Genomic DNA, 576,716 nt, shown 5'->3' on the forward strand with positions numbered 1-576,716 from the left:
GGTATTCTTAGGCTGAGACTGAAAAGTTTGTGACTGCTTGCCACTCGAATATGAGCCTCTTTTAACATCACTGTAACCTGCATGTCCTGGAGTTTTACGTGGGGAAAAGCCCTTTTGACGAGAAAACCTTGTATTACCCGGAGGCTTAAAAGAACTCTTGTCAGTCAAACAATAATCACCTACCAACATTGCTGTTTATGTAAGTCATCAACCTTTTGTTCATCCAAAAAAGTCTTAAGGTCAGAATGAACACTCTGTTTGAAATCTTCCATCTAACTGTCTCAAACCATCAAAATCTGTGACTTCCTTCGACCCACACCACCTATCTAACAACGTTTCCTTTTCTCTAGCAAACTCTACAAAAGTCTCATGGTCCTTTTTGTGAGCATTTCTGAATTTCTGACAATAAGCCTCAGGTACTAACTCATAAGCTTTCAAAAGTGTATTCTTGACAAGATCATAGCCTGAGCTTCGCTACCAACAAGGCTGAATAAGCATCTTGAGATTTACCCTTCAAAGCAGTTTGCAATAGAATAGTCCATGACTCCCTAGGCCACTTCAGATTTCAGCAACCTTTTCAAAATGTAGAAAATATTTGTCTACTTCTTTCTCATTAAAGGTTGGTACAAATCTAGCATGCCTTGCAATGTCAAAAGTGGAAGAATCTGAAGGCTGAGAAGGGTTTTCAAGCTTTTTCAGTGCAATTTCTCTGTCAACTTCCAATTTCTTCAGTTCTAATCCTTTCTATTTCTGTCTCTTTTTTGCCTGAACATTCCTCCCCAACCATTTCTAATACATTTCATGTCCAAAAACCTCCATCTTCACTAATAAAGTGAAATCCCAAATATGACATATGTTGCTTTTGACCACTTTCTAAATGGTATCGTGTAATCATAGCTTTCGACCATGGGAGCCATGCCAATTTACACTTATCAGAGGGGTACACAAAGTACGCAGTCTAGACTACCAGTTGTCCGAGTTTCATTTTTGTGGAGGTTGCGGTGACTGAGCAGGCTAGGCAGCTGACTTTGTGTGCTGGCAATTGGGTGCCTGACTCTGAGGGTGCGGGTTCGAATCCCAGTTGGGACTCAAAAAAAACCCTAGAATTTGTACTTTACTAAGAAAGTGAAATCCCAAATATGACATAATGTTGCACAATTTACTTGTTGGAAAAGTGCAAAAATTTGGAATAAATTTTACAAATGGTCTCAGATGTCAAATGAGTTCTATCACGGATGAACCCCCATTTTGTTACAGTTAAAAATTGCCGTGACAAAAGGTGTAAGAAATCCCCTCAGAATCAGCAAAATATAACACTGACAACTCTACAATTTGCAATAATTTGTATTCAAGAAAAACAAAGGCAAGATACGAAAGATTCACGAGAGAGGTTTCATGTACAATATGACTGAGTCAAATCTAAAGTAGTGGATCACAATATAATGTCAAGTAACCGAAGTCTTTGTGTGAGAGTGAGAAACAGTTATACAGAATGTAACACAGCAAGCGGTCAGGCAGCTGGTATGTACATCAAGCGTTGCAGAGATTGGCAGAAATGTACTCAAGCAAACAATGTGTATTTCAGTGTCAACTAACCTTTATATATCAACATTTCCTGAAAGTTCGAACAATTTCGACCATCGTAAACACAAAGTCAAGGGGAGGTAACTCTAAAGCACTTCCTGAAATCCTGCTGCCAAAATACTAAAAGTATTGAACACTTATTATACGAAATGTGACCCATAATAATTATCACTAAAAACACTATACGTTGTGACCCAATAATCATAATTACTTAATTAATAATACAGTTTACAGAAAATAATCTCTCGTAACTCTGTGTAAAACATGGATACATCTTTTTCCTAAGACATTTTCATTTTTTCTTAAGTAGAGAGGATGACCATTTGCATAATTGTTGGTATCAAACAGATCTGCAATGTCTTTACATGTCGGCGTACACGTCGGGAGTTTGAATTTCATTACACAGAGAGTCTGTGATTGTAAAACACAGATGCGTTTTGGAACCGTAGTTGGCTTTGATCAAGTTGTAGTGAAAGTCGTACATATGTACTTTGGATAAATCTAATATGAGACATTGTATTCTGCTACTGACAACTTTTTGCAAAATATCAGGTTTGAAAATTTAGAAAATTTAGACAAATCGAAAGCAACCATGATCTGAAAATTGAATGAGTAGTTGGTGTATTTGATGTACTAGGTATTAAATTTACACCAGATCACACGAAGAGTAGTGGGTAAACACCAGAAAAAAGACTGGAGGAGATTTATAGACTCTTAGCAGTCTTGAAGAAAAAGAAATGTAACACTTATTGGTAAAATAACAATAATAAAATTGGTTCACATTTACGATTCCCTGCCCAACCTACCAGCAGGCTGAATCACTTCCCTTGAAAAAAATATTTGTTTTAGATTTGTTTGGGAAAGAATGATAAAATAAAAACATAATCAAAACAATGTGAAGAAGAAGGTTTGAGCATGGTTGATACTAAAACATTTATGGACACTTTGAAATTATATACTTTAAGACGATATTACAAAAGATGTGACAAGGATAATCCATGCAATAAACGTTTCAAAGACATTAGAATTACATTAAGATTTATATAACCTTTTGGCAAGATGTGCTGAAAGCATGGCGGGTATTTTAAATATATTATCATGTCGAGCAATAATAAAACTTGGAGAAGGTCATTTTACCTTACATAAGTCCGAACTTTTCCATGATTCTTCTCATAACATCCTGAAACATAAAGAGACACACATTTGGATTATGAACATATGTCGACTGGTAATATTTCCCAACTAATTATCATGAACTAATTATTTTATCAATATTTCACTTGTTGATTTCCTGCATATTAGTATTATTACCATTTCAGACTCAGCGTACAGGTACATTTTAATGAGAACACGTTTTCTTATGGTTGTACGTGTATCATAATGGAACATTCAGCTGTCAACAATATTGGGTTTTTTTCACATCAGATTTCACATCAAAATGCAACACCTACATCAATAACCGTGACGGAAGTCAAAATGCGAGCGAGTGGTTACTGTAAAATAACGTTTCATTCGATACAAACTGAAAATTTCATCTGAAACTTACCTGACAAGAATGGGGTAGTGTTAATTTTTCTGCCCTGGGTGTCCGTTGCGATCGTTCAAAAGTTCCCAAATCCTTAGTTCCAAAGCTTCAATTGTGAAATACGTTGCCATATCGTAAGACAATTGAAGCAAGTATACAGACTGCCATGTCTACTACCTCACTCTCACAGGCCTCACTTCGGTTAGGGTTAGGGTTACCGTAACCCTAACCCTATCCCTATCCCTAACCCTAACCCTAACCCTAACCCTAACCCTAACCCTAACCCTAACCCTAACCCTAACCCTGACAACTGAAGCAAGTATACAGACTGCCATGTCTTCTACCTCACTCTCACAGGTCTCACTTCGAAACAATCTTGCGCTTCTACGTTTGAACTAAGATGGCGGCATTTCAAACATAGACTTATGGGTGCTCAATTATTTTCTATATTCTATGTCACTAATCTGCTTACCCTTCATAGTTTTAGAAAAACAGTGATAACTGCAATGTGTGTTTAAGTAAATTGTTTGTTTTCATCATGACATGACATCTCGCGAGGCCTTATTCATTCCTAATCAAGCGCTTCCGGTTACGTAGTCTGGCTGCCATGTGGGCAGCGCCTGCTCCATCGGCCGTGACGGACAGAGGGACAGGGCAGCTCTCTTGCTTGGCAGGCATTAAATAAATGAAACAATAGTATCGACGGAGGTAGTCTGGTTGTGATGAAGTATTCCAGCAATGTAAGCTTTTTCAATACCGAAATGCCGAAATAGCCCGACAATAATTCCCATTTAGCATTTCTTATGTCTGCACTAAATACTCAAAGTTATAAATCAAGGTCTTATGTATTGCATGTTATGTAATGGATGGTTGGAGGAGCATCAAAAGGAATTATCAACTGAGTTAAAATAACACACGGATGACCGTTAACAATTTAATGAACCGTTAACAATCTAATTGATTTATTACTCTTATCTTGCACAGCGGATTTGTCAAAAAGAGGGTACCCCACTGTGCCCTGCCTTTGTTTGAGAGTGTGAATCAGTCACCTGTAGTTAACTGACTAAGGGGTTTAACAAGTGATTACGTACAACATGTTATGAACTTTATTGTGCCACAGCATATAACATTCCCTTTAAAACATAATATAAAAACATCATACGAAAATGAAACATGGCATAGATGATACTCGCATTTTCGTCACCATTTCTCTAATACACACCAAAAATATGACCAATGCATGTACCATTCACACATGATACATGACACCTTTAAATTATAATGCAAAACAAAAACATCATTAAAGGTCACTGTCAGCTGCAGACAGTAATAACTGTTGGGGCTAAAAGCCGGTTAATACCTTGTCACAACACGCCCCACTAATTTGTCGGGTATTCGTTGAGAAAATACACCAATGCGAAACAAAAACCACTAAAAAACGGCACATGACACGGAACAGGTCTTTTGTCAGCTGCGGGTGAATAGCATATCGTATATCGTATATCAAATAGACTCTTTCCTGTGAATATTGATGGGTACATTCCTCGAACAAGGTAATAGCCTTATGGTTAACGTTAGCTTGTTTTAAGTTTGATATCTATGTTTTGTTTTCATTTTTCTTGTAATAACATTTTCAAAAGTCATTGCATGTGAATTTTCTTTTCACCGTGAAGTTCTTCTAGTCGAGACAGACAACAAGTTATATTTGGGGCACATGTGTGTGAAACATGATTCCCTAGAACAAATTATATATATTCACCAAAACAGATTTGTTGTGTCTTGTATTGTGTTTCTGTACAAAATATAAGTCTGCCCAAGAACGTTCAACTGGTACAGTTCTGTGTAATGTGCCTGACCACTCCCAGTTACTGTATATCAGTATGTACGACGTTGAGAAATATGACAAATGGAAACTGAAACCCAATGGCGCCTTACTCAGTAATTCCCTAGCTTAAGATTTGTTTCTTAGTTTCCAAAACAAAACCTAAAAGAGACTGAGTAGAATCTTAAGTTTCCATATTATTTCATTTAGGTTTCCGTTGTCCTGAAGTTAATATTATTTTATGTGCCAATATCCTCTATTTGAATTCTGGTGTACAGAAACACTGAGATCACTAAGATGAACATAGCACATAGGCAGTTTAATGTAGGTTTCCGGGTATATGCATATGGAGTCACATTTATTTTTCTACAATCGTTTCATTCAAGATCTCACTAATGGAAACCATCGATGATGTTTTCCAGTTGTTTTATGCAGTTGAAACTAACAATGATACTTTCCTGTCAGTGTCCATTTCTGGAAACTAACCTTGTTGTTGGTTTCCGACAGTTTCCAGACGCTGAAAGTAATCTTGATGCTTTCAGCCACAGGAAACTGCCGCAAACCAACAACAATAGTTTCTATGAACTTATATGATTTGGCATACTTATCTGACATTTTTCATGTAGGTTTCCGGAAATGTCGAAATCTTATTATGTTTGCTTTGTTATTGTCTTTCGAAACAATTTTGCAGATATAACAGTACGTAAATATAGTAACCTATGGAACAGCACCAAGCTAAGCTTGTCAGTTCAGATATGCGGAAACGGGTTTTTTTCTCTGTTTCCGATTACAGAGAAATAGCGGAAACCTACTTTACCCAGTATCCACTACGTTTCCGCAACAGCGGAAACCAAGTTCTTCTTACTATGAATGTTTCAATGAACTGAAACCGAGTGGAAACTCCTAAAGACAGTTTCAGTCGCAGACACATGATGGAAACTAAGAGTTGTTAGTTTCAGTTCCCAGCGGAAACCTACCCAGTATTCATTGGGTTTCCGCAAAAAACGGAAACTAAGTTATTTTTGCTGTGTAGGGTTACCCATTACTCCCTTTCTTTCCCTTTGTGTCTTTCTTACACTTTTTGAACTTAACTTGCAGATTGCAATTTTGATGTGCATCACTCCGATAATTATTTCTTTCCACAATGTGATCATGATCACGCACTTTGACAGAATCTGAATCAAAGGGTTCTAATCAACTTTGACAAATGTCAGCTGTTTGAAATTTTACTTTTGTCTCATCTGTCATGTTGATGGGATATGACCAGTGAGTGCTGACCTCTGACCTCCTCCACTCTGGCTAGCGTGTTTTGTCTCATACCTCTCGTTCCGCGTTTATGCACACAATTATTGCACTGCTGTATTTGCTGACTGTAGTAACGCTCAGGTAGATGACGATGACAACTCTCACACTCTCCGCCTAAATGACTGCAGCTCCACAAAACAGACCCGTGAAGGTCCCGGGGTAGAATAGGCCTTCAGCAACCCATGCTTGGCATAAAATGTTAATGGTTGGTAGTGCAGATTAGGAACATTCATCATTAGTGACTGTACCTCAAAGTATTGTAAAATTATTGTCCTCCTGAGAGGGTACGTAAGTCCCAAAATTTTCAAAGTAAATTTATACTGCAACATATGTCATATTTGGGATTTCACTTTCTTAGTACTTTCCAGGATTTGTAAGTGTAGCATTTGTGTTATTTTGATTTTGTCTAAAAGTTCTTACAATCGCCAGCGGCTGAGAGGATGGTGTAAATCCAACTAGGGTCCATGCAAGTAGCAAAGGTACTGTAAGTCCCCATGGTCCCTAATGTAGTGATCTACCTTCTGTTGTTGGCGATCTATAGACTGTTTTTAGACTGTATTGTCCTTATAACGATATCAGTTTTAACTTTCCACACTATTTTTAATTCTAATTGTGATATTCTAGTTGTTTTACTGTCCTTCGTTGGCAGTATAAATTTACTTTGAAAATTTTGGGACTTACGTACCTTCTCAGTAGGATAATAATTTTACGGTACTTCAACCCCCCTCGAGGATACAGCCACTAACAATCTCAGTTACTAATTCAACTTCCAATCACAAAATGCTTATTTATTTACAAGTCAGACAACAAATCTAATTCTTTTAAAAACGCAATAATTAAATGAGAACTTACGTTACTAAAAAGGTCCTTCATCGTTCTTGATTTGAAATAATTGTCCCTTGTGATGGAATATTCAACACAGGCAAGCAAGACATGCAGAACGGAGGATCCTCGTCTTTCAAAAGATATTCATGCGTATACCTGGTGTGGCCAATACGACACCGTCGTATAATGACCTCTTCATATCTGGACCGACAACCCAAGTAGGTGTAACCGACATATGGTTTTCTTGCATGTAATTTATTGATACCTACTTGGGTGTCCCACTTCTTCTGCATCAGATCACGGATGTAAGATCTAATGCTAGCTTTATAATCAGTGTAGGGAATAAGAAGTGGTTTCACAGATTTGTTGAGTGCTGCTCTAGCAGCAAGGTCAGCCAAAGTGTTACCAGAGATACCAACATGGCTGGGTAACCAACAAAAGACGATGTCGTATTGGCCAGTAGCAAGATCATTATATAGTTCAATAAGTTCCATTAAAAGTGGATGTTTACACGACCCATTTGTAATGGCCTGAAGGCAAGAAAGAGCGTCGGAATAAATTATATATTGTTTAAATTTAGGGTGTCTTTCAATATGTTTGGCATTTGCTTCAGCTGTGAAAATAGAGCTGTCGTCCTGTATTCTACTAGATATTGTTTAAGAACCAATGACAGTGGCTTTGTAATTGCTATATTTGCTTTTTAACTAATTATATGCTTGTTGGTATTGTAATTCATTTGCTTCTGCTTTCTTAAACATTGTCAGGGTGAGGTCAACCTCTGGCCTAACAATTTGCCAAGGAGGAGTAGAAGAATGCGGGAAGGAGCTATATTTTGCAGCTTGATGCCAGCAGCAGAAATGAAAGGTTTCATTTGTATTCCAAGAGGCTGGGTAAGAGAAGGTTTTTCCCATACAAATCCTCGTACAGAGGTTTAAAAAGGCAGTTGTATGCAGGGTTGGATTCATTGGAAAACAGTTTTACAACATACCGTAAAGAGAGCTTAATACGCCGATGGTTCAAAGAAGGCTCATCGGCTTCAACATAAAGACTGAAGTTCGAAAGGATCCAAGACGACGTCTTAGACCTTGGTGATGAATAGAATCTAAACGTTTAAGGTTGGTTTTCAGGCTCCACCATATACAGTGGGAGCCTTAATCAAGTTTGGATCGTAGAAGAGCTCTGTGTAGTTGGAAGAGGGTTTTCTGATCCCCTCACCACTTTGTATTAGAGACAACCTTCAGCAAATAGAAGGCCTTCAGGCACTTATTTTTTTAAATATTTATTGTGTGGTCGAAATGTTAAATGCTCATCAAAAATTATAGCCGTGAATGTTGCTTCTTTATCAGCTGTAATAGGTGTGTTATCTAGATATAGTTCTGGATCTTTATGAGGTTTATACTTTCGGCAAAAGTGGATGCAATTAGATTTGGATTTTGAAAATTGAAATCCATTTTCCACACACCATTTATCAATCTTATTTAATGAAAGCTGTAGTTGTCTTTCAATTGTGTGCATGTTTTTCCCACGACAAGAAATATTAAAATCATCCACGAAAAGTGATCCATCAATTGAATTATTTAAAACCTTTGCTAGACTGTTGATTTTAATGCTAAATAAAGTGACAGACAAAATACTGCCTTGTGGGACACCCTTGTCTTGAGTATAATGATCTGACAAAGTAGAACCCACGCGGACTTGAAATTGCCTGTCGGCTAAAATTCAGATATAAATTGAGGCAGACGGCCTCGCAGTCCAAAGTCATGAATATCTTTTAAAATACCGTGCTTCCATGTAGTGTCATAAGCCTTTTCTACATCGAAAAAGATTGACACTGCATGTTGTTTGGTTACACGGGCATTCTTAACGAATGATTCCAATCGAACCAAATGGTCAATGGTACTGCGATTTTAAGAAAACCACATTGAATATCTGTGATTAAGTTATTGGATTCTAAGTACCATATTAATCTGTTATTGACCATGCAAACGCAGCTAGTCAGTGAAATAGGTTTATAATTAGATGGATCAGTATGATCACGTCCAGGCTTGGGTATGGGAACAACTATGGCTTCACGCCAGGATGAAGGAAATTTACCTGATGTCCAAATTTCCTCAAAGATATTCAAGAGAGTCTCTGAACATGGTCCAGGTAAGTGCTTCAGGGGTTAACAATGTATACCATCAGCTCATGTAGCAGTATTACGAGCTTGTTCAAGAGCATTATAAAGCTCATGGATGGAAAAGAGCTCCTTATAATCTTCCCCGTTGTCCGAATGAAAATTGATGGGTTTCCTCTCCTGTTGTTCTTGGTATTTTGAAATTTTGGAACATAAGTGGACGCGGAAAAATGTTTTGCAAGTGTTTCACCGAGTTTATTTGCGATATCAGATCGATCACTTAACAACTGATCTACAGATTTTAGATGGTGGATGCTTGATTTGATTCCCTTACCTTTAATTTTCTGGATCATGTTCCAATCTTTTGACACTGGCGTTTGTGAAGTTATCCTTGACACATACTTTTGCCAGGACTTGCGTATATTGTTTAAAAATTCGCCGGGTTTCAGCATTTAGTATTTTATATTTATTTAAGTTATAGACCATGGGATGGCGACGGAAATAATGTTCAGCCTTCTTTCGTGCCTTCCTAGCTTGTTTTCAACCAGCTGTAAACCATGGCTTACGTATGTGAGGATTTGGAGAGGACTTTGGAATACAAGCTTCAGCTATTTTGAGAAGTTCAGCAGAGAAACATTCTTCAGGATCTGCTGCATCTGTCAAAGCATCGGGTGTTAGTTTACAAGTACAAACAGTTGAATACAAATCCCAGTCAGCCTCAGTGAAATTCCATCTGGATGATGGAGGAACATCAGATGGACACACAGGAAGGTTTCCTGTAAGCCGAAGGCTGATGGTTTTAGATATTGTATTAATAGCTGAAGATCATTAAAACTATTACGAAGTCCTCTACAATTCCATTGAATTAAAGTAGTGGAAGAAGTCATGGTGGTTCAATTGGAGATCGTCAAGACGTACTTTTTAATCAAAATGTGAACATGAAATGGCTTTGCACTGAATTCACAGAGACTGTCCAACACCTTGTCAGTGGATGCCCTTCCTTGACACAAACAGCATATCTTAGAGACATGATGGCATGGCTCGCTGCTTTTACTATCGTCTCCGTCATACCTGTGGCTTTGACCCCGAGGTCCATCCATGCTGGAATAGGCCAATTTACAACCTGAGACGAATTCCAGACAACAAACCTGACCTTGTCCTTTTTGAAAAAACCAATGAAATTATTTATATCATTGAAATATATTTTCTGTCCCTTTTGACAGCAATGTGATTGGTAAGATTCAAGAAAAGCATGATAAATGTGCGGACCTCGCCTTTGAAATGTCTCGTTTACATCCCAAATACACTGTCGTCAGGCTCCCCATTGTTCTTGGTGCCCTTGTTTTGGTACCTCCTGATCTCTTGGTGCAGATCAGGAGAGTGCCGTGGTTCTCCACCTTCTGAACATGTCCAGGACGTACTGGAAAATGACACCTCTAAACGTCTCTGGAATAGGCCATGTTGCGAACACTATGATTCTTGTTATCATGTGTATGTATGACTTTATTCAATGTCCACCTGCTTGACATGTCCAACCATACCACCCTTTCCAATTCTAATTCTGATATTCATATTTCCGTTGTCTTTTACAGTAGATTAACTGAAAATTGTAGAAAAACAAAGTTTTAAGAAATTGCAATTTATATACAGAATTTAACTTGCAGTACAGACATTTGCTTTTTTAGCCACTTCCCAAACTGATTCAAAAGTTTAAAGCACAAAATATTGTTTTATGCTCCCAAGCACATTTGAAATACAATAAAACATAAAAAACATGGAAATTTCGACAAAAGCACTGATAAAATGTTAACCTTATGCCATAACAACATGTGCTGACATAATTTTGATCAAGTTCAAACTTGCCACAATAATTACCAATTATTTACCCTAACGTACATGAGGATAGATTAAATTTCCTTGACAAATAAGAATTCATGAACCATAAAAAAACAATAGTTATGCTCACCACCACTTTGGACATTCTTGAGGTTGCTCACTGTTCGAGCACATGGCCTAAAGTGACATGCCCTGACGCAGTAACCTCTCTTCATAAGGGTTGTTAAGAAAGTGGCAGTGGTATGAAAGTGAGTGAGTGAGTGAGTTTAGTTTTACGCCGCACTCAGCAATATTCCAGCTATATGGCGGCGGTCTGTAAATAATCGAGTTTGGACCAGACAATCCAGTGATCAACAACATGAGCATCGATCTGCGCAATTCGGAGCCGATGACATGTGTCAACCAAGTCAGCAGGCCTGACCACCCGATCCCGTTAGTCGCCTCTTACGACAAGCACAGTCGCCTTTTGTGGCAAGCATTGGTTGCTGAAGGCCTATTCTACCCCGGGACCTTCACGGGTCACCCCACCGAACGATGGTGGCCATTGCTTCCATAGTTAAGATCTGCAGTATGAAACCAGTGTTTCGGAGATGGCAGTGACATGTTTTGCCTAAGTGGCTGATATGACTTTTCTAAATGGATAAACACCAAGGTTTCTTACAGAGTCAGAGAATCGGATTGAGGCTTGTCCAATGGAAATAGTGACTTAATATTTAATGTCATGTCGGCAATATTGCAGCCATATCGTGACGAGAACATACGTGACATAAAAAGGAATATATATGCATATTAGGAAGAACCTGTCGACGAAGGACAGTAAAACCACTAGACTATCACGGTTGGTATAAAACTAGCGTGGAAACTTAAAAAGTAATAGTATCACTATTTGGACAGTACAATATAAAAACAGGCCATAGATCGCCAACAACAGAAGGTAGATCACCATACTGGGGGACCATGGGGACTTACAGTACCTCTGCCACCTGCATGGTCCCTAGCTGGATTTACACCATCCCCTCAGCTGCTGGCGACTGTATGCAAGATTAGCCACAATTTAAAATGACACATATTTCACGGCTAAAAAAGTGGAAGATTAAAACTGACTTCAACTGTTTTGGGACTTACGTACCCTCTCAGGAGGACAATAATTTTACGGTACTTCAACCCCCTTCGAGGATACAGCCACTAACAATCATAGTTGCTAATTCAACTTCCAATCATAAAATATTTTTCTATTTCATATGTAACAGGTCTAATTCTTTTAAAAACTCAATGATTAAATGAGAACTAACATTACTAAAAAGATACTTCAAAGTTCTTGGTAGTTATCTCTTGTGATGGAATATTGAACACGGTTAGGCAAAACATGCTTGACTGTGATTCTCTCATCACAAGGGATACAAAACGGAGGATCTTCATCTTTAAGCAAATATTCATGTATATATCATGTGTGGCCAATACGACATCGTCGCATGATGACCTCTTCAAATCTGGACTGACAACCCAAGTGGGTGCAACCAGTGAAGGGTTTTATTTCATGTAATTTGTTGATACCTACTTGAGTGCCCCACCTCTTCTGCATGAGATCACTGAAATACGTTCTAATGCAAGCTCTGTAATCTGAACATAGAATAAGAGGTGGTGTCAAGATTTGTTGAGTGCTGCCTTGGCAGCAAGATCGGCCATCATATTCCCAGAAATACTAACGTGGTTGGGAACCAACAAAAGACGATGTTGCATTTGCCAGTAGCAAGATCGTTATACAATTCAATAATTTCTATTAAAATTGGATGTTAAAATTAATCGCCTGTAGACAAGAAAGAGAGTCTGAATAGATTATATATTATTTACGTTTAGGGTGTCTTTGAATATATTTAAGAGCTGAAATGGCGTTTGCCTCAGCTGTAGAAATAGAGCTGTTATCTCGCAGTCTAGACGATATTGTTCTGGATCACAGTGACAGTGGCACAAGCCACTGCTCCACCATCCTTGGACCTATCTGTAAATAAAAATTTGTAATTGCTACATTTACTTCTTAATTGATTATATTCCTGTGTATTTTGTAAGTTTTTAATTTCGGATGTTTTAAATGTAGTTAATGTTAGGTCAACTTGTGGCCTAACTACTAGTAATTGACAGGGAGGAAAAGAGAGGAGCTATATTTTGCAGCTCAATGCCAGAAGAAGCAATAAATGGCTTTTTTCTGAGCCCAAGAGGCGGAACAGGTAACGTTTTTTGTTACAGAAATCCTCATAGAGAGGATTGAAAACACAGTTGTGAGCAGGGTTAGATTCGTTATATTATAGTTTTGTGATATATTGTAAAGCTAATTTTATTTGGCGTCGTGTAAGAGATAGTTCATCTGCCTCGATGCAGAGGCTGTCAACATGAAAGGTTCTAAAGGACCCAAGACAAAGTCTTCGACCTTGGTGGTGAACAGAATCTAATAGTTTTAAGTTGCTGTTACAGGATCCATGATGATGATAGAGCCATAACCAAGTTTGAAACGGACCAGTGATCGATAGATGGAGGAGGGTAGCTTGATCACCTCCCCATTTAGAATTTGAGAGAACCCATAACAAATCGAGTGCCTTAGATTTCATTTAGTGCATTTAGATTTCAGGGATTTAATATGAGCAGGGTTAGATGCCAAGTTCAGACATGTCCGCGAAAAGATGATCCCTATCTCTGAATATGCCTTTACTAGAATTGAGGGTCCGATGAACTGACATTTGTTACAAGTGTGTATTTTCTGTATATTTTGTTATTAATTCAGTAATAATTATTATTGGGTCACAATGTTCAGTGTTTTGAATATTAAATATGGGTCACATTTCGATTAATAGATACACTTGTATAATTCTAGTTTTTCGGAATGTATCTGCTCCAAAGTTTTCTATGTGTTTACTTCTGGGAGACTTATTCGAGGGCATTCCACAGTGTTGACGATGTTCGCATGTGCCCAAACTTTCGGGAAATTACTTAGAATATATAAAAAGCCTGGTTGCCGTGCTGAGGGTGACACTCATTCACATTAACTGGAAGATACATCACCGCCAACGCTTACATCATCTGCATCCATCAACGCCTGAATCTACATTATATGCTGTCAGACTCCTCGCTGTGTTTACATTCTGCCATATTTGATTCTCTCTCTCACTAAGATTTTGGTGGGTTTGCTATATTGTATTTTGTGTCCCATTGACTTAGAATTCTCTTGAATTGTATTTGTAATCAACATTGTGACTATTGACATGTGACTTTGTATACTTTGTGCTCGTTGCATAATAATACATGATTTGAACATTTATGACTTGTGTTTGTTCTGTTTTGCTGGTTCACAGGGGATTTCTTACATCGTTTGTCACGGAAAATTCTTAACCACAACACACTGATAACAGGTATTCCAGCCTATGTATCAGTTGACAGCAGGTTAGATGCTTGTTCTCGTTTGCTACATTCTATAAGTAAAGACCCAGATCTCATTCTCTTCATATTTTTACGTCCCCTGCTATTCTGCACACTGCTTTAGAAACAGGAAACAGGTTGAGTTTAAGTGTTTTTTTATCTGGGGATTCTATCACTAAAAATCTTGGCCAGCAGTGTACTTGCTTAGATGGTCTACAACTATCAGGTGTACTTTGATCAGTTTCAAGTTGACGTTTCGTTTTCAAGGGGGTTCAGGATCCATCATTCCAGCTTCCCACCCACCACCGAGTATCACAAGGACAATGCTATAAACGAGTGCACCTCCTACTTGCAGCACCTAGAGTACTGGAAAGATATACTCAAGCAGAGTAATAGAAAGTAATTATTCTACCAGATTGGCCCATGAGCAACCGGCTTCTGGGCATATCACTCTGGGCAAAATACAAAATTGAATATGTTTTTTTTTATTTCAAACATATACGCACAAACCAATGCATCTGACTAAACATGTAAATAGTTTTCTTGCAGACGTGCACCAAAAATATACATGCCATAGGGCTTGGTATGACCAGTCAATTGATTGAATCGGGCCCATTCGACCACCCGTCTAGGTGAAGGTAGGGCCAAAGTGGTGTGTTGGGCAATGGGATCAACCACCAGGATGCCCTCCTCCACCGACACAGGGGCGCAACCCACGGCCAACAGGTTTGGTCGTCTCTTACGACCAGCAATGGGGTGCTGTGGACACTTTCTTCCCCTGATCCACACAGGAGAAGAGCGCATAACGTTAAACAGTACCCACCATGAGGAAGTGGATCTTTATGGGTGCCTCCAATGGAAATAGAAGAGAGCTGACACTTCTGTTGTCTTCGACGAGGAGCAATAATGATGACTTCTGTTTTGCTATCATTTAATACCAGTTTGTTGTTAGTCATCCAGAACTTGACATCATTGAGACAAGCATCCATGTTATCCTTGGCCTTCTGCTGGCTGCCTGGACTTGACTTAAAGCTGTCCATCAGTTGAGAGCCGTCCACATAAAAGTGCCGCCCATTACAATGATCACAGATTTGTTGTCCCAGAGGTTTGGTGTACATAGTGTACAGTATCAGTCCCAAAACTGAGCCCTGTGGCACACCAAATTCCAATGAAAAAGATGAATTGGGTAAGTTATTGGTCTTTGAGAGTGGAGGTCTGTACATGCAAACTCCTTTCATAGTTTTTTCCCACCGGTAATTACAACTTGCATGTGATCAAATGTAGAAAAGTCACGTGGCAGTTTAACTCATGAAGCCCGAGGGCCACTTCACTGCTCAACACCTTGAACCTCATGCTGATTGCTGTGGCGAGACTAGTTAGTACTATTCACGCCTATTCATACAGATGAAACTGTCCCGTCATACAAGCAAGTCCGGATTGTTTAACTGCTTAATTGTGTCGTAAAGATAAGTGTTGAAAGAAAGCAGGTGTGTATAGAGTTCTTGTTTTATTTCACAAAAATCCAATTGAAACAAATGTCAATTCCTCAAATTTATCCTTTATAATGCTGTTAAAGTCTGAAGATTGACTGAAATAACAAAGAAATCAGTCCACAGTGAAATACAGAAAATAAAGTTACCCCCAAAAGCAAAATATAACACTCAAAATTACAAAATCAGCATGATGCTACCAAAATATATATAACAATAAATTGGAGTACATACGATTTTATTTGACCTCCACATCCATCCAGTCTAGTGTGAGACACTCTCACTGCCCAAGTCTCTCAACCATGTGCCTCTCAGTTACCCATGTGCTTCCCAGTCATCCACCTGGAGTTACCCGACTTACCTTCCTAGGTAACTGAATCACCTCATGAATTTCTCTCTCATGTCATAAATCAATCTCTCTCTCTCTCTCTCTCTCTCTCTCTCTCTCTCTCTCTCTCTCTCTCTCTCTCTCTCTCTCTCTCTCTCTCGTCGTTTTCAAGATGGCGACACTTCCGGACACTGACCAGCGACTTCCGGTCAGGGGGAGATAACTCGTGCTTCCGTTTCTGGTGTATGTGGGTCTGGATGACGTCACTATCGGTTCCGTGGGGTGCGTGCGCACGACGATGACGTGAGTTCCGCTGTGCGCGCGCATGACGTCATTTAATGGTGTCGCATCCGGTGGGATCTCGCGTGATCTGCGAGAGGAAACGTGTTTCAAGATGGTGGCGGCAGACGGACGGGACGGGTCGGGAGGAGGGAAGAAGGGAAGTGAAGGGGAGAGGGGAGAAGAGGGGAGTGGGGGAGAGGGAACAGGACGGCAAGGGAGCTTTGTTCGATCATTCAAGTGTTAAAGCCTGTATGTCAAGTTTTCCTTTGGGTTTAGTTTAAGGTGGCACTGAAAAGGGCCGTTGTGATGGTAACCCATGGTTAACACCGGCAAAGGAGATCGAGTCCTCGGAAAATATATTTTCTGGGACAGGTATTGTCATGAAGAGGTTTTGCTTGCTTCTTTATACCCTTGCCATAATAGGTGCACACATACCATGTGGCTCCCGGGACGATGTCAAACTTATTGGATGGATAAGCTTTCAAACAGGTAGGACACATGATCATTCACCATTTTTCTGCTAACATTCGGATGGAATTTGATGTCATTTCTGTCGCTCCTGATGCTGTTGTTGTTGGTGTTGTAGTCGGCGGTGGTGACGTGGTCGACATATCTGTTTCTGTTAGCAATGATGCAAGCGTGTCTGCTCCCGGTGGAGGTGGGGGTGAGTGTGGCTGCCGGCGCTTCTGCTGCCGTGGTGGGTTCAGTTGTTGCTAACCTCTTGATGCGAGCCTTCACTTGAAGGGTGGGACTGCATCTGAGACATTGTTTCTGACCACAACTTTTTCGGTAGGGTGCCGGTCTGATGACTTCGACTTTTCTCGTGTTCATGTTGATGATTATGATGTGTCACTGACGTGACGTCATGGTCGTGAGGTCCTGAGATTGGCTGAGTTCTCCTATATAGGATGAGGAGGAGGACAGGAGCGGACAACCATGGGAAACTGGGATTTAGAGTTGATTTCGTTGGAAACATATTCGCAGCCAGCACCACCACCACCACAACCAGCATGGCAATGCATCCAGTACCATGGATGCTTACCTGTGTACGCCAATGGAACCAATGCCAAGAATGGCATGTTCTATTGCGTGTACTGTGGTAGGGGACTCAAGGACACTTACGTGAGGCGCCTCACCCATGGAAGCAAGTGCCCCATCAAGAAAACCAAACTAAGCATTCCCCGTGCCAGTGCACGATGCCACCCCTGTGGTCATTGTGATCACCACAACAAAAAACCGGTCTTTTCAGGACCAACCTAATCTCAGTAACGAATGCTTTCATGCCATCACAATCATAACAAGACATTTGTTTCAACGTTTTATTTCCCCGCTAACAAGAACTATTGTGACAAAAGAGTCAGGATTAGAGGCATTCCTGATCTTTTGTTTACAAACGGCATGAACTCGAACATGAAGAGAACATCATAACATCAGAACGATAAAGTTGTGTCTTTTACAGGGCTGTGGATCCAGGTCGTTGGTGTTGTCTGGCAGACGTGTGGGTTGAAACCAGCGTCTTACATGTTCTTCATTGACGAGGGTAGCATAGGGATGAACTGTTCCATCACTTCGTCGAAAGTCCATCCACGGGCACGATGAGCCAGGACAAACAAACAGCACATTCCACGAGAGGCAGTGAACCAGGGATGAACTGACTGAACATTCCACTCCTGTGCGAGAAATCCACTGTAGGTCATGACATTCCGAAAGTCAGGATGCAGTTGGAAGGGGTCGACGCCATAACTGTCAAAGTAGTCACAGACACCCGGTGCTGGACGATACACGCACACCCAGTGTTGTCCCGGGAGATGGCTGGGGTTCGTGTTGACAATGTAGGCTTTAGGATAAGGTCTGTACCGCTCACTTAGCATGGTGATGGCAAAATGATCTCGGGCAAAGGTCCCTGTTGGACATGTTTGGTTGTCAAGCCCGTCGTGTCATCCATCCTTAGACCATCAGAGCGATGCAGATCCGATCAATTTCCAATACACTTTCATATTGCTAGTAGCAGACGAGGGTGATTGGATGAGGTAAGGGTTCTGCAAACTGGAGTTCGAGTCCCGACTTGCCCGTGTCGTGGGTAGTTATGACCTTCGTCTGCTCCCAGATCCGCCATCAAATCCACCACCCACAGTGTGAATATATTCCTGAACTCGTCTAGAGTGAGGTTCATGTACAACTGTTTGAGCGAGCCACTGTTGTTCTGAAAGTCACTTTTGATTTCAGTGCCATGCACTTCCTGTCCATTGAGTTTCAGTTTGAGACTAGTCATGTTCTTGTGCTTGAAATGGAAGGGGTTCTTTTCCTTGCTGCATGCAAAAGCATCGTTGTCCACCAGTCCCTACACCACGGGTTTGGCAATTCCCCTCCCACCAGTTGATCTTTGTGGAATCGCGTCCTCCTCCGGGAATATCATGAGCTGTGACTTGGACTCGGGTCAAAGGATATTTGGCTGTGACTCCTGGTGACATGTGTTTCACGTGCTGTTCCCGTATGGCAGGATCAATGTTGACTTGGCACACGTAAAACTCGGCTTTGGTCAGTTCAAATCGACATTCCACATCTCCAGCACTCATCAAAGTTTCATGGGGACACCATCCACCAGGTGCCGGTCTTGGAGAAACAGGTCACATTGGAGACGACCTGTCAGTTCCACTTCTTGGGTGGGTAGAATGACCTGTCGTCGTGCAGCGAGTCCTGCATTGGCACTCTGAGCGATGGCATTGAAGTCATCAATTTTTCCCTCTTCATCGATGTACCATCCTGGGCACTGGAGATGCGTCCCTTTAGCTGTCTTCCCATAACTCAGTAACGTTTCCAAATAGGCTCGATAGGGATAGGTTCCCAAGGAGGGGGGTGATTTCCAGCTGGTTGTGTCCCACTTGCACACGCACTTCTCGAAAGAGGGAATGCATCATGTTGTTCACCGTGGACATGACGAGTCGCTCATCTCCATCTCGATGTGGCATCAGTATTCTTGATTTTGAGGCAGATGTGGAGGTAACACTGATTCAAATCAATGTACGCATTCACAGGGTTAGCAATGTTAAACTGGAGGGCACCTGCCACCGAAGGGCGGTATCGAATCCACTGACCCTCTTGAACTGACGTCACCACAGGGGGAACAGAAAAGAGATCTAACTGTGACTTGGCACATTCACAAGCATTCCGGTGCATCATCTTGACAGTTCTGCCCAACAGGTCTCAAAACAAAGCTTGGCGTTTTTGTTTCTTCTTCTTCTTTATGGGACCAGATGACTGATTTCGTATTCTTTCATGTGTCGGCGATGACTGTGACTGCAAGGTGTCCTGTACACTGTGATGTCCAGAATGAATATTTTGCACTAATCCTGGCAGCATCTTCACACCGGTTTTGAGAGCAGATTTTCCCATCGTCTTCTGAACTGCCCAAGCTTCCCAAGATGTTTCCAAGACCTCTCCCTCATTGATGAATACGACCTCAGTACACGGCTAAACCTCGTCCTTGTTGTTGTTGGCCACCCAAGCCAGGGCTGCACCGGTATCGGATACACTGATGTCCTACCATGTCAGTATGTTTCCAGATGAGGGGGATGGAAAACGAGTGTCACGATGGACTTCCCACTCTGGAATGGCACTGAACGTCCTATGTCACACATTAAATAGATTTGAATGGCATCCATGTTTCCCTGGTGTAATTCCATATAGCGTGCATGCTTGGGGGTTTTCATCACAACGCTTCCATCATCCAACGGGATAGGGGAACATACAACACTAAGGGAGCCATGGTATCCCTGACGATTTGATCTTCCACCAAAGCCAGCCAGATGATCAGCTTCCTGTTCACCCACCACAAGAGGACGGTCAAACACACTCACTTGGACAGGGTAAGTGGAGACTTGGCTTATTTCCTGTGCTTCGTCGACCATGGGTAGTTGCATGAATCCGAGCATGCGTACCAAGGAAGTAGGCAACACCAGTTGAGTGGTGTAGGCAGACCTGATGGCATAGTGGTGCGGTTGGGTGCCTGTTTTGCAGGAAGAACCCGTGATGACCCTGCACATGCCTTTCATAGTGGGAGTATAAAAGAGCGTTTGGCCAGACATTTCAAATTGGAGTTCTTCTTTGGGGTAGTTCATGGTGATGGTGTAACGACCTCTGGCATCCGCTTGGTAAACATTAGCTGTATGCTTTTCCAACAATCGTGTACAGGTACGCTGAAGCAGTATGTTCAGTCTCTGGACAAGTTCTCAAGCGGAATACACAACTTCTGGAATAATCACTTTTTTGCTGACTGCTCTGATGATGCCTGGGTTCTCTTCTATTACAGTTGCATCCAATGCTGCTGAACTGTAAATCCTGGTCATGGCTTCCAAGTTCATGCGAAGCACAAACCAGTTGAAGGGGTACGACACATTGTACGTCATGGGAAAATGAACCTCACTGACGCCCACTTTCTACTCTTGACTATTCACTTGGATGGGGAAAAGCAGTTTGACTTCATAATGATTCACCTTGTTGGGATGAACATCAAGTATCGCTGGGTAAGGTGACATAAAAGTCCCGCTTGGAAAACAATGAGATTGACGTCTTTGCTCTTAGGGATCAAGACTGGACACGTAGGGAGTCAGAGATGCGGTAACAGCAGCAGCAGAAGACGAAGAAAGTGGTGACGATGACGACAATAACACAAAAGTGGGTTGTGGGAGCAGGTACCCAAGGCAGTCCACAACTGTTTCTCACTGTGGTCCAACGCCAACTGAACCATACTCATGACGACCACGCCATATATCAGAAACACTTGGGAGAAAAACACCACTTCACTTCGTGGCGAGTCCATGCCAAAACAACGCCATCCATGCCATCAACTGTTTGGCCTTGCCTTGTAGCATTTTAGGAATCGTTTGCACCACTTCATTCAGAATGAAGTCGGAAGAGGAGGAGGGAGATTGTTCTGAAACATAAAAAAATAAAGTCAACCACTCAGTCAGTGACTCTGGAACCGGCTCTCCATGCTTAGGGTGAAGACAGCTCTCTTAGTCTTAAGACTTGTAGACCTAAGACTTCAAGGCGACCTCTACACAGGCCAAAGTGTGACTCAGTAAGTAAAACCCGTACTTTCGGGGAGTCCATTTCCCGATGGGTGCTGTTCCTTCCTCCCTGGTGGTGTCGTCAGGGGTTCCGTTCAATAGCTGTGTGTTGCTGATGTGTCGTGTTGCTGATGTGTCTTGTTGCTGCTGCTGCTGCTGCTTTTACTTGAAACGCCAAAATCTGTTGCAACAAGGTGTTATACACCGATGCCAAGGCAGACAGGAGGCAATATCCCCTTCCTTTCTGTTGTAACAGTTTGCGTTTCTTGGTCACAGACACTTTCTTTTTCATCAACGTATGCATGAGTTGTCCATGCTTTTGTAAACGATGTCGTTGCTGTGCTGTCATAGGAATGTTACCTCCATACAAATTCACCACACATTCACAGTTGGCTTGAATCAGTTCAGACGGAGCATGTTAAAAAAATAGTCTGTCGCATGGCTGGTGTTGCTGTAGGACTACACACAAGACAGAGAGCTTCCTTATGGCGTTTCAAACGGGCAGACATGATGTCCCTGCTGCTGCTACCATGGAACTGACGAGGATAAAGATGGAATACCTCTATTTAAGGTAAAGTTGGTGGAGGAAGTGGGGGTAATGATGTTTTTGCTTTCTTCTTGTTCTTCTGACTTCTTAACACCATTCAAGTCAAAGCATGCACCTGTGGCTGTTTTCTCGTTGCTTTTCTTCTGTTTCCTGGAGTTACAAACCCCTGAGGTTTCCTTTGAGGTTTCCTTTGAGGCTTCCTTTGAGGTTTCCTTTGGTGATGTGTTGTTGCTTCTGTTGTTCCTCCTGTAGGTAGGACTGCCAGTTCAACAAGATGCGAGTCAACACACCTGCCAACGTTCCACTGCGTAATTCAGACGTTTCACAACGTGGATGGGTTTGACTCTTCTGCGTGCCAGTTTGATGCGTGTAGGTTTGGAGCTAGTAGCACAAGATTGAATCATGGCAGGAGACAATGAGAAAGAAGGGGGAGATGCGACATCAAAAGAATAAGAAGGAGACAAGGCAGTGACAGGTGCGTATAGACAGGGACAAATGTGTTTGCCATGGTGGGAGCTGTGGCAGGGGTGTCCTTAGCAGGAGGTGTCTTCTTGGTGGGTGTTTTCTTCTTCTTGCTGGGTGTTTTCTTCTTCTTGCTGGGCATCTCCTCCTTCTTTGTCTTCCTCATAATCATGGCAGGGGTCGTCGTCTTGGAAGGTGGTGGTGGTATCACCACCCATTTAGGAGGGACAGCCTTAGATGTCGTGACCTCTGTCTCTTTGGAGGATTCTGACTTACGAACGGTATAACTGACACAGATGAGGTCCTCATTGATGATGAGTACGTCCTTCACATGATAACATTCATCCTGGAGAAGAGCAAACTACCTTGAAGGGGATTTGATGTATTCAGCCATCATGATGTGGTCCATGTTGGAAGAAGAAGGGAGCAGTTGACAATCTCTAGTGCCTGTAACATGGAATGAAAAAATATTAATATCAACGTTTGGACAGTTGCATTGTGCAAGCATGATGCCCTCCTACAAATGCTCTGTGCGGTCACATACTTTGTTGAGTAAGTTAAACCATACTTACTGTGCTGATGTGGAGATGCTGGCATTGCGTCACGAGCCGCATCTTGCACCACTTCTTTGAGTGTTCTAAGAAGTGTCTTTCTTCCAGATGCGTGGCGATCACACACAGCAACGTGAACAACATGATGATGAATGGCAATTTTCCCAGAAACTGTTCTTTATATATACACATGCAATGACGTCATGACCTTGGATGACGTCACTCGGTTGTCGCTGTCAGACTTCTATGATGATCCCAAGCATCCTGCAGAGTCAGTTGTCTGTAACTGGGTGGAGTCTCTACTCCCAGCAGTGTCATGGCTTCTGTCTCATCACATTCCTTCAAAGCTTTGCGAAAGAGGGTGTAAGTTTGGGTCCTAGCTGGGGAAGGACATCTAATAAGACCTGATCGAAGGAGGTTTGTGGTGCCTCCATAATGTCAGCCTTCATAAAGATGGTAAGCAGTTAAACTCCACCAATTTGTCGACCACAGCGCCTACATGTTTGATGGCTACTACGAGATTGGAGCAATTCGTCCTGAGTCTATCACGGTGAACAGGCTGTATCCTTTTGTTTCTTTTTGGCTTGGAGGGGCAACAGACCTGTGTGCTCTCTGACGACTGAAGTCTGAATGTGGAGTTGAGTTGAGGGGGTCTTTATGACACATGACTTCATGACACGTGACTTCATGACACGTGACTTCATGACACGTTACTTCATGACACGTGACTTCATGACACGTGACAGGGTTTGACCAATGAGGTGCTAGGGGTGTGTGACCATGGACTCCACCAGGTCTGTGCCTAACAAGATAATAAAAAAAGGGTGACCATGGGCTCCACCAGGTCTAACCCTGAAGACAAACGACACTACACACGAATATCAATGCATAACATGTTTTATTATTCTTAATAAACAAACAATATATACAGTATCATCAGTTTCTTGTCCATGAATGATCAGCAACAGTCACTCTTTGTACCCATAAGGCAGTGTTTCCACGGGCATTTCTTCTGAGTTGTACTGTACTCGTCGCGTGGTGTACACCATGCGGTGCACTTTGGTGGTGTCCTTGGACAGCAACGTGTTGTTCTGTCGAAGTCCTGTCCGAATGATCCGACGTGGATATGGGACTGCAATGGTGACTTGATCCCGTTGACACACAAGATTCTTCATGCTGTCAAAGTGAACGTACTGGCTCACTCTGTGAGTAAATCCTCGAACCTTGCTAACAGCCATGGTACCGTCTGGTTGTGGATGGCGTAGCTTGTACCCGTAGTTCTTGGGTCCACCTTAGACAAAGATCTGGATACTGTTGCCTCCTCCCAGCTCTCCCAAGTTTTCTCCCAGTGGAGGTTTGTTGTAAATGGGACGATGAATGTAGATGGTGCTGTCCGTATCAAAATAGAGGATGCGTCGATCCAAGGGTTTCAGATAGGAGTAAAGCTTGAGACGGGCTTGTGCTGTCACCCAAGCAGCAATGGCCACACTATGAGCAGGATGCTGGTTGAGGTTCGTAGGTGACGCGTATGAGGTCCTCATTGACAACGTGGATGTCCTTCATTAGTACTGATGTACTCTGCCTTGTCAAAACCGACACGTTCACCAAACTTACCCCAGCGGTTGTTCAGGCAAGCTTTAGCTAGGGCCCGCAGCCCTGGGTTTTTGCAGATGTGAGCCAGAAACAGCCTAAATATTCGTACATGGTGCGTGTGTTAGCGTCGTACCCATCAACCGTGTAGCGACTACCATCAGCACAGTCGAAGCTGACTTTGCCACCGTTACAGGCATGTTGAATATAGAGGTCAGGACGTTGATGCATGATCCAGTTGAGCTATTGGAGACACTGAACAGAGTACTGACGCTGTTGACGATAACCTAGTGGAGTTATGATGGCGATGGTTTGGGGCTCCAAAAACATTTTTTGGAAGGTGAGCATGCAAGCCATGGGTAAAGTTATTGTTTCGTAGAAAGGGTCCACATCATTTTGTTGGATGAACAGTGGAAGGCAGCGCAGCCTCGACGCAAAATATCAACGTCACTCTGGCAGTAAGTCAACAATTCTTCATCCAAATCGAAGACAGCTCCTTCAGCCATGCGTGCGTCGTACCAGGCTAAGAGAGCTTTGCGCTCAGCATGAAACATGCTGTCAGGATCGTGGGTGGACACGGGAGGATAACGACCCACATAGCCTTGATGAGCTTCGGTGTTGAAAAAGTGAGGGAAGTACCCTTTCTTGAGTTCCGTCAATCCAAACGTTTTTCAAAACTGTTTTAGAGCCATCGTGAGATAATTGTGGGAATCCTTGAAGACGAGGCACCCCATGTCCATAACTATCCACGGTAGTTGTGTGCAAGGTGTTCTTCTTCATTTTCTCCTTCTTCGTCATTGTCGTGTTGTTCAACATCATCTGGGTAAGGTGGTTTGGATCGTTTCGAGGGTTTCTTTGTGGTTTTCTTTTCCGCTAGACTGAGCAGCCAGTCGCCCATGTCCTTCAAGGTTGCTGCCCCTCGAAACACTTTCATGCAGCTAGGTCCTTCTCCTTTCCTTCTTTGAGCCATGGACATTTTTCGCAAAGTTCATTCAAGGCCTCAGAAATACATTTGCTGCATCCAAGATGTACAACACACAAGCTGGGAACATGTGTACCTTAATCTTGAGTACATTCGAAGTCATAAACTGGCGCTGTTGCTGTTCTTTGTCTTCATTGCTGTTTTCACCATCTTCTTCTTCATCGTGTTTGGTTGAATCGATGACGGACATGTACCACTGGTGGTTCGGTTCCAAGGGCTCTTTACAGATCTTGCAAACCCAATTCGTGTCGCATTTGTGGTAGGCCATCCCCTGGATTTTTCTCACGTTCACTTTAGCATAGCAGTGATGACAAGTGTGAAGCAAGTCCTGGAATGCTTGGGAGAGGCTGTTTGATGGCATTGAAAGCAGTATTGGTTGCGAAACCATCATCCGCATTGAAGGCAGGAGAGCCCTTAATTGTCCATGTCGCCACAGAATCCAGGACACTGACACCAGGAACAGTGAAATTCACGGGTGCAGCGATGATTTTGCGGGTCCTTGTATCCTTGGTCACAGGTTTTGCAGTAATAGGGATAACCTGTGAAAGCCGTCAAGGACGTGATGACGTCATAATGTTGGTGGTGGTAATACAAGTGCAGGAGCTTGGTCAGTTATGCACCTTGCTCTTGTATAGGAGACGATTCATGACATCTTGGGAGTACATTTTAACTTGATAATAAGGTGCCAAACATTGACTAAACGTCTCCCACATGGCCTTCCCTGTACACGGACCTTTGGGGATCTTCAGTTGTCAAAATAAGGCCTCGGCTGCTTTCAGTTGAGCTGGTATACGATGGTGGCATAGGTGCTTCCATTCCTTGGTCCATTCCTTCGTCACGGGATCCGGTTTGTGGACATGGTGGCTGGCCACCACGAGGGCACGAGCAAAGCAGAGTGGATTGTTTTCATTCTTCATTTGAAGGATACATTGTTTCTTTTCTAGGAATGTGTTTAAGCCAACAATGTGTCTGAGGCACCCGTATCCCTCACCCATGCGTTCAAGATCGTCAACATGGAGCAAGTAAATGTCGATGCTGTCATCGATGTTCAACTCACTGATGCTTTGTTGAACTTTTTCTACCTGAGCCAAAATGTCCTCTCCCTAGAGCTCGTCCATGTGATGTAATGGGATTTGGATGTCAGAATCCAGGGCGGGGTGTTCTAAACTCAACCCGACCCGATCACAAACATGGCCGTTCACGTGGTCTCTCAGCTCTAACAAAATGGCATCAAACTGTTCAGGTTGGGGACTTCAGGTTGGAGACGCTGCAGCCAAGCTGCATTGAACTGGAGCTTGAACCGATGGGTGGCTGTCCGCAACTTCTTGAGCAATTCTTTTGGGTGCCGACTCCTCTTCCAGTTCTTCTGCTTTAAGTTCATCGCTGTTCATGGTCACTGACGGCATGATGAGAGCTGACAAGACCCATGCGTATCCTTCTTTATATATGCGTCCCCCTATGACGTCAGTGTCAGTCAGTGTCGGGCAGTGTCAGCCAACCACGAGTTCGTGGAGTGCACCAGGAGTTCATGGAGTGATGTTGTTTCCAAGGGGCAGGCATATGACGTGACACATCCCTATGACGTCGCGTCACACGAGGCCAGTGACGCCGATTCACGGTTCGCGCCAATGTGACGTTATCGATTCTATATAAACACGAGGTTTTCCAGTTTTCCTCATCAGTTGCTGATTGAAGCTTGAAGCATGCAAACGTCTCCCGTCGTCGCCGTCACCGCCTCCTCTGTGTCATTTCACTGCCCCAAGGTGAACTGTACCGAGTGTGGTGTTCTAGGGCATTGCCATTACACATGCCCAAAGAAGACCAACAACGGCAGTACTAACAAGCACAATAACGACATGTGTTACAACTGTGGTAAAAACGAAGGTCATCGCAGTTACGACTGCCCACATCCCTGCCGTCATTGTGGCAATGAAGAGCACAAGAGCATGAACTGCCATAACAAGACCTCGAAACAGTCAGCTCCCACCAACCAGTCGAGTGAACTGCCAAAGAAAGCGAGTAAACAGGAAGACAATCGCCTACTGACTCGTCTCCATGACAAGATCATCCTCGTTCAAGAACGCAACAGCAGCAGTGGACCACAGTTATAAACCCCCAAACAATACCAACGGCCCTTTTCAGGGCAACCCAAAACACTCCCTAAAGGAAAACTTGACATACTGGCTTTAACACTTTAATGATCGAATAACGCTCCCTTGCCGTCCTCTTCCCTCTCCCCCCCTCCCCTCTCCTTCCCTCTCCTCCTCCCTTCCCTCCCTCGTCCCGTTTCGTCCCGTCCCGTCCGTCTGCCACCGCCATCTTGAAACACACCTCCTCTCCCGAGATTGCGCGAGATCCCACCGGATGCGACGCCATCAATGACGTCATGCGCGCGTACAGCGGAACTCACGTCATCGTCGTGCGCACGCACCCCACGGAACCGATAGTGACGTCATCCAGACCCACACGCATACACCGGAAACGGAAACACGAGTTATCTCCCTCTGACCGGAGGTCACTGGTCACGTGACCGGACGTGCCGCCATCTTGAAAACAACGCCAGGGTGACCCTGTACACTACTGACATACTCAAACAAATTGCCCCTCTCATATCATTGTGTGAGGTTAAATTGTGCAAAATATCTATGTCAGTGGCAGTAAAGAAGAATTTACATACATGCTTAATAATCTTCTATGAAAGTAGATTTTTCGCTGATACATTGCTAGTGTATACTGAATGTTTTAAGGAAAGTACAAATACCCTAGTCTGTGACTTACTAGGAGCAGATTCACAGTTTGTCACTTTGGTTCATCTAGATTTAAAGCAGAAAACATACGTCACTGTTGAGACAGAAGATCTGTCTGATGAAGAGTCAGTTATTGGCTACATCTGTTCCTAATGAGATCTCAGTGGAAAGGCCAACTGAAGAAGCAGTAGAAGATGAGACCTCTACTGAAGAAGCAGGGGGAGAAGATGAGACCTCTACTGAAGAAGCATGGGGAGAAAAGTCAACTGACAGAACTGTTCATCAGCCCGAAAAGGAAGAAGACCAGTCTGACCTTGCGGAAACTGGTATTGAGGATAGCGGAGAGGAACGATCAGATTTACAACCAGATTTGCAACCAGAAGAAACCTCTCGACCAGAAACCTATCAATCACTAGAACCAGGTCACAACCAAGTTGGATGAGAAGTGGGGAATATGTTCTTTCTGCCATGACTGATCCTGAGAATCCAGAATGGCTTGCCAGAGCCATCTATCTCAACACTCTACTAGCAGATGATAGATTACGGGAACAGCGCCACCGTGTGGCTGATACTCTCCTCGATCTTGTAAGCGGCAAGATCAAATGATGAGACATCATTTTTCTGTGGGGGGAAGTAGGTGGCAGACTCCATTCCTGAATAGTTTGTTGTAAATAGTTTTATCTAATTCATGTGTTGTTATGTTGTGGCATTTTAGAGTTGTCTGGATAGCAGTTTTCTTTAACTTCTCCTTACTATGCTTTTGGAGCAGCCTATTAATGTAAAGGAGTTTCAGGTTATTCCATGTTTGTCATTGTCTCTTTGTTTTAACCCAAGCCTTGCTTTCATTGGTCAGTTTAAACCTTTCACTTTTCATCCACCTTGACAAGACTTTGACCTGCAGACTAGTCATTACACAGCAAAAATAACTCGGTTTCCGTTCTTGCGGAAACCTGATGGATACTGGGTAATGTAGGTTTCCGCTGGGTTTCAGTTTCAGGAAACGCGCAATGAGAGTTTCCGCATAGTTTCCACAACTGAAACTAACAAGTCTTAGTTTCCGTCATGTTTCCGTCAACTGAAACTGTAGTTGGAAGTTTCCATTTAGTTTCAGTTTACTGAAACCTTTATAGCTGGAGTGAGTTAGTTTCTGGTCTTGCGGAAACCTTGTGGATCTTGGGTAATGTAGGTTCCCGCTAGGTTTTTGTACAAGGAAGATGACAATGAGAGTTCGGTTAGTTTAGAAAGCTGAAATATGTTGTATTATCTTGTTATATTTATTACATATTTATTTGAACAAAAAACAAACTCTGGAAATGTTATGATTCAACTGTTTCATTTCTTAGAAAAGGTCACATTTTAATGCAACAGGGCAGTTGCAGTAGTACACAATTCGCTGTATTAAGAAACTGGCGCGCTCAGAGAAGAGTAACAGAATTCTCTCCACACAAGCATTGCTCAGGAAGTTGGCACACTGAATGAAGACGAGCTAGTCACTACACAAAGTGCTTTGTTCTTCTGTAGATGTTTGTTGGTGTATGCGAGTCCTGGTTAATATCTGGCGAAACATCTGAATCCGAATCAATCAGGCTCTCACATTGTGGTGGTAATAGCTCGCAAACCTTGAATGTGCTGTTAATATCTTGGTCACTGTCAGTGTCTGGAAAGGAAAAGGACATTCAGTTTGAATCATCAATTCAACTGAAAGACAATTCACTGAAGAAAAGCTTGTAAAATCTTAACATTTCCAATGAATGAAACACAGCAATATATATGATAATGCAGATAACATGTATTACAAATATTAAATACGTATTACCATTTGCTCACTTTCAGTTATTACAGTTACATGTATGATACATACATTAAATATATTAAACATGGATAGCAAAGTGACAGTGCAAACTCGATTTTTAGTGAAATCTAAAAATTCTTGGATGACTTACCTGATGAAACATTTGTCATTCACCCGAAAAATCTTTACAAACAAACAAACATCTTGTCGTTACGGAGATGGAGATAACGTGTTTTTCTTGAAACAGACGTCTGGCAGTGAGGACAGAAAAGCCGTATTTCTTCTGGAATTTAAAATATATGTATATATTACGCTTTACACTTTGAGTGAGGTCAAAAAGGTTTGTTGTATGCACTTACATAGTGTCTGCTTCATTATAAAGCTATATGAATAATATTGTTATAATAGAAATTCCCTTACCGGGCATATAACAGATAATATAGCGTGAATTATAAATACCAATGAAGGCGTCTTGTCATTCTCCGAGTTTGTTGGTCCACAATCCATATCTGTAAATCAAATAACTGACACAATGATTCCTTCAGAAATATGAAACTTGAGGTGTGATGATAATGTCAATGCATTGTAGGGCTAACACATGCAACATGTACTGATGGACAAGGTTTTAATGGTTATAAAACAAATATCAAATCAAACTGATTAACTGGGACAACTGAATACACAGAACTGTCACAGAACATAAGATACTAGATAATTTGATGAACTAATAAATGTATGATGTGACTTGGTTGAAATATTTCTGGAGTACAGATTATATGAATAGATATAACGAAGACATATATACGGAATATCTCTGGGTACCCATGTTAAAACAAATATTGTAGAAACCAACCATATTTCAGAAACTTATTTCTCGTGATTTTAGGCTGTCTTTCTTGACAATTACTTGTCGCAATGTCCACAAAGAACTGTGTCCCTGCAGCAGAAAGTGCCACGAATAGTCTACAGAAATTATGCATGTACAAATCATAACCAAAGGGTCAGTGGGATTGTACTTTATTCTTCATTCACATTGACAAATGAATTAAGGTTTGAAAGAAATTGTGACACATCACCAAATTATATTAGTAATAGTAGTAAAGGTATTCATCAAGTTAACGTAAAGGGTAGATAGGGATAGTAGATCTGGGTGTATAACTGAGAAGAGCAAACAATGTTAATATTTCTAACCCCCGTGAGCACTGTGCGTAAATTACTTACATGGTACGTGGGGAGGGGGGGGGGGGGGTCCATCCAGTAGAAATATATCCGGATACTACCTTCTCCTGACAGGATCTTAGAAAATAACTTATTTGCCACAATAAAGTTTCCCATGAGTGCTAAATCAGTAGGACTCGGGCCTGTTAAAGGAAGGTGAACACGTTTTCACAATTAATCACTGTTAATAATCACAAGGCCTACATATTGATGCTTGACACTGAGAAAAAACAATCAGTGACGCTAAAAAACTGAAAAGACTGCTAAAACCATAACTGCCCACTGTTGTCACTTTGAGTACTTACATTCAATCCGCTGAATTCCACTTTTCACACTCCCCTTTGATGTCGGCAATGTAAACAAATAAACGAATGGCGACAGGATCACGTCCACGCGAGACTATCTAATTGTTACAAAAACAACTCACAACAGGGCGTACCCTCCTCTTTTGTTGTAGAACGCGGAAATCTACTGTCAAATGGTCACATTAGATTTATTTTTAAAAAAACAATGACAAAGCTGTGTATTTCCCGTGAGTGTTAGCGAGACGCCATCTTGTTTGGCGGGTAGGAACAAATTTGTTTTCCTAGCAATTATTTTCAAAACTTTAAGCATAAGATGGCTGCGTCGTGTAAACTTTGCCACGGCCACCTCACTTTCCCCAAAAGCACTCGACGAAAGAATTCGCGACTTGGAGAAGAAAGCAGAGAACGGATGCGAGGAACTCGGAGTACCTCGGATGTGTCAGGTAAGACCGAGGGTTTTTTTTATTGTCAAATAACGTTTAAAGAATTATTGCGTCAATGACAGAAATCCGGATAGATTCTAAAGATTATCCCGCGAATGCATAATGCATTATTTTTAAATGTTATCGTAAAATCTAAGTAAAATAGGCCTGAAAAATAAGTTTTTTTATATTTCATTTCAATAGATCGACATGGTATAGAATACACCAAGCTTGTATTTGTAAGTAACTATCTTAGTACTAACCACAAGTATTTATTTAAGTTTAAAGGAGCAGACTTTTGATTTTGGTGCTCCTGTTAATCCTGGATCATTAGTGAATGAAACACTTGTACAAAAGGTGTTGGGGAGTGGGGATGAATTACGATCTGCATCACAAAGATCCGCCATATGTAGTGGTTCACTCATGAGTGTACTGGGTATTGCAAGATATATTTCACCAATTCAGATATATTTTAAAGAATGATAAAAATGATGGGCTTTTACAATGCAATATTTCGGTGTAGTTTCTTAAATGCAATCCTGGATCATTAGTGAAATTAAATTGTTTACCCCCAAATTCGCTCAGAGGGGTCAGTTGTGTTTCTGAACTATTTGAGGCAAACACTAAATTCATATAAGAAACTGTTAGCTTTGCGTAGGATACATTTGAAATTTCATGTAATTTGTCAGTAATTCAATACATATGTGTTGAGCTTAATCATATATATACCTGTTATATATATACCTGTTATATTTAACGTATTTGATTTAATCCTTCAGGCTGTTGTGAGAAAAATCTTGACACGACTGCTCCTGGACGATCACCCTTGTCTATCGAAGGTATGTGCTCATGTTACTAGGTAATTTCACTTTGAATATTTCATTTATTCACTTCCCTACGTACGTTTTCTCAAAATGAAAAAAAACATGAAAGTATCATTTGCAAATGGAATTGAATAGCCGGTAAACTAAATCAGTTTAACATTACACCTGTGTGAAATTGCCATCAAACTGACCCCTTGATTTTACAATGCTTAATTGCTGCAAGGTTATGTCATGTGATATAACTAAACTTCTTTTATCATGATCTTTATGTCAGTTGTTCACTTACCGGTTGCATAACTTTGACAAACAGGATGTACATAGAATTTGCATGAAATAACACAAAGGATGGTTAGCCTTTTTGGAGGTTATTTCAAATCATTTAACTAAAAAATGGTAAACTTTCATAACAATATATGTATTCAAAGTGATAAATCTGTAGTTTACTTGGTTGTATAATTTTCACTGACGATCTTTAATTTTAATTAGACATTGTGTTGGATGCATGATTGAATGAAGTGCAAGGAAAATGACATTTGTTTTTATTTCAGTAAAGCCGATGACGAGGACTCTATGAATATAGTAGTCAAAGAAACAAGTGACTATATCACGATCAAGGATGGTCAATAGGATCTTGTGAAGGTAATTTTTACTCACCTGCCTGTCATTATAAATAGCTAATGATTTAATTAATAGTGTAAAGACAGATTTATGGGTGTTAACTTCAGTAACCCAGCCAGCATGGCATATATAAATACCTTTGCCTAACAGATGAACTAAAATGTGTGAAACATGCTGTATAGTACTTTAAACATTTATTTTCAGAAGCGCTTTGTAGAGTGTGGCGGAACAGGCGTGATGATCTCAGTAGACAAGAAACCGGAAAGAAAGTGTCACACAGAACAGCAGCAGCAAAAAAACAAAACAAAAAAAACCCCAAAAAAATCCGTAAGTATATTCGAATATTAACATGTAGCAACTCTTCTCATTACAATGTCAGATGACAGATTCTAAGTTCCGGAAATATACATTTAAAACGTTTATGGATTATTGCTTTTTACATTCTTAAGATATGTAACACATGATTCAGATCATAATTTCATAAATCATAACATAAGAATCAAGTCAGTTAATGATGATATATAAACATGTTACTACACTTCAGTGACTACATGTCACTTCCGAGCAACAGATTGTGTGTCCATAAGAAAAAAGGATATGTCATTAAATGTGATGAACTGCTTAACTTGTGTTGGGGTGATTAATAAAGTAAATGATTTTTCACGACACTTCCTTTTTAATAACTTGCAATCCATCTTGGCATTATGGTTTATCTGTTGATTGATTTTTGTTTAATTTTCAGAAAATTGCACTGCGCATGAAAAGCCTGAAAACTATTGACTGGCCAGATCGACGAAAGGAAAGGGTTTCAACTATACTTACCTTGGAAATGACTTCACTAGTTGTGAGTGATGAAGAAGATGCCAATTTATTGCTCTCTTACCCCTTTACTTGGGAATCTAAACTCAAGACGTCTGCACTGGACTCAACCACAATTTTCAACGCCACCACCAAAGCTAAGGCCAACAAGCTAAGACCAGGATGCGGCATCCAACCAGAATGACAGAGATATCCGCTGAAGGATGCCCAAGTGGGCTAGTAAATAGCTAATCGATCACATGAACGCAATTTTATCTGTGATCAATTAAAATTGAATTATTCTCAATGTAAAACTTTAATAGTTTTGATATTCTGATTGTATTTCAATTAATACAATTTTATTCAATCTTAATTTTTATCTATTTTCAAAGAGACCTTTATTTACTTTAAATACATTTTTTGTACTAACCTAAGTTCTTTATAGCATTTCATTTCATTGTTGTATTGTATTGCATGGTGTGTGTTATTATATGTTTAGCATTGACTGACTGGGGTGTGTTTTTCTGTGTCAGCGTAAGGAGGTGCAGGAGGAGTCAAGGGATGCAACTGTTATAGCATGTTTTTAGAAATATTTTTGTCATAAGTTACAAATGTTGATCTGTTATCTAGTGCTATATCTTTTTATTATTTATTAGATATATGTTTGATCCATATTTGTCTGAAAATAAAACAGTGAATCTTATTGTATCTTTTGTTTTTCTTTCTGTATACTCGATGATTGTACATAAACTCCTTATATTGTCTTTGCCAACCAGGAGTAACAAGAATGTTTTATGCAATGACACACATTGAATGACTCCTGTGACCCGAGTAAATGAAATGCTGTGGAAAGTTTTCTGGCAACAGAAACTCTGCGGAAACTATGTAGGTCAGTTTGTAACTGAAACTCTGTGGAAACCTGATGGAGTCCTGATAACTGAAACTCTGCGGAAACCTGATGGAGTCTTGGTGACTGAAACCCTGCGGAAACCTGATGGATCTCTAACTTAACTGAAACTCAACGGAAACTTGTTGGAGCATGGGTAACGGATACCGTGCGGAAACCCTTAGAAAGTGGGTAATTGAAAGTTTCCGTCATTGCGGAAACTCAGTGTAAAAAGAACGGAAACTCACTGGATTCTTGGTGGAAACTTAAGTTTCAGTCCACTTTCCATCAGGTTTCCGCACTGCGGAAACCAGGTTATTTTTGCTGTGTTACTTGGGATAAAGGATTAGTATTGTTCAAGGTTAGTAATATGTATTATTGCTAGCTAGTCTATATGTATATATGTAAGTAGACTTAGCTATGTTTAAAACACACTTTGATGTATTTAACATATTTATTGTTGGTATGGTATCGTCATGACAACATGGGTAGTACCTGAGTAGGGATAAAATATTCTGATCTGTTCTAACCTTCCTCTGTGAATCTTCCTGTGTGGATGTTCAGCGAGTGAATGTGTTATCTATTTGAATGGATTGTATTTATTTACAATGTGGCATAGTTACCTCACTGATCTTCACTGTAGTATTGTTTATGCAGGGGAATCAATTATGTGTCTGGTTGTCATTTATTTGTATTTATGTGTTCCTGTGCAGGTGAATACTGTCACTCAAGGTATAAGGCGGCTGCAAAGGGCAATTTACACCCCAGTATAACCCACAGGGTATGGATAATTTCACCACTGATTATTGTTCTTGGTATACATTGTAAATAGTATATCATGACAACTATGTACCTCTGATTTCATTTTATATCATTGGTACCACAATGTGGTAATTAGGTTTACTATTAAGAATGTGTAATATAATCCATAACCATATTTCTTCATGTTATGGTATGCCTCACGTACATGGGTTATCACCCTTGATAAACCATTTGTGTAGTCTAAATAATGATTTTATGTCTCTTATGACCGAAATAATCACCTGTATATGAAGGATGAACCATGTTTTTGAGATAGAACATTGATTTTTATAATATTGTCTTATTGTTATTGTACTGTGTTACAGGGTGTCAATACTGCTGTTGGAAATATTACCCTTTTATTTCAATTACAGGAGAGACCTGAGTTAATAATTTATCATTCTGTCTTTTTCTCAGTACCTTTTTCTAAGTATCTCTTTCATTGTCTTTTCCTCCCTCTGTTATGATTGAAGGATTACTGAAAGCCAGTATATTGTGTGATTTTTCTCTCCCTAACAAATATTTTAGGGGCTCTTTTTTGGGTTTTGCTCTTGAGCATTAAATGGGGAGTCATGATATATAATGATTGCATGAGAGCTTCTTCCTGTTTCATTAGTTCACTGTAAGGAGTTTTAGGTTTTCTCCCAACAGCTGTATGAGTGCGCGGAGTTATTAGTAACCACATGGTCTGCCATGTGCTCAGTGTTTTGCCTGGGCAGAGATACTTTTTTTTGTCAGAGAGACAAAGGCTAGAGAGGACTACTCTTCAGAACAAGTGTATGATATCATTCAGTCAATGAATCATCGTTATGAAACCTCCATCTTGCCTTTGTGTGTTTTCTCAACAAATATCTAACAAATTTTCTGAAGAGTAAAAGAGTTCCTGGTTTGATTGTTTGTTGATAACACGAAGTGAAGAAGAGAAGATGCTGGCAGTGAGAAAGCAGAGGAAAATCCTGAGGGGTAAAATGACTAGAACTATTAACAGATTGAGTGACTATATTGAGCTTAAAGTGCAGAATCCCAAACGGTTTGAGAGAGAGTTAGAGACTTTACGAGTTGACTTTAGTAATATCTGCATTGTGCATGGTGAACTTTATGAGTATGTGGAGGAACATGAGCATCCGAAACTTGATGAATGGGAATCTGAGCTGATTTCTGCCATGAATGAAACTGAAGATAAAGTTGAACATTATTTAGAATTGCAGAAGGGCCACACGCATGAGGATGTAGGGGGCAATATTCATTCTAAGGATGGACAGTTTAAAGACCAGATATCAGCAGCAGCTGTTGATACATCTCAAAACTTAGATGATTCTATTGAGTCAAGTGAAGAAAATCATGGTCCAACAAATATGGAAGACAACCATTCTGTGCCTGCAAGGGTTTCAGGCCCCAGTAATCTTATGCTTGGCAGTACACCCACCTCAGCAGATCAGACAGTTTTTGACAAATGGATTGTAGACCTAGTGGAGTTTGAAGAAACCAAATTTCCGAACATTCCTGACACAATGTCTATATCAGAAGCTTTGTATAAACTGGAGGCAGCAAAGGATATTCCTACAATCACTTTAAAGAAATTTGATGGAAACCCATTAGAGTATGTTGATTTTGTGGAGAGATTCAGAATTCATATCCATGAGAAAGCTCATTTGACAGATGATGTTAGGATGGCTCAGTTGTTAATGCACCTTCACGGAGATGCCAGCAGGGCAGTTAGTCCATTGGGATCCAGCGGGATCATGTATGCTACTGCATTGAAATTGTTAAAAGATCAGTTTGGTCATCCAAGTCTCATTGCGCGGAGTTTCATCAATAAACTTGTCAATGGATCAAAAATTGTGCCTAATAACAGAAACAGTTTGAAGGACTTGTCTCTTGACCTCATTGCATCTATTGCTACACTCAAACGGCTAAACTATTTTGCTGATGTGAATTCCAATGACATTCTGCGCAAAATTATTGCTCGATTACCCAGTCATCTCATCGACAAATGGAAGGTTGTTGCTGCCGACTTGAGAGAGAAGGGTGAAGTGCCTTCTGTTATTCACATCAGTGACTTTGTTAGGAAAAGGTTTAAGGCAGAATTTGATCCAGACTTTGGTGATATTGATAAGTCAAGAGGTGATTTAGCTAGGCCACAGAACAATTTTCCAAGGAAACCAGCTGTCAATTCACAACAACCTGCAGGGAGGTTCGAAAAGATTTGTCCTGTTTGTGGAAAAGATCATCGAGTCAGTGATTGCCCTGTTTTCAAAGACAGTCAAGTTACAGATAGAATTGAGCTTATTAAGAAACATCAACATGTTTGAACAAGGGGCACATTGCCCGTAGATGCCGATTTAAGAGGATATGTGGTGAAGGACACTGCATAAGAACACATCATAGACTTCTTCATACTGAACCTCCAAGTTCAAACAGTGTGACATCTGTTCTTGATTATCATTGTATGTTGCCAGTGGTGAGAGCCTTATTCAGAGCACCCAATGGTAGGATCTGCCAGGGAAATGTATTAATTGATGGGGGTGCTGGAACTACAATTATCCGGAAAGGCTTTTCTATAGCTTTAGGCCTGCAGGGTAAAGTTGAGTGTCTGGACATATCTGTGGTAGGAGGCGGAACTGTGAAACAAAGCAACAGCAGACGAGTGCATTGCAAGTTATCTTCCCTTGAAGGAGGAGAGGAGTTTGACATTGAAGCATTCGAACTGGATAATACTGTTGAGGATGTACCAAATCTGGACAAAGCCTGGCTGAAATCGTTTAGTTACTTACGGGACATTGAGTTTTCATGCAAAGGTGGTCCAATTGATCTTATTCTTGGAGTTCAGTACAGTCATATCCATGCAGATGAAGAAATACGTCAGGGATTGCCTTTTGAGCCTGTTGCTAAGAGATCAAAACTGGGATGGTATGTCATGGGAGCAGATACTGTGCAACGTGTGTCACCAGTGTGTGCAGTTCAGGTGATGCAGAAAGTTGATTTCCAGAAAATGTATGACTTTGAAACATTGGGTATTCAGGCTCCAAACTGCCAGTGTCCAAGAGAAATCTATTCATCTGAGGATAGGAAAGCTCTAGATATGCTTGCGTCTTCATGCCAGAGAATCGGGAACAGATATGAGATAGGTCTTCCCTGGAAGAGAGATCCACAGGAGTTGCCGAATAATTATTCAATGGCAGAGAAGAGACTGTATTCACTTGAGAGAGGTCTTCTTAAAAATGAAGCAAAGGCGTCACTATATAGTAAAGCCATCAGTGAATATGTGGAAAAGGGGTTTGCTGTTTGTCTTGAAGACAAGGATATCCACAGAGAATCTTTCCCAGTATATTATCTTCCTCATCATGGAGTTTATCGTCCGGACAAACCCAGTACACCATTGAGAGTAGTGTTTGACCCTGCCTCTGAATTTCAAGGAGTTTCGCTAAACTCTTTCCTGTACAGAGGACCTTGTATGATTGGGGACTTGTATGGTGTACTGATTCGCTTTCGTGAGGACTATACAGCTGTTGTTGGGGACATTTCGAAGATGTATCTTCAAATCTTGCTTCCAGAGAGTGATACTGACGTACACAGATACCTATGGCGTGATCTTGACACATCTCGTAAACCAGATGTTTACAAACTTTTGAGAGTGGCTTTTGGAGACAAGCCTTCTCCAAACATGGCTAGTTATGTCATGCTGCGTATTGCCAGTGAAAACAAAAACTCTCATCCTGATGGTGCTGTTATTCTAGAGAGAGATCGTTACATGGATGACTTGATTCATTCTTGCCCCAGTGATGATATCGCAGTTGAGAGAGTGCGCCAAGTTGATGATATCCTGGCAAGTGGAAGTTTCCAAATCAAGAAATGGTATTCATCTTCTGTTAATGTGCTGAACATACTGGAGCCAAACAGGGAGCATGACGGTAAAGAGAGCATCGATTTGGACAAGGAAGAAATCAAAACCCTTGGTGTTGTTTGGAAGCCAAAACACGATATCCTGACATTTTCGGTTAAAGATGTCCAGTTAGTCCAATTTACAAAGCGAAGTGTTTTGTCAAAGCTCTCGATGCTATATGGCCCGCTTGGTCTGGCTTCAGCAGTGACTATTCGGTCTCGAATTGCTTTGCAAGATGTTTGGAAGTCAAGGACTTTAGGCTGGGATCATCCAATGCCAGAGGACATGTCTCACTTGTGGCAAGAGTTGTTCACAAACTTGAACAAACTAAGTTGCGTGGAATTTCCAAGATGTTTGAAGCCAAATGATGTTATTTCTGGCAGTGAATTGCATGTGTTTGCAGATGCAAGTGTCCGAGCGTATGGTGCAGTGGCATACCAAAGATGGGAAACCTCAAGAGGGTATGAGGTGAGATTAGTTTCAGCTAAAGCCAAGGTTGCCCCACTTCATCATACGACAATACCAAGACTTGAGTTAATGGCTGCTCTTGTTGCTTCCAGATTGGCAAAGAGTTTAGTGTCAAATTTCAAAGAGCAACCAAGAGATGTGAAATTGTTTATTACTGGGTTCAGGCTGAATCGGTGAACTTCAAACAGTTTGTTGGTGTTAGAATAGCAGAAATCCAGTTCGTTTGGAAACCAGAGCAGTGGAGATTTGTTCCAAGTGACCAGAACCCAGCAGATGACCTTAGTAGAGGCATTTCAGTTGAAGAAATCAATGGCAGGTGGATGCATGGTCCTGACCTTTTGAGATTAGACTCTGAACAGTGGCCTAAAGACAGTGACAAAACCAAACTTGAAGAGAGTGCCCTTGAAAAGAGGAATTCCAAAGTAGTAACTTTCTGTGACACATCCTCACCAGTGATTGATCCTGAAAGATTTTCAAATTGGTCTCGTCTTGTTAGAGTGACAGGCTATTGTTTGAGGTTTATAGACAAATTACATGCAAAAGTCAGAGGTCAGGCATACAAACATCCGGGACCATGTTTACAGCCAGAGGAAATCAATGGAGCAGAAACTTACTGGGTTAAGTTTGCACAGCAATCTCTTGGAAACTGGAAAACAACGTTGACAGATCTAGCACCTTTTGAAAGGGATGGAGTTATTCGTGCTGGGGGAAGGCTTAGACAAACCTCATTGCAGTACGATCAGGTTCATCCAATCATATTACCAGCTAAGCATCAAATTGCTAAACTCATCATGAGAGATGTGCATGAGAAGTTGTGTCATGTAGGGCCAGAAAGGACTCTGAGTGAAAGTCGACGGAAATATTGGATCATTCGAGGGCGAAGCATGGCAAAGGGAATTGTGAAAAACTGTGTTACTTGTAAACTTCGTCAGCCAGTTCATCAGACTTTAATGTCAGATCTTCCAGCAGAAAGACTGTACCCATTTTTACCGCCTTTTACGGTAACAGGTGTGGACTTGTTTGGTCCATTCAAGTTGAAGTACGGCAGGAATAAGAGTATTAAAGCTTGGGGTGCTATTTTCTCCTGTGCATCAGTGAGAGCTATTCATCTGGAAATTGTTGCGGATTTGTCTACCCAAGCCTTTTTACAAGCCTTGAGACGGTTTGCAGCTCATCATGGTTGGCCACAGACTATAATATCTGATAATGGCACATCGTTCGTTGGCGCCAAACGAGAGTTGAAAGTTCTTCTCCAGGAAGGAAGGAAACAAATAGAAAAATTTGCAGTGTTGCACAAACTGAAATGGAAGTTTATTACACCACTTAGCCCACATCAAGGTGGACTATATGAAAGTTTGATAAAACAAGTAAAATGTGCTTTGCAGGTAGTGGTGGGTCAACAACTACTTTCTTGGGATGAAATGTCTACAGTGTTTGCAGAAGTGGAGTGTTTGGTAAATAGTAGACCACTTACTAAAATGAGCAGTGACCCAAATGATCTGCAGCCGATCACACCAAATAACTTCGTACTTGGTAGAGCGTCGACCGAGATTCCTCAGGGCCCCTTTCAGGAAATGACAAATCTGCAAAAGCGGTTCAAGTTTGTGCAGTGTTTGGTTCAACAGGTGTGGAAAAGGTTTCTCAGGGAGTATGTGCCGACCTTGATGAAGCGTGTTAAGTGGCAGGCCAAGGGGAGACAACTGCAAGTGGGAGATATGGTGCTGTTAGTGGATATTAACTCTCCAAGAGGGAAATGGGATCTTGCAAGAATTCTGGAGGTGTTTCCGGGGAAAGATGGCATTGTGAGAAATGTGAAAGTCAAAACTAGTTCTGGTGTTTATCAACGTTCAGTTCAGAAATGCTGTCTGATCCTAGAGGAGAATTCTTCTTCTCAGTAGTAATAGTGTTAATGGTGGACGTTATCGACGTTATCGTACTGTGACATTTCATTGACAATTTGAAGCTGAAGACATTGTGCTGACATTTTTGTTGTGTGGTGGAGGGTTGTTGGAAATATTACCCTTTTATTTCAATTACAGGAGAGACCTGAGTTAATAATTTATCATTCTGTCTTTTTCTCAGTACCTTTTTCTAAGTATCTCTTTCATTGTCTTTTCCTCCCTCTGTTATGATTGAAGGATTACTGAAAGCCAGTATATTGTGTGATTTTTCTCTCCCTAACAAATATTTTAGGGGCTCTTTTTTGGGTTTTGCTCTTGAGCATTAAATGGGGAGTCATGATATATAATGATTGCATGAGAGCTTCTTCCTGTTTCATTAGTTCACTGTAAGGAGTTTTAGGTTTTCTCCCAACAGCTGTATGAGTGCGCGGAGTTATTAGTAACCACATGGTCTGCCATGTGCTCAGTGTTTTGCCTGGGCAGAGATACTTTTTTTTGTCAGAGAGACAAAGGCTAGAGAGGACTACTCTTCAGAGCAAGTGTATGATATCATTCAGTCAATGAATCATCGTTATGAAACCTCCATCTTGCCTTTGTGTGTTTTCTCAACAAATATCTAACAACTGCTCTCCTGCAAATAAAACCTCACACCCGTACCCTGTGTCTGGATGTATACCATACCCAGCATAGCCCGGTTACATATACATATCGTACAATTCATATTCCTTGCACATACATAAGACAAAGAGTCATGAAATGGGGCGCCATCAAAGTTCCCAAACAGAACGTTTTGTATCTCAGGTCTGCAATATAGTGGCTGAGTTGTTACCTATAACCAATCGTATCAGGAGATATCAGTCACACAGGAAATGACAGGTGAAGGGGCGTGAGCTAAATTTTTTAAATGCACGTTTGGTCACAAAACTGCTTGGATGCAGATTGATTATTCGCTACAGAATTGACCAATCGGTATGCTGGATTTCAGCCTTGTCAAGTTCAGCTCTAACTATCATGAAAAAGTTTGTGTCTTGTGAACATACATAATCATAACGGTGCATGAAATGTACACACAAGACTATAAAGTATGAATATCCTAATTCAGGTACACGTACTATAGAATTCGAAAAGTGAAACGATACTGAATTATTATAATGTATAAACTTGCAGTTGAATCCCCCTAAATGTTTATGAAGATGGTCATGCCTATATTTACACTGAATGCAAACGAGGTTCAGAAGACTATAGATGTGCATATATGCATGAAAGTTACACAGAGGGCGTGACTCAAAACAGGTTGTCCGGTGATATAGCAGAACATTTTTTTCTTTTGCACTTGTCACGGGACAAACCTTTCAATAAGGGCGTAACTGGATATGCATTCTATCAGAAGCTCTATCAGAGACGTGTTCATTTACCTGTTTAAGCCCGTGGCATTGATTAGCAATTGTTATCAAAACTCCTTACATACTTCTTCTGATTAACACAAAAAGTATCCTCTCTCGTAAGAAATGCCAATCTTCGATCAGCACTACTAAACTGATTGAAATAATAGGTACGGTACGAATTTAAAAGGTGCAATGCACACGTGAGTCTCCAGCTGAATGAGAGGTGCTTTTCATTCCCGACCATACGCGGATCTCGCTGTGAGAAGCCAATTAATTTGCCGGACATGCGCGTCTCTCGCCCTCAATGAGTTAAAGAATCCAATATGCAAGTCCTGCTTATATATACACGCCAGCCCTCCACTTCTTCTGTCCATCCTTGGTACCAGTTGCATCTTGTACCCAGTTGGTGTCATTTCAGAACATTTAGCTTCATCACCACTCAGTGACAGCCAAGTTTCCGTGAGAAAAAGAATGTCAATATCAGAATCAAGAATGTAATCACAAATTTCCGTTGACTTGTTTTTACCGACTGGGCATTCCACAAACACACTTAAACATTGTTAGTTTTTGTCTCAGTTGTCTCAGTTGAGACAAAGATCAGATTCTAAACATTGCATTGAGATTTGCACTGTTTCACTACACTGCTGCTACAAACATCAGCTTGAATCTTGATTGGTCTTTGTTTTCTACAGTCACCTCGTCTCCCTCTCCTCGCAGGTTTTGTATTACTTGTGCCCAGTTCTCTGATGTGATGAAATAATCAGGGTCAAGCCATTGTCTCTTTGATTGGAGCTTGTGAATACAGAGGAGCTGGTCTTTGCTGGCTTACGTTCATGTTCAACCAGCTTGAGAGCCAGATTGGCTCACTGATTGGTGAACAACAGAGTGTCACTGTCTTGATATCAGAAACTTTGCAAACTTTCAATATTATTACAGTCAAAATCTGCATCTTAAAACAACTATTCCCTTCTTCAAATGCAGAAGTGTTTTCTTGGTAGCATTATTCATCAACTATCAGATTTCTCATGAACTTGTGAGAGATCAGATAACATGCCACCTACGAGGCGCTCAGTAGTGCTCTTGAAGCAAAGGTGTTGCCGTCCTAGTTGTGTAACAATTGGCAAGGCTATAGAAGGATGCAAATTTCTACAGAACCACGCAGAGCAAATAAAGTTCAATGAATGGCTAATACGACATCTTAAATATGTCAAAATCACATGTAGTTCTAAACTTCATGTTTCTTCACAAAGTCCTCATATAATTTAGACCAGGTATGGAACTGGTCCGCTTGTCATATGCGAAGCAGCAAATATTCTCATCGAGATATAAAAGTGCATTTCACATTCATTTTTATCTTCACTATGTCGTAAATTCCCGTTGACGAAATCTCTTTTTTCGTGATAAGATTATGTCTTAGTGCTTAAAAGTTTACAAAGCTCCTTTGCTGCTCAGTGGCCAAGATCTCTTCCGCGTCGGAAAAGTGGCTCTAAAAGTGTCAGATTATCAATGACGCGTTTGCTTGTTTGCGCTTGAGGCTATGAAAATGTTTCAAATGTAAAATTAAATACGAACTGTAAAAGGCGAGTTTCATGTTTATGGATGTTTTTAGCTGAAATTCGATAGTTCGTCTTTTAAACCAAATAAATTGTAAATGTCTCCCGCAGGAAGTTGAATTTTTGATACGATACCCATTAAATGGCTTTCATGTATATGTCCCAATGTGATACCAAATTATATTTGATCGAAACATAAATGTAATACATTTCATTCAACATTCCCATTAACGATTCGATGATTAAACTCGTAAAGCGAAAATGTTATGTCAAGCTGTCCATAACTCCGCCATGTTATTGCAAATCCATCCTCCAAAGTGCATCGTGCACGCTCCTCCCGCTAAGAGGGTGCCTCCCAAAATATTATGCACTGAATCTCGCTCACTTGTATAACCAGTACATTTACCAACACGCCTGACGACATATTAACACATAAATGAATATTTGTATTTAATAGTCAGAACCGTCCTCATACTGTACAACATAATACTTCGGTTGTGCAACATGAAATGCATTCGTGTAGGTTTGTTTGGCATACGCACCTGAGAGCTATGGTCCCGCATTAGAGCCACAGAAAAAATTACGTTTAATAGTCGAAGAAAATACTTCATCTGCATGTATATTGTATTGTTATTCAAACGGGGGTACTGTGGTCTGAAGGTAGAGGTTATTAGTTCAATATAGTCGGAACAAATACAGTATCGATGAATGAATATTTTTCTGTTGGGCAATTTTGTAGTCCATGGCTGAACATGAAAAGACGAAAAGGCCAAAATGCAACATTTCGACATCAACCAGTACTTCATTAGGGATACGCCAAGCACGAGAGTCAAATTATCGAGCCACTCATCAAGAACATCTCTATTACTCCTCAAATTATGGGTACGAACTCACACGCACGCACGCACGCACGCACGCACGCACGCACGCACACACACACATGCATCCACGGATGCATGCATGCATCCATACATACTATAGAGACCTAAAGCTTCCACATGTCATGGTCATAACACTTCATGCACAGACATCACGGATGCTGCTGCTTCAACACAGAGACCATGCGAATCGGTGCTAATATTTTTTATTTAAATAGAATAGACAATACATACAGAATGGCCATTTGCGTATAATGTTGAAAAGATGTGGTGACACCTGAGGGTTGATGACAAGAATGACACCTGTACACAAGTATATACAACCTGAAAGAATCATATTCCAAGAACATGAACATATCTCAGTAGTGATTACCAGCATGTAACATAAATCCAAGTAACATAAATCCAAATAAATTGTAAAAGTCTTCCGCAGGAAATACAATTTTTGATACGATAACCATTAACCATCGTTCGTGATGCAAGTTTTATGGTTTTACAGTATATAAGTACAAAAAATCGTTTTGTCTCTTTCCTAGGACATCAAACCCAGCCCTCATGCAGAAGGGCATGGAATCCTGGATGACTGAGGACGCATACATTCTGTACTGAGAACTACTGACAACGTCCTGTCAAGATTGAGTGTACTTTATACACAGAGTCATTGATAATGTCCTGCCAGACTGAGGGCACCCTGTGCACAGAATCATTCACAATGTCCTGAGGGTACCTTCTGCCACATTGAGAATATTATGTACTGTATGCTTCTCTCGAACCCAATATAGTCTATTATGCGCCTCTCTTTAGTAGCGGTACCCGAGCTGGTAGGCGGTAGGTAGTAGGCGAAGGATGACACTGCTACAAAGAAGCGTACATAAGACCGTATTACCCGAGGGAGAAGAGTACATCAGACCGTATTACTCGAGGGAGAAGAGTACATCAGACCGTATTACCCGAGGGAGAAGCGTACATCAGACCGTATTACCCGAGGGAGAAGAGTACATCAGACTGTATTACCCGAGGGAGAAGCGTACATCAGACTGTATTACCCGAGGGAGAAGCGTACATCAGACTGTATTACCCGAGGGAGAAGCATACAACGTATTTATCTTACCACCATGTTATCATGTTATTTCATTTTGGAAATAGCTACGCACTATATTTCATGTACACAAAAAAGCGTCTGGATGTCGACTTGATCTATAAAATCAGTGAAACCCTAACACTCAAAACTCCCATAAAAAATGGTTGTGTTTAGGTTGAGTGTGCAAACGATTCAAAGTATAAGTAGTTTAAATATAGCAGTGAAAGTCGGTAAAATCAATGTCGATATAACGGTTTTGGTGCACTGCATGTTATAGTTAACGATACAGGTTCTTGGTAGATATTATGGGATTCTACCCTGAGAGGGATGACACGGAAACTTGTCAACGCACCATTGATCAATGAAATGAAAGTATTATACATGAAGATAAGATAAAGAATCACTGACATGCTGTTCCGGGCGATTGTGGGTACATTGTTACCATCTGTACTCAGTGGCACTGGCAATGAGAGAATTACCACTGGTTGTTTCGTCTAACTCCAAATGACACTGCCATAAACCAAATACTGTACAAAATCTATAGCCGTAAGAGTCGCAGATTAAATAAATGTATGTCCCAGTCTTTGAAAAAAATATACTACAACGTTGTACCACAATCAATATAGGATTGTGAATGCTCGTAGGCCTCTAATGTTCAGGTGCTCTTCCTTTTGTCATTGCTACATTGTTTGAAAAGACTAATTCTACCAATAAAACAAGTATTCATTTCCTATTATGTGTACACGTTTTCTTTGCCTGTATTTTCTGCATATGTCCTCAAATGTACTCAGTCATGAGAGTGTATTCAGTAACCCCCCAAAACATGCACGTACTACAAGGAGGTGGCAGCAAAACTATTGCCGTGAAAGAAACACTTCCTGTCAAGGTGAGCAAAAACTGTACCTGAACCAGGCCATGTGTTATCACAGCATGGTCATCCTCTAGGGTTATATTTGTTAACATGAGGCAACAGAAAACAGGTGTACAAAGAATAGTGAGTCTGTTGAATGAGTTACTTTGGCTACACATATGCTCCTTTCAATATTGTGACTGAGATAGGCTTATGAATTGTTGTTAAAACACTTCACTGCTCAACCACTGTGGTTACACCAAGGGCAGGACCTGTGAAGACCTGCTTTACTTTCACCCAACTAAATTGATGAGACTTTGAAAAGAATGAAATGCGCTTGGATCAAAGCAGTTTTGAAATAGATTTCTTCAAGGCTATTTAACCTATGTCGGATAGCTACGGACCTCAACCTAATGGTACAAAGTTGACCCAATTACATTCAACCAAGCAATATGAAATTCTCTCTAATTAAAATGACTCAATGTCTCCATCTTCAAGTCCAGTAATTACAATGTCTAGACCTGGACTGTCAGTGGCGACTAACAAAAAGGCCTCATCCACTTCTTCAGATTATATAGGTGCGACTAAAAACATCTGGTAATTGCAGTTACGGCCCTGGTCTACACAGTGATAGGAGGAAGACTTCTAACATTTGCAAGTAGCTATTATAGTTACTATGGTGAAGCTCAACACCCCAATGCTCTGACCCTGACCCTAACCTTGATGAAGCCTCTGTGCACTTCTCTCTCCCTTCAGAATGAAGCCTTTGTTCTTGCAAACAAATATATCACACTTTGACTGACATCTGCAACTCAACTGTTAGCTAACTGCAAAAATGTGAACCACTCACAAGGCAAATCATGTTGTCATTGCTTGATTGTAAATTAAACATCAGTGACTGTGACTGAGTATGAACAAGTCACAAATCCAAAGGCAGGCATACAAAGTTATCCAGTCGACTAGGATTGTTCTTCTTTGTCAGTCACTATAACTGATTTAAGAACGAGCCTTAAATCTATCATATTTATGGTCATTGGTTTCACAAAGATTCTGCAACAGAGGTAGCACACTTTAACATGTCTTTTTACTTGAAAGGGAGGCATCCACCAATAAAATGGGGAAATGTTTGTGTCCTTGCTCCTCAAAGTGAAACATTTCACACACAGCAGAAATTCTAACATTATCACTGCATGCTGCATGATGTGAGCCTGGCGTTACCAAGTTTTCACACTTCACCCTGTTTGTTACATTTTGCTTGTGCTTTTTGCACTATAAACCAGCAGTCTTCAACTGAATATCCCCATGCCATCGGCACACCCATGCTTAAACAAAACAGCTCCATGCTTCCAAATAAACATTCCCATGCTTCCAAAATAAAACCCTCATAAGGCCAAATAAACACCCCATGGCTCCAAATTAAAACCTCCATCCTTCCCAGTAAAATCCACATGCTTTCAAATAAACACCCCCATGCTTCCAGTTGAATACCCCAGTGCTCCCAAAGAGCACCTCTCTGCCCTCCAGATGAACACTGCCATGCTGAACAGCCCTGGCTTCATGCTTCAACCTTCAATGAACCCATCCCTGATTTCCATCTGGGCTCATCCAAAGTTTCGAAACAAAACAACCTCATCTTTCAACATGAACAATGCCAGACTTCCAAATGGGCATCACAAGGCTTTCTAATGGACATCACCAGGATACCAGGCTTCCAAATGGATATCACCAGGCTTCCAAATGGACATTACCAGGCTTCCAAATGGACATAACCAGACTTCCAAATGGACATCACCAGGTTACCAGACTTCCAAATGAACCTCACCTGGCTTCCTAACGGACACCACCAGGCTTCCAATCAGATATCACCAGGCTTTCTTGCTTGCCAGCTCCAAGATTAGAACATGACTTATAATCAGACTCAAACATGTCAAACATATTAAACTATCAAGAACAATGGTAAAATGATTTAAAACATTAAATCATGAATATCAAATATTTTACATCCGGTGTGCACAAAGGAGTGATTGACATTGCTCTGTGATATGTACAATCATGGTGATGAGCACTCAATTGTGTACACACAAAGTATAATGGCCTTCGAATGTGTAACACAGGTCTCTACAAGTGATTGTAAGCAATGAGTTACTCTATTGTGTACTGGAGCTCATTCCCACATTCCACAGCTCTGCAATCCATGTTAGAATCTGTCTCTGATATATATTATTATTTCTGTTGGATCACGACTCACACTATACAAGTGGTCCTGGATCATGACTCACACTGAAAAAGTGGTCCTGGATCATGATCCACTCTAAACAAGTGATCCTGGATCATCAATCACAATATACAAGTGGTCCTGGATCATGACCCACACTATACAAGTGGTCCTGGATCATGACCCAAACTATACAAGTGGCCCTGGATCATGTCCCACACAATACAAGTGGTCCTGGATTATGACCCACACTCTAAAAGTGGTCCTGGATCATGATCCACACTAAACAAGTGATCCTGGATCATGAATTACAATATACAAGTGGTCCTGGATCATGGCCCACACCATACATGTGGTCAGGATCATGATCACAGTCCAAGTGGTCCTGGATCATGACCCACACCATGCAACTGGTCCTGGATCATGACTCACACTAGAAAAGTGGTCCTGGATCATGTCCAACACTATACAAGTGGTCCTGTCCCACAATATACAAGTGGTCCTGGATCATGACACCATACAGGTAGTCTGGATCATGACCCACACTAGACAAGTGGACTAGATCATGACCCACACTATACAAGTGGTCCTGTCCCACACTATACAAGTGATCCTGGATCATGTCCCTTACTATACAAGTGGTCCTGTCCCACACTATACAGGTAGTCTGGATCATGACCCACACTAGACAAGTGGTCTAGATCATGACCCACACTATACAAGTGGTCCTGTCCCACACAATACAAGTGGTCCTGGATCATGACACCATACAGGTAGTCTGGATCATGACCCACACTGGACAAGTGGACTAGATCATGACCCACACTATACAAGTGGTCCTGTCCCACACTATACAAGTGATCCTGGATCATGTCCCTCACTATACAAGTGGTCCTGTCCCACACTATACAAGTGGTCCTGGATCATGACTCACACTAGACAAGTGGTCTAGATCATGTCCCACACTATACAAGTGGTCCTGTCCCACACTATACAAGTGGTCCTGGATCATGACTCACACCATACAGGTAGTCTGGATCATGACCCACACTAGACAAGTGGTCTAGATCATGACCCACACTATACAAGTGGTCCTGGATAATGACTCACACTAGACAAGTGGTCCATATCATGACCCACACCATACAAGTGGTCCTGGATCATGACTCACACTAGACAAGTGGCCTAGATCATGTCCCACACTATACAAGTGGTCCTGTCCCACACTATACAAGTGATCCTGGATCATGTCCCACACTATACAAGTGGTCCTGTCCCACACTATACAAGTGATCCTGTATTAAGCATTACACGATATAAGTGGACATCAATTGAGCCCCACACTACACAAGTGGTGCTGGATTAGGCCACACACAAAATAAGTGACTTTAGATGTATTTGCTGACAACTGGAGTTCATATTGCTGACAACTGAGATTTGTTCATGAGCTTCATTATATGACCTAAGTGCTGATGTTGATCTGTGCAAACTGACAATTGATGGAAGACCCACAACCCAAACACCTGTCTGCAGAATATGAAACTGAATCATTCCTTCTGTCAGGAGGCAAATTTCAGCTTTTCATTTCCACAAGGAAAGTTAAATCTTTTGGAGCCCAAACCTTGCAAGTAAATGCTTATGTGGAAACCAGTCAAATGTTGTTACTGTTCAACACCCTCTGTTATCAAAACCATAAATTCCAAGCCATAATTTGCTTCTGAATATGAACAGACCTCTTCTCCACTGTAAACTTGTAGTATCTAATAGTATTGTGGTAAATTTCGTCCTACTCAATGAGACTGCATTTCTTTACAATAACCTTCATCAGAGAGATGCAAGATGCATTGGGGAAGATGGAAGGACCAATTCCTGAATGGATTTGTGGTCTGATAGGCAATGACAAATATTGTCTTACTTCTGTCACCCAAGCAAGAATTTACCAGAGAGACTGGTGTTATCCTCAGATTCTGAAGTTATAGTGTGTGAACGTTTCTTCTCACCTCCAGGAGGGTTAGCGTTAGCTCAGGTTGTGAAGTCTGTAATTGTGGCATCGATGCTGGCAAACCTTCCCTCTCACCTCCAGGATAAGAAAGACAGAGAGAGTTGTCTCCCCAAACTGAATATTAACTACATCATACAGAGAGAATTGTCTCCGAAATCTGAATGTTCATTACATCAGACAGAAAGAATTGTTTCCCCAGTCGGAATGTTCTCTACATCAGACAGAAAGAATTGTTTCAAAGTCGGTATGTTCATTACATCAGACAGAGAGAATTGTTCCCCAATCTAAATGTTCACTACATCAGACAGAGAGGGTTGGCTCCCCAATCTGAATGTTCTCTACATCAAAGAGAGTTGTCTCACAAATTACAATGTTCACTACATCAGGAGGAGAGTTGTCTCACAAATTAGAATGTTCACTACATCAGGCAGAGAGAATTGTCTCTCAAATTAGAATGTTCACTACATCAGTCAGAGAGGGTTGGCTTCCCAGTCTGAATGTTCTCTACATCAGATACATCAGAGAGAGTTGTCTCTCAAAGTAGAATGTTCACTACATCTGGCAGAGAGAGTTCTCTCCCTATTCTGAATGTTCATTACATCAAATAAATAATTATTATAATAACTAGGTTTTTCTATAGTGCTCGTATCCAGTTTAGGAACTGCTCAGAAGCGCTTTTCGAGCCTGCACAAAGATTAACAATGTGTTTTGGTGAAAAGGTAACCCACCTTTTCACTTCAACTTCGACTGAAAAGTAGTTAGTTCTGTGATGACTGTGATCTCCTGTGGAAGGCTATTCCAGTGAACAGGGGCTGCTCTGGAGAAACTGTGGGAGCCAAAGCATGTTTTGCTGGGTTTGGGGATGCTGAGAAGGTTTTGTCCTCTGGAGAGTCCTGGGTGGCTCATACTCATTTATCAGGTCTTGTATATAGGGTGGTGCTAGCCCATGTGTCGCCTTGAACACTAGTGTGAGGATCTTGTACTTGATTCTCTCTGCAATCTTGAGCCAGTGTAAGTTTTTTAAAACTGGACTAATATGCTGATGCTTTCTTGTCTTGGTCACCAGTTGGGCAGCTGAATTTGGTATCGCTGAAGCTGGTTGATAAGGCGCTTCGGGATACCGTACAGCAATGCATTGAAGTAGTCCAGGTGGGACAACACACAGGACTGGACTAGAGTGGCAGCAAACTCTACATTCAGGAATCTTCTTACTTGGCTGATGTTTCTGATGTTATAGAATGCTGTTTTACAGACTTTTGAAACTTGAGATTCTGCTCTCAGAGATGAGTCAAAGATAAAACCAAGGTTGCGTGCTTTGTCACTTGGAGGAATGAGACAGTCTCCAGTCATGAGATCTGGCAGAGTTAACGTGCTTCTGATAGACTTTGAACACATGACAATAAGTTCAGTCTTCTCACTGTTCAATTTGAGAAAGTTCGTGGTCATCCACATCTTGATATCTTCCACGCATAGCTTCATGCAAGTGAAAGCATTGTTGACTGATAGACTCTGTGATGGTTTAAATGCCAGATAAAGCTGAGTGTTATCGCGTACAAGTGGAATGACAGATGATGCATTCGTGCAAGAGGGGTTGTTTAAATTGTAAAAAGAATGGGTCCCAGCACAGAGCCTTGAGGGACACCATATGTAAGAGGATCTATACTGGAGATACTATCCCTGATTTTCACTGACTGGAATCGTCCAGGTAGATAGAATACCAGCCAGTCAAAGGCACTGCCCTTGATGCCGAATCTATGCTGGAGAGTGTTCACAAGAGTGCACTGGTCAATGCTATCAAACGCTGCAGAGACATCGAGTAGTACCAAGATGGCTGCCCCATCTGAGTCCAGTGATTGCAGTATGTAGTTCTGTAAATGGACAAGAGCTGTCTCTGTACTATGTCGACATCGATATGCTGACTGTAGAACCTCTGCATACTTGTTTCTCATGACATGTTCAGATAGCCTGGCTGCATCAATCCTCGCAAGGACCTTAGAAACAAAGGATAAATTTGAGACGGGTCTATAGCTTTTGAACACATCAGAGTCAAGGTGAGGCTTCTTGATTAGTGGTGTGATTAGAGCAAATTTCATTGCTCTTGCAACAGTGGACTGTTGGAGTGATTCATTGACCATGTGTGTAATCACGGCAACAACTCCTTCACTCCTTCAGGAGCTATGTTGGCATAGGACCCAGTGAGTATGATTTTGTAGGACTCTTCATGATTACATGTCCGATTTCATTGTCGGTTGTAATGTGAAAGTTTGACATCTCTTCTAGTGCCTGGACATTATCAGTGATGGGGCTGTTGTGGGAAACTGATGCTGCTGATAGTTCAAGATTTTCACGTACACTGCTGATCTTGTCTGAGAAGATTTCAGAGAAATAAGTTGCCAGGTTCTCATCTGTGTATTGACTAGGATGTGTCTGAGACTCTGACTTGAATAGGAGTCTATTTGAAATCCGATTGACATCCTTTTGACCTTGAGCATTCTCGATAATGTTGTCAAAAGTAGCTCATTTCGCTTGTTCAACCAGAGCTGTGATGTCATTGCGTGCAGAGGAATGCATCTGTTTGTGAATGGTCAGGCCACTGGATCGCATCTGCCTCTCAAGCTGAAAAATTAGCTTGTTTTTCCATTTCCGAAATGATATTTGGCGTCTTGGTCTCTTGGGCACTCTGAAACTGGCAGTAGCTATGATTGCACAGTGATCAGACATAACAGAATGATCCATGCATGCATTTCTAATATCTAGTTCACTGTTTCTCGAGATGACAAGATCCAAGGTGTGTTTTTTTTATGTGGGTTGGTCCACCAACATGTTGAACTAAATCAAAGGTTTCCGGGAGTTCCATGTGTCCTCCATACGAATGTTAAAATCCCTACACACAAGGAGTTTTCCCGCTGTCACATTGAATGAATCTAGAGTGAGCTGAAGTCAGTAATGGAACATCCACTTCCTTCTTTGTCTTCAGAGAGTGAGATTCTTCCTGGGTCTCTGTACACCCCAGAGACAGTCATGGTTTGGTCGTCAGATTGTAGCTTGATAGAGAGCATTTCAAAAGTATTGTAGGTATGTTGTGGTTTCATTAGAGAACTCTTGAATGAGTCATGATAGATAATGGCTGCACCTCAGCCCCTTCCATTGGCTGTAGGAGCATGGGTACATGTGTAACCTGTGGGTGTCGTCTTGGAGATAACAAGGCCATCAGTATCCCCTTCCCGCAACCATGTCTCTGTGATTAGGCTGCACCTCAGCCCCTTCCATTGGCTCTAGGAGCATGGGTACATCTGTAACCTGTGGGTGTCGTCTTGGAGATAACAAGGCCATCAGTATCCCCTTCCCGCAACCATGTCTCTGTATAAGAACATCCAATTTTTTGTCCAGAATAGGGTCTCTGATGGATTCTGTTTGGTCCATTTTAGCCATTTGAGTTTTCGCTGACCTGGCATTTAAGACTCTAAATCTAGTTTGCTTTGTTTTAAAAGTTGTTCAGGATTTGCTTTTATGGCATACATTTGAGGCATTTAATTTTGACTTTGTTTTGAGTCGACCACGGCACCCTCTCTTAGTTTTCCTCACATTACATATGTTGAATGACTTCAGTAATTCCAGGGTTGACAAAGGTATTCTGTGATGATTTGTATTCACTTTCTTCAAATGACTGAGTGAACAGACCAACATGATTGCACTCCAGGCTAGTGTTACATAAACACGCATTGTTCTGTAACTAGGGCACTTGGTTGGCAATCAAGCAACTGCTAGAGTCACTGGTTTGATCTAACAATGGTGGACACAAGCTTGGCATAGATTTCAATGCTTGTCAGAGTCAAAATAAACACTGAGATATATCCATATGTAAACAGTTAATATTCACAAAAAATGCTTTGCCTTGAGCACCACAACTTCACACACCTTCTTGCATATTTTCAATGTTGTAGATTCTGTTAGTCAATAGATATATCCAATGAAGTGCAGACTCCATCAAGGTGCAGCCTGCTACTGGCGCCCCTCATCAAATAGTTTTAGATACAGAGAATTGTCTCCCCAATATGAATGTTCACTACATCAGAAAGAGAGAATTGTCTCCCCAATCTGAATATTCATTACATCAGGAAGAGAGAGCAGTCTCACTATTCTGAATGTTCACTGCATCAGAAAGAGAGAGTTGTCTCCCCAATCTGAGTTTTCACTACATCAGGAAGAAAGAATTGTCTCCCAAATCTGAATGTTCATTACATCAGACAGAAAGAATGGTCTCTCCAATCTGAATGTTCTCTACATCAGACAGAAAGAATTGTCTTAGACAGAGAGGGTTGTCTCCCCAATCTGACTGTTCACTTCATCAGATAAAGAGAGTTGTCTCCCCAATCTGATTGTTCACTACAATAGACAGAAAAGGTTGTCTCCCCAATGTGAATGTTCACAACATCAGACAGAGAGAGTTGACGCCCCAATCTGTATGTTCACTACACCACACAATGAGAATTGTCTACCCAATCTGAATGTTGACATCAGGCAGAGAGAGATGTCTTCCCAATCTGAATGTTAACATCAGACAGTATAGGTTTGTCCATGGTAGGACTTATCCATCTAAGTGCTAGCTCTTCAGATAAGATATACCGTCCCCACAATGGAAACTAAATCAGACAGGTTGAATGGTATGGACCCTGTGACTCCCCAGTGTCCAGTAAGAAAGGATAAGAACCAAATCTGGTTAGTATTAAAGCTGGATATATGAAGGATGATTTTGGTAAATAATTTTATCAGACCTGCAATTAGATATTCAGTAAAAACCATTTATATGGAAGAATAATGCTTTGCTAATTTCACATATGTGCTTGTGAAGACTATGGAAAGTGTTAACCTCTGCAATATTGCCACTATCACCTACCAAAAGTACAGCAGATTACTAATCTGTGGTTTAGTCAAACCACTATACACTGGACTTTATATTGCAAATGTACCTGTGAGAGAACTTGTTACGGGCATCGGTTGGATTCCTTTCCACAGATGCAATATAATGAACTCTATACAAAACATAATCCTCATTTCCAAAAGGAAACAGGAAACCTTGCTGTAAATGTAAACTACAGAGAGATTCTGCTCCCTATGTTTAGAGTTATCTCCCATGATGACACTGTAATGAACTCCTCTTAAACACCATTGCAAATGTCATTCTGAAAATGCTATCAACCAAAAAGGATTCATCTGAAATAGATAAAAACATTCCCATCTGATGGTGCAGTTTGATTTCAGCCCATGGTTCAATTTTAATGCAGCCTTTAATTCAGTTAAGCAATACTTTGCAACCTCTCTTTTACCTATTTTATTGGTTCCGCTCAGTATTTCAACATTCTTGTGCATGTTTCAGTATTGATTTAAAAAACACAGATACTAACAGCTGCTGTTGTATCACAGCATGGACACCATTGGCAGTGAGCTTCTTCACATAGAAACACCATTCACATAAATACAGCATCTCTTACAATCCTCTATATTTACAGTTTAGAAGACAATTGTTCAAAACCAATTTTGCGCAGATAATAAAAACATTTTTTCTCAGTTTTGAAAATACATGGAACTTATTCAATGTCCAAACCTATCCAGAATACAAAGGCCATTGTTGTTCTGTGCTGTAGATATGATGGCCATCTGGATTTCCACTACTCGCAGTGTCACAATCAGTCTCATCAAGTAGATCACGATCACCTTCTGTGCTTCATACTCACTGTCCCCAAGAACAAAAAATTGGTTTCAACTCACATACAGATCATTAAAGGTAATTACAAATTCATTTGTAAAAAATGTTCAGTTAAAATTTCTAATATCATCCACACATGTTTCCAAAAAATATCCACAAATTGCAAGAATTTGTTTTGTTCTGGTTGCTGTATTAGGAGGACCACCCTGATGAAGGCACACTATAGCACCAAAGCTGAGGACGAGGAGGACGACAGTCCCAGTAGACCCCATGCTGCTACGTACATGAAGACTGGTATATGTGGAATAGTAACAGCATCAGTAAGAACTGGGGATGTCGTTGTCGGGAGCAGCCACTCTCTCCATCCTTGAAGGGTGTGCCTGTAAAACAAAAGCACACTAGTTAGTGCTAGGTAGGAATATCTCATTTTCTTAGAGGTAGGGAGCTAAAATGATTGTTTCACAAGCATAGAGTTACAGAACAAACTGGCATCAATACTGGGATTGGTCAGTCTAAGAACACCATGGCTCTGGCTCTATACATTTGTTACACTGTGATATTCAGTCTAACAAACACTGGTAGAAAGTTGCATCAGCTAACCTTCTTAACAAATCATGAAACATTTTTCACACATACCATTGGAACATTTACCTCAAAAACATTCACACATGGATGATTCCAATGCTATTTTCCACATGATCACTTCTGAGTGATACACATGAAGGACACCAATATTCACAACAGTCAGTAATCAGCTGCTGAAAATAGCATTTTTGTTAATGTTCCAGGATATCCTCTTGCAGAAATGTAACCATAAAGTAACTCTGTCATCAGAAACCCCTAAGCTTATATACAGCAGGCAAAATATGCAGATTTGCATTCACTGAGAGATTAGTAGCAGGGAACGTGGAAAAAAAAACATTCCAAAACAGTTTGGAAGTTCTACCAAATAAACCCTCAAAACTAGCTGTTGTCTGATTGCTTAAATCCATTTGTCCATCTCATGTTTCAGTAGATGGTCATAGGTCGCTGAAAGGTTAGCTGACACGACCCTCCACTGGGGTTTGCTAGACACATTAGAGCAGTATAACAAATAATACTGAGACAAAGTGTACTGAGTCTGGGGAAAGGTACACACAGCACCACAACACAGCAAGTAAACAGTAACCATCTAGAAGAATGTGCACAAGAAAGTAATATCATCTGAGATGACGAGTACAACAAATCAGTACCAGCTGAGAGAAAGAGTACAACAAATCAGTACCATCTGGGAGAAAGAGTACAACAAATCAGTATTATCTGGGAGAAAGAGTACAACAAATCAGTATCATCTGAGATGACGAGTACAACAAATCAGCATCATGTGGGAGAAAGAGTACAACAAATCAGTATTATCTGGGAGAAAGAGTACAACAAATCAGCATCATCTGGGAGAAAGAGTACAACAAATCAGCATCATCTGGGAGAAAGAGTACAACAAATCAGTACCATCTGGGAGAAAGAGTACAACAAATCAGTATTATCTGGAAGAAGGAGTACAACAAATCAGTATCATCTGGGAGAAAGAGTACAACAAATCAGTATCATATGGGAGAAAGAGTACAACAAATCAGTACCATCTGGGAGAAAGAGTACAACAAATCAGTACCATCTGGGAGAAAGAGTACAACAAATCAGTACCATCTGGGAGAAAGAGTACAACAAATCAGCATCATCTGGGAGAAAGAGTACAACAAATCAGCATCATCTGAGAGAAAGAGTACAACAAATCAGTATTATCTGGAAGAAGGAGTACAACAAATCAGCATCATCTGGGAGAAAGAGTACAACAAATCAGTATTATCTGGGAGAAAGAGTACAACAAATCAGTACCAGCTGGGAGAAAGAGTACAACAAATCAGTATCATCTGGGAGAAAGAGTACAACAAATCAGTACCATCTGGGAGAAAGAGTACAACAAATCAGCATCATCTGGGAGAAAGAGTACAACAAATCAGCATCATGTGGGAGAAAGAGTACAACAAATCAGCATCATCTGGGAGAAAGAGTACAACAAATCAGCATCATCTGGGAGAAAGAGTACAACAAATCAGCATCATCTGGGAGAAAGAGTACAACAAATCAGTATCATCTGGGAGAAAGAGTACAACAAATCAGCATCATCTGGGAGAAAGAGTACAACAAATCAGTATTATCTGGGAGAAAGAGTACAACAAATCAGCATCATCTGGGAGAAAGAGTACAACAAATCAGCATCATCTGGGAGAAAGAGTACAACAAATCAGTATCATCTGGGAAAAAGAGTACAACAAATCAGTATCATCTTTGAGAAAGAGTACAACAAATCAGTATCATCAGGGATAACTAGTACAATAAATCAGTACCAGCTGGGAGAAACAGTACAACAAATTAGTATCATCTGGAACAAAGTGTACAACAAATCAAAATCATCTGGGAGAAAGAGTACAACAAATCAGTATTATCTGGGAGAAAGAGTACAACAAATCAGTACCATCTGGAAGAAAGAGTACAACAAATCAGTACCATCTGGGAGAAAGAGTACAACAAATCAGCATCATCTGGGAGAAAGAGTACAACAAATCAGCATCATCTGAGAGAAAGAGTACAACAAATCAGTATTATCTGGAAGAAGGAGTACAACAAATCAGCATCATCTGGGAGAAAGAGTACAACAAATCAGTATTATCTGGGAGAAAGAGTACAACAAATCAGTACCATCTGGGAGAAAGAGTACAACAAATCAGTATCATCTGGGAGAAAGAGTACAACAAATCAGTACCATCTGGGAGAAAGAGTACAACAAATCAGCATCATCTGGGAGAAAGAGTACAACAAATCAGCATCATGTGGGAGAAAGAGTACAACAAATCAGCATCATCTGGGAGAAAGAGTACAACAAATCAGCATCATCTGGGAGAAAGAGTACAACAATTCAGCATCATCTGGGAGAAAGAGTACAACAAATCAGTATCATCTGGGAGAAAGAGTACAACAAATCAGCATCATCTGGGAGAAAGAGTACAACAAATCAGTATTATCTGGGAGAAAGAGTACAACAAATCAGCATCATCTGGGAGAAAGAGTACAACAAATCAGCATCATGTGGGAGAAAGAGTACAACAAATCAGTATTATCTGGGAGAAAGAGTACAACAAATCAGTATTATCTGGAAGAAGGAGTACAACAAATCAGTACCATCTGGGAGAAAGAGTACAACAAATCAGTACCATCTGGGAGAAAGAGTACAACAAATCAGTATCATCTGGGAGAAAGAGTACAACAAATCAGTACCATCTGGGAGAAAGAGTACAACAAATCAGTATCATCTGGGAGAAAGAGTACAACAAATCAGTATTATCTGGGAGAAAGAGTACAACAAATCAGTATTATCTGGGAGAAAGAGTACAACAAATCAGTATTATCTGGGAGAAAGAGTACAACAAATCAGTACCATCTGGGAGAAAGAGTACAACAAATCAGTACCATCTGGGAGAAAGAGTACAACAAATCAGTATCATCTGGGAGAAAGAGTACAACAAATCAGCATCATCTGGGAGAAAGAGTACAACAAATCAGTACCATCTTTGAGAAAGAGTACAACAAATCAGTACCATCTGGGAGAAAGAGTACAACAAATCAGCATCATCTGGGAGAAAGAGTACAACAAATCAGCAGCATCTGAGAGAAAGAGTACAACAAATCAGCATTATCTGGAAGAAGGAGTACAACAAATCAGCATCATCTGGGAGAAAGAGTACAACAAATCAGTACCAGCTGGGAGAAAGAGTACAACAAATCAGTACCATCTGGGAGAAAGAGTACAACAAATCAGTATTATCTGGGAGAAAGAGTACAACAAATCAGTATCATCTGGGAGAAAGAGTACAACAAATCAGTATTATCTGGGAGAAAGAGTACAACAAATCAGTACCATCTGGGAGAAAGGGTAGAACAAATCAGTATCATCTGGGAGAAAGAGTACAACAAATCAGTATTATCTGGGAGAAAGAGTACAACAAATCAGTACCATCTGGAAGAAAGAGTACAACAAATCAGTATCATATGGGAGAAAGAGTACAACAAATCAGTATTATCTGGGAGAAAGAGTACAACAAATCAGTATCATCTGGGAGAAAGAGTACAACAAATCAGTATCATCTGGGAGAAAGAGTACAACAAATCAGTATTATCTGGAAGAAGGAGTACGACAAATAAGTATCATCTGGGAAAAAGAGTACAACAAATCAGTATTATCTGGAAGAAGGAGTACAACAAATCAGTATCATCTGGGAAAAAGAGTACAACAAATCAGTATCATCTTTGAGAAAGAGTACAACAAATCAGTATCATCAGGGATAACTAGTACAATAAATCAGTACCAGCTGGGAGAAACAGTACAACAAATTAGTATCATCTGGAACAAAGTGTACAACAAATCAAAATCATCTGGGAGAAAGAGTACAACAAATCAGTATTATCTGGGAGAAAGAGTACAACAAATCAGTACCATCTGGAAGAAAGAGTACAACAAATCAGTATCATATGGGAGAAAGAGTACAACAAATCAGTATTATCTGGGAGAAAGAGTACAACAAATCAGTATCATCTGGGAGAAAGAGTACAACAAATCAGTATCATCTGGGAGAAAGAGTACAACAAATCAGTATTATCTGGAAGAAGGAGTACGACAAATAAGTATCATCTGGGAAAAAGAGTACAACAAATCAGTATTATCTGGAAGAAGGAGTACAACAAATCAGTATCATCTGGGAAAAAGAGTACAACAAATCAGTATCATCTTTGAGAAAGAGTACAACAAATCAGTATCATCAGGGATAACTAGTACAATAAATCAGTACCAGCTGGGAGAAACAGTACAACAAATTAGTATCATCTGGAACAAAGTGTACAACAAATCAAAATCATCTGGGAGAAAGAGTACAACAAATCAGTACCACCTGGGAGAAAGAGTACAACAAATAAGTACTGGATAAAGAATACAACACATCAGTACCAGCTGATAAGAAAAGTACTTGCATCACAACACAGACTCCTGTGGACATCCTAACGAGGTGAGTTACAGAACACTTGCATCATAATACAAATATACAATATTGTTATGACTGTAGAGATCACACAACAATTTAAAGTAATTATGTACAATTGTGCAAAACAAGAATCATGGAGTATGGTGAAAAGTCTTACTTTGGTCCTTTCTGTCCAGAATATTAAAATACAAGCATTGTCACTAACGATTACTATTATGTTTTACAGATTAAGATTGGTATGCAGCAGAAAGGGTTCAAGGTAATCCTAGCAAAGTCAGGCCAGGCTGGCAAGGCTCACGATCAGCTCAGGGCCCTCGCCCCCTCTACACGCAGCCCAGACAGTGAATGGGACTTCTCTCAGGAAACACTGCATAGTCGAACCCACCAAGAACTTTCCGCAGAATATGAAGGCTTCCCAACACTGCAGCCTTCTACATTACCCAGACTGTTAGAAGGGCTGTTGCTCCCAGTGGAGAACCCGGTCTGAGCCAAGAGATCAGGAGGTACCAAACCAAGGGCACTGTAAACAATGGGGAGTCTGACAACAGTGTACTTGGGATGCAAGCGAGACATTTCAAAGGCAAGATCATATTTATCATGCTTTTCCTGAATCTTGCCAATCACATTGCTGTCAAAAGGGACAGAAAATTCAATGATATAAATAAATTCATTGGTTTTATCAAAAAGGACAAGATCAGGTTTGTTGGCAGGAATTCATCTCAGACTGTATATTGGCCTATTCGAGAGAAGTTTAAAAGCATCATTTTCCAGGATGACCTTGGACATGTTCAGGGTCGTACCATGGATGTACCTTGGGGTCAAAGCCACAGGTATGGTGGAGACGATAGTAAAAGCAGCGAGCCATGCCATCATGTCTTTTAAGATATGCTGTTTGTGCCAAGGAAGGGTATCCACTGACAAGAATCACATTCTGGTGATTGTAAGTAAGAAGTGACTGTTCCTGAGCAGCAAAAAGGAAGCCCTCAGTTTCACATTTGAGACCAGCCGACTTCAGGTGAAGGAGTCGGTTGGATTGCTGTTCTGTTCCACACCACTGTATGTACACACAATGCAATGGCTTCTCAGACAGCCTCTCCACAAAGGACCAACTCTGAGCAGACTTGCTAAAGGACTTCACCTGGTTCAAATTGCTGTACCTTCCAGCAGTACTATCAGAGGCATGGAATTATGATTATTATGATAATAGCGAATCATGGGCGAGGAATTATTATTGTGGTTATAATATTTAGATCTAGGAATGATGTTATTAATAATAAGTGATCAAGGGGAACTAATAGTATATTTAGAATGGGAAATAATAGATAAAGGCCTGTGAGGTAGAAAACATATACAATGTGGGAGAGGTAGGTAATCGGCTGCGGAGGAAATAAGCATGAAAGTAGGTCGTTAGAACTTAGTGGGGGCAAGGCGAGATAACTCATAGGTTAGGAAAATGGATAGGGACGGTGCTATCAAGATGGAGCAACTTGTCCGGGGACCTCGGCAGCAGTTCGTAGTATTCCACGGGACATATATGGTTAGGAGGTAGATACTTTGGGTTTCTTGGAATCCACTTCACAGCTTTACAAATATGGTATTGGGGGTACGGAATAAGGATGGGGGAGTGAAAAAGTATGCAGGGTTAGGGGTTTTTGACCAATGGGCAAAAAGAAGAGGGTGTTGGCTGTGACGTAGGGACCCAGCTTTAAGCGGTAGCAAAGCCCAGGGTCGGGAGTCTGGTGCGCTCCCACTCTTGGTGTTTGGTCACAAGGAATCGTCGGAAAACTATCTTAAAAGGCACCAGCATTTGGCTTAAGACGGAAGCTTTGCGGCTGAAGTCTTATAGAGTGACCATAGAGTGGGTTGTCCAGCAACACTGTTCCAAATAAACTATTGAACGAAGATCATCGTCTTGTGGTTGCTGGAGGAACTACGGTAAAGCTCCAAGGGCCCCCGGGTACTGACATTGTACCTCTCGCACATCCCCTATCGTCAGGACCGAAGTACGGGGGTAAACTGTAGTTCGGGTAAGGGCCCGTCCATCGCAGGTACGGGATTCGACCAGGTAAACGTCATCTATCTGGCAGCTAACCGACCTGATTCCACACACCTTGGAGAGTACATCATCATCAACAAAATCAACCTCAAATTTCAGATTGTGTCCAAGAACCTTGGCATGCTTAAAATAGCTGTGGAATTCCTTGCTTTCATCACGAGTCTTCATGTGCAGCACCAGAATATCATGCGATAAATAAATATGTGCAAAAGTACACAATACAATTCTGTCATGAAGAGCCTCCACATTAATCAAACTCCAACCTCCAGAACTGATTGTTATCAGACATGATCCTTCTGGTCGGGCGATCAAGACTCTGGATGTCTTGTTTTGTCCGATCAACTACTCCAAAGGAACAGGAGAGGACTGGCACAGCAAAAGTATTGGTGGCTTTGACCTTGTTTCGAGCATTTAGCTTGGAGCTCCAGATTTTCTTAAAACGAGATTTATACTCGGCCCGCAGTTTATCTTGAATCTGGGCATTCTGGAGCTTGTCTCAAACTTGCATTCCAAGATAGGTGTACGCCTGATCTTCCTCAAGATGCTCAATAACTCCTCCCCCTTGTAACCTGACGGATCCATCATTGGTTACCTTTTCAAATGAAGAGTAATACATTTGTCGAGTCCAAAAGTCATGCCAATATCATTAGAGAAGGACTTGACAAGAACCTGTTCTTTCAGATTGGTATCTCCTTCGGCAAGGAGCTTCATGTCATCCATGTAGAGGAGATGAGTAAGAGGTGTTGGGGACCTGTGCTGAGGAGGTCCAGGATGGTAACCCTCCTCCCTCTTGAGCAGAAAACTCAAAGGATTTAAAAGCAGACAAAAAAGCAAAGGACTGAAGGTGTCCCCCTGAAATATTCCCCTTCTGATCAGAACAGATTCTGAAGTCTGCACCTGCCATTGTGAGTACATCTCAAGTTGAGTCGACCAGCAACTCATTAAAGACTTGAGTAAATCAAGTAGTCGCTCAGGGAGGTCAATACACCGAAGAGATGTCAGAATCCATTCATGAGGGACAGAGTCATATATTATTATTATTATTTATCATTCCACTTATTTTTGTACCTAACATAACTCCCAAACCAATGCTCCAAATCTCTTACAAAAACATCACACAGACACACAATGAGGAGTAGATTTTCCCCTTTAAGCCAAATTCGAAAGGGTAGATAATTCAAAATTAATTCCAAATGTTCAATGTTCAAAAGCAGATATCTCGAGAACATACAGTTCCAACACTTTCAAATTTCTTGTACAAATGCGCATTTGCATTCCCAACAATTTTGCCTGGATGGGTAAAGTGTAACAAAGTTAATCCTGGCCCAAGTAATTTTCACGATGTGGTCGGTCACACAGATCGGCCAGTGGTCAAATACAGAAACATGAAGTCTGACAGTCTTGTTGGACAAATTAGCCCAAGGGCCACCGCACGGGACCCACAGTGACCATAAATGTCTGTAGGAAAGATTTCAAAGCCATCAACTTGTTTGTGTACAGTTTACCGACAAGATTTCAAAGCCATAAACTTGTTTGTGTGCAGAGTTTACTAAGAGTCAACAGCTCGTTAAAGGGTATTAATTACCAACATCAATCACGGTGATGGACAAGTTGACACTAGTAGTTTTAATGACCACTGACCGATACGTGACCCGCCAACAGAGGGCTATGGATAAAAGCCCCCCTGACTGAGGGCCAGACAGAACTGAGCTTCTCTGCCGTCCTAACAAGACGTTCAGGTCGGTTCGCAGGCCTCACCAGTACCTGGGCTATATGGACTGGTAACTTGTTGTATATACTGTTTATATATCGCATGCAACCAGTAAAGTTGCTGCTATTGAGGAAACCACCCCTGGCGTCCGTCATTTGGTCGTGAAACCTGGAAAACCTGACTGGAGACTCGTGTAGTGTTACATGAGGGGAAGTCGCTAAAATTAAGTGTTTGGCAGTTATTGTGGTTTTCAGTTTTTTGTGTATTTCCGCAAAGTTTGCTCCCAGAATGTGCTGAGCTCGAACTATCATCACAAGACATTCCAAACTTTGCTTAACCGATGTCCAGTAACCATTGTGCAAATTCAGTGAGGATGTGCCTTTAATGGCTGCCATATTGAGTGCTACTTCCGCACCAAAGTTCTCTTCAAAAACTTTCACAGACTTCTTCACTAGTTTTTCAAAAACAAACTTACCAGGGGAAAATGAAATTTTTTTTAACAAATCATTGAGTTTATGTGTCTGACAGATCAGGCACTTGGCATGTCTAGAACACATAGTTTTGACTTTTTTTATACAAGGCCCATTTATACAAGGCACTATATTCTCCTATTTGTCTTCCAGGTCAATGCAAAACTTCATGGGGATAATGGAGCTATAATACTACCTGAAGGAAGCACCTATAAAATCCATCCCCACTATGTGCTGCCTTTCTCATGTTGCACAGAGCAATACACTTTTAGTAACAACTGTGGAGTCATTGGTATGTTCATGCATTTTGCTTTATTTAAGCATTTGCTTGGTTTCCGTCCACATGTTCAGTTGTGACAGCTTAGATTAACAGTGTAAAGAATGCATAAATGGACTACACACATTCAGTTGCCACAGTGTCAGGGAAACCCTAACCCCAACCCTTTGTACCAATGTTGAAGAACAAATAGAATTATCTCCCTTATGTTACGGTTAAAAATTTGCCGTGACAAAAGGTGTTATTAAGCAAAGAGAGCAAGGTATACAAAGTCACAAGTCAATTTCACAAGGGCAGATAACTCCAAAGTACTGCCTTAGAGGCATGCCACTTAAATAATTCTCTGTAGGAAATGTGACCCATAATAACTAACCCTTAAACCTTAAATACTGAGACCCAATTACAACTACCACAATAATAATTTTAATAACAACTCAAATCACGGACAATACTCTCTATCGCAACACTTAACAATATCCAGCTGCAATATTTTGTTTAGGACCTACTGTCAATCTGTGTGTTTACATAAGGCATTTGTTTATAAATGTGACAGATAATCTGACCCATAATTTCACAAGAAATTGTCACATAGAATTATTACCCCTACCAAATCTCAGATACAAGTTCAATAACAATAAAAAGTTTAGAAAGTTTATAAAGTTTTAGAAAGCATATATATTATATGCATATAATATTATCATATTTACTTTGTTGATGGAAACATTGATCCACAATTTCTCACCAGGTTTAAGATTTGTAGCACCTGTTATATCTTCCTCTGATTAGGACCCATGAAGGTTCCAGGGTAGAATAGGCCTTCAGCAACCCATGCTTGCTATTAAAGGCGACTCAGCTTGTCGTAAGAGGCGACTAACGGGATCGGGTGGTCAGGCTAGCTGACTTGGTTGACACATGTCATCGGTTCCCAAGTACGCAGATCGATGCTCATGTTGTTGATCACTGGATTGTCTGGTCCAGACTCGATTATTTACAGACCACCGCCATATAGCTGGAATATTGCTGAGTGCGGCGTAAAACTAAAACTCACTCACTCACTCACTCCTCTGATTAGATCGTTAAACCAATTGAATAGCCATTGAAACGAAAATAGTTGCTATTACCTGTAGTGGTCGTTATTCCAATCAGTCAATTAACCAGCATCATTTTGAGTGTAGATTCTCATTAATGAATATCCAGCTAGAAATGATATGGATATTTAGGTCGAGTCAGGTCGATGGCAGGTGGCACGGTTGGACAGGACACATTCACCACTCATTTTCAGTTTATTATAATCAATTTTCCCTTTACACCAAATGGATCGATGATAGTCAAGCTTCAGTATTCTTAACATTGATTTGACATATGGTAGCATCCTTAAAGAAGCTAAAATGCTCCAAGTAGCTGCTTCCATTTGAAAAGGTCAACCGTTTTTGATATCTTGCTCTTTAGTTGTTTGAATGCACAAAATTTTCAAGACTCACTTTGACCTTTACATGAATGTCTTAGTGCATGAAATATGTGCTTTTGAGATATGACATGCTTAACATGCAGTTTACCATGCTGAAATCTTCAAAGAGATGTGACTTTTGAAAATTATGTGAAGGTCACCAGAATCGACCAGCACATTCCCTAGATAAATTTTGGTATTGAATATGAAAAAATGCAGTGAATGGTTCTTCTGATATCTCGATGACATGGGTAAAATGTTAAAGTCCCCTTGTGACCTTGAAATGAAGGTCAAGGTCACAAAACCAGACTGGACCCTTTCTCATGCTGTAATGAACCTGAGAACCAAATATGAAAAGAATCTATTCCTCAGTCCAGTTTGTACAGATGAACGGACAGAGCCTAATATTATATTAATCTAAGTTTAGGGCAAAGAGGGGCACAATAAATCTATCAAATGGAATTCACTGGAATTCACTTTGATCTGGTTCTCTGTTGATCCATTGCAGAAAACAGATCCAATCTCAGGTTCTCCTTTCGACAAAATTGTTGGCCAATGTTCCTGTTGAGGTGTCCCCTCACAGGACATTGAATTGCAGTAAAGGCATCTTACGTGATATCGGAAGTTGCCTTTCAGATATGGCCGAAGCTGACATTCTTAGGGATTTTCGCACCCTAGGAGTTACCGTTTTACCGTTTGAAAGAATAATGCTGTTACCAAGACTAACACCTATCTCATCACATTTTGTCATCCGACACATCCACAGTCACTGAAAGCAGGGTATTGCAACTTAAGGGTGGATGCATTTATCCCTAATCCCTTAAGGTGTTACACCTCCCAGAAGTACGGTCATGGATCTAGATCATACCAAAATAAAGCTGCTTGTTATCATTGTACTGGAACATGTGAAAACAGTAATCTTTGTGACAAACCTCCTAGCTGTGTAAATTGTTCTGGTTGTCCCCCTTCTTAAATATCTAAATTGAAGCATGAACAGAATATTTCCTTCCCAGAAGCGAAGAAGAACATTTTGCACAAGAACAGTTGGGTCCATTAGTCTCGATCTACCACTGTTTTTACATCTATCCAAGCTCCAGAACCAAAACTTGTCTTGGCAAGGACTGCTCCCACGTTGCTATCAACTGAAGTAAAGACGACAACCCAACAAATGAGCTCCAGTTCGCAAACTTTAACGATATCAAAAAGCGTTAGTCAATCTTGGACATCTGAGATTGATCCGTCGGCATCACAGAAACATACTTCAAACTCAGAAGCAGTTTTAAAACCAACTTTTAAAAACAAACCAAAAAGTGAAACACACAAAAAGAATCATAGTGTCAGAGCCCCAAAAGGGGCTAACAACCCGATCCAAATTTTCAATAAGTTTGGATCCCTTGAAGACATGGATGTGTCCGAGCAAAGCCATAGTAGGACACATAGCTTGTCGCCTTTAAGGAAGGTGTGGGGTAGATCACCAGTCCATCCTCCAAAGACATAATGTCCTCAAACATAATACAATGGAACTGTTGAGGACTGAGGTCTAATTTAGCTGATTTACAGGTACTCGTCCAAGATTTTAAGCCGTCAGCTTTCTGCATCCAAGAAACTCATCTGAAAGAGACAGATCATTTTGATCTCAGTCAATTCAATGCATATCACTGTTTTTCTCCTCCAGGTGATAGAGCGTGTGGTGGATCATCAGTCCTGGTGAGGAGCAATGTTATTCATAGCTCAGTTCCACTTAAAACAAATCTCCAAGTCACTGCAGTTCGACTTACGTTAGAAGTTGCTTTTACTTTTGGCTCTTTGTACATTCCACCATCATCAGCTGTTCACATAACCAACCTGCAATCTCTTTATGATCAACTACCTAAACCCTGAATAATCATGGGGGATTTAAATGGCCGAAACCCACTCTGGGGTGGTACTACTACAAACACCAAAGGTAAATTACAGGAGGATTTTATTTCAAAAAATGATTTATGCATTTATAATGACGGATCACAGACATACCTACATCGTGGAACAGGAACATATTCAGCCCTTGACTTGTCTATTACTGACTCTAACCTATTCAATGAATGCGAGTGGTCTGTACATGAAGATCTCTGTGACCATTTCCCCACAATACTACAATCCATGAATCCATATGATGTTCCTCCATCATCAAGATGGAATTTTAAAAAGGCTAACTGACCTTTATATGAAACTCTCTGCGCTATTCATGATATTCCTGAGCCCATAAAATGTTTTTCAGATGAGCTAAATAACATAGCTGACGAGTGTATCCCTAAGTCCTCAGCAGTTCCTCAAGTTCGAAAACCATGGTTTAACGATGATTGCAATCATACTAAAGGAAGGCACGGAAGAAAGCTGTGCATAATTTCCGTCGCCATCCTATGGTCCACAATTTAGACAAATTAAAAATTCTGAATGCCAAGGCAAGGCGTACTTTCAAGCAAAGCAAATGCCACTCTTGGCAAAAATATGTATAAAAAATAAATTCATGCACGCCAATATCCAAGGTGTGGAATATGATACAGAAGATCAAGGGTAAGGGATCTAAATCTAGCATCCACCATCTAAAAGATGGGAACACATTATTTACTGATAAATCAGATATTGTAAATAAACTTGGTCAGACGCTGGCCAAACATTCTTCCTCATCCAATTACGTTCCTGAATTCCAAAAATATCAAAAACACTAAGAAAAGAAATCTATTAATTTCCACTCAGATAATGGGGAAGACTATAATGAAACATTTTCGATACATGAACTTCACACTGCTTGTGACCAGGCTCATGATACTGCTTCTGGTGCTGATGGTATACATTATCAAATCCTGAAACACTTGCCAGGCTCGTGTTTAGAGACACTCTTATATACTTTTGACAACATCTGGACAAGAGGAACTTTCCCTTCATCATGGCGTGATGCAATAATTGTTCCCATCCCTAAACCTGGACATGATAATACTCATCCTTCCTATTATAGGCCCACTTCATTGACTAGCTGTCTTTGCAAAACCATGGAATGACTGATAAATAATCAACTTGCCTGGTGCTTGGAAACAAATAACTTAATAACAGATATACAAAGTGGTTTCTGAAAAAACAGAAGTACTATCGATTATTTAGGGCGTTTAGAATCCTTTGTTAAGAATGCCATAATTAATAAACAACATGCCGTGTCAATCTTTTTTGATTTAGAGAAAGTATACAACACAACATGGAAACATGGAATTTTAAAAGATTTTAAATGATAAGATTAACCCTGTAAAAGAGACCACATTCTTGGAACTTATCTTTGACTCGCATCTGACTTTCTTACCACATATTAAATACCTAAAGCATAAATGCCTGAAGGCACTTGACTTGTTGAAAGTCGTGTCTAATTCAAAGTGTGGAGGGGATCAAACTACCCTCTTACACCTATATCGATCACTGATCCGTTCAAAACTCGATTATGGCTCCATCGTATATGGTGGAGCCTGCAACAGCGACCTAAAACTAATGGATTCTGTTCACCACCAAGGTCTGAGACTTTGTCTTGGTTCCCTTAGAACCTTTCCTGTTGAGAGTCTCTACGTCGAGGCAGATGAACCATCTCTTACACAACGCCGCATAAAATTAGCTTTACAATATATCAGAAAACTATTCTGTAACGAATCTAACCCTGCATATAATTGTATCTTCAATCCTCTCTATGAGGATTTGTATAACAAAAAGTCTTCTCTTGTTCCGCCGCTTGGGCTCAGAATTAAGCCATTTCTTGCTGCTGCCAGCATTGAGCTCCAAAATATAGCTCCTTCCCGACTTCTTTCTTCTCCTCCTTGGCAATGGGTTAGGCCTCTAGTTGACCTAACATTAACTACATTTAAAAAATCAGAAACTGATGAAGTACAGTATAAACAAGAATATAATGAATTAAAAAGTAAACATAACAATCCTTATTTACAGATGGGTCCAAGGACAGTGGTGCAAACAATATCTTCTCGATTACCAAATAGTAGTTCTATTTTCACAGCTGAAGCTATCGCCATATTAACAGCTCTTGAATATATTCAAAAACAGCCTAAACATAAACAGTATATAACCTATTCAGACTCTCTTTCTTGCCTTCAGGCTAATAAAAAATATTTCTTGCAAACATCCACTTTTAATTGAAATTATTGAATTGTGTAATGATCTTGCTACTGGCCAATATGACATCGTCTTTTGTTGGTTACCCATCCATGTAGGAATCTTTGGTAACACATTGGCTGACCTTGCTGCTAAGGCAGCACTCCACAACTCTGTGACACCACTTCTTATTTCTTACACTGATTATAAAGCCACTATTAGATCTTATGTCAATGATCTGATGCAAAAGAAGTGGGACTCCCAAGTAGGTATAAATAAATTACATGAGATAAAACCCCAGTCAGTCCAGATTTGAAGAGGTCATCATGTGACAATGTTGCATTGACCACACAAGATACATGCACGGATATATATTAAAAGGTGAGGATCCTCCTTTTTGTATCCCTTGTGATGAAAGAATCACAGTCAAGCATATCTTGCTTGACTGTGCCGAGTATTCCATCACAAGGGACAACTATTTCAAATCAAGAACACTGAAGGATCTTTTTAAAAATACTAGTTAATTACAATCATTTAATTATAGGATTTTTTAAAGAATGAGATCTGTTAACGAATTTGTAAATAGATAAATATTTTATAACTGGAAGCTTAAATTGGTAACTCAGGAGGTGAGGTGGACGTGCCACTTCACTTCTCGGTCGGTTAGCCCTGGAACGTTGAACAGCATCCTGATCCAGCTTGTGAAAAAGTTCCTTGAGTTCTTTAACAGCACCAACAAAGTTGGTTCCGTTGTCTGTTACTACCTCTTATGGTAGACCTCGCCGATTTACCATTCTGTAGAAAGCACTTATAAATGCACTTGTGTCCAAGCTGTGTGCTGTGTGCTGTGTGCTGTGTGCTCATTCTCATGACTGCATTTTCATCTAGTTGTGGCTGGAGTGTAAGGAGTTTAGAACTGGAAGGGAGCACCTTCCCTGACTGCAAAGCAGCATATTCTACTGAAAATGAACATTCCTGTGCATGGGCAATGATGCTGTGTTCAGACTCTTCTATTTCTTCTGTATTCATCCGAAGTGGAACAATTACAAAAGAATCTGTATACCCACACAATGGATACATGTGAGTTTTCTCCAGCTGGAGAATTGTGAAGGTTCAATTCTGAACATCTCAATATCAGGTTTCTGTTCTGCAACTAGAGCAACATGCTTCTTGTTAGTTTTTGCTCCCTTGTCATCCTTTGACATGTCAAACGATAATGTTTTATTTGATGGCCATTCAGATTCTGGTCCAAGTAGAAAAATAGGTCCAGACCACCATAACTGGTTGATTATCAGACAAAAAACTATCACACCTCTTCAGAGAAGATCTACAGGATTTTCTGCTGAAGGTATGTGTCGCCACTGATTTGGATTTGTCATACTGTGTATTTCGCTAACTCCGTTGGCAACAAAAGCTTTGAAAGTACGACTGTTGTTTTTAATCCAGCACAAGACATTCATGCTGTCTGACCAACAGACTGTTGCAATCTCTATCTGAAGGATCTTGACCACTTCACAGGTAAGTCTGAGACCAAGCATAGCTGCCATCAGTTCAAGGCGTGGTATACTACAAGCTTTCAACAGAGAGACACGACATTTTGCAGCAACTATCCTGCTAGATTTCTTCCATTCCAGGTAAGTATAAACGGAATATACAACAGTTCTGTATGCATCCTGTGATGCATCAACGAAGATGTGAATTGACACTGAACAAACCTCAGCATCCAGACGCAAACATTTTGGCACCTGAACACATTGTATTTCTTGCAATTGTCTCTAAGCATGTTCTTGAGTTACACACTGAGCCAAGAATGGAGAAGAGGTGTTTCCAAGTACAACACGACTGAACTCTAACGCTTCAGGAGGAGAATCTGTATTCATAGATCTCCAGAGAAATCTGTGGTATGGTCTATCCTGTGGCGAGAATTTGATCTGCAAAAACATTTCTGACAGAGCCTGGGCAAATAGGCTTCAAATTTGTTACTTCTTCTATCTGTAATGGTCCTTGATGCGTTTGCCACCATACTTCCTATCTAGACATTCTAACGCAGTATCATAGGACACAGCACTATGTCCCAAACCTTGAATTGCTTTCAAGGCATCACCCGCCAGATACTGCCTCAGTTGCAATAGCTTGTATTCAGCAGTCACTGGTGCTAGGTCTATGCATGTCAGAAACGCACCTTTCCAGCTTTCTTAAGATTTTACATCACCAGAAAATTTTGGGACAGAAACACGTTTGAGTTGTTTCCACAAATCAGTTCCTATTGCATGACAGTGCGACTCAGCTTCATAACAAAGTGTGTTTTCCTGTGGCTTGTTTTGAACAAAATCTTTTTTGGTGGCTTTCGTTGTGAATGCTTGGTTCACTTTCTGCAGATAGAAGAAACACTTCTAGCCAACTATCCAGACAAACTGGATTTACACGTCAGATTCATTGACAACATTTTCCTCATCTGGACACTCGGCACAAACAGACTTGAGAAGTTCCTCGACTATCTAAATTCTGCGTACCCTACCATTAAATCATTGCAGAATTTTCACGCCTAAAGGTCACGTTTCTAGACAACTGGGTTTCCAATGAAAACAAACTACAAACCTTCTCTCTCTACTGTAAACCCACAGACACACACTCGTATTTGCTGTACACCTCATGTCACCCCAGACATGTCAAAATTAAAGGCACCCATGAACGGCCACCTCCTCGTGGTGGGTGCTGGGTAATGCAAAGAGCTCGCCAACACCCCAGTTGTGGACCTGGGGGATATTGTGGTTGAGGGCGGAGGAAGGGATCCTTGTGGTTGAGGGCAAAAGAGATCACATGACCCTGTACAAATTTATAACAAATTATAACTCTTGGAAGACATGGACGTCTCTCCTCATCCCCATGTGCGAAATAGAAGCAGTTTGCCACGGAATCAGAACAGTTGGTCCCAAGTACTACCACCTGCTATAAAATGAACAATAAGTCCTTAATCCAATGGAACTGCAGAGGACATAGGACTAATTATAATGAAGTACAATTACTAGCACAGGACTTTAAACCATCAGCATTTTGTTTTCAAGAAACCTGTTTGAAACAAAGTGATAAGTTTGAATTGCATAAATACCATTCTTACCATTCTTTTTCACCTCCAGTGACAAAGCCATTGGTGGATCTTCCATATTGGTGAGACATGGCATTATCCATAGCCCTGTTCCACCTTAAAACCAATCTTCAAGCTGTTGCTGGTCGTCTTACTTTACATATAACCCTTACTCTTTGTTCCTTGTACATCTCTCCATCTTCCATTCTTTACCAGACTGACCTTCAAGATTTATTTGACCAATTACCAAAACCCTGTATCATCATGGGTGATCTAAATGGCCACAACCCATGATGGAGAAGTCCTGACACAAACAGTAAAGGGAAAGTTCTTTAAGAGTTTATATCTAATAATAGTTTTAATGTGTAGCTAATAATATGTATATTCAGTGATGGCTCTGACACATATTTACATCCTGCAACAGGAAAATATTCTTCTTCAGACTTGTCACTCACTGATTCAAACGACTATCATGAATTTGAAAGGTCAGTCCATAATGACCTTTGTGGGAGTGACCATTTTCCAACAGTACTTATAACAATTAACCCTACCAATGATCCGCCTTTAACGAGATATAATTTTTCTAACGCCAACTGGCCCTTATTTCAGGTCACCTGCTTTGAAGAACTTAAATGAGACCTTTTCATTGATGTCCCTGATACAATTAAAATGTTCTCGGACAAGCTGAAACATATAGCTGATGAAACTATTCCTAAGTCCCCTGTAAATCCGCACATCCGTAAGCCATGGTTTAATGAATGCAATGCAAACAGGCTAGGAAAATGAGGAAGAAAGCAGAGAAATATTTTTGCTTTTTTTCATCCCACCTTACATAACTTAAATAATGTAAAAATTAGTTATGCGAAGGCTCGGCGAACGTTTAAGCACATTAAGCATCATACTTGGTAAAATTACGTTTCCAAAATATATTCCCGTACTCCTATGTCAAGGGTATGGAATATGATCCAAAACATTAACGGCAAGGGTTCCAAATCCATTAGTATTCAGCATCTCAAAGATGGTAAAAACATATTAATTGAAAAATCTGATATTGCAAACAAGTTGGGCGAAACTTTGGCAAAACATTCGTCCTCCTCAAATTATCATCCAAAATTTCAGACTTATCAAACACACCAAGAAAAGAAAGCAGTGAATTTTAAATCTGATTATGGTGAAGATTATAATGAGGAATTTTCATTACATGAACTTCATACTGCACTACTAGGTGTAAATAAATTACATGCAATAAAACCTTATATTGGGTATACCCACTTTGTTGTCAGTCCAGATTTGAAGAGGTCATTTTGCGGCGATGTCGTATTGGCCATGCGAGATATACTCGTGAGTAACATATGTCATATTTGGGATTTCACTTTCTTAGTAAAGTACAAATTCTAGTACTTTTTTTCGGTTGAGTCATATCCGGGATTCGAACCCGCACCCTCAGAGTCAGACACCTAATCGCCAGCACACAAAGTCAGCCGCCTAGCCCGCTCAGCCACCGCGACTTCCACTAGTGGAAGCGGTGGCTGAGCGGGCTAGGCGGCTGACTTTGTACTAAGAAAGTGAAATCCCAGATATGACATATGTTGCATTTGACTACTCGTGAGTACCTTTTGAAAGGTGAGGATCCTCCATTCTGCATCTCTTGTGATGAAAGAATCACAGTATCCTGCTTCACTGTGTTGAGTATTCCATCATAAGTGATCAGTATTTTAATTCACGAACTATGAAGGATCTTTTTAGCAATATTAGTCCTCGTTTGAGTATTTCATTTTTAAAGGAATTAGATTTGTTAATTGAATGGTAAATAGATAAATGTTTTATAATTGGAAGATTAAATTAGTAACTCAAATTGTTAGTGGCTGTACCCTAAAAGGGGGTTGAAGTAGAGAGACAGAGACTTTATTTCAGCATTGGAGTCTGCATGGCCCAGAGTGCAAATACAGAGTATTCACTGAACATATATTCATACAATACTGTTAACTATAAATGTACATTTTTATGTGGGAGATTAAGTACAATTATACATATTCCTTTTCAGGTAAATGGCTAGACCTTTCATGATGTTTTTATTTGTACATGACATCAATTGAATAAACTTATCTCTTGTTGGATATTGACAAAAAATATTTGGTAGGAGATTATTTCTACTTTCCTTAAAATATGGACAGACAAGTACAAAATGAAACTCATCTTCAATAACTTTAAGATTGCAGTGTTCACAAAACAAATCACTCTGATCTGTACATTTGTTAGAATGCAGTTTTTGAATTTTTAAACAATGTGATAAGCATCTAAACTTTGCAAGTGTTTTAATCAAATCTCCATCAATATCAGCATTTAGATACTTTTCTTGTTCAAAGACAGTTTTATAAGAAGAGTAGGTTTTCAAGAATGAAGATGCTTCTATTTTCCCATACCAAGACTGAATGTTTAACTCTATAAGTGTCTGTTGAAACAAAGTCATAAAATGACATACATTTCCACATTCTTGAAAAACCTAAGCATATGAATAGCCAGTTTGAAATAACAACATTCTGACATGAGAATTGAAGTACTGTAAAATAGGTGTCCTCCTGAGAGGGTACTTAAGCTCATTTTTATATTGTACTGTCCTCTATTGATACTTTGTTTTAGTTTTACATTCTACTCTGTGATATTCTGGTTAGTTTTACTGTCCTTCATTGACAGGTTTTTACAATGTATGTGCTAATGATTCATTTATATTTGTATAATTAACCGTTCTCATCATGATATGGCAGCAACATTGCTGATGTGACGTGAAAATTGAAGGCCCCTATAGCCAGTTCCTCCGCCTCAGGAGAATCTGCTCCATCCAGGCAGAGTATGAGAAACACAGCCTCAATCTCATCAAGTATTACCTCAAACGAGGGACTCCCAACACGTCATACAGCAAAACAAACAGATGTAGGATTCCAAATCTAGGAGAGAACTTCTCCGCACCAGGATGAAAGCACCAGTCTCACACCCGAAAACAGTGCTAGTTTGCAACTAGAACCCAATGAACCTAGAGCTCAAACACATTATCCAGAAACGCTGGCATCTACTCAGCGGATCAGAGACATACAATGAAATTTTCCCCTCACCACCAATCACAGCCTTTCACCGTAACCAAACTCTGAAAGACATTCTAGTCAGAGTCGCCATCACTTACCCACTTCCACCTCCACAGGCCTTGGGCAGAACAGTCAAATTTATTGACAATCCATGTAATTACCATTGCTGCAAAGTCTGCAAAAATATCAACTCCCCCCGGTACTTTTACAGTACCCACACAGGTCGGAAGTACACAAGTGAACACCACTGCCAAAGTCGCAATGTAGTGTATCACTTGTAACTCATGCAAGAAACAACATGTTGGTGAAACCAAAAGGGCGTTCAGAATCAGACGGTCTGAACACTTTGCAGATATCACACACAAAAGAGACAAATCTGTCGCTCATCACTTTAATCTCCCAAAACATTATAAGAGTGACTTATGATACATCATCATCACTCAGCTCAAGGCAGACCCTGAGCGGGAGACCACCACTAAACAACGACGCTCCATGGAACTTAAGTGTACTTTTGAGCTCCACACATTCAGCCTGCAAAGTCTCATCGGTAAAATTGGTTGAAATTCACTCTGTTTTTATACAATTTTTTATTCTGAGACCAATATACCTTTGTAGATACTGTAACTATGGATACTGATGTTCACGATGATATAAGTCAAACACCAGCACTTAGACCTCATTTGGGGAGGCTTGTAAAACCCAGAATAAGGTATTCACCTTATCCTACTGTGATGTCTTCTTGGTTCAGATATAACAAGTGTTATTCTAGGGGAAGAGGATCTTAGCAGTGTGATCTTAAACTTGTAGCACATTGATCCACCTGGTGTCCATATGTTTGTCTCAGCGGAAGGAATCAGTGGTTTGGGGGAGTAGTTCGGTGCTGCATGGTTTGATTACTTGGGTGTGGGGCAAAAATTAAGTATACAGGGGCCTGGTTGTTCATTTCATTTATTGACGCTTTCTTCTCATGAATAGGACAAAAGGTGAAATTCTTTACCTACAGACTTTCTCTGAAAAACTGCTTTACTAAAAAAATAAATAAATAAATAGATAAATAAATGTGTTACATCTTAAGATCGCCATTTTGCCTGTCAGTTTTGAAAGCTGATAACTTCAGATGGATATATATGGAGCAGGAAGAGTTAGAGCGCCAATATTAGTAGTGGTTGGCAGTTATGATGTCCGCGGTTGCTCCCCTTTCCCTGTTTCGTAACATGTCCGCCTGATTAAACACGTGTGTTCCGGTGTGAAGGTATCGGTATGATATTGGTCTAACTGGCGTGGTGGCAGCGTGGATACGTATTCACCCTTCTGTAAAGTCAGAATTTTCTGGTTAAGACCCATTCAAGACGAAACCGTAGCGTCACGCTCTCACTGGTGTCAATGTCGCAATTGATCTGGATAGGCACACATTAGTATCGTTCAGCGTGTTGTCATAATGGCACAAACACACAGGGCTCCAAAACAATGGATCCTTACCAAAAATGAAACCATTAATTCTTTCGAAGGTTGGAAACAAAACTTACTGTACACATTGTCCACAGATGCAGCGTTTTCCCCATTGTTAGAAGCGGGTGTAACTTGGCTGAAGAAATCTCGTGCCAACCCGAACAGGGGTTTTACAAATGATGGAGAAAATGTCGCTGTCGCTCAACGCAAAACAGCAGTACAAAAAGTCACTACTTTAGAACTTATGCTCGGCCAAATCGCAAACTACTGCCCTGTCATATCGAGAAACACCATAGTGAAAAATTCTACCTCTTTACCGTACATATTCAATTCAATTCAGTCAATTCGCCTCCATTTTGGTTTTCAATCAACCGGGGGTCATTTTCTTGACTTTGATGACATTCATTTGGGAGTAGATGAGAGACCGGAGGATTTGTATCAACGCCTGACAGCTTTCATAGAGGACAATTTACTTCTACGTGACTCAGGCATTACTCACCATGGCGAGGCGATTGCAGAGGACGAAGAAGCCTCTCCTACCGTAGAAAACCTAATAGTGCTTACTTGGTTGCGATTGTTACACAAAGACCTCCCCCGTTTAGTGAAACAGAGATATGGGACGGAGTTACGTTCACGCACATTAGCGTCAATCAAACCCGAAATTTCTCAGGCCTTAGACTCCTTACTAGATGAGATACGTACATCAGAGGATGTGAAAGTAATGCGCTCTCAGACATCCACTCGTAACCAGTACACAAAACATTCGTCCACGACTCAGCGGTTCAAATCTTGTCCACTTTGTACAACAGCAAAGCGCGCTAGTGTGAATCACTTCCTAAGTGAGTGCAAATTCTTGCCCGACCGAGATCGCAAGTATATCATGAAAGCACGGCAAATTGCACACATTTTGGACGACGTGCCCTCCAGTGACGAGGAAAATACATGTCATGATACAGATGCACCTATTGCTAATGACCCTAGTAGTACTACAACATCGGCAAGACGGGTCCATGTCGAGGAATCGCCATACATGGACACTTTCTATCACCACATTTGCGTTCGCCTCACTCTTGACTCCGGTGCTACCGGCAACATGATCTCTGCCGATACTGCCAGGTATCTAGGTACCCCCATCAATAGGAGTACTCAGTCTGCAAGACAAGCTGATGGTACTTCAAAGCTGAAAATAGTCGGTGAAACAAAGTTCACTGTCCACAGAGATAACAGAGAGTTTTGTTTTGAGGGTCTGGTTGTAGAGTCTCTTGATGTCGGAATACTCGCCGGTATACCCTTTTTGTCACAAAACGACATTACAATACGCCCTGCACTCAAGCTTATCATTTTTTCGGATAACACTAGCATTTGTTACAAGTCTGATGAGAACCCAGACATACACACGGTGAGAAGAGCCGTCGTAGTGAGAGCTCCTGAAAATGCAACAACCATATGGCCAGGTGAATACCTGGAGGTTTCCGTGCCCGTGGAATACAAACATGAACACTTTGTTGCAGTTGAACCCCGTGAAGACACTAGACGTTCCTGTTCATCACTATCCAACTTGTGGCCCCCCCCTAGCATTTTGCCATGTTTGTCCGGTCGTGTAAGGATACTGAATATGTCCGATCACCCTCAGACTCTGAGGAAAAACGAACATTTTTGCTCTGTATGTGGAGTCACGACGACAGATTCATATGACACCGTCCAGCCCAACACACCAGCTACTAACTCATCACACCATGCCACTGGATTTTGCTCTGACAGTGTACAAGTCGATCCACATGACATACTCCCAGAGGACGTTTCATACAAGTTTCGTCAACTTATCTGCCAATATGATGAAGTATTTCAGCCAATTGCGAAAGGATACAATGGAGCATCAGGCCCATTCCAGGCTACAGTCAATATGGGACCTGTACTACCTCCCCAACGGAAGGGACGGTTGCCGCAATATTCAAGAGGTCGTCTCGTAGAGTTACAGCAAATGTTTGATGATCTAGAGTCAAAGGGAGTATTCAAACGCCCTGAAGATGTGGGAGTGAACGTGGAATACTTAAACCCGTCTTTCTTGGTCAAGAAACCATCTGGTGGATTCCGTCTGGTAACATCCTTTGGAGATGTGGGACGCTACAGCAAACCTCAGCCGTCATTGCTTCCGGATGTGGACTCTACTTTGCGACAAATTAGTCAATGGAAGTATCTAGTCACCACAGACCTATCCAGTGCATTCTATCAAATACCCCTATCGAGAAACTCTATGAAATATTGTGGAGTGGCAACACCATTTGGAGGTGTCAGGGTATACGTACGATCAGCCATGGGAATGCCGGGCAGTGAGACTGCTTTGGAGGAACTCATGTGTCGGGTACTTGGCGACCTCATTGCAAAAGGAATAGTGGCAAAGCTCGCTGACGATCTGTATTGTGGCGGATCTACACCTGAAGAGCTTTTGGACAACTGGAAGTCGGTTCTACAAGCCCTCCAGAAGAACAACTTAAAGCTTTCCCCCAAGAAAACATTCATTGCTCCACGATCTGTCACCATCCTTGGATGGAAGTGGCAAGATGGATGTATTCAAGCAAGTCCCCATCGAATCGCAACCCTATCTTCTTGCAGTCTCCCCAAAACTGTCTCTGGCCTCAGGTCATTCATTGGAGCTTACAAGGTCTTGTCTCGCGTTCTCCCCCAATGTGCACCCACAATAGGTCCTCTTGATGCTCTTACCGCAGGACGACAGTCGGGTGATAAGATAGATTGGACGACTGATCAAGTCGAAACCTTTCAGTCAGCTCAGAAGTCATTAGCCATGAACAAGACAATCACCCTCCCATGCTCAGATGATGTATTGTGGATTGTGACAGATGGAGCCCTGAGAAAGCCTGGTATTGGTGCCACAATGTACGTGGTCAGGAATGGCAAGACAAAACTGGCAGGCTTCTTCAGTGCCAAGCTGAAACCGCGACAAGTTTCATGGATACCTTGTGAAATAGAGGCATTATCGATTGCTGCTGCGATTCGGCATTTCAGTCCTTATTTGATCCAGTCTCGTCACAAGTCTCATGCGCTGACTGACAGCAAGCCATGTGTCCTTGCCTTTCGAAAGTTATGTCGAGGGGAGTTCTCAACCAGCCCGAGAGTGTCAACTTTCTTATCTGTCGTGAGCCAGTATCAAGCTACTATCGATCACCTTGCAGGTGCATCCAATGTCCCGTCTGATTTTGCCAGCAGAAACGCTCCAGATTGCTCAGATCAGTCTTGTCAGATATGCTCTTTTATTGACACCATGGAAGAATCCGTTGTAAGGAGTACCTCTGTCGAAGACATTGTGTCCGGAAAAGTACGACTACCCTTCATGACTCGCACCACATGGCGTTCCTTACAAAGTGAGTGTGGTGATCTAAGACGTACCCATGCGCATCTGCTACAGGGTACACGTCCTTCCAAGAAACTGACCAATATCAAAGACATCAAACGCTACCTCGCTGTTGCTACAATTGCAAAAGACGGACTGTTGGTTGTCAGGTATGCTGATCCCCTGCAACCTCCAAGAGAATGCATCATTATTCCCCGCCAGATTGTCGACGGAGTCATAACTGCCTTGCATCTCAAGCTCAACCATCCCTCTGCTTACCAACTGAAAAAGGTCCTTCATAGGTACTTCTATGCTCTTGATTTTGACAAGACAATTGAACGCATCTCTTCAACATGTCACCAGTGCGCTGCCCTCAAACAAGCACCTGTAGTGACCTTAGAACAGTCCACTTCTGAGCCACCAGAAGTAGTTGGAGTTTCATACGCAGCTGATGTGATGCGTCGTGAGCGTCAGATGATCTTTGTCCTGAGGGAATGTGTGTCATCATTTACCCTTGCATGTCTCATTGAGGATGAGAAGGCTTGCACATTGCGTGATGCTCTCGTTCGCTTATGTGTCGGAATGTGTCCCCTAGATGGACCAAGATGCGTAGTCCGTGTTGATCCAGCTCCAGGATTTCTTGCCTTACACAATGACCCCTTGCTGTCGAAACACAGAATGACACTTGAAATTGGTCGCGTCAAAAATGTCAACAAAAACCCAGTAGCTGAAAGAGCTATTCAAGAACTAGAGTTAGAAATTCTGAGAACCGATCCATCAAGGGGTGCCATCTCTTCCACGGCCCTAGCAGTAGCAGTCGCCTCATTGAACTCGCGCATTCGTCACGGCGGGCTTTCGGCTCGTGAGATTTGGACTCAACGAGATCAATTTTCTCACCAGCAATTCCCCATGTCAGACAGAGCATTGATATCCTCTCAACACGATTCTCGCTTGAAGAACCATCCCCACAGTGTCAAAGCCAAAAGTGACAACGGCGTGTTTCCATTACCTCCTGTGTTAAAAGTTGGGGACATTGTCTACTTGAAGTCTGATAGAAACAAGGCGTGTTCTCGTTCAAGATATCTCGTCTCCAATATTGATGGCCCATGGTGCGATGTGCGTAAATTTGTTGGAGTACAGCTACGCGACACAGCATACCGTATTCACTCCTCAGATTGCTATCTTGTTCCACCTACACTTCAAGAGCCGCAGGTCACTCAGGAAGAAGACCGAGAGGAGCCTAGTGTACCTGTTGTTACTGATACAGATCTGGAGGTTAATATGAACCCCACAGTGATCCATCACCCAGTGATTCCCAGTGAAATTGATCCCCTGTTTAGCCATGACCTTCCACCAAGCTCGGAACCTCCTTCAGAAATAGTACAGCCCCCAGAGCCTCTTCTAGACACTGACCCTGCACAGACGTGTAGTCGTCCTAAGCGCAACAGGAAGAGTCCATCTTACCTTCAGGATTTTGTGTTGGATCTTTGAGTTTTGTGTTTTCAATTGGGGCAGAATAATCCCCAAGAACCAGAGGGTAGTCTGTCCTATGATGGTTCTTTACTAGTTTTTGTATTTGTGTTCACATTGTGTTAGTTGCTCAAGTGTGTATTACTTGGACCCATTGAGTATGCAAAGGGACTAAATAATCCCCACATTACTGACGTTTGTTTATCCAGTGTTGGTTCCTTTAAACTGTTCTAGCTCTTGTTGTTTCATACCAGTGACACTTGTTATAACAGTGAAGTCAATGACTTTTAATCATTCCTTACAACTTCGCGTTAAACAGCAGTCATATGTTGTATCTGTTAAGGGTGACCCAACTCCTATCTTTAAGAGAAAAAAGGTGGTCACGCCAATATTAGTAGTGGTTGGCAGTTATGATGTCCGCGGTTGCTCCCCTTTCCCTGTTTTGTAACATGTCCGCCTGATTAAACACGTGTGTTCCGGTGTGAAGGTATCGGTATGATATTGGTCTAACTGGCGGAGCTGTTTTTGGAGGGTGAAAGGCCACTATGGCCAGATGAGGGAATGGCGTGCCCTGTGAAAATGTGTTCAACCCAACACGTCTGAGAGATTGATGGATCACTGGATTGACCAACATAAGTCCAATCAAGTCCATGCCAAATGTCCGTCATGTGGACATGTCTTCACAGACTGGAAGAGAGCAAAGAAGCATGCTCGAAGGTACAACCCCTCTGTTGTACTTGAGAAAATGGAGGTAGAGAACTTCCGTTACATTGATCCCGGTGATGTCCTCCTCTGACAACAATGTGGGATGACGGGAGTGCCTCAATAAAGAAGAGCCTGCCAGACGTCACACTGTGTACAAAAACTGGTAGCAGACCATGGTTGTGTTGAGTTTTATCTAGGTATACGGTACAGTTCAAATATTAGTGGTTGTTGTGTGGACACTTATTAAGGTACGTTGAATTTAAGTCAGGGTTTACAACAGAAGCTTTGTTAGTAAACAATGATACAGTTTGATTAGTTCCCTGTCAGTTGGTTAATCATATACACTGAAATATGTCACAAACAGATTAACCAGCATAGCTAATGATTACCAGCTTTGGGCTATTGAAATACGTGTTTGTCATTGTCTGTAACATTTCAAAGAATAGGAGATAGAGATTACATGACAAAAGTTGCACACGAGATTACTCAAACTGAAGTAATTGGGAATGGAGTACAAGAACAAGATCAAGAGTGTTTGAGAGTTAGGTCAGATGCGAGCTCATTCAGCAGTGGTAGAACAGGAATATCTGTCTGTTTGGGGTTGAAAAAGGAAAGTATATTCCTGTTATCAATTCTCGTACACAAAAAGTGGAACCATAGTCTAGGTAAATGGATGCTAACTCAGGTCAGAGGTCAAAAGTCAATGCACTAGGTCACTTTAACACGAAAACCCCTTCACAAAAGCATGTTTTGCTTACACCTTCCCAAGAAATTGCAGCAGATTTGAGCAGTTTTAATTTGGGAAATGACATGTGGAGGCAATTGAGATGCATTTCTAGCTACACCCACATATAAGATTTTACAGTTACTTCAGTACATCACTGGGGACACAATGAATATCACAAAAGACTTGGGTCATAGTGCAGCTACATATAACATAGCACTAGATAGATTAGAGAGGAACTATGGTGGCAAAAGATGCCAGATTATGTTACAGTTGGAAGAAATGTCCAACTGTTGGCCCATTCATCCTGGCAATGTTTAAGGATATTGAGAGGTATGCAGAGATGTTGGACATAGTCGTGATCAATCTTGGAGATACTGACAAACTAGAAGAGTTAGGCAGTGGGGCATTATACAATCACTTTAAAGAAGTAAATGACAGAATCTATGTTAACTGATTATCACAGATGGGTATTTGATAGAGAACACTCAGTCAGTTGAAACATTGTGTGTTGCAAAAGGCTGAATTTAATGTCCTGGCATCAGAAACATTGCATGGAGTATCCCAGAAGGTCAGACCAAACCAGGTTCATTCTTTGGTGATTGCCAGACTGACATGAGTGTTCAGTGTGCTCTCAGTAAAAACTGTCATCGCATTTCGAAGTGTAAACAGTTCAAGTTGATGACTGTTCCTGATAGATGGGAAACTGCTAACAAATTAAACCTTTGCTTCAGATGTCTTGGCACTAACCACCTGGCTAACAGCTGTAATCATAGAAACACACATGGAAAAGATAACTACTGCATCACACAATAGATTTCTTCACTCAACAAAATGATGTAAAGCCACAGAAATGGAGACCAAATAAAGAACATGACAGTCAGTGTTCATCTGCAGTCCCTATTTCAGGATGCAAAAGTCTTGTTATGTTTATACAGGTGTATCTGGAATGCAGAGCAGTTGAGGGGAACATATCATTAGCAATGTTTCCAGAAAGGTGCTCCTACCTCCAAATTGCCCATCAAGAAGATATTGGCAGCAAACGTTTTGTCCAAAACATGTAGGTTTTAATGATACTTTTTCTAGACTTGAACTTCACACTATTGATGGGTCCTTGTCAAGTTCTTCAAATCATTAACATCACATTTTCACCAACAACACCTTCCAAATATGCCAAGGCCTATGGTGGCTACAGATATTTTTCACCCCCATATGTTCTTTTGGGCCTCACTGTTCCAATATAATGCTCTTTCTGTGGAGACTTTCAAATAGATATTGTTCTAATTGCTCTACACTATGTTCAGCATAGTGATCTGTCTATAGTGACTCTCTCATGGAGATTGTTTTCCTTATATGTTTTGTTCACTATACTATTATCCACCAGATGAAGGAGCAAGAACTAGTCCAGAAACGTTGAAAAGAATATATCAAGAAGTTGTTATCCATAAAATTTGTCTTGTATTATCACACCAACTTCTAAATGACTTTGAAGAATCTTGCTCTTCACTATGATCAGCACAGTGATCTCTCTGATGGAGATTGTTTTCCTTGCTCGTTACTATGATTAACACAGCGATCTCTCTATAGTGAATCTACAATGGAGACTGTAGTTCATCTAATGGTATTTGAAGGCAGGTATTGTCAGAACAAGCAACAGACAGGGAGGACAAGCAAACTGAGATGGGGACACTGATACAGAAACATGTAGACAGTACACTGGCATGGGATGAGAGAACATTGAGCGGACAATGAGATGACACTGACATGGAGTGAGAGGACAAAGCGAGAACACTGACATGGAATGAGAGGACATTGAGATGACACTGACATGGAGTGAGAGGACAAAGAGAGGACACTGACATGGAGTGAGAGGACAATGAGATGACACTGACATGGAGTGAGAGGACAATGAGATGACACTGACATGGAGTGAGAGGACAAAGAGAGGACACTGATATGGGATGGGAGGACATTGACAGGACACTGACATGGAGTGAGAGGACAAAGAGAGGACACTGATATGGGATGGGAGGACATTGACAGGACACTGACATGGGGTAAAAGGACAATGAGATGACACTGACATGGGGTGAAAGGACAATGAGAGGACACTGACATGGGGTGAAAGGACAGTGAGAGGACACTGACATGGGGTGAAAGGACAATGAGATGACACTGACATGGAGTGAGAGGACAAAGAGAGGACACTGACATGGAGTGAGAGGACAATGAGATGACACTGACATGGAGTGAGAGGACAAAGAGAGGACACTGACATAGAGTGAGAGGACAATGAGATGACACTGACATGGAGTGAGAGGACAATGAGATGACACTGACATGGAGTGAGAGGACAAAGAGAGGACACTGATATGGGATGGGAGGACATTGACAGGACACTGACATGGGGTAAAAGGACAATGAGATGACACTGACATGGGGTGAAAGGACAATGAGAGGACACTGACATGGAATGAGAGGACATTGAGAGGACACTGATATGGGATGGGAGGACATTGAAAGGACACTGACATGGGGTGAGAGGACAATGAGAGGACACTGACATGGGGTGAAAGGACAATGAGATGACACTGACATGGAATGAGAGGACAGAGAGAGGACACTGATATGGGATGGGAGGACATTGAAAGGACACTGACATGGGGTGAGAGGACATTGAAAGCACACTGACATGGGGTGAGAGGACAATGAGAGGACACTGACATGGAATGAGAGGACAAAGAGAGGACATTGATATGGGATGGGAGGACATTGAAAGGACACTGACATGGGGTGAGAGGACAATGAGAGGACACTGACATGGGGTGAGAGGACAATGAGAGGACACTGACATGGGGTGAGAGGACAATGAGAGGACACTGATATGGGATGGGAGGACATTGAAAGGACACTGACATGGGGTGAGAGGACAATGAAAGGACACTGACATGGGGTGAGAGGACAATGAGAGGACACTGACATGGGGTTAGAGGACAATGAGAGGACACTGATATGGGTTGGGAGGACATTGAGCGGACAATGAGATTACACTGACATGCAGTGAGAGGACAAAGAGAGGACACTGACATGGAGTGAGAGGACAATGAGAGGACACTGACATGGAATGAGAGGACAAAGAGAGGACACTGATATGGGATGGGAGGACATTGAAAGGACACTGACATGGGGTGAGAGGACAATGAGAGGACACTGACATGGAATGAGAGGACAAAGAGAGGACACTGATATGGGATGGGAGGACATTGAAAGGAAACTGACATGGGGTGAGAGGACAATGAGAGGACACTGACATGGGGTGAGAGGACAATGAGAGGACTCTGACATGGGGTGAGAGGACAATGAGAGGACACTGACATGGGGTGAGAGGACAAAGAGAGGACACTGATATGGGATGGGAGGACATTGAAAGGACACTGACATGGGGTGAGAGGACAATGAGAGGACACTGACATGGGGTGAAAGGACAATGAGAGGACACTGACATGGGGTGAGAGGACAATGAGAGGACACTGACATGGGGTGAGAGAACAATGTCAGCGTCTGTGTCAGTGCCAGTGTCTTCCAATATACAGGGAGGGAGGAAACACATGCGATGGAGGAACACACACAGGGAAAGAGGACAAATACAGGGAGGGAGGACATATACAGAAAAAGTAGAACATGTACAGGCAAGGAGGACAAATACAGAGAGGGAGAACATATACATTGAGGGAGGGCACATACAGGGATGGAAGACATATACAGGGAGGGAAGACATATATAGGGTAAAGGACAGATAAAGGAGGACACATACAGTAAAACTAGGGCATATACAGGGAGGACATATACAGGTAAGACATATACGAAGAGGGAGGACACACACATGGAGGAGAACACATACAGGGAAGGAAAACACATTCAGGGTGGGAGGACATATGCAGGGAATGAGGAACATACAAGGAGGGAGGACAAATAGAGGAATGGATGACACATAGAGGGAAGAAGGACACATACAGAATATAAGGACATACACAGGAAGGATGTACACAGGGAGGGAGGACACACACAGGGTAAGAGTACATATACAGGGTGGGAAGACATATACTATAAAGAAGGACATATACGGGAAGGACATGTACAGGGAGGGAGGACATATACAGTAAAGAAGGACATATACAGGAAAGACATGTACAGGGAGGGAGGACATATACAGTTAAGGAGGACATATACAGCAAGGGAGGACATATACTGGGAGGAGGTCACATTGATGTGGAGAATATTACCTCTAAGAGTCACTGAGAAGTAATGTTATGAGCATTCCATTAAAATATACAATGACTTTAACTTGCTATTCTAAAACAAGGATGTGCCACAACCTAATGGATAATGATTTGTTTTACTGACAGCTACAGTCAGGTTCCAAATACATTGTCAGTCAAGTGCAAATGATGAGTTACCAGTAAGTGATGTGACCGAAGGTGGACACTTGTCAATATTTCAGATTCTCAGTGAAGCAGGGTCACCACAAAAAGCTAATGCTAACCACATAGTAACATTGGTAGTTGTCATGGTAACACACTGGTAGGTGTCATGATAACACCAGTTAGATGTGAAGAGTGTGCAGAGTGCAGAGGACAGAAATTAGTTATTAAGCTGGAAGGGAGACAGATCTTTATGGACAGAATGCAGTAACATATCATCTTTACCCTCCTCGTTTTGTGGTTCTGTAAAATAAATGATTAATTTTTCATCAAAAGAACATTTCCTTTGGAGACATTTTAAGAAAAAAAAAAGTAGATACACCTGTAAACAAGAGCAGCTCATGATGATGAATTATGTGCTGAGGATACGTCTCATTGTGCTAAGGATACGTGTCATTGTGCTGAGGATACGTCTCATTGTGCTGAGGATATGTCTCATTGTGCTGAGGATATGTCTCATTGTGCTGAGGATACGTGTCATTGTGCTGAGGATATGTCTCATTGTGCTGAGGATACGTCTCATTGTGCTAAGGATACGTCTCATTGTGCTGAGGATATGTCTCATTGTGCTGAGGATATGTCTCATTGTGCTGAGGATACGTGTCATTGTGCTGAGGATATGTCTCATTGTGCTGAGGATACGTCTCATTGTGCTGAGGATATGTCTCATTGTGCTGAGGATACGTCTCATTGTGCTGAGGATATGTCTCATTGTGCTGAGGATACGTGTCATTGTGCTGAGGATATGTCTCATTGTGCTGAGGATACGTCTCATTGTGCTGAGGATATGTCCATATGGCCTGAGAGTATGTCCCATGTTATGGAAACCATGGACTGCAAGGATGAAGCTCAGTAACACAAGTCGATGATGCAAACACTAATTAGTGTAGTACAGTATTAATACCTCACAAAACAGTAGGTTGAATGTTGCTTGCCATGAACATTATGATACTGAAATCCCCTCCCTCCTAGTGATCTCATTTCATTATTGTCTAAAGTCGGGAACCTGTGAAGATCCAGGTTAGAATTAATCTTCAGTACCCATGATTGTTCCAAGAGGCAACTAGCACGATCAGGTGGTCCGGTTGGCTGACTTGGTTGATACATATTACCGCACTGCAGTTGCTTAAATCAATGCTCATGCTGCTGATTACTGGAATGTCTGGTCTAGATTCAATTAATTACAGACTGTTGCTTTATAGATAGAATATTCCCAAGTGTGTTATATAACTAAACACACGCTGAATTCATGATCTTGGCTCTCAGATTACTTTGTGGAAAAGATCTGAATTCCGACTCTATACTGTGTAAATGCTATAAGTGCAGTTGAAGTACATTGTGTGCACACTCATGCACCAAGCAAGGTGCCACTCTTCATACATATAACACTTCGTAGACACAAGTACATTCCAGTCAATATTATGGTGAAAAAGTCCTACCTCTCTCCCACCTTGGAGAATCTCCTGAAACAAACAGTGACACGTCATTAGTCAATGTGAGAAGTTCATAAGCTGATCACTGCCCAGGTCATAACAAATCAATCAATTATTGAATTATTCTTATAGTGAATCGTATATTATATTTGAAATTTGCTTTGTCCAATAAACATGGGAATGTTTTACCCACTCAGTGATGGTTAATGACCCAAATCTCTACCCTTGGAGTCAACTTGTAATAAAGTCATGACTGAAAAAATATTCCCCTACCAAGAAAAAAAGCACTAGTAATTTCAAAGAGAAGACACTTTTTCTGCTTCATTCGTGTTCTGGATCATTATGTCCCAATACAACAATATTTATCACGTCACTATTGCTGGTTTCAATGAATGTTTCAACCACTAAGGTGCTACACATATTGTCAATGCAATACTCACCAAATAGCACAGTAACTCTTTTACTATCAATCTCATCAGAAGAACTCCTGCATATGTAAGTTCCAGAATCTCGCAGAGTGCTTCTGTCAATTATGAGCTCACTGACCATAGAGCGGTCATGCAAAGACCGATACTTGGTAATTAATATATTCCTGTACTTTTTAGTGTCAATTTTGTCTCCATCTTTGAACCAGTCTATTTCCTCTGGAATGTGTGGTCCACCTGTTGCATTACAGACAAGCCGTATGTCTTCACCTGTCTCAACATACTCTTTCCCCATGATGGAAATATCTGTAACAGGATTATTGCAAAATAACTCTTCTGTAACAATTATTGCAAAATAATTCCTGCAACAAAAATGCTACAAAGTATCTCCTGTAACAGAAACATTACAAAATATCTCCTGTAACAGAAACATTACAAAATATCTCCTGTAACAGCAACAATGCAAAATGACTCCTGCAACAGCAACAATGCAAAATGACTCCTGCAACAGCAACAATGCAAAATGACTCCTGCAACAGAAACAATGCAAAATGACTCCTGCAACAGAAACAGAATAAATAACTCATATAACTTGCCATACAAAACAGCGAACATCCTTAACAATACTTACAAGTCACAAACTGCATGTACAGGACATCTTAGACCACAAGAGAATTCTCATGGAGGAATCCTGTCCACCTTTCAACTCCAAATTCAGTAGTCATCACAGAGACAAGGTCTCAAATACATACCTACCTGTACATCCACCAAGAGGAAACCAGATAAGTTTAGCACTGTCTTACGGTTAATAATTTACCGTGACAAAAGGTATGAGAAATCCCCTCAGAACCAGCAAAATATAACACAGACAAGTCTAAAATATTCAGTAATATGTATTGACCAAGGACCAAGATACATTGATTCAAAACTGAGGTTTCTAGTACAATGCAGCTGAGTAAAAACTAAAGTAATGGGTCACAAATATAATATCAAGTCACCAAAGTCTTGGTCTACAGTGAGAAACAGTTCTGCTAAATGATACACAGCAAGTGGTCTTGAATGTCTTTTGAACGCTGATGGAGAGCAGGTAGTTAGGTTGGCCAAATGATGACACAACTCCAGTACTACTCAGAGTGTCAATCTCTGTGTGTGTGTGTGAATGTATCAGCTGGCCTATACATATACACAGTCATTGATACCTCAACATTCCAGAGAAGAATAGAAGCTTCATGATCAGCCCGTGTTTACCAACAGTCAAAACACTCACCAGAGCACTACTCCACCTCATAAACTCCACCTAATAAGTCTTTGCCTCTTGTTCTACATTTTATGAAGAAAAGTCAAAGGTTAGTGATCAGTAAACACTTCAACTAGCACAGTAGTCGTATCTAGGTACACTTCAAAATGCTGTAAAGCTAACAAAAAACCTAATGTCTCTTTCTCAATGGTTGAACAATTTCTTTTATGTTTGTCTTGGAAAAATAAGAAACTGGATGATCAGTTCCTGAATCATCCTCTTGAATCACGACAGCACCTACACCTACATCACTTACATCAATTTGCAATGTAAATGCTTTCTGAAAATGTGGTGCCTGCAATACTGGAGAATTCATGAGTATGGCTTTGACATTTTCAAATGCAGTCTGACAACTGCTATCCAGCTGGAATTTTACCTTTTCCCCTTTTTCAGTTGTTTCAACTTTAACATGAACTGGCTGTATCTGGCCCTACAACATGCCCCCAAAATTCAACTAGTGCCCTCTCAATTTCACTAGATTCACCGTCAAGTTTGCTACAAACAGTCTTTCGAAGAAAGAACAAATTTCAGATGGTCTCCCCACTCCACATCGTAACTGATAAAGTAATCTATGTAAGCTTTGACACTATCAAAACCAGATGTCACATTGTTGACGAGTCTCTGGAACATCGCTGGTGCATTCAATGCGATCGTCCACTCACAGAATAGGATACGAGTCAGTTCGTTAGAGTGCATTGACAACTTTCATGTCAGCACAGCAGCACCAACCACCTCCGCCACTCTCCGACAAAAGAACACATGGCAAACTCCACAGACTGTCACTGGGTACAATAATGTCATTGTCCAGCATGTATTTCACTTCCCTCCACAGAATTTCATGTTTCACAGAATTCATTTGATAAGGGTGTTGTTTTACAGGCAAAGCATCACCTACATCTATATCATGGCTAACAACACCAGTTCGACCAGGCACATCAGGAAATGAGATGAAATCTTGAATCAAATCTGATATTTGAACTTTCTGTTTAGGGGATAAATGTGATAGTTTCTCATCAAGGTAAGCTAACTCATCAGAATTTCTCAACTTAGTGAAACATTATCACTATGGTCATCAAATTTCACATTGCTAACACAATCAGTAACTGGGGAGGGTGGCAATACAATTGTCCTGTTTGGTTTCTAACCTGTCATGATATTTCTTAATCAAGTTTACATGACATAGTCTGTGTCACTAACCTTTTTGTCAATAACATATGGACCTTGACATCTTGCTCTCAGTCATTGACCAGGAATGGGAAGTAGAACTAACACTTTCTCACCACGAGTGAAATTTCCTTTGACATAAAATATGAACCCTGATCAGACTCAACAACCTCTAAGAAACCAATTAAGGTAAAAAGCATGATCAAAGCCTTGACAATCACAGAAACAACAATCCTATGAAGTGGAATTGCCTCAGGAAATCTTTCTCACCACAAGTGAAATTTCCTTAGACATAAAATTTGAACCCTGATCAGACTCAACATGTACAACCTCTAAGAAACCAATTAAGGTAAAAAGCATGATCAAAGCCTTGACAATCACAGAAGCAACAATCCTATGAAGTGGAATTGCCTCAGGAAATCTTTCTCACCACAAGTGAAATTTCCTTAGACATAAAATTTGAACCCTGATCAGACTCAACAACCTCTAAGAAACCAATTAAGGTAAAAAGCATGATCAAAGCCTTGACAATCACAGAAGCAACAATCCTATGAAGTGGAATTGCCTCAGGAAATCTTTCTCACCACAAGTGAAATTTCCTTAGACATAAAATTTGAACCCTGATCAGACTCAACAACCTCTAAGAAACCAATTAAGGTAAAAAGCATGATCAAAGCCTTGACAATCACAGAAGCAACAATCCTATGAAGTGGAATTGCCTCAGGAAATCTTTCTCACCACGAGTGAAATTTCCTTAGACATAAAATTTGAACCCTGATCAGACTCAACAACCTCTAAGAAACCAATTAAGGTAAAAAGCATGATCAAAGCCTTGACAATCACAGAAACAACAACCCTATGAAGTGGAAATGCTTCAAGAAAACTAGTAGAAGCACACATGATAGTGAGTACATACTGGTTACCAGATTTAATCTCAGATTTAGGTAGTGGACCAACACAATCAATAATAACTATACTGAAAGGTTACTCAAAAGGAGGGTTTTGAGGGAGCAGAAGGAATTTTCTGATTTGGTTTTCAAACAAATTGCATAAATTCAGACACATTCTGTCTCAAACTCTGCCAAAAGAAATGTACAAAAATTTTCTCACAAATTTTGTTTGCACCCATGGGACTTTCATGTGCCAGTGAAAGTACATGCTTTTGAAATAATTTTGGTATCACAATTTGATGATACAATATCCATTCATCCTCTGCAGGAACATCCGGTGACCTATGTTTCCTCATCAGAACACCGTCCTTGGAGTAATAACAATCTGGAACCTTGCTAACCTCCTCAAAAGAAACAGCCTTACTAGCCAACTTCTGCACTTCAACATCCTCACCCTGTGCACTAATAAGCTGTTCTCTGGAAAGAATGTGTTCCCTACCTGACAACTATCAGACTTATCAAAAAGACCTAAAGAGCTACTACTCTTTGAAGATAGGTCATCAGTCTCTATGTCACGCAAAGCATGATCATCGAAAGTACCTGACAAATCATAAATGGAATCTTTCGACAAAAAGTCTTGGAAGAAATGCCTTTCAACATTGAACAAAATACCTGGAAATTCATCCTCCAGTTTTTCTGTACTAACTGAACTCTCCGGAAAAACAGTGACAATTAGTTCAGCACCAACTTTGGCCCCCATAAAAGCATTACTGATCAACAAATTTGCACCCGGAACTGGGAGAGAGTCAAGAACACAAACTTTCACCTCACCTGAAATCAGATCGGAAGTCAAATTCACAAAATGGAGAATAGCAGAAGAATTGCCACCTATACCCTGCAGCAAAACATCTGAGTTTGCTGAAGACTCATCAGAAAAAGGCAAAATATCCATCAAAATCAGAGATTGAAGAGCTCCAGTATCCCTCAACATAATAAGGGGCCGTGGAGTAGAATTGTCTCCTATAAGACACATGGAACCCTAAGAAACAAAGGGCAAAAAAGCGGACACAAAAGCGTTTGGAGAACCTGCAGCCTCCTTTTTAAACCAGAGTTAGTAAAATGCACATATCAAATGACCTGGCCTCTTACAATATAGGATATAGGATATTTATCAGCTCACATATCCATGCACTATTGCATGTTCAAGGCGCTGGTATTTTTTCTCTTGATCACTGGATGTCAATCTCAACAGCACATTGTATTATCAGTCTCAACTCCCTAGGGAGTATACAACTCTTGCAGCCACTAGGCGTACCAAGTTATTGTGGCTTTCTCAAACTAGGGGTTAGCACATATTCATGTGGCCACCACCTGGTCATATACCAATGGATTCGTGGGTTCCTTTAATTGCACAGGGTTAAGTACTGTACACTAGGGGTTGAGAGAACTCTGAAAGAGTCTGTACACAAAGTTGACTCCAAGGTTTCACAGGCGACACAGGTGGGATTGATCCCAACACCTCATCCTTGCTGGATCACTAGCGTGGCACCTCACTCAATGCCCACCATGCACAAACAGGATCAGAACCACTGGTAGTCTTAGGCTTAGACTGAAAAGAATTTGACTCTTAACACTAGAATTTGAACCTGTTCTAACACCACTGTAACCTGTGTGTCCTGAAGTCTTCCCCTTAACTTTGGATTACTCTGAGACCTAAAAGCATTCTCGTGAGTCAAACAATCATCATCTGCTAAGTCGTCAACTTTTTGTTCATCTAAACAAGTCTTCAGGTCAGAATGAACACTCTGCTTGAAATCCTCCATCAAAACTAACTGTCTCAAACCATCAAAATCTGTGACTTCCTTATACCCACACCACCTATCAAACAATGTTTCCTTTTCTCTAGCAAACTCTACAAAAGTCTCATTGTCACTTTTGTGAGCCTCAGGCACTAACTCATATGCCTTCAAAAGTGCTTGACAAGATCATAGTCTGCGCTTGCTGTATCAAGAAGGCTGAATAAGCATCCCCAGCTTTATCCTCCAAAACAGTTAGCAGTAGGACAGTCCATGACTACCTAGACCACTTGTGACTTTCAGCAACTTTTTCAAAATGTAGAAAATATTTGTCTACTTATTTCTCATTAAGAGGGGGTACCAGCATGCCTTGCAATAACTAAAGAGGAAGCATTTGAGGGTGGAGAAGGGTTTTCAAGCTTTTATTTCAATTCCTCTGTCAGTTTCCAGTTTTCTCAATTCTATTTCTTTTCTATCTCTTTCCATTTCTTTCCCCTTCTCAAACTTTTTCCTTTCTACTTCTTTTTCTCTTTCTATTTCCATCCGTTTCAGTTATAATTTTTTTCGTTTCCAACTGGTCTGAACATTCCTCTTGAATCATTTACAAAACATCATGTTCGAAACTTATCTCATCAATATAGTGATTCAACACAATTTTTAAAATATAAATTTTCTCATTTAAGATTTGGCATCAAGTTTGAGATGTGAAGAAATTTGCAACAAATCTGATTTGCGCAATTGACTGACCGGCTCATGGTCAAGACACAATACAAACTTCTCAAGTTCAAAGACCATTTTGCTGGTTCCACAATTACCTTGTTGCAAAATATTGCAAAAATTTGCAATAAATTCAATCCCAGACAAGCCCCCCATTTTGTTATGTTTTTTTGGTTTAGATCATGCACTCTCTATTTCGCGACATTATTCCAAAAAGGAACATTTACTACTCAGCACTAAATCACTTGTGAACTCGGGAAGGACGACCATTGGTACACATCGATAACACATGCAAAGGCAGGGGAGTTCTCATATGAAAACATTGAGGAATGTAAGACAGAAGTCAAAATTGCAATTGCATTTGACATGATTTTCCTCACTGATATATAAAGAATTTAAATGTCCTTCATAGTTAAGGCATAAAACGGTTTGAAGGGTTTACTGAGGCCTTGAATATTGTAACCCTAAACAAACAACTCCTGAGCAAGAATCGTAGGACATTCTTTGAAATCTTGGTAAAATGAGCATGCTAAATTGTACCTTAAAGTGAAATGTAACGCCAATGGCCGGTAGCTGACAGAATATTGCCCAACATGAAGGGAAAGTTGACTGTTGTAAAGTTGAAATCATCTCTTTTGTCATACACTTTTGTGGACGGTTTTCATCTTCCATGTGCTTTGGCCTAAATATGAAGCACATGACGTGACCTCAGTATTTTCATTAATCTCAAGTTCAGGTGTGTAAATCAGTTCAAGGGAATAGGCTACTTGATAGATAATAATATTAATAATAATAACTAGGATTGCCTCAAGGGCAATACTGACGGTCTTCAGACTTCCTCCATACACCCATGGTGGTTATCTCCACTTGAACAGTTTCTTTGGACGCCAGCTGGACCGTCCATTGCAGTCTTTTGTACAATAATTTGGTACTGAGTTAACACTGCTGATACGAACCAAAATTCACAAACTCCAGAAAAAGAGACAATATGGCACAATCAAAAATACAAACTACTCGAAAGATTAGAGCCTGACATTTCCAGAAAACTAATTGTTTTGACTGTAGACCTAAGAACAGAGGAGGTACGACCTGTCAGCTTCCCAAATGGGCAGACCGATGCTCATGCTGTTGATCACTGGACTGCAGCCTAAAACTGCACTCACTCACTGTAACAGAATTGACTATTTCCTTAACCTCATGTATTTCTGTGAACATTCACTGCTAAGCCAGTGTAACGCAGGAATTCTGCTGAATGCGGCGTAAAACAATATACAAACTACTGGAAAGATTAGATCCTGACATTTCCAAAATGCTAAATATTTTGACTGCAGACCTAAGGACAACGGAGTTAGGGCCTGTTAAAGAATCGACTGTTTCCTTGACCATCAGAAACCCAGGAAGTGGCCAGTGTTGCTAGATTTTACTGGCGCTTCCTGCAGTTATCCATGAAAAATGCCAAAATCCGAAGCACACACACACCCACACAGTCTTTGTGGCGCAATTGTGGCACAATTATTGACTTTTACATGACCATAATGTGAAGCAAAAATGTTCTCCATATACTCCACTACCGTTTCATACCTTCAAACATCAAATTCATTATGTTTTCGCAGAGTTGTGACATGTTTAAAAACCTTAAAAACTGCGTTTTTACAAAATTGACCAACTTTCCAGGGCAATAACTCCGAAGCTATTCAAAATATCAATATGTCTTTAATAAATATAAGTAGCCCAGGGTGTGGGCTTTCGATCGACATATCAGACACTAGGGTACTGCTCACTGTTCACGAGGAGGCAATCTTAAAACACAGGCACAGTCAAAATTGCAAAATTGCAAAATTGCACTAAAGTTTGTCTTTCGGTCCTTATTGTGATGTGACTATTGATTTTTACATAACCATAATGTGAAGTAAAAATGGTGTCCATTCAATTCTGTACGGTTTGGTGCCATGTACGATGACATATCACGATTTTCCGCAGGATTTTCAAACTTTTATGAACACTATGAAATCGTGTCTTGAAAATTTTGGCCAACTTTCAAGGGCAATAACTCCATAACTTTTCAAGATATCAAGATGCCTTGAACAAATTAAGCTTTCCAGGGTATGGGCTTTCCAACGGTGTATCAAACTCAGTTGTACTATATGCCGTTTTGGAGAAGAAGATCTTTAAAAACAAGCACTGTCAAAAAGCGAAAATCGACGAAAATTTCAGATTTTTCAAAATTGCGGAAAATCTATCATGACGGCCAACTTCCACTATGTATTGAATCGATGAAGAATGATGTTATCTACATTGTGTGAAAATTTGGTTAATTTATCTCTTATAGTTTTCAAGTTATTTGGGGTGGAAGAAAATCAAATTTTGGGTTATCTGCCCTTACTGGAAGTCAGAAGTCGGGATTTTTTGTTCATTGTATACCTTTCAGCATATTTCAGCATACAGGCTATCATCCCTAAAAGTTTGATCGAAATGTGGTTAGGTCAGGAGAGCTGGTACAAAATTCGTACAAATAATAATAGTACGCCTCTTCGCGGGGGGCCTAGATAGGGGAATTTTATTCCCTGAACCAAACGTACATCACCCAGTTAAGGCTGACCCCCCGAAGCTGGTTTTTACTGGGTTACCGACAGACAAGGAGTAAACCATCTTTCAACTCCGCAGCCCAGTCAGCCTTCCTCCGGTAGTGACACCAACCACACTGGAGATGGGACTTGCCCCAAGTGAAGGCACAGAACCCGACCAGGAATATCTTGGTCACAACATCTAAAATCCACGCTACTTGAGTGTGCGATGGCGACTGGATGGCCTGATAATCCACGCATCAATGGCAAGTCGCTTAAGCTGCATTGGGACAATGCCATGCTCATGTATGCTTACCTGACGGAGCAAAATCTCCGAGATCAACTCCGGTGGCTAAAACATCTCATGCCCCATGAGCCAGTTCAACCCACAACTGGTGCCCGTCAGGATCCTTTGCAAGAAGAAAATGCTCAAGTGGCAGCAGACCCAAAACTTCTTATGGACGTCCGCGTGAACCTCTTTCCTCTTCCTGGTGGAAACTCTTCCGAGAAAGAGCCAACTGGCCCCGAAATTTTGGACCCTCACTCTTCCTCTACTTCAGTTGCAGACCTTACCGAAAATCCTGTGTACATTTTGTTTACTTCTGTTTATGAGGAAATTTGTGATTTACCTTTAGAGAAACGGAGGCCAATTAAACAAATAAATTGTCTTTTCAAAAAAATGAAATTGATTTACTTAATGAAATTATCTCTTTAAAACTTCCTGCGCACTGTTAATTACATGAAGTAAATTGTTGTGTCTATGCTGCCGCTCGAACCTTGGAGGAACTTCACACAGTTTTCAAAGAACAGTCTTCTAATACTACTAACAATAAACCAAGAAAAAACCGGTTTCAAGTAAAATTAAGAGAAACTAGAAAATATATTTCCTGGATAGAGCTGTGCCTGAAATTAAGATCATCAGGGAATCCCATGTCTAAACGACAAAAGGCAATTTGGAGAAAATTAAAATTATAGTACAAGACAACTAAAGAAAAGGTACTTCTCCAAATTGTCCATTCCCTTAAGGCAAAAATAAAAATTTGGACTGAAAGAAAGAAAAAATGGGAAAAGAGAAACAAATTTATCAAACAAAATAAACTATTTAGAAATAAGGAAAAGCAATTTTACAGGCAACTCAAGAAAGTGGTGTTGATGAGCATGATAAACGGCCAATGAAAGGTTCTGGAAACAGTTGTGGTCTGTACCTGGTGACTGTAACCTGGAGGTACCATGGGTCAGTGATTATGACCATGCCATGCATGAGAAATTAACCAGGTCTTATGACCATGCAATGCATGAGAAATTAACCAGGTCTTTTGTCTGTTACATCACACCAGATTGCCTGAAGACTGTTATAAAGAAGTCCAAATCTAATACAGCTCCAGGACCTGATGGCATTCGAAACCAGTATTGGAAACTGTTTCCCTGTGTCCAAGCACCACTCCTTCACTGTTTCAATTCTCTTGTGGATACAGGTGATGTTCCTCTGTGGTTCTACAAAGGTCGCACAATACTCCTTCCCGAAAAAGGAGACTTGACTGATTCCAAAAACTTCCGCCCTATCACATGTCTAAATACTCAATACAAATTATTCACAGGGTGTTTGTCAAACCTCGTGTCATCTTACTGCTCTTCCAATCAGAAAATTTACAGAGAGCAGAAGGGGGTGAGAAAGGGATGTTGGGGGTGCAAGGATCAACTTCTTGTACAGAAAATGATTTTGGAAGAGGCTAAAACGTATCACCGCAACCTCTCCATGTGCTGGATAGACTACAAAAAAGCATATGACTCTGTCCCTCACGAATGGATTCTGAAGTCTCTTCAGTGTATTGACCTCCCTGAGCGATTACTTGATTTACTCAAGTCTTTAATGAGTGGCTGGTCGACTCAACTTGAGATGTACTCGCAAGGGCAGGTGCAGACTTCGGAATCTATTCCAATCAGAAGGGGAATATTTCAGGGGGACTCCTTCAGTCCTTTGCTTTTTAGTCTGTCTCTAAATCCGCAGAGCTTTCTGCTCAATAGGGAAGAGGGTTACCATCCCGGGCCTCCTCAGCACAGATCCCCAACACCTCTTACTCATCTCCTCTACATGGATGACATCGAGCTCCTTGCCAAAGGAGAGCAATTAGAAAGAACAGGTTCTCCTTGTCGAGTCCTTCTCTAATGATATTGGCATGAGTTTTGGACTCGACAAATGTAATACTCTTCATTTGAAACGTGGCAAGGTAACCAATAATGGATCTGTCAGGTTACAAGGGGGAGGAGTTATTGAGCATCTTGTGGAAGATCAGGCCTACACCTATCTTGGAATGCAAGTCCGAGACAAGCTCCAGAATGCCCAGATTCAAGATAAACTGCGGGCCGAGTATAAATCTCGTTTTAAGAAAATCTGGAGCTCCAAGCTAAATGCTCGAAACAAGGTCAAAGCCACCAATACTTTTGCTGTGCCAGTCCTCTCCTATTCCTTTGGAGTTGTTGATTGGACAAAACAAGACATCCAGCGTCTTGACCGCCTGACCAGAAGGATCATGTCAGATAACAGATAATCGTTTATACATGCCAATCAATTCGGGAGGACGGGGTTTGATTAATGTGGAAGCTCTTCATGACAGAATTTTATTGTGTACTTTTGCACATATTTATTTATCGGATGATCCTCTGGTGATGCACGTCAAGACTCATGATGAAAGCAAGGAATTCCACAGCTGTTTTAAGCGTGCCAAGGTTGTTGGACACAATCTGAAATTTGAAGTTGATTTTGCTCATGGTGATGTACTGCTGGACGGTACAATGATGGGAGTAAACCAGGTGAAGTCCTTCAGCAAGTCTGCCCAGAGTCGGTCCTTTGTGGAGAAGATGTCTGAGAAGCCATTGCATCGTGTGTATATGCAGTGTGTGGAACAGAACAGCAATCCAACCGACTCCCTCACCTGGATGAAGTTGGCTGGTCTCAAATGTGAAACTGAGGGCTTCCTCTTTGCTGCTCAGGACCAGTCACTTCCCACTCGCAATCGCCAGAACGTGATTCTTAAAGAAAATATCAATATGAAATGTCGTTTTTACAATGAATTTACAGAGACTGTCCAACACCTTGTCAGTGGATGCCCTTCCTTGGCACAAACAGCTTATCTTAAAAGACATGATGGCATGGCTCGCTGCTTTTACTATCTCCACCATGCTTGTGGCTCTGACCCCGAGGTCCATCCATGGCACAACCCTGAACATGTCTAGGGTGTCCTGGAAAATGATGCTTTCAAACTTCTCTGGAATAGGCCAATAGACAGCCTGAGATGAATTCCATCCAATAAATCTGATCTTGTCCTCTTTGATAAAACCAATGAATTTATTCATAACATTGAATTTTATGTCCCTTTTGACAGCAATATGATTGGCAAGATTCAGGAAAAGCATGATAAATATGATCTTGCCTTTGAAATGTCTCGTTTGCATCCCAAGTACACTGTTGTCAGGGTCCCCATTGTTCACAGTGCCCTTGGTTTGGTACCTCCTGATCTCTTGGGGCAGATCAGGACAGTGCCTGCGTTCTCCACTGGGAGTACAGTCCTTCTGACAATCTGGGTAATGCAGAAGCCTGCAGTGTTGGGTAGCCTTCATATTCGAGTAGGCAGTGTTTCCTGGGAGAAGTTCCATTCACTGTATGAGCTGTGTGTAAAGTGTCTTGAGCCTGATGTTGGGACCTTTAGTAGCACATACTCACTGGAATGGAGAGTTCTTGTAGGGGTATATTCTTCTACTAAATCACACGCATAACCAGGAGCTGTATCGTTGATACACTGATATGTGAGGGTGAGGATCTTAAAATGTATCCATTCTTTGCCTGCCAGCCAGTTGAGATACCTGAGTACTGTTGTGATGTGACAGGACTTTCTTGACAGTGTGACAATTGTAGCTGCTGAGTTCTGAATGTTTGCAGCCTTCTGATTTGTTGCATTGGACACTATTACAAGACGACCATTGATGTGCAAGTGCAGCAGCTGTTATTTTGTGAGAAGATGGCATATGCTATCTATGTTTTGGAGGTAAAAATATAAATTTCTGATAAGGTCATTGATGTGCTTGTTCATGTTGAGTGATGAGTCTAGCTTCACACCCAAGTTTATAGTCGAAAATTTCTGTTGAAAAGTCGATTTCATTACTGTTGACTACTATATGAGTTCCTCTTTGCGGCCTTTTGTCATGTCCTACGAGCAAAGTCCCTGTCAAATTGCTTTTTAACTTCAGCAGGATGTCGTTCATCCAGGCACTAACCTTGGATGTACAGTCTTCCATTGCACTTAGTCCTGACCAATGTGACTGGTCATCAAGAACAAACATATTGTACAACTGACTTTTGTCAGCACAAAAATGAACATTGATGGCATAGTTACTAATGGCTTGAGAAACAGCCTTGCTGTAAAGCATAAATAGTACTGGGCCCAGTATCAACCTTGGGGTCAAAAACAGAGTTGTCAGATAATGTAGCATTAATGCTAACTCTCTGGTATCTGTGTCTCAGTTAGGAGGGGAACCAGTCCAAGACAATGCCATCTAAACCATATTCACTGTGAAGTTGATATTAGCCAGATATGGTCAGAACTGTCATATGTCGCTGTTAAATCTAACAGAGAAAAAGCGCAGTATTTCCATCATCCACACTGGTCCACCAACCAATCTATATTTAAATCCTCACTAGTCATCTATACACAAAACAATACTTCTATGGTATTCTAATACTATAATAATAACAAATGATAATTCTAAATTCATTCATTCCAAAGTGGTACTTGAGTGTTTTGTGACATCCGTACTAAATGCATCAAATCTTCAATCACCAATGTCCCTTCAACCAACTTAATCCTTCTACACAAACTGGCAGACGCGGATATTGTGACATCTGTACTAAATGCATCAAATCTTCAATCACCAATGTCCCTTCAACCAACTTAATCCTTCTACACAAACTGGCAGGCGCACATATTGTGACATCTGTACTAAATGCATCAAATCTTCAATCACCAATGTCCCTTCAACCAACTTAATCCTTCTACACAAACTGGAAGGCACACATATTGTGACATCTGTACTAAATGCATCAAATCTTCAATCACCAATGTCCCTTCAACCAACTTAATCCTTCTACACAAACTGGCAGGTGAGCATGTTGTGACATCTCTCCTAAATGCATCAAATCTTCAATCACCAATGTCCCTTCAACCAACTTAATCCTTCTACACAAACTGGCAGGCACGCATATTGTGACATCTGTACTAAATGCATCAAATCTTCAATCACCAATGTCCCTTCAACCAACTTAATCCTTCTACACAAACTGGCAGACGCGCATATTGTGACATCTCTACTAAACGCATCAAATCTTCAATCACCAATGTCCCTTCAACCAACTTAATCCTTCTACACAAACTGGCAGGCACGCATATTGTGACATCTCTACTAAACGCATCAAATCTTCAATCACCAATGTCCCTTCAACCAACTTAATCCTTCTACACAAACTGGCAGGCGCGCATATTGTGACATCTCTACTAAATGCATCAAATCTTCAATCACCAATGTCCCTTCAACCAACTTAATCCTTCTACACAAACTGGCAGGCGCACACATTGTGACATCTCTACTAAATGCATCAAATCTTCAATCACCAATGTCCCTTCAACCAACTTAATCCTTCTACACAAACTGGCAGGCGCGCATATTGTGACATCCGTACTAAATGCATCAAATCTTCAATCACCAATGTCCCTTCAACCAACTTAATCCTTCTACACAAACTGGAAGGCACGCATATTGTGACATCTCTACTAAACGCATCAAATCTTCAATCACCAATGTCCCTTCAACCAACTTAATCCTTCTACACAAACTGGCAGGCGCGCATATTGTGACATCTCTACTAAATGCATCAAATCTTCAATCACCAATGTCCCTTCAACCAACTTAATCCTTCTACACAAACTGGTAGGCACGCATATTGTGACATCTCTACTAAACGCATCAAATCTTCAATCACCAATGTCCCTTCAACCAACTTAATCCTTCTACACAAACTGGCAGACGCGCATATTGTGACATCCGTACTAAACGCATCAAATCTTCAATCACCAATGTCCCTTCAACCAACTTAATCCTTCTACACAAACTGGCAGGCGCGCATATTGTGACATCCGTACTAAATGCATCAAATCTTCAATCACCAATGTCCCTTCAACCAACTTAATCCTTCTACACAAACTGGCAGGTGCACATATTGTGACATCTGTACTAAATGCATCAAATCTTCAATCACCAATGTCCCTTCAACCAACTTAATCCTCCTACACTAACTGGCAGGCGCATATATTGTGACATCTGTACTAAATGCATCAAATCTTCAATCACCAATGTCCCTTCAACCAACTTAATCCTTCTACACAAACTCAGGTAGTCGCGCATATTGTGACATCCGTACTAAACCCATCAAATCTTCAATCACCAATGTCCCTTCAACCAACTTAATCCTTCTACACAAACTGGCAGGCGCACAAATTGTGACATCTCTATTAAATGCATCAAATCTTCAATCACCAATGTCCCTTCAACCAACTTAATCCTTCTACACAAACTGGAAGGCGCACATATTGTGACATCTGTACTAAATGCATCAAATCTTCAATCACCAATGTCCCTTCAACCAACTTAATCCTTCTACACAAACTGGCAGGTGCGCATATTGTGACATCTCTACTAAACGCATCAAATCTTCAATCACCAATGTCCCTTCAACCAACTTAATCCTTCTACACAAACTGGCAGGCGCACATATTGTGACATCTGTACTAAATGCATCAAATCTTCAATCACCAATGTCCCTTCAACCAACTTAATCCTTCTACACAAACTGGAAGGCACACATATTGTGACATCTGTACTAAATGCATCAAATCTTCAATCACCAATGTCCCTTCAACCAACTTAATCCTTCTACACAAACTGGCAGGCGTGCATATTGTGACATCTGTACTAAACGCATCAAATCTTCAATCACCAATGTCCCTTCAACCAACTTAATCCTTCTACACAAACTGGCAGGCGCGCATATTGTGACATCCGTACTAAACGCATCAAATCTTCAATCACCAATGTCCCTTCAACCAACTTAATCCTTCTACACAAATTGCCAGGCACGCATATTGTGACATCTGTACTAAATGCATCAAATCTTCAATCACCAATGTCCCTTCAACCAACTTAATCCTTCTACACAAACTGGCAGACGCGCATATTGTGACATCTGTACTAAATGCATCAAATCTTCAATCACCAATGTCCCTTCAACCAACTTAATCCTTCTACACAAACTGGCAGGCGCACATATTGTGACATCTGTACTAAATGCATCAAATCTTCAATCACCAATGTCCCTTCAACCAACTTAATCCTTCTACACAAACTGGAAGGTGCGAATATTGTGACATCTCTCCTAAATGCATCAAATCTTCAATCACCAATGTCCCTTCAACCAACTTAATCCTTCTACACAAACTGGCAGGCGCACATATTGTGACATCTCTATTAAATGCATCAAATCTTCAATCACCAATGTCCCTTCAACCAACTTAATCCTTCTACACAAACTGGAAGGCGCACATATTGTGACATCTCTATTAAATGCATCAAATCTTCAATCACCAATGTCCCTTCAACCAACTTAATCCTTCTACACAAACTGGAAGGCGCACATATTGTGACATCTGTACTAAATGCATCAAATCTTCAATCACCAATGTCCCTTCAACCAACTTAATCCTTCTACACAAACTGGCAGGTGCGGATATTGTGACATCTCTACTAAACGCATCAAATCTTCAATCACCAATGTCCCTTCAACCAACTTAATCCTTCTACACAAACTGGAAGGCACACATATTGTGACATCTGTACTAAATGCATCAAATCTTCAATCACCAATGTCCCTTCAACCAACTTAATCCTTCTACACAAACTGGCAGGCGCTCACATTGTGACATCTGTACTAAATGCATCAAATCTTCAATCACCAATGTCCCTTCAACCAACTTAATCCTTCTACACAAACTGGCAGGTGCGCATATTGTGACATCTGTACTAAATGCATCAAATCTTCAATCACCAATGTCCCTTCAACCAACTTAATCCTTCTACACAAACTGGCAGGCGCTCATATTGTGACATCTGTACTAAATGCATCAAATCTTCAATCACCAATGTCCCTTCAACCAACTTAATCCTTCTACACAAACTGGCAGGCGCACATATTGTGACATCTCTATTAAATGCATCAAATCTTCAATCACCAATGTCCCTTCAACCAACTTCATCCTTCTACACAAACTGGCAGGCACGCATATTGTGACATCTCTACTAAACGCATCAAATCTTCAATCACCAATGTCCCTTCAACCAACTTAATCCTTCTACACAAACTGGCAGACGCGCACATTGTGACATCCGCACTACATGCATCAAATCTTCAATCACCAATGTCCCTTCAACCAACTTAATCCTTCTACACAAACTGGCAGGCGCACATATTGTGACATCTCTATTAAACGCATCAAATCTCCAATCACCAATGTCCCTTCAACCAACTTAATCCTTCTACACAAACTGGCAGGCGCACATATTGTGACATCTCTATTAAACGCATCAAATCTCCAATCACCAATGTCCCTTCAACCAACTTAATCCTTCTACACAAACTGGCAGGCGCACATATTGTGACATCTGTACTAAATGCATCAAATCTTCAATCACCAATGTCCCTTCAACCAACTTAATCCTCCTACACTAACTGGCAGGCGCATATATTGTGACATCTGTACTAAATGCATCAAATCTTCAATCACCAATGTCCCTTCAACCAACTTAATCCTTCTACACAAACTCAGGTAGTCGCGCATATTGTGACATCCGTACTAAACCCATCAAATCTTCAATCACCAATGTCCCTTCAACCAACTTAATCCTTCTACACAAACTGGCAGGCGCACAAATTGTGACATCTCTATTAAATGCATCAAATCTTCAATCACCAATGTCCCTTCAACCAACTTAATCCTTCTACACAAACTGGAAGGCGCACATATTGTGACATCTCTATTAAACGCATCAAATCTCCAATCACCAATGTCCCTTCAACCAACTTAATCCTTCTACACAAACTGGCAGGCGCACATATTGTGACATCTGTACTAAATGCATCAAATCTTCAATCACCAATGTCCCTTCAACCAACTTAATCCTCCTACACTAACTGGCAGGCGCATATATTGTGACATCTGTACTAAATGCATCAAATCTTCAATCACCAATGTCCCTTCAACCAACTTAATCCTTCTACACAAACTGGCAGGCGCACATATTGTGACATCTCTATTAAACGCATCAAATCTCCAATCACCAATGTCCCTTCAACCAACTTAATCCTTCTACACAAACTGGCAGGCGCACATATTGTGACATCTGTACTAAATGCATCAAATCTTCAATCACCAATGTCCCTTCAACCAACTTAATCCTCCTACACTAACTGGCAGGCGCATATATTGTGACATCTGTACTAAATGCATCAAATCTTCAATCACCAATGTCCCTTCAACCAACTTAATCCTTCTACACAAACTCAGGTAGTCGCGCATATTGTGACATCCGTACTAAACCCATCAAATCTTCAATCACCAATGTCCCTTCAACCAACTTAATCCTTCTACACAAACTGGCAGGCGCACAAATTGTGACATCTCTATTAAATGCATCAAATCTTCAATCACCAATGTCCCTTCAACCAACTTAATCCTTCTACACAAACTGGAAGGCGCACATATTGTGACATCTGTACTAAATGCATCAAATCTTCAATCACCAATGTCCCTTCAACCAACTTAATCCTTCTACACAAACTGGCAGGTGCGCATATTGTGACATCTCTACTAAACGCATCAAATCTTCAATCACCAATGTCCCTTCAACCAACTTAATCCTTCTACACAAACTGGCAGGCGCACATATTGTGACATCTCTACTAAATGCATCAAATCTTCAATCACCAATGTCCCTTCAACCAACTTAATCCTTCTACACAAACTGGAAGGCACACATATTGTGACATCTGTACTAAATGCATCAAATCTTCAATCACCAATGTCCCTTCAACCAACTTAATCCTTCTACACAAACTGGCAGGCGTGCATATTGTGACATCCGTACTAAATGCATCAAATCTTCAATCACCAATGTCCCTTCAACCAACTTAATCCTTCTACACAAACTGGCAGGCGCGCATATTGTGACATCCGTACTAAACGCATCAAATCTTCAATCACCAATGTCCCTTCAACCAACTTAATCCTTCTACACAAATTGCCAGGCACGCATATTGTGACATCTGTACTAAATGCATCAAATCTTCAATCACCAATGTCCCTTCAACCAACTTAATCCTTCTACACAAACTGGCAGACGCGCATATTGTGACATCTGTACTAAATGCATCAAATCTTCAATCACCAATGTCCCTTCAACCAACTTAATCCTTCTACACAAACTGGCAGGCGCACATATTGTGACATCTGTACTAAATGCATCAAATCTTCAATCACCAATGTCCCTTCAACCAACTTAATCCTTCTACACAAACTGGAAGGTGCGAATATTGTGACATCTCTCCTAAATGCATCAAATCTTCAATCACCAATGTCCCTTCAACCAACTTAATCCTTCTACACAAACTGGCAGGCGCACATATTGTGACATCTCTACTAAATGCATCAAATCTTCAATCACCAATGTCCCTTCAACCAACTTAATCCTTCTACACAAACTGGCAGGCGCACATATTGTGACATCTGTACTAAATGCATCAAATCTTCAATCACCAGTGTCCCTTCAACCAACTTAATCCTTCTACACAAACTGGCAGGCGCACATATTGTGACATCTCTATTAAACACATCAAATCTTCAATCACCAATGTCCCTTCAACCAACTTAATCCTTCTACACAAACTGGCAGGTGCGGATATTGTGACATCTCTACTAAACGCATCAAATCTTCAATCACCAATGTCCCTTCAACCAACTTAATCCTTCTACACAAACTGGAAGGCACACATATTGTGACATCTGTACTAAATGCATCAAATCTTCAATCACCAATGTCCCTTCAACCAACTTAATCCTTCTACACAAACTGGCAGGCGCTCACATTGTGACATCTGTACTAAATGCATCAAATCTTCAATCACCAATGTCCCTTCAACCAACTTAATCCTTCTACACAAACTGGCAGGTGCGCATATTGTGACATCTGTACTAAATGCATCAAATCTTCAATCACCAATGTCCCTTCAACCAACTTAATCCTTCTACACAAACTGGCAGGCGCTCATATTGTGACATCTGTACTAAATGCATCAAATCTTCAATCACCAATGTCCCTTCAACCAACTTAATCCTTCTACACAAACTGGCAGGCGCACATATTGTGACATCTCTATTAAATGCATCAAATCTTCAATCACCAATGTCCCTTCAACCAACTTAATCCTTCTACACAAACTGGAAGGCGCACATATTGTGACATCTGTACTAAATGCATCAAATCTTCAATCACCAATGTCCCTTCAACCAACTTAATCCTTCTACACAAACTGGCAGGTGCGGATATTGTGACATCTCTACTAAACGCATCAAATCTTCAATCACCAATGTCCCTTCAACCAACTTAATCCTTCTACACAAACTGGCAGGCGCACATATTGTGACATCTCTACTAAACGCATCAAATCTTCAATCACCAATGTCCCTTCAACCAACTTAATCCTTCTACACAAACTGGAAGGCACACATATTGTGACATCTGCACTAAATGCATCAAATCTTCAATCACCAATGTCCCTTCAACCAACTTAATCCTTCTACACAAACTGGAAGGCGCTCATATTGTGACATCTGTACTAAATGCATCAAATCTTCAATCACCAATGTCCCTTCAACCAACTTAATCCTTCTACACAAACTGGCAGGTGCGCATATTGTGACATCTGTACTAAATGCATCAAATCTTCAATCACCAATGTCCCTTCAACCAACTTAATCCTTCTACACAAACTGGCAGGCGCTCATATTGTGACATCTGTACTAAATGCATCAAATCTTCAATCACCAATGTCCCTTCAACCAACTTAATCCTTCTACACAAACTGGCAGGCGCGCATATTGTGACATCCGTACTAAACGCATCAAATCTTCAATCACCAATGTCCCTTCAACCAACTTAATCCTTCTACACAAACTGGCAGGCACGCATATTGTGACATCTCTACTAAACGCATCAAATCTTCAATCACCAATGTCCCTTCAACCAACTTAATCCTTCTACACAAACTGGCAGACGCGCATATTGTGACATCCGTACTACATGCATCAAATCTTCAATCACCAATGTCCCTTCAACCAACTTAATCCTTCTACACAAACTGGCAGGCGCGCATATTGTGACATCCGTACTAAACGCATCAAATCTTCAATCACCAATGTCCCTTCAACCAACTTAATCCTTCTACACAAACTTAGGCAGGCGCGCATATTGTGACATCTCTACTAAACGCATCAAATCTTCAATCACCAATGTCCCTTCAACCAACTTAATCCTTCTACACAAACTCGCAGGCGCACATATTGTGACATCTCTATTAAACGCATCAAATCTCCAATCACCAATGTCCCTTCAACCAACTTAATCCTTCTACACAAACTGGCAGACGCGAATATTGTGACATCCGTACAAAATGCATTAAATCTTCAATCACCAATGTCCCTTCAACCAACTTAATCCTTCTACACAAACTGGCAGGCGCACATATTGTGACATCTGTACTAAATGCATCAAATCTTCAATCACCAATGTCCCTTCAACCAACTTAATCCTTCTACACTAACTGGCAGGCGCACATATTGTGACATCTGTACTAAATGCATCAAATCTTCAATCACCAATGTCCCTTCAACCAACTTAATCCTTCTACACAAACTCAGGTAGGCGCGCATATTGTGACATCCGTACTAAACCCATCAAATCTTCAATCACCAATGTCCCTTCAACCAACTTAATCCTTCTACACAAACTGGCAGGCGCACATATTGTGACATCTCTATTAAATGCATCAAATCTTCAATCACCAATGTCCCTTCAACCAACTTAATCCTTCTACACAAACTGGCAGGCACGGATATTGTGACATCTCTACTAAACGCATCAAATCTTCAATCACCAAAGTCCCTTCAACCAACTTAATCCTTCTACACAAACTGGCAGGCGCTCATATTGTGACATCTCTACTAAATGCATCAAATCTTCAATCACCAATGTCCCTTCAACCAACTTAATCCTTCTACACAAACTGGCAGGCGCGCATATTGTGACATCCGTACTAAACGCATCAAATCTTCAATCACCAATGTCCCTTCAACCAACTTAATCCTTCTACACAAACTGGCAGGCACGCATATTGTGACATCTCTACTAAACGCATCAAATCTTCAATCACCAATGTCCCTTCAACCAACTTAATCCTTCTACACAAACTGGCAGACGCGCATATTGTGACATCCGTACTAAATGCATCAAATCTTCAATCACCAATGTCCCTTCAACCAACTTAATCCTTCTACACAAACTGGCAGGCGCGCATATTGTGACATCCGTACTAAACGCATCAAATCTTCAATCACCAATGTCCCTTCAACCAACTTAATCCTTCTACACAAACTCAGGCAGGCGCGCATATTGTGACATCCGTACTAAACGCATCAAATCTTCAATCACCAATGTCCCTTCAACCAACTTAATCCTTCTACACAAACTCAGGCAGGCGCGCACATTGTGACATCTCTATTAAACGCATCAAATCTTCAATCACCAATGTCCCTTCAACCAACTTAATCCTTCTACACAAACTGGCAGACGCGTATATTGTGACATCCGTACTAAATGCATCAAATCTTCAATCACCAATGTCCCTTCAACCAACTTAATCCTTCTACACAAACTGGCAGGCGCACATATTGTGACATCTGTACTAAATGCATCAAATCTTCAATCACCAATGTCCCTTCAACCAACTTAATCCTTCTACACAAACTGGCAGGCGCACATATTGTGACATCCGTACTAAATGCATCAAATCTTCAATCACCAATGTCCCTTCAACCAACTTAATCCTTCTACACAAACTGGCAGGCGCACATATTGTGACATCTGTACTAAATGCATCAAATCTTCAATCACCAATGTCCCTTCAACCAACTTAATCCTTCTACACAAACTGGCAGGCGCACATATTGTGACATCCGTACTAAACGCATCAAATCTTCAATCACCAATGTCCCTTCAACCAACTTAATCCTTCTACACAAACTCAGGCAGGCGCGCACATTGTGACATCTCTATTAAACGCATCAAATCTTCAATCACCAATGTCCCTTCAACCAACTTAATCCTTCTACACAAACTGGTAGGCGCGCATATTGTGACATCGGTACTAAATGCATCAAATCTTCAATCACCAATGTCCCTTTAACCAACTTAATCCTTCTACACAAACTGGCAGACGCGCATATTGTGACATCCGTACTAAATGCATCAAATCTTCAATCACCAATGTCCCTTCAACCAACTTAATCCTTCTACACAAACTGGCAGACGCGCATATTGTGACATCTGTACTAAATGCATCAAATCTTCAATCACCAATGTTCCTTCAACCAACTTAATCCTTCTACACAAACTGGCAGGCGCGCATATTGTGACATCCGTACTAAACGCATCAAATCTTCAATCACCAATGTCCCTTCAACCAACTTAATCCTTCTACACAAACTGGCAGGCACGGATATTGTGACATCTCTACTAAACGCATCAAATCTTCAATCACCAAAGTCCCTTCAACCAACTTAATCCTTCTACACAAACTGGCAGGCGCTCATATTGTGACATCTCTACTAAATGCATCAAATCTTCAATCACCAATGTCCCTTCAACCAACTTAATCCTTCTACACAAACTGGCAGGCGCGCATATTGTGACATCCGTACTAAACGCATCAAATCTTCAATCACCAATGTCCCTTCAACCAACTTAATCCTTCTACACAAACTGGCAGGCACGCATATTGTGACATCTCTACTAAACGCATCAAATCTTCAATCACCAATGTCCCTTCAACCAACTTAATCCTTCTACACAAACTGGCAGACGCGCATATTGTGACATCCGTACTACATGCATCAAATCTTCAATCACCAATGTCCCTTCAACCAACTTAATCCTTCTACACAAACTGGCAGGCGCGCATATTGTGACATCCGTACTAAACGCATCAAATCTTCAATCACCAATGTCCCTTCAACCAACTTAATCCTTCTACACAAACTCAGGCAGGCGCGCATATTGTGACATCCGTACTAAACGCATCAAATCTTCAATCACCAATGTCCCTTCAACCAACTTAATCCTTCTACACAAACTCAGGCAGGCGCGCACATTGTGACATCTCTATTAAACGCATCAAATCTTCAATCACCAATGTCCCTTCAACCAACTTAATCCTTCTACACAAACTGGCAGACGCGTATATTGTGACATCCGTACTAAATGCATCAAATCTTCAATCACCAATGTCCCTTCAACCAACTTAATCCTTCTACACAAACTGGCAGGCGCACATATTGTGACATCTGTACTAAATGCATCAAATCTTCAATCACCAATGTCCCTTCAACCAACTTAATCCTTCTACACAAACTGGCAGGCGCACATATTGTGACATCCTTACTAAATGCATCAAATCTTCAATCACCAATGTCCCTTCAACCAACTTAATCCTTCTACACAAACTGGCAGGCGCACATATTGTGACATCTGTACTAAATGCATCAAATCTTCAATCACCAATGTCCCTTCAACCAACTTAATCCTTCTACACAAACTGGCAGGCGCACATATTGTGACATCTGTACTAAACGCATCAAATCTTCAATCACCAATGTCCCTTCAACCAACTTAATCCTTCTACACAAACTCAGGCAGGCGTGCATATTGTGACATCCGTACTAAACGCATCAAATCTTCAATCACCAATGTCCCTTCAACCAACTTAATCCTTCTACACAAACTGGCAGACGCGCATATTGTGACATCTCTACTAAACGCATCAAATCTTCAATCACCAATGTCCCTTCAACCAACTTAATCCTTCTACACAAACTGGCAGGCGCACATATTGTGACATCTCTATTAAACACATCAAATCTTCAATCACCAATGTCCCTTCAACCAACTTAATCCTTCTACACAAAATGGCAGACGCGTATATTGTGACATCTGTACTAAATGCATCAAATCTTCAATCACCAATGTCCCTTCAACCAACTTAATCCTTCTACACAAACTGGCAGGCGCACATATTGTGACATCTGTACTAAATGCATCAAATCTTCAATCACCAGTGTCCCTTCAACCAACTTAATCCTTCTACACAAACTGGCAGGCGCTCATATTGTGACATCTGTACTAAATGCATCAAATCTTCAATCACCAATGTCCCTTCAACCAACTTAATCCTTCTACACAAACTGGCAGGCTAACATATTGTGACATCTGTACTAAATGCATCAAATCTTCAATCACCAATGTCCCTTCAACCAACTTAATCCTTCTACACAAACTGGCAGGCGCGCATATTGTGACATCCGTACTAAACGCATCAAATCTTCAATCACCAATGTCCCTTCAACCAACTTAATCCTTCTACACAAACTCAAGCAGGCCTGCATATTGTGACATCTCTACTAAACGCATCAAATCTTCAATCACCAATGTCCCTTCAACCAACTTAATCCTTCTACACAAACTCAGGCAGGCGCGCATATTGTGACATCTCTATTAAACGCATCAAATCTTCAATCACCAATGTCCCTTCAACCAACTTAATCCTTCTACACAAATTGGCAGACGCCTATATTGTGACATCCGTACTAAATGCATCAAATCTTCAATCACCAATGTCCCTTCAACCAACTTAATCCTTCTACACAAACTGGCAGGCGCACATATTGTGACATCTGTACTAAATGCATCAAATCTTCAATCACCAATGTCCCTTCAACCAACTTAATCCTTCTACACAAACTGGCAGGTGCGCATATTGTGACATCTGTACTAAATGCATCAAATCTTCAATCACCAATGTCCCTTCAACCAACTTAATCCTTCTACACAAACTCAGGCAGGCCTTCATATTGTGACATCTCTACTAAACGCATCAAATCTTCAATCACCAATGTCCCTTCAACCAACTTAATCCTTCTACACAAACTCAGGCAGGCGCGCATATTGTGACATCTCTATTAAACGCATCAAATCTTCAATCACCAATGTCCCTTCAACCAACTTAATCCTTCTACACAAATTGGCAGACGCCTATATTGTGACATCCGTACTAAATGCATCAAATCTTCAATCACCAATGTCCCTTCAACCAACTTAATCCTTCTACACAAACTGGCAGGCGCACATATTGTGACATCTGTACTAAATGCATCAAATCTTCAATCACCAATGTCCCTTCAACCAACTTAATCCTTCTACACAAACTGGCAGGCGCACATATTGTGACATCTGTACTAAATGCATCAAATCTTCAATCACCAGTGTCCCTTCAACCAACTTAATCCTTCTACACAAACTGGCAGGCGCACATATTGTGACATCTCTATTAAACACATCAAATCTTCAATCACCAATGTCCCTTCAACCAACTTAATCCTTCTACACAAAATGGCAGACGTGTATATTGTGACATCTGTACTAAATGCATCAAATCTTCAATCACCAATGTCCCTTCAACCAACTTAATCCTTCTACACAAACTGGCAGGCGCACATATTGTGACATCTGTACTAAATGCATCAAATCTTCAATCACCAGTGTCCCTTCAACCAACTTAATCCTTCTACACAAACTGGCAGGCGCTCATATTGTGACATCTGTACTAAATGCATCAAATCTTCAATCACCAATGTCCCTTCAACCAACTTAATCCTTCTACACAAACTGGCAGGCGCACATATTGTGACATCTGTACTAAATGCATCAAATCTTCAATCACCAATGTCCCTTCAACCAACTTAATCCTTCTACACAAACTGGCAGGCGCGCATATTGTGACATCCGTACTAAACGCATCAAATCTTCAATCACCAATGTCCCTTCAACCAACTTAATCCTTCTACACAAACTCAGGCAGGCCTGCATATTGTGACATCTCTACTAAACGCATCAAATCTTCAATCACCAATGTCCCTTCAACCAACTTAATCCTTCTACACAAACTCAGGCAGGCCTGCATATTGTGACATCTCTAATAAACGCATCAAATCTTCAATCACCAATGTCCCTTCAACCAACTTAATCCTTCTACACAAATTGGCAGACGCCTATATTGTGACATCCGTACTAAATGCATCAAATCTTCAATCACCAATGTCCCTTCAACCAACTTAATCCTTCTACACAAACTGGCAGGCGCACATATTGTGACATCTGTACTAAATGCATCAAATCTTCAATCACCAATGTCCCTTCAACCAACTTAATCCTTCTACACAAACTGGCAGGCGCGCATATTGTGACATCTGTACTAAATGCATCAAATCTTCAATCACCAATGTCCCTTCAACCAACTTAATCCTTCTACACAAACTCAGGCAGGCCTGCATATTGTGACATCTCTACTAAACGCATCAAATCTTCAATCACCAATGTCCCTTCAACCAACTTAATCCTTCTACACAAACTCAGGCAGGCGCGCATATTGTGACATCTCTATTAAACGCATCAAATCTTCAATCACCAATGTCCCTTCAACCAACTTAATCCTTCTACACAAATTGGCAGACGCCTATATTGTGACATCCGTACTAAATGCATCAAATCTTCAATCACCAATGTCCCTTCAACCAACTTAATCCTTCTACACAAACTGGCAGGCGCACATATTGTGACATCTGTACTAAATGCATCAAATCTTCAATCACCAATGTCCCTTCAACCAACTTAATCCTTCTACACAAACTGGCAGGCGCACATATTGTGACATCTGTACTAAATGCATCAAATCTTCAATCACCAATGTCCCTTCAACCAACTTAATCCTTCTACACAAACTGGCAGGCGCGCATATTGTGACATCTGTACTAAATGCATCAAATCTTCAATCACCAATGTCCCTTCAACCAACTTAATCCTTCTACACAAACTCAGGCAGGCCTGCATATTGTGACATCTCTACTAAACGCATCAAATCTTCAATCACCAATGTCCCTTCAACCAACTTAATCCTTCTACACAAACTCAGGCAGGCGCGCATATTGTGACATCTCTATTAAACGCATCAAATCTTCAATCACCAATGTCCCTTCAACCAACTTAATCCTTCTACACAAATTGGCAGACGCCTATATTGTGACATCCGTACTAAATGCATCAAATCTTCAATCACCAATGTCCCTTCAACCAACTTAATCCTTCTACACAAACTGGCAGGCGCACATATTGTGACATCTGTACTAAATGCATCAAATCTTCAATCACCAATGTCCCTTCAACCAACTTAATCCTTCTACACAAAATGTCCGACGCGTATATTGTGACATCTGTACTAAATGCATCAAATCTTCAATCACCAATGTCCCTTCAACCAACTTAATCCTTCTACACAAACTCAGGCAGGCGCGCATATTGTGACATCTCTATTAAACGCATCAAATCTTCAATCACCAATGTCCCTTCAACCAACTTAATCCTTCTACACAAATTGGCAGACGCCTATATTGTGACATCCGTACTAAATGCATCAAATCTTCAATCACCAATGTCCCTTCAACCAACTTAATCCTTCTACACAAACTCAGGCAGGCCTGCATATTGTGACATCTCTACTAAACGCATCAAATCTTCAATCACCAATGTCCCTTCAACCAACTTAATCCTTCTACACAAACTCAGGCAGGCGCGCATATTGTGACATCCGTACTAAACGCATCAAATCTTCAATCACCAATGTCCCTTCAACCAACTTAATCCTTCTACACAAACTGGCAGGCGCACATATAGTGACATCTGTAATAAATGCATCAAATCTTCAATCACCAATGTCCCTTCAACCAACTTAATCCTTCTACACAAACTGGCAGGCGCGCATATTGTGACATCCGTACTAAACGCATCAAATCTTCAATCACCAATGTCCCTTCAACCAACTTAATCCTTCTACACAAACTGGCAGGCACGCATATTGTGACATCTCTACTAAACGCATCAAATCTTCAATCACCAATGTCCCTTCAACCAACTTAATCCTTCTACACAAACTGGCAGACGCGCATATTGTGACATCCGTACTACATGCATCAAATCTTCAATCACCAATGTCCCTTCAACCAACTTAATCCTTCTACACAAACTGGCAGGCGCGCATATTGTGACATCCGTACTAAACGCATCCAATCTTCAATCACCAATGTCCCTTCAACCAACTTAATCCTTCTACACAAACTGGCAGGCGCGCATATTGTGACATCCGTACTAAACGCATCAAATCTTCAATCACCAATGTCCCTTCAACCAACTTAATCCTTCTACACAAACTCAGGCAGGCGTGCATATTGTGACATCTCTACTAAACGCATCAAATCTTCAATCACCAATGTCCCTTCAACCAACTTAATCCTTCTACACAAACTCAGGCAGGCGCGCATATTGTGACATCTCTATTAAACGCATCAAATCTTCAATCACCAATGTCCCTTCAACCAACTTAATCCTTCTACACAAACTGGCAGACGCGTATATTGTGAAATCCGTACTACATGCATCAAATCTTCAATCACCAATGTCCCTTCAACCAACTTAATCCTTCTACACAAACTGGCAGGCGCTCATATTGTGACATCTGTACTAAATGCATCAAATCTTCAATCACCAATGTCCCTTCAACCAACTTAATCCTTCTACACAAACTGGCAGGCGCGCATATTGTGACATCTGTACTAAATGCATCAAATCTTCAATCACCAATGTCCCTTCAACCAACTTAATCCTTCTACACAAACTGGCAGGCACGCATATTGTGACATCTCTCCTAAATGCATCAAATCTTCAATCACCAATGTCCCTTCAACCAACTTAATCCTTCTACACAAACTGGCAGGCGCGCATATTGTGACATCCGTACTAAACGCATCAAATCTTCAATCACCAATGTCCCTTCAACAAACTTAATCCTTCTACACAAACTGGCAGGCGCGCATATTGTGACATCTCTCCTAAATGCATCAAATCTTCAATCACCAATGTCCCTTCAACCAACTTAATCCTTCTACACAAACTGGCAGGTGCGCATATTGTGACATCCGTACTAAACGCATCAAATCTTCAATCACCAATGTCCCTTCAACAAACTTAATCCTTCTACACAAACTGGCAGGCACGCATATTGTGACATCTGTACTAAATGCATCAAATCTTCAATCACCAATGTCCCTTCAACCAACTTAATCCTTCTACACAAACTGGCAGGCGCGCATATTGTGACATCCGTACTAAACGCATCAAATCTTCAATCACCAATGTCCCTTCAACCAACTTAATCCTTCTACACAAACTGGCAGACGCGCATATTGTGACATCTCTACTAAACGCATCAAATCTTCAATCACCAATGTCCCTTCAACCAACTTAATCCTTCTACACAAACTGGCAGACGCGCATATTGTGACATCCGTACTACATGCATCAAATCTTCAATCACCAATGTCCCTTCAACCAACTTAATCCTTCTACACAAACTGGCAGGCGCGCATATTGTGACATCCGTACTAAACGCATCAAATCTTCAATCACCAATGTCCCTTCAACCAACTTAATCCTTCTAAACAAACTCAGGCAGGCGCGCATATTGTGACATCCGTACTAAACGCATCAAATCTTCAATCACCAATGTCCCTTCAACCAACTTAATCCTTCTACACAAACTGGCAGGCGCGCATATTGTGACATCCGTACTAAACGCATCAAATCTTCAATCACCAATGTCCCTTCAACCAACTTAATCCTTCTACACAAAATGGCAGACGCGTATATTGTGACATCCGTACTAAATGCATGAAATCTTCAATCACCAATGTCCCTTCAACCAACTTAATCCTTCTACACAAACTGGCAGGCGCACATATTGTGACGTCTGTACTAAATGCATCAAATCTTCAATCACCAATGTCCCTTCAACCAACTTAATCCTTCTACACAAACTGGCAGACGCGCATATTGTGACATCCGTACTAAACGCATCAAATCTTCAATCACCAATGTCCCTTCAACCAACTTAATCCTTCTACACAAACTGGCAGGCACGCATATTGTGACATCTCTACTAAACGCATCAAATCTTCAATCACCAATGTCCCTTCAACCAACTTAATCCTTCTACACAAACTGGCAGACGCGCATATTGTGACATCCGTACTACATGCATCAAATCTTCAATCACCAATGTCCCTTCAACCAACTTAATCCTTCTACACAAACTGGCAGGCGCGCATATTGTGACATCCGTACTAAACGCATCAAATCTTCAATCACCAATGTCCCTTCAACCAACTTAATCCTTCTACACAAACTGGCAGGCGCGCATATTGTGACATCCGTACTAAACGCATCAAATCTTCAATCACCAATGTCCCTTCAACCAACTTAATCCTTCTACACAAACTCAGGCAGGCGTGCATATTGTGACATCTCTACTAAACGCATCAAATCTTCAATCACCAATGTCCCTTCAACCAACTTAATCCTTCTACACAAACTCAGGCAGGCGCGCATATTGTGACATCTGTACTAAATGCATCAAATCTTCAATCACCAATGTCCCTTCAACCAACTTAATCCTTCTACACAAACTGGCAGGCACGCATATTGTGACATCTCTCCTAAATGCATCAAATCTTCAATCACCAATGTCCCTTCAACCAACTTAATCCTTCTACACAAACTGGCAGGCGCGCATATTGTGACATCCGTACTAAACGCATCAAATCTTCAATCACCAATGTCCCTTCAACAAACTTAATCCTTCTACACAAACTGGCAGGCGCGCACATTGTGACATCTCTCCTAAATGCATCAAATCTTCAATCACCAATGTCCCTTCAACCAACTTAATCCTTCTACACAAACTGGCAGGCACGCATATTGTGACATCTGTACTAAATGCATCAAATCTTCAATCACCAATGTCCCTTCAACCAACTTAATCCTTCTACACAAACTGGCAGGCGCGCATATTGTGACATCCGTACTAAACGCATCAAATCTTCAATCACCAATGTCCCTTCAACAAACTTAATCCTTCTACACAAACTGGCAGGCACGCATATTGTGACATCTCTACTAAACGCATCAAATCTTCAATCACCAATGTCCCTTCAACCAACTTAATCCTTCTACACAAACTGGCAGACGCGCATATTGTGACATCCGTACTACATGCATCAAATCTTCAATCACCAATGTCCCTTCAACCAACTTAATCCTTCTACACAAACTGGCAGGCGCGCATATTGTGACATCCGTACTAAACGCATCAAATCTTCAATCACCAATGTCCCTTCAACCAACTTAATCCTTCTACACAAACTCAGGCAGGCGCGCATATTGTGACATCCGTACTAAACGCATCAAATCTTCAATCACCAATGTCCCTTCAACCAACTTAATCCTTCTACACAAACTGGCAGACGCGCATATTGTGACATCTCTACTAAACACATCAAATCTTCAATCACCAATGTCCCTTCAACCAACTTAATCCTTCTACACAAAATGGCAGACGCGTATATTGTGACATCCGTACTAAATGCATGAAATCTTCAATCACCAATGTCCCTTCAACCAACTTAATCCTTCTACACAAACTGGCAGGCGCACATATTGTGACATCTGTACTAAATGCATCAAATCTTCAATCACCAGTGTCCCTTCAACCAACTTAATCCTTCTACACAAACTGGCAGGCGCTCATATTGTGACATCTGTACTAAATGCATCAAATCTTCAATCACCAATGTCCCTTCAACCAACTTAATCCTTCTACACAAACTCAGGTAGGCGCGCATATTGTGACATCTGTACTAAATGCATCAAATCTTCAATCACCAATGTCCCTTCAACCAACTTAATCCTTCTACACAAACTGGCAGGCGCACATATTGTGACATCTGTACTAAATGCATCAAATCTTCAATCACCAATGTCCCTTCAACCAACTTAATCCTTCTACACAAACTGGCAGACGCGCATATTGTGACATCCGTACTACATGCATCAAATCTTCAATCACCAATGTCCCTTCAACCAACTTAATCCTTCTACACAAACTGGCAGGCGCGCATATTGTGACATCCGTACTAAACGCATCAAATCTTCAATCACCAATGTCCCTTCAACCAACTTAATCCTTCTACACAAACTCAGGCAGGCGCGCATATTGTGACATCCGTACTAAACGCATCAAATCTTCAATCACCAATGTCCCTTCAACCAACTTAATCCTTCTACACAAACTGGCAGACGCGCATATTGTGACATCTCTACTAAACACATCAAATCTTCAATCACCAATGTCCCTTCAACCAACTTAATCCTTCTACACAAAATGGCAGACGCGTATATTGTGACATCCGTACTAAATGCATGAAATCTTCAATCACCAATGTCCCTTCAACCAACTTAATCCTTCTACACAAACTGGCAGGCGCACATATTGTGACATCTGTACTAAATGCATCAAATCTTCAATCACCAGTGTCCCTTCAACCAACTTAATCCTTCTACACAAACTGGCAGGCGCTCATATTGTGACATCTGTACTAAATGCATCAAATCTTCAATCACCAATGTCCCTTCAACCAACTTAATCCTTCTACACAAACTCAGGTAGGCGCGCATATTGTGACATCTGTACTAAATGCATCAAATCTTCAATCACCAATGTCCCTTCAACCAACTTAATCCTTCTACACAAACTGGCAGGCGCACATATTGTGACATCTGTACTAAATGCATCAAATCTTCAATCACCAATGTCCCTTCAACCAACTTAATCCTTCTACACAAACTGGCAGGCGCGCATATTGTGACATCCGTACTAAATGCATCAAATCTTCAATCACCAATGTCCCTTCAACCAACTTAATCCTTCTACACAAACTCAGGCAGGCGCGCATATTGTGACATCCGTACTAAACGCATCAAATCTTCAATCACCAATGTCCCTTCAACCAACTTAATCCTTCTACACAAACTGGCAGACGCGCATATTGTGACATCTGTACTAAATGCATCAAATCTTCAATCACCAATGTCCCTTCAACCAACTTAATCCTTCTACACAAACTGGCAGGCGCGGATATTGTGACATCTCTACTAAACGGATCAAATCTTCAATCACCAATGTCCCTTCAACCAACTTAATCCTTCTACACAAACTCAGGTAGGCGCGCATATTGTGACATCTCTACTAAATGCATCAAATCTTCAATCACCAATGTCCCTTCAACCAACTTAATCCTTCTACACAAACTGGCAGGCGCGCATATTGTGACATCTCTACTAAACGGATCAAATCTTCAATCACCAATGTCCCTTCAACCAACTTAATCCTTCTACACAAACTGGCAGGCACGCATATTGTGACATCTCTACTAAATGCATCAAATCTTCAATCACCAATGTCCCTTCAACCAACTTAATCCTTCTACACAAACTGGCAGACGCGCATATTGTGACATCTCTACTAAACGCATCAAATCTTTAATCACCAATGTCCCTTCAACCAACTTAATCCTTCTACACAAACTGGCAGACGCGCATATTGTGACATCCGTACTAAATGCATCAAATCTTCAATCACCAATGTCCCTTCAACCAACTTAATCCTTCTACACAAACTGGCAGGCGCGCATATTGTGACATCTGTACTAAATGCATCAAATCTTCAATCACCAATGTCCCTTCAACCAACTTAATCCTTCTACACAAAATGGCAGGTGCGCATATTGTGACATCTGTACTAAATGCATCAAATCTTCAATCACCAATGTCCCTTCAACCAACTTAATCCTTCTACACAAACTGGCAGGTGCGCATATTGTTACATCTGTACTAAATGCATCAAATCTTCAATCACCAATGTCCCTTCAACCAACTTAATCCTTCTACACAAACTGGCAGGCGCGCATATTGTGACATCTGTACTAAATGCATCAAATCTTCAATCACCAATGTCCCTTCAACCAACTTAATCCTTCTACACAAACTGGCAGACGCGCATATTGTGACATCTGTACTAAATGCATCAAATCTTCAATCACCAATGTCCCTTCAACCAACTTAATCCTTCTACACAAACTGGCAGGCACGCATATTGTGACATCTCTACTAAGTGCATCAAATCTTCAATCACCAATGTCCCTTCAACCAACTTAATCCTTCTACACAAACTGGCAGGCGCGCATATTGTGACATCCGTACTACATGCATCAAATCTTCAATCACCAATGTCCCTTCAACCAACTTAATCCTTCTACACAAACTGGCAGGTGCGCATATTGTGACATCTCTACTAAACGCATCAAATCTTCAATCACCAATGTCCCTTCAACCAACTTAATCCTTCTACACAAACTGGCAGGCGCGCATAATGTGACATCCGTACTAAACGCATCAAATCTTCAATCACCAATGTCCCTTCAACCAACTTAATCCTTCTACACAAACTGGCAGGCGCGCATATTGTGACATCTCTACTAAATGCATCAAATCTTCAATCACCAATGTCCCTTCAACCAACTTAATCCTTCTACACAAACTGGCAGACGCGCATATTGTGACATCCGTACTAAACGCATCAAATCTTCAATCACCAATGTCCCTTCAACCAACTTAATCCTTCTACACAAACTGGCAGGCACGCATATTGTGACATCTCTACTAAATGCATCAAATCTTCAATCACCAATGTCCCTTCAACCAACTTAATCCTTCTACACAAACTGGCAGGCGCGCATATTGTGACATCCGTACTACATGCATCAAATCTTCAATCACCAATGTCCCTTCAACCAACTTAATCCTTCTACACAAACTGGCAGGTGCGCATATTGTGACATCTCTACTAAACGCATCAAATCTTCAATCACCAATGTCCCTTCAACCAACTTAATCCTTCTACACAAACTGGCAGGCACGCATATTGTGACATCTCTCCTAAATGCATCAAATCTTCAATCACCAATGTCCCTTCAACCAACTTAATCCTTCTACACAAACTGGCAGGTGCGCATATTGTGACATCCGTACTAAACGCATCAAATCTTCAATCACCAATGTCCCTTCAACCAACTTAATCCTTCTACACAAACTGGCAGGCGCACATATTGTGACATCCTTACTAAACGCATCAAATCTTCAATCACCAATGTCCCTTCAACCAACTTAATCCTTCTACACAAACTGGCAGGCGCGCATATTGTGACATCCGTACTAAACGCATCCAATCTTCAATCACCAATGTCCTTTCAGACAATGCAACAACACTATTTTAAGAGAATGTGACAATGCAACGGCATGACATATTGAGTATGTGCAGTAATCACTACAGATGGCATTGTCGTATTGCCACATTGTAAATATGCACATAATGTAGGCAGTATTTTAGCAAAGTGTGACAGTGTGACTATGTGACATTTCACCAAAATGTTGTAGTGTCACATTGCTGTACTTATGCTGTTATACAATATGATGTTATGATATAATAATTCTAGTTTATGCCATGGTCAAATCTCTTTATGGAAGCATACAATTTGTAGTATATGACCCATGATGTACTTACGGTATTTGAGGTTAAATCATATTGTTATCTTATTTTACCTGGTATCCATCCTCAGCTGACTGAACAGAGGCAAATACATTCCTCCAAAAACACAGACCTCCCATGATGTGTTAAAACAACACTGTGTCATGGTTGGTTGCATCCGTGATTAGTAAGCTGTACCTTTGATTAAGAAAAATGGTATCACCCATGTTACAAGTTTTGACAACGTAGCAGGTGATCCAATACTTCATTAATATTTTTTTAATCAATAATGTTTAGAAGTTGTAAAAATTACTGTCAACCAAAATTTTTGCCAGCGATAAATTAATGCGAAAAATGCAGTGTTTATTGTGTCGCTTTGATAAATCGTCGCATTTATTTAAAGCTGCTTTCTCATATTGACGATCAATAGTTTTGCTGATTCAAACAACATGCAGGATGTATGTTTCTCCTACACGTGCCTCATCAATGGGTCCATATCATCAAGTTGTCAAAGAGCAGAGTAACGATGTTTCGGGTAGATAATTAATCAAAGTGAATAAGCAGAAGAATACAATCAACAACAATACTTGTAAAAGTTATCAAATGAACATAATAACTTACTACTTCCATCTTTTTTGAGCGATTGTGTGCTGTAATTCAAGTGACATCTCAGCTTTCGTCGCCTCGACCTTGATGCTGGGACACAATGTTCAATGCTAAAAAATGTGCATAAAGCCTAGCACGATACATGCACTAAGGTATGTATAGGTGGTGGTGTGTTTTGATATTGGGGAAAAGACGACCATAGATGTTATTTGCAAAATCTTTTAATAATAATACTTTACCCATTGCACAAAAATGAAAATATATGAGGGTGAATGGAAATTTAGTGGGATCGCATCTTGGCTCTCAGCTGGGGGATATAATGACATGTTATAAATGAATGCCCTACTCCAATAATCGCCCATTTCTTGAAAGAGCTTATGCAAACAACAAAACAATACCAGTCGGGCCCACTATTACCAGTACCTGTGTATCGCTAGCGTGGCACTACAAAACAACAGGAAGCAGTCACTGTATGCAATGTGATGCTTCGGTGTTGTTGCTTCCGTAGCATAAAATGGCAAAGTGAGTATACTGATGAAAGTCTTACAACTCGCAAAATTTTATTGTCACATTTATAGTATTGAGTGTTCAATCGCAAAATTTTATTGATTCAAAACATTTTCTGGTTTACAGTATTCATCTAGGTGATCTGATGAGAATGACATTTTACTACAAACCAGGCCTACATATTGTAAAGATTTATAACATCTTGTATAGGTAATGATTGTGACCTCGAGCGTTATGCTTACATTGGAAACTTTATTACTGAACATAATTATGAACATTATACTGATTGTGTAAATGATGAACTGTCTTCTCTACATTCTCCTTCCCTGCAACATTGCACCCCATCATCCTATACCGTTCAATCCAGAGGGCTATATTAGAGTACATTACTGCATCAGACAGATATGAGACACTCTAAGCATATGTCGTCCAGTAGAAATGTTAAAGCAACTATATGTGTTGCTTTTGAATTTGTTAACATTTCTATTGCAGTTTCATTTTCTTTTTGTTTGCTTTTTATGGAAAGACCATCATATTTTTGTGTGCTGTTTGCTTTTTATTGAAACACCATCATATTCTTGTGTGCTGTTTGCTTTTCAATAGACCATCATATTTTTGTGTGCTGTTTGCGTGATATTGAAAGACCATCATATTTTTGTGTGCTGTTTGCGTGATATTGAAAGACCATAATATTTTTGTGTGCTGTTTGCGTGATATTGAAAGACCATAATATTTCTGTGTGCTGTTTGCGTGATATTGAAACACCATCATATTTTTGTGTGCTGTTTGCGTGATATTGAAAGACCATCATATTTTTGTGTGCTGTTTGTGTGATATTGAAAGATAAAACATTGTCCTGTCCACCATAACCATACAGAATCCATTTATGGTATTTTGTGCTTCCGAGTGGAAAGCCTTCATAACAGCAAGAAAACCACATGCTTGCTGCATGTCCAATTTTTGGATGATTCTTGAAGCAATGGATCAATTAGGGTTCACCTTTTAAAAATGGTCACTATGGCAGTCATTGTTAGATTGGCTTGGAATTTAGCAGCACCGTAAAAGGTCCTTAGGTTTGATCACTCATGTTTGAAAGGATGCTCATAAACCTCATCAACAAGGTGAGGACTCTTGGTGTCATGCTTACTGAGACAATGTCACCTGATCAGCATGCTCTGGGCTGCGTTTCACAAAAGCCTGCTAAATATAGGAGGTCGTAGCCCATACGACCTTGTTTACAACCCTCTTCCAACCTCTTTTACGACCGTTTGACAAAGACATCGTATCTATGTTGTACCACAGGGTCCTGCTAAATCCAGTTTGTACATTGTTTAAGAGGTACTTTGTTGCACAGCAATGCATACAGCGAAACCAAACAGGCACCAGCATATCCCGATATTCACGAAGTATTTCAAAATAAAATACCAATGCAAATGCCATGTTTTTGATTGATAGTACAGGTTTTCTTATCGTAATAATTTTATTCTCTCACCAAATTCCACTGAAAATTACACGATAAAATGTATAAATCAGTTCCATTAATATTATCAATTTACATATAAGGCTTGAATTAATCGCTGTCTATTACCGGTAACCATGTTACCGTTATGTCTACGTTTGATCTACTAACACTAGTCTTGTGTAAAGGTTTAACCACTAAATGTGTCAACTTCTTTCGTAACTTTTATTCAATCAATCAAAAACGTTCAAAGAATAAAACTGTACATCCTATATCCACGTGTAATGTGATATTGAACATGGCTAAAGGTAGATACTGGTTTCATGAAAACATATTTGGACCAAATGCAAAATATACATTAGTACTGAAAGTGTTATAGGAAATTTTTTTGTTTGCTCTTGTCTTCACCTCCTAGAAATTGCCTGATATGTAAAACAATGTTGACGTATGACATCACAACCAATGTCCGATTTCTTATGAAATGGCGGCTTCGGTGACAAGGGTACACATGATTTTGCAAGGACTCTTCCCTCGATTCAGGGATTGTTTATGCATAAATATGATATGTGAGTAATCAGAATGTCTCTGACTATCTGTGTGTTGTTTTATGTTTTCATCATTTTCATTTCAATTAAGAGAAGAAGCCAAAAATACTGATAATTACCACTGTTCTGGGTGATTTTGCTTCTGTTATGGCGTCACGCTGCACTGAAATTTGGACAATTACTTATGAAGTATCAAATCTTTGAATTGTTTCTGTTTTTAATTTTCTCTTTCCTGCTATGATACTCTTTCCATGCAAACAGGTATTCAAAGCATTGAAGAGCCAGTTGGATGTCAGAATTTTTTTAAAAGTGCTATATACTACTGTAAAATCAGAATTTTGGTTTGTTTACATTTCAAATTAGCGCAGTCTTTGTCTTGACCCCCAGTATGTTTCATTTTATTTTATTTAGACTGTTGGTATTGGTGGCAAAGACCAGATGTAATATCATGTTAATGTGTATCGATAATTCAGTGATGCATTTGTTGCAGCTGACTTAATACCGGCCGTTGCAAAACGAGATTTTGTAAACACTATCCAATATGGTGGAAAGCACACTTAGGTGTTTGTGTGAGTATAGTTTCAAAAGCATTCCACCTGATTCTAGGTTCATTAGCTGCGTTTCAGATTTATCATTGGTAATGACATGAAAATCTGATATCAGTGATCATTAGAATGTTATTTTTTCAATTAAATAATCATAGTAATTTTCTGATCTTCGCATTTGAAATCATACTGTACACCAAATAATGCTGTGAATCATGATTTTGTATTGTGTCAAAAACTGTGGGTCTTTTGGAACATTCTGCACAGTTAGAAAACAACATGCCAAGATCATCCAGAGTGTCGAGCATGTTCGACCTGTCGCAAAATTTCTCAGGCCTTATCAGTTGCGTATTTTAATCACTTGCAGTACCATAATTGTTGATGCCATCTTTGTACTAGTAGTGTTTATGACCTCCTAAAGCATTTACGACAGGTCAGTCGGGGTCCAAAATTTCGAGCTGTTTACAACACAGTGAAACAGGGTTAAAAAGTAAGAGGTGGTCTACGACCTGCTTTACGAGGTTGGACTGGTAAGAGGGCTTTCTGAAAAAGGGGCCCTGGACACATGCAGGACAGTGAACATCCATTTGAGGAACACTTGGTAGATCTGACGCTACTCTGACACTGATGCAACAAAGCTACTAGTCCACTGCTGTGTAACACAGAGACTGGACTATTGCAACTCACAACTGCACTGAGTTGGAAACATCCAATGTCTGCAGAAAGTCCATAATGAAGCAGCCATAGAAATTACAAGGACCTCGTCAAAGGACCACATCACACTAGTCCTTAAACAATTGAAAGCTGATCTCCTCTCAGAGGCCTATCACTCCTAAACTTTCAGTTGGATACCAACCACCACAGAAATCCGTTATTACTACAATTTACAAACTAAGATGAAAATAGAGCAGAGAGCGTGTTTGGGGTGATTCTGGCACAGTCAGGCTGGTAAGGCTCATCATCAGCTCAGGGTCCTTGCCCCTTCTAAATGCAGCCCAGACAGCGAATGGGACTTCTCCCAGAAAGTGGTGCCTCAAGTCAGGCCACCAAGCCAACTTTCCACAGAATATGTAGACTCCCCAACACTGCAGCCTTCTGCATTACCCAGAATGCCAGAAGGTCCATGCTCACAGTGGAGAATCCGGGCACTCTCATGATCTGCACCAAACCAAGGGCACCAAGAACAATGACGATCCTGACAACAATGTACTTGGGATGCAAGCGATACATTTCAAAGCTGAGGTCCTTATATCTATCATGCTTTTCCTGAATCTTGCCAAATAGATTCATTGGCTTTACCAAAAAGCACAAGATCAGGTTTGTTGGAAGGAATTGATCTGTCCAAATACAATAACAGCAGAAAAAGAAGTGTGGCAACATCAAATCTCATGAATGGATAAAAGATAACTGCCAAACACAAAATATATGTTACGTCGAAAAACACATGCTTCTAGCATATAGAAATATATTTTCATAAAAGCAGTAATGGTTTAGTTAGTTGAAATAATACATTCCACCTTGGATTACCATGAATTCCATGTGATTGTTATTCTGTGAGTGAGGCATGATCTTGGATCAGCAAAGTGACAGTTCCACAAATACAATAACAGATAACAACAGTTAGCCAAGTGACCTCAAAGACATATACACTTGACATGTTTCAGATTCAGGTTCCTCTGTATGCTGTATAATCTTATGTCAAGTTTGTTAGTCCTGATAACTGTGCCATTCACTATAGATATTTTTTAAAGACAAACCCAAAGAGCAAGTAAGGACAGTGAAAACACACTGGTGAAGACATTTATTTGCACGACATGTCAACAACCAGGGCAATGGTTGATAGGTGAAATTCACTCATTTGGAGTTCAAGTGATCAAACAGTCACAGTTGTAATTAATACAGACAGTGTTACCTACCAGGATCTGTGATTGGAGGACCTGAAACAGAAGAAAAATACTCTCTACTGGTTGAGAACAGGATATATCTCATGCATTCAAAACCAATATATGCTCCAAGGAAAACAAGTATTGTGACACATATACAACAAAATATTGTCATCAGTGTTTAACTTTTACTTTCATGAATGGAATGTTAATGCATAAAAAGACATATGTTTCAAAGGTATGTGAAAATTCAACAGTGCACCTGATAAGTGTATCCACCATTAGCATTGATGCACCTATCCTTCATTTAGGTTTCTAAGCATTATTGCAGGCTTTGCACCTTTGCCTCTTGGTGGTCATTAGATATTGATGCTTTCCTAGCACTTTTGCCTCATGGTGGCCACTAAATTTAGGCATTGATGCAAGCAAAGGACCTTTGCCTCATGGTAGCCACTAAACACTGATGGAGGCCTAACACTTTCGACTCATGGTGGCTGCTAAGTATCTATTGGCCAAACATCTTTGACTCATGGTTGCCACTAAACATTGATGCAGGCCTAACACCTTTGACTCATGGTTGCCACTAAGTATCTATTGGCCTAACAGCTTTGACTCATGGCGACAACTAAGTATCTATTGGCTAGCACCTTTGACTCATAGTGGCAACTAAGTGTCTGTAAGCTTGGCACCTTTGACTCATGGTGGCGACTAAGTATCTACTGGCCTAACACCTTTGACTCCTGATAATGTTCCAGTAGGTGTTATATGTGAGAACTAGATGGTATCAGGCTAACTGCCCCCGGACAACTGCGCCCTGGCTATCTGCCCCCCATCCACTGGGGTGAGGTTGTCCACCACAATATGTCCCATGATGGGGAAATAAGATGTTCCTTGACAGAACAATGAGACCCGACTCATTTATTTTTCAGTAAACTAAGAGAAATTGAGTAGAAAGGCTGTATATTTGGGGGCAAAGTTGTTAGTAAGGATGGCCAAGTGGATTTCTGTGCTAGAGAACATGTCAGGCAGTAGGTATTTTTTTGACTAATGTTTAAGAACAGTAAACTGTAGGTAGGATGTTCATTTAACAGGGTTGGGTTAGGAGAAAATAGGTTAGACATTAGTAAATTAGTTTTAGGTGATTGGGTTTGTATGTTCTAATGCTTGGTGTATTGTTTTGGTTGTTTTTGATGAGTTATATTTTGTTAATAAATTATGTCTTCATTCTTCACTCCTTTAACTGCATTTGCCTCAGTAGTGAAAGGGAGCATCTCCCTCACATACGGGATCAAAGAAAAATTGAGGCCCTGGATCTAGTTACTCATCAAAGTCTCTAATTCATCTCAAATAGTGAGGTGCTCTGCATTTCTCATCACATATGACTGAAATGCCTTTTCAAGGGAAGGCATTTTTTTCTGGCATATTAGAGTCTCTACCCTTCAAAATTGATGATCCAGATACTTGCACGAGGCTTGGCATTCATTCAAATTCTTCAATATCTTGGGGTGAAAAAGATGACTGTCTAGCTTGTATTTCTGTTGGTGTTGAAAGGGGGAAGACCCTGCCTTTGTATCAAATTCATTTCAGTCCAGTCTTCCACAAACACATGACTGAGATCAGGTGGTCAGACTTGATTTCAGTGATGCTAATGCTGCTGGTCACTGGATTGTCTGGTCCCTATTCCATTATTTACAGACTGTCAAAATATAGCTGGAATATTGCTGAGTGCAGCATTAAACAACAACCTAACCACCATGCATACCATGGTCCTGGAGCTGCAATTGCCTTGAAAACCATGTAAACCATGGTCCTCGAACTGCTATCTCCTTGAAGCCCATGCATACCATGCTCCTTGACCTGCAATCACCTTGAAGCTCATGTATACCATGTTCCTGGAGCTGCAATCACCTTGCAGTGTGTGTATACCATGGCCCTAGAGCTGCAGTCACCTTGAAGCCCATGCATACCATGGTCCTCGAGCTGCAATCACCTTGAAGCTCATGTATACCATGTTCCTGGAGCTGCAATCACCTTGAAGCCTGTGTATACCATGGCCCTAGAGCTGCAATCACATCAAGGGCCATGTATACCATGTTCCTGGAGCTGCAGTCACCTTGAAGCCTGTGTATACCATGGCCCTAGAGCTGCAATCACCTTGAAGCTCATGTATACCATGGTCCTGGAGCTGCAATCAACTTGAAGCCTGTGTATACCATGGCCCTAGAGCTGCAATCACATCAAGGGCCATGTATACCATGTTCCTGGAGCTGCAGTCACCTTGAAGCCTGTGTATACCATGGTCCTAGAGCTGCCATCACCTTGAAGCCTGTGTATACCATGGTCCTAGAGCTGCCATCACCTTGAAGCCTGTGTATACCATGCTCTTTGAGCTGCAGTCACCTTGTAGCTCATATATACCATGGTCCTAGAGCTGCAGTTACCCTGTAGCTCATGTAAACCATGGTCCTGGAGCTGCAATTACCTTGAAGCCCATGTATATCATGGTCCTTGAGCTGGAATTACCCTGTAGCTCATGTATACCATGGTCCTTGAGCTGCAATCAACTTGAAGCCCATGTATACCATGGTCCTAGAGCTGCAGTTACCCTGTAGCTCATGTAAACCATGGTCCTGGAGCTGCAATCACCTTGAAGCCCATGTATATCATGGTCCTTGAGCTGGAATTACACTGTAGCTCATGTATACTGTGTTCCTTCAGCTGCAATTACACTATAGGTCATGTACACCATGGTCCTTGAGCTGCAATCACCTTGAAGCCCATGTATACCATGCTCCTTGAGCTGCAACTACACTGTAGCTTATGTACACCATGGCCCTTGAGCTGCAATCACTTTCAAGCCCATGTACACCATGCTCCTTGAGCTGAATGTACCTTGAAGATGAATGTACCTTGTACCTTGAATGTACCTTACTGTGTTCCTTCAGCTGCAATCACCCTGTAGCTCATGTACACCATGCTCAAGAAGCAATCATGATGAAGCCCATGTATATTATGGCCCTCAAGCTGCAGTCATCTTGAAGCTTGTGAATACTATTGTAATCAAGCTGCAGTTACCTTGAAGCCCATGTGTATCATGACCCTCAAGCTGCAGTCATCTTCAAGCTTGTGAATACTATTGTAATCAAGCTGCAGTTACCTTGAAGCCCATGTGTATTATGGCCCTCAAGCTGCAGTCATCTTGAAGCTTGTGAATACTATTGTAATCAAGCTGCAGTTACCTTGAAGCCCATGTGTATCATGGCCCTCAAGCTGCAGTCATCTTGAAGCTTGTGAATACTATTGTAATCAAGCTGCATTTACCTTGAAGCCCATGTGTATCATGGCCCTCAAGCTGCAGTCATCTTGAAGCTTGTGAATACTATTGTAATCAAGCTGCAGTTACCTTGAAGCCCATGTGTATCATGGCCCTCAAGCTGCAGTCATCTTCAAGCTTGTGAATACTATTGTAATCAAGCTGCAGTTACCTTGAAGCCCATGTGTATTATGGCCCTCAAGCTGCAGTCATCTTGAAGCTTGTGAATACTATTGTAATCAAGCTGCAGTTACCTTGAAGCCCATGTGTATCATGGCCCTCAAGCTGCAGTCATCTTGAAGCTTGTGAATACTATTGTAATCAAGCTGCAGTTACCTTGAAGCCCATGTGTGTCATGGCCCTCAAGCTGCAGTCATCTTGAAGCTTGTGAATACTATTGTAATCAAGCTGCAGCTACCTTGAAGCCCATGTGTATTATGGCCCTCAAGCTGCAGTCATCTTGAAACTTGTGAATACTATTGTAATCAAGCTGCAGTTACCTTGAAGCCCATGTGTATCATGGCCCTCAAGCTGCAGTCATCTTGACGCTTGTGAATACTATTGTAATCAAGCTGCAGTTACCTTGAAGCCCATGTGTGTCATGGCCCTCAAGCTGCAGTCATCTTGAAGCTTGTGAATACTATTGTAATCAAGCTGCAGTTACCTTGAAGCCCATGTAAATCATGGCCCTCAAGCTGCAGTCATCTTGAAGCTTGTGAATACTATTGTAATCAAGCTGCAGTTGCCTTGAAGCCCATGTATATTACGGCCCTCAAGCTGCAGTCATCTTGAAGCTTGGGAATATTATTGTAATCAAGCAGCAGTTACCTTGAAGCCCATGTGTATCATGGCCCTCAAGCTGCAGTCATCTTGAAGCTTGTGAATACTATTGTAATCAAGCTGCAGTTACCTTGAAGCCCATGTGTATCATGGTCCTCAAGCTGCAGTCATCTTGAAACTTGTGAATACTATTGTAATCAAGCTGTAGTTACCTTGAAGCTTGTGAATACTATTGTAATCAAGCTGCAGTTACCTTGAAGCCCATGTGTATCATGGTCCTCAAGCTGCAGTCATCTTGAAGCTTGTGAATACTATTGTAATCAAGCTGCAGTTACCTTGAAGCCCATGTGTATTATGGCCCTCAAGCTGCAGTCATCTTGAAGCTTGTGAATACTATTGTAATCAAGCTGCAGTTACCTTGAAGCCCATGTGTATCATGGCCCTCAAGCTGCAGTCATCTTGAAGCTTGTGAATACTATTGTAATCAAGCTGCAGTTACCTTGAAGCCCATGTGTATCATGGCCCTCAAGCTGCAGTCATCTTGAAGCTTGTGAATACTATTGTAATCAAGCTGCAGTTACCTTGAAGCCCATGTGTATCATGGCCCTCAATCTGCAGTCATCTTGAAGCTTGTGAATACTATTGTAATCAAGCTGCAGTTACCTTGAAGCCCATGTGTATTATGGCCCTCAAGCTGCAGTCATCTTGAAACTTGTGAATACTATTGTAATCAAGCTGCAGTTACCTTGAAGCCCATGTGTATCATGGTCCTCAAGCTGCAGTCATCTTGAAGCTTGTGAATACTATTGTAATCAAGCTGCAGTTACCTTGAAGCCCATGTGTATCATGGCCCTCAAGCTGCAGTCATCTTCAAGCTTGTGAATACTATTCTAATCAAGCTGCAGTTACCTTGAAGCCCATGTGTATCATGGCCCTCAAGCTGCAGTCATCTTGAAGCTTGTGAATACTATTGTAATCAAGCTGCAGTTACCTTGAAGCCCATGTGTATCATGGCCCTCAAGCTGCAGTCATCTTGAAGCTTGTGAATATTATTGTAATCAAGCTGCAGTTACCTTGAAGCCCATGTGTATCATGGCCCTCAAGCTGCAGTCATCTTGAAGCTTGTGAATACTATTGTAATCAAGCTGCAGTTACCTTGAAGCCCATGTATATCATGGCCCCCAAGCTGCAGTCATCTTGAAGCTTGTGAATATTATTGTAATCAAGCTGCATTTACCTTGAAGCCCATGTGTATCATGGCCCTCAAGCTGCAGTCATCTTCAAGCTTGTGAATACTATTGTAATCAAGCTGCAGTTGCCTTGAAGCCCATGTATATTACGGCCCTCAAGCTGCAGTCATCTTGAAGCTTGTGAATACTATTGTAATCAAGCTGCAGTTACCTTGAAGCCCATGTGTATCATGGCCCTCAAGCTGCAGTCATCTTGAAGCTTGTGAATACTATTGTAATCAAGCTGCAGTTACCTTGAAGCCCATGTGTATTATGGCCCTCAAGCTGCAGTCATCTTGAAGCTTGTGAATACAATTGTAATCAAGCTGCAGTTACCTTGAAGCCCATGTGTGTCATGGCCCTCAAGCTGCAGTCATCTTGAAGCTTGTGAATACTATTGTAATCAAGCTGCAGTTACCTTGAAGCCCATGTGTATCATGGCCCTCAAGCTGCAGTCATCTTGAAGCTTGTGAATACTATTGTAATCAAGCTGCAGGTACCTTGAAGCCCATGTGTATCATGGCCCTCAAGCTGCAGTCATCTTGAAGCTTGTGAATACTATTGTAATCAAGCTGCAGTTACCTTGAAGCCCATGTGTGTCATGGCCCTCAAGCTGCAGTCATCTTGAAGCTTGTGAATACTATTGTAATCAAGCTGCAGTTACCTTGAAGCCCATGTGTATCATGGCCCCCAAGCTGCAGTCATCTTGAAGCTTGTGAATACTATTGTAATCAAGCTGCAGTTGCCTTGAAGCCCATGTATATTACGGCCCTCAAGCTGCAGTCATCTTGAAGCTTGTGAATATTATTGTAATCAAGCAGCAGTTACCTTGAAGCCCATGTGTATCATGGCCCTCAAGCTGCAGTCATCTTGAAGCTTGTGAATACTATTGTAATCAAGCTGCAGTTACCTTGAAGCCCATGTGTATCATGGCCCTCAAGCTGCAGTCATCTTGAAGCTTGTGAATACTATTGTAATCAAGCTGCAGTTACCTTGAAGCCCATGTGTGTCATGGCCCTCAACCTGCAGTCATCTTGAAACTTGTGAATACTATTGTAATCAAGCTGCAGTTACCTTGAAGCCCATGTGTATCATGGCCCTCAAGCTGCAGTCATCTTGATGCTTGTGAATACTATTGTAATCAAGCTGCAGTTACCTTGAAGCCCATGTGTATCATGGCCCTCAAGCTGCAGTCATCTTGAAGCTTGTGAATACAATTGTAATCAAGCTGCAGTTACCTTGAAGCCCATGTGTATTATGGCCCTCAAGCTGCAGTCATCTTGAAGCTTGTGAATACTATTGTAATCAAGCTGCAGTTACCTTGAAGCCCATGTGTATCATGGCCCTCAAGCTGCAGTCATCTTGAAGCTTGTGAATACTACTGTAATCAAGCTGCAGTTACCTTGAAGCCCATGTGTATCATGGCCCTCAAGCTGCAGTCATCTTGAAGCTTGTGAATACTATTGTAATCAAGCTGCAGTTACCTTGAAGCCCATGTGTGTCATGGCCCTCAAGCTGCAGTCATCTTGAAGCTTGTGAATACTATTGTAATCAAGCTGCAGTTACCTTGAAGCCCATGTGTATTATGGCCCTCAAGCTGCAGTCATCTTGAAACTTGTGAATACTATTGTAATCAAGCTGCAGTTACCTTGAAGCCCATGTGTATCATGGCCCTCAAGCTGCAGTCATCTTCAAGCTTGTGAATACTACTGTAATCAAGCTGCAGTTACCTTGAAGCCCATGTGTATCATGGCCCTCAAGCTGCAGTCATCTTGAAGCTTGTGAATACTATTGTAATCAAGCTGCAGTTACCTTGAAGCCCATGTGTATTATGGCCCTCAAGCTGCAGTCATCTTGAAGCTTGTGAATATTATTGTAATCAAGCAGCAGATACCTTGAAGCCCATGTACATCATGGCCCCCAAGCTGCAGTCATCTTGAAGCTTGTGAATACTATTGTAATCAAGCTGCAGTTACCTTGAAGCCCATGTATATCATGGCCCTCAAGCTGCAGTCATCTTGAAGCTTGTGAATACTATTGTAATCAAGCTGCAGTTACCTTGAAGCCCATGTGTATCATGGCCCTCAAGCTGCAGTCATCTTGAAGCTTGTGAATACTATTGTAATCAAGCTGCAGTTCCCTTGAAGCCCATTTATATTACGGCCCTCAAGCTGCAGTCATCTTGAAGCTTGTGAATATTATTGTAATCAAGCAGCAGTTACCTTGAAGCCCATGTGTATCATGGCCCTCAAGCTGCAGTCATCTTGAAGCTTGTGAATACTATTGTAATCAAGCTGCAGTTACCTTGAAGCCCATGTGTATCATGGCCCTCAAGCTGCAGTCATCTTGAAGCTTGTGAATACTATTGTAATCAAGCTGCAGTTACCTTGAAGCCCATGTATACCATGGCCCCCAAGCTGAAGTCATCTTGAAGCTTGTGAATATTATTGTAATCAAGCTGCATTTACCTTGAAGCCCATGTAAATCATGGCCCTCAAGCTGCAGTCATCTTGAAGCTTGTGAATACTATTGTAATCAAGCTGCAGTTGCCTTGAAGCCCATGTATATTACGGCCCTCAAGCTGCAGTCATCTTGAAGCTTGTGAATATTATTGCAATCAAACTGCAGTTACCTTGAAGCCCATGTGTATCATGGCAATCAAGCTGCAGTCATCTTGAAGCTTGTGAATACTATTGTAATCAAGCTGCAGTTACCTTGAAGCCCATGTGTATTATGGCCCTCAAGCTGCAGTCATCTTGAAGCTTGTGAATACTATTGTAATCAAGCTGCAGTTACCTTGAAGCCCATGTGTATCATGGTCCTCAAGCTGCAGTCATCTTGAAGCTTGTGAATACTATTGTAATCAAGCTGCAGTTACCTTGAAGCCCATGTGTATTATGGCCCTTAAGCTGCAGTCATCTTGAAGCTTGTGAATACTATTGTAATCAAGCTGCAGTTACCTTGAAGCCCATGTGTATCATGGCCCTCAAGCTGCAGTCATCTTGAAGCTTGTGAATACTATTGTAATCAAGCTGCAGTTACCTTGAAGCCCATGTGTATCATGGCCCTCAAGCTGCAGTCATCTTGAAGCTTGTGAATACTATTGTAATCAAGCTGCAGTTACCTTGAAGCCCATGTGTATCATGGCCCTCAATCTGCAGTCATCTTGAAGCTTGTGAATACTATTGTAATCAAGCTGCAGTTACCTTGAAGCCCATGTGTATTATGGCCCTCAAGCTGCAGTCATCTTGAAACTTGTGAATACTATTGTAATCAAGCTGCAGTTACCTTGAAGCCCATGTGTATCATGGTCCTCAAGCTGCAGTCATCTTGAAGCTTGTGAATACTATTGTAATCAAGCTGCAGTTACCTTGAAGCCCATGTGTATCATGGCCCTCAAGCTGCAGTCATCTTCAAGCTTGTGAATACTATTCTAATCAAGCTGCAGTTACCTTGAAGCCCATGTGTATCATGGCCCTCAAGCTGCAGTCATCTTGAAGCTTGTGAATACTATTGTAATCAAGCTGCAGTTACCTTGAAGCCCATGTGTATCATGGCCCTCAAGCTGCAGTCATCTTGAAGCTTGTGAATATTATTGTAATCAAGCTGCAGTTACCTTGAAGCCCATGTGTATCATGGCCCTCAAGCTGCAGTCATCTTGAAGCTTGTGAATACTATTGTAATCAAGCTGCAGTTACCTTGAAGCCCATGTATATCATGGCCCCCAAGCTGCAGTCATCTTGAAGCTTGTGAATATTATTGTAATCAAGCTGCATTTACCTTGAAGCCCATGTGTATCATGGCCCTCAAGCTGCAGTCATCTTGAAGCTTGTGAATACTATTGTAATCAAGCTGCAGTTGCCTTGAAGCCCATGTATATTACGGCCCTCAAGCTGCAGTCATCTTGAAGCTTGTGAATACTATTGTAATCAAGCTGCAGTTACCTTGAAGCCCATGTGTATCATGGCCCTCAAGCTGCAGTCATCTTGAAGCTTGTGAATACTATTGTAATCAAGCTGCAGTTACCTTGAAGCCCATGTGTATTATGGCCCTCAAGCTGCAGTCATCTTGAAGCTTGTGAATACAATTGTAATCAAGCTGCAGTTACCTTGAAGCCCATGTGTGTCATGGCCCTCAAGCTGCAGTCATCTTGAAGCTTGTGAATACTATTGTAATCAAGCTGCAGTTACCTTGAAGCCCATGTGTATCATGGCCCTCAAGCTGCAGTCATCTTGAAACTTGTGAATACTATTGTAATCAAGCTGCAGGTACCTTGAAGCCCATGTGTATCATGGCCCTCAAGCTGCAGTCATCTTGAAGCTTGTGAATACTATTGTAATCAAGCTGCAGTTACCTTGAAGCCCATGTGTGTCATGGCCCTCAAGCTGCAGTCATCTTGAAGCTTGTGAATACTATTGTAATCAAGCTGCAGTTACCTTGAAGCCCATGTGTATCATGGCCCCCAAGCTGCAGTCATCTTGAAGCTTGTGAATACTATTGTAATCAAGCTGCAGTTGCCTTGAAGCCCATGTATATTACGGCCCTCAAGCTGCAGTCATCTTGAAGCTTGTGAATATTATTGTAATCAAGCAGCAGTTACCTTGAAGCCCATGTGTATCATGGCCCTCAAGCTGCAGTCATCTTGAAGCTTGTGAATACTATTGTAATCAAGCTGCAGTTACCTTGAAGCCCATGTGTATCATGGCCCTCAAGCTGCAGTCATCTTGAAGCTTGTGAATACTATTGTAATCAAGCTGCAGTTACCTTGAAGCCCATGTGTATCATGGCCCTCAAGCTGCAGTCATCTTGAAGCTTGTGAATACTATTGTAATCAAGCTGCAGTTACCTTGAAGCCCATGTGTATCATGGCCCTCAATCTGCAGTCATCTTGAAGCTTGTGAATACTATTGTAATCAAGCTGCAGTTACCTTGAAGCCCATGTGTATTATGGCCCTCAAGCTGCAGTCATCTTGAAACTTGTGAATACTATTGTAATCAAGCTGCAGTTACCTTGAAGCCCATGTGTATCATGGTCCTCAAGCTGCAGTCATCTTGAAGCTTGTGAATACTATTGTAATCAAGCTGCAGTTACCTTGAAGCCCATGTGTATCATGGCCCTCAAGCTGCAGTCATCTTCAAGCTTGTGAATACTATTCTAATCAAGCTGCAGTTACCTTGAAGCCCATGTGTATCATGGCCCTCAAGCTGCAGTCATCTTGAAGCTTGTGAATACTATTGTAATCAAGCTGCAGTTACCTTGAAGCCCATGTGTATCATGGCCCTCAAGCTGCAGTCATCTTGAAGCTTGTGAATATTATTGTAATCAAGCTGCAGTTACCTTGAAGCCCATGTGTATCATGGCCCTCAAGCTGCAGTCATCTTGAAGCTTGTGAATACTATTGTAATCAAGCTGCAGTTACCTTGAAGCCCATGTATATCATGGCCCCCAAGCTGCAGTCATCTTGAAGCTTGTGAATATTATTGTAATCAAGCTGCATTTACCTTGAAGCCCATGTGTATCATGGCCCTCAAGCTGCAGTCATCTTGAAGCTTGTGAATACTATTGTAATCAAGCTGCAGTTGCCTTGAAGCCCATGTATATTACGGCCCTCAAGCTGCAGTCATCTTGAAGCTTGTGAATACTATTGTAATCAAGCTGCAGTTACCTTGAAGCCCATGTGTATCATGGCCCTCAAGCTGCAGTCATCTTGAAGCTTGTGAATACTATTGTAATCAAGCTGCAGTTACCTTGAAGCCCATGTGTATTATGGCCCTCAAGCTGCAGTCATCTTGAAGCTTGTGAATACAATTGTAATCAAGCTGCAGTTACCTTGAAGCCCATGTGTGTCATGGCCCTCAAGCTGCAGTCATCTTGAAGCTTGTGAATACTATTGTAATCAAGCTGCAGTTACCTTGAAGCCCATGTGTATCATGGCCCTCAAGCTGCAGTCATCTTGAAACTTGTGAATACTATTGTAATCAAGCTGCAGGTACCTTGAAGCCCATGTGTATCATGGCCCTCAAGCTGCAGTCATCTTGAAGCTTGTGAATACTATTGTAATCAAGCTGCAGTTACCTTGAAGCCCATGTGTGTCATGGCCCTCAAGCTGCAGTCATCTTGAAGCTTGTGAATACTATTGTAATCAAGCTGCAGTTACCTTGAAGCCCATGTGTATCATGGCCCCCAAGCTGCAGTCATCTTGAAGCTTGTGAATACTATTGTAATCAAGCTGCAGTTGCCTTGAAGCCCATGTATATTACGGCCCTCAAGCTGCAGTCATCTTGAAGCTTGTGAATATTATTGTAATCAAGCAGCAGTTACCTTGAAGCCCATGTGTATCATGGCCCTCAAGCTGCAGTCATCTTGAAGCTTGTGAATACTATTGTAATCAAGCTGCAGTTACCTTGAAGCCCATGTGTATCATGGCCCTCAAGCTGCAGTCATCTTGAAGCTTGTGAATACTATTGTAATCAAGCTGCAGTTACCTTGAAGCCCATGTGTATCATGGCCCTCAACCTGCAGTCATCTTGAAGCTTGTGAATACTATTGTAATCAAGCTGCAGTTACCTTGAAGCCCATGTGTATCATGGCCCTCAAGCTGCAGTCATCTTGATGCTTGTGAATACTATTGTAATCAAGCTGCAGTTACCTTGAAGCCCATGTGTATCATGGCCCTCAAGCTGCAGTCATCTTGAAGCTTGTGAATACAATTGTAATCAAGCTGCAGTTACCTTGAAGTCCATGTGTATTATGGCCCTCAAGCTGCAGTCATCTTGAAGCTTGTGAATACTATTGTAATCAAGCTGCAGTTACCTTGAAGCCCATGTGTATCATGGCCCCCAAGCTGCAGTCATCTTGAAGCTTGTGAATACTACTGTAATCAAGCTGCAGTTACCTTGAAGCCCATGTGTATCATGGCCCTCAAGCTGCAGTCATCTTGAAGCTTGTGAATACTATTGTAATCAAGCTGCAGTTACCTTGAAGCCCATGTGTGTCATGGCCCTCAAGCTGCAGTCATCTTGAAGCTTGTGAATACTATTGTAATCAAGCTGCAGTTACCTTGAAGCCCATGTGTATTATGGCCCTCAAGCTGCAGTCATCTTGAAACTTGTGAATACTATTGTAATCAAGCTGCAGTTACCTTGAAGCCCATGTGTATCATGGCCCTCAAGCTGCAGTCATCTTGAAGCTTGTGAATACTACTGTAATCAAGCTGCAGTTACCTTGAAGCCCATGTGTATCATGGCCCTCAAGCTGCAGTCATCTTGAAGCTTGTGAATACTATTGTAATCAAGCTGCAGTTACCTTGAAGCCCATGTGTATTATGGCCCTCAAGCTGCAGTCATCTTGAAGCTTGTGAATATTATTGTAATCAAGCTGCAGATACCTTGAAGCCCATGTACATCATGGCCCCCAAGCTGCAGTCATCTTGAAGCTTGTGAATACTATTGTAATCAAGCTGCAGTTACCTTGAAGCCCATGTATATCATGGCCCTCAAGCTGCAGTCATCTTGAAGCTTGTGAATACTATTGTAATCAAGCTGCAGTTACCTTGAAGCCCATGTGTATCATGGCCCTCAAGCTGCAGTCATCTTGAAGCTTGTGAATACTATTGTAATCAAGCTGCAGTTCCCTTGAAGCCCATTTATATTACGGCCCTCAAGCTGCAGTCATCTTGAAGCTTGTGAATATTATTGTAATCAAGCAGCAGTTACCTTGAAGCCCATGTGTATCATGGCCCTCAAGCTGCAGTCATCTTGAAGCTTGTGAATACTATTGTAATCAAGCTGCAGTTACCTTGAAGCCCATGTGTATCATGGCCCTCAAGCTGCAGTCATCTTGAAGCTTGTGAATACTATTGTAATCAAGCTGCAGTTACCTTGAAGCCCATGTATATCATGGCCCCCAAGCTGCAGTCATCTTGAAGCTTGTGAATATTATTGTAATCAAGCTGCAGTTACCTTGAAGCCCATGTAAATCATGGCCCTCAAGCTGCAGTCATCTTGAAGCTTGTGAATACTATTGTAATCAAGCTGCAGTTGCCTTGAAGCCCATGTATATTACGGCCCTCAAGCTGCAGTCATCTTGAAGCTTGTGAATATTATTGCAATCAAACTGCAGTTACCTTGAAGCCCATGTGTAACATGGCAATCAAGCTGCAGTCATCTTGAAGCTTGTGAATACTATTGTAATCAAGCTGCAGTTACCTTGAAGCCCATGTGTATTATGGCCCTCAAGCTGCAGTCATCTTGAAGCTTGTGAATACTATTGTAATCAAGCTGCAGTTACCTTGAAGCCCATGTGTATCATGGCCCTCAAGCTGCAGTCATCTTGAAGCTTGTGAATACTACTGTAATCAAGCTGCAGTTACCTTGAAGCCCATGTGTATCATGGCCCTCAAGCTGCAGTCATCTTGAAGCTTGTGAATACTATTGTAATCAAGCTGCAGTTACCTTGAAGCCCATGTGTGTCATGGCCCTCAAGCTGCAGTCATCTTGAAGCTTGTGAATACTATTGTAATCAAGCTGCAGTTACCTTGAAGCCCATGTGTATTATGGCCCTCAAGCTGCAGTCATCTTGAAACTTGTGAATACTATTGTAATCAAGCTGCAGTTACCTTGAACCCCATGTGTATCATGGCCCTCAAGCTGCAGTCATCTTGAAGCTTGTGAATACTACTGTAATCAAGCTGCAGTTACCTTGAAGCCCATGTGTATCATGGCCCTCAAGCTGCAGTCATCTTGAAGCTTGTGAATATTATTGTAATCAAGCTGCAGTTACCTTGAAGCCCATGTGTATCATGGCCCTCAAGCTGCAGTCATCTTGAAGCTTGTGAATACTATTGTAATCAAGCTGCAGTTACCTTGAAGCCCATGTATATCATGGCCCTCAAGCTGCAGTCATCTTGAAACTTGTGAATACTATTGTAATCAAGCTGCAGTCATCTTGAAGCTTGTGAATACTATTCTAATCAAGCTGCAGTTACCTTGAAGCCCATGTGTATTATGGCCCTTAAGCTGCAGTCATCTTGAAGCTTGTGAATACTATTGTAATCAAGCTGCAGTTACCTTGAAGCCCATGTGTATTATGGCCCTCAAGCTGCAGTCATCTTGAAGCTTGTGAATACTATTGTAATCAAGCTGCAGTTACCTTGAAGCCCATGTGTATCATGGCCCTCAAGCTGCAGTCATCTTGAAGCTTGTGAATACTACTGTAATCAAGCTGCAGTTACCTTGAAGCCCATGTGTATCATGGCCCTCAAGCTGCAGTCATCTTGAAGCTTGTGAATACTATTGTAATCAAGCTGCAGTTACCTTGAAGCCCATGTGTGTCATGGCCCTCAAGCTGCAGTCATCTTGAAGCTTGTGAATACTATTGTAATCAAGCTGCAGTTACCTTGAAGCCCATGTGTATTATGGCCCTCAAGCTGCAGTCATCTTGAAACTTGTGAATACTATTGTAATCAAGCTGCAGTTACCTTGAACCCCATGTGTATCATGGCCCTCAAGCTGCAGTCATCTTGAAGCTTGTGAATACTACTGTAATCAAGCTGCAGTTACCTTGAAGCCCATGTGTATCATGGCCCTCAAGCTGCAGTCATCTTGAAGCTTGTGAATATTATTGTAATCAAGCTGCAGTTACCTTGAAGCCCATGTGTATCATGGCCCTCAAGCTGCAGTCATCTTGAAGCTTGTGAATACTATTGTAATCAAGCTGCAGTTACCTTGAAGCCCATGTGTATCATGGCCCTCAAGCTGCAGTCATCTTGAAACTTGTGAATACTATTGTAATCAAGCTGCAGTCATCTTGAAGCTTGTGAATACTATTCTAATCAAGCTGCAGTTACCTTGAAGCCCATGTGTATTATGGCCCTTAAGCTGCAGTCATCTTGAAGCTTGTGAATACTATTGTAATCAAGCTGCAGTTACCTTGAAGCCCATGTGTATCATGGCCCTCAAGCTGCAGTCATCTTCAAGCTTGTGAATACTATTGTAATCAAGCTGCAGTTACCTTGAAGCCCATGTGTATCATGGCCCTCAAGCTGCAGTCATCTTGAAGCTTGTGAATACTATTGTAATCAAGCTGCAGTTACCTTGAAGCCCATGTGTATCATGGCCCTCAAGCTGCAGTCATCTTGAAGCTTGTGAATACTATTGTAATCAAGCTGCAGTTACCTTGAAGCCCATGTGTATCATGGCCCTCAAGCTGCAGTCATCTTGAAGCTTGTGAATACTACTGTAATCAAGCTGCAGTTACCTTGAAGCCCATGTGTATCATGGCCCTCAAGCTGCAGTCATCTTGAAGCTTGTGAATACTATTGTAATCAAGCTGCAGTTACCTTGAAGCCCATGTGTGTCATGGCCCTCAAGCTGCAGTCATCTTGAAGCTTGTGAATACTATTGTAATCAAGCTGCAGTTACCTTGAAGCCCATGTGTATTATGGCCCTCAAGCTGCAGTCATCTTGAAACTTGTGAATACTATTGTAATCAAGCTGCAGTTACCTTGAACCCCATGTGTATCATGGCCCTCAAGCTGCAGTCATCTTGAAGCTTGTGAATACTACTGTAATCAAGCTGCAGTTACCTTGAAGCCCATGTGTATCATGGCCCTCAAGCTGCAGTCATCTTGAAGCTTGTGAATACTATTGTAATCAAGCTGCAGTTGCCTTGAAGCCCATGTATATTACGGCCCTCAAGCTGCAGTCATCTTGAAGCTTGTGAATATTATTGCAATCAAACTGCAGTTACCTTGAAGCCCATGTGTAACATGGCAATCAAGCTGCAGTCATCTTGAAGCTTGTGAATACTATTGTAATCAAGCTGCAGTTACCTTGAAGCCCATGTGTATTATGGCCCTCAAGCTGCAGTCATCTTGAAGCTTGTGAATACTATTGTAATCAAGCTGCAGTTACCTTGAAGCCCATGTGTATCATGGCCCTCAAGCTGCAGTCATCTTGAAGCTTGTGAATACTACTGTAATCAAGCTGCAGTTACCTTGAAGCCCATGTGTATCATGGCCCTCAAGCTGCAGTCATCTTGAAGCTTGTGAATACTATTGTAATCAAGCTGCAGTTACCTTGAAGCCCATGTGTGTCATGGCCCTCAAGCTGCAGTCATCTTGAAGCTTGTGAATACTATTGTAATCAAGCTGCAGTTACCTTGAAGCCCATGTGTATTATGGCCCTCAAGCTGCAGTCATCTTGAAACTTGTGAATACTATTGTAATCAAGCTGCAGTTACCTTGAACCCCATGTGTATCATGGCCCTCAAGCTGCAGTCATCTTGAAGCTTGTGAATACTACTGTAATCAAGCTGCAGTTACCTTGAAGCCCATGTGTATCATGGCCCTCAAGCTGCAGTCATCTTGAAGCTTGTGAATATTATTGTAATCAAGCTGCAGTTACCTTGAAGCCCATGTGTATCATGGCCCTCAAGCTGCAGTCATCTTGAAGCTTGTGAATACTATTGTAATCAAGCTGCAGTTACCTTGAAGCCCATGTATATCATGGCCCTCAAGCTGCAGTCATCTTGAAACTTGTGAATACTATTGTAATCAAGCTGCAGTCATCTTGAAGCTTGTGAATACTATTCTAATCAAGCTGCAGTTACCTTGAAGCCCATGTGTATTATGGCCCTTAAGCTGCAGTCATCTTGAAGCTTGTGAATACTATTGTAATCAAGCTGCAGTTACCTTGAAGCCCATGTGTATTATGGCCCTCAAGCTGCAGTCATCTTGAAGCTTGTGAATACTATTGTAATCAAGCTGCAGTTACCTTGAAGCCCATGTGTATCATGGCCCTCAAGCTGCAGTCATCTTGAAGCTTGTGAATACTACTGTAATCAAGCTGCAGTTACCTTGAAGCCCATGTGTATCATGGCCCTCAAGCTGCAGTCATCTTGAAGCTTGTGAATACTATTGTAATCAAGCTGCAGTTACCTTGAAGCCCATGTGTGTCATGGCCCTCAAGCTGCAGTCATCTTGAAGCTTGTGAATACTATTGTAATCAAGCTGCAGTTACCTTGAAGCCCATGTGTATTATGGCCCTCAAGCTGCAGTCATCTTGAAACTTGTGAATACTATTGTAATCAAGCTGCAGTTACCTTGAACCCCATGTGTATCATGGCCCTCAAGCTGCAGTCATCTTGAAGCTTGTGAATACTACTGTAATCAAGCTGCAGTTACCTTGAAGCCCATGTGTATCATGGCCCTCAAGCTGCAGTCATCTTGAAGCTTGTGAATATTATTGTAATCAAGCTGCAGTTACCTTGAAGCCCATGTGTATCATGGCCCTCAAGCTGCAGTCATCTTGAAGCTTGTGAATACTATTGTAATCAAGCTGCAGTTACCTTGAAGCCCATGTGTATCATGGCCCTCAAGCTGCAGTCATCTTGAAACTTGTGAATACTATTGTAATCAAGCTGCAGTCATCTTGAAGCTTGTGAATACTATTCTAATCAAGCTGCAGTTACCTTGAAGCCCATGTGTATTATGGCCCTTAAGCTGCAGTCATCTTGAAGCTTGTGAATACTATTGTAATCAAGCTGCAGTTACCTTGAAGCCCATGTGTATCATGGCCCTCAAGCTGCAGTCATCTTCAAGCTTGTGAATACTATTGTAATCAAGCTGCAGTTACCTTGAAGCCCATGTGTATCATGGCCCTCAAGCTGCAGTCATCTTGAAGCTTGTGAATACTATTGTAATCAAGCTGCAGTTACCTTGAAGCCCATGTGTATCATGGCCCTCAAGCTGCAGTCATCTTGAAGCTTGTGAATACTATTGTAATCAAGCTGCAGTTACCTTGAAGCCCATGTGTATTATGGCCCTCAAGCTGCAGTCATCTTGAAACTTGTGAATACTATTGTAATCAAGCTGCAGTTACCTTGAAGCCCATGTGCATCATGGCCCTCAAGCTGCAGTCATCTTGAAGCTTGTGAATACTATTGTAATCAAGCTGCAGTTACCTTGAAGCCCATGTGTATCATGGCCCTCAAGCTGCAGTCATCTTGAAGCTTGTGAATACTATTCTAATCAAGCTGCAGTTACCTTGAAGCCCATGTGTATCATGACCCTCAAGCTGCAGTCATCTTGAAGCTTGTGAATACTACTGTAATCAAGCTGCAGTTACCTTGAAGCCCATGTGTATCATGGCCCTCAAGCTGCAGTCATCTTGAAGCTTGTGAATATTATTGTAATCAAGCAGCAGTTACCTTGAAGCCCATGTGTATCATGGCCCTCAAGCTGCAGTCATCTTGAAGCTTGTGAATACTATTGTAATCAAGCTGCAGTTACCTTGAAGCCCATGTATATCATGGCCCCCAAGCTGCAGTCATCTTGAAGCTTGTGAATATTATTGTAATCAAGCTGCATTTACCTTGAAGCCCATGTAAATCATGGCCCTCAAGCTGCAGTCATCTTGAAGCTTGTGAATACTATTGTAATCAAGCTGCAGTTCCCTTGAAGCCCATGTAAATTACGGCCCTCAAGCTGCAGTCATCTTGAAGCTTGTGAATATTATTGTAATCAAGCTGCAGTTACCTTGAAGCCCATGTGTATCATGGCCCTCAAGCTGCAGTCATCTTGAAGCTTGTGAATACTATTGTAATCAAGCTGCAGTTACCTTGAAGCCCATGTGTATCATGGCCCCCAAGCTGCAGTCATCTTGAAGCTTGTGAATACTATTGTAATCAAGCTGCAGTTACCTTGAAGCCCATGTGTATCATGGCCCTCAAGCTGCAGTCATCTTGAAGCTTGTGAATACTATTGTAATCAAGCTGCAGTTACCTTGAAGCCCATGTGTATCATGGCCCTCAAGCTGCAGTCATCTTGAAGCTTGTGAATACTATTGTAATCAAGCTGCAGTTACCTTGAAGCCCATGTGTATCATGGCCCTCAAGCTGCAGTCATCTTGAAGCTTGTGAATATTATTGTAGTCAAGCAGCAGTTACCTTGAAGCCCATGTGTATCATGGCCCTCAAGCTGCAGTCATCTTGAAGCTTGTGAATACTATTGTAATCAAGCTGCAGTTACCTTGAAGCCCATGTGTATCATGGCCCTCAAGCTGCAGTCATCTTGAAGCTTGTGAATACTATTGTAATCAAGCTGCAGTTACCTTGAAGCCCATGTGTATCATGGCCCCCAAGCTGCAGTCATCTTGAAGCTTGTGAATATTATTGTAATCAAGCTGCATTTACCTTGAAGCCCATGTAAATCATGGCCCTCAAGCTGCAGTCATCTTGAAGCTTGTGAATACTATTGTAATCAAGCTGCAGTTGCCTTGAAGCCCATGTATATTACGGCCCTCAAGCTGCAGTCATCTTGAAGCTTGTGAATATTATTGTAATCAAGCTGCAGTTACCTTGAAGCCCATGTGTATCATGGCCCTCAAGCTGCAGTCATCTTGAAGCTTGTGAATACTATTGTAATCAAGCTGCAGTTACCTTGAAGCCCATGTGTATTATGGCCCTCAAGCTGCAGTCATCTTGAAGCTTGTGAATACTATTGTAATCAAGCTGCAGTTACCTTGAAGCCCATGTGTATCATGGCCCTCAAGCTGCAGTCATCTTGAAGCTTGTGAATACTATTGTAATCAAGCTGCAGTTACCTTGAAGCCCATGTGTATTATGGCCCTCAAGCTGCAGTCATCTTGAAGCTTGTGAATACTATTGTAATCAAGCTGCAGTTACCTTGAAGCCCATGTGTATCATGGCCCTCAAGCTGCAGTCATCTTGAAGCTTGTGAATACTATTGTAATCAAGCTGCAGTTACCTTGAAGCCCATGTGTGTCATGGCCCTCAAGCTGCAGTCATCTTGAAGCTTGTGAATACTATTGTAATCAAGCTGCAGTTACCTTGAAGCCCATGTGTATTATGGCCCTCAAGCTGCAGTCATCTTGAAACTTGTGAATACTATTGTAATCAAGCTGCAGTTACCTTGAACCCCATGTGTATCATGGCCCTCAAGCTGCAGTCATCTTGAAGCTTGTGAATACTACTGTAATCAAGCTGCAGTTACCTTGAAGCCCATGTGTATCATGGCCCTCAAGCTGCAGTCATCTTGAAGCTTGTGAATATTATTGTAATCAAGCTGCAGTTACCTTGAAGCCCATGTGTATCATGGCCCTCAAGCTGCAGTCATCTTGAAGCTTGTGAATACTATTGTAATCAAGCTGCAGTTACCTTGAAGCCCATGTGTATCATGGCCCTCAAGCTGCAGTCATCTTGAAACTTGTGAATACTATTGTAATCAAGCTGCAGTCATCTTGAAGCTTGTGAATACTATTCTAATCAAGCTGCAGTTACCTTGAAGCCCATGTGTATTATGGCCCTTAAGCTGCAGTCATCTTGAAGCTTGTGAATACTATTGTAATCAAGCTGCAGTTACCTTGAAGCCCATGTGTATCATGGCCCTCAAGCTGCAGTCATCTTCAAGCTTGTGAATACTATTGTAATCAAGCTGCAGTTACCTTGAAGCCCATGTGTATCATGGCCCTCAAGCTGCAGTCATCTTGAAGCTTGTGAATACTATTGTAATCAAGCTGCAGTTACCTTGAAGCCCATGTGTATCATGGCCCTCAAGCTGCAGTCATCTTGAAGCTTGTGAATACTATTGTAATCAAGCTGCAGTTACCTTGAAGCCCATGTGTATTATGGCCCTCAAGCTGCAGTCATCTTGAAACTTGTGAATACTATTGTAATCAAGCTGCAGTTACCTTGAAGCCCATGTGCATCATGGCCCTCAAGCTGCAGTCATCTTGAAGCTTGTGAATACTATTGTAATCAAGCTGCAGTTACCTTGAAGCCCATGTGTATCATGGCCCTCAAGCTGCAGTCATCTTGAAGCTTGTGAATACTATTCTAATCAAGCTGCAGTTACCTTGAAGCCCATGTGTATCATGGCCCTCAAGCTGCAGTCATCTTGAAGCTTGTGAATACTACTGTAATCAAGCTGCAGTTACCTTGAAGCCCATGTGTATCATGGCCCTCAAGCTGCAGTCATCTTGAAGCTTGTGAATATTATTGTAATCAAGCAGCAGTTACCTTGAAGCCCATGTGTATCATGGCCCTCAAGCTGCAGTCATCTTGAAGCTTGTGAATACTATTGTAATCAAGCTGCAGTTACCTTGAAGCCCATGTGTATCATGGCCCTCAAGCTGCAGTCATCTTGAAGCTTGTGAATACTATTGTAATCAAGCTGCAGTTACCTTGAAGCCCATGTATATCATGGCCCCCAAGCTGCAGTCATCTTGAAGCTTGTGAATATTATTGTAATCAAGCTGCATTTACCTTGAAGCCCATGTAAATCATGGCCCTCAAGCTGCAGTCATCTTGAAGCTTGTGAATACTATTGTAATCAAGCTGCAGTTCCCTTGAAGCCCATGTAAATTACGGCCCTCAAGCTGCAGTCATCTTGAAGCTTGTGAATATTATTGTAATCAAGCTGCAGTTACCTTGAAGCCCATGTGTATCATGGCCCTCAAGCTGCAGTCATCTTGAAGCTTGTGAATACTATTGTAATCAAGCTGCAGTTACCTTGAAGCCCATGTGTATCATGGCCCCCAAGCTGCAGTCATCTTGAAGCTTGTGAATACTATTGTAATCAAGCTGCAGTTACCTTGAAGCCCATGTGTATCATGGCCCTCAAGCTGCAGTCATCTTGAAGCTTGTGAATACTATTGTAATCAAGCTGCAGTTACCTTGAAGCCCATGTGTATCATGGCCCTCAAGCTGCAGTCATCTTGAAGCTTGTGAATACTATTGTAATCAAGCTGCAGTTACCTTGAAGCCCATGTGTATCATGGCCCTCAAGCTGCAGTCATCTTGATGCTTGTGAATATTATTGTAGTCAAGCAGCAGTTACCTTGAAGCCCATGTGTATCATGGCCCTCAAGCTGCAGTCATCTTGAAGCTTGTGAATACTATTGTAATCAAGCTGCAGTTACCTTGAAGCCCATGTGTATCATGGCCCTCAAGCTGCAGTCATCTTGAAGCTTGTGAATACTATTGTAATCAAGCTGCAGTTACCTTGAAGCCCATGTATATCATGGCCCCCAAGCTGCAGTCATCTTGAAGCTTGTGAATATTATTGTAATCAAGCTGCATTTACCTTGAAGCCCATGTAAATCATGGCCCTCAAGCTGCAGTCATCTTGAAGCTTGTGAATACTATTGTAATCAAGCTGCAGTTGCCTTGAAGCCCATGTATATTACGGCCCTCAAGCTGCAGTCATCTTGAAGCTTGTGAATATTATTGTAATCAAGCTGCAGTTACCTTGAAGCCCATGTGTATCATGGCCCTCAAGCTGCAGTCATCTTGAAGCTTGTGAATACTATTGTAATCAAGCTGCAGTTACCTTGAAGCCCATGTGTATCATGGCCCTCAAGCTGCAGTCATCTTGAAGCTTGTGAATACTATTGTAATCAAGCTGCAGTTACCTTGAAGCCCATGTGTATCATGGCCCTCAAGCTGCAGTCATCTTGAAGCTTGTGAATACTATTGTAATCAAGCTGCAGTTACCTTGAAGCCCATGTGTATTATGGCCCTCAAGCTGCAGTCATCTTGAAGCTTGTGAATACTATTGTAATCAAGCTGCAGTTACCTTGAAGCCCATGTGTATCATGGCCCTCAAGCTGCAGTCATCTTCAAGCTTGTGAATACTATTGTAATCAAGCTGCAGTTACCTTGAAGCCCATGTGTGTCATGGCCCTCAAGCTGCAGTCATCTTGAAGCTTGTGAATACTATTGTAATCAAGCTGCAGTTACCTTGAAGCCCATGTGTATTACGGCCCTCAAGCTGCAGTCATCTTGAAACTTGTGAATACTATTGTAATCAAGCTGCAGTTACCTTGAAGCCCATGTGTATCATGGCCCTCAAGCTGCAGTCATCTTGAAGCTTGTGAATACTATTGTAATCAAGCTGCAGTTACCTTGAAGCCCATGTGTGTCATGGCCCTCAAGCTGCAGTCATCTTGAAGCTTGTGAATACTATTGTAATCAAGCTGCAGTTACCTTGAAGCCCATGTAAATCATGGCCCTCAAGCTGCAGTCATCTTGAAGCTTGTGAATACTATTGTAATCAAGCTGCAGTTGCCTTGAAGCCCATGTATATTACGGCCCTCAAGCTGCAGTCATCTTGAAGCTTGGGAATATTATTGTAATCAAGCAGCAGTTACCTTGAAGCCCATGTGTATCATGGCCCTCAAGCTGCAGTCATCTTGAAGCTTGTGAATACTATTGTAATCAAGCTGCAGTTACCTTGAAGCCCATGTGTATCATGGTCCTCAAGCTGCAGTCATCTTGAAACTTGTGAATACTATTGTAATCAAGCTGTAGTTACCTTGAAGCTTGTGAATACTATTGTAATCAAGCTGCAGTTACCTTGAAGCCCATGTGTATCATGGTCCTCAAGCTGCAGTCATCTTGAAGCTTGTGAATACTATTGTAATCAAGCTGCAGTTACCTTGAAGCCCATGTGTATTATGGCCCTTAAGCTGCAGTCATCTTGAAGCTTGTGAATACTATTGTAATCAAGCTGCAGTTACCTTGAAGCCCATGTGTATCATGGCCCTCAAGCTGCAGTCATCTTGAAGCTTGTGAATACTATTGTAATCAAGCTGCAGTTACCTTGAAGCCCATGTGTATCATGGCCCTCAAGCTGCAGTCATCTTGAAGCTTGTGAATACTATTGTAATCAAGCTGCAGTTACCTTGAAGCCCATGTGTATCATGGCCCTCAAGCTGCAGTCATCTTGAAGCTTGTGAATACTATTGTAATCATGCTGCAGTTACCTTGAAGCCCATGTGTATTATGGCCCTCAAGCTGCAGTCATCTTGAAACTTGTGAATACTATTGTAATCAAGCTGCAGTTACCTTGAAGCCCATGTGTATCATGGTCCTCAAGCTGCAGTCATCTTGAAGCTTGTGAATACTATTGTAATCAAGCTGCAGTTGCCTTGAAGCCCATGTGTATCATGGCCCTCAAGCTGCAGTCATCTTCAAGCTTGTGAATACTATTCTAGTCAAGCTACAGTTACCTTGAAGCCCATGTGTATCATGGCCCTCAAGCTGCAGTCATCTTGAAGCTTGTGAATACTATTGTAATCAAGCTGCAGTTACCTTGAAGCCCATGTGTGTCATGGCCCTCAAGCTGCAGTCATCTTGAAGCTTGTGAATACTATTGTAATCAAGCTGCAGTTACCTTGAAGCCCATGTGTATTATGGCCCTCAAGCTGCAGTCATCTTGAAACTTGTGAATACTATTGTAATCAAGCTGCAGTTACCTTGAAGCCCATGTGTATCATGGCCCTCAAGCTGCAGTCATCTTGAAGCTTGTGAATACTATTGTAATCAAGCTGCAGTTACCTTGAAGCCCATGTGTGTCATGGCCCTCAAGCTGCAGTCATCTTGAAGCTTGTGAATACTATTGTAATCAAGCTGCAGTTACCTTGAAGCCCATGTGTATCATGGCCCTCAAGCTGCAGTCATCTTGAAGCTTGTGAATACTATTGTAATCAAGCTGCAGTTGCCTGAAACCCATGTGTATCATGGCCCTCAAGCTGCAGTCATCTTGAAGCTTGTGAATATTATTGTAATCAAGCAGCAGTTACCTTGAAGCCCATGTGTATCATGGCCCTCAAGCTGCAGTCATCTTGAAGCTTGTGAATACTATTGTAATCAAGCTGCAGTTACCTTGAAGCCCATGTGTATCATGGCCCTCAAGCTGCAGTCATCTTGAAGCTTGTGAATACTATTGTAATCAAGCTGCAGTTACCTTGAAGCCCATGTGTATCATGGCCCTCAAGCTGCAGTCATCTTGAAGCTTGTGAATACTATTGTAATCAAGCTGCAGTTACCTTGAAGCCCATGTGTATCATGGCCCTCAAGCTGCAGTCATCTTGATGCTTGTGAATACTATTGTAATCAAGCTGCAGTTACCTTGAAGCCCATGTGTATCATGGCCCTCAAGCTGCAGTCATCTTGAAGCTTGTGAATACAATTGTAATCAAGCTGCAGTTACCTTGAAGCCCATGTGTATTATGGCCCTTAAGCTGCAGTCATCTTGAAGCTTGTGAATACTATTGTAATCAAGCTGCAGTTACCTTGAAGCCCATGTGTATCATGGCCCTCAAGCTGCAGTCATCTTGAAGCTTGTGAATACTATTGTAATCAAGCTGCAGTTACCTTGAAGCCCATGTGTATCATGGCCCTCAAGCTGCAGTCATCTTGAAGCTTGTGAATACTATTGTAATCAAGCTGCAGTTACCTTGAAGCCCATGTGTATCATGGCCCTCAAGCTGCAGTCATCTTGAAGCTTGTGAATACTATTGTAATCATGCTGCAGTTACCTTGAAGCCCATGTGTATTATGGCCCTCAAGCTGCAGTCATCTTGAAACTTGTGAATACTATTGTAATCAAGCTGCAGTTACCTTGAAGCCCATGTGTATCATGGTCCTCAAGCTGCAGTCATCTTGAAGCTTGTGAATACTATTGTAATCAAGCTGCAGTTGCCTTGAAGCCCATGTGTATCATGGCCCTCAAGCTGCAGTCATCTTCAAGCTTGTGAATACTATTCTAGTCAAGCTACAGTTACCTTGAAGCCCATGTGTATCATGGCCCTCAAGCTGCAGTCATCTTGAAGCTTGTGAATACTATTGTAATCAAGCTGCAGTTACCTTGAAGCCCATGTGTGTCATGGCCCTCAAGCTGCAGTCATCTTGAAGCTTGTGAATACTATTGTAATCAAGCTGCAGTTACCTTGAAGCCCATGTGTATTATGGCCCTCAAGCTGCAGTCATCTTGAAACTTGTGAATACTATTGTAATCAAGCTGCAGTTACCTTGAAGCCCATGTGTATCATGGCCCTCAAGCTGCAGTCATCTTGAAGCTTGTGAATACTATTGTAATCAAGCTGCAGTTACCTTGAAGCCCATGTGTGTCATGGCCCTCAAGCTGCAGTCATCTTGAAGCTTGTGAATACTATTGTAATCAAGCTGCAGTTACCTTGAAGCCCATGTGTATCATGGCCCTCAAGCTGCAGTCATCTTGAAGCTTGTGAATACTATTGTAATCAAGCTGCAGTTGCCTGAAACCCATGTGTATCATGGCCCTCAAGCTGCAGTCATCTTGAAGCTTGTGAATATTATTGTAATCAAGCAGCAGTTACCTTGAAGCCCATGTGTATCATGGCCCTCAAGCTGCAGTCATCTTGAAGCTTGTGAATACTATTGTAATCAAGCTGCAGTTACCTTGAAGCCCATGTGTATCATGGCCCTCAAGCTGCAGTCATCTTGAAGCTTGTGAATACTATTGTAATCAAGCTGCAGTTACCTTGAAGCCCATGTGTATCATGGCCCTCAAGCTGCAGTCATCTTGAAGCTTGTGAATACTATTGTAATCAAGCTGCAGTTACCTTGAAGCCCATGTGTATCATGGCCCTCAAGCTGCAGTCATCTTGATGCTTGTGAATACTATTGTAATCAAGCTGCAGTTACCTTGAAGCCCATGTGTATCATGGCCCTCAAGCTGCAGTCATCTTGAAGCTTGTGAATACAATTGTAATCAAGCTGCAGTTACCTTGAAGCCCATGTGTATTATGGCCCTCAAGCTGCAGTCATCTTGAAGCTTGTGAATACTATTGTAATCAAGCTGCAGTTACCTTGAAGCCCATGTGTATCATGGCCCTCAAGCTGCAGTCATCTTGAAGCTTGTGAATACTACTGTAATCAAGCTGCAGTTACCTTGAAGCCCATGTGTATCATGGCCCTCAAGCTGCAGTCATCTTGAAGCTTGTGAATACTATTGTAATCAAGCTGCAGTTACCTTGAAGCCCATGTGTGTCATGGTCCTCAAGCTGCAGTCATCTTGAAGCTTGTGAATACTATTGTAATCAAGCTGCAGTTACCTTGAAGCCCATGTGTATTATGGCCCTCAAGCTGCAGTCATCTTGAAACTTGTGAATACTATTGTAATCAAGCTGCAGTTACCTTGAAGCCCATGTGTATCATGGCCCTCAAGCTGCAGTCATCTTGAAGCTTGTGAATACTACTGTAATCAAGCTGCAGTTACCTTGAAGCCCATGTGTATCATGGCCCTCAAGCTGCAGTCATCTTGAAGCTTGTGAATACTATTGTAATCAAGCTGCAGTTACCTTGAAGCCCATGTGTATTATGGCCCTCAAGCTGCAGTCATCTTGAAGCTTGTGAATATTATTGTAATCAAGCAGCAGATACCTTGAAGCCCATGTACATCATGGCCCCCAAGCTGCAGTCATCTTGAAGCTTGTGAATACTATTGTAATCAAGCTGCAGTTACCTTGAAGCCCATGTATATCATGGCCCTCAAGCTGCAGTCATCTTGAAGCTTGTGAATACTATTGTAATCAAGCTGCAGTTACCTTGAAGCCCATGTGTATCATGGCCCTCAAGCTGCAGTCATCTTGAAGCTTGTGAATACTATTGTAATCAAGCTGTAGTTCCCTTGAAGCCCATGTATATTACGGCCCTCAAGCTGCAGTCATCTTGAAGCTTGTGAATATTATTGTAATCAAGCAGCAGTTACCTTGAAGCCCATGTGTATCATGGCCCTCAAGCTGCAGTCATCTTGAAGCTTGTGAATACTGTTGTAATCAAGCTGCAGTTACCTTGAAGCCCATGTGTATCATGGCCCTCAAGCTGCAGTCATCTTGAAGCTTGTGAATACTATTGTAATCAAGCTGCAGTTACCTTGAAGCCCATGTATATCATGGCCCCCAAGCTGAAGTCATCTTGAAGCTTGTGAATATTATTGTAATCAAGCTGCATTTACCTTGAAGCCCATGTAAATCATGGCCCTCAAGCTGCAGTCATCTTGAAGCTTGTGAATACTATTGTAATCAAGCTGCAGTTACCTTGAAGCCCATGTATATTACGGCCCTCAAGCTGCAGTCATCTTGAAGCTTGTGAATACTATTGTTATCAAGCTGCAGTTACCTTGAAGCCCATGTGTATCATGGCCCTCAAGCTGCAGTCATCTTGAAGCTTGTGAATACTATTGTTATCAAGCTGCAGTTACCTTGAAGCCCATGTGTATCATGGCCCTCAAGCTGCAGTCATCTTGAAGCTTGTGAATACTATTGTAATCAAGCTGCAGTTACCTTGAAGCCCATGTGTATCATGGCCCTCAAGCTGCAGTCATCTTGAAGCTTGTGAATATTATTGTAATCAAGCTGCAGTTACCTTGAAGCCCATGTGTATCATGGCCCTCAAGCTGCAGTCATCTTGAAGCTTGTGAATACTATTGTAATCAAGCTGCAGTTACCTTGAAGCCCATGTATATCATGGCCCTCAAGCTGCAGTCATCTTGAAACTTGTGAATACTATTGTAATCAAGCTGCAGTTACCTTGAAGCTTGTGAATCCTATTGTAATCAAGCTGCAGTTACCTTGAAGCCCATGTGTATCATGGCCCTCAAGCTGCAGTCATCTTGAAGCTTGTGAATACTATTGTAATCAAGCTGCAGTTACCTTGAAGCCCATGTGTATTATGGCCCTCAAGCTGCAGTCATCTTCAAGCTTGTGAATATTATTGTAATCAAGCTGCAGTTACCTTGAAGCCCATGTGTATCATGGCCCTCAAGCTGCAGTCATCTTGAAGCTTGTGAATACTATTGTAATCAAGCTGCAGTTACCTTGAAGCCCATGTGTATCATGCTCCTGCAGCTGCATTTACCATGATGCCCATTAATACCATGCTTCCCCAGCTGCAATCAAAAGCTGGCTGACCTTTATGATGACTCTATGCATGTGCTGTCTGTGTAGCAAGCTGTAATGTGCTGCTCCATAAGTGGTTGAGTAGACCCTCTACAATCATATGGCCTTGTGGACCAAGATGTGCTCTTGAGTCTTTTGTCTTCTAAGCAAAAGTGAACAGCCTAGTGCAACCAACAAATGCTCTGCTGTGGTTGTAGAGCAGACTCTGACACATGACACATGAGCCAAGCTCACTAAGGAGCGACACAGGTGCTTATGGACACAGCTTCTTAGCTTCTTTCCTGGCCTTTCTTTTGTTACAAGTTAAGAGTGTGTTCATTGTAATTTGTATAATCATTGATTAGGTGATAGTTACTGTGGATCACATTTTCTATCATATATGTTGAATGGCAATAGTATTTTATTGGCACGCCCTTGTTGATAGCCTTCCAGAGTTGTCTCTCTTGACAGGTTGTTTATCTTGTTGATCTCCGTCTATCGAGAAAGTCCTAAGTGAATGGCAATATAGCCACGGTTTGCTTCTTATATATAAAGGCTGGTTGTTGTCTCGATGGGATTACACATGGACATACACTCAAAATTATACTTGAGCTGTGTGCCTCTGCCTTGCCTATCATCGTTTGTCTGTCAACACCATCTTATCTTCATTCCAGATTGACACTTCATTCCTGACCCCTCTCATTGTAAACAAGCTTCATGTAGTATATCAGGTCTCACTGTAAATGCCAAGGCTCTGGTGATTTAATATTTGATATTTGTGACCCATTACCTTAGATTTGTGACTCAATTGCATTGTAAAAGAAATCTATATTGTGATCCATTGTAACTTGCTCATTGTTTGTTCAATATGTTATTGAATGTATTAGATTTGTCTGTGTGATATTTTGCTAGTTTAAAGGAGACTCTTATACTTTTTGTCATGGTAACCATAACACTTTAAACCAACATATACCTCTAATAAAACTGTCAGTTTGGGTTTTGAAAGATGTCACATGGTAAGGCAAGTGAACATGTTGTAGTTCCAGCACTGACAGTGGGTATCTTGTGGAGACATTAATGTAAAACAAATTGAACAATTTTTGGTACGCTTGCTGCTCTTAGATTTACCCATGTTTATAATGATATCAAAATAGAAAGCCACATAAAATATGTCTTGTTCAAGTTAAACCTGTGAATCAGAATTAAGTTTCAGGACATAAGTTATTCAACTATTGAAGGGATGCATCCATAAGAATTTATTAACATTAACATATTGCAGAACACAAGTATTGCAGTGCACATTTCTCACCAAATACATTCAGTTGCACTTTCCTTCGCAACCTCTCTGGTGTTGTGATCTGGCACTCATACATCCCTGCATGGATAGGCTGGACGTTCTTTATCATCAGGTTCCAGTCAGAGACCTCTTCACTTTTCTCAATGTGGTCCACTGTGATGCTTCGATCCTTCACCCATGTCATTGTACCAATTGTTGTCATGTGATCCTTGTCAACGCGCTTCCAGCCAACCTGTGTTGAAAGACATAATAATATCACAAAAACGGAAAGTTTGACAGATAATTGGTCGATAAAATGCCTACCAAATTGAGATAAAAGGTCTCAAGTTGATCTCAAGCAATGATCACCAAGAGATTCAGGGGATTTCATTGTAATTATATTTTGTTTGATGGTAAGGGGACTAATATATCCTGGTAATGACAAAATGACAAAGAGTACTTATAGTAATGCTATACACAGATGCACAGTAATGTCACGGATTGCTTCATAGTGTCATCAACTTGGTTGTAATGGTAATGACATTAAAATATTCATTGCAATGGCATCAACAGAAACATAAGTATATACAATATATATTTATTGATAATAATAATAATAATAATAGTGCACATTTGTACTGCGCTCATTTCCACGATGCAGCATGCTCAAGGCGCAACAATCGTGGAAGTACAATGGAATGGGAGATGACAAAGTTAGCAAAATTCGTAGGACTGGGGGAAAAGATAGGTTTTGAGACCAACTTTGAATGAATCAAATGTTGGAAAAAGTTTCAAATCTTGGGGGAGAAAGTTCCACATGTAGGGAGCATAAAGTTCAAAAGATCTCTAACCAAAGGACTTGAGTTTGTATTGTGGCACTGTCAGTAGATTCTAGTGTTGAGATCTCAGTTGACGTGCTGGGACATAGGCTGATAATAGCTCCGATATGTATGAAGGAGTTAGGTTGTGAAGAGATTTATATGTCAGATAGAGAATTTTGAACTGGATCCTTGCTCCTCTTGGAAGACAGTGGAGATTCCTAAGAACTGGAGTGATGTGTGATTTCTTTGGGGTGAAGGTCACGATTCGTGCTGCAGTATTCTGCACCTTTTGAAGTTTATCAAGAAGGACTTCGGGGAGTCCATCATAGAGGCTGTTACAGCTGTCAAGTCTACTCAGTGTCAGGCATCTAGCTTGACAATTGACAAGCAGTTTCCATGGTGATCAAGGGACGAATATCCCCAATGACGCGGAGATTCCAGTAGCAAGCCTTACAGACTTTATTAATCTGAGATTCCATGGAAAGCATTGGGTCAAGCAGGACACCAAGATCTTTGACTGTCTGTGATAACTGCACATAAATCAGAAACATAAATGGTGTGTATGTCCACCTTTTGGAGCTGCTGCTTGGTACTGAAGAGTATCGCCTCAGTTTTATCACTGTTCAGTTTGAGTTTGTTTGTGGTCATCCAGGATTTCAACGACTTTGTGCAATCAGCTATATCGTGGAGAGCTTCAGGTGAGTTTTGAGGATGAAATTGGTGGTACAATTGACAGTCATCAGCATAGGAGTGATGAAGGAGATGGTGTTGTGAGATAATACAAGAAGTACTGCCACAGTAGAGGACGAATAGCACTGGACCTAGAACAGATGAGGGACACCATAGCGCAAATTAACTGTGGATGACTTGTCATTTCCACTCAGTACAAATTGTGATCTTCCACAAATGTATGAAGATATCCACTGCAGCACTGTACCATCAATACCATACTGATGCTTGAGTCTGTCAAGGAGAAGGTTGTGATCAATCGTATTAAACGCCAACAAGTCCAGAAGAACAAGGGCTGCAATGCTGCCGTGATCAACTGCTCTACAAAATTATGTGAGTGTCAGTGTAAACATGTGAGAGAGTGTGAGAGAGTGTGTAAGAGAGTGTGTGGGCCGGTATGCCAGTAAACTGCAATACCAAACTGAAACAATAAGATGTACCAGTATACCGAGAAAGAACTATCTTAACACATCAAACACTGCAGATAAGAGTTCCACATGTATGCCCCCTAAATTTTGATGGTGAGAGGAAACATGCATGCATATTCACATAATATAGGTGGTGGTAGGTGGGGATTGGGTGAAAGTCTTTCCAGATGATTGGCAACAAGTCCACTTTACAGTTGTCCAAGAACAAAGTATATATGTTTGAAGGAAATCATTAAAATTCAATAAACTAATGAATAAAATCAACAGTTTTCCATAAAAGTTGTCAAACTACATCTAAGTTACTATTTTCATCTTTTGGTGAAATCATGTTATGCATTTCAAGTTACATTTCGTCTTTAGTCACCTTGATCTTCATGCTTGGACATAATGTTCAATGCCAAAAAATGTTCAGAAAGAACACTTGTCACATGCCGCCATCCAGCACAATATGTCAAATAAGTTCAAAAATTTATGAATATATTGTGATTTGCTGCTTAACACATTCAGAATAGCACTATTGTACCCAAAACATTTGTCTAAAAGTTTTCATTTGTGAAGACGGTATCCATTGCTGTAACACAGTTGGTTGTGTTGCGCAGTGGAAATAAATATGTGCAGAGCTGTCTAACAAATGAAACTGAAAAATTTATCAAGTAAATTTTGAAACTTACCTTTCGAATAAATAAGGGACTAAACATGATAACTATTACATGTGGAAAACTGGATGACTTACAAGGAACTAAACGTGATCCTCTTAAAGTGATGAAAACTGAACGATGAAATGAAACCCGCTAGATTCCACTAACAGTCTAACATCTGACCACTAATACAATAATCTAATGCCAGAATAGCCAACTGAACCTATAAAACTAATGCAATCATTTGTAATCTAAATCCTTACATGCGAATGGAAGCGTATAGCCTCTACAAACGAAGAGCAACGACTGATGTGGGGCACGAAATGACCATGTAGCCTTGACCACCCCAAACTACCTTGCATTTCATGTGTGCTCATACCAATCTCCATGAATATTTATGTGATCATGACTGGATTGCACCAGGTGCATTTGGGCGAGCAGTTTTAAGTGAAAACCCTCAAATGTCTTCAGAACAGGTAGTCTTAGGTTTAATGCATGATTTTAACTAATTGTGAAGCTTCCTACAACTGCAAAAATTGTGGAAGTCCATTCTGTATTGATTCCACTATCCACTAGCACAATGAAACCAAACATATGTCAGACATTCCAGCCAAACACGATATTTCTCCCACATTTTTGTATCATGGATAGAAATCTGTTGGACAATGATCTGTGAGACATCTATCGATATGCAGTAAGTGAGAATCGACCATTGTCTACAAGGTGGTTGTACAATGAATGTTTGATTTTCTGGAGAAACAACCTTCAGTGCACTTTCCAGAACCTTTAATGCTCTTTTCTTCCTTTAAATGTGCCTCTAGTTGCTATTCTAGTGCATCTTCTAGCTAGAGCAAGAATGCAGACACATTTTCCGAACATGTTTGTTTGGGCAGTCAACATGGAAAGCTTGATGTTCACCATACCCCTCCTTCAAAGTTGGATACAAATTTTGTTGTAGAGTTTTTCTTCATGTGGCATAGTACACCCATTGGAACTATGTATTCAATTACAAATCTGTTTGACCACTGAATCTGTTTGACCACTGAATCTGTGTTGTACATAATCTTTCTTATTGTGTAGGCACTCCACCAGAATTTCCTTATCCAGCACACCAGAAAAGTCTAGGGTATAGCTGATACAACATACCTCAAATCTCAAATTCCATTTTCAACTCAAATGCACTGACCTTTGTCACAAATAGTGGAGGTTCTTTGTGTATTTTCTTCCAAGCTTTGTAGGCTACTTCTAAGGCTTTTGCTTGATCTTTGCAGCCATAATTGATTGCAGCCACCATTCTGGCCAAATGATATGGATTGGGCACTAGATAGTGTCACCAAATGATGTTGCACAAATACATCCGACAACTTCCATTCATTGTTCTCCAGAAATCCATAAATGCAGAGAACTGCCTAGCAGCAGAAAACTTGAATAAATATGATTTTATTACATCACTATTGTCAAATTTTTCCTTCATCGCCAAGAAGTCCTATCTGTCTTTGGATCGATGCTGAACTCACTGCAAATCCATTCACACGCATGCCAATCGTACGGACTGTTCAATGCATCCCACGCTGTGTCCTGCAGAAGTGGGGTGCTGATTTCTTTGAGGATGCATCTGATCTGGTAGTATGTGGTAAAACACGGACTGCCTCAGTACTTCGAGAGTTCAACATCACACCACACCCTGGCATCGCACACCACATGGCAAAATTGAATTGATCTGCCAGAACTGCATCAGGTTCTGAAACTAACTGCCTTGATGTTCGTGACCGTCAGCCTATATTTGTCAAAGACATTGATGAATCACGATCGAAACTGGGAGCCAGTTTTGGCTTCCAGCATGATCTTCATGTGCATGAGATTGGCAGCGGTGATGCTTGTATCATCTTTGGGATAAACACTCCCAGGGTGTAAATGGGTGTAGCCATATTGAATTATTATGATGATATATTGTTACGAGTGAAAGTGTGAAAAAGGGGTATATGACAAATTCACTCCCACAAGGAAATGGATCACACAACAATCTGACTAATTAAGGAAACAATTTATTAATACTATCCCAACACAGAAGGGAGGCTGATTCTGCTTTACATGTCTAATAAGTATAAAGGGCAAACTCTCAGCAATCATACTGTGGGCAAAGCAATACGGCACAGTCACCTCATTATTAAATCCTTCCAACACTGTGTACATCATTACTTCCTAGTTTCACATTGTCCATCCTTGTAAAAGTCCTGTCATGGGAACAAGTTCCAGTATCAATGCTGAACATTCACATCATAGTTTAATGGCAATAATGTCCAGTCCTCAGTCCCAGATAGTCTAGTGCATAAATGAGCTTCTCTCTATAAGCTGGCTGGCCACATTCAATCAGCTGACAAAAGCTTACTTCATCTCACACAAAGCTGTACTAAAGCTAAATCTAATTACACCAGGTATACTCATCACAATCTAAACGACGTCAGAGGAGTGACCAGTAACAAACAGTATGACCTTGTGCGCAAGGACTAGGATGTAGGGTCTCCCTACATGTAAACAAAGACCACTACCTGCCAAAGTTGTCAAAAACAGAACACTGCTCTTGGCTTACATCCTGACGCAGAATGCAAGGTCCTCGTCGAAATACTATCACGTTAAATAGCCAACATGCTGTCGAGTAAACCCGGTATGCAACATGTGGGATTGCAGGTGGTGTCAGAATTTAACAGTGTGGTCAATGTTCTGGAAATTCCTTGATGGTAATCAAAGTCTTCTTCATGGAACCGTCGGATGAAATTTTGAAAGAGATTAAACTCTGGTGGACCAAACAACAACATTACAACATTTGCTCCATTTACATGTGGGTGAACATTGATTCCCACACCAGTCTGCAGGGTGTCGCTAGCTGATTTCAATGAGCCCAACTGGTTGCTCAACCTCACTTTCCCATTTTCACAAAATGGTTACACCTCCAAAGTCATAAACAATGGCATCCTTTACACATCTTATTCTCCACCGAGAGAGAATAACATACAAATTATGCAAATACAAGGTCACATGGGTAACCTGTCAGCTCTTGTAAACTCCAATACATCTTTAAAAGTTGACATATCTGATTACCGACAATGCTTTTTCATTCCAGTTACGATATCAAATTACACAACATGCTTGGCATCAATGTCTATCTCATTAATGCTTCCACATCACAATCGCTTCTAAATGGACTGTCCATAGGCTGGGACAACAGGTACCAGCATCGATGTTGCCAGATTGCTCTACCACTGGGATCAGCACCCTTAGCATGCCTTAGCAGGATGAGTTACATGTAAATGTGAGGTTTATTGTTTTGACCACAGGACCCAATCAGATCTGGACTATTCACTAGCATCAACTTGATCAATCTCAAATAAATCAATCAACAATTGTTGGAAAATCATTTACATATCATCTTTTCATGAGCATAACCATGGGCGTTGTGTCACAAACCCATATCAAAGTGCCACCATCGCTTTGGAGATACGGTCGGAAAACACCTTGTACTTACAAAACAACGTGTACCAACGTGATCAAATGTCAGTTGAACTGGGTTATTAATCTGATCCTGACCTACCCATGTCTTGTTCTAGATGAGGATAATAATGTCACTGAACTAAAAGGTAATGGGGTTCTCCTGAAGACTTTTTTTCCAGCTTTAGGAAAGACGGTATACGTATCAACATTACCTGATCAAACAGGTAATATATTACGTCCAGAATACGAAAATCAATCGATGCGATTAAGTGGGGGATGTCCTGATGTCCAAAACTTGTGGATCAATACTATACAAGGTTCTACACTTATTATTGAAGTCTTTCTTGGAGATGCCCCCGCAGATGAGGTGAGAATTCTGTATAGGTTAAAAGTACACCGGTATGATCGTCATCAACATGAATGTTGTCGTCTTGCTGTACAAACAGGAACAGTCCCCTCTACCAATCTTGAGAGGGGTGATGCTTTTTCTGGAACCTAACATTCAGCTCCGCCACATTTATTTGTTACCCAAACACGTGTATTTCATCAGCTTAAAGTACATTCATCGACGATTGACAGGATAGCAATTAAATATTATTTCCTATACTATATATATGGTGGGATTGTATCTGACCATGGACGACGTGGCTCGAAATGCTCGAAATGCTCGAAACCGTGGATCTATTTCGTTTGTAACAGATCAGTGACGTCTGACACCAGTAAGAATGAGAATGGGACACGCGACTTGGCTTGCAAAAAGTAGCATTGGGCTATCAATACCATCAACATGATGGACATTGCCCTCATAGTCACCAACATGGGACTCGGTGCCAGCATCATCTTGCTGTCCACTGCACTCGTTGTCCTCGTTTTACAAATAGCTGCCAGGGTATTGGGACTGGTAGGAGTCACTCTTAAATTCAGATGGCTGCAAACAGAAAGCCTTTGTAATATATTCACCAAACAGACAGAGCTTGGTCCATACTTTATCATTCCAGCATCGTGACCTGACAAGATGGCGGTACCACATACGAGAGAGAGACATTCCCAAAATTAATACCTAAGATAAAACGAAACATGACCACTGACAATTCTAAGAAGAAAAAGGATCTTCTTTACATCCCCCATCTTTTGAAGAAAGAGAAATTGTGAATGTAATCCTTGCTAAATAATACGTCTTATACATTCTTGTGTTAAACTATCATAATATAATGTTACTGACTGGTTGTCTTGGATCGGGTAATACTCACTCTAACAATGTCACTTTCCATTTCCTCCACTGCATCACAACACTAATTATTCTGACAAACAATCACAATAAAGCTCCTGGAACTGCAAATTCTTGCATTACCAACACTGTAACACTCTCACACTAGCAATACTCCACATAGGAGTTTAACCTTAACACAATGATTTACACTTCTGCTGAACATCCGGAATTGTTCAAGTATTGAAACTCGTCATATTTCAATATTGTTCAATGAATCTGTCTGGTTTCTTGACCATTCTACCACAACTGGTACAATACTGTCGAGTATCAATGTTCCTAGTGGTCAGTACATTGTATCGATTGCTTCCGTCTTCAACTTGCCTGTCCTCATTAGATAAGACTGACTGGGAAATTTCATTTGAGTGTTCATCCATTGCAAACCTCACTTTTCTGGGTGTTCCCAGCATCTCTTGCAAATGGTGCCTCTTTCTTCTTAGAACATTGCCATTTGGAGTTTCTACCATATATGATCTGGGCTCACTACACTTAGAAGATATCCTTCCAGGTACCCATCTCCCACTGTCTTGATCTTGAGTCAAAACTTCCTGACCACCACTCAGCGCAGGCAAGTCTTTCACCCCTTCTCTGTCATAATAGTATTTCTGTAACTGCTGTCTATCCTGCAATCTACTCATGATTGCATCCTTCTGTGGGTGACTATTCGCAATCAAAGGTAAGTTACCTTGCAGCTTCCGACCATTTAGAATCTCACCAGGTGATGGAATAACATTTTCAATAGGGGTTGTTCCGAGGCTGAGCACATCTAGATCGGGATCAGTTTTAGACTGCTTTGCCTTGGTAAGACACTGCTTAATAGTTTGCACCATTCTCTCCACAAATCCATTACTTCGTTGACATCATGGACTGGATGTTTCATGATTGAAACACCACTGGTGAGCAAAACGCCTGAATTCTTCACAGTCAAGCTGTCTACCGTTACTGGTGATAACCATGCTGGGTATGACCTTCCTGCATTATCACGGCACCAAGACCTTTCACAGATGCATCAACTTGCACAACTGTTGGCTTCTTTGGATCTACCAAAGTACCACCAAGACATATCATAGTCTTCAGCTTGTCAAATGTAGCTTGATGTGATTCAGTCCATTGCCATACGTTGTCTTTGTGAGTCAAGATCCTAAACGGTTCTATGAAATCAGCCAGGTTGGGTATGAATGATGACATATACTGTATCATACCAAGAAAACGCTGAAGCTCAACAGTGTTTGCAGGTGGAGGTAAGTTGCGAATCTCCTGTACCTTCATCGGATCAGGATGTACACCCTGGGCACCTTTTTAGTAGTTTAAAAAAAACCTTGATTTTCTCTTTTCTGATCTCACATTTCTCAACGTTGAAAATAGGCCCATATCTTGCTTCAGTTTTCATAAGCTATGGAGATTTTGGTCATGTTCTTCAACAGTCTTTCTGTATCATCACTGATACCAGTTGTCCCTGGACACTGTTCAAGAATCATATCCATCTTCTCTTGGAAGATGTCCTGTGAGATCCGTAACCCGAAAGAAAGTCGAAGAAACCGGTACCTCCCAAATGGTGTATTGAAAGTTCTAAGTAGACTAGAGTCATCATCAAGAGTGACACTCCAGTAGCCATGTCTAGCATCTAGCTTACTAAACACAGTTGCTCCAGTAAACTTGTGTGTTATTTCTTCAAGGGTGGGTGTCTTGTGATATGTTCTCTTAACAGAGCGATTTAAGTCACTAAAGTCAAGACACACCTTTAGTTTTCCATTGTCCTTCCTACTGAATGCAAGTGATGAAACCCAATCTGTTGGCTCTGTTACATTGGTAACCACATCCAAAGACTCCATCCTGTCCAACTCCGCCTTCAACTCGTCTTTCAGTTGAATTGGATACTTTCTTGCCTGATCTACCACTGGTTCAGCATCCTCTTTGAGGGCAATATGACACTTACCTGGTAATTGACCAATGCCTTGAAATCTGTCAGGGTATAATTTCTGCAGGGTTTCCTTGTTTGGGATAGGTACTGACTTATCCACACTGTGCACTGAAGTTGTAGGGCAATTTGGTGTAACTAGATTCAGAGCAAGGGTTGAAGGGGGACCAAGTAGAATAGGACCTGGTGTGTCTGCAACAAAGAATACAGTGTCCATCCAGTTACCGTTAAATCCACATGTTTAAGTGATGCTACCATACTGCGGTATGTTTGTACCATTATAGGCACTCAATTTGACATGTTGAGTCTTTGTGGTACCAGATTTGGGAAAACCTGATACATCAAGGTATTCTAGAAACATCCTCCTGTATACATGAAGTGGAAATAGTCTGATTTCCTTGTGCACCTGTGTCTACTTTGACCTTCATGGTATGATTACCTTGACGGTTATTGAGTTTCACATCCAAGATTACTTTCAGCTCATCTACATCATGCATGTCAACCCCATCAATGAAAGTGACAGTTTCAAAGTGGAAGTGTTCAAAAACTTCTCTCACACTGTCTATATCATGGTGTTTTTGTGAATGTTGATGTGGCTGTTTCCTGTAGTTACGCTGTCGTGATATTTGTTCATCACCCCTTTGTTGCTGTCGTCCGCTGCTCCTCGACCTGGACTGTTGCCAGCGTCCTGACTTACTGTGTCTATGCTGCTGTCTGCCTCTACTCAGCTGACACATTTCCTGCCAATGTCAAGTTTTACCACACAACTTGCATCTACTGTTACTTGCTGGGCACTTGTTCCTAGATGTGGAGAGTGTTTTGTTCCGCGATACCAGCAAACACTTTGTACGTCATCTGTTTGTAAAATCTTGCCATCTAGATTCTTAAACTGTGACATGTGATGTCTGCTTGCCTCATGTCGCCTTCCAGTATCAATGGCCTCTTGTAGGGTTACCTTTTCATCCCGTCCTAGTAGTGTTTTCTGCTCCTCTGGGTTGGTACACCAGCAATGAGAATCGCAATCATTCTCTCCTCCACTGCATCATTGTCTTTAAACAGACACTTCATAGCTTTAGCCTTACACCTTGTGATAAAGTCATCAACTGTCTCATTGTCTTCTTGTTTGTAGCGGAGAAATTCAAACCTATGAATTCTGAAATTTTCAGATGGTTCAACTTGAGAAGAGAATTTATCCCACAAGTTTTTAGGATTTTTTAAGTTCTCTTCAGTGAGATTCCAAGTGTTAAACATCCTAAGACCTTCCTTGCCAGACCACAAGATAATGTAGCTATGCTGATCTTCGGGCTTGATACCTTTAATTCTGAACCAAAGTTCACTTGTTTGCTTAAATTCTTTGAAAGTTTGACCTTTGTCTGGGTGTGACCAGTCCATGCATGGTGATGGCACAGATTCCGACATAGTGATTTTATGTGCTCTTTACTTTCACACTGCACAAAATAATGAATGTACCTGAACAGAACGTACATTGTCAGTCCACTTGGCACATGGTCGAAACAGCACACAGACTGGCAAACAGATCCAGTCCAAGACACGTCACAAATCTTGAGCGGAATTAAGTAGGTGCTAAGTAGGCTTGATTCCACCTCTGCCACCATGTAATATATTCACCAAACAGATAAAACTTGGTCCATACATTATTATTCCAGCATCGTGACCTGACAAGATGGCGGCATCACATGCGAGAGAGAGACATTCCCAAAATTAATACCTAATAAGATAAAACGAAGCATAACCACTGACAATTCTAAAAAGAAACAGGATCATATTACAGCCTAAAAACACAACCAGATCGAAGTGTTGGCCGGAGTCAAGCTGAACACAATCGACTATCATGTTTCCAAAACACTTACAAACAGTGAACTCTCTGAGGAAGAGTTTCTTCTGATTTCAGCAGAACTTGCCAAGTACCACCACATGAAGGCGGAGATTCAAATCAAGACATTGGCGAAGATGAGAATTAGGCTCATTGAACAAGGCTGACAACAAATCACTCAAGTCTTCCTGGACAAGAACAAAGATGGCTCAAGCTGATAGACCCTTGCTAGTTTACTTGATAGTGCATAATACACCTAAATAAACCCCTAAGGTACCTGCAACAGATCTAGAGCCCTTACTGTCATACTACTGACAATATTTTTCTCATCAGTAAATCGGTTTGGTTTATTGCTTTACAGATTGGCAGGTGTTTAACAGAAGAAATGGACCCAGTTTTCTTTCCTGTGCAAGACATGATAAAACTGCATAAAAAATATACAACTTCATGAAAATATCATCATTGACATCAAAGAACGTGGTTCTTGCCTTGTATTTCCAAGAAGAGAATTCACATTTCAACAATGCCCCTGTGCATACCTAGGTGTCCTGCAAACTCCCTTGCCATGAATCCTATATAAACTCCCTTGCCATGAATCCTATATAAACTCCCTTGCCATGAATCCTATATAAACTCCCTTGCCATGAATCCTATATAAACTCCCTTGCCATGAATCCTATATAAACTCTCTGACATGAATCCTATATAAACTCTCTGACATGGTTCACATATAAACTCTCTGACATGGTTCACATATAAACTCTCTGACATGGTTCACATATAAACTCTCTGACATGGTTCACATATAAACTCCCTTGCCATGAATCCTATATAAACTCCCTTGCCTTGAATCCTATATAAACTCTCTGACATGAATCCTACATAAACTCTCTGACATGGTTCACATATAAACTCTCTGACATGGTTCACATATAAACTCCCTTGCCATGAATCCTATATAAACTCTCTGACATGAATCCTACATAAACTCTCTGACATGGTTCACATATAAACTCTCTGACATGGTTCACATATAAACTCTCTGACGTGCTGACATCCAGTAAATAACTATAGCAATCAGTATACTGAAAAGAAACCCAGCTGTGATATGTAATTAGGGTGGAGCTACCACTATTAATATCTCGGCATGCACATCAACCAGTTTCACACTGTTCATCATTTCACATTCCCAAATTCCTACTTGTTAAAATAAGTGTTTAACTCATTAAGCATGAGGGCCACTTCACAGCTCAACACCTGGAACCCCGTGCTGATTGCCTGACTCGCTGTGGCACTACTAATTAGGGCTATTCATGCCGGTTTTGGAGATAACAGTAAACTGTTTCGTCAGACAAGCAATTCTTTATTGTTTGATTGTGTGGTAAAGATATATGTTGAAAGAAAGTAGGTGTGATACGTATGTTTTACATAAGTTTATTGCACTTTCTCTTGTAGACCTTTGGTGGTGAGTACATTTATATTTCTGAACTGATACATGTAAAAACATATAACATATGTTATCATACTAACAGACATGTATACGTGGTCCTCTGCATAGTGCTCAAGTCACAAATCAGTTGAAGTTAAGCACCGTCAAGATCGAACAGTCCTTGGATGAGTGGCCATGTTTGGCAGTTTGACTCCTGAGAGTTTCTAGGACATAGGTCCTGCCCACAATGAAGCACATGTGACACCTGTGGTCTCACCCTAGGCAAGTGAGTTTCTTCAAAATTGCCTCTGTTCACCGAGCAGAAAATGGGTACCCGGTGAGATAAAGTCATGTGACTATAACCTCCTAGGCAGCTTAGGTTATCCGGGGTAATAGTAGTGATGTTCAGTATGTTATACACTTAGAGCATGTCACTTACTGATGTGGATGAGGCGCCATATAAGTACTCTTATTGTTATTATTATGTTTTACAGATTAAGATTGATATGCAGCAGAGAAGGTTCGGATGATCATGGCACAGTCAGGCTGGTAAGGCTCATCATCAGCTCAGGGCCCTCACCCCCTCTACACGCAGCCCAGACAGCGAATGGGACTTCTCCCAGGAAACACTGCATAGTCAAACCCACCAAGAACTTTCCGGAGAATATGAAGGCTTCTCAACACTGCAGGCTTCTGCATTACCCAGATTGTCAGAAGGGCTGTGCTCCTGGTGGAGGACGCAGGCACTCTCTTGATCTCCGCCAAGAGATCAGGAGGTACCAAACCAAGTGCACTGAGAACAATGGGGAGCCTGATGACTGTGTACTTGGGATGCAAGCGAGACACTTCAAAGGCGAGGTCCGCATATTTATCATGCTTTTCCTGAATCTTGCCAATCACATTGCTGTCAAAAGGGACAGAAAATTCAATGATATAAATAATTTCATTGGTTTTATCAAAAAGGACAAGATCATGTTTTTTGGCTGGAATTCGTCTCAGGCTGTATATTGGCCTATTCCAGAGAAGTTTGAAAGCATCATTTTCCAGGACGCCCTCGACATGTTCAGGGTCGTACCATGGATGGACCTCAGGGTCAAAGCCACAGTAAAAGCAGCCAGCCATGCCATCATGTCTTTTAAGATATGCTGTTTGTGCCAAGGAAGGGCATCCACTGACAAGGTGTTGGACGGTCTGTGTAAATTCATTGCAAAGATTATTATTATTATTATGTTTTACAGAGTAAGATTGAAATGCAGCAGAGAGGGTTCAGGTGATCCTCGCACAGTCAGGCTGGTAAGGCTCATCATCAGCTCAGGGCCCTCACCCCCTCTACACGCAGCCCAGACAGCGAATGGGACTTCTCCCAGGAAACACTGCATAGTCGAACCCACCAAGAACTTTCCGGAGAATATGGATGCTCCCCAACACTGCAGCCTTCTGCAGATTGTCAGAAGGGCTGTGCTCCCGGTGGAGAACCCGGGCACTCTCTTGATCTGAGCTAACAGATTAGGAGGTACCAAACCAAGGGCACAGAGAACAATGGGGAGCCTGATGACTGTGTACTTGGGATGCAAGCGAGACACTTCAAAGGCGAGGTCCGCATATTTATCATGCTTTTCCTGAATCTTGCCAATCACATTGCTGTCAAAAGGGACAGAAAATTCAATGATATAAATAATTTCATTGGTTTTATCAAAAAGGACAAGATCAGGTTTGTTAGCTGGAATTCGTCTCAGGCTGTATATTGGCCTATTCCAGAGAAGTTTGAAAGCATCATTTTCCAGGATGCCCTGGACATGTTCAGGGTTGTACCATGGATGGACCTCGGTGTCAAAGCCACAGGCATGGCAGAGACGATAGTAAACGCAGCGAGCCATGCCATCATGTCTTTTAAGATAAGCTGTTTGTGCCAAGGAAGGGCATCCACTGACAAGGTGTTGGACAGTCTCTGTAAATTCATTGCAAAGACGACATTTCATATTGATATTTTCTTTAAGAATCACATTCTGGCGAGTGGGAAGTGACTGGTCCTGAGCAGCAAAAACGAAGCCCTCAGTTTCACATTTGAGACCAGCCGACTTCATCCAGGCGAAGGAGTCAGTTGGATTGCTGTTCTGTTCCACACACTGCATGTAAACACGATGCAATGGCTTCTCAGAAAGCTTCTCCTCAAAGGACCGACTCTGGGCAGGACTTCACCTGGTTTACTCCCATCGCTTACCGTCCAGCAGTACATCGCCATCAACAAAATCAACTTCAGATTTCAGATTGTGTCCAACAACCTTGGCACGCCTAAAATAGCTGTGGAATTCCTTGCTTTCATCGTGAGTCTTGACGTGCATCACCAGAGGATCATCCGATAAATAAATATGTGCAAAAGTACACAATAAAATTCTGTCATGAAGAGCTTCCACATTAATCAAACCCCGTCCTCCCGAATTGATTGGCATGTATAAACGATTAAGAGAGGAACGAGGGTGGTGTGCTCTGTTATCAGACATGATCCTTCTGGTCAGGCGGTCAAGACTCTGGATGTCTTGTTTTGTCCAATCAACTACTCCAAAGGAATTGCACAGCAAAGGTATTGGTGGCTTTGACCTTGTTTCGAGCATTTAGCTCTGAACTCCAGATTTTCTTTAAACGACATTTATCCTGAATCAGGGCATTCTGGAGCTTGTTTCAAACTTGCATTCCAAGATAGGTGTAGGCCTGATCTTCCACAAGATGCTCAATAACTCCTCCCCCTTGTAACTTGATCGATCCATCACTAGTTACCTTGCCACGTTTCAGATGAAGAGTAATACATTTGTCGAGCCCAAACGTCATGCCAATATCATTAGAGAAGGACTCGACAAGGAGAACCTGTTCTTTGAGATTGGTATCTCCTTTGGCAAGGAGCTCGATGTCATCCATATATAGGAGATGAGTAAGAGGTGTTGGGGATCTGTGCTGAGGAGGCCCGGGATGGTAACCTTCCTCCCTATTGAGCAGGAAACTCAAAGGATTTAGAGACAGACAAAAAGGCAAAGGACTGAAGGAGTCCCCCTGGAAAATTCCCCTTCTGATTGGAATAGATTCTGAAGTCTGCACCTCTCCTTGCGAGTACATCTCAAGTTGAGTCAACCAGCCACTCATTTAAGACTTGAGTAAACCAAGTAGTCGCTCAGGGAGGTCAATACACTGAAGAGACCTCAGAATCCATTCGTGAGTACAGAGTCATATGTCTTTTTGTAGTCTATCCAGCACATGGAGAGGTTGCGGTGGTATGTCTTAACCTCTTCCAAAATCATTTTCTGTACAAGAAGTTGATCCTTGCACCCCCAACATCCCTTTCTCGCCCCCTTCTGCTCTCTGTAAATTATCTCATTGGACGAGCAGTAAGATGACACGAGGTTTGTCAAACACCCTGTGAATAATTCATATTGAGTATTCAAACACGTGATAGGGCAGAAGTTTTTGGGATCAGTCTCCCTTTTTGGGGAGAAGTATTGTGCGACCTTTGCAGAACCATGGAGGAACATCACATTGTATAGGATTCCATACACATATATAAGATAAGACAAGATAAGATATAAGACAAAGGGTCTTGGGATGGGACATCATCATAGTTCCCGAACGTTTTGTATCTCAAATGTTCAATACAGTGGCTGATTTGTTATCTATGACCAATTGTATCATGAGATAAATGTCCCAGAGGAAATGACAGGTGATGATGCGTGGGCTAAATTTCTGAAGAGCATGTTTGGTCACTATACAACTTGGATACAGATTGATTATTTGCTAGATCATTGACCAATCGATATGCTGCATTTTGGCTTCATCAACTCTAGCTATCATGAAAAAGTTTGTGTAGCATTAACAGATATAATTGTAAGGATGCATGAAATGTACATACAGGACTAACAAGGACTTTGGCGTGTTTATTTTTGTAACACTGCTATGTGGTGAAAAACTATAACAAGGGTCAAGCTGCCTGAAGAGAGTCACGTATGCTTGGACGGGTTACTGAAGCTAACAAGTGTGTGTGTTTTTCCTGACCATGGACAGTCTTGATAGATGACCATCGATCAGTCTAAAGAAGTAGTTCATGTACTAAACTGTGGGACACTGTGACAGGTAAAAAGCCTGGAACAGTAGGTGAAGGATCATGACCAGATACTTCAGCCTGGGGCTATGGGCCAAGTGTTGACAACCAGCTGTGACAAACAACTTAAAGATGTCGGTAAGACATCCCACTCTGGTGCCTGACAGAAATCTTTATGACAGGGTCACAAACTGGGTCAGTGGGCTCAAAGTAGGATGCAAACTTCTGCCTATAAAAACGAAGGTTTTTCTGCGTAGAAGAAAAGAGGTGGCAGATGGTGGCAGGGCAGCAGAAAAGGTCCTGAGGGAGACTGAGGGTCAGAGACAGAGCCAGAACCATTGCCTGTTAACCTGTACTTTCTCATTAAAATAAAAGTAACCTGGATTGACGAAGTGTCAATCAGTTGCCTATATTTATATTCAATGCAAATAAGGTTCAGAAGATTGATAATGGGTGTGACTCCATAAAACAGGCTGTCCAATGGTATAACAGCACATTAGTTTTAGTGTTTTACACTTGTCACGGGACAAACCTTTCATCAAGGGTATAACTGGACATGCATTCTGCCAGAGACTGTTATTTCGAGGTTGAAAGAGGTGATCAAATATCTCATTACTGTTGTTTGATTGAATGCTGGATTCCAGCATTTTGAAGGATATTATTTGTCAACATCGCGATGTGTGGCTGAGCATAATATTATCATGCTGGAACTGCAGGTCTGGGCCATGAGCCGCCATGAAAGGAACGAGGTCAGGGGTGAGCACCTGGTCGCGGTAAGCAGCAGCTGTGAGGTTTCCATGGAGGACCAGAAGTCAGAAAAGGTTGTTGCCACAGAAAGCACCCCACACCAAGCAACCGATTTTGAATGGTCTGTGAGGACAGTCGACCTCTAAACATCTCAGCCCTGGTTCATGTAGCAGGCAGAAATCTGTCACATAGGTGGCGTAGGACGATTTGACAGTCTTCTGCTCATGACGTCACACATGGACGACCCAACCTTGGGCAATTAGAAGTGGTGCCAGTTTGTTGTAGACGACCATGCAAGTCATACACAGTGCAACGCCTGCATCCCATTGCTCTTGTGACATCAATAACTCATCTTCCTGCTTGCAACATGCCAACGGCATGTTCACATTGCACATTTGACAATCGTGGCGTTTAAAGTACCATTAGAACTCTGGTTTAAAACTGTTTTTTCAATTCTTGAGGCCAATGCAAACACATGCAAATGAAGAAAACTTCGATGCCAAAATCACGTGATCGACTGCGTGTGCAAAACCTGATTTGGCACTAATGTCATTTGCATGACAAATGGATGGGTTTGAGTGGGTTTTGCTAATGTTTTTCTAGAGTCGAAAGATAGGGATCCCATTTCAGGTGGATAGATGTATGATCAGAGAAAAATTATTCATTATATTTCAAAGTTACATTTTGTAAAGTTTCTTTTTTGACTCAGTATATGTTGTTTCAGATTTGTATTACACAGCTAACTACAGTAATAAATTAGAACTACAGCCTCAATGGGCCTTGTGTTGAGCCATCCCCTTTACAATTATGTGTGTCATTGTTTGAAAATAAACCTTCAAAACACATGAAACTAATATACAAATCTGTGTCATCCCGCACTCTTTCACAGCTCTCAGTGACTACAAAAGGTTAAAGTCTCTAAAGTAATCATGACTACTTCAAATGGTAATTTCTATCACAAATATTCACCTGATGGACTGGGGTAGACTGCCTGCGCTTATCTAAAGTAACTAGACACAATTGATATACAGTTATGGCTTACACAGAATTACTGTGCACTGATGATTTTAAACTTTACAGCTGCCTTGAAGTAAGGCGACATTTCTTGTGTACAGAGTAGCAAACACCAAATTAATTCTGTGTGGGCTGGCTCATATTTTCATGTGTGTTAGTTCAATCGATCTTGTATGTGAAAACATTGTGGAAGTACAAACGATTTTGTGTTGCCTAATGTTATGTTTTATCAAGAACAATTGTGGAAAAGATCAGCTGATGATGTTGCTATTCACTTGGAAGGAGTGTAATACTGGGATAGGGTAGGTGTGTCACTGAGGTGTTCAAGCTTTTACAGGTTAACATGTAATATTGTAGCATAACATCATCTACATCACTGAATGTTCAAATGGCATGGTTTTTGCGTTGGATTTTTGTGGTTGGAGAATTTTAAGATGCCATCGCTTTCGTTGGGTCTGTCGATTCGCACAGCCATCTGCACAACACCTAGGCAATCCTCCTGGTGTGATTCTAATAAATCAGCTCTACAGAAACCATGCCGACACCGTTCACAAAAGTGTTTTTTGCTTCAGTGTCTGCTGAAGTGTTTTATCCATGTGTAGTGATACATGTCATGTTTCTGGATCATTAATATATTGATTGTCTTACAGCCCTTGGTCTCATCCTGTGCATGATCATTTTGTTGCCTTCGTGTGTGAAGATATTGATGACTTTGTGTTCATTCTGTCTTCCAATTTTAGTGATCTGAGATATGGGGGTGGGTTCGTCTATGCCGCCCCAGTTGAGTCCGTCGTCTTTGGGATAGCTGGAAGGTCTATCCGAATGTACGTTGGCTGGAGACAATGCGGATCTGATTGTTATCCTCAAGCAATCATTACCTTTGTTTTTGACGCAGACCATAGATGATTTTTGTTATAGTATAGGAACAAGTCTATGTATGACCCACCCCTAAATGGTACATAGTTACCTATATCTAGATAGACCTCATCAGTTTCTATACCAGCAGACATTATGGATGGGGGAGTAGACCAGGGCTTTTTCTTCGAAATGGGTAAGGGGTAGGGTTAGGGTTAGGGTAGAAAGTAGATGTCAGTGAGAATTGGAGAAAGAGGGAATCCCATGGATCGTTTCGAAAATGTTGTCTCCCCAGGTGAAGTAGGCAGAAGTAATACAGGCTTTGGTGAAGCTGATGATGGAGTCTATGGAGATGTTGGTATCAAGTGGTTGGTCCAGAGATACGCTGATGGAGGATTTGTAGGGCTTCACAGCGATTTCAAATTTGAGGCTTCCCAGGTCGTTCAGTTCCTCATTGACATTGTCAGCGATCAGAGGTTTGAGGTCATTGATGCCAATATTCATGTCTATATTCATCCACCAGCCTGTCAGATAATTTGTTATGGTATGTTCAGTTCAAACTGTAGATTGACTACTCTGTTCTGACGCAACAGTTCTGCTAGCTCAGCTTTCTCTTTGCGCGAATAACAAGTCAGACCCATCTCTTTCCCTTTGAAAGAAGATTTGAGATGTTTCACAGTCAGAGGAGTGGGAGTGGGTTGTATGTCGAATAATCACAATAGCTTTTGTTTCCTCAGTTGGGAATACACCACAATTTTTTCAATCCGTTTAAGCTCTTGCACCGTAATCATTGTTATAAGTAGATGTGAATCAAGTCTCTAATTGAGTGTCTGCAAGGTTTAAAAAATTAATATATATAACGATTTAGCTAGTTTTACGTAGTACATAATGAGATGTGAGTAGATAGACCTTATCGATTCTCCACTCAGAATCCAGGGGCTTCAGATATTTCTGCATTGTATTAAAGAAAGTGTTAATAGGCTTTTCGATTATATCATAATAAAACATGACTTCAGGATTGATTGTGAATGTAAAATGCTCAACACATGATATTTCCACCATGGCTTCATATTTAAAGCTTTCCATATGGTACATTTCCTCTTTGATTTTATCAACGATCAGACGTTGACGTTGTCGATGTTTATTTTTTTCATCTACATCCAACTGCCAGATTCTGGTAAACCCAGCTTTATCCATTTAAAATGCAACTAGTTTAAACTTTCAAACATAAGTCCTTATTATACCTAGATGCAAAGCAAAACTCTAATTGAAGTCCATCAATCTTCTTGAATTTTTATTCTGACGAGGCGCTACATTCATTCAATTAATCCTTTTTCTTCTCATAAATAAGTTGGTTTTAAACCACATCTGCCCCATGGGCTCTACATAAACATTAATGGCCTTTCAGTCCAATACCACATACTGAGCATGTGTAGTTCTCAAAACTCTTTCTGTGTATACAGCAGTACCCCTCGGTCCTGCATTTCCTACCACAAATCTCGTTTTTTCCCATAAGTACCAATGACACCGATACACAGGGGTTTCATCTTTGCTATTTTTATATGAATATTTAGTCTAATTGCTCGACAATCAATATGGTGACGGCTACACCGATGAAGATTAGCTGATGATGTTGCTGTCACTTGGAAGGAGTGTGATACTGGGATAGGGTTGTTGTGTTACTGAGGTGTTCAAGCTTTTACCGGTTAACATGTAATATTGTAGCATAATATCATCTACATCATTGAATGTTCAGATGGTATGGTTTTTGCATTGGACTTGATCATTATTGAAATCGATACCTTTGTTCACATATGCGGCTTGCACAGCTTGTAATTTCTCTATGGCTATATCATGCTGTTTTCATTCTGCTTATATCTTAGCTACGTTTGACTCTTGTAATTTCAAGAACAAGTAATTGCTCCCGGAAAATGCCAGGACACTGACTAAAGTCCCACTGTATTTCATTAGCTAATGTAGGTTACAACCATTTTTGTATCAGTCAGCAAATCACAATCTTCGCCAGTTTAGGTAAAGGGATACTGTACCACTTGTGAATCAACAGGACACATAAGTACTCTTCGTTATGATTTAATTCCAACTCAAGCAGAACAAGGGGAATAACTCTCTTGCCTCATTACACTGCCAAGCAAACCTGCATTGGCGTGACAGTCTTTTTCTTCTCCTCTTTGAGGCTTAAGTCGCGTAAACCATAAAAGTAATACAGCGTGAAGTGATGTGGGTGTTTGGCACATGATGACCTTGTAACTGTCATGATACAAACACAGAAAACATACATGAAAATTAGTACACCACCGATGGTTCTCAGACCATAGCAAACAATGGGCATGACTGCGCCCCTTGAATGTCATGTGGAACAAAACATAGAAATATAACATTCAAAAGTCCAGAGCATAGTCATTAAAACGATATGGCCGTCTGTGTTCACGTGAGGGCCTTGTTCATTGGCTGGGAACTACCTCTGATGGAGTGTCAGAGTCAACAGAAAGCACATTTCCTCTGATATACGAGTGAAGCCAGGTTGCTGAACACTGTTGGGCTCCTGATATTCTGGCTGTTGTACAGGTGAAGTAAGGATTTCAAGAGGAATCTGTTTGGTACAAGTTAGGTGAAGAGGTTGATCAGGTTGGTCTTCACTGTCTGATGCGTCATCGTATGTGAGTTTGTCCTGAGAAGTCTTCACACAAGAAGGCACCTAGTAGCACTCTGACAGCTTAACTCTGTATGAATTGTTGCGTAGTGAGATCCTGTAAACTTGCGAATGTTGCACCATATGCCATCCTTGGCAACTACTAGAAAACGAGATCTTGCACATGTTTTGTTACGATCATTGTGCAGGTATACCAAGTCACCAATCTCAATCTGGTCAATGACAGGACGATGACCCTTAGGAGCCTTTGATTTCTCACTGTGAGTGTGATTTGACGTACGGCTAACATGCTGGTCCATAATCAGCTGTTTGTCAGACATAGGTAACTGACAGAGAGTAAACTGATCTCTTTGTGTCCACATCTCGCGAGATTATAAACCACGAGAGCGAATGCATGAGTTTAAACGAGCTACCGCAATGGCAAGAGTAGTCGCAGTGGTTGGGCCATGTAGGGAACCTTGACGTAAAAGCTTGTCCTCCAACTCTTGTATGGCCTTCTCAGCAACAGGGTTCTTGTTTCTGCTTTTAGCTCTGCCTATTTCAAGTGACAATCTGTGATGCTGAAGTACCTCATTATTCTCAAGACTCTTGAAACCTGGGGCAAGATTGGTGCGAATAACAGCATGGGGACCATCATGAGGACGGAATTCGATGCAAAGGCGTATCAAAGCATCTCAAAGGGTTGAGCTGCTTTCATCTTCAATAATACAAGCTGCAGTGTAGGATGTCACACACTCCCAGAGGACAAGAATGAACTGGCGTTCACGTCGCATGACATCTGATGCAAATGTCAAACCAACACTTTCAGGAGGATCACTGTTGCTTTGATCTACCACAAAGTGTGGTGTCTTCCTCAAACAGGCACACTGATGGCATGATTTTGTGACATTCTCAATTGACTTGTCCAAATCTAGAGCGAAGAAGTATCTGGGACATACTTGCTTGAGCTGATGAGCTGATGGATGATCCAACTGAATATGCAAAGCAGTGATAAGTCCATCTAGAACCTGTCTCGGAACGACAATACACTCCCGTGTTTGACGGAGTGGATCTGTCCGTCGGACCACAAGTAAGCCATCATTGCAGATAGTGGCTGCAAGCCTATGGGCTTGCTGGACATCGTCACCATCGTTTGTCATGCCTCTGAGTGGAGTTGTCCGCGTCTTTTTCAGCCATGTAGCCCCGTCGATGAGAAATGGAGCGAAGTGTGCATCAAGTGATAAAGTATACAAGAGATTTTGCCTCCAACTTTCAAACGAAGTCACTGTCTCTGCCTTGGTAAGACACCACTGTTTCAGTGCCCGCTGAGCATTCGCAATAATGAAAGAGTAGTTTCACACGTTATCCGGGCACGCTACCGCCTGACCTGTCAACCACGTTCAATGACACACAAGTAACACAGACCAATGAGATGCCTGCTTCGTTAGACGTGAGTCATATCTCACTGCCACCACGCCAGTTTAGGTAAAGGGATACTGTACCACTTGTGAATCAACAGGACACGTAAGTACTCTTCGTTATGATTTAATTCCAACTCAAGCAGAACATGCGCTCGTCTGTGTAACCTGGCCAGGGTTGTCCAAGGGGAATAACTCTCTTGCCCCATTACACTGCCAAGCAAACCTGCATTGGTGCTTTGTATTGTTTCAATTGTAGTTAAATAGTCTCCACCTCCATCTGTCCATCAGTAGGGTTTACACTCCCAACACAGGTCAGCTCTAGCTCTCAGCCCAGAGGGTTGTATCCACTCTCTGTGGCCACCCTTCTTATTCTATCTCTTGTAAATAAAATTGTGATTAGCTTCTTGTGACTTCAGATATTAAGAAAATATACACATAGAATATTAAATTCATCATAATCAGTAGTAGCTTAGAGAAAGACGCCAGCTTAAAGCAAAAAATAATTTCACAGATCTACAATTCCACAAGGGTTTACAATTACAAGTTCATTGTTTAAAGATGTTTGTACATTACATAAATCTTAGCCTGAGTTATTCAAATGCCACTGTTAGACAAACCGTTCATTAAGACAAAAGCAGACTCCAGACAGTTTAATGAGCGTCTTTGAAGAAAACATATCATTAGTACAACAGTGTGAAAACATTTTTAATTAGGGTTATTAAGCCATTGTGAAGCACATCTATTGTAATCCAAGCTATTATAATTGACACATCCAAACAGGCCTGGATAGAACTAGCCTAAGCATACAGTAAATGTGCCAGCAGGATTAATGCCACTTAAGATAGGATTAATAGGATTAAGAGCACTCCCCTCTGCCTGGTTATTCCAGTAGGTCACACCCCACTCTGTATATTCAGTATTTCATTGGCTGTTATTGGGCACACCCATTTTGTATCTTTTAACGAGTCACAAACTCTTTATTGTTTCAAGTTTAGTTAAATAAAAACTCCATTTGTCCAGCAGGAGGGTCTAGACTTCCAACTCAGACCAACTCTAGCCCTCAGCCCAGAGGGTTGTACCGACTCTCTGTGGCCACTCTTGTTATTCTATTTCTTGTTAATAAAACTGTAATTAGCTTCTTGTGACTTCGGACTCTTTGCTGAGTTAATTCCCCCAAGCAGACCAGCACGCCAGTTAGATGAAGGATTTCACTGGTAAACTCATTTGGACCCGGGACCCTTACTATAGTAGAATAAACGATTCTCGGAACCTCGGAGCCCAGGAACTAACTACGACCAGCTACAAGAAAATATGGAATAACAAGAGACTGCATCCACCTCTGATCTCGACACTGGATTAAGGACCTCCAACTCCTGTAAAGGCAAGGAAGAAAAAGTCTTCAAAAATCGTAAGTACAAGTTTACAATGTTGATTTCTTGTCTTTCTTTATTATAGTACGGTACATACTGTAAGGTGTCATGGCCAGTATGGAGTCTGGTATGGAAAGTAACTTTGGAAGTGAAATTCCTACTGTGTCCTTAGTTACACCTCTTGCCAAGAATGTGGTTCAGGTAACACTTGGCACTGAAACAATAGATATTTAATAGATACAGTGGTATCCATTTGTTGCATTTCATCTGCTTTTCTAAACAAAGCTTTCAACAACCCTGTGCTTGGAAACTCATCCTTTCCACACATTCAGGGTGTTGGTGGTGAATTGCACAAAGTGTTGGGTTCAGTTGTGTTAGATTTTGTCATTGAAGATCAGGAATTTTCACAAGAATTCCATGTCCTGCCCTCATTACCACAGTCAGTCCTGCTGGGTGAAAACTTCCTCAATGACAATGATACAGTCATAGATTATAGCTGCCATTCCCTTATAATAGGCAACAGCACTTCAGATAGGCAGCATATTAACTTCATTACCAATCCAGATCAAGAAATTAGTGGATTAGCAAAAACAATAGACCAAATTTATATCCCCCCTCAGAATGAAATTCATTTCAAGGTAAGACTGCCTGAGGCAAAAGATGATTCCCTCGTTCTAATTCAACCAATTGCCTCCCTCAGTGCTCATTCTGAAGTAGCAGGTGGTAGGACCCTCTCGAAAGCACACAAGAAAACTGCTACACTTGGGCTAATGAATCCTTCCCAAGAAGAAAAAGTGTTAGACAAGGGTATAGTTGTAGGCAAATTTAGTTACATTGACAGACACTCTGTCTTTGAAATTGACTGTTACCAGTCGTTTGTAAGTATAGTTAGCACTGACAGTAAGAAGACTGACAACGACTCAAGGGATTATGTCAAAGTTGCTCAAGATTTAGGGTTTGGTCTGACAAAGACACAACTGATACCTGACCAGCAACAAAGACAGACAAAGTTTTTAGGGCAATATAGAGACATGTTTTCCACAAGCCTTGCAGACTAAGGCAAGACTGACATGCACGAGCATGTCATTGACACAGGCAACCATCCCCCTGTTAAGTGTAGGCTTTATCAGCAATCGCCTCATCTCCGAAGAGTCATTGGGAGAAGATTTCCTCAAATATGATTTAAAATTGAGGAATCCACTTCAATGTATTCAGCTCCCATCATCTTGGTTAAAAAGCGTGACGGCTCATACAGATTTGTTTGTGACTACAGAAAGTTGAATTCTGTCACCTTACCAATGTCATGGCCACTCCATGTTTTTAACGATGTTGTTGATTTTTCGGCAATGGCCAAGCTACAATTTTCTCCACTTTAGATCTTGCCAGTGGCTTTTTCCAAGTGCCATTACACGAAGATTCTAAGCATGAAATTGCTTTTGTCACCCATCAAGGCCTATATCAATTCAAACATTTGCCACAGGCTTTGTCTAATTCTCCACTTTTCAGCAAACTCATGAGCAAAGTGCTGAGGAAATTGCTTTTCAAAGTTGCACTGATCTACATTGTTGATTTGATAATTTACAGCAAAAACTTTGAGGAGCATCTCCAACATTTGGAGCAAGTCTTCTACTATCTCAAACAGGCAAATTTAACACTGAAGCCATCAAAATGCCATTTTGCAACACTCGGGTTTCATTTCTCGGTCATGTTTTGTCATCTGGAGGTGTCCAATGACAAAAAGGTCGAAGCAGTCAAAACCTTCCCAGTGCCCAAATCACAGAAACAGGTTTGTTCATTTTTAGTCCTTACAAACTTTTACAGAGGTAAAAGAGCAGAGCTCAGTATTAGGAAAAAGAAATCTATTTGTCCCTGGTGCCACAGACTAACAAAGGTTGCACCTTCTGATCAACAATTAATTATATGTCACTGGTAGTTTTGATATTCCATATTCACAACATCACAACAACCAAATTATTCTGGGTCTGGTATGATAATGACCTATTACTTCATAAAATTTCATCACATGAAGAAAAGTCTCTCTTTCAATGACTGTCAGTGTAATCATTGCTGCATGAGTCTGGATCATTAGTCTGTTTCCCACATGAGGTCTGTTTTATGGTAAAATATGAACATAGATAGTGTGCAAGTATGTAAAAGTATGGCCATAAATATGAGTTTACATTTTGCAGTTCAGGTTGCACTAGTGCAATATGGAGCTGTATGGAGCCACAGAGTCACATGACATTATTTTTTTATACAAATATGCAAACATGTCGAACAATTTGATCTGAAACATTACCTGCAGTACAGTAAGTAGAATTTAACTCCGAAAGCTTTGCTTTTTGAAGTAACAGAATAATTTAAATTTTGCTCGTAAACAAAACATGTGTTGTTTGGCTTTTTTAATGTCTAAAATAAATACTGATTCACACAGACGATGACAGTTGTTTTCTAACCAGTCATTAATTTTTTCATGAAGTGCATTTACATTACATTCTCACACTAGCTCTGGTTTCGTTCGTTTCTGCGAAAAGGAAATAAGATTTCATTCATGACCTCTTCAATCATCCTAATTGTACTTCTTGTGACTATATACACAAAACAATATAATATCATTGCTATGACACACTGACAATTTTCAAGTCTCCCCGTGTCAGAATATTCTTAGAAAAAAATTGATCGTGAATATCATCGACTTCGGATTTGCTAAAGATCAATGCATCAGCCGCTAACTTGAGGAGGAAAAACAATACAACACAAGCACCAATGGGTACAATTACAGATATTGTGATATTGTTTCATGATCTGCATCATATAGGTATTGAGTCATTTTCTTTCAATGTATAAGTGTTCAGATTCTGCTTACGAACGCGTATTTTCAAATATCCTTCGTATCTTGTCATTTAGAAAAAACGCGAGTTTGGCCATGCCCTTTCGGGTCACCTACGGCTGTCAACATTGTGAATGTCAGAAGGTTTATCAAACAAAATCAAAATAAATCGCTAAATCTGGTAATTTCTGTGCAGAGACAATAACATTTACCTATTCACACCGTGTAATTAATTCCACGATACATGTGGAGTTGTTTGAGTTTACCGCCGTTGGCATGATCGTTCCTGTTCGTCCAGTCGAAGATGTAACATTGAGATTGGTTTTGTTTATAATTATTTGAGCCGAAAGTTACTAATTTTTAGAAAATGGAAAACTTATGGGCTTTCTCTTCAGCAAGGAACAAAAAATATTGATTAAACTATCAAAACATATTTCATTATGAAGAAAATATTACACTGGGTACCACACGATGTGTCAACAATGGCCATTATTTTCGACTGCGTGCCGAGAAATTCGGCAATCTCATTTTTAATTCGCTGACGTTTCGTTTTAAGGTATATAAATGTATTGAACATTATATATTTAAAAAGTTGAGAATTAGTACATTCCATACATAATTCATATGACACTTTAATAATTATTGCAAGTTTTATTTGGAGATGTCATTATCCTGCACTCCTGTCGAATGGGTGCGACGGCAGCATTGAGAGGATTAATTCCAAAGGAAAATTTAGGCCACAACAACAAAAGTTATCTTTCAAATTTGCTTGAGGAGCTAGAAATTACAAGCACAATTGCAGCAGAAAACACAGCTCGAGCAATGGAGGTGTATTCTGAACAATACAATCATAAGGCTAAAGAGCCAGATTTCTCCACGGCTCAAAGAGTTTGGCTATATTGTCAAAAAGTAGAAAAACACCTTTGCAACAAATTAACCAAAAAGTGGTATAGCAGTTGTTACATTGTTCATGCAGGTCCAGATTTCACATACAAACTGCGCCGAAGTTCTAATGACAAATCACACAAACCACTGGTCCATGCCAACCGCCTGAAGCCATATTTCGATCCAGCTGATCGTCCACAGTACCAACCAGAACCATACCTGAACAACAACAACAATATGGATTCAGACATCATAGATGACAACGAGGGACGAGTCAACAACCCACAGGTTGACAGCAATAACTCCCTGTCAACAAGTTCAACAAATGATCACTTACAGGTACAGAACTCAATACTAAAACTAAAACCAAACAGAAGAGAGGCATACAAGAAAGCAGGACCTAGTACTACAGTTTCAAACCAGGAGCAGAGTAAACCAGGCCCAAGTAAATCCACCAAGGAGAAAGAAAATATAAAATGAGGAGTAAACAGGAAACATCATCAGCTGAAATCAAGGCCACAATCAGACATTCATTCAATTCTTACTTCCAGGAGAGCAAACAACAAAATCGACTACAGGGTGAAATGGAAGGATCCAGAAGGAGGAAATACATGGGAATGTTGCAGCAGCATTCCAGATGCAATTCAAAGTGAATTTCACTCAAGAAAAACATGTCAGGAAAGCAACAAAAACACCACTCAAAAATCACAAATTCTTCAACCACAAAGAATCAGCAGAAGAAAATCAATCAGTAAATGTTCTGTCGAAGAACTTCAAATGACTACTATGATTGTTCTTGTAATGAGCCTACTAATGTCCGTGATGATAATACTTATGATACAGTTCACTTTGAATGTGTTCCTCTCCATCTCATGCAGGACTACCTCAATGAGAGCTATGAAGATGTCAAATTTATGCTCAAAACTGCCACCCCTGAAGAACATTATCAAGATGATGACTCTCCAATGTTCCACTCCAGTCAAATGTGGAGTGAGTGGCTGATGACTTCACCTCTGCTTATATATATAATGATATCCTGATTGGACACTGGCAACCTTATGAACTGCACGCTCATTGCCACACAGTGAGCTGGAAAACACTGACTAGTAAACTGGGTTTGCCTAACAAAGTGCTTGCTGTCAGCTCACCATCAAGTAGCTGTTCTGTGTTATTTCTACAACTGGAACCTCGTCCGCTACTACACAAGCACATGTATATATGTTTGCTTCTACATACCATTTCTCTCCTAACATGAGATACTTACTAATCCATGTACATGCCTGATTCCAGGCCTTGACTTCAATATATAATAGACATTTTACTCACAGACAATTTATTTTCAGGGCAAAATGTCCTTATGTACATATTCTGCACAAATCGAAATAAGTTACATGTATATCGTTGCCACAAGCTAACTCTCATTTGTTTGGTATTTTCATACAAATAATCTGTCTTCATGGGATAATGGACAAGTCGACTCCAAAAAAATTAGGACGTGGAACCATCACAAGGCCTCCTGGAAACATCAAGAACCAGCACACCTAGCCAAGACAAGCCAGATTCCACATCCAGACACCCTGACGACAACAAAATGAGCCTCTGTCCCTATATCAGAAAGACAATAATATATATATTTAACTGCCATTTATTATTCTAACATTATAATGCAACTGTCCATCAACTAAGTTTATACAAGTGTCCATATTTTCTTTTGTACAAGTTTGGGGACCAAACTTTTTCAGACAAAGGGGAAGTTATCATGAAATGATAATCCATACCAAAATTCTTTAGTAATTGTAACCAGTACATTAGCATTCAAATATTAGGAAAATATCAATATAGAATATTAGTTTCATCATGTATCAGTAATAGCTTAGACAAAGACTCCTGTCAAAAGTAGTAAAACTCATCTCACAGACATTCTATTGAAAAAGGTATAAGTTAAGACCACACAATTTCCTTTAAAATCCTAGCCTGAGGTAATCAGAACTCCACTGTATGACAAACCACTCAGTAAGACAAGGGTTATATCTGGGCAGGTTAATAAACTGCTTTGATGAGGTAAACATGCCATGACCTACATTAAAATAACATTATGCAAACACCAGTTGAGGGTTGTTAAAGATCCAGCCCAGAGTAAGCAATCAAGCATCCAGTAAATGTGCCGACAAGATTAATGCCACTTAGAATAGGATTAAAAGATTAAGTACTCCCCCTGTCTGGTCATTGAAGTTGTTCTAGTAGGACACACCCCATTTTGTTTTTCCTGTATTTGACTGGCTACTGTAGGTTACACCCATTTTTGTATCAGTCAGCAAATCATAATCTTTGTATTGTTTCATCTTTCTATCTTTCTGACCAGTACATTTAGGGTGTGAACGAAAAGTGGTCGGTGAAAGGGAAAGGGAGCTACAAAGGTTTCGTTTGATAGATGGCGGCTTATATCAGACGTGGTCCAAAACCCCAGTTCCCTATACTACTGGTTGCAAATCTGAGACAAGAGGTACAAGAAGGTGGATTCAGCATCTACCAGTGGGCATCTGATGTACCTGAAGTGTTAGCTGACTTTCCTGTTGAGGTTTAACAAACCCCTTTTGAACTATGGTTGACCTTGAATCAGGACAATGCAGACAAAGCTGCTCTTGGCCTTTGTTGGAAGTGTGACTCTGATTTACTGTCCTACAAATACCAATTTGTATCTTATGACGCACTCAGCATGAAAGTTGTATATCAAGTTCTAGCCACCCAATACGATCCCCTTGGATACCTGAAACCATTCACCGCTCGTGCCAATGTATTCATCCAAGACATGAGGAAATCCAAGAGAACCTGGGAAGATGAGATCAGCAACAGAGAACTTAGAGAACAATTCACACAATGGGAATCGGAGCTTCGCAGAATCTCTACAGTTTGTATGCCATGTGCTGATTTAAGATGAAGCTAAATGTCAACAAAAACGTCTCTTGATATCTTGTTCTGTAGTTGATAAAACGCCCAAATATTTTCAAGACTCACTTTGACTTTGACATAAGTGTCTTAGTGTATGAAATATGCAAAAATAGCAATAAAGAAAAACATTCAAGGTAAGTCTTGAAAGTCTATGAAAAAAAATCAGTGACCTGTTCTTGAGATGTCTTGCTGACAATCTTCAGCTTAATATGCTGTAATCTTCATGTAGATTTTCAGTGTGTCAGTTTCAATCAATTTGGCATGTTTTCAAAGGATTTCATCAGAGAGTGCACAGCAGCACAAGACATGATACATTGTTTGTAGTTAATAACATTTTGATAACATTTAACATACAATTCAACTTTGTGGGGGTTTTCTTACAACAGTGTTATGGTGAATAATTAGTCGTGGGAAAAGATGTAAGAAATCCATCATAACCAGCAAAATATAACACTGAGAAGTCTGTAATTTTGATAATTTGTATTCAGTAAACAAGACCAAAATATGAAAATTCACAAGAGAGGTTTCATGTACAGTTTATGCAGAATGTAACACAGCGAGCAGTCAGAGGTTATGTAGGTAATGCAGGTCAATGAAGGCAGGCAGAGTTATGTACTCTAGTTTATCTATGTGTGTCTTGGTGTGTGTCAACACAACCAGTTTCTTCAACCAGAGTCTTGAATATTCAGGCACATATGAGCATCGCCATCAACGTAGAATTCTCAGTTGATCCCTCTCTTGCTTATTGAACCTGAGATTGATCTAATATCTGAATCTAAAGCCTCTACTAAACTTAATCGCTGCCAAATGACTCTGAGAGACACCGGTGGTAGTGTGAATGTTACTTCCTTGTCAGATTACTCTGTCAGACACTGGTGGTGGTGTGAATGTTACTTCCTTGTCAGATTACTCTGTCAGACACTGTTGGTAGAGTGAATGTTACTTCCTTGTCAAATTACTCTGTCAGACACTGGTGGTAGAGTGAATGTTACTTCCTTGTCAAATTACTCTGTCAGACACTGGTGGTAGAGTGAATGTTACTTCCTTGTCAGATTACTCTGTCAGACACTGGTGGTAGTGTGAATGTTACTTCCTTGTCAAATTACTGTCAGACACTGGTGGTGGTGTGAATGTTACTTCCTTGTCAGATTACTCTGTCAGACACTGGTGGTAGTGTGAATGTTACTTCCTTGTCTGATTACTCTGTCAGACACTGGTGGTGGTGTGAATGTTACTTCCTTGTCAAATTACTCTGTCAGACACTGGTGGTAGAGTGAATGTTACTTCCTTGTCAAATTACTCTGTCAGACACTGGTGGTGGTGTGAATGTTACTTCCTTGTCAAATTACTCTGTCAGACACTGGTGGTGGTGTGAATGTTACTTCCTTGTCAGATTACTCTGTCAGACACTGGTGGTGGTGTGAATGTTACTTCCTTGTCAGATTACTCTGTCAGACACTGGTGGTGGTGTGAATGTTACTGTCTTCCTGCTGGGAAAAGTGGTATTTTGATAACATTATTCTGTACAACCTGGCTCCTTTCATTGACCTGACACTGAAATCAGGAAATGACTAGACCAAATCCTAAACAGGATCCAAAAGAAGCCAAGGGTATTCTATCAGAAATCACTTTATCAGTCTTACTTTGGACAGATGCAATTCCACTCCAATTTACCAGAGACAGTTGTCATCTCTCTTTTGAACTAAAACCAACCTTTGTGCTCTTAGAAACACTCTGTTATCAACTAATTCCTCTCTGTTCCCCTGACTCCTGTGTAAATTAATACCCCAGAGTACCTCAAAATAATTATATTATGATGTTCTACTTTAACAGATAACATGAAAATGATTTGCAGAAAAACCCATAAAGGTATATTTGAGAGTTTGGTTGAGTGGCGTTTGTGCGTTGTGTCAACCCACAATGTCAGAAGTTCCTCGTGACTTCATTGTGTGATACTGTCACAATTTATTTCATTATGAATTGAGCCACAAACTATCAATGTATGGCCAGCTGGGGTTAGTTTTCAATCCCACTTACACTGAAGCAGCAAGGAGCAGCAAGCTAAACGGATAACTGATTCAGTCTGTACGAAAATGGTTAATGTATTATTGAAGATAAAGTTGTTGCACAGGTGGGGGTGCTTTCATCTTTACATGTACACACAGGTTGAGGAGCATTCATCTCTACAGTTTGAGCTGTATTGGTGACATGAGCATACACCTTAACCATCAACCAGACAACACTGATAGTGCTTTGGTATATCATGTTTGTTTGATGTCTGGTTAAACCAGACATTCCGAATAATGATTGGCGGATATTGCCTACCAAAGTTGGCACAATGGAACCACAAACTTCTCTTTCCTCACCAATAATTCTCAGTTTAAATATGCATTTTGCCTGGAGCCATACACAACAGAACAGTATAAACACATGATCCAGGCACGTATCATGCTTTGTAAAGTTTTTAAAGTTAACTGTGCAGATGGACTTAATGAGGATGCCCCGAGTACTCACTCTGTGAAGCTGCAGAAACAGAAACTGAAAATCATCTTTCAGTGTGCCAAACATCAGAAGTATGGAGCCAATTACTTCAAACAGCTTCATCTTTCTGCAAATACACTAACTATAATGTCAGATTCTGCGACTGTACTATAGGCCATGACGTCAGTAATACAAACTTCTGTCTGTCTCTAAAAAAATATTTCCAAAATGAAAATTCTTTACATGTGACATCCTGGATATTTGTAAACATTTCTAACAGCATTTCTATGCATACACATACAGACATACACACAAACATATAAATATTTATAGAATTGTTTTTTCAATGTAATTGCTAACAAATTACTGAGTCAACTTTAACCATGTGCAGAGGTTAATATGCACACCTTTATATCACTTACAAAACTTGACAGTTTGATTTTTCCAGTTTGACAGCATTTCCTCTTGTAGCCCTTAACATGACACACAACCTTCCATGTGTGCTCCATAACATGACACACAATCTTCCATGTATGGTCCATAACATGACAAACAGCCTCCTATACTGTGGTCCTTAAAATGACACACGGCATTCACTGGGTGATCCTTAAGATGACACTGCTTTCACTGTGTGGTCCTTAACATGACACATGGCCTTACCTGTGTGGTCCTTAACATGACACACGGCCTTGTGTGGTCCCTAACATGACACACAGCCTTCCATGTGTGGTCCTTAACATGACACACAGCCTTCCATGTGTGGTCCTTAACATGACAAACAGCCTTCCACGTGTGATCCCAAACATGACACACAACCTTCCATGTGTGGTCCTTAACATGACACACAGCCTTCCATGTGTGGTCCTTAACATGACACAGCCTTCCATGTGTGGTCCCTAACTTGACACACAGCTTTCCATGTGTGGTCCCTAACATGACACACAACCTTCCATGTGTGGTTCTTAACATGACACACAGCCTTCCATGTGTGGTCCTTAACATGACACACAGCCTTCCATGTGTGGTCCTTAACATGACACACAACCTTCCATGTGTGGTCCCTAACATGACAAACAGCCTTCCATGTGTGGTCCCTAACATGACACACAACCTTCCATGTGTGGTCCTTACCATGACACATAGCCTTACATGTGTGGTCCTTAACATGACACACAACCTTCCCTGTGTGCAACATATGTCATATTTGGGATTTCACTTTCACAGTAAAGTACAAATTCTAGTACATTTTTTTGGTCGAGTCCCATCCGGGATTCGAACCCACACTCTCAGAGTCAGGCACCTAATCACCAGCACACAAAGTCAGCCTCCTAGCCCGCTCAATCACCACGACTTCCACAAAAATGAAAGTCGGACAACTGGTAGTCTAGACTGCATACTAAGTGTGAATTGGCACGGCTCCCACGACTGAAAGCTATCATTACACGATGCCATTTAGACATATGTTGCATTTGACCACTTCCCTGTGTGGTCCTTAACATGAAACACAGTCTTCCCTGGTGTGGTTCTTAACTTGATGCACACACATCCCTGGTGTAGTCCTTAAAGACACATTGTTAACACACTGTTACTTGTGGTTTGTCTTAAGCAGAACAACAATGTGTTTCTTAAAAAATGCATGGTTAATTAGTACTGAGAGATCAAAAGTTGCCAAAAAGTTGCGTTCTTCCATCTCCCGTCCCACTGAAACCACAGACAGGTTACGTAACTTGCCAGAGCCTGCAGTGACGTCATGTGAGGAGGGATTTTCAGTTAGTTGTATTAGTTGTATGTTTGGTTGCCTTCAAATGCTCCCAGGTGTCGGAAGATGATGTCACCATGCCGAAATTTTCACGGAACCCCTCAGTTTGTGCTAAATATGTTGTTTGTGAGAGTGAAGCAAGCGTTTTGGAAGCCTATATGTAGTATATCAGGTTGTTGGACACCTACCTTGCCTCCAAGATACAAGGTGCTATTTAGATTTGTTTGCATCAAGTTAAAAATATCAAAACTACTTACTATGAAATGATTAATAACCATAAGGATTTTGCATGACACAACTTGTAACATAAGGACTTTTTTCTCGGAAGTGATCGAGGTGTTGGTCAAAGTGACAGTAAATTCGTAAGTATTGTAAGTACTGTTCAGGCCTAATACCTAGTAAGATCTGTATCCGCTCCCTTGATTATCCCTCTTTTCTTCAGTTCTTGCAGCATCGAATTAACCCTCCAGTAATCATTAACAAATTTAGTTCCTCTTACTTTTTACCCAAAAAATTCCATTCAACTTTTCTTTTCCAGAAAACCTCTATAGTATCTTAACAATTATACACTCAATCAGGGCATCATATTGTATGTATTGTTACTGTGCCAACAACACTTAGTTTGTACACAGATTAATGATATACCTCTAAACACAGTGAGGTTACCTGTCAGCTATCTGTGCTATAGGAGATTCAATATTTATACAATGTCAGATATCTGTGCTATAGGAGATTCAATATTTATACAATGTCAGATATCTGTGTTATAGGAGATTCAATATTTATACAATGTCAGATATCTGTGTTATAGGAGATTCAATATTTATACAATGTCAGATATCTGTGTTATAGGAGACTAAGTATTTATAAAATGTCAGCTATCTGTGTTATAGGAGATTCAATATTTATACGATGTCAGATATCGGTTTTATAGGAGACTAAGTATTTATAAAATGTCAGCTATCTGTGTTATAGGAGATTCAATATTTATACAATGTCAGATATCTGTTTTATAGAAGACTAAGTATTTATAAAATTTCAGCTATCTGTGTCATAGTAGATTCAATATTTATACAATGTCAGATATCTGTTTTATAGGAGACTAAGTATTTATAAAATGTCAGCTACCTGTGTTATAGGAGATTCAATATCTATACAATGTCAGATATCTGTGTTGTAGGAGACTCAATATTTATACAATGTCAGCTACCTGTGTTTTAGGAGACTCACTATTTATACAATGTGAGGTATCTGTGTTGTAGGAGACTCAATATTTATACAATGCCAGATATCTGTGTTGTAGGAGACTCATTATTTATACAATGTCAGCTACCTGTGTTGTAGAGGACGCACTATTTATAAAATGTCAGCTACCTGTGTTGTATCAGAGACCATATAATAGAGGGACGGCCCTCTCCAACAGTTCATCATTAAACATCAGCGCTACGGTCTGGCATGTAACTGATACACATCGACACCCTGCTGCTAACTTCCGGTTACCGGAACACATGCGCAGACATTCGCAAATGAACACTCTGGTAACCACGTAAACAATATTGCGTAATATCCGGACCGAGAGTTAATTCCTTAGCTGGATTTCACCGGTTGCGACTGACAGTCAAAGATTACATGAACAGCTCCAATAAACTGATTACAATAATCGTAATCTCTATCTTGTCTCTCACAAGATGTCAACTTTTCAACTGTCCCACATGTCAGCTGACAAAATCGCTGAAAATGTGTATTGTTCGCGAAATCCGTCCCGTTTTAGGCCAGTCATGCAACAGTACTGTTGTCAATATCCCCGATGTTCGCTGAACTTCATCACATAACCTCTAGATTTTGTTTTAAGTATCCGTTGCCACTGGTTGGTGGTTCACTAAATGACGCTATTAGTCTCTGATTTTGATTTCATATTAATTTGCGTAACTTTATGAAGCTGATAGTCCCAACGAAACACGATTTCACGTTATCCACGAACGTTACAGTAATGTTTGTTTGAATGCCAGTTTGGGGCTGACAGTGATAACGCTTTCGGAGCCGTACGGAGACATACGCACATTATAATATGGGGTTTTTTTTGCAAAGGAAAGCTACTCAGAACTACTAAAGCCACGAGGACCATTTTCACAAACGTCAATGTACAACATTACATACAGTAACTGCGTATAGTTGATTTTGTGACCATTTGACCGTTTCTTTCACAGTAGATTGAGAGGGAATGAAGCAATGAAGCAATGACTTGAGAACTTGAACTTGTCATGATATAAAGGTCGTGAGGCATCCCCCCAAACGCACCACCCAATGAAATTAATTATTTTCATAGGGTTCATAACTTTAATTTTATCATGGCACTTACCATGAAAAATTTGTCACATACCTTGCCGAAAATACCGGAATTGCAACTGACTGGGACTGTGCAGGTGTGATTGTGATGTTATGTTTTATGTTTTATAAAAGAACAATAAATGTATATGTATTGCTAAATACATCTATTTAGATAATATTCTTTCAAGCTTTCATTAAAAACAAATATGAATGCCAACTGTTTGAAATTGAGACTAACACTAAAGAATATACTAATTTTTTAAAATATTAAAACATGATATTGTAAATGAAAAATATCAAATCTGTACACAACTTCGTCCACGGATATCTTTAAGAGAATAACCATCAAACCACAGTTTGAAACCTGATGAAAAACACAGTTCAAAGGTCTTGTGTCTTGCAAGTGATGTTCAAATGATGGATGCCTGAAAGATAGTGTATTTGCAACCCTATGATGGATGCATCACAGCCAGGTTCAATACTTGGTCATGATCTGATTCAAACTGTAAAAGCCCTTATTAGAGATTCCCATGTCACAAACGATTTTATAGTTGAAGACAAAACCAAGTTATCTGGACAGTCAATTTCTTTTTTTATTTCATAGTTATTGTGACAATAAAGTTACACTATGTGTTCAATGGGTTTTGCCATTGAAGCTCATTATCAAGCTCTCGAGAGGTACTTTGGATCATATATCATCAGATGTGCATACACGAAGATTTTATTTAGAGTATGCACACCTGTATAGAAAAAGTCAGCAGCCATCACAGACTTATTCACATCTTCACCCAGTTTTTGCTAAACCGCAGAATTAATGGCAGAACAGCCATCATAATCTGTCTGTTCCTGCTGGCATGGGGTGTCTGTACGTTCATCAGTGAGGTCAATGAAGAATGACTTCCACTGTTTGTCACACAGTACATCTATTGAACTGAAAAAAGGAGAGGAACAATTTTGATCTTAAAGAAAAAATAACACGAATTCAGTGCTCAAAATACTTGTTGAAATTACATGATAGCTGGTTGTCAATGCTCTTTCAAACAAGATCTGTTTACTTACTCTCAAGATGGGAATATTGCACTTAATTAACACTGTATCTTTCCTTACATAAGAAAAGAAGCAAAATTAATTCTTGACTATGCCAACGTTTTGATATTTCAAACTTGTTTTCTGCAGATAACGGATAATACAAACACCTATAGAATAAATAAGTACCAATAACTACAAATTATCAACTTTTTATCAACAATTTTTCATCCAATGAAATGATTTCTTTGGTGTGCACCCTTAGTTAACAGAGACACCATTTTGAATATTACTTCCATTATTACTTACCTGCAATCAAGAACTGTTCATTGAACTTTCTTTTTCCTGGGCATCTACAAGACAAAATAATAAGTTTATGCTATGATTGGTGTAATGATATAAGTATAAAGCTGAATAAGGTACTTTAAATCATAATTAAACTTCATTAAGAAGAAAAATGATCAAAACAGAAAAATATATTATTTCATGAAAAATAATGATATTTGCTACAAGCATAATCATCACAATGAACAAAAATGGAAATATGTACAATTATTTACAACCCATAAGTGCATGAGACTTTTGAAGAATGGATTAAACATATATTCGGGTCATAATAACAAACAAAATTAATGTTGTGTCGTCTGCTACATGGTATCTGAAACGTGCAGTTTATGATGCAAATGCGGGTTTACGTAAAAAAATCATAAAAAATAAACTACCGATCATAGCCATATAAATTTAGCACCAAGCAAAAGAAGAATTCGCCGTAAATGTTCACATACCTATTTTAAAAATGCTAGTAGTAAGCTGTTATTGTGAAAGCGTGTGGAAATCAAGTGTTGTGGAGTAAATATTTCAGAAAACATTCACATTTCGTCGTATTGCAGGAGTCAAAATAAGGAATTATACGGCCTCCACAGATTTATAAATACCACTAAACCAAACATTATCTAATCCGCTTTTATTACATCCCGGTAACTAAGGATTAGTATTGAAAATTAGTAGCTGTTATTGAAAATCAAAATCGGGACTTTCGCCGATTTTGCACCGCCGCCATTGTCCTCACAGACCAACGATCACACATGACAGCATTCATCAAATACAAAGACATGTATACGCTTTAGCACCACTAAAACCCTCAGATGCACTCTTACAAATATATGTATGTACATGAGAATAAATGAGAAAAACTAAATCTTACCTTTGTTATGAAAATACGCAAAATCTATGACTGAGGTGAACACACGTTCCTCGAAGCTTCCGGATAGGCTGCGCAGTACAAGCCGTAGCGCGGATGGTTTCGCGCATTGGCTTGAGGGCCGTCCCTCTATTATATGGTCTCTGGTTGTATGGACTCATTATTTATACAATGTCAGCTACCTGTGTTGTAGGAGACTCACTATTTATACAATGTCAGATATCTGTGTTGTAGGAGACTCATTATTTATACAATGTCAGATATCTGTGTTGTAGGCAACTCAGTATTTACACAATGTCAGATATCTGTGGTGTAGGAGACTCACTATTTATAAAATGCCAGCTATCTGTGCAGTGTCATGTTACCTGCTTTGTTCCCAGATGAAGCACAGAGCAGGGCAGCTTGGCCAGTTCACCTTCACGAACAGTGATGTTGTTGGGCACCGTGAGAAACTCAGGCTCTGGAGGTGGTAGGTCTACGGGTTCTGCAGAACAACAGGAAATGACAGTACACATACCTGCATCAATATTAGTTGATAAAAAGCCTATCTAAACATATATAGCTGACATAAATAGGTCGACAAAGAGGGGGCGCAGTGGGCTAGCTGGTTAAAGTGCCAGGCTAGTAATCCAGTGAGGTTGAGGTGTCAGAATCGAGCCCACCTGTGACTGGGTGTGAAAAACCTTGGAGTCAGCTTCATGTGCAGACTCTTTCCATGTTGTCATAACCCCTTGTGTACAGTACACAAGCTTGTGCACTTAAACGTCACGTGCAATGCAAAACACAACTTTGCAGATTCTGATTCCTTTTTGTGTGCAAATGCAAATTCCACTTATAGAGTTAAAAAATAACTCGATGGAAAAAAGTCTGGAGTTGAAACGATTCACTAACTTTAAGTGGTTACATCAGTCGTTTCATCCGCTGCGCAACACCCATGGGAGGAAATAAACTTCATGAACTGAAGCCAACAATTGCTTATACCTTCTTGGGTACTCAGTCAAAACACGATAAAGCAGTTTTACAACAATGTCATATTGGCCACCGCTGTCTTACTCATGACTATCTGTTGAAAATGGATGGGGGTGGACCTCCCATGAGTGTCTCTTGTGATGGAGTGTTGATCATCAAGCATATTTTGCTGAAACCATGTGTGTCCAGAGTTATGTGAAAGCATGAAGCATTATTATGTCAAACAAGTACTTAATTTATTTCTTGTTATAACAACAAATATACTTTATTTAACTATACTGTTTTCAACTGTTAGCAAGTATACAGACATTACAATATGTCAGCTATTGTGTTTTAAGGAGACTCACTGAGTATACCATGTCAGCTATCACTGTGGAAAGAGAATCACTGAACATATTAGGTACGCTATCTGTGTTGAAGGAGACACTGAGTATACTATGTTAGTTATCTGTGTTAAAGGAGACACTCAGTATACTAGATCACCAATCCGTGTTGAAGGAGACACTAGTATACTAGGTCAGATATCTGTGTTGAAGGAGACACTGAGTATACTAGATCACCTATCCGTGTTGAAGGAGACACTAGTATACTAGGTCAGATATCTGTGTTGAAGGAGACACTGAGTATACTAGATCACCTATCCGTGTTGAAGGAGACACTGGTATACTAGGTCAGATATCTGTGTTAAAGGAGACACTCAGTATACTAGATCACCAATCCGTGTTGAAGGAGACACTAGTATACTAGGTCAGATATCTGTGTTGAAGGAGACACTCAGTATACTAGATCACCTATCCGTGTTGAAGGAGACACTAGTATACTAGGTCAGATATCTGTGTTGAAGGAGACACTGAGCATACTATGTTAGCTATCTGTGTTGAAGTAGATACTGAGTATGCTAGGTCAGCTATCTGTTGTGAAGGAGACACTGAATATACTATGTCATCTATATGTGTGGAAGGAGACACTGAATATACTAGGTCAGTTATTTCTGTTGAAGGAGACACTGAGTATACTAGAACAGCTATCTGTTTTGAAAGAGACCCACTGAGTATACTATGTCAGCTATCGTTGTGGAAAGAGAATCACTGAATACATTAGGGAGACTAACAAAGTATACTATGTAGCTATCTGTGTTGAAGGAGACACTGAGTATAGTATATCAGATATCCCTGTTGAAGGAGACTCTGAGTATACTAGGTCAGCTATTTGTATTGAAGGAGACACTGAGTATACTACATCAGCTATCTGTGTTGAAGGAGACACTGAGTATACTATATCAGATATCTGTGTTGAAGGAGACACTGAACATACTAGGTCAGCTATCTGTGTTGATGGAGACACTGAGTATACTATGTCAGTTATCTGTGTTGATGGAGACACTGAGTATACTAGGTCAGCTATTTGTGTTGAAGGAGACACTGAGTATACTATGTCAGCTATCTGTGTTGAAGGAGACACTGAGTATACCATGTCAGCTATCTGTGTTGATGGAGACACTAGTATACTAGGTCAGCTATCTGTTTTGAAGGAGACACCGAGTATACTACATCAGCTATCTGTGTTGAAGGAGACACTGAGTATACTATATCAGATATCTGTGTTGAAGGAGACACTGAGTATACCATGTCAGCTATCTGTGTTGATGGAGACACTGAGTATACTATGTCAGTTATCTGTGTTGATGGAGACACTGAGTATACTAGGTCAGCTATTTGTGTTGAAGGAGACACTGAGTATACTATGTTAGCTATCTGTGTTGAAGGAGACACTGAGTGTACCATGTCAGCTATCTGTGTTGATGGAGACACTGAGTATACTATGTCAGTTATCTGTGTTGATGGAGACACTGAGTATACTAGGTCAGCTATTTGTGTTGAAGGAGACACTGAGTATACTATGTTAGCTATCTGTGTTGAAGGAGACACTGAGTGTACCATGTCAGCTATCTGTGTTGATGGAGACACTGAGTATGCTAGGTCAGCTATCTGTTTTGAAGGAGACACCGAGTATGCTAGGTCAGCTATCTGTGTTGAAGGAGACACTGAGTATACTAGGTCAGCTATCTGTGTTGAAGGAGACACTGAGTATACCATGTCAGATATCTGTGTTGAAGGAGACACTGAGTATACTAGATCACCTATCCGTGTTGAAGGAGACACTGGTATACTAGGTCAGATATCTGTGTTAAAGGAGACACTCAGTATCCTAGATCACCAATCCGTGTTGAAGGAGACACTAGTATGTTAGGTCAGATATCTGTGTTGAAGGAGACACTCAGTATACTAGATCACCTATCCGTGTTGAAGGAGACACTAGTATACTAGGTCAGATATCTGTGTTGAAGGAGACACTGAGCATACTATGTTAGCTATCTGTGTTGAAGTAGATACTGAGTATGCTAGGTCAGCTATCTGTTGTGAAGGAGACACTGAATATACTATGTCATCTATATGTGTGGAAGGAGACACTGAATATACTAGGTCAGTTATTTCTGTTGAAGGAGACACTGAGTATACTAGAACAGCTATCTGTTTTGAAAGAGACCCACTGAGTATACTATGTCAGCTATCGTTGTGGAAAGAGAATCACTGAATACATTAGGGAGACTAACAAAGTATACTATGTAGCTATCTGTGTTGAAGGAGACACTGAGTATAGTATATCAGATATCCCTGTTGAAGGAGACTCTGAGTATACTAGGTCAACTATTTGTATTGAAGGAGACACTGAGTATACTACATCAGCTATCTGTGTTGAAGGAGACACTGAGTATACTATATCAGATATCTGTGTTGAAGGAGACACTGAACATACTAGGTCAGCTATCTGTGTTGATGGAGACACTGAGTATACTATGTCAGTTATCTGTGTTGATGGAGACACTGAGTATACTAGGTCAGCTATTTGTGTTGAAGGAGACACTGAGTATACTATGTCAGCTATCTGTGTTGAAGGAGACACTGAGTATACCATGTCAGCTATCTGTGTTGATGGAGACACTAGTATACTAGGTCAGCTATCTGTTTTGAAGGAGACACCGAGTATACTACATCAGCTATCTGTGTTGAAGGAGACACTGAGTATACTATATCAGATATCTGTGTTGAAGGAGACACTGAGTATACCATGTCAGCTATCTGTGTTGATGGAGACACTGAGTATACTATGTCAGTTATCTGTGTTGATGGAGACACTGAGTATACTAGGTCAGCTATTTGTGTTGAAGGAGACACTGAGTATACTATGTTAGCTATCTGTGTTGAAGGAGACACTGAGTGTACCATGTCAGCTATCTGTGTTGATGGAGACACTGAGTATACTATGTCAGTTATCTGTGTTGATGGAGACACTGAGTATACTAGGTCAGCTATTTGTGTTGAAGGAGACACTGAGTATACTATGTTAGCTATCTGTGTTGAAGGAGACACTGAGTGTACCATGTCAGCTATCTGTGTTGATGGAGACACTGAGTATGCTAGGTCAGCTATCTGTTTTGAAGGAGACACCGAGTATGCTAGGTCAGCTATCTGTGTTGAAGGAGACACTGAGTATACTAGGTCAGCTATCTGTGTTGAAGGAGACACTGAGTATACCATGTCAGCTGTCTGTGTTAAAGGAGACACTGAGTATACTAAGTCAGCTATCTGTGTTGAAGGAGACACTAGTATACTAGGTCAGCTATCTGTGTTGAAGGAGACACCGAGTATGTTAGGTCAGCTATCTGTGTTGAAGGAGACACTGAGTATACTAGGTCAGCTATCTGTGTTGAAGGAGACACTGAGTATATCATGTCAGCTATCTGTGTTGATGGAGACACTGAATATATTATGTCAGTTATCTGTGTTGATGGAGACACTGAGTATACTAGGTCAGCTATTTGTGTTGGAGGAGACACTGAGTATACTAGGTCAGCTATCTGTTTTGAAGGAGACACTAGTATACTAGGTCATCTATCTGTGTTGAAGGAGACACTGAGTATACCATGTTAGCTATCTGTGCTGAAGGAGACACTGAATATACTAGATCAGCTATCTGTTTTGAAAGATAATGAGTATGCAAGGTCACCTATCTGTGTTAGAGGAGACACTGAGTATACCATGTCTGCTATCTGTGTTAAAGGAGACACTGAGTATGCTAGGTCAGCTATCTGTGTTAAAGGAGACACTGAGTATACCATGTCAGCTATCTGTGTTAAAGGAGACACTGAGTATGCTAGGTCAGCTATCTGTGTTGATGGAGACACTAGTATACTAGGTCAGCTATCTGTGTTAAAGGAGACACTGAGTATACCATGTCAGCTATCTGTGTTGAAGGAGACACTAGTATACTAGGTCAGCTATCTGTGTTGAAGGAGACACTGAACATACTAGGTCAGCTATCTGTTTTGAAAGATAATGAGTATGCAAGGTCACCTATCTGTGTTAAAGGAGACACTGAGTATACCATGTCAGCTGTCTGTGTTAAAGGAGACATTGAGTATGCTAGGTCAGCTATCTGTGTTGAAGGGGACACTAGTATACTAGGTCAGATATCTGTATTGAAGGAGACATTGAATATACTAGGTCAGCTATCTGTTTTGAAAGATAATGAGTATGCAAGGTCACCTATCTGTGTTAAAGGAGACACTGAGTATACCATGTCAGCTATCTGTGTTAAAGGAGACACTGAATATACTATGTCAGCTATCTGTGTTGAAGGAGACATTGGTTTACTAGGTCAGCTATCTGTGTTGAAGGAGACACTGAATATACTAGGTCAGCTATCTGTTTTGAAAGATAATGAGTATGCAAGGTCACCTATCTGTGTTAAAGGAGACACTGAGTATACCATGTCAGCTGTCTGTGTTAAAGGAGACACTGAGTATACTAAGTCATCTATCTGTGTTGAAGGAGACATTGAATACACTAGGTCAGCTATCTGTGTTGAAGGAGACACTGAGTATACTAGGTCAGCTATCTGTGTTGAAGGAGACACTGAATATACTAGGTCAGCTATCTGTGTTGAAGGGGACACTAGTATACTAGGTCAGCTATCTGTGTTAAAGGAGACACTGAGTATGCTAGGTCAGCTATCTGTTTTGAAAGATAATGAGTATGCAAGGTCACCTATCTGTGTTAAAGGAGACACTGAGTATACCATGTCAGCTGTCTGTGTTACAGGAGACACTGAGTATGCTAGGTCAGCTATCTGTGTTGAAGGGGACACTAGTATACTAGGTCAGCTATCTGTGTTGAAGGGGACACTAGTATACTAGGTCAGCTATCTGTGTTGAAGGAGACATTGAATATACTAGGTCAGCTATCTGTTTTGAAAGATAATGAGTATGCAAGGTCACCTATCTGTGTTAAAGGAGACACTGAGTATACCATGTCAGCTATCTGTGTTAAAGGAGACACTGAATATACTATGTCAGCTATCTGTGTTGAAGGAGACATTGGTTTACTAGGTCAGCTATCTGTGTTGAAGGAGACACTGAATATACTAGGTCAGCTATCTGTTTTGAAAGATAATGAGTATGCAAGGTCACCTATCTGTGTTAAAGGAGACACTGAGTATACCATGTCAGCTGTCTGTGTTAAAGGAGACACTGAGTATACTAAGTCATCTATCTGTGTTGAAGGAGACATTGAATACACTAGGTCAGCTATCTGTGTTGAAGGAGACACTGAGTATACTAGGTCAGCTATCTGTGTTGAAGGAGACACTGAATATACTAGGTCAGCTATCTGTGTTGAAGGGGACACTAGTATACTAGGTCAGCTATCTGTGTTAAAGGAGACACTGAGTATGCTAGGTCAGCTATCTGTTTTGAAAGATAATGAGTATGCAAGGTCACCTATCTGTGTTAAAGGAGACACTGAGTATACCATGTCAGCTGTCTGTGTTAAAGGAGACACTGAGTATGCTAGGTCAGCTATCTGTGTTGAAGGGGACACTAGTATACTAGGTCAGCTATCTGTGTTGAAGGGGACACTAGTATACTAGGTCAGCTATCTGTGTTGAAGGAGACATTGAATATACTAGGTCAGCTATCTGTTTTGAAAGATAATGAGTATGCAAGGTCACCTATCTGTGTTAAAGGAGACACTGAGTATACTCGGTCATCTATCTGTGTTAAAGGAGACACTGAGTATACTCGGTCATCTATCTGTGTTAAAGGAGACACTGAGTATGCTAGGTCAGCTATCTGTGTTGAAGGAGACACTCAGTATACTATGTATCTGTGCTAAAGGAGACACTGAATATTCTTGGTCAGCTATCTGTGTTAAAGGAGACACTGAGTATGCTAGGTCAGCTATCTGTGTTGAAGGAGACACTAGTATACTAGGTCAGCTATCTGTGTTGAAGGAGACACTGAGTATTCTAGGTCAGCTATCTGTGTTGAAGGAGACACTCAGTATACTATGTATCTGTGCTAAAGGAGACACTGAATATTCTTGGTCAGCTATCTGTGTTAAAGGAGACACTGAGTATACTAGGTCAGCTATCTGTTTTGAAGGAGACACTGAGTATGCTATGTCATCTATCTGTGTTAAAGGAGACACTGAGTATACTAGGTCATCTATATGTGTTGAAGGAGACACTGAATATACTAGGTCTGCTATCTCTGTTAAAGGAGACTAACAGAATATATTACGTCAGCTACCTGACAGCAAATAAATTCTTCAAATTGATATCATCTTCACTTTGCCCAAATAGCATTCTTCAAATGGAATCATCATGACATTGCGACCGCCGCAATAGAGCTGGGAGAGTGCAGTGTAAAACTAAACTCACTTATGGCATTGCATAACTAGAACCTGTCATAATGCTGACATTCACAAATATATCATTGCACAATAAATTACATACCAACTGCATATCAAGTACATTTAGTAAACTGCTATATCTGGTGCATGATCAGTTAACTCATTAAGGCCGAGAGCCGCGTATATGCGGCAAATTAATTAGCTTCTCACAGCGAGAGACGCGTATTGGGGGTAATAAAAAGCACCTCTTATTCAGCGAGAGCTGCATATTGGGGGTTATGAAAAGCACCTCTCATTCAGCGAGAGCCACGTATTGGGGTTTTACATTTTAAATTCGTACTGTCCCTATAATTTCAATCAATTTAGCAGTAATGATCAAAGATTAGCCTTTCTTACGAGGGAGGTTACTTTCTGTGTTAATCAGAAGAACTATTAATGTGTTTTGATAACAATTGCTTGCAATGTCGGGGGCTTATACAGGCAAATGAACACATGTCTGCGAGAAAAGGGATTATGAGATGTTGGTACAGGAGGTACGTGTTTGTTACTCGTCATTGGGAGTGAATACTAAGACACTCTGTTTGCACATTGATTGAATTAATGGTGACAAGGTTACAAAACCTTCTTCTAAATGAAATCATTCATTCATTCGTTGTAATAGTTCATATAATGAATCGTAGACGTAAAGAGCAATACTGTATTACACTTGTGTAGATTTGAAATAAACCAAGTTACTAATTTAGACCTAATTCATTTGCGACTATTGATTTTCAAAGTTGACAATAATACATAATCGAATATGAAGTGATAACTCTTGCACCTACTCATAATATACATATATAGTACACATAAACCATACTGGTCTAGAGACCAAACATATGGACGGATCGCACAAACGCACCATGTTTCGCTGGTCACAGAGAAGCATGCTTTTTCACGTGCGAGCAGACCACGTGATCTTGACCATGTGGGACACTGACGAATCGATCAGTGTGTTGAACAGGATTGTTTGAGTAAGGTGACTTATCGTCACGATTTGTATTAGCTTGCCCAGGTAGGATGCAGTTATATAGTTAAATAGAATTTTGAACAGACAGTTCATTAAATTAGAAGCAGCCCATATGTAGCTGTAACAGTGCAGCAATCTTGGAATACTAATAGATAGTATAGATAATAGAATTTAAAGTTTCATATTAAGTTTCTTTCCCCATTATAAGAGATTCACGTTTAGTTCCCCATGTTTGTTGGTTAGATTATTTCATACAGTTATAGCCAAGAGAATCACGTTTTGTTCCCCAAATAGTACACACAACTTTTCAATTCCACTGCGCACCACATACAAAGGTAACTGGTATATTTTGTTCAAGCTGTTTCATGCTTATTTGAAATGTGATTTTTCAATGCAATTTACATAAGCATTGTGTAAGAAATGTTTGTATTTGATGCCTGTAATTATCTTATCCTGTGTAATGATCACGTGTATCAGATCCATCGTCAATAAAAGGAGGATAATATATCATTTATGGAATTGATGCATGTAATCATTCAATCAGACAACACTAAATATATGAACACCTCTTTCATCCTCAAAATAACAGCCTCTGGTCGAATGCATGTCCAGGTAAAGTTTTGTCCCCTGACAAGTGTAAAACAAACTTATACGCTGTTACATCATTGGACAACCTGTTTTGTGGAGTCACGCCCAATGTCAATCTTCTGAACCTCGTTTGCTTTCAAAACAAATATAAGTATGCCCATCTTCATAAATATTTGGGGAGATTCAACTACAAGTGTATACATCACAATAAATCAGTATCGTGTTACTTTTTTTAATTCTATAATACATGTACTTGAATTATGATATTTATTCGTAACAATGTACAGATTATATTGAAATGTTCAGCAAGCCATTATGTTTGATGTACAAGTAGTGTGCGCAAAAAGTATATGCAAATAAATACTATCTCTACTCAATGATTGGATTGGTTTATCCGGGGTAAAAATAATCTGATTGTAGCGCTTTGAGCGCTTCAAAAATAAATAAATAAATAAATAAACTCGTCAAAGTGCTTGTTAGTCCTACGTGTACATTTCAGACATCCTTACGATTATGTATGTTCACGATACACAAAGTTTTTCATGATAGCTAGAGTTGATAAAGCCGAAATCTAGCATATCGATTGGTCAACGATCTAACCAATAGTCAATCTGTATCCAAGCTGTCTAGTGACCGAACGTACTCTTCAGAAATTTAGCCCACGCCCCATCACCTGTCATTTCCAGGTATCTCATGATACGATTGGTCATAGATAACAAATCAGGGACTATATTGAACAGTTAAGATACAAAACGTCCTATTCGGGAACTTTGATGACGCCCATCCCATGACCCTTTGTCTTATGTATGTGCAAGGAATGGCATTATACAATATGTATGCATGTATGTTTGTATATTTTCTGCGTTAAATCTAGATGAACCAAAGCGACAAACTGAATCTGTTATATGTAAGTCACAGACTAGCTTATTAGTACTTTCCTGAAAATATTCAGTATACACTAGCAATGTATCAGCGAAAACGCTTCTTTCATAGATTATTATGTGCGTAAACTCGTCTTTACTGCCATTGACATAGATGTTTTGAACAATTTAATCTCTCACAATGATATGAGAGGGACACCATTTGGTTTAAGTATGTCTTACATACAATGAAACGGACTGGCAAACGTCGAGACATCAAATGCAGATGTTCAAGCTGTGATGTGTTTTTGTGTGTTGACTGTTTAGAGGCGTACCATAAAGACTTGTTCCAAGGACGATAACGCTTTATGCACTAGTTGTGTTGTACAAATGGTACCGTATACCATTCATGTCAGTTGTTGGGCACAATGTGTGAAGCCCACGCGATACTGCTGGAATATAGCTAAAATCGCCATAAAACTAAATTCACTCATTCTCTTCAATTGTTGCATTTCAGTCGTTATTCTTTTACATTTCCAAAATACTAAGACATTGTGTGTTCACCATCTGAGAACGAATACACTCATCATAGTGTCAGTCTACTCCCATATGTCTTATGTGTTTCTTTCATACATCATTACTGTAACTGATGTTATGTTTGCAATACACAAATTGTTGCATAGTTGATACAGCCGAAACACAACATAGCCATTGGTCAAAGATAAAGCCAATAATCAATCTCTACCCTATCACTTTGAGTGTCCAAACGTGCTCTTCAGAAATTTAGGCCACGCCCCATCACCTTGCCCTTCCTATGAGAAAGGTTCTCACGATGCGATTGGTCAAAGTATCAGCCAATATAATGAGTAAGATATAAAACATTACATTCGGAAAACTTTATCCCATCGCATGATGGGAAGCTTTGTTTAACGTTGAGTGATGATAAATGTATCATGCAATATGTATGTGTATGAATGGTGATGTATTGTTTGCAGCGTTAAGTTAAGATGAACAAAGTGACAAACTACAAATCTCTATATGTTCCATGTTACTTACACACCTATTGATACTTTCCTTGAAATAGTCAGTAAGCATGAGCAATGTATAAAAAAATATAGACGATTATAATGCAAGACCCCCTCTTTTTAAACTCTATTGTAAATAATACATTATAATTCAGTCCATACGATGAGAGAGACTGGAGGAATTTGTATATTTGTTCATCTCGTACGTAAAAAGACCGCTTAGGTGTTGATAAAAATACAGCACACACGGGCAAAGGGGTATGAGAGACACAGGTAATAAATTACGTGAAATGCTGTAATATATGTATTCATATCGGCCTCTTTCCCATCTTTACGACACAATTAAATAATCAGTACTTGTTTGTGAGACTAGACAGTTTCCTATCCGAGACCTGCCAGGGAAATCAGGCATGATTAGCACTAATTAGCCTCGTCGCAGCAATCAGGCACTCAGTGAGGGGTGCCAGGTGTTGGGCAGTGGAGCGGCTCCAGGGCTTAAAGGGGCACTGATGTGGAGCGAATAATGCTTCTCGCTGACGGTCTAATTACGAAAGCAGACCGCAAATTGGTCAGCGCCCACTCCTTCGACCGTGACGGACAAAGGAACTGGGCTCCTGTCCATATTAGCAAAATTTCTTCACTTAAACAGTCAGGAGGCCGGATGCCCATCACATGCCATTTGTTTAAAAATATCCATGGAATTCCTTGTCTGATCGTAACCATATATCCCAGCAGTGTAGTTCTTTTCAGATGCTTGGATGGTATACTTACTGATCCAATTTGATCCTATTTCTGTGTTTTTAACCTCGATATTTAATCATGTTACATGAAAATATGATGTCTACAGGCACGTAGCAAGCCATTTGTTTCAGTACGGAAGATTGCAAAGCTGTATATTTAGGTAGTTTTGAGTGTTGGTTGAGCTGTGATAGCAAATAGCATGCGTAAATTTTGGTAGCTATGGTAGCTACAATGGTTTATTATTTATGATAATAAAACACACAGTTGATTTATTTGAATTCATAAACAAAAAAACGATGACCTTGGCTTTGGTAGAGAAATCTGAAATTGTCTTACGTAAAAAAAACTTATTTCACTTATTTACCCAAGTACACAGCAAATGCCTGTGTGTATTCCTTATGTAACGAAATTCCGTTGGTATCCTCAAAACAGTTTCGGCCCATAAGTGTTTTCAGGCTGCATGCGACACAGAGATTACATCTTCCTTGCTGTAACTCGCGTTTGATGGTGTAAACCTACACGTGTTATTTGTCATCATTCCCTTGATGGTCAATTCATGAATTTATAACAGGTATAATTAGTAGCAACACCACTTCGGTTACTCAACAAAGGTTCCCATTTGGCATTTCTCCTGTCTGGAGTAAATACTCAACATTATAAATTAAGGTCTGTAATGGCAAATGTATTGTGTGTTATGTAATATGTGCATGTAAGTGATGCAAGAGGGTTTATCACCTGATTTACAAAAACAAACATCGATCAAAGGATTAACCGATAACACACTGATTGATTAATTACTTTTGTTCTTCTAGCGGATTTGTCAAAAGGCAGTGTGTGTAGATGACTACACCCTGTCGTAAAGTGTGAGTGCAAAAACAACATCCTCCCTTCAAAGAATTAACCACCCTTGCGTTGATTGATTGATTGCTCAATATTGGTCAACTAAATTACTTAGAATAGTGGACATCATACAATTAGTTGCCAGGTGTGCTATCTTGGGAGACCAATGAGAGGTTTATCTAGTTTTCACCAACGAAAGACGTGAAACGATGTGTTACTTTTTCACAAATGAGACAGTTGTAAGACACGTGACACAGAGCAGGATTATTTACCAGCTGCAAATGAATGGAATACGATTTCTTTTACGTGGATATTGATGGATACATTCCTGAACAAGGTAGTAGCCTGACACTGTTGCTATAAAATTAGTCTGTTTTACGTTCATTATTTGCATTTTGTTTTAATTTATTTGTTGTAGCATTCAGCAGAATCTGTATGACAGAAAACACACACTAGATCGCGTATGTGTGTGAAATAGGATCCACATTGGCAATCTATACAATGTATAAATGTTGCTGTTATGTTAGAAATTTACTATGAGTATAAGCAAATCGTGTGTTCTTTTATTAATTTTCAGAATCATACAAATATGACAATAAACTAATTAGGGTTATGAGACAAAATATAGAGACGTACATTGGCTTCGTTATTTTTCCGTCCTAATAGTTTTTTACCATTTCTACCACTGGCAGATGATTAACCTTCAAAGTGTTTCATTTGTTTTCATAATACATTTGTAATGAAGTACAATTGACTTCACCTCAGTTTATATGTCTATAATCAAACTATCAATTGCGCTTACGGACTGCGCAGCAGAGGTCACGAACCAGTCACGAATTCTGGGATATCATCCGGGTACTCACGGGAGAAAAACAATAACAAAAGTTTACACCAGTCCACGGAAAATGCTCCGCATCAGTGCCCCTTTAATGAGTTAATATATAAATTTTTACAATTCGAGATTGATGTATCTATTTAGTCAACCATGTTTTAAATCAAAATACACTGCAGGAATTACTCAATTTACTCTTTCTACAAAAATATTTTTTAAAATTCTAACACGATTAAGATATCATCCTGAAAATACACAGAACCTGAAAGATGTTAAAAGTGTATGCTGTTGATTGTCCTATCATGAGCCAGGAAATCAACAGGGAGTAGACAAGAATAGAGCAAGTCAAATATATTGCGTTAGGTCAGGGTACACTTACTGTCTGTATTACTTATTCCACTGAAGGTGAGAGTATACCTACTGTAGGGCCATATTGCTTATTCCAATGAAGGTCGGGGTACATCTACTGCAGGCTTGTATTGCCTATCCCACTGAAGGTCAGAATACCCCTCCTGTCTTCATTCCTGATCTCACTGAAGGTCAGAGTACACCTACTGTTTGCATTGCTTATCCCGATGATGGTCAGAGTACACCTACTGTCTGTATTCCTGATTCCATTGAAGGTCAGAATACACCTACTGTGTGTACTGTTGATCCCACTGAAGGTCAGGATACACTAACTGTCTGTATTGCTGATCCCACTGAAGGTCAGAGAACACCAACTGTTTGTATTGCTGATCCCACTGAAGGTCAGAGTACGCCAACTTCATGTACTGCTTATCCAACTGAAGGGCAGGATATAACGTCTGTCTGTATTGCTTATTCAACTGAAGGTCAGTGTACACTTACTGTCTGTATTGGTTATCCAACTGAAATTAAGGGTACACCTTCTGTTTGCATTGCTTATCCTGATGACAGTCAGGGTACACCTACTGTGTGTACTACTTATCCCACTGAAGGTCAGAGTACACCTCCTGTCTTCCTTCCTGATCCCACTGAAGGTTAGAATACACCTACTTTGCACTGCTTATCCCACTGAATTTCACGGTACACCTTCTATCTGCATTGCTCATCTTACTGAAGGACAGGATACAAAAAGTGTGGTGGGTCTGTATTTCTTATTCTTCTGAACATCAGGTTACACCTACTGTGGGTCTGTATTGTTTATCCCACTGAAAGTCAAGGCACACCTACTTTAGGTCTGTATTACTTATCCCACTAAAGGTGAGGGTACACCTACTGTGGGTATGTATTGTGTATACTCAGTGTGGTTATCAACTGCTGTTTGAAATCACTCAATGTGGTTATCAACAGTTGCATGACATCACTCAATGTGGTTATCAACAGCTGTATGACATCACTGTGGTCATCAGCAGCTGTATGAAATCACTCTGTGGTCATCAACAGCTATATGGACATCACTCTGTATTATCAACTGTTGTATGACATCACTCAGTGTGGTTATCAACAGCTGTATGACATCTCTCAGTGTGGTTATCAACTGTTGTATGACATCACTCAGTGTGGTTATCAGCAGCTGTATGACATCACTCAGTGTGGTTATCAGCAACTGTATGACATCACTTAATGTGGTTATCAACAGCTGTATGACATCACTTTATGTGGTTATCAACAGCTGTATGACATCTCTCAATGTGGGTATCAACAGGTGCATGACATCACTCAGTGTGGTTATCAGTAGCTGTATGGCATCACTCAGTGTGACTGAGGAGTTGTCACCAGTGCTCATACATTGGAACAGACTAGTAGACTCTGTAACCTCTTCTCTTTCTTCAAAGGGTTTTTGGTCATGAATATAAATTACAAAGGGTTAGGGCTAACCTGAATCCTAACCCTAACCCTAACCCTAACCCTAACCCTAACCCTAACCCTAACCCTAACCCTGGTTTTGAGTCAAGAATATAAAGCATATATATTACACAAAACTGAACTGTATATTGAAAAAGTCACAAGTTAATACACTAGCTTTCACTTGGTCAGATATGACTGAAAAATTACTCCATTCCTAACCATGGTATGTAATTATAAGTTATGTATTTTATATATTAGATTATAAGGGTAACACTTTTTGTTTTTCAACAAACTGAACTTCAACAGGTGAGCTACTTGTGACATCACCTAACAGCCTTGATAGGGCCAACATATTCCCTTAGTTGGAGATACTCTCAGTTCATGATTGGATGATATCAAACAAATTAGTTTCCTAGAGTAGTTGTGGATGTGCAGTGTTTTACTGGAGTGGCTCACTGCATGTCTCTGATGTGTGGGCAAATACTTCCTCCATGTATAAGAGGAGCACATCAGACTGTCTTTGATCTGACACAAACTACCAGGCTACAATCTTTGTCAGAATTGCATGGCTTCAACTTTATTAAATGTATTACTTGTATTATTTCCATTTATGAATATACTTTTGTAATAGAATTATTCACTGATCCTCCTGACTCTACATTGTATGTCCCTTGTAGTGGTAAGAACACCCCGCTGACTCTCTACATTGTCTGTCTCCTGTAGTGGTAAGAACACCCTGCTCAATCTCTACATTGTCTGCTGTAGTGGTAAGAACACCCTGCTCAATCTCTACATTGTCTATCTGCAGTAGTGGTAAGAACACCCTGCTCAATCTCTACTTTGTCTGTCTCCTGTAGTGGTAAGAACACCCCGCTCAATCTCTACATTGTCTGTCTCCTGTACTGGTAAGAACACCCTGCTGACTCTCTGCATTGTCGGTCTTCTGTAGTGGTAAGAACACCCTGCTCAATCTCTACATTGTCTGTCTCCTGTAGTGGTAAGAACACCCTGCTGACTCTCTGCATTGTCTCCTGTAGTGGTAAGAACACCCTGCTGAATTTCTGCATTGTCTGTCTTCTGTAGTGGTAAGAACACCCTGCTCAATCTCTACATTGTCTGTCTTCTGTAGTGGTAAGAACACCCTGCTGACTCTCTGCATTGTCTTCTGTAGTGGTAAGAACACCCTGCTCAATCTCTACATTGTCTGTCTTCTGTAGTGGTAAGAACACCCCGCTGACTCTCTGCATTGTCTCCTGTAGTGGTAAGAACACCCTGCTCAATTTCTGCATTGTCTGTCTTCTGTAGTGGTAAGAACACCCTGCTCAATCTCTACATTGTCTGTCTTCTGTAGTGGTAAGAACACCCCGTTGACTCTCTGCATTGTCTTCTGTAGTGGTAAGAACACCCTGCTGAATTTCTGCATTGTCTGTCTTCTGTAGTGGTAAGAACACCCTGCTCAATCTCTACATTGTCTGTCTTCTGTAGTGGTAAGAACACCCTTCTGACTCTCTGCATTGTCTTCTGTAGTGGTAAGAAGACCCTGCTCAATCTCTACATTGTCTGTCTCCTGTAGTGGTAAGAACACCCTGCTCAATCTCTACATTGTCAGCTGTAGTGGTAAGAACACCCTGCTCAATCTCTACATTGTCAGTCTCCTGTAGTGGTAAGAACATCCAGCTAAATCTCTACATTGTCTGTCTTCTGCAGTGGTAAGAACACCCTGCTGACTCTCTACATTGTCTGTCTGCTGTAGTGGTAAGAACACCCTGCTGACTCTCTGCATTGTCTTCTGTAGTGGTAAGAACACCCTGCTCAATCTCTACATTGTCTGTCTCCTGTACTGGTAAGAACACCCTGCTCAATCTCTACATTGTCTTCTGAAAGGGTGAGAACACCCTGCTCAATCTCTACATTGTCTGTCTCCTGTAGTGGTAAGAACACCCCGCTGACTCTACATTGTCTCCTGTAGTGGTAAGAACACCCTACTGACTCTCTACATTGTCTGCTGTAGTGGTAAGAACACCCCGCTGACTCTCTACATTGTCTGTCTCCTGTAGTGGTAAGAACACCCTGCTCAATCTCTACATTGTCTCCTGTAGTGGTAAGAACACCCTGCTGACTCTCTACATTGTCTGCCTTCTGTAGTGGTAAGAACACCCTGCTGACTCTCTGCATTGTCTTCTGTAGTGGTAAGAACACCCTGCTCAATCTCTACATTGTCTGTCTCCTGTAGTGGTAAGAACACCCTGCTCAATCTCTACATTGTCTGCTGTAGTTGTAAGAACACCCCGCTGACTCTCTGCATTGTCTCCTGTAGTTGTAAGAACACCCTACTGACTCTACATTGTCTGCTGTAGTGGTAAGAACACCCTACTGACTCTCTACATTGTCTGCTGTAGTGGTAAGAACACCCCGCTGACTCTCTACATTGTCTGTCTCCTGTAGTGGTAAGAACACCCTGCTCAATCTCTACATTGTCTCCTGTAGTGGTAAGAACACCCTGCTGACTCTCTACATTGTCTGCCTTCTGTAGTGGTAAGAACACCCTGCTGACTCTCTGCATTGTCTTCTGTAGTGGTAAGAACACCCTGCTCAATCTCTACACAGTCTGTCTCCTGTAGTGGTAAGAACACCCTGCTCAACCTCTACATTGTCTGTCTCCTGTAGCGGTAAAAACACCCTGCCCAATCTCTACATTGTCTGCTTTGGTGGTAAAGGCTGTTCATTATTTTGAATCCTTGTGTAAATATGTAAAATCAGTGATCATCTTAGACAAACTGATTTTTATAATATGAAAATCTGTTTCTCGTCCATGTTTCCTTATTTAACTTAATATTTCTCTTGATAGAATATGTTATATGTATGTATTTTTTAACAGAATGACTGGATTTACTTACACAAGTTTTTTGTAATTTCTCACAACATATTTGTTGTCTTATTGTAGTTCCATTATTGGTGTTATCATATTGTGTGCAAAAACAAAATGAGCATATGGATATATTACTGATATTATACTCTACATTATGCAATTATTTAATTTAGGTGCACATTTTGCTTTGTACCAATGTGAATGTGAAACTGTCTATGTACCACACATCCAATGTTCAAACTCAAGTTTGAATGAGACTTGTGTACCTGCAGCAGTTCCATTGGTTCCACACCAGTTTAATAGTCCTGGGAGATCCCAACACTTTCCATCCCCTGAGATGAAAACACAAACAGTGTAATAGTGGGTTTTAGAAACTGTCAGCTATCAGTACCGAATGACAATGCAATGTATGATGGAGGAACAGTGTCACAGAATGGAATCAATACAAAATGATCAAATCCTCAGAGTAACCTCTCAAATGTCAGTATGGTTTCGTGCACTGATTGCCAAATCAATGATACAGTCCCTATTATAGCAGCACTGGATAACATCCTCAAGGAAACAGAAGAAAGAGAAGAGATGTGGAATAAATGTGGAGAGGGAGGTTTAAACATAGGGAAGGAGGGGTGAAAGTTGACATGGAGAGATGAAGGTAGAAAGAAAAGATAAAGTTAAGAGTGTAGTTGAAGGGAACAATGGAAGGATGAATGTAAAATGGAAGGATGAAGGTGAAGATGGAGGAATACAGGGAGATATGGAAGTCTAGCTGAAGAGGGAGAAATGGAGGTTGTAACTGAGATATGAAGGTGAAGATGGAGGAATACAGGGAGATATGGAAGTCTAGCTGAAGAGGGAGAAATGGAGGTAGTAACAGAGATATGAAGGTAATGATGGAGGAATGAATGTAGGGATGCAGGTATGAAGGTAAAGATGGAGGAATGAAATTAGAGAAGGATGAAGGTAGAGAAGGAAGGATGATGGTAGAGGTTCAAGATCAAGGTGACAAGAAGGGATAAAGGTTGGGATGGAGGTATAAAGTGGTCATAAGGGATGAAGGTAGGGATTGAGAAACGAAGGTGAAGATGGAGGGATGAAGGAAGAGATGGGGGAAGGCAGTGATGGAGGGATGAAGGAAGAGATGGGGAAGGCAGTGATGGAGGGATGAAGGTAGAAAAGAAAGGCTCAAGTAGAAAGGGAAGGCTGGTGACATTTAGGTATAAAGGCTGGGATGGAATTATGAAGGTGGTTATAAGGAAGGAAGGTAGGGATGGAGAAATGAAGGTAAAATGGAGGGATGAAGTTTGAGCTGGAGGAAGGAAGGTTGTGATGAAGGGGTGAAGGTGGAAAGGAAGGAAGAAGGTAGAAGAGAGGTTGAAGGTGAGGAGGAATAGACGAAAAGATGAATGAATGAAGGTAGAGAAGGAAGGTTCAAGATGAAAGGAACAGATAAAGGCAGGAACTGAGTGATAAATGAAGAGATGGAAGAATGAAGCTGAGATGGAAAGATGAAAGAGTGAATGGGGATGAAGACAGAAAAGGAAGGATGAAGGTGAGATGGAAGGATAAATGTAGAGATGGAGGGAAGATGGGAAAGAAGGCTGAAGGTAGGGAGGGAGGTTCAAGATGAGATGAAGTGAAAAAGGCAGGGATGGATGGATGAAGCTGAGATGGAGGGATAAAATCAGGAATGGAGTGATGTAGGTGGAGAAGAAAGGATGAAGGTGAGATGGAGGGATACAGTTAAGCTTAGATGATGAAGGTAGAGAAGGGAGGTGGAAGGTGAGATGAGGGATAACGGTAGGGATGGAGGGTTAAAGGAAGGGAGGGAGAGATGAAGGTACAGAAGAAAGGGTGAAGTGAGATTGAGAGACAGAAGTAAGGATAGAGGCAGGGAGGGAGAGATGAAGGCCGGGATAGAGGAAGGAAGGTGGGGCAGAATGAAGACAGGGATAGAGGAAGGTGAGGACGGATGAAGGCAGAGATCGAGGAAGGTGGGGATGGAGGGATGAAGGCAGAGTTAGAGGACGAAAGGTGGGGATGGAGGGATGAAGGCAGAACCAGAGGAAGGAGGTGAGGAGGGAAAGATGAAGGCAGAGGTAGAGGAAGGAGGGTGGGAGGGAGAGATGAAGGCAGAGGCAGAGGAAGGAGGCGGGGAGGGAGAGATGAAAGCAGAGATAGAGGAAGGAAGGTGGGGAAGGATGAAGGCAGAGATCGAGGAAGGAAGGTGGGGATGGAGGGATGAAGGCAGAGGTAGAGGAAGGAAGGTGGGGATGGAGGGATGAAGGCAGAGGTAGAGGAAGGAGGTGGGGAGGGAGAGATGAAGGCAAAGGTAGAGGAAGGAAGGTGGGGAGGGAGAGATGAAGGCAGAGATCGAGGAAGGAAGGTGGGGAAGGATGAAGGCAGAGGTAGAGGAAGGAGGTGGGGAGGGAGAGATGAAGGCAGAGGTAGAGGAAGGAGGTGGGGAGGGAGAGATGAAGGCAGAGGTAGAGGAAGGAGGTGGGGAGGGAGAGATGAAGGCAGAGGTAGAGGAAGGAAGGTGGGGAGGGAGAGATGAAGGCAGAGGTAGATAAAGGAAGTGAAGAGGGAGAGATGAAGGCAGAGATCGAGGAAGGAAGGTTGCTGAGGGAGAAATAAAGGGGAGGTGGAGGGATAAAGGTAAGATAGAGCAATGAAGGTAGGAAGGGTGGATGAAGGTGAGATGTATAGGAGAAAACACACCAGCAAGGTTTTGAAAGATATTGTAAAACCGGAGGGATTTCCTGACCACTACTAAAACCAAGGAGAAGTGTTTTCTCTAACATATATACCATCAGTGATGGATAATTAGAAAGTAGATGATCGTTTAATGAAGCTACATAACAATAACTGAAGCACACATAAAATCAATTAAATGAAAGTAACTATAAATAGATAATTCAACCTCACTTCCTTTGTTGGCCTGGTGGTTGTGTGGTAGAACATCTGCCTTGAAATCTGAGAGCTGCAGTCTAGCTAGTGGAAACATTTGCACTTTGCGCTTTGAATGCTGTTGTTCACATAGAGTTAGGAAAAGATGATTGCACAAAGTAAAACCTGGAAAGAGGTCTTTCTAGTAAAAAAATAAAATCTGTCCCTACAAAACAAAAATCCTCAACTGCGTTTATAGTGGGAAAACAAGAGATGACCTAATATACAGTGGAAAGTTTATATGGAGTGATGGATGTAGAGAAGGACGGTTGAAGGTGAGATGGAGTGATGGATGTAGAGAAGGAAGGTTGAAGGTGAGATGGAGTGATGGATGTAGAGAAGGAAGGTTGAAGGTGAGATGGAGTGATGGATGTAGAGAAGGAAGGTTGAAGGTGAGATGGAGTGATGGATGTAGAGAAGGAAGGTTGAAGGTGAGATGGAGTGATGGATGTAGAGAAGGAAGGTTGAAGGTTTGGATGGAGTGATGGATGTAGAGAAGAAAGGTTGAAGGTGAGATGGCGGGATAGAGGTAAGGATGAAGGTAGAGGTTGAAGGTTTGGATGGAGGGATGGAGGTAGAGAAGGAAGGTTGAAGGTGAGATGGAGGGATAGAGGTAAGGATGAAGGTAGAGGTTGAAGGTTTGGATGGAGGGATGGAGGTAGAGAAGGAAGGTTGAAGGTGAGATGGAGGGATAGAGGTAAGGATGAAGGTAGAGGTTGAAGGTTTGGATGGAGGGATGGAGGTAGAGAAGGAAGGTTGAAGGTGAGATGGCGGGATAGAGGTAAGGATGAAGGTAGAGGTTGAAGGTTTGGATGGAGGGATGGAAGTAGAGAAGAAAGTTGAATGTAGAGAAGGAAGGATGAAGGTAGAGGAAGGTTGAAGGTGACATGTAGGGATAAAGGTAGGGAGGGAGTCAAGAAGGTAAAGATGGAAAGAAGGTGGTGATGGAGGGAGGAAGGTAGGAAAGGAAGGATGAAGGTAGAAAAGAAGGGATGAAGGTAGAGAAGGAAGGTTGAAGGTGAGATTGAGGGATGAAGGTAAGAATGGAGAGTTGAAGGTAGAGATGAAGGTTGTCATTGAGTGGCAGGTATGAAGTCATCTAAGATTTCGTTCATTTGAAGTTGACATTGTCCATAGTTTTAACTCAAGTAGTATCCTTTTTAAGTGTTAGACTATGGTTATTTTTAGATCTTGCCTAGTCCATTGCAGGTATAAGGGGTGTCAAGAGATTGTGTCATCGCTTGTGTTGTGCCCTTTGATTTTTTTCACCTTTGTGTCAATTGTTTCTTTTAAAAACACAAAATACTACTTGCATGTCAGCCATTACACTTCACTTCAGTTCGACCGCTTTTCAGAGCAACAGACAACGAACATCTCTGATCTAAGGTAGGGACAATGTTTCAAGTATTGTATATATGCGTTGCACCAGATAACAATGTTATTAGTATCAGTTATATGTTCTTGATGATAATAAAATTAGTTAAAGTACATTGGTGCAATTGTAAATAGTATGCATAGGCATTTCTTGTAAGTAGACTACCATGCAGTATTATTCACAAATAAGGCCAATGCTTATAGGTGTGTTGAAATGTACGTTTGTATATTTGTTGATATTGCACCGAATCATTTATGCATAGGTTATTCTGTGTGCCGTAGTTCAGTGACTTAACTGATAATGCACTAAAGTTGTAAATTTCATTGAATGACCATGCTATTGATGAATTCACATGGTCTGTATAGAACCCTCACGTATAGCCATGTTATTATTGTCACACAGCTGTCTGCCATGTATTTTGTAAATATAAATATTTAGAATATTGAGACTTTGTTTGCTTGTCCTTGTAGCAGCCGTCTATTCATCTTGGGAGACGTGGCCCAGTGTCAACGCACAGGGTATGAATAATATTATTGTGTCATGAAGTTTCTATGTTCATCACATAGTTGATAGATTTGGTCTAATGTGCTTAACCAGTTCACTACAACTGTGTGTATGTTCGTACTATGTATTTGAAACGTTTTTCAAAGTGAGGAGTTATCGTTCCTGGCGATTCAGTCATCATGTTAATGACAATATATACTATTACCGCATTACTTAATGTGCGTTTGTTCGTAGTGTTTTCCTATTAGATTTATCTCTTATATGTTAGAAATGATATGCGAGATGGAATGATTGTATATAATTATTTATATTTATATGTTTATCTTGAACTTGGTATTTATTCTCCAAACATGTGTATCAGGGTGTCTGTCAATAAAGGTATAGATCCCACAACCCGTAATCAGTGTCTGGTCGTCACTATAGCCATTCACATCCTGGTTATCCTGTGCAGTCCTTGCTGTAGTTGGTGTCAGACTGTAGTGTATACCACTATACACTGTGTCACCCACAAGTGAAGGTAACCAGTGTGCAGTCCTTGCTGTAGTTGGTGTCAGACTGTAGTGTATACCACTATACACTGTGTCACCCACAAGTGAAGGTCACCAGTGTGCAGTCCTTGCTGTAGTTGGTGTCAGACTGTAGTGTATACCACTATACACTGTGTCACCCACAAGTGAAGGTCACCAGTGTGCAGTCCTTGCTGTAGTCGGTGTCAGACTGTAGTGTATACCACTATACACTGTGTCACCCACAAGTGAAGGTCACCAGTGTGCAGTCCTTGCTGTAGTCGGTGTCAGACTGTAGTGTATACCACTGTACGGTGTGTCACCCACAAGTGAAGGTAACCAGTGTGCAGTCCTTGCTGTAGTCGGTGTCAGACTGTAGTGTATACCACTATGCGGTGTGTCACCCACAAGTGAAGGTAACCAGTGTGCAGTCCTTGCTGTAGTTGGTGTCAGACTGTAGTGTATACCACTATACACTGTGTCACCCACAAGTGAAGGTCACCAGTGTGCAGTCCTTGCTGTAGTTGGTGTCAGACTGTAGTGTATACCACTATGCGGTGTGTCACCCACAAGTGAAGGTCACCAGTGTGCAGTTTAGTTGGTGTCAGACTGTAGTGTATACCACTATGCGGTGTGTCACCCACAAGTGAAGGTCACCAGTGTGCAGTTTAGTTGGTGTCAGACTGTAGTGTATACCACTGTACGGTGTGTTACTCACAAGTGAAGGTCACCAGTGTGCAGTCCTTGCTGTAGTCGGTGTCAGACTGTAGTGTATACCACTATACGCTGTGTCACCCACAAGTGAAGGTAACCAGTGTGCAGTCCTTGCTGTAGTTGGTGTCAGACTGTAGTGTATACCACTATGCGGTGTGTCACCCACAAGTGAAGGTCACCAGTGTGCAGTTTAGTTGGTGTCAGACAGTAGTGTATACCACTGTACGGTGTGTCACTCACAAGTGAAGGTCACCAGTGTGCAGTCCTTGCTGTAGTCGGTGTCAGACTGTAGTGTATACCACTATACGCTGTGTCACCCACAAGTGAAGGTAACCAGTGTGCAGTCCTTGTTGTAGTTGGTGTCAGACTGTAGTGTATACCACTATGCGGTGTGTCACCCACAAGTGAAGGTCACCAGTGTGCAGTTTAGTTGGTGTCAGACTGTAGTGTATACCACTGTACGGTGTGTCACTCACAAGTGAAGGTCACCAGTGTGCAGTCCTTGCTGTAGTCAGTGTCAGACTGTAGTGTATACCACTATACGCTGTGTCACCCACAAGTGAAGGTAACCAGTGTGCAGTCCTTGCTGTAGTCGGTGTCAGACTGTAGTGTATACCACTGTACGGTGTGTCACCCACAAGTGAAGGTCACCAGTGTGCAGTCCTTGCTGTAGTTGGTGTCAGACTGTAGTGTATACCACTGTACCGTGTGTCACCCACAAGTGAAGGTCACCAGGGCATATGCAGAGCTCAGGATCCACTCTGATGTGAATGTCACCCTTGTGCAAGTTATTTGCTTTCATTTGAAATAAGCCCTTTCCACTGAGAGTGAAGTCAGCCATGCTAATTCTGTTGAGAAATCTGACCTGGGTTCTCCAACCATCTTACATCACCAGATCTGATTAATTCCTGAATACACAATAATTGCATGTGTAAGAAGTAATCCTGGGAACCACACAGACGTGCATTCACACTGTCTGTCCCTTCACTCAGACCTGCATTCATACTGTCTGTCCCTTCACTCTAACCTGCATTCATTCTGTCTGTCCCTTCACTCAGACCTGCATCCATTCTGTCTGTCCCTTCACTCAGACCTGCATCCACGCTGTCTGTCCCTTCACTCAGACCTGCATTCATACTGTCTGTCCCTTCACTCAGACCTGCATTCATTCTGTCTGTCCCTTCACTCAGACCTGCATCCATTCTGTCTGTCCCTTCACTCAGACCTGCATCCACGCTGTCTGTCCCTTCACTCAGACCTGCATTCATACTGTCTGTCCCTTCACTCAGACCTGCATTCATTCTGTCTGTCCCTTCACTCAGACCTGCATCCATTCTGTCTGTCCCTTCACTCAGACCTGCATTCATTCTGTCTGTCCCTTCACTCAGACCTGCATCCACGCTGTCTGTCCCTTCACTCAGACCTGCATTCATACTGTCTGTCCCTTCACTCAGACCTGCATTCATTCTGTCTGTCCCTTCACTCAGACCTGCATCCATTCTGTCTGTCCCTTCACTCAGACCTGCATCCACGCTGTCTGTCCCTTCACTCAGACCTGCATTCATACTGTCTGTCCCTTCACTCTAACCTGCATTCATTCTGTCTGTCCCTTCACTCAGACCTGCATCCATTCTGTCTGTCCCTTCACTCAGACCTGCATCCACGCTGTCTGTCCCTTCACTCAGACCTGCATTCATACTGTCTGTCCCTTCACTCAGACCTGCATTCACACTGCCTGTCCCTTCACTCAGACCTGCATCCACACTGTCTGTCCCTTCACTCAGACCTGCATCCACACTGTCTGTCCCTTCACTCAGACCTGCATCCACACTGTCTGTCCCTTCACTCAGACCTGCATTCATTCTGTCTGTCCCTTCACTCAGACCTGCATCCATTCTGTCTGTCCCTTCACTCAGACCTGCATTCATTCTGTCTGTCCCTTCACTCAGACCTGCATCCACGCTGTCTGTCCCTTCACTCAGACCTGCATTCATACTGTCTGTCCCTTCACTCAGACCTGCATTCATTCTGTCTGTCCCTTCACTCAGACCTGCATCCATTCTGTCTGTCCCTTCACTCAGACCTGCATCCACGCTGTCTGTCCCTTCACTCAGACCTGCATTCATACTGTCTGTCCCTTCACTCTAACCTGCATTCATTCTGTCTGTCCCTTCACTCAGACCTGCATCCATTCTGTCTGTCCCTTCACTCAGACCTGCATCCACGCTGTCGGTCCCTTCACTCAGACCTGCATTCATACTGTCTGTCCCTTCACTCAGACCTGCATTCACACTGCCTGTCCCTTCACTCAGACCTGCATCCACACTGTCTGTCCCTTCACTCAGACCTGCATCCACACTGTCTGTCCCTTCACTCAGACCTGCATCCACACTGTCTGTCCCTTCACTCAGACCTGCATTCACACTGCCTGTCCCTTCACTCAGACCTGCATCCACACTGTCTGTCCCTTCACTCAGACCTGCATTCATACTGTCTGTCCCTTCACTCAGACCTGCATCCACGCTGTCTGTCCCTTCACTCAGACCTGCATCCACACTGTCTGTCCCTTCACTCAGACCTGCATTCATACTGTCTGTCCCTTCACTCAGACCTGCATCCACGCTGTCTGTCCCTTCACTCAGACCTGCATCCACACTGTCTGTCCCTTCACTCAGACCTGCATTCATACTGTCTGTCCCTTCACTCAGACCTGCATCCACGCTGTCTGTCCCTTCACTCAGACCTGCATTCATACTGTCTGTCCCTTCACTCAGACCTGCATCCACACTGTCTGTCCCTTCACTCAGACCTGCATTCATACTGTCTGTCCCTTCACTCAGACCTGCATTCATACTGTCTGTCCCTTCACTCAGACCTGCATCCACACTGTCTGTCCCTTCACTCAGACCTGCATTCATACTGTCTGTCCCTTCACTCAGACCTGCATTCATACTGTCTGTCCCTTCACTCAGACCTGCATCCATACTGTCTGTCCCTTCACTCAGACCTGCATCCATTCTGTCTGTCCCTTCACTCAGACCTGCATTCATACTGTCTGTCCCTTCACTCAGACCTGCATCCATACTGTCTGTCCCTTCACTCAGACCTGCATCCATACTGTCTGTCCCTTCACTCAGACCTGCATCCACACTGTCTGTCCCTTCACTCTAACCTGCATCCATACTGTCTGTCCCTTCACTCAGACCTGCATTCATACTGTCTGTCCCTTCACTCTAACCTGCATTCACACTGTCTGTCCCTTCACTCTAACCTGCATCCACACTGTCTGTCCCTTCACTCTAACCTGCATCCACACTGTCTGTCCCTTCACTCTAACCTGCATCCATTCTGTCTGTCCCTTCACTCAGACCTGCATCCATTCTGTCTGTCCCTTCACTCAGACCTGCATCCACGCTGTCTGTCCCTTCACTCAGACCTGCATTCATACTGTCTGTCCCTTCACTCAGACCTGCATTCATACTGTCTGTCCCTTCACTCAGACCTGCATCCACACTGTCTGTCCCTTCACTCTAACCTGCATCCATACTGTCTGTCCCTTCACTCAGACCTGCATCCACACTGTCTGTCCCTTCACTCAGACCTGCATCCATTCTGTCTGTCCCTTCACTCAGACCTGCATCCACGCTGTCTGTCCCTTCACTCAGACCTGCATCCACACTGTCTGTCCCTTCACTCAGACCTGCATCCACACTGTCTGTCCCTTCACTCTAACCTGCATTCATACTGTCTGTCCCTTCACTCAGACCTGCATCCACGCTGTCTGTCCCTTCACTCAGACCTGCATCATTCTGTCTGTCCCTTCACTCAGACCTGCATCCACGCTGTCTGTCCCTTCACTCAGACCTGCATCCATTCTGTCTGTCCCTTCACTCAGACCTGCATCCATTCTGTCTGTCCCTTCACACAGACGTGCATTCATACTGTCTGTCCCTTCACTCAGACCTGCATCCACGCTGTCTGTCCCTTCACTCAGACCTGCATCCATTCTGTCTGTCCCTTCACTCAGACCTGCATCCACGCTGTCTGTCCCTTCACTCAGACCTGCATCCACACTGTCTGTCCCTTCACTCAGACCTGCATCCACACTGTCTGTCCCTTCACTCTAACCTGCATTCATACTGTCTGTCCCTTCACTCAGACCTGCATCCACGCTGTCTGTCCCTTCACTCAGACCTGCATCCATTCTGTCTGTCCCTTCACTCAGACCTGCATCCACGCTGTCTGTCCCTTCACTCAGACCTGCATCCATTCTGTCTGTCCCTTCACTCAGACCTGCATTCATGCTGTCTGTCCCTTCAATCAGCCCTGCATCCACACTGTGTGTCCCTTCACTCAGACCTGCATCCACACTGTCTGTCCCTTCACTCAGACCTACATCCATACTGTCTGTCCCCTCATTCAGACCTGCATCCACACTGTCTGTCCCTTCACATAGATCATATACTGATGCTTCAAAGAATGTGACTCAATGATCATAATATGATGGAAATCAATATGCTACTCATATTCAGTTTTCTGTCTTCAAACGTAATGATTCTTTGCTCATTGAGGTAAAGATGTTCCATGGTCTACCACCGAACTACAGGTAGAATGTAAATGAGAAATGTGTCCAGTGGTTACAGATGTGACAAAAAAGAAACAATAACCTACCTGTAGCCTACAAAACAAGTTGTACATATATGCATATCTCAGGTCTAACTTGTCAATGCATTCCGAACACGAGGGACGCAGTATGTTCTGATCAATGACATACATGTATTCTACAGATGATAGATACAATACATATTGACCACCCCATTGCAGTGTATATAAGAGAGACACAATATATACACAATATATGCTGACCATGCCAATGCATTCTATAAATGACAGACAGTATATAGAGTGATCACCAAAATACATTCTACATAAGGCAGACACAATACATACTGACCAAATGAAGGCATTCTGCACACAACAGACACAATACAATCAAATCCCAATGAGTCAAATCGCTGGGGACCCAGTAATAAATCTGACTTATCGATGTATTTGTGACATAGGTCGTCTATGAGGGTAGAAAAATGATGACTGAACAATTCCATTATTCATCGTGTCAAAATACATAAGGTGACATGGATAATGAGGACAAATGGTGTACAAATAGTACATATATATTCTCTTCTCAAAATGATGTTATTAATTTGTTAAAGTTATTGAATCAAGTCAATGAAATTTTTTACAAAAAGCATCAAATATGACAAGTAAAACATGGTTAAGCCTGCATGGTTTCTATATTCATAATGCTATGAATGTAATCCACAACATTTTATACAAGAAAACAAAATTTACGATTTGCACCAACATGAAATATGCACATATTTAGAGACCCATTACTTCTGGTCCTTTGTAACACAGATAAACACTTTTCATTCATTAGATATTATTGAACTCTAAATATATGAACATTATTAACTAAAGATGTGTAATGATAATGTCTCTCCTTTGGTGACCGGATGGTTATTTCTAAGGGCGAATTATCCAATTCAGTGCAGTTTGCATCAGGCTGTTTGCTTGTTAGCATCAGGTCTCTACCTTTTCTTCATGACTAATATGTTTTGCTGAGTGCTGGAAGCTAGAAATTTCGCAGTCTGTGAGTTTGCTAAACCTCAGGGAAGAGATAACAGTAAGAATGTCCTCTTTAATCCTATAATTCACATACACCAATAAGAAAAAGCACTTTCCAATTGATTTCTGGTGGCATAAGAGACTTTTATGGGTGTTAGAAATGCGAAAACAAAACTGGGCACGAGCATCATATTTGGGTGCTACTTGATATGGAGTAGCTCCTTGGGATTTTTCCAAACAATTATTGATTTCCATTAAAAACTACATCAGTTTTTGATTATTTGAAATGGATTTCTCTCTATGGGAAAGTTTCATGGTCAAAATGACTTTCTACCCTGCTATTTCATTTCTGCCTTAATTTGACTACAAATATGATCAGGTCTCACACCAGGGACACACTGTCTTCAATGACACTTCATTTCTAGACTGTCAGTTTGACTTCCATTTACATCAGAGAAATCTGCAACAAAATGTACTGCTGATCCCATGGATGACAGGGACAAGCCAAGGCCAGGATTACATTACAAGTTTAATCTTGACTTGTGATCTTGGGGATTGAGAGTAGTTTTGTATCCAGCCTATTGTAATAGGAAGGGATGATATAGCCATAGCCAAATGAAACTATGTTTGTATGCTAACAATATCGTAAAAATGACTTTTTCTCTTGATTGATGGTATGCAGTACTCTCAATGAACTAACCAAAGCAATTGTTCCATTATACACCTTTATGACTTCAGTTTCTTCTCCTTTCTCCTCTGCAGGACTGCACTAGTTCTACCAGACAGTTTCCTCTCTCCTCTGCAGGACTGCACTAGTTCTACCAGACAGTTTCCTCTCTCCTCTGCAGGACTGCACTAGTTCTACCAGACAGTTTCCTCTCTCCTCTGCAGGACTGCACTAGTTCTACCAGACAGTTTCCTCTCTCCTCTGCAGGACTGCACTAGTTCTACCAGACAGTTTCCTCTCTCCTCTGCAGGACTGCACTAGTTCTACCAGACAGTCTCCTTTCTCCTCGGCAGGACTGCACTAGTTCTACCAGACAGTTTCCTCTCTCCTCTGCAGGACTGCACTAGTTCTACCAGACAGTTTCCTCTCTCCTCTGCAGGACTGCACTAGTTCTACCAGACAGTCTCCTTTCTCCTCGGCAGGACTGCACTAGTTCTACCAGACAGTCTCCTTTCTCCTCGGCAGGACTGCACTAGTTCTACCAGACAGTCTCCTCTCTCCTCTGCAGGACTGCACTAGTTCTACCAGACAGTCTCCTTTCTCCTCTGCAGGACTGCACTAGTTCTACCAGACAGTCTCCTTTCTCCTCTGCAGGACTGCACTAGTTCTACCAGACAGTTTCCTCTCTCCTCTGCAGGACTGCACTAGTTCTACCAGACAGTCTCCTTTCTCCTCGGCAGGACTGCACTAGTTCTACCAGACAGTTTCCTCTCTCCTCTGCAGGACTGCACTAGTTCTACCAGACAGTTTCCTCTCTCCTCTGCAGGACTGCACTAGTTCTACCAGACAGTCTCCTTTCTCCTCGGCAGGACTGCACTAGTTCTACCAGACAGTCTCCTTTCTCCTCGGCAGGACTGCACTAGTTCTACCAGACAGTTTCCTCTCTCCTCTGCAGGACTGCACTAGTTCTACCAGACAGTCTCCTTTCTCCTCTGCAGGACTGCACTAGTTCTACCAGACAGTTTCCATTCTCCTCTGCAGGACTGCACTAGTTCTACCAGACAGTCTCCTTTCTCCTCTGCAGGACTGCACTAGTTCTACCAGACAGTTTCCTCTCTCGCCTGATATCACAATCAAGGGTGGGGAAAGCAGCACTTTATTTCATGACAAAGAATACAAGATGAAGGGTGGGAGTACATAAACATCATCTGCACACACAGGAGTACATCAAACATCATCTGCCAACACACGAGTACACCAAACATCACCTGCCAACACAGGAGTACACCAAACATCACCTGCCAACACAGGAGTATCATCTATCTGTACAGATGTTGGTACCCACCTGATAAACACAGTTGAATAACCACTCATACATGGATTCTCTCTTGGTCTTAGTTTTAAAGATAGACACCAATATATCTTTGTACAGCTCCTAAACTTCCTATGGTTCATTCTGAAGAAAGTGTGCCCCAGATGTAAGCATCATCGATCCCCAAGGAGGATAAAAAGGGGAAACTCACTGAAAGAGTTTAAAAACAATGCTTGTTGAATTTGTCCACTTTCCATCACATTTAAGTGAATCCCAAATGAGCTTAAAGTGATTATTATTTCATTAACCACCATAATTGAAGCATTTTTAACATTTGAAAACTAACTTTTCCTAACACTTATTTGCACACCAAATCAATGCTTCAACAAAGAATAGAAATAACATTAATTGCCCAGTTCACGTTCATATCACAGACTATTGATCACAAGATATATAATCCAAATACAATTTCTCTTACAGTTATACATCATTACAGCTAACCAGTACCTGATTCAGTGAGGTAAAAATGGCTGTGATCCATGATTGAGTGAGATCCTTTACCAGCTGAAATGGCACCATGGTTGACTATGGTCGACCACGTCTTACCACAGTAAACCACGGTCAACCATGGCTTACCACAGTAAACTATGGTATTACCTTGGGTTTACCATGCTAAACTGTGGTCACCAAAATTTCTTTTTACGGTAGACCATGCTCACCAGAAAGCATGGTAGACCATGGTCACTGCCATTTTACCATGCCAACTATTAGTGTGTGCCATGTGTCAGTGAACAGCTACTGTCATGGAGAAGCCAACCAGTGGAATGTTCACATCATGCTGGAGACTTAGGAGATGGATCACAGTACAGTTAGGTAAACAGAGGACATTACAAACAACAGAGAGATTTTTGTTTCTGTAAAATCAGAGAACATTATCCTTACAGTTTGGTATGTCAATAATGATCACTATCAGCAACAACTGTCACTGATATTCTATACTGTAGTCTTCAGAATTACAATGATATTCATTTTTATCTTTCTATGAGGGCTGTCCTGAAATGTCAGTTATGTCACATTCTATTTGTAGTGTCAGTTATGTTACTCTATACTTGTAGTGTCAATTATGCCTTGCTTTAATAGTAGTATCAGTTGTCATGCTCTAACTGCAGTGTGAGTTATGTCATGCTCTAATGGTAGTGTCAATTATGTCACTCTGTACTTGTAGTGTCAGTTATGTCACACTCTACTGTCTTGCAGGGCCAGTCACATCATGCTCTCATTGTAGTATCAGTTATGTCATGCTCTAACTGTAGTGTGAGTTATGTCATGCTCTACTTGTAGTGTCAATCATGTCACTCTCTACTTGTAGATTCAGTTATGTCACTCTGTACTTGTAGTGCGAGTTATGTCACTCTAGTTGTAGTGTGAGCTATTTCAAACTCTACTTGTCCTTTGAGTTATGTTGCACCCTACTTGTAGTGTCAGTCACGTCACAGTCCACTTCTAGTGTCAGCTATATCACACTAATTGTAATGTCAATTACAACACAGTGTACAACTCTACTTGTAGTGTCAGTTATGTCCCACTCTACTTGTAGTGTCAGTTATGTCCCACTCTACTTGTAGTATCAGTCATGTCCCACTCTACTTGTAGTATCAGTCATGTCCCACTCTACTTGTAGTCTCAGTCATGTCCCTCTCTACTTGTAGTGTCAGTTATGTCCCACTCTACTTGTAGTGTCAGTTATGTCACACTGTACTTGTAGTGTCAGTTATGTCCCACTGTACTTGTAATGTGAGTTATGTCAGTCTAGTTGCAGTGTCAGTTATTTCACACTCTAGCTGAATTGTGAGTTATGTCACACTGTACTTGTAGTGTGAGTTATGTCACACTCTAATTTTAGTGTGAGTTATGTCACACTGTACTTGTAGTGAGTTATGTCACAATCTAGTTGTAGTGTGAGTTATGTCACGCTCTAATTTTAGTGTGAGTTATGTTACACTCTAATTGTAGTGTCAGTCATGTCACACTCAAACATCTTTGAGAGGCATTTTAGAAGGCATAATTGCAAATGAAGGCATTGCTATAAAAAGTTATAAATATAGAATTTGGTTTTCCTTCATGTCAGACTCAAGTTGTATCAACGCTAGGCTAGTCACTCTTAACATCATGTTGCAGCTCAACACTAAGATATATAGAGACCTTAAATATGGTATGTTAGGCTGTCAACACTGAACACAGATATCCCTGAGTGAAAGCTATGTCATCCAGTAAATACCTTGGTTTTCCCTGATTTGAAGAATATAAGACACCAGTCTTTTCTTTCTAATACCCTACACTCAGGGCATATTGTACATGGGTTCTGTCAACAATAGATCAACACATTCATATGAATAATTGATCCACTATGCTGTAAACATAAAGTGAAAAGTTATTCCCACTTCCACTGCCCTGCTCCCATTACAACGACGGAGGTGTCACAGTGCTATGGCTCACAGTCGTTAAACAAAGATGATAAGGATGGCAACAATCAATAAGTTAATCTGGTAAGGTATTACTACTAGATCACCCATGACAAGTAGAATGTTAAATATTTCATCCAATCAATAGCCATTCTCAAAGCATCACACTTCAGTAGCTGTGCTCCCCAACTCCTTCCCCCAGCCCTCAGCTTGTTTGCTGAGGGAACATGGCAGAAGGCAGAAATAAGTGTGTGAGGAGATAGCCAGTGCATCATTTACTCATGTTTTGAAGACTATCTGCCTCTCAGTGCACCACTGTCCTCTGTGGACTCTTTGCCCAACAAACAGGTGATGACACATCAACAAGAAGTCTATCAGTGAGGATATTCTGTTCAAATGAAGTTTTTACAAATTGCCTTTTTAAAATATATTAGCTTCCATTGTTGGAACAAACACTGAAGGGAATCCAGTGACCTGTTGTGTCTGGGGAAATGCTGGTAAGACCTGAACACTGAATTACTATGTTCAGTGACCTGCTCTGCCTGGGGAAATGATAGAAAGGCCTAAACAATGAGTTACTATGTTCAGTGACCTGCTCTGTCTGGGGGAATGATGGTAAGGCCCCAACAATGAATGACACTGTTCAGTGACCTGCTCTGTCTGGGGAAATGATAGAAAGACCAGAACAATGAATGACACTGTTCACTGACATGCTCTGTCTGGGGAAATGCTAGTAAGGCTTGAACACTGAATTGCTATGTTCAGTGACCTGCTTTGTCTGGGGAAATGATGGTAAGGCCCGAACAATGAATGACACTATTCAGTGACCTGCTTTGTCTGGGGAAATGACAGTAACAACCCAACAATGAGGGACACTAGTAGTATAATTAATGGTGGTTTTGGACCACCGTTGATTATACTACTACACTTTTCAGTGACCTCCATTGTCTGAGGAAATGATAGTAAGACCATAAGAATGAATGAAACTATTCAGTGACCTGCTCTGTCTGGGGAAATGGTAGAGAGACCAGAACAATGAATGACACTGTTCACTTACGTGCTCTGTCTGGGGAAATGCTAGTAAGGCTTGAACACTGAATTGCTATGTTCAGTGACCTGCTTTGTCTGGGGAAATGATGGTAAGACCTTCAGAAATCGATGACATTATCCAGTGACCTGCTTTGGTAAGACCCCTATAATGAATGACACTATTCAGTGACCTACTGTGTCTGGGGAAATGATAGTAAGGCCCCAACAATGAATGACACTATTCAGTGACCTGCTTTGTCTGGGGAAATGACAGTAACAACCCAACAATGAGGGACACTAGTAGTATAATTAATGGTGGTTTTGGACCACTGTTGATTATACTACTACACTTTTCAGTGACCTCCATTGTCTGAGGAAATGATAGTAAGACCATAAGAATGAATGAAACTATTCAGTGACCTGCTCTGTCTGGGGAAATGGTAGAGAGACCAGAACAATGAATGACACTGTTCACTGACATGCTCTGTCTGGGGAAATGCTAGTAAGGCTTGAACACTGAATTGCTATGTTCAGTGACCTGCTTTGTCTGGGGAAATGATGGTAAGACCTTCAGAAATCGATGACATTATCCAGTGACCTGCTTTGGTAAGACCCCAATAATGAATGACACTATTCAGTGACCTACTGTGTCTGGGGAAATGATAGTAAGGCCCCAACAATGAATGACACTATTCAGTGACCTGCTTTGTCTGAGGAAATGATGGCAAGGCCCCAACAATGAATGACACTATTCAGTGACCTACTGTGTCTGGGGAAATGATAGTAAGGTTCATGGTTGCTGAGTACACTGTTGAAAACAGTCACACCAGTTTCACCGGGGCTGTTCGGCATGACGTTTAAGATGTTTAAGAGTTGTGGCGATGATGGCCCACTATTCTGGAATGCATTTGCGACTGTGCACGCACATGTATGTTCGAATCGAATTGTTCAAGCGTTCAATGTGAAGTGCACAAGTGAACCCTTTTGATGTGCCCAGCACAAACATTTTCCAATCATCCACTGAGTCTTTAGGTTGCTCCACTGTTTGGACAGGTGGAAACAATACCACCTGTACAGTTCATACAATCATCTTGTCATTCATTACTTGACAAAGCAATGTCTTCACATAGTAAACCACGTTTCAGTAAACCATCACTGACTTCTTTCACAGGCCACATACTATCATATGGAATATCCAAACCATGGTTCGGGCCTGGCAAATGCCAATCCGTCTTTGGATGGATATCAAATTTGGTGCAAATTCATTACGTCGACGATACGGATTGCTGACCACGTTCCATGCTTTGTTGTGGAAGTGGTGCGCTTATTTCTTTGAGGGTAAATATGATCTGGTAGTGCATGTGGAAATAAAACACAGTTCGTCGCGATAAGTGTCGTTCAACGTCAATCTGCACCCTGTTGTTATGCACCCCACACCAAGATTGAATTGATTCTGCCAGAACTGCATCGGGTTATTAAACCATGCATGCACTTTTTTCACATCCATGACCAAAAACCCAGGTTGCAGTTGGAAGAAATAAAACCTAAAACCACAGTCACAGGTACAAAATTACCCGGCCTTGTTCCATACCACGAACTGTGCATTCATCTGGATCAGCAGAGCACAATAGACAACATTCAATGCAGACACCCTTCCACACTACTGAGAGCCATACCTGTGAAAATGGTAAAGTAAAACAACCGAATCGTTTTCAGCATGGCATTACAAGAAATTAAAGTGAGGTGAGTTTAAAATATCAGTTTTAGAAATAAAACATAATCCTGTGAATATAGGATACCTCAGTGTCACACTGCACATGATAATGACAAGTGCTCAGGGCCCCAAAATGCCATTGAATAAATGTGCCAATCTAGTGACCTCTGACCTCTGGGAAACTTGCCGGTTTGACCAGGAATAGACGGTAAACTGTATGCCTTGCAACTGAAAAACAACAGTTACAAACGCATTGCAGTCCCCACTGGTTAATCCGACAGTAACTTAAGTGATATCATCGACACCATAGGAGCTGTCAGCAACACTTGGTACAATCTAGTCCACAGTGGTGAGGATAAATGGGTGATATCCTCAACCTTTTGTGGCAAGCTCTTTGACTTAGACAATGCCGAGTGCACGGTCATTGCTCAAAACAAGCAGTACGCTCTCATCACTGACGACGAGAAATGGACTTTGTTACAATCTTGAGTTGACTAGTTTCTCAACATCACACTCTGCTCCCTCTACATATTCATGCAAAACAAAGACCACCACCTAAACAAAGTCATGAACAATGGAACACTGCTCGTGGCTAATGTCTTGTCATACAGACACACCATGGTCGGCAAAGATCTGTCACATCATATTATACTCACTCACATACTCTGAGCGATATCATGGAGAAAGATGCATATCCTTCACCAAAAATAGATGATACTTTAGATCAGTTAGCTGGTTCGAGTTGGTATTTGTCACTGAACTTAGCCTCTCGAAACTGGCAAGTTGACGCAAAACCTGAAGATTGGTCAAAAACAGCTTTTACAACAATGGGAGCTTTGTACAAATTCAATGTCATGCCGTTCAGGTTGTGTAATGTGCCAGGGACTTTTCAAATGGATTGTGTTTTGTGTGGGTTGCAATGGACTACATGTCTGGAGTACATCTATATCATTATCTGTTCTAAAACTTTTTGAAGATCATCTGGAACAGCTAGAGTTGGTTTTTCAGCGGTTACATGAAAGTGTCTTAAAAGTGGTGTGCAAGAAGTGTTGTATCTCAGGCACATGATATCAAAGGATGGTATTGGACCAAATCCAGTCAAAGTTTCAGCAACATATGACTGGGTTACTTCATAATCTGAAGGATCTCTCCAATTTTCTAGGGTTAGCCTCATACCATAGGAAGTTCATCAGTAACTTTCTGAACCTGAGAGGAACTACTGTGTTACAAGGTGTGAACTTCTAGCTGTGATTAAGGGAGTCAAACCTTTCAAACACTTACTTGACAGGTTCAACATTCATTGTGAGAACAGACTATGGATCTCTATCTTGGCTAATGAAACTAAGGACCTGGAAAGGACAAATTGCCAGATGGATTGAAATTTTGTCAAAATTTGATTTTAATATTTAGTATCATCCAGGAAAACAACATGAAAAGGCAGATGCTTTATCTAGAAGGCCTTGTGGTACTGACTCTTTGCAAGAAGCAGGGAGTTTATGTCGTTCATGTTGAACTATCTTTTGGTTGAGTTCAGCAAAAGGATGGTGAACTGAATGTTACTTACCAACACAAAAGTGTGTTGGACAAAAAGCAGTTAAGAGCCAAATGTGTGAAGAACCTATGGAGTCAGAGACAGTCCTTGAGGACTGTTGGAAATGTAGTAGTTGGAGATATGTTGATGCAAACTTTAGAGGATGACTAAGATCAGGTAGTGGTACTCCTGTCCAAAGAAAAAGAGATTGGTTGTGGTCATGTTGGAATTAAGAAAACAAATTCTAAGATTCAGGCAAAATACTATTGGCCAGGTTGGAGGAAGTCAGTAGGAGCATGGTGAAAAGGACCACCACCTCCTTAAAGGACTCCACTTCAGACGCTGATACCAGGATATCCATTTGATATCCAGAATTTCTCAAGAAATATTCCAAGAGTTGGTTATCAAGAAAACTAGAAATTGTCCATATCATCCAAGAGTGACAGACTTGTAGAATGATACAGCTGAACATTGGGAGCCATGTCAAGCTAATATGTGAATGGTGCACATACACATTGGGATATTCATCTAACTAAAGTTATAATGGCATTTTGCTGTGGAGCACAAGATTCAACAGGATTTTTGCCAAATTTTCATGCGTTTTGAAAAGAGATTTCATTACCAGCAGAATTAGTTCTTGATTTGCCTCCTCATGTTGAAACTGACATCTGCTATTATGTGAGATATTCAAGAAGGGATTCTTGGATGCTTTCAAGCGGGTATCAGACAAACTAGATGGTTGTCATCAGAAACTTCAGTATGACAACAGAGCCCCAGACCAGGATATCGAAGTGGGTGATTTTGTTTGGATGCACTTGGCTCATGTCAAGAGGTAAAGATCAGAGAAATTGGTAAGACCATGGACAGGACCTTACAGAGTTGTTAATGATGTGGCAGTGAGAGACTGCAATGAATGACACTGTTCACTGACATGCTCTGTCTGGGGAAATGCTAGTAAGGCTTGAACACTGAATTGTTATGTTCAGTGACCTGCTTTGTCTGGGGAAATGATGGTAAGACCTTCAGAAATCGATGACATTATCCAGTGACCTGCTTTGGTAAGACCCCAATAATGAATGACACTATTCAGTGACCTACTGTGTCTGGGGAAATGATAGTAAGGCCCCAACAATGAATGACACTATTCAGTGACCTGCTTTGTCTGAGGAAATGATGGCAAGGCCCCAACAATGAATGACACTATTCAGTGACCTACTGTGTCTGGGGAAATGATAGTAAGGTTCATGGTTGCTGAGTACACTGTTGAAAACAGTCACACCAGTTTCACCGGGGCTGTTCGGCATGACGTTTAAGATGTTTAAGAGTTGTGGCGATGATGGCCCACTATTCTGGAATGCATTTGCGACTGTGCACGCACATGTATGTTCGAATCGAATTGTTCAAGCGTTCAATGTGAAGTGCACAAGTGAACCCTTTTGATGTGCCCAGCACAAACATTTTCCAATCATCCACTGAGTCTTTAGGTTGCTCCACTGTTTGGACAGGTGGAAACAATACCACCTGTACAGTTCATACAATCATCTTGTCATTCATTACTTGACAAAGCAATGTCTTCACATAGTAAACCACGTTTCAGTAAACCATCACTGACTTCTTTCACAGGCCACATACTATCATATGGAATATCCAAACCATGGTTCGGGCCTGGCAAATGCCAATCCGTCTTTGGATGGATATCAAATTTGGTGCAAATTCATTACGTCGACGATACGGATTGCTGACCACGTTCCATGCTTTGTTGTGGAAGTGGTGCGCTTATTTCTTTGAGGGTAAATATGATCTGGTAGTGCATGTGGAAATAAAACACAGTTCGTCGCGATAAGTGTCGTTCAACGTCAATCTGCACCCTGTTGTTATGCACCCCACACCAAGATTGAATTGATTCTGCCAGAACTGCATCGGGTTATTAAACCATGCATGCACTTTTTTCACATCCATGACCAAAAACCCAGGTTGCAGTTGGAAGAAATAAAACCTAAAACCACAGTCACAGGTACAAAATTACCCGGCCTTGTTCCATACCACGAACTGTGCATTCATCTGGATCAGCAGAGCACAATAGACAACATTCAATGCAGACACCCTTCCACACTACTGAGAGCCATACCTGTGAAAATGGTAAAGTAAAACAACCGAATCGTTTTCAGCATGGCATTACAAGAAATTAAAGTGAGGTGAGTTTAAAATATCAGTTTTAGAAATAAAACATAATCCTGTGAATATAGGATACCTCAGTGTCACACTGCACATGATAATGACAAGTGCTCAGGGCCCCAAAATGCCATTGAATAAATGTGCCAATCTAGTGACCTCTGACCTCTGGGAAACTTGCCGGTTTGACCAGGAATAGACGGTAAACTGTATGCCTTGCAACTGAAAAACAACAGTTACAAACGCATTGCAGTCCCCACTGGTTAATCCGACAGTAACTTAAGTGATATCATCGACACCATAGGAGCTGTCAGCAACACTTGGTACAATCTAGTCCACAGTGGTGAGGATAAATGGGTGATATCCTCAACCTTTTGTGGCAAGCTCTTTGACTTAGACAATGCCGAGTGCACGGTCATTGCTCAAAACAAGCAGTACGCTCTCATCACTGACGACGAGAAATGGACTTTGTTACAATCTTGAGTTGACTAGTTTCTCAACATCACACTCTGCTCCCTCTACATATTCATGCAAAACAAAGACCACCACCTAAACAAAGTCATGAACAATGGAACACTGCTCGTGGCTAATGTCTTGTCATACAGACACACCATGGTCGGCAAAGATCTGTCACATCATATTATACTCACTCACATACTCTGAGCGATATCATGGAGAAAGATGCATATCCTTCACCAAAAATAGATGATACTTTAGATCAGTTAGCTGGTTCGAGTTGGTATTTGTCACTGAACTTAGCCTCTCGAAACTGGCAAGTTGACGCAAAACCTGAAGATTGGTCAAAAACAGCTTTTACAACAATGGGAGCTTTGTACAAATTCAATGTCATGCCGTTCAGGTTGTGTAATGTGCCAGGGACTTTTCAAATGGATTGTGTTTTGTGTGGGTTGCAATGGACTACATGTCTGGAGTACATCTATATCATTATCTATTCTAAAACTTTTTGAAGATCATCTGGAACAGCTAGAGTTGGTTTTTCAGCGGTTACATGAAAGTGTCTTAAAAGTGGTGTGCAAGAAGTGTTGTATCTCAGGCACATGATATCAAAGGATGGTATTGGACCAAATCCAGTCAAAGTTTCAGCAACATATGACTGGGTTACTTCATAATCTGAAGGATCTCTCCAATTTTCTAGGGTTAGCCTCATACCATAGGAAGTTCATCAGTAACTTTCTGAACCTGAGAGGAACTACTGTGTTACAAGGTGTGAACTTCTAGCTGTGATTAAGGGAGTCAAACCTTTCAAACACTTACTTGACAGGTTCAACATTCATTGTGAGAACAGACTATGGATCTCTATCTTGGCTAATGAAACTAAGGACCTGGAAAGGACAAATTGCCAGATGGATTGAAATTTTGTCAAAATTTGATTTTAATATTTAGTATCATCCAGGAAAACAACATGAAAAGGCAGATGCTTTATCTAGAAGGCCTTGTGGTACTGACTCTTTGCAAGAAGCAGGGAGTTTATGTCGTTCATGTTGAACTATCTTTTGGTTGAGTTCAGCAAAAGGATGGTGAACTGAATGTTACTTACCAACACAAAAGTGTGTTGGACAAAAAGCAGTTAAGAGCCAAATGTGTGAAGAACCTATGGAGTCAGAGACAGTCCTTGAGGACTGTTGGAAATGTAGTAGTTGGAGATATGTTGATGCAAACTTTAGAGGATGGCTAAGATCAGGTAGTGGTACTCCTGTCCAAAGAAAAAGAGATTGGTTGTGGTCATGTTGGAATTAAGAAAACAAATTCTAAGATTCAGGCAAAATACTATTGGCCAGGTTGGAGGAAGTCAGTAGGAGCATGGTGAAAAGGACCACCACCTCCTTAAAGGACTCCACTTCAGACGCTGATACCAGGATATCCATTTGATATCCAGAATTTCTCAAGAAATATTCCAAGAGTTGGTTATCAAGAAAACTAGAAATTGTCCATATCATCCAAGAGTGACAGACTTGTAGAATGATACAGCTGAACATTGGGAGCCATGTCAAGCTAATATGTGAATGGTGCACATACACATTGGGATATTCATCTAACTAAAGTTATAATGGCATTTTGCTGTGGAGCACAAGATTCAACAGGATTTTTGCCAAATTTTCATGCGTTTTGAAAAGAGATTTCATTACCAGCAGAATTAGTTCTTGATTTGCCTCCTCATGTTGAAACTGACATCTGCTATTATGTGAGATATTCAAGAAGGGATTCTTGGATGCTTTCAAGCGGGTATCAGACAAACTAGATGGTTGTCATCAGAAACTTCAGTATGACAACAGAGCCCCAGACCAGGATATCGAAGTGGGTGATTTTGTTTGGATGCACTTGGCTCATGTCAAGAGGTAAAGATCAGAGAAATTGGTAAGACCATGGACAGGACCTTACAGAGTTGTTAATGATGTGGCAGTGAGAGTGCGGAGCACGAATCAAGGCCGGAAAAGACATTTTGTTGTACATCTAACAGGCTAAAGAGGGTGGATCAGGTGAGACCAGAAGTAGCTGGATTTGATGACCAAGATTCCACGGTATCTGTGGAAACAGAGAATGTACATTACTTGTTTGACACTTCATCTGATGATGCAGCTACTGGTAGAGATGCAGATGTATCTATTTTGTCCATTGTTAACCATAGATTGACCAGTGCTGATGTTGCTGATCATGTTACCTGCATGGATGATGTTCCAGTGATGTCTGAAATAGACTATAACTGATGTCATGATCTGATATTCATTGGTCCTGCGAGTGATGTCGCTCTCACTGATTGGCTGGTGACTGCATGAGGCAAATCAAGTGTGGCATGTTTGTGACTGTGTGTCAACACAACAACCAGCCTTTATACTGACACAGTGTCAGGGACATTTGAGTAAAGCGCGTCTGTATTGCCATTCCCTTAGAACTTTCGTGAACAGGAAGTAAACAATAGATTGCCAAGGGCAGGTAACTGGAGAGCTATCAATAAGGCCTGCCGCTTAAAGTACTATTGCCATTGAACATCTCATAACAACATGTACTTGTATAAACATCTCCCTCTGCAAAAACTCCCACCTGTAACAAACACGTACTTGTGTAACTACTAATCATTGAAATCAGTTTTAGCCATTATACAGCTGATAATGCACACAACAATGTCTCAAATAGACTAATGTCAGTAACTCGGATACTCATTAGTCCTGCAAGTGGTGTCGCCCTCACTGATTGGCTGGTGACTGCATGAGGGAAATGAAGTGTGGCATGTTCAGGGAGTGATCCCTGGGTTTTGGTGAGGGGTAGATGTGTTACCCTCTGATGTGCATTTCACCATGGCTGGGCCTTGGAGTCTATGGGGTAGTGTGGATTTGTGGCAGTGACAGATTCTGTATATTTTAACATGTTGTGTATTGATTAGAATTCATGTAAATATATGCTTGAAAATTCATTGCATAGTTTTAGTCATGTTTCATCCTATTACTCTGCCTTAACTATCACTCACAGCTAGTTCTGTTTTGCTTAAACGCTGCTGTTGCTATTACTCATAGGAAATTTTCCCTACAAACAGCTTGATGTTCCTGCACCTCAGGGGAGTTAACCCTGAATGCTTGAGTAAATGTTCTCAGATAGTTAGGCAGAACTGGACTGACTCATAGTGTTATAACACACCTAAATTCTGCAGGGGAAGGTGTTCCATTGGACAATGGGTAGTTACGTGGGTGGAGGTGTATCAGAGAGAGGATTCTCCAGGGGAAGGTGTTCCATTGGGCAATGGGTTGTTATGTGGGTGGAGGTGTATGTGAGAGAGGATTCTGCAGGGGAAGGTGTTTCATTGGGCAATGGGTAGTTACATGTAAGAAGGTGTATAAGAGAGAGGATTCTGCAGAGTAAGGTGTTCCATTGGGCAATGGGTAGTTACATGGGTGAAGGTGTATCAGAGAGAGGATTCTGCAGAGGAAGGTGTTCCATTGGGCAATGGGTAGTTACATGGGTGGAGGTGTATCAGAGAGAGGATTCTGCAGGGGAAGGTGTTCCATTGGGCAATGGGTAGTTATGTGGGTGAAGGTGTATCAGAGGGAGGATTCTGCAGAGTAAGGTGTTCCATTGGGCAATGGGTAGTTATGTGAGTGGAGGTGTATCAGAGAGAGGGTTCTGCAGAGGAAGGTGTTTCACTGGGGAATGGGTAGTTACATGGGTGAAGGTGTATCAGAGAGAGGATTCTGCAGAGGAAGGTGTTCCATTGGGCAATGGGTAGTTACATGGGTGGAGGTGTATCAGAGAGAGGATTCTGCAGGGGAAGGTGTTCCATTGGGCAATGGGTAGTTATGTGGGTGAAGGTGTATCAGAGGGAGGATTCTGCAGGGGAAGGTGTTCCATTGGGCAATGGGTAGTTATGTGGGTGGAGGTGTATCAGAGAGAGGATACTGTAGAAGAAGGTGTTCCATTGGGCAATGGGTAGTTATGTGGGTGGAGGTGTATCAGAGAGAGGATTCTCCAGGAGAAGGTGTTCCATTGGGCAATGGGTAGTTATGTGGGTGGAGGTGTATCAGACAGAGGATTCAGCAGATGAAGGTGTTCCATTGGGCAATGGATAGTTATGTGGGTGGAGGTGTATCAGAGAGAGGATTCTGCAGGAGAAGGTGTTCCATTGGGCAATGGATAGTTATGTGGGTGGAGGTGTATCAGAGAGAGGATTCTCCAGGAGAAGGTGTTCCATTGGGCAATGGGTAGTTATGTGGGTGGAGGTGTATCAGACAGAGGATTCAGCAGATGAAGGTGTTCCATTGGGCAATGGATAGTTATGTGGGTGGAGGTGTATCAGAGAGAGGATTCTGCAGGAGAAGGTGTTCCATTGGGCAATGGGTAGTTATGTGGGTGGAGGTGTATCAGAGAGAGGATTCAGAAGAAGAAGGTGTTCCATTGGGCAATGGATAGTTATGTGGGTGGAGGTGTATCAGACAGAGGATTCAGCAGATGAAGGTGTTCCATTCCTCATTAATGGAACAATGCTACAGCCATGCTGGCTAGTGGTGGGGATAAAAAGCACTCTTTGAGCAATTTGTAGAATAGCAGAAGTTTCTGTTTCAGGAACTGAATATTAAACATAACCAGACAAAATATCATTGATTAATTCATCATTGATTGACACTCATATCCATAGATCTTTCTTCAGAAGATCGTCAGGAAAATGACTCGGTTCAGCAATTGTTGTACTTCTCCGTTTTCACTGGTACCGCCCTCATAACCATGGAAGGGCCTTCAGCTTGAATGATGTCAGTCGTGCTCAGCTGATCAAGATGAACGCACAGCTCATGGTACAGGACTAGATCAGGTAATTTCGTACCTGTGTCAGTGGTTGTAGGTTTTATCTCATCCGGGGGCAGCTCAAGCATTCTTGCCAGTGGTCAACCGAGCCTCAAAGCATTTGCTCCATTGTTGGTTAACACTACTGTGCCATTTGAGTCATTCATTCTGAGTTCTGCTGCCACAGGCTTGAAGACTTTGTGGCTTCTGAGCATATGCTGTAGTAGCCATCAGTTATGTGGCTGTGGACGCCACTGACGAAAAGCTTGTTGTTGCTGTCATTGATGTTGGTCCATTGCAGGAGGTAGGTGACATTGCAGGAGGTAGGTGACATGGCAGAATGTGACTTCGAGTTGGCTGGATGTGATATCAGTTGCATGCAGCAGTTGAATGGCCTCACTGCCTGTTATGCCTGGAAGCATCATGTACATATTGAGAAGTATATCACATATTATATAATATTTCAACATGTACAAACCGGGACTGTTTTAGCCCCAAAATGACAACGTAAGAGCTTCCGATTTCACACACATGAAGATCGTGGCTGATTCGGATTGGTTATATTTCAAAACCCAGTTTATCAACGTGTTTAAAAACAATGGGTTTTCGGTGATGAACATTAAAACGGTGCACAATTGGTTCAACAACTTGGCCACGTGGTGTGCAACAACAGGTGTGGCTTGACACTGAGTGACACTCGTCATGGCAAACTGAGTTGGTCTGTGGTTTTTTCCCTGTGTACTACCAGGTCAGACACATCCTCAAAGAAATAAGTGCTCTGCTTCCTCAGGACAAAGCATGGAACGCGGTCAACAATCCTCATGATCAACGGTCTTACGAGTGTGTTTGCAATGAATTCAAGATCAATCCGAGGATGGATTAACAATCTGAACCAGGGGCTAGGCATTCCTATTGTTCACAATCAATCTCTCACTGAAGCCAGCAATAAAGGGGTTAAAATTGGGGTTACAAGTCGTGGCATTACTTTAAGACAAATGAGTGGGACACAAATGTTACTTGGCTTTCGCTGACAGCAAGGATTACGATGTTTGGAGGTTTAAACAAGGACCTGAAAATGATTGGAAAAAGTTTATGCTGGACATGTCAAAAGGGGTCACTCATGCACTTGATTCGATTTGGACATGTGTGGGCCGTGTTGGGCTCGCAGGCGCAAGCATGTTCCAGTATCATGGGAACGGCTTACGATGCACAGACACAGTTTGTGGCGAATGTTGAGGATGCTATGGCCAGACTGGTGGATTTACTGAGTGCTATCAAGCGAAAACAGAACATGTTGGATTACGCCCAGTCAAAGTCGACTTCATGTTCAGTGTGAGATTGTATATGGCCCCAAGCGACATGCTACTGAGAATCAACAACGTCGTGGGCTACAACAATGAGACAGTCATTGCCACGGCTGACCAGAAGTTGGGCATCAACCCTGATATCAACATTAGTCATGTCCCACCTCACCCACACAGATATAGTGGCATCACCCCAAAAACCCAGGGTTCAGCCGAAACCCCCACAACCCCTTAAACCACACCAAGTTGTTGAAACTCAGCAGAACATTAATCATAAAACCATAGCAGCCACATACACCAACCTGGTATGATGAACGCCCACAGGTTGTTGTTGAGTATTGTCATGCGTCCGGCGGCAGGGCCCCTGCATGGATCCTCTTCTTCCTTTCCTTCAGCATTCTTACAATAGTTGTTCATTCATTATTTCTGTTTGTCATGACTTCTTTCAAGTCACTGATGCAGCCAAAATTGCGTATGGTTGAGAGTTCTTTGCAGTCAAAGAGGATGTGTTCTATAGTTTCTGGGTCTTGATTGCATAATGGACACACATCACTGTCTGTCAGATGAAGTTGAACAGATGGCTTTGACAAGGGTAGTGGCCAAGTTTGATTCTGGATATGAGAGCTTGATCTTGTCTGGAGAAAGATTTGTAGTGCAGTGGATTTGGGTCTTGTAACGTGTAGTATGAACGACCTTTCACTTCATTTGCTCAGTTAAGTGGTTAAGTTTGTTTTCTAGGGAGCAAAAGGTGGGTATCCACTGAAGAGTGATGCTGTCCTGTATATCAGAGATGAGGTCAGTGATTTGATGATAATACTCTGATGGAGTGTAAGAGGACAGGGCTTGAAGTGATGATTTGGAGTCTGACAGGATGACATTTTTTTTTCTTTTGAATCGTTTCTCGATTGAATGAACTGGATCTCGTGTAGCGCTCTTTCAATTGCAGAAAGTTCAGCAAAGAGTATTGGAGCATGTTGGAAGTGGAATGTTGATTTTGCTTTAAGTGTATTATAGATAGACTCCAGCTCCTGCATTTCCAGTTGATGGATCTAGTGAACCATCAGTGAAAATCTTGAAATGGTCTTCATAGCATTCATGTATGACTTCCAGCGAGAGCTCATGTAGGTAAGCTGGAATTTCAGCTTTTGTGGCATTACCAGGCAGACAGTCAATGATGGGGGTGGACTCCAATCCAAGGCAGGTGTTTTGTTGATGACTGCAGTTTTAATTGGTCTTATGTCAGATTTCTTTGGAAGTTTGATCTTCCTCTCATGGAGGAGTGCAGATGACCTCTGGTAGAAGCTTTTTGGGTCCTTTATATCCACCTTGACGTGACATGGTGAACCAGCTGGCATGAAATGTTGTTCAAGTCATTTGATCCCAATTATTGTTCCTGCATAAAGATCGAGAGGAAGAATGTCAGCCTCAATCTCCATGGCAGGAACTGATGTTGATTTCATGGCTCCTGTTATCAGGGTTACAGGTAAAGCCACAACTTCTTGTTGACCCCAGAAGTAAGACTAAACGTGCTCCTGCTATTTATCGAGCAACATTTTCATTGTGATTCAGAATTTGAGGCTCCCCATGTCATTTAGTTCCTCATTGACTTTGTCAGTGATCACAGGTTTGAAGTTATTGATGTCTATGATCTGGTCTACATTCATCTGCCCTCAGACAATTACCCATAGCACGAACCGTATATCCGGGACAGTAGTTACTATTATGCTCAGGTGTATACAATCTCTAACTGGACCACTGGCTAGGGAAGTGAAGTAACTTATCTATAAAGTCAAATGAATAAAGGAAGCTTCCATAAAAGGTGAAATCTGGCCTTGAGCAGGTTGAGGATGGCACCAGTAGATCCACCTTGGCGTTGTAATCAGCTGTATTTAGATAGACTGTAATGAACACTTCCTCGGTCCACCCATCTAGGTAAAACAAATAATAATAGGGCGGCCCTTGCACTGGCCCTTGATGGTTACGTTCGTTTATGTAGTCCTTTTTGTTCTCGTGAATAAGTTGGTGCCAGAGTACATTGGCCCTAAGGTCTCTACATAGGCAGTAGTGGCATTTCACTCCAATACCACACATGGAGCAGGTGTACTTCACGAAACTATTTCTGATACTCCTCATATGAAAACAGCAGTATCCTTCTGTCCTGCATTTCCTACCACATACCTTAGTTTTTCCCATATGCATGTACTGACAACAATACGGAGTGGGTCTCATCTTTGATATATATATATATATATGAATATATCGTCTTAACGTGCTTGACGATCAATACAGTTGTGGCTACACTGAAGATGACGCAGATCAGCTCCCGATCTTGCTGTCCCTTGGCAGGGGTGTAATACTGGGAGAGGGTGGATTCGTCACTGAAGGGTTTGAGCTGTTTGTTGGTCAGCATGTAATATTGTTGCATATGGTCGTCTACTTCATTGCACATTTGAACTGCATGGTTTTCGCGTTGGAGTTGATTGTTAATGAAATCTTTGCATACTCAGCTTGTGCAGCTTGAAATTTCTCCTCGGACACATCATGACATTTCCGTTCCGCTTCTACCTCGTTCGACTCCCGTAGTTTCGAGAAGAGGTAATTGCTCCCGGGAAATGCCAGGGCATTGACTAAAGTCCTGCCATCCTATATCCCTCTGGATGCCACAGGTACATATATATCCTTCCTCTTGAATCCTCACGTTGAAGTCCAATAATATTCAAAATATATCCCGTACACAAATATACTTCCCAGTTTTGAAATCTACAGAAAATTTCCTGTTTCTTGATATCATCCATTATTTTGTCAGACAAAGTTAAAAAGTGCTCAAAATAACCTTTCAAAATTGGCTTTATTGAAAATGTCGCCTTTTTTCATGCTATACAAAATCACAATTCACAGCTTTATTTGATGTATGTTTTGAAGTGTGAAAATTGGATAAAATATCACTATATTAGACTCTTCTAACTGTGACTTCTCTGATAGCGACCCCACTGTTTTAGACTTCTAACTCCGACTACTCTTTTCGTGATCACACTATTTTAGACTTCTAACTCCGACTTCTCTTTTAGTGATCACACTATTTTAGACTTTTAACTCCGACTTCTCTTTTAGTGATCACACTATTTTAGACTTCTAACTCCGACTTCTCTTTTTGTGATTTTCATCACAATATGTGCATTGGTACGATGTATTTGAGATGTTCTTCTAGTACCAAGGAGTTATCGTTTCAGTCACTGTGCTAACGGCAATGTAACCATTACGACAACAACATTATTTAAGGTGCATCTGTTCACAATCATTTGATATTACATTTATCACTGATATGTTAGACATGATAGGCTATATATTTATGTATGCTTAAATGTGTATCATAAACTTAGTATTTACTCTCTAAACATGTGTTTAAAGGTGTCTGTCAACAAGGATATAGAGCACACAACCAGTAATCAGATAGTGACCCGTCTATTTTAGACTCCTCTATTTGAGACTTCTCTATTTGTGATACTTCAGCTTGTGATTCCTCTGACTGTGACTCCTGTACTATATTCTGTAAGTCTGAATCATGCATGAATAATTGCAAAGTCATCTTTTAGTATTTGACAAATATGATATGAAAATTGAAAGTGACCCAGTGCGACCCAATGTTTCCTATTTGTTTGAATGTTAATGGTGACTGGTTAGGGTAGCTGTAGGTCAACTAAGGATTCTACTACATCTCCCTTCTAAGGCTTATTGATTGGAACGAAACCTTCCAGCACCTCATTAAATCTGCAAGGATCATGCCAGAGATATCCTCGATGTGCCTCCTAGCTCACCAGCCCTAGACCCTAAGTTCCGAGCACTGAGAGAATGGCAGTCCAGGTGGTGTGGTGGTAGAGTGAAGGATGTGTAACCCAGCAGCATAAGTTCGAGACGGGGTAGCGGTGGATACTTTTTGCGAGCCAAGCTGACACTGGAAGATGTTGCTAGGCAAAACAAAGATGGCGGTTTAGTAATGGTGGCCCTGTATGGCTGTCGTTGCTAAACCAAACAAGATGGCATCCTAGCTCAGCAAGGGGGTTTGGACTGGGTTTATCCCAACCAAATCATCTAAATTTGGATTTTTTTCTTAAATGTAGCCATAACATTTGGTGATGATTTGATGAAGTGGGTCTGCCATGAATTCCTAAATGTGGATTAAGTAGTACAGGTTGGTGCATGGGGTTCAAATCACCATGCAGAATTTTTTTGTGTTGGGTTGACATCTATGAAACAGTTTTAGTTGAATCTTTTAGGAGATCTTTGTTCTTGGTCACCAAGGCTTGAATGGTATGTTGTCAGTCTTGTTCCAGGAGCTTATTTTTTTCATCTTTGCTGAGGTCAGCAGTTTTACGAGTCTTGATTTGCATCTCTGTTCCTTCATGCAGTGGTACTTGATGAGTTTGGCTAAACTCAGACGCTAGTGTTCCTCAGAGAGTTTACTGTCATTGAGTGCTGACAAGATGTGACTCTCAATAGTGTTGAGTGTTGACCCTGATCTGGTCATTTATGCATGTATTTCTACACTTGTAATGTGTCATCACACATTTTTCTGTGTTGTATAATAAACACTATGATAAACCACATTGTTGTTTTGTTTATATTTAAAAGTTTATTTGAAACAAAAACAGAAACTCCAGGATGACAGAAGAACTACAGACCATGATACCAAAGTGGGTGATTTTGTTTGGATGCACTTGGCTCATGTCAAGAGGTAAAGATCTGGGTGATTTTGTTTGGATGCACTTGGCTCATGTCAAGAGGTAAAGATCAGAGAAATTGGTAAGACCATGGACAGGACCTTACAGAGTTGTTAATGATGTGGCAGTGAGAGTGCGGAGCACGAATCAAGGCCGGAAAAGACATTTTGTTGTACATCTAACAGGCTAAAGAGGGTGGATCAGGTGAGACCAGAAGTAGCTGGATTTGATGACCAAGATTCCACGGTATCTGTGGAAACAGAGAATGTACATTACTTGTTTGACACTTCATCTGATGATGCAGCTACTGGTAGAGATGCAGATGTATCTATTTTGTCTAGTGTTAGCCATGGATTGACCAGTGCTGGTCCTGAATATCAGATGATTCCTGGAACTGTGCTGGCATAATTAGGCTGGTGGATGTTTTTGCAGTACAGTGTGAGATTTTGCATTCTCTCAAAAGACCTTGAGAACTGTCTTTCACACTACCACGCAGCGTTTTCTGAAGGAGTGGATCATATACCAACTGTTTCTTGAAATAGACTATAGCCATCTATACAGTCGTAAATGCACACACAGCGATGTCTGAAAGAAACTATAACTCATGGCCTGATCCGTAACTCAGATGTTCATTGGTTCTGAGAGTGGTGTCGCTTGCACTGACTGGCTGGTGGATGCACGTGGGAATTAAGCTGCACGGAGGGCGATGATCTGTGCCATATTCATCAGTGTTCCCTGTTTATTGTTGGAGGGTGGACATGTGACCCTGGTGTGAGCTTCATCATGGTTGGGCTTTGGAGATTGTGGTGTGATGTGGACTTGGTAGTGCTCACTTGGTAGTTGTATGTTAAAATGGGAACATTTTGGCGTTGGGTAGGATGTTTTTTTGTATGTATTGCTCACTGTAGGATTTTTTTTTGTATGTATTGCTCACTGTAGGATGTTTCCATTGTATTTAGTTGTATTTTAGGCTCTGAGATTTGTGATGTAATTTCTTGTGTGTGACTTCATATTTTTGTCCAAGAACTAGGTCAGACTTAAAAAAAGCTCGGAACTACTGTGCTTGTATTTCTACATTTTATTGTGTCATCACACATTTTTCTGTGTTTTATAATAAACACTGTAAAACCATATTGCTGTTTTGTTTGTATTTAAAAGTTAATTTGAGGGTCATGGCTTAAAACTAGTTTCTGGGGCAGTGTCATCACACTCCTTAGTGAATGTGGTTACTTTATTATAATGAGACTCGGAAACCTAGTGCTTGTTGGCCCTACCAACTCACATAGCTAATTGTATAAATTCCTCTGAGAGTTGGGAGAGGGCTACAAGGGAGAGTCTTTACTCTTGAGACTATGAACAATTCAATCAAACCTCAACTGAACAAGAACTGAGGCATGGATGTTTTGCAAATGTAAATTAAACAAATCCATAGAAATCTGAAATCACCTTGATAAATGGGTTAGGGTTAGCTCACCTAACCCACCTGGAAGAATGATGCTGGGACTGCAATGGCAGTTAAGTTACAACTGGTTAAACACAGGGCCACCATCACATCAACACAGGGTCACCGTCACACAGGGTCACCATCACATCAACACAGGGTCACCATCACATCAACACAGGGTCACCATCACATCAACACAGGGCCACCATCACATCAACACAGGGTCACCATCACATCATCACAGGGTCACCATCACATCAACACAGGGTCACCATCACATCAACACAGGGTCACCATCACCCAGGGTCACCATCACATCAACACAGGGTCACCATCACACAGGGTCACCATCACATCAACATAGGGTCACCATCACATCAACACAGGGTCACCATCACATCAACACAGGGTCACCATCACATCAACACAGGGTCACCATCACCCAGAGTCACCATCACATCAACACAGTGTCACCGTCACATCAACACAGGGTCACCGTCACACAGGGTCACCATCACATCAACATAGGGTCACCATCACATCAACACAGGGTCACCATCACATCAACACAGGGTCACCATCACATCAACACAGGGTCACCATCACATCAACACAGGGTCACCATCACCCAGAGTCACCATCACATCAACACAGTGTCACCATCACACAAGGTCACCATCACATCAACACAGGGTCACCATCACATCAACACAGGGTCACCATCACACAGTGTCACCATCACATCAACACAGGGTCACCATCACACAGGGTCATCATCACATCAACATAGGGTCAACATCACATCAACACAGGGTCACCATCACATCAACACAGGGTCACCATCACATCAACACAGGGTCACCATCACATCAACACAGGGTCACCATCACCCAGAGTCACCATCACATCAACACAGTGTCACCATCACACAAGGTCACCATCACATCAACACAGGGTCACCATCACATCAACACAGGGTCACCATCACACAGTGTCACCATCACATCAACACAGGGTCACCATCACACAGGGTCACCATTACAGAGTGTCACCATCACATCAACACAGTGTTACAATCACATTAACACAGGGTCACCATCATACAGGGTCACCATCACATTAACACAGGTTCATCATCACATTAACACAGGGTCACCATCACACAGGGTCACCATCACATCAACACCATTCTAAATATAGAAGTTGGGAATACATTTCCTAATCCATCATACAGAATGTGAGAATCTATAACATTATTCTGCATATAGAAGTAGATGCATATTTCACAGTAGATGAGGACATGTTTCACTATTACATCTTATGAGAATGCTTCTTTCAAGGCAAACTGTAATACAAGATGGAAATCATTCAATTTCTCATAGGAGCTGGGTACATTTGCATAAATCCTTCAATATTTCCAAACTGTTATGCTTTTCACATTTCCTCAAATCAATATCTCGTGATGGCGCAAAGACTTCATGAGTGTAATGTCACTTGTGTTGTGTGGAAATGTGTGTACTGCAATCTGACTGGTTGAACAACATTAGTAAATGTGTGTACTGTAATTTGACAGGTTGAACAACAATAGCAAATGTGTGTACTGTAACCTGACAGGTTGAACAACATTAGCAAATGTGTGTACTGTAACCTGACAGGTTGAACAACATTAGCAAATGTGTGTACTGTAACCTGACTGGCTGAACAACATTAGCAAATGTGTGTACTGTAATTTGACAGGTTGAACAACAATAGCAAATGTGTGTACTGTAACCTGACAGGTTGAACAACATTAGCAAATGTGTGTACTGTAACCTGACAGGTTGAACAACATTAGCAAATGTGTGTACTGTAATTTGACAGGTTGAACAACATTAGCAAATGTGTGTACTGTAACCTGACAGGTTGAACAACATTAGCAAATGTGTGTACTGTAACCTGACTGGCTGAACAACATTAGCAAATGTGTGTACTGTAATTTGACAGGTTGAACAACATTAGCAAATGTGTACTGTAACCTGACAGGTTGAACAACATTAGCAAATGTGTGTGCTGTAATTTGACAGGTTGAACAACAATAGCAAATGTGTGTACTGTAACCTGACTGGTTGAACAACATTAGTAAATATGTTGTTACGGTTGAGAATTTGCTGTGACAAAAGGTGTAATAAATCCCCTGAGAACCAGCAAAACAGAACAAAGACAAGTCTAAAGCATTCAAATATTGTATTATTAATAAGCAAAGAGAGCAAGTTATACAGGGCACAAGTCAATTTCACAATACCGATTTCAAATACAATACAAATAAAACAAAATCTAAGGCAATGGGTAACAAAATATATAGCAAACTCACCAAATTCCTAGTGCGAGAGAGAAACAATTATGCAGAATGTAACACAGCCACTGGTCTGGGGGTGCTGACCAGGTGTTGACGGATGCATAAAGATATATACTCCAGTAATGTTTGTGTCCGTGTCCAACATGGCAGCTAGCATTTATATATATTCAGTCATTCCCCCAAAGTTCAAAGACAGGTTGTACACTAACATGGAAAGTTCTAGAACTCGTCACTAGCCTCGTGTTTATGTTCCTCAAAGGGAGGTAACGCTAAAGTACTGCCTTAGAGTCATGCTGCCTAATTAAATAATTCTCTGTAGGAAATGTGACCCATAATAACTAACTCTAAAACCTTAAATATTGAGACCCAGTTACAACTACCAAAATAATCATTAATAACAATTCAAATCACGGACAATATACTCTTGTAACAGTGTGTACTATCATTTGACTGGTTGAACCACATTAGTAAATGTGTGTACTGTAATTAGTACAACATTAGTAAATGTGTGTACTGTAATTTGACAGGTTGAACAACATTAGTAAATGTGTGTACTGTAACCTGACTGGTTGAACAACATTAGTAAATGTGTGTACTGTAATTTGACAGGTTGAACAACATTAGTAGATGTGTGTACTGTAATTTGACAGGTTGAACAACATTAGTAAATGAGTGTACTGCAATCTGACTGGTTGAACAACATTAGTAAATGAGTGTACTGCAATCTGACTGGTTGAACCACATTAGCAAATGTGTGTACTGTGACTGGTTGAACAACATTGGTAAATGTGTATGCTGTAACCTGATGGGGGAAAAATGAGGGTGTCTGCCATAGTAAAAGCAGCTGAATATCATGGATAAATGAGGGTGTCTGCCATAGTAAAAGCAGTTGAATATCATGGATACATGAGGGTGTCTGCCATAGTAAAAGCAGCTGAATATCATGGATAAATGAGGGTGTCTGCCATAGTAAAAGCAGCTGAATATCATGGATAAATGAGGGTGTCTGCCATAGTAAAAGCAGTTGAATATCATGGATAAATGAGGGTGTCTGCCATAGTAAAAACAGCTGAATATCATGGATAAACGAGGGTGTCCACCATAGTAAAAGCAGCTGAATATCATGGATACATGAGGGTGTCTGCCATTGTAAAAGCAGCTGAATATAATGGATAAATGAGGGTGTCCGCCATAGTAAAAGCAGCTGAATATCATGGATAAATGAGGGTGTCTGCCATAGTAAAAGCAGCTGAATATCATGGATAAATGAGGGTGTCTGCCATAGTAAAAGCAGCTGAATATCATGGATAAATGAGGGTGTCTGCCATAGTAAAAGCAGTTGAATATCATGGATAAATGAGGGTGTCTGCTATAGTAAACCAGTTGAATATTATGGATAAATGAGGGTGTCCGCCATAGTAAACCAGTTGAATATCATGGATAAATGTACAAAAAAAAACCATTTGAAAAACATTGCAAAGGTATCATAGCCTAATAAATAAATAACTCCTTATTCAGTTTGAATACCTTTTCACAGAGTCAAATTTCAGTTTAAAATCTAAACATCAGTATCCATTGTGTTTATGGAAACATCAAATTATTAAATGCTGTGCAGATAATGTAAATCTTACATATTTATGCAAAGAGTACACTTTAGTTTTATATTTATTCCTTAATGAATGAAAAGAGGCTTATTGTAAATTAGATGCATAATATCAAATCTGCTCTGTTAATCTTCCTCAAACATTAAAGACTGCAGACTGACCACTCAATGGTCACATCAGTCATGCAAGACTGGCTCTGCCCATTCCATAGTCAGCCAATCAAGCCAAAGTATTCTGTCCCTGGACAGGGCCTATCTGTTTTCTCTGTTTAAGGAAGTGTAAAAACAATAAAAATTGTTTGGTTGTCAATCAGCTGCCATGGAATATCATGCAATATATTTAGCCATTCAAATTTCAAAAGACTTTTCCTAGAGGTACACACAAACATAGCAGTGTGTGAACTCTCTGACAGAAAGAGTTTTATTACAATTATTCTACTATAAGGAGAAAGGCAGTGGGGTTTATTTTAAAGTTTAAGATTGAGAGATGGAAACAAAACTATCACTATTATGCACAATGTAAAGATATTCTGAAATATAATCAAGAAGGTATGATTGGATAACTGACAGGGGTGAGAAAATTTTCAAAACACCTACCTGAGAGCACCTGTAGAAAGCAGCAGAGGGTCAACTGCAAAGTTAAACACACCATGCTTGCAACATCAGTCATGGTAAACCTTTAGTGATAACTGCTGTCCTGGTACAAACATCCAGTGGAATCTCCTGTGGATATCCCTGTGGGGGGAAAAGAGCTCCTGGTCCCCCACTTCGACATGGCACACACACTGCCTATTAAATCATTGATACAAACATAGTTCCTAGCGTTCCCTCCTCTTGCTGTTGACTGATTTAATCTCAGTATTCAGGTCCTGTTGCTCATATCGATATTGATGCTGGTTCAAGTTTGTTCAGATTGGGATTGCTGATAGCTGACAGTCTTTCATTCAGACCACATGATAGAGCCACACTGAAACAAAATAAAACATACATAAACAAGAAATAAAACTAGGGAGTTAGTCCAGTGGCACTGGCCTGTACATTTGTGACACCTTGGCACAGGCTCAGCTTGTACATGGTTTCAGAAAACAAGCGGTTAAATAACATGTACAAAGGCCACATGTTACTTTGGGTCCTTCACTTAAATAGCAATAGTTATATGACTAGAATTCTCTGACTCAGTGCCATGGATGGGTCACAGGATCTCTTATTTTCCATAGCAAATGGAGTTTCTGTCTCTTACTCTCACACACTGAATATTCAAAGTAATAATCTCATAGTTCTTGATATTATTCAGAGATAAGTTTGAGAAAACATACACATCACTTTACTGTTGTACCTGATAAAGTGCAATGACGAATAGTTTCAAAGTATTAAAACATAACAAAAGGCAGTTACATGATTGCTAGAATAAACCCCAACCTCTCATACACTGTCATGAGCAACTAGTACGTCATCTGCCACTACTAATCATTACTGTAGCTCAACATCGACTGTTGCCACTACTAATCACTACTGCACCTCAACATCGACTGTTGCCACTACTAATCATTACTGTACCTCAACATCGACTGTTGCTACTACTAATCATAACTGTACCTCAACATCGACTGTTGATCCTACTAATCATAACTGTACCTCAACATCGACTGTTGCCACTACTAATCATTACTGTACCTCAACATCGACTGTTGCCACTACTAATCATTACTGTACCTCAATATCGACTGTTGCCACTACTAATCATTACTGTAGCTCAACATCGACTGTTGCCACTACTAATCATTACTGTACCTCAACATCGACTGTTGCCACTACTAATCATTACTGTACCTCAACATTGACTGTTGCCACTACTAATCATTACTGCACCTCAACATCAACTGTTGCCACTACTAATCATAACTGCACCTCAACATCGACTGTTGCCACTACTAATCATTACTGCACCTCAACATCGACTGTTGCCACTACTAATCATTACTGCACCTCAACATCGACTGTTGCCACTACTAATCATAACTGCACCTCAACATCGACTGTTGCCACTACTAATCATTACTGTACCTCAACATCGACTGTTGCCACTACTAATCATAAATGCACCTCAACATCGACTGTTGCCACTACTAATCATTACTGTACCTCAACATCGACTGTTGCCACTACTAATCATTACTGCACCTCAACATCGACTGTTGCCACTACTAATCATTACTGCACCTCAACATCGACTGTTGCCACTACTAATCATTACTGCACCTCAACATCGACTGTTGCCACTACTAATCACTACTGCACCTCAACATCGACTGTTGCCACTACTAATCATTACTGTACCTCAACATCAACTGTTGCCACTACTAATCATTTAACTGTACCACAACATCGACTGTTGATCCTACTAATCATTACTGCACCTCAACATCGACTGTTGCCACTACTAATCACTACTGCACCTCAACATCGACTGTTGCCACTACTAATCATTACTGTACCTCAACATCAACTGTTGCCACTACTAATCATTTAACTGTACCACAACATCGACTGTTGCTACTACTAATCATTACTGTACCACAACATTAACTTTTGCCACTACTAATCATAACTGCACCTCAACATCGACTGTTGCCACTACTAATCATTACTGTACCTCAACATCGACTGTTGCCACTACTAATCATAAATGCACCTCAACATCGACTGTTGCCACTACTAATCATTACTGCACCTCAACATCGACTGTTGCCACTACTAATCATTACTGTACCTCAACATCGACTGTTGCCACTACTAATCATAAATGCACCTCAACATCGACTGTTGCCACTACTAATCACTACTGCACCTCAACATCGACTGTTGCCACTACTAATCATTACTGTACCTCAACATCAACTGTTGCCACTACTAATCATTTAACTGTACCACAACATTAACTTTTGCCACTACTAATCATTTAACTGTACCACAACATTAACTTTTGCCACTACTAATCATTACTGCACCTCAACATCGACTGTTGCCACTACTAATCATTACTGTACCTCAACATCGACTGTTGCCACTACTAATCATTACTGTACCTCAACATCGACTGTTGCCACTACTAATCATTACTGTACCTCAACATCGACTGTTGCCACTACTAATCATTACTGTACCTCAACATCAACTGTTGCCACTACTAATCATTTAACTGTACCACAACATTAACTTTTGCCACTACTAATCATTTAACTGTACCACAACATTAACTTTTGCCACTACTAATCATTACTGCACCTCAACATCGACTGTTGCCACTACTAATCATTACTGTACCTCAACATCGACTGTTGCCACTACTAATCATTACTGTACCTCAACATCAACTGTTGCCACTACTAATCATTACTGCACCTCAACATCGACTGTTGCCACTACTAATCATTACTGTACCTCAACATCGACTGTTGCCACTACTAATCATTACTGTACCTCAACATCAACTGTTGCCACTATTAATCATTACTGCACCTAAACATTAACTTTTGCCACTACTAATCATTACTGTACCTCAACATCAACTGTTGCCACTACTAATCATTACTGTACCTCAACATTAACTTTTGCCACTACTAATCATTACTGTACCTCAACATCAACTGTTGCCACTACTAATCATTACTGTACCTCAACATTAACTTTTGCCACTACTAATCATTACTGCACCTCAAGATCATATGTGGCCAGTACTAATCATTAGACTAACTCAACATTAACTTTTGCTATGTAGCCTGACTGAAGTACCCCAGGACTTTAGTCACATGGTCTCGGATGCAGTCACAGTGTATAACAAGTGTTTGCCACTAATATGGCAGTGTCCCTAACTGCTGAAGAAGACTGTAATATTTATAACATATTCACTACTTTTTACTTTTTGATCACACACAAGATCTGTGAAATGTAGTCTGTCAACAAAACTGAAGACATTGGTTTCATTGCTTTATGAGATATCACGTTAACATAAGTTTGAAAAGTGAACTAAGCTTAAGTGTCATGGTCACATTGAAAATAAGATCAAAGTCACCCAAATGATCTGATGTCTGTGTAATCCCCAAATGTAGCATGTCAACAAATTCTATGCCAGAACAGTTCATGAGATATGGTGTTAGCAAGAGTTTCTAAAAGTGAGTCATGGCGAACTTGAAAATAAGGTCTAGATCAACCAAATCATCTGGTATCTGTGTGATCCCACAAAGAAGACTGTCACCAAATTTGAAGACATTCTGTGCATGAGACATCAGATGCATGAGATTTCAGGTGCATCAGACATTAGGTGCATGAGACATCAGGTGCACGAGACATGAGACATTAGGTGCATGAGACATCAGGTGCACAAGACATGAGACATTAGGTGCATGAGACATTAGGTGCATGAGACATCAGGTGCATGAGACATTAGGTTAACAATTATTTGAAAAGCAGTCAAAGTGTTGTAGTGACCTTGAAAATAAGGTCTGCAAAATCCCCCAAAGTCGGCTGTCACTAAATTTGTAGACATTGGGTACAACAGTTCATGAAAATAAGATCAAGGTCACCCAAATTAACTGCTGTTTGCGTAATCCCCCAATGTAGGCTGTCACCAAATTTGAAGACATTGGGTACAACAGTTCATGAGATATCGTGTTAACAAGAATCACAATGTATGTAAGGACAGACATACAGTCTGTCTGAATACACAGTCCCCCGTTCCATATTGCTGTGGGGAACAATAAACAGTCACAGGGTCTGGGATGCAGTCACAGTGTATAATCAACAGTCACACGGCCTTTGATACAGTCATAGTGTATAATCAACAGTCACATGGTCTGGGATGCAGTCACGGTGTATAGTCAACTGTCACAGTGTATTATCAACAGTCACATGGTCTGGGATTCAGTTACATCATGTAATCAATATTGACATGGTCATGGATACAGTCGCAGTGTATAATCACCAGTCACATGGTCTGGGATACAGTCACAGTGTATAATCACCAGTCACATGGTCTGGGATACAGTCGCAGTGTATAATCACCAGTCACATGGTCTGGGATACAGTCGCAGTGTATAATCACCAGTCACATGGTCTGGGATACAGTCGCAGTGTATAATCACCAGTCACATGGTCTGGGATACAGTCAAAGTGTATAATCACCAGTCACATGGTCTGGGATACAGTCACAGTGTATAATCACCAGTCACATGGTCTGGGATACAGTCGCAGTGTATAATCACCAGTCACATGGTCTGGGATACAGTCGCAGTGTATAATCACCAGTCACATGGTCTGGGATACAGTCGCAGTGTATAATCACCAGCCACATGGTCTGGGATACAGTCGCAGTGTATAATCACCAGTCACATGGTCTGGGATACAGTCGCAGTGTATGATCACCAGTCACATGGTCTGGGATACAGTCGCAGTGTATAATCACCAGTCACATGGTCTGGGATACAGTCAAAGTGTATAATCACCAGTCACATGGTCTGGGATGCAGTCACAGTGTATAATCACTAGGCACATGGTCTGGGATACAGTCGCAGTGTATAATCACCAGCCACATGGTCTGGGATACAGTCGCAGTGTATAATCACCAGTCACATGGTCTGGGATACAGTCAAAGTGTATAATCACCAGTCACATGGTCTGGGATGCAGTCACAGTGTATAATCACCAGTCACATGGTCTGGGATACAGTCACAATGTATAATCACCAGTCACATGGTCTGGGATACAGTCATAGTGTATAATCACCAGTCACATGGTCTGGGATGCAGTCACAGTGTATAATCACCAGTCACATGGTCTGGGATACAGTCACAGTGTATAATCACCAGTCACATGGTCTGGGATACAGTCACAGTGTATAATCACCAGTCACATGGTCTGGGATACAGTCACAGTGTATAATCACCAGTCACATGGTCTGGGATACAGTCGCAGTGTATGATCACCAGTCACATGGTCTGGGATACAGTCGCAGTGTATGATCACTAGTCACATGGTCTGGGATACAGTCGCAGTGTATAATCACCAGCCACATGGTCTGGGATACAGTCAAAGTGTATAATCACCAGTCACATGGTCTGGGATGCAGTCACAGTGTATAATCACCAGTCACATGGTCTGGGATACAGTCACAATGTATAATCACCAGTCACATGGTCTGGGATACAGTCATAGTGTATAATCACCAGTCACATGGTCTGGGATGCAGTCACAGTGTATAATCACCAGTCACATGGTCTGGGATACAGTCACAGTGTATAATCACCAGTCACATGGTCTGGGATACAGTCACAGTGTATAATCACCAGTCACATGGTCTGGGATACAGTCACAGTGTATAATCACCAGTCACATGGTCTGGGATACAGTCGCAGTGTATGATCACCAGTCACATGGTCTGGGATACAGTCGCAGTGTATGATCACTAGTCACATGGTCTGGGATACAGTCGCAGTGTATCATCACCAGTCACATGGTCTGGGATACAGTCGCAGTGTATGATCACCAGTCACATGGTCTGGGATACAGTCGCAGTGTATGATCACCAGTCACATGGTCTGGGATACAGTCGCAGTGTATGATCACCAGTCACATGGTCTGGGATACAGTCACAGTGTATAATCACCAGTCACATGGTCTGGGATACAGTCGCAGTGTATAATCACCAGTCACATGGTCTGGGATACAGTCGCAGTGTATGATCACCAGTCACATGGTCTGGGATACAGTCGCAGTGTATAATCACCAGTCACATGGTCTGGGATGCAGTCACAGTGTATAATCACCAGTCACATGGTCTGGGATACAGTCGCAGTGTATGATCACCAGTCACATGGTCTGGGATACAGTCGCAGTGTATAATCACCACTCACATGGTCTGGGATGCAGTCACAGTGTATAATCAACAGTCAAATGGATTGGTGAAAAGTGTTAAATTCTGATCCATTACATTTACCTGTGGTGGATGTCAGAAGTTTGTAATGGAAATGGGCCCTGTGCATCACAGGTAAGACAATCAGGTGATGTTCTTGGATGACTTGTTTGATTCTTCAATGTGCTGAGTAGATCAAGGCACGTGTTCAAAATGTTGTGCAGATGTCAGTGACCACTTGAGATGAGTGGACATGTGACAAGTGAACTGAATGAATCTTTCACTTGATCACAATTGACAGTGCCTCAGTCACATCAAAACTATTGCAATAAATAATTAAAACTGTTTCACAAATCACATTATATCTGTAATCCATTACAGTGTCATTAATAAAAGCATAATCTAAGTCATCAAAACATCGGGAAATATTAAATGTGTGGGTATGGTATAAATATTCAACAGAATATTGTGAAAAGTGTCAGGCTGCCAGTGTACACACATCACACACCCAAATATTGTCTTTGCAATTACTGACACAGAACCACTGCACAATAGCCATTACTCATTCATACATTCAGCTGTCAGTCTACAGACAAGCAGTGCTGTGAATCACTAACAACATATCTATCAATAAATGGATGAGGAAGAGCATCAATCACCCTTCTGTATCCAATGCTGACCCTTTAGATGTGCACATACAGCTAAACCTATGGTAAGGGCTATGAATAATTCCACAGAAGGTATGACTATCACAAATGACAAAAGGCTCTATATGAAGCAATCACTAGTTTCTCTGCAGACTTGTGATCTTTGTACACATAAGATATCTGTACACTTGCAGTTTCTAAACACAAGCAATCTCTAAACATGGCATCTCTGTACACATGGGATTTCTGTACACATGGAATCTCTGTATATATGGTATCTCTGTATGTATGGGAATCTCTGTACACATGGAATCTCTGTATGAATGGGATCTCTGTATCTGTGGGATCTCTGTACACATGGAATCTCTGTATGTATGGGATCTCTGTACACATGGGATCTCTGTACACATGGAATCTCTGTACACATGAGATTTCTGTAGACATGGGATCTCTGTAGACATGAGATCTCTGTACACATGAGATCTCTGTACACATGGGATCTCTGTCCACATGAAATCTCTGTACACATGAGATCTCTGTATGTATGGGATCTCTGTACACATGAGATCTTTGAGAACATTGGATGTCTGTATGTATCAGGGATCTCTGTACACATGGGATCTCTGTACAAATAGGATCTCTGTACAAATAGGATCTCTGTATGTGTGGGGTATCTGTACACATGGGATCTCTGTACACATGGGATCTCTGTACACATGAGATCTCTGTACACATGGGATCTCTGTACACATAGGATCTCTGTATGTGTGGGATCTCTGTACACATGGGATCTCTGTACACATGGGATCTCTGTACACATGAGATCTCTGTACACATGGGATCTCTGTACACACCACGTGTATAACATGCTAAATTGCAATGTGTGACGCATCATGGAATACGTCAAACAATGACATTTTTAATAAAAGAAACAGGTTTTGATAATCAATATTGATGTAAACATTTCAGTTGATAAGGACATATCATTGCACAATTTGTTCAGAACTTCCAAAGTATCATATATTTCATCTTTAAAGATCTACATATTCCTCTTCTGGATAAGATATTTCTTTCACAAACCTCTGGGATTTCTGCTCATCTTCTACAAATCTTGGATTTCGTTTCCTAGATGTTTACGGTTGTCACTCCTAGACATCTTGGACATTTCCTGTCCTAGATGTCTGGGATTTCCTCTTCCATACTTAGACGACTTCTTTTCCTTTCCTACAAGGCTGGCATTTCACTTTCTTTCCTAGATGTCTTGGATATCATCTTCTAGACACCTTGATGTTTAGGATATCCTAGATGTCTGGGACTACTTCTCCAAGATGTTGCGGATTTCATTGCATAGATGACAGGGAATTCCTCTCCTAGATATTTGGGTGTTCCTCTCCTATATGTCTGGGCTTTCGTCCATTAGATGTCTAGGATTTAATTTCCTAGATGTCTATTCTTGAGGACATCATGGATTATATATGCAAGATGTCGCAGATTCTTTCTCCAAGATTTCTGGGATTACCACTCCCACATCTCTGTGATTTCCTTTCACAAAAGTGTTGGATTTCGGCTCCTATATGTCACCATATTTCCTCTTCCAAATACCTGGAATTTTCTGTCCTAAATGTCTAGGATTTCATCTTCCATATCTCTGAGATTTCCTTTCATTTTGCTGAAGTTGAAGATTTCCTGTCCTAATATTTGTGGGAATTTCGTCTCCTAGATATCCTGGATCTCGACTCCAAGATGTCTGGGATTTCCTGTCCCTATCTTCATCTTTGTGGAGTTGAGTTTCTAGTGCATTTATAGGCTTGTGCTTCCCCTTGCACAATGTCATCATGACTTTCACACAGTTCCCCATGATAGTGAATCAGCCTTAAGAACAATTCAGCATGTTCCGAAATCTTTGTACAAAATTGAGGATAAAGGTCTACTTAACTAACTGGAACCAGATGCTTTATGCTCTAATGTCTTGATACCAGCAGCATTAAACAAACAGCATGCATGAAGCTCCTTGAATCTAGTCAAAGTTTTGGATTAGATGATACATCCATTGTCTATAAGTGGAGCAATCAGAGGCAATAAATGGCACTGTTCCAGAATGAGGACGTAAATGTGTCACATCCATAAACTGGTGTAAAGTGTATGTCTGTTTGGGGAATGGGACAGGCCTCTGCTTCTTATTGATCGAGTTGTTGTGAGAACATATTCACAAGCAGAACACGTACAGGTACCTGTGTTTCAAAATTCACTCAGTTGGAGATGATTATTTTGTCAGCAGTGTGAGCAAGTTATTGCTGATGAGAAGTTGTCACTGCTGCCATTACTGTCAGTAAATGAACCAGTATATCCACTTCACTAAAGGCAGCTGCACCAGTAAGTGACAATGATCAAAAACAAGTGCAGGCAAACACACTGTAATCTGCGCTTGACAACACTACAAATGCCGTTTAGTAAAAACTGGAAACACAAGGTCCCAGCGAAAAAGTGTTTCCCCAACAACTGGTGATTACTAATATATCCTTTAAAGTCTTTACTCTGCTACAGATAATATCTCCACATACATTTCTAAATGCAAAACGACTTTAAACGAAGTCAAAATACACAAATGTACCATTCAGGAAATATTTGTTCCTATGTGTGCTTTTATTGATACAATAATCAAACAAATTGAATGAAACAGTATGACAGTTCCAAACAAGAAAACGATGCAACTGCAAAACTGAGTTAAACCAAGTAAGATTCTGTATTATGATGTATTATGCAATGATATCTCTCTGTATTCTGATGTTGGCAAGGATATCTCTCTGTATTCTGATGTTGGCAAGCATATCTCTCTGTATTCTGATATTGGCAAGGATATGTCTCTGTATTCTGATGTTGGCAAGGATATCTCTCTGTATTATGATGTTGACAAGAGCTATGAGGATACACTCCATGGTGGTAGGGTGGAGCTATGAGGATACTCTCCATGGTGGTAGGGTGGAGCTATGAGGATACTCTCCATGGTGGTAGGGTGGATCTATGAGGATACACTGCATGGTGGTAGGATGGAGCTATGAGGATACACTGCATGGTGGTAGGGTGGTGTTTTGAAGATACAGTGAATGGTGGTAGGGTGGAACTATAAGGATACACTGCATGGTGGAACTATGAGAATATTGTGCGTGGTGGTAGGGTGGAGCTATGAGGATACAATCCATGGTGGTAGGATGGAGCTATGAGGATACTCTCCATGGTGGTAGGGTGGAGCTATGAGGATACACTCCATGGTGGTAGGGTGGAGCTATGAGGATACTCCCCATGGTGGTAGGGTGGAGCTATGAGGATACACTGCATGGTGGTAGGGTGGAGCTATGAGGATACTCTCCATGGTGGTAGGGTGGAGCTATGAGGATACACTGCATGGTGGTAGGGTGGAGCTATGAGGATACACTCCATGGTGGTAGGGTGGATCTATGAGGATACTCTCCATGGTGGTAGGGTGGAGCTATGAGGATACACTCCATGGTGGTAGGGTGGAGCTATGAGGATACTTTCCATGGTCGTGGAGTGAAGCTATGAGGATACACTCCATGGTGGTAGGGTGGAGCTATGAGGATACTCTCCATGGTGGTAGGGTGGAGCTATGAGGATACACTCCATGGTGGTAGGGTGGAGCTATGAGGATACTCTCCATGGTGGTAGGGTGGAGCTATGAGGATACTCTCCATGGTGGTAGGGTGGAGCTATGAGGATACACTGCATGGTGGTAGGGTGATGTTTTGAAGATACAGTGAATGGTGGTAGGGTGGAACTATAAGGATACACTGTATGGTGGAACTATGAGAATATTGTGCGTGGTGGTAGGGTGGAGCTATGAGGATACACTGCATGGTGGTAGGGTGGAGCTATGAGGATACACTCCATGGTGGTAGGGTGGAGCTATGAGGATAAACTGCATGGTGGTAGGGTGGAGCTATGAGGATACTCTCCATGGTGGTAGGGTGGAGCTATGAGGATACACTGCATGGTGGTAGGGTGGAGCTATGAGGATACACTCCATGGTGGTAGGGTGGAGCTATGAGGATACACTGCATGGTGGTAGGGTGGAGCTATGAGGATACACTCCATGGTGGTAGGGTGGAGCTATGAGGATACTCTCCATGGTGGTAGGGTGGAGCTATGAGGATACTCTCCATGGTGGTAGGGTGGAGCTATGAGGATACACTGCATGGTGGTAGGATGGAGCTATGAGGATACACTGCATGGTGGTAGGGTGGTGTTTTGAAGATACAGTGAATGGTGGTAGGGTGGAACTATAAGGATACACTGCAGGGTGGAACTATGAGAATATTGTGCGTGGTGGTAGGGTGGAGCTATGAGGATACACTCCATGGTGGTAGGGTGGAGCTATGAGGATACACTCCATGGTGGTAGGGTGGAGCTATGAGGACACTCTCCATGGTGCTAGGGTGGAGCTATAAGGATACTCTCCATGGTGGTAGGGTGGAGCTATGATGATACTCTCCATGGTGGTAGGGTGGAGCTATGAGGATACACTGCATGGTGGTAGGATGGAGCTATGAGGATACACTGCATGGTGGAAGGGTGGAGCTATGAGGATACACTCCATGGTGGTAAGGTGGAGCTATGAGGATACTCTCCATGGTGGTAGGGTGGAGCTATGAGGATACTCTCCACGGTGGTAGGGTGGAGATATGAGGATACACTGCATGGTGGTAGGATGGAGCTATGAGGATACACTGCATGGTGGTAGGGTGGTGTTTTGAAGATACAGTGAATGGTGGTAGGGTGGAACTATAAGGATACACTGCAGGGTGGAACTATGAGAATATTGTGCATGGTGGTAGGGTGGAGCTATGAGGATTCTCTCCATGGTGGTAGGGTGGAGCTATGAGGATACTCTCCATGGTGGTAGGGTGGAGCTATGAGGATACACTGCATGGTGGTAGGGTGGAGCTATGAGGATACTCTCCATGGTCGTGGGGTGAAGCTATGAGGATACACTCCATGGTGGTAGGGTGGATCTATGAGGATACTCTCCATGGTGGTAGGGTGGAGCTATGAGGATACACTCCATGGTGGTAGGGTGGAGCTATGAGGATACTCTCCATGGTGGTAGGGTGGAGCTATGAGGATACTCTCCATGGTGGTAGGGTGGAGCTATGAGGATACACTGCATGGTGGTAGGGTGATGTTTTGAAGATACAGTGAATGGTGGTAGTGTGGAACTATAAGGATATACTGCATGGTGGAACTATGAGAATATTGTGCGTGGTGGTAGGGTGGAGCTATGAGGATACACTCCATGGTGGTAGGATGGAGCTATGAGGATGCACTCCATGGTGGTAGGGTGGAGCTATGAGGATACTCTCCATGGTGGTAGGGTGGAGCTATGAGGATACACTGCATGGTGGTAAGATGGAGCTATGAGGATACACTGCATGGTGGTAGGGTGGAGCTATGAGGATACTCTCCATGGTGGTAGGGTGGAGCTATGAGGATACTCTCCATGGTGGTAGGGTGGAGCTATGAGGATACACTCCATGGTGGTAGGGTGGAGCTATGAGGATACACTGCATGGTGGAACTATGAGAATATTGTGCGTGGTGGTAGGGTGGAGCTATGAGGATATACTCCATGGTGGTAGGGTGGAGCTATGAGGATACACTCCATGGTGGTAGGGTGGAGCTATGAGGATACTCTCCATGGTGGTAGGGTGGAGCTATGAGGATACTGTCCATGGTGGTAGGGTGGAGCTATGAGGATACTCTCCATGGTGGTAGGGTGGAGCTATGAGGATACACTCCATGGTGGTAGGGTGGAGCTATGAGGATACTCTCCATGGTGGTAGGGTGGAGCTATGAGGATACACTCCATGGTGGTAGGGTGGAGCTATGAGGATACTCTCCATGGTGGTAGGGTGGAGCTATGAGGATACACTGCATGGTGGTAGGGTGGAGCTATGAGGATACACTGCATGGTGGTAGGGTGGAGCTATGAGGATACACTCCATGGTGGTAGGGTGGATCTATGAGGATACACTCCATGGTGGTAGGGTGGAGCTATGAGGATACTGTCCATGGTGGTAGGGTGGAGCTATGAGGATACTCTCCATGGTGGTAGGGTGGAGCTATGAGGATACTGTCCATGGTGGTAGGGTGGAGCTATGAGGATACTCTCCATGGTGGTAGGGTGGAGCTATGAGGATACACTCCATGGTGGTAGGGTGGAGCTATGAGGATACTGTCCATGGTGGTAGGGTGGAGCTATGAGGATACACTCCATGGTGGTAGGGTGGAGCTATGAGGATACTCTCCATGGTGGTGGGGTGAAGCTATGAGGATACACTGCGTGGTGGTAGGATGGAGCTATGAGGATACTCTCCATGGTGGTAGGGTGGATCTATGAGGATACTCTCCATGGTGGTAGGGTGGAGCTATGAGGATACACTCCATGGTGGTAGGGTGGAGCTATGAGGATACTGTTCATGGTGGTAGGGTGGAGCTATGAGGATACTCTCCATGGTGGTAGGGTGGAGCTATGAGGATACACTCCATGGTGGTAGGGTGGAGCTATGAGGATACTCTCCATGGTGGTAGGGTGGAGCTATGAGGATACTCTCCATGGTGGTAGGGTGGAGCTATGAGGATACACTGCATGGTGGTAAGATGGAGCTATGAGGATACACTGCATGGTGGTAGGGTGATGTTTTGAAGATACAGTGAATGGTGGTAGGGTGGAACTATAAGGATACACTGCATGGTGGAACTATGAGAATATTGTGCGTGGTGGTAGGGTGGAGCTATGAGGATACACTGCATGGTGGTAGGGTGGAGCTATGAGGATACTCTCCATGGTGGTAGGGTGGAGCTATGAGGATACACTGCATGGTGGTAGGGTGGAGCTATGAGGATACTCTCCATGGTGGTAGGGTGGAGCTATGAGGATACTCTCCATGGTGGTAGGGTGGAGCTATGAGGATACTCTCCATGGTGGTAGGGTGGAGCTATGAGGATACTCTCCATGGTGGTAGGATGGAGCTATGAGGATACGCTCCATGGTGATAGGGTGGAGCTATGAGGATACACTCCATGGTGGTAGGGTGGAGCTATGAGGATACTCTGCATGGTGGAAAGTGTGTCACTGCCTGTCGAAGAAGAAGAAGCACTGGTTGTCGAACAGTTGCTGCTGTAGAAGGTGACTGAAGTTGGATCGAAAGTAGCAATGTCCAGTTGCATGTTGCTGGCCGTTCAAGACTTCTACAACCCTACAGGGAAATCTGAGACTCATATGAAGCAAACTGTGAATATGTTGTTAGATGTCTTATCTAGTCTGGATGTTGACGATAACAAAGAGGAGCAGCAGGAGGAGGAAGAACAGAGTCATTTTGATATCCAGAGGGAGGGTTGGATGGTGGAACAGATGCAAAGATCGGTCTACATTTTGATTGACACCATGCTTCTACGGAACATCCTGCAGTGGAAGCACCACAGTACCCTACCCAAACATGGGGTCAAACTCGGAGACCCCCACAACATGCACTGGTCTCCGGGGAACTGCAACTTCTCAATCATCTTTCTTTTTTGATATGGGCGAGTAGCAGATTTTGATAGAGTCTACACCAAAATGGTCCACCCACCAACTGGAGGCATTCTATTTCACCGGCATCTCAAACCATTTCTCGTATCTTGTATCTGCACACTGGAAACGTTTCTCCTTCACTGGTCAGCGAATCAAATAGCAGTCTTTGGCAAGAATGATTTGAAGTTTGAACGCTGCAGGTCAAAATTGGTTGGGTGGGTAGATGTAGAGAAAATCAACTATTTTGCTGTCTTCTACGAACTTGTGAAAGCACAGCAAACAGAGTTCGAGAAATTGGCAAGGGATCTGGTAGTGCTCGTAGAAGGTGTGGCCCAATCGCTCCACAATGTGTTTCTCCTTGTCGGAAAGCAGGACGCCGAAACATTTCTCCAGCAGGGTGTCGAAGACTTCAGCTATGTCAGAAGTTGTCTTTCTTTGTCGGGATCTATACTACTTTAAATTCTCGTATATCTGGCTTGCAATATGTGGTATTTCCTGTTTGCTTCCCGAAGGGACAACTGACCTGATCAGTAGTTTGGTTCCTGTCACCTCTATATCCATACACACGCAATATCTCTAATTGGAGTGCACTTCCACCAGTGGAATTTATAGAGACACACTTTGCCTTCAGAACTAAAATTGTACTAAAGTATACTTTTCTGGCAGGAGATGCTGTGGGAGCCGATGTTGTCATTTGGAGGCATCAAGGCATGGTGCACCTATGCGTTCCATTGCATGATTCTGTCATAAGAGAGTGAATGCTGTACAACCTGATTCACCATCCAATACTGTTGAAATTGGAAGGCTCAGTATGGAAGCGGTCATCGATTCAGGTGTGTGCGTGTCATGCATTAGTGTTAGCTCACTGGCTTTTCCTAATGGTGTGTCCATACAAGAAACAAAGTCGAAAGCTTATCTGACAAGTCATTGTTATCGGTACAGTTAATACATGCATCTATATTCATACAACTTAGTTGTATTTTAGGCTCTGAGATTTGTGATGTAATTTCTTGTGTGTGACTTCATATTTTTGCCTGAGAACTAGGTCAGGCTTAAAATAAAAGCTTGAAACTACTGTGCTTGTATTTCTACATGTCATGTGTCATCACGTTTTCCTGTGTTTTAGAAAAAAAACTGTAAAACCATATTGTTGTTTTGTTTGCATTCAAAAGTTTATTTGAGGTTCATGGCTTAAAATTAGTTTCTGGGGCAGTGTCATCACTCTCCTTGGCCAGTCTAATTTAATTGCAACGTCACTCATGAAACCTAGTGCTTGTTGGCGTTACAGTTGGAACCTTGGTGACAGTGAACACATGATGATTGAATGTAATGAGAATTTTGAAACCATGACAGGGTTGTTTGTAGCCAAACTGATGTCAGACTTTTGGTGAGGCTTGGGAGTGTTAGGAATCGGTGTGTTCAAATACACCTTCAACTTACAAAAGTGAGCTGAGTGAGTTGAGCAATCTGCATTTTAACAAAGCACTGTGAATAATTTACACAATAAAACATTGATAGCATTGCTCATAGAATACAACCATACACTGTTTACAGGTTTAGGCAAGACGAACAGCCATACATTCAAGCTTACACTTGAACCAAATGCAGATTTGAGTATGCTTACACAGCGTCACAAGCGGTTTTGTACTCATATACTTTTGTACTCATAAGGTTGTTGATGAGCAAACTAAATCAATGGTTGATCATGGTATAGTTGAACTTAGTACATCAACTCTCATTTACTATCACTGTATTGGTAAAGAAAGTTGATAAGAGCTTAAGATTTTGTTTCGACCTGAGAAAAATTTCAATGACCAGTTGCTTGATAAAAGTTTCCCTTTAATGACTCAGAGTCTGTTTGACAGGGTTAAGGCTGTCCTCACTAAGGCACCCATTGTTTTCACATCCTGACTTTAGTCCTAATGCTTCTGCATTTATTGTCCACACAGACAAGCCTCTGACATTGATTATGTAATCAAAATGTGATATATGCACAAGACAGTATTTAAAACTTTCAGATTATCAGTTTGATGTAGAATATATACCTGGGAAAGATAACATTCCAAGTGACATTCTGTCAAGATTTCCTGTGGAAGATTCAGGATTACAATTACCTATCTGTGCCTTATCAACACACAAACAGTATGTTATTATGACTGTGATCATGATCTTGCTCATTTTGGAGTATTACACACATGGAATTTAGCAAGAATAACTGATAAGTCCATTACACAGGGACAAGCTTGAGAATACGTGTTCAGCATGTACTGAAGGCCCTTGTGCTGTGCCACAGAGTCCCACTGGTGCAACAGCTTCAGTAACATGGCAAATTATCCACTGTGATGTAGGACCACTCCCCACATCATCAAAAAGTTGTGAGTATTTGTTGACCATGTTTGGATGATCTGGCATGTATGTTGTTTGCATTTCCTGTACAATCAGCTATCTCTGCATCAGCAATGTATATTATTGAAATACTCCAGCTTTGGACCACCACATACACTACACACTGATAATGGTTCAACTTTCATGTCTACAGAATTTAAAGATTTCATGAATCAATATGGTTTTGTGCTCAGTTTTACCCTGATAGCCTGTCCTCAAGCAAATCCAATAGAAAGGGCACACAGAACTTTGGAAACATCTATGGTGAAGGCTGCAACCCGTGAAAGAAATTGGGACAAAATTTTATCCGCAATTGTGTTGGCTCATAACTCATGTTGAAACAGAACAATGGGAGTATCACCTTATTTCGCCATGTTTGGTAGATCAAATAATGTGTGTCCTCTTTAAGAGGGCACTGATGCGGAGCGAATAATGTCTCTCACCAACAGTCTAATTACGAAACCAAGCTGCAAATTGGTCAGCACCCGCTCCCTCAACCGTGACGGACAAAGGGACTGGGCTCCTGTCCACATTAGCAGAATTTCTTCATGCCGGATGCCCATCACATGTCGTTATTTAAAAATATCCATGGTATTCCTTGTCTGATTGTAACAAAATATCCCAAAAGGGTAGTTTTTTTCTGATGCCTGGATGGTACAGTGACTGATCCAATTTGATCCTATTTCTGTTTTTGACCTTGATATTTAATCGAGTCATGTGAAATTATGATGTCTACATACACGTAGCAAGCCATTTGTTTCATATAAGTCTGAAAGATTTCAAAGCTTTATATTTACATGTAGATAGTTTGGTCCAGCTGTCATAGTAAACATCATACGTAAATTTTGTTAGCTATGACCCTGATTTACTATCTATGATAATAAAAACACACAGTTGATTTATCTGAATTCGTAAACTAAAAGCAACGACTTTGCCATTGGTAGAGAAATGTGAAAATTATCTTATGTAAAAAACCTGATGATACCCATTTACCCAAGTACACAGCAAATGCCTGTACGTATTTCTTATGTAACATCGAAGTTCTGTACGTATTTCTTATGCGTTATTTGTCATCATTCACTTGATGGTCAGTTAATGAATTTATAATGGGTATAATTAGTGGTAACACCACAAAGATTACTCGACATAAGTTCCCATCTGGCATTTCTCCTGTCTGGAGTAAATACTCATCATTATAAATTAAGGTCTGTAATGTCAAATGTATTGCATGTTATGTAATATGTGCATGTAAGTGATGCAAGAGGGTTTATCAGCTAAGTTACGAAAGCAAACATTGATCAAAGGATTAATCCATAACACACTCATTGACTAATTACTTCCATAGCTGATTTGTCCAAAAGGCAGTGTTCATGAGTGTAGATTTACAATGCTGAATACACTCTGTCGTAAAGTACGCGTGTAAAAACAACATCCTTCCTACAAAGAATTAAGCGCCAATGCCTTGATTGATTGATTGCTGCTCATTATTGGTTAACTAATGGCACATATAATATAGTTAGTTGCCAGGTGTGCTGTCCTGGGTGACCAGTGAGTTTATGTATACACCAGTGTGAAAAATTCCCAAACGATGTGTCACTTTTTCTGTGTCTGTGGGAACTTTGCTCAAAGAAACATGTTCAAGCCAAACCGGAATGTCAAGAAACGTGTGAGAGACAATCAAGAAGCTTTGAAGTAGGTGATAATGTTGCAGTTCCAACTGGTCCTAAACCTCAAAAGAGACATTTTCAGATGGGTTTTGTTGTGAGTAAAATCTTTGGTGATGTTTATGTGAAACTTTAAGCAATACACCATGTAAAAATATTTTGATTAGTATCGATGTTGTAATCTTAGATCCGTCTAGAGGGGAGGAATGTGAGATGTAAGCATGAGACGGATGGTCCCTTTAAGTATTGCGATACCCAAGCATGAGCCAGATGGTGAGCCAAACAAGTCAGAGTATTGTTAGCAGGTCGTCCATGTTACAGCAATGCATCAGTCTTGTCTTGTCTTCCGTTATCCCTTATAAAGGATACACTGCATGGTGGTAGGGTGGTGCTATGGGGATACACTGCATAGTAGTAGGTGGGTGTCATAAGTTTACACTATTAACTTAAATAGAGAGCAACTCACAGGAATTAAAAAATCAATAGCAAACCCATCATGGATAAACATCGCATCACTCCTGAGAAGAAATAAAGCTACCTTATACTCATCAGGTTTCTTCCTTCAGTGAACTTGGGAAGACGGTAGTATGGTAGAGAGGTGGATAAAACATGGTGCTTGTAGAAGTTATCTGCCCTTGATATGAACTCAATTTAAACTCACTCTGAGAATAGCTTATACTAACAATCCTGATTTGTTATGAAACATTATTGAATCTCATTGAATAGTCATATCAAGGAAACTGTTGTGAGGATGTGGTGGATGTGGTGGTGGTGGGTGGTGTTGGTACTGGATGTGGTGGTTGATGGTACTGTACTCAATGTGGTGGTGGTGGTGGGTGGTGCTGGTACTGGATGTGGTGCTTGGTGGTACTGTACTCTAAGTGGTGGTGGTGCTGGGTGGTGCTGGATGTGGAGGTTCATGGTGCTGTATGTGGTGGTGGTGGGTGGTGTTGGTACTGGATGTGGTGGTTGATGGTACTGTACTCAATGTGGTGGTGGTGGTGGGTGGTGCTGGTACTGGATGTGGTGCTTGGTGGTACTGTACTCTAAGTGGTGGTGGTGGTGGGTGGTGCTGGATGTGGAGGTTCATGGTGCTGTATGTGGTGGTGGTGGGTGGTGTTGGTACTGGATGTGGTGGTTGGCGGTACTGGACTGGATGTGGTGGTGGTGGTGGGTGGTGCTGGTACTGGATGTGGTGGTTGATGGTACTGTACTCAATGTGGTGGTGGTGGTGGGTGGTGCTGGTACTGGATGTGGTGCTTGGTGGTACTGTACTCTAAGTGGTGGTGGTGGTGGGTGGTGCTGGATTTGGAGGTTCATGGTGCTGTATGTGGTGGTGGTGGGTGGTGTTGGTACTGGATGTGGTGGTTGGTGGTACTGGACTGGATGTGGTGGTGGTGGTGGGTGGTGCTGGTACTGGATGTGGTGCTTGGTGGTACTGTACTGTAAGTGGTGGTGGTGCTGGGTGGTGCTGGATGTGGAGGTTCATGGTGCTGTATGTGGTGGTGGTGGGTGGTGTTGGTACTGGATGTGGTGGTTGGTGGCACTTACACAAAGTGGTGGTGGTGGTGGGTGGTGCTGGATGTGGAGGTGCATGGTGCTGGGTATGGTGGTGGTGGGTGGTGTTGGTACTGGATGTGGTGGTTGGTGGTACTGGACTGGATGTGGTGGTGGGTGGTGTTGGTACTGGATGTGGTGGTTGGTGGTACTGGACTGGATGTGGTGGTGGTGGTGGGTGGTGCTGGTACTGGATGTGGTGGTTGATGGTACTGTACTCAATGTGGTGGTGGTGGTGGGTGGTGCTGGTACTGGATGTGGTGCTTGGTGGTACTGTACTCTAAGTGGTGGTGGTGCTGGGTGGTGCTGGATGTGGAGGTTCATGGTGCTGTATGTGGTGGTGGTGGGTGGTGTTGGTACTGGATGTGGTGGTTGGTGGCACTTACACAAAGTGGTGGTGGTGGTGGGTGGTGCTGGATGTGGAGGTGCATGGTGCTGGGTATGGTGGTGGTGGGTGGTGTTGGTACTGATGTGGTGCTTGGTGGTACTGTACTCGATGTGGTGGTGGTGGTGGGTGGTGCTGGTACTGGATGTGGTGCTTGGTGGTACTGTACTGTAAGTGGTGGTGGTGGTGGGTGGTGCTGGATGTGGAGGTTCATGGTGCTGTATGTGGTGGTGGTGGGTGGTGTTGGTACTGGATGTGGTGGTTGGTGGCACTTACACAAAGTGGTGGTGGTGGTGGGTGGTGCTGGATGTGGAGGTGCATGGTGCTGGGTATGGTGGTGGTGGGTGGTGTTGGTACTGATGTGGTGCTTGGTGGTACTGTACTCAATGTGGTGGTGGTGGTGGGTGGTGCTGGTACTGGATGTGGTGCTTGGTGGTACTGTACTGTAAGTGGTGGTGGTGGTGGGTGGTGCTGGATGTGGAGGTTCATGGTGCTGTATGTGGTGGTGGTGGGTGGTGTTGGTACTGGATGTGGTGGTAGGTGGTACTGTACTCAATGTGGTGGTGGTGGGTGGTGGTGCTGGTACTGGATGTGGTGCTTGGTGGTACTGTACTGTAAGTGGTGGTGGTGGGTGTTACTGATGTGGAGGTGCATGGTGCTGGATGTAGTAGTGGGTGGTGGTGCAGGTACTGCATGTGGTGGTTGGTGGCACTGTACTCAGTGTGGTGGTGGTGGGTGGTGGTGCTGGTACTGCATGTGGTGGTTGGTGGCACTGTACTCAGTGTGGTGGTGGGTGTTACTGATGTGGAGCTGCATGGTACTGGATGTGGTGGTGGGTGGTGGTGGTGGTGGTGCTGGTGCTGGTGCTGGATGTGGTGGTGGGTGGTATTGCTGCTGGATGTGGTGGTGGTGGATAGTGTTGTTGCTGGATGTAATCTACATTCACAACACGATAAACAGAAATTTTAGTGAACCTCTTTGCAGGTTTGCTGCAGATATCTGAGATTTCAAATGCTGTTTGAGACAATAAGATTTTTTTGATGTTGGTAAAGGAGGACATTTATGGAAGGTGCACTGGGAAGATGGGCAGATTAGAGAGAGTCAGAGAGCTGTAATGGCTATTTAAGAGTGATCTGAAGATGATGTATACTGAGGAGTTCTGTGATTGTACAGAGCAGGATCTGAATGGTGCTTGGACTATGTGTTTGTGAAGCATGACACTGCATGAAACAGGTTTAGAAGGGATCCAAGGAAACATGGCTGTAATATACCCTTTCAGAACTGTGTCAGTCTGATACACAAACACACATTTGCAATTAGCCACTTGTGTGTGTACTCCAACCTGTCTGAAATAGAATTTGTTTTGTTTCAAAGAACTTGTCATGGTTTCATCCTATCTTGAAAGGTATTAGATGAATTTCTTAGGTGTCTGTCAGCAATGAAAGACCTTACATGGTAGCAGAAATGAAGGGTTGGGCATCATGGCCGAGCACGATATAATCTGGTTGTACAAACACTAAATGAGTTAAATTTGTTTCCTTATTGCTGAACTTACATTTACTTATTGTTCTATCTCAGAAATGTCTCATGCTACAAAGGGTCATGTCATATGTGACAGTGACTGTTCATGCTAAACAAGTAACTACTACTATCTAGTGGGACGTCTCATAGAGAGAGAAAGAGAGAGAGAGAGAGAAAAAGGGAGAGAGAAAGAGAGAGAAATCAAACTAAACCAGTAACTAATCCTGTCCAGTTGGAGGTCTGAGAGAGAGGGTAAGAGGTCTTGTAGAGCCATAACCCTGTAGTGACATCAAGATACTGAGGCCCTGTAGAACCCTAAACCTGAGGAGATATCCATATATTGAATCCCTATGGAACCATAACCCTGTAGTGACATCAAGATACTGAGGCCCTGTAGAACCCTAAACCTGAGGAGATATCCATATATTGAATCCCTATAGAACCATAACCCTGTAGTGACATCAAGATACTGAGGCCCTGTAGAACCCTAAACCTGAGGAGATATCCATATATTGAATCCCTATAGAACCATAACCCTGTAGTGACATCAAGACACTGAGGCCCTGTAGACTTCTATCCATGTGGTGACATAAAGACACCAATGCCCTTCAGAACCCTAAACCTGAGGAGATATCAAGATGCTGAGGCCCTATACAATCCTAACCCTGAGGAGATATAAAGAAATTGAGGCTCCATAGAACCCTAACCCTTGAGTGACATCAAGACACTGAGGCCCTATAGAACTCTGGCCCTGAGGAAATATCAAGACACTGAGGCCCTGTAGAACTCTAACCCTGAGGAAATATCAAGACACTGTGTCCACATAGAACCCTAACCCTTGAGTGACATCAAGACACTGTGACCCTACAGAACTCTAACTCTGTGGTGACATCAAGACACTGAGGCTCCATTGAACTCTAACCCTGTAGTGATATCAAGACACTGAAGCCCTATAGAACCCTTACCCTGTAGTGATATCATGACACTGAGGCCCTATAGAACCCTTACCCTGTAATGACATCAAGACTCTGAGGCCCTATAGAACTCTAACACTGTAGTGACAAGATGCTGAGGCCCTATAGAACTCAAACCCTGAGGAGATATCAAGATATTGAAGCCCTATAGAACTCTAACCCTGTAGTGACATCAAGATACTGAAGCCCTATAGAACTCTAACCCTGTAGTGACATCAAGATACTGAAGCCCTATAGAACTCTAACCCTGTAGTGACATCAAGATACTGAAGCCCTATAGAACTCTAACCCTGTAGTGAGATCAAGATATTGAAGCCATATAGAACTCTAACCCTGTAGTGACATCAAGATATTGAAGCCATATAGAACTCTAACCCTGTAGTGACATCAAGACACTGAAGCCCTATAGAACTCTAACCCTGTAGTGACATCAAGATGCTGAAGCCCTATAGAACTCTAACCCTGTAGTGACATCAAGATACTGAAGCCCTATAGAACTCTGGCCCTGTAGTGACATCAAGATACTGAAGCCATATAGAACTCTAACCCTGTAGTGACATCAAGATGCTGAAGCTCTATAGAACTCTAACCCTGTAGTGACATCAAGATACTGAAGCCCTATAGAACTCTAACCCTGTAGTGACATCAAGATACTGAAGCCCTATAGAACTCTAACCCTGTAGTGACATCAAGATACTGAAGCCCTATAGAACTCTAACCCTGTAGTGACATCAAGATACTGAAGCCCTATAGAACTCTAACCCTGTAGTGACATCAAGATATTGAAGCCATATAGAACTCTAACCCTGTAGTGACATCAAGATACTGAAGCCCTATAGAACTCTAACCCTGTAGTGACATCAAGATACTGAAGCCCTATAGAACTCTAACCCTGTAGTGACACTAATGTATGTTGCTACAGTAACACTCACTCATTTTATGTGCAATTTCTTGTAGAGTCAGGACAAACACCTTTTTCACAGAACAATAGTGTAGATAACTTGTTTTACAGCTTTATGATTGTATTGTTGAACTTTGACTGACATTTTCCCTTAAGAGAAAAGCTTGCCACATTCCTCAATGCTACAGTTAGATAATCAATGAAGAATTCTCACAGTTCCACCTGACACAGCACTTAGTTTCTTGTCACTGTAATCTACTGTTATAAAAATCAATCAAATAGGAATTATGGCTGTCATGTATCTAATTAGGTGCTCAACTGTGTTCTATCACACTCAACAAACATCTACTTCACCTCTGTCCCTACAAACACCAAGGGACAATAATGGAGTGTACACAGGCCCTGGATGCCAGTAGAAGATGCTCCTGGTGTGGTCATGTCAGCAGCTCAGATTGTCCTGAAGTCCACTCAGACACTACAACTCGTGTGTAGACAAGATTACAAGGCTTTCCTGATTTTCTGCTGGATCCAAATCAAAATCTCCAAGACCCAAGAAAAGGAAAATTGTTTTCATTGATCGTTAATTCAGTCTCGCCAATTTTCTGAGAAACATCAAGCCTAGTGCATGAGGCTGTCATTGTTCGGCCTCTCATGTAAAAGCAGCAAGCCAAACTGATACACTGTAAATTAGCTAATGATTGCTATTAATTGCTTGGATCTGGTAAACTAGTATGACCCTGTTTTCATTGGAGGGGAATTATTTTGGTATTTGTCATTCTCATTTCATCGTAAATTAGGTTGCCTCTCGGTCAGCTGATTTACAGCCCGGTCAGTGTTGGGAAAAGTAAGGCTCCATAATACAATAGATAAAGATAGATGTTTTGGTGTTATGAATTATACTGAGATATACTGTTACATTTAATAGTCGGTGCTGTGAAAGTCATAGAGAAAGTAAGTCAGTATAGTTTTACACCAGTTTTAGAAATATATATCAGCATTATCACAACCAGTGGACACGAGAGATGAGCTCCAGACAGTGTAGTTATTTGGGGAATGTGAGTCTTTGGAGTGATGAATGAGTGCTTTACCCACTAGGCTACATAGCTTCGACAACAGATATATACTTGACATAATTTGCATAGGCTAATACTGAGGTAAGTCTAAGTTACCATTGGTATTTTTAAGATAAGTCTGCATTTATATAAGTGAATACCGCCATGAATGTATAATGAGATAAATCTTTACTGACATATCTGTATTAAAGGGGCACTGATGCGCTGCAATTTGTGGACTGGTTGTTCCTTTCGTTATTGTTTTTCTCCTGTGAGTACTCTGATGATACCCAGAATTTGTGACTGGTTCGTGACCTCTGCTGTGCAGCCCGTATGCGCAATTGAGAGTATTATAGACAGAATAAGGTGAAGTCATTTTCAACTTCATTACAAATATATTAAGAAAACAAAAGAAACACTTTGAACGTTATCTTCTGCCAGTGGTAGAAATGTTTAAAAACTATTAAGACGGAAAAATAACGAAGCCAATGTACGTCTTTCACATTGGTGAAAACCTGACAAACCTCTTATTGGTCATCCAAGATAACACACCTGGCAACTAATTGTATGATGTCCGCCATTCTAAGTAATTTAGTTAACCAATAATGAGCAATCAATCAAAGCAATGGTGGTTAATTCTTTGAAGGGAGGATGTTGTTTTTACGCTCACACTTTACGACAGGTTGTATTCAGTATAGATTATTAAATCTACGCTCATAAACACTGCCTTTTTGACAAATCAGCTGTGGAAGTAAATAATCAATCAGTGTGTTATGGGTTAATCCTTTGATCGATGTTTGTTTATGTAACTCAGTTCATAAACCCTCTTGCATCACTTACACGCACATATTACATAACATACAATACATTTGCCACTACAGACCTTAATTTATAATGTTGAGTATTTACTCCAGACAGGAGAAATGCCAAATGGGAACCTATGTCCAGTAATCTTAGTGGTGTTACCACTAATTATACCCATTATAAATTCATTAACTGACCATCAAGTGAATGATGACAAATAACACGTGTAGGCTTATACCATCAAACGCAAGTTACAGCAAAGAAGATGTAATCTCTGTGTCGCACACAGCCTGAAAACACTTATGGACCGAAACTGTTTTGAGGATACCAATGGAACTTCGCTGTTTCATTAGAAATACATACAGGCATTTGCTGTGTACTTGGGTAAAATAGGTGTAGTCATTATTTTTACATAAATTTTTTTCAAGTCATTGTTTCTAGTTTACGAATTCCAATAGATCAAGTGTGTGTTTTTATTATAACAGATAACTACCACCACTATCACTACCAGTTTATCATAGATAATAAACCAGGGTAGCTACCTCATTTACGTATGATTTTTACTATGACAGCTGGGCCAACCAAGCCTCAAAACTATCTAAATATAAAGTTTTGCAATTTTTCGGACTTATATGAAACAAATGGCTTGCTATGTGCCTACAGACATCATATTTTCACATGACATGATTGAATATCGAGGTGAAAAACACAGAAATTGGATCAGTCTCTATACCATCAGAAAAAACTACACTGCTGGGATATTTTGTTACAATCAGACAAGGAATACCATGGATATTTTTAAATAATGGCATATGATGGGCATCTGGCCTCTTGACTGTTTAGGGTGAAGAAATTCTGCTAATGTGGACAGGAGCCTAGTCCCTTTGTCCGGCACAGTCAAGGGAGTGGGTGCTCACCAATTTGCAGCTTGATTTCATAATTAGACCGTTGCCGAGAAACACTATTCGCTCCATATCAGTGCCACTTTAAGTTAACGTATATAGACATACAGCACAGGAAGTGTGGATTGAAATATGCACATATTGTGATATGTGTAGTGCGGCGACAAATGCTTCAGACTCTAGGTTTAGTATGAGTAGCAATGTCCACATGTCAACAGGCGACTGTTTCCCTTCATTATTTTGGAGAAGATAAGCCAAACACCAAAACTGACGTTTCACATCACAGTTTGAAAAATTTCTTTCCCATTGATTTTTTAAAGCTTGCAAGAGTTGCCACATTTACCAGTGGTGTGGGTCATGGAAAACTGACTGCGGAGCCAGACAGATCTGCAGATCTGAATGAAACAGTGCTACACTATAGAGTACACAAGTACCACTCCAATGTAACTCCCTGAACATGTCATGTCACAGTCTCTGGAGTTTAGTGGTCTGAGGACTGATACGGGATGTAACTGATGGCTTGACACAAACATCACCTACACAGTGCCCCATTGGGAGAAACATTAACCGCTGGCACCATATGCTGGCAAGCTGTCATGAATAATTCAATACCAACATATGACAGGAATTCCTTCATAAAGAATTCCTTAAAAATATGACAATTGTATTTACTTTAAGTTGTGATGAGGTCTGACCTCATAGGCCTCAACTAGCAGTCCATGATACAAAGAACAGGAGAGGAACATAGGAACTAGCCGAGGCACAGGATAAATTCACACAGGTGTGATCAGACAGTATGATTACACATGTAATTCAGAGTATCAAGACACACAAGTTATCGAGAATATCAAAGAAAGTGCCTGGAAACACAGATACATCAAACAGAGTAGCAGTACACACAGGTACATCAAAGAGAGTGCCAGTACACACAGATACATCAAAATGAGTGCCACTACACACAGATATATCAAAGAGAGTACCAGTACATACAGATACATCAAAGAGAGTGCCTTTAAACACAGATACATCAAAGAGAGTACCAGTACACACAGATATATCAAAGAGAGTACCAGTACACACAGGTACATCAAAGAGAGTGCCAGTACACACAGGTACATCAAAGAGAGTGCCTTTAAACACAGATACATCAAAGAGAGTACCAGTACACACAGATACATCAAAGAGAGTAGCAGTACACACAGATACATCAAAGAGAGTACCAGTACACACAGATACATCAAAGAGAGTACCAGTACACACAGATACATCAAAGAGAGCGCCAGTACACACAGATATATCAAAGAGAGTGCCAGTACACACAGGTACATCAAAGAGAGTGCCAGTACACACAGATACATCAAAGAGAGTGCCTGTAAACACAGATACATCAAAGAGAATGCCTGTAAACACAGATACATCAAAGAGAGTGCCTGTAAACACAGATACATCAAAGAGAGTGCCTGTAAACATAGATACATCAAAGAGAGTGCCTGTAAACACAGATACATCAAAGAGAGTAGCAGTACACACAGATACATAAAAGTAGTGCCAGTACACATAGGTACATCAAAAATAGTGCCTGTACACACAGGTATATCAAAGAGAGCGCCAGTACACACAAATGTTTATAAGAGCATTGATATACACAGGAACAATCATGTAAAATATATGTATCTGTATACATTAAAGAGAGTATTTTCACACATAATAACATATGAGAACATTGATAGGCGCATTGTTGTATACATGTATGACATTAGTTTTGATACACATGCGTACACAGAACACACATACTGATATCAACCGAAGAAGGCTGTATAGAGGCACATGTTCAAGGAAGCCTGCATAGCGGCACATGTACAAGGAAGTCTGTACAGAAGCACATGTACAAGGAAGTCTGTACAGAAGCACATGTACAAGGAAGTCTGTATAGAAGCACATGTACAAGGAAGTCTGTACAGAAGCACATGTACAAGGAAGTCTGTATAGAGGCACATGTACAAGGAAGCCTGTATAGCGGCACATGTACAAGGAAGTCTGTATAGCGGCACATGTACAAGGAAGTCTGTATAGAGGCACATGTACAAGGAAGCCTGTATAGCGGCACATGTACAAGGAAGTCTGTATAGAGGCACATGTACAAGGAAGCCTGTATAGCGGCACATGTACAAGGAAGCCTGTATAGCGGCACATGTACAAGGAAGCCTGTATAGCGGCACATGTACAAGGAAGTCAGAACAGAAGCACATGTACAAGGAAGTCTGTATAGAAGCACATGTACAAGGAAATCTGTATAGAGGCACATGTACAAGGAAGTCTGTATAGAAGCACATGTACAAGGAAGCCTGTATAGCGGCACATGTACAAGGAAGTCAGAACAGAAGCACATGTACAAGGAAATCTGTATAGAGGCACATGTACAAGGAAGTCTGTATAGAAGCACATGTACAAGGAAGTCTGTATAGAGGCACATGTACAAGGAAGTCTGTATAGAAGCACATGTACAAGGAAGTCAGAACAGAAGCACATGTACAAGGAAGTCTGTATAGAAGCACATGTACAAGGAAGTCTGTATAGAGGCACATGTACAAGGAAGTCTGTACAGAAGCACATGTACAAGGAAGTCTGTACAGAAGCACATGTACAAGGAAGTCTGTATAGAAGCACATGTACAAGGAAGTCTGTACAGAAGCACATGTACAAGGAAGTCTGTATAGAGGCACATGTTCAAGGAAGTCTGTATTGAAGCACATGTACAAGGAAGTCTGTATAAAGGCACATGTACAAGGAAGTCTGTATTGAAGCACACGTACAAGGAAGTCTGTATAGAGGCACATGTTCAAGGAAGTCTGTATTGAAGCACATGTACAAGGAAGTCTGTATAAAGGCACATGTACAAGGAAGTCTGTATAGAGGCACATGTACAAGGAAGTCTGTATAGAGGCACATGTACAAGGAAGTCTGTATAGAGGCACATGTTCAAGGAAGTCTGTATTGAAGCACATGTACAAGGAAGTCTGTATAGAGGCACATGTACAAGGATGGCAGACAATTAAAAGAGATGTCAGCTATGGTATCTCTAACCAGCTCTACTGCAGACTGATGCTAAAATTGAAGCAGAGACTGATCCAACTATTGATGAAACTACTGGTGCATCACAATTGACCATGGGCCTGAAGCAGTAGTCAGTGAGCTGAAATGTCCACAGTTGACATCAATACTACCATGCATTCTAAGTGTCATGAGAAGATGTCTTGTAAAACCCTCTGAATATGTGAATATCTCTGCTTTTCCGTTGTTCTTATTATAAATCTACCAAATTTAAATTTAGTTGCATCTAATCTTATGTGAGATGATATTTTGACACAATTGAGATATCAAACCTTCCTCCTATACTGCTGGACCAGGAAAATGACAGACCTGAGTATTCATCCTCACGAATACAACAGTCATCCTGACTAATACAACAGTTACACAGACCTCAGTATTCATCTCAACCGGTACAACAGTTGCACAGACCTCAGTATTCATCTCAACCAGTACAACAGTTGCACAGACCTCAGTATTCATCTCAACCAGTACAACAGTTACACATACCTTGGTATTCATCTTCACCAGAACAACAGTTACACAGACCTCAGTATTCTTCACAACCAGTACAACATTTACACAGACCTAGGTATTCATCTTAACTATAGCGCCACCTAGCAGGAGTAGTGGTCAGTTGACTTGCTGCTAGTTCTGCTATAGTTTTTTTTGAAAGAAGTCCGAAAGCGGCCAAAAAACACACAACCTGGAGGTATAGAGAATATTCCCACAGCAAAATGGGCAGCTCGTTGGACCTCTGGAGGATGCGAATTGGTACATTTCATCATCCACAAGGCACTTGCCAAGTCGACCATATTGATCCCTACACCCCATACACAATCTGGTCCTCTCAAGTTCATGGTCACCACACTGGTCCTAGCAAGCATTGCATGTGTAAGTACAACTACATATCAGCTATTTGATAAACGTTTACTTTGTGGAGATGTAGAAACTAATCCAGGGCCGAGAAGTTTGATGTGTTCAAGAATGAAATTTTACACGAGCTTCGTAAAATAAAAAATGATCTGTCAAAGGATATGAAGGACATCAAATGTGACACACATAAGTTGCATTCATGTGTAAATGGAATTCGACAGGATACTGATAGCATCAAAAACGAGCACCACATCTTGAAATTAGATGTTGATACACTAGATGCATGCCAAGATGCCTTGGAATCCAGTTTTTCATCCCAGAAAACACAAGACTCCTCCAAGCTGGAAAACTTCACCCAAAAGGTAAGGACTAATGCCTGTGACAAACTTGTGGAATCACAGGCTGGATTTCGTCAGGGACATTCTACCACTGACAATATTTATGTTTTACAATCAGTCATTAAACAGTATTCAGCAAAGAAAAGGCGAAAACTTTATGCCTTATCTGTAGACTTTTCAAAAGCTTTTGATGTTGTGAATAGGTCGAAATTATGGATGGTTTTAATAGAGAGGGGTTTCTCCGAAAATGTTAAGCGGTGTACAAGCTATATATAATTGAATACGTTTCTCTTGAATGAAGTTGTTAACTATACAACAGTTACACAGATCTGGGTATTCATCTTGACTATACAACAGTTACACAGATCTGGGTATTCATCTTGACTATACAACAGTTACACAGATCTGGGTATTCATCTTGACTATACAACAGTTACACAGATCTGGGTATTCATCTTGACTATACAACAGTTACACAGATCTGGGTATTCTTCTTGACTATACAACAGTTACACAGATCTAGGTACTCATCTTGACAATACAACAGTTACACAGACCTCAGTATTCATTCAGACCAGTACAACAGTTACAAAGACCTCAGTGTTCATATTAAGTTTTATAGAGATTCCAGTATTCCAGCAGTAGAACTGTTATAAAGAATCCATTCATCTGGACCACTGCAACTGTTTCATTCATCCTGATTGTAAGCAACCTTGTAAACATGATACAATTTATTTTCACCAGATGTTAATGACTGGAAGCTGCCATTACCCATTTATCAACATACATGAAATATGTCATCTATACAGTTCAACTTCTTAAAGCAATAATTGATACAATAAACAATCAAGTGACCAGTGGGGTTTATAAACAGCAATATTGAACATGCACACTATTTTAGGAACAGCAAGACTTAATTCTCTGCGTTCAAAGCAGGAGACAGTTCATCTGAGGAAGCTGAAAGCAAGACTTTAATATCAGTCTGGGATGAGGATGAGAAATCTCCTCACTTCAGTTTTAGATTGTGTTTTATGTGTTTAATCCCGAACACCATTAAAATCTGTCCAAATACCCCCAGCAGGACCCTACACTATCAAAGGGATTAAATTGGTTCATTTAATTTTATCTGGTAACACAGTTGTGACACTGATGTGATGGTAGAAGTTGTGCCACTCTCAAGACATGCACATGGAGCGTGGTCTGAGTATTTCATTACAGATAGAAAACCCACTTTATCATCAATTAATATGTCACTCACATTGATTTGATGACATCTAATTCAACATATGAAAGGATGAATGAATTAGAACTACCTCTGTTAACCAAGAAGACTTGACATATCTCAAATTTATTGAATTAAACAAGACCACACTGAGCAAGTGGCCATGAGTTGATGCAATCAATAGCATGCAATGATTTCTGGGACAAACTTCAGTGGGTTGTACACTTGTGTCACTGATTTTGTATCAACAATGATCAAATCTTGTTGTTTAATTATTGAAAGGTGAAAAGATGATAAGAAATTCTACACAGCTTTCTGGATCACAATGTCTTAGATCCTGTCAAATGGTTCATGTTTCAAACAAAGGTCCAGCCACAGTTGTAAATTGCTCTCAGAATGAATGCTTCATGACCATGTCAGATCATCAAGTCTTACAGTGTGGGACTTACACTTTGAATGCTTCACGACCATGTCCAATTATCGACTCTTACAATGTGTGACTTACAGAATGGATGCTTCATGACCACGTCAGATCATCAACTCTTACGGTGTGCGACTTACACTTTCATTGCTTCACAACCATGTCAGATCATCAACTCTTACTGTGTGTGACGTACAGAATGGATGCTTCCTGACCATGTCAGATCATCAACTCTTGCAGTGCATGACTTACACTTTGAATGCTTCACAACCGTGTCAGATCATCAAGTCTTACTGTGTGTGACTTACACTTTGAATGCTTCACAACCGTGTCAGATCATCAACTCTTACTGTGTGTGACTTACACTTTGAATGCTTCATGACCACGTCAGATCATCAACTCTTACAGCATGTGACTTACACTTTGAATGCTTCACAACCACGCTAGATCATCAACTCTTACTGTGTGTGACTTACACTTTGAATGCTTCACAACCACGTTAGATCATCAACTCTTACTGTGTGTGACTTACAGAATGGATGCTTCCTGACCATGTCAGATCATCAACTCTTGCAGCGTATGACTTACACTTTGAATGCTTCACAACCATGTCAGATCATCAAGTCTTACTGTGTGTGACTTACACTTTGAATGCTTCACAACCACGTTAGATCATCAACTCTTACTGTGTGTGACTTACACTTTGAATGCTTCACAACCACGTTAGATCATCAACTCTTACTGTGTGTGACTTACACTTTGAATGCTTCACAACCATGTTAGATCATCAACTCTTGCAGTTGATGATCTAACATGGTTGTGAAGCATTCAAAGTGTAAGTCAAACACAGTAAGAGTTGATTATCTTGCAGTTGATGATCTAACATGGTTGTGAAGCATTCAAAGTGTAAGTCAAACACAGTAAGAGTTGATTATCTAACGTGGTTGTGAAGCATTCAAAGTGTAAGTCACACACAGTAGGAGTTGATGATCTAACTTGGTTGTGAAGCATTCAAAGTGTAAGTCACACACACACACAGTAAGAGTTGATGATCTAACGTGGTTGTGAAGCATTCAAAGTGTAAGTCACACACAGTACGAGTTGATCATCTAACTTGGTTGTGAAGCATTTAAAGTGTAAGTCAAACACAGTAAGAGTTGATGATCTAACTTGGTTGTGAAGCATTCAAAGTGTAAGTCACACACAGTAAGAGTTGATGATCTAACTTGGTTGTGAAGCATTGAAAGTGTAAGTCACATACTGTAAGAGTTGATGATCTGATGTGGTCATGAAGCATTCAAAGTGTAAGGCACATACTGTAAGAGTTGATGATCTGACTAGGCCATGAAGCATTCAAAGTGTAAGTCACACACAGTAAGAGTTGATGATCTAACTTGGTTGTGAAGCATTCAAAGTGTAAGTCACACACAGTAAGAGTTGATGATCTAACATGGTTGTGAAGCATTCAAAGTGTAAGTCAAACACAGTAAGAGTTGATTATCTAACGTGGTTGTGAAGCATTCAAAGTGTAAGTCACACACAGTACGAGTTGATGATCTAACTTGGTTTACACTTTGAATGCTTCACAACCAAGTTAGATCATCAACTCTTACTGTGTGTGACTTACACTTTGAATGCTTCACAACCACGCTAGATCATCAACTCTTACTGTGTGTGACTTACACTTTGAATGCTTCACAACCAAGTTAGACCATCAACTCCTACTGTGTGTGACTTACACTTTAAATGCTTCACAACCAAGTTAGACTATCAACTCTTACTGTGTGACTTACACTTTGAATGCTTCACAACCACGTTAGATCATCAACTCTTACTGTGTGTGACTTACACTTTGAATGCTTCACAACCAAGTTAGATCATCAACTCCTACTGTGTGTGACTTACACTTTGAATGCTTCACAACCAAGTTAGATCATCAACTCTTACTGTGTGTGACTTACACTTTGAATGCTTCACAACAAAGTTAGACTATCAACTCTTACTGTGTGACTTACACTTTGAGTGCTTCACAACCACGTTAGATCATCAACTCTTACTGTGTGTGACTTACACTTTGAATGCTTCACAACCAAGTTAGATCATCAACTCTTACTGTGTGTGACTTACACTTTGAATGCTTCACAACCACGTTAGATCATCAACTCTTACTGTGTGTGACTTACACTTTGAATGCTTCACAACCACGTTAGATCATCAACTCTTACTGTGTGTGACTTACACTTTGAATGCTTCACAACCACGTTAGATCATCAACTCTTACTGTGTGTGACTTACACTTTGAATGCTTCACAACCAAGTTAGATCATCAACTCTTACTGTGTGTGACTTACACTTTGAATGCTTCACAACCACGTTAGATCATCAACTCTTACTGTGTGTGACTTACACTTTGAATGCTTCACAACCACGTTAGATCATCAACTCTTACTGTGTGTGACTTACACTTTGAATGCTTCACAACCACGTTAGATCATCAACTCTTACTGTGTGTGACTTACACTTTAAATGCTTCACAACCAAGTTAGACTATCAACTCTTACTGTGTGACTTACACTTTGAATGCTTCACAACCAAGTTAGATCATCAACTCTTACTGTGTGTGACTTACACTTTGAATGCTTCACAACCACGTTAGATAATCAACTCTTACTGTGTTTGACTTACACTTTGAATGCTTCACAACCACGTCAGATCATCAACTCTTACTGTGTGTGACTTACACTTTGAATGCTTCACAACCAAGTTAGATCATCAACTCTTACTGTGTGTGACTTACACTTTGAATGCTTCACAACCACGTTAGATAATCAACTCTTACTGTGTTTGACTTACACTTTGAATGCTTCACAACCACGTTAGATCATCAACTCTTACTGTGTGTGACTTACACTTTGAATGCTTCACAACCAAGTTAGATCATCAACTCTTACTGTGTGTGACTTACACTTTGAATGCTTCACAACCACGTTAGATCATCAACTCTTACTGTGTGTGACTTACACTTTGAATGCTTCACAACCACGTTAGATCATCAACTCTTACTGTGTGTGACTTACACTTTGAATGCTTCACAACCACGTTAGATCATCAACTCTTACTGTGTGTGACTTACACTTTGAATGCTTCACAACCACGTTAGATCATCAACTCTTACTGTGTGGGACTTACACTGTGATTGCTTCACAACCACGTTAGATCATCAACTCTTACTGTGTAAGACTTACACTTTGAATGCTTCACGACCATGTCCAATTATCAACTCTTACAATGTGTGACTTACAGTATGGATGCTTCATGACCACATCAGATCATCAACTCTTACTGTGTGTGACTTCACTTTGAATGCTTCCCAACCACGTCAGATCATCAACTCTTGCAGTGTGTGGCTCTCAAAATGAATGCTTCTCGACCATGTCAGATCATCAACTATTACACTGTGTGGTTCTCAGCTTACTAGAGCATACAAAAATTGCCATGTGTCTGAGTGAGTGAGTGAGTGAGTGAGTTTAGTTTTACACCACACTCAGCAATATTCCAGCTATATGGAGGCAGTCTGCAAATAATTGAGTCTGGATCAGAAAATCCAGTGATCAACAGCATGAGTATTGATCTGCGCAACTGGGAACCGATGACATGTGTCAACCAAGCCAGTGAGCCTGACCACCCGATCCTGTTGGTCGCCTCTTGCAACAAGCAGAGTCGCCTTTTCTGGCAAGCATGGGTTGCTGAAGACATATTCTACCCTGGATCTTCATGGAAATTGGATGGACTGTACGTTGACATCAGTCAAAGGGATCAAGAAGATTTAAGAATTAATATCAGTAAATAGAGTCATTATGTGACAAGTAAGGTCAAGTAATAAATCCAAGACATACCTGACAATGAGCTATCTCACAATCACATCTTCACTCATCACCATCAGGTTATCAACCTCCCTCACTTCAACACAGATAACTTCCAAAGCAGAATTACTTTTTCTGTTAACTGTGTTAGTGAATATTTTTCCAATGGACTTGATCCCAAGTAGCCAGGTGAATCCATAAATCAATGACTGTCACGTGAAAACAGCATCAGTACGAAAACAGATACATTATCGGCTAATATAAAGCACTTTCACTCCTTACAAAATCAAAAACATCAATAGAAAAATGCAACATTATGACTAAATTAGCCCTTTTTGAAAGGCAGTGATCAAATTTTCCTTTCACGTACCTGATCAGAAATGCTTAGTGATCGTTATGCATTTCATCTCGCACATTTCTGTCACCTGCGAGCCAATCACAGCTGACTAAAACATTGGTGCTGAATGAAACCCATGTCAGGCATGATGGATGTTGAATATTGGATTAAGTCGTCAATTAGCACAAATCCTAACTGTAAATATAATCAATTTCATGTCAATCATGGTGCTGAGATACATTTAGCTGTATCAATATTCCTGCTTATCTTGGGAAGGCTAGGGTCTACTGGACACAGACTTTCAATTACCATTCAGGAGACTTCACTTGTGAGCATCAATACATCAAATAGAGACTGCAGCCAAAACATATGCTTAAGAGAATCCTTAACAAAGCTGGCTTGATGAACAGAGATATAGCTGGCTTTGTCCAGCTTCATATACAAAGCTCAACTGCATTGATATTCCAGTCTTGCCTCTTCCTTAAATGTAGTATTGGCAATGACTATTAGGGAAGGCGTGGAATGGCATATGCTTACTGGCTGTTTTGACAGGTCTCATGGATCAAGCTAACACTTTGACTTCAAAGTGGCCAAACTGTGAACTGCATCATCCTCTGCCCACTGAGGTAGGGGAACAAAAAGTTAGGTACATAGTGTTTTGACCAATGAGGTACAAGAACACATAGTCAAGTACATGGTAACATACTCACATGTTATATTTGGAATTACACATTCTGGGTAAGGAACAGATTCTAGTACTTTCTTTTTAGTTGCGTCCCATTTGGCATTCAAACACACACCCTCAGAGTAAGGCACGTAATCGCCAACACAGAGAGTCAGCCATCTAACACACTCAGCCACCACGACTTCCACAAAATGGAAGAGGGACAACTGGTAGTCTTGGCTACAGGCTTTGTGTACCCCACTGATATGTGTTAATTGCCATGGCTCCCACAGCAGAAAGCTAAGATTATACAATGCCATGTAGAAAGTGGTAGTACTCTATTATAGTACTTTTTGTGAGCTCTGTCCCATCAGGGATTCAAACTCAACTCAAGTAAGGGAACACATAGTCAAGTACACAGTGTTCTGATCACTGACACAGGGGAACACATAGTCAAGTATGAAGTGTTCTGATCACTGACACAGGGGAACACATAGTCAAGTATGAAGTGTTCTGATCACTGACACAGTGGAACACATAGTCAAGTATGTAGTCTTCTGACCACTGACACAGGGGAACACATAGTCAAGTACACAGTGTTCTGATCACTGACACAGGGGAACACATAGTCAAGTACACAGTGTTCTGATCACTGACACAGGGGAACACATAGTCAAGTACACAGTGTTCTGATCACTGACACAGGGGAAAACATAGTCAAGTACATAGTGTTCTGACCACTGACACAGTGGAACACACAGTCAAGTATGTAGTGTTCTGATCACTGACACAGGGGAACACATAGTCAAGTACACAGTGTTCTGATCACTGACACAGGGGAACACATAGTCAAGTACACAGTGTTCCAATCACTGACACAGGGGAACACATAGTCAGGTATGAAGTGTTCTGATCACTGACACAGGGGAACACATAGTCAAGTATGTAGTCTTCTGACCACTGACACAGGGGAACACATAGTCAAGTACATAGTGTTCTGATCACTGACACAGGGGAACACATAGTCAAGTACACAGTGTTCTGATCACTGACACAGGGGAACACATAGTCAAGTACATAGTGTTCTGACCACTGACACAGTGGAACACACAGTCAAGTATGTAGTGTTCTGATCACTGACACAGGGGAACACATAGTCAAGCACACAGTGTTCTGATCACTGACACAGGGGAACACATAGTCAAGTACATAGTGTTCTGATCACTGACACAGGGGAACACATAGTCAAGTATGTAGTGTTCTGACCACTGACACAGTGGAACACACAGTCAAGTATGTAGTGTTCTGATCACTGACACAGTGGAACACACAGTCAAGTATGTAGTGTTCTGACCACTGACCCAGGGGAACACACAGTCAAGTATGTAGTGTTCTGACCACTGGCTGGCTTGATGAACAGAGATATAGCTGGCTTTGTCCAGCTTCATATACAAAGCTCAACTGCATTGATATTCCAGTCTTGCCTCTTCCTTAAATGTAGTATTGGCAATGACTATTAGGGAAGGCATGGAATGGCATAAGCTTACTGGCTGTTTTGACAGGTCTCATGGATCAAGCTAACACTTTGACTTCAAAGTGGCCAAACTGTGAACTGCATCATCCTCTGCCCACTGAGGTAGGGGAACAAAAAGTTAGGTACATAGTGTTTTGACCACTGAGGTACAAGAACACATAGTCAAGTACATGGAAACATACTCACAGGTTATATTTGGAATTACACATTCTGGGTAAGGAACAGGGGAACACATAGTCAAGTACACAATGTTCTGACCATTGATGTAGAGGAACACATAGTCTAGTACATAGTGTTCTGACTGGTAAAGTAAGGAAACACATGGTCAGTACATGAGATGCAGACATGATGCGATGAAGACATGATGTAATGGAGACATGATGTGATGGAGACATGGTATGAAGAAGACATAATATGATGGAGACATGATGTGATGGAGACATGATGTGGTGGACAGATGATGTGATGAAGACATGATGTGATGGAGACATAACATGATGGAGACATGATGTGATGAAGACATGATGTGATGGAGACATAATATGATGGAGACATGATGTGATGAAGACATGATATGAAGAAGACATAATATGATGGAGACATGAAGTGATGGAGACATGATGCGATGAAGACATGATGTGATGGAGACATGTGATGAAGACATGATGTGATGGAGACATGATGTGATGAAGACATGATGTGATTGAGACATGATATGAAGAAGACATAATATGATGGAGACATGATGTGATGGAGACATGATGTGATGGAGACATGATGTGATGGAGACATGTGATGAAGACATGATGTGATGGAGACATGATGTGATGAAGACATGATGTGATGGAGAGATGATGTGATGAAGACATGATGTGATGAAGACATGATGTGATGGAGAGATGATGTGATGAAGACATGATGCCATGAAGACATGATGTGATGAAGAATGATGTGATGGAGAGATGATGTGATGAAGACATGATGTGATGAAGACATGATGTGATGAAGACATGATGTGATGGAGAGGTGATGTGATGAAGACATGATGTGATGAAGACATGATGTGATGGAGAGATGATGTGATGAAGACATGATGCCATGAAGACATGATGTGATGAAGAATGATTTGTGAAAAAAAGCTTATGAAAGGTATTTCCATGTTTTCTTGTACTACTCTGAAGAAACACCCATCTTGCCTTACTGAGACAGACACAAGGAACGTGTAAGAGTAAGTGAGCAATGTGAATGCCTTCACTGATAAGCCAGTGAATCACTTCACCCCTGCTTGTGATATAAGGCCCTATAGCCAGCTAGACAGGAGACATAATAGATACATAAATGTCTGCTATTACTTTGTCTCTACTGAACATGAGCATTTCACTCTGGCTGTTTGTGCTTGAAATCTGTGACATTGAATAGACACTTATGTATGCTCATACAAGATACAAAGAGGGATGGACAATGAAGCACACTGGACGGATGAAACTGTTTTTGTGAAACACTGGTCATGCTGTAAGAAAATGGCTACTGATATATAGTGATATAGGAGGTTACAAACTAGCTGTTTTGAATGAAAGCTTCTTAAGTCCAGACGTATCCGAGCCACTTCATGTCATTCGGTCGATCATTGCCCTGAACAAGGTTATTCTCCAGGATGGTTGCTGCTTCTACAAAACACAACATAAAAACTCATGGTGATGAGAAACTGTAACCATGTAAAAGGGATGTGTCTTTAAATTCCTTTCTCAGAATCAGTTTGACAGTAGTTTGGCACAAAGGTTCATCTCTGAATATTGATAACGTCAAAGAGTCCTTCGGCTCTAACAGAGAGGCCATACGTCCCTGATAAGCACCATTTGCATCACACATAACACATGGACTTGCTAAATCATCAGGTATGAATAGTTTTTTTGCCATATTATTATTCTGAAATTGCCATATCAGCAACAACTGACAAGTACAAGAAACAATAGGCAAAAGGACTATGTCGTAAGGTATTACAAATGAATGAAACAAGAACGTCAACTTCATACTAAAAAGAATGTTACCTGTGCGCAGCATGACCTCTAATCATTGGAAAGATATCACCTCAGCACATGGAAAAAGCCTTCTCACACCCATATGGCAAGAACCACAGGCTATGTGGATATCACCAGATTGATGACTTGAACTGCCACTACCCATGTATCTACAACTTTGGGCTGTGTGGATGTCACCAGATTGATGACTTGAACTGCCACTACTCATGTATCTACAACTTCAGGCTGTGTGGATATCACTAGATTGATGACTTGAACTGCCACTACTCATGTATCTACAACTTTGGGCTGTGTGGATATCACCTAATCATAAACACAGAAAATCATTAGCGAAATATAAATGTTGTGGATGTTGTAAAACATCATTTAAGTTAAAGAGTTTCAAATTCTGACATAGAAGCTGAGGCCCTATATACAAGTAATGGCAAGTAAATGATAAAACTAGCAAAATGTATCTGCTCTTATTGAGGAAATTTGAATTGAAATAGTTTGATTCCCCGTGAACGAAATATACCGACAATAAACTCTGTGTATCCTCAACAAATTTTCTCCTAGTGATTTGAGCTGCACTGATCTAGCGGAGTATAGCGGAGTTATGCCCCGTTATGCTTCTATGTGTATGACCTCTCTATCACCATTTGATATCAAAGGAGAAAATCCATTTTTGACATTTATATTGAGTCATTTTTAATGTTGAGCATGCGAAAGCACAGAAACCCATTTAATATACACTTATGACATTCAGAAATCAGGTCGTATTTTCTTAACTCACACTTTCTGTAAAAATGCCAAATGAAAAAGTCATAGCACAGTGCTTTTATTAGTGCACGATAAAAAGCAAGAAACTGACTGATTTTTAAGGCATAACAAAATGTTGGACAACATTTAGCAGAGTCAGTTTCTCAAACTGCTGAGGTAGTCCCAGTAATAATTATACCAATGGTTAGGAAATTTAATATTCTATATTTCTGTTGAATTTTATGGCTGTACGCAGATCCAAGACCATACGCATGCAGTTTTTGCACAAGTTTCACTTTTCACTATTATACAAGTACCTTGGAACATTTAGTGGTAGCAGGTTAACGTGGAATACCAACACTGAGGTCTTGTATAGTAAATGGCAACAATGTCACCATCCAAGGCACAAACTGCCATTTTTTAATGTTTCTCAATCTGTTATGATGTTGTTTTTTACCACTTCTATTCAGAGCACACCCACTTATTCTTCTCTTTCACACAAAAATAAATCGAAACTTAACAAAATTATAAATACAGCTAGTAAAATAGCTGGGGTTACTTTCAATAATCTTTCACTATTTTTTGAGTGGCAAGTATTTTCAACATCTGAAATCATTAATGACACAACACATTTTTAAATCAAGCATTTAAACTTCTGCCATATGGTCGCTGCTACATGCTACCAATCACTAAGACTAAAAGAGTGCTGCAATTTTAAACAAATGTTGATTGTCCAGTTATCATCTTATTCATTTAATATTTTTAAGGACACATTATCTCGTATGTGTTTAGTAGTTTCATATTTTCTGCTGTTATTCATTTGTTTCGTTTTTTCCTCAAGCTCTGTGATACAAAACAAATTCCTCTTAAGGTAATAAAGTATTGTCAATTTCTATTCACTTCCATAAACTGAATAAACCAACATTATGTCATAAAGGGCCTGTTTAACAATGATGTCCATCCTTCAAAGGATTAACCTCCAATACACTGATTGCTCATTCTTGGCAAACTAAATTACTTTTTCTAAGAATGGCCGACATGTGGACACTGATGGATACATTCCATAAACAAGGTAATAGACAGATATTATTGTTATATCTTTAGTCTATTTTAATATTGATATTTGTATTTTATTTATATTCATTTTTTTTAGTATTCAACAGAATCATTTGATCAACATGAAGTGTAATGAGGCAGACAGCACACAAAAGATTGCACTTAGGGCATGTGTGTGAAATATGATTACATACATAATCTATGACATGTCCAGATATTACGGTCATCTCAGAAATTCACTATAAACAGTTTCAAAATACATACAAATACACTGGCCAAAAAGTAGAAACACAGAACCAGAATGTTTCCAGTCACAAATAAGAAGGTAAACATGAAAACCGTAATACATGAAAACAACATGAGGAGGCCAGTGATATGCTAAAATTACATTGTGATGATGGGGGTGGAGAATGATGAAAATGCTGAGCGTGTTATATGAGTGGGTCCCAAGCACATGGTAGATGGATTCCTTGAGCTTAATTTGGCACCAGTTGTTGTTGCTGGTGGAGAAGACTTGGGCGGCTTCCAATCGGATGGCATGATCCTTGTTCTTGATGACATCGGCTCCCACGGCCGAAAGCTATAATTACACGATGCCATTTAGAAAGTGGTCAAATGCAACATATGTCATATTTGGGATTTCACTTTCTTAGTAAAGTACAAATTCTAGCTTTCGGCCGTGGGAGCCGTGCCAATTTACACTCATCAGAGGGGTACACAAAGTACGCAGTCTAGACTATCAGTTGTCCGACTTTCATTTTTTGTGGAAGTCGCGGTGGCTGAGCGGGCTAGGCGGCTGACTTTGTGTGCTGGCAATTAGGTGCCTGACTCTGAGGGTGCGGGTTCGAATCCCGGATGGGACTCAACCGAAAAAGTACTAGAATTTGTACTTTACTAAGAAAGTGAAATCCAAAATATGACATATGTTGCATGAATCTGTTTGTAGAACTTGTCGCTAAAGGTGAAGTAGGAGGTTTCAAAGCAGCTGGAGGTGAATTTGATGATGCTGTCTGTGGTGAACTTGGTTTAGAGTTGGTCTGTTCTGCTTTGGAGCTTGGTACAAGGGATGTCAAGGGCTTCTTGTACAGGGATGTTGGTAAAAAGATCGACGACATCATAGCTGACCATGGCACCTGTGAGGCTGGTGTCTTTCAGCTGGTTGATGAATGATGAGGAGTAGCTAATGTAGGACTTACCCTCTATTTCCTAAGGGGGCAAGGAGGCGGGAGAGGAACTGGGCAGTCTTGTAGAAGACTGATCCTTTGGAGCAGACTGGTATCGTGGCTTTAGGTGGCTTCTTGTGGATCATAATGGTGGATCTTAATGGTGGCTCTGGCATAGGAAGCTTGGGGGTTGATAGGGTTGAGATGGTTGTACATGGTTTCATTAATCTGTGAAGTACTTTCAGGGTCTTCTTGTGTTGATATGCTGATCTTACAGTTGGGTCCTTGGGGATGGTCAGGTAGGTGGAGGTATCAGAGAGTGTCTTGTTGATGAGCTAAAGGAATTCATGATGACAGTTGCTTTGACTTTGTCAGCTCAGTTATGGTGATAGTGTTGTCTTTCTGTAATTCAGCCATGGAACATTGCTCATCTCTGGCTAGGTTGTTTTGTGGTGTTGAGGCTTTCTTGATGTGAGGGTCTTGCTGCTAAGTTTGACTACAGAGATCGGGCTGGAGGGTGTGTTCAAGTTGTACTCTGGAGCTGTCAATCTGGGTCTAAAGATGTGCTTTCTGTGAGCGTAGGTGCTGGAAATGGTGCTTGATCATTCTGGAACTGGTATGGTGAAGGATGTTATCGATGGCAGGGGAACGTTGAACAGGTGATGTTAGCTGGAATGCTCTGGGTACAAGGTTGTTGTCTGGGCAGCGAGGAAGGAAGATGAGGTGGTAGTTGGTCTTGACACTCCACAGACATGGATTCAAGATCTACGCCTGCTACAAACCAACATACACCGACCAGTACATCCACTACAACTGTCAGATCAAGCAAGCCATCGTAGCCACCCTCACCAGACGTGCCAAATGCATCCACCCATTTGCACTCACCCATGAACTACATCTAAGGGACACATTCTCTCAGTGGACACCCTGTGGACCTTGTCACCAAGATCATCAACAAGACCCTCACTATTACTGAAACCATCCAACAATCCTGCCCCATCCCTCATCAGTCACCATTCCTTACATTGGACCCATAAGCCGTAAGATCTCCCATCTCATCAAGACCCAAGCCCGTATTGACATCACATTCTCAAGTGGCAAGACCCTGGAAAATGTTTTCAGAGCCAAAGGTAGAGGATCAAGTACTGCCTTTGTCAATGCTCGACCTACATTCACCTGATGAAGGAGCAAGCATATGCTCCAAAACATAGTGTTATCCACGACAAAGAAGTTAACATCCATAAATCTGACTTTTCTCAGTGTTTCCGTGTTTCTATTCTAGGGTTTTCATGCTTATGTTCCCATGTTTCCAAGCTTATGTTCCAGGGTTTTCATGCTTATGTTCCCATGTTTCCAAGCTTATGTTCCAGGGTTTTCATGCTTATGTTCCTATGTTTCCATGCTTATGTTCCAGGGTTTTCATGCTTATGTTCCAGTGTTTTCATGCTTATGTTCCAGGGTTTTCATGCTTATGTTCCCATGTTTCCAAGCTTATGTTCCAGGGTTTTCATGCTTATGTTCCCATGTTTCCAAGCTTATGTTCCAGGGTTTTCATGCTTATGTTCCCATGTTTCCAAGCTTATGCTCCAGGGTTTTCATGTTTATGTTCCAGGGTTTTCATGCTTATGTTCCCATGTTTCCAAGCTTATGTTCCAGGGTTTTCATGCTTATGTTCCCATGTTTCCATGCTTATGTTCCAGGGTTTTCATGCTTATGTTCCCATGTTTCCAAGCTTATGTTCCAGGGTTTTCATGCTTATGTTCCCATGTTTCCATGCTTATGTTCCAGGGTTTTCATGCTTTTGTTCCCATGTTTCCAAGCTTATGTTCCAGGGTTTTCATGCTTATGTTCCCATGTTTCCAAGCTTATGTTCCAGGGTTTTCATGCTTATGTTCCAGGGTTTTCATGCTTATGTTCCCATGTTTCCAAGCTTATGTTCCAGGGTTTTCATGCTTATGTTCCCATGTTTCCAAGCTTATGCTCCAGGGTTTTCATGTTTATGTTCCCATGTTTCCAAGCTTATGTTCAAGGGTTTTCATGCTTATGTTCCCATGTTTCCATGCTTATGTTCCAGGGTTTTCATGCTTTTGTTCCCATGTTTCCAAGCTTATGTTCCAGGGTTTTCATGCTTATGTTCCCATGTTTCCATGCTTATGTTCCAGGGTTTTCATGCTTATGTTCCCATGTTTCCAAGCTTATGTTCCAGGGTTTTCATGCTTATGTTCCCATGTTTCCATGCTTATGTTCCAGGGTTTTCATGCTTATGTTCCCATGTTTCCATGCTTCTGTTCCAGGGTTTTCATGCTTACATCATACGTGGTCATTAACAGCATGCTGAATTCATAGGTAATGAAAGTAAATATTTTCCTTTTATGCTAAAATATTGATTGTTTCACTAAATATTTAGAATATTTGCTGGCCTCTTGATCGGGTGGTTGGCTGATTGCAACTCCCAGTTTGGACGGACACTAAATATGTGCTGTTGGACCCCACACAGCTAAAATTTTCTAAGATGCTTTCCTTCAGTAATTAAGGGAATTATTTCCATCATATCATCTGGCAGTCACCTGCAGTTTCCATCCTTCTCCATACCACATAATTGAATAACAACTGACTAGGATTTCAGCAGTACAGATTAGAAACTGCCTGAATCGGTGAAAAAAATGTCTGCAACCTAGATAATTATTTCCAACTTTTGTTAAAACCTCTGGGCTAAATGTTTGTAATGATAGTGTTACAGGCAAACAATCAATAGATGTGTTCCAATTAACGACTTAAATCCTCATAATCTCCCTTTTCAAGTCACACTCTCACCCCTGCTAATCGTATCGGCAAACTGAGAGGTAGGGCTGAACAAATTCTTACTGCTTTCAAGTATTTGGACAGTTGACTTGCAAAAGCTCTGCAGAGGAATGAATGACCGATTCATCAATTAGCATCAATGATAGGCTGTGTAGTCTGGATTCCCAGGTACTTGAAACTGGCTAACTTCTAGAAATCTTTCATAACTTGTACAGACTCCCAGTTTCAATCTTCAGTGAGATCTACACAGAATTCAATTGCTGAAGATCAATGGAGGTCAGGGCCCAATCGTGAACTTTGCTGTGCCTGGAATACCTCATGAGCTTTTTTCTTCTCATGTCTTAATCAATTTAATTTGAAGACGATGAGAGGAACAAAATGATACTGTGGAAGTGAAAGTGCTAGAACTGACCATTGCCCTTCTCCATTTTATTCTTCAAGGTTTAGCAAATAGATGGAGGGAATGGTGACACTTCTGGTGGAAAATCAATGATTAAGCAGTAAAAACTATTAAAAACCCTCAAACACTGGCAGTTTTTCCCATAAGAAAATTGACTAGTGGATAGGTGTTCATTACAGGATATTTCTGTAGCACCTTAACATTATCATTTGCTTTGTGATCTTTAACCATACTGTCCGTGAAAATCCCTACAATGAAGAAATAACATGGTCTGGCTTCCTGTCTCTGCCCTGAGTTTGTCAATGTGGCTAAGGAAATGTGGATGAGAGGAGGTACTAGGGGTGAGATGAGGTACTGCAGGTGAGATAAGATACTGCCGGTGAAATGAGGTAGTGTGTGATTGCAGGCAAAGGATAAAAAACGACCCTGATGTTTTGGTAGCAAATATATACCCGCAGAAGAGGAAAAATCCTACTCTAAGCATTCACCAAGGAGAAGTGTTTTAGTCAACTTATGAACCATCGTGTATGTAAAACACAAATATGTATTATTTTCCGTTTGTGCAAATGTTTTGTTTACGTCTACTGATCTGGAAAACGTTGATGGAACAGTCTACAAATGATGGAACAGAGATGTGACTGCCAGCCACATGCTCTACATGAGGTATCACTGTCCTGCATGTGCACTGCCTGCAGTACCCAGTCTTTTGAGGAACATATGGTTCATACTGACAAAGAATCTCATTCTTCACAGCCATACTTTGTAGACTAGTGAATAAAACCGCCAAGCTAGAGAGCGAAGGGTTTAGGTTTAGAAATGTCACAGAATTCTTCTACCTGATTCTGGAAGGAACCTACTGTAGTACATACAAAATCAGAGAGAGGTTTAAAAAGAAGTATAGTGTGTGATTATATGTTAAGTAACTGTAGTGTGTCACCATATGTTATGTAAATGTAGTGTGTCACCATATGTTAAGTAACTGTAGTGTGTCACCATTTGTTAAGTAACTGTAGTGTGTCACCATTTGTTAAGTAACTGTAGTGTGTCACCATGATGTTAAGTAACTGTAGTCTGTCACCATATGTTAAGTAACTGTAGTGGGAGATTGTATGTTATGTAAGTGTGGTGTGTAATTCTATGCTATGTAAGTGTAGTGTGTGATTGTATGCTGTATAAGTGTAGTATGTGATTGTATGTTATGTAAGTGTAGTGTGAGATTATATGCTATGAAAGTGTAGTGTGTGATTGTATGTTGTGTAAGTGTAGTATGTGATTGTATGTTATGTAAGTGTAGTGTGTGATTGTATGTTATGTAAGTGTAGTATGTGATTGTATGTTGTGTAAGTGTAGTATGTGATTGTATGTTATGTAAGTGTAGTATGTGATTGTATGTTATGTAAGTGTAGTATGTGATTGTATGTTATGTAAGTGTAGTGTGTGATTGTATGTTATGTAAGTGTAGTATGTGATTGTATGTTATGTAAGTGTAGTATGTGATTGTATGTTATGTAAGTGTAGTGTGTGATTGTATGTTATGTAAGTGTAGTATGTGATTGTATGTTGTGTAAGTGTAGTGTGTGATTGTATGTTATGTAAGTGTAGTATGTGATTGTATGTTATGTAAGTGTAGTATGTGATTGTATGTTGTGTAAGTGTAGTGTGTGATTGTATGTTATGTAAGTGTAGTATGTGATTGTATGTTGTGTACATGTAGTATGTGATTGTATGTTATGTAAGTGTAGTGTGAGATTATATGTTGTGTAAGTGTAGTATGTGATTGTATGTTATGTAAGTGTAGTATGTGATTGTATGTTATGTAAGTGTAGTATGTGATTGTATGTTATGTAAGTGTAGTGTGTGATTGTATGTTATGTAAGTGTAGTATGTGATTGTATGTTGTGTAAGTGTAGTGTGTGATTGTATGTTATGTAAGTGTAGTATGTGATTGTATGTTGTGTACATGTAGTATGTGATTGTATGTTATATAAGTGTAGTGTGTGATTGTATGTTGTGTACATGTAGTATGTGATTGTATGTTATGTAAGTGTAGTATGTGATTGTATGTTGTGTACATGTAGTATGTGATTGTATGTTATGTAAGTGTAGTATGTGATTGTATGCTGTGTACATGTAGTGTGTAACTCCATGTTGTGTAAATGTTGTGTTTGATTTATGTCATACAGTTTTAGTGTGTGATTGCATCCTATCTCAATGTAGTGCGTGGTGGTATGTTTTGTCTATGTAGTTGTGATTGTAAGCTATGTGGGTTTAGTGGGTATTTTTTGTACACCATCATGGAAGGAATAAATTTGTTGGAAAAACAAAGATAAAAACTTTCAAGCTCAGTTTCATTCATATTGACAAACGAAAATATATGAGCTGCCAAAAATATATTTTGCTATGTTTTCATGAGAGAACTTTATCCAGTGGGGACATGGTGGTCAAGCAGCTTAGTGAGATATAGCAAACTTTGAAAATTGTGTGGGCTAGTATCTCTGGCAGCACATCAAAGCACAATTTTGTCCTTGCAAAACACAACCTGACTGAGATCAAGAGATTCTGCTTACAGTGACTACATGGCGGAGATGAAGCGCTAGTATGTCCGACATGGTTCTGCCATTAGCTTGATCTTGATGATGCTGTTCATGAACAATGATCACATCAGAATTTCAAGCAGATTTCTTGACAGCTAATCCCTTTCAGAAAACATGTCTGAAAACAGATCAGTGAAGTTGCGTGTCACAACAGAAGCAAGCATGTGTTAGGATTCAAATAAAAGTTGGGTGATTACATTAGAAAGTCCAGTGCAGACAGGGTTAAAGGTCACATGCAACCACAGAATCAACCATAATTAAAACACTCTTATCACTTGTTATCACTTGTTCATCATACATAAAATGCATTGGTGATTAAGAAAAAACAAATAAACAAAATTATAAACGCATAATAAGTGCAATATTTTGTACTTGGGTTTACCTCCCTTGAAATGAATCAGATGCAATACTGAACCCAGTCAGGGTCAGTGGTTGTTCACTCATGTGTAACGATGCCTTGTCATTGGCCACTGGTTTTGCTGTTACACTTGACTGGCTCTTTGTTTATGGTGTATAAGCCCAGTAGGTATCAATTTCAAATTGGATGTGGTCAAGGATTGAAGTTGTGCATTGCATATTGTCATTAGCAGACAGGCAGCCATATAGATGTCAATAAACTAGACACTGAGTTTTCTCTGTGATAGAGTCTGCTTATCACAATCAGCATGTTTTTTCATGTAACAAGTAGATTATTTAGTTGTTTGTGTGCACAACCAAGATCAGACTACTGCTCACGACCTCATTCTCCAGGCACGCATACTGTTTAAAGCTCTGCAAACCTATCGTGGTAGTTGAATGTAGACTCCGCAAGGCTAGCAAAGGGGAGGTCATTCTATAAAGAGTGTGCAGTAAACATGTGAATATCGCCAGGCTCGTTCTGTCTTCATTTGCCTAGAAAGGACCCCCTCTAACATAACATGGCGTCAGAAGTGACTGTTTTCCTTGGGATATTCCTCAAACATGTGTATAAATTGGTTCAATGTCCTGAAAAACTTTTCTTCTAAGTGCTAGTACTCTAAAAGTTACAGCAATCGCACGTCATTGAGTGCACTCACTGATGTAATCGTCCACCTGCATGACTATCGTCTTCGTAGAAAGACTATCTACGCATCAACTCACAGAATTCATCGTCCTGCCAACTGGTTGTGTAACTCACGATGAACAATCTCAAACCACCCTCTTCGTTGGATTTTAAGGGAAATTTAGGTGAAAACTTAGGATTTTCAAACAGGAATTTGAAATTTATTCAATTGCCAGTGGTTTAGACTGTAAACAAGTGAAGATTCAGGCAAACACACTGTTGCATGTCATTGGGAAGGAGGCCAGATTGGTTTACCACACATCTGTGTAATGCATCGTGTAGCTCTTGGCCACAGGAGCCATGCCAAATTAATACTTATCAAAGGGGTACACAAAGTACGCAATCTAGACTACCAGTTGTCCAACTTTCATTTTTGTGGAAGTCGCGGTGGCTGAGCGAGCTAGGCAGCTGACTTTGTGTGCTTGCAATTAGGTGCCTGACTCTGAGGGTGCGAGTTCGAATCCCGGATGGCAGTATGGACAAGGTCGCAGCTGTCAAAGATATGCAAGAACCTAGGAACATTGCTGAAGTTTGCAGATTCTTAGGAATGGTTAACCAACTGGGCAAGTTTATCGTGAATCTGGCTGATATGACTAAGCCTCTATGGGATCTTCTCAACAAGAGGAATGGATGGATATGGGGTGAAAGTGAAAAGACAGCATTCTCCAGTATTGGCGGTCTTTAATCTGGATCTTCCGACCAAAGTTGCACTCAAATAGAGAAAGAGGCCCTAGATCTGACATGGGCATGTGAAAGATTTCAAGATAACCTTGTTGGTATTCAAGTGACATCCTCAAGACAGATCACATGCCTTTGGTCCCTCTCCTTGGGATGAAGGATCTTGATCAGTTGCCGCCACGGATTCAGCGGTTCAGAATGAGACTTATGAGATTCTCATACTCCATACAGCATGTTCCTGGGCAAGAACTCTACACAGTTGATGTTCTCTCTAGAGGTCCCATGGACTCACCAAAGGCTTCAGATAAGGCACTGGAGCAAGACATTGAAGTCTACATCAGTCAAATTGCTGCAGCTTTCCCAGCTTCAGTTAGGAAACTAGAAGAAATTAAACTCTACCAGCAAGAAGATGACATGTGCAGAGAAATCACGAGGTACTGTACACAAGGTTGGCCAGCGAAACACCAGATCAATGGCATTGCGAAGCACTATTGGCCACACCAAGGTGAACTAACATTGTACAATGGCCTACTTCTCTATGGTCAAAGGATTGTCATACCTGCATGAGACCAGACATCCTAGAGAAGCTACATGATGGACATCGAGGAATTACTAAAACCTGTGATGGTGCCAAACAGTGTGTTTGGTGGCCAAACCTCAGCCAGCAGATTGGAGAATTTGTGTCTAGGTGCTGTGTATCTATCAAGAAAATAAACAACCCTCCAGAACCTCTGATTGCATCAGAGCTCCCAGACAGGCCTTGGGGAAAAGGAGCTTCTGATCTGTTTGAGTTCAGAAATTCTCATTATGTGCTTGTAGTGCCACTTCTCACGGTTTATAGAAATGTTCACGCTCTGATCCACTATATCCGAAGATGTGATCAGTAGTTTGATGAGTATCTTTGCAAGTTCCTGCAATTTTACAGGGCATAATCATCACAACCATGGACAATGTAATGACTACATAACAAGATTGGGCAGAAGATCCAGAGCTCCAGATAGATATGGACATTACTACCAAACCTATCAGTATACTTGTGTTGTAGGTTTGTCACATACAGAAACCATACAAGGACTGTTTAGTTTCTAATCCTCTAGCTCACTTATAAAGGACATTAATTTTAACTGGGCTGATCGTTTGTTTTCAGGTAATCAGATATTCGAAAAACTTTTATTTCAGTTAAAGTTGAAGTTCATAAAAGTAAATTGTGTTCAGTCTCATTGTCCATTTTCAGAAAGGGAGATATTGTTGTAGTGGCATGTAGCCTCCGCAAGGCTAGCAAAGGGGAGGTCACTCTAAAAAGAGGGTGGAGTAAACACATGAATATCGCCAGGCTTGTTCTGTCTTCAGTTGGCTAGAAAGGACCCTCTAACATAACAGAACCTACTCCCTGCATATGCATTATAAGCCCAGCACAGCATAGCTGTTGAAACCACGTTTTCCCTGGGGACCTTTGGGAAAATTAGTGAATCGTTTGAATTCCGATTTTGCTGGCTTTTCTTTATCGATTTTTTTCAACTTTATTGGTTGAATTTGCATTTTTGAGGATTTGTTTCAATAAGTTATCACAATCTGCAAAGTTGTGTTTTATGTTGCATGTGACCTTTAATATGTTCCATCACTTACTGCTGAAAATGCCTCATTTATGGGTGGACAGTGCATGTTACTATACAGACTGAATGTTGCTAAAGAGAATGCATGTCACTATTTATGCTGCATTTTGCTAGGGAGAATGTATGTTGCTATACAGTGGAATCTGTCAAATTTGGACCGTGGGTAAATCGGTTTTCTTTACATTTCGGACTTTAGTGGTGGTCCCGGAAGAACTTAGTTAAGTTATTATTACACAAACGCTGAATAAATCGGACTCGGTATAATTCGGAATTCGGACTAAACTCTCAGCCTGACAAGGCAATTGACTATGAAAACACGCTGATTACGTTGGACTTCCTGCCAGAGGCAGAGTGAGTGGCATAATATGCGGACCTCGCCTTTGAAATGTCTCGATTGCATCCCAAATACACTGTTGTCAGGCTCCCCATTGTTCTCGGTGCCCTTGGTTTGGTACCTCCTGATCTCTTGGCGCAGATCAGGAGAGTGCCCGGGTTCTCCACCGGGAGCACAGCCCTTCTGACAATCTGGGTAATGCAGAAAGCTGCAGTGTTGGGGAGCATCCATATTCTCCGAAAAGTTCTTGGTGGGTTCGACTAGGCAGTGTTTCCTGGGAGAAGTCACATTCGCTGCCTGGGCTGCGTGTAGAGGGGGCTAGGACCCTGAGTTGATGATGAGCTTGACCAGCCTGACTGTGCCAGGATCACCCAAACCCTCTCTGCTGCATTTCATTTGTAATCTGTAATACATAATAATAGCAGTTAGAGGTTTAATGAAACCAAGCTCTCTGCAGAGATTCTACTGAGGTTGCCTGTGTCTGGCTGACTACACTGTGTTGATGTCCATGAAGCAATTTATCGTGAATCTTCTTAATGGCCATTCTAATCAATCTTGTCACTCAGGCTGTTATTTTGATGATGACAACCACTACGGGTACAGCAATGATGGTGGACAACAACACAAAACCTATGCCGGTTGCTATCAGGGTGGTGTCGACACTGTCCATGTAATTGACAGACCTGCAATATCTTTTATACAACACTCTACATGTATCTTGTTCTAGTTCAACTTCATTTTGCATAACTGTTGCAAATGAAACCCATCTACGGTTGTTTCCAGCATTTCCGCCATGCCATCCAGTAGTCTGGGGCTTTGCGCTAATTTTTTATCAACTGTAAACTTGTATCTTTACTATTCGGTCAACTCACTAGCAAATGACCTGCTTTATTCCAAATGATGCTCGTGAGTAGGGATGTTTGTGGCAATGAGAATCCCCTTATTGAGGACTGTTCTTAAATAATGACCCTTCAACTCCAAAAACATGTAGGGAGAAATGAGGGTGATATCAAGTAGCGAATAGATTTGGGGTCAGATCAACATCCACTTGTTATCATTGGTTAGGGCGAACTGCTAAAACACATTTCTAGAGAGACCCGAGGTATTGACGCTGTCTTAATCGCCTAGATTGCCATTGAATGAAATGACCATCACTCAGTTGTCATTGCACACTAGATTGTACTGTGTGTTTCCTACGAGACCTCCAGTCTTGACAACATCCAGATCTCCTAAGTTAAACCCTCCCACCACCACTGTGGACTTCTGCTCATCTCTAAGTATTGTTTCTCAATTCAAACCCATATACCTTGCCTTTAACTCCGGGTTTGTGGAAGCTGCGCATGATGTTTGGCTTCAAAGGGTTTGAAGATTTCGTCGTTCAGTGAGCACATGCTGCAGCATCACGATCCATCGCAGGTAGTACTGACCCGATGTGCTACTGATTGTGTGCAATGTGACATACACGTTACATATCAGTAAGACACTGTTGTAAATGTTCAGTATGTATGCACCAGTCTCGTGCAGATGAACATCGTGGTTGACACCAGGGATGGTTCCGACTTTCAAGCTCGATCTAACAATGTCTTCAAAAGTAAAGGTATTCGGTCACGAATGTGAAAACGATGCAAATCACTACGTCTGTGCCTGTGACATGTTTGCAGACGCAAACACGTTCCAGTATCCTCAGTCAGGGAACACCTTAGGATGAGCAGAAACAGTCTGTAGTCAACGTCAAGGATGCCATCACCAGACTGGTACATTTAGAGGGATGGGTTACAACAACGTAATCATTTTGAAGCACCTTTTAGTTTTCACTACATATTGTTATTTGCAGTTTTGGCAGGTAAGAAGATAAACCACAATGTAGGGTGTATTGATCACTTTTTTCTCATATTTCAGATCCCGATAGCAGATGCCATCGCTTTCTGATAATGGCGTTGAGCTCCATGTTCATAGGGTTAAAGTCGCATACAAGGATCGTGGCCTTTTGTTTGGTCTTGAATGGTGTTTTGTGGGGTGTCAGGTTCTGGCGTCTACCCTTTAGTCACTGCACTTGTTGACAATCACCTTGTCATTAGAGATCTTGACTCCAACATTATCGGTGAAATGAAAACTAGAATTTCCGCTGGACTTTCCTTACCCCTCTTTCAGAACGGATTCCGACAATCCCCTTTACTGATAGTATCAGCCCTTGACCCATGCTACAAAAACCTGAAGTGTCTTCAGCCTGAACTGAAGTTCAGGATGAAGTTATTGACCTCATCACTTAGGCAGCAGATGACCAGCCGCATACTGACATTGACCTACCTGTGAAAGAAGAGCCAGGATCTCTTTTTGAGCCAGCTCAAGAAATTCAAATTCTGTGAAGAAGACGCGATGTCGTTCTTGCTCAGTGACATCATCAAAATATCAAACAACATCAAAGATAAATGAGACATCAGAACAGAATACACGGAGTTCCTGAACGCACAAACATGAATGAGAGAAAGGTCTACTTTGAAGTCGCTATCGTTATCTTGGTGGCGAAAGAATGAGAAGCAGTTCCCGTGTATAGCACCACTTGCCAAGAGATATCTCTGTATTCCTGGAACCAATGCTGCATCAGAACGCGTGTTTTCTGCTGCTGGACTCACCATTACTAAACAACAGTGTAGTGTGCAGGTAACAGGTTGATTTTGTTTGTATATAAGTTTGCATGAATATCTAGAGTGGTTGCATTTAGGTAGCATGAGGGAGTGTATTGAGTGCAAATGATATGTGTACTAAGTTTGTATGCTAAGTGTGTAGGCTTCTGAGTGTTAGTATCAAATGCGTAGAGAGTAGTAGAAAGTGTGAGTTAATGTATGTACAAAAATGTGCATAGGAGTTATAAAGTAAGAATGAGAATGTTTGGTTAAAACCATGTGCATAGGAGTTATAAAGTAAGAATGAGAATGTTTGGTTATAACCATGTGCATAGGAGTTATAAAGTAAGAATGAGAATGTTTGGTTATAACCATGTGCATAGGAGTTATAAAGTAAGAATGAGAATGTTTGGTTATAACCATGTGCATAGGAGTTATAAAGTAAGAATGAGAATGTTTGGTTATAACCATGTGCATAGGAGTTATAAAGTAAGAATGAGAATGTTTGGTTATAACCATGTGCATAGGAGTTATAAAGTAAGAATGAGAATGTTTGGTTATAGCCATGTGACAATATCACAGAGAGATTGATTAACTGATTGATTTATGAGGTGATAGAGAGAGGGATTTATGAGGTGATTCAGTTACATTGGCTAAGATAAGTCGGGTAACTCTTGATGAGGTCTGGGAAGCACATGGGTGACTGGGAGGCACATGGTTGAGAGAGTTGGGCTCTGAGAGTGTCTCACACTAGATTGGATGGATGTGGAGGTCAAACAAAATGGTATGTACTCCAGCTTATTGTTGTATATATCTGGGTAGCATTATTCTAATTTGGTAATTTTGAGTGTCTTTATTTGCTTTTGGAGGTAACTCTGTCAGTGAATGGATGTCAGCCATTTTCTATTGTTCACTGTGGACAGTCTTCAGACTTCAGCATTTATGAAGAATAAATTAGAGGAATTGACATTTGTTTCAACTGGATTTTTTGTGAAATAGAACAAGAACTCTATAAACAGACTGCCTTGAGTCCGGAGACCTCAGACGCAATCATATTCCTGAACAAGAATCTCTGAGACGCATTAAAAGAGGAAGAACCCCGTTCAATCTCAAGCTTGAACCCTGTTATCAAGAAAGAAACTCCTCACAACACTAGAACAGAGATCCCCTTCGTCGCTCCTTCAGTGACATCTCTCCAAGCTCCTATACCTGCATTAACCTCTCTCCCCAACATTACAAACTGAGAGACTGTATATATGTACATCAGTAGTGTCGGCAAAAATGTTAATGTTTCATTTTCAGTAAAATGTTGTTGCAGACTTTGAAGTTGTCTGGTTTAAAGTAAATCTGTTCTTTAAAACTTTGCCTGTGTGTTCTTGCCTTCTCACATTAATTTCATTACTGTTTGATAACTTACACTTCACTCTTGTTGTTCAACTTGGTTTCTATATAGATATTCGGTCGTTGTTATCCAGAGTATCTTAGTGTTACATATTCAACAATCAACACACACATATGCAAATCTTGAAAATGTTTAAAAGTTTAATTACAAAAAATACCTTTGACATGTAGAAGTTGGGAAGAAGAAATTCAGTGCAGTGATACTTGATAAATGCTCAGTCTTTAGTTGGAAACTTAAAGGCGCACCAATTTCCGTGGACTGGTTTAAACATTTGTTATTGTTTTTCTCCCGTAAGTACCCAGATGATATCCTAGAATTCGTAACTGGTTCGTGACCTCTGCTGCGCAGTCCGTATGCGCAATTGAGAGTTTAATTATAAACAGATCAACTAAGGTGAAGGTAAACAGGTCAACTAAGGTAATCATCTGCCAGTGGTAGAAATGGTAAAAAACTATTAGGACGGAAAAACAACGCAGCCAATGTACGTCTCTGTATTTTGTTTCATAACCCTAATTAGTTTATTGTCACATTTGTATGATTTTGAAAATTAATAAAAGAACACATGGTACGCATTTAGTGTGTGTCTTCTGTCATACAGATTCTGCTGAATGCTACAACAAATAAATTAAAACGAAATGCAAATAATGAATGTAAAACAGACTAATTTTATAGCAACAATGTCAGGCTACTACCTTGTTCAGGAATGTATCCATCAATATCCTCATAAAAGAACAATATTCCATTCATCTGCAGCTGTATAAATAATCCTGCTCTGTGTCGTGTGTCTTACAACAGTCTAATTTGTGAAAAAGTAACACATCGTTTCACATCTTTCATATTGGTGAAAACCTGATAAACCTCTCATTGGTCACCCAAGATAGCAAGCCTGGAAACTAATTGTATGATGTCCGCCATTCTAAGTAATTTAGTTAAGCAATAATGAGCAATCAATCAACACAATGGTGGTTAATTCTTTGAAGGGAGGATGTTGTTTTTACACTCACACTTTATGACAGGGTGTAGTCAGTATAGATTAGTACATCAACACACACTGTCTTTTGACAAATCCGCTGTTGAAGATAAAAGCAATTAATCAATCAGTGTGTTATGGGTTAATCCTTTGATCCATGTTTGTTTTTGTAACTCAGTTCATAAACCCTCTTGCATCACTTACACGCACATATTACATAATGTACAATACATTTGCCACTACAGACCTTAATTTATAATGTTGAGTATTTACTCCAGACAGGAGAAATGCCAAATGGGAACCTTTGTTGAGTAACCTGGGTGGTGTTACCACTAATTATACCTGTCATAAATTCATTAACTGACCATCAAGAGAATGATGACAAATAACACGTGTAGGTTAACACCATCAAACACCAGTTACTGCAAGGAAGATGTAATCTCTGTGTCGCATGCAGCCTGAAAACACTTACGGGCTGAAACTGTTTTGAGGATACCAATGGAACTTCGTTACATAAGAAATATGTACAGGCGTTTGCTGTGTACTTGGGTAAATAGGTGTAATCAGTTTTTTATACATAAGAAAATTTTCAGATTTCTCTACCAATGGCAACGTCATTGTTTTTAGTTTATGAATTCAAATAAATCAACTGTGTGTTTTTATCATTGTAGATAATAAACCAGGGTAACTACTATAGCTACCAAAATTTACGTATGATATTTGCTGTCACAGCTGGGCCAACACTCAAAACTATCTAAGTATAAAGCTTTGAAATCTTTCGGACTGAAACAAATGGCTTGCTACATGCCTGTAGACGTCATATTTTCACATAACATGATTAAATACTAGTATTGAGGTAAAAAACATAGAAATAGGATCAAATGGGATCAGTCACTATACCATTCAAGTATCGGAAAAAAAACCTACACTGCTGGGATACTTTTGTTTCTTTCTTATTTTGTTTTCTTCAAATAACGGCAAATGATGGGCATCCGGCCTCCTGTCTGTTTAAGTGAAGAAATTCTGGTAATATGGACCGGAGCCCAGTTCCTTTGACTGTCATGGTCAAGGGAGCAGGTGCTGACCAATTTGCAGTCTGGTTTCATAATTAGACCATTGGCGAGAAACATTATTCGCTCCGCATCAGTGCCCTTTTAAACGTTTCCACAGTAAGCAGTCTGAAATAAACATCAATTCTGTTTTGCAAACTATATTCTTTAAGTTCCATAGTCGATACATCTTTACATAACATCCAATGCAGCACCAGTCAATGAATGCTTTGTCTTCCAGATTACGCTCATGTTTCGCCACACTTTAACCATGATTAAGTTTAATTGATTATGTGACCTATCGTTTAGGTGCATGTTTGAAAGTTATTAATATGTCATAATGTCATAATGTCATAAGTGCAATCACGTATTAATATTAGATAATCCTGAAAGCGCAGTCAAACATAACGAAGAGAGAAAAAGGAAGCACATTGATTGGTTTCTTTTCCCAGACATATTACAGCATTTACAGGCGTAATATTGTATCATCGGCCCAGCTCATGAATATTAATCACATTATTAATTGTGTAGAAATGGGTCACTGTGACACTTACGCTGCCTTCACATGCTGTTTGCAATAATAAAAAGGTAATACATGCTTCCATACATCCACTGACACTCAATTCATTGAACCTTTAGATTCACATATACGTGTTGCATTATTCACAGATTGGAAGTGGAACAGCCACGTGTTGAATGTTGGGTTTAGATAAGCATCCAAACTGTCAAGTACTCAGGTCTTGAGTCGTGTTTGACCCGTCGAGTACTCAAGTCCTAAATTTTGGACTCGTGAGAGCCCTACATATTTGGGTGTTGATGCAGAAATTCTACTCCATGCTGAAAGATTTGAGGAAACAAATGCGATGGGTCACCCTGTTTCAATGCAAGGACAGGGATTTGCTCAAGGAATGCTTGTGAGAAAACGACATGATTCCTTCCAAACAAGAAAGGGACCGCATGAAGAAACAGCTCGCCAAAACAAAATAGGCCAAACTCCTGTTGAAAAGTGACCGTAGCGTAAAAACTCAAAACCCTAGTAGGGATTTGAATTTGGATCTGAGAAATGTCCACTGTCTAAGAACTGAAAAAGCTTGCCAAAGAATGCATAGTGATTGGTTACTCCTGCTGGAGGAAACCTCATCTCTGGAAGTTGTTCGACATTCCTCCTTGCGAACCACCTCACAACAACACTTTGGGGAAACAACTCATGCTCCTAGCTAAGGGGTTATTCACATGCGAGGAAAGCCGAGCCCCTCGAACTGTTTAACGAACACAAACCCATTGAACTTCGATTTCTGAGGACGTAGAACTTCGAGTATCTGAGAAGCTGGGAGATGGTCATTAACAAAAAAATCATCAACAACATCAACGACGTCAAACCCCTGATCAACTAAAATTTCAAATTGTGGTGAATTTGTTGCCGGAAAAACAGCAGATGGCCAGCACCACCGAGTATGTCCAGTCTCACTTCAGAGGCAAAAAAGAAGTCATGACTCAGCCCGAAACCATTGACACCTCGTTTGCAAAAGTATGACAAAGCCCCAGGCTAGTCCATGGGCTCGGATTTTGCCATGGAAAGGAACGACCTTGTCAATCTGCATGTAGCCAAGTACAAGCCTTTCAAAGGAGGATTGAACCTGGACCTGCCACCTTACTGCAAGAAAAAGCAAGCCATGGTCAACATAAAAACAAAGGTGACAGTAGAGATTCAACCTGTGGTGCTTCCGACCAACCCGCATTCAGACAGACTTTCCAGCTATCTCAAAGAAGACGGGCTCAAATGGAATGGTATTGAAGAACCCTCAATCTTCTCCCACACACCCAAATTTGAAAAACAAAACAGCCACATGGCCATCAACATCTTCAGACATGAAGGGAACAAAATGATCATGCACAGACTCATGAATGAACATGGCTGCAAGAACATCAATATAATTATTCATCCTTCAGTGAGGAGACAAGTATCACTACGCATGGATAAAAAATTTCAGCAGTCTGTTGTATGAACAATTGAAGTATGGTAGGAAAAAACATTTTTGCGAACAGTGCCAGCATGGCTTCACATGGGCTGACCTGTTGGAATCGCACCGGGAGTATTGTCGAGGCATGGAACAGTCCAAATCAACATGCCGACCAAAAGCGACGACACACTGAAATTTGTCTACCACAAAAATCAAATGTATGTGCCTTACATCGTCTATGCCAACTTCGAAGCCCTCATCAAAAATGTTGACACTGATGCTCCATCTTGGACAAATGTTTCATGCACGAAATGCAGGAACACAAAGCTTGTGGAATGTGATAGTGTGTTCCTTTGTGATTTAAACTTAACATCTTGAACTTTCAGCCTTTGAGTTGGGGCATGGTAAAGGCCCATGTAATAGATGGCAGGTTCTTGTAAACGACAAGGACCAGAAACCTTGAAACACGGCAAAGTGACAATTCAGGATGCTTAAGATATAGTGTAGATTTTTTTTCATGGTTGAGACGAAAAATGCACAACACCTAAAAATGTCTAGGAACACTCAAACTACATGCAGTTCTGATTAAAGATGGTGTGCTCCTCTCAAACATTGCTTTGCGCTACTGTGCCGGTTGCACCCGTGGCAGTGAGTTATTTCAAAGTTGGCACGTAAACATGGTGTCCAAACTATTTCCTAGGAACATGAGGAAACTTTAGAAATATTTTTTTTGGAACCAATTGCTGAACTTATGATTGAACCAGTTGACAGATGAATCAGCCAATAAACCAGCTCCTGAACCAGTAGATGAAACAGCTGCTGAACCAGTGGATGAACCAGCTGCTGAACCAGTGGATGAAACAGCTGCTGAACCAGTTGCTGAACCAGCTGCTGAACCAGTTGCTGAACCAGTTGTTAAACTAGTGGATGAACCAGCTGCTGAACCAGTTGCTGAACCAGCTGCTGAACCAGTGGATGAAACAGCTGCTGAACCAGTGGATGAACCAGCTGCTGAACCAGTTGCTGAACCAGCTGTTAAACTAGTGGATGAACCAGCTGCTGAACCAGCTGCTGAACCAGCTGCTATACCAGTTGCTGAAACAGCCACTGAACCAGCTGCTGAACAAGCTGCTGAACCAGCCATTGAACCGGCTGCTGAACAAGTTGCTGTACCAGCACCAGAAACAGTCGATGAACCAGTTCCTGAACTAGCAGATGAACAAGTCAATGAACCAGTTGCTGAACGAGTCACTAAAACAGTCACTGATCCAGCCGCTGAACAAGTTGCTGAACTTGTCCTTGAACCAGTTGTTGAACCAGCTGATGAACCAGTTGCTGACCCAGCTGCTAAACAAGCTGCTGAACTCGTCCTTGAACCAGTTGTTGAACCAGCCGCTGAACAAGTTGCTGAACTTGTCCTTGAACCAGTTATTGAACCAGCTGATGAACCAGTTGCTGACCCAGCTGCTAAACAAGCTGCTGAACCTGTCCTTGAACCAGTTGTTGCACCAGAAGGTGAACAAGCTGCTGAAGTAGCTCCTGAACCAGCCAATAAATCAGCTCCTGAACCAGCCGATGAACTAACTGCTCAACCACCCCATGAACCTGTCAATGAACCAGCTCCTGATCCAGCAGATGAACTAACTGCTGCACGAGCTCCTGAACCAGCCAATGAACCTGTTGCTGTACCATCAAATGAACCAGCTGCTGAATCAGCTCCTGAACCCGTAGATGAACCAGCTGCTGAACCAGCTCCTGAACCAGTAGATGAACCAGCTGCTGAATCAGCTCCTGAACCAGTAGATGAACCAGCTGCTGAATCAGCTCCTGAACCAGTAGATGAACCAGCTGCTGAATCAGCTGCTGAACCAGCTCCTGAACCAGTAGATGAACCAGCTCCTGAACCAGTAGATGAACCAGCTGCTGAATCAGCTGCTGAATCAGCTCCTGAACCAGTAGATGAACCAGCTGCTGAACCAGCTGCTGAACCAGCTCCTGACCTTGCTGGAAGAACTATTGCTGCTATTCACAGTGGGAATTACCTTGATGCATAATCACCAGAATTCGAATTTTGTGTAATTATCATTTTATGCCTTTGTAATTGAGTTCATGGCAATTGTAAACCAAAAGTCACTGTGTTCTGTAATCTGATTGGTTGAAAAACATGATCAAATGGTATTAGATTCCCGGAAACTGCAAGACTATTTACTGCGTACTGACACGTAGAAACCTCGCAAACAATTGTTTTGTTGCGTCATCAACAGTGGTGACGTCATTCAAATCATATTGTGACGTAAAGTTAGAATGACGTCACAAATGAGCAACTCCAGATGCTACCATGGGAACCAGCTGAAACGGCCAGATGATGACACTTCACTGCTGTACTTGTTCTCGATGTAAACGAGTGCAGACAGTAAAACCCTTTGGTTTACTTTTGTGTTTACAATGTCTATAAACATCATGTGTTGGCCAATTTCCGGGTGTTATTGAGTATTTGAAGCACGGGAATATTTCATTTGAAACCTCCGGCTAACGCCGTCGGTTCCAAATGCATCCCGTGCTTCAAATACTCAATAACACCCGGAAATTGGCCAACACATGATGTTTATCTCCTAAATAATACCCCTAGACAAACATTGAAAGTATTGTGCAAAGACTAGTACATCATGCTGTTGAAATAGATTGTACTTAAGTACTAATGTATACCATGTACCATGTAATGTACAAATTGTGAGTGTCATACATCCACTAGAGGAGCCTCACCATTTTGCCAGAATACATGACTGATTCTTTAACAAGACTATGTGTCATTTGTTTTTCTGAAAACCTCATCAGATATCATTGAACCTGGGGGTGCAACACTAGGGGAAAATGACAATGGAGGTTACTATGAACAATTCTGACTGCATGCTGTTATACACAGCGATACATGTAGGGTGCTGCAATAGCCAGTCAGAATGAAGCTATAATGTTAGCCTTTCACTCCTGTGGCAGACATTTCACAGATGTGTCCATTTCACTGTCAATATTGGCTGTGACAGGTCTTGAGGGCATTGCCAGGAATTGAACTGATGGCGTGAGACACCTTCAAGTACCGATAATATCCTTTGATAATCCTTTCTTCATAAGATTAAACTTTTGATGAAGAAAAGAAAAATTGATTCCTTGAAAATTGCTTTCTCTTTCAATTTGGATACTCCATCTTCACATATTAGCTCAATGTTGATGGTATAGCAAAACAGACAGTGCTTCATTTAGAGAAAGGCTCAGAAATGTCGTCTGAGTACAGTACGACTGGTTTGGAACCAGCAAGAGGCTTGTGACCTGAAGGAGATTTAAGATATCTCAGCTGTGTGAAATTAACAGGTTGGGATTCTCAGCTGTGTGAAAACAACAGATTAGAGCATCTCAGCTGTGTGAAAACAACAGATTAGAGCTTCTCAGCTGTGTGAAAACATGTTAGGATATCTCAGCTGTGTGAGAACAACAGGTTGTGAACATCTCAGTCGTGTGAAAAGCAAGAGGTGTAGGACATCTGAGTTGTGCCAATAGCAAGAGATGCCCAAACACACCTGGTGCAAACTGGTCGTGGTAACACAACTACACTCGGAGATGGGTATGAGTGCACGTGAAATGTGAGGTAGTTTGGGGTGGTCATGAATACACTGGTAATTCGTGCCTCATTCATTCTTTGCCATTCATTTGTTGATGATATACACTCCCTTTCACGTGTAGGTATTTAGAATAGGAATGATTGCATTGTTAGTTTCATAGGTTCAGTTGGCTATTGTGGTGTTAGATTGTTGAACTTGTAGTAGTAGTTAAACATTAGACAGTTAGGGGAATCTAGTGGGTTTCATTTCATCGATCAGTTTTCATCACTTTAAGAGGATCACGTTTAGTTCCTTGTAAGTCATCCAGTTTTCCACATGTAATAGTTATCATGTTTAGTCCCTTATTTAGGCCAAAGGTAAGTTTCAAAATTTACTTAGTTTTTCAGTTTCATTTATTAGACAGCTCTGCACATGTTTATTTCCACTGTGCAATATTTCGTAGCACAGTGTGGTTTCTCTAGTTAGAATATTCAATTAATTTGTGTTTAGTTTAGTTATATTAGTATAAGACATATCTATGGTTCTATGTACTTAATATGAGCATTATAAGTATATTTACGTGTATCAATGAACTCAGTCTCTATTGATCCATTGTTAGTAAAAACTGAATAATATATCAGTTACGGTATTGATACACATGCATATAATCATTCAGTCAAATTTGATGACACCCTATCACGTCACTCTTTGTTTTATGCCAATGCCAGGAATATGTAGGATACATTTCGTATAGACATGTTCGTATGATCATATAATCTTTCTGCATTAAATCTAGATGAAACAAAGTGCTAAGCTATAAAAGTGTTCTATGTTAGTAACAGACAAGCATAATGCTACTTTATTTAAAATAATCCATATACACTAGAAATTTATCAGCAAAAATGCTAATTTCATAAAAAGGTATGTAAGCAAATTCTTCTTTACAGTAATTGTCATAGATATCTTGTAGAATTGAACCTCGCACAATGACATGAGAGAGAGAATTTATTTATGTATGTCTCATCTCTTACATACAAAGAATGCACGCATATGTTAATAAAATATTTTTGTACACAGCACCAAAGGTCTACCAGAGAAACTTGCAATTAAATTGCATAAATCGTTGCAATGCATGCTATGTATTATGACACAATCAAACAATCAGGACTTGTTTATATGACTAGACAGTCTCCTGTCATCCCCCAAACCTGCCAGGGAAATCAGGTGTGATTAGCACTAATTAGTCTTGGTTGAGTGAGTCAGGCAATCAGATGTTGGCTTATAGGCTAAAGATTCAGTTGTCAAGGCAAGGATCATGAACAGGGACGCATACATGAAGAAAACTCGGTTTCAAGACTGGCTTCTATTTCATGTAAACCTAATCTGTGTTTTTGTATGTGAAGCTGGGTATGTAATGGCTGAAATAGATTCTAGCAGTTCAGATTTAATGTCTCAAATTAAAGTACTGTATATTGGGCTAATAGTACAGTCATGCACCGTTTATCCGAACCTCAGATATCCAGAAAACTTGCCTTCTGAACAAAAATTCCATAAAACGAATTCACAACGTTGTAAAAATACTCACCTATCCAGAAATCTGGTTTCCGTAACTGCACGGTCATTTTCACATACAAAACACTAAATTATGTGCATATTTTGTTTTGTATATCCGGATGGCTGAGCACCTGTATGTTTACACAAACGATTACTGAGGGCCTCGCGTGCCATAACATGAAAGAAGTCGGCAGTCTTTGAAGCGTGAGAAGATTAACTACCTCTGAGTATCAAGGTGACACTGAGTTAATTTTGAGCTGTGGGTCATTATAATTAATCTGGATGATCAAGCATGCCTGGACAACTGTGAGCGAAAAGACAATTGCTCACTGCTTTCATCATGTGGATATTATCCAATCAAATGAATCAAATGAGGACCCACAAGAAGACATGGCCTTGTCGGAACTTCGTGATGCACTACACAAGTTGCAACTGTGACTGTTATGGCCGATGATATGCTATGACTGATTTCTTCAAGCGAGCATAACTGCATGGACAGGTATGATACATTTTATGTATGCACTCATATTTGTTTATGTGTAATCAATAAAGATTATGTCTGCCCACTATGTTCGTTTCTTTGTACGTTTCTTTGTACATATGGCCTGTGGTTCAGATATCCGAAAATTCGCTTATCCGGACAATTTCAATAAAAAGACAAGTGTTCGGACAAACGGGGCACGACTGTATTTATGAAAACATGGAAGGACATAATAATCAATAACTTTAATACGACAAAATAAACAAGGCTGTTTAATTAACCTAGCAGTCGTACCTTTTTCCTTTTACTTGTGATTGCATCATCTCTGAAATGTTGGTGTCCAGTCCTCTATACATGAGATTGCAGATTGTGATTAACACTATTGGCATACAGAGTCAATCAATACTGCCTTGGAAATACCAGCCTGGTTTACATCAGGGTAGAGCACCAGGGTAGCACAGGCAGAACATAACTAGATAACATATTGTAACATGGGTGAACTTTCCTTCAGTATTCATGGTTAACATAACATAATACCTGTTGCTCAGTACTGGAACACAACAGTACAACACCTGTTGGTCAAAGCTGGAACATAACACCTGTTGGTCAGTACTCACACATAACACTTGTTCGTCAACACTCAAAACTCAAACACCTGTTGGTCAGTACTGGAACACAACACTTTTTGCTCAGTGCTGGAGCATAAAACCACAACACCTATTGGTCAGTACTGGAATGCAACACCTTTTTATCATTACTGCAACACAACACCTTTGCTCAGTACTGGAACACAACACTTGTTGGTCAGTACTGGAAAACGGAATCACTCGGTCACTACTGGAACACAATAGCACAACACCTTTGCTCAGTACTGGAACACAAGACCCGTTGGTGAGGACTGGAACATAACAACTTTTGATCAGTAATTTAACACAATACCTGTTGGTCAGTACTGGAACACAACATGTTTTGGTCCACAAAAAACACACAAATGAAGACACCATTCAAATCCAAAGTTATTGCATATGGAGGCAACAGGACAATACGAAAGAGGACACTGAATCAGTGGTCCGATAGTATGGGAAGCACACACCTAAAACAAGTGGCTCAGACTGACCAGTGACTTCATATAGGTCAAACAGCAACCTGTTTTCAACTCAATGCATTCAAAACATCAATGTTTAAAAGTTTAAAGGAAGTGATTGAAACATTGAAGTGTCTAGAAAGTGAAAATTAATCAAGAACCTGCCATCCTTAACAGACACTGAAAGCCATAATCATCACAACCTGCTCAATCCAACGGGGAAATCATCCACACATCAACATGTAGATGATCCAGTAGCTGATAAGGTGCTGAAAACACACCCATATGATGTATGGCCCAGGGATAAACTACCTCTGTCAAATACAACTTTATCTCTGCCTATGATTCTATTGATTTTTCCACCCACAACAACACATCCTCTGATAAGATTTGACTGACTATCAGCTTGCAAGAGGGGCTTTGTACCCTTTGAGCATGAAGTACACATGAAAACACCAAAATCTACAGCACAAAATGAGACTTCATGTATCTTCAAAAATGCCTAAAAAATTCCTTCCAAGAAATAGTGTTATTGAACACATCTGTGATAAAATAAAGTCGAGTCAACATTGTGACCAAATACAGTAGAGTCAGCACTGTGACAGGAGACAGTAGAGTCAGCACTGTGACAGGAGACAGTAGAGTCAGCACTGTGACAGGAGACAGTAGAGTCAGCACTGTGACAGGAGACAGTAGTGTCAGCACTGTGAAAGCAGGCAGTAGAGTCAGCACTGTGACAGAACACAGTAGAGTCAGCACTGTGACAGGAGACAGTAGAGTCAGCACTGTGACAGGATACAGCAGAGTCTGCACTGTGACAGGAGACAGTAGAGTCAGCACTGTCACCGGATACAGTAAAGTCAGCACTGTGACAGGATACAGCAGAGTCTGCACTGTGACAGGAGACAGTAGAGTCAGCACTGTGACAGAACACAATAGAGTCAGCACTGTGACAGGAGACAGCAGAGTCAGCACTGTGACAGGATACAGTAGAATAAGCACTGTGACAGGATACAGTAGAGTCAGCACTGTGACAGAACACAGTAGAGTCAGCACTGTGACAGGAGACAGTAGAGTCAGCACTGTGACAGGAGACAGTAGAGTCAGCACTGTGACAGAACACAGCAGAGTCAGCACTGTGAAAGCAGGCAGTAGATTCAGCTCTGTGACAGGATACAGTAGAGTCAGCACTGTGACAGTAGACAGTAGAGTCAGCACTGTGACAGGAGACAGTAGAGTCAGCACTGTGACAGGATACAGTAGAGTCAGCACTGTGACAGGAGACAGTAGAGTCAGCACTGTAACAGGATACAGTAGAGTCAGCACTGTGACAGGAGACAGTAGAGTCAGCACTGTGACAGTAGACAGTAGAGTCAGCACTGTGACAGGAGACAGTAGAGTCAGCACTGTAACAGGAGACAGTAGAGTCAGCACTGTGACAGGAGACAGTAGAGTCAGCACTGTAACAGGATACAGTAGAGTCAGCACTGTGACAGGAGACAGTAGAGTCAGCACTGTGAAAGCAGGCAGTAGATTCAGCACTGTGACAGGAGACAGTAGAGTCAGCACTGTGACAGTAGACGGTAGAGTCAGCACTGTGACAGAACAGAGTAGAGTCAGCACTGTGACAGAACAAAGTAGAATCAGCACTGTGACAGTAGACAGTAGAGTCAGCACTGTGACAGCAGACAGCAGAGTCAGCACTGTGACAGGAGACAGTAGAGTCAGCACTGACAGCATACAACAGAGTCAGCACAGTAACTTTTATTAAATGTAATAGAAATGGATTTCAACACATCATTGGGTAAAGTATCAAGCTTCCTTTCCAGATTGAACACAATAATCCATCAATATGGCAGAATCAAGTTGCTTCAAGAAGATGAAGCCTCATGCCAAAAACACTGAATGGCACAATAGCCACACACAGAAGAAATAATATCTATACACACAGATAATGGCACAATATGTACACACACTGATAATGGCACAAAATGTACACACATAGAATGGTACAATATCTACACATAGAATGGAACAATATCTAGACACAGAGAATGGCACAATATCTACACACACAGATTGGGACAATATCTACACACAGAATGGGACAATATCTACACACAAAGATAATGGCACAATATCTACATACAAAGAATGAAAAAATATCTACACACACACAATAACAGAATATCCACACAAACTGACACAATGTCCACACTTGTATGTTTCCTATATCATGCAGTCAAGTGCATCTTGTATATATACAACATTATGACAGTTCCAGTCATGAAAACGGCGCGATGAAAAATGGATGACACTTCTGCATCCTGATTCTCATTCAGCAACACTAAGGTTGGGAACAGCACAGTACAAAAGATGGGGTAACTCACCAGCCCTGTTCCATGTGTGAGTAAGTAGGTCACTCACCAGCCCTGTACCATGTGACTGTGTGGGTCAGACACCAGCCCTGCATCATGTGACTGTGTGGGTCACTCAGCAGCCCTGCTCCATGTGACTGTGTGGGTCACTCACCAGCCCTGCCCCATGTGACTGTGTGGGTCACTCACCAGCCCTGCCCCATGTGACTGTGTGGGTCACTCACTAGCCCTGCTCCATGTGACTGTGTGGGTCAGACACCAGCCCTGCATCATGTGACTGTGTGGGTCACTCACCAGCCCTGCTCCATGTGACTGTGTGGGTCACTCACCAGCCCTGCCCCATGTGACTGTGTAGGTCACTCACCAGCCCTGCCCCATGTGACTGTGTGGGTCAGACACCAGCCCTGCATCATGTGACTGCGTGGGTCAAACACCAGCCCTGTTCCATGTGTGAGTAAGTAGGTCACTCACCAGCCCTGTACCATGTGACTGTGTGGGTCAGACACTAGCCCTGCATCATGTGACTGTGTGGGTCACTCACCAGCCCTGCTCCATGTGACTGTGTGGGTAACTCACCAGCCCTGCCCCATGTGACTGTGTGGGTCACTCACTAGCCCTGCCCCATGTGACTGTGTGGGTCACTCACTAGCCCTGCTCCATGTGACTGTGTGGGTCACTCACCAGCCCTGCTCCATGTGACTGTGTGGGTCAGACACCAGCCCTGCTCCATGTGACTGTGTGGGTCAGACACCAGCCCTGTTCCATGTGTGAGTAAGTAGGTCACTCACCAGCCCTGCCCCATGTGACTGTGTGGGTCAGACACCAGCCCTGCATCATGTGACTGTGTGGGTCACTCACCAGCCCTGCTCCATGTGACTGTGTGGGTCACTCACCTGCCCTGCCCCATGTGACTGTGTGGGTCACTCACTAGCCCTGCCCCATGTGACTGTGTGGGTCACTCACTAGCCCTGCTCCATGTGACTGTGTGGGTTACTCACCAGCCCTGCTCCATGTGACTGTGTGGGCCACTCACCAGCCCTGCCCCATGTGACTGTGTGGGTCACTCACCAGCCCTGCCCCATGTGACTGTGTGGGTCACTCACCAGCCCTGCTCCATGTGACTGTGTGGGCCACTCACCAGCCCTGCCCCATGTGACTGTGTGGGTCAGACACCAGCCCTGCCCCATGTGACTGTGTGGGTCACTCACCAGCCCTGCTCCATGTGACTGTGTGGGCCACTCACCAGCCCTGCCCCATGTGACTGTGTGGGTCACTCACCAGCCCTGCTCCATGTGACTGTGTGGGTCACTCACCAGCCCTGCTCCATGTGACTGTGTGGGCCACTCACCAGCCCTGCCCCATGTGACAGTGTGGGTCACTCACCAGCCCTGCTCCATGTGACTGTGTGGGCCACTCACCAGCCCTGCTCCATGTGACTGTGTGGGCCACTCACTAGCCCTGCTCCATGTGACTGTGTGGGCCACTCACTAGCCCTGCCCTGCAATGTCCCAGTCTCTTCCCGAAGTGAGATGACTTGAAGCAAGGATGTATCCAAATTGTTTAACAACATTCATCAGTCAAGAGATCAGCCAAGCGAAAAAGTGCTTCCCCTTATGGTAACATTAATTTATTATAGTTGAGAAGGCTTTGGACTGGCATTGACAATTGTCAGGCTATTTCTGATGTCATTCCCTCTAAGGCTCAGTTCTTCTAAAACGGAACTGACCAAACTGATGAATGTGTCAGAAATATGAAAATCACTTCATGAAAGCCAATCAAACTGCTTGAAAAGCTTCAGTTCAGTTGGAGCATGTAACATATATATATGCTGCTGGGCCTTGTTGATTTGGGTACCATCACAGTTTTGATGCTGTGGGAACTGTCACAGTTACAGATGTTAAGAGCAAAAACTGATTACAGATTTTAACTGGTTGTTTGTGGTGCCAACAAAATACAAAGATAAAGCTCTCCACCTAATGCAACTATACAGTAGAGATGCTTTGTCAGGGTGACGTTTCTGATGTGTCAGTCGAGATACTGTACCTCAATTTATGTGACATTTCAGTACAGATACTAACACTTTTACTCTGATGTTTCAGTGCAGATTCTAGCATCTTTACCAATGTGATGTTTCAGTGCAGATTCTGGCATCTTTACCAATGTGATGTTTCAGTGCAGATTCTGGCATCTTTATCAATGTGATGTTTCAGTGCAGATTCTAGCATCTTTATCAATGTGATGTTTCAGTGCAGATTCTGGCATCTTTATCAATGTGATGTTTCAGTGCAGATTCTAGCGTCTTTACCAATGTGATGTTTCAGTGCAGATTCTAGCATCTTTATCAATGTGATGTTTCAGTGCAGATTCTAGCATCTTTACCAATGTGATGTTTCAGTGCAGATTCTGGCATCTTTATCAATGTGATGTTTCAGTGCAGATTCTAGCATCTTTACCAATGTGATGTTTCAGTGCAGATTCTGGCATTTTTATCAATGTGATGTTTCAGTGCAGATTCTGGCATCTTTATCAATGTGATGTTTCAGTGCAGATTCTAGCATCTTTACCAATGTGATGTTTCAGTGCAGATTCTGGCATCTTTACCAATGTGATGTGTCAGTGCAGATTCTAGCGTCTTTATCAATGTGATGTTTCAGTGCAGATTCTAGCGTCTTTATCAATGTGATGTTTCAGTGCAGATTCTGGCATCTTTACCAATGTGATGTTTCAGTGCAGATTCTAGCATCTTTACCAATGTGATGTTTCAGTGCAGATTCTGGCATCTTTATCAATGTGATGTTTCAGAGCAGATTCTGGCATCTTTATCAATGTGATGTTTCAGTGCAGATTCTGGTATCTTAATCTATGTATTATCTTAATTAGATGATTCTAACTCCATTGACAGTAAAATTTCTAAAATGGTTGATACAGATATGATTCATCAAATTTTTAACCCTTTTTCACTGAGGCACAGTTAAACTAATTGCAGCCTAAGCTTCTCTTCACAGTCAATGTACAACAGAGGTTTAGTACATGCCACCTGATCAAGATGGATTTTGAAAAGTCAAGCGGAAATGCACAGCTGCAGACCTCTGATAGAATTGTGCCCCATCAGCATCAGTCACCAACAACCATACAGCATTTGGCAAAGAATTAATCGAGATGATGTAGAAAACATTGCTGTCTCCAGGGACTGTTGTACTCCTTTAGTGATTACTTGCTGTTTGGATAATTAATCACCACCTTTTGGAAATAATACAACAGGAAAGCATTTAATCCTATCTGTGAATCACACCTGCATAATCTTTTTCTCTGGGATGACTTGCCCGATGAAATGACACTCCGGGGTCATTCAGTGTTACCGATTTCATCATAGCACAAATGTTGTGCTGGCAGAGGAGTATCTTTGTGTACTTGACTGTTGCATGACACTGAACACTGAACAATAGACCTGAAGTCAGTTTATACAATGTAACTCTTTGTCTCTGTACACTTTCTGGAAACAAAACACACACTTTTTCAAAATGACATTCACTGTTACAGGTAAAATCAAACCGCTTCTGCTGTGATTAAGTTGCATACACTACCAATATAAATGAATGCTCTGATGAGCTAGTCTATACAAAACTTAGTAGCTGGCCTTGTAGGTGATGCATCAGCTCTTCCTGTTGAAAACACAGGTTTGATTCCATACTTGGGTATCAGGGCCCGAAAGGTATGTATAGGAGAAAACATGCCTCTGAGGTTTCGGTAGACAATGTAAAGCTGAAGGGGGAGGGAAATCCCAAGGGGTGCAGCAGAGAATTGCGGTTTCAATCCTGCTTTGGAAAATCTTTGTATTTTGCGAGTTTAATCTTGAATGATATTATTTAGTTGATTTCAAACACTCATGTATCATTTGAATGTTGGTGTTCATAAAAAGTTAGGACAAGTAAACCCTGAGAAGCAGTCTTACTAACGAAAAGTAAAACCTGGAAAGCGGTCTTACTAACAAAAAGTAAAACCTTTCCCTCCAATACAAAAACATCGAATGCGCTTATTCTAGGAAAACAATAGATGACCTAATATATAGTGAGAAGCACACTTTAGGTTTATATTGTAGAACTCAAGCATGTGATAAAACCAGGGCTCTGATCTCAGGAAGCAAAGAGGGTTCTTTCTCTTTACAATTTTCAGTTTCTATTTTATTTAGGTCATTAGGTCACTTATCAGAGGCCATTAACTCATCAACTGTTTCATTACATACATAACTAAAGAATTTTCAGCTTGTAGATCAGACATCAGAATTTCTTAAACAATATGTATTAAAATGAGGTTATTGTCTTATTTTTGACTTAATCATCAAAATCAAAGCCAAGCGACAAAAGATTATGAAAGATACCAAAGTTGTATCGAAAATGGGTTAGTCTTACTGGCACTCAGGCTGTACAAGTGGAGGTAATCATGCCGACCTCAAACATGTTTGTAATCTATCACATACACTCAGGCTGTACAAGTGGAGGTAATCACGCCGACCTCGAACATGTTTGTAATCTATCACATACACTCAGGCTGTACAAGTGGAGGTAATCACGCCGACCTCGAACATGTTTGTAATCTATCACATACAGTCAGGCTGTACAAGTGGAGGTAATCTTGCCGACCTCGAACATGTTTGTAATCTATCACATACACTCAGGCTGTACAAGTGGAGGTAATCACGCCAACCTCGAACATGTTTGTAATCTATAACATGGCTATCACTAAACATGGACCCTCCTTAATTACATCTATCAGTCTTCATCAGTTGTTATTGAGTCATTAGAGAAGGCAGGCAATATAAAGACAGTAAAATACTTCTGTGACCTTTGAAGGAGATCTCACACTGTCTGCCACTCACACTGTAGAAGTCATTAAAATACACTAGACTGTCACTGTCAGGTAAAGCCTTCAACCTCATAAACATCAGGGATATTAACTTTTTTCTTGATTGCTTCAACACCGGTTCATAAAAATTTCCACAATCGACCCTAGTTGTACGGTGATATGACAATGCTGGTAATTGTGTCTATCTTCCCAGAATATTATCATCCCAGCCTAAACTATCAAGAGTATAGACTTCTATGATGAGTGTGGTGTCTGGTTTGATAATAAAAAAATCCTGTTGGCAATCGTGTAATTCGAACTTTAAAAATGTACCCAATCCGTTTGTAGCTAGCATGTTGCCTGGGTGACCTGGTATTCGTCTAACTTGTGTATCATCATGAATGGGAGTGAAAGATGTGAGAATGATCCTGTTGTTTTTCATTTAATCTTTAAATGAGATATAAAGTGCGGTGAGAGCCTTCTTGATCAACCAATCGGGCATTTTAAGTTTGCCAGCGACCTCCAGGTTGTCTTTTAAATGTAGGACGTATGAGGTGTTTTCCTGACCAGGCAGATCAGATCCCTCCGTGGATCCTACACAGCAAGCGTGACATTGGGATGATGATTGTTCTATATGAAATGTTATAGAATAGTTTCCAACTGTTTTTCTGAAATTTTCTCAGGAGTACATTTCAACCCCATAACATGTATGTTGTTGGATAGGAAAATTTGGATGAGTGATATTTGATTCCTTTCATGATTTCAACATTTGTGATGATGGTTTGCCGAGGTAAAATTTTTCTGTATGATCAACATGGTATTAGCTGGTAGATTTTCCATGATGCCGGTGATGCGGTCAAATTCCGACATATCATCCACTTGTCCTCATTGCAGTAGAGCAGGTCATACACAATGTTTCTCACCACTCCTGTGGTATCGACAGTATCACTTAAGTTACTTTCAGATCCAACGACAGGGACGTGTTTGCAAATGCTGCTTTTCAATTGCAACAGGTCGGAGATCACTAGGTTAGCACATTTTTTCAAATCACATTCCTGGCCTTGAGTGCTTGTCATTATCATACGTGCAGCATCATGCTGAGGTATCCTATATTCACAGGACTATGTTTTATATCTAAAACAGAAATGTTCAATTCCAAGATGGTGCCTCGTATTAATTTCTTGTACTACCTCAATGAAAACGATTTGGTTCTGTTGTTGTCATACTTTTCCGTTTTCACCGGTACAGCTCTCAGCAGCATGAAGATCATGCTCAATGCACCTGGATTGCATTTCACAGCACAGTTCACTGATGTGTTTAAAAATTATGGATTCTTGGTGACAATTGTTAAAACGGTGCATGATTGGTTCAACAATCAATTCAGTTTTGATATATGGTGCATGACATTTGTTTGCGGCTTCTGTATTCTGAAAGAAATAAGCGTTCCACTTCCACAGGACAAAGCATGGAACATGGTCAACAATCCGTTCGACCAACAGGCTTACAAATGTGTTTGTAACGAATTCCCTCTGAAGACCAAATGGCACTTGCCCGGTCTGAACCACGGGTTAAGAATCTATATCGGTCACAATCAGTCTCTCATGGAAACCAGCAATGATGTGGTTAAAAAATGGGGTTGCAAGTCGTGTCATTACTTCAGATGAATGAGTGAGATGGCCATTACTTAGCTTTCAACAACAGCAAGGATTACTGTATTTGGAGGTTCAAATGAGGACCAGGTGACAAATGGAAAATGTTTAAGCTTTACTCCTCCTGGTGTCGAACATTTGAATGCTCAATTCGAACATATGTGTGGGCTCTGCTGAGTGCGCAGTTGCAAATGCGTTCCAGCATCATGGGTTGAGGGACTTTCTTCCACACAAGATGGTTGAGCGCTGGTGGTTGGCAGGATCATGGTTGGCTCGTGCCTCACTTGATGAAAATATGCTTAGCAGCTATGTACACCATTCCCGCAACAGCGTTGATGGCAGCCCACAGGTTTTGACCGAGCCATGTGAGCATTTTCGACAATATACTCAGCAGCCAGAGCTTCACCGAGCAGATGTTTCTTTATCCAGTCTCTGACTCTCGAACATAATAAAGTATATATTTTTCTATAACATAATATGTGGATTGACCAATTGTGGTTGTGGTGTGAGGTTCGGGGCTGGTTGTGGTTTATTATATAACATAAATAAGGTTACCACAACAGTGGCTGCAGTGATCCCCAGAGTACAATAATTTTTCGGTGCTTGGCTAAACCACCTTTTCTAACGGCGATAACATTTTTATGATTCGTTTTCTTGGTGACTTGTGTCGGTGTTTCCTACTCCTGCTCGTGTTGTCAGCAGTGCCCTAGTCATTGGCATTTCCTGATCCATCTTGTATACTATTATTATCATTTTTTTCTTTTCTAAATTTACAGTGCTTGGCTGTGATAATTGCCGCTGTCACCGGAGCTAAAACATACCAAATGTGTGGTACAGCATACAGCTGACGGCGCTCAACGCGTGTTCAATAAATAGATCTCTCTCGAGATCTTCCCACAGGTAAAGTCAACATTCTGGTGGAATGGGAAGGAAGTATAATGCTATATCAGTGTAGTTCTGTGTCATGGCCAATCCTATAGGTTTTGTCAACTCGCGTGCAGCTTATCGACCTCGTCGGGAGGCATTTTCTGAATTTTATCAACAGTGAGATGGTCAACACTCAAATATTGTTTAGCTTTGGTTCCCACCACCAGTACCATCACTTATTATCCCTTCTATCACCAGTGCCACCATTTGTTCGAACAGTTCAGAGCACTCTATTGTATAATGTAACAAACAATTTTTAATTATATATAATATAATTATCCAATACACACGAAACACAGTGAGATGAAAGTTAAGTTACAATAAGAATTTCAAAAGTTTCTATGGAAACGTATAAGCTGGCATTTCTGTAGGTTTGGGACGTTGGAGGGCGAGCAAAACGTGGTACACACACTTAGAGAAAGAGATAAAGATCTGATAAAAGCTATGTTTACGAAATGCTTTTGTCGAAAGTGAGCCCATACCACAATCATACATACTACTTCAAGTAAGGCACTGTGTCTGTCAAGTCTCCAACTAAAAGACACTCAAATAATTATTGGATATTATTTTTGTGATACTTGGACATGTAGTTGATGTAATGAGGTGGGAGGTCGAATGACCTGTGACCTGTGTTGGGAGGACCAGTGGTGAGAGGACCTCTGTTGAGGGCCTGTGACACATGTTGTGATTGACGTTCTTGGTAGTGTTAGAATTGACATACATAGTTTCTAGACGTTTGGGCTGAAATTATGCTGTATCAGGTATAACCACACGCACGCACGCACGCACGCACGCACGCACGCACGCACGCACGCACGCACGCACGCACGCACGCACGCACGCACGCACGCACGCACGCACGCACGCACGCACGCACGCACGCACGCACGCACGCACGCACGCACGCACGCACGCACGCACGCACAAACATTGGTAATTTATCGATTCACCAGACACATTTCCCTTGAAGCCCTCTAGATCATGTTTAAATGGACTTTTTGTGCAAACATTGTAAATTCTATTCTTAGTAACATCAACTGATGTTTCGCTATCTGGGCAGCGTTTATCAGTTGAAGACTTCATTATGATGCATGTAATGGATGTAAATCACTTGTTTTAAGAAATATTAGGTTTAGAAGTAGGAATTAAGTATTGTACTAGGTATGACAAGACATTTTCATTAAACGGAAGTAGATTGGTCGGGGGTCAAAGGTTACATGCACATGACCGGAACCGATTATGCGTAATGTTACACGCTGTGTTTACAATGCCATATTTGGATGAATGTCACAGGATGTGTACATGGTAAAACCTTGGGGTAATTACTTAACGTCTACTGAAGAATTGTGTCGTGATGGATAATAGTCAGTGAAATATCTTAACTTCCAATTTAGGTTTAAGACCAATGTGTATGAATTCGTTCCTAAATGTTATCTCAGTTCGTCAGTAGATATCATTGCTACATTACTGTTACATTATTGTTAGCACATCTATCGGTAGACAATAGCAAATAGCAGTATGATGCACATGTTGATAAGGTAACAGACTCTAGAGACAGAGACTGGAAGTATTATGACAACCGTATGATTGAAACCTTGTGATGAATGCATTATGCTCATTGACCTAAGGAAGACAATTCTTTTGTGTATCGATGTACTGTAGTTTTAAAACCAAGGGAGGTAACTCCATGAGGCTTCTGTATTGAAGCTACACCTGTGCTGTCTGTTTACTGGTAGATGTCAGATGTCTTTTACATCTACATCATCTTGTACATCATTAAAGTAATATTTCCTTTTGCAATACGACTTTTTTTCATATGACGTCGTATGACAGATTTCGCTCACGTTGAATTATCACTAACTGTTTCCTTTTCTGTGTTTTTGACGCACGACCTGGTCATGTGACGGAGCTCGCCGTACGGGCTTCAAGGGGCAACTGTGCTAAAAATAATCTGGGAAATTCCAATTTTCAGTTTTGACCATGTGCTTTGAACTCTGTAATGGCGAATGTATAAAAATTCATTGAACGAAAATATTCCAGAAATTTCATGTTATCAAGGCTCAGCTCCTGTGCCAGATCGAATACTTCTTTCTTTTTTGACCATGAAATACAATCCAAGAATCCAATCAATTTCTGCACATACAACAGAGAGTGACGTCTTGAGACGGGTGCCATAATTGCTATGTCAGATCTGGCGAATCGGACAGCTCAAGCGATATCGTCAGATGGCAAAATGAACAAATCGTGTATTGTCGTACGAAAAAATCACGTAAAAGGAAATGTAGCTTAAAAGCTGATGATCGACTGAACAACTTACTGTTATATTTCGCTGTTTCAGTCATCCCTTTCAGTGGGTGCAACTGGACATGCCTGAATGACCAGTAACCTGTGATGGGAGGACCTGTCTCAGGGGACCTGTGGTGTGAGGACCTGTGACCAGTGTTGAGAGGGCCTGTGTTGGGAGGACCAGTGTTGTGAGGATGTGTGTTTGGATGACCAGTGTTATGAGGATCTGTGTTGGGAGGACCTGTGATCTGTGTTGGGAAGACCTGGGGTGTGAGGACCTGTTTAGGGGGCTGTGACCTATCTTGTGTGGAGCAGTCTTTTGAGGACCTGTGGTGTGAGGGCCTGTGACCAGTGGTGTGAGGACCTGTGTTGGAATGACCAGTGTTATGAGAATCTGTGTTGGGAGGACCTGTGATCTGTGTTATGAGGACCTGTTTAGGGGGCTGTGACCTGTTGTGAGGACCTGTGGTGTGAGATTGTGTGTTGTGAGGATCTGTCTTGTGTTTATGAGGACCAGTGTTATGAGGGCCTGTGAGTTGTTGACAGGACCTGTGTTGTGAGGATCTGTCTTGTGTTGTGAGGACCTGGACAGAATGTAACTCAGAGATAGATGGTAGATCACTGGTGGGGTTATTTATATTCCAGCTGTTATTTGGTGCGTACAACTCACACCCTGGACCTTAACCACCAAGTCAAGGAACATGGCTATAGAACCTCAGTCTGTTCAAACAAAGGGTCCTTAGCTGCTTAGATCCTTGTTATGACATGCCTCAGTCATACTGTATAGTTGTGGAATATGAGGAATATTAGTTGGGGCTAACCTTATACCTATCTGTCCACACCATAGGAACTGGTCACTGACAGCCTTCTGACTGACTGCATCCGCTGTAAGGTGTATCATGACATCCGTGTCAACACAATGAAATATTCACAGGCAGAAATTGAGATCTACTTCTGAGCATTAAACATACATACAGTAATCAACATGACAGTCCTCTTGTATCTTTCTGCAATCTATGAGTGCTCTTACAGACTGAAAACCATTTTACATTGGAAATGTCTTCTCAACACTGACTTCATGCAATATTGATATTTGGCAAGTTTTATCAAAAATCAAAAGTTAGTATAGGTCTAGTTAAATTTGAATCTAAGGCCTCTGTTTCTTCTACCTGCCTGGTACACCTATCATGGTCTGGAATAACTTGCATCTATTGAATAAAATGTCAACAAACTAACTCAAACAAGGACAAGACTTCTGTTGCCCTGGGGTTCCATTATGTACACAACATAATTTATTCATAAGCACTGACCAAACAGAGACACCTCAAATAGAAGTGTACACAGAATATCAACAGAATATCCTATGTGACCTTATAATACTGATTTACACGGTACAGGAATGAATTTCAACACAAGCAATTTATCTTCATGACTGAATTTGTTTTTCAATTCACAACCAATCAAAGGACTCAGCAAACAAGCAAACAATGTATGCATTATAGATACTGTCCAAACCAAGTAAAGTGGTCCATCATAATGAAATTGTACAGACGAAGTCTGGTGGTTGGAGGAATCAGGATCATCAAGATATTCAAGATTATCTGGTCCAGGCTCAATTGGTTAGAGATCATCAAAAATACATGAGTGTGGTGCTAAACAAGAAACAGAAATTAAGCCGACTCAGAGTGTTGTGGATACACAACTTACACTCTGTAGTTAGTGTCTGTAATACATGCATATTAACATTGTGGAAACTATGTCGTTATGCTTTTCATCAGTACCATATGCATGTGCTTTTCACATGTGCTATATGGAAACTCTATACAGATTTCATCAACACTTTTTCAGAATTTGTATATCCACCACAAACCACTGATTGAAATGTATGTGAAAATTGGTGAACTGTGTCCAGTATTTGACAGAGATGAAGACACTAAGTGTTTAATGTCCCACTGTCACAATCTAGGATAATCTTATTTTCACATCAACCTACACTTGACGTTTTCTTGCTTCAGTGAAAAGGTAATTTTCTGGCTCTTCAGAATGCTCTTCCTCAATTAGTGCCTTTTGCATCTCTTCTTTTCCGGCAGCCAAAAGGAAACTTTAATCACTCAAATGTAATTGTAATTTCGCCATTTCCAGAAAACTCTCTTAATGAGGTAACCGTAACATCTAAACGTGTCAACATGAAAAGACTTTGGAATTATGGAATTATCTTTCTGCTGTCACAGATCAACCTAATTTAGTAAAGTGGCATACAGTTACACCACCAGGCGTAAGTTACATGTTCAGGGTGTAGGAAGCATTGATGTCCTCAGGTTAATCTCTTGCCTTTCGAAAAGAGTGTTGTTGCTTTGTACTGGTATAATACATTTTCATGGCACTGTTCATATCAAGTCGGTACAACAGTGAACAAAACATGAACTTCAGTTAACCTCAATCAGTAAGATACCAAAAGCATAAAGAATGCTTGATGAGTACATACTCTACTTTTGAGGAATTTATGTCCGCTGGAAGGCACGGTGTTAAAATAACATCATAGTCCTCTGTCAAGATATGCATGTACTTTGAGATGTCCTTGTCCTCTGTTAAGATGGCTATGTCCTCTAGCTCTTCAAGGTCACATGCAACCAAGAAATCAAACACAATTTGCGTTATCACTCGTTCATGATATATAAAATTCATTGCTGATGAAGACAACATCAAATAAACAAAATCATGTGCGTATAATCACAAATCAAAAGCGCAATGTTTTGTACTTGGGTGTAGCTCCCTCGAAACGAGGCAGCTACGATACCGAACCCAGTCAGAGCTGGTGGGTGTGCACTCATGTAACAAAGCCTTTTCATTGGCCATTAGTTCATTTGCCGATACGCTTTGCCGGCTCTTTGTTTACGGCTTATAAGCCTAATAGGTACTAATTTGGTCAGTGATGGAAGTTGTGCATTGCATATTGTCAGTAGTAAACAGGAGGCAGACATACTGGCATCAATAAACCAGACACTGAGTTTTCTCTGTGGCTGAGTCTGCTTATCACAATCAACATTCTTTTTTTTTTTTAAAGTAACAAGTAGATTATTTATTTCTTTGAGTACACAACCAAGATTAGACTACTGCTCATGACCTCATACTCTGGGAAGGCATACTGTTTCAGGTTCTGTGAACCTATTCACTGCACATGCGTTATGAGCATAGCACAGCATAGCTGTTTGAAACCACTTTTTCCCCCAGCGCTGGGGAAAAATTAGTGGAAATTCCAATTTCATTGGGTATTTTTTCATCGCATTTTGATTTTCGACTTTAAAGGTTGAATTGGCATTTTGGATGATTTGTTTCGGTAGGTGCCTACAGAAAAGTATCAGAATCTGTGGGTTCAAATCCCAGATGGGACTCAACTTAAAAAGTACTAGAATTTGTACTTTACTAAGAAAGTGAAATCCCAATATGATGTACGTTACATTTGACTGCTTTCTAAATGGAAATCATAGTCAACTAAGTTCATGGGTGTCTCTACAGAGGACATGGATATCTGAGCAGAGGACATAAGCACATTAACAGAGATCATTGGTATCTTAGCATACGATATGGATATCTTAACAGAGGACATGGCCATCCTAACAGAGGTTATCAGTATCTTAACAGCTAGAGGACATGGATTTATAAACAGCTAGAGGACATGGATGTATAAACAGCTAGAGGACATGGATTTCTTTTCATTGGGCATGGTCATCTTAACAGAGGTTAACGGTATCTTAACAGACAGAGGACATGGATGTATAAACAGCTAGAGGACATGGATTTCTTTTCAATGGGCATGGTCATCTCAAAGCTAGCAGCCATAGATATCATAACTGAGGACATGGATGTCTTTACAGCTACAGGAAATGGATACCTTAAAGGTCACATGCAACGTAAAACACAATTTTACACTGTCTTTTAACACACCAATGTCCTCTGTGAAGATACCAATGTCCTCTGTGAAGATACCAATGTCCTCTGTGAAGATACCAATGTCCATTATACATGTTACATCCATATCCTCTATTATGATATCCATGTCCAATGCTAAGATAGATATGCAGGCTCAGTGTGAAGATGTAACTGTCCTCTGTAAAGATTTCTATGTGCTCTGTTAATGCTGATGTAGTATCCATGTTCACTGTTGTAGCATCCATGTTCACTGTTGTAGCATCCACATTTACTGTTGTAGTATTCATGTTCACTGTTGTAGTATCCACATTCACTGTTGCATTATCCACATTCACTGTTGTAGTATCCATGTTCACTGTTGTATCATCCATATTCACTGTTGTAGCATCCATGTTCATTGTTGTAGTATCCATGTTCACTGTTGTAGTATCCATGTTCACTGTTGTAGCATCTGTGTTTACTGTTGTAGAATCTATGTTTTACAGTTGTAGCATCCATGTTTTACTGTTGTATCATTCATGTTCACTGTTGTAGTATCCATGTTCACTGTTGTAGCATCTGTGTTCACTGTCGTAGCATCCATGTTCACTGTTGTAGCATCCATGTTCAACGTTGTAGCATTCATGTTCACTGTTCTAGCATGCATAACCCCTGTTGAATCATTCACGTTCCCTGCTGGAGTATCCAGCTCCTCAGAAAAGATCAGTGTCTAAGTATCTAGGCCCTAAGAAAGTATCTAGGCCCTCAGAAAGGATCAGTGTCTATGTATCTAGGTCCTCAGAAAGAATCGGTGTCTAAGTATCTAGGTCCTCAGAAAGGATCAGTGTCTAAGTATCTAGGTCCTCAGAAAGGATCAATATCTGAGTACCTAGGTCCTCAGAAAGGATCAGCATTTAAGTACCTAGGTCCTCTGAGAGGACTTTTGAAGTATCCAGGTCCTTCAAGCAGATCAGTATTGAAGTATTCAGGTCCTCTGAAAGCATCCGTGTTGAAGCATCTAGGTCCTCTGTTGAAGCATGCATATCTTCTGAAAGCACCAGTGTTGAAGTATCCAGACTCTCTGAGAGGATCAGTTTTGAAGTATCCGGGTCCTCTGATTAATCCAGTATTTTTTATATTTTCTTTTAACACCTATGAAATATTATGTGTTTTAAGTCCAAGCTCTAATAACTTTCCATGGTCTTTGAAAAAGACATTATTTCTTAAAAAAAACACTACTGACACTTTTCTGCCTCTCCCTCAGAGGAGATGTTGCTATAATCATTTATCTCCCCTCACTCATAAATGTCGTTTCTTATTTGCTCTTCTATTACTGTATCCCACTTACAAGCAAGGTACAAGGCAATGTACCCTGCTGCCAATGGCAAGTCATTTGGTACTTTGTGGCAGTACTTCTTTATCTTGAATAACATTGAATCATGCATGATGCATGGAAATTACTTTTGCGAATGCAAATCAATGGGAGGGAGATAACTCTCATTATGTTTTTCATGTATCTTCTTGAAAATCTAGCAATGGTAATGAAAAGATTTGCTTCACATTCCAATAAATGTATTTTGACAAAACGTTCAAATGTAGTCCCTGTGAACATCAGGACAGGGAGTTACACTGCAGCGACTTTAAGACAATGCCAGTGAGAAAAACAAGATGCAGATTCATCCATTAATGTGACACATAGCATATTCGGTAAGTAACATGACAAATAGTGGAATCATGGACAAGAAATATAGTAGATTCAACAAACCACTGACAAGAAAAAGAGCAATTTCAGCCACTGACTTGACAAATAGTGGATTCAATCATAAATATAGCAGATTCTACGAACCACTGACAAGGAAAAGATCAAATTCAACAACTGACATGACAAATAATGGGTTCAACCAGGGACAAAAAAAATTATCCAGCCCAATGGAAGAATGTCGAGATTTGATTGGTTCAGGTGACTCACGATAAAATGCCATGTACACTTGTCATGATCCACTAGCAGAGAAAGTACAAAAGTACATCCCACTATGCCTCGGTGATCATGCAAAGGGAGAAAAGTGTGCATTGCTTTTAGTAACGTGCACTGCATTGAGGTCAGTCGATCAGCCATGGCATATCACATAAATAAAGACAATTTGATGTGTTATCAAATGTGTCTCAGGCAATACAGGGTTTTATCAGTGTCTCGTATGGTAGTACTAAGGGGAATACAACCTTACGTTTGACTGATAAAACCCTGCAACACGATGTGATAAGTTGTATAGTGGATTCACCCACTAACATGACAACTAGTTGGTTCAAGTACTAACATGACAAATATCAGATTTAACCACTAACAAGAGAAATGAAGGATTCAACCGTAGGTGTGAAAAACAGTGGATTCAACATTTTTCTTTGTCCTGATTCAGTAACAGACATGAAGAACTAGCTGATTCAACCATGGACATGAAGAAGTAGCTGATTCAACCATGGACATGAAGGACTAGCTGATTTAACCATGGACATGAAGAACTAGCTGATTCAACCATGGACAAGAAGAACTAGCTGATTCAACCATGAACAAGAAGAACTAGCTGATTCAACCATGAACATGAAGAACTAGCTGATTCAACCATGAACAAGAAGAACTAGCTGATTCAACCATGGACAAGAAGAACTAGCTGATTCAACCATGAACAAGAAGAACTAGCTGATTCAACCATGAACAAGAAGGACTAACTGATTTAACCATGAACATGAAGAACTAGCTGATTCAACCATGGACAAGAAGAACTAGCTGATTCAACCATGAACAAGAAGAACTAGCTGATTCAACCATGAACAAGAAGGACTAACTGATTCAACCATGGACATGAAGAACTAGCTGATTCAACCATGGACATGAAGAACTAGCTGATTCAACCATGAACATGAAGAACTAGCTGATTCAACCATGGACAAGAAAAACTAGCTGATTTAACCATGGACATGAAGAACTAGCTGATTTAACCATGGACATGAAGAAGTAGCTGATTCAACCATGGACAAGAAGAACTAGCTGATTCAACCATGAACAAGAAGAACTAGCTGATTCAACCATGAACAAGAAGAACTAGCTGATTCAACCATGAACATGAAGAACTAGCTGATTCAACCATGGACAAGAAGAACTAGCTGATTCAACCATGGACAAGAAGAACTACTTGATTCAACCATGAACATGAAGAACTAGCTGATTTAACCATGGACATGAAGAACTAGCTGATTCAACCATGAACAAGAAGAACTAGCTGATTCAACCATGAACAAGAAGAACTAGCTGATTCAACCATGAACATGAAGAACTAGCTGATTTAACCATGGACATGAAGGACTAGCTGATTCAACCATGGACAAGAAGAACTAGCTGATTCAACCATGGACAAGAAGAACTACTTGATTCAACCATGAACATGAAGAACTAGCTGATTTAACCATGGACATGAAGAACTAGCTGATTTAACCATGAACAAGAAGAACTAGCTGATTTAACCATGAACAAGAAGAACTAGCTGATTTAACCATGAACAAGAAGAACTAGCTGATTCAACCATGAACAAGAAGAACTAGCTGATTCAACCATGGACATGAAGAACTAGCTGATTCAACCATGGACATGAAGAACTAGCTGATTTAACCATGAACAAGAAGAACTAGCTGATTCAACCATGAACAAGAAGAACTAGCTGATTCAACCATGAACATGAAGAACTAGCTGATTTAACCATGGACATGAAGAACTAGCTGATTTAACCATGAACAAGAAGAACTAGCTGATTCAACCATGAACAAGAAGAACTAGCTGATTCAACCATGAACATGAAGAACTAGCTGATTTAACCATGGACATGAAGAACTAGCTGATTTAACCATGAACAAGAAGGACTAGCTGATTTAACCATGGACATGAAGAACTAGCTGATTCAACCATGAACATGAAGAACTACTTGATTCAACCATGAACATGAAGAACTAGCTGATTCAACCATGGACAAGAAGAACTAGCTGATTCAACCATGGACAAGAAGAACTAGCTGATTCAACCATGGACATGAAGAACTAGCTGATTCAACCATGAACATGAAGAACTACTTGATTTAACCATGGACATGAAGAACTAGCTGATTCAACCATGGACAAGAAGAACTAGCTGATTCAACCATGGACATGAAGAACTAGCTGATTCAACCATGGACAAGAAGAACTAGCTGATTCAACCATGAACATGAAGAACTAGCTGATTCAACCATGAACATGAAGAACTAGCTGATTCAACCATGAACATGAAGAACTAGCTGATTTAACCATGGACATGAAGGACTAGCTGATTCAACCATGGACAAGAAGAACTAGCTGATTCAACCATGGACATGAAGAACTAGCTGATTTAACCATGGACATGAAGGACTAGCTGATTCAACCATGGACAAGAAGAACTACTTGATTCAACCATGGACAAGAAGAACTAGCTGATTCAACCATGAACATGAAGAACTAGCTGATTTAACCATGGACATGAAGGACTAGCTGATTCAACCATGAACATGAAGAACTACTTGATTCAACCATGGACAAGAAGAACTACTTGATTCAACCATGGACAAGAAGAACTACTTGATTCAACCATGGACAAGAAGAACTAGCTGATTCAACCATGAACAAGAAGGACTAGCTGATTTAACCATGGACATGAAGAACTAGCTGATTCAACCATGGACAAGAAGAACTAGCTGATTCAACCATGAACATGAAGAACTAGCTGATTCAACCATGGACATGAAGAACTAGCTGATTCAACCATGAACAAGAAGAACTAGCTGATTCAACCATGAACATGAAGAACTAGCTGATTTAACCATGAACTAGAAGAACTAGCTGATTTAACCATGAACTAGAAGAACTAGCTGATTTAACCATGAACAAGAAGAACTAGCTGATTCAACCATGAACAAGAAGAACTAGCTGATTCAACCATGAACAAGAAGAACTAGCTGATTCAACCATGAACATGAAGAACTAGCTGATTCAACCATGAACAAGAAAAACTAGCTGATTCAACCATGGACAAGAAGAACTAGCTGATTCAACCATGAACAAGAAGAACTAGCTGATTCAACCATGAACAAGAAGGACTAACTGATTTAACCATGAACATGAAGAACTAGCTGATTCAACCATGGACAAGAAGAACTAGCTGATTCAACCATGAACAAGAAGAACTAGCTGATTCAACCATGAACAAGAAGGACTAACTGATTCAACCATGGACATGAAGAACTAGCTGATTCAACCATGGACATGAAGAACTAGCTGATTCAACCATGAACATGAAGAACTAGCTGATTCAACCATGGACAAGAAAAACTAGCTGATTTAACCATGGACATGAAGAACTAGCTGATTTAACCATGGACATGAAGAAGTAGCTGATTCAACCATGGACAAGAAGAACTAGCTGATTCAACCATGAACAAGAAGAACTAGCTGATTCAACCATGAACAAGAAGAACTAGCTGATTCAACCATGAACATGAAGAACTAGCTGATTCAACCATGGACAAGAAGAACTAGCTGATTCAACCATGGACAAGAAGAACTACTTGATTCAACCATGAACATGAAGAACTAGCTGATTTAACCATGGACATGAAGAACTAGCTGATTCAACCATGAACAAGAAGAACTAGCTGATTCAACCATGAACAAGAAGAACTAGCTGATTCAACCATGAACATGAAGAACTAGCTGATTTAACCATGGACATGAAGGACTAGCTGATTCAACCATGGACAAGAAGAACTAGCTGATTCAACCATGGACAAGAAGAACTACTTGATTCAACCATGAACATGAAGAACTAGCTGATTTAACCATGGACATGAAGAACTAGCTGATTTAACCATGAACAAGAAGAACTAGCTGATTTAACCATGAACAAGAAGAACTAGCTGATTTAACCATGAACAAGAAGAACTAGCTGATTCAACCATGAACAAGAAGAACTAGCTGATTCAACCATGGACATGAAGAACTAGCTGATTCAACCATGGACATGAAGAACTAGCTGATTTAACCATGAACAAGAAGAACTAGCTGATTCAACCATGAACAAGAAGAACTAGCTGATTCAACCATGAACATGAAGAACTAGCTGATTTAACCATGGACATGAAGAACTAGCTGATTTAACCATGAACAAGAAGAACTAGCTGATTCAACCATGAACAAGAAGAACTAGCTGATTCAACCATGAACATGAAGAACTAGCTGATTTAACCATGGACATGAAGAACTAGCTGATTTAACCATGAACAAGAAGGACTAGCTGATTTAACCATGGACATGAAGAACTAGCTGATTCAACCATGAACATGAAGAACTACTTGATTCAACCATGAACATGAAGAACTAGCTGATTCAACCATGGACAAGAAGAACTAGCTGATTCAACCATGGACAAGAAGAACTAGCTGATTCAACCATGGACATGAAGAACTAGCTGATTCAACCATGAACATGAAGAACTACTTGATTTAACCATGGACATGAAGAACTAGCTGATTCAACCATGGACAAGAAGAACTAGCTGATTCAACCATGGACATGAAGAACTAGCTGATTCAACCATGGACAAGAAGAACTAGCTGATTCAACCATGAACATGAAGAACTACTTGATTCAACCATGAACATGAAGAACTAGCTGATTCAACCATGAACATGAAGAACTAGCTGATTTAACCATGGACATGAAGGACTAGCTGATTCAACCATGGACAAGAAGAACTAGCTGATTCAACCATGGACATGAAGAACTAGCTGATTTAACCATGGACATGAAGGACTAGCTGATTCAACCATGGACAAGAAGAACTACTTGATTCAACCATGGACAAGAAGAACTAGCTGATTCAACCATGAACATGAAGAACTAGCTGATTTAACCATGGACATGAAGGACTAGCTGATTCAACCATGAACATGAAGAACTACTTGATTCAACCATGGACAAGAAGAACTACTTGATTCAACCATGGACAAGAAGAACTACTTGATTCAACCATGGACAAGAAGAACTAGCTGATTCAACCATGAACAAGAAGGACTAGCTGATTTAACCATGGACATGAAGAACTAGCTGATTCAACCATGGACAAGAAGAACTAGCTGATTCAACCATGAACATGAAGAACTAGCTGATTCAACCATGGACATGAAGAACTAGCTGATTCAACCATGGACAAGAAGAACTAGCTGATTCAACCATGAACAAGAAGAACTAGCTGATTCAACCATGAACATGAAGAACTAGCTGATTTAACCATGAACTAGAAGAACTAGCTGATTTAACCATGAACAAGAAGAACTAGCTGATTCAACCATGAACAAGAAGAACTAGCTGATTTAACCATGGACATGAAGAACTAGCTGATTCAACCATGCACAAGAAGAACTAACTGATTTAACCATGGACAAGAAGAACTAGCTGATTTAACCATGGACATGAAGAACTAGCTGATTTAACCATGGACAAGAAGAACTAGCTGATTTAACCATGAACATGAAGAACTAGCTGATTCAACCATGCACAAGAAGAACTAACTGATTTAACCATGAACATGAAGAACTAGCTGATTCAACCATGGACATGAAGGACTAGCTGATTCAACCATGGACAAGAAGAACTAGCTGATTCAACCATGGACAAGAAGAACTAGCTGATTCAACCATGAACATGAAGAACTAGCTGATTCAACCATGGACAAGAAGAACTAGCTGATTCAACCATGGACAAGAAGAACTAGCTGATTCAACCATGGACATGAAGGACTAGCTGATTCAACCATGGACAAGAAGAACTAGCTGATTCAACCATGGACAAGAAGAACTACTTGATTCAACCATGGACAAGAAGAACTAGCTGATTCAACCATGAACAAGAAGGACTAGCTGATTTAACCATGGACATGAAGAACTAGCTGATTCAACCATGGACAAGAAGAACTAACTGATTCAACCATGAACATGAAGAACTAGCTGATTCAACCATGGACATGAAGAACTAGCTGATTCAACCATGGACAAGAAGAACTAGCTGATTCAACCATGAACAAGAAGAACTAGCTGATTCAACCATGAACAAGAAGAACTAGCTGATTCAACCATGAACATGAAGAACTAACTGATTTAACCATGGACATGAAGAACTAGCTGATTCAACCATGAACAAGAAGAACTAGCTGATTCAACCATGGACAAGAAGAACTAGCTGATTCAACCATGAACAAGAAGAACTAGCTGATTCAACCATGAACAAGAAGAACTAACTGATTTAACCATGGACATGAAGAACTACTTGATTCAACCATGAACAAGAAGAACTAGCTGATTCAACCATGAACAAGAAGAACTAGCTGATTCAACCATGAACAAGAAGAACTAGCTGATTCAACCATGGACATGAAGAAGCAGCTGATTCAACCATGAACAAGAAGGACTAGCTGATTTAACCATGGACATGAAGAAGTAGCTGATTCAACCATGAACAAGAAGAACTAGCTGATTCAACCATGAACATGAAGAACTAGCTGATTCAACCATGGACATGAAGAACTAGCTGATTCAACCATGAACAAGAAGAACTAGCTGATTCAACCATGAACAAGAAGAACTAGCTGATTTAACCATGAACAAGAAGAACTAGCTGATTCAATTATGAACAAGAAGAACTAGCTGATTCAACCATGCACAAGAAGAACTAGCTGATTCAACCATGAACATGAAGAACTAGCTGATTCAACCATGAACATGAAGAACTAACTGATTCAACCATGGACATGAAGAACTAGCTGATTCAACCATGGACAAGAAGAACTAGCTGATTCAACCATGAACAAGAAGAACTAGCTGATTCAACCATGGACAAGAAGAACTAGCTGATTCAACCATGAACATGAAGAACTAACTGATTTAACCATGAACAAGAAGAACTAGCTGATTCAACCATGAACATGAAGAACTAGCTGATTCAACCATGAACAAGAAGAACTAGCTGATTCAACCATGAACATGAAGAACTAGCTGATTCAACCATGAACAAGAAGAACTAGCTGATTCAACCATGGACAAGAAGAACTAGCTGATTCAACCATGAACATGAAGAACTAGCTGATTCAACCATGGACATGAAGAACTAGCTGATTCAACCATGAACAAGAAGAAGTAGCTGATTCAACCATGGACAAGAAGAACTAGCTGATTCAACCATGAACAAGAAGAACTAGCTGATTCAACCATGAACAAGAAGAACTAGCTGATTCAACCATGAACATGAAGAACTAACTGATTTAACCATGGACATGAAGAACTAGCTGATTCAACCATGAACAAGAAGAACTAGCTGATTCAACCATGAACAAGAAGAACTAGCTGATTCAACCATGGACATGAAGAAGCAGCTGATTCAACCATGAACAAGAAGGACTAGCTGATTTAACCATGGGCATGAAGAAGTAGCTGATTCAACCATGGACATGAAGAAGCAGCTGATTCAACCATGGACAAGAAGAACTAGCTGATTCAACCATGAACAAGAAGAACTAGCTGATTCAACCATGAACAAGAAGAACTAGCTGATTCAACCATGAACATGAAGAACTAACTGATTTAACCATGGACATGAAGAACTAGCTGATTCAACCATGAACAAGAAGAACTAGCTGATTCAACCATGAACAAGAAGAACTAGCTGATTCAACCATGAACAAGAAGAACTAGCTGATTCAACCATGGACATGAAGAAGCAGCTGATTCAACCATGAACAAGAAGGACTAGCTGATTTAACCATGGACATGAAGAAGTAGCTGATTCAACCATGGACATGAAGAAGCAGCTGATTCAACCATGAACAAGAAGGACTAGCTGATTTAACCATGGACATGAAGAAGTAGCTGATTCAACCATGGACAAGAAGAACTAGCTGATTCAACCATGAACAAGAAGAACTAGCTGATTCAACCATGAACAAGAAGAACTAGCTGATTCAACCATGGACAAGAAGAACTAACTGATTTAACCATGGACATGAAGAACTAGCTGATTCAACCATGGACATGAAGAACTACTTGATTCAACCATGGACAAGAAGAACTAGCTGATTCAACCATAGACAAGAAGAACTAGCTGATTCAACCATGGACATGAAGAACTAACTGATTCAACCATGAACTAGAAGAACTAGCTGATTTAACCATAGACATGAAGAACTAGCTGATTCAACCATGGACAAGAAGGACTAGCTGATTCAACTATAGACATGAAGAACTAACTGATTTAACCATGGACATGAGGAACTAGCTCATTCAACCATGGACATGAAAAACTAGCTGATTTAACCATAGACATGAAGAACTAGCTGATTCAACCATGGACAAGAAGAACTAGCTGATTCAACCATGGACATGAAGAACTAGCTGATTCAACCATGAACAAGAAGGACTAGCTGATTTAACCATGGACATGAAGAACTAGCTGATTCAACCATGGACAAGAAGAACTAACTGATTCAACCATGAACATGAAGAACTAGCTGATTCAACCATGGACATGAAGAACTAGCTGATTCAACCATGGACAAGAAGAACTAGCTGATTCAACCATGAACAAGAAGAACTAGCTGATTCAACCATGAACAAGAAGAACTAGCTGATTCAACCATGAACATGAAGAACTAACTGATTTAACCATGGACATGAAGAACTAGCTGATTCAACCATGAACAAGAAGAACTAGCTGATTCAACCATGGACAAGAAGAACTAGCTGATTCAACCATGAACAAGAAGAACTAGCTGATTCAACCATGAACAAGAAGAACTAACTGATTTAACCATGGACATGAAGAACTACTTGATTCAACCATGAACAAGAAGAACTAGCTGATTCAACCATGAACAAGAAGAACTAGCTGATTCAACCATGAACAAGAAGAACTAGCTGATTCAACCATGGACATGAAGAAGCAGCTGATTCAACCATGAACAAGAAGGACTAGCTGATTTAACCATGGACATGAAGAAGTAGCTGATTCAACCATGAACAAGAAGAACTAGCTGATTCAACCATGAACATGAAGAACTAGCTGATTCAACCATGGACATGAAGAACTAGCTGATTCAACCATGAACAAGAAGAACTAGCTGATTCAACCATGAACAAGAAGAACTAGCTGATTCAACCATGAACAAGAAGAACTAGCTGATTCAATTATGAACAAGAAGAACTAGCTGATTCAACCATGCACAAGAAGAACTAGCTGATTCAACCATGAACATGAAGAACTAGCTGATTCAACCATGAACATGAAGAACTAACTGATTCAACCATGGACATGAAGAACTAGCTGATTCAACCATGGACAAGAAGAACTAGCTGATTCAACCATGAACAAGAAGAACTAGCTGATTCAACCATGGACAAGAAGAACTAGCTGATTCAACCATGAACATGAAGAACTAACTGATTTAACCATGAACAAGAAGAACTAGCTGATTCAACCATGAACATGAAGAACTAGCTGATTCAACCATGAACAAGAAGAACTAGCTGATTCAACCATGAACATGAAGAACTAGCTGATTCAACCATGAACAAGAAGAACTAGCTGATTCAACCATGGACAAGAAGAACTAGCTGATTCAACCATGAACATGAAGAACTAGCTGATTCAACCATGGACATGAAGAACTAGCTGATTCAACCATGAACAAGAAGAAGTAGCTGATTCAACCATGGACAAGAAGAACTAGCTGATTCAACCATGAACAAGAAGAACTAGCTGATTCAACCATGAACAAGAAGAACTAGCTGATTCAACCATGAACATGAAGAACTAACTGATTTAACCATGGACATGAAGAACTAGCTGATTCAACCATGAACAAGAAGAACTAGCTGATTCAACCATGAACAAGAAGAACTAGCTGATTCAACCATGGACATGAAGAAGCAGCTGATTCAACCATGAACAAGAAGGACTAGCTGATTTAACCATGGGCATGAAGAAGTAGCTGATTCAACCATGGACATGAAGAAGCAGCTGATTCAACCATGGACAAGAAGAACTAGCTGATTCAACCATGAACAAGAAGAACTAGCTGATTCAACCATGAACAAGAAGAACTAGCTGATTCAACCATGAACATGAAGAACTAACTGATTTAACCATGGACATGAAGAACTAGCTGATTCAACCATGAACAAGAAGAACTAGCTGATTCAACCATGAACAAGAAGAACTAGCTGATTCAACCATGAACAAGAAGAACTAGCTGATTCAACCATGGACATGAAGAAGCAGCTGATTCAACCATGAACAAGAAGGACTAGCTGATTTAACCATGGACATGAAGAAGTAGCTGATTCAACCATGGACATGAAGAAGCAGCTGATTCAACCATGAACAAGAAGGACTAGCTGATTTAACCATGGACATGAAGAAGTAGCTGATTCAACCATGGACAAGAAGAACTAGCTGATTCAACCATGAACAAGAAGAACTAGCTGATTCAACCATGAACAAGAAGAACTAGCTGATTCAACCATGGACAAGAAGAACTAACTGATTTAACCATGGACATGAAGAACTAGCTGATTCAACCATGGACATGAAGAACTACTTGATTCAACCATGGACAAGAAGAACTAGCTGATTCAACCATAGACAAGAAGAACTAGCTGATTCAACCATGGACATGAAGAACTAACTGATTCAACCATGAACTAGAAGAACTAGCTGATTTAACCATAGACATGAAGAACTAGCTGATTCAACCATGGACAAGAAGGACTAGCTGATTCAACTATAGACATGAAGAACTAACTGATTTAACCATGGACATGAGGAACTAGCTCATTCAACCATGGACATGAAAAACTAGCTGATTTAACCATAGACATGAAGAACTAGCTGATTCAACCATGGACAAGAAGAACTAGCTGATTCAACCATGGACATGAAGAAGTAGTTGATTCAACCATGAACATGAAGGACTAGCTGATTCAACCATGGACATGAAGAACTAACTGATTTAATCATGGACATGAGGAACTAGCTCATTCAACCATGGACTAGAAGAACTAGCTGATTTAACCATGGACATGAAGAAGTAGCTGATTTAATCATGGACAAGAAGAACTAGCTGATTCAACCATGGACATGAAGAACTAGCTGATTCAACCATGGACATGAAGAACTAGCTGATTCAACCATGGACAAGAAAAACTAGCTGATTTAACCATGGACATGAAGAACTAGCTGATTCAACCATGGACATGAAGAACTAGCTGATTCAACCATGGACATGAAGAAGTAGCTGATTCAACCATGGACATGAAGAACTAGCTGATTTAACCATGGACATGAAGAAGTAGCTGATTTAACCATGAACAAGAAGAACCAGCTGATTCAACCATGAACAAGAAGAACTAGCTGATTCAACCATGGACATGAAGAACTAGCTGATTCAACTATAGACATGAAGAACTAGCTGTTTCTGTCAGTGACATAGTGATATGGAGGTAGTAACATGGCCATGTCTTCTTGAGATTTGGTAAAGATAATGATTCAAAGGCATAACACATAAGCATCCTTGGCTTCACATTGTTTACCTACATACCATTTAGTCACACAAATCAAATGTTAACTTTCTAGGACCTGAGACTTCATCACTGATATTTGCACCTTCTTAATGGTCATTGCTTTCAGGAAGGTGTGTTCAGTCACAAAGGATATGCATTGCTATTGGTATATATCAGTTCAAATCTCATTACATGCAGGAGTGATGTGCCTCTATTAGTTCACAATTGAAATACAGAGACCTTGCCAGTCATTGATATTATTCAATTAAATCCTGAAAAGATGCACACTGCTCATAAGTGATGACACAGAGCATGTATTGTGAAAAGCATTCATCTTTCCTGCTGATGTTTTATCCTCTTCACAAATTGGACCACATGTATTTCCCTGTCTGCAGCTTCTACCCAGTCTACACAGCAACAAACACTAGCTGTGTGTAGAACAAAAACTATCGATGTGTGGTAGAGTCATATTTATATAGTTTGTTTTTTGGTGTAAATATGGTATCAATCTTCAAACAGTTTGGTTGTGGTTTTACTGGAGCAGATTTTTTATAGTATATATGGTATTTGTCTCTAGCTTGATTGCCCGAAGCTGGACCCTGGCTCTGTTGTGTCCTATTGTTCACAATCCACATAGGGCAAGCTATTCTTTGATCTCCAATTGGTTGGTTTAAAGTTGTGTGTTTCCTTTTTACTAACATGACCACATTTTACTCAGTCTACCATGTACAGCTGTATGAGAAGCACTTTGTATGGCATTTTGTATTTGACAGACGGCTAATTTCTCTTCCCATTATGGGTCTGGCAACAACTTCTCTGTGTTTCAGGTTAGTAAACGTAATTATAGATATTTATGTAGGATGTAATATTTGTTAAATATAGTTATATTATAAATATCATGCATGCCTAGGTTACATTATTACAGTGTGATGTGAAGATATGAAAGTGTTTTATGAATAGTTTAAGTCTAACTCAAATAATGTGTGTTTATAGGCATTGTTTTCATGTTTATTGTACCAAGATTATTATCACAAGTTTACTAGTAACAACTGAACTGTTTATGAGATTCAGGTGACACACAAGCATGTGTGCCTACACAAGAACCATCTTTGTCAGCCATGTTTTATATCTGTTGCTGGTAAATGTAATGTGTGTACCACTTGAGATGTAATATGATATCATAACTGTTTATGGTATATATTTCTGTGAGTATCACAGTACATATAACTGTTGGATACATGTATATTTATTATGTAGGTTTATTTTATAGAGTTGATTACTTAGTGGTGTTATGGTATTTATAGGTGGGACATGCTGTGAGAATCGTGTGAGGTAGAATCCACACCATCACCTAGGTAGTATATATTTGGTGTGTATTTTATTATTTCAATGTGTTTGTATGCCATGTTATTATTGCTAATGTGTGTGGAAATCTATGCATTTTCTGTCTGATTATAGTTGTAATGCTTTGATACAGCAATGTTTTTGTGAAGTGCATGTGTTTACTATTAACAATGTCTGTCTGGAGTTTATGCAGTTCAGGTAATTTGTATCAGTATACTGTAATTGTGTAAACCACTGTATTAGTACATGTGTGTTATTGTTTTATTAATTATCATCTTACAGGGTCTAAATCGAAACCCAGAGATTGTTTCAATAAATTGTGGATGCAAGCCACCACTCACACCCCAGCAGGCATTGGTCATCTTTAAGCACCACCCCTTATCCTGCGACAGATGCATCAGCAGTATTTGTGACTATCAATAGTTTAGTCATTGATAAATGTGCAGCGCAAAATACAGGTAGTACCAGATTTGTTCAGTTTGATTTAGAGTCAAATCATGCACAACAATGGTGGCAAACATCTCATGTGACACAGAGTTTGAGTTTGAAATTGAGAATAACAATAAGTTCATTTTTAAACTATTTACTTGATCTGGGTTTCTTGCCAGTTTCTTGCAAGAGATTGAAACTTCAGTTGACTGTCATACTTCGGTTGTGTCTAGTATTTAGGAAGTATGTAGGTTGTTGCTAGATTGGTGTTGACGGTCGTACTGTAGTTATGTCAGTATTCACTCAGTATTAGAGTGATGCTAGGTTGGTGTTGACAGTCACCATGTGGTTGTGTCAGTATTTACGATTTAGTCAGTATTTAGGGTGTTGCTAGGATGGTTTTGACAGTCACCATGTGGTTGTGTCGGTATTTACGATTTAGTCAGTATTTAGGGTGTTGCTAGGATGGTTTTGACAGTCACACTGTGGTTGTGTCAGTATTTAGGGTGTTGCCAGGTTGGTTTGACAGCAACACTGTGGTTGTGTCATTATTTAGTATTTAGTCCGTATTTAGGGAGTTGCCAGGTTGGTGTTGACAGTCGCACTGTGGTTTAGTCAGTATTTAGGGTGTGGTTATGTTGGTGTTGATTGTCATACTGTGGGTGTGTCAGTATCTAATATTTGGTCAGTATTTACGGTGTTGTTTAAAGTTGGTGTTGGTTTTGACAGCAACACTGTGGTAGTGTCAGAATTTAGTATTTAGTCAGTATTTAGGGTGATGCTAATATTATGACTAACGATGAACGTTCGGCATGTGCAGCAGTCACTCTTTGAGTACAGCCCTGGAGGCAGTGTTTCTCCACCATTAAGTATCAGAATGTGGTTGGGTGTCAGAGGAGACAAGTCATTGAAACTCTTGTGATGGGTCTGTTGTTCACAATAGATTCAATTTCACAGAAGAGTGTGTGAATTCCTTCATCATCCATCTTAATAACATGTGAACGAAGGAGGGAGTACATGACCTTCCTGATTGTTCTTATCATTCTTTCCCATGCTCCTCCAAAGTGGGAACCCATGGGCAGGTTAAATCCCACATTATGCCCTTCAGTAGCATCTCCTGGTGTATTTGATGAAGAAAGATTCCAACAAGACTCTACCACTTCAGCAAGCTTCCGATAAAGTTGGTACCATTATCAGAACAGATCTTCTTGGGACATCCATGTCTTGCAATAAACCGCCGAATTGCATTGATGCATGATGATGTGTCAAGCTGAGTTGCCAGTTCCAGATGAACGGCTCTTGATGCCAAGCATGTAAAAACCACACCATAATGTTTGACATTGTTACGTCCTCGTTTAACTGCAAATAGACCAAAGAAATCTACTCCGACTCTCATGAATGGTGCTTCATCTCAAGATACTCTATCCAATAGCAAGTCAGCCATCTTTTGATCCCTTTGCTGTGCCATGTACAAATCTGAAGATAACACACTTTGAAGTAATGCTCTTGATAATGTAACCAAGTCCTAAGATCCAGAACTTCTGTCTCAGATTAGTTGTCATAGCAGCCATTCCTAAATGACCAATAGCTTCATGAGCATCCTGCACGAGGAGGTCAGTGACACGAGACTCTTTAGGTAGGAGTCCAGACTTGACCGACTTTATCTTCCAACAACACGGATTAATCCATCAACAATGATCGGACTAAGCTTCTTAATAAGATTTGCTTACACATGTTAGAAGTTGGTTTTCCAAACAATTTTTGATAGTAAGACTGTTGGACTTGGGTAAGTATCACCTTTTCAGCTCTTTGTAAAATCTCGACATCAAACTTCACTGCAGGAATAACCTCTGCCACAGTTAACTGTTTTTAACTTGCTTTCACTTTCAGATAACTGAAGAAACTGAACTTCATCCAAGAAGAACAACAGCTAATGAGCTTGCTCAGAGGACTTTCCACAGGCTTTCGCAAAAAGGTTGTATTCACAGTTTTTATTTCAGGGTCATTGTCAGGTAGGTCTTCAACTTCAACATTAGGCCATTCTGTTTCAGGTTTTGATAAAAAGGAAGGTCCTTGCAACCAGGTAGGTGCATAATCCAGAAAGTCTTTCATATCCATTCCTCTAAAAGCTGGATCTGCAGGATTCTCTTTGGTAGATACATAATTCCAATGCTTTATGTCTGAGCCTTCTTGGATTACAGCAATCCTATTTGTTACAAAGGTCTTGTAGCATGCTTTCTCATTGGCCAAATATCAGAGAACTGTCATGCAGTCTGTCCAGTAGATCACCTGATCTATTTTGTACTGGTTTTGTTTCTGTATCGAGAGAGAGACGAACAGCAACACTTGCTGCCATTAGTTCAAGTCTTGGGATGGAGATCTTCTTCAGCGGTGTGATCGTAGCTTTAGACAACACGAAAGCACAGTGGAGGTCTCCATTTTCATTCACAAGTCTGAAGTATTTAACAACACCATACCCAAGCTCACTGGCATCTGCAAACACACAAAGTTGGCGATCCTTTCCTGTTCCAAAGTCATCTAACTTGTAACATCTTGGAACACATAGATTCTCCAGTTGAGGAAGTTCTGTTGCCATGACTTAAGATGAGTCTGATATCCCAACACCATATTTCCTGGAGCAGAATTTTTGCTTTAAGGATAAATGGAGATCCAAATCCCAGAGGATCATAGACAGAACTGATCACTGATAAAACCATCCTTCTTGTAAGTACCTGGTTCTCGATCTTCAATCGAAATCCTAGCATATCTTTCTGTACTTTCGACTTGACACCCAAGCCTCTCTCCATGACACGTTCATCCTTTATCTCTTCCAGGTTGAAGTCCTTAGCTGCTCTACCTCTGTCCTGGAGGGGTATGTCATCCAAGGCATCACTGCGATTAGAAATCAATTTTTTCAAACCCTCCTTTGTTGTACATTTCAGTCACTTCATGAACTTGTTTAGCGGCTTCTACAACAGTGGGTAGTGACGAGAGGTAGTCAGTGTTGACAATGTTGACAAGGTCCCTGCTTACGTCACCAGGCTCTAAACATCTGAAACACAACCTTTTATCCAGAACCAATGCCCACTTAATAGGATAAGACAATGCAGTAAATTTCTCACAATTCATTACACGCTGACCGTCGCCTTCACAAAAGAAACACTTCCCTTTGGGTAGTCCTTCAGTGTTAATCTTGGCTGATTAGCAAGACTTAACTTCGACAAAGTACCTTTACCCTTCCCTTGCATGGGTGACGGTCTAGGTTGCAGACTGTTCAGAGCTTCCTTCCCAAATACCGGGTCATTGGTTTTTCCAGCTTCCTTTCTCATGAAATAAACTACATCCTTAATTCCTGGTGACTTGCCAGAATCATTCAGTGTTTGAACATGAGACCTGAACCTTTCCTGGTACGCATAAGGTATCTTAGCAATGATCCTTCTAATGTTATGTTATCAATATTGTTCATAACACCAGAATTACCCACTGCATTACTGCATTCATTCAAAAACACAGCATAATCCTCTAAACCTTTACGACTATCTGCTCTGATAACAGGCCAGTTCAGTGCTTTGCTAACAAAGGAGTTAACTACAACATTTTCATCACCATATTTTTCTTCTTGATCTTGCATGGCAGCTGGAAACACTTTATGGTCATCTAAACACACATAGCTGCTCACAATTTTCTTGACTTCACCTGATGTAAATTGCTCTAAATAAGTCATACACTCATCAGGATCAGATGTATTCTTCAGAACTTTGGTCTTAAATTTTCTAATAAACTTTTGATAGTCCATGGGATTGCCTATAAAGACACTAATTTCTGGCACTGGTTTACTTAAGTGATCTATGACGGACGTCAAAACGTCAGAAACATTATCACTCCTTCTATTGCCCAGGTAACACATGGGCCTGTCCTCACCAGCAACCCGGGATTCTCCAGAAGTACGCATTTCACCACTTGACTCTATCTCTTAGCACAGAGTGGAACTGTTCCTCCTATCTTCTCCATACAAGGCCGCAGTATTACCAACTACCTGAGAATCATTAGTGAAGTCAACAACCACCTTCACATCTTGTGTCTGGGTTTCAAATCCCTGAGAATCATTGAGAAAATCTTCAAGCAGTTTCTTCTTTGCCTCATGGGTCATAAGTGGACTGCAATCAGCAACTTTATCATCAATATCCTCTTTAATGTCTGTCACATTTGTAGCACAAGAAGATCCACAAAAGTCCCTTTCGAAATCAGCAAGTGCTTTACTTCTTGTATCAGAAATAGCCATTTCTGTATAGAGGGCAAAGCTTTCTTCTTTCATTTTCAACTTTAACTTTTCCTTTTCCAAAGCTTCTTTCTGTTCCAGTACAGCAGCCTTGGCAAGTAACTCAGCCTTTAACTGTTGCTCCTTTAGTCTTGCAGCAGACACTGACGATTTGGTTGCCGAAGAATGAGATGAATTTGTATTTGACTTACTCATGCATTTGTCACTTTCTTTAGCATTCTTCTGATGTTGTTCTTCCTTACCCTGAATCCAAACATTAACTGTCTCTTTGAACAGCTGAAATGCCTTGACATCCTCCTTAAAGTTTGCAAGTATATCTAGATGTTGTGAGGGAACCTCCACAGATGAACATGCACAATCACTGAAGTCATCATTTTGTTTGATGAAATCTTCAAGGTCAATCATTCACTGAGTATACTGCATTCTAACTCCGTCATAACTGGGAATGTCTGACATTGAAGACACAATTTTGCCTTGTGTCTTCAGCAATTTTGATTTCAAAAACTTTAAATTTTTAGTCTTGGTGTCCAATGAATACAAAAGCCGTTCACTAGCTATTGTCATAACTCTTGAATCTGCAGTATGTGTACTCCAGTGTGATTCCGTGTCCTTGTCAGGCATACTTTGAAAAGTCAAACTGACAAAACTAATTCAAAGTCACAATATTCAAAACAAATTCAAATTAAAGTGCCTGTACTAAAGTGACATAGGGTGAGGTGGTATTATCCAGCGATGCAGAAAGCGTCAATGTATTATGACTAATGAGCGAAAGAATCTTTATTCTCGGGGTGACTTGAAATGTGTGATTGACTGTAACAATAAACAAAACTTAGATTCACATCTAGCAATAATGTTAACTGTTTACGGTAGTATGTAAGCCAATTCAAAACGTGTTACGGACCGCATAGTTTTCATTTATTAGATTTTCATTCTTACAATAACTTATGTAATTACCTTATAGTTACAAACATATCAATTCAAGATGTTATCTTACCACTTTGTACGCTCTCCTGAAAATGAATGATTAGCTTGTCTGTTGACCATCTCTGTTGATCTTCGAAAGATATGTGACAAGGCACCTGAATTATCTGCCCTTTAATCACATATTTGATTACCAGCCCTTTAATCACTTATAATAATCACCAGATCCTTACAGCTAGGTTGGTGTTGGCAGTCACACTGTGGTTGTGTCAGTATTTAGTATTCAGTCAGTATTTAGGGTCTTGCTTGGTTGGTGTTGATAGTCACACAGTGGTTGTGTCAGTATTTAGTATTCAGTCAGTATTTAGGGTCTTGCTTGGTTGGTGTTGATAGTCACACTGTGGTTGTGTAAGAAGTTAGTATTCAGTCAGTATTTAGGGTGTTGCTAGGTTGGTGTTGACAGTCACACTGTGGTTTGTCAGTATTTAGTATTTAGTCAGTATTTAGGGTGTTGCTAGGTTGATGTTGATGGTCACACTGTGGTAGTGTCAGAAATGAGTATTCAGTCAGTGTTTAGGGTGTTGCTAGGTTGGTGTTGATGGTCACACTTTGGTTGTGTCAGTATTTAGTATTTAGTCAGTATTTAGGGTGTTGCTGGGTTGGTGTTGATGGTCACACTGTGGTTGTGTCAGGGAGAGTGACATCTGACTTAAGCGTAACTCCAATTAGGTCCATCCTTTGCCCAAAATACACCACGCCATAATATGATTGTATAACATTGTCAACAACATGATTAACTGATAGCAGTGCATGTTTTAAGAGGTTGTAAGCCTAGTCTAGTCTGAACGACGTTGACTGGTAAAGACATCTACAACATTCAAGCACAGTGTTAACATTTAGTGTACCTCCAACAACTGCAAAAACATCCCTAACCCTCCTCTTCATTTGCAGTATAAATGTTCAATTTTTGCATTCCAGTTTTTATAGAGGGCTTGTTCCAGGATTTTGTACAGGAGAATATCTGTTACTGAGACCAAGAAATAATTAACTGTAGATGAGTGGAGGTCGCTGAGGCAAGATAATTATGAATTCTGGGTGAAAGGAGGTCATTGGGCCAGGAAATAATAAACTGTAGATGAGAGGAGGTCATTGAGACCAGGTAATTATGAATTGTGGATGAAAGAAGGTCATTGAGACGAGGTAATTAAGAATTGTGGATGTGTTGAGGTCATTGAGACCAGGAAATAATAAACTGTAGATGAGTGGAGGTTGTTGAGACCAGGTAATGATATCAAACTGCGGATGAGTGGAGGTCAGTGGGATCAAGCCTGTGACCTACATCTACTTTTAGGTAATCACACAAAGTTCCTTTTGAATGTCAAACAGGACTTCTTTGCACTGATTTATAGTTTAAAATATTTTCAACCATAATTGCCAGTGATAGAATAGGAAATAAAAGGTAGAAAGACATGTGCATCACCTGCCATCACTTTAAAATTAACACCAACAGCAATACACTACTGTATGTTTAAAAAATATAAAAACTTCATCTAAACACTAAGTCCACTCTTCCGTTATTATAGTGCCAAAACAAGTTTATTTAGCATTTAATATATAACATATGAATCAACTAATTTTCAGCTGTTACTAATACTGAATGCCTCTGGAACTGGATGTGTAAATTCAGTATTCATCTCTGCTCAGGGGCCTTTCTCGACCTCAGGTTACAATGATTGCACAAACTGATCATAAATTAACAGAACCGATGACAAAACTTCTGTTGGAAATAGACAAAATACTGTTTTTTTCACGTTTATCTCTACAATTTAGGCTGTTGATATTCGAAAGTGTGAAATATCTGTTACAATAAGTACAGCCTAACTACAGTTCCAGTGGTAGAGAGATAGAAAATGTGAAAAAAAAGACTTCAGTGAGGAGAAATTTATCCAGAGATGAGCAATGCAGATTTTTTCCAAAGCGACATATTTGGAACAGACCATGGCGTTATGCAAATTATGCACGATGATATTGTATTATAAAGGGCACTTTTTAAATGCTTATTTTAAAATCAGGCTTAGTTTCATAATAAACGATAACTGTCGTAAAAATGTCGTAATAACTTTCATGCTGAAACTATTAAGGATGTAGTTACCATGGAGTCTCAGTATCACTACGAAAAAGAAACAGTTGGGAGGGGTCGTCTCAAAAGCAAACCAGGATGGGTGTTGTAGATGATGGTTAGATTCGGGCTAGGGGATAGAGATATCAGCTAAGACATGATAATCCTTTAGGGGAATTTAACTGGGGAAATACACGGCGTGTCATAACAGCTTACAAATAATGTCAATTCTGGGTTGACATGACACACACATATATATATCTATATATATTTTATGGCTATCAGGTATAGCAGGTATCATTTACATATCTTAACATAAACTTCATCAAAAAAAGACACATAAGATGTTCATCAACAGATGAGACATAATCCACACACATGAAAAGCACAAAATTTCCCTTGAGCCCATGGGCAGGGCATGCATTTAGTGCCAGGTGAGTTTACATTCCGTCGTCATACCTGGCTGAGCAACATAACTACCATCTATAGCCTGATCTATTGTTTTCAGCAGGTAGTTGTATTTTTTCTAAGTTTTGTCTGATTTTACAAGTACTCAGGTCTTTCTGCATACTCTCTTAAGTATCCCACTGAATGCCCAGTGAGGCCGACGTGAGTTATTTCGATGTATCCCACTGAATGCCCAGTGAGGCCGACGTGAGTTATTTCGACGTATCCCACTGAATGCCCAGTGAGGCCAAAGTGAGTTATTTCGACGTATCCCACTGAATGCCCAGTGAGGCCAAAGTGAGTTATTTCGACGTATCCCACTGAATGCCCAGTGAGGCCAAAGTGAGTTATTTCGACGTATCCCACTGAATGCCCAGTGAGGCCAAAGTGAGTTATTTCGACGTATCCCACTGAATGCCCAGTGAGGCCAAAGTGAGTTATTTCGACGTATCACACTGAATGCCCAGTGAGGTCAAAGTGAGTTATTTCGACGTATCCTACTTGCAGCAGCGTAAATTTGAGGGATACAGAGTAACAGCCCCAAACAGTTTTTTTCTATTTCCGACAATGCTTTAATTCAGATATTGTTTTCCCTTGCTGCCTCAGATGTGCTTCCTTCAAGACAGTTCATACATATTAGGGATGAGTGAGAGAAACACAACAGTGGGCAGTGCTTAATCCATCATCACTGAGTGCACAGAAACTGAAAGGTAGCAGAGAGGGTTAAGCAGCTAACTTTGTGTGCTGGTGAATAGACGCCTGACTCTGAGGAAGTGGGTTCAAATCCTGGATGTGACTCAACCAAACAACTGTACTAGAATCTGTACTTTACTGAAAAAGTGAAATCCTAAATATAAACATAAGTGGTTAACTTTTGAATGTTGTTGAATGAAACAAAGAGCTGTTTGCTGTTCATGAACTGTCCTAGAAAAGTATGAATGAATCAGAGCTTTCTGTGTGCTGTTCAATGAACCAGAGACTTCTGACTGCACTCTTCTCTCGACTATCACAGTCAGTAAAAGAGATAGTCAAAGATAGACAAACCACTGACCACAGTCCCTAATGGAATACTTGGATTCCTTCATTTACAGGGACATCAGGATTGGTGGATTCTCCAACTATTTGATGGAAAGCATTTTATTATACAGTTATTGTGATATGAAGCCCCACAAGTCATCCACGAATTGATGCTTTCTATGAATTGGTTTTATCTTGACAAATCACAGTTTATATACATGTCAGCTTCTTATATTACAAGTCAGATATATCAAGCAGTGTATTGACATTCCAAGGAAGATGGGGAAACGAATTCATTTACATTTTCCACAATCATGTAAGTACTTGCATCACCTCTGAACAAGACTGAACAGACTAGCCACAAAACATCTCAAATGGCCAGCCCTGTCCACCACCACCCTATCTCACCACCCTATCTCACCACCCCATCCACTGGTCCTGTCCACAACCACCCTACCTCACCAACCCATTCATTGGCCCTGTCCACCACTACCCTACCTCACCAACCCGTTCACTGGCCCTGTCCACCACTACCCTACCTCACCAACCTGTTCACTGGCCCTGTCCACCACAACCCTACCTCACCAACCTGTCCATTGGCCCTGTCCACCACCACCACCCTATCTCACAACCCATTTACTGGCCCAGTCCACACCAATCTAGACTATCCCAGTCAATAAAAGAGATAGTCGAAGATGAACAAACCACTCTTGTCTAGACTATCCCTGTCAGGAACAGAGAAACATAAACTTATGATCTCCACCTCTACGACATAAACTAACAATCTCCACCTCTACAACATACACTGACAATCTCCACCTCTTCGTCATAAACTGAAAATCTCCACCTCTACAACATACACTGACAATCTCCACCTCTACAACATACACTGACAATCTCCACCTCTACGACATAAACTGACAATCTCCACGTCTACGTCATGCACTAACAATCTCCACCTCTACAACATAAACTGACAATCTCCACCTCTACGACATACACTGACAATCTCCACCTCTACGTCATGCACTGACAATCTCCACCTCTACAACATAAACTCACAATCTCCACCTCTACGACATAAACTGACAATCTCCACCTCTACGTCATGCACTGACAATCTCCACTATCATGTGATGTCATATTTTTTGACAATCTCCACAAACAACATCTATGTTCATGACATGAAACTTTCCTTCAGTTTGGTGTCATCATGACCCACTAATTGTAGCGAACACTGACATAAACTGACAATCTCCACCTCTACGACATAAACTGACAATCTCCACCTCTACGACATAAACTGACAATCTCCACCTCTACAACATACACTGACAATCTCCACCTCTACAACATACACTGACAATCTCCACCTCTACAACATACACTGACAATCTCCACCTCTACGACATACACTGACAATCTCCACCTCTACGACATACACTGACAATCTCCACCTCTACAACATACACTGACAATCTCCACCTCTACGACATAAACTGACAATCTCCACCTCTACAACATACACTGACAATCTCCACCTCTACAACATACACTGACAATCTCCACCTCTACAACATACACTGACAATCTCCACCTCTACGACATACACTGACAATCTCCACCTCTACGACATACACTGACAATCTCCACCTCTACAACATACACTGACAATCTCCACCTCTACGACATAAACTGACAATCTCCACCTCTACGACATAAACTGACAATCTCCACCTCTATGACATAAACTGACAATCTCCACCTCTACAACATAAACTCACAATCTCCACCTCTACGACATAAACTGACAATCTCCACCTCTACGTCATGCACTGACAATCTCCACTATCATGTGATGTCATATTTTTTGACAATCTCCACAAACAACATCTATGTTCATGACATGAAACTTTCCTTCAGTTTGGTGTCATCATGACCCACTAATTGTAGCGAACTCTTAAACTGTCATGGAAACATAAACCCATCAACATTTGATACACCAATATAATACATGTCATTAGTTTCATAACTGTCACATAAAACCACTCAGTATGTATTAAAAACGCTGACAGTATTGTTCAGCCATATGAATATAAACAGCGTTCAGTCAGAAGATTGTAAGTCAGTTTGGCCAGGAAACAACTACACTGATCATCAATGTCATTAATTGATACAACAATAGTCAGTTATCAAAGGATATAACAACTATTCATAAGATAATAACAATTATGTCTTGATCAGTCTTGAAACAATAGTGAATTCTGAGATCATGACAGCGTTCATTCATGAGATGACGACAGTGTTCATTCATGAGATGACAACAGTCTTCAGTCATGAGTTGATGACAGTGTTCAACATGACAACAATGTTCAGTAATGAGATGACAGCAATGTTCAGTAATTAGATGACAACAATGTTCAGACATGAGATGACAACAATGTTCAGACATGAGATGACAGCAATCTTCAGCCATGAGATAAGAATGTTCAGTAGTGAGATGACAATGTTTAGTAATGAGATGACACAATGTTCAGGTATGAAATGACAAAATTCTTCAGCCACGACATGATAAGAATGTTCAGTAGTGAGATGACAATGTTTAGTAATGAGATGACACAATGTTCAGGTATGAAATGACAAAATTCTTCAGCCACGACATGATAAGAATGTTCAGTAGTGAGATGACAATGTTCAGCCATCAGTTGACAACAATGCTTGGTCACGAGATCACAACAATATCCAGCTGTGAGACCAGCTGATATGATTATGCGACCATGGATGAGTGTTTTCAATCATACTTTTACACATGCCTCTTGCTCACAGCCAGCTATCCAACTGTCATAGGACAAAGTGAACTTCAATTTTCAATTTTCATCACGGTATTTTGTTGCATCTGAATCACATTTATGATACAGCCCACTGCAATGTTCATGTGCCCCTTTGTTCCATTGCAATAACAGCATGTGATGCTGTGCCTATTAGGTTGCCAATATAATAAAAGGGTTGTTTTTTATGAGTTCCCTCCATATCTACTCTGTCAAACAATGAACCAATATCCACAGTGCGCATACACATTTTCCAACCATGGTTTACCGCTGTTTACTTCTGTTTGCCATTGTTTTTGTATATGCTCGTGAGGTTAAGGAATTAAAATGTTTTTCAACTTTTAAATGAGCTAAACTGATAACTGATATAGGTGATATTATTTTACTGATTACACATGAAAGGCTGCTTGCAAAATGTGCTGTAGAACGATTATCATATATAACTTCTAACGAGACAGTTGATCAAGTTTTGCTGATTACAACCTGGATTGAGTTGTTAATACTGATTACATTGTCACTGCAGCATCAAAATTAAAACAGGAAATATGGAAAATACCAGTATGGTTAATGTACAAGCCATCAACCACTATCACTTCTCTTCCAAAATACAAGCTGCAGTTACCCCTCCTTATTGTAACACAACAGTAATGAAGAGGAGTTTGTTTACATGTTCATACATCTGACCAACCATTGAGTGAGATGCAAACAGACATGAATGACAGTTTACCTTTGAGTGGCAGCAGTCAGCAGACACTGTCAGTCTGTGTAGTAGAGACACCAGTACCCTTGTCCATTACTCCAGACAGGTGGCCATTACAGCACCTCAACTATATCCACACGCATACTCCTTATCGGCCTTCTAACTGCACACTGCCAGATCACATGGTCCTCTTACACGATTAACAACAGCAGTGTAACTCAGCACTCTGACTGGCACTGTGATCTGCTGCAGCTACAACAGCGTGCTAGCCAGACACATTGAGTTCAATGATTTCCTGGTCGCATTCAACCCGCAGGTGCCGACAAACCTCATCCCCCTCACCACAGTCCCTAGTGGAATACTTGGATTCCTTCATTTACAGGGACATCAGGATTGGTGGATTCTCCAACTATTTGATGGAAAGCATTTTATTATACAGTTATTGTGATATGAAGCCCCACAAGTCATCCACGAATTGATGCTTTCTATGAATTGGTTTTATCTTGACAAATCACAGTTTATATACATGTCAGCTTCTTATATTACAAGTCAGATATATCAAGCAGTGTATTGACATTCCAAGGAAGATGGGGAAACGAATTCATTTACATTTTCCACAATCATGTAAGTACTTGCATCACCTCTGAACAAGACCAGACAGAGTCACACGATATGTTAGTCAAATGGCCGGCCCTGTCCACCACCATCAACCAGCCCTGTCCACCACCACCCTATCTCACCAACTCGTTCACTGGTCCTGTCCACAACCACCCTATCTCACAATCCGTCCACTGGTCCTGTCCACCACCACCCTACCTCATCAACCCATCCACTGGCCCTGTCCACCACCACCCTATCTCACAATCCGTCCACTGGCCCTGTCCACCACCATCCTATCTCACAACCCATCCACTGTCCCTGTCCACCACCAGCCTACCTCACAACCCGTCCACTGGCCCTGTCCACCACCACCTTACCTCACCAACCCATCCACTGGCCATGTCCACCACCATCCTATCTCATAACCCATCCACTGGTCCTGTCCACCAACACCCTTCCTCAGCAATCCGTCCACTGGCCCTGTCCACAACCACCCTACCTCACCAACCCATCCACTGGCCCTGTCCACAACTACCCTATCTCATAACCCATCCACTGGCCCTGTCCACAACCACCCTACCTCACAACCCGTTCACTGGCCCTGTCCACCACCACCTTACCTCACCAACCCATCCACTGGCCATGTCCACCACCATCCTATCTCATAACCCATCCACTGGTCCTGTCCACCACCACCCTATCTCACAACCCATCCACTGGTCCTGTCCACCACCACCCTATCTCACAACCCGTCCACTGGCCCTGTCCACCACCACCTTACCTCACCAACCCATCCACTGGCCAGGTCCACCACCATCCTATCTCATAACCCATCCACTGGTCCTGTCCACCACCACCCTACCTCACAACCCGTCCACTGGCCCTGGCCCACTGGTCCACCACCACCCTACCTCACAACCCATCCACTGGCCCTGTCCACAACCACCCTACCTCACAACCCATTCACTGGCCCTGTCCACCACCACCCTACCTCACAACCCGTCCACTGGCCCTGTCCACCACCACCTTACCTCACCAACCCATCCACTGGCCAGGTCCACCACCACCCTACCTCATAACCCGTCCACTGGCCCTGTCCACAACTACCCTATCTCACAACCCATCCACTGGCCCTGTCCACCACCACCCTATCTCACAATCCATCCACTGGCCCTGTCCACCACCATCCTATCTGGCCCTGTCCACCACCACCCTACCTCACAACCCGTCCACTGGCCCCGTCCACCACCACCCTACCTCACAACCCGTCCACTGGCCCCGTCCACCACCACCCTACCTCACAACCCATCCACTGGCCCTGTCCACCACCACCCTATCTCACAACCCATCCACTGGTCCTGTCCACCACCACAGCTACCCATGTCATGCCTGTGTAAAGTTTATAGGTAATTATGTAACACCTGTATTGTGAAGTTGGTTGCACTGTCTTGCATGTCCTCATGCAGAATGTTTATGCTATCTGCTATTATGATGGCGATGGTTGTCTCCACAGCTGTCACAGACCTTTATCAACACTCTCACCACTCTCATGCTGCTCCATTTCTTCCACACATAACATTTTAAAGTTGTGAATGAATAAAACATCAGACACTATCAAACATAAAATAATATTTTCATGACATGCATGATATCATCTAATGACAACTCACAGAGAGAGGAATATACATGATAACGTTTTTTCCTTTCATCAATACACATCACATAACAGACCCACCATTACTTCTTTGTCAATATACATATGCAGAATAGTTCCATCTGAAGTTCTTGACACCATTTGGAAACATACATGACCTTGTGCAGATATACATGATGTTGTATCGATATACATGACCGTGCAGATATACGGCGTCTTGTGCTGATACACAGATACACAGAGTCTTTTGCTGATACACATGACCTTGTGCAGATATAAAGAGTCTTGTACGGATATACATGATCATGTGCAGATATACAGAGTCTTGTACGGATATACATGATCTTGTGCAGATACACAGGACCTTGTAGAGATATACATGACCTTGAGCAGATAAACATGACCTTGTGTGGACATAGATGACCTTGTGCAGATATACAGGACATAGTACAGATGTGTGTGTGTGTTGTGTGTTGTGTGTGTGCAAGTGTATCAAGATATATCAGTACTTGGGGCAACATTGACATATACTACACAAGTCATTTGCAAGATTGGCTGCTTGAGGCAACACTATCATATAGGCCACAAGTCCATAGCAACATTTGGTGCTTGAGGCAACTCTATCATATAGGTCACAAGTCCATAGCAACATCTGGTGCTGGAGACAAAACTGAGAAATGTGCTGCATGAAATCTGATGAGTTTTTTCTCATAATTGAAAAAAGAAACCTGTGGTACACAAGGTATCATGTGGTGCTTGTGGTACACACAGAATCCTGTAGTGCTAATGGTACACAAGGTATCATGTGGTGCTTATCGTACACACATTATCCTGTAGTGATAGTGGTACACACAGTATCCCGTAGTGCTAATGGTACACACAGTATCCTGTAGTGCTAATGGTACACAAGGTATCATGTAGTGTTAATGGTACACAAGGTAATGGAAACAATTTTGACAATTTTCAGGAAGAATGTCTTTTGTCAGTCCCAAGTGCCCTGGTGAATATCCCATCATGATGAGTCCATAGAGAATGATCATGTCACCAGTGATTAATGAAAGCCACATCCCCAGGGTGTGAATATTTAAGATGGAGAAGCCCAAGGCGATCTGCTTACTTGGCACAAAATTGTATCTGCAGTTAATCAATGCTAACTTCTTAGAGAGGCCATGGCACCATATATATATTTAATAGTCATGCAGGGAGCCATGGTAAAACACAACTCTGTTCAGGTTTGTACAATTTGTGTTCTTCGTAATTTCTCAATGGTGGTGGGAAGTCATTTGGGAGCTAAACATCCATTATATGCTATGTCTGTCTGGTCCCTTTCACTGAGGCATTTCTCTAAACAGTGCCTGCCATGGTGACAAGCATAATAACTGGTGAGCTTTTTAACACTTAAAAAAAATTAAAAGTGTGTCAGTGTGTGGAATTGGGTCATACACATTTTCAATATAACACAACGTAACTTCACTTACAATTGTTTCAGACATATTTAGGCACATCCTTGTGACTATTCACTGTATGTCATCAATGATTTCTTGGGTACTGCAAAGCAGCCATAATAACAACAAGGCCAGAAAAACACCTGCCTTAACATCCAGTCTTAATTACAACAAAAAGGCCATGCTACACCTGCCTTAACATCCAGTCTTAATTACAACAAAAAGGCCATGCTACTGCTGCCTCAACATCCAGCTTTAATGACAACAAAAAGGCCATGCCACACGTGCCTTAACATCCCGCTTTAATGACAACAGTAGGTCCATGCTACACTTGCCTTAACATCCAGCTTTAATGACAACAGTAAGTCCATGCTACACCTGCCTTAACATCCAGCTTTAATGACAACAGTAAGTCCATGCTACACCTGCCTTAACATCCCGCTTTAATGACAACAGTAAGTCCATGCTACACCTGCCTTAACATCCCGCTTTAATGACAACAGTAAGTCCATGCTACACCTGCCTTAACATCCCGCTTTAATGACAACAGTAAGTCCATGCCACACCTGCCTTAACATCCAGCTTTAATGACAACAGTAAGTCCATGCCACACCTGCTTTAACATCCAGCTTTAATGACAACAGTAAGTCCATGCTACACCTGCCTCAACATCCCGCTTTAATGACAACAGTAAGTCCATGCTACACCTGCCTTAACATCCCGCTTTAATGACAATAGTAAGTCCATGCTACACCTGCCTTAACATCCCGCTTTAATGACAACAGTAAGTCCATGCTACACCTGCCTTAACATCCCGCTTTAATGACAACAGTAAGTCCATGCTACACCTGCCTTAACATCCCGCTTTAATGACAACAGTAAGTCCATGCTACACCTGCCTTAACATCCAGCTTTAATGACAACAGTAAGTCCATGCTACACCTGCCTTAACATCCAGCTTTAATGACAACAGTAAGTCCATGATACACCTGCCTTAACATCCAGCTTTAATGACAACAGTAAGTCCATGCCACACCTGCCTTAACATCCCGCTTTAATGACAACAGTAAGTCCATGCTACACCTGCCTTAACATCCCGCTTTAATGACAACAGTAAGTCCATGCTACACCTGCCTTAACATCCCGCTTTAATGACAACAGTAAGTCCATGCTACACCTGCCTTAACATCCCGCTTTAATGACAACAGTAAGTCCATGCTACACCTGCCTTAACATCCCGCTTTAATGACAACAGTAAGTCCATGCTACACCTGCCTTAACATCCAGCTTCAATGACAACAGTAAGTCCATGCTACACCTGCCTTAACATCCCGCTTTAATGACAACAGTAAGTCCATGCTACACCTGCCTTAACATCCAGTCTTAATTACAACAAAAAGGCCATGCTACACCTGCCTTAACATCCTATTCCAGAGAAGTTTATAGCTGTCACTTTCCAGGACGCCCTTGACATGTTCAGGGTCGTACCATGGATGGATCTCGGGGTCAAAGCCACAGGCATGGCGGAGACGAGAGTAAAAGCAGCGAGCCATGCCATCATGTCTTTTAAGATATGCTGTTTGTGCCAAGGAAGGGCATCCACTGACAAGGTGTTGAACAGTCTCTGTAAATTCATTGCAAAGACGACATTTCATGTTCACATTTTCATTAAGAATCACATTCTGGCGTTTGCGAGTGGGAAGTGACTGGTCCTGAGTAGCAAAAAGGAAGTTTCACATTTGAGACCAGCCGACTTCATCCAGGCAAAGGAGTCGGTTGGATTGCTGTTCTGTTCCACACACTGCATGTACACTCAGTGCAATGACTTCTCAGACAACTTCTCCACAAAGGACCGACTCTGAGCAGACTTGGAGAAGGACTTCACCTGGTTTACTCCCATCATTGTACCGTCCAGCAGTACATCGCCATGAACAAAATCAACTTCAAACTTCAAATTGTGTCCAACAACCTTGGCACGCTTAAAATAGCTGTGGAATTCCTTGCTTTCATCGTGAGTCTTGAAATGCATCACCAGAGGATCATCCGATAAGTAAATATGTGCAAAAGTACATAATAAATGAAGAGCTTCCATATTAATCAAACCCCATCCTCCTGAATTGATTATTATTATTATTATATGTATCATACTTCAGACATACTTCAGATTGTGTAAGAGATATATCCTACTTCTGACCCTTGAAACGTACCCTATTTCAGATACACTGTGTATGAGGATACTTGAAATTGGTTTAGTTACTCATTGTTTGTGGTAGTGGTGTTCCATTTAATTGAAATAATCCCGGATTGGTCGCAGTGACCAAATGACCAATCAAATGCTCACATTTTCTCATACTCGAATATCAGCAATTTTGGAACTTTCTGCTTCAAACACTTGATGATGGAACATATCTTCAAAGTAGTCAGGGACTAAAAACATTTACTTTCTTAGAAAGCTCACTTCACTAACGGAAAAGCCATGACTGAATAATTCTTGAAGACTCCAGAATGTTTATGTTGATAATATATGTCATCACTTTAAGGTAGCAAGTCGTATCATGTTATACAAATCTGCAATGACAACTTGGATAGGAAAATCTGAAAAATGGCACAAAAACAAATTTTTTGATGATTATTTATTGGTTAGGAAGCAATCATCAGTTGTGAGATTTTAACCAATGCCCCACATTAGTTTGTGGCCTGTGCAGTAGTGGTCACTGTCTTGCTAGTTTGCAAGTGTATCAGTTCCTTGAATGACATAACCTGCCTTCAGACTTGATCCTACATTAATTCTAAAACTGCCATAACTCTTGAGTGATCAGAGGAGAAACATATCGCATGAGTAATAACAGCAAATCAATACAACTATCTCTTGATGCATGCAAATTTGGACATGAATGAGCCCTACATTGTCCATGAGTAGCCATCATGCTTGTGTCAACTGTCAATAATAATTCAGCAAAAATCTATGCCAGTTGTTTCTGTTCTTGCAATGAGAGGCTCCAAATAAAGTGATATGGATGGATTACCAACATGGCCAAAACAGCTGTAAATACAGCAGTTGTTTCAGCATGACAGTAAAACTAAATGCTTCACTTACTTTGTCAAAGGAGAATAATCCATGTTGCATGACCCATAGCATCAGGCAACAAAATGTGACAGAAGCACAAAGTATTGATGTCCCAGTATGACAGGATGTTTGGAGAATATTGAGAATGGTTGCAATCATTCAACAAGCGAACAAGGCTGTTTGCTACTGCCTGTGAAAGACCATTGTTCTGGAACCAGCCTCTAGAGGCAGCAGGCAGGCTTTATTCGTATGTTACACTGTCAATCAATTGTTCATAGTTCACACTACAACAGTTGTCAATGAGAGGATGTTGAATGCTTGCTTCAGTGACTCGCCAATACAAGTCTGCAGTTATATAGTCTCCAGAGAGACAGGTGAGTAGGACAGAGAGCACTTAATTAATTTCTCTTATCATATGCTAACTATGATGATACAGAATAACTGCACATACATTCAGCATCTGGCCATCAAGGTGATACTTAATGTTTCTTTGTCAACTTGATAATCAATACAAGGAGATCAGTTGTCACAAAAGCCTAAAGCCGGATTGCTGTGCTACAGAGTAAGCGTTCAGATTTAATAAGAAGAGCTAATATTGGAATCTGTTGAAGAAAGTCTTTTAATCATCTTTATCAACAGATCAATTCATCCAATATTGAAATTCACAGTATTTCAGTCCCTAATTAAGTCTGATGCTCAGATAAGAAATGTTTATGCTGTTTCACAAACAGATTTAATACATTTCCTGAGACAGGTAATTAGTCACTGTTGAGTGATGCTTCTACCATTAGCCAATCACAGCTTTCAAGTCTTTCTTTCAGCAAGTCTCTGGTCCTTTTACATGTATGTATTTATGGTTCATTTCATAATATAAAGTCTTGTATGTAATTATAGGTCAGTGAATGTAACATTTTTATAATAATTATCAACATTCCTGAAATATTTATCTATGTCATATTCCTGTTTCGTCATCCCTGTGGGGATAGTAATCTAACATAAGAGAATATGACACTGAGGAGATGGTGCATTGCAGATGTATACCAGTCAATATGGATGAATTAAGATGCAAAATTAGCACTAAACCATTTTTAATCCTAATCATTATCAAAGATGATTGTTTTATATATTATAAATACAATTACACCATGAGACATGCTGGCAAACTGTATGCAGAGCAAGCATGTGACTGTTACAACCACACCAGCAGATTGTTTCATTCCAATAGTAGACGCCCAATCCCTGGTGTGGAATGCATTGTTACAACCACACCAGCAGATTGTTTCATTCCAATCCTTGATGTCCAGTCCCTGGTGTGGAATGCACTGTTCCAATCACACCAGCAGATTGTTTCATTCCAATCCTTGATGCCCAGTCCCTGGTGTGGAATGCATTGTTCCAACCACACCAGCAGATTGTTTCATTCCAATCCTTGATGTCCAGTCCCTGGTGTGGAATGCACTGTTCCAACCACACCAGCAGATTGTTTCATTCCAATCCTTGATGCCCAGTTCCTGGTGTGGAATGCATTGTTCCAAGCACACCAACAGATTGTTTCATTCCAATCCTTGATGTCCAGTCCCTGGTGTGGAATGCACTGTTCCAACCACACCACCAGATTGTTTCATTCCAATCCTTGATGTCCAGTCCCTGGTGTGGAATGCACTGTTCCAACCACACCAGCAGATTGTTTCATTCCAATCCTTGATGTCCAGTCCCTGGTGTGGAATGCACTGTTCCAACCACACCAACAGATTGTTTCATTCCAATCCTTGATGTCCAGTCCCTGGTGTGGAATGCACTGTTCCAACCACACCAGCAGATTGTTTCATTCCAATCCTTGATGCCCAGTCCCTGGTGTGGAATGCACTGTTCCAACCACACCAGCAGATTGTTTCATTCCAATCCTTGATGTCCAGTCCCTGGTGTGGGAGGCACTGTTCCAACCACACCAGCAGATTGTTTCATTCCAATCCTTGATGTCCAGTCCCTGGTGTGGAATGCACTGTTCCAACCACACCAGCAGATAGTTTCATTCCAATCCTTGATGCCCAGTCCCTGGTGTGGAAGGCACTGTTCCAACCACACCAGCAGATTGTTTCATTCCGATCCTTGATGTCCAGTCTGGTGTGGAATGCACTGTTCCAATCACACCAGCAGATTGTTTCATTCCAATCCTTGATGCCCAGTCCCTGGTGTGGAATGCACTGTTCCAACCACACCAGCAGATTGTTTCATTCCGATCCTTGATGTCCAGTCTGGTGTGGAATGCACTGTTCCAATCACACCAGCAGATTGTTTCATTCCAATCCTTGATGCCCAGTCCCTGGTGTGGGATGCACTGTTCCAATCACACCAGCAGATTGTTTCATTCCAATCCTTGATGTCCAGTCCCTGGTGTGGAATGCACTGTTCCAACCACACCAGCAGATTGTTTCATTCCAATCCTTGATGTCCAGTCCCTGGTGTGGAATGCACTGTTCCAACCACACCAGCAGATTGTTTCATTCCAATCCTTGATGCCCAGTCCCTGGTGTGGAATGCACTGTTCCAATCACACCAGCAGATTGTTTCATTCTAATCCTTGATGCCCAGTCCCTGGTGTGGAATGCACTGTTCCAAGCACACCAGCAGATTGTTTCATTCCAATCCTTGATGTCCAGTCCCTGGTGTGGAATGCACTGTTCCAATCACACCAGCAGATTGTTTCATTCCAATCCTTGATGTCCAGTCCCTGGTGTGGAATGCACTGTTCCAACCACACCAGCAGATTGTTTCATTCCAATCCTTGATGCCCAGTCCCTGGTGTGGAATGCACTGTTCCAACCACACCACCAGATTGTTTCATTCCAATCCTTGATGTCCAGTCCCTGGTGTGGAATGCACTGTTCCAACCACACCAGCAGATTGTTTCATTCCAATCCTTGATGTCCAGTCCCTGGTGTGGAATGCACTGTTCCAACCACACCAGCAGATTGTTTCATTCCAATCCTTGATGCCCAGTCCCTGGTGTGGAATGCACTGTTCCAACCACACCAGCAGATTGTTTCATTCCAATCCTTGATGTCCAGTCCCTGGTGTGGAATGCACTGTTCCAACCACACCAGCAGATTGTTTCATTCCAATCCTTGATGCCCAGTCCCTGGTGTGGGATGCATCGTTCCAAGCACACCAGCAGATTGTTTCATTCCAATCCTTGATGTCCAGTCCCTGGTGTGGAATGCACTGTTCCAACCACACCAGCAGATTGTTTCATTCCAATCCTTGATGCCCAGTCCCTGGTGTGGAATGCACTGTTCCAACCACACCAGCAGATTGTTTCATTCTAATCCTTGATGCCCAGTCCCTGGTGTGGAATGCATTGTTCCAAGCACACCAGCAGATTGTTTCATTCCAATCCTTGATGCCCAGTCCCTGGTGTGGAATGCATTGTTCCAAGCACACCAGCAGATTGTTTCATTCCAATCCTTGATGCCCAGTCCCTGGTGTGGAAGGCATTGTTCCAAGCACACCAGCAGATTGTTTCATTCCAATCCTTGATGCCCAGTCCCTGGTGTGGAATGCACTGTTCCAACCACACCAGCAGATTGTTTCATTCCAATCCTTGATGCCCAGTCCCTGGTGTGGAATGCATTGTTCCAAGCACACCAGCAGATTGTTTCATTCCAATCCTTGATGCCCAGTCCCTGGTGTGGGATGCATTGTTCCAACCACACCAGCAGATTGTTTCATTCCAATCCTTGATGCCCAGTCCCTGGTGTGGGATGCATTGTTCCAACCACACCAGCAGATTGTTTCATTCCAATCCTTGATGCCCAGTCCCTGGTGTGGGATGCATTGTTCCAAGCACACCAGCAGATTGTTTCATTCCAATCCTTGATGCCCAGTCCCTGGTGTGGGATACTATCCATACATGGCTGAACAAAGGCCGATACAAAGTCAAACATTTAGCAGCAGTAATTATGTAAAATAAAAAGCTATACTTTATGTGTTAGTGTACTTACAATACCCAGTCTCAATTCTTGTATCTCAAAAGCTGACAAGAATTCTGTGTTTTCAAAAAGTATACAATCAATGCATGGCAAGAATAACACACAGGAGTCAAGTTATAAAACCTTAAGCTGGACTTGTGCCATTCTTTACAAGGCACAAGCAATCTTCTACAAAATCTCAGATCCATAAGATTCTCAAGCCATAAACTATGTTTTTGTACAACAAACTGATATAATTCTAACTTTGTGTAATAATCTAGCCATACACTAAAACCTCTACAGTGTCAAAACAGCATATTTATTCATGTGCAGTCTACATCTGTTTCTTATGTTTACTCTTCCAGAGGTTAGTGATGTAGGGTTTAGAAATGTGAGGTGTATTCTTGCAGAGGTTAGTGATGTAGGGTTTAGAAATGTGAGGTGTACTCTTGCAGAGGTTAGTGATGTAGAGTTTAGAAATGTGAGGTGTATTCTTGCAGAGGTTAGTGATGTAGGGTTTAGAAATGTGAGGTGTATTCTTGCAGAGGTTAGTGATGTAGGGTTTTGATATGTGAGGTGTATTCTTGCAGAGGTTAGTGATGTAGAGTTTAGAAATGTGAGGTGTATTCTTGCAGAGGTTAGTGATGTAGGGTTTAGAAATATGAGGTGTATTCTTGCAGAGGTTAGTGATGTAGGGTTTAGAAATGTGAGGTGTATTCTTGCAGAGGTTAGTGATGTAGAGTTTAGAAATGTGAGGTGTATTCTTGCAGAGGCTAGTGATGTAGGGTTTAGAAATGTGAGGTGTATTCTTGCAGAGGTTAGTGATGTGGGGTTTAGAAATATGAGGAGTATTCTTGCAGAGGTTTGTAATGTAGAGTTTAGAAATGTGAGGTGTATTCTTGCAGAGGCTAGTGATGTAGGGTTTAGAAATGTGAGGTGTATTCTTGCAGAGGTTAGTGATGTAGGGTTTAGAAATGTTAGGTGTATTCTTGCAGAGGTTAGTGATGTAGGGTTTAGAAATATGAGGAGTATTCTTGCAGAGGTTTGTAATGTAGAGTTTACAAATGTGAGGTGTATTCTTGCAGAGGTTAGTGATGTAGGGTTTAGAAATGTGAGGTGTATTCTTGCAGAGGTTAGTGATGTAGAGTTTAGGAATGTGAGGTGTATTCTTGCAGAGGTTAGTGATGTAGGGTTTAGAAATGTGAGGTGTATTCTTGCAGAGGTTTGTACCGTAGAGTTTAGAAATGTGAGGAGTATTCTTGCAGAGGTTAGTGATGTAGGGTTTAGAAATGTGAGGTGTATTCTTGCAGAGGTTAGTGATGTAGGGTTTAGAAATGTGAGGTGTATTCTTGCAGAGGTTAGTGATGTAGGGTTTAGAAATGTGAGGTGTATTCTTGCAGAGGTTAGTGATGTAGGGTTTAGAAATGTGAGGTGTATTCTTGCAGAGGTTAGTGATGTAGGGTTTAGAAATATGAGGAGTATTCTTGCAGAGTTTTGTAATGTAGAGTTTAGATATATGAGGGGTATTCTTGCAGAGGTTTGTAATGTAGAGTTTAGAAATGTGAGGAGTATTCTTGCAGAGGTTAGTGATGTAGGGTTTAGAAATGTGAGGTGTATTCTTGCAGAGGCTAGTGATGTAGGGTTTAGAAATGTGAGGTGTATTTTTGCAGAGGTTAGTGATGTAGGGTTTAGAAATGTGAGGTGTATTCTTGCAGAGGTTAGTGATGCAGGGTTTAGAAATGTGAGGTGCATTCTTGCAAAGTGTTAGTGATGTCGGGTTTAGAAATGTGAGGAGTATTCTTGCAGAGGTTAGTGATGTAGGGTTTAGAAATGTGAGGTGTATTCTTGCAGAGGTTAGTGATGTAGGGTTTAGAAATGTGAGGTGTATTCTTGCAGAGGTTAGTGATGTAGGGTTTAGAAATGTGAGGAGTATTCTTGCAGAGGTTAGTGATGTAGGGTTTAGAAATGTGAGGTGTATTCTTGCAGAGGTTAGTGATGTAGGGTTTTGATATGTGAGGTGTATTCTTGCAGAGGTTAGTGATGTAGGGTTTAGAAATATGAGGAGTATTCTTGCAGAGGTTAGTGATGTAGGGTTTTGATATGTGAGGTGTATTCTTGCAGAGGTTAGTGATGTAGAGTTTAGAAATGTGAGGTGTATTCTTGCAGAGGCTAGTGATGTAGGGTTTAGAAATATGAGGTGTATTCTTGCAGAGGTTAGTGATGTAGGGTTTAGAAATGTGAGGTGTATTCTTGCAGAGGTTAGTGATGTAGGGTTTAGAAATGTGAGGTGTATTCTTGCAGAGGTTAGTGATGTAGGGTTTAGAAATGTGAGGTGTATTCTTGCAGAGGTTAGTGATGTAGGGTTTAGAAATGTGAGGTGCATTCTTGCAGAGGTTAGTGATGTAGGGTTTAGAAATGTTAGGTGTATTCTTGCAGAGGTTAGTGATGTAGGGTTTAGAAATATGAGGAGTATTCTTGCAGAGGTTTGTAATGTAGAGTTTAGAAATGTGAGGTGTATTCTTGCAGAGGCTAGTGATGTAGGGTTTAGAAATGTGAGGTGTATTCTTGCAGAGGTTAGTGATGTAGGGTTTAGAAATGTGAGGTGTATTCTTGCAGAGGTTAGTGATGTAGGGTTTAGAAATATGAGGAGTATTCTTGCAGAGGTTTGTAATGTAGAGTTTAGAAATGTGAGGAGTATTCTTGCAGAGGTTAGTGATGTAGGGTTTAGAAATGTGAGGTGTATTCTTGCAGAGGTTAGTGATGAAGGGTTTAGAAATATGAGGAGTATTCTTGCAGAGTTTTGTAATGTAGAGTTTAGATATATGAGGAGTATTCTTGCAGAGGTTTGTAATGTAGAGTTTACAAATGTGAGGTGTATTCTTGCAGAGGTTAGTGATGAAGGGTTTAGAAATGTGAGGTGTATTCTTGCAGAGGTTAGTGATGTAGGGTTTAGGAATGTGAGGTGTATTCTTGCAGAGGTTAGTGATGTAGGGTTTAGAAATGTGATGTGTATTCTTGCAGAGGTTTGTACCGTAGAGTTTAGAAATGTGAGGAGTATTCTTGCAGAGGTTAGTGATGTAGGGTTTAGAAATGTGAGGTGTATTCTTGCAGAGGTTAGTGATGTAGGGTTTAGAAATGTTAGGTGTATTCTTGCAGAGGTTAGTGATGTAGGGTTTAGAAATGTGAGGTGTATTCTTGCAGAGGTTAGTGATGTAGGGTTTAGAAATGTGAGGTGTATTCTTGCAGAGGTTAGTGATGTAGGGTTTAGAAATATGAGGAGTATTCTTGCAGAGTTTTGTAATGTAGAGTTTAGATATATGAGGGGTATTCTTGCAGAGGTTTGTAATGTAGAGTTTAGAAATGTGAGGAGTATTCTTGCAGAGGTTAGTGATGTAGGGTTTAGAAATGTGAGGTGTATTCTTGCAGAGGTTAGTGATGTAGGGTTTAGAAATGTGAGGTGTATTCTTGCAGAGGTTAGTGATGTAGGGTTTAGAAATGTGAGGTGTATTCTTGCAGAGGTTAGTGATGTAAGGTTTAGAAATGTGAGGTGTATTCTTGCAAAGTGTTAGTGATGTAGGGTTTAGAAATGTGAGGAGTATTCTTGCAGAGGTTAGTGATGTAGGGTTTAGAAATGTGAGGTGTATTCTTGCAGAGGTTAGTGATGTAGGGTTTAGAAATGTGAGGTGTATTCTTGCAGAGGTTAGTGATGTAGGGTTTAGAAATGTGAGGTGTATTCTTGCAGAGGTTAGTGATGTAGGGTTTAGAAATGTGAGGTGTATTCTTGCAGAGGTTAGTGATGTAGGGTTTAGAAATATGAGGAGTATTTTTGCAGAGTTTTGTAATGTAGAGTTTAGATATATGAGGGGTATTCTTGCAGAGGTTTGTAATGTAGAGTTTAGAAATGTGAGGAGTATTCTTGCAGAGGTTAGTGATGTAGGGTTTAGAAATATGAGGTGTATTCTTGCAGAGGTTAGTGATGCAGGGTTTAGAAATGTGAGGTGTATTCTTGCAGAGGTTAGTGATGTAGGGTTTAGAAATGTGAGGTGTATTCTTGCAGAGGTTAGTGATGTAAGGTTTAGAAATGTGAGGTGTATTCTTGCAGAGGTTAGTGATGTAGGGTTTAGAAATGTGAGGTGTATTCTTGCAGAGGTTTGTACCGTAGAGTTTAATGCTGTGAGCATGAGAGTTGGGTTTAGTGTAGTGATGATTGGTGTTGTAAGGTTAACTGATTAGAGTTTAAGCAGAGTTGGGTTTAGAGTAGTTATGATTGGTGCTGTAAAGTTGATTGATTAGAGTTTAAGCAGAGTTGGGTTAAGTGGAGACTATCATGAGTGTGATATTGTACTTCACACTCATGTATATACTCATTTTAAGTCACTTAATAGTGTTATCAATGCTTGTATATTAATAGTTTCATTGCAGTTGCAGATATATCACTTCATAATTGGATATCTAAAGATATTCATATTTTAACAATCACATTGCATTGCAGTTATAACATTTCTTCTTTATTATAAGTAACAAATGCTTTTTTGAAAATGACTGTACTCATCTTAACATATGTCTATTAATAGTTAGGAGGTCAGTGTTATTCTAGGTTCATTTAAAGTGGTTAGGCGGGGTCATTACATTATTATGTGCCCTTAGTTGATAAAAACTGATTGGATCATTCAAGCTCTTGCCCTACTTTAACTCATTAAGGCCGAGAGCCGTGTATGTGTGGCAAATGAATAAGCTTCTCACAGCACAGCGAGAGCCACGTATTGGGGGTTATGAAAAGCACCTCTCATTCAGCGAGAGACACGCATATGCGTTTTACATTTTAAATTCGTACTGTACCTATAATTTCAATCAATTTAGCAGTAATGATCAAAGATTAGCTTTTCTTACGAGAGAGGTTACTTTCTGTGTTAATCAGAAGAACTATTAATGTGTTTTGATAACAATTGCCTGCAATGTCGGGGGCTTATACAGGCAAATGAACATATGTCTGCGAGAAAGAAGATTATGAGATGTTGCTACAGGAGGTAAGTGTTTGTTACTTGTCATTGGGAGTGAATACTAAAATACTATGTTTGCACATTGATTGCGGTGACAAGGTTACAAAACCTTCTTCTAAATTAAATCATTCATTCATTCGTTGTAATAGTTCATATAATGAGTCGTAGACATAAACAGCAATACTGTATTACACCCATGTTCGTGTAGATTTGAAATAAACCAAGTTACTAATTTAGACCTAATTCATTTGTGACTATTGATTTTAAAAGTTGACAATAATACATAATTGAATATGAAGTGATAACTCTTGCATCTACTCATAATATACATATATAGTACACATAAACCATACAAAGATAACTGGGGTATTTTGTTCAAGCTGTTTCATGCTGATTTGAAATGTGATTTTTCACTACAATTTGCATAAGCATTGTGTAAGAAACGTTTGTATTTGATATCTGTAATTATCTTATCCAGTGTAATGATCACGTGTATCAGAGCCATCGTCAATAAAAGGAGGATAATATATCAGTTACTGAACTAATGTGTATAATCATTCAATCAGACAACACTAAATGAGATATATGAACGTCCTCTTTCAACCTCAAAACAACAGCCTCTGGCCGAATGCATGTCCAGGTAAAGTTTTGTCCTGTGACAAGTGTAAAACAAACTAATGCGCTGTTACATCATTGGACAACCTGTTTTGTGGAGTCATGCCCATTGTCAATCTTCTGAACCTCGTTTGCTTTCAAAACAAATATAAGTATGCCCATCTTCATAAATATTTGGGGAGATTCAACTACAAGTGTATACATCACAATAAATCAGTATCGTGTAACTTGTTATAATTCTATAATACATGTACTTGAATTATGACATTTGTTCGTAACAATGCGCAGATTATATTGAAATGTTCAGCAAGCCATTATGTTTGATGTACAAGAAGTGTGCGCAAAATGTATATGCAAATAAATACTATCTCTACTCAATGGTTGGATTGGGTTATCTGGGGTAAAAATAATCGGATTGTAGTGCTTTGAGCGCTTCAAAGAAAAATAAACTCGTCAAAGTGCTTGTTAGTCCTACACGTACACTTCAGGCATCCTTACCATTATGTATGTTCACAATACACAAACTTTTTCATGATAGCTAGAGTTGATATAGCCGAAATCTAGCATATCGATTGGTCAGTGATCTAACCAATAGTCAATCTGTATCCAAGCTGTCTAGTGACCAAACGTGCTCTTCAGAAATGTAGCCCACGCCCCATCACCTGTCATTTCCTATGTGACAGGTATCTCATGATACCATTGGTCATAGATAACAAATCAGGGACTATATTGAACAGTTGAGATACAAAACATCGTATTAGGGAACTTTGATGATGCCCATCCCATGACCCTTTGTCTTATGTATGTGCAAGGAATAGCATTATACAATATGTATACATGTCTGTTCGTGCGATAACGTATATTTTCTGCATTAAATCTAGATGTACTAAAGTGATAAACTGTGAATCTGTTCCATGTACGTCACACACTAGTTTATTAGTACTTACCTTAAAATATTCAGTACATACTGGCAACGTATCAGCGAAAACGCTTCTTTCATAGAAGCTTATTAGGCATGTGCTTAAATTCTTCTTTGCTGCCACTGACATAGAAGTTTTGAACAATTTAACCTCACACAATGACATGAGAGGGACAATTTGTTGCAGTATGTCTTACATACAAAGAATACAAACGTGTTAAGAAAATACACATGCACACGCCACCAAACGTCTACAAGAGAAAATGCAATAAAATTACGTAAAATGTTACATATATGACATATATTCACTCCTGCTTTCTTTCAACATATACCTTTACAACACAATTAAACAATTAAACAATCAGGAATTGCTCGTATTATGAGACAGTTTCCTGTAATCTCCGAAACCTGTCAGGGATATCAGGCGTGAATAGCTCTAATTAGCCTCGCCACAGCCAGCCAGGCAATCAGCACAGGGCTTGAGCAGTGAAGTGGCTCTTGGGCTTAATGAGTTAAGAATTCAAATCTACGCTTCACTCTCACTGCTTGCACGACAAAACATTTACACTGTATTGGAATTTATCCATCTTTTACAATCACCACAGGTCAGTTTAATTGTTCATATCAATTAATCAGTGTGTATATCTTTAAATGCCATATTGTTAATGTTTATCTGTAAATGTAACCTGTAACTTATGTGTAAAGATAAACTGTAATTTGTGTGCACATGTACAAGTTAGGGTCACTAAGCTGAATTATAATCCAGTAATGTTTTAGTGTATAATATTTAATGGAAAGAGATCTGCCCGTAACCCCTTCTTTATACACAGAATATTTCCACCTTCCCCGGTGTAATATTACAACACTGAAATAAGTACATTGATTGTTCTTTATACCTGTTCTAGTTTACTGAATGTATATTTAGGGTTGTTCTTTATACCTGTTCTAGTTTACTGATTGTATATTTAGGGTTGTTCTTTATACCTGTTCTAGTTTACTGAATGTATATTTAGGGTTGTTCTTTATACCTGTTCTAGTTTACTGAATGTATATTTGGGGTTGTTCTATATACCTGTTCTAGTTTACTGAATGTATATTTAGGGTTGTTCTTTATACCTGTTCTAGTTTACTGAATGTATATTTAGGGTGAGATATGCATGTCAGTTTGTAATTTTGGCTTTTGATTGGGGTGTGGGCTGTGGGCAGAACTCTTCCCCACATTTCAATGTTTGTTTGCTTGATTTTATAAATCAAGTAAAGCACAGTGTGTATGAGAATGTAAGTATGAATGTGATATAAGTTTGAACTGGTTACATTATATCCTTGGGTTTGAAATGGTAATATATATATAGTTTTAGTTATCACAACCAGTGTCCTGGATTTATTAGCAACCAGCCAGTGTGTTGGATGTACTAGCAACCAATCACTGTCCAAGTTACAAGAGTATGACATTACATCATGTTGGTATGCTGCAGCAATGAAGATAGTGCTGTTTGCAGATATGTGTACATCAAGACAACTTATACACCAACCCTCAGCTGGCACAGAATAAAACATTTATGGTGTCCGTATTTCCCATTTGTTCATTAAGTCACTTGAACAGTGTGTCCATAAACAGAAATACATATGTGCAGTTCACTGATAAACACATACACTATGCAAAGAAATTAAAAGAATACCCAGTTTTATATATGACTGGTTAATCTGTCAATGCTGGTAGACATTGCAACATAGAGTCCTCCAGTTGTGGGTGCTTTTCAATTTGTTTTTAGAAGTACATCTCACCACCGACATCTAAACATAACTCCGCAGGTCCTGTTTCTTCATTCACACTTGCTAAATAGTTACATCATTTTCAGCAAGATTTAAGTGTTATAAATCTTATTCATTACTCAAGCTGTTAACCAACTGAAGTCCCATAAAGCTGTCCAGCTAAGTGTGCTTGCTAGTCATCTTCTTTCATACAGCTGCCAGCAGGTTCAGGATTCTCCTCCATCTTCTATTTGTGGGCTGCTAACCATATACACAGGAAATGAAATAAGTGAACACATGCAAACAGGACTTTATCCCTGTGGTGTGGACAAGCATAAATATCAATACCAACTGCTCTCTCCATCACAAGATGGTCTTTTATAAGCAGCAGGTAACATAACTATAAATAGGGGCAGTTACAAGTTTCTCACAAAGTACTCTTGCATAATTCATGAAACCAAATAGTAGCAGGGTAGATTTGTAATTTGCTTAATCATTGTCTGTATTATAGCGGAATTAAAATCTCAATAAATATGTCCAAAGATCTGCAATAAGATTAACTGTAAACTGCTTATATTCACAAATAGTGCAATCTCCAGTGCAGATTTCAATGGACCCCTGTCAGCTGTGAAGGTCAGTAATGTGAGGTATCACTATGTAATTCTCAGACCTGGCTGTGGATAGTGTCATGTCACCAATGTCATGTCATCACTGTCATGTCACCACTGTCATGTCACCACTGTTTGAATAATGCCTCTGACATCCAAAGGGTGCACTGACTATAAGTATCAGACATGTAGAATCACTCTGTCACAAAACACGCAGTTCTCTCCCATACAGAGTTTCATGGCATAATTTCATGCAATTACAATATTCATATCCTGTACCTTAAATGGCAGCAGAGGAATGAAAATAGCCATCCCTTACACCTTTTATTTCCGAACAAGCCTCATTTTCAGAAAATGACTGCCCCCAGAGCAGGATTATCTGTCATTTGGTGACTATTATACATGAATCACAAGCTCACAAATATATTTATCACTGGTGGTGTGTGTCACAACAACAGTTAACAGTTAACATTGAGACAACAGGTTAGGTAAAAAATGAATTCACTTTATAACATTAGCTATAACCTGTGTACTAAACTGTATCGAGAAGAACTGAAGTGCATGTAGTGATACGAATGAGAAGAACTATAGATTGTGTCATAATCTGTAGTGACACAAACTATAGATTGTGTCGTAATCTGTAGTGATAACTATAGTCTGTCTAATAATAAATGGTGAAATGGACTACAGCCTGTGTCATAAGCTGTAGTGAAAAGAACTATAGCCTGTGTCGTAAACTGTCGTGAAACGAACTATACCCTGTGTAGTAATCTGTAGTGAAACGACTATAGCCTGTACAGTAATAAGTAGTCATAAGAACTAAGCCTGTGTAGCAATCTGTAGTGAGAAGAACTACAGTCTGTGTCACAAACTGTAGTGAAACGAACTATAGCCTGCGTCGTAAACTGTAGTGAAATGAACTGTAACCTGTGTCATAAACTGTAGTGAAAAGAATTATAGTCTATGTCGTAAACTGTAGTGAAACGAACTATAGCCTGTGTGATAATCTGTAGTGAAACAAACTATAGCCTGTGTAGTAATCTGTACTGACACAAACTATAGCCTGTGTCATAGTGTGTGTCACCTGTGTGTCACCTAGTCACATGGGCCAGTTGCATTTGACAGGACCAAGCAAAGGTCAACTTGCAGACTGGCAGTTATTTCAAACATTGGTCAGGAGGCAGTCTAGATGTGTCATACACAATGCCAGGAGGCAGTTTGGATGTGTCACACACAATGTCAGGAGCTAGTCTGGATGTGTCACACACAATATCTGAAGCCAGTCTGGGTGTGTCATGCAATGTCATCAGCCTGTCTGGATGTGTCACACACAATGCCAGAAGCCAGTTTGGATGTGTCACGCACAATGTCAGGAGCCAGTCTGGGTGTGTCACACACAATGTCAGAAGCCAGTCTGGGTGTGTCATGCAATGTCAGGAGTCTGTCTGGATGTGTCACACACAATGCCAGAAGCCAGTTTGGATGTGTCACATACAATGCCAGGAGCCAATCTGGGTGTGTCACACACAATGTCAGAAGCCAGTCTGGGTGTGTCATGCAATGTCAGAAGCCAGTTTGGATGTGTCACACACAATTTCAGGAGCAAGTCTGGATGTGTCACACACAATGCCAGAAGCCAGTTTGGATGTGTCACACACAATATCTGAAGCCAGTCTGGGTGTGTCATGCAATGTCAGGAGCCTGTCTGGATGTGTCACACACAATGCCAGAAGCCAGTTTGGATGTGTCACGCACAATGTCAGGAGCCAGTCTGGGTGTGTCACACACAATTTCAAGAGCCAGTCTGTATGTGTCACACACAATGTCAGAAGCCAGTCTGGGTGTGTCATGCAATGTCAGAAGCCAGTTTGGATGTGTCACACACAATGTCAGGAGCAAGTCTGGATGTGTCACACACAATGCCAGAAGCCAGTTTGGATGTGTCACACACAATGCCACGAGCCAATCTAGGTGTGTCACACACAATGTCAGAAGCCAGTTTGGATGTGTCACACACAATTTCAGGAGCAAGTCTGGATGTGTCACACACAATGCCAGAAGCCAGTTTGGATGTGTCACACACATTGCCACGAGCCAATCTGGGTGTGTCACACACAATGTCAGAATGACAGAAGCCCATTTGACAGTCAAGATAGGTGATGGCAAACACTGGATTGGCCTATCATTCTGAGAAGTTCTAATATGACCTGGATAGCTCATGCCTAATCTGCTCTTACACCTACTGTTTTTTGTACTGCACATCAATAATGGCAGTGTCTCCTGCACAATAAAACCCAGTCTTCCAGAAAGTAGGTTTGTCTCAGGTGCTGCCACACAGATGTCTTCTGTGGGAATTAATCCATTAACAAATAAATAATTGATGCTGCAAGATCTACAAGCTGTCCCTTACACCACCTCTTTAATAGGACTGGATAGACATGCTGGTGATACACGGTGTACTCCACACTGTACTGGATAACTGTCGAGGTGGTGTATTGTGTTTACACTGACAACTTGTGAGCAAGTCCCTGACCTTTAATACCACATGTTTTCAACAAGAATTGAAACCAAGAATGAAACTGCCAGCTACTCCCACAAGGTCATGTGTCTGTCACAATGATTGGTCATATATATCACACTTAACACGCCTGTCCAACACCAGTCCTTCATCAGTCCTACATCTGTCCTTCATCAGTCCAACATCATAGTTCTTATTGTGGATAATAAATTAAATGCTTTGGCAATTACAGAAACCTGGTTAAACAGTGATGAAACTGATGCCTTGGCAGTTAACAAACTTGTTCCAGAAGGATACAAATTTACTCATGTACAACAATCTTGCAGGTGAGGTGAAGCAGAGACCACATACCGATCGGTATATGCATGGTCTCTGGGTGAAGGCATTGGTGTTGTGTATGATGACAGATTAAAAATGCATCGTCTGACTGATGTCAGACACTTTGATTCATTTGAGTTATTGACGATTCAGTTCATAACTGAAAATTAGTAGGTAAATGTTATAGTTACAGTGGAAACATGTTCTTTGATGATTTCTTGGCACTTTTGGCACATTGAACATTGTTAGTGGAAAACTGCCAGTGTGTGGGGGTTTCAGTTTTAACACTGACAATCCTGAAGATACAACACAAAACAGTTGCTCTATATCGTGGATACCCATGGTCTCATACAAGTTGTCAGTGAACCAACCAATTCTAGGGGTCATATTCTAGATAGGTCTGGTTATCATCTGTGAGGAGGTGGACATAAACCAGATGACTTTTGATCACTCAGTCAAGTCACAACACACAGGTGTATCTTTACTGTGAACATCAAGAGAAGATCAAGGAATGTTGTCACATACCAGAAATAAAAAAAAAAATTAAGTCTCTGGGTGAAGATATATCAACAGCATGTGTCTACTACCAAGGCATGTCTGTTTCTGACGCTATGGACATGTATGATTCCCCGCTTGGACAGCTAGTGGACCAACATACACCTGTCAAAACCTGTACCATCACAACCCGTCTTGACTTTCCATGGTATAATGATAGTGTAATAGGCGTGGTTTTGATGTTCGTGACAGCTGAGTTTGAGAAATAATTAGGTAGGAACAAGATGTTAATCAACCTTCGCTGGACTTTGCGTTGTGTATTTTTAAAAATGTAATGTTTCAGGCTGATGTGTTCTCTACTTTTAAACTCAGTAACCAGTTCGTTAATCGGGCAAGTAGGGAAAATAACAGAATCAAGCTAACAACTGACAATAATTTATTACAAAACAGAATACGTAGAAAAATACAAACAAAAACTTAACAACTGACACACTACACTATCGCATCAACTGGTTGATTCCAGATCAGTTAAACTTGTACTTTTAAGCCACCCCTAAACCAACCCTGTTCTAATACAAATGCTCCCATAAGGATCCAATTTCTTTGCAGAGGTATATACAGGCCAGAAATAAGTATACATCAGTGTTGAGAGATAAGAAGCGTAGCCATAATATGAGCTCTTGTAACATTTTGTTAGATAATCTACATAATAGTAAAACTTTTTGGTCTGTTCTTAAAAGAATTTCACAAAGTGCATCACATCAACCAAATATATCCATAACACAGTGGTATAATCCTTTTATGCATGTATTTAACACCGAGGATGATGTTATTTACGATGAAAGTTTAGATCTTGATATTGATGAAGGTTTTGATAGCATGACTCAGTTCATCCTCGACTCTCCAATAACCAAAGACGAAGTTAAAGAAGCAGTCAAGGGTTTAAAATGTAATAAATCTGCAGGTGCAGACAAATTAATTGTGGAATTCTTCCTTAGTTCCCTTGATTTGTTAATGCCTTACCTGGTAATATTATTCAATACTATATTTGACTCTGTATATTTCCCTGAAGCACGGTCAGTGGGAATTATTGTTCCCTTACACAAAAAGGGGGATATTCATACTCCTAATAACTTCTGAGGAATTACAATTTTAAGCATTTTTAGTAAAGTTTATGTATCTATTTTGAACAGACATCTTACATTTTGGACTAATGCCTATGACAAACTTGTGGAATCACAGGCCAGATTTTGTCAGGGATTCTACCATTGACAACATTTTTATTTTACAAGCAGTCACTCAACGGTATTTAGCAAAGGAAAGGGGGAAACTTTATGCCTTATTTGTAGATTTTTCAAAAGCCTTTGATTTAGTGAATAGGTCAAAATTATGGATGGTTTTAATAAAGAGAGGAGTTTCTCCAAAAGTGTTAAACGGTGTACAAGCTATATACAATCGAGTATGTTCATGTGTCAGGTTTAATAATATGTATTCGGATATGTTTGACTGTGATCTGGGTGTACGTCAGGGTTGTGTCCTTAGTCCTTATTTATTCTCAATGTATATTAATGAACTAGCTCAGGAAATTGAATCCACATGCAAACCTGGTATCCAGCTTCATCCAGAGATGATTGAACTGTTCATATTACTGTTTGCCGACGATGTCATTTTGATATCTGACACAATCTTTGGTTTGCAGAAAAGAAATGACACTCTGGAATCATATTGTAATAATTATCAGCTGAAAGTTAATTTGGATAAAACTAAAGTGATTGTTTTCAAGAATGGTGGTATTCTCTTGAGAAGGGAAAAACGGTATTATAGACCAGAACATTCTACAAATATTTGGGTATTACATTTACTAAAACACTGTCGTGGGATGAACATACCAAAAGTGCAGCTAACCAGGCTAGAAAAGTTCTGTTAGGCACATTAAGGACATTACATAGATTTAAACCAATTCCGTATGAATTATTTTTTAGGGTATTTGACACGAAAATCATACATATTCTTCTTCATGGGTCTGAGGTATGGGGGTTAGATAGTGTACGTAATATAGAAACCATTCATATGTTTGCATGTAAATGCTTCCTTGGAGTGAAGGCATCCTATAGATGAAAGGGTGTGCACTGTCTGTAATGAAGGATACATCGAAGATGAGTACCAGTTTTTGATGGTTTGTGTGTGGTATGAAATATTGCATGAGAGGTATTACCTACTAAATTTATATCGTATCCAACGTGTGATACATGTAACATGCTTTTGGGATCAGAGGATGTTAATATCGTTAGAAAGCTGGCCATGCATATCTATCATGCAGACTGTCTCAGAATAACCTGCTGATTAACTATTAACCCCCTCTCTATATTCATTATGGGTATTTATGTATGGAAAAGGATTTTTGGTTACTAAGAATTGAAGTCTTTTTCAGATGGACTTTGAAAACAGAGAAACAATCGGTCTCAGCGGCCCCTCTTTCAAGTAGTACAAGTTCAGTTCACCGTCTTTGATGTTGACCAGGTTGATGTTGTACGTTTGCATGGACCATATCGGATTGGTGGTGCGTTTTCTGCTATGCCCCTCATAATCACTCCCTCGGCCTGTATAAGTAGCTAACACGCTGACACGATCCGGTAATGTTTTGTTTTACTTTTGTCACCGACGATGATGATAATAATAATAACAATAATAAGAGTATTTATTGTAACAAAGTAAGCCGACCCTGAGCAGTGGTCAGACAGCCAGGTGTGTCAGCCGTCCTTCATTTCGTTGTGAAACCTGAAAAACCTGGCAGGAGATTCGTGTAGTGTTACACTACATAGCACTGACTTCCACCACAGAAAGGCAATGCTCAAAGCGATGACAAGTCACAGTTAATATGCACAAGATAATCCATGGATTTATGAAACTTAAGTTTGAAACAGGTATGTTTTGAGTCTCTTTTTGAAGAGTTGGCACTAGTTTTAGGTGAAGGGGCAGAGTGTTCCAAAGGGTAGCAGCTGCACACTGAAAGGACTTGGCACCAAATGATTTGAGTTTATAAGAAGGCTTGGACAGGAGAAACTGATCATGGGAGCGAAGAGTTCTGGAAGGAGTGTACAGTGTCATGAGGTCTTGAAGGTCCCATGTTGTGAATTGCTTCGTAAGTGAGAATCAGTGTTTTGAATTTGATGCACTCAGGAATATGAAGCCACTGGAGAGATCGTAGACTGGGTAATATGTGACATGATGGTTTGCTTCTTGTTATAATACGGGCAGCAATGTTTGCAGAAAGATTGCAGTCAATATGAACTTCACTTCTTTAGTGAAGATGTAACAGCCACTGCAGATTGACCAATGTGAAGCTACTTTGTGCCACATTGCGTTTGTAGATACATTCTAAAGCATTGGCGACTTTGTTCGAATCTTTGGTCATCAGCGGTTCTGCTTCTTCCTTGTAGCAAGTGGTCATGTCTAGGATGGTCTGGGCGTACTTGGAGGTTTTACGCCTCCCCTTGTCATGATGGAGAAACAGGAGCTTGGCTTGGTGAAACGATTCGGGGGGCAAAATATCAAATTTTCTTTTCAGGACGTGCCAAGGCACCGGTGGGTACACTACATCCCCGCCTTTCCAGAGCCCACACAGGCTGTAATATATTTTTCTCCAATGATGTATGTATGCATTTGTGTTCGTTAAATTAATTGGTAGATATGTGTTTATATGGACATGTGAGCATAAGTGATGACTCCGTCGATGGCAATCCATCGTTTCATGTTCATGGGAGACAGATATCCACGACCAGGTGATCACCCCTGAACTCGTTCCTTTAATGGCAGCTCATGGCCCAGGTCTACAGATCCAACATGATAATGCTTGGTCGCGATGTTGACACGAAATTTCCTTCAAACGCTGGAATCAACGCTGGACTGGCCATTGAGGTCCCCTGACCTTAATCCAACAGAGCATGTTTGGGATGCACTTGGGAGAAGGCGTCATGGTCTTAAGAACCAACCTCAGAATTTACAGGAACTTGGCGCAGCCTTGCATGAGCAAAGGCGCAGAATCCCCAACCACATGTTCACAGGCATCAGGTAGTCAATGAGGAGACGGTGTTTGGCAGTGGTGAATGCTCGGGGCAGGCATACACAACATTGAACTGAGAAATTTCAAATTTTTATTCTTGTGACTTGACATTCTGTAGACCCATGCTCTGGAACGGCAGTGTAGTCTAATGGAACTGACTGTGGAGCAGGCAGTGTATCGAGTACATCACACCGATCTCAGCAATGAAAAAATACCAATTTAACCATCTTACCATCTTTTGTTCATTGTTCTTGTTGTTTGAATGTGAAATTTCTTTTTTGACTCAATATATTTGGGCAGATTGAAGACATCCAACATAAACGGGATATTTGAATTTGATGTGGCTTTTGTTCATGTGCAGCAGTGCCAAGTTGTCATTGAATATCTGAGTTTCCAGAGGATCTCAAGAGCTTCACGTTCATGTGTTTTCTCAAATTCTCCAAGTTCTTGCCGAGTTTGTACATGTGTTACTCTAAATCGCTGATGGCAAGTTGGTGTTCATTCTGATGCAAGGCTCCATCCAAGGACTGTGGTAGAGTGCTCAGTGGATTTTCATGAGCGCAGTGCAGATCAAACTGCCACTCTCATGCAATCGTCGCCTTTGTTTTTGCCCATCCCGAGCCCATGTGCATGTAGAGTTCCAGGGTTTTTCATATTTTTGCAAACGAGGTGTCAATGGAGGTGTCTATGGACATGTCAACAGACTCAGTTTGAGTCTCGACTTCTTGTTTGCCTCTCAAGTAAGGCTGGATATGCTTGGCTGTGCTATCCGTCTGCTGTTTGTCCAGCGATATTTTCACCGTGACTTGAAATTTGAGGCTTCCCAATCGCAATCCATCTTGTAATGTAACATACGATTTTTTAAGTCTAATAAAATAAACTCCAATGCATGCGAAACACAGCAAGATAAAAGTCAAGTTACACATGATGAGAATATCAAACATCATTTTTGCTAGAGGTTTGCATAAGCTTTGCTAAAATTTTGCTTAAGCTAGCAGACTTCATACACTATGGGTTGGTCTGCTTCAAAAGGAGTTTGGCGTGTTCCTTTCAGCAAGCTGCTTCTTCATGCTTCTTGTTCTTCTTTGCATGGACGCACATCTTTTTCTCACAAGCATTCCTCGATTGAATCTCTGTCCTTGCAGTGAAACAGGGCGACCCAGCACATTTGTTCCCTCAAAACTTTGAGCACCAAGTTGAATTTCTGTGTCAGCACCCAAACGCTGTGCTTCTTGTATCAGCCCAAGAAGGAAAGATATGAAAGGTATTTTCAGGATTTCCTTGTTGGTGCTGTAGTCATCCAAGAGGAACAGTGTCAACTCTACTTTCAGTCTGTCATGGTAAGCATGCAACCAGTCTTGCACAAAGTCTATCCCGGAATGCATCTGCAAGTCCAGATCCATCATGACCCACACTCTCTCCGTGTATGTCTGGTTAACAATCAAAGTTGGGTGATCTTGCCATTGTCAATGTGACGTCTGCTCTTTTTGCTGTCTCTTTCGAATGGTTCCTAGTCTTCAAATGGCACAATCAAGATGCCTTTCATCGATTGCACTGGCACGTTCAAGTTGATGTTCCACAGCATGTCACTTTTGTCCTTGACGATTGTCCAGGGCCTCAGGACACAATTGTACAGGTGGTGAAAATTCCATGCCAGCTCTGAACTCATGACCATGTCGAACTCCAGTGAGACATTGTCACCTGCATAGCCGCAGGCATCGCCGTTTGGGATGTGAACGACTTTGCTGTAGTCATTGAATGTGAGTTTGTATACGGCATGTGTCCCTCGAGCAGTTCAAAGTTGAGTGGTATGCAAAAACGGTTCCCATACATCTCTGAGATGGCTTGTTTGGCCACTGTGATCTTGCTAAGCTGATCTGGCAAAAAGCCATACCCCACACGCATCCGAGTTGCATTATTACTGTTGATGCCCTGGTACGTGTTGCCCTTTCTCCATACTCTAGAGATCCACATAGCAGCATACTACATTGCTGTCATTGATGCTCAGCACCTCGTTTTTTTTATTTTGATGATGGTTTTCTTTATGATGGTGTATATAAATCTCATTTTAATATGTTAAACTTTATTATTTTAAACTAAGGTATAAACCATCTTTATCATTTCTAAAGAAGTCTGTGTTAACACTAACATTTCACTGATTCATTGTCTCACTAGTATGCTAGTTGCAGCAGGTAGCTGGGGGTCTGTGTTAACACTAACATTTCACTGATTCATTGAGTCACTAGTAAGGTAGTTGCAGCAGGTAGCTTGGGGTCTGTGTTAACACTAACATTTCAAAGATTCATTGACTCACCAGTAAGTTAGTTGCAGCAGGTAGCTGGGGATCTGTGTTAATACTAACATTTCACTGATTCATTGAGTCACTAGTAAGCTAGTTGCAGCAGGTAGCTTGGGGTCAGTGTTAACACTAACATTTCACTGATTCATTGACTCACTAGTAAGCTAGTTGCAGCAGGTAGCTGGGGGTCTGTGTTAACACTAACATTTCACTGATTCATTGACTCACTAGTAAGTTAGTTGCAGCAGGTAGCTTGGGGTCTGTGTTAACACTAACATTTCACTGATTCATTGACTCACTAGTAAGGTAGTTGCAGCAGGTAGCTGGGGGTCTGTGTTAACACTAACATTTTATTGATTCATTGACTCACCAGTAAGGTAGTTGCAGCAGGTAGCTGGGGGTCAGTGTTAATACTAACATTTCACTGATTCATTGACTCACCAGTAAGGTAGTTGCAGCAGGTAGCTGGGGGTCTGTGTTAACACTAACATTTCACTGATTCATTGACTCACTAGTAAGGTAGTTGCAGCAGGTACCTTGGGGTCTATTGTTAAGTAATTTGTGTCAGGTCCAATCTCTGCACTGGCCTGTTGACTATTGTTTGATGGATTTCACCCTCTGGTTATATTTAAAGCTTTGTACTGCCTTTCACCTGTGGCAGTTCACATTTTTCTCTGTATGAGCACAGCACAACACCAGCACATTACGGGGTAAGTTAAGTTAGATCTTTTTATATCAAATTACAGTACGGCTAATAGGATTTAGTATGTTAGATTACATGTTTTAAGGATTACTGTTTCATCGTATCTAGCACATGTTAAGTGTTTGTAAATATATTGTTACGAGTGTGTATTTTCTGTATATCTTTGTTATTAATTCAGTAATAATTATTATTGGGTCACAACATTTAGTGTTTTGAATATGAAATGTGATGGGTCACATTTCATTTTAATAGCTGGTCAACACTTTTATAATTCTTGTTTTCCGGAATTCATCTGCTTCTAGTTTCCTCTGTGTCTACTTCCGGGAGACTTATTCGAGGGCATTCTACAGTGTTGACGATTGCCGTAAGTGCCCGAACTTTCGGGAAATGGCTGAATATATGTAAAAAGGCCAGGTTGCCGTGTTGAGGGGGACACTCACACTCATTCATATTTGCTGGAGTTACTGCCACGCTTGATCATCAAAACCTGTCAAAGCCAGATTTACATTATCTGCTGTCGCACCGATCACTGTGTTGACATTCTGTCATAGTTGATTCTCTCTCACACCAAGACAAAGTGAGTTTGCTATATTGTATTTTGTGAGCCACTGACTTAGATTTTGTCTGTCTTGAATTGTACCTGAAGTCTGCATCGTTATATAGACTTGTGAGTTTGTATACCTTGCTCTTGTTGCATAATAATAATATCTGAATATTTTAAACTTGTCTTCGTTCTGTTTTGCTGGTTCACAAGGGGATTTCTTAGATTGTTGTCATGGTAAATTTTTCACCATAACAATATGCATACTTAGTATTTTAGACCAAATATATTACATATTTTGTACCAGTACACTAGTATACCGGCATGCGGTTATTCGAACAGTAATGTATTTTATACCATGACGCTATAATGTGTGTCATGTATATATATCATGTGTATGTATGTATAGTCGGTATATGTATTAGCTATTCTATGATTGGCATGATACAGCAATGTGTATCATACATGTTTACTATAAGGTTTAATTTCTATATGCATATCTTGTGTGTGTATTAGAGTCATTAAGTTAACTATTTGCGTGAATGCTGATGCTATTCATGAAGTATATCTATATATACACAAGCAGCTTACTTAGGCAGTATTTTGTTTATTTAGGTTCACTGAGATACATTAATAAGCTGTTGGCCTAGTCTGCCTGCATCCCTGAGACAAGGTGAGGTATTGTTTTTAGATTGCGATTGTATATATTTGTAATCATAATTATCATTTATGTGAGTAAAGATCAAAGTACATGTCTTAAATCTGCATGATTGGCAGTTATCAGACATATCAATAGTACGGTGTTAATCCTACGGAATGTATAACATGACATGTATTCCATATATGAAAGACATGTATAAGAATGAAGATTTTTATGGATATCAACTTCTTTATGAGAGAACACAACGTTTCGGAGTTAATGCTTACTCCTTCATCAGGTGATTGAGAAAGGGATACAGAGGTGTATTTATATGTACAGGTAAAACAATAACAAAGTAACAAGTGGAATGAGTTAACGAAAGCTACTATAAACAAGCACTGATAGGAAGCCGATAGTTAAGATAACAATGATGGAAGCCAATGGCGATTGGATATGTTTACATAACACAGATACGGGGTAAGTACGATGTACATGATTGGGGATAAGGATGGAAGCCAATGGTGATACATTACGCATGATAGGATGATGTACATAACACACGATAGGGGGTGAGCATGTTTACATGAGGGTTGATGATGTACAAACACAAGTAGGTAAGGATGTACTCGGGTAGATTGGCTATACATGAATTACATAGATAGAATGTACACAGATAGATGAGATTAATTTATCAATAAGTCCCAGGCACTTGGTAGGTACACTCCTTGGTCGCGGTTGATGGCTGGTTTCTGTCTCCGGATCTCAATGGCCTCTTGCAGTTTCCTTTGGCGCCAGTTGTTGTTGTTGGTAGATAGTATCCTAGTGTCCTCCCATCGAATTGAGTGTTCAGGGTTCTTGAGAATGTGTTCAGAGATGGCCGATTTCTGGTCGAGTTTCCTGACTGAGGTCTGATGTTCCTTCATTCTGGTGTTGATTGGTCTCAGCGTTTCTCCAATGTATAGGTCGCCACAGTTGCAAGGGATCTGGTAGATGCATCCTCTCGGGTTAGGGTGTTCACAGCTGGGTCCTTTACCGTTGGCTTTTAGGTAGGTCTTGATGGTCTTGCCACTGGAGAAGGTGACATCGATGCTGGCTTTGGTCTTGATGAGGCGTGATATTTGATGACTGATGGGGCCAAGGTAGGGTATGGTTACCCTGATGGGTGATGGAGAAGGTTTGGGGCGGGGTTCTCGGTCCTTGAGGGTCTTGTTGATGGTGGCTGTGACGAGCTGGGGAGGGTAACCGTTGAGTGTGGTAATGTCTTTCTGAGGTGGTCCAGTCCTTAGCAGAGAAGACTAAGCAGCACCTCCATGAGAAAGTGAAAACTACCCACATCACCAAGTTCACCCAGTTACAACGTCCTCCCACCTCCAACATTCCTGAAGCTGACAACAACAACACCAACCTCAAGACAGTCATCAACCTCAGCAGCAAGCCTCTCACACCATCTCAGACGTCCCTCCTTGCTAAAGGCCTGAAGTATGTCCCAGTCGCCGCCAAGATCAACACAGATGCCTTCATCACCAGCATTGAAAGTGGACTTCAACAACTGGCTCCCAATGGCAACATAGACTACCTCCGACACCAGATTATAGACACCATCAAGCAAGCTCCCAAGCCCCGCCCCAACCTCACGCACCAAGAGAGACAGGCCATCACCGAACTCAAGAAGGATGACAGCATCACCATCACCGAAGCTGACAAGGGCAAAGCAGCAGTCATCATGGACACCCCGGAATTCCTCCAACTCGTCAACAACAGCCTCTCAGACACCACCACCTACCTCAACATCAAGAAAGATGAACTGGACCACCTCAGAAAGACATTCACCACACTCAACGGTTACCCTCCCCAGCTCGTCACAGCCACCATCAACAAGACCCTCAAGGACCGAGAACCCCGCCCCAAACCTTCTCCATCACCCATCAGGGTAACCATACCCTACCTTGGCCCCATCAGTCATCAAATATCACGCCTCATCAAGACCAAAGCCAGCATCGATGTCACCTTCTCCAGTGGCAAGACCATCAAGACCTACCTAAAAGCCAACGGTAAAGGACCCAGCTGTGAACACCCTAACCCGAGAGGATGCATCTACCAGATCCCTTGCAACTGTGGCGACCTATACATTGGAGAAACGCTGAGACCAATCAACACCAGAATGAAGGAACATCAGACCTCAGTCAGGAAACTCGACCAGAAATCGGCCATCTCTGAACACATTCTCAAGAACCCTGAACACTCAGTTCGATGGGAGGACACTAGGATACTATCTACCAACAACAACAACTGGCGCCAAAGGAAACTGCAAGAGGCCATCGAGATCCGGAGACAGAAACCAGCCATCAACCGCGACCAAGGAGTGTACCTACCAAGTGCCTGGGACTTATTGATAAATTAATCTCATCTATCTGTGTACATTCTATCTATGTAATTCATGTATAGCCAATCTACCCGAGTACATCCTTACCTACTTGTGTTTGTACATCATCAACCCTCATGTAAACATGCTCACCCCCTATCGTGTGTTATGTACATCATCCTATCATGCGTAATGTATCACCATTGGCTTCCATCCTTATCCCCAATCATGTACATCGTACTTACCCCGTATCTGTGTTATGTAAACATATCCAATTACCATTGGCTTCCATCATTGTTATCTTAACTATCGGCTTCCTATCAGTGCTTGTTTATAGTAGCTTTCGTTAACTCATTCCACTTGTTACTTTGTTATTGTTTTACCTGTACATATAAATACACCTCTGTATCCCTTTCTCAATCACCTGATGAAGGAGTAAGCATTAACTCCGAAACGTTGTGTTCTCTCATAAAGAAGTTGATATCCATAAAAATCTTCATTCTTATGTATTTTCACTTCTAAATGACATTCAAAGACTTGAAAGACATGTAGTTCATTACCTGGACTGACGGCCAACTAGGGATCTCCATATCCCAAACACCAGCTCCGGAATAAATCCCTGGAAACCCGCTACTAGTGTTCGCCTTTTCATACTATTGAGGAACACCTCTGTTACAATGGCACAACCAACGTTCCACAACTTCACGCTTGTTTTGTCAGACGTCACGCGATGTTGAACGCCAGTTGAACCGTGACAGGGATGATGACATCGTTCTCACCCAGGTTGGGAAACCGAATGAGCAGCATTCAGTTTTAATTGATTTAAATGACATCTAGCGCATGCTCGACTCTTCCCTCTTGATTACGGAAAACATCCGTTAGAATATTCCTGACGCTGTCAAGAAATCATGGGATGCAAAACATGAGTCTGCAGGCGGTCTTGGAATTCAACAATTTCACCAACATCCAAGAAAATGTGCCTGCCAAGTCTACGCTGGTCATCCAGGTACCATCGGAATCGTGAAAGGGATCAAACTATGGTGGGCCAGGCAACGACAATACCACATGTGCTCTGTTTACGTGAACGTGAACATGAACGCCTTCACCAGCCTGCAAGGAGGCACCATCGCCATAGAAGATTTTCTTGCATAAATTTTCTTACCCGACAATCTACATTTCATAGGTTTGAGGCAAAATTGTCTGAAGACCAAATGAAGCTTATCTTATAACATAAGGATAAAAAACAATGAGTGCTACTGCACACATGACTTCCACAAGCCAGCATCTTGTCTTACGATCTTAGGGACACCCAAGGATTTGACTAACCCGATACGCAAAGTGACGAAACATGCAGAGTTGTAGCAGAGGCAAAGCTTAAAACGATATTTCCTCCATGCTCATGGACAGCAAAATATCTGAGGAGTTTTGTTTAATTCTCACCGAACTCAGGAAACACCACAGGATGAAGCAAGAGATTCAAACCAAGTCTCACAAGTGCCGTCTTCAGCAAAGAAGAGAAAAAAAGTTAACAGAACAAGGGAAGTAGTATAATTAATGGTGGCATGAGACCACCATTAATTAAACTACTAATTAATATCATTAACAAAGATCTAGACCCTTCCCAAAAAAACTTAACCTAAATTGACATGATCCATCTCCCTCCACACTATGTCAGTGTAGAGGCGGCAGCGGTCTATTATTAGACTACACTTAAAGTGGGTCACAGCAGGGCAGCTCTATGGCAACAGTGATATACATTATTGTTAAAGTCATTCACACCTGCTGGTAGCAGAGCACATCGACTGCAGTGATACCAATCAAGGTCTATTTTTAGAGTAACATATTCGATTATGGACTCAGTGTCGTATTCAGGTCTTATGTAGGTGTTTACGTAGTTGGCTATATTATGTTTTATATTAACATTGAAATCAGTCAGAAATTCTTCCTTGTGGATGTCATTATTAATAACAAGAGTCAATAAATAGCTGCCAGCCCCTAACTCTTTGAGTTTGTTAACAATCAGAAACTCAGCATCTCCCAAAGATACGCATCTAGCTAGCCATACATTACTTAGAACTATATGGTTCAGCTTATCTTTATTATTTACGTTATAGAGACGGGCCTAATGGATTATGGACTCAGGCTTGTATTTTAGAATTATTGTTCCTAGAAAGAGGTCTAAATTTTTTATAATTTCAATTAACGAACCCATAAAATTCTGTTCGCATACATCTTCATAAAAAGCAATAGTCAGTTGAAAGTGAAAACCGAAAACTATTTCTTTTCTAAACATATCAGAACCCTGAGTTCAGTCAAAGATGTTTTTTTAGCTAACAACAATTCCTTTACAGCTTGACACAATTCCATCGTTACACATAAGCGAGAACACATCTCTAATAGGATGAACAAGTAGTAAAAAATTGCTAATAGAGTGAATATGCAGGTGGCGTTGCTGTGACCTCCAGCCGGCTAGGAGGTGTGGGGACCTCTTTCACTATATTGATTTCAGCGAAGCAGTTAATGTGATTCTATTATGCCGTTGGTTTTCGCGATAAATGCCTGTTGGGCTTGTTGCACCCCTTGCTTTATGTACTTTTTTTTCTCATCCTCGCTTATAGAATTTTTATGAACCTTTAATCTAATCTCATGGAAACATGATCTTCTATCGTGTTTAACTTTGATACAGCAAGTATTCTAATTTCATCGTGTTTCCTTGCTTTACGTTTCAATTTGTGGGATGTAAATTTAAACATTGACCCAGCCATTCCTGCAATACCCCCACACCCCTCAAGACCTGCAGCTGGCTGTTCACACTATGTCAGTGTAGAGGCGGCAGCGGTCTATTATTAGACTACACTTAAAGTGGGTCACAGCAGGGCAGCTCTATGGCAACAGTGATATACATTATTGTTAAAGTCATTCACACCTGCTGGTAGCAGAGCACATCCACTGCAGTGATACCAATCAAGGTCTATTTTTAGAGTAACATATTCGATTATGGACTCAGTGTCGTATTCAGGTCTTATGTAGGTGTTTACGTAGTTGGCTATATTATGTTTTATATTAACATTGAAATCAGTCAGAAATTCTTCCTTGTGGATGTCATTATTAATAACAAGAGTCAATAAATAGCTGCCAGCCCCTAACTCTTTGAGTTTGTTAACAATCAGAAACTCAGCATCTCCCAAAGATACGCATCTAGCTAGCCATACATTACTTAGAACTATATGGTTCAGCTTATCTTTATTATTTACGTTATAGAGACGGGCCTAATGGATTATGGACTCAGGCTTGTATTTTAGAATTATTGTTCCTAGAAAGAGGTCTAAATTTTTTATAATTTCAATTAACGAACCCATAAAATTCTGTTCGCATACATCTTCATAAAAAGCAATAGTCAGTTGAAAGTGAAAACCGAAAACTATTTCTTTTCTAAACATATCAGAACCCTGAGTTCAGTCAAAGATGTTTTTTTAGCTAACAACAATTCCTTTACAGCTTGACACAATTCCATCGTTACACATAAGCGAGAACACATCTCTAATAGGATGAACAAGTAGTAAAAAATTGCTAATAGAGTGAATATGCAGGTGGCGTTGCTGTGACCTCCAGCCGGCTAGGAGGTGTGGGGACCTCTTTCACTATATTGATTTCAGCGAAGCAGTTAATGTGATTCTATTATGCCGTTGGTTTTCGCGATAAATGCCTGTTGGGCTTGTTGCACCCCTTGCTTTATGTACTTTTTTTTCTCATCCTCGTTTATAGAATTTTTATGAACCTTTAATCTAATCTCATGGAAACATGATCTTCTATCGTGTTTAACTTTGATACAGCAAGTATTCTAATTTCATCGTGTTTCCTTGCTTTACGTTTCAATTTGTGGGATGTAAATTTAAACATTGACCCAGCCATTCCTGCAATACCCCCACACCCCTCAAGACCTGCAGCTGGCTGTTCACAAAAAACAGTGGGGTGCTTGGGGGGCTTGCCCCATAGTGCACATTGCGCTATTATATGCAGGCAGACAAATTGTGGTAAGACTGTTTTTGTATTGGATTTGTTAGAGGGATATTATACGGAAGTATTTCATAAAATCGTTGTATTATGCCCTACTATACACATGAATAAAACGCACAAAGAAAGAGCTTGGGTTATGACGGACCTGGGTATTGACGCAAAAATTCAACTTGGTGTTGAAAGATTTGAGGGAGCAGACGCGTTGGGTGGCATTATTTCACTGCAAAGACAGGGATTCGTTCGAGGAGTGTTTGAGAGAGAACAATGTGATGAGCAAAACAGAATGGGAACGAGTGAAAAAACAGCTCACAGAAACAAAGCATGCCAAGCTCGTATTGAAAACCGACCAGCCAGTGGAGTGGTGGGTGACCTAGTGACCTGCGGTCGGCTTTTATTTTAATAAAATGTTAGTAACGGCTTAGTAATTTTTAGTAATGGGTTAGTAATTTTAGTAATGCTTTAGTAATTTTTAGTAATAGTTTAGTAATTTTTAGTAATGTTGGTTTTAGAATTTTTAGGCATATGTGTAATTTAACTTTTATCTCTGCATTTTTAGTGTACACTGGATATTATTTTTTAGAAATAAATAACTAGAGCATCATTATATATGGAGGCAGATGAATTACTAGAGCAGTCGTTGGTTCCAGAGGGTCCTGCAGTGGGGGAACCCCACTCGGCTGTACATACACAGCGTGATAGACTGATAACGCTAGTAGTGGGTTGTAAGGGAAAGCAATATTTAGGTGATAACGTAACTGCTGATAAGATTCAGAAAATATCAGACGAGGAAATCGATTAATTATATGCTAAATACGAGGCACAACTCAGGGCCGAGATGACTTAAGTCATAGGTTCTACTATTACCCAGATTTACACCGGTATAGCATCGCATGTTTTACCCATCCCAGCCGAGCGTCGTCTCTATTTGTGGGAGGACTTAGAGAAGGACCCATTTATCGATAATGCCTTGAGTTGTGCTTTATATCACAAATACTGTATGTTTCTAGCTCCTGTGATGGCAGCAACCATCATTGCAAAGCATTGTAAATTTAATAAAACAAATAATAACACCTCACTCTTCCTCTTCTTCGGTTGCAGACCTTTCCGAAAATCCTGTTTTATATTTTGTTTATTTATGAGGAAATACATGATTTACCTTTAGAGAAACGGAGGCCAATTGAACAACTAAACGTGTCCTTTCCTAAAAATGAAATTGATTTACTTAATGACATTATCTCTCTATAACTTTCTGCGGACTGTTCATTACATGAAGTAAATTGCTGCGTCCATGCTGCTGCGCGAACTTTGGAGGAACTTCACACAGTTTCCAAAGAAACATCACCCAATACTAAGAACAATAAACCAAGGAAAAAACGGTTTCAAGTAAAACTAACAGACACAAGAAAACATATTTCCTGAATAGAGCTGTGCCTGAAATTAAGATCATCAGGGAATCCCATTGCTAAATGACAAAAGGCAATATGGAGATAATTAAAATTACAGTACAAAACAACAAAAGAAAAGGTACTTGTCCAAATTGTCGATTCCCTTAAGGCAAAAATAAAAGTTTGGACTGAGAGAAAGAAAAAATGGGAAAAGAGAAACAAATTTATCAAACAAAATAAAATGTTTAGGAATAATGAAAAACAGTTCTATAGGCAACTTAAAACAAGTGGTGATGGTGAGCATGATAAACGGCCTCCCATGGATGCCAATGAAAGGTTCTGGAAACAGTTGTGGTCTGTACCCGGCGACTGTAACCTGGAGGCGACCCTAAGTCGTTTGTCTGTTACATATCACCAGATTGTCTGAAAAGTGTCATTAAAAAGTCCAAATCTAATACAGCTCCAGGGCCTGATGGCATTCAAAACCGGTATTGGAAACTGTTTTCCTGTGTCCAAGCACCATTACTTCACTGTTTCAATTCTTTTGTGGACACAGGTGATGTTCCTCCATGGTTCTGCAAAGGCCACACAATACTTCTCCCCAAAAAGGGAGACTTGACTGATCCCAAAAACTTCTGCCCTATCACATGTTTGAATACTCAATATAAATTATTCACAGGGTGTTTCACAAACCTCGTGTCATCTTACTGCTCGTCCAATGAGATAATTTACAGAGAGCAGAAGGGGGCGAGAAAGGGATGTTGGGTTGCAAGGATCAACTTTTTGTACAGAAAATGATTTTGGAAGAGGCTAAAACATACCACCGCAACCTCTCCATGTGCTGGATAGACTACAAAAAGGCATATGACTCTGTCCCTCATGAATGGATTCTGAAGTCTCTTCAGTGTATTGACCTCCCTGAGTGACTACTTGATTTACTCAAGTCTTTAATGAGTTGCTGGTCGACTCAACTTGAAATGTACTCGCAAGGAGGGGTGCAGACTTCGGAATCTATTCCAATCAGAAGGGGAATTTTCCAGGGGGACTCCTCCTTCAGGCCTTTGCTTTTTTGTCTGTCTCTAAATCCTTTGAGTTTTCTGCTCAATAGGGAGGAAGGTTACCATCCCGGGCCTCCTCAGCACAGATCCCCAACACCTCTTACTCATCTCCTCTGCATGGATGACATTGAGCTCCTTGCCAAAGGAGAGACCAATTTGAAAGAACAGGTTCTCCTTGTCGAGTCCTTCTCTAATGATATTGGCATGAGTTTTGGGCTCGACAAATGTAATACTCTTCATCTGAAACGTGGCAAGGTAACTAATGATGCATCGGTCAGGTTACAAGGGGGAGGAGTTATCGAGCATCTCGTGGAAGATCAGGCCTACACCTATCTTGGAATGCAAGTTCTAGACAAGCTCCAGAATGCCCAGATTAAAGATAAACTTCGGGCCGTGTATAAATGTCGTTTAAAGAAAATCTGGAGCTCAGAGTTAAATGCTCGAAACAAGATCAAAGCCACCAATACCTTTGCTGTGCCAGTCCTTTCCTATTCCTTTGGAGTAGTTGATTGGACAAAACAAGACATCCAGAGTCTTGACCGCCTGACCAGGAGGATCATGTCTGATCATGTTCCTCTCTTAATCGTTTATACATGCCAATCAATTCAGGAGGTTGGGGTTTGATTAATGTGGAAGCTCTTCATGACAGAATTCTATTGTGCACTTTTGCACATATTTATTTATCGGATGATCCTCTGGTGAGGCATGTCAAGACTCACGATGAAAGCAAGGAATTCCACAGCTATTTTAAGCGTGCCAAGGTTGTTGGACACAATTTGAAATTTGAAGTTGATTTTGTTCATGGCGATGTACTGCTGGATGGTACAGTGATGGGAGTAAACCAGGTGAAGTCCTTTACCAAGTCTGCCCAGAGTCGGTCCTTTGTGGAGAAGCTGTCTGAGAAGCCATTGCATGCAGTGTGTGGAACAGAACAGCAATCCAACCGACTCCTTCGCCTGGATGAAGTCGGCTGGTCTCAAATGTGAAACTGAGGGCTTCCTTTTTGCTGCTCAGGACCAGTCACTTCCCACTCGCTATCGCCAGAATGTGATTCTTAAAGAAAATATCAATATGAAATGTCGTCTTTGCAATGAATTTACAGAGACTGTCCAACACCTTGTCAGTGGATGCCCTTCCTTGGCACAAACAGCATATCTTAAAAGACATGATGGCATGGCTCGCTGCTTTTATTATCGTCTCCGTCATGCCTGTGGCTTTGACCCCGAGGTCCATCCATGGTATGACCCTGAACATGTCCAAGGCGTCCTGGAAAATGATGCTTTTAAACTTCTCTCGAATAGGCCAATATACAGCCTGAGACGAATTCCAGCCAACAAACCTGATCTTGTTCTTTTTGATAAAACTAATGAAGTTATTTATATCATTGAATTTTCTGTCCCTTTTGACAGCAATGTGTTTGGCAAGATTCAGGAAAAGAATGATAAATATGCGGACCTCGCCTTTGAAATGTCTCGCTTGCATCCCAAGTACACTGTCATCAGGCTCCCCATTGTTCTCAGTGCCCTTGGTTTGGTACCTCCTGATCTCTTGGCGCAGACCAGGAGAGTGCCCGGTTTCTCCAACGGGAGCACAGCCCTTCTGACAATCTGGGTAATGCAGAAGGCTGCAGTGTTGGGGAGCCTCCATATTCTCTGGAAAGTTCTTGGTGGGTTCGACTAGGCAGTGTTCCTGGGAGAAGTCCCATTCGCTGTCTGGGCTGCATGTAGAGGGGACGAGGGCTGATGACGAGCTTTACCAGCCTGACTGTGCCAGGATCACCCAAACCCTCTCTGCTGCATTTCTATCTCAATCTGTAAAACAATATTATAAATGGAAGGCCCTGCAGACAGCAAAGTGATGGAGAGTCCTGCAGACAGCTCAGTTGTGGAGAGCCAGATGGACAGCCCAATGGAGGACAGCCGACCGCAGGTCCCTGTTACGCAAGTTACCAAGAAGAAGAATCCCAAAAGAGTTAAGCCGGTAGAAAAAATGCCTTGCTAAGGCACAATAAACATAACAATTAGATGTAGACAGCCGTAGGTGGTGTAGTAGCCACTGCTGCTGATTCATTATACATGTGATGGGGTAAGCCCCACACCCCTGAGCAGCCAGGTAGGGATAACCCACAACAGGTCACAGCAAGTCCCCCATGGGGGTATCCCCCATTGACTATCATCTTATGTTATAATTAAAATTATATCTCATATTATATATTATGTCTGAGGGGAAAACATTTGTTAACGATGCCTACCACGCATTGGTGGTTTCTGCATTAGCAGTAGCGTATGCTCAGGTGACTAAAATGATTATTAAACAACCGACTATAAAATTCGACTTTGACATGCAAGACATGTTTATGCTTACTATGAACATTGGTATGGCGATGGCCACCAAGGATGTCTTCATAAAGCAAGGTAAATACCAGAAAATATTTTAAAGAAATATAATGACAACAGTAGCAATGATGGTTGGTGGAGCTCTCGTGAATGCACTAGCATTTTACGGGAGTAATTTCCTGTTTTCACAATTGAGAGAGTCCAACGCGGCTGAGATAGAGGCGGAGAGAAAGTGACACAATATAGCTGTTGAGAAACTATAGGCCGCACAGGCTGAATACGTTAAGAGGCATTTGAAAAGACTAGATTTGATCAATAATCAACTCCAGTGCGAAAATCATGCAGTTAGATTGTTCACAGACGTCGATGAAGCTATGAAAGAATACTATGTATTAATTGGTAAAAAACTGTAACTATTAAATGAACCAACCATGACACAATATTATGCTCCTTCAGAAAATCAGAAAGATCGTGAATTGATCTTCATCATACTCGGTTTAGCAGCAACAGTGTTAACCGTGAAACAATTAGACTAATCTCACATATATAATATTACAAAATGAGACACGTTTGCAACTGGGTACTTATGGGGAAAAAACATTTGTGGTAAAATGAGTAATAATCCAGGTTATTGTTCTCATCATCATAAAGATAGGATTAATTACACATGCTCGGTGTGTGGGATAGGGGTGAAAGGCCATTATCGTTTATGTAAAGAACATGGTGCGGATAAAAAGCGGTTTCAGCTTGTTTATGAGAAGAAAAAGGACAACATTAAGGAACATAAGCGTCTGTTAAAGATCAAGGTGGAGTTGGTATGATTTGTAATTACTCCCGCACGAAACCTCTAGTTGGCCCATTCACAAGAAAGTATAGATTAGGCTCCCCAGCTTTGACATCCACTTGATCGATATTATATTTTTTCATAGACCAGACAGGATCTGTAGCACGTCTACAGGTGTCTCCATCGTATTCACCGGGTTGATATAAGTATCTAACAATGGCGTGATCTGGTATGTGGGGTTCCCCCACACCCCAGCTGGGTGGTCCTGCGGACGGCTTAAGGGGTGCTCCAGGATGAGATACAACAGATTTCATACGTATTGCGTCAACAGGTCTCGTATTAAGTAGCCTAGTTGTTTCACGATTCATTGAGTCGACCACACAAGGAAGTCGCACTACCCATTTTCTGATGCGGCCGGCTGTCTGCAGCTCACATGAGTATTGGTGTGCAAACAAACATTCGGCTAAGGAGCGATTGAATCTCTCGACTATGACTTGACTTCTATGTTCACCGGCTGCACCACGCCTTATCTTGACATTGTGTTTGATAAACAGTTGTGTCACAACACCCATGAATTCACGACCTGGGTCAGCTTGCAGCTTACAACATTGAAGGCCACGTCAGCTGACTGCGTTTGTATATACGTTCAAATGTACGTGCTACTTGTGTTGCGTCCTTAGCTGTCAAGGGTTCGTCTTCCTTGTAGTGACCTGGTACATCTACAATGGTCAGTGCATACTTGTATGTCTTACCCCTGGTGAACTGGTGAACTGGTGAACTTGATTAGGGATATGGATACCAAATTTTCTCCTGCGTATATATTTTGGTGGTGGTAAGTATACTTACCATATAGCTTGTTTCTTCAACCAGGCTTTAGCCTTATCTTCCGAGACACGTGCAGCTTTAGCTAATTTTTTCTTTCATCTTTCATTTATCCAAGGACTTTTTATTAACTTGACTGTGCATAGGGTGGTCTCTCGGGTAGTCACTGGTGTCGTACATGTGTATTTTGGTTTTCATATCCTCATACACATCCTCTGTTTGAATCTCCATTGTCAGTGAGTCAGTATCCATGTACAACACACCACACCTGTCCCCATATTGTTTCTTAAGCTCGTTGTAGAAGTCATACATCAAGTGTATGTATGATAAGACCGGTCGAATAAGTTTAATATGGCTATTTTTCATATGTATAGCCGGTAGGTCATCATCGAATATAATACTTCTATTATACGCCGGGCTGGCTTTCAGTTTCCTGGTCTTGTCTTCCTCACTCGACCTGACTAGCTTCACACTGACACGTTTTCATAAATTCTCCATCGTTTTTCATGAGTTTGTATAGATTTTTCTCAAAGTCATTAGTAGCCAGCTTTCTCGAGTCTGTCTTCATCCTAATGTAGGGTTCCATCCATGGGTTTTGATCGAACTTAAGTATTCGATGTATTTTACTCAGTTTCATACCCAGTGATAGATACAGTTGTAAATTACGATAGTGTACTATGTACTTTGTTTTACTCATTAAATTTGGTACCAGTTTTTCTATATTTGCTAGTGGGACATTCATTAGGTTATGTTGATATTCAGACATCCAGTCAGGATTAACCCTCAAACGTTCTGGTGCCAGGGGGTAACTGTTGTGTGAAGTATGCAATTCCTCTGGGTATTCTCAGTTTACATCTAATATATAAACCTTATCAGAATCAGGAGCAATAGTCATAACATCCAGCTGTCCGCAGGACTCCCATTCAAATACACCTTTCGGTAGATATTGGCTCATAGCTCAGCCATACAAATTGTTAGCATCGAGATAGACTAGATGAGTCAAAGGTTTATTAGGGTTGTAACCTTTCACATACTTGTTGTTAGCTTTAGCACAACGTTTTGATACCATGGAAATACCACCTTGTAACCCTTTCTCAACAAACAGGTGCATATCATAATCAGTGAATTATTCTAACTCCACACCTGTTTTCTTCAGTAAGGCATCCCATGACAGCCCAGGACTTGAATAATACCATGCAGGATCAAACCTGTATTGCTTGAAACACATTTTTCTGAATATCTCAAAGATATCAGCCAATAGCAACACATCCATTTTCAAATATAGATCATGATAATCACCTAGATTCTTACAGAATAGCTTTCCCCATACATTTTTTGCGTGTTCATAATCCTCTTGTGAGACAGATGCGTCAGTCAGGTTGCTGTAGAAGCGGTCAATGGGAGGTAACTCTGTCTCATTAAACCTGGACCAGTCATCCTTGTATTCATTTGGGTAAATACCCTTACGTAGCAGCAAGGCTCTAGTTTTCTGTTCTGTGTATCCATTAGTTACAGCCAAGTCGTCTGGGTTATTTGCCTTTACCAAGCTGTCTAGAGACGACAACAGAAACTGAACACTATCAATGAATCTCAACCCATTTGGCGAGAAGGATATATCTCTCTCCATGTTGTTTGGGATACAGAAAATATTTCCCTTTGAAACAGCCTGCATAATCAAATATCAATCATATCATCGTAAATTGTGAAAGACCACCGGGATATGAATAAGATTATGGTTTATGCGTAGCTTTAGATTACAGTCATTGTGAGCTGCACCTCTGTATTTCCCTGCCACGTGACAGTGGCCTCTCACTGAATCGCCATTCAGAGGTTTATTGCAAAACATGACAATGCATGCTTTTGAAATAGGCCTCCCTATCTGACTGGGACATATTCATTGGAGTTATGCTGTTTAATTTTTTCCTGATCTCTACCTCCTCATGCTGTAAATATTGGAGAAATTTCTCAGCCGCGTCCTTCCCTCTGTTAATGACTGGAGGGTTAGTTTTACCATCACAACGAACAACAACATAACCAAAACCACATGCCTGATGTTCTTGATATTTTTGTGTAAAACTTTTATCAGGGGATGGTGCTACAGTATTGATTGGTTTATTAATATCTTCAAAGTCGGCTTAGATAATGTATGGTAATGGCATCTGATTTTTATAGTTGATACATCTTAAGATATTGTTGTTTTCTCTTGGTAAATCTACACATATAGTCGTCTCCCCTACACCTCGACAATCATCCCTGTGTGAATCGAGTCGGTCAGCCCTAGAAAACCCATGGAGGCACCTTTCACAAAAGTGTTTTGTTCCCCCATGTTTCGATTGATCATACAACAGTCGGCTGAAATGCTTGATCCATGTTTAGTGATGTTTTTCACCTTGTTGTGTCATAAATAAATTGATCATTTTACGACCATCATTAAAATATTAAAGGGCTTATCCTGTGCACTATCACGTTTTTACCTTCATGCCCGAATACATTTATATCTAAGTCTGGATTCTGTTTTTCAACTTTTGTGACCACAGGTATAGAGGTGGGCTCATCTATACCTTCCCAATTTATCCCATCATCTTCTGGATAACTGGAAAGTCTGTCAGAATGTGTTTGAGCTGGAAATTTAGCAGATCTTATCACTATCCTCAAACAATCATCACCACGATTTTTAACGTTAATGTTAAAATGTTTAGGGAGGGGTAAGTATGTTCTACCTATCAACGGTTTATAGTTTGCTATATCCAGGTAGACCATATTAATCATAACAATAACCCAACCAAACCCCATATTAGTGAAACATTCTAAATTTTCACAAATTTTTTCGAATGACCTGTCAATGGTCTGGTCAATAGCATGTTTCTCTAGTGTTATCTTTAAACGTGAGTTGAAATTTAATGCCTTTCAAACCATTCAGTTCTTCATTTGCTTTTTCAAATACCAATCGCCTTACATCTTCGTCTATGTTTCTTTGATCTTCCATCTTCCCCCCTCTCAAATATTTCCCCAAAACACGCTCAGTAGGCGTGAATTGCAGTTCTATAGGTGCTTGTTCCCTTAGTAATTCAATAAGCTCAGACTTCCTCATACGTGAATAATTTCGCAACCCCCTTTCACGTGCATGTTTTTTTTAAATCTTTTACAGTAGGAGATTTTTGATATGTTAAATTTAATAAGGTTAGTAATTCAGCCTTTTTCATGCAAGAGTACCCCCGCAAACCAAGGGCCTTAGCTGTCAATCTCAGTACAGGTATCACTGGCATATTGCAAAGTTCATACATTAAGTAGGTCATTTCTCTAACAGGTTGTCCTCAGCCGACTGCACACTATGTGGCCTAGTTTTTCCATTTAGATATTTATTGTAGTCTAATAATAGTCCACTGCCACCTCTACACTGACATAGTCAATATGGGTTAAGTTTTTTGGGAAAGGGTCTAGATCTTTGTTAATGATATTAATGAGAAGTTTAATTAATGGTCTTCTCATGACACCATTAATTATACTACTAGGGAGACGGGCCATGAGTACGTTCCCGGGAGGATTGCACAGTGCTGCATTTGATTCACCTCCAGGCAGGTATTGCCTCGCTCGTCAGCCAGCCATACATCAAAATAGCCGAGGCCACACACACAGCGCTTGCTCAGACCAACCCACCTGCGTTTCATTCACCTTCAGACAACTCTCCACTCGCTACAAGCACATCCCAACAAGACACTGACAAAGCGACTTGGGAGATATCGAGAACTACGTTCATTCAGCTGACAACACCTATCACCTCAGGAAAATATAACAGGTACAATGATACACTGGATTGTTAGCCTTTCGCCAGACTGACCCCATGCTCACTAAAAAGTGATTAGTTCCTAAACTATTTGACAGATTTTGGTGAATTTTTGCATCAGACGTTTATACTATGGAAAAACGGTATTTGGAACACTCTTGATGACATCATTAGATTAATTAAGAATTAATTATGACAAAAATTTGAATAATTTAGCCTTTTCCCGACTGATCCCATGTCAATACTTCTTAAACTATTTGACCCTTGAAGGTTCAGGGGTAGAATGGGCCTTCAGCAACGCATGCTTGCTATAAAAGGCTTGTCGTAAGAGGCAATTAACGGGATCGGGTGGTTAGGCTTACTGACTGGGTTGACACATGTCATCGGTTCCCAGTTGCGCAGATCGACGCTCATGTTGTTGATCAGTGGATTGTCTGGTCCAGACTCGATTATTTACAGACTGCCACCATATTGCTGGGATATTGATGAGTGCAGCGTAAAACTAAACTCACTCACTCCCTCACTCACTCCTAAACTATTTGACTGATTTTCGTGAAATTTTGCATGCATCTTGGCAGATGTTTACGCTTTAGCAAAACAAGATTGGGTACATTCATAGATTAATTATCACCTAATTACAACAAAATGTTGGACATTTTGGCCTTTCCTAACCGACCCCATGCTCACTTTGAATCCATATCTCGAAAACTATTTGGCTGATTTCAAACATATTTTGCATGCACAAATGTAGTAGCATAGACAGTGATGGTTTTGGAGAAGGTCCTTCTCAAGGGCCCAATTTATAAATTTACATAAAACCAGTCCTACATAGACCAGTCTCACAGAAGTCCTACCCAAGACAGGACTTGGGGTAGCCTAGAGCTACATCAGTCCCAAACCAGTCCTACATTAAACCCACATCAGTCCCAAACCAGTCCTACATTAAACCAACATCAGTCCCAAACGTATCCTACACCAGAGCCACATCAGTCCCACATCAGTCCCAAACCAGTCCTAAACCAGACCCATATGAGCCCCAAACCAGTCCTTCACCAGAATCACATCAGTCCCAAACCAGTCCTTCACCAGAATCACATCAGTCCCAAACCAGTCCTACACCAGAGCCACATCAGTCACAAACTGTTAATACACCAGAGCCACATGCTTGATATAAGAGGTGACTAATGGGAACAGATGGTCACTGAATTGGTTGACACATGTCATTGTATTACAACTGCATAGATTGATGCTTACACTGTTGATTACTGGATTGCGTGGCTCAAACTTAATTATTTACAGACTGACACAAAGTAAATAGGATATTGCTGAGCATGGTGAAAAAACTCACTCACTCTCTGATAAAAGGTATGGATGATGCTACGAAGGATGCTGGACTGCATTGGAGCAGAAGGTCAAACACATACTTGTTGTCTAACATTGTCAATTCTATTTAGTTCAAATGACACAAAGAAGCACATCCCTTAACACAACACCAAAAAGGTTCATGAAGCTAAAAAACAAAGTGATTCCTCTGTTCCTTAGAGTGGTGTATGGGGGAAAGGACTGCCTCAGAAATTGTGAGGATTAGAATCAGAATTGAAATAGAAGCCTTAGCTTCATCTGAAAAAGAAAGTGGAAAAAGACATGGCCAGCAATAAGATAACAAATCTTGTGTGGTAAAAAGGTCTTATGTTGAAAAAAAAATACCTGACTTTACAATAAATTTGGCATCAATATGTAAAGATAGCTAAAGCGTTTTTTAATTCCTGTTTTTCATAGCATCATCAAAGAATAACTTGGAAAGCTGCCTTAATGGCATACCTGGACAGAGCCAATTCCACTAACAGTACTACTTCCCAGGTAACAATTGCTCATGCAAAATAAATGTCAATGCTCTTTGGATGATGCTAGCCCACAAAAAAACTGATATCAAGGAAGATGTGGCTTCAGAGTGTGGAGTACAAAATTAAAGACAGACTGTACTCATGAACGTAGCATGCAGGAAACTTTTAATTGCATGGTTGTTGGAGTGGGTTCAGACAGTGTTGGTGGCTTGTTTGACATGAACATGCAAGCCCCTCCTACAACAAAGGCCAGGCGGTTGATGAAAGCAACAGACTGGCAAAAGACATGCAGAGGATTGGAGCCACTTGTGCAAAAGTGAGTTTCCAGATTTGAGTTGTAAACAAGTTGTGGACATACTCATGAACTGAATTGGATTACCTTGAACTCAACTTTTCTCACAAAGCTGTTTGGTCATCCTGGTGATCCTATTGCAAGACTAGCTGGTTAGTGATCCAGCGAGGTTGAGGAGTCGAGATTGTGCCCACTTGTGACCAGGTGTAAACACCTTGGAGTCAACTTTGTGTGCTTTCAGTGTTGTCACAACCGCTAGCGTGCAGGATGCAACCCTGTGCACTTAACAGGAAACACGAATCTGTTGGTAAATGAACAAACGGTGGCCAAAGGAAAACATTCAAAAATAATTTTTTCAAACTCCATGGTTTTGAGTTGTATTTTTTAATTGTACTCCAACTGTTATCAGCTGTATTCCCTGGGCTGAGTGTTTTGTTACAGGTCCATGGGGATTTCTGTGCTGTATTCCCTGGGCTGAGTGTTTTGTTACAGGTCCACGGGGATTTTCTGGGCTGTATTCCCTGGGCTGAGTGTTTTGTTAAAGGTCCATAGGGATTTTCTGGGCTGTATTCCCTTGGCAGAGTGTTTTATTTCAAAGTGATTCTCTATGCTGTATTCCCTGGGCAGAGTGTTTTGTTACAGGTCCATGGGGATTTTCTGGGCTGTATTCCCTGGGCAGAGTGTTTTATTTCAAAGTGATTCTCTATGCTGTATTCCCTGGGCTGAGTGTTTCGTTACAGGTCCATGGGGATTTTCTGTGCTGTTTTCCCTGGGCAGAGTGTTTTATTTCAAAGTGATTCTCTATGCTGTATTTCTTGGGCAGAGTGTTTTATTTCAGAGTGGTTCTCTATGCTGTAGTCCCTGTCCTGAGTATTTTGTTACAGGTCCATGGGGATTTTCTGGGCTGTATTCCCTGGGCAGAGTGTTTTGTTACAGGTCCATGGGGATTTTCTGGGCTGTATTCCCTGGGCAGAGTGTTCTGTTACAGGTCCATGGGGATTTTCTGGGCTGTATTCCCTGGGCAGAGTGTTTTATTTCAAAGTGATTCTCTATGCTGTATTCCCTGGGCTGAGAATTTTTATTACAGGTCCATGGAGAATTTTCTGGGCTGTATTCCCTGGGCTGAGTGTTTTGTTACAGGTCCATAGGGATTTTCTGGGCTGTATTCCCTGGGCTGAGTGTTTTGTTACAGTTCCATGGGGAGTTTCTGGGCTGTATTCCCTGGGCTGAGTGTTTTGTTATAGGTCCATAGGGATTTTCTGTGCTGTATTGCCTGGGCAGAGTGTTTTGTTACAAGTCCATAGTGATTCCCTGAATTGTGAGTTTGATAGTGTGTTTTGTGATGGGTCCTTGGGACTGTTTGTTTGTTACAGAGCATTATTACCCACGTAGTACTTCGTAAAAGTGTTTCATAACAAAGTGTTATGATGCATATGTGTCGTAACACCTTCAAGTGATTTGATTGGCTAATGCGTGACACTAATGCAAAACACTTCTATGCAATTAGATAATTTCATTTTATTTATTTCATTTAGAGTGGTTACTAGCATTATTTTCAATTCTATAATAACTCAAGTTTCTGTAATAAAAATGGAAATATAACATGCTATAAAAATAAGTAAACTAATGCGTCTAGTAGGTCTCTCATGGGTGTAAACAAATATGGCGTCGCCCGTAAAAATGATTGATTTCATCAAAATTGACAGACGGTTGGAGAGAGTTGTGAATATAATCAAGAGATTGAATACCTTCTGCATTTAGTTGTCAGGGCTGCACAGTAACACACAACATCAAAAGATGAGCGGCGCTCTTGTATCTCTAATACTGTCACTGTCAGCCGCAATCCCCATGGACCTGCACAAACATATTGTCACTGCCATGCCTCCATGGTTTCTTATGTAGGGGTCAAAAGCACTTCCCAGAATCTGAACACAATAGGTTTGAAATTGTCTTCGTTCGAGCTTGTAGGCTGTGTTTTCAGACCCAATTTTCGGTGGACTCTTCAACATAAACATCAAACATAAACATCGAATGTTGACAAGTGGGAATTCCAAGCCGAGATGAGAAGGCATCACTGGCATCCTGGCAAAGCGTCGCCGAATTATTTACAGTAACTTGTCCTCCCATGAAGAACATTAAGCTCAACTACTTGAGACATACAGTCCCCTGTTATTCACATTCATCTTTGCTGTTCAGTTTGCCGCTCCTCATTAAATGCCCCCTATAATCTTCTTCTTTGTGAACACTTCTCAACATGACGACTAGTCCGACAATGATGGCCAACTGACGTTCAGGCAAGATTTAGGTCACATAGTCAAGTTCAAAATATTTACACTTCACAAGTGTTTTGATGAATTACATTATTGCTTTTGAAAACAAATCCCCAACTGAAAAGAATTAAATTTTGATTACGACTTGATTCTGTCTTAATTTGTACGTTTTCCTGGAGTGAAGTGGTTGACATTCCAATCACCAATATGATGTATTAATCCACGTTACTTGGTTCTATAACGGAAAGCAAAATATTGCTTTATTTTAACGATATTTTCATTTTATAGAATGTGGATAATAAATAGGACATTAAACGAGCTTCCCCTTTCATATCAAGTTTATGTCCCAAGTGAATAATTTTGGTTAGCTGGTTCGCTAAAGCTTGTGACAAACCAAAATTATTTCACTCTGGACATAAACTTGATATGAAACGGGAAGCTCGTTTAATATCCTATATTTATGTTATAATGACATTGTGCTCATGTGTCCTAAGAGGAGAAAACCTGACAAATGGTAACCTGCATTCCACCTTCCATGTATAATAGGTACACTTATATGTGTTGATGATTCACTGTTATTACTATTGACTGTTGATTTATTAATATACATACATGAGAACTTTTTGCTTCCACTTAATTTTCACATTTAGCTTGTTTGATCTAGTTAACCGAACGTCTTGATATCCGGACGATTTTTGTGTCAAACCAAAACATCCAGATAAATGGGGTTCGACTGTATTTACTGGTATTTACTGTTGAAATTTACTGGGATGTGTCTGGCAACTGCTACCTTGCCTTGCATACACAGTGCACATGCTCTGCACACTCTAACAGTGTCCTGCACACACTAAACGTCTTGTGAGGAACACATGGTGCATCATGACAAACACATTCTTCTACAAGATCCTTCGTAGTCTTGTTGATAAACTACCTAGCCAGTAAGGGAAGGGTTGCAGGGTCAAAACCAGACATAGACTCAATGTTTTGCAAGTTTTCAATAATGTGACATTTCAGAAATGTACAAGTAAATTAATTCAAAGTCAAGGGCTACACCTTAGAAAATCAATGAGCAATTCTGAAGAGAATCCAAGAGATTACTTGGAGAATACTGCCTGTACAGGTTTATTCAGTAGAAGAAAAACCTGAGACAAGAGAGTGATTACACTGGAGCTTTTCAGTATGTGTTACTGTTTATTATTTCAGTATATAGTATCATGTTATAATGAGATTGTCTTGTTGTGTTCCTGTAGATTACAGTGTACTGTTATGTTATTATGAGATTGTCTTGTTGTGTTGCTGTAGAATACAGTGTACTGTTATGTTATAATGAGATTGGCTTGTTGTGTTGCTGTAGATTACAGTGTACTGTTATGTTATAATGAGATTGTCTTGTTGTGTTGCTGTAGATTACAGTGTATTGCTATGTTATAATGAGATTGTGTTACTGTAGATTACAGTGCATTGTTATGTTATAATGAGTTGTCTTGTTGTGTTGCTGTAGATTACAGTGTATTGTTATGTTATAATGAGATTGTCTTGTGTTGCTGTAGATTACAGTGTACTGTTATAACGAGATTGTCCTCTTGTGTTGCTGTAGATTACAGTGTATTGTAATGTTATTATGAGATTGTCTTGTTGTGTTGCTGTAGATTACAGTGTACTGTTATGTTATAATGAGATTGTCTTGTTGTGTTGCTGTAGAATACAGTTTACTGTTATGTTATAATGAGATTGTCCTGTTGTGTTGCTGTAGATTACAGTGTACTGTTATGTTATTATGAGATTGTCTTGTTGTGTTGCTGTAGAATACAGTGTACTGTTATGTTATAATGAGATTGTCCTGTTGTGTTGCTGTAGATTACAGTGTATTGTTATGTTATAATGAGTTGTCTTGTTATGTGTTGCTGTAGAATACAGTGTACTGTTATGTTATAATGAGATTGTCCTGTTGTGTTGCTGTAGATTACAGTGTACTGTTATGTTATTATGAGATTGTCTTGTTGTGTTGCTGTAGAATACAGTGTACTGTTATGTTATAATGAGATTGTCCTGTTGTGTTGCTGTAGATTACAGTGTACTGTTATGTTATTATGAGATTGTCTTGTTGTGTTCCTGTAGATTACAGTGTACTGTTATGTTATTATGAGATTGTCTTGTTGTGTTGCTGTAGATTACAGTGTACTGTTATGTTATAATGAGATTGTCTTGTTGTGTTGCTGTAGATTACAGTGTATTGTTATGTTATAATGAGTTGTCTTGTTATGTGTTGCTGTAGATTAGTGTATTGTTTTTCTATGATGAGATTGTGTACTCATGTGTTGCTGTAGATTACAGTGTATTGCTATTTATAATGAGATTGTGTTGCTGTAGATTACAGTGTATTGCTATGTTGTAATGAGACTGTGTTGCTGTAGATTACAGTGTATTGCTATGTTATAATGAGATTGTGTTGCTGTAGATTACAGTGTATTGTTATGTTATAATGAGATTGTGTTGCTGTAGATTACAGTGTATTGTTATGTTATAATGAGATTGTGTTGCTGTAGATTACAGTGTATTGCTATGTTATAATGAGATTGTGTTGCTGTAGATTACAGTGTACTGTTATGTTATAATGAGATTGTCTTGTTGTGTTGCTGTAGATTACAGTGTATTGTTATGTTATAATGAGTTGTCTTGTTATGTGTTGCTGTAGATTAGTGTATTGTTTTTCTATGATGAGATTGTGTACTCATGTGTTGCTGTAGATTACAGTGTATTGCTATTTATAATGAGATTGTGTTGCTGTAGATTACAGTGTATTGCTATGTTATAATGAGATTGTGTTGCTGTAGATTACAGTGTATTGCTATGTTATAATGAGATTGTGTTGCTGTAGATTACAGTGTATTGCTATGTTATAATGAGATTGTGTTGCTGTAGATTACAGTGTATTGTTATGTTATAATGAGATTGTGTTGCTGTAGATTACAGTGTATTGTTATGTTATAATGAGATTGTGTTGCTGTAGATTACAGTGTATTGCTATGTTATAATGAGATTGTGTTGCTGTAGATTACAGTGTATTGCTATGTTATAATGAGATTGTGTTGCTGTAGATTACAGTGTATTGTTATGTTATAATGAGATTGTGTTGCTGCAGATTACAGTGTATTGCTATGTTATAATGAGATTGTGTTGCTGCAGATTACAGTATATTGTTATGGTGTAATGAGATTGTGTTGTGTCTTACTGTTTATAACACTGTATTGTGCCATAATGATATCATGTTATTGGGTCTTGTTTCTTTCACTGCAGTATTAGGTTATGATGATATTGTGCTTGTTGTGTTACATGTTACTGTTTATTATATTGTGTTATGTCATCATGACATTGTGCAGTATCTTACTGATTACTACATTGTATTATGCTATGATGATATCATGTTCTTGTGTGTTGCTGTTTACTACATTGTATTATGCTATGATGATATCATGTTCTTGTGTGTTGCTGTTTACTACATTGTATTATGCTATGATGATATCATGTTCTTGTGTGTTGCTGTTTACTACATTGTATTATGCTATGATGATATCATGTTCTTGTGTGTTGCTGTTTACTTCATTGTATTATGCTATGATGATATCATGTTCTTGTGTGTTGCTGTTTACTTCATTGTATTATGCTATGATGATATCATGTTCTTGTGTGTTGCTGTTTACTTCATTGTATTTTTATGTTATGATAGTACTGTTGAATTAGTTTCTTTCATTGAAAAATATGAGTAGCATGTGGAATGGGAGCACAACTAGCAGAGCAAAAAATAATGAAACATAATGATAAAATAAGAAGGAAAATAAGAAGGGTGCTTTGCACATTTGTGAATATTTAAGTAAAAAAGAGACACTCTTTGTCTTTGGATAGTTTTCCAGTAACTCTAACTCCAAGGCAGTTATACAGAAAACAAAATGGACAGAACAGAAAAGTAAAGAAAAAAACACAACACTAAGTGGATGGACCATGTTGTTTCTACCCCAAAGAGAGGGAGAAAACCAGCGGCAAAGGTGCACGCCAGTTAAAGATGTTGCAGGTTCATGAATATAGAAAATCTATCACACAAAGCCTATTTGAGATCTCATTGGGTCATTTGTTGACTCAGGAAGCGAAGAGGAAATACCACATATCACAAGCTCAATATATGCAGATTCGTTGCAACTCTCCTGACATGGCCAAGGTCTTCGAGACCCAGCTGGAGAAATGTCTCCATGTCTTGTTTTGAGACACACCTACTAACAGTGATACCAGATCCCTCGTATTTTATTGGCAGGCCTTGAGGACAGTTCTCTAGAGTTACCTCCCTTTGAAAAAGGTGAACACGAGGCTGACCGATAGAATTCTACATTAGTGGCGATGGTCGTAAGTGTTCAAAAGGTCTTGAATCAGTGACTGTGTATTAAAAGGCTAGGTGCCAATCTCCGTCAGTGCTTGATCTACATAACCGCTGCCTGACCGCTCACTGTGTTAAATTCTGCATAACTGTTCTGTACTTGCAAGTCGACTTGCCTACTTCATAGAGGGTGGGGAGTTGCAATATGGCAGTCCGTGCAGTGGTTGTGTCTGTCCTTGGGTCTGGACGGTAGTCAGTGGCAAGAACTATTTGAGTTGAAACTGGATGGGTGAAAGCACAGCAAATAGAGTGAGTGAGTGAGTTAATATTTTTCGTCACATCGGCAATCTTGCAGCCATATCGTGACGAGAAAAAGTTATAATGACATTGTATAATGAATGATTATAAGAAACTGAAACCCTGTTAACAACGAGCAGTAAAACCACTAGTAAATATCACAGATATCCATTTAAGACTAGTAATTAAATCTAAAACAGTTTAACTATAGTGAACAATACAATATAAAAATGGGCTATGGATTGCTAACAACTGAAGGCAGATCACCATACTAAGGACCATGGGGACTTACATTACTTTTGCTACCTGCATGGACCCCAGTTTGATTTACACCATCCCCTCAGTCGTTAGCAATTTAGGCACATATAGCCATACATTCAAATGAACGCATATACTTCAATTAAAATAGCAGAGTGTTTGAATTTTCCTTGAACATTTGTGGACTTACGTACCCTCTCAGGAGGACAATAGTTTTAGAGTACTTTAACCCCCCTCAAGGATACTGCCACGAACAATCTTAGTTACTGATTCAAAATTCCAATCATAAAATATTTACCTGTTTACAATTCATGTAACAAATCTAATTCTTTTAAAAATGCAATAATTAAATGACAACTTGTTTAAAAAGATCCTTCATAGTTCGGGATATAAAATAGTTATCCCTTGTGATGGAATATTCAACACAGTCATGCAAAACATGCTTGACCGTGATTATTTCTTCACCAGGTATGCAGAACGGAGGATCCTCACCTTTCAAAAGGTATTAATGAGTATATCTCGTATGGCCAATACAACATCGCCGCAAGATGACCTTTCAAACCTGGACTGCACAGCAAATAGAGTTTGAGAAATTGTTCTGGTATTGCTGGTAGAAGGTGTGGTTGATGTTTGTGTTCCTCTTTCTTAAAACATATTATCATGTTATATTGATACTGTGTTGCAGTGTTACTGTTTCTTACAGTGTACTATTGAGTTATAGTGATGTTGTTTTGTTGTTTGTGTTACTGTTTCTTACAGTGTATTATTGAGTTACAGTGATATTGTTTTGTTGTTTGTGTTACTGTTTCTTACAGTGTATTACTGAGTTACAGTGATGTTGTTTTGTTGTTTGTGTTACTGTTTCTTACAGTGTACTATTGAGTTACAGTGATATTGTTTTGTTGTTTGTGTTAATGTTTCTTACAGTGTATTATTGAGTTACAGTGATATTGTTTTGTTGTTTGTGTTACTGTTTATTACGGTGTATTGTGTTATGAAGACATTCTGATGACGTTTGTTTTCCTCTTTCTTACAACATATTATCTTATAATGATATTGTGGTGTTGTGTTACAGCAGGCCGCACAGATCAAGTACACCCAGAAACATGTGCGGCGACTCAGTTTCTTTCATCCATGCCCACCTCTCGCACGAAAACCACACCGTGGAAACATTCACCAACAACGCCATGTGAGAATACCACCTGATTACCAGCAAATGACTCGCACGAACGAACCCCTGAACAGTAACGTCGTGAGAGATCACTGCCATGTCCCCGGCAAGCACCGAGGCGCCGCCCACAACCTGAAGTTCAGAACTGAACCTAAAGCCATCACAATCCCCGTCATGTTTCACAGCCTTCACGGGTCCGGTTTCCACCTGATCATGCAAACCAAATAATCACCTCCTCTACCTCAATGCCAACAACCTGTAAGCTGGGCCAGAGGATTTGAATGGGTCTCCTCGCCCGAAAGTCTAGCACTGGATTCGAACAAAGGCTACCTCTTCGAAGACTTGGAGTGGGAATATCCGGGTGCACTTGCACGGCTCACACAACAGCTACCCTCTGGCCCCCGAAGATTGATGGTGAACCCAGCCAGGATGTCTGGCTACCAACAAAACCTGATGGGAAGCAAGCCCACCAACGTCGAGAAACTTGCGCCAAACTTTAGGAGCAAAACAAAATACATCGTTCACTATCACAAGCTGAAGCTGTACTTGACGCTGAGCATGCAACTAACAAAAGTCCACTGAGCACTCGAGTGCTCGAGTTCAACCAGAGTCCTTGGATGGAACAACTGGACACAGTTTTGCAAAAGCTGGCCACCAGAATTTTGAGAAAAACTCATGAACGTTTTGGTGTTCGGTAAGACCATGGAAAACTTGAGAAAATGTTCAAGCTGGTGAGATCTGCTGAGAAGTCAAACTACAGCAACTCATCACCATATCTTCGACAACAAGTTGGCAGCACTGCACATTTAACAAAACCCACATCAAATTCAACCGGCCTGTTTGTGTGGGGATATCCAAAGCTGTCCAAACACCTGATGTGCAATTTCTACTACAATGTGATGAAAAAGCAGTACGGCGACACATGCAAGGTGCTTTACACAGTGTACACAGACACGGATTCCCTGCTTATAGAAATTCGAACTGAGGACGTGTATGAGGACATGAAAATCCACATGCATCTGTACGACACCAGTGACTATCCCAAAGACCTTCCGTTGCACCCACCAACAACAAGGTAAGGTAAGATGAAGGACGAGTGCGCAGGTACACCCATTGCCAAGTATGTCGGATTGAGACACAAGATGTATTCCATCAAGAAAGGCGACCTCAACAAAATCAAAAAGTATGTTGGATTGAGACCCAAGATGTATTTCATCCAGAGAACCAATGACAACGAAATCAGAGACATCAAAGACGATGAACCGAAACTAAACTACCTGAATGACAGGCTGCTGAGAGCATTCATCCAGGAGGAATGCCTTGCGACACTGTCCCATTGCCCACCGCGTGATTGATACTACCTTTTCACAACCTGATGAAAAGTGCACCTCGTATTAGAGAAGTGCAGGTACATGGGCACAGAAGCAAGCTATCGTACGAAGCCTAAGCCGAGATCCGATTAAGTCATTTATCCCTTCAGAAGGTGAAGAGGAAATACCATATATCACAAGCTAGATACACAAGAATCTGAGGTAGTGCAGACCCCGGAATGCAAATGAAGACAATCTCTAATGCAGTTAAAGTCTTCAGGATCCTGCAGCAGAAGTGTTCCCATGTCTTCCTCTCTGACCAAGAGAAACAAATGCTAGAGCAATTGGGCATCACCTTCCACAAGCAATACGATGTCCCTAGCCTGTTTCTGGAACTGTATTTTCATTTTTTTCAAGAGGCCACAGATAACGGCAAAATAGTGTATTTCGTGTATATCTATCCACCCAACCAATTTCAACCCGTGGTAGGCAAACTCATTCTCAGTGACGACTGCTGGCTGGAACCCAAGGACAGAAGACACAACCGCTGAAACATTGGTTGTCTTCAAATCAGACACCTCAACTTGCAAGTATGGTGCCATCAACCACTGAGTCAACAGCAAGAAATGTGTTTAATGGAAAAACAAAAATATGCACTACACACCCCAGAAAAGTCTCCCACTAGAATGTCCAAAAGACATCGACTTCCATGACTTCCTCCCGAACTTAGGTTTCCTTAATGACTCATTCAACACCTGCTCCTCCTCAAAACACTGGCAGAAATAGATTAGAAATAAGTAGGCTTATTGTGTTGACATTTCGATTTCATTTCAGATGTTAGGTTAGCGGGCTGGAGTCAATAGGAAGGTTGATGGTATGGCGTTGAAGTAGAATTTATTTAAGAACAGGTGCTCAGGAAATCTTTAAGGTTGTTGTTGAAACTTTTACAGAACGAACAACAGGCAAGAAGTCCTGACAATATAAAATAACAGCGAAAAAACACAATGCAAAGCACACTCAGTAGCCATCTTATCCTTGCCATGCAAATCTACCTTGTTCTGCTATGACTGGGTGTCTGTCTAACACATGTACACCTCACACACTAGCACCTGATACAGGTTTGGTGCCATGAGCAGGATATGATTATTACCATTGTTTAAGACCATCCCAGATAGCATTCAGATCTTGGTCCAACTGTGGCCCAGCATTTACCAACATTGGGTCAATGTCTGCCAATGTGGGATCAACTCTAAATGCTATCTGGGATACCCTTCAGAGCTTTCTTCAAAACTCATGGAGTATTGTGTTTGTTTGCTAGTTTATGCCACACGCAGCAATATTACAGCTATATGGCAGTGATCTTCACACAGCTATGAACTGTAACTGTAAATAACTGTTCTTGACTTTAGTTCAGTCACTACATTTATGTTTATGTCATACAATATGAATGATTTAATAGAGTCTTTACCTCAGTATTTGTGTGCTTGACTGATTTTCGTTTCTTTAGATCAGATCACAAATTAGATGTCTTTGATGTCTGTTCCAGGTTAACTAGCACAGTGAGTTTGGCACACCAACATGTACCGGTACATGACTATCTACAATAAGTGTTGATGACATAGTACATGCTGCACAGATGACGTAGTATATACTGCGCATATCACATAGTACATGCTGCACAGATGACATAGTATACACTGCGCATATCACATAGTACATGCTGCACAGATGACATAGTATATACTGCGCATATCACATAGTACATGCTGCACAGATGACATAGTATATACTGCGCATATCACATAGTACATGCTGCACAGATGACATAGTATATACTGCGCATATCACATAGTACATGCTGCACAGATGACATAGTATATACTGCCCACATCACATAGTACATGCTGCACAGATGACACAGCATATACTGCGCATATCACATAGTACATGCTGCACAGATGACACAGTATATACTGCGCATATCACATAGTACATGCTGCACAGATGACACAGTATATACTGCGCATATCACATAGTACATGCTGCACAGATGACACAGTATATACTGCACATATCACATAGTACATGCTGCACAGATGACATAGTATATACTGCGCATATCACATAGTACATGCTGCACAGATGACATAGTATACACTGCGCATATCACATAGTACATGCTGCACAGATGACATAGTATATACTGCGCATATCACATAGTACATGTTGCACAGATGACATAGTATATATTGCGCATATCACATAGTACATGCTGCACAGATGACACAGTATATACTGCGCATATCACATAGTACATGCTGCACAGATGACACAGTATATACTGCGCATATCACATAGTACATGCTGCACAGATGACACAGTATATACTGCGCATATCACATAGTACATGCTGCACAGATGACACAGTATATACTGCGCATATCACATAGTACATGCTGCACAGATGACACAGTATATACTGCGCATATCACATAGTACATGCTGCACAGATGACATAGTATATACTGCGCATATCACATAGTACATGCTGCACAGATGACATAGTATATACTGCGCATATCACATAGTACATGCTGCACAGATGACATAGTATATACTGCACATATCACATAGTACATGCTGCACAGATGACATAGTATATACTGCACATATCACATAGTACATGCTGCACAGATGACACAGTATATACTGCACATATCACATAGTACATGCTGCACAGATGACATAGTATATACTGCGCATATCACATAGTACATGCTGCACAGATGACTTAGTTTATACTGCACATATCACATAGTACATGCTGCACAGATGACACAGTATATACTGCACATATCACATAGTACATGCTGCACAGATGACACAGTATATACTGCACATATCACATAGTACATGCTGCACAGCTGACATAGTGTATACTGCACATATCACATAGTACATGCTGCACAGATGACACAGTATATACTGCACATATCACATAGTACATGCTGCACAGATGACACAGTATATACTGCACATATCACATAGTACATGCTGCACAGATGACATAGTATATACTGCGCATATCACATAGTACATGCTGCACAGATGACTTAGTTTATACTGCACATATCACATAGTACATGCTGCACAGATGACATAGTATATACTGCGCATATCACATAGTACATGCTGCACAGATGACATAGTATATACTGCACATATCACATAGTAGATACTGCACAGATGACTTAGTTTATACTGCACATATCACATAGTACATGCTGCACAGATGACACAGTATATACTGCACATATCACATAGTACATGCTGCACAGATGACACAGTATATACTGCACATATCACATAGTACATGCTGCACAGATGACACAGTATATACTGCACATATCACATAGTACATGCTGCACAGATGACACAGTATATACTGCACATATCACATAGTACATGTTGCACAGATGACATAGTATATATTGCGCATATCACATAGTACATGCTGCACAGATGACACAGTATATACTGCGCATATCACATAGTACATGCTGCACAGATGACACAGTATATACTGCGCATATCACATAGTACATGCTGCACAGATGACACAGTATATACTGCGCATATCACATAGTACATGCTGCACAGATGACACAGTATATACTGCGCATATCACATAGTACATGCTGCACAGATGACACAGTATATACTGCGCATATCACATAGTACATGCTGCACAGATGACATAGTATATACTGCGCATATCACATAGTACATGCTGCACAGATGACATAGTATATACTGCGCATATCACATAGTACATGCTGCACAGATGACATAGTATATACTGCACATATCACATAGTACATGCTGCACAGATGACATAGTATATACTGCACATATCACATAGTACATGCTGCACAGATGACACAGTATATACTGCACATATCACATAGTACATGCTGCACAGATGACATAGTATATACTGCGCATATCACATAGTACATGCTGCACAGATGACTTAGTTTATACTGCACATATCACATAGTACATGCTGCACAGATGACACAGTATATACTGCACATATCACATAGTACATGCTGCACAGATGACACAGTATATACTGCACATATCACATAGTACATGCTGCACAGCTGACATAGTGTATACTGCACATATCACATAGTACATGCTGCACAGATGACACAGTATATACTGCACATATCACATAGTACATGCTGCACAGATGACACAGTATATACTGCACATATCACATAGTACATGCTGCACAGATGACATAGTATATACTGCGCATATCACATAGTACATGCTGCACAGATGACTTAGTTTATACTGCACATATCACATAGTACATGCTGCACAGATGACATAGTATATACTGCGCATATCACATAGTACATGCTGCACAGATGACATAGTATATACTGCACATATCACATAGTAGATACTGCACAGATGACTTAGTTTATACTGCACATATCACATAGTACATGCTGCACAGATGACACAGTATATACTGCACATATCACATAGTACATGCTGCACAGATGACACAGTATATACTGCACATATCACATAGTACATGCTGCACAGATGACACAGTATATACTGCACATATCACATAGTACATGCTGCACAGATGACACAGTATATACTGCACATATCACATAGTACATGCTGCACAGATGACATAGTATATACTGCGCATATCACATAGTACATGCTGCACAGATGACTTAGTTTATACTGCACATATCACATAGTAGATGCTGCACAGATGACTTAGTTTATACTGCACATATCACATAGTAGATACTGCACAGATGACTTAGTTTATACTGCACATATCACATAGTACATGTTGCACAGATGACATAGTATATACTGCACATATCACATAGTAGATGCTGCACAGATGACTTAGTTTATACTGCACATATCACATAGTAGATACTGCACAGATGACTTAGTTTATACTGCACATATCACATAGTACATGCTGCACAGATGACACAGTATATACTGCACATATCACATAGTACATGCTGCACAGATGACAAAGTATATACTGCACATATCACATAGTACATGCTGCACAGCTGACATAGTGTATACTGCACATATCACATAGTACATGCTGCACAGATGACAAAGTATATACTGCACATATCACATAGTACATGCTGCACAGCTGACATAGTGTATACTGCACATATCACATAGTACATGCTGCACAGCTGACATAGTGTATACTGCACATATCACATAGTACATGCTGCACAGCTGACATAGTGTATACTGCACATATCACATAGTACATGCTGCACAGATGACACAGTATATACTGCACATATCACATAGTACATGCTGCACAGATGACAAAGTATATACTGCACATATCACATAGTACATGCTGCACAGCTGACATAGTGTATACTGCACATATCACATAGTACATGCTGCACAGATGACAAAGTATATACTGCACATATCACATAGTACATGCTGCACAGATGACATAGTGTATACTGCACATATCACATAGTACATGCTGCACAGATGACAAAGTATATACTGCACATATCACATAGTACATGCTGCACAGCTGACATAGTGTATACTGCACATATCACATAGTACATGCTGCACAGATGACAAAGTATATACTGCACATATCACATAGTACATGCTGCACAGCTGACATAGTGTATACTGCACATATCACATAGTAGATACTGCACATATCACATAGTAGATACTGCACAGATGACATACTATATACTGCACAGAAACGCTGCCTGTGATGCAATCCAGGAGGTGTATTCAAAGGAATTAAAAAAGATTCAAAACAATTTCTCTGTGCAATCAATCTTTTCCATATATGGTAATATTTTTTCAATCAGACCCATAAATATTCAGGAGCCATAACCTGAATTAATCTCACTGCTTATGTGCAATTTTCTGAAATGTTCATTTGATTCCTGGTCATACAAAATTGTCATAAATATGACACAAAAGAAATATTTAACCAATTTGTCTGGCCCAACTTTCCTGTAATGTGCACATCTTCTGACTGTATTACCCAAGAAGTGTGTCATTCTCATAAAAAGCAGCACATATTATCATGACTGACTGTAGACCAACATCAGACCATACGTTTCACATTTTGGGGTTTTCCAGTTTTTATTGTGCACAATCATGAAATTCAGAATTTCTAAATAATCCCCATGATACAAAGTTATTTTCAGTATGTATATTTTCAGATGATCTGCAGAGTTAACACTTTATGATGGTGTACATTTGACTGCAAACATTGTTGACACTCATACAATCATCTCCAGGGGATCATCTAATAACAACACTGCACAGATATGATGGAAATCAGAACTCCTCCTCCATTAAGCTTCCTCCCCAGTACAATCATTAAGCAGAGCAGCATACCAACAACTACCCAGGATTGACCAACAGCTACCCAGGATTAACCAACAACTACCCAGGATTAACTAACAACTACCCAGGATTAACCAACAGCTACCAAGGATTAACCAACAGCTACCCAGGATTAACCAACAACAACCCAGGATTAACCAACAACTACCCAGGATTAACCAACAACTACCCAGGATTAACCAACAACAACCCAGGATTAACCAACAACTACCCAGGATTAACTAACAGTTACCCAGGATTAACCAACAACTACCCAGGATTAACCAACAACTACCCAGGATTAACCAACAAAACACTGAATGCTCTTCTTGAGGATATGAACGGAACTTCATTGTTGCATAATTAACACTCCAAAGTTAAAAACTGAGTGTACCTATAAATGAAATATGTGGACTTTAATATAACAGATCATGAGACATCACATTGTTTCCTGACATGATTTAATCTTGAGGTAAAAACCACAGACATAGGACAAAACTGGATCAGTTGACATACCATGGATACATCAGAAAATCGGAAAAAGGTAGTTAGTAATTGGCTTAATTTAGCGTTGCATGCACAACTATTTTATTTTGACATTTCAATATTTAAAAAGCTTACATTGCTGGAATACTTTATTACAACCAGACTAGAACTACATCCACCAATCTTACTGTTTCATTGTTTAGTTTGAAAAAAGTCTGCCAAAGTAGACTGCTGCCCAGTCCCTATGTCCACCACAGCTGATGGAGCAGGTGCTGCCCACCTGGCAGTTAGACTAAGTAGTATATACAATGGGGGTTTTAAAACACTTTCAAGAAAAGTCTCTACAAAGCCTTATTTACTAAATAAGGCTTTGGTTGGGTCCTTAGCTCTTGCTACTATTACCCCTACTACTTAACGTGTGTTGGAGGTAACACTGTGCCGTACGGTACGATCAATAATTCTTCTCTTACAAACCCCCTACCCGGCCCATCCCTCAAGTAGTATAAGTTAGGTTCGTCGGCTTTCATATCCACTTTATCTATGTTGTAAGTTTTGACTGACCATATAGGATCTGTGGCCCGCTTACGGCTATCACCCTCGTGTTCCCCCGGCTGGTATAGATACCTCACTAGGGCCCTATCTGGTATCTGTTTCTCCTTCCCACGCAATGGAGCGGCCGACTCTGCAACTATTGATTTTAGTTTGATAGCGTCTGCCGGTTTCTTACCGGTGAGACGGGTGACTTCATGGTTGATTGCCGACACCACCTTGGGTAACCTCGTGACCCATTCAGTCGATCGTTTTCCAGGGGTGGCCATCTCCCTAGCATACTGATGGCCGAACAAGCGCTCAGCCAAAGTCCTATTAAATCTCTCAACTATGGCTTGGCTGCGATGGGCTCCGGCCGTGCCATGCCTGACCTTTGTATCGTGTTTGGCTAGCAGTTGTGACACGGCACCCATGAACTCCCGTCCGGGGTCAACTTGCAGCTCTGTTGGCCACGTCAGCGGGCTGCGTTTGTATATGCGTTCGAATCCTCTGGCTACCTGGGCCGAATCTTTCGTGGTCAAGGGTTCGGCTTCCTTGTAACGACTGGCTACGTCCACTACGGTTAAGGCATACTTGTACCTCTTGTCGTGGGGTAGGAACAGTAGGTCTGCCTGGTGAACGCTATTAGGTATGTTAATACCGAACCTCCTTCTAGGCACGTAGCGTGGTGCCGGCAAATAGATCTGCCACAGGGCTTGTTTCTCAAGCCACGCTTTGGCTTCCTCCGGGGGTACTCGCGCTATTTTAGCTAGCTTATCTACTGCGCTAGCTCCTTTCCAGTACCCACGAGGGCTGTAGTAAATAGCCTCAAATTTTTTCATGTCCATACGCGTATGTGTTTATCCCATCAATAGCTATCCAACGTTTCGTGTCCATAGGCGACAGGGACGTCTTGTTTATAGTCAGTCCGTATATCTTATGTCCATCACTTCTAAGTGTGTTCATTTTATGCCTAAAGGTACGGGTCTTGAACAGGGCTTCCTTGAATCTGGCGTGTTTGATGTGTTGTTTCACCACATACTTCTTAACCCCCTTAGCCTTCCGGATCTCACTATTGTCGGCTTTCAGTATGGAGTACATCTAAGGTCTCAAACCTATGTACTCGGCTATGGGCGTGCCAGCACACTCGTCCTTCATCTTACCTAGGACCTTTTTATTTACCGTACTGTGTATGGCATGGGTCTTAGGGTAGTCGCTGGTGTCGTATAAATCGAGGTGTTTTTTCATGTCCTCGTACACGTCCTCGGTTCGAATTTCTAACAGCAGGGAATCCGTGTCAGTGTACAGCACTTCACACCTGTCGCCGTACTGTTTCTTGAGCTCGTTGTAGTAAAAGTCGTACATCAGGTGTTTGGATAAATCGAGGATGCTCATCCCCACGTAAACAGGCCGGTTGAATTTTATGTGGCTTTTCTTCATGTGTAGGGCAACCAGGTTGTCTGTGAATATCTTACTACGGTTGAATGCCGGACTGGCTATCAATTTCCTGAGCTTGTCTTCCTCACTCGACCGAACCAGCTTCACGGTCACGCGTTTCCTCAGGTTCTCCATAGTCTTACCAAACACCGAGTTGTTCATGAGCTTGTAGAGATTTTTCTCAAAATCACTGGTGGCTTTTTTTCGTAGGTCTGTGTTCATTCTGATGTAGGGCTCCATCCATGGGCTCTGGTCGAACATGAGCACCCTGTGTATTTTGGTCAGCCTCATACCCAACGACAGGTACAGCTGTAGGTTGCGATAGTGAACGATGTACTTGGTCTTATTCATTAAGTTAGGCACGAGTTTTTCAACGTCTGTCACACGCCCACCTAACAAGTTATGTTGGTACTCAGACATCCAGTCTGGGTTAACTCTCATACGTTCGGGGGCCAGGGGGTAGCTGTTGTGCGATGTGTGTAATTCCTTGGTATACTCTAAGTCAACCTCGAGGATATAACCTTTGTTCGAATCTGGTGCAACCCCCATAACATCAACATGGGGTACCCATTCGAATCCCCCTGTAGGTAGATACTGGCTCATGGCCCAGCCGTACAGGTTGTTTGCGTCGAGGTAGAGAATGTGATTGGTTGGCTTGTTAGGATCGTAACCTTTCACGTATTGATTATTTGCTTTCGCGTATCGTTTGGATGCCATGGAAATCCCACCTCGCAAGCCTTTCTCAATGAATAGGTGCATGTCGTAATTTGTGAGCAATTCCAAATTAACTCCGGTCTTTTTAAGCAAGGCGTCCCACGACAGACCTGGGCTGGTGTAATACCATGCAGGGTCGAGTTTATACTGCTTGAAACACGTTCGCCTAAACGTCTCAAACACGTCGGCTAACAGCAGTACATCTGTCCTCAAGTACAGGTCGTGATAATCACCCAGGTTCTTACAACCCAGTTTATTCCATACGTTAGTCGCGTGCGAGTAATCATCTCGTGAGACGGACGCCTCATTCAGCTTGCTATAAAAGCAGTCAATAGGGGGTAGTCTGGTCTCGGTGAACTTGACCCAACTATCCATGTACTCATAGGGGTACACACCCTTCCTCATAAGCAGGGGTCTAGTCTCGGCGTCTGTGTATCGATCGGTGATAGGGAAGGTATTGTTGGCCCTGACCAGACTGTCGAGTGACGACAGGAGGAACTGAAACGAGTCAATGAACCTAAGTCCGTTTAAGCTGAAGGAGATGTATCTCTCCATGTTGTTGGGGATGCACGTTATATTACCATCGATTTTCGCGATGGCCTGCATGATCAAGTGTGAGTCGTACCCTCTCAAGTTGTGAAAGACAACGGGGATGTTTATTGTCTTAGGGTTGATTTTAAGCTTGAGGTTGCACGCGCTGTGAGCGGCGCCTCTATACTTACCAGTTATGTGGCAGTGATCTCTCACCGAATCACCGTTAAGTGGTGAGTCACACACGTGACAGTTAGTGCTACTAGCGTGAGCTAGCCTGTCGACTCGGGTCATACGCATGGGAGCGATTCTATACAATGCATTCCTAATAATTTTTTCTTCCTCCTGCAAACACTTTAGAAACCTTTCAGCCGCGTCAGGGCCCCTATACACTACCGGAGCTTTCGTTTCCCCATCACAACGGACGACAATGTATCCAAACCCACAGGCTTTATGCTCTTGTGTTTTGTGGGTGATGGGAGCCTCGCCGGCGGCACCACTGGGGGAATCCCCCACCACCAAGGCTTCGAAGTCGGCGTATATGATATAAGGCACAGACATTTGGTTCTTGTGGTTACTGAATTTTAGGATATTATCACCTTCCTTAGGCATGTCGACTCGTATGGCCATCTGCCCCACACCTTGACAATCATCCCGGTGGGATTCTAATAAATCAGCTCGTGTGAAGCCATGTAGGCATCGTTCACAGAAGTGGGTCTTTTCTCTGTGTGCCGATTGGTCATACAACAGCCTGCTAAAGTGTTTTATCCATGTGTAGTGATACTTGTCACCTCGCTGGATCATGAATATATTGATAACTTGGCGATCCTTCACCGGGCTGACCCTGTGTACTATTGTTGTGTTACCTTCGTGCCCAAAGACATTTATAGCCAGATTATTCTGTTTTTCTACTTTAGTGATCTGGGATATGGGGGTGGGTTCATCTATACCATCCCAGTTGAGCCCATCATCCTGAGGATAATTAGAAGACCTGTTCGGATTAGTGTCAGCTGGAAATAAGGCTGACCTGATAGCTAACCTCAGGCAATCGTTTCCTCTATTCTTAACGTTTACTATGGCATGTTTGTTCCTATAGTAGGGGGGCAAGGCTAGGTATGACCCGCCTCTGAATGGCACGTAGTTAGCTATGTCTAGATAGACATTATCGATTTTATCTACAGCCCACCCGGACCCCAAGTGTGTGTAGCGTTCTAGGTATTCTCGTATCTGCTGAAAACTGGTATCGATTGATGCGTCAATGGTCTCTGTATGTGTGACAACCTCTTGTTTACCTCGGAAGTAAGGCTGAACATACTCATCCTGCTTATCGAGCGACATTTTCACTGTGATCTGAAACTTGATACTTCCTAGGTTATTTAGTTCCTGGTTGACCTTATCAGATATCAGAGGCTTGATATCTGTAATGTCTATGTTTCTATCAACGTGCATGCGCCAACCTCTCAAATAGTTGCCTACAGCGCGCTCAGTGCGCACGAACTGTAGGTCAATAGCTCTATTCTGTCGTAATAATTCTACAAGCTGTGGTTTTCTCATACGGGAATACCCGCCTAAACCCAAATCGTGTGCCTCGGCTTTCAGTTGTTTTACAGTGGGAACGGGGGCATGTGATAACAATGCGGTTAACCCGGCTCTCCCCAGGTTTGAATAACCCGTGTGTCCAAGCTGTTTTGCTTGAGCTTTTAATTGTTTTACCGTAGGAGGGGCTTCTAAACCTAGTAATCTCAACAATGCTGACTTCCGCATTCGAGAATACCCGATCACACCTCTCTGTTTTGCGACCCGCTTAAGCTCGCGTACAGTAGTCATAGTGTTTACACCTAACATAACCAATGTCTAATTGGAGTCTATCTTGAGAAGTCGCCTACGTTCTTTTATGTAGCCCTTTTTATTCTCGTAGATGAGTTGATGTCTGACTACGTTCGCTCCGTGAGCTTTACATAGACAGTAGTGCCCTTTAACCCCGATACCACACACAGAACACGTGTAGTTAGGACTTCCCATATGGAAACAACAGAACCCCTGATTCCTGCATTTCCTACCACAGGCCTCGGTCTTCCCCATAAGTATGTATTCGCATTGGTATGGAGCGGGTCTCATGTTTACTTATATAGGTATTTAATTTAATTGCTTCGCAACCAACGCAGTAGCTGCTATACCCAACACTATGAAGCCCAGTTCACGATTCATTTGTCCCTTGGATGGTGTGTAGTACTGAGCGAGTGTGGGTTTATTGAGCGGTTCCAATCGTTTACCAGTTAGTAGGTAGTATTCTTTCATTGCTTCATCGACATCGTTGAATGTTTGAACGGCATGGTTTTCACGCTGGAGTTGTTCGTTAATAAAATCGATCCTCTGGAGGCTTTTTTTAGCGTACTCGGCCTGTGCCTTTTGTAAGTTCTCAGTAGCGAGATCGTGCCGCTTCCTTTCTTCCTGTATTTCAGCCGCGTGATCATCTCGTAGTTTCGAGAAGAGGAAATTACTCCCGGAAAATGCCAGGGCATTCACTAACGCCCCACCGACCATCATAGCTATCGTGGCCATCCTATATTTATTTCATTATATTATCAGGTATTATCCCTTGTTTTACTAGGATGTCTTTTGTGGCCATCGCCATACCAAGGTTCATTATGAGCATACCCATATCCTGCAGGTTGAAATCTAGCTTGATAGTTGGTTGTTTAAGCACCATTTTAGTCAACCGAGCGTACCCAACGGCTAGACTGGCGACCACTGTGGCGTGGTATGCGTTGTTGACGAACGTTTTCCCCTCAGACATTATGTATATATAAAAATATTTTAAATTATAACATGATATGCGGGTCGACCTCTAATTGTGTTGGGGTGGGGGGTACCCCCACGTTTCCCTCACGGTGAGGGTTTCCCTCACTATATAACCACGAGATAGCCAAGGCAGCAGTTACGCCTACAGCCAACAACAGTCGGGTTGGGTTGGTCACTGTAATAATTTTATGTTGGTTACACCACCGTTTTTTACCGGCAGCTACTCTCTTAGGATTCTTCTGTCTGGTTACTGTTGGGGGTACCCCCACTGAAGGGGTCTCCTCCAGTGGAGTTTCCCTCACTGTGGGGGTTTCCCTCACTGTTGGGGGTGTGGGGGGTACCCCCTCCGTCACCTCGGGAGCAGTATCCATCTATACTATTATTATTATTTTTTCTCTCAAATTGACAATGCTTTGCCGTGATAATCGCCGCCGTCACTGGAGCCAACAACATACCATATTTGTGGTACAGCCCGCAGCTGATAGAACTCACGGCGTGTTCGATAAAAGGGTCTTTCTCGAGGTCCTCCCACAGGTAAAGTCGGCGCTCTGGTGGAATGGGAAGGAAGTATGATACAATACCGGTGTATATCTGGGTCATAGCCGATCCTATTGTCTTTGTCATTTCTGCTCCGAGCCGGGACTCGTATCTAGCGTACAGCTTATCGATTTCTTCGGCTGACATTTTGTGAATTTTATCCGGAGTGTAGTCTCCAAAGTAATGTTTGGCTTTGCCGCCAACAGCCAACGCCACCAGTTTCTCTCGCTTATCATCAGTGGGGGAGACCCCCACCAACAATTGTTCGAGCAATTCCTCACACTCCATCTTATAATATAACAAGTAAGATTTAGTTTTAACTATATAATACCCGATGCAGACAAAACACAGAGAAATGAAGGTTAAGTTGCACACGACAAACACTTCAAATATCATAGCTATACTTAGCATTTGCTTAGCTTTAGCTTAGCTTTGCTTAGCTTTGCTTAGCTTTGCTTAGCTTTAGCACACCCTATATGCTACTGGTTGGTCGGTCTTGAGCACGAGCTTAGCGTGTTTAGTTTCAGCGAGCTGTTTCTTCACCCGTTCCCGTTCTAATTTGCTCATCACATCGTTCTCTCTCAAACACTCCTCGAACGAATCCCTGTCCTTGCAGTGAAATAAGGCCACCCATCGCGTCTGCTCCCTGAGGTCTTTCAACACCGAGTTGAACTTCTGCGTTAGCACCCAGACGCTGTGATTTGCATGCCGGCCGGAGAAGGCCAGGTACGATAGCATGTCTCGGTTTTTTGTTATCTCGCGATTAGCGCTGCAGTCGTCCAGTATAAACAGCGTCGGTTCCCCTTTAAATTTCTCGTGAAGAGCTTTCAACCAGTCCTGCAGGCGTGTTCCAGGGTCGATTTTGTGTACGTCCGGGTCCGTCATCACCCAAGGTCGCGCGTACGTTTTATTCATGCTCAGAGTAGGGCACATGATAACGATGTTATCGAACACATCCTTGTAGTAACCCTCCAACATATCCAACACGAAAACGGTCTTCCCACATCCAGTCTGCCCGCACACTATGGCGCAGTGTGGGTCAGTGGGCAGTGAGGGTACCCCCCATCAGTAGATGGCTTGCACGAATCTCCCATTGTCTATATTAAGTTGCGCGTCCATAATAACGTACAGATATAATTTCAACTTACCAGCGGGTTGAGCCTTCTTAGTAATCTGGATGGTTATCCCTTCGCTGCCGTTATCTATACGGCGCCCGCTACCGTGCAGTTTATCATCATCCGTGGATCGCATGTCCAACCATAGGGCGTACTTGGTGGTCAGGTATTCACCGATCTGCACGGAGCCGAGGTCCAGGTCCTTTGTTATGTAATCCCCCACTGGTAGCTTTTTTATCTCATCCCACTGCTGGTGTGGTCTCATACCATGACTGAACAGCTGGTTGGGCACGCCCTCGATGGTCACTTCCACCTTTTCAATCTCGGGGTTGAAAAACTTCTCGCTGTCCCTCCGGAATGGCTCGTAATCCTCCACGGGGACGACCAGGATACCTTTCATCGATCGCGCCGGCACGTTCAGGTTGATATTCCACACAGTGTCGCTCTTATCTCGCACGACTGATCTATGCCTCAGTACGCGATCGTACAGGATAGCCATCTTCCCAGAGTACTGGCTTCGAACCTGCCTGGCCAGCTCCGGGCTAGTGACCATGTCGAACTCCAGAGAGATGTTGTCTATGGCATAACTGGCCTCATCACCGTTCGGCATACGCACTACTTTGCTATAGTCGTTAAACGTGAGCTCGTAATCGAGCCTATCACCCAGCGCGGCCTGGTAAAACGGCGCGTGTCCCGTGAGCAACTCGAAGTCGAGCGGCACGCAGAATCGATTCCCGTATGCTCGAGCGATGGCCTTTTCACCGTCCGATAGCTTGTCTAGCTGGTCTGTCGTGAAGGCATACCCTATGCGCGACCGGGTTGATTTGCTGATACCCTGGTACACATCATTGACTCGTTCTCCCTCGCTTTTCCAGAGATCCCCGTAGCAGTGAAACACGTCGCTGTCGTCGATACTCAGCACCTCGTTACCGCTGATCTTGACGGTCGTTTTCTTGATGATAGCTCGACCCACGTTCCGCACTAGCTCGCGTTTGTCGTTGTCGGAGGTCAACGTGATATTGAACGCCAGTCGAACAGTGCCTGGTACAATGAGGTCATTCTCACCAAGGTTTGGAAATCTAACCAGCAGAGTTTGATTCTGGTCTATCTTGCTGGGATTGTTGGTATTGGTCACCGACTGGCGCACGGCTCTGGCTCCTAATGGCTCTCTCAATCTTCTGAAAGGATCTAATTTTCTGCCGTACATTGTTATATATAAATGAAATATATTTTTAATACTAAATAATGGATGAAGACATACCTATGGATGATATGTGGGACGATAGTGCCCAGGCATTCAATGATGACCAGGAGACCTCATTCTCGCAAGGTGGCAAACTCATGAAGGGCGCCGTCAATGATTATTACAACGCAGTTGAAAATAAATCCAAACTCAAGCAGCTGGAGCGAGACTATTCCAGGTTTACCCTCGATAGCAATGGCACACTGCGTTTGAAGGCTCACCCGGAGATCGATCTCATGCATAAACACACGAGAAAACCGCTTGCTTTATCAACACTGAGCAGTCGATATGGGAGTGACTTTGTCAGCAAGGAACTAGGCTTCGAAGATTACGGTGGCGCGCGACCTAAGCAGTATCCTCCGAAGTTAGTTCAAAGTCTGGAAGGTATCAGGGACGCCACATCGGATCAAAACATGACTTATGATATTGAAAAGGTGTTGGCCGACTACAAGAACAAGCCCTTCCCGGGTCTCGAAATTACCTTTCGGGAACTGAAGGGGTTGGACCTGTTGATGCAAACCATTCGTGGTCAGCTCTGGAAAAGCACGGCCAAAATGAGTGAGATAGACGAACACATCGCCTATGAAAAGGGAAAACTCGGTGAAACTGAGGACGAGTCTATGAAAGCCACCATCGAGGAACGAATACGTAATTTGGAAGATGAAAGGCAGACCTGGCTGGAGACAGCGTCCGGCTACAAAGAAAAGCTTAGATCCCAGACCAACCGTGTGCGGGAAACCATCAATCAAGTCCTCCACTGAGACACCACGTTAGCAGACAGGATTCGGATATTGTTCCGGGAGCAAGGGATCACCATCGCCAGCATTCTGACTGCATTGGGTTTCATCATATCAACCTTGGTGGTGTCACTGACAGGGGGTACTGTGGGGCCTGCCGGCGGCGGAGTTCCCCCCACACCTGCCGGCGGCGGTGGGGTTAAAGACTGGATAAAAAAACTCGGGGAACGCCTAGCTAAACTAGCTGGTAAAGCCGCCGAAGCCCTTCCCGGTATCCTGGGTAGCATCGTCTCGTGGTTGTTGGGTGCTCTGGCTAAAACTGCCACGTGGCTCAGTCAAAACCTGTGGGCAGCCATCGTCGCCGTGGTGGGTCTGGTGTACGTAGCGGCTAAGAAATTTTTAACCAAATAAGTCCCAAAGCTACCCCACCAACCACCAGGGCCGTTTTATTATCGATGTGATTGGAGGCCTGAATATGGGGGTGTGTGGGGGGTACCTCCACATGAACTTTAGACTCCGGGGGTGGCGCCACTATACCCGTTTCACGTGGTGGGATGTGTGGGATATAGGGGGTGTTAATATCGGGGTTGATACCCAACTTTTGATCCGCTGTGGCTATGACTATTTTGTTGTTATAACCCACCACTTTTTTTACTCTCAGTTGCATATCACTCGGAGCCATATACAGCCCCACGCCGAACACGTAATTGACTTTCGATCTGGCGTATTCTAACACGTTTTGGTAGCGTTCTATGGCCCGCGGGAGATCAACTGGAGAATTGATAGCATCATCAACGTTGGCAACGAACTGTTTCTGAGCGTCGTAAGCAGTTCCCTTACCGAGGATGTTGGAACGTGTCATCGACTGCGCACCCAACAGCGCCCACACGTACGTTCGAATCGAGTCGTTCAAGCGTATTGTGCCAGCACGAGTGAATCCTTTCGACGTGTCCAGCATGAACATTTTCCACCCGTCTGCGGTTGACTGCTCCACTTTCTGGACTGTGAAAGCAACACCACCTTTAAAGTTCATACGATCATCCCTCCATTCATTACTCGACAAAGCAAAGTCCTGGCGTAGTATATCTCGTTTCAGTAAATCATCACTGACTTCTTTCACTGGTCGCCCCCCATCATAAGGAATACCCAACCCGTGGTTCGGGCCCTGCAAACGCCAATCCGTCTTCGGGTTTATTTCGAATTCATTGTAAATACGTTCGTAGGCCCGTCTATCGTACGGGTTGTTTGTTGCGTCCCACGCTTTGTCCTGTGGGAGGGGGGCGCTGATCTCTTTAAGGATAAGTCTGACCTGGTAGTACACGTGGAACTTGAACACAGACTGACTCAGCGGTCCACGCCGAGTGTCGGTCAATGTCACACCACACCCCGTTGTAGCGCACCACACGGCAAAGTTGAATTGATTCTGCCAGAACTGCATAGGGTTGTTGAACCAAGCGTGGACTGCCTTGACGTTAGTCACCGAAAGCTTATACTTATCGAACACATCTAAAAGCTGGGCATTGAAATACAACCCAGGAGCAACCACGATCTTCATGGGGGAGAAATCTACGTCCAGTTTAGGGTAAAACACACCAGGGGAATACATTTTAAAACTATTATATAATGAGCATATATACTCTAACATGTACATAACACTTCCAGGAATAACGAGCGGTGAGGCCATTCAGCTGACGCACGCGATCGATAACACGTCAGGCCAACTCGAAGTCGCACTCTGCGATATCACCTACCTACCGCAATGGACTAACATCAACGCCAGCAACAATAAGCTGTTCGTCAGTGGAACTCGCAGTCAGATAACTGACGGCTACTACAGCGTGTGCTCTCTAAACGACGAGGTCTTCAAACCCCTGGGAGCCGAACTCAAGATGAACGACTCAAACGGCACAGTGGTGTTAATCAACAACGGAAGAACCTCCTTGAGGCTCGGCCGACCATTAGCGAGGATACTCGGTATGTCTCCTGACGAGATAAAACCAACAACAACCGTCACAGGCACGAAGTTACCCGACCTAGTACCGTACCGAGAGCTGTACATTCATCTCGGTCAGGTGAGCACAACGTACAACATTCAAGGAGGTCACCCTTCCACTATACTGAGAGCAGTGCCAGTGAAAACTGAGAAATACAACGACGGTAGAACCGAGTCTTTTTCACCACGGCAGTATAAGAGATTAACCCAGGGCAACATACCTGAGCTGATAATATCGGTGTTAGATATAAATCATAATCCTGTAAATATAGGATACCTCAGCTTAACGCTTCATGTAAAATGACCAGCGCACAAGGGCCCGGAGTGAAAAAATGCGTCAATATCGGGATCTCCGACCTCGGAGACACGCGCGGTTTCGACGCTCCCGGAGTAGATGGTAAATCGTATGCCTTACAACTGAAAAACAACATTTACAAACGCGTTGAAGTCCCCTCCGGTGGAACCCTAAGTGATATAGTAGATACCACAAGAGCAACAATCAACACTAAGTACGCCCTTGTCAACACCGGTAATAATAACTGGATAATATACCCATCGTTCGGGGGTAAACTGTTCGACTTAGACGATGTTGAGAGCACTACCGTCTCCCGAAACAAGCCATATATGCTCGTCTTCACCGAAGATGATAAGTGGGTGTTGTTACCCGATAACGACTGGTTTCTCAATATTAGGCTCGGCTCCCCTTACGTGTTCACTGATAACAAAGACAACCACCTAAACAAAGTCGTGAACAATGGAACCCTGCTCGTGGCTTACGTCCCAACTCAGAGACGTAGCGTAGTCGTCAGCCCACTCAACACTATGGCAGCCCACATGCTATCGAGTAAACCGGCCATACAAAACGTGACATTGCAGTTGGTGTCTGAATTCGAAGGCGTGGTCAGTATACTAGAGAGTCTACCGGCAAACTCAACACTGATCATCAAAGTCTACCTAGGGGAACCATCGGGGAATGATGTTGAGATCGTGAAGGGAATCAAACTCGGGTGGGTGAAACGACACCAGTATCAAGTTTGCAACGTTTACGTGCGGGTGAGTGTCGACTCCAACACCAGTCTGCAGGGGGTCAACGTGATCGTGGAAAACAAGATATCACTAACCAAGATCTTCCTGCCTGACAACATACACTTCATGGGTATGAAGTTCACCCCTGAATTATTATCAGAAAACCAGTTGGAAATTATATCGTTATAGTATAATAATGACCAGTCATCCCAACACTACGCTTAACGACCTAGGAGATACGGAGGGATTCGATCAGCCTGGTGAGGAAGATGATTTATATATCCTGCATTTGAAAGACAACGTGTACAGACAGGTGTCGTTATCAGATTTTAAAGAGCCCAAATGGCTGATCAACTTAACAATCACCTCACCTTATATCACAATGGACGAAAATGGGTGGATCTCTAAGATTAGGAACAACAGTATCTGGTTCGGGGATTTCATTCCGGATGGTATCGTAGCAGCCACGATAAATTTTGGTGAAGAAAAAATTGGGTTAAGGTCTTTTGAACCAAGCAATAAATTAACATTTGGTAATAATATGCTTTCCCCGAGGCATATTCAGTTATTAGCCACCCCTTCCACAATCATCATAGAAGTCCTCTTTCAGAGGGATGAAAACGCGGGAAATACCACGAGAGCAATCCCAATTTTACCCTGGGTGGTAATACACTGGGGTGAAGAACACCTAAAAAAATATTGCCGTATTGTTATACAACGGGATAACCTCACGAGTCCTATAAACCGTTTAATAAGCCTCCGTGGGGTTTTTATTACAACAGAAAAGTCTATTAGCCTCTCACCTATTACCATATCTAGGGGTATAGACCTTGTAGGCTTCAAATACATTGATAAACTATTAACTGAAACCCAATTAAAATATCTTTCAAAATATATATTATAGGATGGGTCTGTACCCAGTCGTAGAGGAAGTAGCGAAGACGCTGGAAAACGTAGATGGGTTCCGCTTGAGGCAGTTATGTGATGTGAAACGCCAACTAGAACAAGACCGTGACACGCGGAAAGCACTATGTAAAAAGTACCATAGAGCTTTCAATATCTTGGACGGGGCTGACACTGCCCTTATGGCAACCAGCATGGGACTAGGGGCGGCAGGTGTTGGATTGTTAGCTACCATCGTGGCTACACCTATAGTGCTAGGTATTGAAATAACGGCTGGGGTGGCAGGGGTGTTAGGGTTGGCACTTAAGTTGATATCACGCCGACTGCATCGTAAGGCATTGAAACACGACGAGATCAGGGTTCTGGCCGAAGCAAAGCTCAACACAGTGAGTGAGCGTATTTCCACGGCACTCTCTGATAGTAAGATTTCGGAAGAGGAGTTTCGTTCAATCCTCTCTGAACTCACAAAATATAACGGAATGAAACAAGATATTCGGTCTAAATCTCGTAAGTCTGCTATCAGCGAGGACGAGAAAAAAAAGTACATAGAACAGGGGATACAAAAAGCCCAACAAGCCTTTATTATGAACACCAAAGAGATCGTAGGCGGTTCACGTTAAACTGTTTCATCGATATAAACGTGACATAGGCACAGTGTTACCTCCAACACACGTTAAGTAGTAGGGGTAATAATAGCAAGAGCTAAGGGCCCAACCAAAGCCTTATTTAGTAAATAAGGCTTTGTAGAGACTTTTATATACTACTGACTATGTAACCTGAAGCGCTTACTTAGGAATGAACAAGGCCTTGCAAGATGTGATGGTTATTGTATGATCAAATAATTTACATAAACACATATTGCAGTCATCAGTGCTTTTCTAATAATGTGATGAGTAGGCAGAGTAGTGGTATGTTTGCAACATGATCACATCCCAAATATGACATATGTGGCATGTTTGCAACGTGATCACATCCCAAATATGACATATGTGGCATGTTTGCAACGTGATCACATCCCAAATATGACATATGTGGCATGTTTGCAACGTGATCACATCCCAAATATGACATATGTGGCATGTTCGCAACGTGATCACATCCCAAATATGACATATGTGGCATGTTCGCAACGTGATCACATCCCAAATATGACATATGTGGCATGTTCGCAACGTGATCACATCCCAAATATGACATATGTGGCATGTTTGCAATGTGATCACATCCCAAATATGACATATGTGGCATGTTCGCAACGTGATCACATCCCAAATATGACATATGTGGCATGTTCGCAACGTGATCACATCCCAAATATGACATATGTGGTATGTTTGCAACGTGATCACATCCCAAATATGACATATGTGGCATGTTCGCAACGTGATCACATCCCAAATATGACATATGTGGCATGTTTGCAATGTGATCACATCCCAAATATGACATATGTGGCATGTTCGCAACGTGATCACATCCCAAATATGACATATGTGGCATGTTCGCAATGTGATCACATCCCAAATATGACATATGTGGCATGTTCGCAACGTGATCACATCCCAAATATGACATATGTGGCATGTTCGCAACGTGATCACATCCCAAATATGACATATGTGGCATGTTCGCAACGTGATCACATCCCAAATATGACATATGTGGCATGTTCGCAACGTGATCACATCCCAAATATGACATATGTGGCATGTTCGCAACGTGATCACATCCCAAATATGACATATGTGGCATGTCTGCAACGTGATCACATCCCAAATATGACATATGTGGCATGTTTGCAACGTGATCACATCCCAAATATGACATATGTGGCATGTTTGCAACGTGATCACATCCCAAATATGACATATGTGGCATGTTTGCAACGTGATCACATCCCAAATATGACATATGTGGCATGTTTGCAATGTGATCACATCCCAAATATGACATATGTGGCATGTTCGCAACGTGATCACATCCCAAATATGACATATGTGGCATGTTTGCAATGTGATCACATCCCAAATATGACATATGTGGCATGTTCGCAACGTGATCACATCCCAAATATGACATATGTGGCATGTCTGCAACGTGATCACATCCCAAATATGACATATGTGGCATGTCTGCAACGTGATCACATCCCAAATATGACATATGTGGCATGTCTGCAACGTGATCACATCCCAAATATGACATATGTGGCATGTTCGCAACGTGATCACATCCCAAATATGACATATGTGGCACGTTCGCAACGTGATCACATCCCAAATATGACATATGTGGCATGTTTGCAATGTGATCACATCCCAAATATGACATATGTGGCATGTTCGCAACGTGATCACATCCCAAATATGACATTTGTGGCATGTTTGCAACGTGATCACATCCCAAATATGACATATGTGGCATGTCTGCAACGTGATTACATCCCAAATATGACATATGTGGCATGTCTGCAACGTGATCACATCCCAAATATGACATATGTGGCAGGTTTGCAACATGATTACATCCCAAATATTACATATGTGGCATGTTAACACTAGAATTGAAAAAATAATTGAGCACCCATAAGTCTTTTTTTGAAATGCCGCCAAGTGTGAGACTGGAAAAATTTCGAACTTGTATTTTTGAAGTAAGGTTTGTGATATTGAGGATGTAGAAATGGAAGCCTGAGTACTTGCCACATGGCAACATACTTCACTTCACAATCGAAGCTTTGGAACTGAGGATCTGAGTTTGCATTGAATGAAACGTTTTTGATAGCTACATTTATTTTACAGTAACCATTTGTTCACATTTTGATTTCACTCATGGTTATTAATGCAGATGTTTGGTGTGAAATCTGGCGTAAAAGGCAGCATTGCTGATAACAGCTCAAAGTTCCGTTATGATATAACGGTGAGACAAGTATGCCTTCATGTTCATCATTAAAATATACCTGTACATTGAGTCTGGAATGCTAATCACACTAATATGCAGGAAAGCAACAAGTATTGATGAAATAATAAGTTAGGTGGGAACTATTACCAACTGACTCATAATCGAAGTGTGTGTGTGTGCATGCGTGTGCGTGTGCGCGTGCGTGCGTGCACGTGTGTGTGTGTGTGTGCGTGCGTGTGAGTGTGTGCGTGTGTGTGGGGGGGTGCGTGCTTGTGAGTGTGTGCACGCGTGTGCATGCGTGTGCGTGTGTGTGTGCGTGTCTGTCTCTGTGTGTGTGAGTGTGTGTGTGTGTGTGCATGTGTGTGCGTGTCTGTCTGTGCATGTGTGTGTGTGTGCATGTGAGTGTGTGTGTGTGTGCATGTGTGTGCGTGTCTGTCTGTCTGTCTGTCTGTGTGTCTATGTGTTTTGATGGGGTTTATATGATTACGGATGTCATTGCCTAAACCATAAATGCAAAACAAAATTAAAATAGTCATCAACTTCTTTCTGGTTCACAGTTGGGTAAATCTAGCATCAAATTATTTCACTGTCAGTTAGCAATATCTAGTAGAATTTGGTTTTTTTTATTTTATTGGTTCTCGGTGTCACATGTACAGCAGTGTTGTATATATGGATACATGATGTACATACATTATATCAATATTATGATAATAAACATATCTTGGTCAACAAAAAAGAAATATGACATCGGGTAAATACCATATATCCCTATTAAAGATTCGAATGACAATGATCCAGTTTAATTAGGAGATAATACTGTGTTTGAAAATCAGAGACATGCTGTACTGAATTGATGGCGACTAAATTTCAATTGGAACCTAAAACGCAGTGTGAGGTTTCAATTGTAATATTTAGTCGCCATCAATTCAGTACAGCATGTCTCTGATTTTCAAACACAGTAGGTTTATCTCCATTCTACCATGACCCATTTAAAATCGAACTTCCTCGCTCTGCGGAAGACATTGCATGATCCGGCAAGGGATGAGAGGCTAGTTAATCTCATCTGCGAAGGAAGTGGTTGGTGCCTTTCGTATTTTTTAAACATTTCAACATAAAAAAATACTCTGTCTAAAGAAAACAAACAACTGTTTATTCAATGCAATAATGTAATGCCTAAGAGCTTGTTTTTATCATCCAAATGTCTGAAACCAGCCTATTGTTTTGTGTGCTGTGATACTCTACCCCCTTGGTTACACAATAATGGAATCGCCTGACCTACTTATTTTCATGGAAGTAGAGTTGCGCAACAGTTTGAAATGGCGGACAAGACAGTGTTTACATTTTGAGAAAGTTTTAAATTTGACGTGAAAGTGGAAAATACTTGACTGGATGTTGAATCAGAACCCTCCAGAATCAAAGAATAGATCCTTTTGTGATAGACCTACGATCTGTATCTCACCAAAAAACTGTTGATTTTTACGCTCGGCAAGTGCCAATTGTGCTTTCATGTACTTGCCTCCACGCGGGCATGCGGCAAAAGAGTGACAGTGCCGTTTTGTCAAAATGTGTGTATATGCGACTAACTTGGGATTTCTGGAGACTTTGTTTTAATCATGGATGGATTGAGGTCAAGCTTTTCTCAAAGTGTACGAACATAACAGTGACTGTCTTGCAGGGATGATTGCAGAACAGAACTCCGGTGGTTCAATTTTACACTTATAGATATTATTGTGACATGATGGAGTATGAGTAGCATAAACAGTTATCTTGCGAATTTCCAATTCTAAATGGAAACAAATATACAATATTCCAGGTAGGTAAATGTTTACTAACGTTTTGCTGCACAATTCTATATACCGGTAGATAGATCTAGGGGTGTATTTTGGCAAGGCATTCTGATGTATGTGTTAGATATTGTTTATGTTAGGGGCAGTGTATTGTAATTGAATGTTTTTATAATAGAGGGTAATATGATAGTGAAATTCCCATAGAATTGTGGAGGAAATATCATACAATTGTATTTTTTGAGTTTGAATAAATGTTTTTTATCAGCATTTCCATCACGTCTGTTGTGTTCATATCAGTCATGTTGGTGGTCAAGCTGAAGGAGTGCGTCAGTCTTGTATATACATGCATAGTGAAGCGCCATGAAATCAGACGCATGTTCAATCAAAAAATTTCAAACTGCATAGATCTATGTGGCAAATTCCCGAGTCAGCGTCAGAATCAATTGAGTTGTTGTTATGACCCACCATCATTGTGGTCAAATGGAAGTAGTTCTCACAATAAGACTTGTTAATGCACAGTGAAACGGCCTAAAATCAGATGGCGTCAATCCAGAATTGATGCCGTCTCACAACTATCCCTAATACTTATGATACTTTTGCCTACCTAGTTCTTCATATAGTTCATGGATTTTTGTAATTGTGCTTATACCATATTTGTTGTGATAGAATTTCATTGATGTTATTTGGGTCAGTATAATGTTTTTTTTGTGTGTGAAATTGTTGAGGTGCTTTAAGCACATCCTGCCAAAAAGGGTTTTCAGTCTTAATGTAAGCTTCAGAATTTGCTCCAAAATATGTCTTTGAAAGGAACAATATCAGATTTTCTTAGTAATTATTAGTTAACTTACCTCTGGACTATGGTTGCCAGTTTCCTGTGAAGCAGATATACAGAATGAAAGATTCTCATAGCTATCCCTAGTGGTATACCTGAATTACTATATGGTTATCTCCCTTAGCTGTGACATCACAGCAATGATCGCTAAACACCCTCATAATTTTTTCCCTTTTGGTTAAACTATATTTTCCTAATACACTTCTAGATCCCAATATCCAGAGGTAAGTTTACTAATAGTTACTAACATTATCTGTAATTGTTCAGAATTATGTCGTAAACATTCCCTCTGGATTATGGTTGCCAGAATGGTTGACAGCTAGATACTGTATGTTCCACTGACACAGAATTCCATGCCATCAAGGATGAAGCTAGAGCCCTAAACTCAACAGGCATCTTAGCATCTATAGTCGCCTGATCACAATCTCTATATGAAAAGGTAACAGTCTTTCTGAGCCACAATGAAATGGTATTCTTAGAAATCTCTGCATCAATATTCTGCTTACAGAGAAACAGATGATGGTGACCCTTTCTGAAGGCAAGAGTCTTCTGAATGTACCATCATAAAGCATGAACAGGACACAATAATTTTGATCCATCTGCTCTGGAAGCGGTGGTATGCAAGGCCTGAATTTTGAAAATCCTGGGTCCCAAAGGCCTGCTAGCCACTGACTGATGTTACCACAAATTCTGGTAATGTTCTGCAAGACATATAAATGTAACCTTCCAAGAATGTTATTGGTCTAAAGTCCAAAGCATGAATTTCCAATACTGTGGATGCCATTGCAAGAGCTAGCTAAAACACTGTCCTAAATGATAGAAACGTTCAGCTTGTGGCCTGCATGGGTGCAAAAGGAGCTCTCGTCAAACAACTAAGCATAAGTCCCACTTCGGAAAGATGGTAGGAGACTTGACATCCCTGATCGGGAAGGGTTTGATCAATTTATGCAGTGCAGAGTTAGATCCAACCAACAATCCTTTAACATTGTTGACTGAAGCAATCCCAGATCTATATCCTTCTGTAGTATTATGTTGTGGTTTCCTGACATGTTTCAAGAAAAGGAGGAAATCAACAATCATGGGATAGATACTGGGGAATCCAAGAGTCCTCTGTCTCTTCATCCACTGCCTATGCCATAGCATCTGGCACTGGATTGATATATGTTGGTAGATGATTGTTACTGCAGGTTGCAAAGAGGTCTGTCAACAGAGTCTCCCATCTTTTACCATTTGATTCAAAGGCCTCTCCATGGGAATGACACTTTCCTGCCTTGATAAAAGTCAAGAATGTTCCAAAATGTCCTGGAATATGATGAGCCCTTAGGTAACATCTTGAACGTTTGGCAATGGCAAACAGGTGTTGCGTGGCCCATAAAAGACTGCTTCATAGATCTGGTTCCTCCCTCCTTGTTGACATAAGCCACCACTGTAGAATTGTTTGTAGCTAGCGTGACATTCTTGCTGTGCACATTCCAACTCCAGTGTGCAAATGCTTTTGCAATGGCTAGCATTTCCTGAACTTTATCCTTGGGGACAGAGTTAATTCTGATTTTTCGGATGAATGATTAGGCCCAGATGCATAAACACACATGCATAAACCCACATACATAAACTACAATTCTTGTCTGCCTTATCAGCTTGTTTGTAATTGTATTCATGACTAGGAAATCATCCTGTGGATGGATATGTGTCTCTGATGAGGAAAAGCTATGATGGGTGCTATCACCACCTTAAACAGCCACGAAGCAAGGGATCTTCCAAATAGTAGGACTCTGAACTAATACCTGTGACCATTTACTGTTAATCTCTGGTATCTCTGTTACCAAGGGTGTATACACAAAACTGTAAATACATTACACTTTCTTCAGTAATACAGCACATGGTGTTATGGTTAAAAATTTGCCATGACACAAAGGTGTAAGAAATCCTTTCAGAACCAAATATAGATATAATAACATATATTATATAAAATATAAAACACAACAATATAACACAGACAAGTCTAAAATATTCAATATTTCCGTCAACACAACAACCATATATACACACACAGTCACTGATTCTTGAATGTTCAAGCACTTTGCTATCACATCACCACCAACTTCGAAATTTTTTGCAGAGTCAAGGAAGTAAACGCAACTAGTCAACGGAGGCAACTCTAGAGCACTACTTTAAAATAGTGATAGAACCAAACATTTATGATATCAAATGTGTCCCATATCAAGTATCACTCAAAACTCTAAACATTATGACCCAATCATAATTATCACTTTATGAGTAAGAACTTTCGATCCGTGCAAACACCTAATCAATAACTATCACATAGAGATCAGTGCTCCCAGCCCTGCAAATACCTTCTCAATAACTATCACATAGAGATCAGTGTTCCAAACAGCCCTGCAAATGTCCTCAATAACTATCACATGGAGATCACTGCTTCCAGCACTGCAAATACCTTCTCCATAACTATCACATAGAGATCAGTGCTCCCAGCACTGCAAATACCTTCTCCATAACTATCACATAGAGATCAGTGCTCCCAGACCTGCAAATACCTTCTCAAGAACTATCACATAGCGACAAGTGCTCCCAGACCTGCAAACACCTGCTCAATAACTATCACACTGAGATCAGTGCTCCCAGCTCTGCAAATACCTTCTCAATAACTATCACATAGAGATCAGTGTTCCAACCAGGCCTGCAAATGTCTCCTCAATAACTATCACATGGAGATCACTGCTTCCAGCACTGCAAATACCTTCTCAATAACTATCACATAGAGATCAGTGCTCCCAGCTCTGCAAACACCTCATCAATAACTATCACATAGAGATCAGTGCTCCCAACTCTGCAAACACCTCATCAATAACTATCACATGGAGATCAGTGCTCCCAGACCTGCAAATACCTTCTCAATAACTATCACACGGAGATCAGTGCTCCCAGCACTTCAAATACCTTCTCAATAACTATCACATAGAGATCAGTGCTCCCAGCTCTGCAAACACCTGCTCAATAACTATCACACAGACATCAGTGCTCCCAGCACTGCCAATACCTCATCAATAACTATCACATGGAGATCAGTGTTCCAAACAGTACTGCAAATACCTACTCAACAACTATCACATAGAGAGCAGTACTTCCAGCCCTGCAAATACCTTCTCCATAACTATCACACAGAGATCAGTGTTACAAACAAGCCCTGCAAACGTCTCTTCAATAACTATCACATGGAGATCACTGCTTCCAGCCCTGCAAACACCTTCTCAGTAACTATCACATAGAGAAAAGTGATCCCAGCCCTGCAAACACCTCATCAATAACTATCACTCAGAGATAACTCCTTTCAGCCTTCCAAATACTTTCTCAATAACTATCAAACAGAGATCAGTGCTCCCAGCCCTGCAAACACCTTCTCAAGAACTATCACACGGAGATCAGTGCTCCCAGACCTGCAAATACCTGCCCAATAACTATCACACGGAGATCAGAGCTCCCAGACCTGCAAATACCTGTGCTCCGTTGTTGAAAACAACCTTATCTCTAAGATCAACCTTATCTCTAACATTTCAACCTTAGACCTTTACTAAGGTTAGCCTCCTGTTGCACGAAACAACCTCAACTAAGGTTAACCTTAAGTTAAGGTTGATAACTAAGGTTGGTTCGACCCAACCTTAGCGTCTCTAAGGTTGGAAAGGGAATATGGCAACTGTTTTTATTTTGAGGAAGCAGAGAGTGTACAGAAATGGGAGTGTGAAAAATAGCATATTAATGATCACTGATATCAAGTTTTCATGAAAACCAATTATGATAATTCTGAAACGTCGCCGATGAACCAAGAATTGGTTGGGATGTTTTCGAAAATACACTTACACGAATGCCGAAGTGCGTTTTCCGCCATATTTTGTATAGTGTTTACAAAATCACGTTTCGACAAGGCCGATATTGAGACGCCTATTATATCACGTGTACCTCATAGTCTGCTGCGACAAATGCATCATTGAATTCTCCACACATCATAGAATCAAATTACAAATGGTCTTTGTCATCAACACCAACTGTCTACATAAAATGAACGAGAACGAACGTGGTGCTCAAAACACTGTGCATTTCAAAGGTAAACAAAGAAAAAATCCGATTTTACACTACGTGGCGTTTTCGGAAATTTTCCAGCATCCAGCCGTGTAATCATTGCTTACAATGGTTAAGTACGCCTAGAATATTACGTTGAAGAGTATCGCAGCAAGAAATAGCAAGTTAAACAAATATACAATACAATCATTTAATGATTCAAAAGCAACTGTCAAAGTTTCCGTGCAGCGTGACGCCATGACTGACGCAAAATCAAGCAGAACGACAACGGTACTTATCGGCGGCTTCTTCCATCGCTTACATTGTAAACGATAAAAACATATAACAATACACAGATACTCAGAATAATTCTGATTACTTACATCTTATATTTATGTTCAAAAGATCCCTGAATCAAGGCAAGGGTCCTCGCAAAATCCGATGTACCCTTGTCAGTAAAGCCGCCATTTTGAAAGAAATCAGTCATGGGTAGTGATGTCACATGTCAACATTGTTGCACATATTAGGCAATTTCTTTGAGGGGAAGGTCGGTTGAACAAGAGTATACACAATGTCCATATCATTCCGATTGCACTTTCAGTATTGTGATGTATATTTTGCGTATTTTGACCAGGTGCGAGTTTGTCAAAAACGTTTTGAAACATATTTTGATAGCAACTAGGATATCTAACTCAATATTTATATGAAAACTGCTTAAGAATATATAACAGGTCATGTCTTAATTTGGACAAACCTTACGTACATAATCTAATAGTTCTCTCTTTTTACCTTTCATTACATTCCTATGAAGAGAAATAACATAATCATAAATGTTAATATCCTAAATGAATATTCATTTACGCTAAAGTGATGCAAGGCAGGTGCACGTGTTGCTCGCAATAAGATATGTAGTAAAACCGTCCAAATGTTGATATATTCAGGACACTATTTCGTTTTGTCTAAAGTGTGTTGAAATCTGGCATAGGACCCGAGACCTTTGACATATTCAATGGAAATTAGGTGAGACATATACTAATCAGCAAAGCAGTGTCGTCTTTTTCCGACATCACAAAATGCACAAAACATGCCATGACGTCAACTACAATGTTGCATCATTTTCAGTTATGTTATTATATAATGTCATTACATTGGAAGATGTGTCTGTTACTCTGTTAATAGTGATGCAAAATTAATCAAAATACATCTACACAAACAGGAGAATTTGGGAATCTAAGAACTAAATTATGTATTGCCATCCAAATCGATTTCTCATGTAGTACATTGGTATCTTTCCTTATAAACTGTGAAACTACCAAAAAGTCTCCGCTCACATTGGGGAACTTTGTATTGGAATAGGTTTGTTCACTGTGTACAAAACATTACAAAAATATACTGTCCGTATTCACAGCAAATTCTCTCCATGTGATCTTAGTTACACTGACCTGATGTAAAGAATAGCGGGGTTATGCCCCCTTATCTTTCTGCGTGCATCATCTCCCTGTGGACGTCATCGAAGAGAATCCATTTTTGACATTTATTGCCGGCCATTTTTAATATTGAGCGTACAATGTTGTGCATTAACACATAAATCCATTTCATATACACTTATCTCGTTCTGACATTAGGCTGTATTTTCTTCGCTCACACTTTTCGTAAAGATGATAAATTTTAAAAATCATAGCAGAGTGCTTTTATTGGTACAAGATGAAAATGGAGAAATTTAATGATTTTTAACGCACACAAAAGTTTTGACAACATTTAGCAGTATCTATTTCTCAAATCCCTGAGGTTGTCGCAGTTATATTTATACCAATGAATAGGAAATTAAATATTCTACATTTCTGTGTAATTTTATAGCTGTACACCGATCCAGGACCACGCTAGCGCCATTCTCGCACAACGTTCACTTTTCAAACCTTATGAAAATGTGCGCCTGAAAAAAAATCGGCATCCACGGGTTAAGGTTACAGCTAAGGTTGGAGCCCAAGTTAAGGTTGCCCTAAGGTTGTTTTGTGCAACAGGCATATCTTTTTCTTAAGATGATCGTAACTCTATTTAGTGCTTAAGGTTGATCTTAGCTAAGGTTGTTTTGAACAATGGGGCACTGCTCAATAACTATCACATGGAGATCAGTGCTCCCAGCCCTGCAAATACCTTCCTGATAACTATTACATAGAGACAAGTGCTCCCAGACCTGCAAATACCTTCTCAATAACTATCACACGGAGATCAGTGCTCCCAGCCCTGCAAATACCTCATCAATAACTATCACATAGACATCAGTGTTCAAAACAGCCCTGCAAATACCTCATCAATAACTATCACATGGAGATCAGTACTTCCAGCCCTGCAAATACCTTCTCAATAACTATCACATAGAGACAAGTGCTCCCAGACCTGCAAATACCTTCTCAATAACTATCACACGGAGATCAGTGCTCCCAGCCCTGCAAATACCTCATCAATAACTATCACATAGAGATCAGTGTTCCAAACAGCCCTGCAAATACCTCATCAATAACTATCACATGGAGATCAGTACTTCCAGCCCTGCAAATACCTCATCAATAACTATCACATGGAGATCAGTACTTCCAGCCCTGCAAATACCTCATCAATAACTATCACATGGAGATCAGTGCTTCCAGCCCTGCAAATACCTCATCAATAACTATCACATAGAGATCAGTGTTCCAAACAGCCCTGCAAATACCTCATCAATAACTATCACATAGAGATCAGTGTTCCAACCAGCCCTGCAAACACCTCCTCATGTAACTATCACATGAAGATCAGTGTTTCCAGCCCTGCAAATACCTTCTCAATAACTATCACATGGAGATCAGTGCTCCCAGCCCTGCAAATACCTTCTCAAGAAATATCACACGGAGATCAGTACTTCCAGCCCTGCAAAATACCTTCTCAAGAACTATCACATAGAGATCAGTACTTCCAGCCCTGAAAATACCTTCTCAAGAACTATCATACGGAGATCAGTACTTCCAGCCCTTCAAATACCTTCTCAATAACTATCACATAGAGATCAGTGTTCCAACCAGTCCTGCAAACAACTCCTCAATAACTATCACATGGAGATCAGTACTTCCAGCCCTTCAAATACCTCATCAATAACTATCAAATAGAGATCAGTGCTCCCAGCCCTGCAAATACCTTCTCAATATATATCACACAGAGATCAGTGCTCCCAGCCCTGCAAAGGCCTGCTCAATAAATAACCATTAATGACCCAGCTCCCCATCTGTCATCTTTGGCTATGTTAATATTGTCAAAATTGCTGTGCACATTGATCAGTGAGGTCTACACAGTATCCTGACTCAACTATGAAGAGAGCAGATGACAAGTTATTGAATGTCAAAATGACATGATCTTTAGCCCACTGCAAACATGGCCACTGGCCGGTCATGCCATGAAAGAGGGGTGCAAATGTATGCTCTCCTTAACCAAGGACATAACAGCAACACTTTTTAGGCATTCAAAGGCATCTGGCTAATTATTCAATTGTCAAATGACATTGTTGCCATTGAGGGGGCATTTGTGTTTTGAGTAATTGCAATAAATGCTTGTCTGGCTCTCAGATACAGAGGAATATGTGGATATCATGCATCGTGTGAATAGTGTGTGTATGTGGTAGTGTGGCTCCAGTGCACTTACCCAGTCACTGTGCACCTATGTGGTAGTGTGGCTCCAGTGCACTTACCCAGTCACTGTGCACCTATGTGGTAGTGTGGCTCCAGTGCACTTACCCAGTCACTGTGCACCTATGTGGTAGTGTGGCTCCAGTGCACTTACCCAGTCACTGTGCACCTATGTGGTAGTGTGGCTCCAGTGCACTTACCCAATCACTGTGCACCTATGTGGTAGTGTGGCTCCAGTGCACTTACCCAGTCACTGTGCACCTATGTGGTAGTGTGGCTCCAGTGCACTTACCCAGTCACTGTGCACCTATGTGGTAGTGTGGCTTCAGTGCACTCAGACAATCACTGTGCACCTACGTGGTAGTGTGGCTCCAGTGGACTTACCCAATCACTGTGCACTGTGCACCTACGTGGTAGTGTGACTCCAGTGGACTTACCCAATCACTGTGCACCTATGTGGTAGTGTGGCTCCAGTGGACTCACCCAATCACTGAGCACCTATGTAGTAGTGTGGCTCCAGTGGACTTACCCAGTCACTGTGCACCTATGTAGTAGTGTGGCTCCAGTGCCCTTACAAAATCACTGTGCTTCTGTGTGCTAGTGTGGCTCCAGTGGAGTCATGTTTAGTTGTCCAAATAGCAGATTTGAAAACTTCATATTTAGTAAGTTTAGTTTTCAGTTCCACTGAGCAACAAGCATCTATCTTCACAACTATAATGATACCATAACTCACATGAAATCTGACCAGCTGACCAGCTGACCATGTTAGTCATCTATCACAGCAAACCTGGTATGCTGAAGACCAATTGTAACCTTGATTTTTTTACAGCTTCAGTGTTATACAGCACATACAGACCGCTGCAGGTGAAGGAAAGGATGACTCCCTACACCAAACAGCTACAACCACATACAGACACCTGCAGGTGAAGGAAAGGATGACTCCCTACAGGAAACAGCTACAACTACATACAGACACCTGCAGGTGAAGGAAAGGATGACTCCCTACAGGAAACATCTACAACCACATACAGACACCTGCAGTTGAAGGAAAGGATGACTCCCTACAGCAAACAGCTACAACCACATACAGACACATGCAGGTGAAGGAAAGGATGACTCCCTACAGGAAACTGCTACAACCACATACAGACAGCTGCAAGTGAAGGAAAGGATGAGTCACTACAGGAAACAGCTACAACCACATACAGACACCTGCAGGTGAAGGAAAGGATGACTCCCTACAGGAAACATCTACAACCACATACAGACACCTGCAGGTGAAGGAAAGGATGACTCCCTACAGCAAACAGCTACAACCACATACAGACACATGCAGGTGAAGGAAAGGATGACTCCCTACACCAAACAGCTACAACCACATACAGACACCTGCAGGTGAAGGAAAGGATGACTCCCTACAGCAAACTGCTACAACCACATACAGACACCTGCAGGTGAAGGAAAGGATGAGTCACTACAGCAAACTTCTACAACCACATACAGACACCTGCAGGTGGAGGAAAGGATGACTCCCTACAGCAAACTTCTACAACCACATACAGACACCTGCAGGTGGAGGAAAGGATGACTCCCTACAGCAAACTGCTACAACCACATACAGACAGCTGCAAGTGAAGGAAAGGATGAGTCACTACAGCAAACTGCTACAACCACATACAGACAGGTGCAGGTGAAGGAAAGGATGAGTCACTACAGCAAACTGCTACAACCACATACAGACACCTGCAGGTGAAGGAAAGGATGAGTCACTACAGCAAACTCCTACATCCACATACAGACAGCTGCAAGTGAAGGAAAGGATGAGTCACTACAGCAATCAGCTACAACCACATGCAGAAAGAATAAACAAGCCACTAGTTCCCAAACATCTGAATACTTCACACCTACCCTCTCCAGCATCATAACCAGTTAGACTTTTGATACAAACTTAAATTCCCTTGCAAGTCTACAATACTCTGGCAAGCTTAGATTTCTTCTGGCTGAAATTGTGTCCTTTTCAGCAGTGGGATACTTCTGATGCAATCATATTTACATTTGATATTTGTCACTTTGATATGGATTTAGTTACTAGTGTAAGAATACATATATTACACAGTATGCCTTTGTCACCATGAAGACACTGACATGTGTGATGGTAAGTTTTTAATTGCTTGAATAGTATCTTAATTTTTCTTCTTCTTCTTAACTTCTTTAATTTTACTACTGTGTAAAGCACACACATATTCATTCAATTTTGAGTGAAACAAATTAGTATTCAAGTAGATGAATGAGAAATTATACAAAATAGATTTAAAAACATAATGGTTAGAAAAGCCCTTCCTTGCTTACTTAAAGAATATAGGATTTAGTGTATTACACTTAAATAAAAGGACTCTAATGTCACTTCAAACTATAAGACTACACTGTTATTCTGTGAATGTGAAGTGCTGCTTGTAAATAATAAGTAGTAGCACTTATTCTTTTCACTCACATGGGAAATGTAAGTATAATAGCTTTATTTTATGTTTTGCCGAAACTGTATTGGTTTGCAGAAAAAGTGATCATATGACTTGAAGGGAAATAAGTCTTCTATGTAATTTTCTTGTGTTTGAAGTATTTTGACCAGTGAATGTTTTGGATTTGCCAGAACCTAATCATACAAATACTCTCATGTTTGAATGTTGAAGAACTGGTGACAACAGTTTCTCATGTGAATTAAAATCTCATTCTCTAGTGGACTCAAATCACATTCTGTTGAGACATTTGAAACCTGGTTTCTGGTAAACAGAACCTTGACACAACACATTGTTAAGGATTGTAAGAAAGTCAGCTGCATTTAGAACATTACTGCTCTGAGCAGCTGCTCAAATGTTCATAACTGATCACATTGGCGGTCTGTCTGAACATGCTCTGCAAGAGACTGATGATTCATTTGGTTCAGATCCAATTCATATTTGGACACATATTGATTATTACTATTTTGATGTTGCTTCAATATTTCATACAAAACATTTCTTCCTATAGTCTGTCTTTAATCTATTTGACCCACTAATGAAGATGAAATTGCCCCTATAACAAGTCTTGTTGGCCTTTCTCATTATCCCCCTCTAATCTGATAAGACCTAACCAATCAGAAACAACACAGCACACCTTGCCTCCAAACCAAAAGTACCACAATGGATTTTGCAGAATACAAGTTAGAGAATTTGGGTGGGAAGTTTAAATCTTCTGATTGGAAAGATTCTAGGTAAGTTGTAGTTAACTATGAATTGGGCATGTGAAACATTTTGTGTGCTTTACAAAACCCATATTTCATGAAAAAACCAATGAACATGAACACCACCCTTCTAACGCCCTTGGTTCAAGTCAACACAACAACTTGGCTCAAGTCATGAAGCAAGCCAGCATGAGGCCTGAATCAGGACAGCATACTGTGACAAGCTGCACATAATTCTTAAAAACTGTTATTTTATTTAATGTTTCACTGTGTTAAGTAAGAAATCCAGGTTTCCTAGACCTTACAAGGAACAAACAGCAGACTTTGAAGCAGGTTTACAGTCTGCTGCTGCTGGGGTCTTGCTTGTCATACCAATACGTGGGATTTATTCACGAGGATGCAATGAGGGAAGCCAATTTCTGGGATCACCCGATATTGCTTAAAGCAATATAAAACTAAACTTATTCACTAACATTCTTGCTGTTGCAAAACAAACTGAAAGATGTACTTGAAGTGTAACTGAGAGTTATACTACCATAGCTGCTCACTGCATCACACCAGAAAGGAAGCTTTTGAACAATACACACTTGCCACGACTCAATGGATCTCTAGCTAGACATACATGTGGGAAAAGATCTCTGAATGTAGAACAAAAACCCATGTGGACAAAATCACCTTAGGACAAAAACACATAAGGACAAAAAACACAATATATTCCTTTGGACAAAAACCAAAGTTTCAACTACTCAATGACTTAAGTGACATGTTTTAATTGAATTACTAATAGAGATTATCAGTAACAGGGATTAACAGGCTTCATTAATCAACTTAGTATTTCAGTTGTAAACATTATTAAAGGTGAAGATTCATTACTGATGATACCTGTGAAGGTCCCGGGGTAGAATAGGCCTTCAGCAACCCATGCTTGCCATAAAAGGCAACTATGCTTGTCGTAAGAGGCGATATGTCATCGGTTCCCAATTGCGCAGATCGATGATCATGTTGTTGATCATTGGATTTTCTGATCCAGACTCGATTATTTACAGCTGGAATATTGCTGAGTGCGACGTAAAACTAAACTCACTCACTCACTCATTACTGATGAAGATTAACTTCAAGAACATAAAATTAATCAACTCTGTATTTAGATATGTACACAATTTTAAGTATTTCAACTAACTGTCATACTACTACAACTGGTATTAATATATGCACCATAAATTAAGCAGGCAGTAGCATTCCAGCAAGGTGATATTAAAGAACACAAAGAAGGGTGGTGTCAACTTGAGTTTTGAAGGTATGTATACAATGAAGAGCACTGGAAATCATTCATTCACTTGGAATGTAGCTGTCATACAACCTAACCTGTTCTGGTGCTACGAGGACATCTTTGACAAAGTTCAACTTAAACACGGTGAAGTCATTTCTACTCTAAGGCAACTGTACTTTATGTGAACTTTAAACAACATGTTAGAAGATGAAGTGAAGCAAATATTGATTGCATGTAAGTGAAAATGAAACAATGTCAAAAACAACGAAAAACAAGGGTGCTGAAACATGCCAGCACCAGACCTGTATCAAACACCCAAGCATAAAAGCCTAGTGAATGTGGAAGACAGACTTCCTATACCTACAGAGGTCTGTGCCAGTACCCAGACTTCTATATGACCTGCATTTCGAAGAGCCATAGAGCTACATGAGGTACAAATTCTGAGCCATTTCTCTTCTATGACAGAGGACCCAGCTCTAGAGTGACAGTATTAGCTTCTTTGTGTCATGTGCTGCTGGCCAGACAACAGACTGTTGCAGTGAACCATGTTCCAGATAAACATGTAAAATGCTAAGTAGTATAGGGAATGGGGGTTTTGGATCACGTCTCAATATTGACTTTATCTGTGGAAAACCCTGATATAAGCTGCTAGCTATCAAACAAAGCCTTTGTAGCCCCCTTTCAACTCCCATTACTTTCACAGGCCACTTTTCATTCACACCCCAATTTATTAGCCATTATGGCAGTGAGCCAACATTCCCTGATCGTGTCACTGTCTCTAGGTTATGGTTACATCAGCAAAACAGTTTATCGAGTATCTTCTATAATCTCTTTGGTTTTCATGATGAAGGTCAAACATATTTTGTTGTCTGCGGGTGCAGTGGAAATAGGTTCGCTTATCGTGTCCAACTTTGTATCAGCTAGGATCCTGATCTCATCAATACCCAGCACTATGGGTGTGGGTACAATGGTGGTAAACACCTACCGCACCTAACCCCATACTGGTAGCCATAACGGCAATGCCAACCCCAGCCATGAAGCTGAAAGCTCTATGGTATTTCTCATATAATGCTGCGTGTATATATATATTGCAGTCTTGTTCTATTTGGCGCTTTATGTCACATAACTGTTTCAACCGGAATCCATCTACGGTTTCCAGTGTCCTCTCTACTACCTAGTGTGCATATAATATACATTACAAGGTATATTTTAGTTGGGTTTCTGTCAAAGGTCATAGATATAAGGTTTGTACTTCTGGCCACGTATCGTAATCAGTCACAATTATAGTAGGGCAAGTAGGTACCACATGGATCTTCACCAGGACAACTAAGGGTGCAGATCCTTTTCGCATGATAATACGGCAACGTTGGTATTTGTCTGTCTTCCCAACTTATGTTAACATTAGGCTTAAATGGGAGGCTATGGGGACCTCCGAGATAGACATCTAAGAGGATTATGGCACCTTCCATGGTAAGACGAAGACTATAACATACTTGTCTCATGTGTGGTGAAACATATAAAGTTGAAATGTCATTGTCTGTAGCTAACATGTTGCCCATCTGACCCGTGTTTGTGTAACATATATATCGTCATCCAGGATGAAAGAAGCATTGAAATGAAACCATTGTTCTAAATTTGGGAGATGTAACCGTTTCCTTTAAACGAGATATAAGGTGTGTTGAGGGTCATGTTTATCAGCCATTCGGGCTCTTTAAGGTCTGCCAGTCACATCCTCTCGTACACACTGTCTCTAAGTGTAGGATGTACAAGGTGTCTCTCTCACCAGGTAGATTGTGCCCCTCTGTATCACCTAGATCGCGAAGCATGCGTTGGGACGATGACTGGTCATTGCTATGTATAAAATGTTACATAACATACTGAGTCAAAAAAGAAGCTTCACATTCTTTCCTCAGGGCACTATAAAGGAACAAGAGATGGTGGGATGGTTAAATTGTTATTGTTTCATTGCTGAGATCTGTGTGATGTACTCAATACACTGACAGTGCCACAATCAGTTCCATTAGGCAACATCACCATTCCAAAACATGGGTATACAGAATGTCAAATGTCAAGAATAAGAACTCTCAGTTCAATAGTGTGTATGGCCGCCCCGCACATTCACCACTGCCAAACACCGTCCACTCATCAACATGCCTGATGCTTGTGAACACGTGTTTGGGGATTCTGTACCATTGCTCTTGCAAGGCAGTGCCAAGTTCCTGCAAATTCTGAGGTTGGTTTCTAAGACCACGAAGCCTTCTCCCAAGTGCATCCCAAACGTGCACTACTGCATTAAGGTCAAGGGATGGCTAGTCCATGACATTGATTCCATGAATTTGAAGGAAAATCCGTGTCAACATCGCGGTATGCGGACAAGCATTATCATGCCGGAACTGTTGACCTGGTCATGAGCCGCCATGAAAGGAACGAGTTCAGGGGTGAGCACCTGGTCGCAGTAAGCTGAGCAGCTGTGAGGTTTCCATGGATGACCAGAAGTAGGGAACAGTTGTTCCCATTGAAAGCACCCCACACCATGCAACTTCCGCAACCGACTTCTGTCGGCTTCCTGTACACAACATTGGGCAACATCATCTCCAGACTCTATATGCCTCCCATCCACAAATCTGAGGGTAAACCTGGATTCATCGCTAACAACAACTCGATTCCGGTCTCTTTGGGTCCATCGGAGACCCACAGCAGACTTTGATGTTGATGAAACAGCGTCAATATTGGCCCACCATATGGACGTTGAGAAAGGAGATTGGCAGCCCACAACCGATTTTGAATGGTCTGTGAGGACAGTTGACCTCTAAACATCTCAGCCCTGGTTCATGTAGCAGGCAGAAATCTGTCACATAGGTGGCGTAGGACGATTTGACAGTCTTCTGCTCATGACGTCACACATGGACAACCCGACCTTGGGCAATTAGAAGTGGTGCCAGTTTGTTGTAGAACACCACGCAAGTCATACACAGTACAACGGCTGCATCCCATTGCTCTTGCGACATCAATAACTGATCTTCCTGCTTGCAACATGCCAACAGCACATTCACAATGCACATTTGACAATCGTGGCAATTAAAGTACCGTTAGAACTGTGGTCTAAATGTGTTTTTTTCTCAATTCTTGAGGCCAATGCAAACACGTCCATGATTGACTGCACATGCAAAACCTCATTTGGCACTAACTTCATTTGCACAACGAATGGATGTGCTTTGCTAACGTTTTTCCGGAGTAGAAAGATAGGGATCCCATTTCGAATACATAGATGTATTGTCAGAGAAAAATTATTCAATATTTTTAAAAATTACGTTTTGTGAAGTTTCTTTTTTGAATAGTTTCCAATTTGACTTTCTGACAATTTCTCATGAGTACATTTCAACCCCATAAACTGTACATTGTTGGGCAGGAAAACTGTGGGAAGAGATATCATGGCTTTGTGATGTTGACCCCCTGTAGACTGGTGTGGGAATCAACATTCACCCGTACATAAAGAGAACAAATGTGATATTGGTCTTCTTTTGCCCACCGAAGTTTCATCCTTTTAATGATTTTGACTTCACTTGCGGGTGGTTCACTTAGGAAACCTTCAATAACTACTGTAGAATTTCTCGGTATATTTTCCAGGATGTCAAATTTATTGTCAAATTCAGATATGAGTTACAATTCCACTTTGTCCTCCCCAGGTTTACTTGATAACAAGTGGGTTGTTGAACTCAAGTATACGCTGACTATTATAGGCTGTTGAGACAGTCAGGACATAAGCCACTAGCAGCGTTCCTTTGTTTACGACTTTGGTTAGGAGGTGCTCTTTGCTTTTTGTGAACTGAGAATCGAGTTGAGAAACCAATCAACAGATTTTGCTAAAAAACATTTGTTGTCATCATACTGGGTGTTGTCTATCATTCCTGTGTTATCACTTGAATTATTGCCTCCACCACCTGCTGCAGGCACTTCAACACATTTATAAATGTTATTTTTTAGTTGTAAGGCATACACTTTACCATCTATTCCTGGTCGGACAAACCCACAAGTGTCCCCAAGGCCGGACAGCTCTTTATTGACACATTTTTCACCCGTACAGCTGTCCCAGTTCCTTGAGTGCCAGTCATTATCGTATGTGTATCCTCGCTGAAGTATCCTATATTCATGCAGAAGTATCCGGGATGGTACCCTCGGTTAACTCCTGTATTGCCGTGACAAAAACGACTTGGTTCTACCATGGTTGTACTTCTCCGTCTTCATCAGTACGGCTCTCAGCAGCATGGAAGGGTGCCAACCTTGTATGTTGTCCATAGTGCTCAGCTGAGTCACAAGGCAATTGCTCCACTGTTGGCTAACACCACAGTGCTGTTTGAGTCATTCATCTTGAGTTCAGCCCTCGTGGGCTTGAAGACCGCATCGCTTAGTGAGCATATGCTGTAGTAGCTATCAGTTATGTGGTTGTGGATGACATTGACGAACACCGTGTTGTTGCTGTCATAGATGTTGGTCCATTGCAGGATGTAGGTGATATCACAGAGTGCGACTTTGAGCTCCCCCGATGTGTTAGTGATCAAGTGCAGCAGCTCAACAGGGTTAACGCTCGTTATGCCAGGAAACGTCACATACATATTGAGTTGAACATAATGTATTATATAATAATTTCAACATGTACAAACTGGGAGTGTTTTACACCCAAAACAACAACACAGGTGCTTCCGATTTCACACACATGAAGATCATGGTCGACGTGGCAGGGTTGTATAGTGGGCATTTGGTGACGAACATTAAAATGAAGCACAATTGGTTTAACAACCCGATCCTGGAAACGATTCTGGCAGAATCAATTCAACTTCGCAGTGTGGTGTGCGACACCGAGGTTGAGTGATACCTGTCGTGACGAACTGAGTCGGTCTGTGTTTTATTTCCACGTGTACTACTAGGTCACGCATATTCTGCTTCCACGGGACAAAGCATGAAATGCAGTAAACAATCTGTACAATCAACGGGCTTATGAACGCTTTTGTAGCGAATTCGAACTAGACTAGAAGATGGATTGTCTTCTGCCGGGTCTGCCCACGGGGTAGGCCTTCATATAATTCACCCTCAGTCTCTTGCAGAAGCCACCACTGATGTGGTTAAAAAATGTGGTTATAAGTTGTATCATTACTTAAAGACGAACGAGTGGGTTGACCATTAGTTGGCTTTTGACGACAGCAAGAATTCAAACAGGGACCGGGAGACGATTGAAAAATGTTTATGCTGGACACATCTAGAGGGTTCACTCTTACCGGCATGATACAGTTGAACGATTTGATGTGGACCAATATAGAGGATGCTATCGCCAGCCCTAGTGCTATCAAGTGATACCAGGACACGTTGCAATATTGTTATGGTTAAAAATTGCCGTCACAAAAGGTGTAAGAAATCCCCACAGAACCAGCAAAATATAACACCGACAAGTCTGAGATTTTCAATACTGTATTGAGCAAAACAAAGGCAAAAATATACAGATTCACAAGAGAGTTTCATATACAATACAACTGAGTCAATTCTAAAATAATGGGTAACAAATATAATGTCAACTCACTGAAGTCTTGAAATGTGAGTGAGAAACAGTTATGCAGAATGTGACACAGCAAGCCATCAGGCAGCAATTGTGAAGATCAAGCGTTGACAAAGATTGATGATGTATATACTCCAGTAATCTGTGTGTATTTCCATATATTTCTGTGTCCGACAACATGGCAGCTAGCCTTTATATATACATTGAGTCATTTCCTGAAAGTTCGAGCACATACGACCATCGCCACTAACATGATATGTTCTGGAATAGTATCCCAGAAGTAAACAATTAATCAAGGGAAGCAACTCTATAGCACTTCCTTAAAGCCTGCTGCCAAAATATGAAAAGTAGTGAACATTTATGTTATGGATTGTGACCCATAATAATTATTATTGAATTAATAATACAATTTACACAAAATACACTCTTGTAACAATATGCATAGTCAAAGGTCGACTACGTGTTCGGTATATGGCGGGCTTTCCCCGTATTGACGCAGCCGGTTCAGGGACCGCTGATTTCAGTTTGACAGTGTCAACCGGTTTTTTTGCTGATGAGATGACTGGTTTTGTGATTGATAGCTGACACCACTTGGGGTAGCCCCACGACCCATTCTGTCGATTGTTGTTCCATGGTCATCTCTCTCGCTCTCTTTCTACTGATATCCAAAAAAGTGCTTGGCCATGGTCCAGTTGAATCTCTCAATGATAGATTGACTGTGATGAGATCTGGCCGTGCTTCACCATACCTGGACGTCGTGCTTGGTTAGCTGCTATGAAACGGCACCCATGAACTCTTGTCTGGAGTCGACTTGCAGCTATGCGGTGTAAGGTCTTCAGGTCCACATAACACAACACAGATATAATGCAAGACATTTACTGGACGAAGACAAAGACAAGACTGACAACAATCAAAAAACGATCTTGCATCACAGTTTATGAGTCCTTGTGCAAGCGCACGCTACTATTGATCATTGTTGCGTTTGGGCGATGCTGTCCAATTACAGGGAACAACCTCACATCCCTCCCCTCTCAAGAAAGGTCTGGCACAACCTGATCAACACTTACGACAACTGTTTTTCTCAATGAGAGATCAGATGGCTTGACTTGTAGGAATTCACGATAACACTTGGATATAACAAATCCTGACTTGAAATGTTGTTTCTTGAACTTGTGTCCTCCAAATATTTTGACTGCAACGCGATCACCAACATCAAACTTCCTTGACACTCTTTTCGTTGTCTGCTCTCGATGATGTAATTTAGCTGACGTATGGCATTCGACACACACATCTACACATATTCCACACATCTACACAGCTGTCCATCTCCTCCCCCACAAAGGTAACATTGTCTGACACCAACTGATGAATCAAACTATTATAACCAAACATAACAAAATAGGGAGCAAAACCTAACAACGAATTATGTACTAACACAATTTCAGGTAAAACTCTGTCCCACGTTTTGTCACACTCTGTTGTTTTTACTAAAGACGTTTTTCATGTTCTGTGAGCTCTTTCAACTGGATTAGCTTCTGGTCTAGCAACTGGAGTGTAACTGCACCTGATTCCCCACTTGTAAGTAAATACAGAAAACTCATCTGATGTAAAAACAGAACCATTATCCATATGTAAAACACTGGGTGGACCAAATATTGAAAACAGACGTTCAAGCACTGTCGTTGCACTAGATGTCGTCGCTGTACAAACCGGAAAGGCGAAAAACATCCTACTCAAATCATCTAAACATGTGGTTATTTGTATGTGTTTACAAGACAAACATGGAAAATCACAATGAAGAACCTCCCAAGGATGCAAAGCAGTAACAGTAACACCTAACGGAGACCTTGGTATACTATGTGGACCCTCTATACACACAGTACACTTCTCCACAATTTCAGCTACCTCACGTTGTGTAATTGTAGAATCAACTTTTTGTGCTAATTGCCATGTTCTTTTTACACCAAAGTGACACAGTTCATGAGCCTTCAAAATAATATCCCATTGTCTTCCCTGATCTCTAGTCACAGCTAATTCTGGCAAATGATTGGTGTCTTCCACAGGCATACGGCTCAAAACATCGTTGGAATGTTTTCATTCCCTGGAATGTGATCAATGTCAAATGAGTACTCAGAAAGTTTTAAACTCCATCTGACAAATTTCTCTGATTTTGATGTCAAAATGTATGTCAAAGGTTTGTGATCTGTTCTCAAACGAAAAGTCTTCCCAAATACATAGGGTTGAAATTTTCTAACAGCCCAAATTATTGCCAGTGCTTCTCGGTGAATAGTAGCATAATTTCGTTCAGATTTGGACAGTTTCTTTGAAGCATAACAAATAGGATGGTCATCTTGCAAAAGCACTCCCGCTAAGCCTGTCTTACTAGCAACTGTTTGTATTATGAATTGCGACACTTCTGCACTAAAATCAGGATGTTTCAAAACAGGGTAAGACATCAAGATCAATTTGAGCCTATCAAAAGATTCCTGATGTGGCGACTGCCAACAGTAGACACGCTTTTCAACAATACTACCAACAGGCAAAATAAGATCTGAAAAATTTGGAATGAACCTCTGAAAATATGTTGCAAGACCTACAAATGAATGAACTTCTTCCCTTGAAGTCTGAACCAGAAACTGCATGATTGCTTCCAAACCTTTCTTTCCTGGACTAACACCTAACACCTAGATATTGGACTCTCTCCATGAAGAAAAAACATTTGTCTGATCTCAAAGTAACACCACTGGACGCAAATTTTCCAAATACCTGTCTCAGAATGTTCAAATGTTCATCAGCTGTACAGGAATGACCTAACACATCATCCAAATACACCAAAACGTGATCACGAGTTAAGCCACCTAGTACTACATGCATCATACGTTGAAAGGCTAATGGCGCAGTCTTTAACCCGAAACACACTCGTTTGAACTGGTAAACACCTGAGCTTGTCTGAAATGCAGTGAGAGGACAAGATTGCTCAGCAAGATTTATCTGATTGTAAGCAGCATTCATGTCAAGTGTGCTAAAGTATTTGGAATTCTTAAGTCTCATAAGGGCTTCATTTGGAGACATTAATGGAAAAATTTCATCTCTTGTCTGCTAGTTTATAGCACGTAGATCAAGGCAAAATCTCAGTGATGAATCAGATTTGTGTACCAGAACTATTGGTGATAACACAGTAGAGGTACTTGGTTCAACTATGTCCTGTTCAATCATAGACTGTGTCTGTTTGTCTACAATGTCATCGATATGAGGACCGAAATGACGTCGACCATGTGGCACTTGACTCAGATCAGCATCATCCTTAAGATTCAGTTCACAGGTAAAGTCTTTCACAAAACCTAATCCACGAAAGATGCTTTTCTCATACTGCTTCAACAAACTGCATAATTGTGATTTGTGTTCACTGTCAATGGTACCTACATTCCAAATTGTGGAACTAGATTCCAAAGACACAGATTCATTCACAGATTGACTTCCGACAATGCTAGATGCCTGGCCTACTGTCTGACACCTATAAACCCGTTTGCTGACAACATCGGGATTCATGACAGCAACATAAGCATCATTAGTTCCCGAAACAGATCTACCACCTATCAACCCAGTCCTAGATTCAAACTCAGAATGTTTTTCTATCATCACATGTTCGGCCACACTATGAGACTGACCAATAGCTACTCTCTGGATCATTTGACTTCTTGGTGGAATAGTAGTACTTTCAGCAATATGAATCGTGTGTACACTGCCATCAGTAACTAAATTTCTAAATTATGCTGACTTTTCATTTGGCTTTATGACTACTTCATCAAACCTACACATAAAGTCCCATCCTAGCAACAAATGGTCATCACAAACATCCAACACATGGAATCTACAATCATAGACTTCACCACTGATCTGTATAGTTGTATCAAAAACACTGATAACTCACAAAGAACCCGACAGATCAGTTAATGTAGATTTTGTCTCTTTTAGACAAACACCATTTGGAAAAGCTCTCTTAAGCAAAGACACACTTATGCATGAGACACTAGCTCCACTATTTATGACTGCAGTGAAAGACTCGCTACCAAGACAGATTTGTGTGGTTGGTAAATTTTTAGAAATTGGAGGAAAGTTACTGTTGGTGTCTGATGAAACACAATGTACATGGGATTTATTTGGACATTTGGACGCAATATGCCCATATTTCCGACACTTATAACACCGAATGTTCCTGAAGTTTGACATATCACTTGACTCTGCATCACAACCATCAGCAGCTGACTTTGAAGAAAAAACTTGCCATGAATATTTGATGAATCTAAATCTCGTTTCTTCTTGTAACACTGTCTCTCTTTATGACCTGTCTTCTTGCAATAATTACACTTGATAAGAAACACAGACTTGTCACTGTCCTCACACAGAGAACCTACAAGACGTCTAGCCATGTCTACAAGAGCATCAGATTTTGGAGATTTAGATTGTTGACAAATGGCAATGTTCAGTTGTTCTCTTAATTTCTTACTTGACAAGCCATCAAAAATTTTTGAGCAGAAAGTTCATTTTTGTTAGCTTTTGCAAATGAGGGGTATGCTTCATCAACCTTGACCTGAAAACGGTGTGCGAAATCATCGATCGATTCATAGGGTTTTTGACACAATTCTGAACTCCCTAGCAGCAATTTGAAAACGTTCTTGGGTTCCATCAAGTTCTTTAATCAAAGCAGCTTTCAGAGTTACATAGTCAGCTTTGATGTCATCAGAAGTATCGTTGAATACTCGTGAGCAAAACCCTGCAGGAAGTACTAATGCTAAACCACGTAAAGCTAAACCACGTAACTTCTTATCATAGTTCCAGTTCAGGCCCCATGCTTTCACTTCATACACATTTTCAATAAAGTTCACAAAAGTTGACCGTTTGGGGTCAAACATAGGTATTTTGAAATTCTTGATATCGCCAGAATGTTCTTGACTTGTACCACCTTCAGCCATGATGAAATGAAGGGTATTCTTGCTAAAATGTTCAATGTCAATCACACAGAAGAAACAGTTCAAACACAAGGTCAAAATGGCAAAATGGAACAAACTCACGTTACAGTTCGATGAAGAGCATATTCCTTGTAATTCTCTATAAAGTTGCAAGTTCTTCTTGGCCACCGTTGCCACCACTGTAAGGTCTTCAGGCCCACATAACACGACAAAGATATAACACAAGACGTTTACTGGACGAAGACAAAGACAGGACTGACAACAATCAAAAAACGATCTCGCATCACAGTTTATGAGTCCACGTGCAAGTGCACGCTACTGTTGATCATTGTTGCGTTTGGGCAAAGCTGTCCAGTTATCGGGAACAACCTCACAGCGGGCCATGTCAGTGGACTGCATTTGTATATGCGCTCGAAGGTCTTTTCTACCTGGGCTGAGTCTTTCCCTGTTAAGGGCTCGGCTTCCTTGTAGCGGCTCAACAACAGTTAAGGTGTACTTGTACCTCCTGTTGTGTGGCAGGAAGAGGAGGTCGGCCTGGAGGAAATTATTGGGCATGGACACACCAAACTTTCGTCTAGCGTTGTGAGGTTGGTAGATCTGCCACAGGGCCTGCTTTTCCAACCAAACTTTGGCTATCCAACAGTGCGTGTCAATCGGTGACGGGGACATCTTGTTTATTGTCAGTCCATATATCCTGTGTCTTGTCGCTTCTCAGAATGTTCATCTAGTGCCTGAAGGTTTGGGTCCTGAACAGGGCCTCCTTGAACCTGGCATGTCTGATGTGCTTTAACACCACATACTCCTTGACACCCTTCACCTTCCGGGTCTCGCAATTGTCAGCTTTCAGGATGGAGTACATCTCGGGCCTCAAGCCTATGTACTCAGTGATGAGTGTGCCGGCACACTCACCCTTCATCTTGCCTAGGACCTTTTCATTAACCGTGCTGTGCATGGCATGGCTATAGGGGTAGTCGCTGGTGTCGTACAGGTGCACATGTTTCTTCATGTCCTCGTACACGTCCTTGGTTCGAATCTCCATCAGCAGGGAGTCCACGTCCGTGTACAGCACCTCGTACCTGTCACTGTCCTGCTTCTTTAGCTCTTGTAGTTAAAGTTGGACATGAGGTGCTTGGAGAGGCTGAGGATGCTCATTCCTACGAAGATGGGCCGGTTGAATTTGATGTGGCTCTTCATCATGTGCAGGGCCAGCAGATCATCAGTGAAAATCATGTTCCTGTCATATGCCAAGCTGGCAGTCTGTTTCCTGAATTTGTCTTCCTCTTTCGACTAGACTAGTTTCATGGTCACATGGTTCCTCAGATTATCCATCGTCTTGCTGAACACAGAGTTGTTCATGAGCAGGTTCTTCTCAAAATCACTAGAGGCCAGCTTTCTCAGCTCTGTGTTCATTCTGATGTAGGGCTCCATCCTGGAGTACCCTGTGAATTTTGGTCAGCTTCATATGCAGTGACAGGTACAGGCATAGGTTGCAAAAGTGAACAATGTACTTTGTTTTGTTCATCAAATTGGAGACACATTTTTCAACGTTTGTTAGTTTATTTTCCCCCAAAAATGTTTCTTGATATTCGTGAGGCTTGTGATGTCAATATCAGGGACCCACTCAAAATCCCTGGTGGGTAGATACTGGCCCATGGCCCAGCCATACAGGTTGTTGGCATCGAGGAAGAGGAGGTGTTTGGATGGTTGATTTGGATTATATCCATTCACATTCTTTTTGTTAGCTGCAGTGTAGCATTTGGACACCATGGAAATCCCTCCTCCCAGACCTTTCTCGATGAACAGGTGCATGCATTCTAGTTTGACAACGGCCTTTCTCAGCAAGGCATCCCACAATAGACTGGGTGTGGTGCAGTACCATGCGGGGTTGAGTTGATACTGCATAAAACACATCCACCTGAACATCTCGAACACGTCAGCTAGCAGGAGCATGTCCATTTTCAATTACACCTTGTGGTAATCGCCAAAGTTCCTACAGCCCAAATTCTCCCACACATTCTGGGTATGGTCGTAATTGTCATTCATCCGCCAGCCCCTCAGATAATTACCTATAGCATGTTTAGTTTGCATGAACCGTATATCCGTGACAGTAGTCACTATTATACTCAAGTGTATACAATCTCTAACTGGACCACTAGCTAGGGAAGGAAGGTAAAAACACCAAAGTGCACATACTTTTTTAAATGTTTTCAACACAAATCTAGTGTAATAACTGTCATTTGAAGGTTGATATGCCCCATTTCATTTATTTTCTCTTCCAGTCCTCATCCAGTTTGATCATAGGTCCGATATAGTCGATACTGTTTTCACCTGGAAACATCAACCAGCTTCTCAAATAAAAATTTTTCGGGGGTGGAGTTCAAATGAATTGTAGTGAATCTTCTGTAAATCCAATAGTAGTCACCATTATACTCAGGTGTATACCAATCTCTAATAATGCTTCCGGTTAGGGAAGGGAGGTAGCTCCTCCAAACTTATCTGCCAGGAAAAAACAAATGAGATAGCCCTTACACCTCCATCCTGAGGAGATGCCTACGTTCATTTATGTAGTTCTTTTTCTTCTTGTAAATAAGTTGGTGCCGGAATATGTTTGCTCCACGGTCTCTACATAGACAGCAGTGGCATTTCACTACAATACCGCACATGGAGCATGTGTACTTCACAAAACCATTTCTGATACTCCTCCTATCAAAACAGCAGTACCCATCTGTCCTGCATTTCCTACCACTGGTCTCGGTTTTCTCCATAAGCAAGTACTGACAACGATACGGAATGGGTCTCATCTTTGCTAGAGCTATATGAATATTTAATCTAATTACTTAATGATCAGTACCATGGCGACTATAACCACTGCTACAAGGATCAGTTCAGGGCCTTGTTGACTACTGGACAATACTGAGAGAGTGTGGGGGTTTCGTAAGAGGCGACTAAAGGGATTGGGTGGTCAGGCTGGCTGACTTGGTTGACACATGTCATAGGTTCCCAATTGCGCAGATCGATGCTCATGTTGTTGATTACTGGATTGTCTGGTCCATACTTGATTATTTACAGACCGCCGCCATATAGCTGGTATATTGTGGGGCCGGGACTCAAACTTTCAATAAACCTTGTCAGTTTTGTTTTCAGGAAGAGTCAAACACTTCTTTTCAAAGAATAAATAGCTTTTTATTCATGGGTATAATTGTAATTCAGCAAAATGCTCTTTTTTCACTTAGTAGATCCCTCTCAAGCTTAAGGTTTATGTGCATGGACCAGTGTTAGGGCAATAAAAGTATGACCTATGGCTTCAGTTGTAGTCACTGTTATGTGGATATAGTGATGGCTTGATTATTTGGTAATCTAAATAATTCGATGGTTACTAAGATAATAATTTGTGTCTGTGGTCGAAAAGTGCAGTCTATTTATAGCATCAGCTATTATAATTATGTAACGACAATGGGAACTTTCGGGCTGAATTATCTGCCCTTACTTTGAGATTGACTTGTAGACTGCCAAAGTCAGAATGACTGAAATTGGATCGCATCGTATTTATAGGTGCGAGAAAATGGTCACATGCCAGTTCTAGGCCTATCAAATCACGAGATATTACATCCCATTACGTCCTTATTCTTTTAAGGGATCTACTTTCACAATATGAAACCACTGAAATAATGGGGAAGACGCATTATCTCAGAAGGTAATCTGGTAGGAAAATGACTATTTTACCCACCAATTAATTACGCATAATTAATTCATTAAATGCCCGCCAATATCATAAGATCAACAATTACGTCTCTCTACGTCCTTGTCTAAGACCTTGTTGCCTGCTCAGGAGGACGCAATAACAACGAGCAACATCAACTGGGAACTACGAGGGACAATTCAAAGAGGAAGATTACAGATGTCAGGAGGCAGTTGAAGGTCATCTGCAGTCTAAGTAAACTTCGTCTCAGTGTATTTCATTCCACTACACCACTGAGTCTAACAAAACCTAGTAGAAGGTTGCGTCAGGTAACCTTTGAGCAATCAATGACAGTCCAATCAAATGCGAGACGGTTAAATAGATTTAACCAATCAGACAACGGCTACTATTTAGGGATTGGAGGGACTTTCAAAATATTCAGGTCACCGATACAGATCTCTCCACAAACAAAAATCAGCATATAACACAGTTATTTGACCTGCAGTATATACGCTTTGGGGTTTCTGTTGACATGGTTACCATTAGCTAATATTTCCACAAGATAACATCCTTGAATATTGTCAAAAACACTATTTTCAGCGACTGTTTACTCACAGTTGTCATGGCAGTACATACGCTGTGTGCATCACCCGGAAGCGATCGTACGCTAAATAGCATTCGGAATCGTTCAGGTATGAACCTTTTCGAGATAAAAAGTTCGTAAAGGATGTGCGAATGTCCACTTTCGCGATTTGGTAAGCTGTGTTCTGATTGGTCAATCTCAAAGGTTACCTGATGTGACCTCCCATAAGGTTTTGTTAGACTCAGTGGTGGAGTGTAACGAAAAGTACTGAGGATAAGTATAGTTAGACTGAGCTTATCTGAGACACGAGATGTTCAACAACCTGACCCAGTCGCTCATACAATTTGACAGTGACACTGGAAATCATATTTATAGAAAAACATGTTCATAAATAATAATGCTGAACATCGCGTATGAATACAACAGTGGGAATCACATAGTTCCCATTGTCAGGATTAACATCAGCTTTGCAACATGACCTGACATATCATCAAATACAATTCTGGGTTCTTCTCTTCGTAATTCACAAGATTATATAAACTTTATCATGTAAAACACTAATCTGAGTCAAAAGCAGCGGTAACCCCATTGCGACATAAACTGGCTGTCACAAAGTTAAAATGGTAGGCATTACAGAAACACATACGAGGGGATGTCAATAAGTTTTGAGCCTTGAGCATTTTTCATACCCAGGTGTCACAGCCTATGGTACGACATTGAACCTTGGGGTGTAGCTGATGTGATATATAAGTTTTGGTATCCTACTCTCAGAAGTTATTGAACAGCTCACATAGACAGAAAGAGACCCCCCTCACGGCAGTGAAAATGAATAAAATGGAGTATAGAGCAGTAATTAAGTTTTCAGTTCTTGAAGGAAACTTGGTGAAGAACATTGAAGAAAGGCTTTCAGCAGTTTATGGGAAGTCTTCCCCTTCATCTGATACCATCAAACGATGGGTCAATGAATCTAAGCATGGTAGAGAGAGTCTTGAAGATGACCCCTGTCCAGGTCGCCCAACAACAAGCACTAGTCAGGAAGACATTGACAGAGTGCATAGACTTGTGCTGGAAAATCGTCGAATCACACTCCACGGGTTAGAGGAGACCACAGGCATTTCACACGGATCCATCGAGACAATTCTTCATAAACATCTCTTCATGTCTAATGTGTGCGTAAGATGGGTGCCAAAAATGCTTACAGATGAAATGAAGCAAACAAGGGTCACCGCAAGCAACTCCACCACTATGATCCTGAGAGTAAACAAGAATCCATGGAATGGAAACATGTCACTTCTCCCAGGACCAAAAAGTTCAAAGCCTCCAGATCAGTGCAGAAGGTAATGGCGACAGTCTTCTGGGATAGCAAAGGCGTCATCCACATAGATTACTTACCAAAAGGAAGAACAATGCATGGGGAATATTACGCTAACTTGTTCAGGCAAGTGCGACAGTCAATCAAGGAGAAGTGCCGGGGCAAGATCAGATGTGGTATTCTACTACATCAAGACAATGCTCCAGTACACACCTCTCGTGTTGCAGCCGCTGCTGTCCAGGAATGCAGGTACGAAATCTTGCCGCATCCCCCCTACTCTCCAGACCTGGCACCAAGTGATTATCATCTGTTCCCAAATCTCAAGAAACACTTGCGTGGTCGTAGATTTCAGGATGATAATGAGCTTACTGCTGCTACTGAGGCTTGGTTTGAGGACCAAAATGGCGCCTTCTACAGAGATGGCATCAGCGCCTGGCAGAAAAGATGGAACAAGTGTCTTGACTCACAAGGGGACTATGTTGAAAAATAAATGTGGTTCATTTCTATGCAAGGCTCAAAACTTATTGACATCCCCTCGTAGCTTGGCCCAGATCACAAATTCACCAAAGAATGGTCAATTAACAAGTGTCACAGGGATTCGTTTACAGTTTGTCTAAGGACAAGGTAAGATTAATCTATATCTGATAGTCATATTTCGCAACTGGACACTTAGAACGAGGAAATATTGAATAAATGCGGTCAATTCAAAAGCTCTTGAAAATGTATACAAGATCATTCTGACAGGCAATGTTGGTGACATTGACTCTTACAAAGTACAACTGTGTTCTAAACCAATAGCGTAATGTGATGGCGATAGCTAGTGATATTTCACCAATGGCAATACGTTGTAATGCCCAATACAACATGATACAACCATTTGACAGACTTCTTACCAAAAAGAGATTTCGCAACACTAAATTATGTGAAAAACAGGTTGCCAATAATACTAGTGCATACTGGCAAAACTAATTACATGATAATCATGGTAATAATTTCTGCACTGCCATTAACTATAAAAACCACAAATAGGAAGCACACAAAAAGATATCTCATAATGCCTAATCATTTACAAGCTTTTGTAGCTTATGAATTTGGCAATTTAACTGGAGGAATAATTTCTCTAACATCGTGATGTCCGTCACAATATTGCTGAGTGCCGCGCAAAACTAAACTCACTCACTCACTTGTTTCACTAGAAACGCCTTGGAGACCTTTGCCATACTCAGGTTCATAATAAGCATCCCCATATCCTGCAGGTTGAAATTGAGCTTGATAGTCGGTTGTTTGAGAATCATCTTAGTCAACTGAGCATATCCTTCAGCTAGGCCGGTGACCACACTGGCAAGGTATGCTTCATTAATGGATTGATCTCTATTTGTTTCGTGGAGGCGGTGTTGGTTCTGGTTATTTACGATATAACATGAATAATGAGAGAGTAGTAGCTGCAGCAGTTGCACCTACCACTATCCATAGAGTGTAATTACCCTTATGGTGCCTGGCTAAGCCACCTTTCCTGCCAGCTGCAACTCTCTTAGCATTCTTCTTCTTTGTGACTTGTGTCGGTGTTTCCTCCTCAGGGTTCAGAGATATCTCCTGATCCATCTTCTATACTATTACTATCATATTTTACTTCATTAAATTAAATGCTTCAATGTGATAATCGCAGCTGTCACTGGGGCTAAAAACATACCATATTTGTGGTACAACACACAGCTGGCAGAGCTCAAGGCGTGTTCAGTAAACGGGTCCTTCTCTAAGTCCTCCCACAGGTAAAGTTGACGCTCTGGGGGAATACGGAAAAAGTACAACGCTATACCGGTGTAAATCTGGGTCATAGTCGATACCATATTCTTTGTCATTTCAGCCCCAAGCTGTGACTCGTATCTCGCATAGAGTTTATCGATTTCCTCAGCAGGCAGTTTCTGAATTTTATCTGGAGTCATATTGTCACCAAGGTATTGTTTGGCTTTTCCGCCGACCGTAAGGGCTACCAGTTTCTCTCACTTCTTGTCATTCTTATCATCCTGCGACACCAACAGCTGTTCGTACAGTTCGTCACATTCCATCATACATGTAAATCGATTTTTAATTCTAATGATACACATGAAATATAGTGAGATAAAGGTTACGTTACACACAGTGATGATCTCGAAAGTCGACATTGTATACTAACAGTGATGAGATCAATAAAACTGGTTCCAGACATCCTTTGTGCTAATGTAGATGGAGCCCAGCTTGGGAGAATGATGCAAATTCAGTATATACCCATTAAAACGAGTACATTGCTATCAGTCCTCAGTAGCACAATTGGTTGTGGTGTGGGCTTATGGTGTAGAGTTGTGCAGCTGTGCATTGCAAGTTTGCATCCCACCATTGCCTCTGTAGATCCCTTGCAACTTTCATGAAGCAAGGGATCAAGATCATATCATTGAGTCTCTGAAAAGGGCCTAGCTGAGCGGGTGGCAAGAGAAGGCACTGACGCTGTCCTCGTTGGGAGAAGCACAACTACCATCTTTCTTAAATTCTCGCTTGGGTACTGTGGCTACAAACAGACCCTTTCAATAATTTTTTTTAATCTTTCTATCTTTCTGGCCAGTAAATTTAGGGTGTGAATGAAAAGTGGTCGGTGAAAGGGATGGAAGGGGAAAGGGGGCTACAAAGGCCTCGTTTCATAGATAGTGGCTTATATCAGGGTTTTCACATATAAAGTCAATATTCAGACGTGATCCAAAACTCCCATTCCCCATACTACTTGCTTTGGTCATACTTTTAATCTGGCTTTGCGTATGGTCCTTAAACTTGACTTTGTGAAATGACCTTGTGCTAGAATTAGATACAGAAATCCACAGCTCTTCCCAAATGAAGGCAACTTTTGTTCCTGCTTCCCAAACACTCAATGATACAGGATGTACCAGCATAATAGAACAGGCTTGGTGGACAGATACCCAGATAGGCAGTGTGCTCTGATGTCAGTTCTGAGGTCAGAGGAAGTGAGAAAATATGAAAAAAGACATGAATTTGAATGAGGCTGACCTTTTAAATTCTGAAGACCTTCTTCTTGTTCTTAAACCGTTGAGAACTTTTTGCAGTTGATTTCGGCAATTGGTCCTATGTTTCAAGCACTACCTCAGATTGAAGAAGACAGACGATTTGCTGTATTTTCATCCATGATCACCCAGGCAGCAAATCTCTGAAAGAAAGTTCTACTATTTAGTTCGAATAATGTTAAATCTAACATCAAACCTTCTTTCCTTCTTGTCAGTTTCCAACTGAATACAATACAATACAACCAGATATTTGTATATGGCCGATATCCAGTTAGTTCAACTGCTCAAGGGCGCTTTTCCTAAGGAAAATAAGAAAACACACATTAACTAGAATTCTTCTTCATTAATGAAAAAATAATCATAATATGTTATTATGTATAACGGTACATGTTAAGGTGAAGGAGGAATCAGCAGAAGCTAAAGATTTGCCAACAGCTACCCATGGTCAGCTGTTGGACATTTTACAAACTGATCACAGGGACCAGTCACACTTGCCACATGCTGATCACAAGGACCAGTCACACTTGCCACATGCTGATCACAAGGACCAGTCACACTTGCCACATGCTGATCACAGGGACCAGTCACACTTGCCACATGCCGATCACAGGGACCAGTCACACTTGCCACATGCTGATCACAAGGACCAGTCACACTTGCCACATGCTGATCACAGGGACCAGTCACACTAACCACATGCTGATCACAAGGACCAGTCACACTAGCCACATGCTGATCACAGGGACCAGTCACACTTAAGCCACATGCTGATCACAAGGACCAGTCACACTTGCCACATGCTGATCACAAGGACCAGTCACACTAGCCACATGCTGATCACAGGGACCAGTCACACTTGCCACATGCTGATCACAGGGACCAGTCACACTTGCCACATGCTGATCACAGGGACCAGTCACACTTGCCACATGCTGATCACAGGGACCAGTCACACTTGCCACATGCTGATCACAAGGACCAGTCACACTTGCCACATGCTGATCACAGGGACCAGTCACACTAGCCACATGCTGATCACAAGGACCAGTCACACTAGCCACATGCTGATCACAGGGACCAGTCACACTAGCCACATGCTGATCACAAGGACCAGTCACACTTGCCACATGCTGATCACAAGGACCAGTCACACTTGCCACATGCTGATCACAGGGACCAGTCACACTTGCCACATGCCGATCACAGGGACCAGTCACACTAGCCACATGTTGATCACAGGGACCAGTCACACTAACCACATGCTGATCACAAGGACCAGTCACACTAGCCACATGCTGATCACAGGGACCAGTCACACTTAAGCCACATGCTGATCACAAGGACCAGTCACACTTGCCACATGCTGATCACAAGGACCAGTCACACTAGCCACATGCTGATCACAGGGACCAGTCACACTTGCCACATGCTGATCACAGGGACCAGTCACACTTGCCACATGCTGATCACAGGGACCAGTCACACTTGCCACATGCTGATCACAGGGACCAGTCACACTTGCCACATGCTGATCACAAGGACCAGTCACACTTGCCACATGCTGATCACAGGGACCAGTCACACTAGCCACATGCTGATCACAAGGACCAGTCACACTAGCCACATGCTGATCACAGGGACCAGTCACACTAGCCACATGCTGATCACAAGGACCAGTCACACTTGCCACATGCTGATCACAAGGACCAGTCACACTTGCCACATGCTGATCACAGGGACCAGTCACACTTGCCACATGCTGATCACAGGGACCAGTCACACTTGCCACATGCTGATCACAGGGACCAGTCACACTTGCCACATGCTGATCACAGGGACCAGTCACACTTGCCACATGCTGATCACAAGGACCAGTCACACTTGCCACATGCTGATCACAGGGACCAGTCACACTAGCCACATGCTGATCACAAGGACCAGTCACACTAGCCACATGCTGATCACAGGGACCAGTCACACTAGCCACATGCTGATCACAAGGACCAGTCACACTTGCCACATGCTGATCACAAGGACCAGTCACACTTGCCACATGCTGATCACAGGGACCAGTCACACTTGCCACATGCCGATCACAGGGACCAGTCACACTAGCCACATGCTGATCACAAGGACCAGTCACACTAGCCACATGCTGATCACAGGGACCAGTCACACTAGCCACATGCTGATCACAAGGACCAGTCACACTTGCCACATGCTGATCACAAGGACCAGTCACACTTGCCACATGCTGATCACAGGGACCAGTCACACTTGCCACATGCCGATCACAGGGACCAGTCACACTAGCCACATGTTGATCACAAGGACCAGTCACACTTGCCACATGCTGATCACAAGGACCAGTCACACTAGCCACATGCTGATCACAGGGACCAGTCACACTAGCCACATGCTGATCACAGGGACCAGTCACACTAGCCACATGCTGATCACAAGGACCAGTCACACTAGCCACATGCTGATCACAAGGACCAGTCACACTTGCCACATGCTGATCACAGGGACCAGTCACACTAGCCACATGCTGATCACAGGGACCAGTCACACTTGCCACATGCTGATCACAGGGACCAGTCACACTTGCCACATGCTGATCACAAGGACCAGTCACACTTGCCACATGCTGATCACAGGGACCAGTCACACTAGCCACATGCTGATCACAAGGACCAGTCACACTAGCCACATGCTGATCACAGGGACCAGTCACACTTGCCACATGCTGATCACAAGGACCAGTCACACTTGCCACATGCTGATCACAGGGACCAGTCACACTTGCCACATGCCGATCACAGGGACCAGTCACACTTGCCACATGCTGATCACAGGGACCAGTCACACTTGCCACATGCTGATCACAGGGACCAGTCACACTTGCCACATGCTGATCACAAGGACCAGTCACACTAGCCACATGCTGATCACAAGGACCAGTCACACTTGCCACATGCTGATCACAGGGACCAGTCACACTTGCCACATGCTGATCACAAGGACCAGTCACACTTGCCACATGCTGATCACAAGGACCAGTCACACTTGCCACATGCTGATCACAGGGACCAGTCACACTAGCCACATGCTGATCACAGGGACCAGTCACACTAGCCACATGCTGATCACAGGGACCAGTCACACTTGCCACATGCTGATCACAAGGACCAGTCACACTAGCCACATGCTGATCACAGGGACCAGTCACACTTGCCACATGCTGATCACAGGGACCAGTCACACTTGCCTCTTGTTGACCACAGGGACCAGTCACACTTGCCACCTGCTAACCAAAAGGACCAGTCACACTTGCCACCTGCTGACCACAGGGACCGGTCACACTTGCTGAACAGATTTATGTATTTAATTATCATCATAAATCGCAGGATCAATCACAGAATCAGTCACAAATCACACTTCCTCACAGGATCAATCATGAATCACAGTTCTTTAGAGAGGAGCAAGTTTCCTCCTTTTCATATTAGTTGGAGAAGGAAACTGATGTATATACACTTCATTTATATACTCCTGCAGTAGTGGCAAGCAAGTTCAGTTTTACATCGCACTCGGCTCAGTAATATTCAAGCTGTATGGCAGTCCTCCAGTAATAAAAGATCTTATTAAGATTAACGGTGGTGTCCTCACATTTGAGAGAACCCCCAGTCATGAGACACATTAATTAATGCTTGAGTGCACATATGTGGTGCTTCCACACCCCTACAGTGAATGTGGGAACAGCCCTGTTGCTGAACAATATCCACAGAAGGCATGGTTCATTAATGACTTAAGACATTCATTAAAGAGCATTTATTGTTTTCAATAAAGAACATCAACAGATACAGAAATATTGAAACAGAGTATTAAAGATATGATCAGCCACGTCGACATTCATACTTGTTGGCATTGACATTTAATGGTGATCAAAATAAGCAGTCAAAGGGTTAATAAAAATATTTATATTAATTATAGTTAAAACAGTTATTGCAATCAGAATTTGTTTTTTTTATGATGAATTAAGTAGATGCCCAATTAATATATACAATATATGCGTAAACTTAGGAATTATGTCAAAATGGGCTAAAACGTTATGTTATAATGGCAAATTAGGTACCATTTTTTATAATGTTATATATAATCTATATTCAAATGCTGATTTTAATATTTCATTGTTATCAAGTGTCAAGCAAATCATATCATTTACTTGTTTTAGAACCATATTTGTTACAATTACCTTATTACTATAGGCTCAGAGTAACTCAGTTTAGAACATAAAACCACTGGTTGCCCGTTCAAACAGGACATTGTTACAACACTGAAAGATGCAAAAGAATCAGCCAGTTTTATACATCATCTGCCAGTGAATAACTCCACGTTATTATTTACTGCGGAGCACTAAATACCATTAAATGCAATTTCTTTCTCAATATTTCTGTAAACATCCTAATGTATCCAAAAGGAGCACTAAGATGTTTGTTCTCTGTGTCACTAGGTGTGATTTTTGAGAATATAATGGGTGGTCGTTTCTATTCTGTTCACAAGTTTATAAACAATGGGAAGCGCTACTTAGCTAGGGTTAATCCATTCTAGGAGATAGGGGAGTATAGTGTTTCCTTTGTTAATTGGGTACTTCACAGATAGGAGTCTCACAATTGGGAGTTCTCACAAATGGGAGTAGACCTTAACACTAAGTACCCAACATCACTGTTTTCACAGCAGATGACTCTCATTACTTGATTAACACAGTGACTGACATATGTCATTGTGTTGTGATACCCTCATTCATACACCCAACCAGAACAGTATTTAAAGAAGACTATTCTGCAAAGATTCAGACCATTATCTCATGCACACAAGAGTAAAGATAATTGCAGTGTATTAGTGGTAATAAGTTGTGCAACTAGTATAATCTGGGTGTCTGGAAACAGCATGGCAGTTTATTTACAAATAAACTATGGGACTGTCAAGACATGTCTCTTGTCTGTGCATGTGAGGGACTCTGCCCTGGCAAAAACTACACTAAATACCTTTATTCCCCACTGTTGTGAGAGTGTATTTTTCGTGATTAGAGTTGTTATTAATTATTATTGCAGTAGTTGTAATTGGGTCACAATATTTAAGGTTTTAGTGTTATTTATTATGGGTCACATTATTTAAGCAGCACGCCTCTATGCCAGTACTTTAGAGGTTTTTTGTGTTTTTGTTTTCTTTCTTTTTTCAGAACAATGATATTTATTCATTTTTTGGTTTCAAAAGAGGAAACAGATCAAGACTTCACAAAAGCAGTTGCTGAATCACAGGTCAGGTTTGAATAGTGGGAGTAGAGGATGCTATTTCTTTGCAAATTTTTTCATTTCATTCTTTCTTTTGGCAATGAGGCTTTCAACAGTGAAAATATCTTTTAAAGTCTGTATAAAGTTACTAGATTTTGGAATCATTCCTTTCAAAGAAGAGACATAGATATGTCTTTTTCCTGAACTGATGATATGATTAAGTAATGGATTTTTACTTAAGGCACCAAATTACACCAAATATTTTGTCAGATTACATTTTTGTATCAAGTAAGTGTTAATCCAAATTTGAAGATCATTCCAAAACTTCTTAGTTTCGCAGCATTCCCAATAAACATGGCACAAGTTTTCATCCTCATCTTTACAAAAGCTGCATAAGGCATTTTGAATAAGGTTCATTTTTAAAAGTTCCTTTTTGGCATAGACGATACTATGTAAAAATTTAAATTGGAAATCTAAGAGTTTTACATCATTAATATCTTGTCTGTAAGGCTTCAAAGTCATTGGTCAGTCAAAATTTGTATCATCGAACATATTTTCCCATTTACAACACATATGTGCATTATTATTGTTAAATGACAGTATATCATAAAATATTCTTGAGCCATGTATAGATTCATGTCATAGATATGCATATACCTATGATTTGTTATTATGTTTTTCCATGCTTCAGGTAAAATATTTAAGACATATCTATGATCTAGCTCTGTCCCTTTTATTTAATATTTACTTTTCAAACATTCAAAAGACATCAAACCATCTTCATCACACAAGTCCTTGATGGTTAATAGTCCTTCATTTGCCCAGTGTCTGATGTAATGATTTTGGTTTTTAATTTATAATTAAACCATAGTGGCTGTGCTAAAATGTCATCAAGGTTGCTTTCCTCTATAGTGGTGTTTGTACAATACATATTCCATGCTTTTAAAACATCTTTCCAATATGGATTATAAATATGAACAATATTTCAAAGATTGGCACCAAATTTCATGATATCATGTAAAGGAAAATTGCATGGATTACATATTGATGATTTTCTTGAATAAAGTCTCAAAGTAGATAATTTCAAGGCACTAATGAAGGTTGTTATGTCAACCATTCTTAAACCCCCATGCTTATAATCCTTTTTCAAAGTACTTCTCTTGATTTTGTAAGTTTTGTCATTCCAAATGAATTTGAAAAATATTTTGTCAAGGGAGGTAACAATATCTTGGGGTGGACTTGGTAAAGTATTGAAAATATGAACTAATTTTGAAATAGCTAGTGTCTTGATAACAATGATTTTGCCAATAAAAGTTAGATGTCTTTTTCTCCACTCTGCCAATAATCTATTAATTTCCTCTCGTTTTTTCGTTGTATTGATGATCCATAGATCTTTCAATTCAGCATTAAATACAATTCCCAGGACATCAAATTCATTTTCTCGCCATTCAATATTCAAATCCTGACATAGTTTATCTCTACAACCTGCTTTTGATCCTATCCAGATAGCTTTAGTCTTTTCAATATTTATTTTAAGTCCTGACATCTTATAGAATTTATCAATTGTAGCAATAGCAGAATAAAGACATTTTTCAGTACCATCTAAAAACAACTCAGTATCATGTGCATACACTGTTTATCATCAATTACAATACCTTTGATTTTTTCATCTTGCCTTATCATGCATCCAAGTATTTCAGCTACAAAAAGAAAAAAATATGGTGATAATGGGTCCCCTTGTCTACAGCCCAGTTCATTTGAAAAGAATTCTGAGAGATGTCCATTTTGAATAACACAAGAAGTTGTATTACAGGTTGGGATATTTATCCATCTAATAATATGGGGACCGAAACCAAACTTTTCCAATACCAAATTGATAAAATCCTTAGAGACAGTATCAAATGCCTTTTCAAAATCGATCAGGATTAGTAAACCTGGGATGTCTCTTCTTTTTGTCTCAAACATAATGTCATACAGTAGTCTTGTGTTTTCACTTATATTTCTACCTGGTATAAATCCAGTCTGATTTTCATGTAAAAGAGAGTCTAAGGTTTTTTTCTAACGATTAGCAATACAAGTGCTCACTATTTTATACAACGAATTCAATAATGCTATTGGTCTCCAGTTTTTTAAAAGAGTTCTGTTTTTATTTGGCTTGGGTATACATGTACCAACACCTCTTATAATTGTAAAAGACATTTGATTTTTATTAAGAATATCTTCAGTAAATCTATAGATCAAATATTTAAGGTCTTTCCAAAAATATTTAAAGAATTCTATTGGAAATCCATCTATTCCAGGACTTTTGTTATTTTTCATATTTTTCATAATGTTACTTTTTCCATGTCAATGTCTTTTTCTAATTTGTTTCTAAGATCCTCACTTTAAGTGGGAGTTACTATATCTTGTTAACAAGAATCATCCTCATAATTTCTACCAGAAGAGTAAAGCTTTTTGTAAAAGGTTTTTACTTCATTTAAGATAGAATAGAAGTTGGTAATGTCATCACTGGCATCCATGAGAATCTTATTAATTGATTTACTGACATAGTTTGTATTTTCTAGGTTGCAAAAATATTTAGTTGGCTTTTCCCCCTCTTCATACCATAGAATCCTGTTTCTGATCTACAGTTTGAAAGTCCCTTCTTATTGTTTCTTCATAGTCTTTGAGTTTAGTTTCTAGTTCTGAGGTTTTATCGGTGAATTTAGAAAGGCTGAGAATGAAATTGATTTTCCCCTAAGTTTCATGAGGAAAGTTTCTAAAAATAAGCTACCGTCAATCTTAAGTTTTATATTAAGGTCATTAGTATTCTCATCATATACATTAACATCAGAGTATTCTTCAACCATGTGTTTTAGTATGGATCTAACAAGTTTACTATATTCTGATTGTAACAATAAGTATTAAATTTCCAATATCCCCGCCCTCTTTCTTGGTTAATGGTATTTAAAAAATGTAGATAAAAGCTGAGTGGTCTGTTTTATTGCCTGGTAGAATATTGGAATCAAGTGTAAGGTTCAACAGATCTTGTGAGATTATGAAAAAGTCTAATCTGGCTTGTCGTATTGGATGTTTTTTCCACCATGTACATTTTTTCAGATGATCATTGGAGTCACGCCAAACATCCAAAAGATCATAGATGGCTGCAATCGTGTCTAGAACTACTTTTCTGGCCTTGGGATTGTTAATATTTTTGTAGTTTTATCAATCAATGGAAGGATCAAGAACCAGATTCCAATCTCCTACCATAACCAGAGATTCATTCTCAAAATCTGAGATACTTTCAAATAGCTTTAAATAAAATTTTGGGTCATCTATATATGGTCCATAAAGGTTTGTGAGGGTAAATCTTTTATCTTCTACAGTGATGTCTGCAATAATGAAATTTCCACCATCATCTTCCAGAGTTTTATGTATGGTCATAACAATATTATTATTGAAAAGTATTGCAACTCCTCTTGAATTGGACTTAAAGGTGCGACTATACTCTGCAATCCCCATTCATTTTTCATTCTTGGAACATCTTCTTTGGATATATGGATATCTTGCAAGCAAATTATTATGATTTTTTTCTATAGAGATTCATAAATTCTTTCCTTTTATTTTTTTCTGCCAGACCCCTACAGCTAGTTGAGATCATCCTTATCTTTCTAATACTATCCATCGGATAATCATGTTAAAGTCAAAATATTGTTACGATAAAAAATATGATTGAAATCTTTAGAAATATGCTCAACTAGATATATGCATATATACTGTATTTCAAAACATGTTGGATCATCTAATGTAAATGGTTGGGAACAGTGTCTTGATTTTTGGAAGACTATTAAGAAATTATATATGTTGTAAACATAAGCACTTAATGATGTTAAACGGGAAGAACTGAGAGAAGTTGTAGTTGACTCAACACCAGAAGAGGAAATAGAAGAAGCTATATACAAACATAAGAACAAAGAAAAAGGCATTTGTGCTATATTCTCTTCACCAATAAACATGAAAATAGTCTAACCTGCATCGATGGTGTCTGTCAAACATAACATAAACATATACCTGGACATAAACTAAAGGTCGAGGTCAGAGTTGAGGCATTCTTCAAATCAGATTCGCAAGACCACTGGAACTTTTGAAATTCCGATTATTCACGAATGCAAGAGTAACAATTCCTGTGACAAAGGATCTAATAGTTATTCATGACATACACATGAATAAACTGTATTACATTATAACATTACTAAAAGTAGAAAAGCATGTGGTAATGTTTATAAACAGTTTCTGGAGTTTGGGTATTCTTAAATGATAGATTTAGTAGTATATACAATGGGGGTTCTGGACCACTTTCAAAAAAAGTCTCTACAAAGCCTTATTTACTAAATAAGGCTTTGGTGGGGTCCTTAGCTCTTGCTACTATTACCCCTACTACTTAACGTGTGTTGGAGGTAACACTGTGCCTATGTCACGTTTATATCGATGAAACAGTTTAACGTGAACCGCCTATGATCTCTTTGGTGTTCATAATAAAGGCTTGCTGGGCTTTTTGTATCCCCTGTTCTATGTACTTTTTTTTCTCGTCCTCACTGATAGCAGACTTACGAGATTTGGACCGAATATCTTGTTTCATTCCGTTATATTTTGTGAGTTCAGAGACGATTGAACGAAACTCCTCTTCTGAGATCTTACTATCAGAGAGTGCCGTGGAAATACGCCCACTTACTGTGTTGAGCTTTGCTTCGGCCAGAACCCTGATCTCGTCGTGTTTCAATGCCTTACGATGCAGTCTGCGTGATACTAACTTAAGCGCCAACCCTAACACCCCTGCCACCCCAGCTGTTATTTCAATACCTAGCACTATAGGTGCAGCCACGATGGTAGCCAACAACCCAACACCTGCCGCCCCTAGTCCCATGCTGGTTGCCATAAGGGTAGTGTCAGCCCCGTCCACGATATTGAAAGCTCTATGGTACTTTTTACATAGTGCTTTCCGCGTGTCACGGTCTTGTTCTAGTTGGCGTTTCACATCACATAACTGCCTCAAGCGGAACCCATCTACGGTTTCCAGCGTCTTCGCTACTTCCTCTACAACTGAGTACAGACCCATCCTAAAATATATATTTTGAAAGATATTTTAATTGGGTTTCAGTTAATACTCTATAAATTAATTTTAAGTCTACAAGTTCTATACTAGTATTCAGGGTAATAGGTGAGAGGCTAATAGACTTTCCTGTTGTAATAAAAACCCCACTGAGATTTATTAAGCGGTTTATAGGACCCCCGTGGGTATCCCGTTGTATAACAATACGACAATATTGGTCCATGTGTTCGTCAAACCAGTGTATTGACACCCCGGGTAAAATTTGGTGTACTCTTGAGGTGTTTTCATTACCTAAATAGAAAAAGAAGACTTCTATGATGAGTGTGAAAGGGGAGGATATATCAAGATATACGTTAAAAGAATAATTGATAAATGTTAATTTATTTTTTACTACAGTCTTTAACCTATTTTTTTCGGTATTAGTAGTTGCAATGGGTATCCTCTCTGGAATGAAATCCCCGGCCCAGATACCGTTGTTCCTAATCTTAGTGATATACCCCATATCTGCGTCTATTGTGATATAAGGTGAGGCGAGTGTTAAGTTGATCAGCCATTTGGGCTCTTTTAAATCTGATAACGACACCAGTCTGTACACGTTGTCTTTGAAGTGTAGGATGTATAATTCATCTTCCTCACCAGGCTGATCGAATCCCTCCGTATCTCCTAGGTCGTTAAGCGTAGTGTTGGGACGATGACTGGTCATTATTATACTATTACGATATAATTTCCAACTGGTTTTCTGATAATAATTCAGGGGTGAACTTCATACCCATGAAGTGTATGTTGTCAGGCAGGAAGATCTTGGTTAGTGATATCTTGTTTTCCACGATCACGTTGACCCCCTGCAGACTGGTGTTGGAGCCGACACCCACCCGCACGTAAACGTTGCAAACTTGATACTGGTGTCGTTTCCCCCACCCGAGTTTGATCCCCTTCACGATCTCAATATCATTCCCCGATGGTTCCCCTAGGTAGACTTTGATGATCAGTGTTGAGTTTGCCGGTAGACTCTCTAGTATACTGACCACGCCTTCGAATTCAGACACCAACTGCAATGTCACGTTTTGTATGGCCGGTTTACTCGATAGCATGTGGGCTGCCATAGTGTCGAGCGGGCAGACGACTACGCTACGTCTCTGAGTTGGGACGTAAGCCACGAGCAGGGTTCCATTGTTCACGACTTTGTTTAGGTGGTTGTCTTTATTATCCGTGAACACGTAGGGGGAGCCGAGTCTAATATTGAGAAACCAGTCGTTATCGGGTAACAACACCCACTTGTCATCTTCGGTGAAGACGAGCATATATGGCTTGTTTCGGGCGACGGTAGTGCTCTCAACATCGTCTAAGTCGAACAGTTTACCCCCGAACGATGGGTATATTATCCAGCTATTACCGGTGTTGACAAGGGCGTACTTAGTGTTGATTGTTGCTCTTGTGGTATCTACTATGTCACTTAGGGTTCCACCGGAGGGGACTTCAACGCGTTTGTAAATGTTGTTTTTCAGTTGTAAGGCATACGATTTACCATCTACTCCGGGAGCGTCGAAACCGCGCGTGTCTCCGAGGTAGGAGATCCCGATATTGACGCATTTTTTCACTCCGGGCCCTTGTGCGCTGGTCATTTTACGTGAAGCGTTAAGCTGAGGTATCCTATATTTACAGGATTATGATTTATATCTAACACCGATATTATCAGCTCAGGTATGTTGCCCTGGGTTAATCTCTTATACTGCCGTGGTGAAAAAGACTCGGTTCTACCGTCGTTGTATTTCTCAGTTTTCACTGGCACTGCTCTCAGTATAGTGGAAGGGTGACCTCCTTGAATGTTGTACGTTGTGCTCACCTGACCGAGATGAATGTACAGCTCTCGGTACGGTACTAGGTCGGGTAACTTCGTGCCTGTGACGGTTGTTGTTGGTTTTATCTCGTCAGGAGACATACCGAGTATCCTCGCTAATGGTCGGCCGAGCCTCAAGGGGTTTCACCACTGTACCGTTTGAGTCGTTCATCTTGAGTTCGGCTCCCAGGGGTTTGAAGACCTCGTCGTTTAGAGAGCACACGCTGTAGTAGCCGTCAGTTATCTGACTGCGAGTTCCACTGACGAACAGCTTATTGTTGCTGGCGTTGATGTTAGTCCATTGCGGTAGGTAGGTGATATCGCAGAGTGCGACTTCGAGTTGGCCTGACGTGTTATCGATCGCGTGCGTCAGCTGAACGGCCTCACCGCTCGTTATTCCTGGAAGTGTTATGTACATATTATAATATATAATTTATATATTATAATATGGACTTAGCACACTTGAAAATCGTGGTGGTAGGTAGTACGGGGTTTAAAGTAACCTTTATTAATATCTTTGAAAACTATATCGTGACCGTTAATAACGCGCAGGCGGTGGTAAACTGGAATCAAAACCCAATGCAGTTTTGGCAGAACCAACTCAACTTTGCTGTGTGGTGTGCGACAACAGGGTCGGGTGTGACACTAGACTACGGTATAGACGAACTGAGTAAGGCAGTCATTTTGTTTCATATTTATTATCAAACGAGACGAATATTGAAGGAAATAAGTGCTCCTCTTCCCCAAGATAAAGCGTGGAGTATGATGAATAACCCCTATGATAAACGCGCTTATGAACGTGTTTGTGGGGAGTTTGAGATTCCAACGAATAAAGACTTTCGCCTTCCTGGTGTGAACCATGGTCTCGGTATAGTTCTCGTGTACTTCTACAGGTCCGGAACATATAGGGCCGGTTCTGCAGATGGTTCATACAACCCAAACCGTCATACATTTGCAGGCCCCACAACGAATGAAAAGATCCATGTCAGCTGTATAAAGCAAACCAATCCTGATGCAGCCACAGCCTGGACTAAAATGATCTCAAAAACGTCGAAAGGATTCACTCGTGCTGGCACAATACGCTTGAATGACTCGATTCGAACGTACGTGTGGGCGCTGTTGGGTGCGCAGTCGATGACGCGTTCCAACATCCTCGGTAAGGGAACTGCTTACGACACTCAGAAACAGTTCGTTGCCAACGTTGATGATGCTATCAATTCTCCAGTTGATCTCCCACGGGCCATCGACCGTTACCAAAACGTGTTAGAATACGCCAGATCGAAAGTCAATTACGTGTTCGGCGTGGGGCTGTACATGGCTCCGAGTGATATGCAACTGAGAGTAAAAAAAGTGGTGGGTTATAACAACAAAATAGTCATAGCCACGGCGGATCAAAAGTTGGGTATCAACCCCGATATTAACACCCCCTATATCCCACACATTCCACCACGTGAAACGGGTATAGTGGCGCCGCCCCCGGAGTCTAAAGTTCAACCAACACCACAGGAGGTGGCCCCCCATATTCAGGCCTCCAATCAGCAGCACATCGATAGTAAAACGGCCCTGGTGGTTGGTGGGGTAGCTTTGGGACTTATTTGGTTAAAAATTTCTTAGCCGCTACGTACACCAGACCCGCCACGGCGACGATGGCTGCCCACAGGTTTTGACTGAGCCACGTGGCAGTTTTAGCCAGAGCGCCCAACAACCACGAGACGATACTACCCAGGATGCCGGGAAGGGCTTCGGCGGCTTTACCAGCCAGTTTAGCTAGACCTTCCCCGAGTTTTTTTATCCAGTCTTTAACACCACTGCCACTTGGGGTTCCGCCGCCGGCAGGCCCTGTCAGTGACACCACCAAGGTTGATATGATGAAACCCAATGCAGTCAGAATGCTGGCGATGGTGATCCCTTGCTCCCGGAACAATATCCGAATCCTGTCTGCTAACGTGGTGTCTCGGTAGAGGACTTGATTGATGGTTTCCCGTATACGGCTGACCTGGGATCGAAGCTTTTCTTTGAAGGAGGATGCTGTCTCCAGCCAGGTCTGCCTTTCTTCTTCCAAATTATGTATTCGTTTCTTGATGGTGGCTTTCAGAGCCTCGTCCTCAGTTTCACCGAGTTTGTCCTTTTCATGGGCGATGTGGTCGTCTATCACGCTAATTTTGGCCGTGCTTTTCGCGAGATGTCCGCTAATGGTTTGCATCGTCAGATCCAACCCCCGCAGTTCCCGAAAGGTAAATTCGAGACCCGGGAAGGGCGTGTTCTCGTAGTCGGCCAACACCTTTTTAATATCATAAGTCATGTTTTGAACCGATGTGGCGTCCCTGATGTCTTCCAGACCTTGACGGACCTTCGGAGGATACTGCTTAGGTCGCGCCACCGTAATCTATGAAACCTAGTTCATCGCGGATCAAGTCACTCCCATGTTTACTGCCCAATGTTGATAAGGCAAACGGTTCTCTCGTGCGTTTATTCACAAGATCGATCTCCGGGCGAGCCTTCAAACGCAGCTTGCCATTGCTATCGATGGTAAACTTCGAATAGTCTCGCCACAGCGGCTTGAGTTTGGATTTATTTTCAACTGCGTTGTAATAATCGTCGACGGCCTGCCACGTGAGTGCGCCACCTTGCGAGAATGAGGTCTCCTGGTCATCATCGAATGCCTGGGCACTATCGCCCTGCATATCATCCATAGGTATGTCTTCATCCATTAGTATTAAAAATATATTTCCTTTATATAACAATGTACGGCAGAAAATTAGATCCTTTCAGAAGATTGAGAGAGCCATTAGGAGCCAGAGCCGTGCGCCAGTCGGTTACCATCACCAACAATCCCAGCAAGATAGACCAGAATCAAACTCTGCTGGTTAGATTTCCAAACCTTGGTGAGAATGACCTCATTGTACCAGGCACTGTTCGACTGGCGTTCAATATCACGTTGACCTCCGACAACGACAAACGCGAGCTAGTGCGGAACGTGGGTCGAGCTATCATCAAGAAAACGACCGTCAAGATCAGCAGTAACGAGGTGCTGAGCATCGACGACAGCGACGTGTTTCACTGCTACGGGGATCTCTGGAAAAGCGAGGGAGAACGAGTCAATGATGTGTACCAGGGCATCAGCAAATCAACCCGGTCGCGCATAGGGTATGCCTTCACGCAAGACCAGCTAGACAAGCTATCGGACGGTGAAAAGGCCATCGCTCGAGCATACGGGAATCGATTCTGCGTGCCGCTCGACTTCGAGTTGCTCACGGGACACGCGCCGTTTTACCAGGCCGCGCTGGGTGATAGGCTCGATTACGAGCTCACGTTTAACGACTATAGCAAAGTAGTGCGTACGCCGAACGGTGATGAGGCCAGTTATGCCATAGACAACATCTCTCTGGAGTTCGACATGGTCACTAGCCCGGAGCTGGCCAGGCAGGTTCGAAGCCAGTACTCTGGGAAGATGGCCATCCTGTACGATCGCGTACTGAGGCATAGATCAGTCGTGCGAGATAAGAGCGACACTGTGTGGAATATCAACCTGAACGTGCCGGCGCGATCGATGAAAGGTATCCTGGTCGTCCCCGTGGAGGATTACGAGCCATTCCGGAGGGACAGCGAGAAGTTTTTCAACCCCGAGATTGAAAAGGTGGAAGTGACCATCGAGGGCGTGCCCAACCAGCTGTTCAGTCATGGTATGAGACCACACCAGCAGTGGGATGAGATAAAAAAGCTACCAGTGGGGACCCCACATTATATAACAAAGGACCTGGACCTCGGCTCCGTGCAGATCGGTGAATACCTGACCACCAAGTACGCCCTATGGTTGGACATGCGATCCACGGATGATGATAAACTGCACGGTAGCGGGCGCCGTATAGATAACGGCAGCGAAGGGATAACCATCCAGATTACTAAGAAGGCTCAACCCGCTGGTAAGTTGAAATTATATCTCTACGTTATTATGGACGCGCAACTTAATATAGACAATGGGAGATTCGTGCAAGCCATCTACTGATGGGGGGTACCCCCCACTGCCCACTGACCCACACTGCGCCATAGTGTGCGGGCAGACTGGCTGTGGGAAGACCGTTTTCGTCTTGGATATGTTGGAGGGTTACTACAAGGATGTGTTCGATAACATCGTTATCATGTGCCCTACTCTGAGCATGAATAAAACGTACGCGCGACCTTGGGTGATGACGGACCCGGACGTACACAAAATCGACCCTGGAACACGCCTGCAGGACTGGTTGAAAGCTCTTCACGAGAAATTTAAAGGGGAACCGACGCTGTTCATACTGGACGACTGCAGCGCTAATCGCGAGATAACAAAAAAGAGAGACATGCTATCGTACCTGGCCTTCTCCGGCCAGCATGCAAATCACAGCGTCTGGGTGCTAACGCAGAAGTTCAACTCGGTGTTGAAAGACCTCAGGGAGCAGACGCGATGGGTGGCCTTATTTCACTGCAAGGACAGGGATTCGTTCGAGGAGTGTTTGAGAGAGAACGATGTGATGAGCAAATTAGAATGGGAACGGGTGAAGAAACAGCTCGCTGAAACTAAACACGCTAAGCTCGTGCTCAAGACCGACCAACCAGTAGCATATAGAGTGTGCTAAAGCTAAGCAAAGCTTAGCAAAGCTAAGCAAAGCTAAGCTAATGCTAAGTATAGCTATGATATTTGAAGTGTTTGTCGTGTGCAACTTAACCTTCATTTCTCTGTGTTTTGTCTGCATCGGGTATTATATAGTTAAAACTAAATCTTACTTGTTATATTATAAGATGGAGTGTGAGGAATTGCTCGAACAATTGTTGGTACCTGGGGTCTCCCCCACTGATGACAAGCGAGAGAAACTGGTGGCGTTGGCTGTTGGCGGCAAAGCCAAACATTACTTTGGGGAGTACACTCCGGATAAAATTCACAAAATGTCAGCCGAAGAAATCGATAAGCTGTACGCTAGATACGAGTCCCGGATCGGAGCAGAAATGACAAAGACAATAGGATCGGCTATGACCCAGATATACACCGGTATTGTGTCATACTTCCTTCCCATTCCACCAGAGCGCCGACTTTACCTGTGGGAAGACCTCGAGAAAGACCCTTTTATCGAACACACCGTGAGCTCTATCAGCTGCGAGCTGTACCACAAATATGGCATGTTGTTGGCACCAGTGACGGCGGCGATTATCACGGCAAAGCATTGTCAATTTGAGAGAAAGAATAATAATAATAGTATAGATGGATGCTGCTCCCGAGGTGACGGTGGGGGTACCCCCCACAGTGAGGGAAACCCCTCCCGAGGTGACGGTGGAGACCAGGGAACCAGTGGGGGAAGTGACCCCTTCACAGGAACCCCCAACAGTAACCAGGCAGAAGAATCCTAAGAGAGTAGCTGCCGGTAAAAAACGGTGGTGTAACCAACATAAAATTATTACAGTGACCAACCCAACCCGACTGTTGTTGGCTGTAGGCGTAACTGCTGCCTTGGCTATCTCGTGGTTATATACACGTGAGGGACGTGGGGGAAACGTGGGGGTACCCCCCACCCCAACACAATTAGAGGTCGACCCGCATATCATGTTATAATTTTAATATTTTTATATCATATACATAATGTCTGAGGGGAAAACGTTCGTCAACGACGCATACCACGCCACAGTGGTCGCCAGTCTAGCCGTAGGGTACGCTCGGTTGACTAAAATGGTGCTTAAACAACCAACTATCAAGCTAGATTTCAACCTGCAGGATATGGGTATGCTCATAATGAACCTTGGTATGGAGATGGCCACAAAAGACATCCTAGTAAAACAAGGGATAATACCTGAAAATATAATGAAATAAATATAGGATGGCCACGATAGCTATGATGGTCGGTGGGGCGTTAGTGAATGCCCTGGCATTTTCCGGGAGTAATTTCCTCTTCTCGAAACTATGAGATGACCACGCGGCTGAAATACAGGAAGAAAGGAAGCGGCACGATCTCGCTACTGAGAAATTACAAAAGGCACAGGCCGAGTACGCTAAAAAACACCTCCAGAGGATCGATTTTATTAACGAACAACTCCAGCGTGAAAACCATGCCGTTCAAACATTCAACGATGTCGATGAAGCAATGAAAGAATACTACCTACTAACTGGTAAACGATTGGAACCGCTCAATAAACCCACACTCGCTCAGTACTACACACCATCCAAGGGGCAAATGGATCGTGAACTGGGCTTCATAGTGTTGGGTATAGCAGCTACTGCGTTGGTTGCGAAGCAATTAAACTAAATACCCATATAAGTAAACATGAGACCCGCTCCATACCGATGCGAATACATACTTATGGGGAAGACCGAGGCCTGTGGTAGGAAATGCAGGAATCAGGGGTTCTGTTGTTTCCATATGGGAAGTCCTAACTACACGTGTTCTGTGTGTGGTATCGGGGTTAAAGGGCACTACTGTCTATGTAAAGCTCACGGAGCGAACGTAGTCAGACATCAACTCATCTACGAGAATAAAAAGGGCTACATAAAAGAACGTAGGCGTCTTCTCAAGATAGACTCCAATTAGACAGTGCGAGTACTGGATTCACTATATTTTTTATCAATGTGACCCAATTAGACATTGGTTCTCTTAGGTGTAAACACTATGACTACTGTACGCGAGCTTAAGCGGGTCGCAAAACAGAGAGGTGTGATCGGGTATTCTCGAATGCGGAAGTCAGCATTGTTGAGATTACTAGGTTTAGAAGCCCCTCCTACGGTAAAACAATTAAAAGCTCAAGCAAAACAGCTTGGATACACGGGTTATTCAAACCTGGGGAGAGCCGGGTTAACCGCATTGTTATCAGATGCCCCCGTAGCAAAACCTCCCACTGTAAAACAACTGAAAGCCGAGGCACACGATTTGGGTTTAGGCGGGTATTCCCGTATGAGAAAACCACAACTTTTAGAACTATTACGACAGAATAGAGCTATTGACCTACAGTTCGTGCGCACTGAGCGCGCTGTAGGCAACTATTTGAGAGGTTGGCGCATACATGTTGATAGAAACATAGACATTACAGATATCAAGCCTCTGATAGCTGATAAGGTCAACCAGGAACTAAATAACCTAGGAAGTATCAAGTTTCAGATCACAGTGAAAATGTCGCTCGATAAGCAGGTTGGGAGTACCACTGAGTATGTTCAGCCTTACTTCCGAGGTAAACAAGAGGTCGTCACACATACAGAGACCATTGACACATCAATCGATACCAGTTTTCAGCAGATACGAGAATACCTAGAACGCTACACACACTTGGGGTCCGGGTGGGCTGTAGATAAAATCGATAATGTCTATCTAGACATAGCTAACTACGTGCCATTCAGAGGCGGGTCATACCTAGCCTTGCCCCCCTACTATAGGAACAAACATGCCATAGTAAACGTTAAGAATAGAGGAAACGATTGCCTGAGGTTAGCTATCAGGTCAGCCTTATTTCCAGCTGACACTCAGTCAGATAGGCTTTCTAGCTATCCCCAAGACGATGGGCTCAACTGGGATGGTATAGATGAACCCACCCCCATATCCCAGATCACTAAAGTAGAAAAACAGAATAATCTGGCTATAAATGTCTTTGGACACGAAGGTAACACAACAATAGTACACAGGGTCAGCGAAGTGAAGGATCGCCAAGTTATCAATATATTCATGATCCAGCGAGGTGACAAGTATCACTACACATGGATAAAACACTTTAGCAGGCTGTTGTATGACCAATCGGCACACAGAGAAAAGACCCACTTCTGTGAACGATGCCTACATGGCTTCACACGAGCTGATTTATTAGAATCCCACCGGGAGGGTTGTCAAGGTGTGGGGCAGACGGCCATACGAGTCGACATGCCTAAGGAAGGTGATAATATCCTAAAATTCGGTAACCACAAGAACCAAATGTCTGTGCCTTATATCATATACGCCGACTTCGAAGCCTTGGTGGTGGGGGATTTCCCCAGTGGTGCCGCCGGCGAGGTTCCCATCACCCACAAAACACAAGAGCATAAAGCCTGTGGGTTTGGATACATTGTCGTCCGTTGTGACGGGGAAACGAAAGCTCCGGTAGTGTATAGGGGCCCTGACGCGGCTGAAAGGTTTCTAAAATGTTTGCAGGAGGAAGAAAAAATTATTAGGAATACATTGTATAGAATCGCTCCCATGCGTATGACCCGAGTCGACAGGCTAGCTCACGCTAGTAGCACTAACTGTCACGTGTGCGACTCACCACTTAACGGTGATTCGGTGAGAGATCACTGCCACATAACTGGTAAGTATAGAGGCGCCGCTCACAGCGCGTGCAACCTCAAGCTTAAAATCAACCCTAAGACAATAAACATCCCCGTTGTCTTTCACAACTTGAGAGGGTACGACTCACACTTGATCATGCAGGCCATCGCGAAAATCGATGGTAATATAACGTGCATCCCCAACAACATGGAGAGATACATCTCCTTCAGCTTAAACGGACTTAGGTTCATTGACTCGTTTCAGTTCCTCCTGTCGTCACTCGACAGTCTGGTCAAGGCCAACAATACCTTCCCTATCACCGATCGATACACAGACGCCGAGACTAGACCCCTGCTTATGAGGAAGGGTGTGTACCCCTATGAGTACATGGATAGTTGGGTCAAGTTCACCGAGACCAGACTACCCCCTATTGACTGCTTTTATAGCAAGCTGAATGAGGCGTCCGTCTCACGAGATGATTACTCGCACGCGACTAACGTATGGAATAAACTGGGTTGTAAGAACCTGGGTGATTATCACGACCTGTACTTGAGGACAGATGTACTGCTGTTAGCCGACGTGTTTGAGACGTTTAGGCGGACGTGTTTCAAGCAGTATAAACTCGACCCCGCATGGTATTACACCAGCCCAGGTCTGTCGTGGGACGCCTTGCTTAAAAAGACCGGAGTTAATTTGGAATTGCTCACAGATTACGACATGCACCTATTCATTGAGAAAGGCTTGCGAGGTGGGATTTCCATGGCATCCAAACGATACGCGAAAGCAAATAATCAATACGTGAAAGGTTACGATCCTAACAAGCCAACCAATCACATTCTCTACCTCGACGCAAACAACCTGTACGGCTGGGCCATGAGCCAGTATCTACCTACAGGGGGATTCGAATGGGTACCCCACGTTGATGTTATGGGGGTTGCACCAGATTCGAACAAAGGTTATATCCTCGAGGTTGACTTAGAGTATACCAAGGAATTACACACATCGCACAACAGCTACCCCCTGGCCCCCGAACGTATGAGGGTTAACCCAGACTGGATGTCTGAGTACCAACATAACTTGTTAGATGGGCGTGTGACAGACGTTGAAAAACTCGTTCCTAACTTAATGAATAAGACCAAGTACATCGTTCACTATCGCAACCTACAGCTGTACCTGTCGTTGGGTATGAGGCTGACCAAAATACACAGGGTGCTCATGTTCGACCAGAGCCCATGGATGGAGCCCTACATCAGAATGAACACAGACCTACGAAAAAAAGCCACCAGTGATTTTGAGAAAAATCTCTACAAGCTCATGAACAACTCGGTGTTTGGTAAGACTATGGAGAACCTGAGGAAACGCGTGACCGTGAAGCTGGTTCGGTCGAGTGAGGAAGACAAGCTCAGGAGATTGATAGCCAGTCCGGCATTGAACCGTAGTAAGATATTCACAGACAACCTGGTTGCCCTACACATGAAGAAAAGCCACATAAAATTCAACCGGCCTGTTTACGTGGGGATGAGCATCCTCGATTTATCCAAACACCTGATGTACGACTTTTACTACAACGAGCTCAAGAAACAGTACGGCGACAGGTGTGAAGTGCTGTACACTGACACGGATTCCCTGCTGATGGAGATTCGAACCGAGGACGTGTACGAGGACATGAAAAAACACCTCGATTTATACGACACCAGCGACTACCCTAAGACCCATGCCATACACAGTATGGTAAATAAAAAGGTCCTAGGTAAGATGAAGGACGAGTGTGCTGGCACGCCCATAGCCGAGTACATAGGTTTGAGACCTAAGATGTAGTCCATACTGAAAGCCGACAATAGTGAGATCCGGAAGGCTAAGGGGGTTAAGAAGTATGTGGTGAAACAACACATCAAACACGCCAGATTCAAGGAAGCCCTGTTCAAGACCCGTACCTTTAGGCATAAAATGAACACACTTAGAAGTGATGGACATAAGATATACGGACTGACTATAAACAAGACGTCCCTGTCGCCTATGGACACGAAACGTTGGATAGCTATTGATGGGATAAACACATACGCGTATGGACATGAAAAAATTTGAGGCTATATACTACAGCCCGCGTGGGTACTGGAAAGGAGCTAGCGCAGTAGATAAGCTAGCTAAAATAGCGCGAGTACCCCCGGAGGAAGCCAAAGCGTGGCTTGAAAAACCAGCCCTGTGGCAGATCTATTTGCCGGCACCACGCTACGTGCCTAGAAGGAGGTTCGGTATTAACATACCTAATAGCGTTCACCAGGCAGACCTACTGTTCCTACCCCACGACAAGAGGTACAAGTATGCCTTAACCGTAGTGGACGTAGCCAGTCGTTACAAGGAAGCCGAACCCTTGACCACGAAAGATTCGGCCCAGGTAGCCAGAGGATTCGAACGCATATACAAACGCAGTCCGCTGACGTGGCCAACAGAGCTGCAAGTTGACCCAGGACGGGAGTTCATGGGTGCCGTGTCACAACTGCTAGCCAAACACGATACAAAGGTCAGGCGTGGCACGGCCGGAGCCCATCGCAGCCAAGCCATAGTTGAGAGATTTAATAGGACTTTGGCTGAGCGCTTGTTCGGCCATCAGTATGCTAGGGAGATGGCCACCCCTGGAAAACGATCGACTGAATGGGTCACGAGGTTACCCAAGGTGGTGTCGGCAATCAACCATGAAGTCACCCGTCTCACCGGTAAGAAACCGGCAGACGCTATCAAACTAAAATCAATAGTTGCAGAGTCGGCCGCTCCATTGCGTGGGAAGGAGAAACAGATACCAGATAGGGCCCTAGTGAGGTATCTATACCAGCCGGGGGAACACGAGGGTGATAGCCGTAAGCGGGCCACCGATCCTATATGGTCAGTCAAAACTTACAACATAGATAAAGTGGATATAAAAGCCGACGAACCTAACTTGTACTACTTGAGGGATGGGCCGGGTAGGGGTTTTGTAAGAGAAGAATTATTGATCGTACCGTACGGCACAGTGTTACCTCCAACACACGTTAAGTAGTAGGGGTAATAGTAGCAAGAGCTAAGGGGCCAACCAAAGCCTTATTTAGTAAATAAGGCGTTGTAGAGACTTTTTTTGAAAGTGGTCCAGAACCCCCATTGTATATACTACTGATTTACTACTGATCTGAGTACTTACTCATAGACCCATTTGAGCAGGAGTCTTAGAAATGTCCAATAAAAAAAGAAGTTGCACAAAATTTGAAGAGAGGAAAAACTGAACAAAATTGTCATAGTTAAATCCGTGCATTTTGTTGTCTTACGGTTGTCTTACGGTGTCTGGTCGACTTCGATTGTTCTCCATTCGTAGTGGGAACTTTTTCTGATTTGGAGGCTAATGTCTATTCCTCTCTCCAGAATTCGAGTCTGCACTTTATATTTCTTTCTGAGCTCAAACGCTCTGTTAGCCAGGCATCCTCTCTGTTTCTTCAGGGGAACTGGAAGGTCAGTGTGGACTGTAACTTTCTTCTCTTTCAGGGAAGCCCATCCTTTGACTGATGTACTGAAAACTCTCTGTTTGTCTTTTGCCCTGACGAATTTCACACTGATAGGTTTTGGCATCGATGTATGATTATTGCCTGGATCAGTGCTTTTTCAGGGAAGTCTGTGAACATTTACAAACTGTATTTCACTTTGAGGCCTAAAAGTGTAATTATGTCTCTAACTGCAGGTCCTGGCTCTTTATCATCTGGTACTCCATATATAAGAAGGTTGTTTTGTCTTGAGAACAACTGTTGGATCAGAAAACGTTTTTCAAATTCATTCTTCATCTCTTTCATCTCTGTTTTGAGTCGGTCAGTCTCACTTGAGTTGATCTTGATTTGTTCAGCGTTATACTGAACTGATTCAAGGATACTGAAGGTCTTATTATGGAGTTCTTTTATTTCTGTATTCATATCATCCATTTTACTCACAAGTTGTGTTGTTTGGTCCTGAAGAGCTGAAGCTATGAACTGTTTGAGGTCGGACATGTCGACAGTCAGTAATGGCGGTCTGCCTCGCTGACATGTTCATAGTAGTAGGCAACACCTCTGGCAATGTACGAGCTTCTGCGTGTAATATTTCATCCAATTTATCCCCAGCAGTGTTCATTGGTTGTTCACTGGTAGTCTTACCCTGGACTGCTTCACCTGGAGTTGGACTGTTGAGAATGAGAGAGAAAATTCAACGTGCTACCATGAGCACAGTGGCGACTCAATATCAGTACTTTAGAATTACCTACATTTGAAAAACGTAAGCACAAGGCTACTACTGTTCTAAAGCATTCCACATTAGTGGCAACGGTCATATGTGCTCGAACGTTCAGGAAATGACTGAATGTATATATATATAGGCCAGCTGCCGTGTTGGACACAACATATTCACTGGAGTAGCATCGTCAATCGCCGTCAGCGCTTGATCTACAGAACCGCTGCCTGACAGCTCGCTGTGTTACAGTCTGCATAACTGTTTCTCACTATCAGTAAACACTATACAATACAACTAGTACCCACTACATATTGTTACTTCAAAGATGAATTTCTTCACAAACATTTATGTAGTTAAATTGCACAAGTATAATGCATTAAATTGTTGGACAGCATGTGTACATATCATGCATGAGAACAACTGTGCTTTGGTGCAAAGTTTTGTTAAGAATTCACCAATTTTCACTGAGTTTCATCATTTATTGAACTCATGGCAATAATCTTCTCAAAGTTATGATCTCGTTTTACAATACATCAGTTCCTGTGTAAACAGCACCTTCACATAGCATGGAATATTTTGTTAAATCTAGTTTAGAAAAGTTGATGGAAGTGAGTGGCTACATTTACTAAACTTTTGATGGGTAGTTTAGACAATAAATGAGATTCAGATAATATGAAACACTTAATGTATGTTAATGGAACATGTTTAATGTTCTGCAACATAAAAATGCAAGAATATTACTATACGGAGATACACTGCACTAACCTGAGGTGAAAGGTTTTCCAGTCAACCTGTCAGACAAAGGGTTTGACTTTGAGGGTTAGTTTGGCCAGTTAGTTGAGCACACCATGGCTTGGGCCCTTGGGCTTGAGGGACACATGACCTACATGATGCTAAGCGAGCAGCTTTGTGGTGGTCTGTCAACCATGGTCGCTTTATGACTCTTCTAGACCTTAGTCCTGCTGATTTCAGGTGGTTCCGGACCGTTCTGGTGCTGAAACGACGATGGGGTAACCACAGCCTTTTCAATGCAGTACTTGTCTTGAAGGGATCACGGCATACGAGACGGAGAAGGTTCCGGTTTTCACAAGGAGTAGCAACAGGAGGTCTTCCTGACCTTGGATGGTCCTGTACTTCACCCGTCTAAGCATGTTTTTGGACTAGTCGGCTGATGACAGTGTGGCGGTAACCCAAATTTTCACCTATGGCTTTACAGGACATTCCTGTGTTATGCATCCCGAAAATTTTTGGCCATCTTGTTGCATTGGATAGTCGTCTTCGTGCCATTCTCGCAATATGCCATGGAATAAGTCTTTGAGAGCAACTTGGATCGCCAATAATAACATTTGCCAATACAGCTTTTTGTGATGGTCGAGGGTAGCATGTTGCACGGACACGCCATGCCTAGCACGTGCACCTTTGTCCTGGATCACTGGTTACATTATCTCTGTAAAACATTATTCTCCAGGTGATTTCATCTTTCAAAACTATTTATGGTAGATTTATTCTACCATAAAACAATATATAGGGGTGTGCTTAATCTTTTTCCAGGTGTATATATGCATACAGAATGAAAAACACAAATGTAATCCATAAGTAAAAAGTCTAACTGCCACAAATACAAACTTCACCATGAGTGCTGTAAATGAGCACTTACGTAGGATTCCTCAGCTAATCAGTTCATTAGCTAGCTAGTTAGTTAGTTAGTTAGCCAGTCAATCAGTTAGGTAATCACCTACCTAATTCTTTGTTTAATCAGTCAGTTATCTAATTAGTTAGTCAGTAAAACAGCTAGTTAGGTAATTGGTTAGTTTGTTTTACTCTCATACATTAAATTATTCCATTAGTGGCTTTATCATATTACATCACATTAACCCCATCCCTTCTATATGAGTGAACATCACATTAACCCCACCCCTTCTATATAAGTGAACATCACATTAACCCTCACCCTTTCTATATAAGTGAACATCACATAACCCTCACCCATCTATATACATGAAAATGACATTAACCCCCATCCCATCTATATAAGTGAACATCACATTAACCCCATCCCTTCTATATGAGTAAACATCACATTAACCCCATCCCATCTATATGAGTGAACATCACATTAACCCCATCCCTTCTATATAAGTGAACATCACATTAACCCCCATCCCTTCTATATAAGTGAACATCACATTAACCCCATCCCATCTATATACATGAAAATGACATTAACTCCCATCCCTTCTATATAAGTGAACATCACATTAACCCCATCCCATCTATATGAGTGAACATCACATTAACCCCATCCCTTCTATATAAGTGAACATCACATTAACCCTCACCCTTTCTATATAAGTGAACATCACATAACCCTCACCCATCTATATACATGAAAATGACATTAACCCCCATCCCATCTATATAAGTGAACATCACATTAACCCCATCCCTTCTATATGAGTGAACATCACATTAACCCCATCCCATCTATATGAGTGAACATCACATTAACCCCCATCCCTTCTATATAAGTGAACATCACATTAACCCCACCCCTTCTATATAAGTGAACATCACATTAACCCTCACCCTTTCTATATAAGTGAACATCACATAACCCTCACCCATCTATATACATGAAAATGACTTTAACCCCCATCCCATCTATATAAGTGAACATCACATTAACCCCATCCCTTCTATATGAGTGAACATCACATTAACCCCATCCCATCTATATGAGTGAACATCACATTAACCCCCATCCCTTCTATATAAGTGAACATCACATAACCCTCACCCATCTATATACATGAAAATGACATTAACCCCCATCCCATCTATATAAGTGAACATCACATTAACCCCATCCCTTCTATATGAGTGAACATCACATTAACCCCATCCCATCTATATGAGTGAACATCACATTAACCCCATCCCATCTATATACATGAAAATGACATTAACTCCCATCCCTTCTATATAAGTGAACATCACATTAACCCCATCCCATCTATATGAGTGAACATCACATTAACCCCATCCCATCTATATGAGTGAACATCACATTAACCCCATCCCATCTATATACATGAAAATGACATTAACTCCCATCCCTTCTATATAAGTGAACATCACATTAACCCCATCCCATCTATATGTGTGAACATCACATTAACCGTACCCCTTCTATATAAGTGAACATCACATTAACCCTCACCCTTTCTATATAAGAGAACATCACATAACCCTCACCCATCTATATACATGAAAATGACATTAACCCCCATCCCATCTACATAAGTGAACATCACATTAACCCCATCCCATCTATATGAGTGAACATCACATTAACCCCATCCCATCTATATGAGTGAACATCATATTAACCCCACCCCTTCTATATAAGTGAACATCACATTAACCCCACCCCTTCAACATAAGTGAACGTCACATAAATATATGTAAACATAATCTTACCAGTGGCTTCCATCATTGTCATCATAACTGTCGGCTCCCTATCAGTGCTTGTTTATACTGGCTTCCAGCTTTCGTTAATTCATTCCACTTGTTACTCTGTTATTGTTTACCTGTACATATAAATATAGCTCTGTACCCCATTCTCATTCACCTGATGAAGGAGTAAGCATTAACTCCGAAACGTTATGTTCTCATAATAAAGAAGTTGATATCCATAAAAATCTTCATTCCTAGCCTCAAGCTAGTTTGGTTGGCAATGGCAAGTTGCAGGATCAAATCATCTGACAGTTACTTAATGTCTTTTTAGTCCAAGTTTGAATTGTTTCCATGGAATTCATTACAAAATATCTGCTGAAAGATATGAAATGCTTTTTGAATTGTGCTCCAGAAACGAAGCCCATCCGTCCATTTAGAGATGAAGTCTGAAACATTTCCATGGAAACCAAGAAAATCATAAATCGAAAAAAATGTAAATACCAAAAGGCACCACTTCAGGTTCTAACTGGTATATCTACCAAGTTTTGTAGAAAAATACTGAACGGTTTTTGAGTTGTGCTCCAGAACGAAGCCTATCCCTTTATTTTGAGAATAGATCAGAAATGTTTAAATGGAAACCAAGAAAATGATAAATCACAAAATCCTGTAAATAGCAAAAGGCCCTACTCTGGGGTCTAACACACATATTTACAAAGTTTTGCTGAAAGATATTAAAAATGTTTGAGTTGTGCTCCGGAAACGAACTTATGCTCTGGAAAGAAAATGATTACGGATGGCCAGGGGTATAAAAAGCAAAAACACAACAAAATCACTGTGCTTAATTAAAGGTCACATGCAACGCAAAACACAACTTTGCAGATTCTCATACCTCTCATTATGGACTTACAGTAACAAATTATTGTAAAATTAAACTTTATAACATTGAAAAAAACCTTATGAAATGGGAGTTCAAATGATTCAGTTATTTCATTCCACCACTGGGGTGAAAAGTGTCTTCAAGAGCTGTGCCCTTAGCACATGTGCAGTGATTAGGCTTAGCTTGAACCTGATGGGGACTCATAAAAACACAAGTGATGCATGCAGGGATTATAGCTGTGGTCGAGGTTGGAGAAGTGGATATTTCTTGTGGTAACATTAGCATCTTGGGTCTGCAGTAATAAAAATGCTCTGGTTCCATACTTGGTGGCAGATTTGCCCCCATAAACGAATATATATAATATACACCATAAACAAAATAATTTACATGGAGTTCTGGCTCAAGTTCAGTCTCTGTCACATTATGTAATTACATAGACAATTACTGAACCGTTATTATGTCTGTGGATTGCAAACAAATGGCATCCATTTGGATGACTAGATTGGACAGAAACTGGCGCCAGCTCATATTGTCAGTTCCAAGTCTGGCTTTGTACTTGGATGAAGGACAGTTTCCAGCCACGCAGTAGTATATCTCAGTATTTGTTGACTGAATTGAACACAAATGCAGATGTAGCCGGGTGTGGTGTATAATGTCCAGCCACTGGGCTGCTAGTCACAACAAGCACAGTTCTAGATGAGTGATAATGAACTACTTGCTGATAGTGAGCTGACTAAAGGCAGCAGTGACAAAGGGGATGGTACCAATAGTGGAGGAAAAGTATTCTCAAGATCCAGGTCGGTCATTGAGATTTCCAATGTGCCATGGGCACTAGCGTCGTTAAGATTGCCAGAAGATGGCATTAAACGTCTGATTGTCAATGGTGAGCGCCTTGGCCTGGGTATGGGCTGTGCCCTTTCAAGTTTTGCCGATGCAAGCTCATATGCAGTGTGTAATTTGAGCTCAAGATCACCAGCAAACTGTGTATGAGTTGGTGATGAAATATTGGCTAGTGATGTACCAAATGCTACGTCAACTGGCAGGCTAGGATGTCTGCCAAACATGAGGAAGTAGGGAGTGAACCCGGTAGACTCATGGAGTGAACAGTTGTAGGCATGTACTAAGTGAGAAATATGGTCTTTCCACTTTGACTTTTGCTGTTCCTCAAGAGTGCAAAGCATCCCCTGGAGAGTCCGATTAAACAGCTCACATAAACCATTATCCATCATCGGATGATATGGAGTGGTTCGTGTTTTGAGAATGCCCAATATGCTGCAAACCTGTTTGATGATGTCACTTTCAAAGTTCCAGCCCTGATCAGAGTGCAACTTCTCTGGAATGCCATAGTCAACAATGAAGTGATCAAACAGTATTTTGGCTGCAGTGTGGGCCGTTTGGTTGCGGGTTGGAACGGCAACAGCATATTTGGTGAAATGGTCCGTAATGACAAGGACATTCTCAAAGCCACCAGAGGAGGACTCAAAGCTGAGGTAGTCAATGCACACTAACTCCATAGGCTGAGTGGTTTTGATGTTTACTAATGGTACACGCTCAGTTCGGTTAGGAGCTTTACGTAAAATACACCTCTGGCAGGCTCGAATACTTTTCTCCACATCTGTTATCATTCCTGGCCAATAAAACCGCATCCGAAGAAGTGCCACGGTTCTGTCCCTACCAAGATGTCCCATATCATCATGTAGATGGGTAATAACCTCATCTCTTTTGGACTGAGGAACAATCACATAGTAGGGTGCTCCAACATCTGTAAGTTGTTGTCTGTGGAGAAGGCCATCTTTCACAGTGAGTGAATCCCACTGCCGGAGAATAGCTGCAGTTTCTCGGTCCATGGATTTGAGAGCCTCCTTGTTAGGCCGTGTACCAATACAAATGAAGTCCAAAATCGAGCAGATTGAGGGATCAGCTTGCTGATATAATTTCATCCGTTGGTTAGCAACATCAGAGGGTGCCATATCATCAACCGCCAACATGAAACACATCACCTCCTGATTGAGAGAGAGTGTCTCCACAGTGCATGATGAGATCAGTTGACCATTACAAACGGCAGAAACAGTTTGTAAGTCCACTGACTCACGAGGGAACCTGGACAAAGCATCTGCATCAGCATTCCTTGCACCAGGAACATACTCAAGTGAGAAGTCATAGTTGCATCTAACTTTGCGGAGTTTAGGACATAAGTAAGGGGATTGTTGTCTGTTTTCACAGTGAATGAGTTGCCATACAAGTAGTCATGAAACTTCTTGGTGACTGCCCACTTTAGATCCAAAAACTCTAACTTATGAGCAGGATAGTTGCGCTCGGCTTTACTGAGACTGCGACTATAGTAGCCAGAGAATCCAAGAAATCGGCGTATGTCGTCGACATTACGTGGAACTGGCCAGTTCTTTAATACCTCTATCTTCGCAGTGTCTGTTTTGATACCCTCCTCAGAGATTACATGACCTAGGTATTTAATGGAGGTCTGCAAGAATTGGCATTTTGATGGCTTAAGCTTGAGTCCATTCTTGCAATCTTTGAAAGATTGCTCATAATCTCTCAAGATGCTCATCAAAGGTCTTAGAGAATACAATGATGTCATCGAGATAGATAAGGCAATGAAGAAGATGAATGTCACCAATAGACCTCTCCATCAGGCGTTGGAAAGTAGCCGGAGCATTTGTTAGTCCAAATGGCATCGAGTTACACTCATAAAACCCAAGTGGGCCGACAGTAAAGGCAGTACGGGCCTTATGCTCCTCGTCTACTTCAACCTTCCAATATCCACTCTTAAGATCAAGACAAATGAAGTATTTTGCCCCATGTAATGCATCAAGAGTTTCCTCTATTCGTGGTATTCCTCTATTCAAGCGTAGGAATCTTGAACTGTGCGACTGTTCAATTTTCGATAATCTATACAGAAGGGCAGTGTCGAGTCACGTTTGCGTACCAATACAACAGGTGAGGCATATGAACTAGCAGATGGACGGATAACTTTAGCATCCAACATTTGCTTTATATGGTCCTTGACCTCTTGATACATTGAGGGTGGAATACGTATATGTCTCTCCTTAAATGGAGTCATCTGTAAGTTTGATTCGATGGGTGACCAAGTCAGTATGTCCTATGTCCATATCAGACTTGCTAAACACGTCATCAAACTCATTCAGACTCATTCCCGAGGATAAGTGGAACCTTGTGGGTACTACTAGAACAAGTGCAGGTACCTCAATTACTTGACCCATAAAGTCAGCAATGGTGGCCTCAACATACCCCAAATAGGGCAGCTTGGCACCTCCAGCTCCATGCAACCTCTAGTAAAGAGCTGATTTGGTAAAGCGGCAAGTGAGGGAGGTAAGCTCTGTAAAAGTTTTCAGAAACAGTGGTGACCATCGAACCAGTATTTATCAAAACTTTACAAGCATGACCCTCGACCTTTACTTGCCCAATGTTTGGTTGGCCAACTAAACTGGAAGGCATATTTTGTTTGGAGCTTTCCTCCGAGTCCTCAGTTCACTCCACAGCTGGGACTCTTATGAGTTTAAAGCAGGACAATCCTGGTGGCCTCTTTTAAGTCCTGGCTTTCCACAATCAAAGCAGAAAACTGATGACTATTGTGGTAGGGGTTTATCACCAACCTGCATTAATACAGGTTTATTTGTCTGAGCAATTTTTGGCTGAGCGTGGCCTTGACGACTGGTGGATGGTTTAAAAGAGGAGGCTTGAGCAGACTTTAGCTCAAGAGAGTGAACTTTGTCACCCACAGACTTAAGATTTTTATCAATTTCTTTAAGTCTATAGAGCATTTCCTCCATCTCCTGACTATATGGTACAGGAGTGGTAACAGGATACACATGTGCCTCCATGGGGGTCAATAGTTCCTCCTCTACCCAACGTACAGCAAGCAACAGTTGACTGTACTCTAGACCAGTGTCAAAGTGATGACGAGTTGCTTGCTTCAAAGCATCCTTGGATAACCCCATCCAGAAACAACTTCGAAGTAAGTTCATGGCAGCATTTGGTGGGAGCATTCCTGAGGCTTCGATCTTTGATATTAAGTCACAAAGTCTACAACTCCAAGCTGCAACAGACTCATGTATTTCCTGGCGAGCGGTATAAAAACGCTCCATAAGTGTCTCACCAGGCATCACATTGCCACAGACAATGCCCAACTGCTCCAGTGCAGAATCAAGGGTTGCTTCAATCGAGAAGCCACTAAGAAGATCTACCCCAGAACCTTTGCCTGCTCTCCGCATGGCATTGAATATTGCGGTGTCAGAGTAAGCATTCTCACGTCGACAACCCAATATTTCAAGGCGCCACTGACTATACTTTACATCGCCCTTTCCCCCATCCCCAGAAAATGTTGACAAACGGGGACTGGGTGCATGAAGTATTGACATGGGTATGGTTGAACGCGGAGTTGCCCTAAGCTGACTAGGCTGGACGGTGGAACTGTACCCAGGATGTGGCAAAGGCGTGGGTACATGTCTGTTAGTCCAAGCCTCACAGGGTGCCCTAGATGGATGTGTTATGACACATGGTTGTTGTGGATAAGGGTACTTGAACCTGTTGGTGGGTTGTAACTAACTAGGAACCCGTAGGGCCTAGGCAGAGAATTAGGCAAGTCTAACCTAGGACTAGGGTCTTGTGGTGGAGTACCCAACTGGGAAGCTCCTGTAGATAACAAAGGGGGACCCGGTGGGGTGTGTGCTAACAGAGATGATGGCCCCTGTGGTTGACGAACAAACATTGGGCTATCATCTGGGGTTGAAGGTGAAGGTACATGAAGCCGAGACAAGAAATCCCCAGATGCCAAATCAGCTGTAAAGGTAGTGTGTGGCTGATGTGGAATAACATCATCTGCTAGACGGGATAGTATGCTTGTGAGTACAATGGGATTACATTGATGGATTAAATCCACAACCTCATCTACCTGTGATTGAAAGTTAGTGTCCAAATGAGCCATAATGTGACATATGTATATGACGACCTCCAAGAAAGGCAACAAGACTAACTGTTGAGTTGGATCTCAACAACAAGAGGGCTGATTCTATGAAAGGCGATATCTGAGTGCAAAACTCCTAACTACAAGGAAACAATGTGCAGGCTCTAACAACAACTAGGATACAAGATGGAGAAACTGATATGAGTTGTAAACCATCTAAGGGAATTAACAACTAAACCAGAAGAGTAATGTCACAACAGAAGCACTGGCAACCAGACAACCATAGACAGTGTATGGAAGTCTGAAGAACAGTACATGGGATGTGGATAAAGGCTAGAATGGGAGATGATGTATGATGAAATGAAGAAACAAGACAAGACAAGACATGGTAACTGTTAGTAGTTTGCTGCAAAGAGAAACTTCCACTCTGAAGGACAGACGTCAGAAACAGCTAGGAAAAAGGAAGTACTAAGGATAGAGTTTGATACTAATACGGTGTGTAGTAATGGCGTCAACACAGGTATAAAATTGCAAAAATGGAAACAATACTTTTGATTTTGAAACTGAACTATGTAAGTTAACTGTAGGTTGATTTGGAAAATATATTTAGGATCAAAGTCAAATAATTACCAGCTACAGTTTAAAGTCAATAATCTATAAAATCAGTGATAAGAAATTCCCAAATATTGTGAATATATAATATAGATATCACATGATAGTGCTGCAATTGTGATATTGCAATCTGGAAGATATATAAATGTTCATGTGGTATCACAAATGTCTGCTTTCAGGTTCTGTCAAAACAGTTCAAGTCCTGAATGATACACACAAAAATGTTGAAGTCACAAGCTGTGGAAGAACCAACTTGCATGTCCCAAACACATCACACAATTGGTCCGAATGAATTCAAGTCCATCCAGGAACGTTTTGGGATTATTCTTGAAACTGCATGAACTCTTGAAGAATGATATGAGATGAATGGTGAACTGCCTCTTCTCACTGTGAAAGTGATGTAGTTGACTGGACCAGTAGCCCCACGTTGGGCGCCATTTTGTAGCCGGGTGTGGTGTATAATGTCTAGCCACTGGGCTGCTAGTCACAACAAGCACAGTTCTAGATGAGTGATGAAATTTATTGCAGTTTCAAAGTTGGGAGGAAGGCTGAAAAGAGAGAACCTTCCTCCTGTAAGAGTTCATGCAGAATGCATCATTTAAGACAAATAATTTTAAAACTGGTGAAGCACATGGTCTTCTCCCGCATGCTCAGTCAGAATTATAATAGCTGGCAAATATTTAGATAATGAATGAAATAATATTGTAATTAAATATGTTTTTACAATTATGAAACAGTGAGATACCCTTTTACTAAATAATGTTTGTTTGCAGAACAAAGTATACAGAGATAAGAATACTGAAATCTTCCTCACCTGAAAAGAGAGAACCTCCCTCCTGTAAGAGTTCATGCAGAATGCATAAGGAGGGCAGGTGAGGAAGGAAGTTAGACAAGAGGACCAAAAGGCCAATCAAAAGACAGGTAGCATCTGACATGTGTCACAGGAAGTCAGATGATAGAAAGTTATGTCGGGTGGTGGAAGTTTCTAAAAATAGAGAAGGGGAAGTCCAGGTGAAACTGGAGACATCAGAGGCTGCTAAGGGTATTGAAGATTGTAGATGTTAGTGGCTGACATTCAACTGTAGACAAGGACAACATAAAATAGCATGAAATGATGACAATGACAATATGTATGACAATATATATTTGGGGGGGGGGGGGGGGATTATGAAAGGATGGTATTAATGTGATTACAACTAGTGGTTATATCTTACTTTCCTATTAGTCACCACTCATCTAAAATGTCAAACAAACAGATCATCTCTATATGCACATGTAACACATGTGGTTCTGTGTCTCTTGTGTAACCTCCACTATACGTGTGTGTTCCTGCTTTGGCTTTGCGTTGTGTATTTCCCTGTCCCACGGGTATGGATAACACAAGAGGGATCCCTCCAGATGTGAACCTATTTAGCCATCAACAGAATTGTTTTCCACGCTGTTTCTCCAGTTTTTGAGGAAATTATCTCAAAGGAAATTATAAGCAATTGTAAACCAAAATTCACTGTGTTCTGTAATCTGATTGGCTGAAAAATATGATCAAATGGTATTTGATTCCCAGAAACTGAAAGACTATTCTCTGCGTATTGACACGTAGAAACATCGCAAACAAGTGTTTTGTTTTCTCATCAAAAGTGGTGACGTCATTCAAATCATATTTTGATGTAAAGTCAGAATGACGTCACAAATGAGCAGCTCCAGATGCTACCATGGGAACCAGCTGAAATGGCCAACTGATGACACTTCACTGCTCTAACCGTACTCAATCTAAATGAGTGCAGACAGTAAAACCCTTTGGTTTTTTGTTCACAATGTCGATAAACATCATGTCATGCGCTCCTTATATGCACAATATAGGACCTGTCTCACCAAGCATGGCGCACTAAATGAGTTATTGGGTGTCTTTAAATCCATATTTGCTGAAAAATAGCAACCCTCATTCCACAAGTGGATAAGACCAACACAATATGAACAGAGTCAGTGTGTGCCATCTAAAGGTCAAGGACAAGGTCAGCAATGACAGGTATCCTCAAGGCAACTGACAAAACCTCCAAGGGTGCCAGAAGTCACCCTTTGCATGACCCCGGCTGACTGAGGGACCACAGCCATTTTCTCAGACCTTTAAGGACAACCCAAAATGTTAGAGATTTGACTGGATGTCTGATGAAGACTTTAGAGCCAAGCACAAACGTCGGTCTGCTGAACATAGATGGAGATCTAGCAAACTTAAAGTAGACAGACAGATCTACCAATCTGCCAGAAACAAAGTCAACAACCTCATCAACTAAACCACATTGCTAAAATGATCGAAGAAAGCAAGGGAAACAGCAGACAGTTAATCGCTCTAACAAAGAGACTGACGGAACCACAAAGAACGACTGCCATACCTTCTCAAGAGGAGTCCAGTCTACCTGCAGTGGAGTTTGCAGAATTCTTCATTCTGCACGACCTTTTTGCAGCGAACAACTTGCCATATTCGAACCAGCAGTCATCAAAGGGATTACAGATACGATCAAATCTGCGCCTTGTAAATCCTGTGAATTGGATCCAGTACCATCTTGGCTTCTCAGAAGCTGTCTAGAATCATGCCAAATTCTTATATCATTGGTCATCAATTCTTCTCTCCAAGAGGGCTCAGTGCCTGCATCATTAAAAGAAACCATAATTAGACATCTACTGAAGAATAGCAATCTTGATCCATGTGTACCCAAAAATTACAGACCGGTTTCAAGCTTGCCTTTTCTATCAAAGGTGTTGGAGAAAGTTGTTCTCAGACAACTGAAGAGTCATATGAACTTGTATCATCTGAATGAAATCTTTCCGTCAGCTTACAAGGAAAAACACAGCACTGAAACAGCTCTTCTCCGAGTTCAGAATGACATCTTGACTCATATGGACAATCAAGAGGTTGTGCTGCTAGTACTACTCAACCTTTCAGCGGCTTTCGACACCGTCGACCACATTCTTCTACTGCAGAGGTTAAAACACACAATGGGCATCGCAGGAACAGCACTACATCGGTTCCAGGACTACTTGTCAAATAGAACAATGAAGATCAAGGTTTATAATGTGATCTCATCCATCAGAGAAACCAACTTTGGCGTACCACAAGGCTCTGTGCTTGGTCCGATTTTGTTCTCACTGTACATTCTTCCAATAGGTAATATCATCCAAAGTCACAATATTCAATTCCATGGCTATGCAGTGCTTTGGAGAACTGTATCACTGACATCAAGATATGGATGACCAACAACTTTTTGAAACCCAACGACAACAAATCTGAATTCATGATCACTGGAACCAAGCAGCAGTTTCGTGAAATAGGCGACTGTGGTCTTACAGTCGGAGATCATGTAGCAGCGTTAGGATGCCGACAAAACCACAAAGCCACGGTGGTGTGAGGAGGTGGATGTTTTATCACATAAATGTAATGAAGACGATTTAGCCAGGTTGGTGACACCTGCACTACTGCCAATGTGACACATCTACAACATCCTGCCCACCATGATCTCGATCCAAATGTTAAAAAGAAAACACAACCTGTCTGATGATGACCACATGAGATACTGACATGGAAACTAGATCAAATTAAACTTTAAATGCCTTGATAGTTTAAACGTTTGGGTGAACAAAGAACAATAGAACTTACACACCAGCCTGAGCAAAGGACATGTTTTAAGAGGGATTGACAGAAGAAAAGCATGCAGTGCAAATGAGTATTACTGAAAAAGATTACATTGAGACTAGATTGGTGTTTAGAGAGCTAGGGTTAGGAAATAAAATGTTGAAGATAAAAAAACTGATAAATTTAAGTAGATTTAGGCTATTTAATGAGATAATATATCTCATTAAAATAATATCATGACACAATATTTTAAAAGATTCACATGTTTATTATATTTACAGCAGTAACTATATACAAAGTTGACTCTGCCACAATCAGTCTATCTGCCCTATGCCCAGGTGAAGAACCTTGGTGTTGTTTTTCACTCTTCAATGTCACCAGAATCACAAGCTTTTCACCTCTGCCGAATAGAAAAATTCGCTGCTATCTTGACAGTGACAAGACCAAACTTTTATTTCAGTCATATGTCATCTCATGCCTAGACTACTGTAACTCCCTCGTCTCAGGAGCAGCAGCAATTCAACATCTCCAGCTTGTACAAAACAGAGCTACCAGGATCATAACCAGGACAAAATGTCAGGAACACATCACCCTTGTGCTGCTGTCGCTGCACTGGCTCCCAGTAAAGAGGAGAATAGAGTACAACATAATTTGCATCACCTACTCAACCCTCTATGACTTCAATTCACCAGCTTACCTGTAAGACATCATCGAAATCTATCGTCCAACTCGTGCTTTGAGGTCTAAAAAAAGAGGCATCCTGAAAACGCCAGCAACCAAAACGTCCATGGGAGGTAGTGCTTTCAGTGCTGCTGCACCAGCTCTGTGGAACTCTCTGCCAGTTGAACTGAGATCAGTATCTTCCTTGGAAACATTTAGGAGCCAACTAAAATCCATCTTTTCCTAGCTACCTACTAGTTTCTCCACTTTGTTTGCACAGCGCCACTGAGCAGCATTGGATGGACATTAGGCGCTTAACAAATGCATTACTATTATCATTATTTTACAGACTAAGATTGGTATGCAGCAGAGAGGGTTCGGGTGATACTGGCACAGTCAGGCCGGTAAGGCTCATCATCAGCTCATGGCCCTCGCCCCCTCTACACGCAGCCCAGACAGAGAATGGGAATTCTCCCAGGAAACACTGCATAGTCAAACCCACCAAGAACTTTCCGGAGAATATGAAGGCTCCCCAACACTGCAGCCTTCTGTATTACCCAGATTGTCAGAAGGGCTGTGCTCCCGGTGGAGAACCCGGGCACTCTCCTGATCTGCGCCAAGAGATCAGGAGGTACCAAACCAAGGGCACCGAGAACAATGGGGAGCCTGACGACAGTGTACTTCGGATGCAAGACATTTCAAAGGCGAGGTCCGCATATTTATCATTCTTTTCCTGAATCTTGCCAATCACATTGCTGTCAAAAGGGACAGAAAATTAATTTCATTGGTTTTATCAAAAAGGACAAGATCAGGTTTGTTGGCTGGAATTCGTCTCAGGCTGTATATTGGCCTATTCCAGAGAAGTTTGAAAGCATCATTTTCCAGGATGCCCTGGACATTTTCAGGGTTGTAGCATGGATGGACCTCGGGGTCAAAGCCACAGGCATGGCAGAGACGATAGTAAAAGCAGCGAGCCATGCCATCATGTCTTTTAAGATATGCTGTTTGTGCCAAGGAAGGGCATCCACTGACAAGGTGTTGGACAGTCTGTAAATTCATTGCAACAATGACATTTCATGTTAACATTTCGATTAAGAATCACATTCTGGCGATTGCAATTGGGAAGTGACTGGTCCTGAGCAGCAAAAAGGAAGCCCTCAGTTTCACATTTGAGACCAGCCGACTTCATCCAGGCAAAGGAGTCGGTTGGATTGTTGTTCTGTTCCACACACTGCATGTATACACGATGCAATGGCTTCTCAGACAGCTTCTCCACAAAGGACCGACTCTGGGCAGACTTGGTAAAGGACTTCACCTGGTTTACACACATCACTGTACCATCCAGCAGTACATCACCATCAACAAAATCAACTTCAAATTTTAGATTGTGTCCAACAACCTTGGCACGCTTAAAATAGCTGTGGAATTCTTGCTTTCATTGTGAGTCTTGACCTGCATCACCAGGGGATCATCCGATAAATAAATATGTGCAAAAGTACACAATAAAATTCTGTCATGAAGACCCTCCACATTAATCAAAGCCCGACCTCCAGAATTGATTGGCATATGTAAACGATTAAGAGAAGAACGAGGGTGGTGTGCTCTGTTATCAGACATGATCCTTCTGGTCAGGCGGTCAAAACCCTGGATGTCTTGTTTAGTCCAATCAACTACTCCAAAGGAATAGGAGAGGACTGGCACAGCAAAGGTATTGGTGGCTTTGACCTTGTTTCGAGCATTTAACTCTGAGCTCCAGATTTATTATTATTATTATTATTAAAAAGAAAATAATTCTCAATTATATTTTTCCCTTGCTTACTTCTCCCATTAGTGATAGCATATAAATGTTCATGAAGAGATATATATCATTTTTATAAGTCTTTGTTATATATTTTTAATCAATAATATTAATGACTCATTTTCAGTAATTGGTGACCTTTGGTCTTTGTTTTTTTGAAGAGGTGACACATGCTAATAGACAACTGCTGCGACATGCCAGTGACGTCTGGTTGATCTGAATACTGCTGAGTCTTCAGGCTGGTAGTGAGTGAGTTTAGTTTTACGCCACACTCAGCAGTATTCCAGCTCTATGGCGGCGGTCTGTAAATGATCGAGTCTGGACCAGACAATCCAGTGATCAACAACATGAGCATCGATCTGCGCAATTGGGCACCGATGACATATGTCAACCAAGTCAGCGAGTCTGACTACCCGATCCCGTTAGTCGCCTCTTACGACAAGCACAGTCACCTTTTATGGCAAGCATGGGTTGCTGAAGGCCTATTCTACCCCGGGACCTTCACGGGTCTCTTCAGGCTGGGGTTACCTGACATTGTGCCTGAATGTGAATGTTCCATACCAGCTGGAGAATAAAACATTTGCAGAATTTACCTGTGATACCCTTGTACAAGTTTGTTTTAGATTATCATTTATTAGTTGTTTGTGGCATTTATCAGATTATAGATAACCAGACTCAAGATTGAAAGGCACATATACAAGCATGGGAAGTGTGTTTACAGTACAGTGGAATTCACACTGCATTTCCATGGGGAAATCGGTTAACTACAGATTCCTTAAGATCTGATAAAGGAAAGCTAGCGCATGAAGCTTGCATTATAAGTGAGATATAAGTTATTAATGTTCAAATGTTTTGTGGTCGTGTCAGTCATGGACACCCTCAGGTAACACATCACTCTCAACTCTTAGAATTTCTGTTAAACTCACCAAATCATTGTGATGTTCCTTTTTCACAGAAGATTGAATTTCCCATAGAATTCCAAACTATGATATATTTTGAGTCTATGATGAAGAGTGAGTTTTACGTGACATCAAACTGACTATGGCAACTTGAGGTCACATTTTGTTATTTGGAGTGTAACAGGACTATCCTGTTTTGGGTCCGAAGGATTCAGGGGTTCAAATCCACAATGACACCAAACACAAGATTTTGCAAACAAAATAAGTTTATTTCCAGCTCAAAAAAATAAAATCAACAATCAATATTTCCGTCAAAGATCTTAAATAAAAATGAATAAATATCTAAACCCTATTGAAAAAACATATCCTACTGCCCCTTATTTTTATCCTAACTCATTTCCCCCCAAATAATGTTCCCTTGCATAAGAAAACAAAAACTTAACAACTTAATATAATCTGAACAAACTTTAATTCTTCCTAAAACTAAACTGTTGAACTAAAAGAAACCTAAAACTCTGCTTTCTGAGTCCAGACAAACAAGTGAATCCCTCACCTTTGGCTGTCAGATCCCAGAGTGCTCAGAAAAAAATATTATGCCCTTTTATATCCCTTACCTTTAATTCTAGCTCAATAAAAACCATGCTTAGAAAATTACCCAATAAGTGCCTACAAAAGGAAAGTTCAGTGGACTGATCCCTCTGCCCATGAGAGGCCCATGCACCAGCTCATTACTTGATACTGTGGAAGAAGCATGCCTGATGGATCCTCACCCCTCAAGAGCTAAATGCACCAGCCCACTGAAGCCTAAACCTAATATATTATTCATAGCCAAGCCTATCCCTGTCCCAATAAAATCTACTCTCCACCAAAAAGTTAAACCTCCCATTACAGGAGGTTCTCATTTGGAGGTTCTCTATTGGAGGTTCTCATCTGCAGGTTCTCCAAACACTGATCGGTGTGACAGTACATTTCAGTATGATGTAACCTATTGTGTTGTGCTATGATGTATCGACAGCTACATCTGCTAATGACAACGGAACAAAGACAGCCTTTAAGGGTTCTGTCTTGACCAAGATCCAAGCTCTGGTATGAGATGAAATTCACTATTAATACAGTTTATTTTCTTCTTTCCAGGCAGAACATAAAGCTGCTGACCACAGTGCAGGATATTCCTTACCAGCATGGGTTCGGGTTGTCACATATCGGTGATAATGAACATATCTAGCTGTTTAACAATTAAAGGGGCACTGATGCGGAGCATTTTCCGTGGACTGGTGTAAACTTTTGTTATTGTTTTTCTCCCGTGAGTACCCGGATGATATCCCAGAATTCGTGACTGGTTCGTGACCTCTGCTGCGCAGTCCGTAAGTGCAATTGATAGTTTAATTATAGACAGATCAACTGAGGTGAAGTCAATTGTACTTCATTACAAATGTATTATGAAAACAAATGAAACACTTTGAAGGTTAATCATCTGCCAGTGGTAGAAATGGTAAAAAACTATTAGGACGGAAAAATAATGAAGCCAATGTACGTCTCTATATTTTGTCTCATAACCCTAATTAGTTTATTGTCATATTTGTATGATTCTGAAAATTGATAAAAGAACACACGATTTGCTTATACTCATAGTAAATTTCTAACATAACAGCAACATTTATACATTGTATAGATTGCCAATGTGGATCCTATTTCACATACATACGCGATCTAGTGTGTGTTTTCTGTCATACAGATTCTGCTGAATGCTACAACAGATAAATTAAAACAAAATGCAAATAATGAATGTAAAACAGACTAATTTTATAGCAACAATGTCAGGCTACTACCTTGTTCAGGAATGTATCCATCAATATCCACGTAAAAGAAATCGTATTCCATTCATCTGCAGCTGGTAAATAATCCTGCTCTGTGTCGCGTGTCTTACAACTGTCTCATTTGCGAAAAAGTAACACATCGTTTCACGTCTTTCGTTGGTGAAAACTAGATAAACCTCTCATTGGTCTCCCAAGATAGCACACCTGGCAACTAATTGTATGATGTCCACTATTCTAAGTAATTTAGTTGACCAATATTGAGCAATCAATCAATCAACGCAAGGGTGGTTAATTCTTTGAAGGGAGGATGTTGTTTTTACACTCACACTTTACGACAGGGTGTAGTCATCTACACACACTGCCTTTTGACAAATCCGCTAGAAGAACAAAAGTAATTAATCAATCAGTGTGTTATCGGTTAATCCTTTGATCGATGTTTGTTTTTGTAACTCAGGTGATAAACCCTTTTGCATCACTTACATGCACATATTACATAACATACAATACATTTGCCATTACAGACCTTAATTTATAATGTTGAGTATTTACTCCAGACAGGAGAAATGCCAAATGGGAACCTTTGTTGAGTATCCGAATTGGTGTTGCTACTAATTATACCTGTTATAAATTCATGAATTGACCATCAAGAGAATGATGACAAATAACACGTGTAGGTTTACACCATCAAACGCGAGTTACAGCAAGGAAGATGTAATCTCTATGTCGCATGCAGCCTGAAAACACTTATGGGCCGAAACTGTTTTGAGGATACCAACGGAATTTCGTTACATAAGGAATACACACAGGCATTTGCTGTGTACTTGGGTAAATAAGTGTAATAATTTTTTTTTACGTAAGACAATTTTCAGATTTCTCTACCAAAGCCAAGGTCATCGTTTTTTTGTTTACGAATTCAAATAAATCAACTGTGTGTTTTATTATCATAAATAATAAACCATTGTAGCTACCATAGCTACCAAAATTTACGTATGCTATTTGCTATCACAGCTCAACCAACACTCAAAACTACCTAAATATAAAGCTTTGCAATCTTCCGTACTGAAACAAATGGGTTGCTACGTGCCTGTAGACATCATATTTTCATGTAACATGATTAAATATCGAGGTTAAAAACACAGAAATAGGATCAAATTGGATCAGTAAGTATACCATCCAAGCATCCGAAAAGAACTACACTGCTGGGATATATGGTTACGATCAGACAAGGAATACCATGGATATTTTTAAACAAATGGCATGTGATGGGCATCCGGCCTCCTGACTGTTTAAGTGAAGAAATTTTGCTAATATGGACAGGAGCCCAGTTCCTTTGTCCGTCACGGTCGAAGGAGTGGACGCTGACCAATTTGCGGTCTGCTTTCGTAATTAGACCGTTGGCGAGAAGCATTATTCGCTCCGCATCAGTGCCCCTTTAAACACTCAAGGACAATTTTAGGCCATAAACATAGTAGATGTGATGTTGGTATCTTCATCATGGTACCTGGAAGTAGGACCAATATAAACCTAGTGAAGTCTAGCCATGCAAGGTAAATTACCCATAAACCCTTCTTCAACATGTCCTCTATTCCATAGACACGTGTACCTACCTTCTTTGACCATTTTCTTTTGTTTAGATATATACTGTAAATCGACAAAATTTTCTGGGCAGGAAAGTTTTGCTGGTATTGAGAATGAACTGTAGACGCAAAACTTTCCAGACATAATGACCTCTCTCACTTGGTTAAGGAATTTTCCCCGGTCCATGAAGCATGGCAGCTGTATTGCTAACACATTATCAGGTACAATAGTTTATTGCTCTAAGAAACCCCGTGGCATACAAGCATTTCCAACAATACACATTCAGTACACAATAGTAACAGTAACAGTAAACTCACTTAGTCACAATGTCAAGAAGGCCAGCCATGGACGACTTCCGCTCTCCTCTTCTTGAGAGCATCAAGGCTTGCGATGATCACCTCGTGTGAACGAGTATCATCACGCTTATTCGCTTATTCTCAAGTCTATATTGCCAACATTGTCTTTCAGATTTCGCGCATACCGCTGTGTAAAGTGGGTTTTCATGGCACTCTTGAAAGCAGCGTTCACTGATAAATCCATTGACTGTAATTCCCCTGCACATGCAGCCAGAACGAATCTCCAAACGAAATGTTGCTGCTTCAACAATTTTGAAAAAAGAGTCACAATGATGTACTGCAAACACATAAAAAATCAAAAGGGTTTTCTGTCAAACAGGCAATTTCAAGTTATTCTTGACCGATTTGGTATAAGGCACAAGTATTTTTTCAATGTAGTCTCACATGCTTTGTATGCGTCACATGCCAATCCACTTGAAATTTGACCTGGGCATGGCACTTGTCTGTCACTCCTTGATAAATGAGTTGGGGTGGGAGGAGTTCACCATAGCAGTACTTCCCAATACAGCTGTGACCTCTCGTTTGTCTTCAAGACCAACAATTTCCACTTGTTTCGACCCCTGAGTCGCCAATGTCCAGTTAGATACTGGGACAATCTTATCACTGGTTTGGTCGAAGTTGATTACCAGCTCTGGGGGAATGTTGTACTCGGTGGCCATATCACCCACTCCAGAAATGAACTTGTCCTTCTGTGTGACAAAATCATCTGGGAGTTTTCTTGGAGCCTTCGTACCGTTTTGATTCACAAGCCCTAATCAACTCAAAAAAGACTCTGCCCATGATTTGTTTAAACAAATAGGGCCGCCATTCTCAGCTAGAAGAGATCCGTTCTCATGTGTTATTATCCCCAGCAATGAAAATAAAATAGTTCATGATGCCCCACTATTCCAAAATTCCAGTCACATGCTCTTTGGCTAGATTGTCAATTTCTCCAAGGAGCAGTGTCCGACCCATCTTCTTATATGGCAACTGGTCAATTTCGGCTGTTTTGTCTTTACATTTCTTCTGTAAGATTTTTTCATAAACCTTACCGAGCTTTCACCAATTTTCCTGTTGAGTAAAGTGCTGAAATGTTTAGCAGCCCGTGTTCAGCTGCATATTTTGCAATTTTAGTACGAGTCTCGGGAGAAAAGTGATCGTTCTCCTGTTTCTTTTTGACACCACGTTTTACCATAGTTGTATCTGGTGTTCCCTTCATACTCTCATCAATGACCTTGTTTGCTGCAGTCATTCTTGCAGCCTTTTCTGGCATTTCAGCTGAAGAAGGGTCTGGTAGTCCAGGAACAAGAGGGTCGCTTCGCTTCTTTACAGTGACAAACTTCAGCATTTTGTGAAATGATAATTGTCTTGACTGACTCACTGATGTATAAGCACACTTTGATCTTTTGAATGTAATTGTCCCCCAACGTACGTTGGTAAATCACATGATCAAACATGGTGGGCATAGAGTGTGTATGTACGCCGCTATATTGTCTCCTGGAGGTGCGGTTTGTACAAATCTATTGTCAACAATTTGACTTTGTCAGGAAAGTGAAGTTTCATGATAATTAAGAGGTGGACTTGCAAAACAAACAAGATGTAGAACTGGTTTGGTTGCTTAGCTCACAAAACATTCATGACAGGAAAGTTTGTTGATTTACAGTATGATTCACAGTTGTTCAATCAAAGGGGCATACAGGACCCAGATGCCACATACATCTGCAGCTGATCAATTGTCGAAGAATCACTTAGCTCATTTGGACAAGCCCTATCAACCCCAACCATCAGGATCGAGCAATAAACTGTCCTCAACTATGCACACGTGTGGCTTCCGCATCTGACTTCATGTCACATTCTACATCTTCTCCTTCAAGTGATGAATGTTTAGATACAGCTTACTTTGACCCTGATACAGATATAAGGGGGGAAATGGGTCGTTCCATATGAAGGTGTGCACCCACCTTCCCTTGATCCCTATCTAGATGACCTCTTAGAAGCAAAGGGTAAGTCCTTTGAGAAACTGATCAATCCCTTCAATTTATTAAGAAGCAGATTCTCATTTCCATGGGTCTACTGTCACTTGTGGCATATTCTTGATAAGATCCTCAGGGGTGAATCTCCACCAGATTTAGATATTTTTGAACTGCTGGAGCTGGTAGAGAAGACTACCTGTCATTTTGGTCAGGCCAATGTCTCAATGTGCAACATGCAATGAACAGGCTTTTGATCCCTTTTCAGTCTCTGTAGAATGTATCTTAGACACCGACTCACTTGTACCGTGAGAATAATGAGTACAGGACTATGAATACAGCTAGATCAGCTTTGTCTGCTTTTCCCTCCACTATAAAGGATCATAATGTGGGTTAGGGACGTTTAATAAGAATCCTCTTCAGTCCAGATATTCTGTGGCCTGGGATGCAGGTCTGGTGCTGCAACAATTGATAAAATTGAAAGATAATACTTATTTGTCTGACAAAAGATTTTCTGAGAAGAAGACAATGCTTCTGATGCTAACCTCCGCTAGTCGGTCTTCGGAGTTATTTTCTCTGGATACCAGACAGCACTCATGTAGTTGAGTACCTTAGAGTGTGCTTCGAATGCAAGACCTTCCAAGAATAAGGTAGACAGCCCTTTCTTGAGCTGTTGGAAAATGCCAACTACTGGCTTTGTCCCTTAGTACTGCAAGGTGAAAAACCTTATGAGCGATTCGGGTATAAACACTTTACATTAAAAAACTAACTCTGTCAGGGGAGCTCAGATTTGAAGGCATATACCAAAGGTGCTTCTGTCATAAGATGTTATGTTATGTTTACTGGTTGCAGTTGAATGCTGTGTGTGTAGACCAGAGCGGCCCAGGAAGTGGAATGTGTGCCACTGGATGATTTTTGGGTCTTTACTGACCCTGTCCATGTTTTTTCGTTTCAACTTTGGATTCATGTCACTTCGACCTTCCATGCCAACTTTTAGATCACCCTTATGATCTGATCAAATGTTTCTCCTTTACTCAGAGTTCTTTCTAATTTCGGCCCTTATGAAGAAGGGTTTATGGGTGCTCTGTCTCACAACATCTCTGACATGAAATTATTTTTTCTCTTTACAAACTCTGTGTGCTTTTGAAATTTACAAATAGTTCTTTCTTTCATGTTCTTTCCTTTGACAGTTGTAAATACATTGTTCCTGAGACAGAGCACAGCATTCTATACCTCGCTATCAATCACAGATGTTGCTGTTTCTAAATGAGGTGACTGCTGCAGCAAACAATATCATAATAACACGTTTGCCTACAGGATAATCGAGGGGACACATTTACATCATAACCTATTTCCCATCTGTCAACTCAATCCTGCATACAATATCTCTAACCACACTCAAAGTGTTGATCTGAGCTCTCACAGGGAGTCAGATGATCCTACCTGTGAGTCAGATGATCCTGCTGTGTAGATAAAGAGAGAGCACCTAGGTACATGAAGGAGATAAGCTCTCACAGGGAGTCAGATGATCCTGCTGTGTAGATAAAGAGAGAGCACCTAGGTACATGAAGGAGATAAGCTCTCACAGGGAGTCAGATGATCCTGCTGTGTAGATAAAGAGAGAGCACCTAGGTACATGAAGGAGATAAGCTCTCACAGGGAGTCAGATGATCCTGCTGTGTAGATAAAGAGAAAGCACCCAGGTACACGAAGGAGATAAGCTCTCACAGGGAGTCAGATCCTGCTGTGTAGATAAAGAGAGAGCACCTAGGTACATGAAGGAGATAAGCTCTCACAGGGAGTCAGATGATCCTGCTGTGTAGATAAAGAGAGAGCACCTAGGTACATGAAGCAGATAAGTTCTCACAGGGAGTCAGATGATCCTGCTGTGTAGATAAAGAGAGAGCACCTTGGTACATGAAGGAGATAAGCTCTCACAGGGAGTCAGATGATCCTGCTGTGTAGATAAAGAGAGAGCACCCAAGTACATAAAGGAGATAAGCTCTCACAGGGAGTCAGATGATCCTGCTGTGTAGATAAAGAGAGAGCACCTAGGTACATGAAGCAGATAAGCTCTCACAGGGAGTCAGATGATCCTGCTGTGTAGATAAAGAGAGAGCACCTAGGTACATGAAGGAGATAAGCTCTCACAGGGAGTCAGATGATCCTGCTGTGTAGATAAAGAGAGAGTACCTAGGTACATGAAGGAGATAAGCTCTCACAGGGAGTCAGATGATCCTGTTGTGTAGATAAAGAGAGAGCACCTAGGTACATGAAGGAGATAAGCTCTCACAGGGAGTAAGATGATCCTGCTGTGTAGATAAAGAGAGAGCACCTAGGTACATGATGGAGATAAGCTCACAGAGGGAGTCAGATGATCCAACTGTGTGTCAGTGAAACCTTGGTACATGAAGGAGATAAGCTCTCACAGGGAGTCAGATGATCCTGCTGTGTAGATAAAGAGAGAGCACCTAGGTACATGAAAGAGATAAGCTCTCAGAGGGAGTAAGATGATCCTGCTGTGTAGATAGAGAGAGAGCACCTAGGTACATGAAGGAGATAAGCTCTCACAGGGAGTCAGATGATCCTGCTGTGTAGATAAAGAGAGAGCACCTAGATACATGAAGGAGATAAGCTCTCACAGGGAGTCAGATGATCCTGCTGTGTAGATAAAGAGAAAGCACCCAGGTACACGAAGGAGACAAGCTCTCACAGGGAGTCAGATCCTGCTGTGTAGATAAAGAGAGAGCACCTAGGTACATGAAGGAGATAAGCTCTCACAGGGAGTCAGATGATCCTGCTGTGTAGATAAAGAGAGAGCACCTAGGTACATGAAGCAGATAAGTTCTCACAGGGAGTCAGATGATCCTGCTGTGTAGATAAAGAGAGAGCACCTTGGTACATGAAGGAGATAAGCTCTCACAGGGAGTCAGATGATCCTGCTGTGTAGATAAAGAGAGAGCACCCAAGTACATAAAGGAGATAAGCTCTCACAGGGAGTCAGATGATCCTGCTGTGTAGATAAAGAGAGAGCACCTAGGTACATGAAGCAGATAAGCTCTCACAGGGAGTCAGATGATCCTGCTGTGTAGATAAAGAGAGAGCACCTAGGTACATGAAGGAGATAAGCTCTCACAGGGAGTCAGATGATCCTGCTGTGTAGATAAAGAGAGAGTACCTAGGTACATGAAGGAGATAAGCTCTCACAGGGAGTCAGATGATCCTGTTGTGTAGATAAAGAGAGAGCACCCAGGTACATGAAGGAGATAAGCTCTCACAGGGAGTAAGATGATCCTGCTGTGTAGATAGAGAGAGCACCCAGGTACACGAAGGAGATAAGCTCTCACAGGGAGTCAGATGATCCTGCTGTGTAGATAAAGAGAGAGCACCTAGGTACATGAAGGAGATAAGCTCTCACAGGGAGTCAGATGATCCTGCTGTGTAGATAAAGAGAGAGCACCTAGGTACATGAAGGAGATAAGCTCTCACAGGGAGTCAGATGATCCTGCTGTGTAGATAAAGAGAAAGCACCCAGGTACACGAAGGAGATAAGCTCTCACAGGGAGTCAGATCCTGCTGTGTAGATAAAGAGAGAGCACCTAGGTACATGAAGGAGATAAGCTCTCACAGGGAGTCAGATGATCCTGCTGTGTAGATAAAGAGAGAGCACCTAGGTACATGAAGCAGATAAGTTCTCACAGGGAGTCAGATGATCCTGCTGTGTAGATAAAGAGAGAGCACCTTGGTACATGAAGGAGATAAGCTCTCACAGGGAGTCAGATGATCCTGCTGTGTAGATAAAGAGAGAGCACCCAAGTACATAAAGGAGATAAGCTCTCACAGGGAGTCAGATGATCCTGCTGTGTAGATAAAGAGAGAGCACCTAGGTACATGAAGCAGATAAGCTCTCACAGGGAGTCAGATGATCCTGCTGTGTAGATAAAGAGAGAGCACCTAGGTACATGAAGGAGATAAGCTCTCACAGGGAGTCAGATGATCCTGCTGTGTAGATAAAGAGAGAGTACCTAGGTACATGAAGGAGATAAGCTCTCACAGGGAGTCAGATGATCCTGTTGTGTAGATAAAGAGAGAGCACCTAGGTACATGAAGGAGATAAGCTCTCACAGGGAGTAAGATGATCCTGCTGTGTAGATAAAGAGAGAGCACCTAGGTACATGATGGAGATAAGCTCACAGAGGGAGTCAGATGATCCAACTGTGTGTCAGTGAAACCTTGGTACATGAAGGAGATAAGCTCTCACAGGGAGTCAGATGATCCTGCTGTGTAGATAAAGAGAGAGCACCTAGGTACATGAAAGAGATAAGCTCTCAGAGGGAGTAAGATGATCCTGCTGTGTAGATAGAGAGAGAGCACCTAGGTACATGAAGGAGATAAGCTCTCACAGGGAGTCAGATGATCCTGCTGTGTAGATAAAGAGAGAGCACCTAGATACATGAAGGAGATAAGCTCTCACAGGGAGTCAGATGATCCTGCTGTGTAGATAAAGAGAAAGCACCCAGGTACACGAAGGAGACAAGCTCTCACAGGGAGTCAGATCCTGCTGTGTAGATAAAGAGAGAGCACCTAGGTACATGAAGGAGATAAGCTCTCACAGGGAGTCAGATGATCCTGCTGTGTAGATAAAGAGAGAGCACCTAGGTACATGAAGCAGATAAGTTCTCACAGGGAGTCAGATGATCCTGCTGTGTAGATAAAGAGAGAGCACCTTGGTACATGAAGGAGATAAGCTCTCACAGGGAGTCAGATGATCCTGCTGTGTAGATAAAGAGAGAGCACCCAAGTACATAAAGGAGATAAGCTCTCACAGGGAGTCAGATGATCCTGCTGTGTAGATAAAGAGAGAGCACCTAGGTACATGAAGCAGATAAGCTCTCACAGGGAGTCAGATGATCCTGCTGTGTAGATAAAGAGAGAGCACCTAGGTACATGAAGGAGATAAGCTCTCACAGGGAGTCAGATGATCCTGCTGTGTAGATAAAGAGAGAGTACCTAGGTACATGAAGGAGATAAGCTCTCACAGGGAGTCAGATGATCCTGTTGTGTAGATAAAGAGAGAGCACCCAGGTACATGAAGGAGATAAGCTCTCACAGGGAGTAAGATGATCCTGCTGTGTAGATAGAGAGAGCACCCAGGTACACGAAGGAGATAAGCTCTCACAGGGAGTCAGATGATCCTGCTGTGTAGATAAAGAGAGAGCACCTAGGTACATGAAGGAGATAAGCTCTCACAGGGAGTCAGATGATCCTGCTGTGTAGATAAAGAGAGAGCACCTAGGTACATGAAGCAGATAAGCTCTCACAGGGAGTCAAATGATCCTGCTGTGTAGATAAAGAGAGAGCACCTTGGTACATGAAGCAGATAAGCTCTCACAGGGAGTCAGATGATCCTGCTGTGTAGATAAAGAGAGAGCACCTAGGTACATGAAGCAGAAAAGCTCTCACAGGGAGTAAGATGATCCTGCTGTGTAGATAAAGAGAGAGCACCTTGGTACATGAAGGAGATAAGCTCTCACAGGGAGTCAGATGATCCTGCTGTGTAGATAAAGAGAGAGCACCTAGGTACATGAAGGAGATAAGCTCTCAGAGGGAGTCAGATGATCCTGCTGTGTAGATAAAGAGAGAGCACCTAGATACGTGGAGGAGATAAGCTCTCACAGGGAGTCAGATGATCCTGCTGTGTAGATAAAGAGAGAGCACCTAGGTACATGAAGGAGATAAGCTCTCACAGGGAGTCAGATGATCCTGCTGTGTAGATAAAGAGAGAGCACCAAGGTACATGAAGCAGATAAGCTCTCAGAGGGAGTAAGATGATCCTGCTGTGTAGATAAAGAGAGAGCACCTTGGTACATGAAGGAGATAAGCTCTCACAGGGAGTCAGATGATCCTGCTGTGTAGATAAAGAGAGAGCACCTAGGTACATGAAGGAGATAAGCTCTCAGAGGGAGTCAGATGATCCTGCTGTGTAGATAAAGAGAAAGCACCTAGATACGTGAAGGAGATAAGGTCTCACAGGGAGTCAGATGATCCTGCTGTGTAGATAAAGAGAGAGCACCTAGGTACATGAAGGAGATAAGCTCTCACAGGGAGTCAGATGATCCTGCTGTGTAGATAAAGAGAGAGCACCTAGGTACATGAAGCAGATAAGTTCTCACAGGGAGTCAGATGATCCTGCTGTGTAGATAAAGAGAGAGCACCTTGGTACATGAAGGAGATAAGCTCTCACAGGGAGTCAGATGATCCTGCTGTGTAGATAAAGAGAGAGCACCCAAGTACATGAAGGAGATAAGCTCTCACAGGGAGTCAGATGATCCTGCTGTGTAGATAAAGAGAGAGCACCTAGGTACATGAAGCAGATAAGCTCTCACAGGGAGTCAGATGATCCTGCTGTGTAGATAAAGAGAGAGCACCAAGGTACATGAAGCAGATAAGCTCTCAGAGGGAGTAAGATGATCCTGCTGTGTAGATAAAGAGAGAGCACCTTGGTACATGAAGGAGATAAGCTCTCACAGGGAGTCAGATGATCCTGCTGTGTAGATAAAGAGAGAGCACCTAGGTACATGAAGGAGATAAGCTCTCAGAGGGAGTCAGATGATCCTGCTGTGTAGATAAAGAGAAAGCACCTAGATACGTGAAGGAGATAAGGTCTCACAGGGAGTCAGATGATCCTGCTGTGTAGATAAAGAGAGAGCACCTAGGTACATGAAGGAGATAAGCTCTCACAGGGAGTCAGATGATCCTGCTGTGTAGATAAAGAGAGAGCACCTAGGTACATGAAGCAGATAAGTTCTCACAGGGAGTCAGATGATCCTGCTGTGTAGATAAAGAGAGAGCACCTTGGTACATGAAGGAGATAAGCTCTCACAGGGAGTCAGATGATCCTGCTGTGTAGATAAAGAGAGAGCACCCAAGTACATGAAGGAGATAAGCTCTCACAGGGAGTCAGATGATCCTGCTGTGTAGATAAAGAGAGAGCACCTAGGTACATGAAGCAGATAAGCTCTCACAGGGAGTCAGATGATCCTGCTGTGTAGATAAAGAGAGAGCACCTAGGTACATGAAGGAGATAAGCTCTCACAGGGAGTCAGATGATCCTGTTGTGTAGATAAAGAGAGAGCACCCAGGTACATGAAGGAGATAAGCTCTCAGAGGGAGTAAGATGATCCTGCTGTGTAGATAGAGAGAGAGCACCTAGGTACATGAAGGAGATAAGCTCTCACAGGGAGTCAGATGATCCTGCTGTGTAGATAAAGAGAGAGCACCTAGATACATGAAGGAGATAAGCTCTCACAGGGAGTCAGATGATCCTGCTGTGTAGATAAAGAGAAAGCACCCAGGTACACGAAGGAGATAAGCTCTCACAGGGAGTCAGATCCTGCTGTGTAGATAAAGAGAGAGCACCTAGGTACATGAAGGAGATAAGCTCTCACAGGGAGTCAGATGATCCTGCTGTGTAGATAAAGAGAGAGCACCTAGGTACATGAAGCAGATAAGTTCTCACAGGGAGTCAGATGATCCTGCTGTGTAGATAAAGAGAGAGCACCTTGGTACATGAAGGAGATAAGCTCTCACAGGGAGTCAGATGATCCTGCTGTGTAGATAAAGAGAGAGCACCCAAGTACATAAAGGAGATAAGCTCTCACAGGGAGTCAGATGATCCTGCTGTGTAGATAAAGAGAGAGCACCTAGGTACATGAAGCAGATAAGCTCTCACAGGGAGTCAGATGATCCTGCTGTGTAGATAAAGAGAGAGCACCTAGGTACATGAAGGAGATAAGCTCTCACAGGGAGTCAGATGATCCTGCTGTGTAGATAAAGAGAGAGTACCTAGGTACATGAAGGAGATAAGCTCTCACAGGGAGTCAGATGATCCTGTTGTGTAGATAAAGAGAGAGCACCCAGGTACATGAAGGAGATAAGCTCTCACAGGGAGTAAGATGATCCTTCTGTGTAGATAGAGAGAGCACCCAGGTACACGAAGGAGATAAGCTCTCACAGGGAGTCAGATGATCCTGCTGTGTAGATAAAGAGAGAGCACCTAGGTACATGAAGGAGATAAGCTCTCACAGGGAGTCAGATGATCCTGCTGTGTAGATAAAGAGAGAGCACCTAGGTACATGAAGCAGATAAGCTCTCACAGGGAGTCAAATGATCCTGCTGTGTAGATAAAGAGAGAGCACCTTGGTACATGAAGCAGATAAGCTCTCACAGGGAGTCAGATGATCCTGCTGTGTAGATAAAGAGAGAGCACCTAGGTACATGAAGCAGAAAAGCTCTCACAGGGAGTAAGATGATCCTGCTGTGTAGATAAAGAGAGAGCACCTTGGTACATGAAGGAGATAAGCTCTCACAGGGAGTCAGATGATCCTGCTGTGTAGATAAAGAGAGAGCACCTAGGTACATGAAGGAGATAAGCTCTCACAGGGAGTCAGATGATCCTGCTGTGTAGATAAAGAGAGAGCACCCAGGTACATGAAGGAGATAAGCTCTCACAGGGAGTAAGATGATCCTGCTGTGTAGATAAAGAGAGAGCACCTAGGTACATGAAGCAGATAAGTTCTCACAGGGAGTCAGATGATCCTGCTGTGTAGATAAAGAGAGAGCACCTTGGTACATGAAGGAGATAAGCTCTCACAGGGAGTCAGATGATCCTTCTGTGTAGATAAAGAGAGAGCACCTTGGTACATGAAGGTGATAAGCTCTCAGAGGGAGTAAGATGATCCTGCTGTGTAGATAAAGAGAGAGCACCAAGGTCCATGAAGCAGATAAGCTCTCACAGGGAGTCAGATGATCCTGCTGTGTAGATAAAGAGAGAGCACCTAGGTACATGAAGGAGATAAGCTCACAGAGGGAGTCAGATGATCCTGCTGTGTAGATAAAGAGAGAGCACCCAGGTACACGAAGGAGATAAGCTCTCACAGGGAGTCAGATGATCCTGCTGTGTAGATATAGAGAGCACCCAGGTACACGAAGGAGATAAGCTCTCACAGGGAGTCAGATGATCCTTCTGTGTAGATAAAGAGAGAGCACCCAGGTACATGAAGGAGATAAGCTCTCAGAGGGAGTAAGATGATCCAACTGTGTGTCAGTGAAACCTTGGTACATGAAGGAGATAAGCTCTCACAGGGAGTCAGATGATCCTGCTGTGTAGATAAAGAGAGAGCACCTAGGTACATGAAGGAGATAAGCTCTCACAGGGAGTCAGATGATCCTGCTGTGTAGATAAAGAGAGAGCACCTAGGTACATGAAGGAGATAAGCTCTCACAGGGAGTCAGATGATCCTGCTGTGTAGATATAGAGAGCACCTAGGTACACGAAGGAGATAAGCTCTCACAGGAAGTCAGATGATCCTGCTGTGTAGATAAAGAGAGAGCACCTAGGTACATGATGGAGATAAGCTCACAGAGGGAGTCAGATGATCCAACTGTGTGTCAGTGAAACCTTGGTACATGAAGGAGATAAGCTCTCACAGGGAGTCAGATGATCCTGCTGTGTAGATAAAGAGAGAGCACCTAGGTACATGAAAGAGATAAGCTCTCAGAGGGAGTAAGATGATCCTGCTGTGTAGATAGAGAGAGAGCACCTAGGTACATGAAGGAGATAAGCTCTCACAGGGAGTCAGATGATCCTGCTGTGTAGATAAAGAGAGAGCACCTAGATACATGAAGGAGATAAGCTCTCACAGGGAGTCAGATGATCCTGCTATGTAGATAAAGAGAGAGCACCAAGGTACATGAAGGAGATAAGCTCTCACAGGGAGTAAGATGATCCTGCTGTGTAGATAAAGAGAGAGCACCTAGGTACATGAAGGAGATAAGCTCTCACAGGGAGTCAGATGATCCTGCTGTGTAGATGAAGAGAGAGCACCTAGGTACATGAAAGAGATAAGCTCTCACAAGGAGTCAGATGATCCAACTGTGTATCAGTGAAACCTAGGTACATGAAGCAGATAAGCTCTCACAGGGAGTAAGATAATCCTGCTGTGTAGATAAAGAGAGAGCACCCAGGCACACAAAGGAGATAAGCTCTCACAGGGAGTCAGATGATCCTGCTGTGTAGATAAAGAGAGAGCACCTAGGTACATGAAGGAGATAAGCTCTCACAAGGAGTAAGATTATCCTGCTGTGTAGACAAAGAGAGAGAACCTAGGTACATGAAGGAGATAAGCTCTCAGAGGGAGTAAGATGATCCTGCTGTGTAGATAAAGAGAGAGCACCTAGGTACATGAAGCAGATAAGCTCTCACAGGGAATCAGATGATCCTGCTGTGTAGATAAAGAGAGAGCACCTAGGTACATGAAGGAGATAAGCTCTCACAGGGAGTCAGATGATCCTGCTGTGTAGATAAAGAGAGAGCACCTAGGTACATGAAGGAGATAAGCTCTCACAGGGAGTCAGATGATCCTGCTGTGTAGATAAAGAGAGAGCACCTAGGTACATGAAGGAGATAAGCTCTCACAGGGAGTCAGATGATCCTGCTGTGTAGATAAAGAGAGAGCACCCAGGTACATGAAGGAGATAAGCTCTCACAGGGAGTAAGATGATCCTGCTGTGTAGATAAAGAGAGAGCACCTAGGTACATGAAGCAGATAAGTTCTCACAGGGAGTCAGATGATCCTGCTGTGTAGATAAAGAGAGAGCACCTTGGTACATGAAGGAGATAAGCTCTCACAGGGAGTCAGATGATCCTTCTGTGTAGATAAAGAGAGAGCACCTTGGTACATGAAGGTGATAAGCTCTCAGAGGGAGTAAGATGATCCTGCTGTGTAGATAAAGAGAGAGCACCAAGGTCCATGAAGCAGATAAGCTCTCACAGGGAGTCAGATGATCCTGCTGTGTACATAAAGAGAGAGCACCTAGGTACATGAAGGAGATAAGCTCACAGAGGGAGTCAGATGATCCTGCTGTGTAGATAAAGAGAGAGCACCCAGGTACACGAAGGAGATAAGCTCTCACAGGGAGTCAGATGATCCTGCTGTGTAGATATAGAGAGCACCCAGGTACACGAAGGAGATAAGCTCTCACAGGGAGTCAGATGATCCTGCTGTGTAGATAAAGAGAGAGCACCCAGGTACATGAAGGAGATAAGCTCTCAGAGGGAGTAAGATGATCCAACTGTGTGTCAGTGAAACCTTGGTACATGAAGGAGATAAGCTCTCACAGGGAGTCAGATGATCCTGCTGTGTAGATAAAGAGAGAGCACCTAGGTACATGAAGGAGATAAGCTCTCACAGGGAGTCAGATGATCCTGCTGTGTAGATAAAGAGAGAGCACCTAGGTACATGAAGGAGATAAGCTCTCACAGGGAGTCAGATGATCCTGCTGTGTAGATATAGAGAGCACCTAGGTACACGAAGGAGATAAGCTCTCACAGGAAGTCAGATGATCCTGCTGTGTAGATAAAGAGAGAGCACCTAGGTACATGATGGAGATAAGCTCACAGAGGGAGTCACATGATCCAACTGTGTGTCAGTGAAACCTTGGTACATGAAGGAGATAAGCTCTCACAGGGAGTCAGATGATCCTGCTGTGTAGATAAAGAGAGAGCACCTAGGTACATGAAAGAGATAAGCTCTCAGAGGGAGTAAGATGATCCTGCTGTGTAGATAGAGAGAGAGCACCTAGGTACATGAAGGAGATAAGCTCTCACAGGGAGTCAGATGATCCTGCTGTGTAGATAAAGAGAGAGCACCTAGATACATGAAGGAGATAAGCTCTCACAGGGAGTCAGATGATCCTGCTGTGTAGATAAAGAGAGAGCACCTAGGTACATGAAGGAGATAAGCTCTCACAGGGAGTCAGATGATCCTGCTGTGTAGATAAAGAGAGAGCACCCAGGCACACAAAGGAGATAAGCTCTCACAGGGAGTCAGATGATCCTGCTGTGTAGATAAAGAGAGAGCACCTAGGTACATGAAGGAGATAAGCTCTCACAAGGAGTAAGATGATCCTGCTGTGTAGACAAAGAGAGAGAACCTAGGTACATGAAGGAGATAAGCTCTCACAGGGAGTCAGATGATCCTGCTGTGTAGATAAAGAGAGAGCACCTAGGTACATGAAGCAGATAAGCTCTCACAGGGAATCAGATGATCCTGCTGTGTAGATAAAGAGAGAGCACCTAGGTACATGAAGGAGATAAGCTCTCACAGGGAGTCAGATGATCCTGCTGTGTAGATAAAGAAAGAGCACCTAGGTACATGAAGGAGATAAGCTCTCACAGGGAGTCAGATGATCCTGCTGTGTAGATAAAGAGAGAGCACCTAGGTACATGAAGGAGATAAGCTCACAGATGGAGTCAGATGATCCAACTGTGTGTCAGTGAAACCTTGGTACATGAAGGAGATAAGCTCTCACAGGGCGTAAGATGATCCTGCTGTGTAGATAAAGAGAGAGCACCTAGGTACATGAAGGAGATAAGCTCTCACAGGGAGTCAGATGATCCTGCTGTGTAGATAAAGAGAGAGCACCTAGGTACATGAAGGAGATAAGCTCTCACAGGGAGTCAGATGATCCTGCTGTGTAGATATAGAGAGCACCTAGGTACACGAAGGAGATAAGCTCTCACAGGAAGTCAGATGATCCTGCTGTGTAGATAAAGAGAGAGCACCTAGGTACATGATGGAGATAAGCTCACAGAGGGAGTCAGATGATCCAACTGTGTGTCAGTGAAACCTTGGTACATGAAGGAGATAAGCTCTCACAGGGAGTCAGATGATCCTGCTGTGTAGATAAAGAGAGAGCACCTAGGTACATGAAAGAGATAAGCTCTCAGAGGGAGTAAGATGATCCTGCTGTGTAGATAGAGAGAGAGCACCTAGGTACATGAAGGAGATAAGCTCTCACAGGGAGTCAGATGATCCTGCTGTGTAGATAAAGAGAGAGCACCTAGATACATGAAGGAGATAAGCTCTCACAGGGAGTCAGATGATCCTGCTATGTAGATAAAGAGAGAGCACCAAGGTACATGAAGGAGATAAGCTCTCACAGGGAGTCAGATGATCCTGCTGTGTAGATAAAGAGAGAGCACCTAGGTACATGAAGGAGATAAGCTCTCACAGGGAGTCAGATGATCCTGCTGTGTAGATAAAGAGAGAGCACCCAGGCACACAAAGGAGATAAGCTCTCACAGGGAGTCAGATGATCCTGCTGTGTAGATAAAGAGAGAGCACCTAGGTACATGAAGGAGATAAGCTCTCACAAGGAGTAAGATGATCCTGCTGTGTAGACAAAGAGAGAGAACCTAGGTACATGAAGGAGATAAGCTCTCACAGGGAGTCAGATGATCCTGCTGTGTAGATAAAGAGAGAGCACCTAGGTACATGAAGCAGATAAGCTCTCACAGGGAATCAGATGATCCTGCTGTGTAGATAAAGAGAGAGCACCTAGGTACATGAAGGAGATAAGCTCTCACAGGGAGTCAGATGATCCTGCTGTGTAGATAAAGAAAGAGCACCTAGGTACATGAAGGAGATAAGCTCTCACAGGGAGTCAGATGATCCTGCTGTGTAGATAAAGAGAGAGCACCTAGGTACATGAAGGAGATAAGCTCACAGATGGAGTCAGATGATCCAACTGTGTGTCAGTGAAACCTTGGTACATGAAGGAGATAAGCTCTCACAGGGCGTAAGATGATCCTGCTGTGTAGATAAAGAGAGAGCATCTAGGTACATGAAAGAGTTGATCTAGTTGTTGTGTTACACTTGTTGACTTACACTCAGAGTTATGTCATCATTCAGCCTACTTACATGTGTTTGCCTCTTCATCAAGCTTGACCTACATTCAAGACAGCTCGCTGTGACAGTTAGAACTATTTCTCATTGAAAATCAAGACTTTGGTGAGTTGATATAATATTTGTGACCCATTACTTTAAACCTGAGTCAGTTGCATTGTACATTAAACTTCTGTTGTGAATCGTTGTATCTTGTTCTTGTCTGCTCAATACATTTTATTGAATATCTTTGACTTGTCTGTGTTATATTTTGCTGGTTCTGAGGGAATTTCTTGTACCTTTTGTCACAGCAAATTATTAACTGTAACACTATATTCCATGTAGAGATTGTAAGTCAGAGATTATCATACAGATTCATGACAATTTTTCTAAAAAGTAGCAAAAGGGACTGCGAGTTGAAAAAGATTCCATCAAAATATTTTCCTCAAAATAATGACAACAAAAAAGTGAGGTTATTTTATATATTTTTAAACCAAATGTATATTTGACATAGTGCTGTTGTGCATCATAACAGATAAAACCAACATACATACCCACTAAAAGTAATCACTTCCTGGATTCCAATGAAGTATCCCAGCTTGTGATGAGCACTGTTTTGAAGAGATACTTATCAAAACAAGTCAGACCATCCAGTCTCACAACAGTCTGTTCCCACAAGATTACTAATAGTGAAGAGAGACAAGAGAAGCTATTTGACAGGGTTTGTTTACACTCTGCAGAGTCTATGAGGTCTACACACACGTGTTTGTAGGCAGACAAGATAAATGGAAAATGAAAGTCTGAGATTACTGTTTTTAATCATATTCCTACATAAATCTAGTTTCCCTATCCGAAAACAAGATTGTGTTTAGTCATTACATATATCTCTGGCAACAACTATGATAATGGTGGTGAGTTTTAATGACTGGTTGTATCATACAGAAAGCAGTGAAAATGACTGGTTGTATCATACAGAAAGCAGTGAAAATGACTGGTTGTATCATACAGAAAGCAGTGAAAATGACTGGTTGTATCATTGAGAAAGCAGTGATATCAGGACTCCAGATAATTTTTCAAAATGAGGAGTACCTATACGCCTTATTTTTTTAATATAAGAGTACTGGTAAAAGTTAGAGTACTGAATAGAATTTAAAGGGGCACTGGTGCGGAGCAATTTCCGTGGACTGGTTTAAACTTTTGTTATTGTTTTTCTCCCGTGAGTACCCGGATCATATCCCAGAATTAGTGACTGGTTCGTAACCTCTGCTGCGCAGTCCGTATGCGCAATTAAGAGTTTAATTATAGACGGGTCAACTAAGGTGAAGTCATTTTTACTTCATTACAAATGTATTATGAAAACAAATGCAACACTTTGAAGGTTAATCATCTGCCAGTGGTAGAAATGGTAAAAAACTATCAGGACGGAAAAATAATGAAGCCAGTGTACGTCTCTATATTTTGTCTGATAACCCTAATTAGTTTATTGTCACATTTGTATGATTTTGAAAATTAATAAAAGAACACACGGTATGCTTATACTTATAGTAAATTTCTAACATGACTGTAACATTTAAACATTGTATAGACTGCCAATGTGGATCCTGTTTCACACACACCCACGCATTCTAGTGTGTGTCTTCTGTCATACAGATTCTGCTGAATGCTACAACAAATAAATTCAAACGAAATGCAAATAATGAATGTAAAACAGACTAATTTTATAGCAATAATGTCAGGCTACTACCTTGTTCAGGAATGTATCCATCAATATCCACATAAAACAACGATATTCCATTCATCTGAAGCTGGTAAATAATCCTGCTCTGTGTCGTGTGTCTTACAACAGTCGAATTTGTGAAAATGTAACACATCGTTTCACATCTTTCATATTGGTGAAAACCTGATAAACCTCTCATTGGTCACCCAAGATAGCAAACCTGGAAACTAATTGTATGATGTCCGCCATTCTAAGTAATTCAGTTAACCAATGATGAGCAATCAATCAATCAACGCAATGATGGTTAATTCTTTGAAGGGAGGATGTTGTTTTTACACTCACACTTTACGACAGGGTGTAGTCAGTATAGATTAGTACATCTACACACACTATCTTTTGACAAATCCGCTGTAGAAGATGAAAGCAATTAATCAATCAGTGTGTTATGGGTTAATCCTTTGATCGATGTTGGTTTTTGTAACTCAGCTGATAAACCCTCTTGCATCACTTACATGCACATATTACATAACATACAATACATTTGCCATTACAGACCTTAATTTATAATGTTGAGTATTTACTCCAGACAGGAGAAATGCCAAATGGGAACCTTTGTTGAGTATACTGAGTGGTATTACCACTAATTATACCTGTTATAAATTCATTAACTGACCATCAAGAGAATGCTGACAAATAACATGTGTAGGTTTACACCATCAAAGGCGAGTTACAGTAAGGAAGATGTAACCTCTGTGTCGCATGCAGCCTGAAAACACTTATGGGCCGAAACTGTTTTGAGGATACGAACGTTACATAAGGAATACATACAGGCATTTGCTGTGTACTTGGGTAAATAGGTGTAACCAGTTTTTTAACGTAAGAAAATTTTCAGATTTCTCTACCAGTGCCAAAGTCATCATTTTTAGTTTACGAATTCAAATAAATCAACTGTGTGTTGTTATTATCATAGATAATTAACCAGAGTAGCTATCACAGCTACCAAAATTTACGTATGATATTTGCTATCACAGCTACCAAAATTTACGTATGATATTTGCTATCACAGCTACCAAAATTTACGTATGATATTTGCTATCACAGCTACCAAAATTTACGTATGATATTTGCTATCACAGCAGGGCCAACACTCAAAACTGTCTAAATATAAAGCTTTTCAATCTCTTGGACTAAAACAAATGGCTTGCTACGTGTTTGTAGACATCATATTTTCACATAACATGATTAAATATTGAGGTAAAAAAACACAGAAATAGGATCAAATTGGATCAGTCACTATACCATCCAAGCATCCGAAAAAATACTACACTGCCTGGATATTTTGTTACAATCAGACAAGGAATACCATGGATATTTCTAAATAATGGCATATGATGGGCATCCGGCCTCCTGACTGTTTAGGTGAAGAAATTCTGCTATTGTGGACTGGAACCCAGTGCCTTTGTCCGTCACAGTCGAGGGAGCGGGTGCTGACCAATTTGAAGTTTGATTTTGTAATTAGACCCTTGGCGAGAAACATTATTCGCTCCGGATCAGTGCCCCTTTAATAGCATGTAAGTAATCTCATGTTTCATTTCATATATGCACTACAATATTCTTGCTCTTATGTAAACAGGTCAATAAACAATAAAGCAATACTTCTTCAGATAAATACGTCCGTAAATGATTTGACAGACCATACACCAATACTGTAGTGCGTATCATTGAATACATTTTCTGATTTTTTTCATACTGTGTGGTGCATATTTTTCATCTGTACGTAAGCCGATACTGCCATTACCTGGAGTCCTGATAACAGGTGGTTGTATCATGCAGAACGTAGTGATAATGACGGGTCATATCTTATAGAAAGAAGTGATAACAACTGGTTGCATCATGCAGAAAGTAGTGATAATGACGGGTCATATCTTACAGAAAGAAGTGATAACGACTGGCGTATCATCCAGAAAGTAGTGATAATGACTGGTCATATCTTCTAGAAAGAAGTGATAACGACTGGTTGTATCATGCAGAAAGCAGTGAAAATGACTCGTCATACCTTATAGAAAGAGGTGATAATGACTGGTTGTATCATACAGAAAGTAGTGATAATGACTTGTCATATCTTAAAGAAAGAAGTGATAACGACTGGTACATAATCCACAAAGTAGTGATAATGATGGGTCATATCTTACAGAAAGAAGTGATAATGACTGGTTGTATCATACAGAAAGTAGTGATAATGACTGGTCATATCTTATAGAAAGAGGTGATAACGACTGGTTGTCTCATACAGAAAGTAGTGATAATGACGGGTCATATCTTAAAGAAAGAAGTGATAACGACTGGTTGTATCATGCAGAAAGCAGTGAAAATGACTCGTCATACCTAACAGAAAGAGGTGATAACGACTGGTGTATCATCCACAAAGAAGTGATAATGACAGGTCACATCTTAAAGAAAGAAGTGATAACGACTGGTTGTATCATGCAGAAAGCAGTGAAAATGACTCGTCATACCTTATAGAAAGAGGTGATAACGACTGGTGTATCATCCACAAAGTAGTGATAATGACTTGTCATATCTTAAAGAAAGAAGTGATAACGACTGGTTGTATCATGCAGAAAGCAGTGAAAATGACTCGTCATACCTTATAGAAAGAAGTGATAACGACTGGTGTATCATCCACAAAGTAGTGATAATGACGGGTCATATCTTATAGAAAGAAGTGATAACGACTGGTTGTATCATCCACAAAGTAGTGATAATGACGGGTCATATCTTACAGAAACAAGTGATAACGACTGGTTGTATCATACATTAAGTAGTGAAAATGACTTGTCATATCTTAAGAAAGAAGTGATAACGACTGGTTGTATCATACAGAAAGTAGTCATAATGACTGGTCATATTTTATAGAAAGAAGTGATAACAACAGGTTGTCTCATACAGAAAGTAGTGATAATGACGGGTCATATCTTCTAGAAAGAAGTGATAACGACCGGTTGTATCATCCACAAAGTAGTGATAATGACTGGTCAAAACTTATAGAAAAAAGTGATAACGACTGCTTCTATCACGCAGAAAGGAGTGATAATGACCTCTCATATCTTATAGAAAGAAGTGATAACGACTGGTTGTATCATACAGAAAGTGGTGATAATGACTGGTCATATCTTATAGAAAGAAGTGATAACAACAGGTTGTCTCATACAGAAAGTAGTGATAATGACTGGTCATATCTTCTAGAAAGAAGTGATAACGACTGGTGTATCATCCACAAAGTAGTGATAATGACGGGTCATATCTTATAGAAAGAAGTGATAACAACTGGTTGTCTCATACAGAAAGTAGTGATAATGACTTGTCATATCTTATAGAAAGAAGTGATAACAACAGGTTGTCTCATACAGAAAGTAGTGATAATGACTGGTCATATCTTATAGAAAGAAGTGATAACGACCGGTAGTATCATCCAGAAAGTAGTGATAATGACTGGTCATATCTTATAGAAAGAAGTGATAACAACAGGTTGTCTCATACAGAAAGTAGTGATAATGACTGGTCATATCTTATAGAAACAAGTGATAACGACTGGTGTATCATCCACAATGAAGTGATAATGACGGGTCATATCTTACAGAAACAAGTGACAACGACTGGTGTATCATCCACAAAGTAGTGATAATGACGGGTCATATCTTAAAGAAAGAAGTGATCACGACTGGTTGTATCATGCATTAAGTAGTGATAATGACTGGTCATATCTTATAGAAAGAAGTGATAACGACCGGTAGTATCATCCACAAAGTAGTGATAATGACTGGTCATATCTTAAAGAAAGAAGTGATAACGACTGCTTGTATTATGCAGAAAGTAGTGATAATGACTGGTCATATCTTATAGAAACAAGTGATAACGACTGGTGTATCATCCACAATGAAGTGATAATGACGGGTCATATCTTACAGAAACAAGTGACAACGACTGGTGTATCATGCAGAAAGTAGTGATAATGACTGTTCCTATCTTAAAGAAAGAAGTGATCACGACTGGTTGTATCATGCATTAAGTAGTGATAACGACTGGTCATATCTTAAAGGAAGAAGTGATAACGACTGGTTGTATCATACAGAAAGTAGTGATAATGACTGGTCATATCTTATAGAAAGAAGTGATAACGACTTGTTGTATCATACAGAAAGTAGTGATAATGACTTGTCACATCTTATAGAAAGAAGTGAAAACAACAGGTTGTCTCATACAGAAAGTAGTGATAATGACTGGTCATATCTTATAGAAAGAAGTGATAACGACTGGTGTATCATCCACAAAGTAGTGATAATGACAGGTCATATCTTATAGAAAGAGGTGATGACGACTGGTTGTATCATACAGAAAGTAGTGATAATGACTGTTCATATCTTAAAGAAAGAAGTGATCACGACTGGTTGTATCATACATTAAGTAGTGATAATGACTGGTTGTATCATACAGAAAGTAGTGATAATGACTGGTTGTATCATACAGAAAGTAGTGATAATGACTGGTCATATTTTATAGAAAGAAGTGATAACAACAGGTTGTCTCATACAGAAAGTAGTGACAATGACTGGTCATATCTTCTAGAAAGAAGTGATCACGACTGGTTGTATCATACATTAAGTAGTGATAATGACTGGTTGTATCATACAGAAAGTAGTGATAATGACTGGTCATATTTTATAGAAAGAAGTGATAACAACAGGTTGTCTCATACAGAAAGTAGTGACAATGACTGGTCATATCTTATAGAAAGAAGTGATAACAACAGGTTGTCTCATACAGAAAGTAGTGATAATGACTGGTCATATCTTCTAGAAAGAAGTGATAACGACCGGTTGTATCATCCACAAAGTTGTGATAATGACTGGTCAAAACTTATAGAAAAAAGTGATAACGACTGCTTCTATCATGCAGAAAGGAGTGATAATGACCTCTCATATCTTATAGAAAGAAGTGATAACGACTGGTTGTATCATACAGAAAGTAGTGATAATGACTGGTCATATCTTATAGAAAGAAGTGATAACAACAGGTTGTCTCATACAGAAAGTAGTGATAATGACTGCTCATATCTTCTAGAAAGAAGTGATAACGACTGGTGTATCATCCACAAAGTAGTGATAATGACGGGTCATATCTTATAGAAAGAATTGATAACGACTGGTTGTATCATACAGAAAGTAGTGATAATGACTGGTCATATCTTAAAGAAAGGAGTGATAACGAGTGGCTGTATCATACAGAAAGTAGTGATCATGACGGGTCATACCTTATAGAAAGTAGTGATAACAAGTGGTTGTATAATACAGAAAGAAGTGATAATGACGGGTCATATCTTATAGAAAGTAGTGATAACGACTGGTTGTATCATACAGAAATTAGTGATGATAACGTGTCATATCTTAAAGAAAGAAGTGATAACGACTGGTTGTATCATGCAGAATGTAGTGATAATGACTGGTCATATCTTATAGAAAGAAGTGATAACGACTGGTTGTATCATACAGAAAGTATTGATAATGACTGGTCATATTTTATACAAAGAAGTGACAACAACAGGTTGTCTCATACAGAAAGTAGTGACAATGACTGGTCATATCTTATAGAAAGAAGTGATAACAACAGGTTGTCTCATACAGAAAGTAGTGATAATGACTGGTCATATCTTCTAGAAAGAAGTGATAACGACTGGTTGTATCATCCACAAAGTAGTGATAATGACTGGTCATAACTTATAGAAAAAAGTGATAACGACTGCTTCTATCATGCAGAAAGGAGTGATAATGACCTCTCATATCTTCTAGAAAGAAGTGATAACAACAGGTTGTCTCATACAGAAAGTAGTGATAATGACTGGTCATATCTTCTAGAAAGAAGTGATGACGACTGGTGTATCATCCACAAAGTAGTGATAATGACGGGTCATATCTTATAGAAAGAAGTGATAACGACTGGTTCTATCATACAGAAAGTAGTGATAATGACTGGTCATATCTTAAAGAAAGGAGTGATAACGAGTGGTTGTATAATACAGAAAGTAGTGATAATGACTGGTCATATCTTAAAGAAAGAAGTGATAATGACTGGTTGTATCATGCAGAATGTAGTGATAATGACTGGTCATATCTTATAGAAAGAAGTGATAACGACTGGTTGTATCATGCAGAAAGCAGTGAAAATGACTCGTCATACCTTATAGAAAGAAGTGATAACGACTGGTTGTATCATGCAGAAAGTAGTGATAACGACTGTTCATATCTTAAAGAAAGAAGTGATCAAAAATGGTTGTATCATACATTAAGTAGTGATAATGACTGGTCATATCTTAAAGAAAGAAGTGATAACGACTGGCTGTATCATACAGAAAGTAGTGACAATGACTGTTCATATCTTATGGAAAGAAGTGACAACGACTGGTTGTATCATACATTAAGTAGTGATAATGACTGGTCATATCTTCTAGAAAGAAGTGATAACGACTGGTTGTATCATCCAGAAAGTAGTGATAATGACTGGTCATATTTTATAGAAAGAAGTGATAACAACAGGTTGTCTCATACAGAAAGTAGTGACAATGAATGGTCATATCTTATGGAAAGAAGTGATAACGACTGGTTGTATCATGCAGAAAGCAGTGAAAATGACTCGTTATACCTTATAGAAACAAGTGATAACGACTGGTTGTATCATGCAGAAAGTAGTGATAATGACTGTTCATATCTTAAAGAAAGAAGTGATCAAAAATGGTTGTATCATACATTAAGTAGTGATAATGACTGGTCATATCTTAAAGAAAGAAGTGATAACGACTGCTTGTATCATACAGAAAGTAGTGATAATGACTGGTCATATTTTATAGAAAGAAGTGATAACAACAGGTTGTCTCATACAGAAAGTAGTGACAATGACTGTTCATATCTTATGGAAAGAAGTGACAATGACTGGTTGTATCATACATTAAGTAGTGATAATGACTGGTCATATCTTAAAGAAAGAAGTGATAACGACTGGTTGTATCATACAGAAAGTAGTGATAATGAGTGGTCATATTTTATAGAAAGAAGTGATAACAACAGGTTGTCTCATACAGAAAGTAGTGACAATGAATGGTCATATCTTATGGAAAGAAGTGATAACGACTGGTTGTATCATGCAGAACGTAGTGATAATGACTGGTCATAACTTATAGAAAAAAGTGATAACGACTACTTCTATCATGCAGAAAGGATTGATAATGACCTCTCATATCTTCTAGAAAGAAGTGATAACGACTGGTGTATCATCCACAAAGTAGTGATAATGACGGGTCATATCTTATAGAAAGAAGTGATAACGACTGGTTGTCTCATACAGAAAGTAGTGATAATGACTTGTCATATCTTATAGAAAGAAGTGACAACAACAGGTTGTCTCATACAGAAAGTAGTGATAATGACAGGTCATATCTTATAGAAAGAAGTGATAACGACCGGTTGTATCATCCACAAAGTAGTGATAATGACTGGTCATATCTTAAAGAAAGAAGTGATACCGACTGCTTGTATTATGCAGAAAGTAGTGATAATAACTGGTCATATCTTATAGAAACAAGTGATAACGACTGGTGTATCATCCACAATGAAGTGATTATGACGGGTACATATCTTATAGAAAGAAGTGATAACGACTGGTTGTATCATACAGAAAGTTGTGATAATGACTGGTCATATCTTAAAGAAAGAAGTGATAATGACTGGTTGTCTCATACAGAAAGTAGTGATCATGACGGGTCATATATTATAGAAAGTAGTGATAACAACTGGTTGTATCATACAGAAAGTAGTGATAATGACTGGTCATATCTTAAAGAAAGAAGTGATAACGACTGGTTGTCTCATACAGAAAGTAGTGATCATGACGGGTCATATATTATAGAAAGTAGTGATAACGACTGGTTGTATCATACAGAAAGTAGTGATAATGACTGGTCATATCTTAAAGAAAGGAGTGATAACGACTGGTTGTTGTATCGTACAGAGAGTAGTGATCATGACGGGTCATACCTTATAGAAAGTAGTGATAACGACTGGTTGTATCATACAGAAAGTAGTGATAATGACTGGTCATATCTTAAAGAAAGAAGTGATAACGACTGGTTGTCTCATACAGAAAGTAGTGATCATGACGGGTCATATATTATAGAAAGTAGTGATAACGACTGGTTGTATCATACAGAAAGTAGTGATAATGACTGGTCATATCTTAAAGAAAGAAGTGATAACGACTGGTTGTCTCATACAGAAAGTAGTGATCATGACTGGTCATATCTTAAAGAAAGGAGTGATAACGACTGGTTGTTGTATCGTACAGAGAGTAGTGATCATGACGGGTCATACCTTATAGAAAGTAGTGATAACGAGTGGTTGTATAATACAGAACGTAGTGATAATGACTGGTCATATCTTATAGAAAGAAGTGACAATGACTGGTGTATCATGCAGAAAGTAGTGATAATGATTGGTCATATCTTATAGAAAGAAGTGACAATGACTGGTGTATCGTACATTAAGTAGTGATAATGACGGGTCATATCTTATAGATAGTAGTGATAACGAGTGGTTGTATAATACAGAAAGTAGTGATAATGACTGGTCATGTCTTATAGAAAGTAGTGATAACGACTGGTTGTATCATGCAGGAAGTAGTGATAATGACGGGTCATATCTTATAGAAAGAAGTGATGACGACTGGTTGTATCATACAGAAAGTAGTGATAATGACTGGTCATATCTTACAGAAAGAAGTGATAACGACTGGTTGTATCAGACAGAATGTAGTGGTAATGAGTGGATGGATAACTCAACTTCAGTATTTTCACAAAACAAATACCAAAAAGGGGAATGGGTTGTAGGAAAATCACCGAAGTTATGCCAAAGCTAACAGCACAGAGTGGGCCATAGGTATGAGGCAGACTGTTGCCAAGGACAGCCATAATGTGAGGACCCTGAACTGTAAATGTAGTACCACCAACAGGCTGTTCCAGCATTACAGGCCGACTCGCAACACCCAAAAAGGCCACAATCAAGCAGATCATGTGTGGCGACCCCACAGGAAGAGGATTCCAAATGACATCATTTGTCAGCCATGGCAAACCAGAGCGAAGACGAAATGTTTTTAACACAGTCGCAGTTTAAGAAAGATGATGACAATGCTGCTGCTGCTGCTGCTGCTGCTGCTGATGATGATGATGATGATGATGATGATGATTTTCTGTTCCGTTTCGCGGCACCTTTGACTGAGGAAGATATTGAAAGGAAATTATCTCGATGTGTTCCAAGAACGACAAGGTACAAAAATGATTGGGCGAAAGGAGTATTCAGGCGATGGCAAGAAGAGCGTCGGACGAGGTCAATGGATGCAAACATCGCGCTGTCGTCGTCCGTCTTGACTGAAGACTTGCTGGATATGACTGCTAAAGATATAAATACAGCCCTAAAGTATTTCCTATTCGAGGCGAGGAAAGTGGACGGGACTTGCTACCCAGCTGTTACTGTGTATGGGCTATTCACGGCAATAGCGTCACACTTGAAAGCTAACAAATCTCCTTACAATCTGATGGAAGGCGAAGAGTTCCAGGACAGCAGACAGGCACTGGACGCATGCATGCGTGAGAGGTCCACAGCTGGTCTTGGAGCAGACGTGAGAAAACCTACAGAGGTGATAACTCGAGACGAGGAGAACACTCTGTGGGAGAAGGGGGCTCTTGGAGAAGGCACGCCGCAAAAACTCCTGGACACAGTCCTCTACTTAACTGGTGAGTTGCATTTTGCATTTGATTTCCCTGTCGAAAAGTCGGATATTAGCAATTTTGGCATTTACAATCAAACCTTCACATCGAAAATAAATGTGATTAACTGGAACAAAATGCCCGACTTCACTTTGAGGCAAACCAAACCAAACAAAGTTTGGATGGATATTTTGAATCCCGTGTTAAGACCAAAATAGATAAACATTATATAATTGTGTACGGAATTTTATTTTCCAGGACTTAACTTCGCCTTGAGAGGTGGAAAGGAACATCGGAGTTTAAGACTACACCAACAACCTCAGATTACAGGCCCACATACAGATCAGAACGGCCGCAGGTACCTGCAGTATGTGGAAGACGTCTCTAAGACAAATGCCGGGGGAGTGAAAGACAGGAAACTGCAGAAGAAAAAGGTGCGAGCGTATGAAAATACCAAGAACCCGGAACGATGTTATGTGCGCCTTTTCATGAAGTACAAGTCACTTTGGTATGTATTAGATGTTTTCTGATACATTTCTGATACATGTTATACATTCTTTAGATATACCACTCATTTAATCACATCATGCGGGTGACTTGACCCATACTGCATGTAAATTGTCTTATAATTTTACTCCCTGATGATGATTGCACGCATTGGTTTAGGGGCATATAAATGACAAATGCAAACATTTCATACTTAATTGATTCTATGTCAACACAATTTAACTTTCCAGCCTACCATCTTCAACTCGAGCAAATGCGTTTTACTTCACCCCGATGAAGAAACCTAAGGATGGAAAATGGTACCTAGAGTCGCCCATGGGCCACAACACAATCCAGACAACGGTGAAGAGAATATGTGCTGAAGCCGGAATTGAAGGAAGGAAAACGAACCACTCGCTCAGATGCACTGCTGCTACCCGTCTCTACGAGGCAAACATAAGCGAGCAACAGATTTGTGAACAAACTGGTATGTAACTCAATGAATATCTGCAAAACACGAATGAAACTTGAAGTGACTGGGCCAAATTGCAATTTGGCGATTTTAAATGCTAGAACTTGTGATGTCAACATGTGTTATGGTTAACATGCCAAGATCCGGGTTCGAATCCCAATGATGGCCCCAAGCAAAGCGATTACAATATCATATAAATTGCTTTTCAAACGGTTATGTACAATTTGAAATGACTTATCAAGATGAATTCTTTTATTGTAGGTCACAAAAGCGAGGCAGTGAGGGTTTACAAGAGAACCAGTGATCAACAACAAGCAATGGCGTCAGATGTTCTCTCATGTTCAGCTCCAAAGAAAACTCAGACGTCTGCGACAGTGTCGGTTCCTACTTCAGAGGGAGATTCCGGTACAACACAAACTGTCGCTCACGGAAGTGTTACAATGACGTTCAATTTCAATTAAAACACTGTTGTCAGAGTTTTTGTTTTTCCTTTCCTGTGAATGCAGATTTCGGTGGCTGATCGCTCCAAACCGGTACTTTCGGGACGAGGGTTTACTCCTAGTAAAACCTGGGAATAGGTTTTACTTAAATCTAGTTAAACCTATTCCCAGGTTTTACATTGGGAGTAAAACCTCTTACCGGGTATTGGTGCAAGTAGAAAGGATAATGACCATTAAAGGCAGTGATCAGAATTAGGTTTATAAAGGATGTGTATGCATGACCAGACTTGAATGACCGAGACATTCCATGACTGACTGTTCTTGTATCTGTGAAATGTGCTATTCCTATCCCTCTGTCCATTTCACGACACATGCTCTTCATCTGTGAGGAGCTCCTCAAGACACTAAAGGTGCGCTGTCCCACATATTGCCTTCATTAAATGTACTATAACATTAAAAAAATTCTAAGTTTTGCTTTGGTCATTAATAGGGGTGTTCAGTTCCTTTTGCCCACTATTTTAGGAAAAGGAAAGCAAGGGATGTGTGTGAGGGAATGGTGACTAGAAAACAGACTCATTACCTGTCTCTGAGCACACTGTATGCAGAAACGTCCTTCCGACTCATTACTTGTCTCTGTGCACACAGTATGTAGAAACTTCTTTCACAGTCATTACTTGCCTTAGAGCACACTGTATGTAGAAACTTCCTTCACAGTCATTACTTGCCTCAGAGCACACTGTATGTAGAAACTTCCTTCAGTCATTACTTGCCTCAGAGCACACTGTATGTAGAAACTTCCTTCAGTCATTACTTGCCTCAGAGCACACTGTATGTAGAAACTTCCTTCACAGTCATTACTTGCCTCAGAGCACACTGTATGTAGAAACTTCCTTCAGTCATTACTTGCCTCAGAGCACACAGTATGTAGAAACTTCCTTCACAGTCATTACTTGCCTCAGAGCACACTGTATGTAGAAACTTCCTTCACAGTCATTACTTGCCTCAGAGCACACTGTATGTAGAAACTTCCTTCAGTCATTACTTGCCTCAGAGCACACTGTATGTAGAAACTTCCTTCACAGTCATTACTTGCCTCAGAGCACACTGTATGTAGAAACTTCCTTCAGTCATTACTTGCCTCAGAGCACACAGTATGTAGAAACTTCCTTCACAGTCATTACTTGCCTCAGAGCACACTGTATGTAGAAACTTCCTTCACAGTCATTACTTGCCTCAGAGCACACTGTATGTAGAAACTTCCTTCACAGTCATTACTTGCCTCAGAGCACACAGTATGTAGAAACGTCCTTCAGACTCATTACTTGTCTCAGAGCACACAGTATGTAGAAACCTCGAAATGTAAAGAAAATGATGAGATGTCTGTGTTTTGTGTGTAGTTCTGCACTATGTCAGTGAGAAAAAGGGATTCTTAATTGGTTAAACAGTGTATGCCAGTGAACAGCAACAGACTCAGAGCCTGAACAACAGGAGGAATATATATGCAAAAAATACAGCTGAAACTATATAGGCTTGCTAAATCGGATCAACCAGCACTTTTCTGTTAACTGACTCCACTGTGAAGGAATATTGTCCATGTTAGTTATCAATGCTTACTTTTAGTCCTGGCGCGAGCCAAGCCGAGATATATACATCACTACAGAAGCACAGCACTTGCTTGGCTTCAGGACAGTCACAAATCAATAAATTTTAACAAAAACCACACATGACTCGGGACTGGTTGATAGTTGGGACTCAGTGTCAGGATGGCACACACATCACCAGCCTTTGTAATGCAATATTACCTTGTGTAATTGCACATTCACAAAGGGTGCATTGTCAGGATGATTCTGGTTGTGAGACCTGGACCGCGGATCTGGGATGGTCTCCAGCAATCTGTTTGTTGAATGTTCTTCACAGACTGTTGCTGATATACCACTGGAAAAAAAACAGAGAATATACAATAACAAGGTATCACATCTATCGAAATTCTATTAAACTGATGTTATTAGATGACTGAAAAGCAGATGGTGTTTATAGATGACAGAACGCCTGATAATGTTGTTAGATGACTGAACACAAGATGATGCTGTTAGTGTAGCAGTGACATTTTCATATTTTTCATAAATCAGTTTGGTTTGTTTGTTTTGAACTATTTTATAACTATCTTGTATAAATTGGTGTTACAGTGTTTTATTCCTTACAAGGAAAATAAGAATAAAAATATTGGTCATGTAGTATGGTGGTAGTGTTCTAAAGTTTGTGGTTTTAAGTATATGTCAATCATATTGACATTTAGTGAGGTTTGGCAAGTATTTCAGATGCATTTCATTCATCTGAAACATTTCTATTGCATTTGTGGTTCAGAAAACTACTGGATCAAGAGTATTGTCTCACTTTGGATTATTGTTTATCACCTTACCCTAATTTATAGCTCCCAATTGGCTAAGTTAAAAATTCCAGCAATTCCTATGCACCAGTCTGGGTACTCATCTAACAACAGAAGCACAGCTTAGCAAGAAGGAACAGCTTACAGCTTACATCAAACAGGTCACATGTGGACACGTGGTCCATCTCATCAGGATCAAATATTAGGCTCCATTCCACAAATAGGGCTGACAGATTTGTAAATTCTGAATAAACCACACCTCCCACTCCTCCCCCCCCAACCCCTCTACAGCGAGTCATTTGATTCTTGGCGCCACAGTCAGCTGTAACATTAGGTGACTGAATATCTGAAAGTGTTGTTAGATGACAGAACACAAGATGGTGTTGTTAGATGAGTGAACATCAGACAGTGTTGATAGATGACAGAACATAAGATTGTGTTGTTAGATGACTGGACATCAGATGGTGTTGTTAGATGACTGGACATCAGATAGTGCTGATCGTTGGATGACCAGATAAAGTGCCAACTCTCCATCACTTAACTGTCCAGGAAAGGTCATTAATATCACATGAATCTGCCGCTATTCTCAAGACAATGAGGAACTCAATGACGTTTTCTTCAGTCTGCTTTCCTGTTATGTAGTTGTAGCTGGGGGCGGTAGGCTATGTCCACCCACTCACAGGCCCGCAAGTCACTGCGAGGTTTAAAGATTTTTTAAAAATATATAAACAGGTTGAGATGACCACCACCCAAATGTTTTACAAACTACTGTGAAGCGTTTCAAGTCGGGAGTCATCTCAAACTGTTAAAATCTTTAATCCTCACAAAGACAGGAGGGCCTGTGCCGCCAATGGGCTGGTAGTGAGTGAGTGAGTTTGGTTTTACGCAATATTCCAGTGATATCACGGCGGGGGACACCAGAAAATGGGCCTCACACATTGTACCCATGTGGGGAAGGCTGCTAGTGAGTGAGTGAGTGAGTTTGGTTTTACGCAATATTCCAGTGATATCACAGCGGGGGACACCAGAAAATGGGCCTCACACATTGTACCCATGTGGGGAAGGCTGCTAATGAGTGAGTGAGTGCATTTGGTTTTACGCAATATTCCAGTGATATCACGGCGGGGGACACCAGAAAATGGGCCTCACACATTGTACCCATGTGGGGAAGGCTGCTAGTGAGAACAGAAACAGTTCTTGATGGAAGATGAAGTCTATTTTGTTGGAACTGACGTGGAAGGCTGAAAAGACAAAACCTCACTCCATGAAACCCAATGTTTTGTGCTCTGTCAGGGTTACAATCTATACAGTAGCTGGTAAATACTTTCGATAAATGACTGAAATAATATTGTCAATAAATATGTTTTAATTACAAACAGTGAGATAACCTTTAATAAATAGTGTTTGTTTACAGGACAAAGTACAGAAAGATATGAACTTTGAAATCTTCCTCACCTGAAAAGAGAGAACCTCCCTTCTGTAAAAGTAAATAAAATAGCCAAATTACCTCAGATTGCCATCCAAAGACTTTGTCCAAAGATATGTCCCAGCAAATCAACATGTCATACCAACAACTGACGACTGATTGTGGAGTGACCACAAACCTTGTATTATGTAAAAGTGTAAAGCCAGTGAACTCTCTGTGTGGATGTGGGTGTGATGAGACTGAGAGGAATTAGGAGAGGATGGTATTTATGTTGTTATACCACAATCAGAGGTATATCTACCACCCTGCCAGTTTACACTCTGATCATTGTTTTCACTGGCATTTTTCAGAAAACTTGGAAAATAAACTTTAAAATTTGCTAGACACAATGACCAACAGACATTCTAACTTTTTATCCATCAAAGTCTGACATATACCAGTGGAAACACTGCTTAATGCCAGTCTTTTGTATATTATAATACCACAAATGGAAATATTATCACTATTAAAATAACAGCTTGAGGTACTACACAAGTACATCAACACAAGCACAACTACCCAAGTACATCTACAAAAGTACATCTACACAAATACATCTACATAAGTACATCTACACATGCACACAAACACAGCTACACAAGTACAGTGTTCCAAGAAATTATTGAGAAAATCTTTGTTTTTTTTCTAATGATGCTAAGATTGGAAAAAGGGCTTTCACTATGCACTAAGCATACTAAATAAGGAAGACAACTCTTGAAGGCTTAGAAGGCAGCTCATTACGTCAAGACTTATCTCCCTTGTCTGAGCAGATGGCTTCCTGTGTTGACATGGCAGAATTTACAGCAAGAGAGAAAAGAAAGCTCATTCTAGATGATTTTGAAAGGGGTGAGGCTGATGTTAAAGTGTTAGCTTGTAGACATGGTATTCCTCTGTCTACAGTATACAGAACTTTGAAGAATATTCAAACAGGAACCGGGATAGAGCACAAAGCAGGGGCAGGTCGGCCTAGGAAATTCAGTGTTGTGGATCGCTGAAGACTTGGGCAGATTGTGAGTAGGGGCAAATTGAAAAGTGTTGAGAACATCAGAAATGAAATGATTAGCAGAGGAAGTCCTCAGGTATGCAATGAAACATTTAGGCAGGAATTACAGAGACTTAATTGGGTGAAAAAACGTGGAATTCCCTCGCCGTTGATGAAAGATGCACAAAAGGAAAAACGTTTAAACTGGTGTCGGGCTCATGAAAATCAAGATTGGGAAAATGTTTTCTTTTCAGATGAAAGTTCTGTTTGGCTTTTCCCTAACTGTGTGAAAATTTGGACCAAAGATGCTGTCAAACCTATCTACCAGCGACCAAAACATAGCCCGAAGTTTCACATGTGGGGTGGCATATCGGCTCGCGGAGTGACGCCATTGTGTGTTTTCACGGGAAACTTGACAAAAGAAAGATACGTTGACATTCTAAATGGTCACCTTCTTCCGACAGCACAAACATTGTATGAAGATGATTGGATTTTCCAGCATGATAATGACCCAAAACACACAGCGCGCTACACAAAACAGTGGTTGTCGGGCGAAAATGTTCAAGTTTTAGACTGGCCCAGTTACAGCCCAGACCTAAACCCAAATGAGAATGTGTGGGGAGTCATGAAGGACAGAATAAACCAAAAGGGACTGAGAAATATTGAAGATATGAAGGCCGAGGTGGTCCAATATTGGGATTCCCTGTCACACGATTACCTACAAACTTTGATGGGTAGTGTGCCTAGGCGTATTCAGGCATGCATTGCTGAGCGAGGAGGTCTAACAAAGTACTAAAACAAGACTGAGACTGTAAAAGGATGTTGTTTTAACATGTTTATGTAAGTAAAACGCCAGAAGTTAATAAACGTAATGAGTTACATGACGCAACATGATTCTCAATAATTTCTGGGAATACTATACATCTATACAAGTACATCCTCTAAAGCACATCTACACAAGTACACCTACACAAGTACATCCCCTAAAGTACATCATATCTACACAAGTACATCTACACAAACACATCTACACAAGTACACCTACACAAGTACATCCCCTAAAGTACATCATATCTACACAAGTACATCTACACAAACACATCTACACAAGTACACCTACAAAAGTACATCCCCTAAAGTACATCATATCTACACAAGTACATCTACACAAACACATCTACACAAACACACCTACAAAAGTACATCCCCTAAAGTACATCATATCTACACAAGTACATCTACACAAACACATCTATACAAGTACATCTACACAAGTACATCCTCTAAAGCAGATCTACACAAACACACCTACACAAGTACATCCCCTAAAGTACATCATATCTACACAAGTACATCTACACAAACACATCTATACAAGTACATCTACACAAGTACATCCCCTAAAGTACATCATATCTACACAAGTACATCTACACAAACACATCTATACAAGTACATCTACACAAGTACATCCTCTAAAGCAGATCTACACAAACACACCTACACAAGTACATCCCCTAAAGTACATCATATCTACACAAGTACATCTACACAAACACATCTATACAAGTACATCTACACAAGTACATCCTCTAAAGCAGATCTACACAAGTACACCTACACAAGTACATCCCCTAAAGTACATCATATCTACACAAGTAAATCTACACAAACACATCTATACAAGTACATCTACACAAGTACATCCCCTAAAGTACATCATATCTACACAAGTACATCTACACAAACACATCTATACAAGTACATCTACACAAGTACATCCTCTAAAGCAGATCTACACAAACACACCTACACAAGTACATCCCCTAAAGTACATCATATCTACACAAGTACATCTACACAAACACATCTATACAAGTACATCTACACAAGTACATCCTCTAAAGCAGATCTACACAAACACACCTACACAAGTACATCCCCTAAAGTACATCATATCTACACAAGTACATCTACACAAACACATCTACACAAGTACACCTACACAAGTACATCCCCTAAAGTACATCATATCTACACAAGTACATCTACACAAACACATCTATACAAGTACATCTACACAAGTACATCCCCTAAAGTACATCATATCTACACAAGTACATCTACACAAACACATCTATACAAGTACATCTACACAAGTACATCCTCTAAAGCAGATCTACACAAACACACCTACACATGTACATCCTCTAAAGCACATCTACACAAGTACATATATGACATCACATCAGCATGTACTGCAGTGAACTCACCACTATGTCCCTGAAATGTTCATGTTTAAAAAGACAATATACCATTCAGCTTTTGTTGAATGTGACTGTTGATGACATCACAGAAAAACATATTAAACAAATTGACACAACGCATAAGTCATAAGACAGTTGTCTGTGTGACTAATCTTTGTCATTCCCCTTTAAAATTCATAGTGGTGATATATCGTGTAATGACATGATCTTAGATCTTTGAGTAGTGGCAGCAACTACACAGTGACAAAAGGCTTAAGGGGGTAACAGTGCAGAGTGATTTCCATAGACTGGTTGCTTTTCATATTGTTTTTCTCCCAAGACTACCCACATGATATTCCATGATCCTTCACGAGGTAACGATCTCTGCTGTGTCAGTCCACAAATGCAAATGGTAGGGTGTATGAATCCTTACAATTGTTTTAGCATCTAATTCTGGACAACCATCATCCAAATATTTCTAAAAACATAAAAATATGTAGATAAGCCATATGAGACCTATTTGTTGCTATTTAATCTCAATTCTTAATCTCTGTTACTACCACAGTGTAGCCATCCTGTACCATGCTGTCACTGGTATTAATTACTAAATATATGACATTTATGGCCTTTATTGGTCAACCCCCTTGGCTGAATCTGTCATCACATCAACTGTAGAAGGAAGTGGTATTGTTTCTCTATCTGTCCATTGTTTTCAAAAAGTGTATAGTGCACTCTGTCCAACTTGGACTGTCTTTCTCGGACTACTGTATGTACCTGACAGAACTTATGGCCCCAACGTAATCCTTCTCTGTCATAATAAAAAAGCTCTGAATCTCAAACTCTCATTATTTGAGAAAACCTTGAACAAACAACCTGTTGATTGGTTTGGGTGATTTCTATTTGGACCCATGTTTAAAGAACATTTGAACATGCAAGCATTGATTAAGGTTTCATGAATGTAGTATGTTATGAAAATGAGGTTAAAAAACAATGAATACTCCTCAGAATCTAATGTGATCAAAACAAGCAGTTTGACTGGTTGGTTGGGGATTAGTTATATTGTTTAACTGTAAATGTAGTGATCTAAATTCATTTTTAATTCATAAGCAATGTTAAGGTAAAATATCTTACAACGAACGTCATCAGTTCTCTAACCTCTTGATCGTGGAATACTTCAAGCCTTCAGGCACTCATATAAGAAATTTCTGTGTCAATCAGACTGCTGTCTAATTTGAACTTCTTACAACGAACATCATCAGTTCTCTAACCTCTTGACCATGGAATACTTCAAGCCTTCATGCACTCATATAAGAAATTTCTGTGTAAATCAGACTGCTGTCTAATTTGAACTTCTTACAACGAACATCATCAGTTCTCTAACCTCTTGACCATGGAATACTTCAAGCCTTCATGCACTCATATAAGAAATTTCTGTGTAAATCAGACTGCTGTCCAATTTGAACTTCTTAGTCAGTCCCATTCCAATCCGAATTATACAGAGTGCACTGTATATAAATGCTCACATCTTTTTTGAATAAGTGGAGTCCATTATTGCGACTGTCTGTGTGGGGAAGCAGTATAATACCGCCCTGGGGTTGAGCTGGAACTCATTCATGTTTACTTGTTTACGTCATAAGGAACCAACTACAGAAGTCTGAACTGAAATACTGTGGAAGCTGTGTAAACTGCGGCTCACTGGGACTGAAGAAAAAATCCAGTTCAGACATTGTGCCAGATTGTAGAGTTGATAATAAATTACAAGCCATGGACAGGATTGACATTTTATGCCATCGACCACACCATGCACTGACGCAATAATTAACGAGGATGAAATAAAGTTTGTCTGGGAAAGTCATCTTTGTACCCATTAACATATTCATTTACATAACAAATGAAACTATTTTAAAGCTCAACTCTATCTGTCAGTGGTAAGTCAATGTATGTTTTGCTTTCTTGACTTATAATCCTAACAAAATTGATTTATTAATTTCATGCAATTTGCAACTTCACAAAACTATAGAACAGACCCACACACACACACCTACATGCAACATAGTGCATGTAGTCTGTGTCATATAAAAGAACTCCTTGGAGAAAAAACTGAATTGGAATGATTTTGTTGAGTGCATAACATCAAAATATACCTGTCAAAATTGAAACTGACAATAGCCATAATGTGAGGCTACTACCTCGTTGGCGGAATTGATGTATCCATCTGTATCCATGCCGAAGAATGATGTGCCGTCCATATACAGTTGACAAAAAAACCTGTTCCATGTTGTGTCTCTTATCAGTCTAATATGGAAATACTGCACATAACTTAATTCTACGGGTAGTTTCTCAACTGGTCACATGACTTTGTTTCAGGATCTTTAAACTGGTGTGTTGTCTCATTGGTCACCCAAGAAAACGAACCAGGCAACTTTTGATGTCCATCATTCTTTAAAAAGTAAATTTAGTTAGACAACAATGAGCAATCAATCAACATGTTAGTTGTTAATCCTTTGAAGGAAATACAGTTTTTTTTACATAGGCACTTTATGACAGAATGTTTGTGTACTCAGTATATCTACATAGACAAACATTTACTTTTGACAAATTTGCTCTAAGATTAAAGTAATTAATCAGTGAATGTGTTATCAGTTACTCCTTTGACTGATGTGTTTCCTTTCAGCTCAGTAGATAATTCCACTTATCACACTTTCATGCACACATGACATTACATGTAACACTTTTTATTACTCGCCCATAGAAGATATTGCTGTGTAATATTTTTACATCAGTACTACACTAGTT

The 576,716-nt window shown here is 41.1% G+C and overlaps 6 protein-coding genes, 2 long non-coding RNA genes and 1 pseudogene across 9 annotated transcripts; 5 read left to right on the forward strand and 4 right to left on the reverse strand.

Annotated features, from left to right (window-relative positions):
• Positions 1-27,425: 27,425 nt before the first annotated feature.
• LOC137277253 (uncharacterized) lies at positions 27,426-29,075 on the forward strand (annotated as a pseudogene).
• Positions 29,076-32,017: 2,942 nt separating this feature from the next.
• On the forward strand, positions 32,018-33,975 carry LOC137279139 (uncharacterized). The gene is made up of 4 exons (XR_010956672.1): positions 32,018-32,227; positions 32,986-33,045; positions 33,579-33,669; positions 33,853-33,975. It is a non-coding gene; the product is annotated as an uncharacterized lncRNA (long non-coding RNA).
• Positions 33,976-37,059: 3,084 nt separating this feature from the next.
• Positions 37,060-42,382, forward strand: LOC137277254 (uncharacterized). The gene is made up of 4 exons (XM_067808914.1): positions 37,060-38,257; positions 38,593-40,044; positions 40,420-40,484; positions 40,577-42,382. Exons 1-4 carry the CDS (start codon positions 37,060-37,062, stop codon positions 42,380-42,382), a joined length of 4,521 nt encoding a protein of 1,506 aa, XP_067665015.1.
• Positions 42,383-53,408: 11,026 nt separating this feature from the next.
• LOC137277255 (uncharacterized) lies at positions 53,409-53,801 on the reverse strand. The gene has a single exon (XM_067808915.1). It carries the CDS (start codon positions 53,799-53,801, stop codon positions 53,409-53,411), a length of 393 nt encoding a protein of 130 aa, XP_067665016.1.
• A 3,864-nt stretch (positions 53,802-57,665) lies between these two features.
• Positions 57,666-376,397, reverse strand: LOC137279140 (kin of IRRE-like protein 2). Of its 2 annotated transcripts, XM_067811615.1 has the most exons (9): positions 376,018-376,137; positions 264,011-264,380; positions 206,232-206,350; positions 165,747-165,966; positions 135,425-135,445; positions 93,425-93,715; positions 92,991-93,014; positions 91,777-91,794; positions 57,699-58,436 (listed from the first exon to the last, which is right to left on the reverse strand). In XM_067811615.1, the coding sequence occupies exons 2-9, from the start codon at positions 264,081-264,083 to the stop codon at positions 58,333-58,335; spliced, it is 870 nt and encodes a 289-aa protein (XP_067667716.1). In that variant the 5' UTR covers positions 264,084-264,380; positions 376,018-376,137; the 3' UTR covers positions 57,699-58,332. The 2 variants fall into 2 exon arrangements, with proteins under 2 accessions (XP_067667717.1, XP_067667716.1); XM_067811616.1 differs by lacking the exon at positions 91,777-91,794 and having other exon boundaries at positions 57,666-58,436; positions 376,018-376,397.
• Positions 60,922-85,662, forward strand: LOC137279137 (uncharacterized). The gene is made up of 6 exons (XM_067811614.1): positions 60,922-61,191; positions 63,352-63,572; positions 64,095-64,152; positions 65,863-65,914; positions 79,090-79,224; positions 81,239-85,662. The coding sequence occupies exons 1-6, from the start codon at positions 60,922-60,924 to the stop codon at positions 85,660-85,662; spliced, it is 5,160 nt and encodes a 1,719-aa protein (XP_067667715.1).
• Positions 204,208-205,980, reverse strand: LOC137279141 (uncharacterized). The gene is made up of 3 exons (XR_010956673.1): positions 205,870-205,980; positions 204,975-205,018; positions 204,208-204,570 (listed from the first exon to the last, which is right to left on the reverse strand). It is a non-coding gene; the product is annotated as an uncharacterized lncRNA (long non-coding RNA).
• Positions 283,877-284,756, reverse strand: LOC137277256 (uncharacterized). The gene is made up of 2 exons (XM_067808916.1): positions 284,544-284,756; positions 283,877-284,347 (listed from the first exon to the last, which is right to left on the reverse strand). The coding sequence occupies exons 1-2, from the start codon at positions 284,754-284,756 to the stop codon at positions 283,877-283,879; spliced, it is 684 nt and encodes a 227-aa protein (XP_067665017.1).
• Positions 376,398-376,662: 265 nt separating the features above from the next.
• On the forward strand, positions 376,663-378,000 carry LOC137277257 (putative proline-rich protein 21). Its single transcript, XM_067808917.1, has one exon. The coding sequence runs from the start codon at positions 376,663-376,665 to the stop codon at positions 377,998-378,000; it is 1,338 nt and encodes a 445-aa protein (XP_067665018.1).
• Positions 378,001-576,716: the final 198,716 nt, after the last annotated feature.

This window comes from Haliotis asinina, chromosome 3 (genome assembly GCF_037392515.1).
Source record: "Haliotis asinina isolate JCU_RB_2024 chromosome 3, JCU_Hal_asi_v2, whole genome shotgun sequence".
Classification (NCBI taxonomy): domain Eukaryota; kingdom Metazoa; phylum Mollusca; class Gastropoda; order Lepetellida; family Haliotidae; genus Haliotis; species Haliotis asinina.

Coding starts and splice junctions, on each gene's coding strand:
- LOC137277257 (XM_067808917.1), top strand. CDS start 376,663: ATGTTAGTCAAATGGCCGGCCCTGTCCACCACCATCAACCAGCCCTGT.
- LOC137277255 (XM_067808915.1), bottom strand. CDS start 53,801: ATGTGGATGACCACGAACTTTCTCAAATTGAACAGTGAGAAGACTGAA.
- LOC137277254 (XM_067808914.1), top strand. CDS start 37,060: ATGCTGGCAGTGAGAAAGCAGAGGAAAATCCTGAGGGGTAAAATGACT. Junction 38,258..38,592: donor TGATATTGATAAGTCAAGAG/GTGATTTAGCTA, acceptor GTATGTTGCCAG/TGGTGAGAGCCTTATTCAGA. Junction 40,045..40,419: donor GCCAAACAGGGAGCATGACG/GTAAAGAGAGCA, acceptor ATGTGTTTGCAG/ATGCAAGTGTCCGAGCGTAT.
- LOC137277256 (XM_067808916.1), bottom strand. CDS start 284,756: ATGAACCTCCACATCCAGCACCACCCACCACCACCACCACTTACAGTA. Junction 284,348..284,543: donor CACCACCACCACCACTTTGT/GTAAGTGCCACC, acceptor CACCACATCCAG/TACCAGCACCACCCACCACC.
- LOC137279140 (XM_067811615.1), bottom strand. CDS start 264,083: ATGACTGATGTTGCAAGCATGGTGTGTTTAACTTTGCAGTTGACCCTC. Junction 165,967..206,231: donor TTCATCTGGGAACAAAGCAG/GTAACATGACAC, acceptor CTTTCAACACAG/GTTGGCTGGAAGCGCGTTGA. Junction 93,716..135,424: donor TCCTCCAATCACAGATCCTG/GTAGGTAACACT, acceptor ATCCTGTTACAG/ATATTTCCATCATGGGGAAA.
- LOC137279137 (XM_067811614.1), top strand. CDS start 60,922: ATGTGGGAGAAAGAGTACAACAAATCAGCATCATCTGGGAGAAAGAGT. Junction 64,153..65,862: donor GACTTCAGGTGAAGGAGTCG/GTTGGATTGCTG, acceptor CTGTTCTTTCAG/ATTGGTATCTCCTTCGGCAA. Junction 79,225..81,238: donor ATACAGCAAAACAAACAGAT/GTAGGATTCCAA, acceptor ATTTGGGAGTAG/ATGAGAGACCGGAGGATTTG.